At 41.9% G+C, this 546261-nt stretch overlaps 1 protein-coding gene, 1 long non-coding RNA gene, 2 other non-coding genes and 1 pseudogene across 23 annotated transcripts; 3 read left to right on the forward strand and 2 right to left on the reverse strand.

The window, feature by feature from the left end:
* Nucleotides 1-19636: 19636 nt before the first annotated feature.
* On the reverse strand, nt 19637-477675 carry NFIB (nuclear factor I B). Of its 15 annotated transcripts, none has more exons than XM_043567244.1 (12): nt 477560-477675; nt 255787-256318; nt 127364-127417; nt 93744-93812; nt 87982-88102; nt 85057-85175; nt 62787-62921; nt 58740-58924; nt 54206-54371; nt 50691-50773; nt 40670-40758; nt 19637-26341 (listed from the first exon to the last, which is right to left on the reverse strand). In XM_043567244.1, exons 1-12 carry the CDS (start codon nt 477653-477655, stop codon nt 26212-26214), a joined length of 1779 nt encoding a protein of 592 aa, XP_043423179.1. In that variant the 5' UTR covers nt 477656-477675; the 3' UTR covers nt 19637-26211. The 15 variants fall into 15 exon arrangements, with proteins under 15 accessions (XP_043423179.1, XP_043423181.1, XP_043423182.1 ...); XM_043567246.1 differs by having other exon boundaries at nt 54233-54371; nt 477560-477674; XM_043567247.1 differs by lacking the exon at nt 477560-477675 and adding an exon at nt 262453-263615.
* Nucleotides 104067-104199, forward strand: LOC122475517. The gene has a single exon (XR_006295213.1). It is a non-coding gene; the product is annotated as a small nucleolar RNA SNORA51 (small nucleolar RNA).
* Nucleotides 264874-311362, forward strand: LOC122475350. 6 transcript variants are annotated; one of them, XR_006295153.1, is made up of 4 exons: nt 265365-266335; nt 305484-305623; nt 305768-305849; nt 310985-311362. It is a non-coding gene; the product is annotated as an uncharacterized LOC122475350 (long non-coding RNA). The 6 variants fall into 6 exon arrangements; XR_006295149.1 differs by having other exon boundaries at nt 265367-266335; nt 310974-311362; XR_006295152.1 differs by lacking the exon at nt 305768-305849 and having other exon boundaries at nt 265513-266335.
* On the reverse strand, nt 378440-378511 carry TRNAH-GUG. The gene has a single exon. It is a non-coding gene; the product is annotated as a tRNA-His (tRNA).
* A 40463-nt stretch (nt 477676-518138) lies between the features above and the next one.
* Nucleotides 518139-524500, forward strand: LOC122474383 (annotated as a pseudogene).
* The last annotated feature ends 21761 nt before the right edge of the window (nt 524501-546261 follow it).

The following is a 546261-nucleotide window of genomic DNA, read 5'->3' on the forward strand; positions in this document are numbered from 1 at the left end:
TCCCATAAGCCTTCCCCGGGTTCCCCGGAGGAACCAGTCTCTCCCTCTCTCGTGCTCACCGCAGCCCTTCATCTTCTACTCTGTGTGCCTCCCTCTCATCATCCACAACATGAGAAGAAGAATATCACCGGTGCATCATGGTAAATCTCATACATTACAGTCTCCCGTGCTAGATTTGCACTTCCTTGTTCCTTCACACGCAGAATGGTGTCAGGAACGTGGCAGGTGGCTAACAAAGGATTGTTTCCGTGGACGTCCCCAGCAGAGCACCGCGCTGGGAATTAGGAAAGCGTGGTTGGAGCCCTGCCTCAGCCTCTAACTCGCTGCTTGACGTCGGAAAGCTCCCTCCACCTCCCTGGACCTCGTGGGCTCATTCTGGAGACGGAGCAGCTGCGTTGGGCGATCCCCACCTCCGCTTGTACCCTGACGTGGCGCAGCCTTCGGAGACTGAACCGAACAGTCAGTCCTGCACCATCGGAAAACGGCCGGTAGCCCAGAGCGAACACTTGGTGCACAGATCCCACACTGACGTTCGCGTAAAATACAATACAAGAAAATCTCTCACCCCCAGATGAAAATAATTTGGTCTGCCCCCGAACCTATTTTCCCGTCACCGATGTGTTTGCAATCACCGTTTCAATTTTCCCCTCCTAGACGTCGGGGAGGCATCTTTCGAGAAAAACACAACGTGCGCCCAGACCCAGCAGCAGCCTGCTTGGAAGCACTTCGATGTGCTCATTAGAGCACGGGGGCTGCGTGTGTCTGAGCTCCCTCCGTGCACAGAGAGCGGCAGCTGGATGGACGGCCTGCCGAGGGTGAGCAGAGGGCCCTCTGCCAAACGCTGTTCCTTTAATTCACCTAAACGCTGACCTTGAAAAATTGCCCTTTATGGGATGTGATGAGGTGTGAATTCAATCTCCATCCTCACTTGGGTCTTGTCATTTTCTGCGCTGTGATTGCCCGTTGTGCCACACGACAGCAACTGGCCCGGCAGAGGGTCGGTGAGATTGACAAGGTCCTCTGGGGAAGGCTGACATCAAAAGACCCTGCAAACTCATTTCAGTCATGGGCCTCTCTCTCGCCATTATGATTTTTTTTTTTTTTTTCTGGCTGCGATCACACCAGGTTGGTACTGGTTCAGCGACATCACCGGTGCGGCTTAACTATACCCTCTCTGATGGTTGAGCAAAAGCTCGTCTGAGATGAGGCTTTGGAAGGTTCTCTCCTCCTTCCCTTTCCCCCTTAAATCCTCCAGCTCGTGACCCAAACCAACTCACTGCAAACTTATCCTGAATGTTCCAAGAGGGTGAGAGAGGAGAGCATGCGTTCTGCAATTTTTCTTGTGCTCAAAGAATCAAATGCAGTCAATTTAACTTCATCAGACCGCTGACAACAGGCGCTGATACAGAGGATGGAAGAGATCAGCCAAAATCCTACAGTTTCTATCAGTATTAAAGCCAGATGTTACACTGGCTGTTCGAATTTGATAAAACCCACCGCTGATAAAGGCTTCTCCCTGGATCGGTGGGTCCCAGGGCCCATTCATCAGCACAATGGCTCATGTGGCAGTACCCCAGGCTAGTGGGTAACATTTACTGCAGCACCAGGGTTTCTGTGAAGGCGAGACTGGTCCTCCTTTGTCTGTGGGCTTCTATAGGTTGTTGTGGCTTGAGCAGATCTGTTTACACTACACTTGCTATGGCAACGTTTATCTGATATGGACAAAAGGCATTCTGATTCTTGAATTAATAACACTTGAGTCAAGCCTATGATTCAACAAGAGGTATTCAAACAGTTTGAGTGAAGGCAAGGTTTTCTTTGAGGCCAATTAATACAGCCACAAACCTTTGGCTCAAGGGATCCAAATGTGCAGCCAGCAAGGGTTACCGGGCCCTGAAAACCACCAAGCTATCCTTATGGTGAGGGAATGGACGGGGGGAAACAAAGAAATGCACATCTTGTTGGCAGGGACCTCGAATCAGAGCCTGGGCAAAGTCACATGGTAAGGAGGACCTGTAGAGGTGGCTTTGGCTCAGTCGGACAGCATGTTTGACCACACTGTAAGGCACGAGAGGGCCCTGAACACAGATGTGACTGTGAATTCACCTTCGAACCTCCCTTTTTGCCCCCGTGATGACTGGAGGCTGGATTTGACCCAGACCCCCTTCTACCTGCCCCCGGAATGTAGCCCCCACAAGGGTCAGGTGACTTGATTTCATGGCAAATCTTTTCTGGGAAGCAGATGGAACCCCAGGGGCTCAGGTAAATGGCTTTCCCTCCTTCCTCCCCACAGTTCCCAAACAGAGGTTTCCTTTTCTTTCCTCCACTGAAAAATTGCCAAAACCGCTCCCTACTGTACAGCTAACCCAGAAGCAGGCAACCCAGGAGAATGATGTTAATTTAAACTTCTGCCTTATTAAGTAACAAAACCCAGAAATAATGTGATCAAAGCCAAAAGACACAAACTTCTGCCATCTTTCTTGAGATAAAAGGAGCAAAACACCCATGAACTGAAGGAGGCTTGGACACTTAATAAAAATAGCTAATTAAGTGTTGGAGTAACTTAGCGTTTTGCCCCCTGAGCCCTGCAATACTCAAGACTAGCCTGTATCCCCTCCACTCTCACTCTTTCCTGCTGTGACTCAGGCCATCACATAATTCTTTTTTCATTCCCTTCATTGTGTGCCAGGGACCGTTGTATGCACTGGGCACGCAGGAGCCGACAGCAGACCCCAGCCTCACTCCCGGGTAACTTATGCTAGGGGTGGGGGTGCTAGGGAGGTAAGCAGAACAGGTCATGAGACATTCGTGGGGATTTCTCCCTTGGCACAGACCCTTCGCCTCTCGTTCGTGCTGTTACAAACTCTGTTTTGGCTCATATTCTATGCTTCACCCCGACACGAGGTCTCTTCGCTTTTTAAATATTAATCCATTAAATACTTTCGAACACCCATCATATACCAAACAAAACCCCAAAACAAGAAAGGGCCAGTGCCCGCTCAACCAGACCCCCTCTTGTCCAGTTAGGAAGGCAGACGTGCACATCAATAACTCAGACAGGTGTAAAGCTGTGTTCCTTAACGTTACCGGGGCCACAGAGTCATCTGGGAGGAGATATACAGATGCCTGGAATCCAGCCCAGATCTGCCAAATGGAGATCTCTGAAGCGGGGAGGGGGCCACAGCGTTTGCATTTTAACCAACTGCCTCCTTCCCTGAGATTAATTCTAATGTATACCAAAGATTAAGAATTACTGGTATCGAGGAAAGAATATGGGATTTAAGAGCATTAGTCACCACAGCTATTTAGGGCAGGTCCAAAAGCCTGATTTGGTTTGAAATCCAAAGTTTTTCGTATGCTACCTGGGCCCAAGTGCGACTCTATCAATGGAAACATTAATGAGAGAAGACAAGTTCAAATCAAGGACACACTTGATGTAGGTTTCTGTACGAGACAGGAGGCGCTACCTCTTCTGATGAGTGTGGTGTAATTTACATGAAATAAAATAAAGAACAGCAACCACCATGGAGCTTTGCAGATAATCGATGCTCTGCAATGGTCAGTTTTTACTAGTCTTGGCTTCCTTCTCGAACTTCTCTGGGTTCTCTCACGAACCCATCGTGAGACGTGCTGCTCTATAGTTAAATATCCTCGGTATAACTTCACGTGAAGCAACAATTCTATTATTCAAGATCACCGAAAAGCACTGCATGCACCGTTCTGTACTTTTCCTCACAGGTTGTAGTATCTGTTTCTTTTCCACCACTGAACTTACTCGCAATCGTTATTGGCAAACAATAAAAAAAATTTAGACATTGTGCTTGGAGCCCAGTGTTTGCATACTCTCTTCCCATCCAAATGTTTTTCTTCCTTATAATGAGATAAAAAATATCATCAGACTTCCACTGAAAGACTGTAAGAGAACAAATGAATACAATGCGACCCCATGTGCTCAGGATTACAAGTGCTCAGGGGATAGTGGAAACCAAAGGCCAATACGCATCTTCTCAAATGTATTGTTGTAGATTGAAGTATGGTTAATTAGCTCTTTATTATTACAAAATATTTTAAATCTGCTTACAATTAGAAGCTTAATTAACTTTTCCGTTTGCCCCTTATGACTTTTAACCAAAGAATCATTAAAAATCCTAGCTAAGATGGTCGACGTGTCAGAGACGGCTACTTGCCTACCAAATAGCCATTCTCTCCTTACGGACAAACATTAATTTTATTGAAGAAGGAAATGGACCCATTCAAATATGTATCCAACCTCCCTTGCAACTGAAGGATATCATGTGAGAGTATTAGGACTGAGGGGAAGCGAGTAGAAACGAAAGGGAAGGACTTCAGAAAATCTCTTAAAAACAAGGCTTTCAGCACATATACTGGCCCTTTAGACATCTCGTTTTCTGAGTCTGAACATGGACACCATGGCTGGCATTCCAGCAGTCATCTTGAGAGCACGAGGTTAACAGTTACACCCTATACATCGTGTAACACAAAAACAGAGGAGCCCTAAGTCTTTAATGGCATCAAGGAGCATCCATACCAGAAGTATTTTACAGGAGAGGAAAACAAACTCCTAAAAACTTCCCAATATCTTCAAATCACTATTGTGTTTTACTTTTTCATTTCTGTCACTAGCAACCAAACGGAAGGCACAACTAAGACAGTAGGAAAGCCAAAGTGCTATAAATGAAGCTAAACTTCAGAGTATTTGCTATGCAATAGGAAGGATTATTGGCCGGAAGTCTGCCCACGAAAGCTTGTTCAGGTGAGATTTCCTGACTTTTTTATGTGTTTCCAGTTCTGAAAGTTTGGGAAAGTGTACGTGAACAGTAAAGTGCACGGGCTGTTAGCCAAAGAGAATCACATCATAGGTGCCCAACACTGTACAATGAACAGTGTTAGATACGAGTTGTCAACGATTCTAGAAAGTTAAATCTTAAGCCATTTTCAAGAGGGGCTTATTGTATATGAAAAGGCCATTCAGGGTCATTAACTTTGAGATCATTTTCAGACTTGCCATGTGATTGTAACATTAAATGTCACCCATACCTACCACCTCTTTGCTTGGCCTTTGTATCAGTTCTCTTAAGCAATAAGGACTAAAAAGCATGAAACCACTTGGTCTCCATTAGGCCTCCCCAAAACCATGCCAAAGCATAGGAAGTGTGCATCGAACACATTTATATACGTGTCACATATAGAAAACAGCAAAGTGAAACAGAACATGTCTTTTGAAGTCCTGAAGTTGACTAATGAGCTGGGTGGGGAAAGGCACTGAGAATATTTCCCTCTGGCTTTTGCAAGACAGAGGCAAGCAGCCAGGCTCAGGAAAGCCACTCATCAAGGCACTGGGCAAAAAGGAGATCAGTTGGGATCTTAGAGGCACTCAGACAAAGCCGTCAGCAGACACGGGGGCAAGCTGGAGTGCCAAGAGCGTGGCTGGTAAGTGCTAGAAACAGCGGACCTCAGAGACCTTCGGTAGAGACCCCAAAGAGCAAAAATCTTGTCCTGTGCTTTCTTCACCAGTAGCGACCGGTGATGCTGATGGACACATAAGAGGTCGTGATATACTAGGCAGCATTCTTAATTTCTGTAGGTAGGACACACTCTATACATACATAAGAGGTATAGACATACAAGGTGTCCTATCAGTTCATCAAAGAAAGTAAGGCTTCGGGAGGCTAAATCAGCTGGCCAACATCACATAGCTCATAGGTGACAGAGCCAGCGCTTAAATTTGAACCCATATGTATAACTCCTGGGCTGTGTATGGTCTCGAAAGGAAGACCTTCCCAAAGGTCTTGGTGGCCAAAGGTCCTCACTGAAGAGTCATAACTAAAAGAAGCGTCCTGCTGTTTTGATGAGTACGTTGGTTTCAATCTTATAGGCAATGCTTCATTTTCGTGAGCTTGTTGAAAGATGGAAAATAGTGCCTGGATTCTTACAAAGAATGTAAAGATTCTAATTTGGAAAATAAGGGACCCGGGGGGTGCGGGGAGAGATGGGGTGGGAAGAGTCACTATCACAGACACGGTCAAGCTTTGATGGCTTGCCGGGACCAAGTGATATCTTTATTTTTCTATTTATGGCTTCCTCTGCTCTCTAAAATCTGTGCTTCCCCATTTCCTGAGGTATAAACTCTAAATTTAAGTAGATAGTCAAAACTGCCCTAAGAAAGCAATAAAATACCTGTATATATGGAGTCTAAAACTTGCAGGATATCTCCCCACGCACTGTCCCCACGTACCTCATGTAGCAACTGGAGAACCCACTGGATAACTCAGTCTACCCGGCACACTGCTACATTCCACAGCTTTGGATCCCTTTCGACCATCCCCTAAAATGGCCTTCTCCTGTTCCCTCCGTGGCAAAACATTATCTCGTCTTAAAGCTCAACTCACTCCAACTCCTTCTGGAAGCTTCCCTCAGGCCAGATGTCTCTACTTTACCCATTTATCTCCCAAATTGAATTGGCCCGGGAGAATTTATTGCCCTCTGCACTTTGTTGAGGCCTCTGTTTTAAAAACATTGTAGTGCTGTTTATTCATTTTGCTTAAGCATGTCCATGAGCCAAGTACTGTAACTTATATATGAAGTTCCAGAACCTTGCAAGTACCTGAAATATGGTGGACAGCCAAGACTGAATGCATGGATACATTGCAATGATGATCTCAATCGAAATCAAGTAAATAAAATCAGATTTCAGCTTATTGAAAAATCTAATGATAGAATTCTCTTGTAAATCAAAAGGGAACTGATGCTCCGTACAAAAATAAAACTCGCATTCACTTTCTTGCTTGCCCTTTTTCCAGTAGTTTCCTCCAAAAGCCTACAATTCCTGTGACGTTGACGGTCTTGCTTTATGACCAACCTTCACTAGCCACCACATTAGGCTTTTGAATGGCTAAATCCCCGATTCGTTACGTCTAATATGGGAACATACCTGAGCAAGAATTTTGGACAGATTTTCAGATTCCCGTCACCTTCTAACATCTCAGATCACCAAAATTTAATGAGTGCTCATAGGTGTGGATGCTTTTCTAAGCACGTTCCATGTATTAACATACCTAAACATACAGAGGCCGACACAAGGTCCAAGTCTACTAGAGGGTATTGAACACACCGAAGAGAAAGGAGTGACGTTGTACAGGGTGACAGCCACATATCCAGGAATTTCAGCTCGGGGCCGCTAAAGATTCACCCACAATCGTAAGATTATCCAAATCACTTACTTAATGTGTTTACCATTTATAAACAAATATCATTTATTGTATACATTTGAAAATTCCATTAAAAAAGTATTTTTTTTTAATTTAAAGAACCCACTTAGGGGTGCCTGGGTGGCCCAGTTGGTTAAGCGTCAGACTTCGGCTCAGGTCACGGTCTCAAGGTTCGTGTGTTCGAGCCCCACAGAGGGCTCTGTGCTGACAGCCTGAGCCTGGAGCCTGCTTCGGATTCTGGGTCTCCCTCTATCTCTGCCCCTCCCCCTGCTCACACTCGGTCTCTCTCCGTCTCAAAAGTAAATAAAAACATTTAAAAAATAAAATAAAAAACCCGCTTAAACCATCGTTATAACAACAATGCGATTAATAATAGTAACTCTGGCCACTCTCTGGAAGTTTGGTGCCCTACCCTCACGGTCCGCCTCTGCACCTTCTGTTTCTCTTACAGAAATCTTCACAATGTGTAGTTGTTTTGTTTACTTGTTTTTAGGCCATTCCTTCTCCCACCTCCAAATGAGCTTTACTTTCTGAAAGAGAAACAGCTCTAATACCCTATTGAATCCTCAGCACAATGTTTGTGCAGAGCGAGAGCCAAATATTTGTCAAGGATGGATGGAAAGAAGGGAGGGAGGGAGGGAGGAGGAGAGAAGGAAAGGGATGAAAACCATGCCGGCACCATTGGAGACACTTGCCTTGTATTATCTCATTTAATGCTACCCACCCCAAGAGAAAGGGGCCGTCAGACAAGATAAATCCGGGGGCACCTGCGTGGCTTAGTCAGTTAAGGGTCCCACTTCGGCTTATGGTTCATGAGTTCAAGTCCCGGGTCAGACTCTGTGCTGACAGCTCAGAGCCTGGAGCCTGCTTCGGATTCCGTGTCTCCCCTCCCTCTGCCCCTCTCCTGCTCATGCTCTGTTTCGCTCCCAAAAATCAAATATTAAAAAAAAAAAATGAATTAAAAAAATAAAAAAGAAATCCATGCCTCACTCTAGGTAAGTAGCTGAGACGTAGGTGAGCCAGGATTTGGAAATGACCTGGATCTCCTTGGCGTGGCTGAGAACACAGTGCACGCACACCGGCACACCTGGGTGGCCTAAGGACTACTTTGGCTCCCAAAGGCTGGGAGGCCAATCACAGCCCAACAAAATGCTAATGCGAAAGCAGGCTTGGCACATTCAAATAAGACTTACGTTTGCCCATCTATGACTGATATTATTGAATGAGCTCGCTTGGAAAATACGTCTAATGGCTGGCCCTCCCTGATAGGCTAGGTCGGCTAGCACATCCGAACAAATCCTCCTGACACGCACACCAAATATTGAGTAAACCACTGCCTGAAATGGACACCGAATATAGAATTTACTTCACTTTGAAGAGTTTTCGAAGGTTTAGTAGCTGAAACGTCTTACAGTGAAAGCTCTTTCTAAAAGTTCTCGTGAACGTTGGAGATACTTTCGGATGCGGCATGAATGTATTCTCTTCCCTGCCTTTGTCCTTGTTGGTTTCAGTTGCTCTGTCTTGGGTGTAACCAGCGAGGTAGCTCCACCCCCCCCACCTCCGCCTTGGAACACTCACCATTCTGACCTCCCGGTGTGTGAGCTTACTGGTCAAGAGATGTTCTCGTGTGCTGCTCATTCCTTCCATCTTCCACTGACAAAGGGTCCCCTCACACTTGCTAGAAATGCATCTCCTTGTAACTTCTAACCCTTCATCCGCGTTGTGCTCATTTGAACCTAAGAAAAAAAATCCTAGTCATGTCACCCTTTCTTGTGCCAGAATTTCAATACTTTGACAGTGGGGGGTGGCTCCGTCCTTCTCGATAATCCTCCTAGGTCCAGATATTAAATGTCAAGAACCTCAGTTTTCCTCGATCCTTAGTGTGCCTAGGCTAAGTGTTACAGTAGCTCTTTAGAGCAAAATACAATTTTCTAAAGCTGTAAGGATGTCGCAGATACCTCTTTGCAGTGAGAGTGGAAACTTGGTCAACCATCAGTGTGCAGGTTTGACAGGCATGTGGAATTTCAAAAAGAGCAACTTAGACGACACGGGTGTCATGAAAGACAAAATGTCTCACTTTGTGTGAGGCTTTCCATTTGGGCTAATTGATCAGTTGAAAGAGATGGGAAAACCACCCTGGAAGGTTTCTTAGACTTGTCCTGAAAAGACTGTTTTTTAATATCTTAATTATTCTCTGATGATGTTGCTCCAGAAAGGAACTTAAGTGAAGATCCCCTCTTCCTTCCTCTTTCTCCTCTTTCCCCTTCTCCTCCTCCTCCTCCTCCTCCTCCTCTTCCTCCTCCTTCTTTCATTGGAAGGCTAGAAATCTACTGTTTGCGCAAGACGACCATACTACGTTAGACCATGCTTGTTGGAATTAGGAATATACAAAATTTAAAGTACACAAAATGCACGATTTAATGCATCACAGATTAAACATCATGTTTAATTATCATCCAGCTTCCATGACCGTTTGGGATCCATCTGGGGAGAATGGGAATAGGCTGGGTCTCCAACAGGGATTCTCAACTGATTACACAGTGGATTCCCCTGAGGAGCTTTTAACAGTGGCCAGGCCCATGCCCCCACGAGATTTTAAGGTGCAGAGAATCACTGCATGGAAAGAAAAGGGTGACCTGTGGAAGTTGGGGGCATTAGGGGACTTGGGAGCCCCTCGGAGATGGAGTCACCAGCCTCGGCAGTGAGCTAATACTGCCCCATTACCCATTACCAAAGAGGCTTGGTCCACTGAGCCTCTCGTCTCCTCACCTGAATGAAACCTTTGTGGCCACAGGTGATCACAGGTGATACATGTCATTTCGCATGGACTCCAAGCAGGACAACGTTATTGCCTCTCCTTGTCTCTTCCTCGTCCTTTGGCACCCAGATTCCTTCAGGGGCATCTTAGGACACAACACCAGGAGGCAGATAACGGCAGCTGTGGCTCCCCCCGTTGGAGGCCTCCTTAACATTCGTCCCTCCCTGGGACTGGTCTGAAATCCACAGAGAGCAGCCAATAATAATGCTCTCACTGATGATATAGAAAGTGTCTTCCAGGTAGCACCAAGCTAGAAGCTTGACGTCATTTCTAAAAAAGAGGTTATCTTCACTCTGTAGATGGGGATATTGAGGCTCCAAGTGATGAGGCAAAATTGGCCCAACACGTGTAGCTGGGACCCAAATCTATCTGGCTCTGGAAGCTGTGTCTTTCTCGACCCATACTGCCTGCCTCTAAATCTTGCCCCCTGGAGAGTTTCTTTCCCCCATGATGAAATTAAACGAAGTCCAACCCGTGAGAAAACACCTCTGGGAAAAGGGGAGGAAGGGCAGAGAGAACAGTGACCCATCAGCCATTCCTACTTGAGTGCGTACGAGTTTGGTAACCCCCTATCACTGACAGTGACAAGAGAAAGGAAAAGGGGTAGGACAGAGGGGGGGGATGGGCTGGGACCCTTGTGAGAATCACAAGCTCTTTGGCCCCAGGAGGGCAGGGGAGCGGGAAGAGGAGAGGTCACATCAGGCCGAGGTACGTTAACACGTATAAACTTTACTTTGTTTTCTCCCCCTTAGGACCTGCTCCTTCTTTTGTTCCTGCCAAGCAAAACTCATTTAACTCTTATCAGATTTAACCAAATCATGGGAAGGCCAGTAAGTAAGAGGCAGCAAACTGATTTCTGGTTTCACAGTAAGGACGTCAGAAACCTAGTCAGGGTGCTGGTGACGAACAATGGGCAGGGGGAAGTGGAGAAGTGTCTTTTGGGGCCAAAGGTGTTTTAAGTAAGGGGGGATAAAAAATGAACAGAAGTTAAATTTTACTCTGGGCTGGCCTGGGTTCCACTCTTTGTGACCCCGGCTGGAGAAAAGGCCTCTGTCCCATGGCAGCGAGGGGTACGGCCAACCTCTGTGGTTCGAGTTAAGCCCAAAAGTGAAAAGCATGACTTTTGGTTTGAGCACGCGGTGTTTCTTCCTGAGATTGGGTTAGGTCCTTCCCTGCCCTCCTCCTCTTCTCCAAGCAAGGGAAGGCTTGTGCTTGGACCAACAGAGGCCCCCCCCCCCCCCGGAGACCGGATCCATACACGGATTCTCAGGCTCCTCCTTCGGCATAATCAAAAGCCAACTGCAGGAAGCCAGTGGTCAGACGGACTTTCCCACAATACCCAGTTAGCACAACGTCGGGTCAGAAGGGTTCTCTGGAAGCCAATACAAACAGAGCCAGGCACATTTTCCCCGGGGGGCCTGACATCCGGACTGGTTTCTCAGCCTGGCTGCTGCCCACATGCTCGAGAGCCAAACCCTGGGGTTGGTTTTCAAATCGTTTTCAAGGTAATGACAAGCGTGTTCCCTCAGCAGGGACTCAGAGTGAGGGTGATCTGGGGAATCAGGGAAGGGGAAATCCTTCCATGACACCTGCCAGTTCCCTACTCCTGTTAGGCGCAAAGAGAGAAAAAAAAATAATCTGTGAGGTGGAAAATGCCGGAGGAAGGCTCCCTGGAGGAAAAAAGGCTAGAACACGGTGCTAACCGGGCAAGAGTCTGAGATTTTTAAGAAACCGAAGTTCACTTCTCACGCACTTTGAAATTCCACCTGACAAGCTCTTCAGGGGCCCTGAGTGTGGCCTCGGCGCATAGGGCGGCTCATAAATTCGGCTACAGACAGACAGGGGCAAGGTAATCCAAACTGGCCACAATGGCTAGCCCCCTTTCTGGTGCATGCCGCGTCTATCATGCACCGTGATGGGTGGTGTTCAAGCATGATCTCATTTAATCCTGCACAACAACCATTTAAGGTAGGTCTCATTGGTCCCGTTTTACAGAGGAGGACAGCGAGGCCTCGAGAGTGTGAGTAATTCACCCACAAACTTTGACTCTCCGCCGGGTGCTGGTCATACCTTGCCTCGTTTAGTTCAATTAAGTAGAGTTGCTGTCAGGTGCTCGTCAGCTAGGAAATGCTGGAAAAGCCGGAGGAGCCCCGTGCCAAGGATGGAGAAAGACTGCGGAAGGAAGGGGCCAGCCGGTTTTGCTCCCTCTTCTGTCCCCCGTGCAAATCAGGATGCTGGCACACGGCTGTTGCCAATAAAGGGGTTTGTTTGGCTTTGTTTTGTTTTGTTTTGGAGAAAAACGAAAATGGGCACCTTGGCCGTAGCTTCAAGGTGACTTTTCTTCCAGACCTGGAAACCGAGAAGCCTGAAAAACTCAGGTCCAAGGATGGAAAGCTTATGTAATGTCGTTAATTAAACATAATGAACTCCAGGAGATTAACAAATGTTTCTTAAGTAAATGGATGAATAAACGAATGACTTCTCTCTCAAAAGTGCTTCAGAGCAAGGCCGAGCTGCATTCTTATGCTCCCTCCTGCCAGATTTCTCTACGTATTTCCAGATCTCCGCGCCCCTGCTGACAACCTTTAGGCTCAGAAGAATCAGGACTGAAGACATGTGAAATTAGGCACTCAGTACTTCCTTGTTTAAATCATGGTAATGACTTTTTTAAACATTCCACGATATATTGCATCCCTTTACCTGTATTTCTTCTAGTAAACCGACAAAATTTAATCCAAGAAAGTCTCTGTGACTCTTTCTCTTTTGCAGGAAAGACAGTCCTACAGACATAGCTTCTTTAAAAATAAAGGGCGTGTAATTTTGCACATTCAGGACTCCTCTCCTCGTGGAAGATGGAGAACGTGGAAGATGGAAGATGTGGAAAGTGGATGCATGTTCCATAATGGCAAAGCCTCAGAACTGCAAGGTCCGTCCAGACTTCCAGACGTGCCTTTTGCCATGTTGCAGGTAGGCTGCTGTCTAGCACGGCCATGATTCATTTAGTCAGAAGAAGGAAGCCGTTTCGAGCCTGAACCCCCACCTGGTTATGCCTCACCGTCGACTTCCGTACCAGCCCTCAGCAATATGTGTTGGCTTATTGCATTGGCTTGTGCAGGGCCATGCGCCGCCATCAATGGAAGCCTTTGTTTCATAGCTGGGCACCTGCACGGCAGGTTCAAACAATGAGGCCATCCCAAGAACCCCTCCTTTCTCCTCAGGGCACCCACGGTGAAAGAAAACTTGTCGAGGCCTGGAAGCCCACTTGCATCATCATTAGACTGCTTGGCCAACAGTGAAGCACCAACCTCTCCAGGCGAACACACGGAGATACTTTCAAATCTCAGGTATCTGCAAAGCCACGGGCCAGGGCCGCGTTAGCGTCAGATGCGCGCTCCCCTAGCCTCCGAGTGAATATTAAAGTGTAAAGGATGAAAAACCCTCCCAGGTGCCACAATTCTGGGAGCTTTGGTTTTCACAAGGGCACAAACACCCTTAAGGCCATCGTCGGATTTCTGAGATCATGATGAGTGAGCCCTGGTAACCCCCCTGGACCAGATTAAAATCTGGTCCACAAAATACCGAATTGCACACTTGTAGAAAGCCTTCTTCCAGGAGGCGTTAGTACCTTTATGACAATAAATATGTTTTCATTTAAAAGTGTTTTACTCTTCTTTAATACCTTGTATTTATCTGTTGGTTTATTTGGATGTAAAGACACAACAAAAAGGTAATGATCATTTTTTTCTTAATGTGTATTTATTTTTGAGAGAGAGAGAGAGAGAGCAAGCAGGGGAGGGGCAGAGAGAGAGGGAGGCAGAGGATCCGAGGCAGACTTCATGCTGACAGCAGACAGCCCGATGCGGGGCTCAAACTCACCAACCGAACCATGAGATCATGACCTGAGCCTAAGTCGGACGCTTAACTGGCTGAGCCCCCCAGGCGCCCCCCAGCGATCATGGTTTCTGTAGTCAGGCACGCCTGGGTTTCAATCTTGGGTCCACCACATCAACGATGTGTGAATTTAGAGTAAATTGCTCAATCTCTGAATCTCTCTTTTTTCATCTGCAAAATGGGGATAATTATAGCCAAAATATCATTGAGGATGAAATAACGTATGTAAAATATTTAGCACAGACCCCGACCCTCACTCAGTGACAAAGCCTTGATAGATGGTATAGCTACTATCTTGTTTTATTATAAGCCCAATGATAAATTAAAAAAGAATGTAATGGTAGAATAACTGATGGAGTATTGAGTTTTGGATGTCCACCTTTCCCAAAACTTAACGAGGTTTGTGCTTTTGAAATTGAAATTGATGACCAAACTATTCGGCCACACACAAAGCCCAGAAAACGGAGAAGGTCAATGGTTGCTTTAATCTCTAATTCTGTCGAGGGTTCAGGGAATTCTAAAGTCTTCAAGTTGTGGACTACTCAAAAAAAAAAAAAAAAAAAAAAAAGATAACCAAATGATTTCATTGGGCCAAATTGTTAAGCAATTAGGGTCTGCTGGTTGGATGCCATTTAAACCTACTATTTCCCACCATTTGTTGGAATAAGTCACCTCATCTCTCGGTGCCAGCGTTTTCTCATCAATAAAACAAGAACGTTACTAGTACTTCCCTTTAGTGAGCCTTCGGAGAATTAAATAAATATAATAGAAGTCTAATACTTAGCCCAGCGCCTGAGTCAGGAATCATTCAATAAATGCGCTCTGTCCACTCTTATAGTACTGCCCACAAAGCGTTCTCCCTCTTATTTGAAATTTTTCCTGCCCATGATATCCTCTGTTAGGTCGCTTTGCCACTATCATGGGAAAAATCTTGATTCTGTGGCTCGGTGGGGAGTTTTAACACGTGCTATTCATTCGACTTATTTCTCCACACAAACCTCCTTCACACCGGATGGACAACGTGCCCTGAGACTTCTCACCAGAGGGGCAGCGTGCGGGGACAGCGCTGCGGAAACAGAAGACAAGAAGCAGAAAGCACAGAGCTTGGAGCGACCCATGTGGGTCTCATTAGCGCCAGGTAACATACTCACACCTTTAATAAGTGAGGACATAAGCTAGGGCACAGCCCAGTTTTGACTTCAGGCTACCCAGGTAAAAGGTCAATGAGAAAAATGCATCTGACCTCTGCCAGACCCAATGGGTTTCAGCTCTTGGGGAGGCGAGATCATTCCGCATCTACATTTGCTGGTGCACCTTTCATCACAAGCCTTAGAAAATCACCTGGGTCTCTTCTGCTTAAGGACTGTACTTATATGCAAAGGTGTATGAGGATATAAAAGTTGAATGTCGTCATGCAGTTTATGTAGTTTAACTGATTAATCAAAAAGCACGAGCAGATGAAACGAGAACTGCTCTGAAAACCTGAAGAGCCATTTATGGTTTATCTGCGAAGAACCCATAAATGCATCAGAAAAAGTCACGGACGTTTAGGAAGGATTTCTTTCGTCTCTACTGTATTCCTCCTGCTCTAATTAGAAAGACTAGCTATAACTCTGTGACTATCATGGAGTTGGGTTTGCGATGTAAATTGATAACCTTATACTAACATTTTTGTGTGGCATTGATCTTTTCTTATGACCCCATGTTTGCATTTTTTTCATTCTTTTGCCTAATTTAATATGATTCTTGCTTTTCCCAGGCCATGCCTCGTGCATTAAAATGTTTCAGAGCGTTACAAGTGGTTGATTACATTCTAGTTTGTACATGTACTTTCGTACTTTCTCCCAAATGAAGGAAGCAAAGGAGACTATTATTTCCTTTCCTTCCCATCCCACCCCCCCCCCCGCCACCGCCTACGTTAGCAATAAGATATAAAGTAACATTAATTAGACTGAACCCTTGACTTTTCAAAAAAATTTTTTTACCGTTTATTTATTATTGAAAGACAGGGAGAGAGCATGAGCAGGGGAGGGACAGAGAGAGAGGGAGACACAGAATCCGAAGCAGGCTCCAGGCTCTGAGGTGTCAGCACAGAGCCCGATGCGGGGCTCGAGCTCACAAACCGCGAGATCATGACCTGAGCCGAAGTTGGTCGCTTAACCAACTGAGTCACCCAGGTGCCCCGAGCCCTTGACTTTTTAATATGTGTGTTTTTCTGAAAACTTGTCTGCAGTGGAAAAGAGTGTTTATGTTTACAAGCAGGGCAGGATACTTTTATCTGTGTTACTATTATCTAATCTGAACCCTAATTTGGAACCGATTGCTAGATTATGAAACCACCTCAGCAGTATTTCACAAATAAAAGTCCACGGTTAATGGGAAAGCCAAAAGTAAGTCTTCGCACTTTTTCACAACGTAAATTGATAACCTCATGCTAACATTTTTGTCTTAAAATTCCAGTTCACATTTAGTTTTGTATGGAATATCCTTGAACCGGAATCAACACATTTTGGAACAGAAAAATCAATTCTTCTTGATTCAGCCAGTGCCATCGACGTAAGCAATAACTATACAATCGTTAAGCGATGGGGATATTGAAGTATTCTGGGTAATTCGGTTTAGTGTTGCAAACACTAGATTGTTTACGTGTCAGCGTTTTTACAAATGAGAACTGCAGTATAAACGGATATTGGGCTGAGATTTTATTTAAAGGTATTTGAATGTGGATTTCTAACCATGATACAGCTCCACGCTGTCACTCCTCTTGTAGGTTTCTCTGGATGGTGTAACTTTTTCTTTTCTTTTCTTTTTTTTTTTGGTACCGACAAAGAGAATGTTGATTCTAGAACCGTCAGTAAAAATGTGAGAAAGAGTAACGGGGAGAAACATGCAATCAGGACCGCGTGGATTTGCCTCAGCGTTCTAAGTCTTCTCTGAGAAAAGTATCTTCTACCCTGCAGGGCACTGGGCCGCCAGGAGACCTGGTGGGGTCTGGCTCCAACGCCGCCCTTGGCCATAGACAGCGCAGGCTCCTCTGCGGTTTCCTCAGTGGTCACACTATGGGGGTGCAGGAGGTGGTGAGGGTGCTTCGGTAGGACTCGCACAGTCCCCTGCTGTTGTTGTTGAATGCAAATGTCCCTCCCCAGGTCCTCAGTCCCCACCCACCCTATTGGTTAACTCAGCTGGCTTAACCCAGTTAGACTGCCTTCCCTGCCCGCACCCGCCCCCCCCCACCCCACCCGCCACCCCCCCGCCCCTGGCTGTAGCCATTTGTGTTTTTGACCCCTGCAGTGAAAACCTGCACATCGCAAAGGCTTCTTCATATAATCTACCCCTGGAGGAATCATCTGTCTTAAAAATAATAGTGTAATAACTTCTTGGCAAATACAAGTTCCCCACCTCCTCTCTGCCCTCAATCTATCATTCAGGCCCTCATGTGAACCACTCGGGTCACATCAAAAGCCAGCAGTCCCGACTGCCACGGAGGAGGTATTTGGTTGACGCGGAGGACAGGACCTTTTGGGGGCAAGAGACAGTGCGAGCAGCATTGGAGGTGCCAACCTTGAGCGGGAAGAACAATCCGGGGCAAGCTGGAGGACAAGGAATGAAGGGAGGGTGCAGACTATAAAAACTTTGTGGGGCTCCTTTGTACGAAGTTTAGAAAGCTACATATCTCAGGCTTATCCAGTCTCTCCCTGTCCATTCCAGATTTCACATCCTTATCCAGTCCCCACCTTAAGAGCAAAGAATAAAGTGTCCCGTGAGAGGCCCCGACGGCAACGGTCAGCTTGTCAGAGGAGGGCCCAGGGCTCAGACACCCCCCTCTCGCCTGGGGCTTCCTCTTCCCTCAACATCTTCAGCTCTCGTGACTTTACTTGAGAAAACCTCTATTCCTTGCAAATTTGCGCGTCTCCTATAAAATAAAGCTCCTGAGAGAATTAATACAATTAAGAAATCGATGCTTTCCTTTCCTCCCAGAGAAAGGGAAATATTGACATCACCTGGAGGGAACTTTAGACGCCAAGAACCGATCATGTGCAGGCTTGCAGTTTCCACTCAAGGAGTGGTCTTTCAGAAGGAAGCTGCTGGAATATCTACCAGTAGAGGCCGGCTGCCATGGGATTAAAACTAAATGGGAAAGGAAGCCATGATCTCCAACCGGCAGCATTTCCATTATTTTAAAATCACAACAAAACAAACAAGAAACAATTGCCAATAATAACAGTGCGTGTCCTCGTGTGCTCACTCTAAAAGAAACAACCTAATTAATCCATTCATTCCTGACATATGTGTCAACTGCCTAATAATAATAATTAATAATAATAATAGTAATAAGAAGTCATAATGCCAGGCACTGCACGAGCTTTAACATAAATAATCTTATCCTCTTGACAGCCTAATGAGACAGGTACTCTCATCGGTATCTACTTTTACAGATGAGGGAACTGAGGCCAAGGAAGTTTCTGTACTTTGCTGTGGTGCAAGCCGGGCCGTTTCCAGCATTTGTAATCCTGCGTTTTGACCCCAGAGCCTGGACTTTAAAGTGCTGCTGTGGAGTCTTAGTAACTGCCATCTCTCTTTTATCTCCAAATCGTGATCGATGCCAATGAAGTCAAACACGTCAATAGAGACAGAAGAACGTCTCTCTATAGGTAAAAACGTTACGTCGATCACAGTGTCCTCGAACTCTTTCCCCAGGAATGTCTTAATCTTCTAAGACACCCAATGATCATCTCCCGTGGGAGCCTTCCAGAATATTTCTTCTCAGTAGATTGCAGTCAACTGATCCCCATGTATCTCTACGTGCAGCAGTGTAGACAGACCTGCTGTAGGAGGGCAGTTTGGGGAGGTGAGAGGCGCCTGGGCCACAAATCGGACAGTTGGATCTGTCCCAGCAGGTCTTTGATTGGAATGGTCAAATTCCCGGCATTTTTATCTATTTTCAATGAAGCTTGCATGGTTTTTGCTTCCTTTGTGCAACATCACTCGGATCACAAAACCATACAGGCTCATTCCTTTTCAGTTAGCTGTCACTGAACTCCAGCTGACTCCATTCCGAAACCTTGCATTCAACCAGTCTGGATTCGAGACCCCACGCGGCCAGATGGGTCTCATACTTCCCTGCGAATAAGGGACACCACCCTGCCTACCCCCAGAAGTAGCCCTGCGTCTTAGAAACCTAAGGTGCTCTTCCTTTTCGGGTGTCAGAGAAAGAGACTCTTCTCCGGGCTCCCGTAACCACTAAACCCACAGCCGCAGGGTGGCCCCAGGGCTTACCTTTCCTGGTGAGCGTGTGTGTTTGAGGCCCTGTGGTTTTCGTTTGGAGGGACCACAGTCCAGTCATCCGGGCACACGTTACCCTTGCCTGGTTGCTGAAAAGCCTTTCTCAGTGAGAGGGGCCCGACATTCTAGAACTTACACTTGCATTTATACTGCCATTGTCCGGAGACTCTGGAAGGCTCCGTCGGGCCGAAAGCGCGCAGAGGGTTTACACATATATACACGCGCCCGGTGTACAATCGGAAGTAGTGAACTGAAATATGAGCTATCCCAGATGCTACAAAAATTCAACCGGTGCTACGACATCTCCCAATCGGAGGACCGAGATCCGCTCCCGAGACACCACTGACCCCCAACACTTAACGTCGGGAGAGCGGCGGGAAGAGGCTGAGGAGGAAAAGAAAACATGAGGCCAGAGTCTGTAGCATAGCTCATTTTATTGTTTAAACAGTTTTTGCATAGGAAATATATCCGCTTCCAGTAATTGACTGCAGTATGAGCAGGTGCTAGCAGTATAGGCTGGGTATAACAGTAACAATCACATTAAGTCAAGCTTGATTTACACCAGTTTAAAACTTGTGGCGACTGAGTTCATTTGCAACCCACAAAAAGTACCCAAAGAACATTATCCTCCAACCGGGCACAATAAAACCTTCGCTAACATTCTGGCCCAGTCCGGGGCTGATCCCAGAGGTCTGAACGCCAGAAATTAAGTAACTGTCATATAATACATCCTACCGCTAACGGTTCGTAACACGGAGATTGTGCATGTGCCTCCTTTTTTGAGAAAACTTAATGAAAACACAAGGTTCCGTACGCATGGCCCACGAGGACGTCATGCCAAAAGTTTTAAAATGGATCAACCCTGGTGTGTCGCTAGCAAGCAATAACTGACTACTTGTCACCTACAGTTGTACTAAATGTATCTAAAGAAACACACAGTCCTACAAAAGTTGTTCTCAGAGAAATATCATTGAGGTGGGGGCACCTTTTCCCAGGATGCTAAGAGTTCTATATGATATAAGCACAAATTAACAGCTTGATGAAGACATAATCTAATGCAGCTTCGAGAAAGCCTATGCCTGGGACGGAGCTACCCCTCACATTCTACAATGCTGTAGAGATTCTTTTTTTTTTTTCCCAAGAAAATGTCATTTGAAACATATTTACAACTGAACTCAACAGAGACTGTGAAATTGAACAGGCACTGCTCATTTGTTTGAGTTTTTTTGGTAAACATTTTGCTGGTTTTTTTTTTTTTTTGTTTCTTTCTCGTTTTGCATCAACTTTTATCAGTCCATGCAACTTCAATGCCCTCCATGAAGAATGCATAATAAGCCATACTTCTTAAAAAAAAAAAAAAAAAGACTTCCTTCTGCATAAAGAGATATATTTGCCACATCAGTCCCTGTAGCGCAGTTTTCGAAACCAGTCTGTCAAAAATACAGTAATACAAGACGGGCTTTAGTGCCGCTAGCTTACGCTGCTTTTCGTGAATGTAGGCCACCTTTTGTTACCGGTGCTGTGTCCTGGGACAGAAGTCCTCAGAGGCTGAGTCCAACGTGCAGGTAGGCTCGTGGCACTAAAGCACTTCACAATCTCAACGTACATTTGAATTGCAACACACAGATATTCCTAAAGAGTATTAACTAGTGAACCCTTTTATTATTAAAAAAAAAAAAAAAACACAACTACTTACAACCGTTGAAGAAAAAAATTGCAACGACAAAAAAAAAAAAATGTAAAAATTGACCGTCTCCAACTTGTCCCCTTTACTATGAACAACGTAACCAACAGATCTGTGGCACGGACACAGTACAAAGAGTTGTCATGGCAATGAGTTTGGCTGATGCAAAGGTCATTGTGCAGGGTCAAAGGGCAAAATCAGTGGTCCATGCTACCCCCCAACTGCAGGGCTCCACCCCACCCACACAATTTTTGAAGGAATCGGAAAAAAACAGGGGAACTACCAGAAAGTGCAAAATATGAAGAAGGCAGCTTTCCAGCTCCTTCAGCATGGAGTAAAACATTCAATTTTGAGCTCTTACTATTGAACTTGAATAGCCTGCACGTGAAAAAACAAAAACAATTGCTTTCTATAGAAACCCAATTTTTTAAAGTCCAGGAAGCATGCAGCTGGTTCATGTTAACAAAAGACCTTGACAGGAACATGTAAACCCTATTGAATGTCATGCTTGGGGCCTATCTGCCAGCAATATTGCAGAGTTGTTTCGTTAAAAATGAATACCGTGCACTGAATATGAGATCACTTTCTGCAGCCTTCATCATTTCAACACAGTACGTAGATTTTGCATCTAGGTAACGAACACGTCCCGATTTCATACCGCTGAAGATGTCTCTGTGCAATCGCTTTTTGTTGAGTCCTTATGAAGCTACCAGTCACAAATCCAAGATTCTGCTCCCTGAGGACACGTTTATGTGAGACACAGCACTGTTTTCGTTTTCTGCCTATCCCGAATGCTCTGTGAAACTTAACCTTAAATACCATCGCGTAACAATCACAAAAACTTCTTGCTAAAGGCCGTATAGACTAAGAAAAAGACAGTGGTGCTTCCGACATTCTGAAATGCTCCGAAAACCAACTTTTCCAATACTAAATACAACAAAATAACCTTCATAAAATATAACTTTTCTCCATTTACACTTTTTTTTTTTAAAGGATTAGTATCCTGTACTTTTCAAGCCCAGGAATCTGCGAAATAACTCCTAACATGGACAGATTTTTTTTTTTTTTTAATACATAACTTAAGAGACTGGAGAGTTTTAACTCAAGTCCAGTCTCTACACAAGGAATATTCTTGTTTACTTTAAAAATGGAAACAACATACAGTTCCATTATAATTGTTAAAAAGTTAGCTTTACAAACATGGGAATTTTAATTTAAAAAAAAAATTCTTAACAAAACTATACAGTGTACAAATTACTGTCTACAAGGTAGGCGGTTCGTTAAGAAGATCTTTCGTTCTTCTTGCTACTTTGCAGCTTCACAGACTCATTCACATATTTTTTTTTTTAATGGAGCTGCCCACCCGAACATCACCCCATAACTATATTGCTATAATTAAGATTTTTGCCATGTCTTTATGTACAGTCTCCTTCACTGCCTTTTATTTACTGTTTTTCCCTTAGACAAGCCTCCAACGTTCATGTCACTCCAGAGGAAACACTTCAGAGGCGCTGTGGTGGGGCAGCAAAGCCACACAACAAAAAAGCCCAACAGCGCCCCGCGGAACAAACCCCGGGGGAGGGGGGGGGGCAGCAGACGCCAGCCCCTACTGATGCCCTTGGGTGACCTTCACCGTCCTGAAGCTCTGCAGTTCTGGGTAAGGGGGGGGGTGTGCAAGACCTGCAAACGCGGGGCCCTTCGTCAGAATATACTTCCTGGTAAATGAGGAGGAGGCCGAAAAATGGATTTGAGATTTTATACAGATAGTAGTATTTTTAATAGTGTTTTCACAAAAGGAAAGGAGAAAAAAAAAATGGATTAAAAAAAAAAAAAAGCAACACTTGAACTAGGCCTTTGTACTCAAGAGGCAGGCAGGAATACCCACAGTGTGTAACTTCTTTAGCTAGAACTGCTCATTCTCTGGCCAAAAAGAGAGCGAGTCTGCCCTTCGGAAATACTGCGTGTCCTGTGAGGTCGATTTGTTCACCTACTAGGTCAAAGATACTTGAAGAGCTTGGCTGAGATAAGCCGTTTTGTACCAGGGCAAGTATCTGCAGAAATGATCGGACTTACTTTCCAACTTGCGTGGCTAGGATCCTGCTGTGCTATTCAGCATTTGGGCTATCAGACTGAATGGGCTAATCAAATACAATTCTAGGCCCATAAGCATTGTTCTAAAGTATTCATTATTAAATCATATGCTGTGAGAACAATGGACAGTTTATTTTATTAGGCCATGGCCTGGGGGAAGGGGGTCAGGGGGCTCCTCAAGACGGCCCACCATGTGTCACTAATTCTGAAAGATTTTCCTTTTAGTAATGGATTCCCTCAATGGGACTGGGGGTTGGGGGGAGGGGTGTAAGAGCAAAAGTAAAACCAGCCTCCATTCACCCACTCGCCCTCAGGGGAAATGAAATCAAATATATATTTGAGGCACCATCCCTTCAAAAATCCCATCAGCCTCTAATGGGCTTAATTCATCCACAGGAACATTAATTTCTGAAAATTCTGCATCTCCCTTCTGCTCCGGTTCCCTGTTTAAAAGGGCAGGTAAAAATGACAACTTAACAAGATTTATTATGGGGGTTTTTTTGTTGTTCCTTAAAAATTGAACTTTGATTTTAATCAAGAAGTCCAAATACATTTAATACAGCTACCCTCCATTCAATCCTCTGGATGTATTAAAAAAACAAAAAAAAAGATCCAAGTGCACTGCCGTCCTTTCGAAGTAGTGAGTCACAGGTAAATCATGAGTGAGACGAAGAAATGGGGAAGAGGAGCAGTGGAGAAAGACTACGGGAACACTCCCTCCGGCCGGGACGATGTGTTGTGTAGGAGAAAATACACTCGTGTGTTCAACTCCCAAAAGTGCGAAACCTCCACTACGTGGATGTTTCGGCAGATAGTTTTGCCAAACAGGAGGCAGGCTCACTCTCCGCTGTGGATCCAGAACTTCCACGCAAGACCACCACCACCACCACCACCCAAAAAAAAAAAAAAAAAAAGAAAAAAGAAAAAAGGAAGAAGAAGAAGAAGAAGAAGAAGAAGGTAAGACAGTTTGTTTTAAGCCAAGTCTGCCTCCAGGAGGAATTTGTTGTGTTCGCTTGTTCTCACTATTTCTGTTGTTAGGAAAACCAGAAATGAGTTCAGCTTGCACCCCAGGTGGGAAGTCAGAGAAGGGGGAATCTGTGTAAGTTGAAGTTTGTCACAGTAGACAGAACAGTTGCTTTGCAGCCCAGGCCCGTCTCGGGGTGTACTGCTTCACAGCTACACTGTAAAGTGTTAAAAATCCTCCCACCCACCCCAGAATATATATATATGTATATTAAAAAAAAATCCCCTGTCCATCTCTCAGTACACAAAGGACCTCATCACACTGCAAAAATAGCAGTACCCACTTTGGTCAATTAAAACAAACAAACAAACAAAAAAAAAAAGCATACATTATTTTTTTTTTCAATCTGCGTACTTACCTAGAATAACCAATACAGCTAAAAGCACTACGTACATAGGCAAAACTTGGTATTGCATAATTCGTATAAATTTGAAACCCCTCCCCCCCCCAATATTAATTGGAAGATGAAAAACATGAAAGGTTAATAGAAAAAACACCAAAATACTGAAAATATTGCTGGTCGATTACAATTTTTAAGCGGCAACTATACACAGCCATGATATGCTTTATAAATGTGAGATAAAGGTATAACTGTCTAAAAAATCCATGATGTCACACATTTTTCTTCGTCTGGAGTACAAAATATTTTGTCATAAAAATGGTAAAGATTTAAAATGATAATAAATGCAGCAAAACAAGTGTAGTGATGTCACTTTTTTGTTTTTTTTTTGTGTTTTTTGTTTTTTTTTGTTTTTAGATTTCAAGGCAAGGCACGTAATGTGGACATTATATCTTCGTGCAAATTAGGATTACTGGAAAGAGTATTTTTAATTAAAATTTTCAGAGACATAGAGGCAAAATGTGTCTGCCCATGCACACTACAGATCTGTCAATACAAGAAATTTGTTGAACAAGGCTAATGTCTGAAAGCACCATGCAAGTTTTCAGCACCCTGATTCTATTTGTTTTCTCAAGAGTGCGTTTTTATATCCTACACCCTGGCGTTCCCAGTTTGTAAACTGTAAGCTTTACCCTTGTGGCATGGATTTGCCTGCCTCTTTGTCTCTATAATGAAGATTTTATAGAACCTTTTGTACGTACACCCTATGGGTTCTTGATGCAACCAGTAATTTTAAATAAATAAATTCTACCTCCAAGGAGGCTGCAGCTAAACCAACATAAGTGCTGTGTTTTCATTAATTTTTTTTTCTCAAGCACATGATTTGTCTTGATTTAATGCCTTTTTAATGCCCTCAACAACTGAGGGGAAAATAAATTCGTTCAAAATTATTTTAAATTCTTTTTAATCCCCTCAATTTAGAGTCCAAGGGCTGAAGGACTTATAATCATGATTCCCCTTTAGATATAAATTTATAAATTGCACTTGCCTCTGTTAAGTGTTTTGTGGGGAAAATATTATATTAATTTTTACTGTTGCATGCAGAGATAACACTTCACCTACATCGAGGCATTTCTTCCATAGAGCCTTTGTGTTCAAACTGTTTTTTTTTTCCTTTTTTCTTTTTTTCTTTTTTTTTCTTTTCTTTCTTTTTTCTTTTTTTTTTCTTTTTTTTTTTCAGGTTTCAAACTGGGTTACACACTGGAAAAGGCTGGGTTAAGGGCCAAAATTTAATAAATCTGTACTGATAACTAAAGGCTACAGAGATTTTATATATATATTTTTTTTAACTTTTAGAAATCAGAGTGCTTATAAAATGGCTGGCTCATGGCTCCGTCACCCAGCACCTCTGATGTCGCCTCCTAGCCTTTGTCGGTGAGACAACCAGGAACAGTGATTCCATGCGTAAACAACAAGAATACTAAACCAATAAAACTAGCTTATCATGCACATATTAAGGCATCTAGAAAGTCAGTTAAAATATATTGTCATAGAGACAGAACATCTATTTCCCAGCGGACTTCATGTAACAAAGGCTACGTTGCAGGGGCTGTGATCTACCATCAGTGAAATATCATCGACCCTTTTTTTTTTTTTTTTTTATGTCATTACAGTTTCAACCTTAAGGGAATTAGTGATTGTAAGTGCCGTAATTGCTGGTCTATTATCTTCTTTCTTCAGTTTCTTTCCTTTCTCCCTTTTTGTTTGTTGTGTTTAAGTTTTGTCCAGTCTTCCTCTTTTCCTTTTTTTTTTTTTTTAATTTTTTAAACTACTGGTGTATTTCATTTTCCCTCAGTTGCTCGTTTCTGCTTGAAGGAAAGGTTCTCCGATTATGTTCAAACCGTAATTTTGGACATTTGCCGGTAGGATGGGTGTCCTATTTGATACTTGGAAAGGAACCAAGCTAGCCCAGGTACCAGGACTGTTGACAGGAGAGGAGCAGGAGGGAGGGAAGAGAAAAAGAGAAAACACAACGTTAAAATCTACAGCAATATTAGAAATACAAATTCCACAGGCATCAAATTACTACTATAACTTTTTTCCATATTACAGTTTAATATGAGATAAGTGTGCCAAGTTGTAAATATTATAGGTATATTCCCTGCATGGTCTATTTCTTTCATGGAAGGTTACACTAATTTCTTTTAAGATTTTATTTTATTTTTTTTACATAATCTCTACACCCAACATGGGGCTCGAACCCACAACCCCGAGATCAAGACTCGCACGCACCAACGACTGAGCCGGCCAGGTGCAACCCCACGGTAAGACTAATGGTGAGGCAGAATAAGCTCAAGTCGGGCTTAACACACGATTCTTGAACTCGGAGCATATTCCTAAAATAGCTGATCTACTTCGATGAAAAAAAAAGAAAGAAAGAAAAAGAGAAAGAGAAAGAAAGCTGCAAATCCACAATGGTGACCCAAGGGTTTGCCAACTTTGCTCTGATCCTGCTTTATTTTCAGTTCACAAGCAATTCAATTTTCAGTTTTTTACCTGCTTACCGACTGAATATCATTGAAAGTTGCAATGAAAGGTATTTCTTTTTCCTTACAATAAGAAAAAATCTATTTCTTAAGGAGGCCAGGACGTAATATGTCATTTGAAATGCTGGCACCAGAGGCCTGGGCGCTCAATGTCCCCGCCATCAGTAAGGAAGATTACCACATCCAAGTGGCTCTGAGTCTGAAGAGCTGGAAGGGGTGGGCAGGAGGGGCGCTGGGGGTAGCCAGCAGATGAGGTCCTTGTCCCCCTCCAACCAACTCTCATTTCATCTATGTTGGATTTCGGGCTAGTTAAAGAAGCTTGAAGAAGAGCTCTCGAATTACTACCGACATAATCTTTCATCAAACGAGTATCATATGGAGGAAGATAAAACCTGAGATCTACTTATCACAAAACAACACCACGCACTGTACATTTGGGGGGTAGACCTAATCAGACAACCGTTTGTTTCAACACTCATCTCAGAATGAATGGCAGCTAATTCCCGGCTGCATAAATAACCAAGAAAACATCAAACTGACGGTTGCATACCCTGTTTTGTCAGGGTCTGACCTGGAGACTTTGTTTTGAGGTTTTCAATTAAGTTGAGTATTTTTTTTTTAATGTTTCTTTATTTTTGAGAGAGAAAGAGACAGAATGCGAGCAAGGGAGGGGCAGGGAGAGAGGGAGACACAGAATCCGAAGCAGGCTCCAGGCTCCGAGCTGTCAGCACAGAGCCCAACGCGGGACTCGAGCTCACAAACTGCCAGATCATGACCTGAGCCGAAGTCAGACGCACAACTAACTGAGCCACCCAGGCTCCCCTAAACTTAATTCAATAGCCTTTACTTTTGAAACCATGAGGTGAGATGGATACGACTATTGTAGCTCTCAACCCTCATTTTTTCACATTCGAATACCAAAGGAACAAAAACCTCTATGGGATATTAACTTGAAGGAACAATTTTGTCACGCACGCGCACACACACACACAAATGCTTGGATTAAAAAAAAAGAACCTGATACGTATAACTTCTTTCACTCTGGTGATACCTCTAGACACAATGCGTCTTACTGGTACATGCGGAGGTGCATATTTTGGATGTGATATTGCAACAGAAAACATTTCACAATGACCTTTTATGCCCAAGAGATTTTATAATTAGATGATGGGCTTTATCATAGCCAAGTCCTTCTCCTCTTTCTGCTCTCCATTTGATATCATACGAGCACATGGTAGATGATCAATAAAGTTTTGGGATACACAAATCACCCAAGTGTTCCAAATCACACCCAACTATGTATTTTTTAAAAGCGTGGCTTGTAAGCATCACATACTTGCACGAATACATTGTGATTTGGCCCCCTACAAAAAGAGAATAGGCATCTCTAAACTTAAAATGAGAGACGTTTAGTATTAACAAAAATGAACTCTTGGGGAATCATCAAATAAGAATTCAAAGGAGGAATAATTCAAACTAAAAAGATACGTCCTCATGATCTGATGGAAAGTCATAATTTGAAAGAATGAGAATACTTGTTATCGAAACCTTTTCCAAGAGACTTAATTATTTTCACATATTTCTCTCTTCCCACACACATCTTCCATTTCTGTGTTTTGCAAGATTGATTGGGAGAGAATGTTATATGATACATCATGAAAGCTATTTTCCCCTCAACTGTACTTTCACTGCACTTTGTTACACAGTAAAATTATAGCATTTATTACTTCATATCATAATTACCTGTATCTGTGATAATCTTACTGACTGAAAGGTAAGCTCCATAAAGAAAATAACTTTGTCTTATTAATCCTTGTAGAGTCTGGCTATCGCTGATGCTAATTATTTCTTAGCAAATAAAATAAATTACCAAAACATATATCCATTAGTTTGAGCCCTACATGGGAAGCGTGTATGAAAAACAAAAAGACTTAACTGAAATCGATAAAATCCTTGACAGTAAAAGACAATGTCAACAAGCAGATCACTTCGCAAAATTGAGTCCCAAGTTAAATGGGCTCTAGAAAGTCATTTAGAGATTGAGAGATTGCATTCTTTAGAAATACAAAGTATATTTTAATGACTGAAAATAGATGTGACTCCTTACATAGAGAACTGGGTCTCACTAATGGCAGGAAGGACAAGAATTCAGGGTTTATTTTGCAAGAGCTTTCTTATGAGGTTCTAAAAACAGACACGGATTATTCTTTGGAAAACGCTCAATAAAAACAAACTGATGTTAGTGACTAACAGGACTCTAGCTGCAGAATATCTAACAAATTCAATTTAGATGTTTACTTCAATCTTTCAAACCTCCCATCCTACATTATGACCATGTCAAAATTGCAGCGTGCAATATATTTGTCAATACTGTTTATGAACCTTTGGGGGAAAATAAATCTCAAACATTAACACTATGCAGACCTCATATATGAGTTTTACAAGTCTCCTATTGCCAATTTATAGGTGAGGTTCAAAACTACAAGGCACAGACATTACTTAGAGCTTTTTGGTAGTCCTATTGGGAAAAAAGTCTGTTAAGACAAATTCAAAGATTATGATAACAATGTAAAAAAACGTTTAATCAAACAAGATAATCTGGATCATTTCAGCTCAAAAAGAGAATGTCTCAAATTGCATAGTTTTTCAGGTAAAATGTCAATAGTGCTGTTTACATATCTAACTCCCTCTTGTATAAATCCATGCTAATGGTCACCAGTATGGATAAAATAAACACACATATTCATAGGTATCTCCATATATAAGCTCATTATATGTAAAGTGCTTAATAGTTTTAATCCATAGTGGAGTGAGAATTATCTTATGTCTAATCCAATAATCTGTGCCTCTATGTATTAAGAGATGTGCGAACATAATTGAAAGACCTCAAAATATTCAAGGTCAAATTAAGCTACTTCAGCCAATAGATCTTCAAACACGCATAGACTTTGTTTTCATTCCATTTTCCATTGCCGAATCACCTTTTCTTCAGGCAAACAGAAGATAAGCGTAACTAAAAGCTGAAAACACATCTTTAGAAAATATATAAAGGCCATACCATTAAAAACGGAAAAGAATATAAAGTACTTTAAAAAACCAGGCACACCAAATGTCCATCGACGGATGAATGGATAAAGAAGATGTGGTGTGTGTGTGTGTGTGTGTGTGTGTGTGTGTGTGTATACACACACACACACAACAGAGTACTACTTGGCAATCAAAAAGAAGGAAATCTTGCCATTTGCAACTACGTAGATGGAACTAAAGTGTATTATGCTAAGCGAAATTAGTCAGAGAAAGGCAAATATCATATGACTTCACTCATATGAGGACTTTAAGATACAAAACAGATGAACCTAAGGGAAGGGAAGCAAAAATAATATAAAAACAGGGAGGGGGACAAAACAGAAGAGACTCTTAAATACAGAGAATAAACAGAGGGTTACTGGAGGGCTGTGGGAGGGGGGATGGGTTAATGGGTAAGGGGCATTAAGGAATCTACTCCTGAAATCATCGTTGCGCTATGCTAACTAACCTGGATGTAAATTAAAAAATAAAATTAAATTAAAAAAATAAAAGAACAAAAGTAAAAAAGCAGGCACAAAAAAAGCAAAAAAGATACTTTGTACCTTAACACAAAGGAAAATTCACCCTAATGACTTCTACTCTATGTATATAATGAGGTATTTCATTGTACACAAAACAGGTATATATATAAGTTAGATCAAAATTCTAAAAGATGTCTGATGTCATGGATAGTATGTTCACATTATTCTCGCCAAATGCATGATGTGGCTGCCTCAAAAAGGGAAGAAGCAAAGAAACAAGTTATTTAGACCTTGAGATGCATTAATGGAAGGTGATAGCCCATTTTATCCTGATCAGACTACTTCTGAAGCGCTGTGTTGCTTCTAGGCATCACTCTTCAAGAGAAACAAACTCTGTGACATTTCTTTGATGGAGAAACTCACCAAATCATGTCATCTGAGGAACAGCCGAAGGGAGACAGGGAAGAACCAACAGTTGAGTTGGAAAGAAATGTAGATTTGTTCTGTATAGTTCAGGTGGAAAGAATTAGCATAAAGGGAGAAACTTTCAGAAGACAACCGTGATGAGGGCCTACTCTGAGTAAGATGCCATTCTGGGTATTCCACATCCACTCTCTCACTTCATTTTTTCAGTGAACTCTTGCAATTGCCACTGTCCCACTTCACAGATGAGAAAATTGAGGTTTAACCTGCCCTGAGTTACTCACCTAGACCTCGGATGTGAATCAGTTCTGATTCCCATGGCCATTTCACCATATTATACTGTTGCCCTGGGAGGTCAGACATCGACCCTACATTAGACGGAACTTTTGAACAGAGTTTCCTCAAGACAATATTTGCTTCAGGAGACAGTGAATTTCCCGTGCCCCACACAGCTGGATCACAACCTAAGAAATGGTGCAGCGGACTTGTGCACAGAATATGTGCTTGGTCTGGGTGATCAAGCAACTCTGAAACTCAATATATATCCTCTGAAAACAAATCCAGTTGAAGTTGTATTACAGTGACCTTATGGTGAGGATTATGGGGGTAAGAAGATACCCATTTCTTCCTTTTAAAAATGATACACTATTTATATATTTCATATCCTTGGATAAATTGGATAAAGGAGCTGGCCTTTGTATGTACAAGTAGTAAATAGACTCTATGCCATTCAGTGAAAGAAAGAGAGAAAACTGCTCTGGGCAAATCAACATTGGATGGTTGTGCTGTCTAAAATTATGCAAGACTGTGTCTTCTCGGCCAAAAAGAATTGGGCCCTTGGCTTTTACCTCAGCAACCACCCAAGAACCATGGAGTGCCAAGTAAACATATATGGAGTAATAAGTTGAGTAAGGAACCAAACAAAGGCAAAGGCTTCACTTCAACTATGGCTTGAAATAAGAGCTATCAGAATGGCAAACTTCACTTATTACTAGTCTGTGTTTATCTGATAGTGAGTTGGGTAACCCATTTGGCAAGCATTTTATAAAATGTGAAAATATCCAGCACCCTAATACTTTTTAGGGGAATAATAACATTGCCCATTCAGAGTTCACACGCTGATTTAATCCTAAGACTGCTATATTTCCTTCAAAGATAGTGAGTATGCTTCTTTTTCAAGAAGCATAAAAAATATAAGAATGAAGCACAAAGGATTTTATATATTCAGGAATACCTCAACTCTCCTAGGAGCTACATTACTTATAGATAGAAATGAAAATGAGCAATGGTGCAAAAAACACAGAAAGTAAATAAAATAACTACCTCAATTTAAAAGAAGGATTTGCCTTTAATTCCTTTGCACCTGTTTTAGGTATCTCCAAAAAGAAAAGATTTTTACTTCCGTAGCTAAACATTCCTAATATCATCGCTGCAATAATTAACACGTCTGTACTGGGATCTCTCTCCCAAAATGCACAACAATTTCCCCTGGCAACGGCTAAAATCTACCTGGAAAGACCAATCACGGGCCAGTTAATTAAGTATTCATCAAGTTAGAAAAGCCGTGCTATCCCGAATTGTGCAGGAATGCGTTTGGATTGGCTGCTCACTTCAACACGATGCAAATGTTATGGATGGTGTCTTAGGAAAACATGCTAGGTCACACCAGTTGAAGGAATATATGGGTAGTATTTAAGAACCTATACATATAAGAATTATTATATGTCATTACATAGTAAGAATGTATTTATAAACTCATTAAGGTATTAGGACCAAAAAACGGTACTTAGTAAATACACTAGTTGCCAGTACTTCCATGGTGTGCATTTTTTGCCAGGCACTGTTCTATGAATTTTCAATCCTCACAATAAATCGATGAGGAAAGTACCAGTTTAATTCTGATTTGACTGATGAGGGCACCGGAGCTCGGAAGTTATGCGCCTTGCCCAAGTCATGCTGCTGTTAAGTTACAGAAGCCAGGATTTGAACTCCAGCAGTGTGGTCCTAAGGTCTACATTCTCACCCATTACACTTCACCTCATTTCCCTCTTTTGGAAACAAACTTTACTTTTATCAACTGGGCAAGAACTTATATTATCCCTAAATTATATAAGAGATTCTATGAATTAAGGTCCATATCATTTAGAACACTGAGACTCCCAGGGAAGGATGGCTCTTGAGTCCAAATTGTAACACAAATCACTGTATTTGATTTATCCAATTCCAGATGCTTTTCAGCTGAATACAATATTTGCCGTTGTTCCTGTATGTGCAGATGTGGCTCGATGTCTAATTTGCTTGTTGAGTTCCACCTCAGATGAGGCTAAACTAGAAGTAAAATATACAAAGTGCTTTACACAGGTCTTGGGTTCCCTCGATTTATGTCCCCCGTTTTTAAGGATCATTATTGCTATCCGAATGATCCTATTTGCATGCAAGATGATTTCTAATGATTATTACTATTTGTAATAATCTGTATCAGAAAGCTCCCTGGCCGGCTCTTACCTGAACTGCAAAGTACTCTTGTGGGCTCTCTGGGAAACACCAAATATCATAAACTGCAGGTGGCTCATGGAATTATCCTAACTGCAAGCAATAGCACTTCATAGTAATGAAAAAGAAACGTATTTGTTTCTTAACTAAGTAGGTAAATAGCCTTCTTTATGGCTACTCTTTGGGGACCAACGATTTTGGAAATAACATATCAAAACGGTAGGCCATCAAAGCTCATTAATTTATATTCAATTGTTTCAGATGTGTTTTGTTATTGGAGCACGCTGGATTGAATGCTAACTTTGCCATGCGTGGGTATCAGCATTCTCTAAGTAAAATAATGGCTTATGCCAGTGAAATAGTCTATCTAATGAAGAGCACAGGGCGACTAAATAAACAGGGCACATTTACTGCAGCTAAATATGAAATGTGGTCGTTATAATTACTAGACTCTTTTCGCAAAAAGCTTTTACAAAATCCTAGAAGAGCCTTCAACAAGGCAACCTAATATCCTTAAAAATAATAAAAACTTATTCCCTTAAAATGTGTACTGCAGACATAAGGAAAATACAGGTCCCCTAAATAGGCCGAATTAAGTTGATTTTAAAAAAAAAAAATTACGTTTGAGATTTTTCATGTCTTAGAACTGAAAATGAAAGATAGAGAAGTCCCACAAAGGTGGCTAACTGTAAATAAATCGCAGTACACGCATGCACACATCCGTAACGTTTTATGTGGCTGTGGGAGGTTTCAGCCAATTAAAAAATCTAGCATGATCAGGCTCCCAGTGGTTATTTGAGCTCCTCCCACAGACCTTACCACAGCAGAGAACCCGACATGTGGATTTCCATCCTTTCTCTGGTCTGTATTCCTCTCTATCCCTGGGTTCCTTTCAATGCTATTGTTACCAGTGCGCCTGCTCCCCTGATTAGCATATGTGAGTCTCCAACAGCAGACAAAATTCTCTGCAAAAATAATGCTCCCAAATAGTGCCTTTCACTGGAGAAAATCACCCAAGGCATACTAAATTAAAAAGAAATGTTAAGTTTTACACAAGAGCAAAAGCCTGTTCTTTCCCAAGGGACTTTCATGTAAAAGCAAAAATCAGTGTAACTTGTGTAATTTCACCTCTAAATAACAGAATTTCTTTGGATCAGAATTCTGAACCATAAAACCACAACCGATTAAGGAACTGAACACATTTTTTATATTATGCCTGCTAATATATGTGCAGAGAGAATCACACGTGCAAAAACAAAACAACAACAACAACAACAACAACGATCTTCCTTCATGTAAAACAGAAATTAAGAAAGGAGGGAGTCACGGTCACTTTCTGCAAATTTCCAAATCTTCAAATTTTGTGGTCTTCGATTTCTGGGACTTACACAGGCTTTTGCCTTTTCTTTTCTCGTATGTTTAGTAGTATATTTACTCATTCATATGCTTTGTTATCTAAGTAAATATGACTAAAAAAATTCACGATATACCTACTAACAGCACACGCAAACACGAAAACCAAAAGGTCAGCTCCTAAAAGGGGTGTTGGCTGCCGGAGGAGCTGACTCCTGACGGAAGTAATGCATATGTAAATCTGGCACTTTCCCTAAAACATCTTCAAATAAAGGAGGTGTTCAAATGTCCTTCTTTCGTTGCAAAGGGTTAAGCGGCAAGGTTTACGTTTGGGAATTTTCTGAATCACGCTCCGCCCTCTCCCGTAGTGCAGCCAAAAATCATCTGACAGGAAACATAAGATTAAGTTTGTCCTACCTAAGCGAACAAAGAGTGCTCTGAACAGGCCACCGGTTTACTGCAGAGCGGGAACTTTTCTAATCCTGCTGGAATCCGCAGTGCTGCTCAGAAAATATCACGGAAAAAGTTGTTTTCTTTCCTCTAACATCTTGTCTCTGGATCATCTCATTTTGGTCACACTGCAGATCCCGCTGCTTCTCCCATAAAGGTTAACTTAAAGCTCCAAACATAATCATGTGGAAAATGGACATTATTGATTCCTATGGTCCATTGTTCCCCTCTCCTAAGTCCCTGAAGTTCAAGTTCAATCTGGAATTACATCATGTCTGGTTTCTCCTGGTTACCAGACGGCTTGAGACGTGACCACAGCTACAGAAAAAACAAACAGCCTTCTTCACGCTTCGGCTCCCCTATCGATTCAAACGTAAACTTTTTTCTTTCTCTCAAGTATGCTTCAAGTATGGAGCATGGTTAATTTAGAGATTAAGTTCCAAATTAGATTATCTAATGGCATCTTAATGGATTGCTGACCCATTTCCTGTGGGATGGCAGCATGCAAGTCTGGCTGGAATACAATTAATTTCTTAGGAAGTGTTCTGAAGAGTTTCCTAGATAAAAAGGAAATGTTGTGTTGTGCAAATCTTTCTTTATAAACGGAGAAAGTTAGGCAAAACTACTGAGAACCCCAATGCATTTTCCAACAGCCAGATCACTGATACTGTGTGTGTGTGTGTGTGTGTGTGTGTGTGAACACTGGATCCAGGGAGTGTTTAAGGACGGTAACATTTTTTATTTCATAACAGGTGCAAATAATTTTTGATGAGAACGGAGCGATTCTTTTAAAACGAGTATTCAAATACGAAGAACAACACTAGCTAGCAGCTCCAGTACCAAACGGTGAGCATGTGCATTTTTGGCTTTTGCAATCCTCCTCCTTGAACCAAAGATCCTTCCATGCATCTACCTGATCAGCACTTCTATCATAGTCCCAGAGTGGTGCTAGGGGCCCAGAATGGTGTGTAAAAAGTTGAACATTTTGAACACACTTTAGAGCTGACAGCTGAAAAGGAAATTCAGCACTCTGAGAATAAAGCTCCCCCCAGGAACTCCAGGAACAACCCAGCTGTTGTGCCGTAGTTATGTGTCAAGATAACAAACTGAAAGCAGGAAATGCTAACCTAGTGAATTTGTAGGGATGGTCTAAGTGTAATGTTGAAATAAGAGTTAACTCTTAATACTACCTGCGGACAGGAAACTCCAGGAAACACGTTGTGTTTCCTCATCATACATGTGCCGCATGTGTAGGTGTGTGTGCACACACACGCACATGAATGTGTGTATGCACACATGTGTGATCCACACGTGTACGTGCATACACACACACACACATACATTACACGCAAACATATGGTTTGCAACCCAATACTGAAGATTATTTCTGTTCCTGTATCACTGAGGACATATATTTTGCAAAGACCATCTTATGGGCAAAGCAAGGGAAGTGGTAAATGGTTGAGGACAGTGTTATGCAAATAGGATTCTATGTATGAAGTGAATGCTCCTATCCCTTCCTTTTGCCCCCCTCCCCTCTCCTGACCAACCAGATCCAAATACTCTTTACTGGCTGCCAAATTTCTCCTGGGAAATCAAGCAACTCCCTAGAATTGCAGTAATAAACGACAATTTCTTACCAAAACATGTGTAAAGTAACTACAGAATGAAGTATTCAACTCACAGAAAGGAGCTGCTAACACATGTAACATGGAAAAGAGCTGATAAAAGTCTCTTTGGTGCCATTCAATTATGGCATCAGCAGAGACACAAAAATCCTTCCAATTATTTCAGTGAAATCTTCATTTATTCATTATTTCAGAGGCTGAGCAAATGGTTTGTGTAAACATATCCTTCAGTAACACGCGCATGTTTATTTTAGCCATCTGAAGGCTTCTTCTATGTTTATATAAGCCATCAGACACATACAGCCACTCACTTGTGGCTTTGCTTCTCTTGAAAGGGGTGAAGGGAAAGAAGAGGGAATGAAACAATAAATCCAGTTTCTCTTTTGCATAAAGCACTCCCTCCAATGTTTTAAAATAACTTCTGTTTATATTATTCTTGGATTGTCCTTCAGCTTTCTTTTTCATTCAATTACATTGCTCTTTCATACTTGATAGTACAAGGCATGCTCTGGCTATAGTCTCAAGAAAGCAAGCCAGTTAGGGAGTTAACTGCTGTATTTGTTTATACCCACATAACTCACATACGCAACAGTGTCATTTGTCCACATCGGAGGACAAAGCATAGACACGACAGTACTCTTAGGAACAGCTTAAGCAACTCCTCACCTATTACCCTCCCAAGAGCTGAGCCCCTCCTGACTCAAGAAATGAGTCCTTCGCCAACAAACTTCACTCTGGGTTAACTGCAGGACCTGACCTTTGGGTTAGACAGAAAAATTCACATTTTCAAGGGGCAAGCAACACACACACACACACACACACACACACACACACACACACTTCACAAAATGCTAAGGTCAAAACAACAAAACACCTTCGGGGTAGCAACCTAATAAGTCTGTGAAAACTTTCCGATTGAGTCGCTTTGGTTCCTAAGGGAATGTTTATACATGGGGTTGGGGGCAGGACAAGGAGGGAGGAGGATAGGGGAAATCTTCCAGCTTGGATTACACGTGCAGGGCTCTCGGGCTCTCGCCTCACTGCCATTTTCAGTCGTGCAAAAGGAGCTGCCTTTGACATGGAAACACCTCCAGGGGAGGATTCATGTAAAGCAGAAAAGGAGGCCACTGTGGAGGAGTGGTGGGGCCAAGAAAGTAATGGCGACAAACAACAATCACAACAAAATAAAACAAAGCAAAGGCCAAACACAAAGCAAAACCCAAACCCTTCTTTGCTTTGTCCTTTTCTAGTATAGAGTCTCCAGGGATCGCCTTGTGTTAAAACCAAAAATCAACAGCCACAGCAAAAATAACCTGATATTTTCTTTATGCCATTATGACAAAGGCAAATTATTTAATTCTCTGGTTGAACTGCTCTACATTCCTCAAATATTTTCTATTTAATCAGATCATTTTAAAGTTGTAGCAGTGCCTCGATGAGTTTAGATGTCTGTCATCCCCTTAAAAGTAGTAGTAATATTGCAGAAGTTTCTGATTTCCTTTTTCGATATCCTTTCTAAAAAATTGTTTTCATAAATGACCACAGAGTACAAACTATAAACCATGAATGAATTAAGAACGTGTTGTGCCACAGACATGGCTTATCTGTATTATCAAATATGGACTCTACTTAAGCCTATTTAAACAAGAAGAAACTACAACAGAGCAAAGCAAATTGCTGTCTTATTTGGGTATATTTATTGTAAACTGTATAATACTTAGATTCTAAGAACTGCGAGCACCTGAATCAGTCACACAGCCTTTGGGACAGCGTACCACAGAGATTCAATAAACACCTGTTGAATGTACGAACGTGATGCCTGCCATTATCAATTATGGGCCTTCTGAATCACGATAAAAAGGGAACAAGCCGAAAGCTACCTTTTTAAGGCTCTTTGAAGGATTAAAGCCAGTCTATATATCATTATCAATTAACCAAAAAAATAATACTATCTTTGAGGGGGGAAGAAAAAAATCTTAACAAAATGAATTCTAAATTTCTTTCTGACTTCTTATAACTTGAAGCTGATTACCACACCAATTTTGCAACAAGAAGGGGTTCTGTAACATGAACAATGGTCTCCTAAGCTGGGTTTAGTCATCGTATTAATCCACTCTGATACATAGGGTGATTCATTGTCCACTCACCTTTTCCTTTTCTGGGATGTCAATTTTTGATTCAAAACATTACTAGGAACCCGGTGCAGTTATATGTCAAATAACCAATAACTGATACCTTTATTTGGCTTTCATGTACTTTATAAAGGTACTATCTTATTTTAGATAAGTAAATGTCAATCAGTAATCATAGATTTAGAGGTTCCCGCAGGTATAGCCACATTTAAAAACATGAGTACACTCCATCTGACTTGCAATTCTTATAAATACGGTAACATTTGCACACAGACCTGGTTTTTATGTTCACTGACATGGAGAACATGGACTATGAGAAAGTTATTTAATAAAATTAAATCCAAACACGGTGTTATCAAATCCGATTAAATTAATTTAAAACCAATTAAGACTATTTAAATAAGACATTTTCACGGGATTTAATTCATATTCTTTTTAAGACTATTGAAACAATATGTTCTCCTTGTGCTTAATTTCTTTTTTATAAGTATATATTGTATTTTTTTTTCCAAATGGAGGGATTATATAAGCTTCTTGGGGGAAAAAAATGAAAATATGTAAAAATGAATACCTTCTAAAGTGGATGTATACCAATCTTTAAGAAGAGGAAAAGTCCTATCGTATTCGTTTTAGGAAATGCATTAATAAAAACTCATGAAGTTTTAAAAGCTGAATCCAACTAGCTGTCTCGGTTTTCACCAGAGGAAAGGTGGACATTCTGTTAATTCCATTCTTTCAGATTCTCCTTTTCAGCAGCTTCTGTCACGTGAAATGGAGTCCGGCAGTCCACTTACAGCTGATTTTTGAGTATGTACTTTTACGATACAGCATCAGACTCATAGCAGTGTTGGAAAATTATGTTGGCTCTGCATTTGGTGAACTCCTTATGGGATTCCCTCACGCTCTTCTAGGAATTTTCATCTCTTATTGCACATGATTATACCATGAATTTTAATTATTTAATTTGCCAATTTGACACAATTCGTTCTTTATTAACATAATACATAAGAAGCTGACTCGGCACTACCTTCCAAAACCAATACACGAGATAGTATCAAAACTAGTTTTGAAGATGAAACTAGTTTTAGGATCATTTCCTCAGCCAACCAAACAAATTCAGTTCTCAACGATTCACATCAATGAACAGAGGTTAAAAACTTCATTTAAACCAAATTCCTTCTTTAGCTGTTGATTTCAACAATCGTCTGACTCCAACATTAACGAACGCCGCTGATAACAGTGAAGTCGACTAATTTGGAAATTTTCTTCTAGCTTTTCCCCTCCAACAGGGGAATAACTGAATAGTAAAATGGTTTAAAGTTAGCAGTCGAGGAAAGAGCTGAAATGAGAAGAACCCATAATGTGAAAAACCCAATGCTTTATTAGACCTCAAATAGCTGAGAAATCTTCCCTAAAACTATGATTTCATTTTTTTTAGGTCCTGAAATGTGAAGTGTCAAATCTTCTCCCCGCCCCCTCCCCAAATTATAAATTGTTGAAAACATTTGACAGCAGTTGGAAATTCCAATGATCAGCGAGCAGATGCTATAGTCCCAAATTAATTTGAAGTTGCATTGACAAAAGAAATACAGGAGGACAGCAGGGAAAGAGCGGTGGGATAGCCCAGACAACTACATGTTTAACATATATTTTCTGTAAAGCTGGTTAAAAACAAACACTATAGCTCATGTAACTTTTAGGTGTAAGTGTAGGGTTGGAAATAATTAAAATGTTACCTTTGCCAAGTAATTCCCAATGTATCCTCACTGGTACTGGGGTATAAATGCCTGCCGTTTTGATTCATGGTCCAGTCACAAATCCTCAGCTGTCAATTGAAACCTAGCAGTCAGATATGGATCGAGCAGTTCTACAGTTTTTAGTATTTAAATGAATACATGCAAACCAGTACTGTACATGGCATTAACCTTACTTTCCCAAGAGGCAGCTTAAAGGAAAACAAAAACAAAAACAAAAACAAAAGCAAAAGAAAACCTTACTCTGCAAAGCAAAATTCCTAGACACTCTTTTTAGAAAACTCTACTGCAATAGGCCACTCTATTAATTAAAGCATACAAGAGAAACGATGCTTAGAACATAACAATTAGCCATTATTAGAGTACAAATTGAGCTGAAATAAAAGCAAACGTTAATATTCAATAGAGAGATATATTTTAGGAAGAAAACAAAAAAAAAGCTTTTTTTATGCAACATACCAAATAATCCGCACTGAGTAAAATAATCAATAACTTTAAGCATGCAGTTTGCAAAACACAGAAGACATGCAGTTTAGAGGAGTAAAGGTCCCACCTTATACATTCTCCCTAGCTTATGTTTAGAAGCATCAAGGTATTCCCTTCTAGATGTTTCCTAATTTTGCTGCAGTCAAAGTGGCACTGTTTAGAAGGAGTTGATGAGGATTTCTACTTTGATTTTAAACTCAGAGTAATGGCATTTAAAATACTTTACCACATCTGAATAGAGCCAGGAATGCACTGAGTACAAGCTGAAACAAATTCTTCCCAGATCTTGGAATCATCAGCTCTGCCCTTCGGAAGAGGGTTCGAGTAACCCTATCCAGCTCTGTTTGGTTCACAGCTGCCCTACGGTGCTAGCAGATTTATTGAAAAGATATATTGCTTATTTGTATGCCTATGAAAGTAAACTTATCTGGCTTTGGCCGGGGGGGAAACCCCACTAGAAAATCACGGTTTTTATCGTTAGATAGCCTTGCTGTGAATTAACTGCATCTTGCATTGAAAAGATGTCTTATTCAGAGCAACCCACTGCACCTTGTTTGCTGTGTTTCAGTGAGGATTTCTACAAGGTGATGATTGCAGCCAAAGTGCCTTTAAACTCCTGATAAATTATTGTAATCCTTTCTGATAATGCTATGGCTTAAAAAAAATGGCTATGAAGAGCCTTTACTGTTCCTGTTGGACCAATGAGTGTCTACACATTGTGAGCAATAGTGATTCTGGAGTTTTAGAATAATCGTTTTGCACCCTTTTCTACAGATCTATGAGTCTCCAAATATACCATCTAAAATTTCCAAAACACATGTTTTCATTATATTGATATTTTAGGTGAAAGCAATTTTATAAAGAACTGAAAAAACTCCCTTAAGATAAGTAGGTAGGTAGGTAGGTTGGTCGGTAGGTAGGTTGGTCGGTAGATAGATGGCCAGGTAAACAGATTGATAGGATGTGCGGATTCTTCTCACAATGTACTCATAAAGGAGCCATAAACCAGTAAAGAAATTAAATTAGAATGAAAAATATTCTTAAAATGGACCATAATACTTGCATAATAGAGAAAATGTATGCTTGATTAGTCTTAAAACCAAACAGATAACAAACTTTATGGCAAGATTTTTTTTTAAGTGCTCAACATGAATCATCTAATCAGAAATGCAGTGTGATGGGGCAATCTGTTTTTTTTTACAGTAACAGTAAGCCTATTGTCTCTTTCAAAATGCATTTTCTTAAAGCAGTACTATGAAAAAGATCTAAAAACAGCTAAAAAAAAAAAAAACCCTTGACTTTGTGTCAAGATTACCTTAGGGACCACTTATTGATTCTACTCTAGTCAGTGAAATTCCTAGTTTTTAGTCAATTAAACATTCTCAAGAATGGAGGAGTATATTCAGGCAGAGCTCATGATAATTCTGCTAACTTCAGGTGAGTTTCTGTGGGGCTGGCAGCTTAGATTGCAGAACTCTTCAGAAAAAGATGCTTTTATGACGCTAGGAGAACCTAAATATTACTCACTGATTAACTGACTTGTCTCACAAACAATGACAGGAACACTGTGTCTCTTTGGAAGGATGTGTTTGTAAACTGCTTACTTTTTTGTTGTTCGTGTTGCTAATGTTTTGTTTATTTGTTTGTTTACCATCCTAACAAATGTCAAGTGGGCTATCTTTGGCCACATTTGTATCACTTAAAATCAATGTATTTGGGGGCTTTTCTTTCCTAAGAGTAGTCCCAAAGGGGTTAAACCTGACCATAGCTATTTACTTTCATCCATACGTAAGATAAATTCAATAGGGTTAATTTCTTTTCAAAACAGAAAATATGATGAAATACATACAAAACAATCACTAGACATAGGAATTAGCAATAATTTAGATGCCAAAAAAATTGGCAGGGTATTAATTAGTATTAAATTAATTTCCTCTCGGTTACTGAGAACGAAAAATATAAATTAGATTTATTTAGTTCTTTAGATTGTGGGGTAGCATTATCAACATTTCCAAAAATTTCTGAGGAGACCTGTTTATACACGCTTATGTGTTATAAATTACTTAAAGCAGGTCACTTAAGCAAGACCCTCACTCTTTATGTTTTTTTAATTTATTAATTAACCTTCTTTTGCATAAAGCGTCTTTGAATTAATGAACTTCCTGACGAAGTGAAATTTTAATTTTAAAGGTGATGGTGTGGCAGGGGAAACAACTGAATAATTAAACTAGGAATCACTCTTCTCTCTTATTCCTAAGAAGATCAATTACTAAGACTCTTTGTTTGAGGAAGATAGTTCTGACTCAGCAAATTTTGAATAGAATCTCGGGGGTAAAAAGTTAACACTAGGTGTATTACGCTTCTTTTGGGGGCATGTTAAATGTTCTTAGTATAAGTCACTATTCCCAACAGCAAAAACTCGTTACATTATGTTCTAAGTAAATTTAAAATAACAGGTGATAGTGTTATTTGAGGTTGGGGTGATGATTCCTCAATTTCTGTCATGTGAAAGAGTCACTGTTATATAATGTAGCTATCACTTCTCTTTAAATTAAATTTGAAGACTTTAATTTCAAGTAGGACATAGGCTTCAATAACACTGTAATGGTTTTTCCAAGTATTTTCGTCAAAAAAAAAAAAAAAAAAAGGAAATTACTTGTTTCCTCCAATAGTAATCAAATAGAAAACACTAGGTACAGATTAGTTCAAATATTTAGTCTGTAAGAGTTGTGTGTTTGAATGGAGGTGGAGAGCAGTTCCTATTTTTGTAACATTATAGTCTTTAACAGACCTGAGCATATGCATATCCTTATAGAAATGCACACTCCCATAAATAATTTTAATCCTTTAATTTTATGCATCTATCAATATGAAATTAGACTGTCTAGAAAACTGAGGTAAAATTTACATTAAAACAATTATGCCCAGAATTCCAAGAGCAAGCAGAAGGTGACGTAAGGAAGTAAGACTGTCCTCCAGGAAAGCTATGAGTAAAGGGTTACCTACGTAACAAGTAAGGAAGAAGTGAAGGTCAAGTTTTCCTGCCTATGTTCTTAGAATGGCATTCTATCAAGACTCTGGAATGAGAACCTTGTTCCTTGCCTACAAGGATGGGTTCAAGCAGTTTCCCTCAAAAATCTACATAAGAAAAAAAAGAACACCTAAGAGGTGGGTCATTATCCTTTCCTACGCTGTACCCACATTAGTCATAGGTAGCTGACAGCTATAAAGAATCAATATTGCTTGTGATTTCAGAGTTAAGATTTTGTTTATTCAAATGAGGGCCCTCCATTGTTATTAACAGGGGCTTTTGTTAAATGCTTAGCAATTAGCTTTGGGAACAAAAGAAAGAAGGTAAGCAAAACGTTCTATTTTGCTAGACTCAGCAAACAGGCCGATGTACTAACAGTCCCTCATGATGACAACAGCTCTCAGTTGAACCAATAAACCATTAAACTGTAAACAGAATAATCAACACAGGCAAATTTACCTTCTCACTTTTTTTTTTTTTTTAAGTTCACAGTGACCCTCAAGGGAATATCTTGAAAGGTGTGTTTTACGTTCTTAGGGGTTTTTTGTTTTGTTTTGTTTTTGTTTTCATTTCTACAGATAGCCTCAAGGAAACAGATTTTGGGGGGTAAAGGTGCTTTTGAGGGGATGCTTAAAAGATAAACAATCCAATGTTCAAACTGTCCTCTAACTCTCAGATTAGTAGAGTTTTATTTTATTGCTTTTATTAATTACTCACCATGGAGCAAATAAAATGGCCTCTAAATGAACAAGCAGAACGTTCAGAATAAAATTGTTATATGTAAAACATATAACACATTTAAAAAAAGAGAGAGAGATTCAAGATCATCCTGGTACCTTAAAGTTACTTCTAATGTCAATTTCTGGAACCCATGCTTCTTGATATTTAATTTAGCTAGCGCAGTAGAATTACATTAAATGGGTATGCATAGCCCATGAACTACATAAACACAACTGACCATGAATCCTAAGTATTAGCAAATGAAGAGGTTTTTTTTTTCTTCACACGGAGACTAGTTTAACTTGTAAAATGTAAGGTTTCAAGGGAACTCCGAGATTGTGAAGTTCAACCCCTTCATTTTCCTTTCCAAGATAAAGATACAGGACAGTCAAGTTTATGGACTCGTCCAAGATCAGACATGCCCTGTTTGTGTCAACACTAAAACCAAACCTCCGGACTCCTAACCCCTGGTTCTCACCAAAGATACTGATTGGCTTACCACTGTTCTTTTCCTACCCTATGCTTCATGTGCCCCCCCACCCCACCAAGAATATTTAAGGCTAAAATGGCTATAATTATAACCTTCAGAATCTCCTCTACTTCCTTGATTCAACTTGGATCTTTTAAAGTAAATATTTTCAGAGGACAAGATAATTTTTCCCTTGTGATTTTGTTGATCGACATGTAAGGCTACGGTAAACATAATTTTATTTTTACATTAATTAGTTTATCTAGAATGTGATAAATACTGAAAGTGAGTGAATAAATAAATGAAGGCATGATAAAGCAGACCACGGGAGGTTTTTTTTTTAAAGCATAAGAACTAGCCAAAAGGCTAAACATTTGCATAGCCGTTATTTTGACTGAAACTTCCTTTAAATGTGTTTCCTTTCCAGCTAGCATATGTGAAGAGTGACCTCTTATCCATTTACATACCTACCCAGAAGTCATGTGATAGGGTTTTACGTCAAGCTGTCAATTATGATAACAGACACAATAAGAACAGCCACAAGTGTTGATAGCCTACTTCCTGACTTTATTGAAAAGTTTGTTGATAGTCTGCTAGTGTCCTTTCAATTGCTTGCCTTTAATAAAAGACTACCTTTCCAGTGGTCTCAAGGTACCTAGCTTTGGCTTTGCCATTTGCCAGGACAAACGTTGCAAAGAAATTTCAATTAATATCTTAATTAAAAAAAAAAAAATTCCTACAGAGGCAATTTCTTAGGAAGGCCATTTGGTGCCACGGAAATTTTCAGCGTAAGGAAAAGCACTTCCAAGTTCCAGTTTCAAAATTATACCAGGGAAAGTGTCGAAAATATTTTGATAGAAGGTAGCCCAGTGATTGCAATGGAAATGATAGCATTAAGTGGTCATGCAAGAGATGTAACATGCTGAAGCTCAGGCACCGAGAAAACCCATGCAGTTGTGCACATAACACAGGGACCTGAGCTGATCAGGCCATTCATTCATGAGCTCTAATGATAAGGAGTGTACATATAATCAGGAGATTGTAATTTTGAGACTATGAAAATAAGTCTTACATCTTATAAACTAGAGCTTGTGTGACGTTGTCGTCTCCCTTTCGGAAGGCAAAAGTGACCTCCCACTTATGGCATCAAAAACCTCAAATCTGCACCAAAGGTTCATATGCTTTTCAATACCTGGTTCGATTAGTAACCTTTTATTTCTGAACAAGAAGCTTCTTAGCTACAAACTTTTATTTCCCACTTGCAGTGAGATTTTTTTTATATGTTGTACTAACGTGTAACAGTGAAGGTTCATATTTTTATTATAACCTTGCACTCAAATACAATGGTGAAAATCAAGTTGACTAGACCCTCTTTTATCACGCAACTTCCAATAAGAGCAAAGAAAGAAGGCCTACAATTTTAACAAATTCATCATGACGTTGACCAGATAAGGTATTGGTGCTAATTCGAGCAAGCCGTCTCCTGTTCGCCACTCATACTAAAATTGTTAGCGTGGATTATAAAATAATTTCTGGGAAGTCCAACGCTCTGCCATGTAGTTCCCATTCTCTCAGCTACAAAACTTGGGACATGTGGGTCCCCTCGCTGCCTATCACAGGGAACGTGCACAGTGTGTTCGCAGTAGGAGGAAGAAACACTGCATTTTACTAAGCTTCTGTGAAGTTAAGTCAGCGTGGAGATCCTTGACACTTCTGAAAAAGGTCCAAATCGTAAAAAGACATTTCTCAGGAAAGACCAAAGAGTTCAGTTTGCCAAAGCAGGACCCGGGGGTTCCTCAAGCCACCACACCATCTTCCCATAGAAAAGTGAAAGAAAAATGAAGCTCCAGTTGATGTCTGCTTTTAAGACCTCCCCAAGCCAACAGTGAACGCAGGAACGAAGCCAATCATCCCAAAGACAGTCTAGTTCCAGACCCTGAACAACGCGACACACAGGATTATGTTAGGAGATAAAGGAAAAATTCAAGTCCTGATCAGCTGGCATGAGCTGATGATTATAATTAGAGGATTGTTTGTCAGGGCAAATGATCAACTCGTTTACGTGAATCTTTTTGAAATAGTCTTCATGATTACGGATTATTTTTTGGATTCAAATGAGATATCATATTTACAATGATAGGTGAAATTCTCGTGTCAGGAAAAAAAACACGAGTATTTCAAGGCAGTTAGCAACCGACATTAATCAGTAATAACCATTTTAAGGAGCACTGAGATATAGTATTACTAACAACAGCTGTATGTGTACCAAGTTAATGGGTACAAAAGTATATGCTGTTATGCTTCTAGTATTCAGATTTGCCAATATGGGTGTATTACTCTTACCAGTGGAATATTGGGTTAATTTTAATATTTGCCATCTCAATTTAAGAATGCCAGTATCCCTGTGTGTTTGAAATGACCATATTGAAAGGTCTCCTTTATTGTCATTTTGTGGAAAGATTATTTACAAGATAGTCAAAATTCTTCAACAATCTTAAATTTATTGTTAACCCTAATTTATGTGGGCTATATTAAAGTTCTTTTCTGAGAAAAAAATAGCATTGCACAATGCACATCAATACTTTTCATAACCTAAAAGGATAAATCTTTATAAAGAGGCCGCCAATAAACTGAAGAATGTACCTGGTGACAATATTTATTCTTAAGGGGTCATGTATATTAAAGGCTATGGGGAATGTTTAAAAGAACTCTCCCAGACTAAATCCATTGCCTTTCTAATTTTGAATTTCTCCTAGCTAATATAAAATGATTGATTACCTTTATTTCATGTACCCCTTGATTTTCCTTTTCATTCATCATGGAGTGCTTTAAACCAAATGCATTTAGAACCTGCTGCTACAAGAGTGGTCTCTTTTAAATCTTTGTAAAGTAATGAAAGGACACAGTAAATCAATCTCATTTCTGCTGTAGGAAAGCATAACCTTTACTCTACTGAAGTCATTTAAAGTATTTCTGTCCCTCTGTTCCTGGATAGTAAGCCTAAAACTTCGTCTCGGTGATTCTTTCAAAATTTAAAAAGCAGAAAAGTAGTAATCTCTTAACTGGAACCTTACTTTAGTAATATTCGTGGACAGTATGAGATGCACATACATTCATTTTCCGCATGCCTCAAAACTGTAGCTCATTGTAAATTTGCCATATTGGGCTTCTTCGTGTCAAAAAGTAGCACTCTTTCATCATCTACAGGACAAATTATCCGTCTGCATGGTAAATGCAGACTCTAACTAGAATTGAACATTTCATTTTTAGCTCTGACCCTTCTATAGTTTTTTTTTTTCTTCCGAGGATCTATCCACATCGTACGTTCCATAAATACCAACCGCATTTGACCAAACAAATCATATTTCTATTGTAAGAGGTCTTCACTTGACATTGCCCACTTAAATAAGAAATGGTGGTCTTTAATAACAAAAGTTGGTAGTTCTGGAACTCGCATATATGTATTTTCAATTAAAATGTGCCCAGATCTCCATCTCCATTAAGACTCATACCTTCCCGATGCCTGCCAAGTGTTCTCGATTCATCCTCGGATATGCGAAAGACAAAGTAAATTTTACATGATGGACTTTTGTGATCATAATTACCTGAGCCTCTAAAGTTAGTCATCTGTGGTAAATAAAAGAAATTAAAGCTGCCACAGGTTAGCACAGCGGGATGGGAAGATTGCTTCTAAATACGTGGAATTGGATATAGTCTAAATGTGTTTGGGGCTAAAGGAGGCATGTTTCTATGAATTAAAAATTAACTGGAAAGTAGAGATGTGTCATAAAGAATAATGCAAATCCCGTGATGAAGATATTTCTGAAAATATGTGGAATGATTTTGAAAAGAACAAGTTTCTAAACCTATAAATCCTACATGTTTTTTTTAATAAACACAGTGAACATACACATTTGTCAAATAGAACCATATTATAGTAATTATAACACATTTCATATTATAGCAATTTTAGAGGTGAAAAAAAGCAACATTCCAGAGAATTATGTTGAAAAGCCAATGGCTGGCAAAACCACTAATTATTATTTGGTATTTTCATAACTGTGTACAGATGTTTTCAGTTAGTTCTCACTCTTTTGTTTGGTTTTGCTTTTTAAAAATCTGGCGCGATGTCAAGTATCTTGAGTAAGCTATCATCTTTATGATTTTCTCTGAACTCCGCAGGTGGTGACCTTTGATATATGTGGTCTGCTACCTTGGTCCACAACTGGGCAGGACTTGGGAATTTCGCGTGAAGCACAGCTAAGAGAGAGCACAAGCTAGGTGGGCACGTCCGGAACATAAGGAAGCAGGCAAGAGGCCCTGGTGAGGCTTACTACCTACTTAACGACACAGACAAATGCACCTACAACCTATGAACGAAGAGCAGGTAAGCTTACGCCAGCTCCTTCTTATTCACGATAGCCTATTTTTCCCTACTTAATATTTTGCACACTGTTAATTTCAAACTGCTCTGCTATCAGAACTTGAGAGCAGCGAACATATGCATCATAAAATATATCTAAATTCCAAAGTGTTTAGAGTTATTTCTGTCGTCCTGTAACTAGAATCATGGGATTTCTGTATTGGTATGTTCCGTGCCTTTGACTGTGGCTAATTTGTTTAGAAGCCACCATTAATCCTGGCTGTATATTTTCACAGTTTGGGTAAACACTTCATTTGCATTAAATTTACAGCATTAATGAGATGTGAAATTTAAAATGCTACTTGAAACATAAATGATGTAAGAAAGCAGAACAACAAAAAAGTGTTTTATCACATCTGAAATCAGTAAGCCAATTTAAGCCTATTAAAATAGGAATGATGTGTCACCCGAGGTTTTAGCTTCATAACTCATCCTCTTGGACTAAAAGTCCAAAATGAGGAGTAAAACATCTGGAAACTATGAAAGAGCTCAAAAACACAAATTGTGTCCTGCTCCTACTCTAATGGGCTTTTAAATCAGTTTTCAATTTTTGTCTTTGGAAGCTATAGGCTAGTAAGTTCTCAACAGCCAATAAGACTGGGAAAAATCCCCTGGCCGAGACCCTGGTTACTCATGGATGTTATCGATCTAGGCCACAGAGGTGGAAAAAGTCTTGAGCCAATTTGAGAAACCCTGTTTAGAGAGGCAAGAAACAAAGGATAAATGAGAAAATATTCTGGAAAATGAAATGATCAGTTTCTTTCCCAGAAGCCCCCGGGAGCCCCGTTCTGAGTCCAGATCTGAGAGGCAGCATGGAGAGAGCACCAATGCGGAAGCGTGGCTACACCATCACACCTGGGTGAAACTTGCCCACCTGTTGCTGATGTAGGAAGGATGGGTCTCTTGGGCTTAGTCCCACATATCGATTGGCTTGAGATGTGCCTGAGGCTGTGTAGGCTGATTAAGGAAGAACAAAAACAAAGATAAAAATTGTGAACTATCAGAATGAACACCCTGTCCATGTAAAAGAAACCCAGAGAGGCGGGATTTGCAACCAAAAAAATAAAATAAAATAAAATAAAATAAAATAAAATAAAAGTCTCGCTATTTTTCTATTCTTTTGTCTGAGTGAACACCAAGTGATACATAAAAGAAAGGGCAGTTGACCTCAAATCAGTTCGTTTTTCCCCCTCCCCAGAAATCTATCCAGTAAACCACATCTGACCTTTGGCGGTGGGTGTCTCACACTAACGTGCTCCGGTTATAGTCCCACGGGAGTACCAAGGGCTGGCTCTGTAGCAGGGCCCTTTTCGTACTTGTACTGTTTCACCAGATATTAGCTGTCTAACAATGAAATAATCGATGAGGGTCTGCGATTCTAAACGTAACAGCAGACTGAAAGTCTGTCGGGAAAGAGTGAAAGCTTGTAATAATGGGATGTAAGCAGATGGGCTTGATGATACCGACTGAACAACGTCTTGCTAAAGAGAAAATCTAATATTACTAACATGAAGGAGAAGCCTATATTTATGATAGCACAGAGAGTGAATCAGGTCAGAACTTCAGTTAATGTGAAAATGACCTTAAGTGTGAGAGAAATGTTTTTGAAAAAAAATTCTTTCTTTTTCATAAGCGCAAAGAGTCAATTTCTTGTGATTGGCCCAGGGAGGGAGTGGTGACATCTTTTAGATACTTGGCCACCAGGCGTTAAGTACATGTGGGGAATATTCCTTAAATTATTTTGATCTCACCTTGCAAATACTTTTGGTACAGGTGCTTTTTGGTACAGAGTGAATTTTCCAAAGAAAACCCCTCCCTATTCCTAAAGATTTTTGTTTCTTTTCACAAGGAAAGGACTTTCCAGCACTAAGCAACCCCACTGCCTCATGCTGGAATAAACAGAAGAACTATATTTTCGCCATTTATGTTACATTTATAGGTCTGAAGAAAGCTAAAATGTTTGGCCGAACACCATCAGATTAATGAAAAATCCAGACATGAATTTTAAAAAGGCTTTTTTCTTTTAAGCCAAATATATTAATTCCGCCATGTCCATTTGAAGGGTTGCAGATTTTGATCCACTGAAGCTTTTTTAGGTCAACTTTTTAAAACAGTGAAGATGCTCACAATTCAGCTTTAATCACTCCTGAATAAAGGGCCCATACAAGGGCAGCCATAAGCAGCCAGTGGCCCTACTTGATGACCAGGCCTCTGGCATTCAACGCAAAGCATGGACAGCTGGAGAAGAGCCTCATAGAGGCTCAGAAAGCGATATTCCTTCTTTTCAACCATGAGAAGGAGGTTTCCTTCATCTATGTGTTTTCTTTAATTTCACTGACTTATCAGTTCAATGACCAAGTTCTCACGATCAGTGTTGTCTCGGGAGCTGGAGCTACAAGTCTGTTTATAGGGCAGAAAAACAACTCGCTAGATTTCTTTTATGTGGGAGTGGGAAATAAGCTGATACAGCCCTCTTTATACAACCAACCTTCTGAATATTTTGTAATTTTATGAGTCAAATCAGATCCCTTTTGATCAACCTACCGGTGAGTATAAGAACAATTCATTAGCAAGCAGGCTAATAGCACTCCCATGGTGAGCTGTGATCCTTGGGGTCTGATCTTCCCTTGAAGGTCCTCTATTAATATCCCTATAAGATTAGGTAAATGAAGTTTCTGGAACTCGGTTTGGATCATTTATCCTGTGATAGTCTTTCCAATGCTTTTCAAAAAAATCTTCTGGTTTTCATTTGCTTTTATTTAAATTGCTGACTTTTGTTTGCTCGAAGATGCCAATGCATCCACTTTTAAAATCTGGATTGTGAGGGGCAAGTGGGTTGATGAGCACCGAGGAGGGTGCCTGTTGGGATGAGCACTGGGTGTTGTATGGAAACCAATTTGACAATAAATTTCATAAGAAAAAGAAAATGAGTACAAAATAAAATAAAATCTGGATGTCGTATTTCAGTGGCCGTAATGTGCACAGCTAACCTTTGGAGCAAAAGCATTCTTAGTCCTCCTTGACTGGATTTCACCCATCTGTGCATTCAGGGAAGTGTTCCCTAGTGTAGGACCCTCTACCAACAAACCAATTACAAACAATAAAGATTATGGATGGGAATTGCAAGCCTACATGGACTGATTAGGCTATGGGGCCTCATGAATTTTGAGAAAGAAATGCTGAATTCATTGTACACTCAAAGTATTGTCCATTTCTCTTGTAGGGTCCCTTTCTAGGTTTTCAGAAGCCGCAAAAAAAAAAAAAAAAAAAGAAAAGAAAAGAAAAAAAAAGAAAGAAAGAAAGAAAGAAAAAAAAAAAAAAAACAAGAAGAAAGCATCTTTCCAAAGCCTGAGAAAAGGAAGAGCCAGGGGTGCCTCTGTAATTCTGTAATTTTACTTAGACATTTCCAGAGGTTTTCAATTTTTTTTTTTTTGCCCTCGGAAAGAAAATGGGACCTCTGAATTTCAGGTATATAATGCATAATTGATGAGGAGTCTGCTAATTCCTCCTGACTGGAGCTTTATCTCTTCCACTTGACCAATCTGTACGTGCCAATTCCAGTCCCAGGGAGCCTGTAGTTTGAATGAAGCCAATTCAAAAACTGCGCGATAATTTCTTGTGTATTTATGAGTATTCGATACGAAGAAGCAAAGGAATCATTTGGTTTATTGGTAGGTTCGATGTAAGTTCACTGGATAAATCTCTGACATTTAAAATGTTATGGTCACGTTCAAAACCATAGTACCTGATGTACCATGATAGGCAAAAACGAAAACAAAAAACAAAAACAAAAATGAAAAAAAAACAAACAAACCAACCAAAAAATGGCCGTAGATAATGAAAGTGCAATTGGCTTATGTGTGCCTAATACTCAACTTGAAAATGTTATCTGCATCCAACATGGTGTAACTGTTTTTTGTTTTGTTTTGTTTTGTTTTGTTCTTGCAATGACATAGCCTATAGCGACGTAAACGGGCAATTATTTTACAGAGGCCCTGATTCGGACTGCCGTGTGAAGGGCATTGATTTCTATAGGAATGCTCCAATAAGTAACAATTATCTAATCTCTCTGGGTGACATAAAAACCTTGTACACTGAGTTATGTTATTCAGTGTATTTTCGATGTATACCTCGAACGAGCAGGCATGACTGATTATTTTTCTGACAACTGTTTATTCAACAAATGAGCTTCTCCCTTTTCAAATAGGATGGACTGCCTGAAATTTGATAAGAGAGAGCTTGTGAGAGCCAGGCCACATACATGCCTGCTAGTTCCACATAAATGAGAAATCTCCATCTGGTCTGAAAAGTTGCCGTGTTTTCCACCTTGGATCAGACATCCAACGGTGCCTTTGATGGACATTTCTCATTTCCTACAGAAATACTTACTGGTTGCTGTAGGTGAAGCTGCCTCACCTTCAGTGGATGTAGTGATGGGTTTAGTATCTGTCATGGTCAGGGTCACAGGTCGCACTGCACTGGGATGGGGAGAGGGTGCCAAGACAGGTGTGAAATGGCCAGGCACTTTCCCTACTACTTGACCACTGCTGTTAGGCTACAAAACAAAAACAGAATGGCGGGTGAAACAATCCAAAAGGCAGTCATCTTGTCCAACAACTTCCACTCAGCACCCTTGGCCACACGGACCCGGTACACTTGCTGTTAACCACCACGTGCCTTCCCAAGTCGGAGTCAGAGAGACCAACCAATGGTTAGTAGTAAAAAGAAGCAGCAGCACTTAAAAGGAAGTTTCACCTTCAAAACACTTCGTACGGGTTAACTCATCTTTACAACACGCCTGAGAGCCAGGCGGAACTGATCCTTTCATTCAGTAGCACGGGCAAGACTCAGGTGGAGACTCACACGCTTAGCCCAAGACTGGAGTGTAAATAATTCCTGAGCTAGTGAGAATTTGAACCGTGCCTTCTTCTTCTCTGCCGTTCGTTTTCCGCGGTCAGTCAGTTTTGGCTTTCAGCACGCGATTTTCACCTAAGGATGCTATCATGCTATCACTGACCCAAGCAAGACAAGGATATCTAGGAGATCAAACACATCCAACTCAATAGTTTCCATTATTTATAGTCAAAGCCCATCTTCGGCATTCAAAAACCCTAGCTCTCCGTCACACACAAGTACGCTTGGACACACACACCAAGCAATTTAGGCTCTAGGATCTCCACTTAACTTTTGACGATTGACCCACACAGGCAGATAGAATGATATTTCAAGCATTTAAAACTTCAGATCCACACGATGTAAAATGATGGACTAGGTCTGACCTCACAACTACAAATAAAAGATTTCCAAAGTCAATTAAAATGTGCTGAAGGAAAGCAGAGATCAATCAAATATACTTTGTTACCTAAGTTACTCCTCCCTTGCTGGGCACGGAGAGTTACGCAAAACATTATTGTGGACTTTTGTGGGAATCAGCTAAGAAAATCCCCCGGGGCAATGATAGAAAAGACATGAATATCTGAGTGTTAGCCTCGGGTAAGAAAACAGTATCCATGGTAAGGAGACCAAATCCTAAGGGTACACTGTTTGAAAAAAAAAATACTGGAATGTATTTTTCTAGACAGAGCATGCTATCCTTGATTACACCCATGTTGGAATTCTCCACTGCAGGATGTACCTAACAATTTGCCATGAGAGTATTCTCCACAAATATTTCGGCTCTCTGTGTTAAAGGTAAACAGTGCAATGAACGGAATAGTTATTTAATTCCCTGCACAGAAATCACCAGAAGACGTTTCTTTAGATAAAAAGATGGACAGCTAATAACACTTAAACACAGTCAATGAGAGACATGCGCTAAGTCTTTGGTTAGGTTCCTCGGAGGCCACATTATTTATTCCGTAAAGAATAATGGACTTCTTGAATATCCTGACTATTCATCATGAGTAATTTTAAGTATTTAACTTTCTGTCAGGAAAATTGACCAGCGTCTCCCCCACGGAAACCTACGAGAGAGTTTATGAGGGAGTTATATCTTTAAACTAATTTTATTTAAAATAACCCATTGAGTAGCATGACTGTCTCGCTCAAATCGGTGCACCAGCGACGTACTTAATCTCCAAATTGCTGTGGGGAGGACAAGGCCTCTCAGTTGCCAGACTGAACAATCAAAATCAGCGCAGGGCCACAGGATATTTCAAAAGGAAGAGTGAACTACAGGTGAATGAGTCCTCATTTCCCCACCACCCCCCATTTTTAGGGCTAAACAGGTAAGTATCAAGAATCCTCTTTTGAAATGCAACTTAACTGGTTTTTGAGTTGGAGTTAAAAATCAAAGCAGGTATGAGGTGCCCACGGAAACGATTCGGTAATTTACTAGAAAGACACATTTTTCCTTTCAAGGGGAAAAAGTCATTTTCTTTTGAAGCAGACCAGCAACTTCTGGTTCTCTGAACACATTGCAAAAGACTGTTTTGAGTATCTGCCTCAAGAAAGAAGAAAGGTCTCTCTCTATCACTCGTGGTACATGCGGTAGTAAAGAGCGTGTCCATATTCTGTGTACCCCAAACAGTTTGCTGGGACCTACCTGAGAACACGGGATGGAAGAATGACAATAATGTCAAGAAAATGCTGCACGTGATGTGTTATTACCTCGCCGATCCTGCAAGCTTTGTCTGCTGGAATGGAATCGACATGAACCAACAGACGTTTCACTCATTTAAAAACGACAAAAGTGACAAGTCCCAAGCCAACACAGACAACTCTTCTGGAATTCAGAGTCAGAATAGGAGGGGTTATTCCTTTTGGGTCTTCCACTGGTTCAAACAGATGAAGCTATACTACTATAAAGCGTCTCTTTTAAGGCTGTTAGATGAACTTTCGTACCACAGATAGGAAAAGAGAGACATCTCATTTGAAGATGAAGTTGAGCGGCATTAGGAAAGGATTACCCTACATAGTAAGATGTTGCTCCTATTACATAAAATCCGGAGAGGGAAATTTTTCTTTTTTTAAATTGAGATGAAAGTAAGATGCTTCTCTTAGAAGCTAGATCGTTACCTTAAAAATAGGAAGAAAAACAGAACAATATAGGCAGATTATCACCTAATATGCCCTCTTAACTTATAAAGAAATGGAAATATACCTAAAACAAGCACTGAATAATTAAAGAAATGCGTAACACTAAGGGCCTGATTTTAATTTGCATAATTTTTCCCCTAACAGTGCCTAATTAAGACATCAGTTAAAAAAAAATCCAATGGAACTCTAAGATTTTCCACACTGAATTAACGTTAAGGACTTTTAATGGATGTCTTAATTAGACTTTGTTATTCATGGAAATTCTACACAAATTAAAATCAGACCTTGTGTGCACTGTTCCCAGCTGAGTCTAGCAAAATGCTCTATGGAACTGAGACTCTTGAATCCACGATCTGACAGCAAATTTTATTTCTAAACTGACATATTAAGATCTACTGTTTTACTTAGTAATTATTATTATAGTCATTAAAAGTGCTATACCATTTGGACATTTTCTTCTAAAATACAAATGGCTTAATTACAAATTCAAAACTCAAGAACGGTGTGTTTACTTTAGTATTATGAGTCAACAGAACTACAAGCACAGGTAACTTTTTAAGTAACCAAAATGGTGCTGGCTATGTCGTTATTCAAAATAAAACATTCAGAAAAGACCATTTTCCTTCATTTTAACAATCACGACCAACATGATTTTTCCAGATCTTTTCTTTGTTAATTCTAAATTAATATGCACATACTATTGACTGGCATTTTAGTAACTGAACAGCATTAATGACAGAATGTTTGTGACAATCTCTCAGCGCGTTAAAAGGCATTAACAAGGAGTGGGCAGGAGTCTTGGAGGGAAAGCAGCAATGCCAAATACCAGACCATAAGATCAAAACTACAGTACAGATTCTGGATATTATGATTTGTGGCGACTCTGGCACAAAGACTGTCTATTTGATAATGAAAAATCCTCTTATATCAAATCCCTATGAAGTGACCTCTCCATAGAAGAAGCCACATGTTTAGGGAGTGAGAAAGGCACGTGAGTCACTACACTTACACAATAAAAGTCCCTAGAACCACCGCACGATGAAAGAAAGAAAGAAAGAAAGAAACAGAGAAAGAAAGAAAGAAACAGAGAAAGAAAGAAAGAAAGAAAGAAAGAAAGAAAGAAAGAAAAAGAAAGAAAGAAAGAAAGAAGAAAGACAGAAAAAGAAAGAAAGAAAGAAAGAAGAAAGAAAAAGAGAGAAAGAAAGAAAGAAAGAAAGAGAAAGAAAGAAAGAAAGAAAGAAAGAAAGAAAGAAAGAAAGAAGAAAGAAACAAAGAACGAAAGGAAGGAAGGAAGAAAGAAAGAAAGGAAGGAAGAAAGAAAGAAAGAAGGAAAGAAAAAAGACACTTCTGGCAATGTCCCTGATTATTAAATGTAGTCATGTCTGTGCAAAGAATATTCAAGTAGTCGTCAAACACTAAAAAGGTTTACGTTACCAAAGCTTATTTTAATACCTAATAGTTGGTCTATAAATACAACTGTAAGTTCTTTTGTGTGTGTTTATTTTAGCGCATACCTCGCCCCTGCCTGAAATAAGCACTTTGTCTCTGTGTTAAAGCAGGTATTCCAGAGGTGTGAACTCCAGCTCAGAGCTTTTTTGTCAATGCACTCACTTTCTGCATCAACTTTCTTTGCAGTCAATGAAAATTCAAAAACATCAAACCAAAAACACCTTCATGAATGTGCCCCTTTGGGGCAATACACTTCCTACCTGTCATTCAGCCACCTTTAAATAAAAACTTATTGAGTCACCAAGACACTTCCTGAAGATGGATTTCAAAAGCTTGATGTCCTGCCAGACATAGGGTCTGAGTAAGCTTCACGTCTTAGAGTCAGACCTGTTCCATCTCCCTTAGGCTCTACGCTTATTTTCTCTCTCATTTTTACCTGGCTGGTTTGCGGACTGGATGGGTCATAAGAAGGTACATAGTTCTTCAGAGTATCCTGAGGATTCAGGTGGGGAGGATATCTGATTGTTGGATGAGAAAAGTAGCTCGATGGGGCTGGAGGAAGAATAGCTTGTGTTGGAAATGGCAACGGTGAGGGTGGAGGTGGAGTTCGAGTTGAGATGACTGTAGAAGATAGAAAAGGGGAGACGGACGTCAGCTGTGATGCCCACCACTCCACCCGACCCTGAGAACCCTGTGAGACTGCGCCACTCCAGCTCTTCCCTTTTCCCCACCATCTACCCAAACTCTCCTGCGGAGACAGCGAGTCTTTCGCTCTACGCTCCACACCCGCACCGAGAACACGCAGACCCTACCCCCCTCTAGGGGACCAGCAATCTTGCTTTCTAGATCTAAGAACGAGGAGACGAGGAAGTTTCCGTTTTATAGGTAAAGCCAGTGCTTCATGAAACATGTCTTAAAGCAAAGTTATTTCCCATCCAGAATACGATCTTTGATCAGAAAGTCTTTGGGTCTTAAGTTCAGATCAACTCACAGCATTAATTAAAGGGCAGGGGCACCCACAGACTATCAGAATTCAAAACAGAAGTGTACTCCAATTCTAAATAAATATCTTCCCTATACATCCTGGCAGGTGGTTGGTTAAAAGAGAAGCCAATAATTAGTAAGCAATAATGTCTTGAATAAGTACCTGATCATTGTATAAATGCTTATGAACATCTGAACACAGGGTCTGGTAATGCTTTTTCCTAATGAAAATGTTCCTTTCAAAACCAAAAGGGCTCTATTCTATAAGTATTCTTCTTCCTACTCTAACTTTTATTACATATAGCTTAAAAGACATTATTAAGATAAGACCAAGAGTATAACCCACAGAAATGTGAATTTAAACTTTCATATAGGCACATTAACTTACCAATAAATCGCATATTTTATAAAGGGAAATAATATATAAAACATATGCAATGTAGGCGATGTTTAATTGTACTGTAACTTTTCAACATCAGTATGACCACAATTTATTGTTTAGATTTTAAAATATAATTCTTAAGTTTGAAAAATGGGGAAAGAATATAATTGCATGATCATTATCTCTGTAACGTTGAGGAAAATAACCACATGAGTACAATTTAAGAGTACCGAGTATATGTAGAAGTGAAGATTAAATGTCTGTTTCTATTTAATATTTTGATCCAAATCATAGGAAATTACATATGATAAATGTTTAGTGTTTTATGAGACAACTTAGCAAACAATATGAAAAATAAATTCTTTCCATGACCTATTAATGAAAATCATCTGGAAAGACTTATCTCCAACTTTGTAATTATGTACATATATATACATATATATATATATATATATATATACTGTACTTTTAAAGGGATATTACTTATCTTCTCCAAAGAAAGTTTTTTTTTTCCAGAAAATACAAGAAATTAAGAATGTGTGGAGAAGAGTCATAAGTTCAATTTTATGGTCACAATTTTGTTCCCTGAATGTCCAGGGAGAGCTGAGAATCCCCTGTATTATTCTTACAATGCAGATTCCTGGGCTTAACCACAGACCTACTGGATGAAGCCCTCCAGGGGTAAGACACTAGAAAATACGATTTAAACAAGGGCCTCATGTAATCTTTCCACACACTGAAGTCTGTGCATCCTCCATCGAAGGGATGCATTTCAGAGAACAATGGCATATTTCTTTAAACGAAACTCCTTCTTGAAATATCACTCTAAGGAGTATGCACATATGAAAGTATAATTTAAGGAAATGCGAACACATAAGTTGAATTGGGCATCTTTTTTATCTGGTGTTGAAGTGCTCTTAATCTCGGCTCAGTCTAACCATGGTCTTCACCTGTGTCTATACACAAGCCCTTGAAGGATACATATGTAGCTCCATCTTGGGTCCTCTGAGCTTCGAGATCAATACGGCACCAGTAGTTTGGGAAGAGCTCTTTGTTCAGTGAGACTGGCACCTCTCAAATCAGGCCTCAAAGCTCTGAGCTCCCTGGTATTGTGCTCGCCTAACTGGTAACTGGCTTGATACAAGCTAGGTAGAAAATAACATTTCAAACTGAAAGTAAAAATGGCTACTTCATGTCAGTAAAAGTCATTCTCGTCCTTTAGGAAAGGCAAAGCAAAACACAAGGCAGAAAGAATTCCTACATGCATACATGTATGTAGATGTATTTCTAGTCTACATTATTGCAAAGCCTTCGCAATTGTCCTCTTTCCCCCAGTCTTGCTCCTTCCAATACATCCTTAATGGTCTCATATGAATGAATTTTTTTTTTAATACCATTTTAAGCACGTAACTCCCCTGCTAAAAAGCTTTCACTGGCTCCCTACTGCTTCCAGAATAATTGCCCAACGACTTCACAGGTTTATATGGTCTTCGGGTGCTGCAGGAACCTGTCCTGGCTCACTTCTTGGGACTCATCTCTGGCCACTCTCTCCTGGTAGGCCACGTTAAGATACTGTTGGATTCTGGGATATACGGCAGTTTCTTGCTGCAATGACTTCTGTGACACTGCTGTTCACTCTGTCTGAAACAACCTTCCTCTTGGCTGGGTCTTCCTTCTCATAGCGAAGTCCCTCTTTAAACTTGAGTTAAGAACACATCGCTTCCAGGTATCTAATCCTTTTGCAAATGTCTAGTCCTGTTCAGATTTGATGCCTACCTGATGTGGTCCCCTCGTCTCCCTACTGTCCCATGAGCTCTTTAAAGACAGAAACTCTCATGACCAAGGTGCCTACCATAGGCCTTAGCACATTACATCTTGAATAAATATCTGGAGAAGGACCAAGCTGGAAAGCTTATCTAGGTTTCTCATGGTTCAGTATATAAAAATGTACTATTTAATGTTTTCCAAATGATAGAAATATGATTATTTTAGTCAGGTGTCATAATAAATGGATAATTTGACGAAACTAATTTTGCTCCTAATATTGGAGCATTACAGATCCATGAATAGTTACTGATTCTTTTTCACCTATCGTAGCAGCACAAACAATATAAATATAATTTTTTTCATCACATTTGATTTGCATATTCCTTTCTTAATTTTATAATTTTCTTAGTGATAACAAGGAAGGCCATGCACCTGTAAAGCACTGTATAGCAACAATACGTATCAACACACACAGAACAAAGCTAAGGACGTTTTTATGCCTGAAGCTGTAACCTTTGAATAAAGGTTCAAAAACCAGACTCAATTTGTTTGAAGGATAAGAAATCACCTATCTCTAAATTAAAAGTAATAAGAGTATTGCTATAAACACATTTACATACAAAACCTTCCCCATCAAAAATTCAGTATACTCCTTTCTAGGGCTCCATAATAATAGATAGGTAGAAAGTATACAGTATTGCTTATTAATTATATCTGATTTTTAATTTCTGAAAGGGGATTTAGTTTTTTTTAAAGTACAAAGGTGAAATGTTGTATTCTTTTTCCTATGTAAATTAAGATAATAGACATAATATCAAGTGTACCAGTCTATAGGAAATATTGGTGCACATAAAAAAAATGTCCCAGGAAAATAACTCTTTTATTTTTCTGATTAATTTTACTCCTAAATAAGTAGCTAAATATTGATTTTTATATAGAAAATAACATTTATGGAAATAGTGTCTGTAGATCTTAATGCCTCTGGAAATACTCTGAACTCAGCAACATACTTGAAATCCCATCTTTCTTCGGTCGAATAGATAGAATGGGGGCCAATCCGAAAGCTATTGTTAAGATAACTATGTGTCCCACATCTTCCCATTTTTTGTGATTATAATCTTGCCAATAAAGGCAATTAAAAATACATACATAAATGTTATGTAATGGAATTATTTGAAAATCTTTTCTCATATACTGATAAGAAGAAAATATTTGATAGGATCATGGCCCTCCCTCTTTTGGTTGAGAAAATGTGGTCACCCCAGTTAGAACTGTAACTCTTGTCCCATCCCTGAGAGTGAGCTCTGCAAACAAGAGGGAGGCTTCTCCTCTATGCTTGAAACTCCTCACCACTGTGTGCAACTCCAGGTATTCCGGGATGATGGTGCTGGGGGAAAGTGCTCAATCTTGGGGAAGAATCTTGCGGAGATGTAGAGCTGAACAGTGGCTTTTCAGGCTTCTTCATAGTAGTCGGAGAAGACATATCTGCAAAGGAAGAGGGAAACCTCAAGCTTCTTTCTTCAGCTATAACACTCACATTAACATAATAAAAGACCTCTTTTCCCACATTTTATTATTTTTGTACTTTGGCTCTTGTACAAAATATGTACTGAGGGTCAAAGACCCAGTTTTATTGGAGACTTGAAATATCTGTCAGATGCAATCTCCACTGAAGTTAACCCAAGTCTTCATTAAAATTATCATCAGAATTATTCTTCCTACTAAATGAATCTTGAACTTTTGAAAAACTAAGTATCATGTTTCCCTCGGCACCTTGGTTCACATCAAGGTCTTTTTTACCTCAGCATTTCATTCTTAGATGTACACGATTCAAGGGTTTGTCTTTTGACCTGCTGACTACACTGTGGAAAAAAACAGAGGAAAACCCGGTGCAAATGTGAAAAACAACCTTTGGGAATGCTGGTAAGTCTATCATTGATTTAATATCTTTTATGGAAAACTCATTACTTGTTTAACAAAAAGTACATTCCTTCATTTGCTCATTCTGCAAATATTTATTGGCTTCCTCTGTTTGCCAGGTAAAGTCGAGGATGTCATGAAAAATAAAAAGTAACTGCTGTAGAGATACTCCCTGTCAGTGAAGAGGAAAATGATAAGAAGAAAATGGCTGCCAGAGTTGAGAGGCAGGAAGTGTGTTGAAAGCAGAGGCGTTGTGGTTGTGTTTGCTGCTACTTCTCCAGCCTCACTGCACAAGGACAGCGATCACCTCGGCCTCCCCAGGTAAAGGATGGTGCCTCAGTGGCGCCATGTTTAAAATGTGGATGGGGAGGACACTCCCAGAGAGAGAAAATGTTCTGAAGAAGGGGGGCATAAAATACACAAGTCGTACAAGTAGTCTGTGGAGTGGTTTGAAGTACAGAGATGGAGGCAGAAGCAAGGAGCTCCCTCACACAATGAAGGGCCACGGACCTTGTGTATAAATTTCTGAATGCTTACCCTGATGGGAGAATGCTATCTATGAACAAATATGATCACGTTTTACAGTTCAAAGCCATCCCTCCGGAAATTACATGGAGGATGAATTAGCCACAATGGAGACAGCAATCATGGAAGCCACTTAAGAAGATAGATTAATTAACACATTCCTTCCATAAATATTTATTGTAGGCCTAATAGATGCCAGACACTGTTGCAGTTGCTGGAGACACAATGGTGAACTAGATTTGGTTTCAGCTTCTGCAAACCTAAAAACTAGGGAGGAGATACACACGAGTTAAAAAGGAATTATAGGGACGCCCGGGGGGCTCAGTCAGTTAAGCGTACAACTTCAGCTCAGGTCATGATCTCGCGGTACAAGAGTTTGAGCCCCACGCTGAGCCCGGAGCCTGCTTTGGATTCTGTGTCTCCCTCTCTCTCTGCCTCTCTCTTCCTCTCTCTCTCAAAAATAAATAAACATTAAATTTTTTAATACAAAATAAGAAAATAAAAGGGAATTATAAAACAGCATAAACAGTATAAAGTAGGTCGCACTACCACAATTATCAGTTCATAGCCAATCTCATTTCACCTTTACCCCACCCACACTGCCCCTGCTTTACTTTAAAGCAAATCCCAGACATCAAATAATTTCACTTATAAACATTTCAGTTTCTGTAAAAAAGAAATTTTTATTTTTAAAAAAACCTAAAACTTTATCGCATTAAATATATATATTTATATATTTTATATTTAGGTTATAAATATATACTTATATATTATATATATATAATTTCCATTTTTATTTTTTTAACGAGAGAAAGGCTTCATGCTGTTTTTTAAAAAAATGTTTATGTATTTATTTTGAGAGAGAGAGAGAGAGAGAGAGAGAGCATGGGCAGTTTAGGGGCAGAGACACAGTAGGGAGAGAATCCTAAGCAGGCTCCACACTGTCAGCACAGAGCCTGCCTCAGGGCTCAAACTCACGAACCGTGGGATCATGACCTGAGCTGAGATCAAGAGTTGGGTTGCTTAACCGACTGAGCCAGCCAGGCACCCCTCATGGTGCTATTTAATATATATATGTATATATGTATATATATATATATATACACACACACACACATTATATATATATAAATATATATTTATATTTATAAATATACATAAATTTATATATACATAAAATATATATAAATATATATTTTATATAAATAAAATATATATGTATATATGTATGTATGTATATATATACATATATATACGCATATATATATATACGTATATATACGCATATATATACGTATATACATACATATATATGTATATATATACGTATATATACGCATATATATGTATGTATATGTATGTATATATATGTATGTATATGGTGCTATTAATATAAGAAACTAGTTATCATTAGGATTTGCCATTTGAAAAATTACATGAACTCTGGTAAAGGCATGAAATAAAATTAAATACGTGTTTCAGCACACTGGCACTTAAAGAATGGATATGCTACTGCTAAAATAGTAGACATCACAGTCAAAAAAAAATGACAGGTATATTGGTAGCCATAAGCTATAATTTGTGACTAACTGGCTGTCACTAACCTATCAGAACTTTGATGAGTTGGTGAACCATTTCCTTATATCTTTCTCAAAAAGAAAAAATGAAAGAAGTATATCCCTAATGAAACTACAGCAATTAACGCTGCTACAAAGAAGAGAAAAAAAAAATTTAAGACCATTTAAAACACAGACAAAAAAAAAGTTCATTTCAGCTAAGATACCTTCAAAATGCCAAAAATAATACTCAATTTCATTTAAGAGCTATATGATTTTTTTTGTTGTTTATTTCGTGAGAGACAGAGGCAGCATGAGCGGGGGAGGGGCAGAGAGAGAGGGAGAGAGAGAATCCCAGGCAGGTTTGAACTCACAAAACCTTGAGATCATGACCTGAGCAGAAACCAAGAGTCGGATGCTTAACTGACTTAGCTACCCAGGCGTCCGTGGAGCTATATGATTTTAAAAGGTAATAGCACAAATGTAGATTTGGGTTTGCTAGAAGCTAATCATAGACATAGAGGCTTTTAGGGGTGGAAAGAAGCTATATTCCATCCCTCACCTTGCAGATAGTGTAATAAGTTTCTATTCCAAACATTTAATTTTTTTTTTTTTTAGAGAGAGAGAGAAAGAGAAAGGGAGTTTGAGAGAGGGAGAGGGGCAGAGGGAGAGACACAGAATCTCCTCTTAGGCAGGTTCAACGCTAAGTGAGGAGCCTGACTAGGGGCTCAATCTCACGACCCTGGGATCATGACCTGAGTTGAAATTAGGAGTCGGACACTCAACCAATTAAGCCACCCACATACCCCTCCAAATTTTTAATTTAAAATTAACTCTTAGGGGCAGCTGAGTGGCTCAGTCAGTTAAGCGTCTGACTTGGTTTTGACTCAGGTCGTGGTCTCAGGTTCTGTGAGATGAAACCCTACCTTGGACTTACAGTGAGGAGTCTGTTTGGGATTCTGTCTCTCCCTCTCTCTCTGCCCCTACCCTGCTGGTGTGCTCCCTTGCGTGTGTGTGTGCGCGCTCTCTCTCTCTCTCTCTCTCTTTTTCTCTGTCAAAATAAAAATAAACACTTAAAAAAATTAACTCTTAGAAAAAGATATCTATTGACAGCCTTATGCTTTACCTGTACTTAAATGTAGATCTTAAATAAAATTAAGCAGCGTAACCAGTTTCTAAAGACTCCATGTATAAATAATAAGGCATTTACTGTACATCACAGAAAAACAGTAAAATGTGACTAGAGCTTGGGAAGCAGAATGAATGTCATTTTTGGAGAAGCTCAACCAAGGCTATTTTGCAACTATTATCACGGTTTCCAAATTTTCATTAAACACAGCCACATTCACCTGAGTCACTTTTTTTCGTAAAGAGCACATAGTCAAGGGTGTTGGTACAGAAGTTCAAGAACATGCGTGAACTAGGTAATTTTTCAGAAATGAAGCCTTTGCAGTTTCCTAGTCAAAATCATACCCTTGGCTTTACTGGGTAATTCTTATAAGCCCATTTATTTTTCCGGTTCTCTGCAGGCACGCATCGAGTAACAATGGTATCTTCGTGTTCGGAACGCTCAAAGGAATTAGAGAGGCCCAGACAGCAGAAACGAAATAAAATTCACTCTTCACGTTGTAAAAGGGACCCCAAATTGTCTTCTCAAACAATGAAGCTAACTTATAACAGTAAAAAGAAGAACAAGAAGGTCCACTGTCCACACTGAAACGACTTCTTTAGAAACAGATGAAGAATGATAGTATTGGAAAGTGGGTTTCACCGCCATTGTCTTCCCACTAGATGAAAATAATTTTTGAGCCCATTAATCAATAAAAAGATAGTGCTACCAAGCGTGTGCAAGGCACTAGGCTAAGTGTACAGGGGCCACAAAGTGAAACCCCTCCCCCAGTCAAAGGAAAAAAACGCACTGGACTGGAGAAAGAATAAAAATAAAATGTCAATTATCTGGGAGAAGTAAGGGTAGAGTTTCTAGCCATTACATTTTAATAATGAATCAAACTAGTATTGTTTTGATTTTAATTTTATTTTGGATGTCTGCAGTCTAGCAGACCTCATGCCAAACTGAAAAATGATACTGTTTCTATTTTTAATGCACTTACAGGCTATAGAAATAAAAAAAAAATGTTTGAGGAATGAATATATAGGAGAGATGGTCTTAAGTGACCTTTCTGTGGAGAAAAACAAATGTCATGCTTTTCATAATCTATTGTCCCTCAAGCCGGAAGAATAATAGATAAAAAAGATTAGGTTGAAAATAAGTTGAATAATAATAAAGCTGAACAATATATAAATATATAATAAGTTGAATAAAAATACATACATAATAATGCATACGTTGAATAATACATGAAATGAAGAAGCTGGAGAGAAGAAACACGATCAGAAAAGGATTAGCTGGTGTTTCTGTTGGTGGGAAGGAGGCAGGAGTTGTTGGTGGTCCAGGAGAAAGAAACAAAGGCCAGTGCCAGCTTGCAGTGAGACAAAGACATTTAAATTTGATTCAGAAAGTAACAATTTTTTTTTTCAATGTTTATTTATTTTGGGGACAGAGAGAGACAGAGCATGAACGGGGGAAGGGCAGAGAGAGAGGGAGACACAGAATCGGAAACAGGCTCCAGGCTCTGAGCCATCAGCCCAGAGCCCGACGCGGGGCTCGAACTCACGGACCGCGAGATCGTGACCTGGCTGAAGTCGGACGCTTAACCGACTGCGCCACCCAGGCGCCCCAAGAAAGTAACAATTTTTAAGTGAATTGACCTTAGGTGGGAAAACCTTTCCAAAAGCTCTATTATCTTTTTCTCTTTCTGTTCTTGTAGCTTCCACTGGACCCCTTTCACTCGTACCTGGTTATATCAGAAATCTCTCCTCTAGTCCCCTTCCGGGCCTTCTTCCTCCCAGCTCATTATAAAAAACAGTAGCTGAAATCCTCTCCTTCAAAATACATCTTCCTCACTTTAAGATCTACCATGGTATCCCATTTTTACATAAGCTTTTCCTTATCATCCCATTTTACTTAAACTGTAGCTAAATTCATTTACTTATGGTCTCCTGGAGGAGGAGGGAGCCAGGAAGGATGTGATTCTACTGTCTTTCCTTGCAGAGGACATTCCCTCAGGGGAGAAAATGATGTCTTCCTACCTTCTTTTTCCAGCTATAGAGAGGTATTTTATCCATTGAACCAAGTTAATTTATTTTCACTTTAAGCAATCCCTCCTGGGACTGCAGAGGTCTAGATTTCCTTAATTATCTTGTGTTTGTGTCTGATGTTATCCGATGGATTTTGTTTTCATTTTTAAATGTTTTAAATATTTCTTTACTTATTTATTTTTGAGAGAGAGAAGGAGCGTGCACATGGGTGTGGAGGAGGAGCACAGAGAGAGGGAGTGAGAGAATCCCAAGCAATCTCCACACTGTCAGCACAGAGCCCAATGTGGGGCTCAATTTCACAAAGTGTGAGATCACGACCTGAGCTGAAATCAAGAGTTGGTCACTTAACCAAATGAGCTACCTCGGCGCCCCTTTACTTTATTTTTATTTTTTGATGGGTGTATTATCATTATTACTTTGTACTTGTTCTATCTATAGTGTGTGTGTGTGTGTGTGTGTGTGTGTGTGTGTGTGTGTGTTTGAGTTGACTAACGATTTATCTCCTATACAAGATGATTTTATTAAAGATACAAAGACTATGGAGGCTGGAAGAACATGCTACTTGGGAAGTGAATTTTCAAAAATCTAGCCCTGAAAGGCAGTAGAAGAGGTTAGAGCAGACCATTTATTTTAGAGTCTCTTGCACAAAAAAGAAGCTGGATGGCAGATTGACACCTAGGAGCACAAGATGAATGAAATAACCATCCTCGGTATATATCATAAACGGCATAGTTGCAGGAGCAGATACCACCAGATGAGAAGTAAAGGAAAGCAAAACAAAACAACAACAAAATCCATATTCAGTCACTGGGTTTTTAGGAAGTGTGAGAAACTAGGGCAGAGCATCAAGTTCAAGATGTTAAATAAGACCAACTGCTCCCTGACCTGGTGATGCTTACAGTTCAGCAGTGAGGACAGATACTTACAAATACAAACGCAAAAACTCATTAAGTAATTGCAACTTGGATAATATTAGATTGTAGAGAAAATTCTTCTTGATGAAAGAAATCACTGAGGCTAATTAAAAAAAAAAAAAAAAAGGAAGATTCACATTGATGGTGTTATTCTCCCGTGTCTATACCCAAGTTTGGATTTGTAATTGGACAATTAGCTATGGCTTTAGCAACCAATTGTAAAGTCAAACACATAATAAAAGATCACTAATAAGAAAAAGTTCAAATAGGCTACTGATACATAAGCTGGTTCATTTATATTGAAGCATAGCTTTAAATAAGTAGTCTGCAAAATCAAATCATCCCACAATTTTTACTAGCCATAATATAATTTTTTTTGGCACTGGGGCACACATACATCCTAAGCCCTGATGTGTCATTCATTTTACAGCATCACTTCAAAGAGATAAAGGTTTAAGCAAATAAAGAGTTAGATCAACTCATCTCCCAACAAGGTAATTTCATCTACAAAGGAAGAGCGTTGCTGTGAAACACAGCGTATGCACTCGACTCATCAGCAGCTTGCACAAATGGCGCTCCAGATGTATATCTGTTCAAGTCAGCCCAAGGCAACAATTTTGATCAATTCTAATGTGATAAAATGCTGCAGGGAAAGTGTGCAGAAACGTGTTTACGTCAGCCCTTAATTAAACTGTTGTTCACTTCCAAAGAACCTTAGGAAACACTAATGAGACATGAGTTTTGGCAATTTCTTCATCAAAGCAAAGACCCCTTCCTCAGTCTGTAGCAGCCTGTCATCCAAGTCGCTCCCGGGATAAATGTCACATGGCACTCCCATCAGTTAGCCACCTGTTAGTAGAACTTCACTGAAGTCAACTAGTGATCTAGGGCAAGCTCAAACAGCCACCTTAACACCTGCCTGTCTGGGACACCTGCTCCTTTTTCACATATAGTAGAGCAATATGTTAGCTTTTCCAATATGCTTGAGTAGATTAAGGTTACAAACCGAATTTCTATCACCTATATAGAAAACACGTCATTTTCTTAATAAAAAAAAAATAAAAGTCTATTCTTCTTCTCTAAAATAATACATACGGTTTAAGCTATTTCAAATCAATTATGTAAGAGCACACAAGAATTCTTGAATTTCTGGAAGCTATTAATTTCAGCATGGTAGAACACTAAAATAAAATATATTAACTCTGCCATTCCTATAATTTAGAAAAACATTTCTATCTAGTTAACAAAGAAGCAAATTGTCTCAAAATATTTTAACAGTCCAATCCTTGCCCGTATTCCTAAATTGCCTTCCTCATTTATATACTATGCTTGTAAACAAGTCTAACCCAGCCCTCTACCTGTAAGTCATCATTTGCTGGCTTCTGTTGTTTTCCAGTATTTAAGGTTAAGGTATGTTTTATTATGAAGTGCTTAAAAAACCATCATCGTTGTTAAAAATGCCTTCATTTTTTACATTATCAAGATGCTGAACAGATGTTACAGGATTTTTTTTTTTCTTTTGCAGAAGAAAACTCAGGAGCAATGAAAAACAATAAGAGGGAAACTTCTGTTAACCTTGACCCTTTAGGATGAGCATGACACAGACCAAAGAAGGAACGTGCCTATGTGGTAACACTTAGCTCATATAGTCTCTAAGATTTGCTAAGCTTATCTTATATTGGCAAGTCTTACAAGGCAATACCTCTTAGAGTTTTCTAGGTTTCTTTATCTTCTACAGGTTTTAGACGTTCATCGATTTTTTTTCTTCGAGCGTTTTATAAATTTACAAAGAATAAAATTTTTGTATGTAGAAAATCTCCTCAGAGACAGAGACCAAATTCGCTGTTGAATGAAGCAAAGGTGGTGAACACATCCATTACTCTGCTGAGATTCGGTCAAGCGACACAAGCCACTGAGGGTGGAAAACGAACTTCAGCCAAACAGGGGAATTTCTGCTGTCCATTAAAATGCTAGGGTGGCAGCTGGAAGCCACCATGACAAAGGAACGAGCTACCTGCATAAAATAAAAATGCTGTTTGTAATAGATGAGAGGCTACCAAATCCAGTGTGTGGGGACCACACTGTAGGTCAGGAGCTAGAAATCTGATACTTTTATATCAGGCCATAAATCCAGAGTCAGTCCAGAGAGAAGCAAACAGCTTGGGCCCCGTGCCCAGAGGACGAGAAGAAGGCAGGGAACTGGACTCTGCCAACTGAACGCTCATAGAGACCAAGGATTCTCTTCCTCTGTTTTTGCCTTGGGGTACATCAGGAAGAGGGGAGGAAAGTTTAGAGGTTATTTATAACTGTATACACATTATGTAAAATACTGCAATTATCAAGCCTAGGAGATTCCAGCCCAAAGCTCTGATGTATTAATTTCTATTGTTTCCCTGTGGAGAACCCCTGGGAATTTTGCCTTAAGTTTTACCTACAGATAAAGGAGTGATGGCTGGGAGGTGCCCTGAGGGAGTGTGTCCTGAAGGCTGAAGAAGGGAGGCAGAGCACAGTGGGCTATACCTTTACTTGAAAGCTTTATATAATCCCTGAGGTACAGTCTCCATTTCCCCATTTTTTTTTTTCCACAGTAAAATGGAGCTATGCGACATCACATTTTACTGTGGAAAAAGTAAACCCAATGGTTTAAATGAAATGTAAATGACCAAAAAAAAAAGGTGCACAGGCAGCGTCCCAAGGCCATGGAGACACCGTTCTTTAAATAGATTTCATGGGGCGCCTGGGTGGCTCAGTCGGTTGGGCGTCCGACTTCGGCTCAGGTCACGATCTCACCGTCCGTGAGTTCGAGCCCCGCGTCGGGCTCTGAGCTGATGGCTCAGAGCCTGGAGCATGCTTCCCATTCTGTGTCTCCCTCTCTCTCTGCCCCTCCCCCGTTCATGCTCTGTCTCTCTCTGTCTCAAAAATACATAAACGTTAAAAAAAAATTAAAAAATATATATACATTTCAGATGACAGATTTCAAAATGGCGGATGGAGCCATGTGCTACATTTCAATATTATGGATGTGACAGTGGAGTTAAACCAACCACTCAGGAACCGCTAGTAGGAAGGTAAATTCATAAGACCTTCCTGGATTCTGTACCAATATTTACCAAAAGTCTTAAAAGTGGACAATGTTTAACTCAGTAATTCTATAGTAGGAAGGTATTCATTCCTTTGACAAAATTTCATGGACGATCTACTTGGTGACATGATGCCAGACAGACAGTATGTTAGATTCGGGGACAGCAAATATGACTAGATTGGAACAAAATAATCAGATTGAAGCACAAATATCTCCATACGGTGATGTTCGCTGTATCTTCATTACGTAAAAGCTTGCAAACTACTTACACCTCCATAAGCAAAGTAGACATTTACAAATTTATAGTGCAAGCGAGGGGGAACTGGTATATTATGCAGCCTTTGTAGAGCGGAAATTGAATGACATGGTAAAATGCCATTATATTATAAAAATCTATGTGATAGGATTATAGGTGATTTTTATTTTCTTATTTATATTTGACAGTTTGTTTTCCCAAAACTCCCACAAGTAATTTTTACTGTTACTATAAAAAAAAAAAAAGGAAAATATATATTGGGGGGGGGGGGGGAATACTGCCTGTGGCTCCACAGAGTATTATAATGTAAGGACATGCCTCACGGGTCTTCAGTACTGGAGGTTACAAAAATATATAAAATATGAGATGCCTAAATGTAACACTAGCAATTTAGCTGGCTAAAGGCAAAACAATGTATTTTTGAGAATACAAGTGAAGAGAATATCTGAATATCTGTTTCCAAAGACTCTTCTAGATGTAAAATTTTATGATTGTGTGGCAAATGTGAATAAGTCCTTCCCACACACTCCAAGTTAACAAAAAGCTCGGAATGTTATGACAAGACATATGGACTTAATCCCACTACAGTAGTTTCATGATGATGCCAGATGATTCAAAAAATAATTAGCTGCCATGTTAAGAAAGTATCTCCATATATATATTTACATTTATCACACTCTAAAATAACTCTGGAAAACGGCAAGCTACATTAAGAGGAGATAAGATATCATCTTCAATTAAAATTTTCAATCTTTTTTTAAAAATGAAATCAGTTCTTTTTTTAAAAAAGAAAATATGGTAGCCTTCATGTGAAATAAATGAAAATTCTTACTTTAATCATTGAGCTGTTTAATCTTAACTACACTTGTGCATATTACTGTATTCTTCAGCAATTTAAAACATTCGTGATCGTTTAAGTCTCTCCATTGTATACTTCAATCCCAGTACGTTAAGCAGCATGTTACTACAAGTCTCTATCACATCTCTATTATAAAAAAAAAAAAAAAAAAAAAAAAAAAAAAAAAAGTCTCCAGGCTACACCTACACCCAATACAAAGTTAAAGCTCAAACCACTTTGCAGCTCACAAACATCTTCCTGAGACATTAAAAAAAAACAAAAAAAAAAACAAAAAAAAAAACCCAAAAAAACGACAACAACCCTTTGAATAATGAAGAAGAGTGCTAAATGAATACTGAATAAATGAAAACTACTTTTAAAAAATACTTCAAAATGCTTTTGTCCATTAAGCAATTTCATTTTAACAGACAGACAATGGTAAAGTGTCTTGAGTAATGTCAGAAAACCTTGCTTGCAAGGAGGAAAAACACCACACAATTATGCAGGATTTGGAGTATATTTTAGTCCCTTATTAAATATTGGCATAGGTAAATAGCTGCTATTCACCATGCCTCTGGGGAAAACCTCTTGGCTATAGAGGCTTATTAGTGTTAAGCATCTGAGAGCCATGGACTATAAAATAAAATCAATACCGTAACCTTAGCTGTAAAAGTCAGAAAGATACTGGAAGAGTTCTAATTTAACAAGATTACAGATGAGATTTTAGAGGAGAACATTTGGGGAAAAGCCATGCATTTAGAAACATTTATGCTACAAGACATCTCAAGGTTTCTGTTGTTACTAATGCTGTTATTATCCATGCTGGTAATGGTTAGGGTTGATTTAACTGATGTGTTACTTTAGTGGATTTACAGGAAAGTCCTAGAAATGATCTGGAACTTATTTCAAATAAAATCATTAAAATGAGGTAGTAAACTAATTGCTTAGGAACAATTATGATTTGATGTGGTTTAGTGTGGTAGAGGAAAAAAAATCACGAAAATGTTAAGGTCGTTAGTTCAGCCGCTCAATGCAAATATGATTACTCTGCACAATATTCTATTTCTCTTAATGGAAAAGTAGCCAAAACTGGTATAAATTGTAGTGTTTAAGTTCAACCTAAATCTATATTTTTCCTCTAACAAATGTAAATGAAGAAAAAAAGAACCTTCTGTCAATGAAATTACTAGGATGGCATATTTATTATCCTAATGGTTTTAGAAATCACGTGAAATTGATCAGTAACAAAACCTCTATTTAGTAATGGACCAATTACATTTGTGAGATAATGTCAATGAAACAGAATATTGTCACAGGATAATGGTCTCCTATTGCTACATCCCTAGTCATTTAGAGAAAATAAATGTTGCCGTCTGGCTGAGTCATTTATTTTCAAAGTAGGAGACACTGATCCCATAACAAGGTTCTGTTATAATAACTCAATCTCTATCAATCATTTGTTGTACCAGGATGGTGCAGGACAGGACATGTATTTGTAAGAACTGCACATTCCTCAGCTATAAGGCAAAACATATGGTGCCTGCGAGCACATAAACAGCCCAATTATTGTGTTATTCAAAGACAGTATTTAAAATAAACATCTAAAAAATAATTTAGGAGACGGAAAACTTTCTGAATTTTCAAACAGATCCATGTTAATGAAAGCTTAAAAACTCAAGTAGTGCAGATCTAAAAATTCTTTGAGTTCAACTAATTTAAAATCTAGCATTTTGGACAAGAAGGGACCTTAGTATTCAACCCTGTTATTTTATAGACGAAAACTCTAAATCTTTCTGAAATTAAGGGATTTGTCTAAGGCCACACCAGTACGTGGTTTCCAGATCACCATTATAGTGCTCTAAGCATAAGGCAAAAAATTGAAACAGAACTAAAATATGCACATATGGATACATGACATTCTAGACTTTAGGATTATTTTTTATTAATTATGGGTTTTTAAAATTTTTTTTCACATTTATTCATTTTTGAGAGACAGAGTGCGAGTGGGGGGAGGGGCAGAGAGAGCCGGAGACACAGAATGTGAAGCAGGCTCCAGGCTCCGAGCTGTCAGCACAGAGCCCGACGCGGGGCTCGAACTCATGAACTGTGAGATCATGACCGGAGCCGAAGTTGGATGCTCAACCGACTGACCCACCCAGGTGCCCCTTTTAATTACATTTTTTTTTTTTTTAACTAAGCTCTAGGCCCAACGTGGGGCTTGAACTCACGACTCCAAGATTGAGTCACGTGTTTTACCAATTGAGCCAGCCAGGCGCCCCCAAGACTTTAGGATTATTTATTAACAACGTCTTAGTATTAAATATAAATGAGATCTTAACATGACCAGTCCAAGGACTGTATTCATGAAACCCTAGAGTCTACACACCCTTCTTACATTACGTGCATTTATCTGTATTTAAGTTCCATGTATTAGGGGGAAAAAAAAAACCAAAAACGTCATAGAGGTTTTATAACTAGTTTGCAAAGCACATCACAATGACCTGTTTGGACAGTAGTGTATGTAGTATGGGTTCTACAGCAAAATGAACAAGGGTTCCCATTTTACTTCTGCTACTTATCATCTGTGTGATTGATGTCAACTTTCCTAATCAATGTAGTGATTAGTTTAAATGATCTGTAAAATGGTTTTTCTTTGACTAGCGCTGAAAAGCAAAATACATGTAAAGTCTTGGCCCAGTCCTCGAAGGTAGTAAGTGCTCAGTAAACAGTAGCCACAAAGGGCAGGAAGATCTGGTTTTCCTCATTTACATGTATTTATTGAACACAAAATTACGTTTCTGTGGTTCCTTCAGCAAATAGATGACATAGAAAAAGGAGTTCGAGGGGCGCCTGGGTGGCGCAGTCGGTTGGGCGTCCGACTTCAGCCAGGTCACGATCTCGCGGTCCGGGAGTTCGAGCCCCGCGTCAGGCTCTGGGCTGATGGCTCAGAGCCTGGAGCCTGTTTCCGATTCTGTGTCTCCCTCTCTCTCTGCCCCTCCCCCATTCATGCTCTGTCTCTCTCTGTCCCAAAAATAAATAAAAAACGTTGAAAAAAAAAGAAGAAAGAAAAAGGAGTTCGAATAAAAATAGTTAATACAGAAAAAACAGTCAATATAACTATTATAGGTTAAAAAGAGGCTGAAAATACAAGCACATTAAATGGACCGTTTTGGGTCCTCATTTAAACAAAACAGCCTACGAAATATTCCGGGGAATTTAAACATGGAATACATATTAGGTGGTGTTAAGTAATTATTATTACGTTTGTTAAATTGATACTAGTATTGGGGTTGTGTTAAAAATAAAAATAAAAACACTTAGACGTATTTATAAGTAAAATGACAATGTCTGGGCTTTAATTTTAAGAAAACTTCAAAAAACACAGAGTTAGTAAATGCAACAAGATTGGCAATGTCGGTTAACAGTTTAAAGCTGGGTACATGGACGTTCACCTTATGAAGCTGTCTACTTTCATGTTTTCCCAAACAAAAAAGCTTTTAAAACATCATGTTTCAACATTCAATCCAAGGCTCTTCTCCACATTTATCTATCACAAGCATGCATATCTTGTTTGTTTTTTTAGTTCAAAAACTTTTAATCATGACACTAACATTAAGAGATAGGTTTTAAAAAAAAAAAAATCAGCTATACATTTTACTATCTCAATACTTTGTTTTGACAATTCTTCCAGAACCCTGAAAACTCATAAATTCACCTCCACTCCCCCATTTTTGTTCTACAAGATTTAACAGACTCTTCCGTGAAAAACTGTCCTTCTGCCAAGACAGTGTTGAATACTTTCAAACTCTCCTATTTCTCCATTTCTCCCTAAATAGGTTAAGTTTACACATTTATTCTCTAGATGGGTTGTGGGATGACAGAGGGGAAAAAAAAAAACAGCCTTTAAAAAAGAAGACCTAGGGGCGCCTGGGTGGCGCAGTCGGTTAAGCGTCCGACTTTGGCTCAGGTCACGATCTCGCAGTCCATGAGTTCAAGCCCCGTGTCGGGCTCTGGGCTGATGGCTCGGAGCCTGGAGCCTGTTTCCGATTCTGTGTCTCCCTCTCTCTCTGCCCCTCCCCCGTTCATGCTCTGTCTCTCTCTGTCCCAAAAATAAATAAAAAACGTTGAAAAAAAATTAAAAAAAAAAAAAAAAAAAGAAGAAGACCTAGGCTCTGCTCTTCATTATCCAGACACTTGGGATAAGACAGCCCCTCACTGATCCTCAGATTGCTTAGCTGAAAAAGAAGGCCCTTGAACTACATTTGCTTAGGGTTCTAATAATCCGTGTTCTATCCCTGAAAAATCAATCTCTTACTGTATATGATATTCATAGTATAATAACTCCAAAGAAACTGGCTTTCTAAACTACTTTAAAATAAACTTAAACATGACATCAGTGTGTAAAAGGATTTGAATTAAAACCTTTTATCACTCCAAGAAACTTTGCAAGGCACACCATCGCACTGAGCGCACCATCTCTCATGGGTTTTCCACTTTCCTATTTTAGGCTGTGCTCCATCAATCCAGAGACCCAGCATTAAATCGCAAGCTGTTATTTTTCCAAAATAATTATCCAATGTCGTTTGTCTGAAAAAAAATGCTATCTTTTCAAGTCATGAAGTCTCCAGAGCACTGAATATAACTTTCCCCTATTAAGTAGTATTGGTCTTTCTAACAAGTCCCCAGGTTTGCCCCGTCCAAAATACTCCTCTGGTTAGAAGCTGCTGATGAAAGCTTTCACCTACGATTTATTGTTTTTCTTTCTGTTTGAAAGATGCCCACGTTGTGATTTTTCAACTATAGCAGTGTAGCTGAAGGAGAAAGAAATATAGCAGGACAAAGGAATCCCCAGAGTGTGGAGTTTGCTCTCCAACGGCATTATGATACATGGAGAGGTTCACAGAAAGTTTGGCAAGAGCTGCAAATCATTCACTTTCGATATTTTCAATTATCAGCTAAACAAACAAACAAAAAACCTTAACAATTGTGCTTGCACATTACATTCAAACCATTTCTTGACATGCACTTATCAAAAGCACTTATATCTCAGATTTTGTCCAACTCAAAATTTGATATTTGAGCACTTGATATTTAATCCTTGTGATATAAACCTTAAGAATGTAAGGAATTGTTGGTGTTCTATCTGGTTCCCAAAGGGAGCTTAAAAATTCTTCCAGGAAGATTACTAAGCATTTGCCTTGCCTTCTTCTAGGACTTCTTTAATGTTAATGACCCCCAGACAGTAGTTATTCAACTATTTGTAAAAGCTGCTCATTTATGCAGCTCCCATATTTCTATAGAAATCTTTCCTTTTATTTCTTCTACAGAAATCTTGAGATCATATCATTTGTTGGACTGTAGTTAAGGTTAAAGCACTGTTTTCCAAAATTTGAACCTAGGATTAAACCTCTCTGTAGATTCTTGAGTGGGAAAAAAAAAAGATGTTCTGACCTCACAAACTTAAACACGGTCAATATCCACTCAAGGATAGCCACATTGATAGCACATGGCAGTATATTAAACATTCTACAAACTGATTCATGAATGAAAAAAAAGGTTACATTTCTGTTACAATGGAGTTTTCCAAATTCAGTTGAATGCTCTTGTATCTAGTGTGCCTATTAACATTCCTTCAACTCACACCAAGAAATACTGGTCTCTTATTCTGGTTCTATCATTATATTTTCTATGACTGACTGAACTCATGATGTTAGGTTGGCATTATTATTCTGTAGCCCCAGTGTTCCCTGGAGACTTTTCGTTCAATTCATTGGATATTTAATACTACATTCTCGTACAACTCTACAAAGTGGAACCTGACATTTAGCACAAGATTTAAAACTATACTACCAATGAAACAGTTGAAAAATTATTACAAAATATCTCTAGGGCTAGGAAATATATGAAAACTTCAAAACACTAACTGAAGAGACTTATTTATGTGATTGAACTGTAAATTTTTTTTTATTTAAAAAAAAATTTTTAAGTTTTTAATTTATTTTTGAGACAGAGAGACAGAGCATGAACGGGGGAGGGTCAGAGAGAGAGGGAGACACAGAATCAGAAGCAGGCTCCAGGCTCTGAGCCATCAGCCCAGAGCCCAACGCGGGGCTCGAACTCACGGACCGCGAGATCATGACCTGAGCTGAAGTCGGACGCTCAAACGACTGAGCCACCCAGGCGCCCCTTGAACTGTAAATTTTTAAAGTTAGTGTTATTTTCTAGTACTTAGAGCAACCAGAACATGGTGCCTGAATACTACCTATTTGAGAGTCCAGTATACATTTTTAAACTACCCTTAAAATTCTAATAACCTACCAATATACTGCTAAGTAGTGCTAGTTTCAGGTAACATACCGATTCATTGATTTCTGTGTAAAGATTTACGTCCCATACTGCTTAAAAGTAAACTACTTCTGAGGCACAGACAGTCCCCTCATAGTCTGGTTCACATGATTTATTCTCTGTGAAGAACCTTTTTTCATAAATAGCAAAATATTATTTTTCTGCTCAGCAGGTCAAGGGCTGGAAATTTAATTTATTCATATTTATGTGCCCAATGCCTAGAAAACTTCCTGGCAAATAATAGGCATTTGATAAATGTTAATTGAGTCCAATTACCTAAAATCCTAAATGTGTTGGAATTAGTAACATTTTACTGCATGAAAAGGTTTTTTGAATTTACAATTTATAAAACTAAGTTGTTTAAATACTCATCAGACTGAGAAGCTGTTTAGTTTTCCATTTAGAAAGCCCAGCTGTATATAACAAATATATTTACTGTGTCATAAATGTCTATTAAATAGTGTTTTAGGAGCCTTATATGCAGACTTAGATGAATCTGCAAGTATTAGAATGACAGTGACAGAATGTTATTGATAAAGCACTGTTTCAAATATCCAAGCATACCATTTGTCAGTCTGTTCAATTCCTAGGTATTGGGGAGCCTGGGTGGCTCAGTCCATTAAGCGCCCGACTTCAACTCGGGTCATGATCTCGTGGTTCACGAGTTCAATCCCTGCATAGGGATCTGTGCTGACAGCTCAGAGCCTGGAGCCTGCTTTGGATCCTGTGTCTCCCTCTCTCTCTGCCCCTCCCCCCCCCATGCTCTGTCTCTCTCATAAGAATGAATAAACATCAAAAAAAGTTATTAAAAAATTCCTAGGCATTATCATATGACAAGACTTAGCCCCATGAAAGTAATTTATTAGAAGAAAACACAAGACCTATTTCTTTTTTTTTCCCCCTCTTTTATAAGAAGTTATAAAAAGTACTCTAATGATTTCAAGAGAAGTACATCAAGTAGGAATTGAGTCTCTGAAGTGGCTCAGGTGGAAAAAAATTAAGGCACACAAGATCTCAGATGGTATTTTTTGTGTGCTACTGGAATAAAAGAAGTTGTCAGCATCCACATTGATAAGCTAATCTGGTTCTATTAATTTAACCATCAAAACTGAAAATGATGGAACATCATATACAAAAAGCCCAAGTTTTCAAGTGCGTTGGAACAGTCAGGAAGTTTAAGGCTGGGAAATTCATAGAAGAGATTAGCAAGAAAGGATGCTTTAGAATCTAGGAAAGAAATGTCACAGCGGCTTTCTGGCTCTTTGTTAGTGGCCAGTTTTCTTTTTTCCTTCCCTTCCCAACATGTAAAAGAACACAAAGTAAAAATATAAGTATTACATAATGTAGATACTGATAAATTTAGTTTAGTTTCCCTCACTATATATCAGGAGAAATTTAAACAAATTATATAGATTCCTACCAACTGTCTGACACTATTACATAGTGCTTAGTTTTTAAATGTTCATGTCTCTATTCTGCAAAATTAAAAATTACAATTCTTTTATGACTAGGACACTGTAACTTTCCTGTATTGTGGAAAAAAAAAGACATACAAATATGAGTAATTATGCTTATAATACCCTAAAATAAAAATACTTTTTTCATTACATTATTAGGAAGTACATAAATATTAATTATTACATAAGCCTAGATTTTTTTCACTGCAAATTTGCCCGATTTCTTTTTAAAATACAGTGAGTATACAGTATTCCTTTAGTTATATTATATCCTATATTTTTGCCTACATGGAATAAATCTCAATGGTTGTTTAGGTTGGTGTTCAGATTATAAGGGAAAGTAGAATGCCACGTATTGTCCATAATTTTGTTACCTTTAATTCTTATGTTTCAAAAATTAGTGTTGCTAAGGGCTCTGGCAGGCTTTTAATATGCAAAGTGAACACTAAAAGAATAAGGCGTGCTTGGGAAATAATTAATGGGAAATTTTAAACATTCCTGCCAAGTATAAACACAAGCATATTTCAATCAACCAATAAGTAGTTATTGATTACCAATTAGCGCAGGGCTTTTTTTTTTTATTTTTTTTTCAACGTTTTATTTTATTTTTGGGACAGAGAGAGACAGAGCATGAACGGGGGAGGGGCAGAGAGAGAGGGAGACACAGAATCGGAAACAGGCTCCAGGCTCCGAGCCATCAGCCCAGAGCCTGACGCGGGGCTCGAACTCACGGACCGTGAGATCGTGACCTGGCTGAAGTCGGAGGCTTAACCGACTGCGCCACCCAGGCGCCCCGAGCGCAGGGCTTTGTGGGAGAAACAAGTATAAGACATGGACTAAAGCCATTACAAATATCGAGTGGTGCTCAGTACGCCCTTTAGAATACTCCCTTCATGATGGGCAAGTGTGTCTGAAGAATATTTGAAGACGGACAAGAACAACCATGGGGCATTTTATTTTGCAAATTTTAAAAAAGCAATTTTCTAAGAACAAAAGGACTGCATCTGGCTTAGCAAATTTAAAAAGATAGTACTGTACTGCCCTCATTTTTTTTTTTTATTGTAGTTCAAGTCTTCTTCCCACAATGGCTTATTGTGCACATTACAAAGTCTTCAGGGTCTTCAGAATTAAAGTGACAAGAGTATTTTTTTTTTTTTGTAAGTACACTTGAGAATGGATCATTCTTCCTTACTCTTAATATAATATGCCCTTCCAGACTTCTCCAGTAATTCTAGTCATCTTGACAAAAGAAAATCACCAAGACAATACAACGATTTTACAAAGAGAAAGAATGACAGTTTCCCTTCTACTTTTCAAAAATGTTTTATAATATGATTTGAGATTGGCTTTATTCAATAGGCTGAAAGAGGAATCAATTTTTAAAAAGTGACACTCTCTATAATAAAGAACACCTACACTTCTGAACAACACATCCATTCCCACACATTCACAGTGTTATTATTATTACCATTAGAATCTTTCCCAGAATAATTTTCGGAAGGGGAAAATATGGCTTTGTTTAGAAGAAACTGACAATGCCCAGTTAAACAAGCAATAATATATAAAGGGTTGAGGGTTTTGTTTTTTTTTATTCTTACTTCTGCAAATCTGGTGAAAGTCCCAGAAATACTATTTCTTGCCTTCACTAATGAGACTTATGCTCTATCAGTGTTTCATTTATCCAACAAATATCTTTTGTGCCCCTACTATGCACCAAGGTGCTGGTTACATAATAGCCAAAATAGATAAGGTCCCTGCCCTCACAGCGCAGACAGATTTAGACAATGAATCCCATAAATGAGCACGTAACTATCTATTACGAGAACAATGAAAGGACACTATGGGGTGTCAGGAGAGAAAAATAGCAAGATCTAATTTAGATTGAACTTCCTCAATTTAGGCTGGGACTTGAAAGATGCCAAAAACTGTGCCAGATGGAGAGTCAGAAGAGGAGAATTCCAGAGGGCATGGCTTAGATGAAGCTCTTAGGTTTTGCCTTCCCCAGTATTACAAAGCAGCAAGTAAAGTGCAAGAAGAAACAGCAGCCAGCACCCGCTGAGGCCAGGGTGGCGGTCTGAGGCCAGACAGGGAACAGGGCTTGTCCATCGTAAAAGAGAATTTGGATTTTCTCCTAAGAGGACTGGAAAGTTGCTGAAGGATTTAAGCGGGGCAGTAATATGATGGTATTAAGTTTTATAAAGACCCTGTCTGCTGTCTGAAGAATAGATTTGGAAGAGGGGGAGGTCATCTCAGAGCTGAAACTCTCCAGCTGATTTTCAGATCCTTCTTTAAAACAGCCCATCATCTCTTCTTATTTCCTTACCCATGCAGTGTCCCGCCACACGGTACAACGTGGCCATCCGGAAACTCACTCTTGCGCAGTGCTTGGCTCTACTTTTCCCTCTGCCTGCCCTGCCCCTTCTTTACCAGTTGACAATCTCAACATGCTAAAGGAGACCCACCTGACTCAAAGTCCAATTCCTCCATGAAGTTGTTTCATTATTCTTTAAACCCTATGGCGCGTGGTATGAAAATGGGGAGCAGCAAATAAGCAACGTCTATATAGCAACGTCTATTTATAGCAAACGTCTATGAATAATATTCAGCAGCTCCTGAATAAGGAGCTGACTTTGACTTTAACTGCTATGCTTCGGAGTCATTTGTCTCCTGAGGTAACCTAGTACACAGTCCCCCAACCTGAGATATAGACACTCAAGTCATGGGCTAAAAGCCATTGGTAAAGAGATTTTTTTTCTTTTACACTTTTAATAAAATGTAATATCTGATGTAAAAGATAAATTTTCAACTATTTTTTATGCTGCTGATGTAAATCATATTTATACACACACATACCAACAAGACACTGGAGTTAGCTAATTTTTTAATTTCTATGTTTAATTCTCTTCCTCTCATTGTAGCCAAAAGGCATGAGGATGTCTAATGAAATATATTTAATCCAATAGACTTTAAGAATGAAACAGCGCTAAGTCTCCATTTAGAGAGCCAAATAACGTCTATAAAATTCTACTTTTCTTCAAAGCTGCCCTACAACTGGGTCATAGTTTCATCTAGAAAGAACAATTAGATTGACTCAGACACAAAGTTCCTTACATGACACTTGTATTTATTGTTTACGCTGCACCCACTTCCCAAATGGAATTATGGCTTCCTTGAAATGGGAATTTTCAGTAACTGGCACCTGTAAACTGCTCAAAGTGTGGCTACTCCCTGAAATACCCCACACAGAGTAGTAATCTGATCTCATTGAATCAGAGCTTGTAGTCTTGCTGCAATCCAACCCACGAATGCAGACAGACATCCATAATGGGAGGTTCTAAAAGATCATTCTGTCTGGGAGAAGAAGTCCAATAGACATGGAAAATAAGGGACTTTTGTAACTTTGATGACATGTGACTAGTACATTATCTAAAAATAATTTCACTGCAATCATTTTATGAAGAAAATATAATCCATATCGATTCAATTATGAAATTTTGACTAAATGGAACTTTTGAAGCCAGCTGGCATCGTACTGGAAAGTCTCTAGAGGAACCTGCTTATCGCTCACCTTGATCTCTTTCATGCCATGTTCGACTTCCAGCAGCTGGTGAATTCGGAGAGGGATAGAAGTCTCCTGTAGGACTTGGTTCCATATTTTCATCTATAGATATAGTTTTGGGTCTTTTGCTGTTAAAATATGATAATAGTTACATTAGCGGGCTAAGACAGCGTGTAGCATGCGACAGTATATGATTTGAGAAGATTTTTACTGTGAAAGTTTACATAAACCAAAGTAATAGTCTCTCAGAATCATTTCTGAAAAAATAGAGTGTATTCAAGACTTCTATAGGCATAGCAAATATTTCTAGTTGTATATATCATTTATTACGCCATATCATAACTGTACCTGCCTAACAGGTAGGATGTTTATTATATTTACCTTTTGAAGTAGATTTCCAAAGAAATTTCAGTACTAAAAAGTGAATTCTTGATGTGATGTGTGTACTAATTCTCAAACTGTTAAGACTTACCTGACTCTTATCATTATTATCAATATTAGTAATATTCATTAGCATAGCACTTGCCATTAACAATGTAATCTTTTCATATTAATTCAAAGATAAGGCAATTGACTATAGTGGAACATGAACTTTGGAATGGAACCAGCCTCGTACCAAATCTTGACTAGACCACTCACTACTTCTTAGTAGTAAGCTCCTTAACCTTTCTAAACTCATTTAATCATTTATAAAATGGAAACAATAAAACCTAGTTCAAAGGGGAGTGGTTGAGAGGGTTAAATGAGTTATTAAATGGAAAGCTCTTAGTTAAGTGGCTGACATTTAGAAGATACTTATTGAATAGTAATTATTATCAGCAATCCTATAATTAATAATATTTAAAAATTCTGTTATACTTTATTGATTATAAATTATTTTATATATTCTTTATATTTTTCTAAAAAGTAGGTTAGTGATCCTTTATTTTTTGTTAAGTTTATATATTTTGAGAAAGAGCATGTGACCAGTGGAGGGGCAGAGAGAGAATCCCAAGCAGGTTCCACACTGTCAGCAAAGAACATGATGCAGGGCTAGAACTCATGAACTGTGAGATCGTGACCTGAGCCAAAATCAAGAGTCAGTCGCCTAACCTACTAAGCCACCCAGGTGCCCCATGTGATCTTTTATTCTTACGATCAACCATGAAAAACAGGCCATTGCCAAATTCAAACCAAATGATATACTTCTAAAATGATATATTTTGATAAAGAAAACACGGTTCATCCCAATTATTAAGAAAAGTAAATATACGGGCACCGGGGTGGCTCAGTCAGTTGGGCATCCGACTTCAGCTCAGGCTGTGATCTCAGGGTTTGTGAGTTCGAGTCCCACATCGGGCTTTGTGCTGACAGCTCAGAATCTGGAAGCCTGCTTCGGATTCTGTGTCTCCCTCTCTCCCTGCCCCTCTCCCACTCACACTCTATCTCTGTCTCTCTCAAAAGTAAGTAAACATTAAAAAACAAACTAAGAACACTTTAAAAGTTTTTTTAAAAATAGTAAAGTAAATATTTAGGGTAGAGCTTAAAAAGCTATTTCATGGCACAGACCATTTGGCATGATATACTGTTTTCATATATTCCCACCAATGCCCTATTAAACAGTCATAAGGACTATGAAAATGGATGTGTTTCCTTAAATTAAGAAAAAAAAAGAACCCTTATTCACATCTCTGTAGGTAAAAACTAAAAAAAGATATCTTCTGAATTAACTATGTAGTGCTAATAAACATAATGTCACAGGCTCTCAAAGTCCGACTGCAGAACTCCCATTCATAAATCGGTCCTGCTTTTTCTTGCAAGTGGGGAGACAAATTTGGAGAAATTCCGCGAATTTCCCAGGGCATGTTAGTGGAAGCAGCCTGATACAAAGTAAGGACTTCTGACTTCCAAGACTGTCCCGTTTTCGCTGCACTGTTGCCAAATCCTAGAAGCACACGTACCTCTGTGTGTATTCACCGATGTACTTGTGATTAATATTGGACTCATGGTTCCCAGAGTATTAACATCATGTAAAGATGGCAATTTCTATCCATGCAAAACCACGGTGAGAGTTAATAATTGTTCTTTAGTTTATTCCTAAGGTATCCAAAGTTAGGATGCACATTTTTTCAAACTCTCCATAAAGCTAATTCTCTCAGCTGTGAATCAGCAGTGAATACACAGGAGAGACTGAGAGTGAGACAGAAAAGATTTTCATAAGGAAATAACAAAGAAATGTTTCGAAACCATTTTTATTGTGAATGGCATAATATCTAAAACCAAATGGCTGACCCATCAGACCAAATAAGACCGGATCAGACCAAATAAGAAAGTACTATTCACACTCAATTGTAGAAAAACTAAAGCATTTTTAAGACCCAACTATGTCACAATTTTAGTGATAATAAACCAAATTACCTTGCTATGCAAACTATATGAAAATACAGTTTGACCATAAATGATATAAAATTGAACTCAGTTAATAAACACATAAATGTGCATAGCCCCATAATTAATTCAAATGCAACTAACTTTCATTAGAACAGCTTAGGAAAATAATCACCCGTATTCCCTTATTCTTAAAAAGTGGATATCGTACAATGAAATGTTTTGCTCTGAATTCATGTATGTGCTTACATTTGATCACGGGTGTATGTAATGCTCTGGAAAAATCATATTCATATAGCTTCAGAGTTGCTTTGCCCCACCCAAAAGATTTTTTTAAATGCCTTGAACAACAATTACCTTTAATTGTCAAATATCAAAATAAATTTAATCATCTAAGATGAAAAATATATGTAAGATCAGCAAAAAGTCTTGAACTCTTTCTCGGCTTTCTTTCCCCTCTATCTTCACCTACCTACCCATCTGCATTTCTACCTACCTTCCTATCTGCACACCCGTCTACCAATCTGCACACAGACTGAGAATAAGCACAGTTCTTCCTTCAGTTACCTGCTTGGTGGAGAAGACAGTGACCTCTGAAGATTGACCCCCGAGTTCATGTCATGATAGTATGGTTGGCTTGGGATCTCTCCAATTGGGAAGTTGACTCCAGTTCCCTGGGTTATGGGCGCTGAGGAACAAAACAAAAAGAAACATCAAGAATGACATTTACACTTGCCATCTCCATTTGAATGTAATAATCTAATACTTGCCATGCCCCTGGGCAAACTTTCTTTACCCTGAGACTCGAACCTCAGCCTTGCACCACCAGCCTTGTACCACCAGGGTACAACTTGAAGACTTCCTCATGATGCCAGTGTTCAAGTTTGGACACTGTTCAAGTTTGAGGCAGTCAGACTATAATCATTGGTTACCACTTCCCCTCTTCCCAGTCCCCAGCCTTCTTCCCTCACCCCTTTGTAACAGTTGTCACTACATCTGTCACCACACTAGTCTGTAGATGCGTCAGAGGAAACGACATGTTTCCTATTGCTCAACACCAAGCAAGGTGTTTTGTATATAGTTGGCTCTCAAAAACCAAATCATTTGTTCAATAAATCAAATGAGAATATTAACATTAATGTTAGAATGCATTAGAAATCATATTAGTCATTATTTGATATAACTAATTCTTGTATTAGGGCAGGTATATGAGTAACATTGACACATATGAACATAAAAGCCAAGTTTTTTCCTCCCAAAATACACATTGAGGTTTCATGTATGAATAGTTAAGTGTGGCTTTTACTCAATATTTATGTTTTGTTTTTTAAGTTTTTATGCCCAAATTTATAAAAATCACTTAAAATGTACTCGTGGAGTTTTACACTTTAAGGTATTATTTTGTAAATCAAGGAATCTTAATTGTTTAAACATCCAACTTTTGATTTTGGGTCAGGTCATGAGATCGAGCCCCACATTGGGCTCTATGCTGACAGTGCAGAGCCTGCTTGGGATTCTCTCTCCCTCTCCGTCTGCCCCTCCCCCATGCATATGCTCACACTCTCTTTCTCTGAAAAAAAAAAAAAGGAAATCTTGTTGAGTTCGCCGATACATTTGGAACTGAGATGTTTATATATAAGGATTGGTTTTGGGACAATGGATGACATCTGTTCCAATTTCAAAAATTGGTTTCTAGACATCTTGAATAAATCCAAGAGGCAGCATGTTGTATTAGAAGGAGAAGAATCTCGAGAGGTAGCCGTTGACTCTGAACTCCCTCTGCCACTTCTGAGCTCTATGCTCCAATTTCCCAAACAATAAAATGAGAAGAATAGTAACCTAGCACCTATGATTATTTTGAAGATGAAATGAGGTAAAGAGTGATAAAAGCCCAGCATCCTGTCTAGTGCATAACAGGCATTCAACAATGGGAGTTCCCTTCTTTCCCTGATTTCTTCCCCACATCTCCTCCATGGCAGTCTGGAGTAGTTAGCAAAGAGTGAACAGTTCAAAATACACCAAAAGCAGATGAAGAGGTATAAATGAACCTATTCGCTGCAAATCTGTTCATTCAACAACTTGTTACTTGTGTCCATTACAGGCAGGTGCTGTGAGGGATTCAGGACAGTCTGAGATAGTTCCCGTCCTTAATAAAACAGATTGGACAACAATCTGGGTGAACAAAACACTTATGAAAAAAACAGAAATACCAGCGTAATGCAGATGATAATGAAAACGCCCAATGAAAAACATGACCAAGAAATTCTATAGGACTTCATGGGAAGAAGAATCCAATCCACGCTTGAATGATCCAAGAACTCTGTGGAGAAACCATAGCTTGTACTGGACTTTGGAGAATGAGTAAGGTATTAAGGGGAGGTCATTCTCAACAGGGGGTTATCACAACAGCAAAGTCAGGGGCAGAGATAATATGCACAGTGAGACCAGGCAGGTTGGTGTCAAAGGACAGTGCTTAAGAACAGTTTCTTTCTTTCCCTATTTCTATCAGGCCTTCAAAAGCTCTAATGAGAGAAAAGGTGTCCTGGGACCGTGGGAACAAAACTCTAGAGCCCTTGTGATTCACTCGAAGAACACACAGTCTACTTAATCTTCCTCTCTCCTAACTGATTCAAGTTGAATATATGACCCCAAAAGGAATGCAGATTTTCGAGGAATTTTTCTTACCCAGAATTTTAATGTGTTCGCTAAATATGTTCTCTGTTAGCTGAATTGTATTTTTTTAAGTGTCTATTTATTTTGAGCAAGAGAGATGGGGGAGGGGCAGAGAGAGAGAGAGAGAGAGAGAGAGAGAAGGAGAGAGAAAATCCCAAGCAGGCTCCACACTCCCAGCACGGAGCCCGAAGCGGGCCTCGATCCCATGAACCGTGAGATCATGACCTGCGCCGAAACCGAGAGTTGGACACTCAACCGACTGATCCACTCAGGCGCCCCATGAGTTCTATTTCAATATCAGGTAGGCCAAGATTAACCTTAAAATATTTTTAAGAAAGTATGAGTAGGAGGCACATGTGTTATTGCAGAGAATGAATCAAAGAACATACAATGAGCATCTCTCTTCCCATAACAAAAATAAAATCGATATATACAGGATACTCTCAGCTCCAAACTTCTGGAGTTTATACCTTCTGCTAAACCACTCTTTATATAATGCACTTTAACCTCATTTTACACTGAAAATGTTTGTATTCAATGTGTAACTGTGCCTAATGGCTTGAATTCTTTGGGCAGCTGAAATGCAACTGCTTGTTGTGGCCTGAGGTACACCGGAGGTTAAAGAAATGCAAGGTAAAAAATCCCACAGTAACCACATGCTTTAAAGTTTATTATTAGAATCATGTTCTATGTAACAGTGGAAAGCAGGGTATGTGCTAGGAGGAGGCATTTGAGGGACTCAGTGACAGTCAGTAATCTGTCCAGCCTTCTACAAGTACTGGATACAATTCAAAGAACTGAATTACTAACAGGAAACTTACAGGTTGTATCTTTTGTAAAGTATTCGAAATGTATTAAGCTATGCAATATTTGAGCGAAGATCTGTAGCTTCTATTTCACACATCTGACTTAACAGTCAACACAGATTGCTTGGCCATAAACATACTAGATGAAATTCATAGCAAAATAGTAATAAAAAAAAATCTTTTGGAAATTTTATTTTTCTAAATTTTGTTGCAGAAGGATTGTTAGAGAGGACCAAGACATCAATAAAAACGATTTCTACATGAGCATTGTAAAAATTTAGTGTGCACCCTGACATTAAACGGGAGAGTGCAAGAAGACGAGTAGATTAATAACAAACATGGCCAAAATCTGAAGCAGCTCTCACCAAATGTACGTAATAACAAAGAGAGTATATGAGCATGGCAAGTCCCAAGTTGATACTCCTGTTTAAAAGCCTCGGAAAGAACTTCCATCAGACGCAAAGACCAGTGTTAGCGCCTCTCCCGGAAAACTGCAAGAAATCTGAAAGCTGCAAATCATGTTTAAGAGGCCTGCCAATATCCTCTTAGAAAAGGAGCTCCGAAGAGCCTCAGATTCTAAGGGTTGGAGGCCAACCCCTCATCTCTCTCGTTGTTCTTCTCACTCCAAAAGCCGATCCTAAATCAACTTTTAAGATGGAGATAATATCATGCAACAGAAAGATCGCTATCCTACAACTGAGCAGCTCCATTAGGAAAGTCAACACGCACATTAGTGGGTCACATGATAGTAAAACCCTGGAGGACAGAAGCCGTTAACATACCGTAAACCCTCGGGAAGTCAGAACTGGTGATCTACAGCAGAAGGGTTGTGCTGAAGTTTCTGCTTACTTAGCAAACCCTTATTTCATAAACAATGAAGTTCCATTGTGTAAATAAGGTTATGATGTGGATATATTAAAACACTTAGGAGAATAACTTCTCAAGCATTTCACAGACACCTATTTACATACCGAGTAGAAAATAAATGTTTGCTGAATAAATTAACTAATGAATGAAAATACAGATAATTAATACACGAATTACAAATCAGTAATGTGTGTCCTAACAGATACCTTAAAAACCTCTAAGAGATGACAGTATAAGTGTAAAAAGAATGAAGTATATTAAGTTTACCTCACTGTTCAACTGTTACAGAGAGGTATGTTTCTCACCTTGTCTTATGTTTCAAATTCAGATTTTTTTCAAAATATCACTCTGGGAATTTAAAGGTTCTATGTGGTTGCCCTTCTGTAGCATCTAGCATAATGTTACCTAGAATGAGGAATTAATAATATGTTCTAACAGATGGTTGGTCTGTCCTCACAAGAAGGAGGAAAATATATCATGAAACTTGGAAAAGGACAAATTTAAACAAATAATGGTATAATGTCTCCTAATGTAGCAGTATAGCCTCTCTGCTAAAGAACAGGATAGGGAAAACACCCCCCACACACACACACTTTCAAATTCCCCCTTCCTTCCATGATGCCCGAGAGTGGAAGTAAGTCAGGCACGTTCCTTTCCAAATTAAAAATAAATACAGAAAACTTTCAAATGTCAGAGGCCTTCCATACCCCATTATCGATCAGGGAAAAACACGCAAGGCTCATTGCCTTGGTCAATGAAGCAGACCATCAGAATCCTCTTGTCTAGCGAATGAACCCTGGAGTTGCTGGGATATAGGATATTAGATTTCGGTCTACACTGCCCTAAGTAAACAGACCCATGAAAGAAGTCTTTGGGCGCATATGTTCATCTACTGGAGAATATGTCAGAAAGGATAAGTTATTTAAGGTCTTAAATGTTCACGTATATGACGCCCTGGGATACATGCTATTTGCACTGGCCACTCTAGAAACTGGAACCCTTGAAGAAACTATGGTCCAAAAGACCTCCTAGCTTGGGGATCACTTTACTGGGCCATAACTCTAAAAGACCACCTAAACTTCCCCTCCGTTCTTTTTGGATCACCATAATTCTTGTTCCCATGACCTCGGAATTTGACCCAAATAGCAAACACAAATGAAACGAGAGCAGAATGCCACCACATCACCTGAGCGATATCATTCCCAACTGTGACGCTCTCTAACAAAATGTCAGGTGAACAGCCTTCAAAGTTACACAAATAAGCTACATCGGAGAAGAGAGCAAGAAGAAATGAGTCCCCTCCTTTAACAATCAGCCGTGCCTTAAGAGCTACCTCTGTACCCATCAGCAATAAGTAAAAAAGTTGAGTCAGTAAACTACTCTTTGGCCTAGGTAACTAGCTGGCCAGGTGGACTTCCCGGAGAAAAATCGCATCCGGCCTGTCAAGAATGCTGTCTCAGGTGAGGTGACCAGTTAAAACAATTGGACATTGTTTCGGATAACAATGCTTTCTATCTATATCCAAACGACAATCTGCAAAATGAATTTCTGCATCCCTCTCCACGCTGCATGTTACTGTGTATATCCTGTACATCTCCAGGTCTCCACCAAAATGTTAGTAAAATGAAAAAGCACTTATCGACAGGAAACTTATGTGGGTTATCATAACAAAATGGAGCACATTGAATTAATCACGCTTCCTTTGATATAAATGACCATCTATGGTCACAGAGCGAGCAGTGAATTAAATGGATACCAATAACACAGCAATCAGAGCAACCCCCAAATAACTTTTGTACTCCAAAATTTGAGGATTTAAATGCAAATATTTTGGAAAATCAGACAAAATAGACTCACCGATGATTTTATCAGCAAGACGGAGATTTAACACTCAAATTTTCTTAATACTGTATTTAAGTTTCAAGATATAAAATATGTTAAATCACACCGTATAATTAAATAATAAGAAAACAATTTACTTACTTCTGGATACCCTCACAAGTTCTGATACATTGAAGACTCCAGATTTTACAAAACTATCCTCCAGGTAACCTGAAAACAAGTATCAAGAGGAAAAAAGATCAGCGTAAGCAGGAAGCAAATAAATGATTAAACACTAGAATTTGTTCAAGTGTTTTGAAACCAAAGGTTAGAACGAAACCCAGGTATGCTTGTAACAAAGACCAGTAAAAGCAGAACTCTTTGAATAAAATCTGGGTCTGTTTAAACAAAAGTGAAACGTTTAGATGCCAAATAATTCCCCAGGAAAATTTTTCCTCAGCTTTCTAAATACACAGGGCAATGGCTACGGTTTTATTTGCCACGGCCCATGCACAGACAATGAAGGCTCAGGGGTTCCTACTGAGGCACTCAGCTCGGTGGCACCTGGGAGACTAAAGTCTACCCATTTAAGAAAAGAAAGAAAGAAAAAGGAAAACCACAACCACAATTAGAACCTTGCTGGAATTACTTCAAAGGTCTCTCGACACCACTGTGCTTTCACAAATCCTTCCCTGATTAAAGAAGAGTGAGCTGCCGTTAGTTACCAGCACTCCCCCACCCTTGTTCCAGGGTCATGAATCACACAAAAGTAGAACCTGTACATACTGCAAATACTTTGCATAGACCTATTTCCATGCACCTTTGACAAACCTCACATGATTTCACTGCTCTCTCACTCTTGCTACTACTTCCTGGAACTCCCTTCATTTCAAGATCCGGGTACTTTTTATTTATTAATTTATTATTATTATTATTATTATTATTATTACTATTATATTATTATTGTTGTTGTTATTATTATTATTTAAGGAAATGGTCCTAAATCCAGGCCTCCAGGAATGCCACATGACCCTTCTGGGACATCCAAGTACAGGGTCCACAGTGACTGTGGCCCACCGTCCACGAGCCTGAGTAAGTTCGTTCCTGGGTGGTATGTGGTCAAGCTATGGCCCACAAATACCAATCATGTCCCTGGCTTCTCATTTATGTGAAGGAGATGTACTGAGGATGAAGAGGGAGAGAATACCGGAAGGAGGGTTATGGTTACTCTCTGCTCCCCAGGAAGAGAATAAGAAAAGTCTGAAAACCCCCAGAATTCAAATGCTTCCAGGAAAGCAAACTCTAGATTCCAAGAACAGGCAACTGGATCAGATTTTACATAGAGTTTTAGGGCTGACCAAGAGCCTGGAATCAGGGCAGGAATGTGAGTCATAGGTGGTTTAGCAACAGGGAGCACTCAGGTCAAGGGGCTGGGATTTGACTCCCAACCACATGTTACCAGTGTGGAATCGTGGTCACGATATTAGACTCTTGCTGTCTCCTATTCCTCATTTATAAATCAGAGATCATAAAACTGCTATGAATGGTAAGTGGCCGAAGGCACTGATTAAATGCTCCCTCCCAGTAAGTTAGGATTGGCCAGTTGGGTCAACAATCCGCTGTACGTTGAGTTACACACACTGGGTTCCAGACAGTCTCAACTTATTTGTAAATCTTGATTTAGAAATTTTACCAGAACAAAAGCTACCACACCACTTTTGAACTGTACATGGCATGAAGAGACCAAAGATCATTCAATGGGCATGCATGTTTCACTGTTGTGAACCAAGGAGCCATGCATGTCTGAACACGGTATGATACCCACCGCCCACCTTCCTTAGAAACAGAACAAAAGAAAGAGTGAGAAGGAATTATGAGATCTCAGCCGGGGACAAAACTCATATTAGGTCGTTACTCTGAAAAAATACATACATTTTGAAGAGGGTAATAACCAAATGTCCCCATTTTATGCATCTGTATTTTAATTCACTCTTACTGCTTGAGCAACTTAATTGTTCACCTGGTTGAACTCATTTCAGCGATTATTGAGAAATGTTGAGGTAGCCTACACCGTACAGGTGCATAAGCCATGAAAACAAAAAAAAAAAAGACATCGACCTCCTTCGTGTGGTTTCCGGAAAACACATTTTCAATTTTCTGAACCATGCTAGGTTATCATCGTATAAAACAACAAACAGTCTTTGTAAAGTATAACAAATTATACTGTATTCTATATAAGGTACATGTAAAAATTTTTTAAGTTAATTTATTTATTTTGAGAGAGAGAGAGAGAGAGAGTATGAGCAGGGGAGGGGCAGAGGGAGAGGGAGAGGGAGAGAGAATCCTAGGCAGGCTCCACGCTGCCAGTGCAGAGCCAGACGTGGGGCTCGATCTCACTACCATGAGACCACGGCCTGAGACAAAATCAAGAGTCTGACGCGTAACAGCTGAGTCACCCGGGCGCCCCCGTGTAAAATTTTATATTTGGCAGATAGATTAAATATGGAGACCTTATGTATCATGATGGCGGTTCATGTACTTAACCAATCGGACAAGCGTGTCTGTCCTCACCCAAAGGTGCTCTGTAAATGCCCTCCTATCTTTCTCACGCGGTTCCCTCCCTCCGATCAGAAGGCTGTCTGTCTGTAGGCTCTGCTCTCATCCTTCAGTGTCCACCTCAACTGCCATCTGCTCCCCAACCTGTTCCTCCACCCTCCTCTCCCCATCCTTGAGCCAGCCAGAAATAATCTTTTTCTGCTGAATTCACATAGCACCTAGTTTGTGCTTACTTTACATCACTTCTCACATTCGAGTTTCCCAGACGTGTGTTTTCAAGTCTTGTGGTCCTTATTGGATTATCAGCTCCCTTATCTGGGAGAGCGACTGGGTTTTGTTCATCTCTGAATCCCCCTTAACAACTAACTCAGTGCCTACATATATACAGTAACGGCTAGGTAAATGCTTATGGAACAAAAGGTTAAAGTTTAACCTTTTGGAACAGGGTCACAAATGAACATCTTAGTAATTATATAACAAGGTAGGCACAGATGGCTAAAGATAGAAGGATAAGTGTGCTGATTCTTGCTACTCTCTGGAACTTGTGTTGAGGAGTTTATTCAGGCTTTGGGGTAGAATGGGAAAGAACAATGATTACCATCAGATTAGATCTTTGACTTTGTTATATACCAATGTCTAATGGTAGGCATTTACCACAAAGGAACTATCAAGAAACCAGAAGTGTTTAAAGAGTCAGAGTTCAAAAATATTTGTAAAATAAACTGATGAACAAGTGAAAAGTGAACATCTCAATATATTTATATAAATTATACCACATGTCATGTAGTAACATCTCCACATGTAAATCTCATGTGCAGTTCCCTTCCTTATGACCCCAGTGAGTAGCCAAGGCTTCACTTGCTTTTTGGTCATGCCCATGAAGATGAAATGGTGTGTGGACATCAAGAACCAAATCAAAAGGGAGGGAGGAGGCCCCTCAAGCTAATCCTACCAGCAAGAAGACAGTAAGGCAGTCTCACACACACACACACACACACACACACACACACACACACAAATACAATGACCGTCTCATAGGAAAGGGCAGGCAATTCAGAATGTAGCATGGTGTTTCTCCATCCCTCACCTCCAATTCATCTTCCAAGGAATTTGAATCTACAAGGAAATCTGAAAGAGTTATTCTGCTGAAACTATGAAAGGCAATGGAAATATGTCAGAACATATTGCACCACACACAGGTCCCACTGGGCTCCACTCCTGCATGGGGCATAGTGAGACTTCATTGAAAGGAGGGCTCCCTAGGATGAGCGGTACTGCTTACCAACATGACCTTAGGGGAGTGGGGGCTGGGATGGATCAGGCAATGGGGTAGCCTCGGAGAAGCACCTGAAGGAGGCGGCTGTCTCCTTCACTCCTCTTGGCACACAGCACACACAGCCTTTACAATGGACAGACTTACCCAAGAAGAGAAGGGTAAAGAAAAGGAGCAGTGGATGACATAGTTCCTGGATAGCTAATAGCATACAAGGAAGCATATAAGAAACAATACTTCTGGCAAAATAGCCGGGGGAGTCACGCAGAGTGTCAGGAGCCCTGTGATACTACAGAGGATGAGACTCAGCAAAATGCAGGTTATTACTATTAACACAGCCCCATCTGTAACCTCCCGGCTGCTGGGGCCTTCCAGAAACATGGTTTTCATGTGCTACGTGGACCACTGTGAATGTAAATAGCTGACACAAAGGCCAACGATTTTAAAGCAATTTGGAGACATTCATATAGTAAATTCCCTTCATCTACTAAAGGAAATATGAGCATCTCTGAGGCACAGCAGCTGCTTAATGGTTACAGAGCAATATTACACAACAGCTTAAGCCAAGAAGCAAAGAACAACTCGGCATTTATGTGATGCTGTATTTACACTACATGTAATGCTTTTTAAAAAATAAAATTGAGTAGGAAATAAAGACCTCTGCAAACTGAAAATTCTCAAAGGCAATATCAAATTATATTATTTTACTTCTTTTTTTATTTTTCTCTAACAAAAGCAACAATAAATCACTACTCAGAAGTTAATATAGTGTTTAACCTCCTTTACAAACAATCACAAAGGGACACAATGGCATATCTAACTGTTAATATCTCAAATTATAATCAGCTCCATTTGAATGTTAAACAACATTTACATAGAAAATCCAAAGGAAAACTGATAACGCTCATTTTTATAGTCTACTGTGTTCTATTCTTGAAATTAAAAAAGAAAAAACCACAGAAAGCAGTTATTAAATTCATGAAAGCTGTCTTCAAGTATTAGAAGGACTGTTAATGTAGATGTTGGATAAGACTTATTCTGCGTATTTCCAGGAACTGTGTTTTGGCTCAATAAACAGATTTGTCATCCAATAAGAAAAGTCCTAGAAAGGAATGTGAAACTTTGCAAAGGTAGTAACAACCAACACATGCCGAGCTACTGCTCTAAGATCTTAAAAAGCATCAATTCACATAATGTTCATAATTACGAACCTACCGGTTGTCATGTAAATGTTACCATTTTACAGATGGGGAAACTTGTGTCTATAGAGGTGGGGGGGGGGCTCCCAAAGCCTGTAAAAACCCCCCATTAGATTTGAGAATTCCCACTTAGAGTAGGAAATTGAATAAGAGCACCTCTGAAGCCCACTGCAATGCTCAGGTTTCACTTTTTTTTTTCTTTTTTCAAATGTTTATTTTTAAGAGAGAGAGGCAGAGAGAAGAGGAAAACCATCTGAAGCGGGCTCCATACTGAGAGCAGAGAGCTCGATGCGGGGCTCGAACTCACCAACCAGGAGATCGTGACCTGCGCCTAAATCAGATGATTACCCGACTGAGCCACCCAGGCGCCCCTTAGGTTCCACTTTTTACATAGCTCTTCTCCAGTTAGTTTTCTTGCATTGTTTGGAGAAAGAACAGGACCCCGAGGTATCTCCCAGGCATTTTCCAGGCTTCTAATTCCCATTGTTCACTCCCTTCAACAGAGTGTAAAAGACGACTCAGTGCTTTTGTTTATGGATGTGGAAGGGGAGAAGATAAGATTATTTTACACTAGCTCTTCGCCAATCTTCATATGACTTCCGATACCACAACTAACCTACTGGGACCTTCTGGTAGTGGTGTTGTAAGGCATGGCTTTATCTGCAGTTTCTCGACTGGTCTGAACTGTCCATGGTTAAGAATGGAAACTGTGATTTGGAAATAGACATACTAATCATTGCAAAGATAATGATTCTCTGCACAGAGATTGAACCTCGGTCTATGGCCGAGGTTCGCATTCCAGTACTAATTTAGAATTAATTTTATCCTTCAATATGAAATGTCCCTGTTGGTGATTTAAGTGATTCAACAGAGAGACAGCAATTTCTGACTCTAACACACTCTGATAATACTATGTTAATGTAGTATTTATGTTATTTGTTTTTTAGTATTTCCTTCCAGTCCACTAAACTTATTCCTGCATATATATAACATAGACAAATGTGTTTTCAAAAACTGAGATCAAAAGTTAATAAATTTGTATCCTGCTTTTTCTCTAATTAACATTGTATCTTTCCCTTTAGATTAAACAGGTTTTCAAGAGTGTGATTTTAATGCCTGTACATTATTAGACTGTCTGGCTGTACTTTATTTGACCATTCTCCTTTTTTTTTTTTTTTTGGCATTTTAGGTTATTTCCCATTTTTTTAAATATTATAAACAGAACTGCCATTAACGTAGTCGCACACAAATCTTTGTCAGCGGTTCTCATGATTTCCTTAGGCCGGAGTTCCCAGAAGTGGAATTATTGGGTCAAAGGACATAAACTCTTTTCAAGCTCTTGGTTAAAAACTGTCAAGCTGCCTTCCATGAAGACTTTTGCCAACGTATACTCCCTTGGGCAGAACGAGCCTGTCCATGTCACCACCCTACTGCCCAGAATTACATATTACTCATATTAATGGGGACTTGTTTTAATTGTTGCCAGTTGATAGAGAAAAGATATCATTACGATAATGTAATAAGCTTCATTTATTTAATTATAATAAAGTTGGAATTGTGCAGACATTATGCATTCTCTCTTGGAACAAACATTAAAAATATGTAAAATAGGAATTGTGCTAGCGGGAATATTTTATTCCTAATATTAATGAGATTAATGCTGGAATTTCACAGTTAACGGTAACGCTGGCTATTAATAAGTGATTTTGTTTCTCATCATTTTATATATTCACTTATTCCTAGTTTTCACAGAGTTTTTAAAAGCGTACTGATCAGAATGGTTATTGAATATTATTAGATGTCGTTTTGGCATTAGTAGAGATTATCCCCTTTTTTTTTTCCTTAAAGCATTTATTGTGTTATATATTACTGAGTTCTTAGATTAAACTGTCTTTGCTTATCCACGGAAGGTAACTCTTTTAATTTATTGCTAAATTGTTTTGCTAACAGTTTCTTCCAAATTCTCATATACCAGTATGTAGCTGGTATACTCTTGTGGGGGGGGTTTTGTTTTATTTGTGAACTTTTCACACCAAGGTTATATGCATGCTTCATAAAATGGTCTGGATGACAGTCATTTTTCACACAAAAAAGAAAACATATGAAAAGTTCATGAAAGTTTGGAAAAACTCACTGGTAAAATATCTTCTCATAATCTGGTTCAAAGAAGACAAAACTTTGAGTCTTTCATGAATTTGCTTTACTCTTGTTTTCTGGTCTTGAGGCAATATTATTATATACCTTCCAAGAAAACCATCAATTCTTTCATATTTTAAAGTTTATCAGCACACATATTTCATGATTTCCTAAGCAGACTCTGTGTATTTTTACACAGAGTAAATTACATTAAATTAAAATTCTTTTACGATAATATTATCATAAAATAGACTGTAATTAATGTTACATTATGTTGAATTATACTAAAAGATCAGCGCCACCACTTACTCTGTAAAGCTAAGGCAAGTTAAGCAACTTTTCTACACCCGATGTTTGTCTTCTCTAAAATCCAGATGGTAATCAGAGTATCTAGGAGTCAATATGAAAACTGTTGTTGTTTTCCAGTTATAATAAAGAGAGGTATTTCACTTTAAGAGCAGGGAAAAGGAAGGTGGGACTCCCCAAATTAACAAAGGGAAAACCAAAACACGGGAAGACAACAAAACTAAGGACATAAGATGAAAAACCTAAATAATATAAAGAAAAACAGAAGGAGTAAAATCAAGCATATCGACCCTTACCACAAAGGTAAGTAGACAGAATTATCCCATAAAGAGCATTAGAGCAACGGAAGCAAATAAAATGCATCTATTTTTAAGGAACACATTTAAGACAAAATGATAACAAGAACAGAAAGTCGAAAGTCAAATGGGATGCGAGGGGAGTCAGGCAAATTCAAACCGAAAATAAGCAGTGCCAATTAGCAGTGGTTAAGGTCGAATTTAAGATGAATTACAATAAATGAGATAAAGGACATTATGAACGGATACCAGGCATACATAATACAGAAAATTAAACATACACCGTACATGCTCCGAACAATATTGTGGGGGAAATGCATAATACAAAAACTATTAAAACACAAGAAACTTGACAAAAAACACAATTATAGTGAGAATTTTGAGTACATCTCTTTTAGAGATGTAAGTGGTGATTCTTTTAGAATTGAACACGACTATTAGACCATGACTAACTTCAAATCATTCATATACAAACCGTGCTTTGTTACTATGCCCACAGACATTTTATAAGAGTTGATCATGTCATTGGCCAAGGAGAAAACTGTTATACTGTTTTGTCTTTAGTAAATAGATTAAAGGGAAAAAATAAAAAGTGACCAAGTTTTCTGAAGTACCTAAAAATTAAGATTATAAGCTATGGATCAAACAGAATGCCAAAAGAAAAAATGATAAACTATAGAAAGCAATGAAAAGGACAAAAGGAAAAATCACTTTACCATAAGATCAAAAGAATAACAAAAGAATCCAGGAAAAGTTAAAAAGGGAATTAAAGATAAAAGCTGAAATTAATAAATTCCAAAAAGAGAAATATTTAAAATAAAAGAATAAAAAGGGAAGATGATTTTGAGAAGACCAGCAAAACAGAAAAATCATTTGCAAGCCTCATTAAGGGAAAAAAGTAAAAGCAAAAATATATAAGAATAGAAGGGATGGGGCGCCTGGGTGGCTCAGTCGGTTGAGCGACCGACCTCAGCTCAGGTCATGATCTCACGGTTTGTGAGTTCGAGCCCCGCGTCGGGCTCTGTGCCGACAGCTCAGAGCCTGGAGCCTGTTTCGGATTCTCTGTCTCCCTCTCTCTGACCCTCCCCTGTTCATGCTCTGTCTCTGTCTCAAAAAAAAATAAAGGTTAAAAAAATTAAAAAAAAAAAGAATAGAAGGGAAACATAACCATGGAAACCAAATATATTAACAAAAAAATTATAAGAGAATAACACATGAAACTTACTGACCACAGCTTTGAAAACTTAAATGGGCAATTACTTACTAAAATAAAAGTAACCAAAATTGAGCAAAGTGGAAACCTGAATAGACCAATTACCCCTCCTGCAGTGGTTCCCAAAATTTGCCGATCATTGGAACCACCTGGGGTTCTTGAAAAACAACTTAGGCTTGGCTCCCAGCAATTCTGATTTAATTGGTATGGATGTGTCCTAGACATAAGGATGTTCTAAAAGTTCCCCTGGTGATTCAAATGGGCAGCAAAGTCTGCGAACTACTGGGTTAGCATCTTGCTATTCAAAATGTGGTCCCCCAACCAACAGCTCTGGCATAACTGGGGAGCTTGGTAGGCACACAGAAGTTCGGGGTCAACCCCAGACCCTCAGAATCAGTGTCTGCAGCTTAACAAAACCACAGGTGATTCATACGCACTTTAAAATTGGAAAAGCCTAGAAGAGAATCAAAAGGTGATTTTAAAACCACCTTTAAAATGGCACCAGGTATGGAACAGTGTCGAGCTGGATTTTATCTTTTCTGTAGCCTTGAAATTCCAAGGATATTTATTCTCTCCCAGCCTTTAGCAAATGGTGACAAGGTTCCTTATGAAGAAAGCTCTCTCATGAGCCTTTATCAGACCAGCAAAACTTAAATAACTAAATGTGCAACCTCCCTTGTCAAGCCAAAGCAAACAAACAAATCAACCAAAAACCACGCATATAAATGCAACTTCAAAGGTCCTAAAGAAAATGGAATATATTCAAATTCATATATTCAAATTGAATATAGCAATGTTTTCCAAAAAAAACAGGACACCATTCTCATTAGGGTTTTATTCCATGTATGAGTGAGATTCACTCTTACGAAATCTATCAATATGATAACGAAAAAAAGGAAAAACACACGACCTTATCAATTGATGCTGAAAAGGCACTTGGCGGCAACAAGAAAAGAAAAGCAGGCTTTCCTAATGACAGATCTAAGTAAAAATAGAGATAAGAGCAATTAATTGACTGTTTAGCAAAACATAACAAGCTGTCCTAAAAGAAAACGAATCTGCCATTCAGACTCAGCACCCTCAAGCCCTTAAATATGTGATCTGTGAATCAATCAGTAAAACAAAACAAAACAACACAAAACACAGAACTCTCTGATTTCCCTTAGATGAGGCAGGTATCTAGAGAGGTTAAACTCATAGAAACAAAGTAGAACGGTAGATTTCAAAGGACGAGGGAATGAGGGAAGGGGGGGTGGAGAATACAAAGTTTCAGTTTTGCAAGGTGAGAAAGTTCTGGAGATGGGCTGTGTGACAATACAGATGAATTTAACACTACGAAACTGCACATTTATAAATGATGAACATGGTAAATCTAATTTTATTTGTATTTTGCCACTCAAATACCACTATTTTACCATTAAAAAAAAATCGCAATCTGGAATTTGGAACTCAGATAATTGTCACTAAATTCTCGTTTACGTACATATTTTCCAGAATTACTTTTTGAGCCTCCTGGTGCTTACCACAGGCTGCATTCTTACACTGCCTTTACAGAAAGAGGAGACAGAGTAAATCCACCCATATACACCCCAGCCCAGGTGCTTTGTGCCTGGTCTGTATTGTGAATGGGGAGACATGGAAAATAAAATTTAAAAAATTAGGGGCGCCTGGGTGGCTCAGTTGGTTGAGCGTCCAACTTCGGCCCAGGTCATGATCTCACCATCCGTGAGTTTGAGCCCCGCATCCGGCTCTGTGCCGACAGCTCAGAGCCTGGAGCCTATTTCAGATTCTGTGTCTCCCTCTCTCTCTGACCCTCCTCCATTCATGCTCTGTCTCTCTCTGTCTCAAAAATAAATAAACGTTAAAAAAAATTTTTTTTTAATTAAAAAAAAATTACTTTCTTTCTTACTTTGGTATTTATGTCTGTAATCTTATTCAGAATAATAATTACTTAGGTATAATTCTGTTCAATTGATTACTATTCTCATTATTAGTCTACATCTATAGCTATATTCATATCTATAGGGATATATCTGAGAATTTCCTGTTCCTAAAATGTTTTATTTTGGTGTATCACTTCATTAGTTGGTATAGGTTTGCAAGGAAAATTTTTGCAAAGAAAATAAAAGACTCTATGAAACGAAAGGTGACAAATAATAAGGGATATATTTCTATTGTCTTTGACTACATATAAAACTCCTTAAACATAAAAACAGTTTCATCATGAGGCGCCTGGATGGCTTAGTCAGTTGAGTATCCGAGTCTTGATTTCAGGTTAGGTCATGACCCCATGGTTGTGGGATTGAGCCCCGCAATGGGTTCCATGCTGAGTGTGGAGCTTGCTTGGGATTCTCTCTCTCTCTCTCTCTCTCTCTCTCTCTCTCTCTCTCTCTCTCAATCTCTCTCTCTGCCCCTCCCCTGCTCATCCACATGCACTCTCTCTCCCTCTGAAAAAAAAATTTCATCATACTTCTAAGTTTTCCCCCAGTCTTCTGTTATTTAATGTTGACCAACAGAAAAAAAAAAGTGCAGGTAACTTATTTTTCCTCCAGGATGATTACAAGATTCTCTTTTTCATCCACAAAATACAAAAATTTCAACAAGATGCATGTAGATACTATTATCGTTTGCTACATATAGTTAGTCCTTTTGATCAAATGCTTAGATCATTTTTAGCTCATTAAAATTTTCTTAACTTGTCTTTTTTTCCTAATGTTTATTTATTTTTGAGAGAGAGAGAGAGAGAGAGAGAGAGAGACAGAGCGTGAGCAGGGGAGGGGCAGAGAGAGAGAGGGAGAATCCCAAGCAGGCTCTGAGCTGTCAGCACAGAGCCCAACGCAGGGCTCGAACTCACGAACCTTGAGATCATGACCTGAGCCGAAGTTGGACGCTTAACTGAGCCACCCTGCGTCCCAACTTGTCTTTGATTCTATTTCTCTCCTAAATGCTCTGATTTCTCACCAAGAACACCTAAACTAATATTAAATTTTCTATTCTCTCACCATAAACTTTTTTTCTTTTTTAGTCATTATTTTAACTTCTCTGTTCTTTTCTTCTGGTTTTGGAGCAAATATTTCGAGTTTGCCCTCTGTATCAGTGATTATTTCCACAATATCAATTCTGTTTCTTATTTTTTATAATGCAGACTTTATTTTTATGAAAACGACTTCAGTTTTCTTGCTATTGCTGCTTATCTAACATGGCACTTTGTTCCCTGAAGCCGTTCTTTTATCTGTTCATTTTCCCATGCGAGTCCTTTCTTCGAAGTAAGCAAACTGTTTTCCCTAAGATTTTCTTCAAGGCTTCATTTTCTTTTTTTTTTTTTAATTTTTTTTTCAACGTTTATTTATTTTTGGGACAGAGAGAGACAGAGCATGAACGGGGGAGGGGCAGAGAGAGAGGGAGACACAGAATCGGAAACAGGCTCCAGGCTCTGAGCCATCAGCCCAGAGCCTGACGCGGGGCTCGAACTCACGGACCGCGAGATCGTGACCTGGCTGAAGTCGGACGCTTAACCGACTGTGCCACCCAGGCGCCCCAAGGCGTCATTTTCAAAGATGCGTTCTTCTTGATGATGTACCTTTCCCCATGTTCTCACCAAGGGCATACTCTTGTGACTGTTTTCTTTTACCTAGAGCGTAGTCTATAGCGAATTAGGGTTTGCCTCAGAAAAGTGGCTTCCCCTTGGATACGGTAAGTCAAGATTTCCATATGGGGTGAGACTGAGGGCTCCAGAACTGACGTGATTGGATCTGAATTCCTGTCTCATCACTTATTAGCTATAAAATTTGAGTAATATAAATTTAATTTTAATATAAATAAATAATATAATATAAATATAAATAATATATTAAAAATTAATATAAATAAATATAATATAAATATATAATATATAAATATAAATTTAATATAATTATATATAAGTAGAAATATATTTTAATATAAATATAAACAATATTCTATTATAAATAATATATTCGTTTAATATAATATACACTTAATATACATAAATAATATAAATAAATATAAAATATATATATAATATTTATTTATAATATATAAATAAATATATATAAATGTAATACATATAAATAATATATTTTAATATAAATATAAATAATAGTTTATAATTAATATAATAGTATGTATTTAATATAAATAATATAAATAACTATTATAAATATAAATATATAATCTTTATTTATAATATATAAATATCAGAAATATAAATGTATAATATGTATTTATAATATATAAATAAACATAATATAATATATAAATATAATGTAAATAATTTCTAATTATAATATAAATATAAATAAATAATATAAATATAACATAAACAAATACAAATAAATAATAACAGTGATGATGTTGATAATATAATAGCTGCTATCATTTGTTGGGTGTTTATTATAAGCAAGGCTGTGTGCTAAGCCCTGTGAACTCTATCTCAGCTCATTTTCCAGATGTGCTTCTTTTTTATTAATGACTTTGAATAAATACTTAAAGTCTCTACCCCTCCATTCCCATTTGTACAACAGGAATTATAAAAATAATCCTGAACTCAACGATTTGAAGATTAAATAAGAAGGCGCATATAAAGTGCTTAGGGTTCCATAAATGTTTATTGCGAATGGCAGTATCGAAGCAACGGCAGTGGTGGTGAAAGTTGGTGAGCACAGCTCCTTGCCAATTCCCAACGATTGCTGGTTTTCATCTCATGAGCTTCGTCTGACTCCGTCACCGGGCTGTGTAAGATCCTACCAGGTAGGACATGAAACCTCTCACCTTCTATAATGTGCAGCTCTAGAAGGGCAGACGAGACTGAGTTTCAAAGGGTCTTCTCTATGGTACGACGGCGTTAGACTCTGGCCCAGAGTAGACAGTGTTTTTAAGGATTTGCATCAGGAAGTGGAAGCAGATTGCTAGATGTGTTCCCACACACCTCCTCCTCACTCCCTCTTCGTGCCACATTTCCTCACCTTGTTGTTCTCTGGGTTTCTAGCCTTTTAAGCTAATATAGGAAAATCTCTGAACCTAGGGGATGACAGTAGGGGAGAATCAAACTTAAATGTCCACAATTTCTCAAGGAACCAACACTGCTGTCTTTTGTGAGATGTAAGAGAGGAAAACCACCAATTTTTAAATTCAGTCTAACTCTACAGTTCATGTAATTATGAGATAAGCCTCTAAGCTTCTAGCTAAACAAAAGTTACCCTTTTGTCTCAGTTTTAGTGCGCTTAAAAAAAAAGTTCAGTGTTTACATATCCTAATGGAAATTTTAGTGGAGAACTAGGAGAAACTGGATCCGAAGTTAAGCAGGTCATGTGGACTTTATATTAGATAGCCAATGACAGTCATGTTGCTGTGTGTCAGAAAGGCCTAGCTTTAAATCTCACCATTCTCAATCAAAATTCTAGTAGGGTTTTTTGTTTTGTTTTGTTTTTTGAATTTTTTTTTTTTTTGAGAATTTGACAAGCTGATCCTATTTATATGAAAATACCCAGGATCTAAAAGAAAATAACTTTAAAAAAACTTATTATAAAGACATCACAAACATAGAGAAAATAAGAAAATACTTTGATGTTGGGAAAAGAGAAGACATACAGACCAGATCAGGACCGCATGAGGTCCGATGAGATGAACCATAAATGGACACGTAAGTATGTGATTGTCGCTATTTGAGAAGTAGCTATGTAACTCAATGGGGGAATAAAAAATGTCTTTAAACAAATGGTGTGGATTAACTAGATATCCATATATATTTTTTAAAAAGGATATCAACGCTCACCTCACACCATAAGTGGAATATCCATATGATGGCATACTACTCAGCAATAAAAACCAATAAACTATTGATAAATGTAATCACACGGATAAAGCATGGTCTTCATGCTAGATTAAAGAAGCTAGACACAAAAGGATACATGCTGTAGGATATCACTTATATAAAATTCTAGAAATGTAAACTAGACAGAAAGCAGGTCAGAGGTCATCCGAGGATGGGGGTAGAGAAAGGAATGAATTTTAAAGTGGTCAGAGGGAACTTGTGAGATTGACGGAAATGCTCATCATCTTGGTTATGGTGATACATATTGGTGATACATATATATTTTTCCCCTTTTTTCCCCTTTATATATTTGTGTGTGTGTGTGTGTGTGTGTGTTTAGGTATACACACTATAGCCTATACACTATATACAGAATATATTGTATATCAGTTACACCTCAATAAAGAGAAAAATGACCTTCTTGAGCAAGTGATCTATAGACAGTGGTCTCCGGATTTTTACAAAGTAGTAAGATTTGCACATCATAAAAAGAATCACAGATGAATCCGAAACATTCCATTTAATCAGTCATGTATTTGTTTTATGCAACTTCTAGGAAGACATCTTACCTGTTCCTTCATTCATGATCATGTAAACTCTAACAACATTAATGTACATTCGCTAAACACAAACATAAGAACGGAAAAAAGGTCTTCTTCACACTTCATCAGATTGAAAGAAGAGAACTTTGATCTGTCTGAGACTGGTATTCTGAATCAGTCACTGTATTCTAACATTACATTTCTCAGTCTGATACGTCCCTACAAAATTCATCAGGCTATGCTACGCAAAGTTATGAGTTCATAACGTTCCCCCAATCGTCATGTCCAAGGTGTAGTGTACCCACAAGGCAGAAAAGGCCCGCTGTACTCATTTCCATGAAACATCATGCTTTCCCTGGCTTAGGTCAAGTACCAAGGAAGGGTACGGTCCCATTACTGCACAAACAGGTTACAGTTTGTTTAGCCTATTACTGGTCTAAGCCTCCATTTCACAAATTTCGAACATTGCCAAATATGGTCTCTGGCGACATATTTGTCTTAGATGTTAAATTTACAAATGGAACATTACAATCCTCACCTGAAGGTGTGCAGAATCCACTAAGGGAAACAGAGAAGTAAATAGTGGCAAAAATGCAGTAAGTGCTATTACTGCAAACCGTCCTAGAGAGAGGGCCTGGAGAAGTGTCACTGATGAGGTGTCAAGAACGACCATTCTAGGCAGAAAAACGACATGGGCAGAGACACAGTGGAGAGGCACATGGTTAAGGCGAAGGCTAAATGCAAGGTCCTCGTGTGCAGTGAGAGGAAAAGTAGGAACCATATCATGAAGGGCTGTATTAGATGCTAAAGATTAGGCTTAGCCTAGAGTGGAAATTTTTGAAACTTACAAGGAAGAGAATAAAATAATTAGATTTGCACATTATGGAAATCGCCGTGGGCCTGCAGTGGATTTTCACAGGGATGAAGACCCAAGGCAAAAAATACGAGCTACAGAGAGAATTACAATAACATAGTAACTATTACTACAATAATCTAGTAACTCTAGTTCCTAATAACTAGTGCTCTAGTTAAAAGGACAGAGTGTAAATATATTTAAGAGAATCATAATGCATTAAGATTCAGGAGCAACTACCTTCTTTTTAAAATACTTGCCTTCCTCATCTGCTAAGAGTAACCCCACCAACGGCCTTTCCTAATCTCTTTGCTCATCTTTCTACATGTTCTCTCAAAAAATTCATAGATAGTCCTTTCTTCACCTGTCAACACTATGCAAAGTAGTGTAATTTATGTGGGTTATTTCTGGATATCAATGAGGACATATTAAGTATAAAACAGCCGAATGCTTTATTATGCCCTGAGGAAGACAATCACCTTTTCTATTCCTTGCTTACTTACTTAGAAAGCATTGTTCTGCTTAGAAAGTAGTTCAATTCAGGAAATGACTACAATCCAAAATACCAAATTTTGAAACTAAAAATCCCCACATTAAAAACAAAGTGCCACAGAATAAACAATGGAGCCAGTATCTTACAAGACATCATGTCACTTGTCCTCCACACCTGCCAGTGGCCTCTGAACTTTATCAGAATTAGGGACCTCACCAAGATATAATGCAGCCCAGAGCAATGCACCCTATACCTGTGTCAGGGCTCCCTGGAGCCTCTTCCCTGATCCTCCGAGGTCTCTGACTCTGGGTTAAGAGCCCCCAAATATCTATCCTCGCCGTGAGTTCCAAACCCTTTTCTCCCAATGGCTCATAAACACTTTAAAGAAACAAACAAACAAACAAACAGACAAACAAAAAACTACATCTTATCGAGATATAATTCACATACGATGTTAAAAGCGTAAAAATCCAGTGGTTTTTGGTATATTCAGAGAGGTGCGCAACCATCACCGCCATCTAATTCCAGAACATTTTCATCACCTTAAAAAGCAACTCCACACTCATTAGTGACGTGTACCTGTTTCCCACAACTCCAGGCCCCTTGCGACCACTAATCTAATTTCTGTCTTTATGGATTTGCCTATTCTAGACATTTCACATAAATAAAACCATACGATATATGGGGGGGGGGGGGACCAGGCATGCCCCTGTCATTAACAAGTGCATGTAATGATTTTAATGGTGATAAGATCAAATCTGCAAGTCCAGTGGTCTTAGTTCTTCCTCCTGAATGCCCCGGGGACATGAATATGCTCAAGGGATAGAATGGGGATGGTGGGGGGAGGGAAATATCTTTATTGGGTTCAAGAATTAGGAATATTTCAGTGCGGACAGGAGTATGTTCCGAGTTCCATTATGTAAAATAAAACGAAAGAGTGCATGGTCCCTGAAGAGCAGCATACAAGTCAAAAGACCCAAAAAGATCTATAACAGCGTTGAAAACCAAAACCCGATTTTTTTCCTTAAATTCTTCTATCGTCAATGACATGGTGCAAAAGCCAACAGGACTCTAATTGCCACGCAATTAGAGTGCTTGGCTTAAATTATGCAACACCTTGATACTCTCTTACAGTTACAGAAAAAGAAAGAAATGAAACTTGAGTAGGATTTGGGCCTAATAACTTTAAATCGCATTCTTCTTCTGTAAGGTAGGAACAGATGAAAACTTAGGTGGATATATGTCTGTCTCTCTCCTTGGCATTTTATTCTGCTTGCAACGTATCACCATAGAATCGATCCCTCTTTCCAAGCATGATGCTCTAATATGCAAGTGGATATCCCCTGGGTGCCTTTGTGCAGGACAGAACATTCAGCAAGCTTAGCTTCTGGGAGTTGAATGATTTTAACTGGCCTGGAGTAAGTCCACTCTATCTGTGATACAGAACAACCCCAGCTTTCCAGCTGTGAGGAGGGGAATGCTTTGCATTATTAAATTGTAGCCATATGCTGCAAAAACAGACCTTGTAAATATGGAGAGGGACAAGAATTTAAATGGAGAGGAAACTCCAGATGCGGGCAGTCCTTTTTAAAAGAACCTTAGATACTTGAGTAATGAGTAAAAACAACCGCCTAGGGCTACGGGTAGGGTCACAGCCCAACCCGGGCTAGTTAAGAGCGACACCTCTTTCACAAGGGGACCCTCACCCTCACTGTAGGGCATCCAGGTATTTAACAAAGAAAGAAAATTTGCTCTGTAAGACAAAGTGGTCTTTTACAATTTAACAAATCGCAACCTGTTTCGGTGCAAGGCCTCTTAAAACTTTTCTGGAACTAGGCGCCCACATCAATACACTGAAATTTCACTTCGACTCTATGTTACTGGGTATCGTTTCAGATACCACAGGATCCTGCAGTACAGTTATAAAGCTAGGAGAAACAAAAGTTTGGCTGTCATTTCTCCCACAGCTAGTCCTTTCTCTCAGAGCTTTGTGAAAGGACAGCATCCGCTGTGTTTAAATCACGCCTGTGACTGTGCACCAAGTGGGCTCCTGACCTATACACGTGCACAGCAGGCGACCCTGGAGGAAAGATGGAACAGAAGAACAAGACGGGGGCTCCGGAGCTCTAACAGGTGCAATAACCTGTCACAGAGGACAGACACCCCCTGCTTGGTCAGTGCCCTGACCCCACAGCCTCAGAGGCTCTCAGCTGACATCGTGCCCCAAACTCACCCCCACTCAGGCAAGGGTCACTCACGATTCACCTCTATCTTCTGCTCACCCCCACCCACCGCCCCCACATCCCAGCAGCTACGGCTGTAACAACCGCCCCCGGGGAACTCAAGTGTGGCACCCACTGTGAGTGCCAGGAGGCCCAGACTCGGTCCTGTCAAAGGGTCTCAGCACAAAGATTTCTCCTTTCTTTCTCTGTGTGGAAGTGCACGCTCCTGAACACTTAGCCAAGCGTAGACGAGGCCAACGTTCATTTTCTCACCAGGCATCGCACCACAGTAAATGGTCTTATTCATCAGGTGCAGGCGAGGAGAGCAAGGAAAAAAATACTAATGATGCAGTGGGATTATACTGACTTAAGCTTTTGGACCCACGAAAAAAAGTGAGTTTTAACCTCCGTCCGCCAGTAACTAATCGGGACCGCGGGCAAATCACTTACCGTCTTTGCCCCATTTCTGTAAGTGAAGAGAAGAAACTGAATTAGCAGTGTATAAGCACTGACATCTTATGCTTTCTTGAGTGTGTCAAGCAAAAAAAAAAAAAAAAAAAAAAAGATGTTGGATTATAGTAGTAAATTATTCATTTGAAAATTTTAACTGTTTCCTTGGTGGGGGGATGTGTAAGCAAATATAAACATAACAGAAAACAGAGGCGTCCCACTCTGCCTGGGAGAATCTGATAAGACACATAGAAGAGTTTGGACCTACAGGAGAAACAAGACTTTGTAGGATGGACACAGAAGGCCTGGCAGAGGAAGAGCAATGTATTGCATGAAAGAAAGGGACAGAAAAGGACCTGGTGTCTGATACTGAATAGCATTTAAACTCATGACATAGAATGCGGGTAATAAGCAGTGAGATGTCAGGAGTTTTTAAATTTTTTTTAACGTTTATTTATTTTTGAGAGAGAGAGAGAGAGACAGCACGAGTGGGGGAGGAGCAGAGAGAGTGGGAGACACATAATCGGAAGCAGGCTCCAGGCTCTGAGCTGTCAGCCCAGAGCCCCGACGCAGGGCTTGAACTCGTCAACTTCGAGATCATGACCCGAGCCGAAGTTGGACGCTCAACCAACTGAGCCACTCAGGCGCCCCTGAAAATGCTTTCAGACAAGCAAAAACCGAGAGAAATTTGTGGCTACTATAGAGATATTTAATGGAATTCTTCAAGGAAAAGGAAAATGATCCCAGACGGAAGGTTAACTGTACAAGAAGCAATGAAGAGCACAAGAAAGAATAAATAGATGGGTGAATCTAAATGAATATTAACTATAAAAAAAATAAAGAGCATGATTTCAAAGTATAACCTCCAGTTTGAAAACTCTTGCCCCATCAGCCTTTTGAGTCATTATTCTAGTTGTATGGCCATCATGGAAATAAGCACGAAGATACGGCGACAAGGCGGAGCAAAGGCATCCTGACAGCTTGGGGACACGGAAAAGATCTCCTGAGACAGAAACAAGTATAAATCATCTCTGATTCCTCCACTTACATTCTTCACTCCTGAAAAATTCAATAGCCCACGGTTTCTCATACAATTCCTACTCTTCCTTTGCTTAGGGTGTTTGCTCACCGCTATTCTCTGACTGAAGCGCAAACATCCCCTCTCCCTCACTTCCCAATCTCTGTATGTTCAAGTCTTTCAGAGTTGAATAAAAACTTCCCTGCCACACATCACCAACCATCCCCGACACTCACTCCAACTCAACTGTAGTAAGCTTTGCCTTTTATAAGGTCATGATCTCACGGTTCCTGGGATCAAGCCCCGCATCAGGCTCTGTGCTGTCAGAACAGGGTTCCCCAGACAAGACTCATGGGCTATCTAACCAAGAGATAGCTCCAAGCTATCTCACACAGAGGAAAACTCAAATCTGGTAGAGAAGACAGTGAATTGAATTTTGGGAATGTTAAATTTTGAGCTGCCCAGGGGACGTGTAGGGAACCGTGTCCAAAAAGTAGTTGGGCACATGAAACATCAGGAGAGAGATCTGTTCCAAAGGTGCATATCTGAGAATAACAAAAGGTAAGTGACCTTGAAGTCACGGGGGAGGGAGGGGGGGCGGGTCTGCAAACACATGGAGAACTAAAGATAAAAGTCTGGTTAAGGGAAGAAGCAACTGGAAGGAAACATAATGGTTCCCGGGTTACTAGGAAAAGGCCCTGTTTTCAAAAGCACAGGCAACAAAAGCAGAAAGCAGGTGAAACTGTATCAAACTAGAGCTTCTGCCCAGCAAAGGAAAACACTTAACAGGGTGTTACTGTGACCAATGGGATGTGAGAACACAGTTGCAAGCCACGCATCTGAGAAGGAGCTAGAAAAGAAATTCCTACAACTTAGTAGCAAAGCAGAACAAAAACAACTACTAACGTGTCTTAAAAATGGGCTAAGGATTTGAGTGGGGTCTCTGCAGAGAAGATACACACATGGATGGCCAGCTGGCATATGAGAAAAGGCTCAGGAAATGCAAATAAAAATCACAACGCGGTATCACGTCACACCTATCAGGATGGCTATTGTCAAGTAAACAAACGGCAACAAGTGTTTCGGAAAAGGTGGGCAAGTCCAAATCCTTGCACTCCGTTGGTGAGAATGCAAAATGGTGCGGCCACTATGGGAGAAAAGTATGGCAGTTCCTCAAAAAACTAAAAGTAATACTACCGTATGATCCAGCAATCTCACTCTTAGGTATTTATCCAAAAGAACTAAAACCAAGATATTAAAGAGATATCTGCCTTCCCGTGTTCACTAATGGCACTATTCTCAATAGCCAACATGTGGAAAGAGCCTAAATGTCCATTGACAGATGAATGTACAAAGAAAGCATGGTGTATGTATACAAGGGGATACTATTCAGCCTTTAAAAAGAAAAGAAATTTTGGAATATGCAACAACATGAATGAACTTTGAAAATAACATGCTGAGTGAAATAAACCAGTCACAGACAAACAAATGCTTCAGGATTCCACCTATGTGAGGTATCTAAAAATGGGGCGCCTGGGTGGCGCAGTCGGTTAAGCGTCCGACTTCAGCCAGGTCACGATCTCGCGGTCCGGGAGTTGGAGCCGCGCGTCAGGCTCTGGGCTGATGGCTCGGAGCCTGGAGCCTGTTTCCGATTCTGTGTCTCCCTCTCTCTCTGACCCTCCCCCGTTCATGCTCTGTCTCTCTCTGTCCCAAAAATAAATAAACGTTGAAAAAATAAATAAATAAATAAAAATAAAATAAAATAGCCAACATCACAGAATCCGAGTCAATTGGTGGTTGTTAGGGGCTGGGGTAAAGGGGAAATGGGGAGTTGCTAATCAACAGGCTTAAAGTTTCAGTCAAGCAAGATGAATAATAGCTCTAGAGACCTGTTGTGCAATACTGTAACTATATTCACTTAAAAAGTTCTTAAGAGGGCAAATCTCATATTAAGTATTCTTATCATAATAAAATAAAACTTTAAAAAAAGCAAGGGAGTTTTAAGTAGAACATGGTCAACTGGATCGAATAAATGCTCAAGAACTTGGAGCTGGACTAGAACGGAAAAGAACCACTGGCCTACGATCATAAAAAGTTATGAGCTTAAACGAGCATCATTTTATGTGGAGACAGAAGCACAGGTGTGGGAGAAGTTAAGGAGGAATTTTAGAGTCCTTTTCACGAGGAAGAAGGGACATGTGGGACTCTAATTTGAAGGAAGTGTCTGAACGAGGGGCAAAAGACTCATTTTTTTAAACAAGAAGTAAGTTGCCAGGAATGAATAAAGGTGATATATGCAGAAAGCTGGAAAAAGCAAGGGACGCAGAAAATTTTCAATGGAGACAGAAAAGTTGGCGGCTTCCAAAAGTAGGACCACTATAAAAAGGCAAGTGGGAAAAATATTTGCAGGACGTGAATACAAAGGACTAAGATATAAAGTGTTGCCAAGGGAAAAGCAATCGCTAATGATACATTTGTATCCTTTCTCATATCACTACTAGAAACTGTGTCACAAAATTTCACACCGCATCTCTTTTGATGTCAAAAGCCTTAGAACAAAAGTGACTACCTAACAACTACAATTCTACCCCACATAAAACTTGAAAATATCTTTCTTTGCCTCTTTTATATAATCTCTAACATTCTCTTCTTATGTATCTTATCTTGAGCTATAACTTTGTCTAGGTCATCTTAAGCTTTTGGAAGAATGCTACGTAAAACAAATCAACACATTTCTATTTGGATCCGCATCACACGACACTTCCTGTAGGAAGTCTTTTTGATGAGCCTAGCTAGAAGAGAAAGGAGGATGGGAAAGCCCTCGCTTGTACCAAACACCTGCTACTTGCCAAGTATGCTCTCCCATCTGATGCTTACAACTGGCGGGGGTAGAATTGCGCCGAATTCCAGAGAAGTTGGCTGATTTGCTCATGCTCCTCATGGGCCTCATGATCATGGTAAAACATGGAGCCTCGATTCAGGGGGACAAATTTAATTCCAAAGTTCATGTTCTTCCCACTCCACCTTGCTCCCTACAATGGTTGGAAACAGTATTTCACAACTTTGGACTCCCATGACACTGGAGTTGTCACACTGACTCTTCCTCAAGTAGTCTGCATTAAAATTATAAAATTTTATGTATCTATGAAAACAAAAGTGTGGGGAGGGCAAGGTCCATTCGTAATGCAAAACCACTGTAAAACCATTCGCTATTTTACCTTCCACAGCATCTAGCCTAGAGCCATGCATACAATAGATGCTCATTAAACATCCGTTACAGAAAAATCCACCTATAGACGGTGTATATTTCCAACTTCCCCAAGGCCAATGGCAGACTTTACCCATGCAAAGCCGACTCGACCCACACCCTGTACCCTGGAATGTAATATTTGATTCTGAATCCAGCAACCCATGGGCACTCAATTAATTTTATTTGTTGCCCAACAGGGTAGGTAACTGGGGAGACATGGAAATATCTCCTTCTTTCATGACCTTATAAGACATTCTTAAATTATCTTTTCCCCCCAAAAGTAGTACTAGGTGATCAGACTAAAACCACTGTAGAGGCTGGGCCTGGTGCTACTTCTATACAGATCCACTTTTGCAAAGTAGGGGTTGTACCCAAGCACCCATATGCAGCCTATAAAAATAAGGAGCTGAGGGCGATGTGCCCTTCTGGCTTTTTAAGAGTAATTTGCCAAGGGACTCCTGGGTGGCTCAGTCGGTTAAGTGTCTGACTTCAGCTCAGGTCATAATCTCACATTCATTGAGTTCGAGCAGTGCTGACATCTCAGAGCCTGGAGCCTGCTTCGGGTTCTGTGTGTGTGTCTCTCTGTGCGACCCCCCCCCCCCCCCCCGCCATCGCACTCTGTCTCTCTCTTTCTCAAAAATAAATAAACATTTTTAAAAAAATTTTTTAACGTGTATTTATTTTTGGGACAGAGAGAGACAGAGCATGAACGGGGGAGGGTTAGAGAGAGAGGGAGACACAGAATCAGAAACAGGCTCTGAGCCATCAGCCCAGAGCCCGACGCGGGGCTCGAACTCACGGACCGCGAGATCGTGACCTGGCTGAAGTCGGATGCTTAACCGACTGCGCCACCCAGGCGCCCCTTTTTTTTTTTTTTTTTTCAACGTTTAAAAATTTTTTAAAGAGGACTTTGCCAAGAAAACTCATTCCTAATCTTCTACTCCTTTACTCTGAATCCTATTCTAAATTTGAACATTTAAGAACTTTACTGAATGTGATATCTTGAAAAAAAATTAGAGGATAAAAAGGAAAAACGTCTCTGAAACAAAATCTGTTACAAAAAAAAATCCTTTTATTTTTGCACTGACTTGTACAAGACCTCATTCTAAAATTACATTAAAGGTTTACCTACGATGTCAAGCCTTACCACAGTTAACCATCCTTCCACTGTATTTCTATTTATACTTCCATGAATAGAAGGCCTGTTTATATTCTGTTGTATATTGTCTAATACCAAAGTTTAAAATTACTTCTACATTTCATGAAATCGTGCCTTTTTCTCTATTAAAAAAAATGCTTGATTCTTATGGATACAATAAAATGAGAACATGAGAATGGGTGGGTCTGAACTTACTGAGGAGTAAATGGGCTATGATTTTTTTAAAAAATCAAGTAAATTTTCTTTTCTTTGACTTTGAACATCATATTCTAAGACAAAGCATGCTTTATGAGCTCCTTCAGGGCCTATGAAAAATGTATGTGCCTTCACATGCAAAAAGAAAAATGTTATATTACTTCTGTAACTATTAGAGAGTAAAGTTTGTCCCAAATTCTAAGTTCTGGAGACATCAGTGAGAAGTCAAGCAAATATGGGCCCTACTGATTCCAACAGATGATAACTACAGCTACAGAGCTGAGCTAGCTTTATCGATAATTATTTGGTTGGTTTTCATTAATTTCATGACAACCCTCTGTTGACTTTAATCTCAGTACCTATAAAATGGAGTTGGGGAGAGATCAACTGCAAAATTTTTATTATTTAGAGAATTTCTTAAATGCAAGATCAGCATATCCTTATATACACTTAATATACACTATAATGGATCAAAGAGGACATGAAAAGAGAAATCAAAAAATACGCTGAGGCAAATGAAAATGGAAATGAAACACACCAAAATTTATGGGGTGCAGCAAAAGCAGTTCTGTAAGGGAAGTTCATAGTGATAAATGCCCACCTCAAGAAACAAGAAATGTCTCAAATGAACAAGCTAACTTTATACCTTAAGAACTAGAAAAAAAGAAGAACAAAGTCCAAAGTTAGCAGAAGGAAGGAAATAACAAAGATGAGAGCAGAAATAAATGAAACAACTGATGGTGCAAATAAAAAGGATCTTAAGAGACTACTACGAAAAATTACACGCTAACACACTGAATAACCTAGAAACAATGGATAAATTCCTAAAAACATACAACCTACCAAGACTGAACCACGATGAAACGGAAAATCTGAACATATCAATTACTAGTAAGGAGATAGAATAAGTAATCAAAAACCTCCCAACAAATAAACATCTATATAGACAGCTTCCCAGCAGAATTCTGCCAGTCCCCCCGCCAAAAAAAAAAAAAAAAAAACCTAACACAATCCCTCTCAAACAAATAAAAGACAAGGGAACTCCTCCAAACTCATTTTATGAGGCCAGCTTTACCCTGAGACCAAAACCAGAAAAGGATGCCAGAAGAAAAGAAATATTTCTATGAACATAGATGCAAAATCCTCAACAAAATATTAGCAAACCAAATTCAACCCTACATTAAAAAGATCATTACCATGATCAAGTGGGATTTATCCCAGCGATGCAGGGATGGTTCAACATCTGCAAATCAATGTGATACACCACTTTAACAAAATGAAGGTTAAAAATTATATAATCACTTCAATAGATGCAGAAAAAGCATTTGACAAAATTCAATGTCTGTTTATGGTAAAAACTTTCAACAAAATAGGTGCAGAGGGAACATACCTCAAAATAATAAAGGCCATATATGACAAGTGCACAGATAATATCATACTTGATGGTGAAAAGTTGAAAGCTCTTCCTCTAAGATCAGGAGCTAGACAAGGATGCCCACTCTACTACTTTTATTTAACATAGTACTCATAGTACTGGAAGTCCTCGCCAGAGCAATTAGGCAAGTAAAAGAAATAAAAGGTATCCAAATTGGAAAAAAAAAATAATAAAATAAAACTGTCACTATTTGCAGATAACTTGATATTATATATTGAAAATCCTAAAGACCATCAGAAAACTGTTAGGACAGGGACACGTGGGTGGCTCAGTCAGTTAAGTGTCCAATTCATGATCTCGGCTCAGGTCATGATCTCACGGTTCATGAGTTCAAGCCCCACTTGGGATTCTGTCTCTCCCTCTCTCTGCCTCTCTCTCTAAAGATAAATAAACAGGGGCGCCTGGGTGGCACAGTCGGTTAAGCGTCCGACTTCAGCCAGGTCACGATCTCGCGGTCCGTGAGTTCGAGCCCCGCGTCAGGCTCTGGGCTGATGGCTCAGAGCCTGGAGCCTGTTTCCGATTCTGTGTCTCCCTCTCTCTCTGCCCCTCCCCCGTTCATGCTCTGTCTCTCTCTGTCCCAAAAATAAATAAACGTTGAAAAAAAAATTAAAAAAAAATAAAAATAAATAAACAAACCTAAAAAAAAAAAAAAACCTGTTAGAACAAACAAATTTGGTAAAGTTGCAGGATAAAACACCAATACTCAAAGTCTGTTGCATTTCCACATATTAATAGTGAACTATCAGAAAGAGAAATTAAGAAAACATCCCATTTACAATTGCATCCAAAATAATTAAAATACCTAGGAATATATTTAACCAAGGAGGTGAAAGACCTGTATATTGGAAACTAAAAGACATCAATGAAAGACATAGATGAAGTAAAAATGAATGGCAAAATATTCCATGCTCACAGATTGGAAGAATTCATATTGTTAACATGTTCATACTACCCAAAGGAATCTACAGATTCAATGCAATCACTATCAAAATTCCAGAGGCAATTTTCACAGAAATAGAACAAGCAGTCCGAAGAGTTGTATGGAACCATAAAAGATTCCAAAAAGCGAAAACAATCTTGAGAAAGAACGAAGCTAGAGGCATCACACTCCTTGACTTCAAACTGTATTATAAAGCTATAGTAATAAAAAGTGTGTCGGGGCGCCTGTGTGGCTCAGTCGGTTAAGGGTCCGACTTCAGCTCAGATCACGATCTCGCGGTCCATGAGTTCCAGCCCCGCGTCGGGCTCTGGGCTGATGGCTCGGAGCCTGGAGCCTGCTTCCGATTCTGTGTCTCCCTCTCTCTCTGCCCCTCCCCCGTTCATGCTCTGTCTCTCTCTGTCTCAAAAATAAATAAACTTAAAAAAAAAAAAGTGTGGTATTGGTACAAAATCACACGCACTGATCAATGGAACAGAACAGAGAGCCTAGAAATAAACTCCTACATATACACTCAGTTCATTTATGACAAAGGAGCCAAGAATATACAATGGGGAAAGGACAGTCTTTCCAATAAACAGTGTTGGGACAATTGCACCATCACATGCAAAAGAATGAAACTGGACCACTATTTCTTCTGTACACACAAAACTAACTCAAAATAAAGACTTGAATGTAATGCTTGAAACTGTAAAACTTTTAGAAGAAAACATAGGCAGTAAGCTCTCTGACATCAGTCTTGGCAATGATTTTTTGAATCTGACACCAAAAGCAAAAGCAATAAAAGCAAAAATAGACAAGAGGGATTACATCAGTCAAAAAAGTTTCTGTATAGGAAAAAAGACCATTAACAGAAAAAAAAATGCAACATATTAATCAGGAGAAATATTTGCAAATCATATATGTGATAAGCAGCTAATATCCAAAATATATGAAGAATTCATACAACTCAAGAGCAAAAAAAAAAAAAAATTCTGATTTAAAAAATGAGCAGAGGACCTAAATAGACATTTTCCAAAAAAGACCCACAGATGGCCAACAGGTACATGAATAAATACTCTACACTCTACATTATTAATAATCAGGACAATACAAATCAAAACCTCAATAAATGAGATATTTATTACCTCACACCTGTTAGAATGGATATTACCCAAAAGACTAGAAATAACAAGTGTAGGCAAGACTATGGAGAAAAGGGAGCCCACTGCACTGTTAGTGGGAATGTAAATCGGTGCAATCACTATGGAAAAAAGTATGGACACTCCTCAAAAAACTAAAAATATAACTCTACATGATCAGCAATTCCACTTCTGGGTTTTTATTTTCAAAAACGAAAACAATAATTCAAAAAGATATATCCCCATGTTCACTGCAGCATTACTTACAATAACCAAAATGTGAAAATAACTTAAGTTTCCATCTATGGATTAATGGATAAAGAATATGTGGTGTGTGTGTGTGTGTGTGTATATATATATATATATATATATACACATATATATGTATATATATATGGAATATATATATGAAATATTATTCAACCATAAAAAAGTAGGTAATCTTGCCAATTGCAAAAACATGGATCTCAAGGGCATTATCCTAAGTGAAAGAAATCAGACAGTAAAAGATACCATATGCTCTCTCTGATATGTGGAATATATTTATTATATAGATTTATTTCTACATTTCAAATTAATTGAATTTATATTATATTATATTATATATTTATTTATATTTATATACATAATAAAGAATTTCTTAAATGTCAGATGAGAATATTGCTATAGTTAATAGATACTCCTTGTTTAATGTATTCAATTGTTTATCTAGTTCCATCCTTGTTCCAGAGAGGATATAAAGTAGTTTATTTGACATTCACCCAATATATGATCCTAATGATTTCCAGAGGTTTGGCCAGAGTACATGCAGACAATCAACAGACAAAATAGCACAAGCACCCTATAAGATGTTCAAAAAAGAAAAGTAACATAAGGCCATGTCATTCCAGTTGAGAAGGCTCTGGTTAATGATACTTAGAGCGCTTCGTAAGTTTTCATCGTAGTATTTGCAAAAATGGCCCTAAGATCCAGTATTTCTTTGTTGTATTTCCAGCCAAGAGAGAGCTAGCTCCCCACATAACTACAGACTTCCTAAATTCCAAAATGAGGTGTCAGCGACTAGCTGACTTAGAGGCAAAATCCAATTTCCAGATTGCCTTGTTTTTCTTGGCTATTAACTATTCGGGCATTAGGCAAGTGACTGAGATTGGGGTATCTAAAAGATCGCAGCTCAGGGAATATTAAGACACAGAACAACAGGGTTAAGTCAAAGCTAATTTCAAAAGATAGCCATTCAATCACATATTTCGTGAAAGTGACAATGGAGATTTTAATTATCACAAAGAAAATTAGGACAGCGTCTAAGTCCCTAAATTAGTGGTTTACCCTCCTTTGGGCCAAACAGTTATTTGCTATAGTTGAAAGAAGATGCAGAGTTCCGTGGCTTAGAAGGGATTAATTTAATGTTCAAAAAGAAGTAACTAAATATAAACATATTACTTCCGACCCCATCATAAACAAAGAAAATGTGTATCACAAAAAAATAAATAAATAAATAAGTGGTCTAGTGCTTCTTGACTAAAATAACAATGTCACATCCTTGGACACCACCAGAATTTTAGAGCACCTTAGCCCTGAAAAGATTACGGTGCCCATCCCACCATGTAACGAAGAATAAAAACAAAATACTAAACCACAGATAGTATACGGAAATGCAATAAACTGCTTAACGGCTTTTTAAAGTAAAAAAAATAGTGGCTCGGTAGGTTAAGTGTCCTTCCTTGGCTCAAGACACGATCTCACGGTGCATGGGTTCAAGCCCTGCGTTGGGCTCTGTGCTGACAGCTGGGAGCCTGGAACCTGCTGCAGATTCTGTGTCTCCCTGTCTCTCTGCCCCTCCCCCACTCACACTCTGTCTGTCTCTCTCTCTGTCTCAAAAATAAACATTAAAAAAAAATTTAGGGGCGCCTGGGTGGCTCAGTCGGTTAAGCGGCCGACTTCGGCTCAGGTCACGATCTCCCGGTCTGTGAGTTCGAGCCCCGCGTCGGGCTCTGGGCTGATGGCTCAGAGCCTGGAGCCTGCTTCCCATTCTGTGTCTCCCTCTCTCTCTGCCCCTCCCCCATTCATGCTCTGTCTCTCTCTGTCTCAAAAATAAATAAACGTTAAAAATTTTTTTTTTAATTTAATGTTTAAGTAATAAAAATAAGCCCCTGCAAATATGCTTTTAAAAATAACAAATATCAAATATCCCTCCTTCCAAAAATGTGCTGCTTTTGTTTGCTTATGCTCAGTTTGCTCACTAAGTTCTAAACCCAAACAAGAAGCACAAGTTAAAAAATTAAAGGCCTATATGAAGACATCCAGACTAGTTTGAAGAGCTTCAAGGTCACCCTTCAGAAGTTCTTCTGAATCAGCAGGGAAGTGGTCTCCGTGTCAGACAGTCATGTCTGATGCTGGAGAAAAGCCAAGCTAGAGGGGGGGGTTCGATTTGTGCACAGACACATGCATGACTGATTGGGATTCCACCTTCACGTCTCCCGTGGGGAACAGATTTCACAGAGCTTCCACCTCCAAAAGGACTTGAATTTTCACCATCTCTTCCCAAGCTGTTGAGAAGGAGATGGTGGCCGCCGCATGGCTTACACCCCCCCCCCCAAGTAAAACGACTGGTTGTAGGAGAAGTGTTAGCCCTCAAAGAGACCTTTTTCCAAAGTTTAGCTAGCTTCTCTTTGTTATAACAACACAAGCAGCAAAGTGATTGTTTCATTGTTTATGGTCATAGGCTGAATTTTCCCATGAATGCATTGTGCCTTTTTGAGATCCTGCGTCTGAAACTTTGCAGATTTCACATTTCAGCCAAAGAAAAAGCCTCCTAAAGATAAATTAGGCTCTAAAATACCAAACATGCTTATACTTAATGAAAAGAGCTTTCAATAATATGTATAGTTTATCCTAATTGACTGAAAACAAAACCTTAATAAGTTCAGGTTTTTCACATTTCAGATTAGAAACCATTCTATATTCCTAGTGGCTTCATTTATTTCAAGGCATTCCAGAACAAACTCTTACTTTCCTCAAACCAGATTCCGTAATAATCTCCGTGATCAGGTGCCTAATACAATGATACACAATGTATGTTAAAATGATGGAATGTTTCCGAATCATTAAAGAAAAATCAAATTTTATGTTATTTTATTTGGGTATCATATATGTTTTATTATATTCTACCTGAGAAACCGGTAATTGACGTGCCATTTAAGTATATACAACATCCAACTAATCATAGTATGATCTACAACATCCCAATTTTAAGACATCGTTCTCAAAAAGGTTTGATTTCCAAAGAAAATTTAACAGGGAAAAAAAATTAGAGGTGTCCTACCTTGATTACTTCTGTTTGTCATATTATATGCAAACAGATGATTTAAGAGATGTGCTATGCTGAAGGTAGCAAAAAAAAAATTTAACCGAGCTTCTTGACAAATATTGAAAAATCAAATTCTGACATTATATAACAATTCAACAACTATTCAGCTTAAGTACAGAACGTAGCTTAAGTACAGAACATTTTTAAGTGAGGGTAATTCTTTGTGTACATGTTCAGAAATGGATTTCAAACAATAACAGCTTTATCAATTTCAAATGCAAAGAACATATCCTTTGTTTAGTCTGACTGACTTACATTACTTAGCCACTTTTCTTCTATTAACCCTCCCCCACCCCATTCTTTATAAAATGAGTGAGGAAGCTTTTACAAAATGTTTGGACACAATTCACTTTGGGTTATCATGCGATGCAGAGAAAATATTACTCAGCTGAAAAGAAGACATTTTAGGCGAGTTAAAGACATTATAAGCTAATGAAATTTTCTCAACTTCAGAAAATTTCTGACAAAATTTATTAGATTCAAAATAGTCTGCCTTTTTGGTTCTAATCTCCCACCAACCCCAAAAAATAAAATAATACATTTAACTGGAAATTACATTTAAAACTGTTGTGATTTTTGCCTGTTTTGTTATTGATCTGTAGGAATTTTGAAGGATTCTGACTTTAAAAGTGGAGAAAATTCAACTTAGGGTACATTTTTCAACTTATATTTAATTAGGGCTTTTTTACCTTTGAATTATATGTCATTTCTGTCCAACAGTAAGGTTTTGTATAATACCACACAGGTTAAGATGTAGTTGGAAAAATATATTTTTTCTAAGATAAAAATAAAGAACAAAGTACAGGCAAGACTCAGAAATAAAAAATATATTGTTTGGACCTCACACTTTTCCTTGCGTATTTACCTACTGTATCTTTCCAACATCATTTTAAAACAAGACTGGCCTGACATATTTTCTTACACGTTGGGGATTCTTCAGGTTTTTCCACCTCATATTAGCAAAGCATTAGGACAAGGGAGATCGAATAATTAAGGACCTGACACTAATTCTCCCTGAGGAAACTTTTATTATTACCTTTCATAAACGTTTTGGTTTATTTTCAATGGAAAAAAAAAACAGATGAGATTATTTTGGGAAGTAGAGGGCACGTGTGGTGAGTGTGGATTGTTTTGTTTGTTTTGTTTTGTTTTTGTTATTCCTAGAGCACTCTTTTACCAAAGTTACAGATATAATCAAAATCCTTACGATAACGAAATATTAGAAACCCTGCTTTGACAAGTTTTACGTCCTGAGGAAAAAAAAAAAACAAACCTCTCCCAAATCAATGTCAAATTCTGTACGTTCAGATTTAGGAACAACAAAACTATGAAGAGAGCCAAGTTATAAAAGCCCATTTTCAGATCTGGAACAACTTCTGAAAATAAGAGGGTATTTGGCATGTATTATACTAAAGGAAAAGTCCGACTTTCATTATTCCCTGATTCTTGGAATCCAATAAAAACCTTATGGAAGAAAAACTCGTTCGCAAAAAAACCCTTCCCTGAAAACATACCCAACCACGACCGCACCCCTCCTTTTAAAGTAATGACGGTTGATAAACTATAATAAGAGTATGGAAATTTTTACTTTTTCTGGTGCATTTTAAAAGGATGACTAAGAGGGTTTTTTGGCTTTTTAAGCAGCAATGACGTTTAGCACCTGAACAATGCACAACTAAAATACGTGCATGTTCATTTTTCCAGAAACACCAACAAAAATTAAAACGGTGATTCGGTTAAGACTGATGACGCCCGTATAGAAGTATCCGCCACTGTGAAGGGCCCAAACAGAATCACCTCGCATCCTGATCATACCTGCCTACCAGAACAAAACAGGCAGCTGACCAATGATGGGGTGTTTATCAATACAGTGGTACCTTTGTTCTCCAACAATGTTAGATTGCAAACGTCCTGGAACACATATTTACCTGGAGGATTCTTGGCAGGATCATTGTGGCTTGGACTTCCTGATTGTCCAGAATCTGTAAAGAAATCACAGAAAATGTTTTCTTTTTAATTTGTTTTGAAAGAATTTCACAATCCTCAAACGGACTTTAAAGAAAAAATTTAAGGCCCAACAATGAAGCTGAGTGTTGAAATAAAGTATACTTTCCCAAGCCTTTCAGCGGTAACATTTTATTTATCAAGCTAGATGAATGTCCATACATATTTCTATGTCAAACGGCGGAGGGGGGGGGGGGTGAGTAGAGACCTATCATCTTCTCAGGACGGAGCAAGGCTTTCTGGAAACAAAAGGTCTGACCACAAAGCCCCTGAAGGTGGTTTGAAGGTTGGGCCTGTCAGTAGCAATATGAACTAAAGCAGATACATTCCCTAAAAATGCAACCTGAGTGTAATTAAACATGCTTTTAAGAACCTGAAAATGTTTTTATTCCATGAGTATAATAGATAGAAACGAGAGTCTGTTTTTCCAGGATTTCATGTGCATACACACATATCCACTCCCATAATCTCCCAACCTACTGGATCCAGGCCCAGATTTGCCTGCATCCCATAATAGCAATCGATTTGCAAACACCCAAGAAAAGCATAAATTACTAGGTAGAAACTAACAGAGCTTTGTGGAGAGCAAATTGTTGGATCAATTTAATTTCCATCTGTGATAGACAGACTCTGCAGATAAGGAGAAAAAGATCAATGTAGTATATCTGAATTTCCTATCCCACGTTATTCTCCATTGATGCTTTCTGTAGGGAAAGCAACGTGGAGGCAATACTACAGTTAGGCAACACGCCCTTCCTAGCTAATCTAACACTGTTGTGTTTTGCTCACTCCTCTTTCCTCCGTGTCCCCTCTGCATTTATCTGTGTCATTTGGCCCCATGTTATTATACACTTACTTGCAGGTTGCTTTGTAATCTTCCTTTATTGGTTCTAGTATTTAAGTTTTGTCTCCCCAACTAAATTGCATGCTCCAAGGCAGAAGCAGAGATTCTGTCTACTCCTTTTGTGTCTCCCTCAGTGTGCGGGGGTGCTGCTCGTGGCTGTGAATGCACTGGGCTTTCGGTAAATGCCAGAGGAATGACAGGCTCAGATTCAGCCGCCTTGCTTGCCTGCCTAGAGAAGGCAGTTTTGAACTGGATAGTGCATGCCCACAAAATTTGATAGGTGGCCCTAGATAAGTCTCTTCCCTGAAATCCTGCCATGGTACCTAAGCCAAGATAGGAATCCAGTCTCGTTTAAGCAGAAAAATCTTACACTGTTTTGTTTGGTTTTTTTCAGCAGGGTTATTCTGCTCTTCCGTGTAAGCGATTAACATATAGCAATTGCTGCTTCTATTACTAAATGCAAGGGCATCCTGTTAGCTTCTTACCGTATAAAACTTGGTGATTTATTTTTGTGCTTTGCCTCATGCCTGTTCACCAGATTTAATGCTGAGATCAGAAGTCTACCTCTTCATCCATTTTCCTTCATCTCTTTTTTTTTTTTTCCCTAGGATAGGTTTCGTGAAATCTTAGCAAATATATTTACGGATTCCCACATTATCTGCCAATTCATTTCTGATTTCCCAAAATGGAAGTAAAGAAACTGGTAAGGGTTACTCCTGCAGTCTGAGTTTCAGCTAGTGTCTCCTGCTGACAGGCACAGAGTTGGGTATTCTCTACAATGCTTGTCTCTAATCTCTCATGAATACTATGGCTTTTTCTGGAAGGGAGGCAAGACTCAGTGACTTATAACTTCGAAGATCAATCTTTCTCTTTCTACATTCCTATAAAAGATGGTATGATATTGGCCAGTTTCCAGGCATGGAGTATGATAGTTACATAAAAATGATAAATGACATTATTTTGCTACGGCTTCAGCTATTTCTGCCTTGAGTTCTTCTGACAAATGTCCTTCAATATCGATAGTACATTCCAGTTTAATTTCTCAAGTGACTCTAACATTTTGAGAAGTTCCTACTTATTATTATTAACATACCCACTGACCAGAGATTCTTCGTATTTTCTTTTTCCTTCTAAAATGACTTCACGTTTATGGAGGTCTAAACATGCATCCCTCAAGGTGGCTAATGCCACCTTCCTGATGACACAACATGAGGTCAGTTGAGGTTGTCCTCAGGGAACAGGAGTTGTCGACTCTCTGTGAGCCTTCGCATGTTTCCTTAAATCAATTTCAAAATGGCACCACAAAACTCTTTCCCAACATCTGGCTACTAAAACTTAGGTCAATTAAAGAATGAAGGTCTCTTCTACTCCCAAGAAAGTATTCAGCTAGAACAATGGCAACCCCTTTTACCACAACATCCCACTTGGGAAACCCTATTCTTTTCTGCTGCAAATTACCCTTTCCCCCACTTCCAACAAATGCACACCAACTTCTTCATTTGAAAATAATATTATTACTAAAAAAAACCACAAGTATTTGAGGGAAAACTGAAGAAGACACTAAATTTGAGTCACACACTTGCTTTTCATAAGAATTCCACTTTCTAAAATGATCTGGCATTTACTGGCACACAATGGAAGATTTTCCCTCATATTCCAAAGTCTGTGCCTTCTCATGAAGGAAAATAGCATATACTGGATCCCAAAACATAGAAGAGGGCCCCTCAGGGAGTGAGCCAGTGAACATTTACTTTTCAGACTGTAAATTCTAAGGCTATAATCTACTCTTAACTCTCACGGCACCTTATACTGGTCACTTAATTCCAACTGCTGGAAAAGGAAATAACCAGAAAGTCACAGTTGGCAGAGAAACCAAAAAGAACTGTTATTGTGGTTAGCTTCAGAGAAGGAATTATTCAGACCACATCTAAAACCCTTCCAATTCACCACCCAGGTCACATTACTCTACACCCAAAGGTTTTACTCAACCACCTCCATCATCAAGTCCTCTGTGTGTGTGTGTGTGTGTGTGTGTGTGTGTGTGTGTGTTCTTAATATGTTATTATGAATTCTAGTTCTGTTCCTCACTAGTAGTGGGATTTTTGTGCAAAATTACTTCACTCTTAGAGCCCTGTGGGCCTGATATTTAAAACTGTTGTACTATCTACCTCATAGAGCTGTTGCAAAGCTTTTATTATATAAACCATCAAGCCCTGGCCAGGCACATTCTATACAATCAGTAAATGAAAGATAGTAAACACAGAGGTCACATTAAAAAAAATGATTAATATTCCTTTTTTTTTTAATTTTGAGAGAGAGAAAGAGAGGATGAGCTGGGGTGGGGAGACAGACAGAAAGCGAGAGAGAGAATCTCAAGCAAGCTCCACACCATCAGCACAGAGACTGATGTGGGGCTCAATCCCACAAGAGTGTGTGCCCACTGAAAATTCCCATGTCAATGCTATAGCCCCCCTCTCTTCTCAAGAGAGGCAGGCACTACCATCACAAGACTCTCAGGAGCTGTCACACTCAAAAGGCAGTAAATACCAGCCACCTGATGAAGACTGCCTTCCAGAAGACTGAAGTCTTTGGAGAGCAAGACTGGTAAGAATAGGGGTTGTAAGTTGCCCAGCACATTGGGTCTTGAATCCAGGATCAATTTGGATGCAGTGGAAAACAAGAGAAGGGAACGGACCTTGCAGGCAGGAGACCTAAACCAGTCCTCCATCATACCCTCCACATTTTATTTTCTCTTCCTTGATCTTAATCTAGATCTTCTACGTTTCTTTGTCTCTTTCTGACTTCACCGGACATAATGTACAACTGAAATAGTTTGTATTACATACTTACAAAAATCTCTTTTAGCCCATTCTCTATGTTTTAAAAGTATAAATAAACATATATCTTCTTCTTGGAAGAAAATAGTTAATGAATCCATTTCTAGATCACTACTTTCTTTTTAAGTCCATTTAATTATTTGTGAGGGGGGAGAGGCAGAGAGGGAGAGAGAGAGAATCCCAAACAGGCTCCACACTGTCAGTGCAGAGCCCAATGCGGGGCTTGATCCCATGGACCATGAGATCATGACCCGGCCTGAAATCAACAGTCGGATGGACTCCCAAGTGACTGAGCTACACAGGCATCCCCTAAATTACTTTATAAACTCAATCCATTCCTCCTCCCCCAGAAATAAGAAAAGGTTCACATCTCCAAATGACCCTTTCCAACTTTTCTTCCATTCTTTTGTTCCATTCCCTTTTAAAAAGCAGTCAGCCTTTTATGGTTCTTCTACTATCTAAACTTTACCTAAACAGGGGCCAGTTTCCCTAATGGCCCAATTTTAAGGAAGATCCTGGGATATGTAAGTGACCTAAATGATTTGTCCAAAGTTACATGGCAACTCTTGAAACATATGTTCTCTCCATGGGCCACCCATTCAGACACACTACCCCTTGAGTGGGTATTATACAATCTTAAAATCATGCACAGCCAAGGGATCTTTCAGCAGATTAAATGTTTCTGGGAACTTTACCTTACCCCTAACTTCCCTCCTCCTTCCCACCATTTACCAATACATTCAAAATCTTTTTCATAAATTTAAAAAAACCCTTAGCTATTCTAAGTTAGACATAATTAAAATCTATACACTAATTGATGCTTTCAAAAGATTGGACAACTCTAAATCTCAAGTTTTACTAATAATCTACTGGAAGGCCAATAAAAGGTTTGTTAAATATATAAGATAATAAACAAATAATAACCTGTTCCATGTTTGTTATTGAGTACTAACTTTCTGAGGTTGATGAGCTCAATTACCTGATCGGGGCAGATCATCAAAACTGAAAATTTTTTGAAGGTCACTACTGTAAGCATCAATCAGATGTGATTCAGATTCATGGGACACCTTTGGTAGTCCAGCTGCTGATGTCTGGGACATAGTAAGTTCTCAATACACGCTTATTAAATTTCCATTTAATGTATAATAATGCCCTTTAAAATACTGCTCCAACAAGAAGCACACATATTGTACGCTTTCGAGAGCTCAGACTCTTCCCAAAGAGGAAACAATGTACAAATAAAATATAATACACCATGATAGGTATTATTAACGAATATATATCAAGATCAGCAAACAGTTGGTTCTTCCTAGGAAGGATGAGCGAGGGTGTGTCATAGAAGATATCAGAGGGGAGGGACCTCATGGGCAGGGTCTTCAAAGATGAACAGATCGGATCTCATATCTTTCTAGTACCTTATTCTACTACCAAGGTGATCTCTTTAAAACCCCAAACTGATTAAGCTACTTCACAGCTAAAACCTTTACAGGTACTCCAAATACTCACGGGAAACTCTCCAAATGTTTCAGTAGGCCATTCCAGGTACCTTCTGGTCCTCACCAACCCCTCGGTCCTCTTTTGGCCTTCTGCTCCCCCCATGTGTCACTTACACTGGGTGCCTCCAAGCCTTCACCTTCCACCCCCCCCTTTTTTTCCTCCCCCAAGTCCTCCATATTGAGGACATCCGTTTTAGATTCTAAAATACATGAAGGCCTGGACGTTGACCTACTTAGCCCTACAGCCCTAATCTTTGATACAATGATGTAGGGCCCGACATTTGGCTGAGTAAACCAAATGAGCAAAAAACAACAGGCATGTAAACTATGAAGTGTGCAAAGAAGAAAGACTAGGCACGTCCCTCAGGGCAGAAACATACAGTAGAAGTCAAATAGATATAACCTTTGTGGCAAAAAAAAAAAAAAGGCGGAGGAGGGTTAGGTATACAATTCCCCGGGACCAGGTCTCCTGGCCCCATGTTAAGGCTCAGTTCTGAAGGAGTATTTGGAAATGGGAGGGGTAGGCAAGAGACACTATTTTGAGTGAGAAAGTAATTTTTGGTGCTCTCCTACAAAGGGAAGAAATGTTTGGTGAGGGTCCAGGAAGCAAGCCCAGAAGCCTTTAATGACCTTTATATATTAGCTCTCTTTCTACCCCCGGATGAAACGCATTTCAGGAATTCATTTTCGTCTCTGACACCACGACTGCACTATCAACAGGAAAACCAAATTTGGGAGGCGGGAGTTGAATTTACAGTCGTTTTGGTGCAAAGAATGGATGGAACAAGGTAACTTGTCAGGTCCTTTCTAGCTCTAAAATTCTATGATTCTATAACAATATGGCTTTTATATCAAGGGATATCAGAAGAGTAAATGAAACCCACATCGTAACCTGTTAACCTACAGATAGCCTCTTGCTAGAACTAAAATTAGTCATCATGCGATAAAGGCCCCTTTGTCATATTCTTTTTGCTTTAAGCAGGTAAAGAAATAGCCCATTGTCAACTAAAGAATACCACGAGATTTTTTTTAAAGACTTAGAATGGTCCCCTTCTTTCTCTCCTAAACATTAATTACCAACACACGAAAATAGTATATTTTTACAAATCAAATACACAGCATGCCAGAAAAAAATCACTTACGAAAGAGAAAAGTCAAGATGTAAGGAACAAGCAAAACCCTGAGGGAAGGGATACAGATGCATGCATTTTATAACAGGGACACAAGAAAATAAGACAAAACTAGGCACCTTTTTAAAGGGGAGGAGGAGAAAACTATTCTCGTAGGGCAAACCTCCTTCACCCTCTTCTAGCTTCTTCTGCCTCAAGGCTTATGCCTCACTGCCTCACTCTTGCAACTCTGCTTTCTGCAATGACTGCTTCCCCAGATTTTACAGTGACTTTGCTTTATATAATTGCAATTCTGATGCCATAATTCGCCATCTTTTTCTCCAGCACGGTTAAAACACGATACAGCTTCAGTTTAAATGGAGGACTGTTTTATCAATTGGGGTGACACAAAACTATAATTTGATAAAATTTTCTTTTTCCTCTATTAAATGTCTGTTAGAATCACACACACACACACACACACAACTATAGTTTAATAAAATTTTCTTTTTCCTCTATTAAATGTCTATTAGAATAACACACACACACATACATACACACACACACACACACACACACAGAGAACATAGGAAAACTAAGTGCTTTCCTTGTAGCTCATAAGCATGTAAATGTGTAGGGAAATGCCTGCCCATTTTCTGTCTCTCCTGCTCTCCCTTGTCTTTCTGCTTCTGCCTCTCTTCTCTTCTCAATAGGACATCCCATTATATGGCATCCACTTCACTGCAAAACTTGGTTAACCCACGGAAAGCATGAATTCTGGCATTTTGTTAATGGAGTCCTTGAAATGCTCTTGCCGAATCTGTACCCCCTGGTCTAAACCCAGTCCTGAGTGGGAAGAGAAATCAAACCTCTCTGAATACGTCCGGCAGAATCAAAATAATATTCAGGAAACGTGGCTTTCTTTATATTCTTAAATCATGCTTTGTAATCTATATTATGTCCCATCGAAAGGCCCATACTTTCAGACCTTCCTTTCTATTGGTTAACACAGATTTTTAACTATGTGTTCAATATAACAAAGCTCATCGTTTTAAAAGAGGTTGCTATGCTGAACGTCCTTACAGAGAAATTAACTTAACCAAAGAAAATACAAAACAAGAGAGGAGATATGTAATATATCCTCTATTCCTTATTCCTACACATTCCACTAGCTCCATTTTTAAACTTTCTTTGTAAGAGCCACATTTTTGCTTAGCAGGGTGATTAGGTTTAAAGAACCATATCTCAAGGATTAAACTAAGGATTTATTTGGGCTCAGGACCAAAATTTGTCCACAAGGAATTAGCCGAAAGACAGAGGCCACTGAAATTTTAGAAAAAAAAAAAAAAAATCACATGACCAGATGCAAGCAAATTAAACCTGTTCACAGGAGGAGACTATTGACCAGTTTGGATACAAATACCCCTGCACAAAAAGTGCTAAACCTGCCAATATCTCTGACCAGAGGTTTGCACTGCTTCATTAACTAGCACCAAAACCTCACAAATGAAAGCAGGGATAATCGTATCTGACCTTTCTGGCCTAAGATTAAGTTCAATGACTCTTTACTGATCCAGGGATTGAGTGAACCAAAGGTCACAACCAGGATCGTCTACACTTCTTGCCCTCGAAGCCTTCAGCCTTTAGAACGCAAAGATACCATACTGATCATTGTCAGGATTGCTAAGTTTCTACAGTGTGTTTTCAATTAAGTAAATAAAATGTGGTAATTAAATCAAGATTGCGTAATATGTTTTTGATTTGTAATCTCATTTAAATTAATTAACTGACTCAATCCTTGTTTAGTTTTTAAACTGGCCTAGTTAGGGAAAGAGTCCCTGGGAGCAAATCCAGTTTTCTATCTTTAAAAACAAGGCAAAGCAATCTGGCATACTTAAAAAAAATTTTTTTAATGCACCAGGAAAATATAAATACAGAGCAAGGGTGTTAGTGTAGTGGAGGGAGGCGTTTTATGGCATCATTTTGACTAAAAAAAAAAAAAAATTGTTCTTGCACTAGAGAGGAATAAACCAAGATATTATTTATGCAAAACATTTCTTTTCCAATTTTGTGAAGATTGCATGTTTGTTGGAAGCAAAACATCTCCAGCTGTATTTTAAGTTTCTGAAGAGAGTTGTAAGATTTATAATCTTTCATAAATGCTGCCCATATCTCATAATATTAGATGAACTCGCCACTGCGTACTTTAAGGAACAACTGGCCAATACGCTTTGCCACATGAAAACGATGAAGTACTTTCCAACGCCCAGCCAGATCCAGTAGGAAAAGATGAGATGTATGTTCTGTCTTTCCCATCTGGGAGACATTGTAGATTTCAGCTATTCTATGTAATACACTTTTTTTTTTTCTTGGAAACCAAGAAACCTGCATTTTATAGTAAGGTATGTAGTGCAAAGAGAATGTTGGTGAAATATGAACCTGAAAATGAAAACCAGAATGTCATCAGACTCAAGAACATAATTATGGAGGCAAATTGAAAAATCAATGCAGAATTTCAATATAAACCAAATGCAATGTTTATGATCATATTAGTCTTAGATTTTTCTCTTAAAAGGAAAGCAGAGAAAAATAAATGCTCTCATACCTCCAAAGCCCTGAATAGTACTTGTTATACTGCTTGACACAGTGACTTACTTATCTTGTTTTATTTTGTCCTGGGGTCTTCATGGATTAGTCTAAATCCTACATACGCCACAGTGCTGTGGACACATGGCCCTTTTGTGCTATGTCGTTTCATGTATTTCTCCAAAACTTAATATAATATAGTACATCTAGATTAAAACCAGATACAAGCCTTTCTAATATTTCATTGGCGATTTTTCTTTTTGGGGATCAGGATGTGTTTTCTCAAAACTGTCTGGAGAGTCAGAAATCCTGGGTCCCATTCAGTAACTGCCAACCACTTGTGCTCTGACCCTGAGCAAACCACTCACGCCTGAATCAGTTTTCATGTTGCCCAATCATTTAAAACTGGACACAAAAAAGGAGAGAGTTTTTTAGCCTTAGTCATTTACAGCAGAAATAAGAGGGGGGAAAAATAACTTCATGCAACAGTGAAAATATGCACAAGTGTTTGTGGAGCAAGGCTAACGTATTTTTTTAAATATACTTTAAGGTTTAATTTCTTACTTTCACTCCTACCCAAAACATCCCACCTAATTGGTCCTCCTCTGTTTTCACTCTATACTTCCCTTTAAAAACACTAACATCACAGGAAATTTTAAAGGAATAGAATAGTGTCCAACCCTTCTGTTATGTTATCAAATTCATGGGGTCAAGATACATGCACATCTTATTCACTGCTTAGTATAATTCCTGGCATGTTAGTAGATGCTCAACCAACATCTGTTGAATAAACAACCATTATTTTACAGTGGACAAGACCTTGACGGCTGCTATAACTCAAGATGTTTTTCATCTTCCTCAAATTATAATTAATTGCCAGTAATGCCAATCATAACTATTACTTGCCTGATGATTGTCTACACATATTCTTTTATTTTTTATTTTTTTAATGTTTATTTTTGAGAGAGATAGGGAGCGTACGTAGGGACAGGGCAGGGAGAGAGAGGGAGAGAGAATCCCAAGCAGGCTCCATGCTGTCAACGCAGAACCCGACGTGGGGCTCGAACCCATGAACCGCAAGATCATGACCCGAGCCGAAGTCGGACGCTTAACCGGCACCCGGGCATCCCAACATATTCTACTTTTAAAGAACCTCTCCACAAATACAAACTTAGCAATTGGTTCAATCAATGACTCAAAAGTCATTATTCTTGTTTGAAAGGTGCTCATTTGATCCTAAGCGGGAGCTCCTAAAAAGGAAATTTTTCCTTGCACACATTTCTCCATTATGCCAGGTGAAAAGATACTTTACCAAATCGTTAAAATGTTTATGTTTAAATCATTATATAAGCTTAGAGAAAAGACACTGAGTGAGCTTTTTACATACCGTGTTGGTTATTTATGATGAATGAGTAGCCTTTGCTTTATTATTAAATCATGGCTCTTTAAGTCCATGATGCCATATTCATATACAAATAAATGTATGTGTTGAATCCAATGGTGCACGATCATTAGCAGGACAATAGAGTAAGACAAAAACAATATACTTACTTCCTACCATAATAAGGCAGATTTGTTTGTCAGACATTCAGTACTGCTTTTGTTTATAAAATAGCTTTATCATAAAATTGGAAGGAAAAAAAGTCAGAGAAGTCACTTGATGAAACAGGAAGCTTGCTGATGTGGCTGAGATTGGCATTAAATGTCCTAACAGTTCCTTGATAAGTGGTTCAAAGAAGTTCTGTCCCCATGTTTTCAGGACAAAAGCTAATTTACCAGGAATAAGACTACTTGAACAATACATCATGCGAATGAACATTTTCGAAAAAGCATACAATGAGGAAACGAATGAGGAGAGAGCAACTTCCCCCTGCAAATTAAAACTGTGCCTGAGAGGAGTGAAACTCAATTTCACTGATACAAATACAAACAAACCGAAAACTCCCAGCTAACGTGATTCTATCTTTTTTCTAAGGGAAGGTCAAGGTTATTCGAATAAGTGGAATAGTTTCAAAGAACTCTGAGAAGTTTAGAACCCAAGACAGATATGAAGATTTGTTATAATCCTACGTGGCATTGTTCTTTCAAATGCCATTGTAAAAGGAAAGTGAAAAATACAGGTAATGTTAACCAAGAATAATAAAGACCCTGCTATAATAGAAGCCTACCATGGAATCCACTGTTCATTACTATGGTTATTCGGGAAATAGGAAAAAAATGATGAGACATATGTCGCTTGCTGTATCCATTTTACGGAAGGGAACAGAGACTACGGGGGTGCAAAGCCATGTACCGTGTGCTCAAAATTCCTTCCATTTTGTCATTTTGCTCCGTTTATCTTTAATAGAGATTCAAATGGACTCCTTATGATTAAAAAATCTCTAAGCTAAGTCTAAAGAGTATGAAAAAGAATGAGTTTCTGCATAATGTTCCATCCATATGTCTTAACCCTGAATGGTATCAAACCTATGTAATTTTATACATCAAATGCCTTCCAGATGTGACAAAACTTTAACGCAGACCAACTTCAAGTTTTTTACTGCAAGCTCATCTCCTATGCTCGCGAAGATTATTTTTACTGCACACACATTACCCATGGCTAATGTTCAATTTTCCAAATTGATTATTATGATGCGATTTCAAAACTGGCATTGCATTCCAATCAAAAAACAAACTATGCTGCATAGCGAGCCTCCAAAGAAATCACAAAAGAACCAAGAAACCACAAGCATTGTTTCCAAGCTGGAGACCATGCTTGATTACAAGGACAGTCGAACTCTCTCAGTACCTCCAAAACATGGAAAAGGGGAGGCAAGGTCATCTCTAATTCCTTGACAGAGCTAACTGCCAATAGAATGATGGAGCCTGTCACCTGTTGTTTTTGGTTTTAAAGATTTGTTCTAATCAGAGAAGAAAAATTCTTCCTGACATTTAAAGTATGTTAACATTTGATGGGGCGCCTGGGTGGCGCAGTCGGTTAAGCGTCCGACTTCAGCCAGGTCACGATCTCGCGGTCCGGGAGTTCGAGCCCCGCGTCGGGCTCTGGGCTGATGGCTCAGAGCCTGGAGCCTGTTTCTGATTCTGTGTCTCCCTCTCTCTCTGCCCCTCCCCCGTTCATGCTCTGTCTCTCTCTGTCCCAAAAATAAATAAACGTTGGAAAAAAAAAATTTTTAAAGTATGTTAACATTTGAAAATTAACCAAAAAAAAAAATTATTCATGGGAAATTTTCAAAGGTATCTAACAATATGCCATCATGAAAAATCACAAACTAAATTTCCTAGTAGGATAAAAAAATAAATTGGTAACTCAATGCCAGTAAGAAAAACTAGGAGAATGAGCCTTTGGAGAACGTCATGCAAACACAATCTCTCCCATAAAATGAATGCTTTGAACCTTACCTCAATGCCACCTCTCCACGCCACCTCAAAAACCAGAATTGCCGGGTACTGGTAACTTGTGCTCAGAGCCATCCCTCCCTCTGTTCCTGCAAACTACATTTCCCAGCTCTGCTAACAACCGGATTTGGGCTAGGTTCAACCAATGGGAAACACTGGTGGGAGTCTGGGAAATTGGAGGGCAAGAAGAAAGGAGAGGGAAAGTATTTCTTCCCTCTGCCTTGACAGGTGTCTCCAGGTGGTGGCTAGGAATCCTTTGTTCTGGTTTCCACTGGATGGGTCTCTCTGTCTGTGGTCCCCACTCCCCCCCTAGGACAGCTGTGGCTCAAGGACTCTGGTAACACCACCTTCTGCTTTTACCCCTCACCCTGGTTGAGGTAGTGAGCTCCTGCTTATGCTAACGTCTGGGTTGCCTCACTGCCCATTTGGCACCTCACTGCCCATTTGGCGTCTCACCTGTTCTAGCAATATTGTAACTGCCCCCTGGCTCTGCCCTCATAAAAATCTTTCTATTGGACTCTCTGGTAGGAATTCTATTTCTCTGGACCTTGACAGATATATGTGCTTGTTGAAATTTCACATAGTCATCACTCTAAAATAAATGTCAGGTAATACAATTAACAGTATTAGACAGACTAAATATAATACCATCTAGAGTATTAACAGATTTCAAGTAGTTGTTATGATTCTCATAAAAAAGGTGAAAAGGCACTGCCACCATTTAGTACCAAGCATGAACTCTTATATCTCACCAAAGTCTTTTGTAATGTAGGATACTGAAATATAAAGATAATCAAGTTAAAAAAAAAAACAGACAAATTACTTAGATTTTCGACACCAAGCTCTAAACACTTGTCACCACCCACCCAGGTTTACTGTCTTTTCTTTTTACCATCTCATAGTTAGTCTCTCCATCCAACAATATATATGATACCTGGGTTTTTTCTTGTGTAAATGATTTTTCTACAAACATGAATGTCTGCTCCTTGACTGGACCAATTGAGTCTGATTATTTTCATAGGACATTATACATTTATTTACAACTCATGACACAAACAACTTTGAATTGCCCATCAGTTGTCTGAATAGCTAACAATACCATGTAGGGATAATCAAAAACTGGTCTTAAATATACACCAATATATATCAACATAAGACTAATACATACTTGAAAAGAAAAATAATTTCAACATTACTGTTTTCTCTAAGAAATCATTCACAAGACCTCACTTGACATCCAGCATTTTCACATAGGCAAATGCATTAAATAAGAACAGTCAAAAGTATTTTCTTCTATCAGAACTGTATAATTTATGATGCTTTACTAGAATACTCCACAAATAGGAGACAGCATAAAAATATTGATGTTCATATGCATAAGGAAGCATATGAACTCCCAGTACCAAACTTTATAATCACAAATGCAAATAATACGGAATATACTTGATGTTTTACCGTGTCCTAGATAACAGCCCCATTAGACAGAAGTGTCATCAAGGAAAACATATGGCATCTATTCAATGTCATTTTTTTTTTCTGATGAACTTTAACAGATGACTCTGGTGGTAAGTGGGCACACTCAGCTATCAGCATTGCACTGCATTTTCTTCAATCATTTTGAACTCTCCCACCCAGGCCTCTAAGTTTTATTTTCATGTCTTGTCTTAAAAATGTTTATTTCTTCATTTTGAGAGAGAGAAGGAGAAAGCGCAGGGGTGTGCATGTTGTGTGGAAGACAGGCAGAGAGAGGGAGAGAAAGAATCCCAAACAGGCTCTCCTCTGTCAGCACAGAGCCCAACATGAGGCTCCATCCCATGAATTGTGAGATCATGGCCTGAGCCAAAACCAAGAGTTGGATGCTTAACCGACTGAGCCACCCAGGTGCTCTTACTTTCATGTCTTTTAAACATGATTGTCTTAGTTTGTAATACCAACTAAAAACCACTGTTCGGGGGCGCCTGGGTGGCGCAGTCGGTTAAGCGTCCGACTTCAGCCAGGTCACGATCTCGCGGTCCGTGAGTTCGAGCCCCGCGTCAGGCTCTGGGCTGATGGCTCAGCGCCTGGAGCCTGTTTCCGATTCTGTGTCTCCCTCTCTCTCTGCCCCTCCCCCGTTCATGCTCTGTCTCTCTCTGTCTCAAAAATAAATAAAACGTTGAAAAAAAAATAAATTAAAAAAAATAAAACCACTGTTCGTTAAAATATTTATACCTGAGTCTGAAATCTATGTCTATGTAAATTTAATTTAATAAATATTAATTGAAAAAAGAAAATGGGGCATAGTCTACATAGGCATAAAGTGATCATGAATCAAGTCTAGCCAGAATTTCCACTTTTGGCATTTTTCCCTCCCTTCCCTCTTATCTCCAAGGAGAAAATGATAGTGCAATGGATTAAACCGAAAGATAACCTCCAGAATATGATGGAAGACATGCTGCTCAGGCATTAAAAACCATAGGAATAATGCTGACACCACAAGATAGAAACGGCCCTTGAGTGTCTCTGGTAATGGGGGTGATGGGCAGGAAGCATAATGCCAGATACAAAGTGATTCTAAATTTTCACCTGTTTTTTGCTGTGCACATATTATTCAATTTTTTTCAAGTAGGCTTCACATCCAATGTGGAGCCCAATGCAGGGGCTCAAACTAGCAACCTCGAGATCAAGACCCGAGCTGAGATCAAGAGTTGGACACAACTGACTGACCCACCCAGGCGCCCCTGTGCACACGTTATTCTAAACTTAAACTGTAATTATAAGTTACAGCCCAAAAAAGGACATAAGAAAATATCACCAGTTCTTTCAATGTACTCTATGTGTAGTTTCTGTGATTTACAAACCATCACATAGGAATACATAACTAAGTTAAAGTCAAGATAAAACAAATACAACTGAATTGTTTGCATTATACTAAATAGATAACTGAAATTATGACAGACATAACCGGCCCAAGAATTGGTTTAAAGAGGCACCTTCCTAAAAACAAGCTGATAGAGCAAAGGATTACTAATCTCCACCTTCAAACAATGTATTTGGAAGATCTGGTTGGAAGCCAACAAACACAAAACCTCCATCCACTTACAAACGGCACAGCAGAGTAAATGCTGCAAAATATCATGGAAATAGTCTATAAGCAAATGCTTTTAATATTGGAGGTGGGCTGTACTACCTCAACCCAGCTTTCTTCACCCATCCCTGCCCCAAAAGGTTAAATCTTAAAGTGTGACATCCCTGGACCTCCTCATCGTGTGCTATGCCTGGCCCAGAAGGAAACTGTATTCTCCTTGGCCCACTTAAGCCTTGGCATGTTGGCCTGAGAGTGCCAAGGCAGGTACAGAAAGTACAAATTACGGTGTCTTTCTGCCCAAGAACTGACTGCAACCATTAATTGACTTCATAGGACCATTCAACTGCTGGAAGAGGTGAAGGACTTTGGGTGTGACTGACACAGGCAGAAGCGAAGCCAGCTAATGAAGACGTCAAGGCTGGATGTTACTGTGTCCCTTGCCAACTTACATAGCTCTGTCACCTGCCAGAGGGTCACGGCCCTTCTGCCTGTGACACGGTTTAAGAAATGAAATTAAGAGCAAAAGCTCTTTGGGGCGCTGGGGTGGCTCAGTCGGTTCAGCGTCCGACTCTTGATTTTGGCTCAGGTCATGATCTCACACTTCGTGAGTTTGAGCCCTGCATCAGGCTCTCCGCTTGGGAATCTCTCTCTCCCTCTCTCTCTCTGCCCCCCAACCCTGCGCTCTCTCTCTCTCTCTCTCTCAAAAAATAAACTAAAAAAAAAAAAAAAACAGGAGAAGAAGAACAAAAGTTCTTTACGAGAAAATTATGCTTGTCATTCTACATCTTGTTGACAAAATATTAGATATTTTTAGCAAAAAAAATCTGCATTCTAAGGAACTCAAGGATATATAAGCTACATCTAGGGTATGAATACTTCAAGGAAGGGAAGATGGGATTAAAATCTAGTTAATTTTGAAAGGATATGATACAGAGAAATAAGGTCCCCACCAAAATGATAATTTCCATTTTTTGCTTGAAAATATAAACTACCAGTGGGAAGACTTTCACCAGGCTGCTGCATCATTCTCTTCGTTTAGGTTTGTTTACCCGATGTCAATATCTGTGAGTACAATGAAGTCAGGGTTCCACACACAACTTGAGTACAAAAGTTAGGGTACCCCATCTAGATTCCAGCCAAAGCTTCCTCCTCATATTAGGATCTCATTCAACATGACCCGTGTGTTTTTAAAATGACGACACCGCTCCGCTTTCTTTTCACTGGGCTGGAATCTTTTGTGGCATTATGGATGTGTATGTCACGCTGTGAACACCAAAATACAATAGACAGCACAAAGGGGGAGAAAAGAGAGCCCTTGGAATCCAGGGAGGCCATTTGAAAGAAAAAGGAAGGGGGGCTTGAGAAAATTGTTTTTAAATCTTCCTTTAAAAACTACATTAACCATAATAAAGCAACAACTGAATGCTCTCTATTAATATCATCCAGCAATGATCAAAACTGGAATTAGCTGATGTAATGCAATCGATTGGTAGGGAACAACACGTATCTCTTCAGTCCATTCACCATGTTAAAAGTGCTCCTAAAAGATGGACGTTTCCTTTCTGTATTAATTTACACATGGGTTCGTGTTGGTTGAACTTTTACTTTCTGTCCACCTGTTTACCTGGATTCGTTCTCAGCTTAACATTCATTAAGCATTAAGACACCACAAGAGGTGCACCGATGGTGAGATGAATTCTCAAGGCCATTACTCTTCCCAGGGGAGGGACAGGGAGGATGGATGAGAAGTGGGAGATCGCTTCATTTATTTGAGTTACAGGCAAGGAATACGAACTCACTCTAGAACTTTGAAAATCAGAGAGAGAGCTTTAAAACCCCACGTACTTGTGTTCTGTCTAAATTCTCATTTTTCCTGTAAGAAGGCAAAGTCTGATAAAATTGGGGACATTTCTGAGTTTTCAGCTGCTAGTTAGTTGAAGGGGGTTCTTCTTCAAGGGTGAGAACGCTGCCATTCCTGCGCCCCCCCCAACACTAGCACACCCGACACTTGGGGAGCCAACAGCCCTCCACCAAAATGCGCCACCTTTAACCACCAAGCAAACAATAGTAATTAAGAGCATCAAGTTAATTGTGTCTCCTCCCCAGAGAATGTGTCCTCCCAGGCTTCCTGAAATCAGATTGGAAGATTAGTAGCAATTTTACTCCCAGTTCTCTTACTCCCATTAAAAAAAAATAGAGCCTTCATTCATCACACCCACCCCGAGAACTATAGAGTCAAAAGCAAAAACCTTGAAAGAAAGAAAGAAAGAAAGAAAGAGAAAAAGAATGAAAGAAAAAGAAAGAAAGAAAGAAAGAAAGAAAGAAAGAAAGAAAGAAAGAAAAAGAAAAAGAATGAAAGAAAGAGAAAGAAAGAAAGAAAGAAAGAAAGAAAGAAAGAAAGAAAGAAAGAAAGAAAGAAAGAAAGAAAGAAAAAGAAAGAAAAAGAAAAAAATAAAGAAACAAAAAGAAAATCAGCCTACTTGGTGAAGTTTCATGTTTGGCAGTTTATGGAACCAGAGCAACGATGATCTTTGGCTTCTCAATCTGTTCAAAGTTTGTTTTCAACCTCATAGAATTCTTTACACTTAAGAATTGCTAACAGCCCTAAGATGCTTAAACGTGTCATTTTGTTTAGAGTTCTAAATGTGATTTTTCATGAGTCCCTCATTAATGATCCAGGAGACTGATCGTTCAGGCCCAATCAACCTGAATTTGCAAATCCATGTCATATGTATTAGAATAACTAAACATTGACAATAAGGCTCTTTCTTACCTTCCGTTTGTGCCAAGTGATAAAGATAGCAGCAATACCTTTACAATTTTCAAAGCACTTTCACCTACATTATTGTGCTTTATTCTCATCCTTTACAATGGCCAGGAAAGAATGTGGCTTGATAACTTGCAGAGTAACAGGAAACCTTGATTTTTTCGTTGCAGTTCCCCTACTGAGTTTCTCTGTGACCTCTGGGATGTCACTTAACCTCTCCCTGCCTCAATCGCCTATCTCAAACGAGCTATAATAAAACTTTTTTATTCCAGTCCACCAGGGTATTAGAACAAAGGATCTGATAGGATGTTTCTAACGTGCTTTGATCTCTATAGGGAAAGTTGCCATAAAAATAAAGACATTGTTGTTATTATTCTAATTGAGTTATTTGCAAATGAAGCTTCTTGACGGAGCCCAGTCCTCAGACTACAGAAAAGAAAATTCTGCCAGTTCTCAAGGGTACAATTGCCTCATGGCAATTATACCCATAACCACATTTCCTTATTACTGTTATAAAAGACGATGGTTCAAGGGGAGGCAAAGGGGGAGTTTAAGGAAAAAAAAAAAATATATATATATATATATATACATACATATATATGTGTGTATATACATATATGTGTGTGTGTGTGTGTATATATATACATACACTGTTTCTTTTCAATGAAAGATGCTGAAGTTGCAAATTTGGAACCCAAGGCTATAGGTAAAGACAGAACATGTGTTCCAAATTAGTGTAGTGTTTGTTAGTTGTGTCAGAAAGGTAGAGGTGTCCTGAGGCTGCACTTTCCAGCAAATTTTGGAAATAATTTAGGAACAAATGGCAAAATTACGAAGGCAACCTGGGCCCATCCTTATGCATGCTATGAAACCAAAGACAAAAAAAGGTTCAAGCCTACACCATTCTTATCAGCAAAAATAACGTATCACAAGATACAAAAGGCACATAGGAAAAGGAAACAGAGCTTAGGAAGTAAATACTGTGGACCATTTTACATGAAAAGCCAAAAGGGAATATTGGGGCCGTGGGGGCCAAGGGCAGGCCACCCCAGATGGGCCCCGTTGGCATGAACATTATTTTGAGTTAAAAACAATCAAAGCTCAACAGATTCAGGAAAAGCTCTTCACCCCTCCCTCAACTGTCTGCTTGTATCAGGAAGAAAGCTATTAACAGATTCTTCTTCACCTAAGAAACATATCTGCATAATAGGACCACCCCGTTTTCCAAACATCTCTTTTCACCTTTCTGGGAATTTTCCTTCTCCCTTTTGTATCTTCAGACCCCCCTACCCCTCTCCTTAGCTCTTACAAACACCAGGTTGCCCAACTGCCTTTGGAATTTCCATCTCTGTATCCATTCATTCCCATAGGTGTGCTATTAAATTTGATTTTCTCCTGATAATCTGTGTCGTGTCAATTTGATTCTTAGTCTTGCTAGAAGGACCTTGAAGGAAGAGGTCATTCTCCCTCCCCAAAAGGGCTATGAGTCTATAGGCAGAACGTAACAGTCTCCTCTCTGTTCAAAGCCAGCAGCCTTGAGCATTAGCAGGGGCTCAGTGTTGGGCACTTTAAGAGCTCCATATTCCTCACGTGGCCTCTTGTCCAGGTAGAGAAGAAAGCTGCTTTGCATTATGAAGTATTGGAGACACGGAACTTCCCTTCAGTGAGAGGTATCACAGGGTCCTGTCACACTGCACACCTCCAAGAAGTAACATTCACAGTTGGGGGCTACAGGGAAGGAGCCCTCCAGACTTGCTTAGTACACAACTTCTGGGGCTCTATATGCCATGGAAAAGCCTGATGAAAAGTGAAAAATCTTATGAAAAACCTTACAATTTGAGACTTTACAGGGCTTCAAATAGAATTCTACTAGAAACATCCTCCTCTGACCGGCCAAGGGATTCTTTGGGTTCTACTGCTTTATCCAAGCGATCCAAAGCGACCCCGGGGTTCCACTCTGCACGTTCGCTTGTACGCTTGTCTCCAAGTTGAACGCAGAAGGATTAAAAAGAAAACACAAATGTTGGCACAGGTGACGTGAGGTTACTTGACCTTTCCGAAGGAAGATTTTTCAGAGAAGGGATAATTATTTAGGTGAAGTTTCTTATACTATGAGTATCTTTTAATTGCAACCTTCTGAAAAGGGCTTGTTGTGGCTGTTCACGTGCATACAGTTGACGATTCCAATTAAGCTCTAGGTCCTCAAAAAGATTTCGAATAGAGGAGACATGTGGGACCATCCGCTGTACGGTCACAATAAATGCCGCTCGTCTTATTTTCATTGCACGCCCAGTGACACATTCAGTCCGCAAATCCTAGTGAGCATCAGAATCCTTCAAGAGGCCTGGTAAAAATTTAGATTCTTCCACCCACACTTAATGGCTGTGCCCTACAGCAGTACTGGGCCCAGAGAGTGGCACCGTAAACAGACACCCCAGGGGGTGTCTCTGCATTTCCTTAGACAGCTTACAAGGATGTGTCGTTGCAGACACCCAACTGGAAAGCACAAAGTCATATGTGACTATAGAGTCTTAAAATAACAAACAAACAAAAATGCAGTCCTTAAGCCAAGACCAGACTCTACTTTTCTTTCTCTCTCCCCGCCATGTGATGCCCCAGGAGCTGGCTTCAGCCAAAAATCACATGTGTATAGTGAATCCTAAAAAGCAAACTAAATCCAAATCCACACTGAACCGTGTTGAACTCTATCACACTTCACGGGGCTTTAAATAGAACTCTACTAGAAACATCCTCCCCTGACCGGCCAAGGGATTCTTTGGGTTCTACGGCTTTCTCCAAGCGATCCAAAGCGACCCGGGGATCCACTCTGCACGTTCGCTTGTACGCTTGTCTCCAAGTTGAACGCAGAGGATTAAAAAGAAAACACAAATGTTGGCACAGGTGACGTGAGGTTACTTGACCTTTCCGAAGGAAGATTTTTGGCAACGGTGTCTTGGCAGTTCCCTGGAAGGCTAGGCCAGGACACAAAGAGGAAGACAGGAAGCCGGGAGCTGGCCATGTGTCCTTGGCAGGCAGCAGTGTGGCAGGGTGAACAACCTCGTCCCTGCCAAACCAGAAAGAGTGGGGAAAGCCCAGCTAATTGGCACGTCACAGTCGGCCACAGCGTACGTCCTCCGACTTTAAATGCCTGATAAAGTTAACTCGTTTGCCAGACCCTAATCTACTTAAACAAGATCCAACGTTACTTTCAGAAAGCGTAATTTGCTCCTGTTCGTGCCTCCTTGAGAAAGGGGTGAAGCAGCCTCTCAGGATGGCAAGGGCTGAGCAGAGAAAACGAAGATTCACTCAAGTCCATTATGCCCGCAGACACGCTTTCTGAGAGGGCCACGTGCGTCTGTGTTTTGGATTTTAACTAAAAAGTATCCCACTTGCTCATTTACTTTCGTTCAGAGGAAACTTCGAAGTGAACATTGCATATTGAGTATGAGTTTCAGCACATTTGCAGGCTCCAGGCATTAAAAAGTGTTTTAAAACCCTTTAACAGAGCCCGGGAGGATACAGAGCTGCACCCCGTTTACGGTCGGCTATTGTTTTTACTTACAAGCTGGTTGGCTCAATCATATTTTCTAATAGAATCTGTGTGCACTGGCATAATATCACCACTTTCTGAGTCTTTTACTGCTAAACTGGGGAGTCACACAGGGAGAAAGACAGCAGAGGGGATTGTGCAAATAAATCGCTCCTTACTGCTGCTGCTAACAGGGTGAATCCAGGGAGGGGGACCATAATTCTCCCCCCAGGGGCATGTCTGAAGGCTTGGTAAGAGCCATTAAAGGGGTGTGTGCGCTGGTTGGCCACATTTCCTTTTATTTTCTGTGGAATTGTTCATGCCTTCTCCAAACTCACACTAAAACTTCTAAGTGGTTCTCCTTTGATTATAGTAGCCAGTGGTGAAATTAGATGGAGAAAAAGATGCAAATTTCCTCCTCAGAATTAGGAGGCTGAAGAGATTACAACTAAATACAATCCATTGTTTTCTGCCAGAAGTTTCTTACGGTCTGTATAGAATATTCATCCTTTGAGGAGCCCAGGACCTCAGTACGACTGAATCTATTCTGGTAAAGTTACGCCGGGGAATCAAACACAAGTCCAAAACTCAAAGCTCTCTGATCACCATTTAAAACGGATACATGATAATCCTTCTGTCCAAAACCATCCCTCCAAGTAAAGAAGTCTAGACGTGTTCTAAGTCCAAAATTATTATTTCTATCTAACACAGCACGTCTTGATCTTCCCAGACTCCCACCGAATTGACTCTTGACACTAATTATCCCTGACTTTTAAAAAATTTTCCTTCTCTTATCCTTTAGGCCACCACCTCTTCCTGGTTCTAGGCCTCTCTTTCTGGTCTTTCTTTCCAATCTCCACGACAAGCTTCTTTTCATCTGTCAGCACCTTACCTACTGAGGAGCCCGAAGACTGTCCACCCGAGTGACCTTCCTTCGTACCTTCTTACCTGCCCAAATGAACCCAACCAGCTCCATGTTTACGATTACCCATTTGCAGGGGGACGTCTGGGTGGCTCGGTCAGTTGAGCGTCCGCCTCTTGATTTTGGCTCAGATGATGCGTCAGGCTCTGCACTGATGGTGCGGAGCCTGCTTGGGATTCTCTCCCTTTCTGTCTCTGCCCCTCCCTGCCTCATATATGTGCCCTCTTTCTCTCTCTCTCTCTCAAAGTAAATAAATAAACTTAAAAAAAAAAAAAAAAGAACAATCACCCATTTGCATCAGACTCCAAATCTCTATTTATAGCCCTAACCTGTCTTTTTAACTGCAAACTCCCTCTTGAGATTGCTAGTGCCCAACCCCTACAGAAGCTCAGCCTCTTCCTGTACACATTCCAATCAATGGCACCCAAATCCACTCAGTTTCCTAAGCATCTGGGAACCTCGTCTCCCTAAAGTCTCACAGTCAGTTGCTGGCAAAGACTCTACCATTCAACTCTATTCCCTCATCTCCACCTGCACAGCTGCACACTCCCTAATGGAGCTTTCATGTCTCATCTGACAATGGCCTCAGCCTCCTCAGGTCATTAGGAGTCATTCTTCACAGCGAAGCCAGACTCTGTCCTCTGCACCCCCTCCACGAATCACATCACTTCACTTCTGGAAACACTGATGGCTCCCTATTGCTCAGAAGAGTCTACAACTTCCTTAGGACAAAATTCAAGGCTCTCGGTCATCTGGCCCCAGTCTAGCCTCGCCTCTCACTATATCCATCAAACGATTTTGTTTCACCCCTTCTTACATCTACACCCAACTGCCCAACACCTAAGCTCTAGCACACTGCTTAAAATTCCTAGAATATGCTATGTAATTACAGGTCTCTCTGCTTTTGCCCATATGGTTTCTTCTCCTAGAATATCCCTTCTTTGATGCTAGACAAACTCCTAATTCACCTTCAAGGCACTTGAATTTCTTTCTCCCACCCAAGGAGGCCACCTCTCGGGTCCACAGCACCCACTTATACCTCCAAATACAGAACTTTAACATTGCGCGCTAGTTGGTTTCTTTTACGCTGCTTCCCGACATAAGACTGTGACCTCCTTATATCACACTGTACCCTGAATAATTTTGGGAATTCATTTAAGCTGCAGACAGGACCGTCACCTTGGATATTCCATCCATGAAGAAAATGAGGAGAGCATGAATTTCCCAAAGAAAGACAAAACAATCTTAAAAGAAAGCTTCATGATGAGTTACCAGTTCACACAGTTAACACTCAATAGCCCGATTCTACCTCGTACGTACATGATTTAGCCATTTGTTTGTTTATTTAAAAAAGAAAACAGGATTGAGTACCTACAAGAGTCCACTGGAACTCAGTCCCTGGAACTCAGTCTACAATGGTGAACAAAACATGACTTATTCCGGTCTTCACGTAGCTCACAGTATAACTTGCCCTACCCTGACTTCCATTCACTTGCTAACCAGTAAAAAGGGGGCTCTGGTTAAAATGTGCCGGTAAGCAGCACCCACAATTATTACATCCTGAAAGTAAAATTGACATGTTACACACACCTAGACACATACACACCACAGATTTAGTAGCGAGACAGTCAAATGTTTTGTGCTTGGTTTTTGTTTTTAATGAGTAAAACATCTGACAGAATGAGAGCCACAGCAAATGCATTGTTTAGCGGTGATAAGGAGAACGCTTAAAGGCCATATGACAGCAAAAAAAGCTATCGCAGCACAAAATAACAGGCGCATGAAGTACTGAGACCATAGGTCTAAAGTCCCCTTGACCTCTGCCATCCCTCAGGATAGCCAAAAGGGACCTATTGACTGGCTTTGGGAGCTGAACGGTTGAATACAACTTCAGATTAAAAATTACTTTGTGGTCACACCCCATAGATCGAATGCTGACGGAGCCAGAGTAAATGAGGGACTCAAAAGGAGTCCTGAAGGAAAACATAAGAATGGCTTTCTAGAAGTGGTTAATTCTTTACAAAACAGAACCAAGGCAAAATTTCTAAACGGAAACATGGGAAAACATGCATCGAAAATCTTTTTCTGGTCTCTAAAAAACCCCAAACTATCCATACGTACGGCATTTATATGGTTTCTCTCATTTATCTGAAAGCCGTGCGGGCAATGCGCGTGGAAACAGCTATCATGAAATGTGATGTCATACACCTTATGGAAAAAATTCTTTTTCACAATGTCAATTAAACCCAAATTTAGCTTTCAAAGTCTATGACCTCCACCATTTTTTAGGTTAGCTAAAAAGGATCCACTGACTAGCTTTGTGAGCTGAACAGTTGAATGCTACTCTAGCTAGAAAATACTTTCTTTCACTCTATAAGAATAATTATCCCGGCGATCACACAATTATTATAATTATAACTGTAAGAACTGTTATCGGGAATTTATCTCTGAAACAGTCTCCTGCGTTGCAGGGGACATTTATCTTTTTTAATGATCACCAACACAAGTGTCGTTTTGTAGCTGTATAAGTGATTTTACCTCTTTCTATTAATATCCTCGTGCATGCTTTAGAAGCCAAAGGAGACAGCCCCCACATCCCCCCCCCCAAAGCAATTGTCTCGGTTAAGCCAGGCCTGTGGCATTTTTGAGACCCAGAGCTATAGCAACCCCCCCCCCCCCTTCACGGCAACATCGCATTCACATTGTGCTTTCCTAGATGGGTGGAAACCCCCCCAAAAAAGCCCCTCAAATCTGGGTTTCATAAACTGTACTCTAAGAGAGGTAGCAATAAAGTTTATTACAGACCTAAAGTATCTGCATAAACCCGGTTAATTGAAAAGTGGGTGGAGAAGGCTGCCAAATTAAATGTTTACATTAGCACAGCTGTATTGTAAAAACATTCTGCCCCCTGTGCTTTGTAATTATAAGATATTTCTGGACTGTGTATCTCTACAAAGTTTATCTCCACTGCCAAGAGTGTCTTGGCACGGAGCGGCTGCAGTTTTTGGCAGCCAGGAGCTCTCCGCGCGGGCAGGATCTAAAATGGCTGCCAAGCGGCCTCCTGAAATGTCGCCGGCCGGCCGCCTCGCCGGGGCCCAGGGCAGCCCTGCGGCCCGGGAGGGGTCTCCAGGCTGTCTCAAGGGAGGCCAGAGAGCGGCCTTCCCGCATAAATACGAGCTGGTGCTACCACTTTTTGTCTCTCTCTCTCTCTCTTTTTCTCAGCTGCTTGAAAAACTAACCACAAAGCAATTTTGGAATCGTCCAAGTGAGAAAGTGGTGACGAGGGGTCTCTTCCGCAGTTTCACTCACCTCAACTTTTCAGTTACACATATGCCCGCCATGCTTTCTGCTAATGAAAGGAAACTCAGTCCCTTTTGCGGGAGAAAAGGAAAAGGAAAAACTTCCCCACCATACGGAAGCCTCCTTCAAAAAAGCACGAGCAAAGCCAACATTTTCCCATTTGCGATGGCATAATTTTGACATGGATTTATACTCTTGATCAAAGCCTATGTGTATACAAAATGAAAACAAAACGCTTTAAATTTGGTTCCTTCTCTTTCTTGAAGAGGCTACGCATCTCCGACACAAATGACGTATTTAAAAACAAAAACAAAAACTTTTTCTACCCTCCTATGGCAAAACACCCTTAGCACAAAACCCACGTAACTGTGGAAATTTAGACCAAATTCACGGCCTCTGCAAGTTCCGAGGGCTGACCAAAAGGAGAGGGGACAAGGCAGGAGACACTGTGTGAGACTACAGATTAACCTGTTTGCTCAGGGTGTGTGGAATATACAAGAGACTTGAAAGATAAAAGTAAATGCTTCAGAAGTACATCCAGATCCCACAAGATGTGCATTGCCTTTGTCTTTTTTTTTTTTTTTTCCTCTTTTAAAGTCCCAGCCACCTGGGTGCCTCAGTCCCTTGAGCATCTGACTCTTGATTTCCATTCAGGTCATGATCACACAGTTAGGTTCAGGGGTTGGAGCCCTGTGTCATCAGCTCAGAGCCTGCTTGGGTTTCTCTCTGTCCCTCTCTCCCTCTCTGCCCCTCCCCCCACTCGCTCTTCTCTCTCTCTCTCTCAATAAATAAATAAACCTAAAAAAATAATAATAATAAAGTCCCAACTAAAAAGCTGTGTCGACAGCTGCCAAATATTGCATAATGAGGTCACAGGATTTTTCTCTTTTAGGTATTCCACAAGTTCAAGCTCAGGTTGAAAGACACATTAGTCCTGCTATACTATCCTGTAATCATTATTGGCAGTGAGAACCGTTCCGTAATTCTAAGCTTCAACTGAATCCAACATTGCCTCTGCCGAGAGATAATTCAGAGGTGAAGAATAAATTCCACAATGCTGACACAGCCCAGGGGCACTCATTACAACTCATAGACTTGTTCGCTAAATGCCCGGCTTCTTTCTAGCTTTAAGTATATAACCATAGGACGTGTGTATATATACAGATACTTCTTGGACCTTTTTAGTAAAGGCCGAAAAAATTTCTCATCGTTATTATAATTCTGCACAACAGACATTTAGGGACTTTTAGTGTTTGTTTAATTAGTTATCAGGAGGGTCAAAGTCACATCGTTGTAAAACAGCAAGCCACTCTTGACTCACTAGTGAACCAAAGTTTGTGATCAGAAAATATCGCCAGTTCTCTGTTAACTTACTAATCCTTTCAAGACTTGGACTATTTTTTTTTTTTGCTTTCATAAGATTTTATGATTTCATACTGCTAACTTGTCAACTTTTCTTCCTCGAGGGTTCCCAAATTCTAAAATGACAATCTGTCCCACAAACAGAGGAGTTCAATAAATGTTGACTGATCATCTACTATAGGCAAAGAGACTGTGCTATTAGAAAGAGAACTATATGGGGCACCTGGGTGGCTCAGTCGGTTAAGCGGCCGACTTCGGCTCAGGTCATGATCTCGCGGTCCGTGAGTTCGAGCCCCGCGTCGGGCTCTGTGCTCACAGCTCAGAGCCTGGAACCTGTTTCAGATTCTGTGTCTCCCTCTCTCTGACCCTCCCCTGTTCATGCTCTGTCTCTCCTTGTCTCAAAAATAAATAAAACGTTAAAAAAATTAAAAAAAAAAAAGAAAGAGAACTATAGGATGAAGACATTGCTTTATAAGAAAAACTGAAAAACACTTTCAGATTTTGTGGTTTCTTGTTGATGTTGGTCATTTTGGGTACATATTGCCAAAGTGAGTATATTCTGTATCCCCCCCTCAAATACAAATTTCTAGAGGTCACACGCTTGCCGAGAGCACGAAACTGCAAAACCTATACAATTGATTCTGACACTTGACAAAATCCTAGTAAGAATAAATGCAATCGGTTACATAAAGCAGTGGTGCCTGATACGTTGTATATGCTTAAGTATTACCATATCCTTCTCTTCATGAGCAAATATCTTGTGGGTGAAATAGCACTAAGAATGATAGTAAGGCGAACAGTCACTGGACATTTGTTTACGTGTCCAAAGGTATTCTCAATATGATACATAGATTTCTTCCTCAAAACCACACTAAGGGTTAGATATTATTATTATCCCCATTTTCAGAGGAGAAAACTTGCCCAAGGCTATTCTGCTCATAAATGAAAACACCTGGAAATCAAACTCAAGCAAATCTGACTCCAGAGTCCTACCTGTATTTGCTGTTCTCTCAAATTAGAGGCATCCCCAGTAGAAACAGTAATACAGACCAGATAGAGGTTATTCCTCTACAATTATAAGGTTCTTAGGGCAACTTTCCTAATTTTTGACACATAGCTTCCCAATTTTCCTCAGCGGAAGCCTCCCTTGAGTGGAGGCTGCTAATTGTGGGGAGTTTAAGTTGTGGTTCGGTAATGTGCACAAACTGGGAGAAGGATGAAACCAGAAAACCCTTTTTGCCCATGGCAGGCCACAAATTGAGGACTAAGTGCGCTCAGTTGAAAGGCAAAGGGCCAGTGCAGCCCGAGCAGCTCAGCGCCGTGATAACATGTGAACAACAGACACCCTTTCCAAAGCCACTACCCTCTTCATTCCCCACAAACCTCCTAATCTCCCACCAAAGTCCTGAGACTTCACCACAGGATCAAGTAATTCCCTTCTAAGCCACATCTCACAAATGACAGTCTGATTTCTTCCCGTGTGCCATTTTTTCCCATGAACGTTACTACAGTCTTAGCCGTACTTAACGAGGGTTTAGGGTCTGAATGTTTTTTTCTACCGACACAACATGGAGGCACAGAAAAGCCAGCTTCCATCACCGCCTGAAAGACAGATCCACCAACACTGCTTTCACCACTTCCTCCTACTCAGCTGAGTGAGACTCCAGGAAAGACACAAGATCGAAATATGCCTTTGCTTCAGACGGGGTGGTTAGTTACAACAAAGAGCATAGAACTATCAAATTCACGAAGCCACATGCCTCATCAGCATGAGGACCCAACTTGAAAAAATGGCCGGCTGCCTACGATGTTCAAAATCCAAAATCCAAAATAGCTTCATTCCCCACCCCCACCCCAAGTCATTTTGAATCATCTTCCAAATTGTATTCTCATGTGTGTAACCTTATTTTAATGACTTCAAGGTACACCATGTTTAAAATTCAAGTCGAGTTCCGGTTCACTGGTCAGAGAATAAGTTGCTAGGTGTGAAATTCGGTGGCCATTTGGGTTTCCATTTCAACAACAGGTTAAATTGTCGAAGAAAGAAAAAAAATTACATTTATTTCTGAATCTGTTAATTCAAGACAACTGAATTACCTGCATTTCTACGAAAGGCAAAACCATGACCCATGATGACTTTAGAAACATTAAGCATGAATCAAGATACTCTTATTCAAATTCATAAAAATGTACTGCTTTAAAAGAATAAGGTACTCCTTCTCTTTGTATTTTTACTTACCGAAGGTATTGTTTTAATAACTGTTCACAAGTACGTCTGATAAAGTGGTATAACATTTCACCACTCCAGTGACCATAATGTGAAAATCATTTTGCCAAAAAATGCCCTGGAAGTTTTCTTCACCTTTAGGTGTTTGGAGTTCTTTTCACAAATTGAAAAGGACCTTTCAATAATCTTTCAGAGGTGTATAATATTCTATTGGGGGAAGCAAATACATATCTCAAAAGATGCAAAAATATTCATCTTTTCTCAAGTACTACAGCATTAAATTTATCTAGACCCAGCCATTCTTCGGTCTATGTTTTTAACTCAGTTTCAAGAGAATACAATCTCTACCCTCATTCCCTCCTTGCAACATTCTACCCCGGAGGAGGTGGGGGAAAAAGTCAGAGGCAAAACGGCAATAAAACTGTATGAAAATAAAAAGGAAATGCCATCTAGTAACTGTAATGCTAGAACAGAGCACATGGGGGAAAAAATTTAATGCTTCTTATCTAATATCAATCCCTTACATGATTTACAACAAAATTACTTTGTCTCTGTCTAATGAAGAATCAATACATCATAGATCAGGTTTATATATATATATATATATATATATATATATATATATATATACACACACACACACACACACACACACACATATGTATATAATGAGAAAATGATGCAGATTATGAATAGGTTTTTCACACGGAGACTTTTTTTTTAACCCATAGTCACTTTTACCACTTGCTTAAGAATTTTCTTTTCATCATTAAATAATTACTCATTTCAAGCGTCCAACTTCGGCTCAGGTCACGATCTCGCGGTCCACGAGTTCGAGCCCCGCGTCGGGCTCTGGGCTGATGGCTCAGAGTCTGGAGCCTGCTTCCGATTCTGTGTTTCCCTCTCTCTCTGCCCCTCCCCCGTTCATTCTGTGTCTCTCTCTGTCTCAAAAATAAATAAACGTTAAAAAAAGATTTAAAAAATAAAAAAAATACTCATTTCAAATGCCAAGCTGGTATTTCTTTAAACAAAGCCCGTGTTCTTGCACTGCTGATAACGTTAGGTTTTGGACAGAAAAGGGTCAAAATTGATCAACAAATGCAATTATGAGCTCTGACAAAGACTCAACATTTATTGGAAGGCAATTGCTAGAGAACGTGGCTTTAATTGTGCATACATATTTTTATTCATTAAGATGAATAACCAATAAAATCCCACACTATGGTGTCCCAGCCTCATAACACATTAATAAAGTTTCTTAAAGGTTTTGGCAGGGGGCCAGCACAGTCCATTAACTCTTTGCAAGTTGTAAAAAGAAGTAAAGTCATTTCAGTCTGTTTTGTGGTTATGAATGAAACAGCAGGCAGCCTGTATGGAAACGTCACTTTGGATATGGTATTGGTAATGGATGCTTTGCTGCTCAATCAGAACAGTGTGAGCAGAAGTTAATGCACCCTACCACAACCCCAGCCCTGATGCGCTGCAAAGCTAATCTAGTTAAAAGTGGAGGGAAAAGAGCAGAGGACTCCAAGTTCAGAAGACCTGTTTATTTTGCTAATAGGCTGTCACACTGCATCTGGGTAAACTTGCCCACTGTGAAACCCACACAACTACAGAATGCATCGTAAAGTGACCAGGACGGCTTTTGTCGGAGTCGTCTTTTTCCTACTAAAACCTGGCTACTTGGGCACTGGCTTCGCGAAGTCTGGGCTGTAAACGAGGGAAGTGTCTTTCAGTTAACGTTAAGGCAAAACGCTACCTTGCAGCTTCTTGTTTTACGCGCTTGGATGAAGACGTAGAAATAACGGCAACAATTGGTAGCTTCATAGCCCGTCTCTGACTCTGCCTCACAATTTGAATTGGAGTACAGCATTTCTCCCCAGCGCTTCGCAGGGCCATCTGTTCTCATTTTTCATGACACTACAAACATTTTCCTTTGGAAAAAAGATTCAGTATTTTGCTTCCTTTTCAGAATGAAAAAAAAAAACGGAAAACTTGAATGAAACTAAATATATAGAGAGGCATCCAAGTTGTACAAGAAAAGTAGTAAATGTAGAAGGCACTTAAAACACGTTTCTTATGGTTAAGATCTCTACCCGTCCATCTGCTCTACTTTAAAGACAAAAGTTCCTGGTTGGTGGCGGTGGTGTTGTTTTAAACGTTTTGTTCAAAAAATAACTTGAAATTTTTAGACGATTGAGCAAAGAATTTAAAAAAGAGATTAAAACCCTTGGGCTTGAAAATTCAGAACTTCAGAATAGCTTTGCAAATTGTTTTTGACATTTCGGTTATGAAGAAAACACACTAAAATATAAACACACGTGCACGGGTGCGCACGCACACACATTCACACACTGACTCTCCTTTAATCCCCAACCAAATATGAATAGCATCATTAGTCAGTTACTTCTGATTGTTAAAACCACAAATTGGCTGTAATGATCTGTCACTTCATATGAGGCCAAAAAATAAAATTTCAAGCAGAGGAGGTAATTACAATAAGTATAGTAGAAAAGATCACTCATTATTTTAATTTTGTTTTGTTTCAATTTTTACTAGGAAAAAAACCAGAAAGAATATTTTTAACTCTCAAATGTAAATGTTCTCGAATGAATCCTAAAAAAAAAACAAAAACAAAAACAAAAAAACTTCCCATTTCGAATTTTATTTATTAGGATCAGTTTTAATCTGTATCAAAATAGCTGTATCTCTTACATACGGCAAATTGTCTGGGAATTTATTATGTAACTCACCCCTGACTAAGTGAAACTAAAAGAAAGCCTAGTTAACAAGTTGAAATTGTATTGCAATTGTGGACCTGTGTGTAAATGATTATATTGTCTGTTTAGACTAGAAGCCAGATATTCAACAATTAGTCTCTAGAGATTTAGACTGTTAATTATATACATATATTTCTACATGTTAGGTATCATTGCAACCTGGAAAAGACCTGGGATAAAAGTGGAATCTTTCTTTTATCTTTACATGTGTCTCTTAGCCATCTGGAGGTCTTATTTGGAAAAATGTCTAGGCATGTCTTCTGCCCATTTCTTAACTGGATTATCTGGTTTTGAAGTGGTGAGTTTGATAAGTTCTTTATCGATTCTGGACGCTAACCTTTTATCAGCCATGTCATTTGCAAATATCTTCGCCCACTCTGTAGGCTGCCATTTAGTTTTGTTGACTATTTCCTTCATCGTGGAGTAGGGTTTTATCTTGATGAAGTCCCAATAGTTCATTTTGCAGTCTTTCATTTCAAAACAAATTGCTGTTACCTTGATGTTCCATGACACTGAATTTAAAACTACATACTGTGTGTGTTTAATGGTAACATAACCTGCCCTCTTTTTTTTTGACCTGGAATTGGAATTAAATTACCAGAACCGTATTCAAATACAACATGAATTCAGATATGAATGGATCAGGGATGTTTCTTAAAAGAAATACATTACCTTTCCTAGAGCAATATTATGAAACAGCATGGAAATGTACAGAAACAGAGAGGATATATAGGGGATATATATAAAGTGGGTCTACAGTAGTTAAGAAAGAAAGAAAAGAAAAGAAAATAGTCTTAGTGACCTTAAAATGACACTACTATAAAAAGTGATACACATAGAAGATTTGACCATCTTATAGTCTACCTTTTTTTTTTTTTTTAATGTTTATTTATTTTTGAGACAATGTGAGAGACAGAATGCAAGCAGCAGAGGGGCAGACAGAGGGAGACACAGAATCTGAAGCCAGCTCCAGGCTCTGAGCTGTCAGCCCAGAGCCGGACGCGGGGCTCAAACTCACAAACCGTGACATCATGACCCGAGCCGAAGTCGGATGCCTAACCGACTGAGCCACTCAGGCGCCCCTAGTCTACCTTTTAAAAATACTAGACGGGGCGCCTGGGTGGCTCAGTCAGTTAAGCATCTGACTTCGGCTCAGGCCATGATCTCCGTGAGTTCGAGCCCCATGTCAGGCTCTGTGCTGACAGCTCAGAGCCTGGAGCCTGCTTTGGATTCCATGTCTCCCTCTCTCTCTGCCCCTCCCCTGCTCATGCTCTGTCTCTGTCTCAAAAAATAAAATAAACATTAAAAAAAATAAAAAATAAATACTAGAACATTGGCACCTGGGTGACTCAGTCGGTTAAGCATCCAACTCTTGATTTCTGCTCAGGTCACGATCTCACGGTTCCTGGGTTCAAGCTCCCCATAGGGCTCTGGGCTGACAGCGCGGAGCCTGCTTGGATTCTCTGTCTCCCTCTCTCTTTCTGCTCCTCCCCAGATCACCTGCGCACACGGTGCACATGATCTCTCTCTCTCTCTCAAAAATAAATAAACCTTAAAAAAAAAAAAAAACTTTATAAAAAAATACTAGAACAGCTATTCAAAGCAATGACCCAACTGTACCCAACCAGACTGTAATTTGAGTACAAAAGACAGAGTCCAGAGGCAGGAGCAAAGCAAGGTAAAACGGCTCGATAACGAGGATGAGGGCCAGAGATCTGTTCATTTATCGCAGAGATACTGAACCACCCCAAATAGTCGTCCCGATGTTCTTTCTCCCTTCCATGCCTCCGCAGGTGGGGAGCACCCTCAGGTCAGCCCTCTCCTGGAACAACAAAATCCAAGTGGAAGCATATGGCACCATAAGATTATGTTCTGACAATGATATTATACTTAAAGGAAAGGAAGTGTACACTTTAGAAAGATCTTTAGCATCGAGAATTGACATTTAGAAGATTAAAACATTTAAATCATTATCTCTCCACCAGAATATCCACATCAAACAAATGCACCACTGGGCTTTATCAGTAACTTCAATTTAGCTGGTATTAGATGGAATACTGCCTTAGTGTTAATGCAGATAAACTTCCATTTATTAAAAAAGTGTTAACTCTAGGGGCGCCTGGGTGGCTCAGTCGGTTAAGCGGCCGACTTCGGCTCAGGTCATGATCTCATGGTCCGTGAGTTCGAGCCCCGCGTTGGGCTCTGTGCGGACCGCTCAGAGCCTGGAGCCTGTTTCAGATTCTGTGTCTCCCTCTCTCTCTGACCCTCCCCCGTTCATGCTCTGTCTCTCTCTGTCTCAAAAATAAATAAACGTTAAAAAAAAAAAAAAAAGTGTTAACCTTAGAAGCGTTTTTAAAAGTCAGTTAAAATGAACCATTCTCACACCGTGGAGACACAAGTTAACAAAATCCCTGAGAGAACCCAGCCTATGTCTATGAGGAACTTCCTCACCTGCTTAAATGAGCAAACCAAAAGACTCCTACTAATAACCAGATAATTATTTTTAACTGAGGAAAGCAAAACTATTCCAATTCATTTTAAGGTTTGAGGAGTCAAATAAACTACTTGTTGACTTAATTTTACTTAGAAATCACTCAGATACTTTTGTTGCTAGTCTGGAAGGCTCTACCAGTACTTATATACCTATTTAATTACTAAATTGAATCATCTCTTAAAGGAAAAAATTAAAAATATTAAAGTAGAATGTACCTCACAGTGTCTCGGTTAATTATCTCTACTGAAATAAGGATTAAGAGAGAATCGGAAGGGAACTAGCTACCTAAGGTAAGATTCAACCCAAAATACAGGATGGGGTATTTCAAATACAAATTTTGCATATTAAGTCTGAACGGGTTTCCTCCTGAGTAGTAATGTGAACAATTGAAGAAACCATCTCAAAAGTTTTAGAATTCCTCTGAACAAAAACACATTTCTAAAAAGCCTATGCTTACAGTAGCGTCCATAATCTGTGTTTAATAAATAAATGTTTGCTCGGTGAATGGACTTACGTCCAAAATGTGATAAAAATTACATCACTCACATTTATAATGTTTTACAACTTGCGAAACGCTTTCACATGAACTACCTTATCCTAACAGCCATGTGAGGTAGGTGTTATTAACCCCATTTCATAGAGAAGGAAGTTGAGGTTCAGCGAGATTAAATGTTTGCCCAAGGTCAGAGCTAGTAAATTCACCGCTTAGAGAATAATTAGCTTAAGCTGAGATAAATCACTTCCTTCTTCCCCATTCCAGGCTCAGAGGCTCACGAACGTAATATGCATCATGCGTGAAATATGATACAACCAAAAATCATACTTCAGTCATTTCATACATTATATTACTTGTCTGTTTCCACTTGAACTTTTGTAGGTGCTGTTTTCAAAAGGTAGTATAACATTCCATCACATCTTCCTTTTAAAAATTCTGTGACAATCCCCTCGCTGCCTAAGAAGCTTGCATGGCAGAAAGACTAGGCCCAGTCAGGATTTGTGACTTAATTATCATCCACCGCAAAGTTAATCTTTGATAAGTTCCTTACTCACTCGGGGCCCTTCAGTTCGTCAGTAGTCAAATAAGGGATTCCTGATAAAGACTTCCTAAGCCCCCTCTATCATCTGTTCTCCACAGCAGTGGGTCTCAAGCTTTCACATGGGAAAGAATTACCCACAGAGCTTGTTCTGACCCAGGGTCTGGCCCATCCTCAGAGATCCGATTGAATAGGTCAACATAGAGCCCATGAATCTGCATTGCTAAGAAGCTAATGGATGGGGCCGATGCTGCTAGTCCGGGACCACACTCTGAGAACCACTGCTCTACACAAACAAGGAAAACGCTTCCAAAAATGTGAATCTGGCCATGCTACTCTCCTGAAGCCTTCAGTTGTTCCCCCACTGCCCTGAGCATAAAGTCCTGCGTGCCTCGTGAAGGGCAGTACCTGGTCATCTGACTCTCCACCTGGACTCATCCCTCAGGATCCCTGTCAGGGCCACCTCATGCAGGAAGCCTCTCCTGACATCGCATGCTGAGTTTCATGGCCCTTTGTGATGTCTGGTAAGGACCTGTGTTCCCTCTGCCCTCACACCTTAAGGAACTGCAATCATGATCCTACTGGTCTCTATTCTCCACACCCTGGAAGTGGTCTGTAAATGCACCCCCACTCCCATCCGGCAACACCCTAGGGAGAAGCAGTCCCCTCGCCTCACACCCTTTCCTTTAATTCCCAGATGCTGCCTTCTATCTAGGCATCCGCTCTCGGGGGAGAGCAGAACCCTCCTCTATGCCTTCCACGTTATTCCCCATTCGTCCTGCCCCAAGTCAGCCACACACTAGCCCACCATCAACCCCTCCCCCCTTAAGAAGTCTCAAGCATTAGGGGCACATGGGTGGCTCAGTCGGTTAGGCATCCGACTTCAGCTCGGTCACGATTTCATGGTTCGAGTATGAGCTCCACATGGGGCTCTGTTGTGACAGCACAGAGCCTGCTTCCGATTCTCTGGCTCCCTCCCTCTCGGCCCCTCCCCCTGCTTGCGGTCTCTCTCTCACCAATAAAAAATAAATTAAACAAGAAAACAAGAAAAAAAAGAAGTAGCAAGGATCAGGAAAACCCAAAGAGGGCGCGTGCATTTGGCTGAATACACCCCATGTGGCTTAATGCTCTGTCCTGAAATTCTTACTTTTTGAGAAAGAAGCTGCATGGCTTACGGAGCTGGATACACTTCACCTTTGGCAGGCACACCAGTAGACATTTCTGTCTACCACTGTGACCTGCCTTACTTCACTAAGCATCACCCCAGCACCTTAAATAGCAGTCCCCGTTAAAATTTGAGCAAGCCAGGGGTGCCTTGGTGGCTCAGTTGGTTAAGTATCTGACTTTGTCAGGTCATGTTCTCATAGTTCATGAGTTCGAGCCCCGTGTCGGGCTCTGTGCTAACAGCTCAGAGCCTGGAGCCTGCTTTGGATTCTGTGTCTCCCTCTCTCTCTCTCTGCCTCTCCCCCACACTCTCTGTATCTCTCTGTCAACAATAAATAAATGTTTAAAAAATGTTAATAGTCTATAAAAAAAAATTAGCAATCCACACTAAGAGCTTTCCACTAAGAACCTGTTCATACTTCCTTCTTCCAGATGAAAAAAAACCAATATATTACTGATTTTATTTTCTTTTTTTATATTAACTGCAAAATATTTTTGTTTATATGATGCTTGTTAATCTAGCAGGCAACATCGCTGAATTTTATAATCCAAAGTTGTATCCTCTTCCATATTTTGATCCCCTACTTCTATGACCTTGGTCTTGATTCTTCTTTCCCGTTTAAAACTTATTCTTATTTTACTGAATATGAATGTTCTGCTGACAGCTGCTTGTTCCCCAAAGCAGGGAGCACAGGAGGGAGATATGCACTGTGAAGACAGTCATCTTATTTAATCTAAACTTAAAAACACCCACTACTTAAAATATATACATACACATATACATACCTATGCTCATATTCCATTAAGAAAATCTGGAAACAGAAGAAATTTAGGATTGGGAATAGGGCCAGGAGACAAACAGGAGAAAAGAAGACATCTACTTCCCATTTTTACTTGTACGTAGCATTTAATATTTTCTATGAATGTATCACTTTTCACTTTTCAAAGTAAAGAGCTGGGTAAAAAATAATTTATGTTAAGCTCATTAATTGGGTGCTTAATAGAGCAAGAAATAGAAAAACAATGGCTAACGCAGTCTTTACTTGATCTCCAAAGACACCAATTTTCACATAGATTTCTCATGGACCTCATAGAACAGGGGGAAAAAAGCACATACTTAAAAACAAGGAGTTTGAAAATATAATCTCTAGTTATACATTTAATAGTGTTAAATGAAACACAGAAGTGACAACATTAAATACTCACACATCCTGTATGAAGACTATTTTAACAATAAATAATTGATAAAAGTTACTAAAGAAGAAGGATTTGAGTATTTGGGGGTAAAAAAAATGTCAAAAAGCAAACTGTAAAGCTACATTGCCCTGAGAATTCTCACTTACTCTAAATCCAAAACGTCTCCTGATTCAATTGTAAAGAAAGTTACAGGTACATCATCAAAAAGTCATAAGAAAAAGTATTAGAAACTATTACTCTAAACATTACCAGATACACTAAAAGGCTTATTCTCAAGCAGTCAGATAAAGATGCACCATTGTTAACAGTGATTTTCTCTGAATGACGTATTGAGAATAGTCTAACTTGCTCTGTTAGTATTTCTGAAGTCCTCCAATAATTATTATAAAAAGCAAACATTGTTCTTCTCAAAACCGAATTTAATAAAGAATTCTCAACCTACTTGTCCACTCATTTGCCATAACTTGGATAAATAGCCCATGATCTCAGACTTCCTCTTATCATCTTTTAAAAAGCAAATAGTAATCTTTGAAGCAGGTCTGTAGTGAGAATTAATTGAGAGACTTTGTGTAAATTCCCAGCACAGTGCCTTGTTCATAGCAAGTATGTAATAAATAGTAGGTACTGTCATCACTCTTAGTAATCACAATAAAAATGGTACATTTTGATCCTATTGGACACAGCAGAATTCAAATTTAGTCAAAAATAATGTTTAACATTAAGAAATAACACAGACTGTCTTCTTTACAAAACACAGGGTGGCAACAGCTAGCTGAGAAACTAATTGCCACTGGTCAAGATTTTTTTTGTGGTTTTTCTAAAATGAATTTAAATGAAAAATAAAATACCTACAAGCATTTTACAGTAAAAATGATTCACAAAAAAATTTAAAATAAGAATTGACAAGCAGACCAGGCTTATCCCACAAGGAAAATCCACACTAACACGGTGGCAGATAATAGTGTATCAAGTCACTCTGCTGACCACAACAGTCCCTGTGACAGTGGGGCGGAAACTGAAAAACTCAGGTATGAGAAATGCCCAAAGCAGGATTCAAGTGAATCCTACCATGGTTCATCGGTATCCACTGGTAAGAATGAAGTGTGTGTGTGTGTGCGTGTGTATGTGTGTAGAAAGCTGAGAAGGGGGTGAGCCCCAGAAAAAAAGATGCTATATTTTCAAAAGGGCTCACGTCACCCTGGTCACAATGCCCAGGTCAGGACTATTTGACAGTGGCCGCAATTCCATCATCTTCATGTGACAATAAGGACTGTGCTGTATTTGCCAAAATTGCTTTCAGAGTCATGCTCAAGAAAGGAAAATAAGCATACTCTTCCAGTAAAATCTCCATCAAACAGACCAACAACTGAAACTCATTTATTTCATGAGGAATACCCGGGACAATCTACAGGACACGGCGTTTTACGTTGAAAACTAGAACAGCCATCCTCATCCATCGTCTGAAATATTGCCATAACAGCAGAAGTAAATTAGGAGTAATGTTTGAAAGTGCTATTGGGCAGAACTTAATAAAGTGGAAGATATGATTTAATATTCAAATTCATAAGTATGTTATGCCCCAAAGTCATATTCTTTGTATTAGGTTGACCATTGTGATCAATTGCCTTATGATGCTCAAAGGAAGAATAGTATTAATTTCCAAACCTTCCGGGCAATAACTTTTTCCCAGGTTGCATCTTTCACATACATTATATTCAACCCACACTAATTCCTATTTAAAGCAGATAGAATCTAAATTAGATTGTCTTACAAATTATTTCTGGAGTGAGCATGGACAACCAAAAGATAAGATATAAATTAATTATTTAATAATTCTAGGAGATAGAAAAAAGATACAAACCAAGCAAACAGTCTATTATTTTGGAAGACGCATCAAACCCTGCTCTAAACGCTGATAGCGCTGATTACGTCATTGAAGATAGGACTTCACCATATCCATATTTATCTATTTGTTTACACTCCATTTCATTTCCCAAAACATTGGGGAACACTTACAAAAATACACAGACCATGGAGATAAAACAAACAGGAGGGTCCATCTGAGTGAAGAGAAAGTTAAGGTAAGAAAATAAAAGAAATATGGGGATTAACAGCGTACAAAAACGTAATCGCCGGGTCCTGATAGTTTGCCAATAGGCTCTCCGTCTTCTGGGTTTGCTGAGAGTCCCGCCTTACTGTGTAGAGCTAAGGGCACTTTCAAGGAGAAGGCAAGGTTGCTGAGCCTAACAGGAGAATAAGAATAATGGGGTGTGAGCTACAAGGCAGCATTTGAAAGGCTTAGATTTTCCCAAAGGAAAAATACTGAAGGAAAAGGCCAGTTGTCCAGGAAATAGGGGCAAACACTATCACCATAACCATATTGAGGCCAAATATAAAATCAAATGATAATTTTTTTTTAAAACTTTAAAGCTGTTTTGTTTCCATGATCCTTTCAGTCGGACTCCTAACAATAACCCCCAAAGGCTGTTTCTGTTTCCAGTGCTTTCTTGAACTCCCATAAGTGTCTCTCCTCAAGTGGCACCTGATAAAACTCAGATTCCACCCAGTGGCATTCTGTCCAAGCCAGTGTAGCTTTAATAAGGCGCTGGAAAAAGACTTCTCATTTGTTAATGGGAGACTTCGAAGGTTCTGGGCAGGCAGGAATGGGCTGTTACAGAACTCCAGCCTGGGCTCCTCGCCTCCTGAAAGACCACTGACTACACATGTCACTCAGCCAGTTCAAAGAGCTCCCTTCATTTTTTATATTTGATTTTGGTATTTAGTTTATTGGGGATTTTACCAAAGGCCTAAAGAGGCTATTACGACTGCCCAGATTTGGTCAGGGGTTTGGCATCTGAAATGCGCTGTCCCTTTTTTCGCATGAGCTCAAGGTGGAAATGCATTTATTTAAGTGCCTTGGCCTTGATCATAGCTGATGCCTGGGTATCTATTGGTCTTTCGTTTTGTACATCCAGGTAATTTCAGTTATTGATCTGTCCTCCATCCGGCCATGACCACCATCAAAAGACATTTATTAAGTACCTGTTTGTTTCTGTTGCTCTTGGAGGCACCACATAGAAGGAGTTTGAAAGAAACACTTCCTGGCCTCTAAGGAACCAGGAAACACTCCTCTCTCAGCCTCCTGCTAGCTTTAACTGGACACCATTAAATGACTGCCTCATTCTCCAGCTACAAGAACGTTTCTTAAGTGCCAGTTCTTCATTAAAAGGTGGCTAATGAGGGGCACCTGGGGGGCTGAGTCAGCTGAACGTCCGACTTCAGCTCAGGTCATGATCTCGAAGTCTGTGAGTTCGAGCCCCGCGTCAGGCTCTGTGCTGACGGCTCAGAGCCTGGAGCCTGCTTCGGATTCTGTGTCTCCCTCTCTCTCTGCCCCTCCCCTGCTCATGCTCTGTCTCTCTCTCTCTCTCTGTCAAAAATAAAGAAACATTAAAAAAAAAATTTTTTTTAAATTAAAAAAAAAAGGTGGCTAATGAAGGTCGTGTAGGTGACCCAATTTGGTAGAGATTTTGATTGCTTTAGCCCTTTTTCTCCCCTAAAATGTTGCATCCTATGGAGTTTGGTACATCCTCTGACTATGCCCTCTCTCTGCCATATTTGAAGTTTTTTGTTGTTATTCTTTTAAAATTCGGTGTCTTTAGGACTGCCCGATTTTCGACAAGAAGAGCAAATCTAAGATCAAACAAATAATATTATGTATTATCTTGACAACAAACACTGCTACTTATTATCTATCTATTAATTTAGGTTAGTGGATAGATAGACAGATAGACCTCCATTATTTTCAGAAAAGTTTAATATAGAGTCATTATGTGGTGCTAGGTTAAAAAAGAAAAAAGTCCCCATCGAAGGGATTTTTTCCAAATAAGATGTAATTTAGGGTTACGATGTCAAAACTGTAAACCTAAAATTAAACCTACTGACTATTTTGGTTTGCAGACTCATTTACTCAAAATTACAAACAACTCTACATTTGTTGCAAGAGAACTGACTCAAGCCAGGATTTTGTTCATTCACATGTTACTCCTGTTTTGTATGTGTTTTATGGAGGAGGTATTTTCGCCGGGGTTTGTTTTGTTTTGTTTCTTTTACTAAATGGTGAGTAATGTTACAGAGATAAATGTAACTGCCTACAAGCACTCCAGGGCAGAATTCAGATAAAAGCTTGAGTAAATAACACTACACTTGATGAGATTTAGGAAATTCGGAGTTCTTCAGATGACGAGAAAATGGCATATTCTTGTTTATACAGCGGAATTAAAGCGGTGGTAAATAGAGCAATACATCAAGCATTCTCCTGAAAGCCAATATCTTGATTCATTACATGAGAAGCCGCCCTGTGACTCTGAAGGCAAACGTCCCATGCCCGGGAACTGAAATAACCTCGCTGTGAGGGAAGGGAGCTACGCCAAAGCCTCTTCTCCATCTCGAGTCTTGGGAGGGCATCAAAGCAGCCAGCCTTGGTCCCGGGGAAACAGTAATCTCAGCATACCGTGCCTTCGTCACCTGGAGTCAAGAAATTTCCTCTCAACAGACTGTGGTCTAATGGGCTCATTCGCTTCCTTTCTGGGTGGAGAGAAGGCAAAGTCGGGGAACAAGATCACCTGAATTCTCTCCACCGAGGACTGCCGGACACCTGTTCTAAATTTTCATCTCATCAATTACTATTGGTATTAATGGTGATGTAGAGCCCCTGCAAAGTAAACGCACCTCTCTGAAGCTGCCTTAAAGCCCGTGTTGTGGTTCACAAGCCCAGAGAGAGATGCTTTCATTCTGTTTCCATGTCCCGCACTAGGGGGAAGACGTGGCATTCTTCAAGATCTCAAGGTGAGCATTAAGAGGCAGGATGGCTCTGCACAGGGGCCCTCCTTTCCTCCCTGGAGGTGTCTCTCTAGATGCTGGACCCCCCGCGTCCTTGCCTGTGGGTCAAAGTCAACAGCTCTCCCACCTCTGTGTCCTCGTCACGTCCTCCACAGGAACAAACACCCTTCCCCACACTGCCCCTCCCCCAGCTCTCTGCTCTTCCCTAAGGAATCTTCATTTCCCTTCTGGGGAGAAAAAAAAAACAAAAAAACCTTCATCAAAGTGTAACGTTACCCACTTCTTGCTCTTTACATCACGAAATATCAGTCCTACCTGGATGAGTTTCCACCACCCAGAGCTTCTGCTCCTCATCCAGCGAGATCTAGCCTCTTTGCTCCCCCACCCACACCCCCCAAACGTGTATCCTATCGCTGATTCCTTTCCTGTCCCCCTCTCTCCCTCCCAGGAAGAGTTTTCCGCTCCAAACTAGGTTTCATCCTGTCTACCAGCTCATCTACTCCCACCCAAGTCTGTGAGCTCCTCTAGGACCACAATCAGCAGCCAATTACACCTGGTGTCCCCAGGTCAAGCCAAATGGAGACACGTCAGGAGTCTCTGTGCCCGCCTGACCCTAGCTTCCAGTTGATAGTCTGACATTTCCCTTGAAATCCCAACTCCTCTCGCCTGTAACCTGTCTACTGTCCTGTATCTCAAAGCGAAAGACTTCTCTTGCCCTAAGGAGTTGAATAAGATCACATACTGAGCAATATTTAGAATAGTTATTATACATTCAGCACCGATTACGTGCTAGGTACTCTGCTAATGATGCATGGCCTCATCCGGGGCCCACAACAGCACTGTAAGGTATGAGAAGATTCAGTTGAAACAGGAGATCTCAGATACTCAATGGGTTTTGACCGAGGAAACTGTTATCATGTATTTTTATGAGCATAATTATTAGTCCTGTTTTACAGTAGGAAAAAATGACGCTCGTAAGACAAAGTAACTTCCCCAGTGGCACATAGCTCACCTACCTAAGATCCCCGAACTTCAGAGCCGCTATACCACACTGCTTCTTGAGCTTCTCTTAACCCCCACTTTGCACCGTGCAGACCTTCACTCAGGCAGTTCTCGTTTGCTTTCCATTACTTCCTTTAACAGCCACGCGAAGACCCGCTTTCGGCCATAACCCAAGCCAAACTAATCCCAGTCTCCCTGGAGTCCGTGACAGAATTCGGTGAGCTGTCCTTTCTGATGCCCTGCACGCTGTCCGCCCCTTCTTTACCAGTGAGCTGTTGATGCTCAAACTAAACCTCACACCTGGCAAAACGAAGAAACTCTAGCAGCTATGTCATTGCCCCTCCCCGGGGCCACCCTTTTCTCCTTTCTAAAATGGCCGCGTTCGAAAGGCCCAGCAGTCTTCAAACGTACTTTTAGATTAAACAACAAAAATGAAAGAATATGTTCAATTTAAAACTGACATGCCAGTACATCAAACAGATCAAAGCTATCTTGATGAAGAAGAGAAGACACCAAGAGATCGACCATGTGGCCCCACTCATTACCCTTCCCTCAATAAAACACAGATTGATAAAATCTTGGCTTGGACTAGGAGTTAGCAAGCAGTCAAGTCCTCCTTTGGGTCTTTGGACCTCTAGTTCCAATGTCCCAAAGCCCTTCTTAAACTAAACTTTACTAAGTCAATACTATATGGTATGCAATCAGTACCAAAGCCCTTTGATATTGCATAGACTTCTTCCGTTGTCAACTGCTTCCAGGCTTTTATTTTTTCAAAACACTTTAGGTATTCTACTAATGGTAATTTTCTAAAATGCTGCTTTAGATAAAAAGAGATCATGGAACTCTCTTGCTCAGACACCTGCAGTAGCTCCCCATTACCTACTGTGGAAGGCAGAGTTGTAAGACGGACTCTAAAATTTCCTGCCCCTTGGACTATGGGCTCTGTGAAGTCCCCAGGACAGTGAATATGATGGGTTTTAATCCCATGGTTAGATTAGATTAGATTAGGTTCGATTAGATGGCAAAATTGACCTTAAGCCAGAAAATAATCAGGTAAGACTGATCTAATCACATGAGCTCTTTAAAAGCAGAGAATTTTCCCTGCCTGGTTTCAGAAGATAAGTCAGAGGGGTTCAAAGCACAAGAAGGAATTGATGTTCCATTACTGGCTTGACGATAGAAGCTACATGGTAAGGAATGGGGGCAGCTACTGACAGCCAGCAAAGAAATGGAGACCTCAGTCTTATACCCACGAGGAGCTACAGTCTGCCAACAACAAGAATGAGCTTGAAAAGATGGGGCCCCTGGGTGGTGCAGTCGGTTAAGTGTCCGACCTTGGCTCAGGTCATGATCTCATGGTTTGTGAGTTCAAGCCCCGCGTCGGGCTCTGTGCTGACAGCTCGGAGCCTGGAGCCTGCTTCGGATTCTATGTCTCCCTCTCTCTCTTCCCCTCCCCTGCTCACTCACTCGTGTCCTCTCTCTCTCTCTCTCTCTCAAAAATAAATAAACATTAAAAATAAAAATTAAAAAAAAAAAGAATGAGCTTGAAAAGAAATTTTCACCCAGAGCTACCAAATGAGAACTCACCCCAGGCGACACCTTGACTTCAGTCTTATAATAGCCCAGAGAATGAAGCCAGAGAATGTGCTGGACTTCTGACCAACACAACTGCATGCTAATACACAGGTGTTGCTTTAAACTGTTAATCTGTTACAAGGCATAAGAAACATACACGTAGTGAATAAAGTCACTCCATATGGCATCCAGGATCATCAGGGGTTATTTCCCAAATTCCAGGCTCAGCTCCCCTGACACTAATTGATACACCTCCCCTAGGGAGCTGTGCCACTGTGCCTTTGCCCTTCAAGTCTGTCCTCTGTACCAAGTGAGTTTAGACACCCTCATTCCATGCAGACCACACTAAATGCCACTTCTTTCCTAGAACCTTTCCTACTCTTTGGACTCAGAATTAATCCACTGTGCCTTTCTGCTGCGCCCTCACTCTTGTGAGTTACACAGCTGAACAGAAGCATCGAGAGGTGAGGTACTCTGCCCAGACCATACAGCGGGCACTTGATGACAAAAATCTTATCATGACAGAAGCCAGGCTGCACTCCGGGGCCCGGTGAGAGGCAGAGCAGATTACTGAGCTGATCTGCCCTGACCAAGTCCCCCACTTATTGATAAGTGACTGTATAAAATTCTAGTTCCAACCCATGATAATAACTTTCCATGTTGCATTGTTGTTCCGGATTGCAACCTATTTGCAACAATTTTAGGACGTCTAATTCCCCCCAACATTTCCCATTAGAAAATAGATGGGAACACTATTAAAATTTTGCGTTCCAGAATTTCTTATAGGCCATTTATCTATGAAAATGTGGTAGCCATGAACTACTCAATTATTACATTGGCTTCTTTCATACTTTAACTTCATTCCCTATTGTACAATTCAACAGAAGGGATAAATGCAGAGGGAAAGCTTTGAAAAATCATGTTTTCCTTCAATTTTTTTTTTTAAGTTAATCTATTTCTTTTGAGGGAGAAAGAGAGCACAAGCAGGGGAGGGGCAGAGAGAGAGGACAGAGAGAATCCCAAGCAGGCTCCACACTGTCAGCGCAGAGCCCAATGGTGGGCTCAAACTCATGAACTACCATGAAATCATGACCTAAGCCAAAATCAAGAGTCAGACACTTAAATGACTGAGCCACCCAGGCACCCTTCACACAGCGTTTAAAAAAGAAGAAGGGGCGCCTGGGTGGCTCAGTCGGTTAAGTGTCTGACTTCGGCTCAGGTCATGATCTCACGGTTTGAGTTCAAGCCCCGCGTCAGGCTCTGTGCTGACAGCTCGGAGCTCGGAGCCTGGAGCCTGCTTCGGATTCTGTGTCTCCTTCTCTCTCTGCCCCTCCCCCACTTGTGCTCTGTCTCTCTCTGTCTATCAAAAATAAATAAATGTAAAAAAAAAAAAAAGAAGAAGAAGAAGAAGGGAAAGATGGGTTGAAGAAAGGAGAGGCCAATCTAATTGCAGAGAAATGCAAACTAGAAAAATCTTCCTATCAGCTGTCATTCAATTCTTCTACACGTACGTCTGTCTAGTAAGGACACAGAAGTGCCCGTGCCTGGCAGAGAAGTGTGAAAAGTATAGTAGCAGGAACCCACCTCGGCTTCTGGCCGTGGCTTCCTTCCCACCCACCCTGCATCCTGTCAACCCCTCGACTACACTCCAGTGGACCAATAAGCCACAACAGGTATTCCATGTACCTTCTAGGATTTTTGGCTCTCGGGCAAACAAGCTTCTACCTGCCCGTCCCCCAAATAATCTACATTGATATTCCAAGAAATAAGCTCAAAATAAAATACAACAAAAGAAACAAAAAGTCCCTCCTCAAATTACTTCTTCCAAGCTCACCCCTTATTGTATTTCCCCGAACAATGAACAGCTTCTAAGATATTTCTGGCCTACCCAGAAAGCCACGTTCAAACAAACACAACGTGGAAAACACTTTTGTTTTGCGCTGCAAAAAAAAACTACAGCAGCATGTGCTGAGACTTTGGTTCACTGATACCACAATGCAATACCAGTTATATTCTAGCTACTCCATCATAGCTCTGTGTGGAGACCCTACTTCCCTAATCACGGAACACAGTGATCAAAATACCACTAAAAATAAACAGTTAAGAATCAAAGAAAATAATTAGAATTAAAAGTGTTCTGAACAAAAACCAAGGTATATACGATCCCAGTTTATTGACCTGTCCTGTCTTGTTCTCTTCCAGAATTATGTTTCCTTTACTATGTTTATAGTTATAAAACATCATATCATTTTATATTTATATTATATTTTCTTTATTATATTTATTTACCACTAATGTAGATATACATTCTTTTTTCCTTTGAAGATGTTATCTCTGCAATTTTATGAATTTTATTTTGAAAGTATTTTTTAAAGCACGGACTGTACCTTTTTGGGAATGCATTTGATTTGGATATGCGAGGATCCAAATCCTAAGATACACTATATAAAATTAAGAAAATATAAACGCTGTTCGTAAGGGGCCAGTGAGTATTTGGTGTTGGGCTCATCTTTACACTATATTCTTCCTCAAGAACAGGGCATCTTATATGATGCATTTGAAAGCAATGATTGAGGGGTGCCTGGGTGGCTCAGTTGGTTAAGCATCTGACTTCAGCTCAGGTCATGATCTTGTGGTTCAGTTCATGAGTTCGAGCCCTGCATTGGTGTGGAGCCTGCGTGGGATTCTCTTGCCCTTACTCCCTCTGTCTCCGTGCCTCCCCAACTTGAGCTTTCTCTCTCTCTCTCTCTCTCTCTCTCTCTCTCTCTCAAAATAAATAAAAACTTAAAAAAAAAAAAAAGCAAGCAGTGATTGAACTTGAGATGGAATGAGTGATGGATTGTGTCTGGAGTTTTGGAGTTTTGTGTCTGGAGATTCAATGGTTTTAAGTATATTTTTTTTTTAATTTTTTTTCCAACGTTTATTTATTTTTGGGACAGAGAGAGACAGAGCATGAACGGGGGAGGGGCAGAGAGAGAGGGAGACACAGAATCGGAAACAGGCTCCAGGCTCCGAGCCATCAGCCCAGAGCCTGATGCGGGGCTCGAACTCACGGACCGCGAGATCGTGACCTGGCTGAAGTCGGACGCTTAACTGACTGCGCCACCCAGGCGCCCCTAAGTATATTTTTTTTTAATTTGTCTTATGAAAACAACAGAAAAAGACCATCGCTGGATATGACATTAAAGCATGATATAAAAAAAATAATAAGTTTTCCTGCCTGTGCTTTGGAGCAGAGCTAGCTTCACCAAAGTATCAAAATGTACTCTCAAATTTGTGGGATTCTCCATGATAAAGGTCAAAATGTATTCAGAAACACAAAACAAAATATTTAAGGGTCCAGGCCAAGGTATTTGTTTCTAATGAATTTTTTCTTTCCTGTTGATTATATAACATTTGGTCATTGTAATAAAAATGTGCCATTTTCTTTTGAATGGGTCTGATTTCAGTAAAGTTGATAAAAATATGACTTGGAACACTGATCAGGCAAATTTTTAACCCTAGTTCAGAAGATTGAATTATTATAATCCTACATTGCCCCTCATTGTTCAATATAGCACTAACAAGATAATTAATTAAGCAGGTATGGGCCATACATTTTAAAGAGCCTATGATTTTTTTTCTAAAATCATTTAATGATGGCAATTTGGCTTTGTAACAAAAGCTGAAGATATGAATTCATTGAGAGATGAATCATCCCTTTTAATAAAGCTAATAAGCAATATTTGAAGAATATTTTTGATCAAAACCTATTCAGTAAAACCACCATCAAGAAAAGCCATCGATATATATGCCTATGATTCTTTTTTTAAAAACTTAATGAGACCTTCATTCATATAAGTATATTTACAAAATTATTCTAGGTAATTGCCAATTGCACTTGAAAATAAACATTAGACTAATACTGCCCAAAAAACCCTGGAAGTGAACAATTAGAGTTATTCAGATAATTCTGTCTTTGCCATGAACTAAAAATGACTTTCTGGTTCAGATTTCAAGTGTTTTCCAGTTTATCATAAATTCAAGATGTGTGTGTGTGTGTGTGTGTGTGTGTGTGTGTGTGTGTGAGAGAGAGAGAGAGAGAGAGAGAAATCCTTCCTAAATGTGCCCAGAAAACAACTACAGTTTTAAAAGCTTATTTATCAGTTCAAAAGTTTCTGCCACTTACCGGTGTCTAAATGGATCACCAGTTCACGGGTGAAACTTTATTTTTAGACTGTGATATCCTTGCCTGTGCTTTTTATTCCTAGAGGTTAGTACATGGTATGAAATAGTAGTAGGTGCTGAGGAATTGTTTGTTGAGTGAACAAGTAATTGGCAATACTTGTTTAACTGAATGAAGAATTAGAGAACGTTGTTCTCGAATGTGTCTCTTCAGACTTGACGTGTGTTGTAGCATGTCTTAAAAAATAAAAGGTCTGCCTTGGATTTTCATGAATTGGATATTTTCCCCGGGGCCTAAGTAATACGAATGCCATCATGAAAGCTAATGACCGTACATTGTGACTTCTTTGCAATCATTTAAAAAATACCTGTTTTCCCCCATGCCGTATAATGGTTGATACTAACCCCTATGTGTAGATGTCAAGGAGAGGCCCGCATTTTACAAGAAGCATCACGAAAGTTGGCTTTAATTCCCAAGACAGCCTGTCCAGGTGAATACTCTTACTATCAGCCCATCTTCGAGATGAGGAAACAGAGGCCTCAAGAGGTTAAATAAACTCGCCCCGGGGAAAGCTGCCGGCGAGCTGCACAGAGGGGCCTCTATCTCTGGAGCTGTGCTCCATCCCTGACGTGCAGCACCTCTCAGTATTTTCAAGTAATCCGCGTCTATTAATTTCATTTTACATTTCTTTCCACAAATATACTTTACCATAATACTTTTTAAAGGTTTGAATTTTCATTTTTGACTCATTTTGAATAGTTCCTTTACTCTTCCTTTGACCAGCTTTCTCGTCCAACTTCGTATTTTGTATACATCTTATTTTACATGTATGGTAACGGCAGAAGTAACCATAAAGATCCCGCGTTGAGGATGACTAAAAATAATTACATAGGTGGGGCGCCTGGGTGGCTCAGTCGGTTCAGCGTCCGACTTCAGCTCCGGTCATGATCTCCTGGTTCGTGGGTTCGAGCCCCACGTCGGGCTCTGTGCTGACAGCTCCGAGCCTAGAGCCTGCTTCGGATTCTGTGTCCCCCTCTCTCTCAGCCCCTCCCCCTCATGTGCTCGCCCTCTCTCTCCCTCTGTCAAAACTAAATAAACATTAAAAAAAATAAATCTCTAGGAAGAGAAACACACTCACCAAAGACATTGAACTTTTGAATGAACCTTATGTTTCTTAATAGTAATCCCCATGTCTCAGCCAGATAACGTTCTGCTTCCACTTGAACCCACGTACAAGCACTCACTGCCACCACTCACGTAATGTCAATGGTCTAAATGGCAAACACATTTCATTGTGCATTTAATATATTTGAGATATATTAACTGCATACAAATTCAAATTCCTTGTAAATTAGCGTAAAGTTAGTTTTGCAAATATCCTTGTAAGAAAAACTTCCTCTCTGGCCACGCTTTACCATTATATAAGAAAGGGTCTTGGGGCGCCTGGGTGGCTCAGCCTGTTAAGCGTCCGACTTCCGCTCAGGTCACGATCTCAAGGTTCGTGGGTTCAAGCTCCGAGTCGGGCTCTGTGCTGACAGCTCAGAGCCTGGTGCCTGCTTCGGATTCTGCGTCTCCCTCTCTCTCTCTGCTCCTCCCCTGCTCATGCTCTGTCTCTCTCTCTCTCTCAAAAATAAATAAACATTAAAAAAAAAATTGAGAAAAAAAAAAAGAAAGGGTCTTCTGGTTCGGTTCTCTCAACCCATCTGGGATCTCTTTTTGTGGCTCCTTGTTACTCTTATTAGCGTTCATCACTAATGTGGCTTCTCTTTCAATTCAATCCAACTCCAATTAGCCCACTACCACATTCTTGGTGATGCAATATGACATGGGGACATATCAAAAGATTTTATGTTTTTAGAATCTTAGAAATTCTCTCACTTCTTTAAATCTTTTTACTATTAACTTTTATCACTATTGTTATTATATGTACCATCTACTTGTAAAAAGGCTCTGGGGAGTTTTACGCTAACAAACAAACAAAAAGAAACAGAAAGAGCCACTTCAACTCAGAATCACAAAAGAAGTGCCCTAAATATCACAAGAAAATAGAACACACACGATAAATTTCATATAATCTCTGCATTCACATACAGGTAATCCCAATTTACGGAGGAACAGAGCTCTAAAGATGACACATGAGTCAACAGTCTGGAACCCACATTGAATTCTCCTATTGAAACATCATGCAAGATGGTTAGGTTTTCACACCCGTCCGCCAAGTACGATTCAACCCCAAATACAACTCAACTATCCAGCAATAGTACCAATATAATTCCTAGTCTAGGGAAGCTGGCTTGAAGAGTTAGGACAAAATGGAGATCGAGCGTTTATACAGTAAATTCATTCATTCAACAGACATTAATTGAGTACCAAGATGCTACAGAGTGTCAGCTTTACATGCTCTAATTCTGGAATTAAAGGCACCTGATTCCTAAATATAAACTGGAGACAAAATAAGGTCTGAAAAAAAAAAATACATGCAAAGTCCCTGGCTCATAAAAGATTCTTAACTAATCTCAGTGCCCGTCCTTTGTTCCCAAAAGACAAAAAAGAAAAGGGGTTCTTGCCTTTCTCTCTATAATTCCCGAAGTAAACGATGCCTAATCTCAAAACCCTCTCCCACCAGTGTTGCCATCCCTCTCCTATCTCTTTGGGACCCATCTCCTCATCTCCATCATCTTGTGCAAGCATAGAGCCCGACGCAGGGCTCAAACTCAACAACCACGAGATCATGACCTGAGCCTAAGCTGGGCGCTTAACCGACTGAGCCACCCAGGCGCTCCAAGGAATGTATGACTCTGAAGTTTAGAGTCGTGAATTCAAACCCCATGTTGGGTGTAGAGATTACTTAAATAAATATTTTTTTAAAAAAATTCAGGCAGAGTACAATTGAAAGATGTTGGGAGACAGGAAGAAAGCCATTTCTTCATTCATTCAGCATCGACGGAGTGAGTGCCTCTGGGATGGACATAGGACAGAGAGATGAATTCTGACCATAGAGAATGGTCAGACCTAAGCTCATAGAGCTTAGACTCATAGGTTATGACCTACGCTCATAGAGCTTAGATTTCATCAGGGAAGACAGAACTTGCCCAAGTTTGATTAATGTTTCGTAAGAAGCATTAAATACATTTGTTGACCAGGGTGGAGAAATGCTAGGAAGAACCATAGAGTGCTGTGGAAATGCAGCATAAAGGGATCAAACATGAAACGGAATGTCAAGAAAGACTTGTTTGTGGAAAATCTCTCCTAGAATGTAATCTGCATGAAAGCAGGGATGCCGTCAGTGTGAATCAACCCTGAATCTCAAGATTTCATCTAGAATCTCAAGAAATCATCTAGAATGATTTCTGGCACATCGTAGACACTGACTTAAAAAAGATTTCGTCTAGAATCTCAAGAAATCATCTAGAATGATTTCTGGCACATCGTAGACACTGACTTAAAACAATATATGTGGAGGAAAGAAGGAAGACTGGCTTAAACTTAGACCTAAAAGAGAGCAAAATTTAGCTGGGTGAAACAGAATCCGTACAAGTGAAGGCCCTTTGGTTAAAAAAAAAAAAAAAAAAAGTAGGGTTCGTTGGCACATGTGAAGAGAAAGGAGATTCTGAAGATGATGAGCCAGAAATTCAAGGGAGAAAAGTGAGAAATGAGTCTGGAGAGGCGGGGAAAGACTGGATCATGCTGGGCTTTTCAGGCTGGGTAAGGATTTGAGACATTTTTCTGACACTGCCTAACTCTGCAGCGAGAAGTCCGTCTTGGGTTGAACTGCCCACAACCATCCACAACAGCTGCCAGCCACTGGCAGGTGGATTCTGGTGGTGTCAGGACAAGAGGGAGAGTGGACGTGGCCTCTGCACGTTAGCAAGGTGGGTGACAGGGGCTAATGCCTTTAGGGCTGCCGCACCTATACTGAAATGAGCCGCTAATGACGAACTATACCACGGACATTTGAGTCCTTCGCCTACGGTCTTCCCTGCGAGAAAAGCCATTCTTGGAGACACTGTTTCCAAGTTCAGATTGCTAGCTAGCTCAGCATGCTGGGATAGTTCACTGAAAGAAAGGCTGAAACGTGAAAACAATTTGCTTTTGAATATACGTATAGGAGTGTGTGCATGTGTGTGTGTGCGCGCAGGTGCACGTGTGTGTGTATGCGTGCGAGAGAGAAAGAGGCAGAGAGAGAGACAGAGAGACACAGAGAGAGGAAGAGAGAGGGAATTTTGTCAGGGGGCTGACTTTAGAAGAGCGGAGGATTACACACTTCACTGTTCAAGGGTGACAGAGAGAAAACGAGGCTGGCACCGAGCAGGAAGCCCAGTCCTGTGTGAATAAAACACTGCACATTTTATGCAATCGCTGGGACCAGATCTTTTATCACAAACTATTTTGATTGCACAGAGAGAAAGGCGCTAAGTAAAAATTATTTACTCTGGGTCTATTATGAAAAGAACAGATTAACTCCCTAACACTTGGTTCTTTTTGAAGGTGTATTTTCTACCTTCCCGGTGTGATTTATATTAATGAGAGGTTTAAAACAGGTTTTAACTTAAGAATGATTGCTGATGGTGAAGTGCAGTAATTATACACCTTATGACAGGACACGTGAATGGCTCACACAAGAGAACTGCATAACATGCCAAGCTAATCCTCCTTGCATAAAAAGGGAGAATACTTTGCAAGCTGGCCGATTTTAAGCTCCAGTTAACAAAAACCCTTTTTGTTGGAGTCTGAAACAAGAATGGGTTAACAAAAGCAAGGAGGAAAAAAAATCTCATTTTTTTCCCCCTTCTTCACAAAATATAGTATTACAGGACTTAAAGGTTCTGAAAGGCCACGATGTGGCTGAGAGACTTGAGAAAGAAACAAGGCCTTGGCCAACAACAACAAACTTGAGAGGTCTCAAGGTAAATCAGAACCTCTTATCAGGAGGGAACATTACAATTTGATTCTCGTTCCTTGTTGTTGTTGTTGTTGTTGTTGTTTTATTTTTTTTTTATTTCTAATGAGGTAAAGGTGGAGAGAAGGGAGTACCACACTCTATGGCTAGGTGAAGACGGAATGGGCTCACGGGTGTCGAAAAACAAAAAACACCCACCAGCCATGGTGAGTGAGTCAACAGTATTTGTGCCATTTCTGCATGGCTGCGTTTTCTCATACAAGAGCCACTTCTGGACAATAACAAGACCCCGTACGGCATCTGCTTAGGGATTACCACTCCGTCTCACTGGGAATGTTCGCTTAACACAGAGCAGCCCTGGGCTTAACTCTGTGCGTGCCTGGTCCCCTCACTGCAAAACACACCAAATGCACAGTGGTCCTACACGCTTTCTGAATCATTTGCCACCAGGGAAGAAGACACGCCGCCCCGCTGCTGGCACACCCCTCGTTTGCTCAAGGCAAGAAGTGAATAAATAAAACCCACCGGCTTTACTCCACATCGTGGAAATCATGAAGACAAGAAAGATTGCTTCCCTAACTTCGCTATTGTAAAAAATGCTATAATAAACATAGGTGCGCGTATCTCTTTTTGAATTAGTGTTTTCTTTTTGCAGCGGGGGTAAATACCCGGTAGCAGTAACTGAGCTTATCATGGTGAGCACAGCGTAATGTATAGGGGTTGTCCAAATCCCTATGTTGTGCACCTGAAACTAATGGAACATTGTATGTCGACTCTACCTCAATTAAAAAAGAAAAGACTGGAAGACAAGGCTGGCAGGTGTGAACAGTGAAGTCTAGAGGTCCATCTAAAGTCTTAGAGCACTAGTGGCCAAGCCTCAGTGTTAAATTTTCTATGATGGACATTACCTTAGAGAATTTTAAATTAGAAATGTAGGGAGCTGAATCCTTAGTCTTCTATGTCTCTCACAGAATCCTAAGTTTTGACAAGTTCCTAGTTTGAGTTGAACTATTCTTCATCTTGTTTTATTTAAATCTTTCTATCATTTTTTTTTCTTTTTTGCCTCTGTACCATCTTTTGCGACCATAGGGGTCTATCATCACGGGAATCAGGAGTGCCCACTGCCTACTTGCAGGGTTCCCTGATGCACAGACCAATCGTGCCAGGTCTCATGCAGCAAACGGACACACGCAGCAGGGACGGGTCAGGAGGGAGGTCCCGCCTCTGGTTCCTTCCTTCCACTCGCGCATGCTGCACTTGCTCTCAACACGACAGAGCAGAAGGTCTCCACTTTTTGAGAAAGTCAAGGCAAATGACAGGAAGCTTAACCTGCGGCATTTCCTGAACTAACTGTATTACTACTGTTCTTCAAAAGACCCTTTACAGACACGTGGATGAGCCCTAAAGACAGTAAATCATGTTGCAAATGCGAAATGCACACAAATATAGCTTAAAATACTCCCCTTCCCAGTGCAAATGACAATTAAACCGTTTATAGTCCTCCATGGGTAACTGGAAGCTGAAATTTCCAGATGTGAAGGAACTTCTCAGAAGGCGATCTCAAAAATTTTCACAAAAAGCACTTAACAATCTACCATAAAGAGGTTTAGTACAGTTTGAGGTTCGGCATTCAGCTGTCTGGCTGTTATTCTTTAATATTTTAAAGAATATTTAAATATTAAGTATTAAAATTTGGCTTTTTGTAAACTGCATACATCGCAAAGTGAGCATGTGTACAAGGCAGAATAAATTAACCAGGACTATGAGATGCGGTATTTCAGTTAAACATCCAGCACCAATTCCACTACTCAAAAGGAAAACTCTGTCATTTATATACCATCGTACATATATAAAACATGTATGGATTATAATTACCAAAGCAAGAGTCAAGGGCAATGCTTTATTATTATGTTACATGTTCAAAGGAGGGATGCATGGAAAACTTCTGTGACTCCTGGAAAACCCAGGACTGGGGCCTGGAGTCCCTTGACGCCTTGACTCGGTTACTTTCCTCATCTTTTTAGTAATGTTATTTATTAATCCATTGGAATTTTTATTTCATTATTTTTCATTTCATTCAAATAAATTTAAACACAAGGTTATTTCTTAAATTGGGTGATGCATGTGTCTGTTAAGAGAGTTATCGTTTTTACATCTTAAATGCTTCAAAATACATTTGAAAACAACTGATCAAGGGCATTAGAATAGAGATAATGAGGTAATATCACCAGATCAAAGAATTGTAAGGAACCAAAAAAGGAGAGAGAGAGAGACAGAGAGATCACTTCAAGGATGCACACTTGGTCACTTTGAACAGATCCAGAACAACCTAATCTTTTAGGCTTTGAATCTTTTACTATGATCATGGCTCAGATGTGGCATTCCTAGCATTCACGGCTTCACAACGGGTAGGTACTTAATAAATATGCATCTGTTGATGGCAATGATAACTGTACTCAAGGCGGACATTACAGAGTATGTTAGGTGATTGAAAAACAATGTAAACAACAAACACTACGGCCAGAAAAAACCTTTATGTACGGTTTAAGAGCTTCCAATGGGAACTCGGAAAAAAGACCATCAGACTGATGCTTCTGAGGAAGAACAACCTGTTTGCAGATTTGCTCATTGAAGTTTCCCCTCTACCAACCTCCTTTCCATTCCTGGGCTCTCTCTGAGCCTTCATACACGCTGTTCCCACTTCCCAGATGAACTTTCATTCTTTCCCCTGATTCATTCTGGAAGCCTTCACTGATGTGGCGTATGGATCTCTCTCTCTCCCTTTTGTTCCCACAGAGTCTATACGTCGACATTGTAACTTTTCCCTTACTTTGATCAAACTTGGTTGATGGTCTCCCTGTCCATATCCTACAACGACTTGAGGGATATTTATTTGCAGAAAGCCAAGGAGTGTGGCGGTCCCTCTCATTCTGCATCCCCACTATTCATATCCACTATCTGTTAAGGGACTGGTTGAATGAGCTCCACGACTATTCCAATCTTTCTACTCTCTTCCTTAATTTAAAGGATACACAGAAACTCCCACTATCCTCATTCTCTAACACCGGGAAGTGTATAGGTATGTAAATGTCTATGTGTATCCTTATATAAGGTTGTCAGACGAACAAGTTACAGAGAACAAACAACTTCTTAGACCTACTGCTTGACTAATATATGAAGGTGTGAGCTGAATGTTGAAAGCAGCTGCTAAAGCTGGTTTTTCAGAAAATCATCGTTAATTTTCTAACTTTTTCCTTTAGATTCAGGCTTGGAAAACTTTTTAAAGAACAATCCTGTGTTCAAGGAACCTCATTTAAAATGTCAGCGGCCCCTTGACAGAGTCGGATGTGGTCTCTATTCAGGAATTCAATACTTCTAGACCATCCTTGCTCCTCACCAGCTCTGGGAGGCTACGGGAGACCTTTCTTGCTGAAGGCCTCAGGTTCCTTATCTGTAAATGACGAGATTAGATAACAAGGCCAACAGCCCATGTTTATACAGCTTTTGGTTGACGACTCTGACATACGCTATCTCGTCCTAAAAGATCCCTATGGGTTTTCATGTGCTACGATGTTGGTTTTATTGAAAACTATTATTTGGTTATATGCCATTTACCTAACTAAATCCAAGAAGTAAATTTGTTCAGATAATTAATTTCCTATTAAAAAAAAAAAGAAGAAGAAGAAGAAGAGGAAGCACTGTTGTACCGCTGTAGAAAGAACTACTCTAATCTTAATGTAACGCTGAATTACAATTAGGTGCTAAGTCGCCTTCAAAGAAACAACGACTTTTTGTTTTGCTGCTCATCCAGAAGCATCCCTGGGACCTGCCTAATAGGAAAGGTCAAGGAGCTGGCTTTATTTGTACCAGGAGAAAGAAGGGATCACCTCAGCAGTAAGACTTCCACCAGAAAGAATTCCTGTTCCTATTGGACTGCACTCTGTCTCCCCAAGGCTTGACCTCCAACTAACTACCCAACTCTACGGTACTCAAAGGGTTTTCTGTGTGATTACCACTGAAAACTCAATGCATTTATTTAAACTCACATGAAAGAGTAAATGACTAACAGTACGTTATTTCCTAAGAGCAGGTTTTGATAGAAGGACAAGAGCTGGCTCTGAAGGAGTCGGCTCCTGTCTAAAGAGTACACTGCGGATCTCTTAAAGGCAAATTGACACCATGACAACAATAACGTGATAATCGCTGTACCTCCGTCTTGCATTCCTACGACAAAGCCTCCTGACAAAGACAGGTACCTGCATTACAGATCCCAACTTTACATGAAAACACTCACTAGCTGAAGCATGCTGGCATCCTTATGAATTTAGGGCTCTCCATAATGTTGATTAGAGCTCCTGCTTTTGAATTTGTTTCCCCAGATTGACTGACCACAGGGTACAAGCTTCTCTTTACAACTTCTGTTTGCTCCGGTGTGCAATCTCCAGAGGAAGTACTCCCTAATTTCATCTTGAGAACTTCCTTGTCAGTGATCCTTAGTGACGGAGACAGAAATTGAAATTGATTATTTGGATTCTACAAGCTGCTTATGCTTGTAATTATCACAAAACGATGTTATACCCCAAATGCCCTAGTCCACAGGGAATGTGGGTGAGGGGCTGATATGGAGGAATCCATTTCTATCTCCATAGGTTTCAGCCAATGCACATAGAGTTGTATGGCCACTTAAAAACCCATTCTTCCATGCCAGACCCACTGAGGCAGCAAGGTATCATCCCTTCTCAGTTGACCAAACAGTCCCCATTTCATCGCTAGACTTAAATTCCAGAGAATTTTTTGGATTCTATTTAATGAATGAGGATATATTTTTCATGTGGTGTCATTGTTTTACTACTTCCCATGTTTATTTGGACAGATTCATAGCACTGGGTAGGATATGTATTGGTTGGCAACTTCAGTTTTGGAAGAGAAAGTAAACACATGCTGATTAGCAAACAGTAAACTCTACTGTGTTTAATTTTGGCTTCTCTTGAAAAAAAAAAAAAACAACACAAAAAAACCACTATTTGGTGTTGTGTTCCAAGTAGGAGCATTTGTCCCTAAGTTCTTTCCTAACCCCTTACTGGAGGGCTTCCAGAATTACTCTCTTTTTTTTTTTTTCCTTCTTCCCCTAACACCAGTGGCAAACGCCAACATTATTTAAGAAAATACTTGTGCATATGGTATCCTCCTAGCACAGATTTGCCATCCAGTTGAACAGTAGGGCCACTAACCCACACAAACTAAACTGCAAAATTATGAACTACATAAACATAAACAATTGTTTTCGGCCCTGATACATTCAAGGTAAAATCACACTTCTGAAAATCCCGGAGGCTACTTGACTGACATCGACCATGTCCAAGAACTGTAGGTGATTAAATGACAAAAACCTGGGATTTCAAACGCTCTCTACAGAGCCAGTTCCTTTCATCTATCTTATTCTCTTGCTTTACTATGACCCCAAAATTATCCTTCAAGCTTTAGCCAGTCCTGGCTCTCCATTCATCCATCTTCAGAGGCCCATGACAAGCATCCTCACCGACAAAGTTCTGAAAGACAACACACACACACAGAGAACCCTGAACATCTACGGTACTCCACTACCCATCAAGCACCTGCCCTTTTCATTATTTCTGGGTTCCTTTCCATAAAAGCAAACTAGTGATCTTTTATTCCTCATGATTAAAGTTCGCTCTCCATTATTAGGCTTGCCATGATGTCTGTGAGGTGTACAAAAGGTTGCCACCACTCATCAAACGGGAAAGCCAAGGCATCCAGAAATTAAATAATGCCAAATGGCCCAACAGAAGAGGTCAGCACCATCTCTGGGAGGTCTACATTGTTTGTTTACTTAACAGACATTTATTGTCAATCTAATAGGTTCTGCAGAGTGATAGACAGATGATGATGATAGATAGGGGATAGATAGATAGATAGATAGATAGATAGATAGATGATAGATAGATTCTATTATGGTCTAAGCCCCGGGAAAAGAGTGCAATATGATCGAAGTCCCAACCCACATGAGGCTTACAATCTAGGGGCGGTGAGAAAAAGTAAGCGAAGAAACAAGTAAATATAAAATACATCCGGAGTCAGGGAGCTACGGGGCAAATGCATAGTGCAGTAAAGAAGAAAGAGAGTTGGGGCAGCAAGAGACGGAGTGGTAGGAGACCTCTTGAGCGCATGTCTTTTGGGCAGACCTCTGTAAGAAGTGAGGGAGCAAGCCCTGTGACAACCTGGGAGAAAAGGGCTCCCAGTAGCAAGAACAAGTACAGCCCAGTGCCGGAGACCCAGCTGTGCTGGAGGAATGGCAAGAAGGTCGATGCCCAGCACTGAGACAGCAGGTGGAGTGTAAGCCGGTGGGAGAGGGAAACAAGGAGAGACACGACAGTCACCATTACACATGCAGGCTGCAAGCATACAGGAGCCCAATCTAGAGACAGGGAAGCGGTGTGATCAATTCAGTCCATCAGTTCCTATTTAAAATGCCTGCATCCAAAGGAGTGCATGCCTTATGCGATCAGCTAAGGACTCCGTGGGCACAAACACAAACACAAACAGGCTCAGGAGCTATATTTTACATACTCTAAGAACCATTTTCACATTGGTTGATTCAGCCAAATACAAAGAAGTTGCTAAACAGCACCCAGTACCTAAGAGAGACCAAAAGCATTTCCTTCTGTAAAGCACTGCAGCTGAGGGCTTACTTCCGCCTGGTCCAATCAGTTCATGGCTAAACAAAGGTAGGAAATGGCTGCATCCTAGTATTTCATTGTGGACTCATGAGTCAGTGCTTTGGAACTTGGTATCTTTGGGAGTGAGTGTCTATTCTTCACGTCTCTTGCCACAGGGGGAAAAAGGTACAGATAAACAGTAACACAGTTTCACCCTACTGAGATACAGATCTGTGGGCTTTTCCACCCTTCTCCTCGAAAAATAAATGAATGAATGAATGAATGAATGAATGAATGAAATTCAGCGCTTGCTTGTTTTTTTTTTCTTTCCCTCAGTCTTTGTTTCTTACTTCTCAGCTTTCCCTTGCCTCTCCGAAACAACATAAAGTCAATTAATGGTGAAAGTGCAACATATGATAATTATTCAAAAGCTATTGTGCTACGCAGTGTGGTTCACACCAAGAAATCTGTATTCTACAAAAAAGCAGACAATATTGTATCCCTAGGGATTGAAGAAGCTAAAATTAACAACGTTGTTGTAAGGAACGAACTGATTCTCCACAATCTAACCAAAAAGATCTGTAGCGTTTGATTTTCAAAATGTTAGAAGAGTAAGTGAACTTTGAAGCCTGGTTTTCCAAAGAATGGCCACAAAGAAAAGAGTACATAAACGTGGGTGTCTTTTTGCAAGAAGCTCTCACCATTTCTGCACACGCAGTGATCACTGAGCCACAGGAGAAAAGGGCACGTGTATATGTTCTAGGAGTATTACTCTAAATGTAAATGCGTCAGAGGTATATACTTCAACCTACAACTGGCCTCCTTCAGGAAAAAGGACAGCACCACCTAGACTGACACAGCACTTGCATTTCTGATGAAAGTTACAGAAGGAAGTACCTACTGGATCTGATCTAATATTAGAAGTCATTTATTATCTGTGATGGAAAAGGGGGGAAAAAGATAAGGAAGTAAGCTTTAGATGAGAATGGGGCCCCTGTTCTAACTTAAATCTGTATAAACATATCAACCCAAGCATCGGCCAAATTAACGTATAATGACACCCATGTGATCGGTGTGGCATAACCACAGGAAATCTACACGATTATAATGAGAAAAGTTCAGAAACAGGATATTTCTATCAAAGCAAAGTATAACTTATTTTCAGAATATTGGAGAAATCTGGTGTTTTCTACTCAGGCAGAATGGATGATGAAAACAGTAAAAATATCCTCCAGAGAGACAGAGTGAAAGAGTTATGTGTTAAGGAGAATATTACACTTCACTCTTCCAACATAGAAAGAAACTGAGAAAAATTGAGAGGCAAAGGCAAGAGTGGAGAGGAATGAAATCATTAAAAAAAGAATGAAAATGTAATAATAAAATAGGAATATAATTTTAACTTATATTAGTTTTTGTTCTTCCATTAAAAATTATACCTTAAAGTTCATTCCTCTTGACTATATTGCCAATTGCTCAAATAATACACTGGTACAGTTCCAAAATCTCATTAGAGATATAAATTGCATACATAAAGGTTCCCGTATAGCCTGTGGAAACGTTTTAAACTTCTTCTGCAATATTATTTTCTTCGGCAAAATTGGGCCTAAAGTTTGGAAAAATTCCTAGAGAGTGAACCCACCCCTCCCCCCCCAACCAGCTCTCTCTCTTCCTCTCCTTCTCCCTCTCTCCCTCTCTCCATAAGGATAATAGAGCTCCACTATGTACCCGGTCATATATCTTTATGCTCCAATTTCCTACCTATTCCCCCATCCATACATGCATAATGCTTCCATTTTGAAGCATATGGCTGGGGAGCCAAAAGAATTTAAATTGCCTTCAAAATGTGCATCGCATTATAAATGGTGTGAAAAAAGATCTCACTATTCAGCTCTCAACTTGGAGCACACGGCAAAGAGGAAGCAACACAAGACTGCTCCAAACTTTATCCAAAGACTCAACAGCGTCACTTGTTTATAGAGGTACAAAAAGTATGCGACACAGTTTATAAAACAAAGACGACGCACTGTATGCAAAAGTCAAGTTAAAAGCGAAGTATAGCAACAGCCCTCTCTCGTCACAAACACTTGGCAGTGTCTAAAGTGCCATGGTCAAAAACACGATACTGTCTGAGCTGTACTTCTGCCAGAAAGCGCTCCCGAAGTCCAAGTCTCCTTAGCCATCATCACCACCTCATTTGGCAATCCCTCCCACGCCTCAATGCATCTTCTCAAAATTACTCCGCAGAAACGCAGAGAGCAGACAAACCCTGCAGCTCGCGGGCTGCAAGTATCACAATGAGGTAGCAATGGCAAGGGACGTTTGTAACGCGGAGTTCCGGGGTTCGGAAGCCAGGACCCCACTACACTGCACGCTCAAAGCTCATTTGTGTACCAAGTTGAGCACAGCTCTCTTCGTTTCCGTAATCCAAACATTCTCCTCTACTCCCCGGGAATTTCCAAAGGTTTTCCTGAAGCAGTAGCAGCTGAGAAAGAGGGTCCACGGTAAGAACGCCCCCAGGCACCAAATACATCCCAGGCAAATGAGGGGCAATAACCTGCCATTTAGCCATATTCTGGGCTGGGCTGTTGAAGAATTCCGGAACACAAAAGACTGCTTCCCTAGGTTCGAATACAGGAGCGTACCAGGCATTACCAAAACGGGAAAAGTCAAGACTCAGGTAATAAGTGGATAAACAGAATACGTCAATACGGGCATCTCGGACACTTTGCATTTATACCTAAAAAACCAGCCACATGTAAGATAAAAGTATACATGTGGCAATGAAAAGATGAGTGATAGGAGAGGGCCAGCTGCAAGAACTATTACTTTTCTTTGGGCATGTAAGAACTGGCTTCCAAATTTTTCTTTAATTCACTTTTCTCTTACGTAGCGTATTACCTAATTCAAAAACACAGATATTCTGGTCTTAAGTTTACAGCTTGCCATATTTCCCAGAAAATAAACAATAATTAACAACAAATCTCATAGTTGTGCCCCCCCCCCTTCAAGAAATCTGATACTTTGAAATGTAGATACATAAGCTACTTTTGGATCGGGGCCCACAGGCATATGTTTCCAAAGGAATAATATATACAGGTTAGTCTGGTGTGTACCAGATGTAAGAAAAAGCAAATTCAAAAACAGAAATATCAGTATTCAACGGAGAACTATATTTTAAATTAAATCGTATTCTCCGTTTCCTTATAGATGCAGAATCCAAGAAAACCTATCACAGGTAGCATTTTAAAACCTTTTACCTGAAAAGTAATCTTCCCATTTGACTTACGAATCTATGTTCCTTACACACATCGGGTTACAAAGATTAGAAGATGGCCACTTACAAACTGGCCTTTCTGAGTGGGTCTCCTACCGCTGGTTGGTATTCAACAAAGAAGAATTTATAAGAGAAAGCCAGAGAATTCCAAATGTAGAACTTACAAGGTACACTAGTTGGAAAACGCCCAGGTCTCCGTCAGATCTTTGATACATTAAGCCTCGATTACCAAAAACTTTTGAGACTGCCAACAGTCATAACTAAGTGAATCTTCATTTACCAGATCACTCTGAATGCAGAATGAGCCCATGACCTGCACACTCTCTTCCCAGATATGGGAACATGCATGAGAATATTAAAGTCAAACTACAAACACCCACTCCTGGAGTCTGAAGCATCTGCAGTTTGGGGTGTATTTATCTTTTCCTACGCGAGCCTACAAGGATTGGGTCAGACCTAACAACAATCATTAAGAGGAGTCCTGTAGGAAGAAACAGACCGGGGATTCAGATCAGCGATGCTCAACCTTTTCAGGGCATCGTGATCTCTCCCCTTGTTCTATACATCAGAGATGTCACTGGAGTGAAAGCCAAGTTTTAATTTAGAATTTAATAAAAATTGATTAGGCATCACGGAGCACAAACAAAGCTGCTCCATTAATCTTTCAGCCCTTTTTGTGCTAGGAAGCAAGCAAGCACTGTCTGTTGAAGCGGATGACAGATGCTGGCTTAAAGATAAGTATTATTTATACTTCTGTACCAGATTTCTTCTTATGCATATCTTATCGTGCATGGGTATACGATCAACAAAGCAATTTTATATCAGTCAAAAATGTTCAAATGTACCCCGGCTCCATGGGAATGCTTTAAAGAGTTCAGCCTGGAGTTCAATTAAACCACGAAGGAGAGAGAAGAAAGTTTTGAAAGAAAAACAAATATTGAAATGGTTGTTATTTGAAATGTACTTTCACACACGGGCTAATGAATATATATGCACTGAAAATAACTTTGTTCTGAACATATGCCTATGCATTTTAAATAAATGATGCATGTTTGGAAGATAAGAGGGTTTACCAAATCTAACCACATCAAGATATATCTATATTAAACTGTACTTATTTGCACAGTATGTTGGTAAGGAGACAGCACCTTGAAAGAAATCCAACAGTTGCGTAAAGAGTTCTCTGGCTTAACCGAGTTTGCGAATAATTTAGTCCCGAAGGCTACAGTTGAAAACTTGAATCTCAAAAAAAAGTAAAAATAAAAATAAAAACTAAAGACTTATATGTCATCCTTTGATGATATTGATTATATCATCTTCATTGATACAAAAACTGTGGAAACCAATCACTTGATGGAAATCCCGAGACGCTTTTTAGCTTCTCACGTACAGAGCGGAGAAAGAGATAAGCGATAGTTTGCGAGAGAAGTAAAGGCAATTTACGCTACCTTTTCTGAAAAGATCATATTCTGCATTATAAGGTGTTTGAAAGTGGAGACTCTGGCCTGTGATTCCAAAGCAAATGTAACTCAGTAAGAGAAACCACCAGGGGGGAGAGAGCAGCGATCACAGCTGTCCTGCCCTCCTTCTCTCCCCCAATTCCAAAGCCCTCCTGGAATCTAAAAAAAGGGCAGGTTTTTGTGTTTGTGTTTGTGTTTGTGTCTTTGAGGGAAGATAAACTGGAGGCGGCGAGCCTTCCAGTCCAGCCAGAAGATTACTCTATGGTTCAATGCGCCTAACGAGGATCCAAAACAAAACAAACCTGTGTTCACCTATTTCTCTACGTGGCACCCCGTTGTCTTCCGTTTTCCTGAGCATTTTCTTTGCAACAGTTCTTTCTGAGAAATCTCCGCCTCGCCTGAGGTGGCCTAACAGGTGGAGATATCCACCCCCTTCAAGGCCAGGAAACCCCAAGTGACGAGGCGGTGAGACTGGGGTGGGAATAAAATGTCTGGGTGAAGCCCAGGCCAGAGTCCTTGCTGCTCCAAGGTTTCCTGCACAAGGGGCCAGATAAAGAAGCAGCCATGGCTGCAAATACGCACCAATGCTTTAAGATGACACGAGCAGCAGAATTAAACTGTCTGGTTGCTTAGAAATTACTGTACAGTTATCTCTTGAGAATTAGCAAAGCGCTAAAATAGGACGCACAAATCAGTACTTTTATGTGGTAATACTAATCTATCATATGCAATAATTTTTCTTTCCTGAATTATATATGAAAACACATCCATAAGGGTGCAGCGATTATGAGCAAATATTTTCAGGAACTGCTATTGTGTGTATCTCGTAAGCCTACAATTCTACACGGAGGCACTACCCAAAATGATTGCTAAGAGTATTCAGATTTCTCCTTCCAATTTAAATAATTCCCTTTGTTATACCAAAAGTCGGGATGTAGAGGAGATGGTGGATATGAATGGTTTTCAAATGACCTTACGACAGAAAATAAAGTTAAGGGGCGCCTGGGTGGCGCAGTCGGTTAAGCGTCTGACTTTGGCCAGGTCACGATCTCGCGGTCCCTGAGTTCGAGCCCTGCATCGGGCTCTGGGCTGATGGCTCAGAGCCTGGAGCCTGTTTCCGATTCTGTGTCTCTCTCTCTCTCTGCCCCTCCCCCGTTCATGCTCTGTCTCTCTCTGTCCCAAAAATAAATAAACGTTGAAAAAAAATTAAAAAAAAAAAAAAGAAAAGAAAGTTAAAACACACCCCCCCCCCACCCTAGTGCGGTCAGATACATTGCAGTCGCTAATATATTTTGAATTAGCTGATTTGAACGAGAGGAGGTGGACGGGAATATAGCTCTCCCCCATATTCTCTCCCCCATGTTAAGAGAGAGAGAATTCTATTTCACTTGGGTTTACAGGGATGACGACAGTACGCTTTGGAGTTAACTTTAATTTCCGTAATCTCCACAGACCTCCCCCCACTAAAATATAAAATAAAATAATTGCTGAGTATTCTTCGCCGCGTTTGAAAGTTCACAAAGCATGGCCAGTCTCAACGCGTAAGAGCTGTTTGGCCTCGGACAATGACCTGACCCCTGAGTTTGAATTTGCAAAGGGCCGTTCAAGGATGACAGGCGTAGGCGTCTAAATTAAATGAGATATGAGGGAAAAGAGGGAAAAGCGTTGAGCAAAATGCCTGGGCCATGGTAAATACTCTTATTTTTTTTTTCTTGATGCCACTGGTCTTGTTATTATTGAAGTATTTTTATGATAAAACACTGGCCGGACCCTGGCCTAGGCACATGCCTCGTTTCTCATCTCTTCATCGAGCTGTCCTGATTCTCTTCCCACTTCTCTGATTTCTCGCTTCCATTCTCCTTTCCTAATTCCAATTCTTCCGCCACTTCCTTGAAAGTCAGCAATTCCCCACGGATACACCCTTGGTCCTCTCCCTGTCCCTGCAATCACAATCACTTTGGCTTCAAAGGTTTGAGAGAACAGCAAAGCTAAATTCAGTCCTATAATTGCCCCTTGCCTGCTAGACATCACCCCCCTCTGAATGTCCCCAAGCAATCAAAACGGAAATCCAAAAGCATCCTCTCTCCTCCAAACTCAAGGTTCTTTCACAATCCTGGTCTCTGTGAATTAACCTTTACGCAGACCAAGTTAGGGACCTCGGAATCATCCAATCCATCCAAAAGCATCCTCTCTCCTCCAAACTCAAGGTTCTTTCACAATCCTGGTCTCTGTGAATTAACCTTTACGCAGATGACCAAGTTAGGGACCTCAGAATCATCCCCAGCTCCTTCTCCCTGCATCCATAACATGCCCTCCCCTTTCTATCCCACCAGGGCAACCTCATTCTCGTTCTCACTTCTCTCCGGCCTTTCATGGTGGGCTTAGTTCAAGTTGGTTGTGTTGAACAAGTAAGAACGGAGCGCCTACAAAGGCACCAAACACTGTATGCCGTGAATGCAAAATAAGACAGAACAAAACAAACTAGAAAAAAACAAACATACAACCCCTTCTTTCGAGGTTTTCACGTCAAGTAGTGGGAGAGTTATATAAACACAATTATACTATAAAGTTGTACAAACCATAACAGGCACGCTTAAATTATCAACGTAGGACAGAGGAGACAGTGACTATTCTGTCTGGACAGGTCAGGAACCACTTGGCTGTGGGCACTGCTCTAGAACAGTGCTTGGAGCATGAAAGTGGTTTGGGAAGTGCACAAAGGGAAGGAAAGGCACTCTAGATAGCAGGAACAGCATGTGCTAGGCCTCCAACTCTGGGCTCCCTACCCTCCAAGTCAACCTGTATATTTTTAAAATTTTGCCCACCCAAAACCCAGACCAAACTCTGATATTCTCCCTTTTCCATAAGACATTCAAGGACTTTCCACTGCCTCTCAAATAAAGTCCAAATACACTGGATGGGCAAGGCACTTTGAGGGACTTCAAATTCTGATGCCATTAGCTGGCAGGTAGCTTCCCTGGCTCTCCAAAGTCCTTTTGCCTCAGGTACACCTTCACATAGGACTGTCTCTCGGCCACCAGGCTGCCTCCCTGCCCTCCTCCATGTGAAACCCCATTTATTCTGTGATATCCACTTTTTTTTTTATTTTTTTTAAATGTTTATTTATTTTTGAGACAGACAGAGACAGAGCATGAACGGCGGAGGGTCAGAGAGAGAGAGGGAGACACAGAATCTGAAACAGCCTCCAGGTTCTGAGCTGTCAGCACAGAGCCCGACTCGGGGCCCGAACTCACGAACCGTGAGATCATGACCTGAGCCGAAGTCAGATGCTTAACCGACTGAGCCACCCAGGCGCCCCTGTGATATCCACTTTAATTTCCTTTTTCTGAAGTCCTCTCCAACTGACTTTTGATTAGTGCTTCCTCTGAACTTTCAGACCCTTTGATGATACCTCTATTTCCACACATCTCACATCTGGATTTGTAGAGCCAATGCCTACATGTTTCTCATATCATCTTCTAAAACGTGTGCCGGGCTGTAACTGGGAGCTTCAGTGAGTCATTAACATTGCCTTACGCAAAACAAAAATGCCTTCTAGCAAGCCCCCTTATCTGGTGCCATTGCCAGACCTGATGGGCTAGAGTGGAATAGCAATGCAGGTGCGTGGTTCTCCCAAATCCACGAACACCTTACTGCCGTGGACTGAACTGTGTTCCGCTCCCCCCCTCCCCACGTCCTGTTATAGCCCTACCCCCACAGCCTGGCTGTGTTCAGAGACAGGGCCCTTGTGGAGGTACCGGAGGCTTGAGGAGGTCGTAAGGGTGGGGCCATGAAAGGCCGTGAAAGGAGAGGATTAGTGCTCTTGTAAGGAGAGACTCCAAAGGGCTAGCTCTCACACTGACACAGGAGAACACAGGGAGAAGGCAGCTGTCTGCAAGGCAAGGCAGAGAACTCTCATCAGAACACGACCACACTGGCACTCTGATCTCCGACACCCAGCCTCCAAAACTGTGAGAAAACAGATGTCTGTTGCGCAAGCCGCTCAGTCTCTGGGTATTCTGCTATGGTGGCAGGCGCTAGGACACGGGTCCCAGTGCAATGGAGCTTGAGCCGTCCACAAGGAATCCGGGGCACTGGTTTTCTAAAACCTGTGGCGCGACGGAGGCTCAGGGCATATCACTTTTGAGACAGGCCAGTTCATGTCCCAACAGGATGACAGCATCATCACCCGTTTACAGACAGACAAAACCAAGATGGCGACGCTTTCCACGCGTCACCCAAAGACCCGGGGAGAGTCGGTGTGACCATACCTGCAGCGGGGCTCCAAAGTCCTGGCTTTCCAACCCCTGTCCTGGAAAAGAAGCCTCCTCCGTGCTTCCCACAGGAAAACGCGCCAGTCGTGCCGCCTAAGTGGCACTTTGCTATTCTGTTAAAGGAGAATTTTAGAACTTACCTTAAAGGGCTGTGGCGCGTTATCAGAAACAACGTACCGAAGCACACAGACCACCGCCTGGCGTCCGGTCAAGCCTCCACCGTCAGCAGGAGGGTACCTCACCAATTTCGCTCCCGCCTAAACTAAAGGCAGGAACGGGAGGAGTTTTCATTTCTTCTCTATAGTGCACGTCTGCCTATCCGAATGCTGCCTGCACCACGCTTAGCACTTCCTCGTCGTAATAACGTGTTCATGATTCTTTTCTGGGGAGCCACTCTTCCCCACTTTCTGAGATCGTGTAGTTTGGGGGTCTTGCCCTCGTCCCCTTGCTCCAGGAAGCAGGCAGGTGACTCGGGCATGCAGACAGACGGGAAGCCAGCACCAATTCAGTGACTGGCCCCGGGAGGTCAGGGGAGAGCCAGCCCCGGACCTTCTGCTTCCTCCACACCAGGGTTGCTTGGCGGGGGGGGGGGGGGGGGGGGTGGACTGTAAACCTGCTGCTCGCCTTGGCCAAGGCCAAGGGAGAGCCTGCTGGAGAAGAAGGAAGGTAACAAAGGCAAGGGCACAGGAGGGGAGTCAGAGAGCCATTCCTGAGTACATCATCAGAGCCTTTGAGCCAAGTGATGCCTGAGGATGAACCGGACTTTTTAATTATATCAGCCAATAACCGCCCCCTCCCCCACTTCTGTCTGCATGGCTTCAGTTTCTGACACCTGCAGTTAATATACAACCCGAATGGCAGCAAGAATTTGACACCTTTCGGTGACCAAAAGGACCCCTGAAAGTAAACAGAAAGAAAAGTTAGGAAAGTCGGACAAAGCTCCAGGCAGCATTTTTCAGGAAAGGTCAATGGGTTACCACACCCCTCAAAATTGGAGTTTAATTAGTGGATTAAAAACTACTGGGTGTCCATGGTAGTGTTGATGTTGCTTGAGACACGGTATCATTTATGACATTTTGGTAGGCTGGTTTGCAGAAACGATCGGGACGCATGAAACTAGGTTGTCAGTGGCATCTTAATACGACAGGAAAAAGAAAAAGAAAAAAAAAAACCCAATAGGATATCTCTAATTTAGCTCACTGAGTTATAGCATTAATAATAGTAAGAGATAACTTTGTTAAATTTGTACTGCGTCAACTAAATGTTTCAAATTTAGTATTTCCAATCACATATAAACCCTGGGGAGTAGATATTATTATCCTCATTTAACTGATAAGGAAATTAAGGCTCAAAGAGCCTAAGTCCATCACTCAAGTTTAAATACTAAGTTGGGGAGCCGAGATCCAACCTCAGGTCTAACTTCCTGCTGTTCTGACGACCAAGCAATGTCATTACCTAGGTACATCATAAGATCCTCTTGCTTTGTGTCCTGATAGCATCACCTGCCTTCTCATCAAACTGTTTAACATGATCGCTCATTTCGCATTCATATTTGTGATCATTGGGTTTGAGACACCTTGGTACCCCACTACATTATAAACTCCCCGAGTGCACGTCGTTGTGCACTGCCTGGCGAGAGGAGATGTTCAGGAAGCCATTTTTTAAAAAAATTTTTTTTTAAATTGTTGAAAGGACAAGGAAAAGAGAGGGCAGGGGGGAAGAGCGTGAAGGGAGCTGTGAGGAGGGAGGAGGTTGGAGGCACAAGGGAAAAGGGAGAAGGGAGGAAGGTGGCTCCACAATCCCTGCCCTGCTCTTTCACCCCCCACCCCCAGCCCTTACTTAGGAAAAATGGGGCCTGAGGACCTTGGTGACACTGTCCTCACCAAGAGGGGACAGGGGGACAAATTCCTGAACCGTGCAGGAATCTCACTGGGAATGCAAAAACCTTGTGATTTTTTCACTGGCCCTTCCCCTAAACCATACCCAGTAGGAATAAACAAGTTAAAAAGTTTCACTTACTTATAAACCCTTATTCAAACCCCCGGAGTTGCTTTCATCTTCTCTTTTTTAAAAGACTATTTATTTATTTTGAGAGAGAGAGAGTGCACGCACGAGTGGGGGAGGAGCAGAGAGAGAGGTTGAGAGAGAATCCCAAGCAGGCTCCACAGGGCCAACACAGAGCCCAACATGGGGCTCGATCTCACAGACTGGCAGATCATGACCTGAGCCGAAATCAAGAGTCGGATGCTCAACTGACTGAGCCACCCACGCGCCCCTCATCTTCTCTTGGTAAGTCTTAGGGGGGACAGGTCAAGTTAAAAACTCATTAAAATTTCCCTTTACGCACCCAAAAGGCTATCACTTTGGACACTTAGCTGTGCCATGAGCAGGGTTCTTTGGAGGCTATAGACTATCAAGCAGTATAGTGCTGGGGGGGAGGAAGACAGGGGTGTGGGGAACAGGAACAGTTTATCAAAAATTACCTGTGCATGTGCTGTCTTTCAGTTCCCTTTATATCGACTCTCTGCAGGACAACCATGTGCCCAGATTGCTAACGTCACAGGCCTCTTGAACATGAGAGAGAAACTGTACCATTCCTCAAACATGGCTTTTCGGAAGAAAAGAGCAAAGGAGAGTCAGAAGTCGAGCCGTGACTCAGTAAGAAGAAGGGGGTCCGGAACTTCAGCTTTTCCCATTAAGACGCCCAACTGTGGACAAAGAGTCCCAAGACATCACTGGGACTGCCACAGTGGCATCGTCACTGCCTCAGTGTGGCTGCATACAGGAGTATGGAAGCCCCGTCACAGAAGGTGGCTGTCCAATCGAGATGGCCATAGCTACCTCTAGGAAGCACAGGGTGCCTTCAGAAGAACTGCAGTATAAAGCAAAACTAAACTTGACAAATTTACCGCCAGGAGTACAGCATACAGAATTTTTTGACCAACCTGTTTAACTCTACCAATTGTATTTTATTTTAACTATGTGAGAGGAGCAATAAAAGTTACCAAGGCATTACCTTTTCTAGTAAAAGATAAGCAGGGAAGCACATTGAGAAGTCAGGTTTATGCAAAAGAATTGGTTTCTCTGGGCTATGACTATACCTCCTTTCTTCTAGAATACTCTGGATTACCAAGTTTTCTGGAAAGAATAAGCATGGATACATCTATCATAACAAATCATTATTAAATGCTCGTAGTTTTTTCAAAGGTTTCTCTAAGGTGGTATCTATTCCCAAGGAAGGGTTGGGATGCAATGTCTGACATTTGCCTCATTAAAAGTTATAGCGTTTTGTTTAAAAAAAAAAAAAAAAAAAAACCTAGACGTTTCAAGGAAAACTCACCTACTGGCATTCCTTTGAAACACACATACAAAGGGCTTTACGGGGCTCTTCCCTGTTTATGGGTGTCTGTTGTGCCAGGGAGGAATTCTGTGTGCAATAATTGAATGAGGAATTGGAACTTTCACTCCAAAGTTTTATCTAATTGCCTACCAAGACATGATGAGGGACATGAGAATATGTACAGTAGCTAAAGAGTTAACCTTTAGCAACTCTGCTCAAAAATCCTAATGGCAGACTGCCCATCATTCTTTTAGACCGAGCTTGTCAGGAAAACTAGGGCAGCTTGTCCAGCTCAGCAGTCAACTGATTCCTAGTGAACTCAATGGGGCTCCCCGCCAACCCCTGAGATTGCTGCCAGCCCCTTGGGTATTCAAAGGCCAAGTTCCAATGTGGTTTACTTTGCCAGAATCACATGATGTCAGTGCTATTTTCTCCTGACCAGAATAACCAGTCATTCAGGTTACTGCGAATGGTATCCGAGAGCTACCCAGCACTTCTGTTAGAGGTCACATACACAACTGAGGCGCTGCTCCTCCTCACCCAGGCCCAGGGGCCTCCGGGGCCTCCTCTAGGAGGGCAGCTAATCCCAGCTGGGCAGTTCCAATGACCCAAATCCTGTACGGAGCCCCGCATTCTCTGGTCCACTCCATGACCAGGAATTACTCAGGCACAGTGGATGAGACACGCTCAGAGCACAAAACAAACAGGCCCAACTTTCATAAAGAACCAGCTGGATAGGCAAACAACAGAACATGGGCCTTGGCTTTCACTTCTACTGCATTACTGGAGGGTTAATAGGCAAGCTGCACAAATTCTGTGGGATTTAGTCAGCTTTATCCACATGTGCCCACATTCTTTGCACTGTAGCAAGACATTAATTAATTTCTACGTCTACCTGGAGACTTTTCAGTTGCTACAGGATTTACAAGGGCAGGTGCGTTCAAGGGGTAGCCAGTTTTCAACCTTTGGTTACCCTTATCTCTCAGTGGGAGAAACCATTTTGCTCCCCGAAACACAAAGCAGAGAATTAAAAATGACATCCACCTTTAGTCTTCTTCCTCTAGGAAGAAATATGTGTCAGGAACAGCAAAAGGGTTGGGGTAGCCAGTGAACTCCACGCTCAGCCTGTAACACATTTCCCAATGTTTTAAGGGCCTTGAAATACTTCTAATTTTCCTCTTTATTATTACTTTTGGGGGGCACTACGAAACCCACCTACGATAAATTCATCATAAAAACTCATTTTTAAAGAGATTAAATCTGAAAATATTTTTAAATTTAAAAGCATTATACAGAGATCTTCTATTATATCGTGATATTTATAGTTGGTTTTATCTCTTCTTTGTTCCATCAGTAAATCATGTACTAAAGTCTTAACTCCTGAGACAGAATACACAGCAGTACAAGTACTACCATGATTTTTAGGCATTCACCTCTTTTAAAAGAAAACGGGGGGCGCCTGGGTGGCGCAGTCGGTTAAGCGTCCGACTTCAGCCAGGTCACGATCTCGCGGTCCGTGAGTTCGAGCCCCGCGTCGGGCTCTGGGCTGATGGCTCAGAGCCTGGAGCCTGTTTCCGATTCTGTGTCTCCCTCTCTCTCTGCCCCTCCCCCGTTCATGCTCTGTCTCTCTCTCTGTCCCAAAAATAAATAAATTTTTAAAAAAGTTGAAAAAAATTAAAAAAAAAACGGAAATTGCCTCAGTCATAACATGCAAAAGAAACATAAAGAAATGTAATAATTCAATTAACTGTGCTATTAGCATAAAAGATAGTACATACTTGATGAATGAAGGAGTGAATGAATTCTCTACTCTTCACTACTGGTACAGTCTTACTAAATAGGACCTTGGGGAAACATCGGAGCAAAGTCACTGAGAACAAGATTATGACAACAAGGTGTCTTAAGGTTTACTAATGTAGCTTCGGACATCCCTCTCTGCTACAGTTTTGCTGAAGGGGGACAATGGCCTTTCCATCTTCTTGCAGCAAAAGTTTGCACTTATGACAATCGTCTGTATTAAATTCAGATAACCTTTTACAAGCAGAAGTCAATCTGTCGAGGAAACTGTGCAATACGAAAAGACCAGAGAAAGAGGGAGAAAAAGATTCAGAAGGGGTGGGGTGGGGTGGGGGGGGGTGTGGGGAATGGACGGATGGACAGGAGGGAGATAGGAAGGGAAAGGAAAGAAGATTCTTAAGAAGGAAAGAAGGCAGGCAAAAAAAAATTATTTTTACATCAATGCTTCATAATTTTCATTCATTCTGTCCATGAAGAAAGTTTAAGCAGATTGGCAACAACTTCAAAGCCAATGCTATCACCAGTTATTCAATCAAAATCAGGTGCTATAGTTAGCTTTCCCTGATGCTTGTAGCTCATCTTTGACTATTCAACTTGTCTTTTGTCCTGGTCTTTTATTTCCTTCTCAGATGCATCATCATATCTTACCTCTAACATAACATCTTTAATGAACTAACAAATGTTTGAAAGAAAGAAGCTTGCTAGATACAAGTTCTTTGGTGCTAAGGGACTAGGCAGTCACCACCAATTAGATTATAGCTGGATAATTTGACAGTTCTCAAGATGATTGTTTCAAGGAAGGCTGGAAATGTACAGAAAGCACACAGCCTGTAGGTGCGTGGTTTTCTCTGACTTACACAATACAGCCCCCCAAAATCCCAGAAACAAAGAAGCCAGGGAGATTTAGATGCTTTTGACCAAAAAGAAAAAGGAAAAGAAAAAACCTAATACTGTACAAATAAAATGTGTTAAGTCGAGTCGTCTGAAATTCACCTGAGAATAAGATCCCAGGGGCTGCCTCCAGATATCTTCTAGGAATTAGTACAAGAAGTACAAATCTCTCAGTCCAACATTCAAGGCTGTCCAAGAGGGAGCCTCAATCTGTTTTCCCCATTTGGCCCCCTGCTGCCCCGTGCCCTCCTCCCACCCATGAGTTATGTATTTCAGCCACACTGCATCACTTATCCTGCAATTTCCTACCTTTTCACTTTTGCCCATGTTGGTCCTCTGGTCTCCATGCCTCCCACACACTTCTCAAAAGCCATTGCTTGAGGTCAACCAAAAATACCACTTCTCCAAAGATGCTCTTTCCTCCCCCACGACCAGATGTGAACCCCTCCACTGCTTCTCAATGGCTCCACATTTATACTTGTCTCAGAGACTGACCTGATGCGGCCTTGCATGACTTACTGATCTTATCTTCTCCACCAGACATAAGCATATAAGCATGGAGACGTGCGTCTTCGGGGACTTGCACTCAATAATTGTTTGCTGATTTGAAGTGAACTGATGAGGCTAATTTATTTTACAGTCCTCCAGTGCATTGGTTCTCTAATAGCTGCTCAAAGGCCTTCCACGGATGCAAAAGCTCGTCTACTGTAATGCCAGTGTTGTTTATAATAACACACAGGTATCAGAAATACATAAGTAAATTATCACATGCTTATTAATCTCGCCAAGAACAGAACCATTCATCCCTTCACTGGAAGAAGATTTATTCTGCTTTGTGTTGCTTGCTTGGGATTCCGTGGGGGTGGGTATAGAAGCAGGTCCATGTGTACACGTGTGTATATGTGTGTTAACAGTCAGGGGCCAGAGGGCTAAGTGATAACCATGATCTTTTACCCCTCTTCAGTGAACTTCAGACAAAAACATTCAAGCTATAAGCCTCAACACATTAGCATATGAAAGTACGAACCCTGCTTCCAAATTCCGAAATGAAATGAACTTGGCTGAACCATCAGGAGTCAACTCTTGGGTACTTTTTGTTCTGCAACTTCAAGGGAATCTTTCTGAATGTGTTGAACATTCTGCTTCTAACACATTAATGGCATATCTTTAGTAGAAAACCACATGGGGACTCAATCCCAACTGTAAACTTATCAACGACTTTGAGAAACTGGCTTTGCTTTATTAGTCACAAAAAAATGGGTATACAGTTAGTGACTCGGGGGGATGATAACCTTCCTATTAACCAAGCAAGACGCAAAAGTGCAGGGTGTACTGATGGCCTGGTAAGTGTGGTGAGAATCAGATCTAACATAACTACTGTGGACATGCACCTCAATTGATACAAAGTATTTTATAGGTAGTAACAGATTAACCCTCCTAACATCCTTTAAAAAGATTTTTTAGGGGCACCTGGGTGGCTCAGTTGGTCAGGTGGCCGACTTCGGCTCAGGTCACGATCTCAGGGTTGGTGGGTTTGAGCCCCACATCCGGCTCTGTGCTGACGGCTCGGAGCCTGGAGCCTGCTTCGGAATCTGGGACTCCCCCTCTCTCTCTGTCCCCTCCCCAGCTCATGCTCTGTCTCTCAAAAAATAAATAAACGTGAAAAAAAATTTTTTTAAGATTTTTTTAAAAAATTATGATTCATTGTTATTGATGAAACAGCTGGAGTGTGGAGAAAGTTGTCCAAGGTCATTAAAAACGACCTTTAAACAATTTAGTTTATTGGCAGGTCTTGGTGTGTTTTGTAGAGCATTTAACAGACAATAAGGATGCCATCCATATATGCGAAATGATCAAGTGATAGCCTGAATGCATTTCCAAAATTTCTAGTTCAACTGTATCCTATTCAGGTTTAGCTCCAGATTCCAGGGGCGTGTTATTCCCCTGGCCCCCAGTTATGCTAATCTAACAGTGAAGTCCAGATTCCAGAATCAAAGCGCCTCATCTAAATCCACCTCCGACTGGCTGTGTGGTGGCGAAAAGGCCCCTCACTTCTCCCTCCATCGTTAAATGAGGCTAATAATGGTTCCTCCTACCATGCGGCTGTTGTGTGGATAAAATGAAACATTCTATGCAGCTTCTCTCTTACCAAAAACATACATGTTGGCCTACTTTTTCCAGAGACCTCAGACCAACAAAAGTAACCATCGAACTCGAGAGGGTGAATTTCAAGGTGATAAAGGTCTTACTGATTTTTTTTTTTTTTGCCTTAATAACTCAGCTTTCATTTTTCAGCTCATATCCAAATGCAGTTACAGAGGGGGAAATGTGGCCAGGAAAACAATTTATTAACTGCATACCCATCTGCATTTTAGAAATAAATTCACTTCCCATGGGGCACCTGGGTGGCTCAGTCCATTAAGCGTCCGACTGCGGCTCAGGCCATGATTTCGCAGTTCATGAGCTTGAGCCCTGTGTCGGGCTCTGTGCTGACAGCTCAGAGCAGGGAGCCTGCTTCTGTTTCTGCGTCTCTCTCTCTCTCTCTCTCTCTCTCTGACCCTGCCCCATTCGTGTTCTGTCACTCTCTGCCTTTCACAAATGAATAAATGCTAAAAAAAAAAAAAAAAAAAAATTTTAAAGAAAGAAATTAATTTCCCTAAAAATTTTAACTAAGTTTCCCTCTTTTAAAAAAAAAAAAATTCTTCCTCGTAGTCCACACCACCAATGTAGAAAGAACGAGATAGAAGAAAAACCGGGAAAAAGGGAAAGACTAATAGAAAGAAGCAGAGGAAGAGAAAGAAAGGAAGGGCTGTGAAATATAATATTCTTATCCCTGCCTCCAGGCCTCTAACTTCCAAAAAGAAAGCGAATATTCATACCATTAAAATATTTTAGAAACCCTAGCCTGTTTGGCAGCCGGTTGCACAACCATGAGAATCATGGTTACTTAATCACCATGAGCTCGTGAAATTGGACCCAAGGTGACAAGACCAATTGGGTGAGAAGGGTGAGCGGGACCTGAGTGGGGGTGACCCGCGCCAACACTGCGCCACAGGCCCACTTCAAACCCCTCCCCCCCCCAGGAGGCAGCTCAGGCGGTTAGCCTCCCGACCCACCGCCTTCCCAACAGCACCAGGAAGTGCGCCCCCCACCGCACGGTCTTTGCCTGGCTTTGTCACTACCTCGGGTCTCACATCAGAACTGAGCACCGCGGAGAGGGTCAAGCTGCCTTCACGCGACCCAGCAGCACGAGCACCTGGAAGAAGGGCCCAACTCCCAACAGGGACTCGGACACTTTTCAAGAGGAGGCAGTAGGGCCTCCTGGTTTAGCACTGAGGGCCCTGGTTCTAAACCTGACTCGGAGCCCTCTTAGTCGTCCGGCCTTGGCCGAGTCAGTTCCACGCACAGCCTCAGGCCCCTCGCCCGTAAAATGGGGATAAGGGCAAGGTTCCTGGGACCAGGAGATGAGATAAGATGCATCCCAGGAGGTGGTGAACACGAGTTGCCCCAGCCACTGCGCGGCTACGGAAAAAGTCTGCGGGAGGCAGGTAGCTGTGCGGCAAGCCGGATGCGGACCGTGAATTCCCAGGGGCTGGCAAAGACCAGCAACCCCAGTGCCTCGTCTGGTGCCGAAGGGACAAATAAAAACCTCAAAACGCTTTGTGGAATAAAGAGACAATTCCACTTTCTATGGTGTGCTTTTGTCTTTGAATTTATTAATACACATAGGCAGAATTATTTGTTGCCGTGCTAGGGGAAGATAAGATTTTTAAAAGGGACAAGTTTTTTTGTTTTTGTTTTTTTTCTTAAGAGCATGTTATCAGTTATCTCCCATAATTAGGTTTTGTTTAAATAATGCAATTTACTAAACTGTCTGAACAGCACGGGCTTTCTTCCCCACCCCCCCCCCGTTTATGTTTTTAGTGTCGGTAGCTGGTTGTTATTGTCAAGCATCTTGAGTGTTCTTTTATGGATGTGGTAAGCTGTAAAAGAACCTCTTTGATGACTCATTTTAGAATATAAATTCAATGGAAGCAAAGGTACTGCTTATCATTACTGAGAACTTCCATTCAGATCGACGACTTTTATAACTGCTCTGATCTAGCAGGGCAATTGATTCCAACATGCAATTTAGCCAACAGGCTGTTTAACCTTGGATGCTTATTAGTAAGGGAACAATGCTTTCAGGATTATGCTGAATAACTCAGCCCTTCCAGCCAAAGAGTTTTGCTGGTGGGTGAGAACAGGATGTTGACCGTTTCTGCACATCTGGGGCACGTGGCCCTGTGCTGCCTTTCCAGCCAGATCTGTTCTCCTAGCCAGGTCTCTCTTCTGCCGCAGAACACGGAGGTGGCATAAAACTAGCCCGTACTTCTTGGATAAAGACTGCTGAGGTGTCATGGCATATGATGCCCTGTGAATTCTCTTTCTGCTCCTGCTCCCAGCAGTATGTTTCATTTTGCCGCTGGGTATCTTATGACAGAAACCATTGCAAAGGAGACTTGACTGAATGTTCAGGATGAACCAGGAAACTACTTTGAGAAAGAATGCCAACAGATATTTTGCTTCCCTATTACACCTTCGTTTCCAAAATACCTTTTAAAAAAAAGTGTATACCATGGCTTCGTAAGTCGGGTTAGTATGGCTACCAGTCCATTTTAAAGCAGGTCACGTGAGGGGCGCCTGGGTGGCGCAGTCGGTTAAGCGTCCGACTTCAGCCAGGTCACGATCTCGCGGTCCGGGAGTTCGAGCCCCGCGTCGGCCTCTGGGCTGATGGCTCAGAGCCTGGAGCCTGTTTCCGATTCTGTGTCTCCCTCTCTCTCTGCCCCACCCCTGTTCATGCTCTGTCTCTCTCTGTCCCAAAAATAAATAAACGTTGAAAAAAAATGAAATATTTAAAAAATAAAAAATAAAAAAAAATAAAGCAGGTCGCGTGAAAACATTATAAAAAATAATAGATGTAAATGCACACGTACACATACGCATTCACACAAACACACACACTTGCTCAACTTGACATTGAGCCCCAGGACTAACAAAGAGTCGTGGGTGGCTCTTCTCACTGCACCTTCTTCCTGGGATCTGCCTTCATTTGGGAGCTCATACGGGACACCAGCATTTCCCTAGACCATGTTCTCAGGTCCACGAAATATTAATAATATCCGCTAGAGGTGGAGGGGGAGTTCTATAATCAGATTGCAGTTTTGCTGCAAACAAATTCGAGTCACAAGCACCCAAGGCTGGAGAGAATCACTCTGATATTTCTTGAACCTGGCTAACGATTCCATAGCCACGTCTCAGAGCGATTTTATTGTTCTCTCTTTATTCATTGTTACAAAGCTTATCAAGCGATAACATTGTTTCTTTGTTTAAAAAAAAATAAAAGGTCACTGGAAGAAAAGCCAATTGCCTGTGCCGGTGACAGAAGTAAAGAGAATGTGAGGAAGCCTATGGAAATGGTGGTTCTTGGCCAAATACAGGTACCTGGGGAAGAAATTATATTCCTAAGGGCTACCTGTGAGTTTAGAAGCTCATGATCATCCTTGGATAAATCTCTCATAAATATCACAGGTATTTTATATATATAATATATATATATATATATATATATATATATATATATTATGTGCATATATATATACACCACAATGCCTAAGTGCCTAGGCAACTTGGAAATACACAAGAAGTGACTGTGGGTGGTCTTGAGCAAGATTCGGATTATGTACGATGGACAAGAAATTTCTCACACGAGCAGGGACCCATCAGCTTAAGCTCTGGGGCCCGGGGACACCAAGGGACACTATTGGAAAGGTCTTCTGTCTGAATGGTACTGAGGAAAACCAGATATTTTCGTCAGCTGGGGTTGAATGTAAGAAGTGGGCCTCCAGTATAGCAACCAGACAGGGTCACAATGGTCTGAGATTAGCTTCCGGAGAACGGCCTCGGATGGCAATGTAAAGTGGGAAGTTCTGGAGGGAGCGCTCTCCTTAACAGGTGCATGGTAGAACCACCAGTCCTGAGAGAACCTATGAGACACTGCAGTAAAGAGAACAGGTAGGGAGGAGCCCAAGTGCATTGAGATAAGTGAGGCCTCATGGACTTCGGAGATAGGGATCTAGTTACCTTCCAGACAGTGAAAACGTAATGCAATGGGGCCTCCGAGAAAGCCCTCTGGTCTCCTAATGCACAGCTCCTTGGGGTGGCTCAGCACCGTATGATGCACCACAGACCCGCCTGAGCACTGGCCTCAGATCACCGTGGACATCAAGAAATGTGTCCAAAGTCTTCCACACAAAAAAATGCTTCCTTTTAAAACCACGTAAGTGTCCTTTTAATCTGTGTTCTCATTTAGTTTATGGAGCTAAAACCCCTTTCGTCGCTTTCTACAGATTCATTTTTACGGGGCTCCTGGAAGGATCATCTAACTTTTCCCCAAATCTCCTAAAATCTCATGTTGCTTCACATACTAGGAGCTTTCCCCTTCTCTCCAGAGTTTTGAAGACAGCCATGGAAGACAGCCAGTTAGAAAACTCGCTTGCATGCAGACGCATGCTCCGAAACCTCTCCGGCTGCTCAACTAAGGCAACACGTAGGTGTGTTAGTCAAGCACGTCCAGTACTGAGACTACGACTGATTTCTACCCAGAGTGACTGGCAAAATGGAGAGGTTTGCGGCATGGATCAGATCCCACCATCTGAAAGACCAATCACAGATCCGCCTTCCGCGTCAGGTTCAGACAGAGGCAACATGCTTACTGGTGGGGACACAGCGTGGCCCCAGCGCACCTGCCCTCTCTCAGCTTGTGGGCAACCGGTTCAGAGAGCTACACAGGTGGGGACAAAAGGTAGCCTGCATCATCGACTCCTGCCTCTCCATCACAGGACATCTTGGCCTTTTCATGGCGAGGAACACTTGGGTAAAATAGACCGGTGGAATCAAGGAAAAGGCGGAAGACAAAAAAAGGTCAAGACCGCAGAATTTGAGACTTAAAAAGGAAAACTTGATGGGGGTGGAGAAAAAAGGGCCTCAAAAGCAGCCACACGTCCAACTTTTGTTTGAAAGTCACTAAAGACCATTCACATCACATGTCAGCCTTTAATGAGGACGTTTGGTCGAGCCTATCACATTTATCATCTTTCTCGTACCTCCACAGTCGGCTGAGACGAACGGCACCGTTTTTCTTTCACGGGACTCCTCCCTCCTGGTGCCTTCCCCACCCCGGCCTCCTAAGCACGGGCCACCAATCTGATGGGATATTTCAATCCTGGCTTTGATGAAGAGGGTCAGCTTGGCACACGGGTGATTTCCTTGTAGATTTAGAACATTTACTTTCTTCCTGCTGGATCCCTCCCAGAGATACCAACAAACCTCTACCTACGCAATTAGTTTTCACAGGTGGCTGTTTTGCCTCCAGTAAAACTACTTTCTTTCTCCTTCTGCAAGTCAAAGCAGAGCGAGTGCACATGAAAACATTTCAGATATGAAATAAACACCTTCATAAAGGGAGCTGTGAAGCAATGCTTCGTTTGCGACTGACCCAAGCTATAGAATGAACTCCACACACCAGGATCAAAGTTGGGAGGAATCCTTCCTGGGAGAAGGAGCAGCATGGGATCTGCAGGCTGGAGACGAGACAAGGAAGGGAAGCCATGACTGATGCTGGTTCCTAATCTCCGGGGGTTTTCTGGGGGGCTGTCTCCTCTTTGGAGCACTTAGGAGTCAGAGTCCGCACTCGCCACACACAGCACCAAGAGGGAAACAAGATGTTCCTCCACGGGAACAGCAGTGGCTGAGGAGGCAGGGGCTGTTTCTTTGCTTTGTTCTGCACAAAACTAGAAAGTTGTGTGCGATGATGTGGTTGTTTCTCTGGGCCTTTTTTCTAGTAAAGAGTTGCGATGTTAGAGGCAGCCATTTCCAAAAGCAAAGAAAGTTCCATGTCGACCTAAATCCCTTGAACTAAACATCTGTTTAAACGGTTTCTGGGTCAGGGGTCTCAAACGGTGACACACTAGGGGTGCAGACATGATTTCTTTCCCAAGGTCTTCCAAGTACCGTGGCGTACACAGGGCCCGCGATATTGTTTCAACATCTGGCCCGCTTCCCCCAAAAGAAAAGGGCTGATAGGGCGGGATGGGGCGGCTTTTTGTTTTAACCTATAACATGATTTCGTTACTTGCACCGCCTCTAAATAAACTGTTAAACAAGGTGGTGTTTTTTTTCTCTTTAATGTATTATTCAAAGGTGCGCGTTCCAACGGTGGCTTGAATGGCACGAGGGGGCTTCGTTTCGCAAAAGCCACAAAGCTCAGGGATGTTCCTGAAGAAATGGTTGCCACCAGTGCTTCCCTGGGAAGAAAAACTCTGCCAGAATGTCCACTTTCAGCATTCTCCATTGCTCCCAAGGAATAAAGCACGTGCCCTCATTCTAAGTCATTTTCTGTACCTGCGTTTGTCTGTGCAAGCAAGACCGTCTTCAAAATATGAAAACATAAACTCATCCCCAAAAAGATAAGGCGAAGGGGCTGCAGCCTCCCTAACAGCCTGGTTCAGCATCTACTACATGTGGAACTCAACACTGGCGACCGCAAACAGATGTAAGTGACCGGGCAGCACAGGTTTGCTGCCCAGATTTCTCATGTCCGCAGCCCTAAGAACTTGTGTTACGTACTCGTTGTGAAGAACAATTATGGACCTACACTATCACGTTCGTGACTGAAGAGCTTGGAACAGCAAGAGGTAAGGGGAGCCCCAGGTAAACGGAGTAGCCTGTTGAATAAAAGTGAAAAAGGTGCAATCTACGAACTCAAATACCAGTGTCTGTGCTCAGGCTTTGATAATCATTCCCCACCCCCCCGCACCCCCTGACACTATTACTGCTCCTGTGTCAGGTCTATGCCCCCCAAAATATGCTGGAGGCTAATAGGCAATCCTAAAAATCTCTTAGTTCAAATGAGAAGGAGTGATTTTGCTCACTTGGGTGGAACAATGCTTTCTGGCTGTCGAATATAGTAAAGGGAGTAGAGTTTGGTTTTGATTTATGTTCATGTACAGAGTTAGAAAGGAGACCAACTCCAACAGCCTTGCCTCTAGCCCCAGACTGCCAGCTCAAGGGAACAAATGTCCCGGCGAACATTATAGAGATATAGAGGTGCCCACTTAAAACTGCCCGGAAAAGAAACACAAGTAGCTAACACCAGATATGGGCTATATTTCAAAAAGTCAAATGATTTTTTCCTCCCTCTCTGCTACTCGGAGAGGAGTCCCATTACACACCCCTGCCTTTTCTGCCAGTCCCATCAACAACTACTCTTACAACCAGGGAAGTTTCTATACTTAGGTCATTTTTTTTTTTCACAATTCAAAGTGTATGCCCAATAAATAAAATAACATTATTATGTTATAACATAATAACATTATTATTTATTATGTTGGAATAAACAAAGTGACTGAAAGAGGTTAAATAATATTATCAAAATAAAGAGACCAGAGGAACCCCTACTGTCTATGCATCTAAGAAGATTTAGGAAAAGAAAAGAAAAGAAAAGAAAAGAAAAGAAAAGAAAAGAAAGGAAAAGAAAAGAAAAGAAAGGAAAAGAGAAGAAAAGAAAGAAAAGAAAAGAAAAGAAAAGAAAAGAAAAGAAAAGAAAAGGAAAAAAGAAAAGAAAAGAAAGAAAAGAAAAAATATGGCTATGCTTTCTTCAGGAAAGTAAAAACAATCAGCGATGACTTTTTATGTATATGAGGATTATCCCGTTTGTTATAAGAGAAATATTTTCATTGATCATCCAACATCTCCTCCTACAACATTATATAGATACTCTTTCCCAGATCTGTCTTATTTCCAACAGACTGTATTTGTGGCAGATAGAGAAGGGAATAATTTCAAACAATCCAGAAAATATGAATTTGAAAATTCCAGTCAGAGAATGTTAGAGCCAAGAAGAAACTTGAAAGGAAATCTGGGCTATCCCTCCGCCTAAGGCAAAGCCACACCTATAGCAACCTAAGAAGATAATCATCTAATCTAATTTTAAAATAAATCAGGTTCCATAAATTCCCTCCCTACTGCATTCCTGTGCCTGACACCTTCCCCTCACGAAACTCCTTTTCAAGCTGCAGCCTAAGCACGTTCAGCCGTTATCAATCGTGTTAAGTGAGTACAAAGGCAGATTTAGTGGACAACACAAGCAGGTCCAGAAGATCAGTCTTAAGGATTACTGGATCAAACTGATTGGTTTTGGCTAGGTATATCTGCGTCCCAGCAATGCCCTTTGGATCAGGATCCAGAGCAAAGGTAGACACTTCTGGTGGTGTATTGGACATGATATATCATACCTGCAACCAGGAATATCTATCACCTGTCTGTCCGTCTGTCTGTCTACAAACAATAAATGGCATCCAGCTACAAGAAAGATGTTATGGACTTAATGTCTGTGAAACAGCCTGCCCCCCCCCCACACACACACAATACAGGCTGATATTCACATGGTGAAGCCCATATTTGGAGATAGGGTCTTTATGGAGCTAATTAGGATTAAATGAGGTGATGAGGGTGGGGCCCTAATCTGATAGGATTAGTGCTCTTCTAAGAAGAAACACTAGAGATATTTCTTGCTCTTTCTCTGCCACAGTGAGGACAGGTGAGAAGGCAGCCTATAAGCCAAGAGAAGAGGCCTCAGGATGAAACTTCTTCGCTGATACCTTGATCTTGGACCTCTCAGCCTCCAGAACTGTGAGAAATTAATTTCTGTTGTTTGAGCCACTCAGTCTGCAGTGTTTGGTTTTGGCAGCCCAAGCAGACGAAGACAGGAGACACATCATGAACGCCATTGTGTTGACTACGTGTCCCTCTCTTGAGACACTCGTGTGTCTTCTCCTGACATCTCTGAGACACCATTCCCGTCACTTTGGGGATGACTCACTCGTTCCAGTTTGTTTATTCACTTAACACATGTGTACTGAGCAGCAGCTACGTGGCAAGCCCCGAGCTGGAGACATATTTGTTAATGAGTTTACAATGTCATGAGAAGAACTAAATAAGCAACCCCGGTATGTGGTGAGCCCTATGGCAAGGAGGGTACAAAGTGCTCTAAGAGTCCATACGAGAGGCAACCATCTCAGACAAGGCAGGTGGGGGGGATCAACTTACTGCACTGGAAAATGTTTCAGATGGGCCCAGAAGGAAGAACCGAACTAGTCAGCTGGAGGATGAAGGATGGGGGTCTTGGCTGGATGACACTGTACAAGGGTCCTGAGGGCTGGAAGATGTGGGTTCCTCTCCCCCCGGTCCCTCACTGGAAACATCCCTCAAGGATAATCTGCAGCCCTTCTTCAGAAACAATCCCTCCCCTGACAGCCCCACTGACTTCCAAGTCCTCAGTTACACCGGATTCTGTATTCCTCATCGTCACCTTCCTCTGTGCTCTCAGCACTCTTTTGGTTGGCCGTTCGTCATTTCAGCAGGGCCTGTGACCAGCAGCTCGTCTAAAAGCCAAGTCTTCATCCTTCCTCAGATCGGCTCTTCCTCGTGTACTGCCCGTCTTTGTGCACAGCCTCAGGATTCACCCACTTCTTTTCCCCCACCCTCTTTCTACTCTTCATATCCATCCATCCGCAGGGTCCCCTCTCTTAGTACTTCCGGGATCTGTCAATTACCATTGTTTCTACTCTCAGTCAGGCCCTAACCATCAAATCTGAAGACTTATTTTTTTTTATTTCCTATTACAAATAATGACTTCACACCTCACTTAGTTGAAAGCTGCAACAACCCGCTACTGATAATAACCCGCTAATAATAACAATCCGCGAATAATGAAGTCCAAATGATGAAGGCAGACACAAAGTAGACGACACCGTCATAGAATCCAATGAGAGAGAAACAGACAAATGAACACAAATGTTGAGCTTTGAGCTTCCTAGCACACAGGGAAAAGGAGAAAACGAGGCTGATTATACAAGTCTCGTCATCAGATAAAAAGAAGCCTGCCAACAAATCTGTGGCCTGGGAGGGATTTCTCAAAAAAAATAGATTACTGGGAGTTGAATAAGGGACATGGAAAAACATAATAGGAAAAAGTAGTTTTTTCTGTAAAAGGAGCAAAGGTCTTCTGTATATGAATCTTTTACACACAAAATGTTTCCTAAATATTTCATTTACAGTGAAGCTCACCTAAGATTAAGTCATGATTCTACAGGGGCACGTGGGTGGCTCAGTCCATTCAGTGGTTAAGCATCTGACTCTTGATTTTGGCTCAGGCCATGATCTCATGGTTCTGGAGATCAAGCCCCATATTGGGCTCTGCACTGACACTGCAGAGGCTGCTTGGGATTCTCTCTCTCCCTCCCTCTCTCCCTCTCTCTCTCTTTCTCTCCCCCCCTCCTCCCATGCTTGCTTGTGCAATCTCTCAAAATAAGTAAGTAAACACTTAAAAAATTTAAATCATGACTCTGCAAATGCAGGCTATACAGAAATATAATGAAATGCTTCTTATAGATAGCTTGTTGACAATTCTGAAAGGTTAACTCTCCCTGAGGATATCTCTGTAAGTACAAATGCCTCAAAGGGACTTTTAACCAAGGCTGTATTCATAAATGAGGTCACAAACTAGTACCAAAAATATGAGGATATTAGGCTACTTTTTTTTTTTCATATTTCATTCCATCAGAAAGGCTTTCCCAGAGAAATTTAACTAACAAAGATCCCATACCCAACCTCCAATTTAACCTACGCATTTGTATCGTGTCATTCTATTTGCTTCCTCACAGCAGGTACCCCAATCTGAAATCGCTTACTTATTAATTTGTTGATTTGATTGATCATTCCCCCTGATAGAAGGTAAGCTCCCAGAGGGCAGCGGTCATGCCTGTCTTGTTGACTATTGTATTCACAGCCCTTAGAAATGTCACTGGCATATAGTAGGTGTTCAGTTTAAATTTTTTTTTTTTAAATCACCGACATGAATAAGCATGTCTTCCATGGTTTTTGCTCTAAATCTTTATGTGCTGTACCCCATACATATGGAGGAGACAAAGTTTTCATATGAAAACTTCAAAGCTCGGCTTAAAGTTCCTTCCTCCTCTGAGTCCATTTTCTCTCCTCTCTCACCAGCCTCCATTTTGCTGTCAGAGTTGTCTTCTCAAAGACTATCTGATCATAACTGCTCAAACACTTGAAGAACTACCCACTGGAAACTCTTCATCGAGGCAACTGAAACCCTCTGCAACCTGAACGTCAGCCTAGCCTCTTACAACTCTCCTCACTACCCTGACAGTAGCTGGAGTCCACTCCCCCTCCCCCTGATTGCTCATGACCCCCAACCACCCACATGCCCTACCCATTCCCAATGACACCTTTTCTTGTGCTATCCCCAGCCTCCAGGACCCCCATTCCTCACATTCCTGTCTGAGGAAACCGTACTCTTTTTTCAAGCACTCTTCTTGAGTCACAAGAGCCCTCACTGACTTCTCGTGAATTACTAAACCCCCTCCCGTGCATGCCAATCGCAGTTTTTAGCGATCTGGGTGGCACCAGCTAGAACCTATGTTATATGATATAGGTGGTTAGCTTTCTGTTTCCATTGCCAAATTAGATTATCAACTTCCTGAGAACAGGGATCATCGGGGTTGTTGGTCTTTGTATTTCTACAACCTTTAGCACACTGCTGGGTATACGGGAGGTGCTAAACATATGTGCACTGAATTAAACATTCGCATAATTTGAAGAACTAAAGAGGCACTGATGGTGGTCGGTCTGGACTTCAGTTTTATATAGTTGAAACCCCAGGTACAGCACAACCATTTACGGGAAGAGAGGCTGCATTGGTGCCCACTTTACCAGCTAACAGTGTTATATTAGTAATTGTCACATCCAGTTCTCCCAGCATAGGAAAATTATTTAAGTCCCAGCATACAAACGCTCATTTTTTCCTAACAACGACTCATGTTACGAGGTGCTCTGCTACCTTAAAAACGTTTGTACAGACTATGTCCATAGGCTGACCTGTTATTTTTTAACCTGACATCACATATGACATCGTATCTGATTCTGTGCCTATCTAAAATGATTCAGGGGCGGGGCGCCTGGGTGGCTCAGTCGGTTAAGCGTCCGACTTCGGCTCAGGTCATGATCTCGCGGTCTGTGAGTTCGAGCTCCGTGTCGGGCTCTGTGCTAACAGCTCAGAGCCTGGAGCCTGTTTCAGAGTCTGTGTCTCCCTCTCTCTGACCCTCCCCCGTTCATGCTCTGTCTCTCTCTGTCTCAAAAACAAATAAACATTAAGAAAAAAATTTTTTAAATGATTCAGGGGCTTTCTCATCCACTTCCGCTGATAAAAAGAAAGGCATTTTTCAAATTCTGCATCAGATGTGACACTAGGGGGATCCCCCCCCTCTTTTTTAACATTACGGAATGCCAAAAACCTTATATTTGAAGAAGCCTTATAACTCCAAGTACGGGGTTCAGAACTATAATCGTGTCATTTCTTCATTACTTTCCATACTGCTCCCCCACCAAGATTCAGTTTGCCAAATTACAACATCATTTCCAAAAGCACTACCAATCAGCAGAGTCGGCAATGAATGAATTCGCCCATATGCATCTGTCAGGCTATTGAGCGATAAAGCATACAGGCTAGGAGAACAGTATTGAGACATATGTGTTCTTACCATCTGCACACGGTACAGCAATGCATTTCACACATATGATACGTCTGAAGCCTAATTTTACACATGAAGAAGAAAAGCATTCATGCCAACCCTCGGCACAATTCACGTCACATCGGATTCACAGTTGGTGGCTTTATGGTACTTTATGTTACATATGCCTGTATGTCCAAAGTTTTTTCTTGTGAGAGATCATTTCGACATAAAATCAGACATCTTCTTTAGTCAGAGGATATTGGCTTTAATTACGCTAACAAAGCCTCAGTCACACTAAAACAGAGTATTAGGAAACAAATTTGTTTGCCTTCTCAGAACCCATCATTTTTACTTTAATCACGCCTCCCAACTACAGACAAGAAAGGAAGTTGAACTGAATAAGAAAACAAAGTGGCAAGCTATGTATATTAATTTTGCATTACATATTTTGGAAGGGCAGATTCATTATTTATACAGGTGCTACCTGACCTCTGTCCAGCGAGTTATTCATTTTAACCTATTAATAAGCTACACTATAAACAACAATGAAAGTTACGTGACCTTGCACAGCTGTCTCAAGCCACTGTACTTCCATCGTTAAGGAAACTGTTAGATGACCCTGTTGTCAGAACACATTAAATCTGTCTGAATAAGGGAAAACAAGACTTTTTCTCCAAAGGATAAAACAAAAAATCCTGGGCACACTTGCTGCTCCCACTACACAGTTAGTTACCCTTGTTATGTATCATTTATTATTTACCTATGTTTTTCGTATAAGCGTTACAGGAAGCTTTCACGCTGCTTGTGGCCCATAATCAGTTGCTTATTGCCAAGGGAAAGACTTTTTCCCCAGAAAGACAATCTGTGCACACACTAATTTGAAAGACAGGGTAAGAGCTGCAAGTGTTTTAATAGCCCATTATCAAAAATTATCCCTTGGCTATAAAATCCCCAGACCATTGGCTTGAGATCAGCTCAAAGAAAAATGAGATTACAGAATTTAATCTACTGAAGGGGAGTGAGAGACGAGTTCTAAAAAGCCTTAGATCACAAAAAAAAAAAAAAAAAAAAAGCAAAGCAAAGAAAAAAAAGGCAGAGGACAGAAACAAGATCAGTTTAGATAAACCTTCCACACGTTTACCTCATACAAACCTGACATGTTCCAAGATCGACTGCAATCTTTAAACGTATGCTGTGACTTTGCAACATTTTAATAAAGGGTGGAAAATGCTCAGAAAAAAAAAATTATATAGTAAGGTGACAGGAAACAAAACAGCATTTTGTCTTAAATTTGCACAACCTAATTTATAGCAATAAAGCAGAACCTATGAGTTCTGGTAAATGTCAGGCCGTCATGTCCATTACATATGTGGGTAGGTATGAGGCAGAGTCTCCGAAGGCCCTTCAGAAATTGCACACAGCCGCCCTAATGCAAACCAGAAGTCTCAGACTGCTGGATGAACACTCAGATTCGTTCCCTTGTGGATATTTAGAGAGGGTCCCCTCCACCCCACCCCATCCTCGTTTATGTACATTTCAAGGGACCAACCAGAGGCCGTGACCGTGGAGGTGGCTCATGAGAAGACAACTCCCACCCCCCAAAATCTGGCCCAGCCCCTGCAAAGAAAGCATCACAGCCGTGTGGAACCTCCCCCTCGCCCCACAACCTCTGCTCTCTTACATCTCCTCCCCCCTCCCCTCCCCACGAGCATCTGCCTTTGCCCAATCTCGCCTGGGCCAGCTCCAATAACAACATCTGCTTGGCAGCTTTTCAAGCCCACGGATAGTTATCTAACTGAGGCTTTTGTGCTGTACTGTTTATTCTATGTGAAGAAATGCCTCCTTAGTTGAAAGAGTACTTTAGAAAAACTGTGCAGCTATTAGCAAGTGAAGCACAAGGCTAATAACCCCCACCTGCTCATCAAATTAATTATGACATCTGAGTCATTATAACTCAGAAAGAAAACACGACTGCAGATTTGTCACATGTAGGAATAAACATGTATTAGGACCAGAAAAAAAAAAAAATCAGACCAAGAGACTCAGCTGGACAAAACGCACGTTTCCACCTTTCAGAGACTGGAAATATGGATCCTAGGTTTCCAAGTGAACTGACGAAGAAGGATGAGTGGTTGGCCAGCCACACCATTGCTAAGTGGAGCAAAATGAGATAAAGTCAGGGAACATGGAACCTCACGGAAAACACTTAAAGAGTCAGTAATAATTTCTTTAAGCAAGCCAAAACGCCATACAAAGCCATCCTGCTGAGGAAAAAATGCTGTTCCTAACGAACGTGACCCCCTGTCCTTTGGCCCATCTTAAATACACTCACAAAGACCCGGGATAGAGGGCTGTCGCCCCGACATACAGAAGGATACTTTAGCAATGCCAGTAACAGTCTAGGAAGAAAATACATTAAAGATGAAAAATAAAAACTTGTCATAAAGTTATTTAGCATTTAAAACTAGCATTATTAAAAGGTAAATTCTGTTCAGTAGCCCAAAAAAACACTACATTTAAACATCAGACATTTGATATTATATTGCACAGTGACTACTGTGTTGCTAATATTTCAGAGTATTGAAAGTAGCACGTTTTCATTATGCATTTTCAATAAACTTAAAATAGCTGCCAATCTCTTACTCTTTCCATACATTTTTGGCATTTGCAACTATAATGCATATTTTACAACAGCTTATCCTCAAACGTGGAGGGACAAAATATTCTCGTTGTTGTGTTTAGGAATAAATGCAGGTAAATTTTAATAAAACTAATTCTTAAAAAAAAAAAAAAAAGAACACGAATGGCTAGATGATGACCTAATCAATATAGCCGTGACAGTTTTCCCTGCTGTTATTTTAAGAAAAATAAATCTCTGAAAAGATATTCACATGAATTACAATAAATCACTGTTATTTCAAGAACACTCCTACTTAAATATCAGCACCTATAAATGTAAACCTTCTGCACGTTGCTGCAATATCTTTATTGTTGAAAACTCTTTTTTTTATTTTTCTGGAGTCCTTGTGCCACCAATCAGAAAACACAAATCTGCCTTTTAAAACATATTGCCATTTTGCCAAATGACATTAGCCTACTATATTTTATATTCTACCTCCAGAAGAGTCTTCCCATTGTGGCAACAGCTAATCACCAGTTCTGGCAAATACAGTTTTCTTCATTCCGTTTTACGGAGGCAAGACCCACAGAAGAGTTCATGTTTAACACAGGACATGTCACAAATCCTTCATATAAAATGAAAGCAAATCTCAGAAGCAATACAATGACTTTTTCTCTCAGTAGAACAACTTTGTTTCAGAAGTCTAGGGCTGAGTTGATTTATGTAAATGTGTTACTTAACCTCAACTTAAGATATAAATCCAGAGCAAACATAACCATGGCAATCCTGACACTCTACTTTGCCAAATCAGACAATTTAGTCAACCTAGACCAAAAATGAATTAAGATTATATTGAGAGTGTCAGTCCTAAGTCAAGAAAACACGCACAGCCAGAGCAGACCAGGGAGATCACTCATTAACTAGCCAACAATGCTGCAGAGCTTTTGCACGTCTGGGAAAACATGTTCCCAGTTTTAAACGCCACAGCAAATCAAGGCAATCTTTTAAAATGGGTGAATTTTCTGTCTTTTTCCACATCGTCAGTCCTGAGAAGAAAGTCGGGTTCTCTGCTTATTATCCGCATAAGTCTCCATATGTCTAACTGGAATAGGTCCTTGCATCTAATTTTAAGGTAGAGGGAACCGGTGCCCAAGGTGGAGTGACAGCCCAGCTCTGAGGGGTTAATGCCTCCCTTCTGAAAACGACTTTGAGGTTGTTTTTTAACAGCCGGTTCCCACAATTATTAAATTCCTCTACCACGGTAGGTAACAGTTATACATCCCCAAGTACAACCGTGGGTTATCTGGCAGCATGTTCCTGCCTGAGTCTCCTGAGACACACACACACACACACACACACACACACGCGCACGCGCGCACACACAAGTTCAAACCATGCTAGTCAGGCATGCTGTACAGAAGTCTGTCTGTCCAAGCCTGAAAAGTCAACACATTATTCTGTGAACAATATCTTGAGCAAGTAGCAGTATTATTGTCGGCCTGACTTTCAAAACTCTAAAGGCACACCAGAAAGAGAGCTACATAAAATGCAGCAGTTCCCAGATCATACACAGTACAGAGATTCTCGTTTCCACTTAATCTCAGCACGAATCTCCACCCCTACTTCCTTCCCAATGGTATGTGGTCTTGAAAACACAAATGTTCACGTTTCCTGAAGCTGAGCTGCAAAGGAAAAGTCCCCTCCCAAGAGGCAGAGCCGCGTGCTTTTGGTGCCCCTGAAATTGTTCACCATAGTACAACATAATGTGACACTCACCACAATTAGCCCCAGGGAAACAAGTCTTTTTTCACCTCTGATGTCATATAATAGATAAGGCCACGATCTGAGATTCTATCAGTGAGCCATATTATCTACGAACAAAGTATTTTAGGAAGAGTTTGTGAAGAGGGCCATGGTATTGCAAGGCTACCTTAAAGTATCTACGTGGCTAGTGTTCCTCCGAATCTCATCTTGACAAATACTCTGTGGGTCGGAGACTAGAAAAGAACAGACAAATGACTGTCCAGAAATTAGACAATTCGACGTTTTCACCGGGAGTGCTTCATCCTAAGTAATCCCTTCCCCCTCACTGTCTCCCCCTTCTCCCTCCGGTGGTTTTCTTCCACACACACACACACACACACACACACACACAGAGGAAGACATCCATTAATATTAAGGACAGTCTTCTGTAATGTTTTTCAGAATTTCTCAGGGGCTTAGGAGGACTGCAGCCATGCCAAAATTACAAGCTTTCCTCTAGTCTGAAGGGATGTCTTTTCAAAGCCCAGCCCTCATTTTTCAGTCTGATGTAAGTAAATTTACCTCTGTGTGCTGAGCTGAGCAGCTTTTCTTGGTCGTTTTTGTTTTTCTAATAGCTGCTGCTCTGGCAGAGCTATTCATTTCAAAGGGAAGTTAGAAGCATTCTTTACCCTTCCCCTTTTAGATTATTTGCAGTTACTGACTCTTCTGAAATCTTAGATTTGAACAGAAACCTAAAGCATAGCACCATTTTAAAACAGCAAATCACCAGCATTCCTGGGATCACATTTCCCTAGAACAAGTATTCAATATGAGGCCCAAGAATTAAGTCTAAATAGGCTAAAATTCACAAAATAAAGACGGAGTATTATCTTTTTAAAAAAAAATGGGGCCTCCTCCATTCTGATAGCATGCTGAAGGACAGTAATCTTCTGGAAACATTGTTCAAGCACCAGACAAGAGGGGGTGGAGTTATATTCGCTTTTTAACTAAATTAACTGATTTCTTGAGAAAGTCAAACCAACTGTAAGGCAGTTAACTCTCAGAAACATCATTTCGGCAACAAATAAATAGGGGAGTTTGGTGTTTAGTCGATTGATTCCATGAGAGAGCCAAATTAGCTGTCCCAGACCATTAATCTGATACAAATCCATGACAAAATCCAGAGGAGTTCTGAACCATCACTAGAAGTTCTTAATTCGTCCATGCCTCAATCTATCCAATGGGTCTCTGTTTGCAAGGTGGACCTTGCTGTTGATCATTCTGATGGGAGTTCTGCATGGGCTGGGCCAACACTGCCTCTCTGCATATATCAGACTCTGCAAATTCTTCATCTGTGTCACATATTTAACTGCGTGATCCAGAGTTCATGACTTCTCTGGTTTCCTCATGTCAACTTCTTCTGCACCAGCCAACATTTGCCTCCTCCAATCACTGAGCACGCTTGAGTTATTCATAACGGTTTTGGGGTTTTGGCAACTGTCAATCTCAAAGTCATAGTAAGAGAAATAATAGAGGGATATTAGCGCAGTTGGAGGAAACAGTGAGGGAAAAGTACAAGGAGCCATGGTGAGGAAACACTGCCAGGCCAGGGAGACTCTCATGACTACCTCCTGAGTCACTCCATTCACCAGCATTGACACCTTGAAGAATAACACGTGCCTATACAAGTGAAAACCCTATTACACACAGTGGGGGCGGCGGCGGGGGGGGGGGGAGGGTAAGTCCTTACCATCTTATTTCTTCTTTGTGCATACTTACCTGAAGGGGCATAAATGTGACACTATCCTACATTACCTATCAAGGAACTGATGCAAAACTGAGCCTGTGGCAGGAGGGAAAAGTCACTACATTGCTGGGACAGTTTTCAAATAGCAGCACAAACGGATAAATAAAGCAGCGAGAACTAACTTCTTCTTGCCTCCTTTCCCCACCCTCTTTCTTGTTTTTTACATGCCTGTGAATTCCGTCATCCTAATCTATGCAATCCTATTATGCCTAATGAAACCAAAGGAGCACAAGTTGCTGATGTTCAAATCCCTGCTGGTACACCACAAACTTCCTTGAAACTAGGAAGAAACCAAGAAAAGAACTTCTCACTCAAAACGAAAAATGAAGCATCTCTCAAACGTAGGTCCAACAGCTCAACCAATTATGAACTTGCACTGTATTGTGAGAAGATGCTCACAGAGACATACATGGTTACGTAGTGCAGGTCCTTTTTTTTTTTTTAATTAATCCAGAAAGTTCTAGGTTTCTCATATTCAATTTTTAAGTATGAGGTGGAAGCCAAGCATAGCTTTTCTTTGGATCTGGGGCATTTAAAATGCAATGGAAAAAACAGTTGGGGAAGAATCCTATACTGAAGACCCCCAACCCCCAGCTCTTGGGTGAATTACTTAATGGTTCTCAGCTGTAAAATGGGAACAATATCCATCTTGCCCAAATAGGATAAATACTAAATACGATACTGGAAACAAAAGATGTAAGTGGTAAGTGCTAAGTAATTTACAAATATAACATATAATTTAAACCCTTTAATAAGGGAATATATTTTTTTTAATTTTTTTTTCTTTTTTCAACGTTTTTATTTATTTTTGGGACAGAGAGAGACAGAGCATGAACGGGGGAGGGGCAGAGAGAGAGGGAGACACAGAATTGGAAACAGGCTCCAGGCTCCGAGCCATCAGCCCAGAGCCTGACGCGGGGCTCGAACTCACGGACCGCGAGATCGTGACCTGGCTGAAGTCGGACGCTTAACCGACTGCGCCACCCAGGCGCCCCAATAAGGGAATATATTAACATAACCTACATGCAATTACCTTCAGAGCAGTATGGCTCGCATTTCAAGGGATGGAAGGGAGACGAATGACTGAAAGGCGTGGATTAGTAATATTTACCACCCTTGGAGAAAGCTGGAAGGTACTGTGACCAGGGCATTATCTGTGGAGTCAGACAGGCTTTGGATGAATCCTGCCTTTGCCACTTCCTAGCTGTATGACCTTGAGCAGCTTACTTAAACTCTCTTGGAGCTCTGATTTCCTCATCTTTAAATGAGGGATAATAGTACCTATCTGATACGGAAGCTGGGATGTTTAAACAAAATACTACACGTAAAAGCAACTGACTTTTAAAAATAATATTCATGCAAGGGAAAGGGGACCACACCAATGATTTCTTATGGACTGTTAGTCCACATCTGTCTCGTTATTATAATGTCACGTAGTTACCTTCTAAATGTCTTCAAGTATTCTGTATTGAATTCAAATTATATCTTTTTTTTTAAATGCATATATTCGATATCAAGCAGAAACTTGGCAAAGGAAAAATACTTTTGTAAAAACCTTAGAAAAGAATAATTCATCAACTTAGGAAATTTCTTTACGATGCTATGAAGAATTCTTCCTTGTAATGAGTTTCTCTTTGTGACTCACCAATGAGGAAAAAAAAATCAAAACCTCAAAATACATTTTAAAAACAAACAGGATAGTTTAACTTTCCTAAAGCAAAGACTGTTGTGAAGATATGTTGCATTGGGAGGAGTATTTTTTAAGTAACGAGTCTGCACTTGAAAATAAAAGAGAAAGTAACTGCCCAATAAACAGCTGTATTTTTTGCTTTCCACAATTCAGAATCTTAAAAGAAAGTCCTTAAACCCTCCTAGAGCAAATGTAATATGCAAGGTTAGCCGGCAGAGTTTATTTTAAGCGTTTCCAGGCAATATGAGCGTGCACACATGTGTGCACGCGAGCACGCGCGCGCACACACACACACATACGCACACACATTCTCTCTCTCTAAAATTTTTGAATCAATAAGTCATTTGGAAGAATCTCCAGAAGTGTGCCGAGGCATGTTTTTGGTGTTTTGCCAAATTATGTGCTTCTGTTTGTGGCTTTCAAATATGGATTAAACAGACGCACAAGCACGTACTGTTTGGCAAGTAGCGACAATGGTCTAGTCTGAATTTAGTAATTGAAGCTTTTCATTAGCCCTCTTAGGTGAAAGGAGAATTAACAACAACTTGTTTGAGCTCTATCTTTATATCCCTTTGTCTTTCATTCTTGTTCATTGGCCATAGATTGGAAGCCCGAGGAATTTCAGATGTCCTCTGAAGACAGACCTAAAGCGAGGGCTTCAAACGAGGGGTTCAAATGTCAAGTATATTTAAACTGGACCCTGAACTTTTGTTCATTGTTTTTCTAAGGCTATAACTCTGCTTTTTCCAAGTTCCCCACTGTACTGGAACATCCAGTGTGCCCTCTTTCTTCCTGACAAAAAAATAAAGATAGAAATTATCTAAAGAGGTAAAAGGTAAAGAGATTTCTGTGTTTCTCATGTCTTGAAATTATCACACACAAAAGTTGACTTGTACATGACAAAGTGCTCAGACAGATGAGTCTGTCTGCTGGGACTGTTTCTGGGAGAAGCTATGTCTTTGTTGCCCTGCCCATACCACAGTCACTGCAAACTTTTCAGAGGTCAGCTTCTTAGGACCATGAACTCTGGTGCTAAATTCAGAAACAATTCCAAAGCCAAGTTAATCCCAAATTCTGTCACGGCCATCCTCATGACCAGTATATCTTTCTAAATAGGACCAAAAAAGTAATCGTGATCATTGCCGGCCCTTCTCCAGATCACGTTAGACGGCACCAAGCGGAGTTCAACGGACACGTAGCATTGGGCATGTTCTTCTGTTTGTGGGTAAGGATAATCCTGATGTCCAGTAGAAGAGTTCACAGGAACCAAAAGGTAAAAAGGATTAAATGCTGACAGAGCGGTCCATTGTTAATGGAGTCCCCTGTGTGAAACTACAGAAAGACTAGTTTATACAGCTGCTGTGATTTGTCATAACACTGCTAACAAGATACATATGTTCAATCGAAGCCTTCTTTTGGGTCTCTGAAACTGGACAGTCCAATGGTCTGAAACATATGTGAAAAATGAACACATGTGGTCTGAAACACTCTAGGGAAGGAGGACCGGTGTGTCCCCTCTGGCTGTCTCAGTGGCCAAGGAGAGAAACGATGGGAACTTCTGACTGAGTACAACCTGAAACGTGAGCAAAACAGGAACAACAAAGGAGAGCTAGGGACTGGGGCAGGACCCTCACAGGAGCATTACCGAAGTGTCATGTTTGTTCTGTGTAGTAGGGAATTTAGACCTTTAACCCCAGCGTGCTTCATAAGTGGTGACTTTCTCTAAAGAAAGTAACAAACGAGCACTGAGAGAAACTATTTCTGGTCAGGGCATGAGGCGAACCATGTCATCTCTCCCTTGTATTTTCCAGCAGTGGAAGTCTGGTCTGCTTAAAACTGTGGATACAATGAGGGGAAAAAAAACAAACAAACATGGATTAACCAACTTGAGGAGATTTTCAGTAAAACATCTACGATGAGCTAAAAATCCAAAGTAGGCTCAATACAAAAATATGATCATTATTATGTATTAAGCAAAGTGTTAAGAATACGTCACATTTCATGTTCTCAGGAATTTTTCACTTGAGTGCAAAAGTGGGATAGAGAAAAACCATGATCAACATTTCTATATATTTACACATACACACACAGGTATATGTGAGAGAGACAGAGAGAGTTCACAGTTACAAAGTTCTTTCACACACATTATTGGAATTAATCCTCTAGAGTAAGTGTTAACACTGGCAGCATTTGGGGGCACCTGGGTGGTTCCGTCGGGTAGGCATCCGACTCTCGACTTCAGCTCAGGTCACGATCTCACAGTTGGTGAGTTGGAGCCCCACAGCACCGCACAAAGCCTGCTTGGGATTCTCTCCCTCTCCTCTCTCTCCGCCCCTCCCTTGCTCACTCTCTTTCTTTCTCTCAAAATAAGTAAATAAAGATTTTTTTTTTTTAATACTAGCACCATTTTACAGATGGTGAAACTGAAACTAAGTCTCCGTGACTTACAATGGAACCAAAAATGGAAGCCAGGTCTGCCCCTCATGGCCCTTACTTCTAGGATAACAGAAGAATATGCTATCTGCTGATTCCCATGATGAAAAAAAGCATACCACGCCTGAAAACTGTGAATCCTATTTTCAATATTAATAAATATATTCTCAAAATTGTATCACCTTCACTGTTGCCTTTCACACAACCATTTTACCTAAGACTCGATTGCCAAGATTTGGAAGCGTATTATTGAAAACCCAAATAAAGGGACGTTAAGGCTAACAGTGATCGGACCACCTCCATAGAGAAGGCAGGTCAAAGGGCTTCAAGGACACTTCATGGAAAGAGTGTGTGAGGCAGTAGGGATTGAAATAACTTACTTGGTGAACAAAATGTAAATGCGGTTTGATGTAAGTTGCTCATCTACAACTCAATGTACCTAAGACATTTTCTTAGATGAATATTTATGGGCCATGGACTGCAATGTGAATTTGCTCCTTCTACACACTCCTTTCATACTCTTCCTCTCCAGTTCATTATCCCATTATGAGCTGGCTGAAGAGCCATCTTGAACCTCAATGGAAGGTACAATTACCATAAAGCTCCCAACTGTAAACAATGGTCTTATAAAAATAATGCAAACTCAAGAGGTGAGAATGGCGTGCAGATTCCTTTTGCATATTCCTCATCGGAAACAATCCTCCGTCCCCCACATCTTTTGTGCCTTTGATTAAAGCACCAAAATACACTGTCGACATAAGTAGGACTGCTTTGCTAGCAGCTGAAGTACCCATTCCGACCCTATTAACGTGATCTAAGATGGTACTTCAAAACAACACGCTTCGGAAATGACAGGTAGAATCCAATATTCTATTGCCCAGGAAGACAAATTAATCTGAGTCCTGTATCCGTAAGTTTAGTACAAAGTCTGCTAAAGAGGTTATTCCCATCCTGGATCGGCTTCACTAAGCCCGTTTAAGAGCTGACCTGAAACCAGAGCTGAACAAAACTGCCTATGTCCAAATTCTGATTCCACCACTCGCCAGTTATGTGGCCTTGGGCAGGTTACTTAACCTTTCTGTTCCTTGGTTCTCTCACACGTGAAAAGGAGACGATGACAGAACTTGCCTCACGGAGCTGACGTCTAGACGGGCTGACTATGCAGCTAGGCGCACACGCATGCGCGTGCACTGGTGCTTAACAGGTGCCGCTGGTCACCCGCCTCCTTCACGTCATTTCTCAGAGGCCACCTCCTCGGTCAGACCTACCGATTTCAACTGATTTCAATACTTCAATCTTCCCTACGCTTGCACCCCCACTGTATTTATTTTAAAACTAGATGTGAGGCAGCGTTTCCCACGACATCAGCGCTCCCGTGCCCGGATCTCACTTCACGACAGGCCTTCAAGGCATGAGGCACCTCACTGCCCAGTCACCTCCCATGGCCAACCGGTTCGCGGAGAATGCCATTTCTCCACCAGACGGTGATAGGAAAGGGGAGGATGCAGAAGCCAGCTTGGGGCAGGCGCATCAGAGGTAGGGGTTTCCTCAGAGGAGGAGCAGAAACTGGCCAGGAGGAATTTTAGCTTTATTTTAGCTTTTGCAAGAAGAAACCAAGTGTCACTTGTGTAACCAAAAACTAATATTTAAATATTACTTAAGTAGTTAAAAGTCTGGATCTCAAAGACATAGTATTATCAAAGTCCTACTCTTGAATTTATGATGTAGAAAGAGGTCTGATATTTCTCATCAACCATCCCTATAAAATTGAGTGGCAGCATCTATAAGGAAAACACGAAGACCACTCAAATATAGTATCACGTCCCTGTCTCTATCACATTCATATAAGCTCTTGAAGATTTGTTTGCAAATATTCATTTATTCATTCTAACTTTTCCACTATGCACCTGACCTGTTTTCCCTATCCAATAGCAAAATGCAAGCACACGAAAACCCAAAATTGTACTCCTCAGGTCAAATATGATAAATATATACCAATTACCAAAGGAAAAGCATGTTATTGTTCCACAAGCATACCGACATGCACTTAAAGCAAAACAGACATGAAATCGTGAGGGTGCCGAGAGTTATTTACGTTTAAATAGAATTGTCTGCAATCTTACTTCCGGTGTTCATTTCATGTCCTGTAAGACCCGTATGAACTAAACATAAGCAGAAAAAGAACAATTTTCTATGTATTTCATTCCTAGTTCCCTGGTTCAATACCAAATATTCTTCAGGTATATGGTAGTTCCCTTTCCGTTACCTCTTCCAAATGTGGGCTCAAATCAAAAGTATTTCAAAAGATTCTATTTTATATCACAGAGATCATTGAAAATATACTTTCCTTATACTATTTCCTTTAAAATATAAGAAGGCTTTCTGATATTTTCCTTGAGATTTATTCAACTGCAACATCTCATATGCAAAACAAATTATGGTGATCCGCAAATCGCTCTGTATCTCTTTGCCACAATAGGTAAAGTGAACCCAAACGAGAGATCGTATGTACCGTTCTAGAGAAATCATTTTCACCCTCTCCAATAATCACGAGAACAGGAACAAAAACAAAACAACAACAAGTCTGTACTGCGGTTGCTAACTCGAACCACGCCAATGAACATTCAAAAGATTAATCAAAGGCTTGACAGTTGTTAACAGTTCAACATGGTTCCCGTAATTATCCAATTAAACATATAATGCAAATAGTATCAGTCTTATGGGTTCCATAGAGCATGAATATCAGGCCGCTTCAGAAAACTATTAACTGTAATGTACTGTCTGCTGAGTCAGAAGAAAAGTGAAAGAAGCAGTACATTTATAGAGGAAGGCGAGCAGAAGAAAAATAGAGTGGAGAGACACGTAACTCAACCACTCTTTATGTGGTCATATAAACACAACAGACAGTGGTAAAATCCAGAAAACAAAATTAAAGTAACAATTATTGTAAAACCAAAAGAATGCAAAGCAATGACTTTACCCTGTAATTCCTACTGGCTGCACTCTACCCACAGCATACTTCAACCACACTTTTCTAGCTCACTGCTAAGTTAGAAACATGGATGTAATTATAGTTGTTGGCTTTCGACTCTGTCTATAAACCATGCAGAGATAAAGTGCTATTAGGGAACATACCAACTCCATATAATTGTGTTTTGACATTATAGGTAGAAACAGTGAGAAGGAAAACTAACCACAGCAATTATAAACAGCATGCTCAAGGGCACGTCAGGTCACTTATGACCTTGACTAAACTGTTGTAATCCCTAAGCTGCGTTTCACACGTTCAGATGTACATGCATGCATGCAAACAGTCCACACCTGTCTTTTTAGGGAAATGAATTTAGCGAACATAAAAACAATCATGATTATATATTCCTAAATACTCAAAGGGATACAAGCCATGTATCGTATGGGTCAGGTAACTGTACTATTAAAAAAATCTTAGTATTATATTTTAAAAAGCCAAATGTAAATTTTAGAAGAAATGTTTTGTAGTAAGTGCTCATTCTAAAAATATTCTATTTTGCAGCTGTATCTACTCTGGGGAAAAGAAGAATTGAGGAGATTGGATTCAGTATTAAAACTTCTGCTACTGTACAACTGGGTTTAGGTTACAGTATTTGGAGGGTTATTCTTAAATGCTTAAACTATCTACTTACGCTGACAACATTTCTGCAATAATTATCCAACTATTGGCCTCACTTTATTGGCTGCAGACAGAACTATCATATCCATTTCTTTTCTTTTTATAATTGTCAGTCGTCTCCTTCCCCACAAAGTGGTACCGAAGGGCATCGAGAAGGCAATAAATAGTCAATAAATATTATTTAAGCACGCTACTCTGGAATGAAATGCAATATTCTTTTCAATAGCTTTTCTCTCACGTACAAAATTATCTGTGCCATCAGCGACAATATAAATGTGAAAATCACAACACTGTCATACGACATGTGGTGGCCCACTTTGCAGAGGTCCAACTGGTAAGTGATGTGGGTTTTGAGGAGATTATCCATAGAAACATGATCTTTAGAATGTGTTGACGTCATTAAAATAATCTCAATTATTTACATATTTCTTAAAAGTATTTCTGAACAGTTTTTCTCACGTGCTTTTCTTATTCTGGTCTTCTTAATAATCTGATTCAGTAGGTAAGAGAATTTGCTCTTTTAATACATCAGGAAACAGGTTCCTGAAGGGGGGGTTGACTTACCCCAAACCAAGGGACTAATGGAGCCAGGCAGCCAGGTGTGGGGCTCCAGAGCCTGAATACTCAGGGGCAAGCCGCTGTCTCTGCTCTCACCCGCTGCGACACGTGTAGACCTGGGACATGACCGAAGCGCTCTCTGCCTGAGGACTTTGACTTCTAACAAGAAGATGGCGACGATGATGGCTTCCACGTCAGGTACTCGAGAGACTGAATGTGACATGCTATCCAAGACACCTAATGCAGTGCCTGGCATATAGTAAGTGCTTAATGAGCACTACGTGCTGTTATTGTCACTGCCGTCTTCGAGTTGTCTAAGGCAATTTTGACACGGGTAAAAGAGTAAAGAAAGAGCCGCATAAATATCAAATCCCGAGATTAAAGTCTGGCACACATTCTCAAAGAAACCTAACTGACGTACCCTAAACGTCACAGTAATTCGTAACCAGGGGGTCTTGGAAAATGAGCCCCGCTGGCTCTTCTTAAAGATTTTCTCACACAACGCTCATTTATTTATGTCATACCCACCACTCCTTGGGCACAGGTTGAAGACGTTTAGATTAAGCTGAGAAAATAGTCTACAAATTAAAACTGTGGTAGAATGGTAACAGCACACTGGTGTCTGTACCCACTTTATCTTGGGGCTCAAAATTCCCCTGTTTAAACTGCCGCATTCCGGCCTGGACAGAATAGTTTCTGTGTAACCAACTGGCAAGTCGAGCATCTTGACTGTAAGTTCACAGTTAAGGGCTTTAACATAATGTCTTCGAGGACAATGAACTCCTCATTCGGGGCAAGAGTGTTCAGGCCTGCACAAACTCAAGTCAGTTCAGCCTGGGCCTTCACTGTTCTTTTCATAAGGCACCCCTGAAAGGAAACGGAAGGAAGAAGAAGAGAAAAGTATCTATATTCGTGTTCGGGGGCAAATATACCAAGTCAATATGTCTCATTGTTTTGTTCCGGCACCCAGGAACACCAGAGAAAGTTCTCTCACTTGCTGCTGGCTGAGGGTCAGAAGAGCAGTGCCCGTGGAACAAACCAACGCACAGCCAGGCCGGTAGAAAGAGGAAATATTTACAGCGGACGGAAAGAAAAAAACCATATGGCTATTTCCTCTTCCGGGTAGGACCCCACTGAGATTCGGTGACAGCTCTTTCAACCTCCCGCAGCACACATTTATTATAAAAGGCAACTTGTATCCCTTGAAAATAAAGAACACACCCCTAAAAGGACATTATTTTACTTGAAGAGGACTGGAGAACAAGCGTTTAAATAGAGACCGTAGGGAAGTTGGAAACATGAGATGGGAAGGGGGCGGGAATGGATTTAAACCTTTAGCTCTGCCACTAGCCGTCCGACTGGAGATTCATTTAACACATTTCACATTAAATGTTGATAATAATACCTACCTCTTTGGGCATCTACAATGATTACATTAAATAATTCGGGTGGCACAGAGGACCTTCTCAACATACTGTAGTTATTTTTATTAGTGCCACCATGACTGTCAGTTATCATTGCCATAATAATAAAGCAGTAATAATAAGAGGGATTTCTGTCTTTCTGAAGGGAAAGGGGAGTCACTGCTGGTTCTTTCCATCAGCGTCTTTCTCACTAATATTCACTGTCTTATCTAAGAAGGAAATCAATCCACTAAACCAAAAAAGTGAATGAAACACTACAGGAGAAGGAGAGTTTCTATCCTGCACACCTTAGAAATGATTTACAAAATCTCAGAACCTCTGATCTAAATAATCCACAGGGCAAGCGCCCAAAACTCAGAGCCTTGGCTCTGAAAAAAATTCAACAAAGAAATTATTAGGGAAGTCAAAATGCATGTCCTTTGCTCATGTCATCACAGAAGGACCCCGGAGTACATTTACTCAGGTGCAAGCAGATGTGAATAAATCAGAGAAAAAGATCCCAACTTTTCTAAAAAATAAGAAAAAACAGAAGAAATTCCCAAGGCTTCTAAGAAAAACCATTCATTGGGGATGGTATGAGTGGCATAGGGAGGGTTTTATCATAGAGCAATCATAAGGACCAAGATGTCTATTCTTGAAGATCTGGATTACTATGTATGGCTCTTGACTTTCTAATCCTCCCTTTAAGACTGTTTTATTTTCCCTATGTATCCTTTGTGTGCTACACAATAAACACATCCAATTTCAGGGTCTCATACAAAAGCACACTAGAATAGGGGAAATGACAAATGAGAAAGACTGCTTCGTTTCAGGGAAAAGATTAGCTTGGAAATCACTATCACTTTACTCTGTGTATCAGAATTAATAAACCAAAATTAAAAGAAACAACTTACAAGTCCCAGATAACACATGATCGTTCAATCGTTTTTAAAATATGTAAGTTAGGGGCACCTGGGTGGCTCAGTCAGTTGAGCGTCCGACTTCGGCTCAGGTCACGATCTCACGGTTGGTGAGTTCGAGCCCCGCGTCGGGCTCTGGGCTGATGGCTCAGAGCCTGGAGCCTGCTTCCGATTCTGTGTCTCCCTCTCTCTCTGCCCCTCCCCCGTTCATGCTCTGTCTCTCTCTGTCCCAAAAATAAATAAACATTAAAAAAAAAATTTTTTTTTTTAAATAAAAAATAAAAAATAAAATATGTGGGGCGCCTGGGTGGCGCAGTCGGTTAAGCGTCCGACTTCAGCCAGGTCACGATCTCGCAGTCTGTGAGTTCGAGCCCCGCGTCGGGCTCTGGGCTGATGGCTCAGAGCCTGGAGCCTGTTTCAGATTCTGTGTCTCCCTCTCTCTCTGCCCCTCCCCCGTTCATGCTCTGTCTCTCTCTGTCCCAAAAATAAATAAACGTTGAAAAAAAAAAATTTTTTTAAAAATAAAATAAAATAAAATAAAATAAAATATGTAAGTTAAAGTGAGCTTATCTTTTTAGGATGCAGAGATTATACCTCACTATATAGTATTTTCTGTTACTTCATCTACTCTCAAGTGAAGAGAGTCACTTCACTAACTAGAATTAGGGTTGAGAAAGAACTCCAGAGGCAAACTCCAGGAGTTCAGATTTGGGCTCTGTCACTTACCTAGCTTGAATGCAGAGTTTTCATTTGTCAACGAACAGTAAAGTATCTACCTCATATGGTTATTGACGATTGAGCAGGTCACGTAGATAAAACTCCCAAAGCAATGTCTCATACACAGTAAGTGTTCACTGAATGTTAGCTGGACAACTATATAATAAAAAGCATTGTGAAAAATCACCCCAGCCTAGAAAATCCTACCCACCTTTATTCAAATTATTGACTGAGCACCTGACAAGGCATTATCGATTGTCACTATACGAGGCCTTTTCCGAGTCCTGAGCTCATTTTAATAGCCCTACAAAAACCTCTTAAGATTGGTATTATCTCCATTTTCAACAGAAGACATAGAGCCATGGAGACTTTAAAACACTTTCTGAGGGGTGCCTGGGTGGCTTAGCTGGTTAAGCATCCAAGTCTTGATTTCAGCTCAGGTCATGATCCAAGGGTCATGGACTCGAGCCCTCAGGCGGGCTCCACACTGAGCACGGAATCTGCTTAAAATTCTCTCTCTCTCTCTCTCTCTCTCTCTCTCTCCCTCTTCCTCTCCCTCTCTCCCTCTATCTCCCTCTGCCCCTATCCCCTGCTTGCCCTCTCTCTCGAAAATAAAAACAGAAATAAATAAAACACTTGCTGAAAGTCATACAGCTAAACATTATGAAAACTGGGTTTCAGACACAGAACTCCTGATTCAGACTTGATACTGTTTTCATGGCTCCCTCCAGCAAGTTCCAACTCCCTGCGTTCCTGGTTAACTTCCTCCAGGGATAGTCCCTGCTCAGACGGACATGTTCATTGCAAAACCGGCAATAGATGTGCTGACATCTGAAGAGTTGGGGAGATTATTGGGTGTGTACCCCCAATGCCACGTTCTGTTCTTCTGTCTGTTCCATTAACTGCAATCGTCATCACAAAGCCCAACGTGCACTCACTACTCCTTCAGGCTTCCCTCTAGTTCTCCATTTTCTCACTTCCGAATGGCATGGTGTTAATGCCGCTCAGAGCCCAGTGCGATGGCTCCAGTCAGGAGCTAGGCCAGAGTTCAGAAAGGCATCCTGACACATTTCCAGTTTCCTGCAAGAACAGCTACGCGCTACAAGATGTCATAGAGCATGCCTGTTATTACCATATATACCCTACCAAAATAGTCTTGCCGCACAGATGAAGAAAAATATTCGTTCATCAGAATAATGCGTTCTCACGGTCTCGCTATTTCCTCAGAAACTGTCACAAGTTTTCGTACATCATTTCCTTCAGATGGTGTTTATATAGTCGCTGCCGTGACTCTTTGCACGAAGTATTTATTAAGCATCCCACAGCAGTGCTTTTCAGTGAAGAAAAAAGAACAAAAAACATCTCAGATAATTCTTAAATCGTTACTGGAAAGGTGGTAAGATGCCTGTCTTCTCTATATCGGAATTCCAGTACCTGGTGCACGATGCCTGATACCTCGTAAGCACTCAGTGAATGTTCGTTGAATGACCAAGCAACTTATGTGTGGATAGGATGGCTCTGAAATGCCATCATAAAATGGCACGGTGAGACACGTCACTTCTCACATACCGTTGGTCATCATCTTGTTACAACCGTGCATCACAATCAGCCTTCAACTAAACAATCAACATTGTGGGTCCCCTTATGGAGAATCAGGAGAAGAGAAGTATGAAAAGAGAGAAAACCTGACGGCCGCCCTCTAAGAACTTACATTCACTTTGTATTTGTCCGAGGGGGTGGGGGAAAGCACAGAGAAACTGAATCCCACACACTGGATTCAATGCTATCTTTAGGAGGTAAGCCTGATAACCTTTCAAGTTTGCAAGCTACTTTAAAAGAGCTAAATATAGCATAGTCAAAGAATTACCATAGTTTCTCTCTTACTTTTTTCTCTAACTATCTATGAGGAAACACTCTCCTCTGGAATAGGTATCATCTATAGAGAGTAAAATATATTAGGAAAATTCAATATATAAAGCTGGGGGTTATGTTATTGCTGGATGTGTCACTATATCAGCCCATTGCTTTTGTAACAAAAGTATAAATTTGCATCCGAACAGATGCCTTAGCTCAACCTAAAACATGTATTATCCCAATGAAACAATTATTCTTTTCTACCGAGCTGGGGACCCACACTTGATTTTTAAAATAATAATAATTATTATTATTACTTCAGAGTAATTATTCTGAATACTTCAGAATATTATTACTTCAGAATAATTTTTAAACAAAATATTTTTTGCAGAATATTCTTCTTTCCAGATTTGTAACTGCCTATAGAATTATCTTCTCAATTCTAAAATATCAAAAATGAATTATGAGATAGATGGCATATATAACCATTTTCCTTTCAAGATTATAATTGCAAACAATAAAAACACTAAAATTAACTTTAAAATATATTATATAAAACATTTTAAACAGTGTATATAGGATTACATTGAAATCTAAGAGCTAAGCTATACATAAAAATCATTTCAACAGTAGAATTCAGTTTACTACCCAAGCTAAAATAAAGAAACAGAGAGGTTAACCAATCAAAGCCATTCAGTAATAAGACTCTCCGCATCGTGGCTAAAGCTCTTATTAGATTTTTCTTTTATTAATATTTTTTTTAAACAAAACACCAAAGTTGCAGTCCCCCAAGCCCCAAAATATATCAATCTCAGTACAGCAGATCATCTCAATCATTGCCAAATAGAGTTCATTTATGTAAGAGGAAGATTCTCGGTTATCTGTTTCATTTTGTTTTATTTTTGTTACATAACCCCTAAGAAAACCCTGCTTAAGAATCACCTCCTCTCTGTAACCTTTCCTTTATAGTCCCACAGGCTCTTCTCCCAGAGAGCTCAGCAAATCTAACTATATAGAGTAGCTGGTTAGACTGTCAGTTAGGTATATGCTTATTGCAAGATGTGGCATTTTCCTTTCCCAGAAACACTGTAAGTGACCATTATCCTTTCCGTTCTACTTGTAAATTACTTGGGAGAGGCCATCTATATTTTCACTATTTTTTCCCTAACTCCTTAAAATACTGGACGTGCTCGGCCCGGAGCTTCTACTCAATAGGCATTTCTCAACCATTTTCCACCTTCTGTTCTACCAAGTGTTTTGTATTTCCTTTGAAAGATAAATCTTGATAAATTCACATAGGTCTACTTCCCTGACTATATGATGCACGTGGAATCATATTAATGACCTCCCAAAATAAAAATAAATAATATGCCATAGACATGTGTATATACACACACTTTGGAAAAACTTAATGACAGATCAAATGAACAATAACAAGATAAAGACCATTATCCAGTGGCTACCGAAAAAAAAATTGCCAACACCAAAAATTTTTAGGCACTGAAAATGCATTGTCAATGAAATGACTTTTTCAATTATGTAACGTTTTTAACGAACGTGACAAAACAATCCAAGGTATTCTTCACAGGAAAATCTCACAGAAAATACAGAGATGCTCCTTCCAAACTTTTTGTGGGACAGTAACTCAGTGCTATTGGAAACATAAAAAAAGGAAAAAACTACATATCACCATTCAAGCCCAACAAAAGGTTTAGGATTTTAAAGTGTTGGTTTACTACATAAACACGATCTTGCCTTCAGTATTCCCTGCTAGGCAACAGTTATGGGTATGTTGCCGTTTGTTTCTGATTATGTTTATGTCTGGGATTTCCTTATAACCCAAATGAAAGGCCTTCTGAAAAACGCGTAGTGGGAGAGTATCCTGGATTCTAAGAAGACATTTACATTGGAACCTACTGTGTCTTTACGCTCCTAAGTAATGGTATTTCCTTAAGTCACTGGCAAATACTGAGCTGAACATAATGCTCTGCTGTGGTTCTATACTGTTCACTTCTTTAGGGGTCAGTTTTGAGACATCACAGAGCAAGTACGGTACTTCAATTTTTGCCACATGAATATTTTTTCTTCCCGCCTGTGGCACAGCATGGTGCCTAACTTAAGGCTCTGCTCCACAGAAGGGAGATCAAGTCTTCCAGAAGCCTCAGCAGAGGCGGTGAGCATTCAGTCACTGAATAAAGAAGTACTCAGGACCTACTACGTGTAGGCACCGTACTGGCTGCTGATTAAACCGCAGCAATCATTGCGAGCCTCTTACAGAGTAGCCGCGATATGACAGGCATGGTGTTAAGCTCGTCACAAGCACCTTCCTGGTTCACCCTCGCAATTGCCAACCCACCCCAGAGCTCAGGAAGTTGAATCTCAGAAAACATAACTAATTTGCCCAGTCATGTAGTGAACGGTAGTGAAACAAACACTGAAACCCGCAACTTGGTTCTAGAATATGCTCTATTGCTAATAGGGACGCTATATGTCCTCTGTTGTTATCTTACCCGTCTTGACATTTAAAGGACAGAGGAGGTGGGGAAGACAGTACTTACACAGGGGCCAATCACCAGTGGAGACACGAAAGAAACCAAGTCTCGATAAAAAGATTTCCCCAGATTGAGGAACTTCCTTTGAATTACTTTAGTAACACTCATCTTATCTGCCCATGATGTTCTACCTTCAATTTAAATAATCTATATTCATTCACTGAACAAATACATATTATGTATTTCAAAGTGTGCTCCTGTAAAATTTCCGTTGATTTTGGTGTCACGCTCTTACACAATACCCGTCTTTTATTCACCTATTTTTCCAACTATGACTGTGCCTTTAAAACATGCTTTCAAGCTTTCCCCATAAAGCATCAAACTCTAAACTGGCTACCGAAAGTAGATGATATTAATTTTTTTCTAATACTACTAATGTCTCTGCTTTAATTTATTAATCTCCGCTGTATTCAGGGGTAACCTGATATACATAAGCCCATTACAGGACACTCCTAAAGCAATTTCATTTATAGATAAATCTTTTATGCTATAAAAGAATTCTTACCTTAGCAAAAAGAATCATTGAAAGTTGCCTTTTGAAATTGAATTCCCCTTATGAAATTATTTTTTTAATGTTTATTTATTTTTAAGAGAGAGAGAGCAGGGGAGGGGAAGAAAGGAGAGAGAGAATCCCAAGCAGGCTCCATGCTATCAGCACAGAGCCCAAAGTGGGGCTCAACCCCACAAACTGTGAGATCATGACCTGAGCAGAAACCAAGAGTCAGGCGCTTAACCAAATGAGTCACCTTGGCGCCCCACCTTGCAAATTTAACATGTTTTGGTTTCTAAAAACTAAACTAAGAAAAAATCCTCAGAAACATGTCTTCAATAAAAGGAGGTATATGGATGTTTGTTTTAAACTTGGGGAAAAAAAAAGCACTTTTTTAAAACTACGATGAGAGACATATACCACACAAAGGAAAATGGAGGTATAGCAATTATTAAGCTAATCCGAAAATTGTAGACATCCAGGAAGCAGAGCTTAAAACAACTCCTCATAACCCGCTCCCACTTCTCCTTCCAATATTTAACTTCCAAAAACTAGTTTTTCTTAACAACCAGTCTCAAACATGACCTACGATATTACTAGAAATCTGGCAATACGTTTTTAACGGATCCTCTCTGTTTTCCAACCAGTACCAAATCCCTATTAGTGGACCATAACTTAAGCAGGATTTTCCATGCACTGAAAAAAAGAAAGGCAGCCATTCTCATGAAGACCATGGCTGCAAAATGACTTCATTAGAATATATCCTACAAAAAGCTACGAAAGAAAACACCGGCCTCCTGAATCAGTTGATTTCAATGTCACAAATACTAAGACTTGTACAAATGTTACAAATAAAAATACTAAGACTTGTAATCACAATTTCCCTCTCTGTTCCTTAAAAAAAAAAAAAAAAAATTGCTGCTATGTTCACAAAATACTTTTCATTATTTATGCTTATTTATGTCCTTGTAGCAGTAAAACTAACACAAACACCCAAAGTGGCTTGGGGCCTGTCTTAGACTCAGTACCTACAGCCGCGAAGTGAGAAGGTCTCTAGAGATTCTCGCAGCTCTCTTTTTTGAAAAAAGCAAGCTTTTTAATGTAGCTTGAACCAATTTGACTATTGGACTTTGAATTGAGCAACGTGAAAGTGTTACTCAACAGGCAAGTTACACATTTTCTACTTCTTCTTAATAAATAAAATGCATTAAAACCTCAAATTTAACAACACTATGCTAAACTTTATTAAATATTGCTTAACATGGAGAGGATAGTCCGTCTGCCAAGGTAACCAGGAGCTAAATTCCTAAGATGCCAGAGCTAAGGGGGATAGTAGAAGTCTTCTGGCCAATATCCTCACTTGACAGAGACCCTGAAAGGCTCAAGGTCTCCTGGGTACTTGGACTACCAATTTTCTTCTCCTCGTCTCCAGCATGCTTCTTCAATCACTATGTGGCAGAGAAGAAACTCTACATCAGTAAACAAAGGACTGGAAGGAAGTAACTCCATTGCCAGGTCACTAAATAATTTAGAGCCTAATTTTTCCTTTTTTTTTTTTTTTTTTTTTAATGCAAAGACCTTATGTTCAGAAACTTACAGTTCAAAGTACATGAAGTAAAACCATGTCTATGTGAAGATATGTCTTCTCCCATACGCATCTTAAGAAAATAGCAAATAACAACAACAAAAAAATAACTTATCATCAGCCCCTAGAAAACAAAAACTGAAATTAAAAGAAAGAATGGAGTAAATCTAAATTGTATATTTTCATTCCTTCTAAAAGGATTAAATAACAGAATTCTAAATGGTTTGTTTGTACTTTCCATGCAATATGTAGATTAACCATGAAATTCTGTTTGGGACACTTTGACATCTGTTTTCAGTGCATTACAATGAAATCTGGGGACTTGATACATACATTTGCTGTAATAAAACTGTCACTAATCAGTGTTTTCCAAAATATTGCCCATAACTATTACTATTCAGTAGTCTCATTTGCATGATCTAATATTGTTGCTACATCATGTTTTTCCCTGACAATGTGTTAGCTGGTCCCAGGCACACGGTCTAAAATGGCTGCAAACCACTGGATAATCTCAGCGCATCCAACCCACTCTGCACAGACGCACGCAATCTGTCCTAGATGGGAACTAATACTTCATCCTGCACGAAGTATTTTCCCTGGAACTGGAACACCCCAGGTGGAATTCACATCCTGGGTGTGAAAAACTCCACAATAAAAATAGCCCACACTGAAGAGGAAATTATGCCTTGTGGGGCTTCTACAGCAGAAGATATAAATGTCACCCTATTTCAGAAGTCCCTTCAACAAATCTGCAATAATGCTGTGTGAGTTCAGAGTCCGTCATTAACTCAAACCATTTCTATGAAACATAGAATGAGACTGGACGAGACTTTGAAACTGAGTCCTGTTCATTTTCTCTGGGATCAATACATAGCCGCACCAAGAAACACTAGCTCACAAGGTGTTAACACAGCCTCCCAGATACTGGATTGAAATGTTCCCATTTCACATCGCATATATCCGGTGGGGCATTTACAAAACCTGGATCTCGGGGGGAAAGTAATTCCGAGAGCCCAAACATGGTGCTCACCAGAAACCAAACCTTACCAAAAACAATGTGTCTACCTAGGCTGATTCGAAATGAATTCCATATTTTATCAGGACTAGGAATCATACTGCAATATAATTTCATTTTGTCCTCCTATGAACTCATCCTAAACCCAAAATATGTTTCTCTATACACATGTTTTATATTATAAAATGTTGGATACAAAAAGCAGATTAATTTTAGGCCCTAATGCTATGTTTGTTAGTACTAAGAAGTCATTCCAAATGTTCCAAAAGGGATTAATGTAGTATAACAAGTCTATTTAATTATTGTAAGACCAGTGATCCTCATATTACTATAAGCAGCTTTTCCCTTATTTGGAGACTGTAAATAGAACAGATATTGTTACATGATAACTCTAAGTCTTATCCAAAAATATTAATACTTTACCATCAGGAAATTTAAAGAAACATGTTAGCATCTCCAGGAGGCTATGAAAGGCAACCAGTATTTAAGAACCATGAACCATATATGCACTCCTGTTTTAGGTCAACCTCATCTTTAAATCATAAGTGTAAACAAAGCTTTTCCAATGTATTGGAAAGATAAAATACCAAAGCCTTCTGCCATCAACAGCAATCCGTTTTACGTATGTTAAACAATTTTGGATAAAATTTGCTTCATGGACTAAAATACGCGCTTTTTAATTTTCACGTATCCCACGGACAGAAGAATAGCAACTGAACACCAGGTATGTCCTCAAAGAGAAAACGCGTGACACAGATTATTCACAGTTATGTGCCAGAATCGAAACAAACTAATCAATGTTCTGATTCGGCCTGCTGCACATCCCAGTTATCCTTTAACAGATGAACAAACAGTGACATAGCTTTTCCTGTCACTCCTGGCCAGAACCCCCAGGTATTATTATAAAATGCTTCATATGAGAATATGACTTTTTTTGGAACGGCACCAACGTGACATTCTCCGGTAGAGATCGTGGGTGTGGGTGAATCTGTCCACTTTCCAAACCTGTTGGGCAGAGAGAGAGAGGGGAGCCACCCCCCACCCACCCCCCCGGCCACGGACGTCAAGTGTTATGGCCAGCTCCCCGCAGATCTGCCCACAAAAGCTGACCACAGGATCCAGCCAACCAGAACCATAAAGTCAAACACTCATCCCAAATCTAGCTTGAGAAGAAGTAAATGTTCTAACCCTTTCCCATGTGGCTTCCAGTTGTTCTCAATAAAACTGAAATCACTTTAAGTAAGAAATAGCAAGTTTTTTTTTTTCCCCCTGGAGATCACTTAATTAATTTTCTTAAAACCATAAAAAGGATAAATGGGGAAGACTGACTTAAAGGAGAAAAGCTAAGTGGTAATGAAGTCAAAACAATTCATGCACCTAATTAAACATTTTGAGTGTTGACCCAACCAGGGGTGACTTTTAAATAAGACACTTACAGACTTAGCGTCTAAAAACCAGCGGCGTGCTCTTCTTCAAGAACAATCCAGCCGAGCTGGCCACATCATCACTTCTGTCCGACCAAATCTAAAACACAAGTGTAGTTCTCCCAAATGCTGGCAATTTAAATTTTTGGTAAATAAAAGTCTTATGCTTTGACTGGAATGCAATGAATTGCAAGTCTTGCTAGGACACCCTTCATCTGATACCAAAGTTGAGTTATGTATTCAGAGAGCTGCTAATGGAATTATTTTACTCCTTCCTTTGACACACCACTAGATTGATCACAAAACTACTTCTCTGGCAAATGTGATGTAAAGGACCGCTAAAACTGCACAGTTATCCTAGTTTAAGTAGATTTTAAAACTATATACAACTAGCTAACTTCGTATTCCTACATTTAGAGGTCTTACTAACAAGTATCTATTCACATCACTGACCAGGCCTTTCATTTTCTCTTGGGAATGTCTTATCACCTGATGTGTACAAACTAATTGATGACCTTTTGCTTCAACACCCAATCACTCCTTCTCTTCAACGTTATGGTAGCTTCTCTGGACGTCCACGTTATGTGATGTTCCTTTACATAGAGCGAGAATGGCTATCACTAACATTATCGCTTTTCTTTCCTGAATTATTTCATTTAATCCCAAAACAGTCCTGGGAAGCAGACATTTTAATCCCCATCTTACAAAACGGAAAACCAAAGCACCTGGAGCTTACGTGGCTTGACCAAGGTCCCTAAAGCTGCTACAGGGTAGAATCAAGACCAGACCCCTAATTGTCAGAGTCACGCACGTTACTTTTGGTGCTGGAAAAAACCTAAAACGGCAGGAAGAAGGGAGATGTACTCAACTCCAAAAGCAACCCAAAATTCCATATTTTACATTGCATTGTGAGTTGCTCTTCAAGCTATGAATGAGCTATCCCTCTTAAGTAGTTCCTACAAGATCTAAGCCCTACTTCTCTCTTTTTTTCCACCTTCACTTTTCCTCTTTAACTTCTGTAACACGCACTTGGGTACACACATACACACCCACACCCACACCCACACACACACACACATCCCAGCATCCACCAACTACCCACGGTCCAGGAACTTAACCTCTGTAACTCAACAGTTGAGATGCATTGTAAGTTCTTTCGCTGGAGGAACTGAGACTGGCTTCAGGAAGAAGGTCATAAACACTCATAACCCTCAAGAGCTGGTCAATGGTTTCCAGCCACTGTCCCACTGCATCCGACCCATTAACCCACTAGCCATATCCAAACCCAACTCTATGGCGGCTCTGCCACTGAGGAAGCCAACGAGTGAAAAGAAAGCCAAGAGACACGTCTTTGAGTCTAGACTGGGTTTCATAGAACAGAGAAAACCTAACGCTACTGAGTAAAATCAGATTCAGTGTATTTCGTTCACCCTTCTTCCTCGAACCCCTGGGATGCTGGATTATCAACACAATTAATGCCGAGAAGCATTTAAATTCCTTGATCTTGTGAACATTCCTGGGGGAAAAATAGTTGCAAACAACAGTCACCTAACAAAAAAGAAAAAAGAAAAGAGAAAGTAAAATCCTCTCACCTGCCATTTCAGTTATTTTTTTTTAAATGGGAATAGAAAAATCTAGTGCTTTTTCCCAAGGTTCTAGTGTCTGTACCACATTGTCTCTCATCTGTCAGCGTATCCACACACATGTATAAACAGCATGCGGCGTGCAAGTAAGGAAATGCACATTCTAACTTAAACTTCCTTTTTTCCTCTAATAATTTAAAAATAAAATGTAACAGCTTGGATTTTAAATATTTAATCTGGCAAATATAGGACAAATCATGAACTACAGTGTCATATTTGGCAAAGAAAAATTTGGTAGGATAAAAATATCTGTGTTTTAGCATTTTAGAAGGCATTTCCAATATTTTAAAAATAAAATTATTTCACTGCTTCAGAAGAGAACAAGAGGTAAAACTCCATTTTTGCATACGGATCTTCATGAAGAAGACAAAGACAATTTTTATGTTCATTAAAATAAATATTCAATTTCACATGCTGGCAAAAGTCCCCACAGAAATAAAAACTTCCAATCTACTAATGGTTCGCTACCATGTATTGGAATTTAGCTATTTAAGTCACAAAGAATAGGCTTCCCCTAAAACTATACACTCTGAGTTATAAGATGGAAGACGTAAAGTTACAACATCACTCTGATTTCCGGAAAATCGTGGCTTGCCCTGCATGGTTAGTAGGAGGCTTTTTCCAATGCTGGACAAAGATTTACATGGCGAAGTTTAGAAGTCAGTTGTTTTAGGACTTATATATTGGTACCCAAAAGCATAAATAAATCTATCACTTTCACCCTATGCAATGACAATAAAATATTTTTATTGTAACAGCTGAAAATGTTGAAAAGCGATTATTAAGGAAATCATAAATATAAAAAGCTGAAAAGTCGACCCCAGAAGAGTGGGGGAAAGGAAACTGTGATGTGCATCATCATAAAACACGGAAACTGAAAATCTAAGCAGAAGGAATTCAAATCCCTCCAAATGCCAGAATACTATCCCCCAACTCTTGCAGCAAGGAGGGCTGCAAATTTGTCCCCATCACTGTCAGCAAACAAAAGAAAGTCACTTCTACAGCCAGACCATGTCAAACAGAAGACATGGCTACTGCAGAGGGACGCCTCGAATCCACTGGGGTGTAAAGTCAGGGCTGGGGCTTTTTGTCAGCTATTACCATAAAAGAATAAGAGGAAACAGTGACATTACTGCACAATAGAAAGGTCAAACAGCTTGCAGCCATTTCGTGACCCAGACAAGTCAAGGTCAAAGGATTCAGGTAGCAACTTAGCCAGGGCATAAGTTACAGCACAAATGAATTGTTTTAACACATCAGCTTTGGTCAATTAAACCTAACAAGGCAAGTTGCATCACGTAGCAGGGTTCCTGACACCAAGGCCAGAAGCTGAGACCGACCTCATAAAACAAGGCTTTTAACATAGCATAGCAAATTTAAGGTAATCCATCCAGAAACTGCAGATGTCAGAATAATAAAATACAAGTTGTCCTAAGCAGGAACATTTTTCACACTTTAGATTTCACTAATAGAGGGGTATAGACTGGGTATTGACATACTCGTGTTATTAACATAGGCATAAATGTAATCCCCTCCTCACGTGAATTACAGAATGCACCCTATTTCAAATAACTTTCTTAACATCTGTGCTCATGATTAGATTTTTGTCCTGAGCTCTGCCATTCCCTGTTAACAGCGACACATTTTTTCCACGCATTTTTTTTTCAAAGTGTGCTTTGGAAAACCCAAGTTTTTAAAGAAATCTTCAGCCTCATTCAGCATCAGAATATAAATTAGTGTCACTTCGTATTAACTGATTCCTATTAAAGGCTTTTGTGTAGTTTCGTGGGAGATATGTGTATCTTAAAATTCAACGGAATCCTATGTATTAGATTTTCTATTTTGAGAAACGGAGTTAAATCCAACCCCAAATTTTAAACTGCACAGACTTAGAATAAAGACTTTTTTTTTTCCAAAGGCAATTCTTACTTTCTTTTTTGCACTTGTTTAAACAAATCCCATTTTCAAATGATTTGTGCCTCATCCAGAACTTACTACATGCTCTGAACTGCCTTAAAATGGGATTCTGAAAATATACAACCTCCAGGCAACTCTCAGCTAGTAAAATTACTTCATCCATCACCCCATATTTTCAATTATATAGTCCTTATTCAGAGTTCTTTAATTTGTCTGTGATTCATCAACGCTGTCCTGTTTAAACTATCATCATAAAAGAGAGAATATGTGTTCCTAAGTGTTTTATTATAAACAATATATTTATGCACAGGAATAGTTTGCATTCCTATCTTAGAACACTGCTTGATGTAAATTTTGAGGATTTTTTTTTTTTTTTCGATGTGTGGCCTTCAATTCAGCCTCAAGGTCTTTCCACCTCATTGGTTAATTGCTAGCCATTTCTTCCAATTTTCTGAATAATATAACAACCAAAAGCCCAACCATTCAAGTCCCATTAGCCTCACATCCTGTACCGTTCAGTCTAACACAAGCTAATCCCACAGACTCACTCCTCACTACACGGACTTCACAAGGTCCTCGCCGTCTGATGATTTATGCTCGATGCCAAATCCTCACAACTGAATTCAGTTAAATTAACCACATCACATAATTAGAGTTCAAGGGCCCAAGAACGCTCTCTACAACGGGACGACGTACCGTGTGGCCACAGGAAAGCATGCATGATTCAGAGGAAGTTCCCCTCTTGCTGTGCTTGGCGCTGAGGCACGCTGCTGTTAAGAACCCCAGTTTCCCATCACATAACCACCAGTCCTTGAGACTTCTAAAATTATTCCTCCCCCACAAGGATGGAGGGGGAAAAAGCTGGAAACTTTGCTTAGAACATTACGTGTGGCTGGTCACTTGCTCCGCCACGGCACATAGAAAATGCTATCCTTCCCCAAGCAGAAACCCCTACCGAGAAGCTGGGCATCACCCTTGCCTCTGCCCACGATTTCTGATATTGAACAAGCTCCCATTTCAATAAGGTTTTCCTCCGCTATCTCCACTCTCTGCAGCCCTAAGCTTCCAACAAAGCGGTAATTATTCCCTTCACTGTAAAGTCAGTTATCATACAAGCCCCTGGGATGACAGAAAGGAAAACTTACTTATCTCCACTTTTACGAATTCCAGAGAATTCTGACTCAGCCGTGCGCTGGGCCCCTCCCTCTTCAGGTGCTGAAATCCTAACAGGTCGGCAGAGATGGCAAGGGTAAAAGAGAGTCGTGACAGAGGTTTTTTAACCCCACTGATCCAGTGTTTCAGTCCAGTCAGGCACAGTGAACGTTTATGAGGAGAAAGGCTTTACTAAGTCAAATATCTTGGAGCGTTTCAGACTGAAATGCCACATGTGAAAGGAAAAAGTTAATGGAAGGATTAAAACTTTAATTTCCTTTTGGCAATTCCCTCCCAAGTTCCAACTTTAAGGAAAAACAACTTAGTAAATAAGAAATCCTACCCAATCTATGTTACCTCGACGTGTGGAAACACTCTCCCACACCACGCTAGAAAACAGCAACTTTAAAGAACTTAAAGCAGTGGCCATAGGTGTCCTCCCTAAATGGCTCCTGCCCAAGCTCCAAGGCACACACTGAATCTGTCGAGGAGTCACCCTTGGGAAGGAGTCACATCTCCCCCCAAATTACCGTTATTCCTGAATAATGAACAGCATTTTGGTTCTTTTACATACAGAGTCATTTTACCACTCAAGAGGCATAGTGCACTGAATTTGCAGATCCAAACCCATAATCTAGATGAATATTTTTTATTATAAAATGTGTACTGCTGTGCATATGGGGGGGGGCGGGGAGGGCAGAAGGTGTGTGGGATGTCTAATGCTGTCGGTAGGATATTTTCCCTACCTTCGCTGCCTCCAGAAAGTGGGTCACTGTTATTTTTTTTTAATATTTGAAAATCATAATGGATGTAACAAACGAGCCTCTCCTCTCTCTCTCTCTCTCTCTCTCTCTCTCTCTCTCTCTCTCACTGTCTCTCTCTCCCCCTCCCCTTTCCCTTTGAAAAGTGAAATCATATTAACAGCAATGCAAGAGCTCAGTTTGCCATATCAGAACACAGATGCCAAGCTTTCCCAGCTGGCAACTGGGGCCTCCGAGTTTAACTCTTGAATTGTCTAGCAGAGCTCTCTTACGGCGGGGACATCATGGCATGGAGGGTGAACTTCTGGCCCCTTAGACTGTGTTTTCTTCTTATCAGTGAGAAAATTGCTAAGTATCTTATCTTACAATATATGTTCCCACAAAGGTCTCATTAAGCCTAGGAGCTAGGCATGCCAGTAAGAGCCATTCTTTATCTGGTGAATTGTGTGTGAGCCAGAATGCAAACAAATGTGCACTGCAGTTCATGAGTTCAGTCAAGGACAGGATGCTAGATGGGAAAACTTAGCAGTGTTCCCCTAAGTCAAACATGCACACCAACTTTACGCTCTCTGAGCACTTCGCAATGCAAGCACGCCAAATCATCCTAGAGAGCAGCCTACTTGTAACACGGTATAAAAGCTTAGTTTTCCCCATAATGGGAAATACCTGCAAATGAAGTGAAATTTATTAAAATGTTAAAACACGCTGTCAACTTGCAAACCATTATCTACTTAAGCTTTTCATAAAGAAATAATTGTTACCCAAAAGGATTCTAAAAGTCAGTAACTGAGGGAGGAAAATAATTCTTCGCATTTGCTTCCTCGCTAATGATATGTGACAACCGGGAAGGATTCTATTTCAAAAACAATAATAATGATGTAAACAAGTCACATTTTTCACAACTTCCAAATGTACCTTAATGATCATAACACTTAACAATAACACCACAAAAGTTGCCATCCAGCAACGGACCATGATTTTAAGGGCTCCACAAGGCTAAAGGAAACCCCGCTTTAATGAGAGCCATGAAGTTCCTGGCCTCTCTTCAGTATCCGAAACAGGTTTAATAGGAGTGCAAAGGAGAGTCCAAAAATCAGTTAAGCTGACTTAGTTTAAACTCTAACCTGTTAAATTCAGGACAACAGTTACTATCTCTTGAGATCTCTAAACTTCTTAGTATGTTCTGACCTCTTCCTGCCTCAGAGAAAGCCCAGTTCCCCCACCCAACCCAGCCTGTTCCCCCTTCATCCGGGACACAGCCTGGACCCAAGGCCTCCCATAGGCCAGACTTCCTTCCCTGCAGCCCTTTGGGTAGAACTGCTAATCCTTCTTATTAATTAACGAGATAACGGTGGTTAACGGGAAAGCGACAGTAATGCTAACCATCTAGGAAACTTCAACCAAAATTATTTCAGCCTTTTGGTTGCTTTCCCTGGTGTGCAGAATTGTGCACTGAGAATCTGCCAACCTTCTGAGGCAGAATTGGGAAATTCAGCAATGAACGATTTGTATCAGACCTTAGCACATAGGTTTCCTCATTAAGATTTGCTTATTTTTTTTTTTTAACATTTACACTGTTACACAGTGCTAACTAGAAAGAAAAGTTAGATCCTCTCAACATGTTACTACAAAATTTGGAAGGGCAGAAACTGAAGGAACTAAAACTTGCATAAGAAATAAGCAGTGATGTGACTGAAAGCAATAGTCAGTCATAATGAATGCATTATATATCACTCCATTCAGCTGGCCCTCCACACCCTCACTGCACACCCCGCATCGTACAGCCCACTTCTGTCCCAGTAAGGTGTCCTGTGCAAGGCTTGCCTGGTTTTTGTTTTGTTTTGTTTTGCTTTCACGGATGCAATCACAAAGACAAGATGGGGAATAGTTACCACCTGCCCCAGAATCACTGGACATCTTTAACATCTCTGGGAAAATGGAGGCCACTTTAGAGCTATTTTTCCCTTTAATCTCTCCCAGCCTTTAAAAAAAAAAAAAAACACCTAAAAAATAAAAAGGAAGGGTTTTATATTAGCTAAGGTTTGCTGCAGCAAACAAGCAAGCAGCTTTCATTCAGGGATTGTCAAAAACTTTCCAGTGTGCCCACTGCAATGCGGATGCCAACCAACGAATCAAAGGCATTCAGCAACTAGACAAAGAGGGTCTGATGCCAACCTCGGTGCCACTGGCAACCATTATTGGCATCAAGCACAGTGTCTGCCTTTTTTTTCCCCCTCGCCTGGCACTTCACAAACAAAATGGCGGTTCTTGTAGCAACGAAACAGCCGAAGCGCAGCTCTCTGAATCAATAGCGTCAAATGATTTTATGGATTTAAACGCAGTTACTCCCCCATGATGTGTACATTTTAGGTAAAGTGAGGGGCTTATACAACTTTACAAACGACTGGATCGAACATGACCCTTTACTAATGTAGAGAAATAGAACAAATGGACTAAATTGCGGTCAACCGGGCTATATGCGTAGAAGAGGCTGAATAACAAAGAGATTTAGCCTTAAAGAAAATACTGCCTTGTGGCCATGTGATGCAAAGGTCTAATGCACTACACATCAAAAATGATTTCAAAATGCATCAAGTTTTCCCAAAACCATATCAGATGCAGATGTAGTACTATGGCTTGTGTCAAAGCTCTAGGAACTTCCCACATTTCAAAAAACATGAGGCTGCTGGGCATGAGGGGGGGAAAAACAAGAAGTGTGGGTTGAACCAAAAGAGAAAGAGGGAAAAAGAAAAGCAGAGGAAGTTGGCCAACAATGGAACTTTATTATATGTTGGTCTTTATTTCATCCTCCCAAAGAGATGCAGCTTGTGATCTTGTATAAATAACCAAGAGGACTATTGACATTTCTAGATCTGGAAATTGTCAATATATTGTAACATCACTCCACACTGCAATGCGGATGCCAACTAACAAATCACAGGCATCCTGAGCTAAACAAAGAGGGTCTGATGCCAATCCTGGTGCCAGTGGCGACCATCTTTGGCATTCTCTCTGTTCTTTCTCATGTTTTCCTCCCAGTCGCTTAGAAGTGGGGAGACAGAGAAAAAAGGGGGGGGGGAGAAAGGTAATTTCATTGCTCATTCTACTGTAAACATTACAGTTTTCTTTTCCTATTTTTCTTTCATGTTTTTCTTCATACTTCTTTGCCTGATTTATAAAACAGACTTAAGTGGGTTTTCATGTACTTAAAGGAGGAATAAAGAGTCATGATGGGAGATAACGCAGCACTTTGATTGACTACAGACTTATCTTTGTAAACGCCTTCTTCAATCAATTGTACTGCAAACCAACACAATTAACCTACATTTGACGAAAAAGAAAACAAGAAAATAAAAAGATACAAATTTGGGAAAAAAAGGAAAACGCAAAAGCATCCTGAGGTGACTTTTTCAAAGAAAGAGCCAACAGATGTTAAGAAGACATGATGCGCTGGCAGATAGGAGAGGATACAGAATAGATGTACGGGGTAAAATAACAAAAGCTTTCTATGACAGATACTTAGAACAACAACAAAATCAGTGTCTTATCTGAAAACATGGTCTCCGAGAGTTGTTTTTAAAACTTCGTGATTATCAGGACCAATGGTGCAAAGCAGAAGGCATTTATGCGGTTTTCTTTCTTCAATCTATCTTCACAAATCCAAAGGATGTGTTCTTTATTGTCAGTTCATCAACCAAGAGAGTTGGCTGCCTGCCCCGGGAGGGAATGTACATACGTGCACACCTCCAGGACTAGCCTTCCAGCAAGTCAGAGTATGAGCAGCAGTGAATCTTCCCTCCCTGCACTACAAAGTTGCATGACCCACTTTTTAAAACTTTACTTCCAGCCTTGACTTTCACAATTCACGTACAATACACTCTACAGTCCAACGCACATACGTAGCCCACCTTCCGAGGTCACCTCCTAGACAGCTGTCAGTCAAATTAAGTGTCGTGTGTTAATGGCCTTGGATTTTACGACACACAGGGTGAAAACAGAGTTTTCCCTAAACCATCAGTGCTTGGACTTTAATCCTTAAATGCACGGAAATGGTAAATGCGGTGTTTCCAAGAGAAAAATAGTAAACGTTCCAAATATGTGTTGTCCAGCATATTATTTAAAATCAAACTAGACATTCTTCAATGACGTTTAAGCATTATCTCTAAAACTGTATCAAGGAATTATAAAGACAAAAAGCACATGATAAGTATCTAGATTTCTGAGCCAAACGACTATAACCCTGATATTTTATTTTCTTGGACAGTAATAAAGTTCAGACCGATTTCTTGAATCCCACATTTGTATGACGAACGTCAGATACCCGTCAGCCACCCCTATCTGCTTCCCTCCCACCAGGCCGAGGTAGAAAATGACCCAACCTGTGACAGATCCGACCTCAGTCCACTTTTGGTATGCTGCTTTTTAAAATGATGTTTTACTACGGACTGTTGCTAATACGTGGAAATCTGTATCTTGACCCATGTATTTGAAGAAGAGCAACTCTCACTATTTAAGGAAAGGCATACTAAGAAAAATAAAAAATAATAAAGAAACATTTCATGAACTCAAAAACACGTTCAGCAAAAATCTCACCTATTTTTGACTCATCCGGGCAACATTTACACCACCCTCTTTACCAAGTATTTTTTTAATAGGTATGGTATGTGGTTTCCACATTCTTTTTGAGATTTATTTTAAACCAGTGTAACCAGTCCACTTTCTGTTTTTGTTCTGTCAGGAGGGCCTCACCTTCTCTCCTCGGTAAGTTTGATAAATTCCCATTCAAGTAAACTAATGATACTAAGTCTTCCCAAGTCACGCTGGGGAAATATTATAGCGTAAATTATTTAAACAAGAACTACAATCCATTCCATCGACAGCGACTATTATTACACAATCAGAAGTAGGTGTTGATAGAAATATTTAAAATAAATAAATCTAGCTCTATGTGAGATACACTTTCTGATAGATAAATGCTACCTTGGGCATTTTGTAATAGGAAATGTTACTTCTATTTTCGGTGCAATAGGACTAGATTCGTAAGTAAAGTTCGTCTACCACGCTAGTTAGGAGGCTATACTGAGATTTTTAAAAAGCGGGTTTGACTCTTCATAAATAAATTTACATTTTCCGACTGAGAAAAGATGACTGCATGCAAGGAATGTTGCCAAGGACAAAAAGTGAATCGTAATTAACTATCTTTTGCAGACTAGTCTGCGTCTTTGAAAAGGTATATGCTTTCAAAGACATTTGAAAATGCATCTCTTTGTGGTCTTTTGTAAGACATCCACGCCTATCCAGGTACGAAAGCTCCATGTCTATTTCCACGGCTTGCACGTGGCCGTGGGCATGGGAGTAGCCAGAGTGGGTGAAGGAGGTCTAGGGGCCTCGAGGACCATCTAACCCAAGCCAGATACTCCGCATACGGGGTTTGTGAGCAGTGTTTGCCGAGCTAGAAGAAAGAACGATCTGCTCCTACCTTGCTCCTGCACGTAGTATGCCAAAAACAAATCAAGCTCCTTAACTGATACTGTGATATGATGTGGCTGGACACAAAGTGCTGGGTTTGTGCAATGTGGGGATTTCATGAGCCGCTCTCCATCGGTACTTTCCAAGGGGATGCCTTTGAACAGGATCACCATGACTAGATCCAGACGCCAGACTTTGTCTGCCTGTCGCAGGCAGTCGATTCTCCTGATCTTACCCTTCTGGTCGGGATTGGATAAGACACAGCACGGGTGCTTCTTGCCAGTCACGGTGAGCACAAAGTCCTCTCGGTACTCCTGGCGGATGTCTTTGCGCAGTTTGGCCAGGAGCCTGGATGCCCACTTCTGTTTGATTTCAGGCTTTTCGCTGAGAAGCTCATCTTTGACTGCTCTTTCTTCATCCTTTGACATTCGCTTCTCATGCTTTTTAAAGTACTTGCGTTTCCGAGCCTGCAGGTTGAACCAAGTGTAGGCGATTGCACGGACGTGTGGAAGTAGTGCCTCGATGAATGGGTGAAATTCATCCTGTGGAAGATGGGGGTAGGGGGGGTCAGGGGAGAATACACACACAGTCAGTTTCATTGCAAAGGCTCAAAAAAAAAAAAAAAAAACTACAATCCATTCCCAAGCACTACAAAAAGTTAGGCATAAAAATAACATTCTTTTCTTATTTAAAATTATCAAAATAGCAAGACAAGAAGAAAATAAAGTATGACAAGCAACCCCTTTTCCACCAAAACTTACAGGTTGATTCTGCCTCCTAAAAAGAAAATAAGATTTATATTTGTATTTCCACTCTGGCCCATCCCCCTCATTCCCACCATGCATCCTACATTCTTTAAAACGTAAGTAAACCAAGGTGCTTGGCACCTAATTTAATATCTAAATATTTGATTGACCAACTAACGCTAAGCAGTACCATTTTACAAAGAACACAGTGAGATTTTTTTTTTTTTTTTAATCGGAGCAGAGCTGTTCAGAAGGCAGGAGCGATGCCACAGTTCATTTCTCTTCTCTGTGGCACAGAAACACAAAGCATATAGATGCTCAGTGTAATGCCACACAGTTCCCGCTTTTGGAGCATGCTCTCAGCAAGAGGCTGCTGGTGGCTCAAAGAGCATGCGCCATTAAACTTGATCCATTTTCTTATCAAACGTCCAACATTCCAACACTGAAACAGCACCATTCCAAGAGTGGTAACTAGAGAAACCGGTATACAGTGAGGGAAAGTGGGCAAAGGACACAGCTTGTCGTATCAGTGTCCTGAACAGAAGGTTTCCATACTTTGAGCAGTGCGTTCTCTCCCCTCCACCACCACCACTAACCTCCAACACACACACACACACACACACACACACACACACACACACACACACACATTCTCACTCTATTCTCTCATAGACACAGAGACACGCTCTTTCGCTTTTCAGCAAAAGTTTCTAAAGTTGAAAACAAAAATTATACGAAGCTTCTTCCGGCAGCTTTCCTACAGAATCCGAAGCCCCACAGAGTCGGTTAATTTGTTAACCGATCACAGGAGTATGGCAATTATTCTAAACCCCTTAAAAATCCATCTGAGGTGAACAATGAAAAATGGCAACTTGGCACCAACTTTACATGCTTTGTGTCTCTGCATGCGGTGGCAGGGTGACACCGGGAGTGCACCGCTGGTCACTTACTGCTTTTGTGGAATCAATACAATGCATTTGCTACGCATGTGAATTCTCCGGCAGGACTGTGGGTGCGTGTATGCGTGGCTTGGGAAGCTGCACGTGTATCGACCGTACAGTATCCTGCCTTTTGAATTAAGTGGTCTACCTTAGGGTTCTGCATTTTTCCTGCCTGTTCCATCTAAGTCTTTTTTAAGGGAGGGAGGCAGTGAGGAATGGCAGATAATCTTCACCTACAGATATTTCAAGTGACTTCCCAAAGCAGTTAGCGTTTCATTACTTCCTGCCATAGGTAAAACCTGTCTCATAAGCTTAGGCCTATTTACTGCTCAGAGAAAGAGCTAACCCCCTGTGCACGCATTCTGCATGAATGCAATAAACCAAGATCTGAAGCAAATAAGAACTTCCGCTGCGGCCACTTTTCTGGTCACACTGACTGTATTGTCACCCCAACCAGAAAATAACTTTCTCTAGCCTATCATATCCCAACGTAGAATGTACATACTGGTGCTAGTCACCCTGAACTATGTGAAATAAATTCTCTATCTAACCAGCAGACGGATGAACTGCAGGACGGTTAAAGATGAAGAAAGTGCCACTGATGCCACTCTAACAAAGAAGGTGTCCCCCCAAAAATCCCATATAGTTTTGAATCCATTTTTAAGATGAAATTCAGGTTTCCAATGCTAAAGACCGTGGTATGTTCACAGCCTGCACTTCCCATACGGAAAAGGTGTATGTATGTCCCATCCGATCAATAATGCAGTTATCAAGGGCTGTAACATATTGCTGTAAAGCGTTCCTACGGCAGAATGAGTATAAATCAAAATTCTATAACAATACAGAATGCACATGATTACATCACAGCGTGAGGCATAACCAAATGCCATGGAGGAAATCATTAAACTGATCAGTAGTTTCCAGCAGAGATTTGAACAATTCGGTTACTATGCGAGCACATTAAACTAGGCCATGGAAAGAGTTAAACCACAATCTGTTCTTTGTGTGGGAACAGTCCTGCTAACAGCAACCACAGCCCATGATAAGACCTCCCTATCTCCATATACTTTCTGAGGCCATGCTTTCAGTCTTCACTGTAACTACAAAAACTTTGCTTATCCCCCTTAGACATAATGCAAAGGAAGCCCTGTTCAAGGAAATGTGGACTTAAACATGCTTTGGGAACTCACTTCCTATAATCTGACTTCTACTATGATTTATGGATATGACTAAAAAACATACATACGTACTCATCAGCCAAAGAGTTGAGAATGCAAAGGGTACATGGGGCTGGGAGGGAGCTCTGTCCCGGTGTTTTCCCCTTGCCCCACTTTTTAAAAAGCTGTATTATTTTAACAGATATTATTAAGCGGTGGGGTAACTCTTAAGTGCTTACATCCTTAAGTACTATGTTCAGTGACATTTCATTTTCTTATAGAGACATCAAACATAGTTTTTACTAAATCTGTTTGAGTTTCAAATCATCTGTCATGTCACAAACCTCAAAATGTTAATAAATTATTTTACACAATCCAAATGCACATCTGAGGACTGAATTTGGACTTTCTTAGCAAATGCACGCAAAACAATGCTGGTTTTTTTTAAGTTTGTCTTGAGTTTGTTGCCAATGTTGCCAAGTAATGTTTTTAAAACACACTTTTTTTCTTATTGATAACTAGAAATAGTAAACTTCCTCCCTCCACAAACTTGCCTCATAAACATCTTTCAGGGCTTTAGCATTCTGTGGACTCCTTTCAAGTGAAAACACTTAACATGGAGACATAACCTCCAAAAAAAACAAAAAAAAAAAATGGTAAGTAGAGGTTTGTTACAAGTCACATATATTTCTGTATTAACATACCTAAAATGTCATCTCTCAAGTGTGACTGTTTTCTAACAATGAGTTGCAATATATTTTTAGTCATTTTGAGTGACATGAATATGGAACATAGTAACTGTCTTCATCCAAAAAAGAAAAAAAAAAAAAGAAGTGATTAAGGTATTCAAATGTCCTAATGAATAGTTTATCACAATAACACTTTACTGAACAATTATGAAAGTTTTTTCTTAAGCTGAGCATCTGAGTGGTTTAAGATCGAATGGCTCTATACTAAGGTAATATGCCACCCTGCCCTTTCAGAATTTTTATCAAAATTCACTGACATTTCTCTTTTCAAACTTCTTTTAATTGATCTAAATTGATAAAATAACCAAGTTACAAATTTCAAATATAAAAGTAAACAATCTTAATTCCACCAGAAATATTTATTTTTCTTCACAGAAACAATGGTTTCCATGAAACGGATGGAAAATTAGATCAATATAGAGGTGGAAGAATAAATACTAGATCTTCTTGGAGCATTGCTATATAATAATAAACCATTAAAACTATGTACCTGAAGAACTTGACTGACAATGAAATTTTAAAAGTCAATGCAATCATGGCAGGTGAAAGTTTTATTAAGGGTTTACATTATTTTTAGAAAAAGCAAAATATTAAATCATATATGATGGTTCTTAATTTTCCTTTTATGTCTGATTTATACTGAGGTAGAAATACTGATTTATATCAATATACTGACACTTTTACATCACACTTTGCTAAATAGCAACTTTAACTGTAGCTCCTTTTGAATTAAAATTCTTTCTAAAACCTAGACACTTTATTGCAACAACTGAGACACTTTGTAAAGTTTTCAACCAGTTAAGAATGTTTCTCTATTCTGTATTTACACATCCTAAGAAACATTTTGCTCTAGCCATTAGACTCCTATCATACAAAACTAACCTACTGGTCTGATATAAAAGTTGCACTGTTAATGTGCTCTTACTTTTGTAACACCCCACATTACCTATAAAGCCACAGAGATATTAATTAAGTGAGAATGTGAAAGCTACAATCCCTTCTGTAGTATAGGCCTTCAATCCCAAAAACAGTTTTAATACGTCAACCTAGATTTACATTACTAAAACAGTAGAGAATATTAGTCATCATGAATTAGCGTTGGTAAGTATGTGTTCTTGAATACTAATGTGAGACCTGAGTGATTATGCTATATATGCTCCTAATATTCCATATGTCACGAAGCTGCAATGTTATTTCCAATTTACAGAAATTAAGTTAAAGCTAGTGACTTTACAATGATATTTAGAGGAAATCAAAAATGCAATGTAATCGCTAGCAATGTTTCTGAGCAACTGATGCTAGAAATCTAAATTTATATAGAAAAGCAATCTTTTACAGGTGAGAATAAGGGATGTGGTACTTTGTAAGCGAAAAGGCTTACCTCAATTTGTTTTAATGGAGCTATGCTTCAATAATGTAAAAATAATATCAAATGAACATGGTTTACTAGGAGAAAAAAAAATCCTGCTGATGGCTAATATGAAAGGTAACTTTTACAACTCAAGGCAATTCGCTATACCTGAAACAGTTTCATCATCATATGTATTAGCCTTTATTCATAGCTTTAAAATACAAATAGCTCAGCAACTCATTTTTCCAGTTTTGTGAAATTAAAGTGCACGTTACTTGCTGAAAATAGCCATATCTAAGTTAATCATACTCAGATGCCAAACAAAATATAAACAATAAAAAATGTGTCAGCCAAAAAGCTACAGGACTGTATCCAATCACTGAATAAGCCTTATCATTGTTTTCATCTTCATTCACAATTTATGAATGCCTTAGTCCTTTCCAATCACAATGGCTTCTAATTGTCATACAATTGAAATCTTAATCATTTGTCCATTATAAAAATTCATCACCGTGATATTGAATTTTTTTTAATTATTGTAACACACCTAAGACCTGGCGACACTTCTTTAACTGTTTAGTTGTTTGTTTGTTTGTTTGTTTGTTTGCCAATGTCAAAGAAAATGGTTATCAATTACCAATGGTGACACTGCCTCCAAAAAGCTGAAGTCAACTGTCCGACACCTTCGGAGGTTTAAAATACTGCTTCAAATAACAACTCTGGGCTAAGGTATTTAGTGAGTTCGCCAGTGGTTAGTTGGCTGGGCAGCGATGAAAACTGCCCCCAGGTAAGTCTGTTCGGTCTCTCTGCTTTTCCATTTGACCGTCTGGTTTAAAACTATATAAATCGTGTTCTCAAAAATGTGTAAAGCCAGTATTTTATGTCATAACGTTGTTCCTAAGGTCTTAGGAGGGCAATTTTCAAAGTGAAAAAAATGTAAATGACCTTACTTTTCCAGCATTACTTTCTGCCTTCTGAGCTACGCCCAAATATCGTCAAAGGAACAGGTCTCCACAAAATGAACATGTTCTAAAGTCCTTAACTTTCACCACGACCAACTAACTCGTGTCAACGTAAAGACTGCCTTTGTGGTGTGGTCATGGGAAACCTCAAAGTGAGGATCACGATGGACCAGAGTTTCAGATCCCCAAATTAAGCAAAGGAATGGGTCCCCGGACCACAACCTCCGACTCGCTCGGTCGCCCGCCCACTGCCTGCAGCGGAGTCCAGAGGCGCCCACAAGGACTCGTGCTGGAGTCCCCTCGCCCAAGTTCACTGCTTGTTTATAAGGGCTCAGTCCCCCCTAAAGCTCCTCTAAAGCCCGAATCAGTCTCAGCGCTCCAGCGACCGACCGGGGCGACGGGCACCCTGGGCAGGGGCGCCGCGTAGCAGCAGGCACTCGGGGGGCCGCGCAGGGGCTAGCGCTCCCGGGCCCGGGCCCTGCCCACCCCCGGCGGCCTCGCCCGGCCCAGCTGCCCTGGCAGCGCGCGGGCTCCGGCTCCCGAGCCCGGGGCACGGGGCTGGGCGCGCGGGATGGCCTCGGGCGAGCGGCCGCGCGCCGGCTCCCACGCCGCCCCGCAAATCCCGCCGCAACTCCGGGCCACTTCTGCGAGGGGCAGGGGCGTACGGAGGTTAACTAAAGCCGTTAATTGTCGGCAGACGAGAGCAACAAAACAAAACAAAGGCATTTCGGACTAGAGAGAAAGCTCGAGAGAGCGACCGAGACATGTACCTGAGTGAGACAGATGGGAGAATACATCATGACTTCGCCTTAAAACGCACTTTCCCGGAGATGCCCAAGAAAATCTTCGAGAAGCAAGAATTTCATCTATTCATTTTACAGTCATCTGAGCCCCGCGATGCGATCAATCAGGACGGGGCTCTGCGCTGGATCACCGCAACTTCACAACAAACCCAGTCCTCCTTAAATAGCCAAAGATTCAAGTTCACTCGGCGTGCTAGATTTCCCGGGGTGAAATCCAATCTACACTTTTAACCCTCTTGCAGTCCGAGCGCGCTGGCCCTGCTCGCCGAGGCCGCCGCCGCCGCCGCCGGTGTTGGCTGCTTTTCGCCTGGGTTTGGGGATTTATTTTCTGTTTTGCAGTTGTTGTTGTTGTTGGGGGCTAGGGGGTGCGCGAAGGTTCGGTGTGGGTTGGATTGGGGTGGTGGTTGGTGGTGAAATGCTTTTTTAAAAAAGGCGGGGAGGGGGGCGCAGGAGAGAGCGCGGGAGGGAGAGCGAGGAGAATGTGTCACCGCGCTGGGAAAGTTCAAGGTTACAGCCCCGAGCACTGCGGCAGGATTCCGGAGTGGCGATCGCAGGCGAAACTTTGCCGCGAGCCGACCATGTGTGTGCGCGAGGGGGAGCGTGAGCGAGTGCGCGCGGGTGGCGGGGCGCGCGCGGGAGAGGGCTGGGTGGGGGCGGGGTGGGTGGGGGAGAAGGGAGAGGCTGGGGTGAGGGAGGGGGCTCGGGCGCAGGTCTCCCGGGCGGAAGAGGCTCGCGGCGCGGTCCCCGGCTGCAGCCGCCGCCGCCCGCGCCGGCTCCTCCACGCCCGGCCGCCCGACCGCCCGCCTCGCCCCGCGTCTGACCCGGCCGAGCGAGGAGGCTGCTGCTGCTGCCGCCGCTGCCCAGAGCCCAGGGGGATCGGAACGAGCTCCTGAAAAATCCCAAACGATAAATCCCGCTCTCCCGCTCGGCTCCAAACTCCTCTCTTTTCTGCTCTGGGCTCTTTTTTTTTTCCCCTCCCTCTCTCGCTTTCTTTCGTTGCAAAACTTGGAAGTTGAAAATTTCACCGGTTCCACCCTCTGGACCCCGCTCGAGCTCTCTCCAAATCAGACTTAAGGATTGTTTTATTATTTAATTACACAATCATCGCTTTACTCCTCCTCCTGCAAACGCGCATTCCTTTTGCACCAGCCTCTCCACACCCCCCGCCCCCCACCTTCCTCCTCCTCCTCTTGCTTCTCTCTGTCTCTTCTCCTCTCTCTCTCTCCCTCTCTCTCTCCCTCATTTGTTAAAGGTCTCATATCCGTGCAACTGAACCATGACTTTTTTTTTTTTTTCCTCCAAACTAGATCTTCTTTCCGCCCTTTGGGCAAGTCCCGCACTCTCCCCACACCACCACATACACATACACACCCCCGAAAACCCGCCCTGGGAGAGGTATTTCTGTGCCCGCTGCGGACTCTTTAAGCCGCGGGAACATCCGAGTGGGAGAAGCACTGAGCCGGTCTGGGCCCGAGAAAGGAACGAATGGAAAATTCCCTCACACCCAGGCCGCCCCGGGGCCCAGGCTGGGGCGCCGACTCTCGCACCCGGGGCGGGCGCGGTCCGCCAAAGCCTCCGGCTGAAGGGAGGAGGGGCAGGCCGAGGAGGCGGGGGCCCGAGCGAACTTCGGCTCAAGTAGTTGGGGAGCGCCGGCGCGGACGGGGGGCGGGGGGCGGGGTCCTGCGGGGTCTCCCCAGCGCGGGCCCGCGCCCCGGGGCCGCTCCGCAGGAACAGCGCGCTGCGCTTCGCCGCGGTTTGCCGCCCTCCCGGGGGTGCCCCGTGCACGTGGCCTCGCTCGGAGCGGGAGGATCGGGCCGAGCTGCCGCCGCCGCCTCCTGCTCCCTCCTCCTTCTCCTCCGTCTCCTCCTCCTCCTCCTCCCGCGGCCCGCTCCGCTCTCCTCCTCCTGCAGCCCCGCTGGCTCTCTCCCAATCCCCACCCCCCGGGGCCCGGGGCGCCGGCGGAAAGCGTCTCCCTCCCCGCCGGGGTGCAGGCAGGGCGGGGCGGTGGCGCGCCCGAAGCTGCGGGGCGGGCGGGCGCGCGCGCGAGCTGGGTGCGTGTGCCGCTACGGCCCTGCAGAGGCGGTCGCGCCGGCCTCGCTCCCGCGGGGAGGGCCCCGCCCCCACCCCGGCCGCGAGCCGTGGGTCGCGAGTGAATGAACTTGATTTCGGGTATTTGGAGGAAGGCGATTTGCCTTGCACCCTCTCTGCACGCGCGCGCGCGCACGCACGCACACACACACACACACACACACACACACTCCCCGCCCCCCAAATTCCGGCTTTCGGCAAGGGTTGGGTGGAGAAGAGGTGGAAGCAAAGGCTATCCAGACAATGGAGAGAGGAAAAGTGAGTGCCAGGGACTCCGCGTCTGCCTAGCCGGGGGCTGCCAGGGGCGGTTGGGGCCAAGAAGGGGACTCGACCGCCCCAGGGCGGGGCCGCCCCTACTCCCAACTGTGCTGTGGGGGTCTTGGGGGGCTCTCCTCTGATTCTCCTTTCCTCTCCCCCTCTTCGTCGCCTCTCGGTTTTCTTCCTCAACTTTCTCCTTTCTCTCGCTCTCTCTCGCTTCTGCCCACCGCCCCCCCCCTTCTGTCCCCCCAGCGGACCTGAAGGAACCAGTGACTTTTTCCTTCACCAAGTGGGAGTTATCCACATCAAGCATTTCACAACGACACATCAAGAAAAGTAGGCAGGTTCAAGTCAACCATGAAATGGTCACTTTTTAACCCCGTCCTGTCCTCATTAGGGAAATGCTCAAACACAGTCCGTTTTCAAAGAGCTCTCTTAATGAGGCGAGCTTGCCAAGCCTACCTCTACCAGCTGCAGCCCCCGCAAACCGAGAGCCCAAAGAAGAAAAGCGCTGGGGGGGGTGGGTTGAGGAGGCCGGGGAGAGGGGGAGCAGTGGATCTGGGAAGACAGGTAAAGTCGGGGAAATTTCGAGAACTCCCCCGAGTTAACCCTTGAGGGCACACACCACGGGGAGCAGCCTCCCAGCTCCCCCACCCCCACCCCCCACCCCGAGGCAAATCCTCTACTCAGCGTTCTGACAACGTTAATTTCCTTTGTGTGGGTCATTTCTTCCTTTTGAAAAGCCAAGATAAAGTTGACAGTCTTTAAAGATGAAAGGAATGAGGTGACAGTCGGGGTTAATCCACATAAATACTCATTTCTCTCTCAGAAATTTTTAGGCAATCTCATCTTAGATTAAAATAAAACCCCCCAAAGCATCACTTTGTATTGCACATTACGCTGCATCCCTTTTCTCGCCCTCATAGCACCAGTCTGCGGGGAGGGGGCGGGGAGGCGCTACTGATAATACCAGCTTTAACTACTGGAGTTTCCCTTTGAACAAATATTCAATTTAACCGGAGTTAATTTACCATAAAAGACATTCCCCCTGGCACGAATGCACTCATGTCCTTGAACACACCTCTTTGAAAGCCTGGACTCTTACAGAAGCCATTATTTCGGGGTCTCTTTAAAAATCCAGAGCCCATCTCTCTCTCTTTCTCTCCCTCCCTCCCTTCTTCCCTCCCTCCACCCCACACCACCCCCAGTGAAATCCTGGCACCCAGAGAGCACTCCTTTCAGCCAGAGAGCCCAGAACCAGCCGCTGTCCCCTGGCAAAAGAGGCCCAGTGCTGAGCCCTGGGCAAGTGTCTGCAGACATCTCCTCCTCCCTTATTAGTTTCCCTTACCAACAGAAATCATTTCCCCTTGCCACCAAAACTAGGTTGCATCCAAAAGTTTCTCACAAGCTTTAAAGAGAAAAACGAAAAATTGACAACTGTTACACAGAAGAGCTCACAAACCCGCAGCAGCACCAGGGGGTGAAGAAGCAGCGACAGAGCCAGGTAAGACCCCAGAGAAGTGAAGATGTCTGGGGCCTCCCAGGCCTATCACTTAGGGGTTCAAATCTCTTTCAGGTGCTCCATGTTTGCAGGGCGCTTGTGGCTGGGTACAGTCTGATGAGTGTGGAGGATGCTTGGTAGTTTTGGGTTCTGATTTGTTTCCAAGAAAAAGGAAATTGAGAAAGGAGTAATGGTGGGGTGGGGTAAACCAAAAGAAAAGAAAGAATGAGCAACAGAGACATCCTGGAAGGGCTTACTGGGTGCTCAGTGTATGTGGCTTTGACTGTGCTCCCAGGCCTTTGAGCCCTGGGCAGGATGGCTGACACTCCCTGAAACACTGCTTCTTGTCCAGCCTGTGTCGAAGTCACCGCACACCTTCCCTGGGTGAACTTTAAGGGAGCCTTTTAGAAAAAGAGACTGGTAGATCTGGGTGTATGGGACATCTGGCTTCTCTCGGCACACTCATCCACTATCTTTGGTTTTAGAAGTACCAATCTTTTAACTCTCAGGTAGAAGAGTAGAGGGAGGAAGTGAGAAAGATACATGCATTTTATTCACTTTCCCTTTTCCCAGCCAGTCTGTGCCATGGTATTGAGAGGGGCTTTAATGTATCCTGAGAAGTTTCTGATACTATCAAAATGGGCCAAACACTTCTTAGACTTTGGTACTTACCTCTCCCTAAACTCTCTTTCTTCTCTCTCTCCCACACTGAAAGGTAAATGACAGGCCAATTGCATTCACCTCAAAATCTGGTTTGAGGAACTAGAAAGAAGTGAAAGCCTCCTGCATCAACAGGACTATTTGATATTTCAGAATTACTAAAGATCTCCTCCCCAGATCATTTATTCCCTGCCATCTTGGGGGGGGGGGGAGTTTCTTTTCTGACAGATAGTTTGTTGATTTCAAGAAGGTATGTCCGGTACTTCAGGAGACTGAAATTTTCAAAACCTAGTTGTATATTTGAAAAATGAAACAAATTACCCAGTTGGAGCCTTTCACTGACCTCCACAGAGGACTTGACATCTCAAGTATCTATCAATATTGATTTTCTTTTAACCTTCTCCCTTCTAAAGAAACTCAGTGACAGGTTGCAAATCCTGGGCAGTTTAGGGAAAGGTTTCTTGGAGCTTAACAAAGCTGTCATTTTCAATACACCCGATGACTTTTTTTTTTTTTTAGCTCTTGCATGTGATTTGAGGGGAGGCTCAGCAACCACACACCCTGGCTGCATCGCCAATATCAATATTTTAAAACTAAATACAAAAGAGACAGATGACCTCCTGACCCCAGGAAACAGGCCTGCAAGACTGCAAGTATCCACCACACCATGCCCAGGGACCCTTCCTTCTTCCAAATGAACCACAAAAATCATACATGTGTAGCCCGGAAAACACAATTTTATGTCCACAAGCAGGAACACCAAAAATCCACTCAAAAACACATATATAAACAACCAACAAGTACTGAGATTGCCTGCACTTGGTGGGGATTGCAAAATCATGCCCAGCTCTCTCAGCCCTGAAACTGCTACTGTCAAATTAGGGTAGCAATTTTTCCCTCCTAGAAAATTCACAACTGGTTAGCTCCCCCACCCCCTTTGCCGCTTTGCCTTTCACTGAAACGAATAAATAACCATGGACTTTTCTTCCCTCCTCTGGGAGCTGTTTGGTGTCCCCTGAGGACAAAACTAAATGAGAAAAATGACGCTGTTAATAATGTCGCTGCTGAAATGCCTGTACTCGACTGTTAAAAAAAAAAAAAATACCATCCCACTAAGTGTGCTTACATTTCGGGCACATTTACAAGCTACGACTGAATCTGAACAGCGACTGGGCCAGATTCCTCTATTAAGGTTAGCCGGTTTCCAGTTCTCTACAGAGATGGGGCCAGTTCATCAACAGAGGTTCCCAACTTCTGAAGACATTTGCTCCCGGATTACAAAGTCAGCAGGTGCCTGTAACTTTTGCGTGGTTTATTTTAAACCTTGAAAATCACGTCAACGATTGCTTTGCTTCACTCACAACACTTCAAAAGTTACGTACGCCCTCAACACAGAGCGTCTCCTCTGTGATACTGAGAGGGTTATAGTTATTGTCCTTTTTCAAAATAGCTGACTTTTAAAGTAAAACTATACTATCATTTTAGTTCTATGTATAGAGTTTTTTTTGTTACCCATCTACATACACTTTTTTGACATAGAAACAGATCAGTTTTAAGGAGAGGTTTAAAAAGCTTTATCCAAAATAGCCAAGTAGTCTTTATAGTCTGTATTAAGAAGTATAGAAGGTGTATTCAAACCAACTCAAACTTTCTGCACCCCTTTCTCTAACTCGTCCTTTGAAACCTCCATCCTGTTTCAAAATCAAAATAATGCATAACAACAGAACTGTGTGCATTTTAACTTTCAAATTAAAATTTGACAAACAGTTGTGCAATTACAAAGAGAAAAGACAAAACAATTTGGCCTACACAAAATATATGTCCAGTAAACCTTATCTCTGAAATATTTTAACAACACAGCATGTTAACAAATTTCAAAGCAATAATATTGTCGAATTGTGTGATGTCACAAACTCTAAAAACAAAGTTACAGATGCTCATGACATCATATTCACTCATAATTATGCTGCTGCTCAGTCTGATCATATTAAAATTAAATAGATGTCTATGTCTGCTCAAGAATAAAAGGAATTTATTTTGGACATCAAACAATGAAACTGTCACCATTTATTGTATGAAACACTCAGCTAATCAATTTCCTATTAAAACAGCTTTCAACAATACTCAGCTTTAAAATTCATCGGGGCCAGTAAAAACCTTTTCCCAGTGCACAAGAATGCAGTCCCAACCACGACGATAATTACCCTTCTAATACTTTTATTGCCCAAGCACTTTTTCCTGTGCTCCCCATCAGTTAGGCAAGAATCTGCAGTATATTGTATCAGTGAGTTGGAGTGCTTGACCTTTGCGCACATATGATTTAATAGGGACTTTTCAGCGCTGGAGCTTTCTCCATCTCTCATACCATTAAATGAAAACATCAAACCTCAAATGTAAAACTGGAAACCACAACGTTTTGTGTTTCACAACTCTTTGCAGTTTTTACTTAGGCTGCTTAAAGGTCAGCTTCTTAGCCTCCCAGTTCTCTCCCCCATAGAGTAAAGGTACTCAAAAGTCACACTAATTCTGATTTTGATTAAATCTTGGACTCCCCAGTCAGATACACACATGCACTCTGCTTATTTACACGTGCATTCTTTTTCTAACCACACAAGCGTGCGTGTATGGTTTGCTGGATTTATTCCATTTTAGAGCTGATTTAAATGTCTGTTCAAGTCTGGGTTCAAATGTTAACTTTTTCCCGCCTGTTGGAAAATTAAAATTACAAAAGATGGTGCTATAAGATTCATTCAAAGAAAGTTAGAGTTAATCTTGTGTATTTTGGCGCCTTTTCCCTGCCAGCTACTGTACTGGGGGGGGGGGGGGGAGGGAGGGGCGGGACTTGGAGATCTTGTCTGTCCCGTCTCAAGTTCAATGGCAGTTCTTCTAACCGGAGGAGAAGATGGCCATGTTCACAGCCCTAATAATAATTCCAATCACACCACTTCGGCATCTTGTGTCAAAGTCGAAACTGGCTTCCCCGCCCCCTTCAACCTGAAAGCTGCCAAGTCCTCACACACTCCGCATTCAACCACAACTTAATGGATGGGATATTGTGCATTAAAATGTGTCCCAGACGTACTGGCGAAGAGAGCACAAGGGAAAAGGGAGGCGCACGCGCGCGCACACACTCCCACACACACACAAACACACACACACACACACATACACACACACACACACACACTTAGGCAGAGGGGCAAAAAATCCTAGAGCAAAAACAGCGGGGCTTAAAAAAAAAGTACTAGGAGCGGGAAGAAATCCATCATAATCTTTTTTAAACGGGGAGGGAGGTGAAGAAGGAGGGCTAACAATTCGATCCTGCCACTTCAGGGACCAGGTGGGGGATACTAAGCTTGGGAACAAATATTGATTTTAAAAACAACACACCAATCAGAGCTAAATAAATACTACTACCCTCACTTATTTTTTAAAAGTGCACTTTTAAATGAGAATGTGTTACAAAGCTCTGCATATTCACCTTAAAGCGAAGGAAAAGGACTACAAAAAGAATGGGCTACGGGGTACAACTAAAGTATCACTTACAGTAATTTTTCCAGCATTAGGAGGAGGAGGGGAAAGAGGAGGAAATAAGAAATGAAGCAGGGAAAAGGCTACATTTTACACTATTTGGGCTGACAGTGTTATCCAGTGATTCCCACCATCAAAGTGTGACACATATACTAAAGTTACTAAAGCTATAATATTATATACATGTATGTGTAATGATACATATAGTATATATATGATATATAAATTATATATGTATAATATATACATATTATATATGTATAATATATAGTATTATATATATATATACTATATATATATATATACACTCTATGTATCATTACACACACATACACACACACACACACACAATTGCTTTGGTCTGGGCTCAACCTGTAAAGCAGAAATGACATTTAGATAAAACAGTCACTTCACAACGCACATACAGGAAAAACAAATTGTGTCTGGAGTGGAAGGGGGTGCAAGGGACGAACAAGACGAGCAAATAAAACCCATCATTTCAAAGCCACATACCATTGCACTGTTTTGCATTAAATAAAATGGATCTTGAGTCTGCAACAGAACCCTGGGCCGCTGACTTCACGTGTCTCAGGTACAGATTTGTGGATTTTCTCAAGGGTTGTTTGGGTGTCGCTTTTTGTATTTGGTTTAAAAAAAAAAAAAAGGCAATCCTGGAGTAGTCTTTTATTTTTTAAATTATTGTTTCTGCAATGCCCCAATTCTTGGCCTGAGAAGAAAAGGCGGTAAAAGTCAAGTCTAAAAGCAAGCAGCCCCCTCAGTCTGGATATCCAGTTTTCCTTCCTCTCACTTGCAGAAGACTGTTTCTCGTGGTTGACTTGAACGCCGTCCAGAGAGAGAGAGAGAGAGAGAGAGAGAGAGAGAGGTGTGTGTGTGTGTGTGTCTGTGTGTGTGTGTGTGTGTGTGTGTGTGTGTGTGTGTGTGTGTGTTTGGTGGGTTTTATTGTTGTTTTAGCAGGGCTGCTCTAGAGGTGGGGGCAGCCTCCCCTCCCCGGCTTCGGGCGCGCTCCGCAGGGGCAGCGGGCGCGGCCGCGGGGTCGCGCGCTCGCCCCTTCCCCGCCCTTGGATTGGCCTGGCCAGCGGCGGAGCTGCCCCGGAACCGCCACCCACCCGCGCACCCTTTCCGCGCCCGGGCCGCGCTCGTCCCGCCGCCGCCGCCGCCGCCGCCTCCCAGCCTTTTTCTTTCTCCGGCTCGCTGGCCGCACGGCCCCGCCCCGCCCCGGCCGCCCCGGCGCGCGGGAAGCGCGGCTCTTCGCTTCCGCCTGGCGGCGGGAAGGAAGCCGAAAGGAGGAGCCGGGGGCGGGCGCGCGGCGATGCATATTCATCAGGGCGCCCGCGGCGGCGGAGGCGGGAGCGGGCCCGAGTGGGTGTGGCGGCCTGCGCGGCGCGGGCGCCCCTCGCGAGTGGCGGCTCTGCTCTTTGTGCGGCCCGGGAGGGGCAGGAGCGCGGGGAGGGCGGGCGAGGAGGGCGGCGCCGCCTGTCTGCGGGGCCGCGCCGCTCCGCGCGCCTTTGTGCTCCCGGGGTCACGGGGCCTCCCCGCCGGCTTGCGGGAGGGGAGAGCGGGGCCGAGCTGCCGCGCGAGAGTCTCCACCAAATAACAGTGATGATTACGGAATCGGTGTTACTCCCCTATTTCCCGCCACGTTGCTCGGTCAACTTCGCAAGGCCGCGTTTGTTTCCGTGTGAGAGGAGTTCTGAAATGTTCCTCCCGGTCAAGCGTTATCATTACAGCAAAACCACCAGAAGGAGAGCACTCTTGACTTCTATTTATATGCATCCATGTGAATGTCAATAATCTAGGGGTGGGTGGGAGAAATAATCAGCACCAAAGAAATACACAACCCTTGGGTCCCTGGGAGTAAACGCTCTTGGTGAGGTTCGGTAGACAGTTCATGTTCATAAACAACGTGGTTTTGATCAGTATTTTTCAGGTTAAAGGTACGTAGTGTTTCTGTGTAGTTTTTAAGTAATCCGGTTATTTTCATTTTAGGCATCTGTGGTGTGGTAAAAGAATGCTTAACGGTGAGATTAAATTATTATGTAATCCTGATTTAAAATCGAAGTATTAGAAGTAAAAATATAGCATTAGCCCTAAATTTACATGGTACTAACCCACGTGTGTTTAGAAAAGATTTTATTACAGAGATTTTGACTAATTATGTAATTGCACAACAGACAATAGCATCAAATATCCTCTAAAATCCCTGTTCAATTATGTGATTACCAGTGGGACCGGAATAGCTCCCGATGAATTGTTCTTATCTTTCCACTAAATGTGAGCATGGCAGTATTTTAATCCCAGTTGTGTTTACCCTCAAAGTCCAAGAGAACTTAAACAACATTGTGCAGGTTCTTAGTTTCTACAATACACATTATGAAACAAGAAAGATATTTTGACCTCGTTAAAAAAAAAACAGATTTTTTTTTTAATATCTGCATGTATATATACAGACACACTATATAAATGTTTGGCTATTTTCAATGATAGTAAGTGGAAAACTAGAAATTATTTTGACCCATTTGGACTTCAGGAAATGCCAAATATAAAAATAGGTTATTGGTTTAATGGTTCCCAATTTCTCCTCTGAAAAAAACTAACACAGTATGTATCTAAACAGCTTTGGGAAGGGAGTTGAGGTTGGGGATACCCGTATGTACACATACACATGTGCATGTATATATCGCTACACTCAGCTATAACTTCCCAAGGAAAATTAATTTTTAACATCTTTTTCCAAGATAGGTAATTTTAACCCCTCGGCTAGTGTAGCTATAACTCAGTCTACTCAGGCAGTCAATTCAAGTGTGTAACAAACAGATCTGTTTCCATTCTAGCATTTCCTAAAAGTAGTTTCATGGTTAAGTAAGTCACGTTTAGCACTAAGTAGCCAAATATGAAATATGAAAATTCAATGCAGCTAAACTTTAAAAAATCATTGAGAGTGCAAAGGGAGTGTTTAAATGGGCAGTGTTACCAAATTCTAAAACTTCCGTAAGTGTGCCTTAGAAAGTCTTTTGCAATTATTTGAAGTCCATAGCGGAGTTAACCAATCCTTCCCATCATCTATTTCATGCAAGGAAGAAATGACATTGCAGGAAGAATCCAATTTTGTTTAGGAAATATCCGAAGATATGAAATGGAGAAAGGACTAGAAAAGGGGAAAGGGAAGGATTCCACATGCTTCTAGTGATGATTTGAATGAATCTGAAGTTAGTGTCACCTGTCAGAGGCTTTTTGCCTAAGCGTATTATTTATATTTAGTAATAGAATGTACCATTGTATGTCATGTTCAGTGTTTCATAGATTATCTTTTTTTATTTGCGTGTCATTTGTTTCTTCTGACCTGTGAAGTTTACAGTACTTACTCCTCTACTCATTACCCCTGTTTGTCAAATATGTACACATATCATAATTAAATGATATCCAGTGCTTATGAAATAAGGATACTGATTTTCAATCATGTCTTAAGAGAAATCGGACTCACTAATTTGTAATCACCTCAACAGTTTGTTGCTCCTAAGTCTCTTATTTGGCTAATGATAATGGTCTTCTAACCTACAATATTGGTTGAATTTCCAGTTTTCGTATTTTGCATTACAAACAGATCTAGAGAAGTTAGGGGTGCTTTTTTAAAATTAAAATCATCTTGGTTAAAAACCTTGCCTAGAATGTAATTGAGGTTGACTATCTTTTTATATTCATTTTTTTTGGAAATTATAACTACTCACGTTTTAAAAATAAGGACTGTCCAATGTTACATAGGCGTTTTGGCCTTTTGACGCTCCTAACTGAAGTGATTCCAGTAGAAAAGCTAATTTTTTTGTGCCTTCAGTTGCAGGCACAATCCATTCCTTAGAACTTACTAGAAGATTCGCAAGCACACTGACACTTTAGATTTTCTGGTTCTTCTTAAAGCCAATTAACTGGTAATTCAGTTTCTGTATGTGTTCTTCAAATTAAGAATTTTTTTTAATGTACTACAACATCTGCATGTGTTTATCTTTGAGAATAATCACTATATAATTATTTCTAAAAGCATGCATTATTACAATGCTTTATGTCATAATTGAAGTAATTCTTCTACCCTATCTAAACCAGTAATTTCCAGTCATTACCCCAAAGGTGTTTATTTTATCTTACTTCTCTATTTCTCAAATATGTAAGAAGTGTGCTTTTATTTCTATTTTCTTATTTTCAAAGACACACACTAATTTATTAGATTATTGTAGTTAGTCTATTATTATGCTAGCCTTTGCGCAAATTTATTTTATATGATAAAGACAGTGGAATATTTAAGACAGGATACCAAATAAAACACACTACCTTTTAAAACAATTGGATAATATTTTTAGAATTTAAAAACTGCATAAGGTATAAACCTGTGTAAACATTCATATTGCATATTGCGTCTAGGACGTAGTTTAAAATATTTCTTAATTATTTAAAAATATTTAGAGTCTTAAAATAGGACACTTATAAAGTGCCAAGTTTTGGCATTTTGTTGCGGTTCTATAGATGGGAGCTGTCTTTGTACAACTTTTACTGAGGGAAGGAGAATGCACATCTAGTACATTGCTGTGTGAGAGGAAAACCCAAGTATAAACCACAACCTTTGGTAACTATTTCTATTTTCCGTTGGTATTAGCGGTCTTCAGCTATCATCCAGTGTGCCTCTTTGTTAGATATTGATCATAAGAAATAAACACGACATCTTTCCCACAAGACATACTTGCTCATCATAAGGAATTATATCTGTGGAAAAGACTTCAAGAGATTCCCAGATAAGCCCTTGCAATAGAGTCAAAACGCCACACCGGCCAGGAGAGACACACAGGTCATTTTCTAACCATTGAGAGTATGGGTACAAAAATAAATATATACACACAGTGTTCCTTCTTTCACTAACTGCATGCTGCACCTGTGCACACATATATCTGATGACATCTGCTAACATAATAAATCTCAAGTGGTTTGTGGTGTCATCAAAACCTGAGATGGTGGTATGGCTCACAGCCTCCCCAACCCCAGGCTATGGTCTTGTTAAATTTCACAGGCTAAACAGAGACAGACTTAGACTCATTCTGTACATGAACCAGGGGTTTTCAAGAGCGGGTTAAGGTGGTTTACCAAGGCAAAAAAAAAAAAAAAAAAAAAAAAGCCTCTAGATATGACTCAGTGTGAAAAATTTGCTCTCTGATTCAATGGTGGTAAATCAAGGATGACGCCCAGCTTTGAAAAAAAAAAAAACAACATTTTTATCTCAATTGTTCTGAATTCTCAATTCAAAGTGTCAACCTTTCCTAGCCCACTTATGTTTTGAAGACTTACTTTAGGAAAGAAAAGCCATGACAATTACATTCTTCATATCTTGCTTACCCACACTTTTATACAACTTTAGTTTCAACCATCAAAATGCCCATAAAAAGAAAACAATAAACTTGAATGAATTTAGGCTGTAATGATGATTAAATTGAGCAAAGGAAACACAAGTGTTTTCGCAAAAAATGTTCAGGATATTTTGTGCCATATGTAAGGTTTCTGAAACAACAGAATCGCTAAGGTATTTTTTTTTAACCATTTTCAAAAAACAGAAGCATCTGGCAATCCAGAAATCAGTGAGGCAACAGGATGCAAGAAAGCGCTAGACAGTCTACTGATCCTTCAATATAGTCCTGGCAAAGGACCATCCTGTCTTTTGCTCAGTGGGCCATTTTCAACAAGAAAACGAATTTCAAGTCCCCTGCATCCACACCCCGTGGCCACTTGTCCTCAGTGTGAAAGATTCTTCTTGGCATATCTAGAACATCCTGATAGCATTTCAAGTTGCCCCCTACTAAAGAAGATCAATGATCACATTTTGTGCCTTTCTTCCATGACTGAGAAAGCCTAGATGCAGCCTAGGGGCTAGAGGAAGAATTCTTCTATAAACGTGCACCACGTGCTTAGTATGGGTCTCGACCCGGGGCTGGGTGCTACCATCCAAAGAGGAGTACATTTTTAAGGATGTCTGCATTTATGATACAAAGGCCTTCCATCCATTTGTCATAATATTCTCTTCTAAATTTGTTGAGAAAAGAGTAAACTTCCCGTGGGATATCTTGAAAGGCTTCAGACAAACACACTAAACAACGACCTTTGGTTTTTTGCTCACATAACAGGTAGTTGATGTGGGTTTGTAGAATGAAAACAGTGTTGATGGAAACCAAAGAAAAATGTAATTAGGGACGATAAGTCAGGTGCCCTTCCCACCCCACCCACCCACTAAAAACAAAACAACCCCCCCTCCCCCTGTATAATGTATTCAGAAGCCAGACTAACAAAGTCAGGAAACTTTTGATATCACTATTCTTCATGATGTGGGAAGTATTTTTATAACCAACAGGGGAAAGAAAGGAGGAACTATGTTAGGTGGGAGAATTCAGGCACATAGGGTTTACCTGTGTGCAATTAACACCACCCTCTTAGCCACTTACTGTTTAGCGATGGTTAACAATCAAATATACAGGCAGGGTAGAAATACAAGTTTCAAGAACATAATATCACTGCCTCTCCCTTTTTCTCTTCAGGTCTGGCCCCATTCTGAGCTGCCCTCAATATTTCTTTGACCATTATCTTTTTAATTTTTTTGTGTGGCTATGCGAACAGAGTAGAGACACTTTATTTTTTTTTAATTTTTTAAAGAGTACACTTTAAGTGAACAAGGAACAAAATACAAATGACATCCACCCACAGTCCCATCGCCTAAAAAACCTGTTTCATTTGCACATATTCCAACCCAGCATTTGCCTTTGTGCTTCTATACTACTTGCACAGTCATAAGGTTTTAAGGTAGATAGAATTTTATAATTCTTCCACTTAACCTTCCATTGATATCACTGATATTAGTGAAAGGGTGCAAACTTGTAAAATGCTAAAACTAGGAGAGACTTTGGGGATTTTTAGACAAGAGACAAAGAAACAAAACTGACAGCATCCTGTGGTTTGCCCTCTGATCTTTTCAACGCTGGGATTCATTTAAAAGGTTGGGGCAGAGTCACTGCCCCCTTTAAGATGGGGCTCAGTCTCCTGGGTTCCTTGTTTCATTCCACCGGCCCTCTTTCTTCCTCTTGTAGCTTCACCGGCTTGCCTCTTATACCCCTGGCTTCACAAGCCTTGATCTAAACCGAATGCTCTTCTTACAGATGAGAAAATCCAAATGAGGTTCGGAGAGATAAAGGGGCTTGGTTAAGGCTACTAAGCTAATCAGCAGCCACGCTGGCATTGTAGAAGAGGCCCCTGAACTCTAAACAAGGCTCTTTTATTAATGTTTATTTCAGAGCATGTGGGCCAGCAGGGTTCTGAGCATCAGCAGGATAACCTCACCAGAACTACTGTGACCACAGCACCTTTATAGACTTTAGAGAAAAGTCCCAGGTTAGCCACTCGCCACCTTTTATGCTCCAGGTCACAATTACCATCTGATGTCCACAAGCCTGAACCCCCATAAATCTTGGCCGTACTCACAGGGTTCTTTTTCTCATTGGAAAGAAAATATCAGAATGCAAGTGAGGGAAGCTGATCACTTTATAGAGATAACGTTAAATCTGCTCTCATTGATAATGTAAGATTAAAAAGTAAAATACCTCATAATATGCCTATAAGACATATCTCACAAAGGTGTGATGTTGTACCAATACCCTAGTAGACAACCACTCTTCTAGAAAATATAAAACCCCCGTATCTGTACAGAGACTGTATTTTCTGAATGTTAAATCAGGACACGAGGTATAACAAGAACTTTTTTTTTTTTTTTAATGAATTTAAGGTTTGGGCAAGTTTTAGAAAAGTTTTTAAAAATGAATCATTGTTAGCTATGGTTTAATGAGTGGGCTTTGTGGGAAATAATAAAAAGGTATACCATGTAAGAATTCATGATGTCTATGCCCATGAGGGCAGTTCTTAGAAATTCACTCAGAAATAGGATTGGATTACAGTGACTGCCATGTTGTCATTGCTGTTTGTGTCCTGTGCACTTGGCACTTGCTTGTAGTGCTTTGTTCTTCAGACAAGACATCCACTCTCTAGGTTCTTCTCTCAAATGGACATCAATGCATGTCTCCCACGTACAACGTCACAGAGTCAAACTGGTAAATAATTGAGAAGTTCATACATTATGTACGTGTTGAGTCTATAGTTACTCTCTTGGCAGGCACAGGAGAGGCCCATATCCAATCAGGCTCAAGACTCATTCACAGAAGTGATCTTATTTGACCCTTCTTCTGGCCAAAGCACCCTCTTAACCGAGCAGGGTGGGCACACTACTGTCCATTTAGGGGGCCAGACTCTGTATGCTAGGTTTCCTTGTGGTCCAGGTATACAGTCTTCTTCTACAGTATTTTAAATGGCTCCCGACATGTTGGATCTTCTCCTTTGCTGTGACCAAGAGCAGCACCTTAATTCAGCAAGGTCTCCCCTAGGACAATGGTTTTCCCCAACCTTAGGTTAAAATGAGTGTCGTAACAAATGACAATAATTATTACATACTTAGGTCTACCTATGGCTCTGCTCTGTGCTCAGTATGTCATATATTATCTCAGCCCTTTTAAACATGAGGAGCCTGAGGCTCAGAGAGGTTAAGTAGCCGTGAAAGGTCACGGTGCTCCTAATCCGGGTCTTTCTAATTCCAAAGCCCATGGCCAAAGCTGACCAGTACGTGCGGCAAAGACATAGTTCAAGGTTGTAATCACCCAGGTGAGTGTGGCCCCTTTATAGGAGTTGCCTTGGAAGGCTTTGAGAGTATTCCTTAAAGCGTTTTTATTACTCTTCTTTTGAAATTCCCTTTAGAACTTCAGGCAACATTCTTTGAAATATTATCGATGGGATAGATCTTCTTCCTTTGAATGTGGATTTGAGTTTTGGATATAGCTATGATTCATTCAGCACCCTGTGGTGATTAAAGACCTTATCAAGCTGGGTAAACCAGTTTGGGTCACAAACAAGGCATGACAGAATGTAACAAGATTATTTGCAATCTCCAGCATTTCTGAAGGAATGGAATAGAGGAGTGGAAGGGAAGAGACTTGGATTTAGAGGCACCACGGTTCGGGGTACAAATCCTGACTTAATCACCCGGGAGCTATGTGATTCTGGGAAAGGCATGTAATGATTCTTAGCCACGGTAGCCTTACCTCCAAAAAGAGCATACCAATCTACAATACTTGCTTCAGTGTTGTTTGGGGATCAAAAAATACCGCACGTCAAAATATGTCGGAATGTGTCTGAAATGCAGCCTTTCTCAAGAACTATTTCCTGAATCGGATTATCAGGTTACTTGTCTCTGTCCTTGTCCTTCAAATGTGATGAGAGGTGGTAAGCAAGACTTAATGCGGTCTGCGATGATGACCAGACCTCAGGACCCCTGTCAGTGCCACTGGTCCTGGCATAGAGCAGGTATATTTACCATTACAGATGAAAAACCAGAAGGGAAGTCCCTCGTTTCCCGATGCTAAGGGACATGGATTTGAAGGAGGATGGGGTGTAGTTTGCAGTTTGCGGGAGGCAGTTTCTATCTCAAGCTTACTCCTAGACTCTCTCTAGAACAGTAGGAAACCTGAGAGCAGCTTCAGCAAGGGCCCCTTATGAACTGCCTGCCCTATGGCAGGTTCTGGCTCAAGGTGGGACATGGGATACCGCTCCTGTCCTCAAGAACAGTATCCAAAGGGCTGCTTTAGTGACAGGCATGGGATGATGCTACTCAAATTATAAGAATTGGGAACACCTCAGAACCCATTGACACAAACAGTGTTATTCATCTATTGACTGAGATGTTGTAACTCTTCAGGCAACAAATAAGCCTGCTATGTCCAGGAGGTGCCCAGTGAACAAAACAAACAATAGTCTAGCATAGAGGAAAGAGAGACAGGGAGAAGAAAAGACTGGAATAGCTGACAGAAATAGAAGCCTTGTGTAGTGTTGTTCTGAATTCATAGGCCTGCCAGGCTTCTTTGTGAGGTCAGAAGGATGATTTGAGAATTCTAGAAAATTCGCAGAGAGGTGTTTATCAAAAGATGGAAAAGAGGAGTGCCCAAGCTTTTTGCAACATACGGTAAATCAGGGATAGCTATCTATTGAAAATAGAGGATGGGGGGGCGGCCTCAGTGGCTCAGTTGGCTAAGCGTCCAACTCTTGGTTTCAGCTCAGGTCATGATCTTGTGGTTTGTGGGTTCAAGCTCTGCATCAGGCTTCCTGATAACCACAGGGCTTGCTTGGAATTTTCTCTCTCCCTCTCTCTCTTCGGTCCTCCCCTGCTTGTATGTGTGAGTGCATGTTCTCTCTCTCTCTCTCTCCCTCAAAAATAAATGAATAAACTTAAAAAAAAAAACGAAAATAGGGGAAGGGAGCAGCCTCTGAGGAACTCTGTAGAGCTTTGGTCAACTGATCTAGAGCTCTTCTACTCTATCTTCTGCAGCGCCCTAAAGTACAGGTACAATATTGTTTGCATTTTACAGATGAGAAAACTAGAGTACAGGGAACTAAATAACTTACCCAAGGTCAATAGCTCCCAAGTGTCAGCAGCAGGATTTGAACCTAGGTAGTGTGGCTCCAGACTCTTGGCTCTTAACCACCTTCATGCAAACTTTCTCTTCTCCTCTGCATGCCCATCCCCAATAAAGTAGCTTGGCCCAACCGTGAAATCTCTCCTCCTTCCTGTAGGGCTCGTTCTAGGCCCCACATCTCCCTATCAGGGAGCCATAAGTGTGGGCAACCTTAGCACAAGACTTAGTCACTAAGGAGAAAGGAAGTACTTCCGAAGCCTTGGCCTGATTCTTTAGATCCACCAAAGGTGAGATCCAGTGACTACCCCTACCTCTCTTCCTGTGCTTTAAAAAAAAAAAATCAAAAAATTATTGTCCAATCGTACAATGGAACATTATATAGCAACAAAAAGAACACACTTCTCCAGAGCATGCGTGTAGAAAAGTGCACATCTTAAGTGTATAGCTAAACAATTTTCCCATGTCACCACCATCCGCATTTAGAAATGGAAAATGACTGGCACTCCAGAAATTCAGAAGCTACCCCATCGTCCTTCCCAAAGGTAACCACTGTCCCGATTTCTAACAATACAAAGTTATGTTGTTTGTTTTGAACTTTATATAAAGGGAAACATATGATATTTGCCTTTTTATGTCTGAAGTACTTTGTTCAACATTTCATGCAATATTCCTTCTTGCAGTTGCAGATGACAAAGTTCTTTTTTCCCACATTGCAACATGGATTCTATTGTATGAACACAACACAACTTATCTACTCTATACTTGACAGTCACTGGGTTGTTTCCACTTTGAAGCCAATACAAATAACGGAAAAATGAGCGGTCTCCTACGTGCGGTCCAGCATCCATATGTATGCATTCTCTTGGGCATAAACCTAGGAGTAGAATTTTTAGGTTTTTAAGTAGCCTATGAGAAATTTTAGTAGATAATGACAAATAGATTTCTAAAGTGATTGTATGAGTGTGTATGGGAGCATATGAGAGTTCTAGTTGTTTTACACTTTCATCAACACTGTTTGGTCTTTTTCTATTCTGGAGTATAATGATATCTCAATTTGGTTTTAATTTGCAATTCCATTTGACCGATGAGGTTAGCTGCTTTTCATCTGTTTATTGGCCATTTGGATAGCCTCTTGTGAAATGCTTGTTCAAATATTTTGCCCATTTTTAGTTGGGCTTTCCTGGTTTTGGTTTTGTTGTGTTTTGTTTTTCTTCATTGATTTGTAGGTGCTCTTTATATATTTGGGACATGAGACCTTTGTCAGTTCTATCTGGTGCTGATTTCTCTCCCACTTTGCAGCTTGCAATTTCACTCATTTGATGTCGCAATGTCTTTGTGAGCTTCAAAAGCACATTTTTAAAAGAATGATTGCCGCACAATACACTGTACATATTTAAGGTGTATGATTTGATAAGTTTTAAAATACATGTACATTAACGAAACTATCACCACAGTCAAGATAAGAAATAATTCAGTCGCCTCCGGGAGGTTTTCTGTGCCTCTTGGCAATCCCTCCCAACAGATCTGCTTTCTCTCATTAAAACTTGGTTTGCATAGTTTAGAATTTTATGTAAATGGAATCACACAACAGGTACTCTCTTTTGTCTGGCTTCTTTCATTCAGCATATTTTGACATTTATTCATGTCCTTACTTGTATCAATAGTTCATTTATTTTTACTACCGAGTAGTATTTCATCGTGCGGTATATTGTAATTTATTCATCACCTGCTGATGAGCAATTGGACTGTTTACAATTTGGGGCTATTACAAATAAAGCTGATGTGAACATTTCATATACAGGACTCAACATAGACATAAGCTTTCAATTCTCTCAGGTAAATACCTAAGAATGACATTTCTGGGCATATGGTAGGTATCTCTTTAAGGTTTAACTTCTTAAGGAGCTGTCAAACGGTTACCCAGAGTGACTATCATCTCACAATTCCATCAGCAGTGTATGAGAATTCAAGTTCCTCCAAATCCTCACCAACTTAATATGATCAAGTCATTTAATTTTAGCCATTCTAATAGCTATGTAGTATGTGCCATTATCATTTTAATATGTTTCCCTAATACTTGTTTCCTTCATGGCTTATGGTGTTAAGCATCTTTTTACATGTGTGTTTAACATTCTTGTATCTGCTTAGGTAAAGCATCTAGATGTTCAGATCTTTTGTTCATTTTAAAAACTGAGGTGTTTGCATTCTTACTGTTCCGTTGTTATAGTTGGGTTTTTTTTGTTTGTTTGTTTTGTTTTGTTTTGCTTTGCTTTGGTATAGTGTGGAAACAAGTCCTTTCTCAGATATTCGACTCACAATATTTTCTCCCAGACTGTGACTTTTCTTTTCAGTCTCTTGACCACATCTTTTGAAGAGTAGAATTTTTAAATTTAATTAAGTCAAAATTAAGGATCGTGCTTTTGGTTTTATATCTAAGACATTTTGCCTGATCTGACAGCACAAAGATTTGTCCCCCTATTTCTTTTGGAATTTTTCTAATTTTATGCTTTCCATTGAGGTCTATAATCCATTTTGAGATAAATTTCATATATCAAGTGCAAGGTATAGATTGAAATTCATTGTTTTCATATGGATATCCAATTGTTCTGATACCATTTATTGAAAAGACTTTTTTTTCTCCACTGAATTGCCTTTATACCTTTGTGGAAAGTCATTTGTCCATATATGCGTGGGTCCATTCTATTTCTTTGATTGGTTTGCCTATCTAGAGGCCAATAACACACTATCTTAGTTACTATAACATAATGTTTGAATCAAGTAGTATTAGCTCTCTGAATTTGTTCTTTTAAATATTGTCTTTTAATGAACTCTTCTGTTGTATTGTTCTCTGGGCAAACTCTTCCGGTGCTTGGTTTGTTCTTTAACAAGTTTTCTCTAAGAAATCTTGGATCTACTCAGACACTTTTCCAGCTGGGATATCTGTACATTTTAAGTCCATTGTTCCTTTGGGCTTAAAGTTTATTTTTATTCAAAGATCTTTTATTAAAATGCATGTACCCCAAAGAAAGTGGGGTTGTGGTGGTATTACTCCAAAAGTCATCAGCCATTATGGTAACCGACAGCCAGCTGACAATCTGACTGTTTTGGAAAAAGACTCTACAGCCCGGCAGACCTCTTGGGGCTGGGGAAGACCAGGTGGAAGGTGGGAGAGAAAGGAGCTTCAGGTTTATAGTAATTCCTGTAAGTTACCAGGTATCGTCCTGGCTGTTTTGCATTTAGCGTCTTATTTTACCCAAGATCATTGTAATTTCCCTTCTCGGAATACGCTGTAGATCAGGGTCCTTTTCTATAAAGGACTAAATGTTTTAGGTGGGGCCAGCTTGACATGGGGGTGAATCTGTGCATTCACACAGCATGTAAAATCATTCAGATTTTTGGCTTTGCGGGCCATACAGGTAGTCTCTGATGCCTCTACCCAACTCTTTCCGTGTTACACAAAAACAGCTATCGATGATATTTAAACACTGAGCCTGGCTGTGCTTCAATAAACCCTTATTTATGGACACTGAAATTTGAATTTAATATTATTTTTACATATCATAAGATATCTGTCCTCTTGGTTGTTTTTTTTTTTTTTTTTTTTTTTCTCATTTAGAAACATTGAAACCGTCCTCAGGTCCCAAGTCATACACAAACAAGCAGTGAGTTCTATCTGGCCCGTGGGTGTTAGGTCCCTTAGCCCTTCCCTAGAGAAACTCCACACATGTGCATCAAGTGACATGCACAGGAAGTTCACATCAAAATTGCCCTTGAATGCTCCAAACTAGAAACAACCGAAAGTCCCTGCAAAGGTAGAATGGCTAAATATATCGTAGTTTATTTATATATAACATATGGTTGAAAGAAAGAAGCAGGTCTTAAAAGAATACATACAGTATGATTTTATTTATATAAAGTTCAAAAACAGGCCTGCATAAATGCTAAAACTAAAATATAAAAAAATAATAATAATAAAGCAAGGAAATGATCACAGGAAAAATCAGGATGATGGTTACCTCTCTGGAGGGGAAGGTGATGGGGAGGGGACTTCTGAGGCCTTAGCAATGTTGCGTTTCTTGACCTGGGTCATGTTTGCATTGGTGTTTGCTTTATATTTATTCTTTGAACTACACCTTTTATGTGTCTACTCTGAAATGTATATCTCATCATTTTTAAATTTTCAGTTCCTAATTCTAACCGGGATTTGGCATTTGGAGCCCCATTTCATAGTGAGGTTGGGGGAGGGGGGAATCGCATGCCCAGGCCACATGTTTCCAACTTCCTAAAGCTCCTTTGATATAATTTTGAAGACCTTTGGCATCCATCTGGCCCTGGGCTTCACATTTGCCAAGAAGAGTCTTGGCTTTTATAGCATTCAAATGTTTTTCTTCTCAGTTTACTTTTGTCTCAGATAATAATGCTCTCTGCCAAATTCCCTCAAGGTCAAATCCACATTATTATGGGTTCCATTGTCTTGAAGCCTTTCTTGTTTGCAAATTCCATTTTTCCTAATTTCAAAATATAATTATAAATAATTCAATCACATTGAATTGGGCAGTGGATGTGTATACTGGCTACTTTCCCTTTATCCCTCTGCTCCTCAGTGTTTATTCTCTTCTTAATATTTCTACCTTCTGGCTCTCTATGTGTGGCTGTATGTTGTCATTAACCAGGCAGGGCTGAAATGAAAGAAAAGAAAATATGTATCCATGGTTGGAAAGGACATGAGTTTAGGAGTAAACCTACGGCAGTTTGAACCTCTACTCAATCTATTGGCTGTGTGCTCACAGCCAGTGATCTAACCTCTCTGGGTCTTTTCTTTCACTAATGGAACTATGAGAGAGAGTCATTGCAAGAATTAGATATGTAAAGGTCAAGCAAGAAAACTTGTGAAATGGACACAGTTCAACACCTTGCACTACAGGCACTTTATGACTTGTGATAAGGTGCAATAAATTTCAGTTTCCTTCCTTCCTTCCTTCCTTCCTTCCTTCCTTCCTTCCTTCCCTTCTTCCTTTTTCCATTTTGCAAGATTTTTCTGTCTGCCCTTGCCAACCATGTTAATCCAGCAATTGCCTAATGAGAGAAAAGTTGGTAGTGAGTGGGTTGGGGACAGGAAAAAAAAAACAAAGGTGGTAAGAAAGATTCTACTCTAGAGCATAGGAAAAGAGCTCGCATTATATCTCTATTTTACTTGCCCATCGCTCTTCATACCCCTCATTTGTCTGTGAAGTCACGGGTCTCTAGACCCCTAGAAATCCAAGAGCCTGGTAAAGCTGTTGTCAGAATCTTTATAGAGCCTAAGAGAACTCTACCACGATTTCAGGAGTAAAAATTGCCTTCAAATAAATCACTTAGAACCTGTCTGGCATATTGTCTGGGCTGAGTAAGTGTTGGGTATTATTACTGCGATTGTTGGTGTTACGATTATTATTGCTCTTCAGGACAGCATCTCAGTATGCGCGATAGGAGTTGTGAGGCCATCAGCTGCCTCGTTTGCCACACGCACACCCAAGTTACGACTGTTGTTTCTTTCAGCATTTCTCAGTCTCCCCTGTCATTTCCCTCCCCGAAACATTTCATTCTGCCTTTTCCAGAACAAACATCATTATAATCACTTCTTGTTCACATCTCTGCTATCCCCATGGCTCTTGCTGCTCTCGCTGGTAGTAGCAACACCTCTGAATTTACTACCATCTGCAAATATCATTAGCTATTGTTTATTCCCTCTCCCACACTATTAATGAAGATGTTAATTAAGACCAGAACTAACACTGACCCCAGCAGCAATCCACTAGACATTTATCCAACTGGATAAACTTCTGTTAGTCATTACCCACCGCTCATAGACATTACCACTCCTCCATTCCCTTCATCTGCTAATTTGTAAGAGACCAGGGGAGAGAATTAAGGGAGCCCAGTATTATTTAAAAATTAACACTCTGATACTTAGGGTTTTTGGAAAGGGATTTGGTGGAACATCAGAAGGATGGTTGTCAGTAGTATATGCATGAGTGAAGTGAGCCAGCATCCCAAAGAATTTGGTAATTGCCTGGCTCAGCTTATGGGTTTCTGAGATTTCGTTTCAGCCACCTCCATGTAAAGATGATCAGACTAAGGCCCAAAGACTTCTCCAAGATCACTTCCCTCGTTAGAAATAGAACCCACATTGGAACTTGGGGCTCTCACTTCCAGTCCCACACTCCGGGTAGAAGCGAAGTTGATCTCACTTCACAGACGGTCTGCTCAGACACCTGCGCATCAGCATTTGGCCACTAAACCCTAAACTTGTGGAGTGGAACACAGTGGCCGTCAACTTCATCCACTTGGCTTCAGCAAACCACGTCGGGAAGGAGTTCTTTACGTATTTTGTTCAAGGCAAGAGCATTATTCACCATGATGCTCTATTCTCTCAACCTATAAATTAGTGGTTCTCGACCCTGGCTAAACATTAGAATCACCCAGGGGAGCTTTTAAAAAATACCAATGCCCACACCACATCCCTAGAAATTCAGATTTAATTGGATTGAGGAGAGACCCAGGCACTGGTAAAATTTTTTTTTAAGCTCCCCAGGTGATAGTTGAGAGCCACCCCAGAGGATAAAGTGTTTCTCCAAAGAGTCCTAAGTTGGGAGGCTTCTTGTTCTATAGAATAGGGTCAGTATGGACTTGCTGTACCTTAGCGAATGGGAACAAACCTTTCTCTTTTAAATTTTTTTTTCAACGTTTATTTATTTTTGGGACAGAGAGAGACAGAGCATGAACGGGGGAGGGGCAGAGAGAGAGGGAGACACAGAATCGGAAACAGGCTCCAGGCTCTGAGCCATCAGTCCAGACCCTGACGCGGGGCTCGAACTCCCGGACCGCGAGATCGTGACCTGGCTGAAGTCGGATGCTTAACCGACTGCGCCACCCAGGCGCCCCCAAACCTTTCTCTTAAACAGGAAACTGACTGCTCTTCGAACGTTTTCCTTGCGAAGAACGCAAATTGCATTCCCAACTCAGAATGACGTAATTTGGAATCTCGTAACCCGGTCGTGGTTATTTACACCTGGCAATTTTTCCAGACTTTAACTTTGTAGGCCGTACTGCCTACCCAAAAGCTCTCAGGCAGTCCCAGAGTGAGCTACTGGTGTAGTGTGAAAGCTGGCCCACTGGAAGCAAAGTCGAGCAAAGGACAGAGGACTCACCAGCGTTTGAAGGGTTTGCTCTTTAGACATTAATACCCGTGGTACCCGCTGCAGCAACAAATGCCTTCCTGCCACTGGTATGGCAATGGAGCCTTGGTGGATGAAGAATGTAGGTCAAAGACAAAATAAGGAAACATCATCTCAGGCTTCTGCCTGGACAAGAGCCCAAGAAGAATAAAAGACAAGACTTTGGAAGACCTCAGAGGCTGCTAGTCTTCTGGAGTCTCACTTTGTGGCCTCTTCCGTTATAGGGGAACATCTCTACGTGACGAATTGCCAGCAACACTCACGCCTATCAGAATTGGGGGATTCACGGTGCTCATGTTCACTTGTGCAGGTTGTTCACTGCCCAAAGGTGCCTGGGACACGGGGGCTGAAATGTGCAGTGGGAAGCAGTGCTTCCAGGAAGGACAAGACGACTCTGTTTGTAGTTCACAGAAAGATGCTGCCCGGAAAGTGGGATCCCCAAAGAGGGATAAAGACACAACAGTTTTCCACGTCCTTGTCATAAGAAGCGGAGGCCTCGTGATGAAAACAGGGAAGAAGAGAGAAGAGCAAAGAGATGACCGAAAGTGTCAGGGTTCCCAGGGATCGTCCACCCTCCCTGGTGCTCCAATGCTCCAATATCAGTGCCTCTCGATGGTCGTTAAGGCTGGGCTAAAACAGGAAAATGTACAGGAAGCTGGTGAAATGTGGAAATGGAATATCTGTAGAACAGACAATAAGACCCAAGGAAAAAGGAAGTCTAAGGTGGGAACATTTTTTTATGTGCTCATTCTCTCCTCAACTGAAGTTGGGGCCCCAGCCATGGCTCACGGGCTTGCCCACTGCTGTGACAACCTGGTTCAGCTTCTGGGAAAGAGAAAGAAAGAGCAGGGATCCCAGCAACAGTCACTGGTGGAGGGCCAGGACGGGCGCCTCCACCAGTGAATGCTTCCAGATGCACTGAAGTGTTGTCCCAAAACACGGCTCAAGAAACAGCTTAGGTAGAGAGTGACTCCTCTGGAGGAAAAAAAAAAAAAAAAAATCAGTCATTTTGACAAGGTCAAAATACCAAGAAAACAGCATTCCCAATTGAGAAGTTACGGGTCAGGACCACACTCCATTAGAAAATGCTCTTTTCTGCTCTTCCCTCAGACATTTTGGCTCTGACATGATTTTTAATAAGTCCTCCCGAACAGCAACTCTCTGGGCACATGGTCTCAACTAAAAACATGTTAGTGGTTGGGTTTGGGGTAAGGGTTCTCTCCCCTTACCCATGACAAAAAGAAAGAGGAGGGGGTCAAATAATGAAGCTAAATAATCCCATCTGAGAACAAATGGTCCCAGGTGCTACTTGGGCACAGAATTAGTGGGTTGTAGTGTTGTCTGCACTGCTCAGAGGGACTCAGAGGGAAGGGAAGTTTCCCTCAGGATCTGAAAATTGGGGCAATTTGGATGATTTCCTCTTCGCTTGTACCTTGGAAAGGTAACCAGGGAGGAAGCCAGTGGAGTGAGAAGGAAGGAAGGAGGGAAGGAAGAAAGGAAGGAAGGAAGGAAGGAAAAAGAAAGAAAGAAAGAAAAGAAAGTAAGAAAGAAAAAGGAAGAAAGGAAGGAAGGAAAAGAAAGAAAGAAAGAAAGAAAGAAAGAAAGAAAGAAAGAAAGAGGAAGAAAGGAAGAAAGGAAGGAAGGAAGGAAGGAAGGAAGAGGAAGGAAGGAAGAGAAAGGAAGAAAGAAAGAAAGAAAGAAAGAAAGAAAGAAAGAAAGAAAGAAAAAGAAAGGAAGAAAGAAAAGGAAGGAAGGAAGAGGAAGGAAGGAAGGAAGAGAAAGAAAGGAAGAAAGAAAGAAAGAAAGAAAGAAAAGAAGAAGGAAAGAAAGGAAGAAAGAAAGAAAGAAAAAGAAAGAAAGGAAGAAAGAAAGAAAGAAAGAAAAAGAAAGAAAGAAAGAAAGGAAGGAAGGAAGGAAGAAAGAAAGAAAAAGAAAGAAAGAAAGAAAGAAAGAAAGAAAGAAAGAAAGAAAGAAAGAAAGAAGAAAGAAATGAGGGAGGGAGGGAGGGAGGAAATGAGGGAGAGAAGAAGGTCTCATTTACTGAGCACAGACAGCTTGCCCAGACATCGCTTGGCTTTTCCATATATGTGATTCCACGTAATCTCTAGAACACCACTGTGGGGTAGGTATAGTTGCTTAGTTAATAAGTGGCCAGGTTGTATCCCATCCAGGTGTACCTGACTTCAAAATCCTTCCCTTTTCCTTTTAACGACTAGTCTCCGCCAACTAGACACACATACATGTACACCTGTGTTTATGCATGTGCACACGTGTGTTTTATTCCTTAAGTGCTTCTTAATCTTGCCCTATCACCAAGCAACCAAACAATGAGAGTAAATTTCCTATGTCTGTTTTTTCTGCTCTTCTCAGACTCTAAATGGTTTTCCTCTCTTCAGAGTTACCACTAATGTCGTTTTCATCTGTCGTTGCCTTGTATCTTATTGAAAAAAGGAGAAGAGGAGGGTGGGGCCGAGGGAGATCATTTGTCCTGGCTCTTTGGCTTATTACTGGGCATAGACTACTTTTGGGGGGTGGGGGTGGGGTAGGGGGGATGCCCCCATTTTGCCAACCCCATACCATGCAGCTGTGGGAATTCTCTCGTCTGCTTTAGATAACAGTTCAGCCCTGTTTTGCCCACAACTTCTTGAGAGTTGAAGTCTCCTCCTTCACGGAGAAGACAACCATCCTTGGAGAAGCTTCTTTTCAAGCAGCCATTGTACAGTCCTCTGAAGGAGGGATTGCAGACCTCGCCCCCATGGCCAGGGGCCTCTACCTTTTTGGTTTTTCCCCCTGGGGAGATGGGGAGGGGCTGGAGGTGGGAATGTGTCTGATGAGGCTGCAGCCTGCCTCCCGTGGGTCACCTGCTGCCCAGGGGAGGAGAGCCATGGCCAGGTTTTCCCTGTGTCTCCCTGGAGCAGACACAGATGCTTCAGGAGGAGAGACGCTATCACAAAAGGGTTTATTAGGAAGAAAAAAACAAAAACAAAAACAAAACCAAAAACATGTGAAAGGGGATGGGGTGTTGGCAAGCAGGCTTGCTCCAAGCTCAGCCTCTGCTGTCTGTAGTCTCCATTTATTGATTCTTTTCTTTCTCCACTCCCCACTTTCCAAGGGTTCATATTCACTCCACAGAGAAAAGCAATCTCCAGGCAAAAATGGTTACAGTATTTTATTAAAGTTTGGTAGAGAGGAGGGAAGAGGAAGGACAAGGCTGGACTAGGGGGCACGGGGTGGGGGTGAGGGGGGTGATAATGTCTGCCTGAGAGCGAGGAAGAGAGAGGGAGAGAAAGGGAAGGCAGGCATGCATGAGAGTCTCAAGCAGCAGCCAAGAAGCAGAGAAAGGGCTGCTGGGGACAAGGAGGGGGGTGGTGTGCCAAAAGCCTTATAGAAAAAGAGCAAAGATCCGAACAGGAGGAATGGTTAAAAACCGAAGTGCAAATGGACCTTGGGATCCTCCCTGGGAAGAGGGCTACAAGCAAAATACAAGGCAGGATGCCGGGACACCTCAGAGTAACACAAGTCCTGAGGAGGCAGTTTGGAGAGGCCACAGAAATGGCCTAGCAAATAAAGAAACAAATGCCAGAGAATGCTAATATGCTGAGGGCCTTTAAAGAGAGGGAGAGAAAGAGAGAGAGAGAGAATGGAGGTCTGAGACACAGAGCGACATCAAGTGAAAGCCGAAGCAGAGCAGAGACAGGGACAAAACACACACACATAGCCAGACCCCAAGAGAGGGACACGGAGAGAGTCACACACAGAGAAAGACAGACAGGGCTGGGGGTGGGGGGGGGCGATGGGAGTGGGGCGAGAGGGAAAGTCTCCAGCCAAATGCGGGAGATTTGGCAGGTGGACAGCAGCAGCCGGCCAGGCAGTCACTGCACTTGCTGCGTCTAGTCTATTGTTGTCTGGAGGGGGGGAGAGGGAGTTGTTTGTTTGTTTTGTTGTTTGGCCTCTTTGTCTCTTTTGTTCCAAGCAGTTAGTTTGCTCCTTTCCCAGACACTGGGCTGATGGAAGAGCTTTATGGATTTTTCTTAAAGGGACAGGATTAGCTAGTTTACCAGTGTAGCATTAGTGATGCCTCAGTCCTAACCAGTTTCTACCTAACAGGCTATATATATATCTGTACTATTTTAAAAGATCAGAGTAAGGATGGAGTTAGTATTTTTGCTGTTTTTGTGACTGGTTAACAAGAATAAACGGGTCAAGTTCACCCTCCCCCCCCTCCCCAAGCATCCTCCTCCAGGGTTGCCAACACTGCCAGGGGAAGAAAGAAGGAAGGACAAAAAGAAGAAACCCCTACAAACCAAAGTAAATGGAAACCATACATAAATAGCTCCAAACATTGGTACATGTTCTACCCCTCTTTTTTAACCTAGGCATCAAGATGAGAAATATAAACTCAAGGCTTTAAATAACCACCAGAAGAAGGGCTTTGAAGGGATAGGGGTGACTGGGCCACAAGTCCCCTGACGCTCACCAGGCAGGCACGGAAGGCTCCCCCTGGCCTCACACCCAGACCTGTTTCCTGTAGGCCCTTCCCAGGCTCCATCCCAGAGGACAGACACTGGGCTGGGGGCTTGGGGAGCCTGTTTTGGGTCACCCCTTGGGGCTTGGCCTTCCTGAAGGAAGGGACTGTTAACACACTCAGGGTGCCCTATGCCGGTGGTGTCGGAGGGTAGAGAGTCACTCAGCTGACCTGAGAGCCACTTCTTATTTGTTTGAGGAGGGGTAGAGGAAAGGGGCATCCCGCAAGCCTCTGACTTTTTTGTTTCCGCAGAGACTCCTAGCTTCGCGTCCCTCCTAGTAATTTAAATCAGTTTTGGTCTAAAGCAGACAGCTTCTGAAGGAAATGAAATTTCAACACACTCCCAAATTCATCCACGTTTGATTGTGAATTCCATCTCTAGGCCTCCCTCCAAAATAATGCCCAGTCCTTTTTCTTCATCCTAACTACGCTTTTCCCTTGCTTGCTTTAAAGTCTAGGGTGCCGGAGATTAAAAATCATTACATACAATCCAAGGGCCTGAGGCCCTAGGAAGGGTTCAGAGGGGGTGGAGGTGGGAGAGGGAAGTGGGTGCTCCTTTGCCAACAGGATCTTTTATGTTAGAAGCAAACAGATCCGGAGTGGACTCTTCTGCCCTGGAAAGTGCGGCTGCCACAGTTGCAGGGTGCAGGCTGGCTCTGGGGGCAAAGCGGGCTGTCACCTCCGCCCCACCCTCTGGGAGTTTGGTACTTAAGAGGTACACAATTCTGTCAGCCGCTGGGGTTTAGGGGTGGCAGGGTGAGGAGTTAAAAAGCAAGCTGCTTGCACCTACAACTTATCCACCGCCCCCCCCCCCCACCATAACTTTTCTCCTCTCGGCCACCGTCCCCTTCCTTTTTTAAAGCTGCCATAGGTGTCCCGGCCCTTCGTCATTGAGAAGTTTTTGCTTCTGCTCAGGTGCCATGTGAAGGGGCCAGGGAAGTCCCGCCTTTCCAGGGTAAAGGAGGAGGGGATGCTGGGGGGGGGGGGGGGGGAGGAGATGGGACCTTGGTTCCCGGCGGGCCCAGTCCGAGAGAGGCCTGTGGGAGGTGCGGCCGGAGGGAGCGAGGCAGCACGTGGGACACGTGTTTGCCCAGGGTTTGGAAAGAGAGGATGTTGTGGGGCGCGGGTCTCCCGAGACTCCTGGGGGAGGGGGCATTGGTAGGCAGCTTCGATTTGGGTGGACGTCTGACGTCCCAGGTCGCACGAGGTAACCGAAATCCTGCTAACCTTGAGCGTAGAACTTGATTCGGATCTGGGCACGCAGGCGCAGCCCCGCTCAACCCGTTAGCTCCCACGGACATCGCTTAGGGGCAGGCATCCTCGGTGGCCAACGACCTGAGGAGCACACCCGGCACGTGGAAGGATCAAAGCAAAGTGCTGGCCACGACCCTGGCGGGGTCAAGTCCGATTCCAGAACCAGTCCAGCGGGGTTCAGGACGGGCCCTGCAACCCCAGGCCCGTGAGTCCGCCCCGCGCCATCCGAGGGGGATTTCGTTTCTATTCCCCGCACGTGTCCCAGCGGCGCACCAGGAGATCCAGTTTCGCCGGAACGTTCCCGTTCGTTGACTTGTTGGTTTGAAAGTTGAGGCCCCCGGGGTGGTAAGGCTGGCCACAAAAATTTCAAACCCCGCTAATCCTAGACAAAATAAAAACACAATAGGCCACAAACCAACCAACTTGGGGCACATTCTGTGGTGGTCTCCTGGCTGGGCACATGGAACTGTGCAACCTGGAGGGAGTGAACCTTTCTACTTCTAATGCCCAGTGTTGTGTGGGAAGACCTCAGGATGGAGTTACAGCCGGGTCCCCCGTCCACCGCATGCGCCCGTCTTCTAAAGAAGAATGAAAACAGCCCCCCAAACCGGCCGCATCCAAAGCTCCGCGGGGTGGGGGGCAAGGGGCGCCGGAAGCTTGCTTAGAGCCCGAGCTTTGGCACGAATTTGCCTCCCACCGAGACGCAGGGTCTCCCAGGGAGACGGAACCCAGCCGGAGAAATCGCGGCCTGGGAGCCCCTGGCCCCCACTCGGGAGCCAACCCGCCCAGCGCGAAGAGTGCGTCCCCCGATCCCCACGCCGGGGAACTGCAAGGCAGGAGGACGCTCAAGGCTCCAGCAGGGTGGAATCCTAGAGACAAAAAAAATCTGAAAAGAAAAAAATAAATAAATTTGAACAAAACTAAACTACAAGCCCGCTGGTCCCCGCCGAAAGCGAGGTGGGGGAGGAGGGGGCGGGAACGGCCGAGGCGCAGAGTGGGGGATGCGAAACGAACTCCGTCCCCTGCAGAGTCGGTGCCTTCGGGGGCTCCAGCACCGCGCGCTCCCGCCGGCAAGGTTTGGACTCACGGGGGAGGGGGAGGATGGGAGGGAGAGGAGAGAAGAAGGATAGGTGGAGGGGGAGAAGGGAGGTGGTGGTTCTTTTTCTCCTCCAGCCAGCGCCAGCCGAGGCGAACTTGCGGTGGCGGAGCTCGAGAAAACTTTGGAAAGTTTCGGGAGCGCGGTTAGTGGTGGAGGCGCAGGGCAAAGAAGCAATGCTGGGGTGGGCGCTGGGGAGCGGACGGGGTGCTCCTGGGAGGCCAGGTCCTGGGGTGGTTAAAGATCCAAGCATCCTGGGTCAGGTCCGCCCCCGGCCGCAGAGGCTTCGAGGCGCTGACTGCGGGACGTTTCCTTAAGAGATGGACAAGACAAGACCGCGGGTTCGGCGGTCTCTGCCAGTGCGGAAAGCACTGCAGGGCGACGGCTCGGAACAACAGCGGGAAAGGCTCGTCTGCCAAGGCGGGATTAGATCCTCCCGCCCAGGGGCCCCGTCCCCCATCTTCCCCCGCCCAGCGAGGGCCGCGCGCGCCAGGGATCTTTGGGGCGACGCGCGCTGTTTCGAGTCGCGCTTCGGCTCTCCGCGCACCACGTGCGCCCACGGCCTCAGGCGGGGATGTTTGGGCCAGTGCCCCTGAAAGAGAGGGGGCCACGCAGCCAAGACCAGGCTTCGGCCACGTTCGGCCCGCGCACCCTTGCTGGGGGCAGGATAAAACGGCCCAACCCAACTTTTCCCTGCGCCCTGGGAAGGAAGCGTGGTGCGCCCGCTGGAGCGCGAGGCCGCCGCCGCCCGTTCCACACGCGGCCTGGCTTTCTGCTTTTCCTCACGGCGCACCAGGGAAAGGCAGAATTCAGTGATATCATCCAAGTGTCACGCAGTCTTTTCCTCTTTTCCTCTGGAGCCTAGTGTATTTCGAAGGGGTATCTCCCAATTCTCAAATAAATGTCTTTCTCTCTAAAGCCTGGCTGGGTTCTGTAGTAACCATTGAGGCGAAAATGACCACACACACACAAAGAAAGAAAGAAAGAAAGAAAGAAAGAAAGAAAGAAAGAAAGAAAGAAAGAAAGAAAAGGGAAGAAAAGAAAAGGAAAGAAAAGAAAAGAAAGGAAAGAAAATTAAAGAAAAAGAAAGAAAGGAAAGGAGAGGAAAGGGGGGAAAAACCCAATCAGTTGTGAGTTTACAGCCTGAAGCGGCTTATTTGGGCCCATTGAACTCCATTCCAGACCGCGCAGCTCACCCTATTCGGGGAGAAGCTGGAGAATGGAGACAAAACAAGGTTATTTAAAGTGACTCCCGGAACGCGACTTCATTTCCAAAACTCCTTAGGTGTCTGCTTCAGGGCTCCAGCTCAGCGCGGCCCGGGCAACCCAGCCTCGGATGTTTACACCGGGCCAACCCTCGGGTGAAACTACCTGTTGGGAGAATGCGCAGTCTAGACTTTCGGCCCTCTTTTCTCCCGCGCAATCCCCGCAGCGACGGGATGGTTCTGGGTTTGGCAGGACTGGGGAGAGGACAGAAGAGCCGGGAGCAGCGGACAAAGTCAGCAGCTCCTGGCTCTACCCAGCGTGCTGCGGGGGCTCTTTGGAAAGTGGAAGCAGTCCCTAGAACGCTGTGCGGGGCCCTTGGCTGCAGGGATGCCCCCAAACTCTCATGATTCTCGTAATTCCGAAACCACGAAGCGGTGCGGTTCGTGCCGGCTTGGTGCAAGTCTAACTTAAAGAAAACACACACACACACACACACACACACACACACACACAAAGCCTCCTGGCGGCTTCCTCGGCGCGCACCCCCACCCCGCACTCCAACAGCCCACACTTTTCCCCGCACCGAAATTCACTTTACTACTTAAAATTCGGAAAACTCCGCCGCCGCTTGGACGCGCGGCAACCCAGAGGCTGCTTAAAGCTCTTGCACGAGTTGCTTGAGGGAGATCACTCTGCTCTTGCGAGCACACAGAATCTCTGTATCTTAAAACAGACTAACCCGACGAGGAAGCAGAGTTAGCGGTGACAATCTGAGTAGTCTTTGCAGCCCGTTGGGGGAATTTTCGGAGCCTGGGGGACAGGGAGCTTGTCTCGCTGGAACCGGTGGGAAGGACGGTTCCGGCCGGGCCCTGGGGCTGGAAGTCTCATTTGGGGAGCGCACAGCCCGGGTTTGGCGCGCGCGTTTAATTACGTCCTTTAGGGCAAACTCTCCCGCACAGCCTGCGCCGACATTACTTCTGGGGGGATGTGGAGGCACAGGCTGGACTAAGCCGGGAAATCCCCCCTTCCCCAGACTCGGAAACCACTCCGCATTTTGTCTCCGATGCGGGTTTCTGCTCTTTGATAGCGAACTGCACTCAATTTGGGGAGCAGTGGGACTTGGGAGAGGCCCTACCGACCGGCCCGTTTGGGGTCCAAGGGTAGGGAAACTCTTTCTCCGTGATTGGGGGTACGGCGGCGCTTTATTTCTCGGGGCATGCGCTCACATTTTCCACGGTCGCAACGCACTCGGCTTAAAACGAAATGGGGACAAATATGAGGCCACTGCAGGGAAGGAGGGGGGTAAGCCTCATCTTGCTTAGGATACTCGTTCTGACAGCGAAAACTGCCGGGCTGCGCCGAAGAGCGAGAATTTATTAATGAGAATTTATTGCACAGGAACGAGAGTTGAGACTTCGAGCTAAAAGACGGCTCAGGACGCTTCCCGCGCGGCAGTCTTTTATGATCCTGCCGCATTAGTCTGTTTTGCCCCTAAGTCACACCCCTATTCCCGGTCTTAAGTGGCATTTCCCTTCCCAGTGTGCCTCTTTCCTGTGCCCACTCGTCCGGGGCTTCGTGTTGCCCAGGACATCTCGGCGTCTGGAAAAACTCTCGCAAACTTGTCCTTCGCCCAGTGCGTATGCGCGGGTGGGCTCTCCCCGCGCCGCCGCGCCGCAGCCCCGGACCCTCCGGGGCCTGGGAAACCCGGTGCATTTTCCAGCGCTCAGCCTCTGCGCTCCTGTTTTATTTCAGTTCAATCCCAGGGGCACGGACCCAAGGATAATAAACAATGCTGCTTATTAGAGATACAAACGGGCGCAGAAAAGAACCACGCGGAAAAGCAAGCACAGAGACATTTTAACAAGTGGCCATGCATTCAGAACTGTCTTTGAAAGTGACTTGTAATGTACAATGGGAGGGAGCCTCTCCAAAATTACAGAAATTCTCAGAATGTAGGTTTGTCAAAGGATGATGGCCGGAGCTATTTTTATTTATTTGGTTTTGCCTCTGGAAATCAGGCGGAGTTGTTGCTACCTGCCCAAGCCTCTCTACAAGCTGCCTCCCCCTCCCTTATCCCCCTCTTAGATCGCTAGGCCTCACACACAAAAAAAGGGAGGGGTCTTCCAGGTGTGGGCATCCTTTGCTACCGTTATTTCAGATCCCTCAAGGGTTGAAAACACTGCCTCCCCTTTAGGCAGTGACAACACGGGCTTTGGGGGAAGATGTCATCCTAACGGGTGTGGTCAACTAATTCAGAGATACGGGGGATTTTTTTTTTTTTTTGTATATATATATAAACGCAGATACCTTGTGAGTGTTGACCCTGAGAGTGGAGGCTGGTGATTTCTCCTGAGGTGCGGGTGAAACCGATTTCTGCCCTGCCTGATGGCCTTGGGAAAGGGCCTCCCATCTGCTCTGATCGCCTCCACCCCTTCCAATGTCAGAAAACCTTCCTGCCTGCAAATATTGGCACTTTGCTACTACTGACAGGCGGTGCTGCTTTAAATAGGAAGAAGACCGCGGGGCGAAAAGAAAGTCACAACCTTCCTACCCACCAGACTACCTGCCTCCGGTCCCCAAAGGCCAAGCGCTGGCAAAAGAGACTTACAAGGAAAACCTCCGATTTCGGAGCAGGATGGGAAATGAACCAGCTGTGTGTTCCAGGAACAAAATCTCTCTTTGATTCTCAGTAACTGGGGTGCCCCAGAACAGGTCTCCCCTGTTTTAGTGCCTGAGCGCCTGCACTTCCTATGACCCTGTCTCTCCACTTTTCCATTGTTGTTGTTCAGATAAAGGTAAACGCTGGGGGAGCTTCAGCGGTGCTTCAGTTCAGTCCGCCTGGGCAGCAAGTTCCTTTTGACTTTATCCAGAGTGCGGCTGTGCTTCTGGCGGTGCCAGGGGTGGGTCTGGTCTCACCACAGCTAGCCCCGCACCCCACACAGAACTCTCAGCCTCTGGACCTGCCTAGGGCTGGCTCTGGCTGGGTCTGGGGCCTCTCTTTTGAAATGCACCCCTCTGCCAAGCAAGGGCATCTCCTTGGAAATGATCATGGGGCCAACTGCACCCGAGGAATAGCCCAAACCTTCCCTCCCCAGCTCCTACCTAAGTTGATGGCTTTAGGTAGCGTTCATGAATTTTTGTTTCCTAACTTCAATTCTGAATGATCTTCAGAACTATTGAGCTGTCTACCCTAGAGGCCAGCTTCTCCTAGGAAGGGAAGGGTTTGTGCCGGAATAGTTAAAGCTTGAGAGGCTGGCCTCTGCACAACTGTGGCTGCATTTTAGAGGGGGCCTCAGGCATTTTGGGTGCTGGACTTCTTCCCACTGTTTTCCAATTCAATTGGACGGTGCCTAGTAACTTTATAGAGAAGGAAACTGAGGCACAGAGGAGGGACTGGGCTTACCAAGGGCATACGGTGAGCTGAGAGCAGAGTCTGCACCAGACCCCAGGTTTCCTGATTTGAAGTCCGTTTGCCCCAGTTTTGAGGCTGGTGTAGCTAACAAGACACTACTGTTCAGGAAACATCCACTGTGTGCCAGACGCTTTACATAGGTTGTCATTACAGTAACCCTAAAGAGCATTATTAGCCCCAATAAAAATTTGTAAAAATTATAAGAGTAACATATGCATAAATCAAAATATTTCAAATAATCCAAAAGGGCATAAACTGAAAGTAAGTCTCTTCCTCTGCCCCCTCTTCCAGAATAATGCTGATACTTTTCATTCCTTTAGTGGCTCTGTCCTTATCTAATAGACGTCACCATTACCTTCCGAGTGAGGAGGGGGAGTGTCCCAATCAGGATAACCAGCTGTGGCTGCCTGTCTCAGACCCAGCACCACCATGACTGTCTACCTTAGGGAAGGTGAGGAGTGGGGAGAGACAAGAGGCGAGGCCACAGATAAGAAGGCTCAAGTCAGAGTTCATGTCACCCCTTCCTCTCCTCTCCACCTGCACCTGTTAATGCTACAGTTTTCCGGGAGCTGAGACCATAAGCTCTCTCGGTGCAGGTAACCTGATGGCCATTTGTGAGGGCTGCATTCCTTCCAGGCCTCGGTGCAAATGCACAAACAGCTTTCCTTGTGTCCCTGTCACCTAGCTGCTGTCACCCCAGTGCCGCCTGCAGCCTGTGCTAGCTCTGTCTGGGACTGGGGCAAGCTTCTTCAGCTTCAGATTTCCCTGCCTGTTGCTCGGGGTTGTTGGGAGGCTCAAATGAGAGACGGGGTGACAGGGGGTGGGAGGGGGTGAGGACGGGGGGGGGGGTGGACTGTAAACTTGAAATCTCTTTATGTAAATAGAGTCGCTGCTTTTCAAAGGTCTGGTTAGGACCCTGTGGCCCTTCAGTTCAAGATGGTGAATGTTCAGGGTTGTGTGCAAAAGGGTGTGCTTGGGGGATATGGGGATTTGCCTTCGGGTGTTGTGCATATAGGAGCAGGTATAGAAGTACATCTTAAAGTGGAAGGGGATGTTCATTTTTCCGTGAAACATGGGAACACCGAGTCTTTGGGATCAGGGGCTGCGGTGAATATGAAGATTCCCTTCTGCGGGAGAACACAGAGAGCCAAGTTGGTGAGGGCAGAAGGAGGCACTTCCCGGCTTGGGGTGCACAGTGGGTGGGTAAGAAGCATGGCTGAAGGGATGATTCAGCCTGACCCTTTGGGTAGATGTCCCCCACCAAAGGCTGATGTTAGACGTTCAGGAGCAGAGAGGGTGAACGCTGGGATAAGCTTCCCAGAACCGATCATTTCATTGTTTGCAACTATTTTTGTGAGTGGAAAGGAGAGGGATTTTAGAGGATGCGTGTGATAATTCTTTCAGGAAAAGCTAGTCCTGTCCTCGAGAGTTCCTCATTCTGGAAGAATTGCTAGAAAATCCTGAATTGGTGGCAGAGGGCAGCGGGGAGGGGGCTCCAAGTGAGAGCAAGTGACAGGCCCTGGCCGTGGGCTCCTCCAGAAGAGGAGCAGCTGGGGAGGGGCTGGTGTCTCTGAAAAGCGCTTCTAGAAACATGCACAAGACCCTGCAGCATGCACCGATCTGAGATGGTACAGAGGGAGAGTGTGAGCGTCCAGGAGGAAGAAAAAAACGGTTTTAAGATGAATGAGGGGGGTTGGGGAGTGGGCTGGTTCCAGAGAGAAACCGTGAAAGGAGGGAAAGTCAGATTTCTTTTTTTTTTTTTTTTCTTGAGGCCCAGCCAGACTTCAGACTTCAGAGAGCCTGCCTTCAATGCCTGTGTCAGGACAAAGGAGGCTGCGCCCCCTGGTGTCAGACTGGCAGTCAGCACCGCTCGCTGCGGCAGAAACCTGAGGGTGGGGAAACCAGGGTCCAGCCAGAAAAGTCCACGGGTCAGTCAGATGCCTTTTCTTCTGTTTGCTAAGGGAGTGGAAGTTGAAATAGCCTTTGCTTTCTCAGATCTGGGGTCTAAATCTAGACTGTTTCAGAGAAGGAGGATTTTTGTTGTTTTACGTGCAAGTTAAGTCAACAGGACAGTACCTATTTCAAAGTAGCCTGGTGGGGTAGCAAGTCCACCGACCGGAGAGAAAAGACGTGCATTTGAGGAAGAGTGTTGGTCTGGGGCGAGTCATTAAATATTTCAGAGCCTCCCTTTCCTTGGCTTAGAACCAAAGGGGTTAGACTAAGATGGCTTTTAAAGTTTTTCTCAAGCTCTATCCAATATTGGGATTTATTCATCGCCACACTATTATTCTCCGAGAACCTCGAAATTTGGACCTCATTATTTTTATTTGTCTTATGGGCATGCGGGTACAAATGTTTCAGCATGAGCTCCCTGATTCTGAGCAAAGGTGTTTGTGTCCCCTTTTCTTTTAAAACGGCAAAATATGCCTCTTTTCAGCACGGAAGCCATCCCTTCACCCTTTATGGAGCCTCCTGCAAAAAGCAACAGAGTGAGGTCTCCAGTCTCTGCTCTGCTTCTTTTAAAACTAAAGTAGGAAAGTGTCGTGCTGGAAATTATGCCACTGAGTGTTACATGTGGTAGGTGTGAATATATGCTTCAACAGTTCCAGGCATGAGACCAAAAACGTCCCCAGAATTAGCAGAGTTTTCAGCTATAATCTGGCTAACATTTCTACGAATAGGTACAAAGACCAATTTGAGAGTATGTTCTCTCTAAGGGGCTGTCTGGTTGGGATTCCACTGGAATTTAAGGCCATCCCTTGGACGGCCAGGTGATTTTAGCGGGATCAGGCCCCGGAAAAATGCGGTAGGGGCTCAGAGTCCGCTCTCCTAAAACCCGCAAGTCGAATCACTGCGACGAGCGGTCATTTGTACCTCACGGCGATTGACTTCGCCCTTCTACACCGCACTTGAACTCTTATCTCTACCCAGTGGCTACCTTTGCTTTTTGTTTTTTTTTTTTTCAATTTTTTTTTTTTTAACGTTTATTTATTTTTGAGACAGAGAGAGACAGAGCATGAACGGGGGAGGGGCAGAGAGAGAGGGAGACACAGAATCGGAAGCAGGCTCCAGGCTCTGAGTCATCAGCCCAGAGCCCGACGCGGGGCTCGAACTCACGGACCGTGAGATCGTGACCTGAGCTGAAGTCGGCCGCTTAACCGACTGAGCCACCCAGGCGCCCCTGCTTTTTGGTTTTAAGCCACGGATCGCAGGCCTGCGGGAGGATCACTTGGGTAGTCTTGCGGATGTGGAGGGTGCGCTAGGCCATTGTCCTGTACCCCGCAGGGTCACTACTCCATACACTACACGAGAGGACCGGTTCCTCCGTACGGGAGAGGGGATCAGGAGGAAGAGAAGCAGTACAACCAGATGAGCCATGGCAAGGGTTGGGGGCCAGAGACTCGGAGCACGGTGCTTCTCTGAAGTGAACAGCTGCATTGTGGGCCGCGTGGACCTCCAAAGTTCATAGGTTGAAGGCCTAGCCGCCGGGACTGCGGGCTACGACTGCATGTGGACATAGGGCCTTTAAAGATGCTCTTAAGTGAAAAGGAGGCCGTTAGGGCAGCTCTAACCGTTGTGACCGGGGAAGTCCTCTTAAGAAGAGGAGATTAGGACAACAGCCAGGTGCTGTGGGAAGACCACACGAAGACACACCAAGAAGGCGGCTGCCAGGGACGGCCAAGGGCTTGGTGGGCAAGCCAAGGGACGGCGCCTTAGAAAAAAGGGACTCTACCGACACCTTGTTCTCAGACTTCTGGCCCCCAGACTTGCGAGGAAATAAACTCCTGTCTTCTACGCCACTCAGTCTATGGTACTTTGTCACGGTGGCCCTAGCAAATGACTCTAGGTCGTAACTTGGCGCCCGCCAATCCTGTGGATCCATTCAGGGATGCAGCCCGGAGTCACCGATGTTTTTAGTTTTTAAGAGAGGTTAAGAATCTTTTGCTTTTGACACGTTGGGAGCAGGGTGCATTTCCCGAACACGCAACCGGCGCGGTCACGCGGCACCCCACGCTTGGCCCAGGAAGGGCCAGGTGCTCTGGCTGAATGTTCTGCTATGGCCATGTGGAAATTCGTGGATTTGAAGAAGGGCCTGCATTTTTGTGTCGCACGGGGCGCAACAAACCACGTAGTTCGTCCTTGTTGACAGCTAACACAAACTTAAAATACAGTGCTGGTTAAGAGTATGAGAGCCGAAACAAAATAGGTCCGAGGCTGGGTGTAGCGTGGGACACTGGTAAGAACTTTGCGTCACCAGTTGGATACAGAGAATCCTTCCAGTCTCTGGGACACCTGGGCGGCTCACTCGGTGACCCTTGATGCTGGCTCAAGTCATGATTCATGGGATCGAGCCCCATGTCGGGCTCTGTGCCGACAATGTGGAGCCTTCGTGGGATTCTCTCTCTCGCTCTCTCTCTGCCCTTCCCCCCCTGCTCATGTGCTCTCTTTCTCTCTAAAATAAATAAACATGAGGGGCGCCTGGGCGGCTCAGTCGGTTAAGCATCTGACTTTGGCTCAGGTCATGATCTCACAGTTTGTGAGTTCGAGCCCCACGTCGGGCTCTGTGCTGACAGCTCTGCTCTCTGCCCCTCCCCCCGACTGTGCTCTGTCTCTCTCTCTCTCTCTCTCTCTCTGTCTCTCAAAAATAAATAAATATTTAAAAAATTTTAATAAATGACCCCCCCAAAAATTCCTCCCATTTCTCTGAGAACCCCTGGGGAAGAATTTATGGGACCCAGAGATTTTCTGGGGGTGGGTGGAAAGGCACAGATATTCTGCAGGTTTCATTCCCTGGGATTCTGCATGAGCTAGTGTGGCCCTAAGATTCTGGCCCCCCCCCTCCCCCCCGCCCCAGGGATGGGCAGTGAGAACTTCACAATAGGAATACTTTGATGAAAGGCCCAACATAAGGAGCTAAATGTTTGGTTTGGGGGAGGGGGCAGGGTTGGGCCCTGCGTACGGCTGATGCTGGAAGCTTTTCCAGAGTCATCCATCCAGGCACTGGAGTTGGGCTTTGGAAACCGCGTATGCTTGTTCCCCAGTATGAACAGTAGGACTCTGAGGGGCAGTGCAGCCCAATGTCAAGGCAGCATGGAGACACGGCGGTGAGAGAGGAACAGTGGTGGGAGAGGACTGGCTAGACTCCAGCTTCCTGCCTGTGGTGTGTGACCAGGATTCTCGCTTTGGAGCCAGTCAGCCCCAGGATTCTTGAGGGGTTCTCTGTTGGGCCGAGCTGCAAGAGAGAACCCTGGCCTGTTTTAAGGCCGACCCGAGCACTTAATTGGAAGTAAATAATAGACTTCCATTTCATGGTGCGTGCCATAGTAGTTGATTCTAATTTGGAAGGGGCAAGCTGTGCCCCTGATGAAAGGAATGTAGTCATCAGGGCTAGAGTCATGGGGATATTATGGGGATATTACGGGGAGATCCTGTGTTTAAGGATATGCACTGATTTATAGAAGCTCACTGAAAATATTATAGTGGAATGTTTGGTCAGGAGGTCTGCTTTTTTGGTTCTATTTCTGCCCAGTATTGGCGAACGGGTGAGTGTAAATTTTAAAAGAAGTAATTTCTTATGCACATTTGTGCAAACTCCCTAAGGGGAATCAGTGAAAGACTGTTTGAGACACTGGATTTCTTGGAAGAAAGTTGCTACATAAATTAGTGTAGAGCTTTTTTTTTTTTTTTCCATGGCAGGTTTGCAGGACCCTCTGAAGAACCCTCCCATCATGGAAGGGAGAAAATGAAACTCTCTACCAGCGTCTATTAGGGAAGCTAAATTTCTCTCTTTCCGGCAAGTTTCCCAAACCTCATGACTCTCATTTCCAGACCAAAGAGTAAGGTTTTATTTTTATTATTCTTTATACTTGGCATATGGAGGAGAGTCCCACAATGGGGCAGGCCAGACTTAGGTACCCCAGGGGGAATTCAGACACACCTACACAGTGCACCCCAAGCCAGCTCCTCCTTTCTCCTGACAGACAGTGCCCTCCTTCTCCCTGAAGTGTATGAACAGGACTCCCCCTCAGAGCTGAGCCAGACCCTGGATTCTCAAGGGGTTGGGTGAGTGGCCCAATATTTAAGATGATTGAAATTCTATGTGTGGTGTTTCTGATTTAATTCCTGAATGACAGTTCCCTTAAACATGTGGGAAATAAGAAACCTCACTAAAAATTTTAATCTAAAAGACCATTCGATTCGGAGAAATGAAACTACGTCCACATAAAAGCTTGTGTTTTAAAACAAGTTTTAAATGAATGTTGACAACAGGATTATTCACAATGGCCAAAAAGGGGAGACAATCCGAATGTCCATCAACTAATGAATGGGTGAACAAAAATGCGGTACATTCACACAATGGAATACTATTTGGCAATAAAAAGGTATGGAGTATTGTTACATGCTACACTGATGAACCTTAAAACATGCTAAGTGAAAGACGCCAGTCACAAAGGCACCCATATCGTGTGATTTCATTTGTGTGAAATTCCTAGAGTAGACAAATCTACGGACACGGAAAATAGATTAGTGATTGCGGAGGGCTGGGGGTCAGAATGCAGGCATTGAAAGATGACAGCACAATAGGACAGGGTTTCTTTTTGACGCTAGGAAAATGTTCCACAATTAATTCACTGTGGTGGAGAATGAACAACTCCGAAAATGTATCAAAAAACACTGAATTCTGGGGCGCCTGGGTGGCTCACTCAGTTAAGCGTCTGACTTCGACTCAGGTCACGATCTCACAGTTCATGGGTTGAGCGTCGTGTCGGGCTCTGAGCTGACAGCTCAGAGCCTGGAGCCTGCTTCGGATTCTCAGTCTCCCTCTTTCTGCCCCTCCCTTGCTTGTGCTCTCTCTCTCTCTCTCTCTCTCTCAAAAATAAACATTAAAAAGAAAAACACTGAGGGGCGCCTGGGTGGCGCAGTCGGTTAAGCGTCCGACTTCAGCCAGGTCACAATCTCGCGGTCCGTGAGTTCGAGCCCCGCGTCGGGCTCTGGGCTGACGGCTCAGAGCCTAGAGCCTGTTTCCGATTCTGTGTCTCCCTCTCTCTCTGCCCCTCCCCCGTTCATGCTCTGTCTCTCTCTGTCCCAAAAATAAATAAACGTTGAAAAAAAAAATTAAAAAAAAAAAAGAAAAACACTGAATTTTGCATTTTGAATGGATGAATTCCATCATGTGCAAATTATATCTCAATAAAATTGTTAAAATTGTTTAAAAGAAATGATACTTTTAAAAAGACCATTGGTTTATGTCTCTTTTTCTGAAGCTGATTCCCTTGGGACGCAGGTATCCAGGCTGAAAACCGGATTTTATGAGCTGAGGAAGATGACAATGTGAAAAATGGCGATTTTCCCTTAGGCAGAGACCTGATTTGCAGATCCCTTCATACCCACAATGCTTGTGCCTACAGCTGCTTTGAACTTTGCTGAAAAGATTTTTCTTAGCTTGAAATCATTAAAATAGGTTTAAACGGCACTGCAGTGGCTTTATTGTTGTTATCTATTCCTTTCCCTCCCTTTAAGTAATAGCACCCCAATATCCTCTTAAGGAACCACCCACCTCGTTTTCAGTTCATGTGGTTTGAATATTGCTGACCCTACGCCTTAGGCTCTATGAGTCAGGCCTGACCAATCAGCACATTTCATCCAGTGGTGTGTCAGAGCTGGCTCATCCCAGCTTATTCGAACCAACTGGTAAATTTTTAGGAACTTTGTGAGCCAGTTGCTAAATATGATCACTATTAAAATTTTAAGTACATAAATTTATAATTAAATACATTATACTTAAAATGGAGTTATTAGGCACTCAAAACTCATCGCCTCCTAATTATTTGAATACATTCTACTATTGCCTGTTCTCCTGAGGTTACTTACATCTATCAGATCTGCATGATTTAAGTGCACCCCTGTGTGTCTCTTTTCAACCCCATGTTCAGTGACTTCCTGTCAGCAGCTTGGCCTTGGCCATGGGCAGTGTTTATACATCACAACTATGTAAATGCTGTATATCAGGGCTTCTTCTTTCCTGTCAAGGAGAGTGTCAATCATCTGCCAGCTGTAGTGGCTTAAATAGTGCCCCCCCCAAAAAAAAAAGATGTTTGTGTCCAAATCGGGGTAGTTGTGAATATAACTTTGTTTGGGAAAGGGATCTTTGCAACTGTGTTTAAGATAAGCGTCTTGGGGCGCCTGGGTGGCGCAGTCGGTTAAGCGTCCGACTTCAGCCAGGTCACGATCTTGCGGTCCGTGAGTTCGAGCCCCGCGTCGGGCTCTGGCTGATGGCTCAGAGCCTGGAGCCTGTTTCCGATTCTGTGTCTCCCTCTCTCTCTGCCCCTCCCCCGTTCATGCTCTGTCTCTCTCTGTCCCAAAAATAAATAAATGTTGAAAAAAAAATTTAAAAAAAAGATAAGCGTCTTGAGCTGAGAGCATCCTGGATTATCCCAGGATCTCTAAAGACAATCACACGTGCTCTTATAAGAAGAGGCAGGGGAGTTCGACACACACACAGATAATACAAGGAGGCAATGAGACCAGAGAGATTGACTGAAGGAGTGCAGCCATAAGCCAAGGGATGCCTGCAGCTGCTAGAATCTGGAAGAGGCACGAAACAGAATCTCCCCTGGAACCTCTAGAGGGAGCACAGCCTTGCTGACACCTTGACTTTGGAGGGTTAGCCTCCAGAAATATGCAAGAATAAATTTCTGTTTTGAAGCCACCCAGTTTGTGATCATTTGTGATGGCAGCCACAGAAAACTAGCCTACTGGCACCCACTGGGGTACTATCGTACGACCAGGGATGGGCATGTTACCCCAGTTAGGACAATGGGAGGGCAGCTCCGTGAAAGAAACCATCTCCTTCTACTAGGGGTTGCCAAATGGTGCCATTTTTGCCACCATACTTGCCTAAGAATGAAAACAGCACAGAAAGTTGTCAAGTAGACATCTGGAGAGAGAGAGAGAGAGAGAGAGATCCCAGAACAATGTTGTTTGAGAAGCTGGACCTAGTCTACTACTGGAATTCTCTATTGCACGAACGCATTAATTTCTTTTCTTTTTAAACCAAGTTCCTGACCGATATACACATGTGAATTTTAGGGAACATTTGAAAGTGTTCTTTTGCACGGACAGGGTTGTAAATACACACGGTTGCTATCATTTGATCAGTTATTGCTGAAATCAGGCATAACTAACAAAGACAATCAGGGAAACATATAACAAACAGTGAACGATCTGAGATCTACCTGAATTCGATCGTGTTCATTTGTTCCACAAACACTTACTGAGCCCAACCATGTTTAAAGTGTTCTACTCAGGGCACATATCCATACATTTAACAGCTTACAACTTATTTGCCAGTAAGGAGTTTAGGACAGCTCACATTACTGAGGTCACCAGCAGTATTAACTTTTCATGACATAGCCCATATTTTTCTGGACAGTACTAAATTCATATAATTTCCTTATTTTTCCTAAAGAGAATTTGTTTAATGTACAATGAAAATATTCTAACTTCTTTACGAGATTCCATTTAAGTACATTCACAAATCATAAAAAAAAAAAAAAAAAACTTTTGGCAAATTGAATATTTTAAGTTGGGAATTATTCTTCTGGTGATTTTCAATGACACTGTGCCTTTGCTAATTTTGTACTTCTCCAGAATTTTTATTCTCCATTATCTTAGTAATTTGTTAGCATGGATAGGCACATTTCTGAACGGAGGGTGTCACAGGAAATCCCAGAGATAGACATACTGTATTGAATATTTTTAAAATAAAAGGAAAATCTTTTTACATCCAGAATGTCTACCTTTATTTTTTTTTTAGTTCAGGAGATTTAAAATTAATTCTGCCCCCATAATTCTATTTTTTTCTCATACCTTTCAAATAGCTTTTTTTTTTTATGAGCACATTCTTCATGTTGGATGAATTCCCAGCCAACTTTTTAAATCTAATTAAACTCACCTAAGTTTAACTCAGATAGCATTTGTGGTTAATTTCTTAATGGTTGATAAACTGGAAACCCATCTTTGGGACTTATTAAAAAAAAAAAAGAGGTTCCTGAAGGTTGCTTATTGCTAAAAAAGCCCGTTGCTAATAATGATGTCACAAACATCAATAAACTAATGCCCATTTGTCTGGACTTAAAATAGAATAAACTTTCAAATGCAAATATCCAGGGGCACCTGGGTGGCTCAGACTTCAGACTTCAGCTCAGTTCATGATCTCACAGTTTGTGGGTTGGAGCCCCATGTTGGGCTCAGTGCTGACAGCTCGGAGCCTGGAGACTACTTTGTATTCTATGTCTCCCTCTTTCTTTGCCCCTCCCCAGCTCACGCTGTCTCTCTCTCTCTCTCTCTCAAAAATAAGCAAACATTAAAAAAATGCAAATATCCAAATATTATATTATTCTTTTACACTTTATATTTGCTTATAGCTTTGCTTATCAAAGAAAGAATTGTTCTGAGTATTTTCAAGGCAAAAGTACCAACAACAACAACAAACAAACAAATCCATAAACAAACACATAAGGAACAAGCAAGCAAACACACACACAAGCACACACATGTGAGGCATAGGGAATAAGAGATTTCACTAGGACATACAGTAGACATTAATGAAGCAACAATAATTCAAGTCTACTCTCTTTCCAGTCTGGAACAATCCTGTTTGCTATGAAAAAGTAGCCACCAAAATCTTTTGGGAGATTAGCATCATTATCAATACGGATTTCAAGGAAAACGTGAACAACATAAAAACTTAGCTTTCAGATTCCCCATTTTTATAGCCCCATAAAACCTAAAATAAAAATCGGGAGCACATCCAGTTTATCAAAGAAAGGTCAACAACAGACTCAAAATAAAAGTTTAGGAAGTCACTTTCTATTAACAAAAGCAGCTTTTAAATATTACTTTTTCTTGATAATTCTGGCTGAGAAGAACCCAAGCAAGTTAGCTTTTATCCCTAAGGCCAAAAAGAAACTCACCACCAAAGTGGAAATACAAGGCACCGGAAAAAATCAGTGATTTGTTCCCTGATGGCAACTTTATGCCAGAGACACAAGAATTTCTTTACACGAACTTGTTTTCTTCATGTGGAAAACACTGATAGAAATCTAGGTGAATGGATATAATTAAGTAGTTGTGTGGCTCCAGCTCTAAAATGCTTTTTTTTTTTTTTTCCATCAAACACCTCAGCGTTTGCCCAGTAACGAGACGAGAGGAACAGCCTTCTAAGAGTGAAGCCCTCAAGACGTTTCCAAGCTGCCTGGACAAAGGCTTGGAATGACTACAATAGTGAACCATCCTGCCTTGGACTTGAATCTAGATCGATGACCTAATACATCTTTTCCAACTCTGACTGCCATGGTTTTATGAGCATCAAGGACTGGGCGTCTGCCATTGTCAACAAGTAAGGCCTCTCCAGAGCTTGAACATCCACAGAAACTCAAGTACCCCGCTCCCCCCCGAAAAGCACAGATCGCCCAGTCTCCCAGGGCTCTGCGTGCTGCCTCTAGCTTTCACGTGTGACACAGAAACTCCTCTTTGGCAGGATTCATTCTTAAATAAAGGAAGTGTGTCCGTTACTCTCCCCTGTTATCTTGGTTTAAGAACTCTGAGTCAGAGCAGATCTCTGAGAAACTAATTAAGCTTAGCTTAAGGGCCTCTCTTTTTCAGGGGCCCTTCCAAAGGGCTGTACCTAATTTTGTATTTGTAATTTTGCATTCTTTTTAAAGTTATTTCTTTATTTATTTTTGAGGGAGAGCGCAAGTTGGGGAGGGGCAGAGAGAGAGAGAGAGAGAGAATCCCAAGCAGGTTCCGCGATGCCAGTGCAGGCCTGGACTTGGGGCTGGAACCCACCAACCTCAAGATCAGGACCTGAGCGGAAGTCAAAGGCTTAACCAACTGCACCACTCAGGCGCCCTGGTCACTTTGCATTCTTTTTAATAAAAAGTCCCCTTCATTGTATAAACTATAGCCCTCCCGCCCCATCCCAGGCGATAGGGATCTACCCTTGAGCTAGGTAAATTGCGCCAAATGTTAGTTTGATAAAAGTGTAAAAATTAAACACAAACTCCCCTTCACGTTTTATGATGTCCCCCCCCCCACCCCCCTTCTGGCAAGTCATGGTTAAAGAGGAGACCTCTTAGAGTCTCCGGTCCTCAGCTGTCCTCTCAACTACAACGTTGGCTCAAAAACTGGCTGTGTTTTAAATTTATTCTCCTTAGCTCCTCCTTAGCTCCACACGCCATTGTGGGCTAATTATTACAATAGCTTGTAGACTCTAAAGGCCAGAAGAATTTCCACGAGTGGCCTCCCTTTGGTTACGTGGCATCCCTGTTCCAATTTCAGCTAAGTTGTGTTTTCCAGTAAAGTTAATGGATTTGGCCTAGGCTTCTATACTTGGGTAACAGGGCTCTCAAGGGACCAAGCTACAGAAACATTTATTTTTTCTGATCACAAAAGTAATGGCATATCTATATGAATATATATACACACATACAGAAGTAACTTGAAACATTATAATAATGCATAGCTTTGAAAGTGAAAATCTTCCATAATCCCACACAGCTGAGAAAACCCGTTAACATTTTTTTTGAAGGCATATATTAAAATTTCATTTATTATTTTACCAAAAAATGGGATTATACTTCAACTTCGAAGCAAGCTATTTTCCACCTAGCACTATGTCTTAGACATCCTTCCATGCCACTCTGTAAAAAAGTGATCTTTTTAATCTTCTTTTTTGATGGCTCCATGGTTTTGTACTCTATGGCCAGACCATGCAATCCTTAACCAATTGCCTGTTAACGACATTTCGGTTCTTTCCAGTTTTCCCTGTAACAAATATTCTTGCAAACATCATTTTACACTTACATCTTCGAGCGGTTGTAGGGGTGTTTCTCTATGATGAATTCCCAGAAGGTGAATTATTACGGGGTCAAAGGTTATGAGCATTTCATTTTTAATAGCTATTGCCAAATTGCCCTCCAATAATTTTATACCGATTTACGCCTTCAACCACGCTGTAAGAAGGAGCCTGTTCCCCTCCCCACCCCCACCCCCCGCCCTTAGCAACACAAAAACCATGCAATTTAGGGATGTCTGATGTGAGTTAGGAGTTAAGAGGTTCAGTCTGGGGAGTGTTTTGCCTTGTGAAAAGCTAACAAAGACATCAAAAGTCTCCCCCTTTCCTTGATGAACCCCCGGCTCTGAGTGAGCCAGTACCCAGACATCTAGTTAACATGAGAGGTTCAAATTCTAACACCTAATGCTTGCATCTAGCTGATTTTGGGGGGGGATGATTTGTCGCTGAATGTATAAGCAAATGTGCTAGCTATAAAATACTTAGTAACCTAATTATTAGAGAAATATAAATCGGTCTTGACTTTCTCACTGCTGTCTTAATGTGAACGACACATTTAATGTTAGAGCATCAGTATGTTTCCATCTGCAAAATGCCTTGATTTCACCTTTTCGTTGATTGGTGCGCAGTAATTTGGAAAAACCTATTCTTTAAAGACACGCAAAAAGTGGCTTTGAGTCAGCCTATTAAAGAGGAGCAAGGTTTGCCAACATCCAGTCTTCAAGAATTCATTTTTTTTTTAATTTTTTTTTTCAACGTTTATTTATTTTGGGGACAGAGAGAGACAGAGCATGAACGGGGGAGGGGCAGAGAGAGAGGGAGACACAGAATCGGAAACAGGCTCCAGGCTCTGAGCCATCAGCCCAGAGCCCGACGCGGGGCTCGAACTCACGAACCGCGAGATCCTGACCTGGCTGAAGTCGGACGCTTAACCGACTGCGCCACCCAGGCGCCCCTTGAAGAATTCATTTTGAGGCTTACTACAGTTTACATCTCCAGAATTAGGATCGTTGGGCGTTAGATGGGAAAAAACTTTAGGGGTTATCTAGTCGAAAGACTGAAACTCTATTCCACAAAGCCTTGGGGCTGCTTCAGGGAGACAGAAGACGTTGGTGGAAGAGGAAGTCAGCCCGCCATTAAAGGTTCATGGTATTGCAATTCTAATTCCACCACAAGAGCGCTGCTCTGATCTGCTTCCTATGGTGGGTAATATATTGTGTTATATGGAGCAAGCTGATCTCTTATTTTTCTCTCCTGTTAAGACAGACACGATGACAGGGCTTACTGAAGAGTAGTGGAGTTTTGGGGCTCAGCTGGTTAAGCGTCCGCCTTTGGCTCAAGTCACAATCTCCTGGTTTGTGAGTTCCAGCCCCGTGTGGGGCTCTGTGCTGAGCTCAGGGCGTGGAGCCTGCTTCAGAGTCTGTATCTCCCTCTCTCTCTGCCCCTCCCCTGCTCTCATGCTCTGCCTCCCTCTTTCTCTCTCTCAAAAAAAAAAAAAAAAAATAATAATAATAATAAATTAATTAATTAATTAAAAAAAGAAGAGTCGAGAAGGTTTGTTTGTTTTTTCTTTCTTTTTAAGTAGGCCTCAGGCCCCACGTGGAGCCCGACATGGGGCTGAAACTGAAGGCCCTGAGACAAGACCTGGGCTGAGATCCAGAGCTGGACGTTTAACCGACTGAGCCACCCAGGTGCCCCAAGAGTAGTGACGGTTAAATTAAGTAATACTATACACTTACAGTGCTTAGCTTTGTGCCCTAAACATGCCAAGGAACCAAAAAGTGTTTGCTAATTTACTATTTAAGGTTGTCCTTTGAAAAGGGATTTTGTTGCTTCAAGATACATTTCAAAACCGCCCATTTACTTTTACATCTATAAAACAAGGTGATTATTCCGGATGGAGTGGCTTTAGATTTTATTTATTTCCCGCTTTCCAATCCAGTGATCTTACTCGCAGATTCCAGCGCACTTTGATGGAGAATGCTGGGGGGCTCTGATCGTAACTGGCCTCCCACACACCAGGTGGCGCCACCTGCCATCCAGCTGGGCAAGACCACGGCTTGTCTATCTGCCTTGCTCTTGATTTAGGAAAGAAACATGACCTTGGGAAGAAAAGTGTCCCTTGCCCTGTGGGAGAAGTTGCCCACGGGTTCACCCTGAGAACTAAACATGAAAGTTGGAAAATGCTAGAAACATTACCTAGGTGCTATCTCTTCTGTGATTATGAGGACAACTGAAAGGAGTTCAGAAGTGGACACTTCAGCCTTCTACAACGAGCTGAATTTTCTATTCTTGGCCAGACACTTTCAAAAGGAAGAATTCACACACCAAACATACACCCTTATCAATCCTTTTCTTAGGAAAGCTTGGCTTGGTGGAGGGGAAGTTTTCAAGTTTGCCTAATGAATCACAGACGTGAGGCAGGAAGGGGAGAGCTTCAAGCATTTTCCTCTTCGAGAGGTCTAATGGGAGACCAAACATCAGGGAGTGAGGAGCAGAACCTTCTAAGCCATGTATCTTTTCTACCCCAGAACACCTTCCAGTGCCAGTCGCTGCTGCTGCTTGAGAGCCAGACGTGGGCTCGGGGAGGGGCTTCTCTGTGTCAGGGCCATTCAGGGTCTGTGGCAGGCTTAGGAACAAGTAGACGTAAAAGCTGTAGAATTAAGAGTTGAAAACAGCATTTAATGAAACCCCTCCCTCCAGACGCTCGTGATCAAAGTCTATCCTTGCACTAAGACAATTGATCTACGGTTGCATCCATAAAATTTTGGCAACACTCTGTCCTCATTGCTTTCAACAGAGGCTTTAGACCTCTGAGGCTGGGCATTGTCCCAGAATTGAGAGCCAGTTGCATTACGCATACCAGAAGATACACCACCACAGCCGAGGCCCGTGCAACCACTTTCTTTTAACCTCGCGTCTGTGAAAAATTACTTTCCAAAAAAATAAGTGAAACCCGATGTCTTCTCCGGGTGGTTATTCTTGCGCCTATGAAGTCAATAAAACTCTCCAGATTTATTAGACAGCCCTGCTGCGGAAGACAAGACCACTTCCTATTCCCTCCCAGAAATGTGTGCCTTTCCTTTCTGCAACCTTCTGACCAGATTTTAATTTTGTTCATTTCTTGGATTATTGATTTATTTTTATTTTTCAGAAAACTGGTTCGAACCCTCTAGGACAAGTGGCTTGGCCTGTGCTAAAATCCCGATTTCTGGCCTCCAAGAGTGATAGCATGACCACATTTTGCTCCTCTAGCTTTTCCTCTTTACCTTCCATTTTATTTTATTTTATTTTTAATTTTTTTTTTTCCAACGTTTATTTATTTTGGGGACAGAGAGAGACAGAGCATGAATGGGGGAGGGGCAGAGAGAGAGGGAGACACAGAATAGGAAACAGGCTCCAGGCTCTGAGCCATCAGCCCAGAGCCTGACGCGGGGCTCGAACTCACGGACCGCGAAATCGTGACCTGGCTGAAGTCGGACGCTTAACCGACTGCGCCACCCAGGCGCCCCTACCTTCCATTTTAGATAGGCCCTCTTCTTCACATCAGAAGGAGCAGAGTTGGGGGGCACCTGGGTGGCTCAGTCGGTTAAGCGCCTGACTCTTGACTGTGGCTCAGGTCATGATCTCATGGTTCGTGAGTTTGAGCCCCACCTCGAGCTCTCTCCCTCTCTCTCTCTCTCTCTCTGCCTCTCCTCTGCTTGCTTGAGCTCTCTCTCTCTCTCTCCAAATAAATAAACTTAAAAAAAAAAAAGTAGCAGAGTTTGGCTCTCTTTTTCCACCATGCTAAGCATGAAATGTAGTACCTACCAACAAGTTATACTCCTGTGAGAGCCTACTAACCATGGGTTGATGATGATGATAAATGACAGTTGTATTCAATTCTGTTTAATACAGCAGTATTTATTGAGCTCCTCCTATACATGCTAGGGCTTTCCTGGGTATAAAGATGCAAAGATACAGAGGAAGATGTGCATTCTTTCAGGGGGGAAATTAACATGTTAACGAATAAAAGTCATCTAGTGTGACAGATTCCACAATAAACAGAATGCTGTGGGATACAAAAACTGGAACCTGGAAAGGAAATGAAAGGTTTCTCAAAGGGAATGACTCTGTGTTGATTCAAAATTTTTTTTTACATGTTTATTTATTTTTGAGAGAGAGAGAGAGAGCGCCAGCTAGAGAGGGGCGGCGGGGGCGGGGGGAGAGAGAATCCTTAGCAGGCTCTGCATGGACAGTGCAGAGTGAGATGTGGGGCTCGAACCCATGAGCCATAAGATCATGTCCTGAGCCAAGGTCAGATGCTTAACCGACTGAGCCACCCAGGCACCCAGACTCTGCATTTACCGGTGAGCAGGAATTCAGCAGATGAACTTGGGGAAGGGCATCTCAAGCAGAAGAACTGGCAAATTCAGAGAATCAGAGGTGTGAAACAGCAGGGCCTATTTGGGACCTAAGAAGTTCTGTGCATTGAGAATGAAGGCTGAGAGGTTGTATGTAGGCAACCTGTGTTCTTACATGAATGTGGGTATATTTGTTTGGTGATGGGGAGCTACTGGATGGGTTAAAGACTTGGGGCAACTGTGGTAGCGTGACCAAGGAGGTAGGGGCCAAGTAGCCAAGTGCTATACCGAGAAGAAATGAAGACAGCCTAAACTGGACCAGTGTGGCTGAAACGGAGAGGAAGATTCAGAGTGAGAGCAGAGAGAAAGACATGAACAGGGAGTAGAGTGGTAAAAACTGTCACTCCAGAATGACTTCTAAGCAGTTGTATTCCACTATTTAAGAGTGTAAATTACCTCCGAAAGAGGGAGACACAGAATCCAAAGCAGGCTCCAGACTCTGAGCTGTCAGCACAGAGCCGGACGCGGGGCTTGAACTCACAGACCGTGAGATCATGTCCTGAGCTGAAGTCGAACGCCCAACCGACTGAGCCACCCAGGTGCCGCCTCCCCAAACGCTTTTCACTGTAAGTTATTGAGTCACTAATTCTTTTTCCCTGCCCATTTCCGGAAAAGATTTAAGGTAGGAAAGCTATTCTGTAGCTAGAGCCAGGGCCATCCTATATGACTGTGTGACATGTTGAAGAGCATTTGTAGGACACCATCCCTGGTTCAGTCAATTCTGAATACCATTAAGAGAAATTTACACCCGCGCTATCTTGGCTAGTTTCAGTTCTGATTATCCTCATGTGAATACGCCGTATATCGCAACTTAACTGGCACTTCCTTGGACAATAACTTCTAGCTTATTTACTCATCTTTTGGGGCATTGAGAGAGAAGGTGTGCTTACCTACATCACCCATCTGACAAAGGAAAGAAGAAGTGTAACGTTTTGGGAGTCCGATAACTCTTGGTTTGTTCCCCCGTGAACTGGGGCAAGGTGGCTAAGCTTAGTCTGTACACATTGCATAATGAAACATCATTAATATCTACCTCATAGTTTGGGGATAAGAATTAAGAGAAAGCGCTTGGCACCTAGGAAGTGACAGGTTCATAGTCCTCTCTACGTGTCAGGCACCGTGCTGACTGCCTGACGGTAATGTCTCCTTGCAATCCTCGAGTTTTACAAAGAAGATAATTTAAGCTCTTTTTTTTTTCTTTGAGGGCAGGGTTTATTTACCATTATATTCCCAGTCCCCAGAATAGGATCTGCCCCAAAGCACAGAAGTGTCTTGCTAAGAAGGATTCAATAACAACTTATTCAAAGTCAAACATCTAGTAAATAAGATGATCAGGATGCAGATCTGTGTCTGCATGATTCTAAGCCCAGTGCACCTTTAATGACCTCCCAAGTTTTTTTTTTTGTTTGTTTCCCCTCAAAGAAAATGACACGGAAGCTGGTCAAAGTGTTGCTTTGTGCTTTCTCTTACTACTAGTTTTCAAGTCATTTAATTATCATAAGTGGGGGGTTCTCAGTATAAGCCATTTCCATCTGTATCACTTAAAGATCATTTTCAGAGTATTTTTTTAAAGTAGGGCATAGGGCTTGAACTCACAACCCTGAGATCAAGACCTGAGCTCATAATCAAGAGTCAGACACTCCACCAAATGAGCCACCCAGACGCCCCCTGAGTATTTCTACATGGGTCAAGCTCTTGTCTGATAATCTTCCTTCATGAGTCCCAGTTCCAGTTTTTAATGCTTTCTTGGTGAGGTTCACCTACCAGACTCGTCTATTTTTTTTTTAACCTCATAAAACTTTATTGAGTGTTTAAAACGTCATGTGAGATCAGAGTCTTCTGAAGGCACTTCAGCTGTAACATCTCCAAGTGCAAACTCAGCAACTAGCCTCCATCTCCTCTTCTCCCCACTCCCCTCTCCAAAACACCTGCTTCCCCTTAGATCCTGAGAGGTGGCATTTTCATCCACCCACACGTTAAAGACTTTGGAGTCCGTCGTTACTCCTCCCGTTTTCCTTCTCCAACTGGTCGCCAAGCTTTATTGTTTCTACCCCAGTAAAGGTTTTCACATGTGGCTTTTCCTTTTCATCTCAGCTGCTACTTTCTCAATTGGTCCTTCACCATGGTTTGAATGGAGACTTTGGACAGCTTCCCACTTGACCTTCTTACCTTCAGTCCCTCATGAGCCTTTTGAAGGCAAGATTCTCTTCCTATAGCACAGAGCAGATCAGGCACTCTTCTGGTCTAACACCATTGGTGGGGCTCACCTCACCTTCCATGCAAGAGGCTATGCTCCCTACGATGTACTAATATGTTTAAACCGAGCCCCGTCAGATTTTCCTGCCACTGTCCTCATGTATCCTTGGCTTCAGCTATACTGTACCACTCGCTATTCCCCAAACACCCATCACACTATAGGACCTGGTGCCTCTCTTCCAGCTGTGTCTTCTGCCCATAATGACCTTCTCCCCCTTTTTGCCCTTAAAAATTCCTGCTCATTCCATAAAGCTCAATCGAATGTCACATCTGGGATGAGGCCCTCTCCACCTCCCCCCCCCCGCCCCCCGTCCAACTCAAGAAAAATCAACGGCCCCTCCTTTGCATTCATCATAGCACTTCCAACACTTTTATTTTAAAAGTTTATTTAGTCGTTATGTATAGGTCCACGGAGTCTCAAGGTCAAGGGCTACTTAATTCATTGCTAAAACCCCAACACGAGGATAGTTCAGTCTTTTTTTTTTTTCTATTTAAGGAAAAAGAGCACAAAAATTTTCACTTTTTGAAAATTAAGTGAATAATGGGGCACCTGGGTGGCTCGGTTGTTTGAGCCTCCAAATCTCGGTTTTGGCCCAGGTCATGATCTCACAGTTCATGAGTTCGAGCCCTGCAGGGATTCTCTCCCTCTCTCCCTTTCTCTGCCCCTCCCCCTCTCACACTCTCTTTCAAAGTAAATAAACCTTAAAAAATTAAAAAAAAAAAAGAAAATTGAGTGAATAGCATTGTAAGTGGTAAAAGAAAGGTAAATCATGTAGTAGGTGGGGTAATATCAGATGTTTGGGAATTTTGGTCTAGCCCATAGTAGGTTCTGAATAAATGTGAGTTGCTCCACACACAAATCTATTTTTTTGAGGTTCTCTATTGTTCTTTTTTTCTTTTCTCTTTTTACTGTTTACAATTTTAATTCCAGTCTTGATAACATACAGTGTTCTATTAGTTTCAGACGCAGGATTTAGTGATGCAGCACTCTTATGCATTGCTCAGTGCTCCTCATGATAAGTGTATGAGCAAATCTATTTCACAAGTACTCGACTTCACCATAGGCACAAATCTGTTTAGTAACAAAGGTAAAGAATGGCTCTGAAAAGAGAAGATTGGTCTCGGGATGATATGAAACTAGAAATCCATGGAAAATGGATGACCCCTAAGAATGGAGCTTCTTCAGACTCGGATGCTTTCTTCCCCTGCTATGGGTAACCCTCACCACAAGGTGCGTTCAGACCCTGCTTGGACTTCTGTCAGTGTCCTTGTTTAAAAAGTGATTTCCGGGGCGCCTGGGTGGCTCAGTCGGTTAAGCGGCCGACTTCGGCTCAGGTCATGATCTCGCGGTCCGCGAGTTCGAGCCCCGCGTCGGGCTCTGTGCTGACAGCTCAGAGCCTGGAGCCTGTTTCGGATTCTGTGTCTCCCTCTCTCTCTGCCCCTCCCCTGTTCATGCTCTGTCTCTCCCTGTCTCAAAAATAAATAAAATGTTAAAAAAAATAAAAATAAGAAAATAAAAAGTGATTTCCAAGCAGCCAGAGGACCAACCTTTTCTCACCGTGCTACGGGACTGTTCTCTCAGGAACTCGTGTCATCTGTTCCATCATCATATGTCAGCTTTGGAGAGGAGTTTTCACGTTTTTGTTGTGGGAGAAAACACTAACGTGAAGAACTTTCGCACTAACTACATCTCAGCTCCTACTTAATAGGTTCTGTAGTTTACAAATCTCTCTTGAAGGGCATTTGATGGTGTTTTAAGGAAGTCAGATCTCACTGGATGGAAAGTCAGGGGCCGTAGGTGCTAGTTCTGACCCTGCCACGAGATCCCTTGAGTTACCTGTGGGTAAGTCACTTCAGCATTAGTCCTCTTTTCTGTCTCAGGGATGGAAAAGGTTGCAAATTTGGAGCACCTAGTACAGCTCTGGACCACAGAAGCACAACTGTTCACCCCTTACAGTGTTTGAATGAGGTGACCGTTTAATTGGGAGATTTTGTATCAGGACACAGGGTTTTATTTTCCCTTGAGAAATCAGCAGATCTGGTCACACGGGTCAGGTCCCACATTTCTACCCAGTTATAGTAGCTGCCCTCTTTAAAAAATTTTTTTTAATGTTTTTTATTTATTTTTGAGACAGAGAGAAACAGAGCATGAACGGGGGAGGGGCAGAGAGAGAGGGAGACACAGAATCGGAAGCAGGTTCCAGGCTCTGAGCCATCAGCCCAGAGCCCGACGCGGGGCTCGAACTCACGGACCGCGAGATCGTGACCTGAGCCGAAGTCCGCCGCTTAACCGACTGAGCCACCCAGGCGCCCCAGTAGCTGCCCTCTTTAACAGAGCATGGGCTTACCAGGGCCCCAACGACCTTCTCGTTTTCGGCTGCCCTTTCGTCTGCCTTATGCAGTTGCTACTTGTCATTGTACTGGTACTCAAGGGTGATGTTAAAAATACTTCGCTAGGAAGGCCTGGGGACTGACCTATCAGAATGGATACCTCTGTGCTAGAACAACATCCTGCGCGTGCCTTGCTCTCCCCAGCTGCTGGGTCATAGGGAGAGCTGCGTGTTCCTAGAGAAAAAGCAGGTGCCCAGAGGTGGGCTTCACTCTGTGGGCTGAGAGCAGCTTCTACATGTCAACTGGTAAGGACAAGGCTAACCTCAGGGGTATACCACCTGAGCATAAGCCTTGCTTCAACTATAGTTTTCTCAGGGTAGACAGATCTATTTCTGCACCCCTGTCCCTCATGGAAAACGGGAAAATGAAGGAAAGCTGTAGAGAAAAGGCCGAATGATTGCTCTTGTCCTTGATTGCTTTGTTCTTTTACCCACTGGACGCTATGGCATCTGAGTTTGATTTCCTGGTCCTAACCAATCTATAAACTCTTTTCCAGCCTAAGCATAAGGAGCCTCTAATTTTATCCATTTCATAAATGGAGTGAAAATTTTGCAAACCGTCTTGAAGAATTTTGCAAATCATTGTACAGAATTTATAGAAGGTCTAAAACACCGTTAGAAATAATAGATCGCCCATAAATTATCTCCATTTTATTATTGGGCTTTTCAATTTTAAAAGCACTCTGAGGTTCTTTTTTTTTTTCTTTTTTAATTTAGCCATGGCTATTTTTCAAATGGAATTAATGACCAAAAGCTAGCCTCATTCTCTAATTACAGTAAGAGACACTAGACAGGAGTTGTTCCAGACACTGACCCATCTTGGCTCAGGGAGAGGCTCTGGGCAGTTTTACTATGTGCTGCCTTAGTACCTGGGGCCAGGAAACATCTGTTATAACATGCAGTCCAGCGGGTGCTCCGCTTAATTATAAAATGGCATTGCAGTGTCCCTTTGAGTTGGCTGGCCTTAGCTTCTAACGCTCTCCTATCAAGCAAAATGAAATTCTTGATATTCTGTTAACGGAGTATCCAACCCGAGTGTTGAAATGCTCTGAGGAGAGTGAAAAAAGTTAAACCTTTGCCCTCTGGAAAGGTGTGGGGAAAGACAAAACAAAGAAACGCTTCCTACAAGTAATCGAGAAGCTTAGCTACGACTGGGTGTCGCTTATATAGGGACTGGGGGAGCGGATTCGGGAATGACTCACACTTCTAGAATGAACTGTTTATATAGCACTTCCTCCTCTTCGCTCCAGGGATCCTGTTTGGAAGGTCGGGGACAAGGACAATTGAGAAGCGAAGAGAAAACTGGAGAAGAGTGGAGGAATACTTGGAACACCAAAAGGCTCGTTCACCTTGAATCAGAGGACACGTTTCTGTAATGAGTTCATGCAATCAGTTATGGCCCAGGACTTAGGATTTATTCTTGGAACACACACATTTGGGAATTCTTCATAATGCTGTGAATCTCTTATTAACTATTATGAGAACTTACCTTCTCCAATCCTCATATGCTAATGGGAAAAGAGAGCTTATTGTCCGTACTGTCTGCCTAGGAATATCCTTTGTCTCGTACCTTGTTGTAATCACTTCCAGACCGGTGGTATATTTATGATTTACATAATGTTACAGAGGAAGAAGTCTTAAGGATTTTTTTTTCTCTAAATCTTTGTGAATTATTATTTTAGACTCATTGCCAGATTTTTTTTTTTAAGGGGGAAGTTGATGAACTTTTAAACATGTCATTACATTCCGAAATAGCAACTCTTTGTTCTTTCAAAGTTTTTTTGGTGGGGATTTAAAGGGCTGTGTGTGTGTGTGTGTGTGTGTGCGTGTGTGTTTAGAAACAGGTTGAGAAGGAAATGGGTAAAAGAGAACTCTTGAGGTTCGCTGATGAAGTTAAATACAGATTTTGTGTTTCCAGTAGAACAAAAGTTAGCAGATTTGGGGGATCTTACCTAACACGTGGGATAGGTTTTGGAAGGGTGGCTCTCCATTCATTTCCAATCATGTTTCAGTAATTAGGGGTAGCAACCGAAGGGTTAAGCCCTAAAGCAAGGAAATATCTCTAAGTCAGAAAACAAAGGGAAACTTGCATATTTCTGGAGATGACATCGGATAGGCCTGTGAATTTCAAGCAATTATGTGATATTATGATTCCCACTGAGTATGCATTAGTTGGAATACTGTTCTTTTTCTTTCTCCGTGTCCCGGGGTTGTACACTGAAGAGCCCTGTTCAACTTTGCATGTCAGAATTTTGAAGGAAAAATTATAGTAAAATATGTTTAAAACAGTGGGGCCTTATGTGAGCGAACACAACATTTTCCAAGGCTTTCAAAACTCCTTTTGTTAAAAATATGGTTTTTATTTTGTGTCTTTTTTTTTTCTTTCTTTCTTTAATTTTTTTTCTCTTACTCAAGCTTTTACTTCCCCTCCTTCCTGGAGGAAAGAAGAAAGAAGTTTCAAAGGATATACATAACACAGCCTGCATCTTAGGGACTGGGGACTTGCAGTGGGTTTGTTCTAAATGAGACACCCCACATGGAAAATAAACACGTGAGAAAAGTTCATCTGTGTACGTAACTTCAGTTCCAACAACTATGATGACAGTCACAGTGTCTGAGTAAATGTCCCCTAGAGTCATCTGATGAGCAATATGATTATTAATTGAGGTTTCTGGGAGTTGAAAGATGGTTCTTCTCAAAGAGTAGGAATTTTTAGCTGGAGTGCGAGGAACTAAAGATTCAGCCCCTGGGTTGTTCTAAAAGATAAAATGCCTTTTGAAAATTGAATTAATTTAAAACAAGACAAAACCAAAAGCAGGCATAATGAAATGCAAAGATTAGGAATGATGATGAATGAATACCAAGTTCATTTTATTCCATGATATTCTTTCTTGCAAAGAAGAGAAGTAATTTGTTTGATCAGCTCAGAATTTTATTTCGCTGTCAATGACAGGCAATTAACATCCATGGCTTAAACTTATAAAGGTTATTTTTTTTAAATATTTACTTATATTTAAGGTGGGGGAGGGGCAGAGAGCGGGAGACAGAGGATCCTAAGCCAGCTCTCAAGGAGCCCGATGAGGGGCTCGAACTCACTAACTGTGAAAGCGTGACCTGGGCCGGAGTCGGATGCCTAACCAACGGAGCCACCCAGGTGCCCCTAAGGGTTATTTTTAGCATAAAAGAAATCCTACCCCTGGCTATCTGGGGCTCAGGTTGTGTCTTCTCAGTCATCAGGGACTCAGGCCCTTTCTAGATCTCTGTTCTTCCATTCTTATGGCATGATGTCACTCTCCAAGCATGAAAGAGGAAAAGGGAAGGCAAAAGGGACACCCCTCCTAGCTTAGTTAACTCCCTGGAAGGAGCTTCCCTTGAAGTGCCTCAAAGAATTTTCACTTATAATTCATCAGCCCGACCTTTGTCACATGGCCACACCTAGCTGCCGAGGAGCCTGAAAAATGTGGTCCTTTAGGAGGCAAAAATCACTGTCCCAAATGAAATCAGGGTTCTCTTACCAGTAATAAGGAAAGCTCAGGTTTTGGGTAGGAAATTAGAAGTCTCTGTCCTACTCATATAAAACCTCCATAATGCCAGTATATATTGTCCGAGGCGGATGGGTTGCTTCCGGTGGAATTATGCAATATTTAAGGCACTAGTTTAGGAACACAGTTTTGCATTGCATTGCCTCAAAGTGGATGGCCAAAATAAATACTTCTGCACATCGTTGATCCTTTCCTCCACTATCTGTATAATTTAATCTTGGAAGTGTTTGTGCTCAGGAGGGACCACCTTGTCGTCACTTGAATTTCTTCACTTACCTCTTCTGTGCTGCTTAAAATTCCACCCATTAAAGAGTCACTTCAGTTGAATCTTTAGAAGGGGATGTCATTTTTTTTTAAGAGCTAATGTTATTAGTCATGCAAAACTCAGTGCCAGTTACTTTAATCAGATTGCTTTCCTACCGGCTGTGACACAATTTCACCGCGTGGCAGTCCTCTATCTAGTTTCTCCTCTCCCTTCATATGAAACATAAACATACTCATGGCAAAAAATTCAATCTAAATAAAAAGTCTCCACTCCACCCCAGATTTCAAGAGTCTTTCCCTTTCTGATGCAGCAGTGAGTAAACATTTCTTGCAGGTATTATCCAGAGATATATGTAGGGACTAACACACACATACACACAGGGTCAATCCATAACAATCCTTTTGTTTTATCCAAATAGCCATATATTGTGTGCATTATGTGGTGCCTTTTAAAATAACTTTGAAGGATCACTGAAAAAAATTTTAAATCAACACATATATCTGCTACATTAATAAAAAGGAAGGGGGATGGATGACTGAGCCTGGATGGCGCAGCCCAGTAAGCATCTGGCTCTTGGTTTTGGCTCAGGGCACGATCTCACGGTCCGTGAGTTCGAGCCCCGCGTCCGGCTCTGTGCTGACAGCTCGGAGCCTGGAGCCTGCTTCGGATTCTGGGTCTCCCTCTCTCTCTCTGCCCCTCCCCCGCTCACACTCTGTCTCTCTGAAAAGCAAATAAACATTAAAAAGTAAATAAACAAATAAAAATAAAAATAGATCGTGGTAGAGCCACTTAAGAAGAAAAATTAAGTGAGTATAGGATAGTGCTTGTCAGTTAGAAGTCCCACCATCCCCACTCACCCCCAGCCCTTTCAGAAGAGAGGATCAGAGTGTAGTTTGAAAATAGCGCAGCGCTTTGCGCTTCTGACTTGATTCAATTTTGACTTTGATATTAACATTTAAAAAATCTCCGTAACAGAGAAGGATGCCAGTGTCTCGTGCCTAGCAAAGGCGTATATGATGGCGAGACACTCTTGTAGCCATTTCTACTGCACAGGCAGAGTGTATTAATCTGCTGATACTGCAGCTGCTTCAAAGACAGGGTTCAGGAAAACTTAAAGCCAATCACATCTCAGTACATCATTACTCTGTGTGTAACTTTCCATACATTTATTATTTCCCCAAAGAGCGTCCCTTTATGGATCTCCTGGCAGAAACCACATCTCCAACGATGAATGGCAATTGTTTGTTCTCACACCTGGAAACTCCTGAGGCCTTTTAGGGAAGGATAAAGGGACTTGGACTCCGAGTAGGAGTGGATTGGGGAGGACAGAGCTATTGAAAGAGCAGACGTTGGGGCGCCTGGGTGGCGCAGTCGGTTAAGCGTCCGACTTCAGCCAGGTCACGATCTCGCGGTCCGTGGGTTCGAGCCCAGCGTCGGGCTCTGGGCTGATGGCTCAGAGCCTGGAGCCTGTTTCCGATTCTGTGTCTCCCTCTCTCTCTGCCCCTCCCCCGTTCATGCTCTGTCTCTCTCTGTCCCAAAAATAAACAAACGTTGAAAAAAAAAAATTAAAAAAAAAAAAAAAAAGAAAGAGCAGACGCAGGTATTTTCCCTTCATATTCATATTCATTTTCTTTTCTTTTTTTTTTTATTTTTTTTTCAACGTTTATTTATTTTTGGGACAGAGAGAGACAGAGCATGAACGGGGGAGGGGCAGAGAGAGAGGGAGACACAGAATCGGAAACAGGCTCCAGGCTCCGACCCATCAGCCCAGAGCCCGACGCGGGGCTCGAACTCCCGGACCGCGAGATCGTGACCTGGCTGAAGTCGGACGCTTAACCGACTGCGCCACCCAGGCGCCCCCATATTCATTTTCTTAAAATTGAATTAGGTTCTTGTGAAAAGCTGTTTTGTAGAATAACGACCTCTTTATGGTTTCACCAGCTGAAACATAAAAGGCTGTTTGTGCTGTGGTGTAAGTTCTGAATGCAGGAGAAAATTCCCTACTTTGCTGGTAATTTTCATGATAATAAGAATAACGTTTGTAAATAACCTGACCCATTTAACCAGGAATCTTAAAGTCCACGTGTCACTGTGGTATATCATCACCTCCACTCTGGGTGAGAGGGTTGCCCGAGACCTGGACTTATTTTCACATTACAAAATTCTTTTCTTTCTCAGGAAGAGAAGGAACCATTTTAGTTAAAAATTAACTAAAATTTAGTTTAAAAATTTTTAAAGCATCATTTGACCCTTGGAGAACAGGACCTAGGAATACTTCTGGCTTCTGCCATTGCTTCTTATCCAAATAATGTACAATTTTCTAAATATATTTTGAAAGAATGAACTCAGTCCAATAACCAGACTCACCTCTGAGCTATTGGCCGATGGAAAATTTTAAATGGCACACAGCACCACAGGAAACTTCCTTTCACCTAGATCTAGAATGCTTCTGGGTCTTTAACCATGGGAACCCCAGAAGAAGCAAGGGAAAAATCAGTTTAATCGCACTCATTAGGATGGCCCCGGGGGTTATAGAAGGTAGATTGAGAGCTTGAGGACTAAAGGCCAGGTACAAAAAAACAAATGAAGGACCAGTTGTTGCCTGACCAGATTTTGACCCAATAACTTGGCGATGTAAATAGAGAAATGCAGCAAGGCCGTCAGAACAAGGGGGCAATGTCTCCATTCACTTTGAGCCAATTCGGAAGTTAGCTACATGGTAAACAAGAAAGCAGAGTCATCCTGCTAGGGTCAAGAGCACCGTGCCATACGTGGGAGACGTTAGACTGGGTTCTTCCTAAGAAATGCATTTCCGCTGGACCACCCCTGCCTTGAACCTTGTGCCAGAGCATTGAGTCGTAACAATACAAGAGGTACCATCTCCGGAGGTGCGCTCTATGTCGGGCTTGGTGCTTTTCCTAGGTTACCTCTAATCCACACAATCGCACCGAAGAGAAGGCCTATCCACGCCCCTGCTTCTCAGAGGAGGAATCTGGGTAATTTGCACAAAGCCACACAGCCTGGAGCGGTGGCGCAGGGATTTGAACCGAGGGTGGGGAAATAGGGAGCTGTCACGGGTCCGCCTTGTCCGTTCCCACATCACCCAGATCTCTGCCACACTGGGGTTCCTGTGCCCTAGCCCCCAATTTTCTCACAGTGACCACCTGACTTCCTGCGCTGCAGATGAGCAGAGTACCTGTTGAATGAAACTCTGGGTCTCAGTGACTTTGGCCGTAAACCACAGTGGTGGTTTAATGCCCCCTAACAGCAAGTGTTACTGCCTTCGGGGCCACTTCTCATTAGCCCACAAAATTTATGTTTCTGTTCCTTTTTATCAAGGTCGTATCTTTTCTCTTTCCCCTCTTCCCTCTCTATTATACTCCTTGCCTGAAGCCTCTCCTTCCTGTTTTTTCTCTTAAAAACAAAAAACAAAAAACAACCCATAGACATCAGCCCATATCCCTCAATTCCAATATGTATTCATGCCTCAAACCCACTTGTGAGCAGGTGATTGTCACCTGTGCTGCAGGTGATGCAAGGGGTATGGACATCGCTGAAACCAGCACTGTCTGCCAGAACATTCTACGGTGATGACAACATTATGCAGTGTGCACTGTCTCATACAGTAGTTACTGGAAACGTGGCGTATGTGACAGAGAGACTGAATTTTAAATTTGGTTGAGTTTTAATTTTAGTTTAAACAGCCACATGTAATCAGCGGTTACTGTAGTGGACAGGCATCCCAGGAAGGCTGAAAGATCTCTGTATTTCTGAAGGTCTTGGGATCTTCAGAAACCTACTACGTACACGGGGCCGGGCCTGGGACTCACGCCTTACTTTCGTAAGGGCTACCTTACTTGTAGGAGTTCCCAAGAATCCAGAGTCACGCTTTAAGAATAAAGATCCGGCTAGGCCTGGGACTGGCCATGGGAACGAGAGCAGGAGCAGGTCTGGTCGTAGCCAGAATAGTCTGCGGGTTAGAAGACGGGGACAAATTACAGAGGGAAGCATGCGGGACAAAACCTCAGTCTTTATACTTACTAGCTGTACGACCTTGGACACACAGGAGTTCCTCACTAAGGAATTGTTTCGGATAATCACGTTGGGGAACACTTTAGTATTACCCACTAAGACAGGCATACCCCATGGCACGGCGATTCTACTTCTAGGTATAAATATTCACGATGCTCTTGCATAAGTGTATCCGGTTACATGTGCGAGAAAGTTCCTAGCAGAGCTGCTTGGTAGAACCCCCAGATGGAACGAACCTGAGTGTCCCCCCAGTGGGATAATAGAAAATAGGGATGTATTCCTCCAATCGAATATAGCCCGGCAACAAAAATGATTGCAAGAAATGCACTGCAGCTCCAATACTGGGGGATGGCATCAAAGAAGAATGAAAGTCCAGAAAAAGAAAAGCAAGCAAGGAAAGGAAGAGATAATTAGAAGGTTTGGCGGACAGTACAGGGACGGGAACACGACCGTGTCTCGAACGCTGCGTTTCCCGGGCTGGGTACCTGGAAACTTCCCAACAGCGTATGCCGCAGCTTGGAAATAGGTAACTTATTAGCTTAGCCTTAGGCTCAAGAAAACAATGTGGGGCGCTTAAGAAGAGGGTTATTTGGCAAGAGGAAGACGACAACAATCGAAAACAAAAGTTCACAGGCTCACTCCATCCTTGACCCTCTTTGACTACCGGTTTAGTAAAGTGAGCTTTGTAGCAAAGTCACTTAGAACTATTTGTGATTCGTCATACATGTGAAGTTCACCTGCTTAGGAAATCCATTTACAGCTCTATTCGTAGGGTGATGCGGACTTATTCTCAAGTAAAGCTCCTTTCATTGAGGGCTCAATACTGAAATACAAGGGGATCCTTATATACCACTGATTACTCTTTCGGTGCCCAGAAAGGGTGGATCTGTTTGCCTTCTAGGCTGAGAGGAAGGAGGTGTTCCAGAATTAATAATTCAAATAGGGCTGTTACACCAGGAGAGGAGAGAAGAGTGTCGGAGGCAGTGTTAAGAATCTGGGAAGGCTGCCAGCGTGGTTTGCATGATAAGGGTGGCTAAAAACATCCAGAGAAATATGATCCAGTGGTTGATCTGTTTCCTTTTCATTTTTAAGGGTGGTTTACTTTTAAACGAAATTGTGCGATTTTCAAGTTATTATAAGGACCTAGCTGATTACAGATTTCTTTTAAGACCAGCGTTTCTGCAAGCAGCCTGCTGACAATAAGAGAATTTGATCTTTATGCTTTTTTTTTTTAATTTTTAAAGCACCTTTCATGATGCCAGAGGGTGTACCCTGAAGATTTACACCACCCCATCTCATCTCTGGCCACCTTGCCGAGTGCCGCCTATGTGGCCCTATCTAAAGCCCATTACAATTTACAAATTAAAAGCCAGTGGGAAAGAACATAATCTTGGCAAGGGCCTCTTGGGAAATCTCGCAACTGCAAGAGCGCCATGGAAGAGCGCTTTAAATACCAAAATGCATCGTGGTTCATCCAATCTCATCACAATTGTACAGAAGGGCATGTGGCCAAAGCCTTGCAGGGAAGGGGCCGGAGTGCTCCCGCCCAGGATTGGCCAGGGTGGGGCGCGATGCTAAGCGAGCCACTTAGCCCACTTGTGCTCCATGAGGAGCACGCCACATGCTTCTTTGCACATTCTTTTCAATCCTCGTGTGGCTGGCATTTGGGAAAATATCGGCTGCAACCAGACCTCGCAATCTCGATGACAGCTCTTGAAATCCCAACTTTCTCGCGGCAACGTCTACTGTCGGCTCCCCACCCCTGTCACCAGAGAGCCTTCCCCACCCAAGTTGTGCTGCAAATAGAAAGAAGTTCAGATGTACATGTTTGGCTGCCTCCTCTAAAGGCCTCGACAACTATTCAGGTGGTAAATAGCCCAAGAGAAACGCGGCTGATAAAATTAGTTCAAATATTTCGCGGAAAACAAACCTGACACCGCCATGACACTTGATAGCACAGCCTCAGCACCTCGAACCTTTCCAAACCCTCTTGCCTTCAAAGCCCAAATGTCTGCTTTTCAATTGAATTATTTTTTTTCTTCCCAAAGCCAATCTTTACCACCTCCTCCTCTCGAAAGAAAAAGAGAGAGAGAGAGAGAGAGAGAGAGAGAGAGAACCATATGGTTACAGGATAGATGGTCCAACCAGGAATGTTACATTATAAATGACTCTGTGGAAGGTTAATATCCAAGGTCAGGTGTTATTAATATCTATTTGAATTTTGTTCGTCTGGTCTATGATATCATCTGAGTCACTTCATTGATTTATAACATGGTAATCCCAGACCATCATTCATTTTCCTGAAATTCTATTCAGGGCTGGGTATCAGACCCTCTCTCGAATACCCTTTTTGGTTTTCTCTGATCAGTGGCTTTACAGTCCTTGCTCTTATCACCTTCCCACAGGTAACACTATACCTGGTGTCCAAGATCATTTGATTGATTTTTTTTCACTGTGTCACCTTCTCCTTTTCCTATATCTTATTGTGGAAAAAAAAAAAATTAACCCTTCTCCTGAGAAGTGTTTCATGGTATTTCTCTCCTGGAAGCCCGTTTTCCATCCTGGTTTGCACATCCTCTGGAGGCATATAGGCCTGCTAGTTTGTCTGTCTCACATAGGAGACGTCCTTTCCAATGTAGCTGAAAGTCTTGGGCTCAACCCCCTCGTAAAATTAACAGTCCTCAGGACTCACACTGCGTGTTAGCTACCCTGAGGGCTAAGGGCTTTGTTGGATGCTCATCTAATGAACGCTCACAGCAAACCTTTGGGGGAGGTGACATTATTTTGCCCACTCAGCAAATGAGGAAACTGAGGTGCCGAGAGGCTCAAGGAACATACCCAAGGTCAGCCAGTAATAAGTGGCCAACGTGGGACCTGAGCCCTCAGTCTCTCTGTTTCCAAAGCTTGTGGATATTATCACTTTCTAACTGCCACGGCCAGTCTTTATACATGACACAGTTATTTTTCCAAAATGGGCTGGGAGGTCTTTGCAAAACATACATTAACACGAAAACATATCAGCATCTGGTATACTTACATACATTTTTTTCTTGTGCGTCTAAAAATAAAATCAACTTTTTAAACCATTGGAAAAGTAGCATATGCTAATATAGAAAGTTCTTAATTAGAAAGAAGGGGGAAAAACCCAGCAATTCAAAGGCTACCACAGCTAAAATTTTGATACTTCTTATTTTTCCATGCATGATTTATATATTTGTAATCTTCTGTATATATAAATTTGTATCCCTAACATGGGGTCAGAAACCCAGTGTGACCTTGATAAACATGCTGAATCGTAACATGAAATCTAGTCAAACATTGTCGAGTACGTTATTGAATAGGTAATACATATACTTGTTTAAAATTTCAAATACAGAGAAAGATATATAGTGAAAATCTGTCTCTTACACATAAAGTAATTACTCTTAGTTTCACCTTATGAAGACGCTTTGCTGTCCAGAGTTTAAAAGCCTAAGCTCCAAACTTAAGCTCCTTCTTCTTTTTTTTTTTAAGTTCATTTATTTATTTGGGGAGGGGGAGTAAGAGGGGCAAGAGAGAGAGGGAAAGAGAGAATCCCAAGCAGGGATTCTGCCAGAGCAGAGCCCAACACGGGGCTCAGTCCTTCAAACCACGAGATCATGACCTCAGCTGAAATCAAGAGTCGGATGCTTACCTGACTGAGCCTCCCGGGTGCCCCTGTCCTTCTTGGGAGCGTATGCATGGATAAGCATATGCCAATTACCTAAATTCTGGCCCAAAAGAATAGAGTCCAGAGAGAAAATTTTCGCCTAGCAAATATCCCACTTCGGAGTTTCTATCTTCTGTCACGGAAATCTAGGTTTTCAGCTCAGTGAGAGACCCTTCCAAAGAGCCATACCTTATTCTACAGAACTCAATAGGCAATCACAATCCCATACACCCCAACAAGTCTCACATGATTAGAGATACACACATAAAAGAAGGGGGTAGTTTTATTATGCATCTTCGTGGAGTAACATACAAGATTCCAGTAGGGAACAAAATTACCCTTATTATTTCTCTTTACAGCATACGAGTTCAAGAAAATGGAGGTTGGTGTTTCCATTTGCATACATTTGCTAGACTGTTTACATAAACTCCCAACACAAGGGAAGGCGGTCGTAATGGCCTGAGATAAAGGTTTTCAAGTTAAGAGATTCTCAAAATCCGTTCCATAGGCTATTAGTTCCTGGAGATGTTATTAGGTATTGCACAGAAAAGGGGGATCCCACAGGCTAATAAGTTCAGCAATTCTTAAGAGAAGAAAAAATGAGATGGGGCGCCTGGGTGGCGCAGTCGGTTAAGCGTCCGACTTCAGCCAGGTCACGATCTCGCGGTCCGGGAGTTCGAGCCCCGCGTCGGGCTCTGGGCTGATGGCTCGGAGCCTGGAGCCTGTTTCCGATGCTGTGTCTCCCTCTCTCTCTGCCCCTCCCCCGTTCATGCTCTGTCTCTCTCTGTCCCAAAAATAAATAAACGTTGAAAAAAAAAATTTTTTTTAAATAAAAAAAAAAGAGAAGAAAAAATGAGAAATGAGACTGACCACAGAATATTTTGTAAGGAGTCGGGTTCCCTACGGCACACTTTGGGAAATGGTGTATGACTTTCGCTGCTTTGGCTGTTATGTTTGGCACATGGCAAGTATATGGTTTAGGATTAGGTGACTAATTATTCATCCCTGTGTATCTTGGTTTCATCATGTAGTCATTTACTCGTTACGAAAAAGTTGTTTTTTAGCCTGGATTTGCCAGTAACTAGTAGAAGCAGATTGGGAAGAGCTCTGTAACCTTGGGTTCAGACCCGTGTTCTTTTCGACCTCGTTGCACTGTTTGAACAGCAGGCGTGGCGACACCATTCAGGACTGTGCAATCGTGAGCATCGAGTGTCTTCTTCATTTGAAGCATACATTAGAAAACACACATTTTTATGAAAAATGACCCTAAAAATAAAAGGCAAGCCATAGATCGGAGCGAAATATTTGCAGCTGCGTGTAGCCAACAAAATATGAATATCCAGAATATAGGTAATCATGGCAAATCAGTAAGAAGAAGAAACAAGCAATTCAATGGGAAAATGAGCAAAGGAGAGAAACAAGCAATTCACAAACCATAAACATATGCCAACAAACATATTAAGACTCCCTGATTTGGGGCATCCGGGTGGCTCCACCAGTTAAGTGGCCAACTCTTGATTTCAGCTGAGGTCATGATCTCACAGTTTCACGAATTCGAACCCCGTGTCGGGCTCCGTGCTGATAGTGCGGAGCCTGCTTGGGATCCTCTGTCTCCCTCTCTCTCTGCCCCTCCCCGACTTGTGTTGTCTCTGTCTCTCTCAAAATAAATACCCATTAAAAAATTAAAAAAAAAAAAAGACTCCTTGGTTTCTCAGGGAGATGCAAATTAAAACAAGGTATCATTTCACCTCTCTCAGACTGGCAGAGGATGTTCAAGTCTGGCAAAGTGGGCGTGTAGATTGGTATAATTATATTGGAGAATAGTTTAGCAATAATTGTGGAGCGAAACACAGGCCTATTTTACAACACAGGGCATCCTTATAATTAGATTTGTTGGGGCAAAGTTATCCGCTAACTAGGATTTTCACTATACTTTTTGTGCATTTGAAATACTTTGCAATTTAAAAAAAAAAAAAAACCTAGATCAATGGTTTCAAGCTAGGATGCACATTAAAATTACTGAGGAATTTAAAATTTTTTCCATGCCAGGGTTGCACCACAGACCAATTCCATCAGAAACTTAAGAGGCGGGGCCCGGATACCAGTATTGTTTAAACACTTTTCCAGTGATTCTAACGTGCAGAATTAGAGACCCACTGAGTCAGATGATCTCAAAAGTTCCTCTCAAATGATATTCTCTATTTCTAAATGTCTTAATTGCTCTGTTTCCTCATGTGGTTTCATGTGAACAGAACGGTGTGCAAAGCCAGGCTCTGTTCATATTCACTAAGAACTTTCCTCTTATCAAAACTAGTTATCTTCTCCTGGTGCTCATGCGTCTTTTGTTTTCTAGAACTACATGTTACTCCTCCCCCATTCAAGTTCATCTCTCCCCCTTTCTCCTCCCACCTTTCTGGGTCCATCCGCACAGGCAATTCATCCAAACACCACAAACAGGCTCTGAGTCATTCATATGCATTGCTTTTGAACATATTAAATAGATCCATATGCTTATCTCCAGTAAGATATAGGTTTTTCCTTCAGAAAATAGAATACAAAAAAAAAAAATCATTCCAATGTGTACACTTTAAAAATTTTAAGCAGGCATCTAAAACGAAGCAGAAATTAAAAGTAACTTGGACCAGAATTTTGAACATTAAAACATTACAGCAAATTGGTAAAACATAAACCAAATATATAGATGTCTACTTTATATCCAAAAAAGTTACTCTTTCCCTGCCACGTATATATAGGCAGCCCTCCACTTCAATCAGAGTTGGATCACAACTAGAACAGTAACGAATGTGGCCTTTTCCAACATTTCTACCCCTAAAGACTCTTTATTGTCTCCTCCAACTTCAGAAATTCCTATGAAGTCATTACCAACCAATCGGAGTTTCAAACGGTTTGAAATAACTGATGTAGCCAGCCACAATGAGTTGATATAGAATCAAAGAAATGTGACATTCTCCTTAGCTTGGGCAGTTGTGTCATGGGTAAACGTATGATTTCTATTAGATTTCCCAAAATATGGAAAAATCACTTTCAGACCCTCAGCACTACCTCTGGGGATACTTATTTTAGATTAGAACCACTAACCAAAGTGCCATTGTCTTGAATAAACCTTACCAAAATCTGATCTCAGAGACAGTAAGAAAGGAAATGCTGAAATACAATATATGTCAAGAGCCCAGGAGAACGTCCAACACTACCTAAGGCTCATTGGAAGGCAGACTGATATCCCAAGAGAGAAAAGAAAAGCAGGAAATCATGCCGTAGTTATAAGATTAGACAGACCTGAGTTTTCATCTCGGTTGTACGGTTTTTTTAGGGCATAGCCTTGGGCAGGTGGCTTCATATTTCTAAACTTCCATTTCCTCATGTATAGGATACAGAAAATAAAAATAGTGGCTTCCATACCCAACACCCAGATCTTGTTTTTTCTTTTTTTAAAAAAAATTTTAGTGTTTATTTATTTATTTTGTGAGAGAGAGGAGGGGGGCGGGGAGAGGCAGAGAGAGAGAATTCCCCAAGCAGGTTCTCCATTGTTAGTGTAGAGCCCGATGTGAGGCTCGATCCCACAAACCATGAGATCATGACCTAAGCCGAGAGACAGACGCTTAACCAACGCACCCAGGCACCCCCAGATCTTGGTTTTTAATACCCTTCTCTAATATGGGAACCAGGACTCTGTAACTTTGGGGCAAGGAATCTATAAGATAAGCCTGGAGCATCTTGCAGTGCAAGGAAGTTAGAAGATCCTCAAAAAAACAGAACAAGGGGAGTATGTCAAAGGGACATGAGAACCAACTAAAAGTGCTCCCAGTGGCCAAATCTGAGACAATTTAATCAACAAAATCAATGTGGTATTGGATTATAACCAAAAGTATAAAATAAACATCCTTGAGTCCAAACCCATACAGATAAGTGAATCAATGAATGCGGAAGAATGGACAAACCACTAATATAGAAAAATTCCAAATAATTTATGTAGATTATGGCCCTCAAAGAGGTGGAATGGAACTCCCCTTCCTTAACCATGGGCCGTGCATTTCTCCCGGAGTGCAGCATGGAAAGGAGGTTGGTGGGGAGTAACTTTTCAGTGGAGAAACCTGACAAACACCACTTCAGCCATGGGTTCAAGCAGCTTCACGTTATCGGTGATAAATTCCATAGGTAGCAGATGCTCTTGACATCATGGGATGAGAATGGAACTTGACCTCCATGGTCTTCCTCCTAAGGACTCATTTTCCAGTGTCATCATGGGAAAAACCCAAAGGGAGGGACAGTCTACAAAATACCTGACCAGTACTCCTCAGAACAGCCAAGGTCCAAAACAAGGTCCCAAACAAGAAAAATCTGAGAAGCTGCCATAACCAAGAGAAGCCTAAGGAGACATGTGGCATCCTGGGACAGAAAAAAAGAAAGGACATCAGGTAAACACGAAGGAAATCTGAACACAGTATGGACTGTAGCTGATAATGTATCAATATGGTTCATTAGTTGTGAAAATGTACCATACTAATGTAAGAGGTTAATCATAGGGGAAACTGGGTGGAGGCGTATACTGGAAACCTCTATACTATTCTGAAATAAAATTGTTATTAAGAGAAATAATTACCTCATAGGGTGGTGGTGAGGGTTATGAAATAACACACTTAAAGCATTTAGCACAGTGCCTGGCACATACACAGACTAATACTGGGTAATTATTGGCTAGCCACATTGCAGTTAATTCATGAACTGCTTACCAATCTACTCCAGAAGCAGGATATGCGTATTATTGGGGAGCATTAACAGCGATCTAGTAACTCCCACCATCTTAAGTATACGTGTTCTTAAAGATCAATAACCTTGAGAAGCCTATTGTTGCCCTCGCTAGGTGAGCCTATTCCATTTTTCTGCATTATTCTGCGTGTCAGGGTAGACCTCTGAGTAATGAATTGGACGACGCTTCTGGATGATTCAACTTTCTCTGCACCGAGCTGGGCAATGCTCCTTTAATAACTTTCCTCCAACCCCGTCTCCTTATCCAACAAATTTAACTCTAGCCATTTTATGAGAAACGTGCCGCCTACACCTCCAGCACGTTGGAGCATCTCTGTGGCGCTACAGCACTGGGTACAGCCTAAATCATGTCACCAACTGTTCCTTGCTTCCCCCCATATCGCTGGCTCCTACTGATAACATCCATTCCTCCCACTTTGTCCATTAAGCCTCTTTGACCTTGCTCCCACCTCATACTGGAAGTCACAGCCACCTCCTCTGTGTGCCGGATTTGGATTCGTTTTTGAACACTGGGGCACAGCCCTGCGCTGAAGGTGTCTGCAGGCATTCTGCATAATCTCTCCTAGTTTGTCAGCTCCCTCCGGGCTGAGGCCAACCCCAAGTCCACCTGGTCACCTTCTCCACATTTAGCACCAAGTCGGGCACATCCAGTGCTCCAGTAAACATTTATTGAAGTGATGCTAATTTGGATGGCATCCAAAAAGTCACTGATGCCCTCAAATGCAAGGATTCATCTCCCTCAGCAGAGAGAGCTCCAGAGAGGGCTCTACCGAGTTGTCTGAAGGGACAATTCCCAGGGATCTATAATAAAGTCAAAGTAAAGCCTCATTTTTCCTATCAGGTTTTTTTTGGTTTTTGTTTTGTTTTGTTGCTTAATATAATTCTCCCTCCTCGTCAGAATTGGTTGTCTTTTCTTCTTGTGTCTTGTTAATGTTAGTTACACCATTTGGGGCAAATTAGCAAGTATCGGAGTCGTTAAACCCAACATGTCCCACGTCTTTAAGGCCATGGGAAGGAGTTTTGGGGTCGAACTGCTCATTGTTCAGTGATACACATAGCTAAAATAAACTTTTATCATCCATCCATCCATCCATCCATCCGTCCATCTTTCACCCATCCTCTTTTAACAGTATTTACTGATTGATATAAGCAGGTATTATGCTGGGTACTGGAGGTGCATGAGAGAGTCCCTGCCCTCAAAGATGTCCCAATGTAGTGAGGGAAAGAGATACGCAAGTACAAGTGCACCATGACAAGTGTCGTCATAAGAGTAATGAGGACACTCTAGTCGGAGGGATATATTCATAGAGGAGGCGATGCTTGAGCCCAAAAATGAAATCAGTAAAAGCACGGATTGTTTCACGGATTTCTTCAAACAGCTTCCATGTCTAGAAGGCTCGGAATGACACCTGACGTCTGACATTTCCCAACTTTGACCACTGGCAAGTCACTGACCCTCAGTTTCCTCCTCTGTACAATAGCATCCCTGTAAGGATTGCCTAAAGGGCTGTGAGAGTTTAAGTAAATTATTATTATCATATTTATTACAAGGCAAAGGAGAATATTTTCCCCTTATAACCTCTTCCACCCCACTCAACTTCTGCAAGAATGGAAAATTTTATCTGGATCTGTTCTTCCTCTTGAATGATCTATTTAATCAAGCTTTACTTTGCTAGACTGCGCTGGGTGGCTTTCTCAACCCCTGGGTGCCCCCGATATCGACGCATGGTGCGAGAGCACGCCCGACAGCCGGATTTGGGGTGTCCTTATATGCGCTACCCCCATGGCTCCTTCGAACAGGATTCCTGGACCGCAGTTGTGGCTGGTCTCATCTTAGAACCCAATATTCCAGTCTAGTTGGACACGGATTCCTATTTTGCGGCAGCGAAGGCACAAGCACTAATACAAAAAGCAAGAGATGTCGCGTCTTAAGGAAGAAACCTTGGATCCCCTTTGAAAAAAGGTAGCAGCGATTGAGAAGGGGGGTCCAGGCAATTGCAAGCGTCCGAAAACCATCTCTGACAGGCTGGCCCGGGCTTTGCGTCCTGGAAAAATCCAAAGCAAACAGGCCTACGGGACATGGAGCCACATGCTTTTCTTGTGAGCCCCACAAATGTAAAGCTCCCTTAATCCACACGAAAATAAACCTGAAACGTAAGCCGGCCCAGATCTGGACCCAGTATGACCTCTTCCACCACCACACAGCCCATTCTGCGACCTACTGGGTTGCCAGGCCACGCTAATTTCACCTCAAATTCTCCCTCGTCCCTCCCCCCACCTCCTCTCCTACTCCTTTGACATTTTTGCCACCCAAACAGCATCCCAAAATGCCTCATTTGGTGACATCACAGATAGCCATGGGTTGCTTCTGGTATCCCATCTGTTCCTGCAGGGCCTTGCCTCAGTGAGGGCGATCTGAAGGGAGTGTTCAGTTGAGGCTGGGGTGGGGGTGGGGTGGGGATCGGGCCTTTGAAGCTGTTTTCTATCGGGGCACTGCAGCTGTCGGTGTTGGCTGCGGAAGCCAGTGATTGTCCTTGGAGCTCCCGTTGCCGGCAGGGCACTGTGCTTTTGGATATTAATTGGGCTTTCATTATGTGAATGTACCCAGAGGCTTTGCAGTCGATTCCTATATCTATATTGATTCATAAAAAATGCCAATAAATAAGAGCTCTCTCAAAGCAGCTTCTAATCTTTTCGATAATGAGTTGGTTTATGTTTTTCCCCAATTTTCTTTCTTTCTTTCTCTCTCTCTCTCTCTCTCTTTTTTTTCTTTTTTCTTTTGACACATTACCGCATAATAGATCACAGAATCTTTGGGACAATGGACAGGCACATTGGCTAAATCACCTTATTACAGTTCCATATAGTTGAAAAGAGGCTTAATGCTAAATTATCAGATCCCAGCTATTGTGGAAACCAAGAAAGAATAATGCTCCCAAATAACACTGTGGTGCCTCTGTGCACTCATTGTCCCAGAAGCTATTGGCACGTCTCCTGCGGGAGTGTTCCATTGAGTCAGCAATCCCCCGAAATGAACGGTGGGGCCCAAATTCGGGCTGGGAGTGAGTCTCTCTACTTTTTGGTGTATTATAGGTTATGAGATCTTTTAGGGCCTGGGCTTTCAGGAAAAAAAAAAAAAAAATCTTGTTTTACATTTGCGTGTAACTGTGGGCAAAATTATTTCATTAGCTACGAAACGCCCCAGATTGGGCATGTCACAGACTACCTCGGCATGCAGAATTACTGTATATTATCCCACACAAAGTGGAGACGAAAGCAGAAATTGCACATCCGTTTCATGTCACTGAAACTTTTCAAAGGAAGGAAGGATGTTCATTAAAAGTTAACAGTGACACAGCTGTGCAGAACTCTCAGAGAAAATGTCATTGTCAAGGGAGCCTGACTGTGACCAAGTATCATTCTCCGTAGCAGAATGTGAGGTTCCTGTGGTCTGTTGAGCTGTTAATGGCATTGAAAGAGAAGGGCAGTGCCCCCAAGAGAGTGAGCGTGCAGACGGGTTTGGGGAGGTCATTGTGCTAGCCTGCGTGCCACAACTTTAACAAGGAGTAAACATGATTTTGTTCCCCCGAACCAGAAAGAGTCGGAGAGCCTAACGAAAGTCTTCCTCTTGTTTCTGGGAAGATGAGGAGACACCATTTCTTTACAGTAAACTCTGTATGTCCAACTGTCTCTGTCTCTCTCTCTCTCTCTGTCTCTTACTTCCTCTTTAAATAAAGGGGCCACGCATGTTAAGTGGACACCAGTGGAAAGGCAAAAACAAAGAAAACAAACAAAAACCCTAACTCCTACTAAAACTGAACTTTAATAGTTGCTGTTACCGTGTCCAACTCTTTGCTTTCTCTGCAGGATTATATTCAGTTATTTCTCATGCAATCTCTGAGGGGGGAAGAAAACGCGTGCAACCGACGGCTTCGGTAAATATGCGAAGATAACTGCATATTCCTGCTATTAGATAAATTCCTTTTAAACTGCTTGCAAATGTTCAGTGGGGGCTACGGAAATTTAGGTAGGAGTAAAGATAATAAGTAAGTGCTAATTTTGGAGAAGATCCATAGTTCTCAATTCCAAGAAATTTAAAAATACCCAATGCGATACATCTCTTTATGAATTGAAAAATGGGTAGAGAATAAAAACAATGTTTTCCCCAAGATTTAAGAAATCCTTCTCAAGTCTTCATCTGACCCAAGACTGAGAAGGGACTCAGAACCAACTTAAGAAAACCACTAAATTCCCATTCAAGACCATAAGGACTCATGATGATACCTTGGTACAAATATTTTCTTTAAACTTAATAGGGGAATAACAAGTCAGGCAGCACTATGATGCAAAACCTTTATCTTACTGAGGTGTTCTGTCTCTAGTAGCTATACAAATGCACCTCTATTAATTAAGGTATGTTAATAAGGAAGAAAATAAGATTCCATTCAGAAGGGTACAAAGAAGATATAATGGGCATGCACTGCCTTTCAGAGCACACAGATAAAGCAGAAAAAATGACAGATATTAAAGAGATGGCGCCATTCAGTCATTCTTCTGGTTTTCTCATGTTGCCTGGATGGTTCATCACCAGTATATTTATAGTAATGACCTCCATTTATTTAGTGCCCACTGTGTTCCAGGTTCTACGCAATATGCTTACCTAATAGAAATATTTCCCATACCATTACCCGTTATGTTATTGGAGCTGGCAAAGACCAACGACTTTTTATTTATTTTTGATAAGGACTTTGGAGTGGGGTATAATAGTAGAAGATGAAAAGGACAATGAAAGGTATTCCTCTGCGTCTTGTAGATTTTTCTCCATTTTTCAGCTTAATTGCTTCTCGACTAAACTCACAACCTGCGGGAAGGGGATAAACCTCAGAATATCTGTGCTATTTCTTCTCCCTGAAATATCTACAATTTATCCTCAGGCCTCTTCTATTCTTTCCCTCACCATTTCCAAATAATCCTATGTCAGCTCCGAAAGCCTGGAAAGCCAGCATTGAAACCAGAGGGAACTTGGCCAGAGTGGCCATATTTTCTGAACCTCGAATCGAGACACATGGCCAAAGAAGGGCATTTGAAAACAACAACAACAACAACAACAACAAAACTGGCTACACCATGTGAAATTTAGACTCTCCCAGAATATCCAAGGCACAGAGTTCTTTTAGGAATCACAGGGTTACATTTCAGGATTGCACACCAGACAACCCAAAAGTCGGCAGATACTGGGATTCTTTCCATATCCTGAACGGATCGCTGACAAGATTCCTGTAGGCTCTGCCCCTCTCAGGTGGGCCATTTTAGAATGTTTGTTTCAGGTCACTTTCTCCAGCGTGACTATCTCAGCAACTCAACGTCATAGGCATGAGCAAGCAGGGGGTCCCACAGGTTGAGGGTGACTGATGTATCTTTATGGAGCAAAGCAAGCTGTTCGAAGCAAAACAGAACAAGAACAAAGAGTTCCTCCTGTACATACCAGGACTCTGTTCCACTAACAATCTAGCTCTGACATATAAATCTTTTAGACTGGTGTCAGAGCAACAGTACTATTCTATAAAGTCATTCAGCCAATGTTGTTCCAGTATAGGGGTTTGATCATCGAGACTTATATTGTCCAAAACAATAGCCACTGGCCACATGTGGCTACCGAGCACTTGAAACGTGGCTGGTGCGGACTGAGATGTGCTGTAAGTGAAAATACATGCAGGATTTCAAAGATTTAGAGCGCAGACACAAAAAGTAAAATATCTCACGTACAGTAAATACATACAATTTCAATATAAATACTGATTATATGTTAGAAAATAATTTGAAATTAATATCACCTGTTTCTTTTTCCTTTTTAAAACGTGGCTATTAGAAAATTTAAGACTGCATGTGTGGCTTGTGTTTGTGGCTCACATTACGTATTTCTGTTTAATGTCGCTGGTCTAGATAGCTGAATAGAGAAATAGGATGTGATTGTATAGGCTAAGCCAACATATTTTTAGAAATTACCCCTGCTTTGCTCTTAAATTTGTGGTTAACAATAATACAAAGATCTTACATACAGGCTGAGAAAATATTTTACATGTATACTTTTGTATATATGTATTTTTTAAATTAATGTTGAGTCTCCTTTTTAATTAAGAAGAGGCAAAGAGCTTTTAAACAATTAAAATATCATCTTGAAATATGAAGTTGCAGATACTTAGTCTTTGGTGTTTAACTTTTCATATTCTAAGAATTAGAAATAATAATGTTTTTGATCCCCGAGGCCCGGAAGATTATTAAAACAAGTTTACTTGGATTTGATTTTTAAATTCTTTAAATGCAGAAGTTATGTTCAGGGGGGGAAACGGCAATGATATGACTCTGCTTGTTACAGTCATTACTTTGCAAGGAAATAAAATACTATACTATTATTCAATGGGAATTATTCAAAAGTTGCATATATATTTTAGGTTTTATTGTTATTTTTAGTAAATGAAGAAAGTTCTCATTTTTTTGAATTAAGCAATGTGGTAAATATATATTTAACATTTAATTTAAGCTATAACATAGTAGTGCCCGAATGCACCCTGTGCCTGGCCAACTCACAATGGCTCATATTCTTTCCTAGAACGTTGAAATCATCTTATATGACAATTTCACCTTGATGCAAGTAACAGCTAATCAGCGGTAACAAAGTACTAGATCAAAGGCAGAGACACACATTTTGCTTCACTAGCAAGTTCTGCAGTTTAAATCTTCAATAAGCAAATTTAAAGCATGCTTTCAGAATAAGTATTATGATACAAATTGCAGAATGCATTATAAACTGTAGCTTTATATTCTGTTTACTTACAAGGATTCCATTTTGCACTGATGATAAATACTTAGTCTTTAGACATAAAATATTTTCACTCGGGGACATGATTCTTGCTTGATAAATGTGTGGGGTTACCGTGATTTCTCAATCAGAAAGCTTAAAAATATGTGCATTCAGAAACGTTTGCCGTATTATTTGCAGCTTAAGTTTTTTCATCCTAAGAGAAATCAGTCTAAAAGCTGACACCAAGGGGATGATTTTGCAGAATAAAAGCTACATGACTTTTCCCCTTGGATTTTCTGTTGTTTTATTTATTTATTTATTTATTTGCCCAACTTTGGATTACTGAGGCATCAGGTAAGAAGCCGTAAAATATACATGCTACCTATCCTGAGTAATATGCAGACCACAGCTGTAACTCAAGTTAAGCCACCAGCTAAGAATAAAAGCACCAGAAAACAAACCAACCGAAACCTAGAGCAAACAACATGCTTATCACATAATAACTATTGAATAATGCAAATATTAACAAAGCAAACCAAGCAGGGGGTCTCCATCTCAGGAAGAAGAAAAGCCAGCAAAGAGAAGGCAGTGATTGGGAAATCAGATCTGCTCTTCCTCCCTGGTTCATTACTGAGAAAAAGTGGATCAGGACTGACATCTGCTGGCCTTGTTAATGGGATGTACCCATTGAAACCAGGGTCTTGGAGAACAAAACATTCTGGTGGGGTGATATTGCATCACTGGGGTAGGGAGGAGGCGATGGCTTGGCAGAAGCCTTGCTGGTGAGCCACCTGCAAAGTGGCCAATCAGCGGCCACTCCACCGGCCAAGGGTAGCCTCAGTTTTTCCCCCTGATAACCAGCAATGTTTTTCTAATCACTCCAAGAGGGGACAGAGTATTATATAAGCAGATTTCTTGTTAGAATTATGCAAGTTTCAAGGAGTGCTGGTCAACTAGATACTCAGTAGATATGACCAGACAATTTCACATCTTTACCCAACAGCTCATTGGAGAATAAATTACTTTCACACGTGAAGTATGTATCACACCCCGACAACCTCAGTAGATTTCAGTACGCGCCTGAGGTAGCAGCCTCTTGAATGTTCACCAAGTCAATGACCCAAATCTGACTTTTCTCATTCTCTCTTTTGTGCCCCCGCACCCCCCCTCCCTTTCTCAAATGGAGTCTATCTCACCGAACAGACAGCAGGTTTGTGAGATTCTGTCCTCATGAGGTCTTGCTTCTAATCTCCCGGGTCTTAGTTTTCTAAGCAGAGTGTTATCCATCATTGGGGAAGGCAAGTTCTTATTGGCTTGAGGCAACCAGATGCCTGAGACAGGGTCTTAGTCATGTTCTCGGCTCCTAGCACAGTTCCTCCTACATAATAGTCACCCAGCAAATATTTGTTGGCTTACTTGGAAAGTTGAATGCTCTATACTTTCCCCATGTCGCTTTTAGGAATGCAATTTCTTTTCTTTTTTTTTTTTTTTAAGTTTATTAATTTTGAGAGAGACAGAGAGAGAGAGAGAGAACATGAGCAGGGGAGGAGCAGAGAGAAGGAGAGACAAAATCCCAAGCAGGTTTCGCGCCATCGGCGCCCAGCCCATTTGGGGGCTGGAACTCACAAACCCTTGAGGTCATGACCTGAGCCCAGATTGAGAGTCGGAGGCTTAAACGACTGAGACACCCAGACGCCCCCGAATGCAATTTCTTTATGGTGGATCCGAACAGAGCTCAGTCGCCTAGTGTTTCATTGGAAACCCCAGTTTTAATTGGAAATGAGCAATGACGCTGAGTACTTTTGTATCTTCTACCAGTGCCCGCTTCCCTATCAGTTAAATTTCTCTCTTACGGGAGGCGCAGTCCTAGTGTGTGTAATCGCCAAATTAGGTCACGGGTTACAGAAATTCTTGCTCAGAACAATCCTCAACGTGCTTCGTTTCAGCGATAAAAGTGAGACTGGTGGGCCAGAAATCTCCACCCCTCCCCACTCTTTGCTTATGTGAATTCCAAAGTATGTCAAAAGTGTATATGACTGCTGTCACATACGTGTGTGTGCCTTCTGGTGTATGTGTGCATGTGGCTCTGGACATAAACAACTTACTAAAAAAATTTTTTTTTTGTAAAGCATATGGAAGAAACGAAGCCTGGAAAACTTTCCCGAGAGACAGAAGGAGAAGGGAGCCTGAAACTTTGTTGAGCTTTTACGAGGCATGCTGATCATACACTGTCTTCAAAAACACTAGCAAAATCTATCCAGCTTAGAACCAAGCTCAATCAGATTGCCCCCTCAAACTGCATTTTCGGAGACGGAGGCAAAATAGTGCACCGAAATCATCAGCTGTAAGGTGAAAATCATTGGTTTATGTCAAAAGGTGTACAAAGCCCATTTGCTCTTTTCGTCTCCTTCCAGTTTCTGTACTTTGTTCCCAGCTTACACAAAAGAAGAGCAAAATAGTTTCACTTTTCCTAAATATAGTTGAAGCAAAGGCCCTTTTTTAGAAAAAAATTCCGAGGAGGTGATTGAGTATTGATTCCACAGCACTGCTATGGATTTCATAATATATGTAATATATATATAATATATATTATACACAGTATACATATATTTAATATACAAAAGGATATACATATATAGTATGTATATTATATGTATTTTTAAATCCTTTAAACCTCAGGATCATTCTCAGATTTAAACAATTGAGATCTTAAGAGAAAATAAAGGACTTAAGTTATTGGGTAGTATCATCTCAATATTTAAAACTCTAATTTCAACAGTTTTGTTGCAAACACGTTAATTTACATTTTGAAAAAACTTGAAGGGGGAAATAAAAATCATCCTGCTCAAAAACTTTGCAGAGCGTTTTGCTTTTTATATACCATGGTAACCTAATAAAGACACCGTCACTTGGCAGATGGCGTGGCATATTAGCCTTGAAATAAAACACGAGATGCCAAAACTATTAACTCCAACGTGCTCGGAAATTAAAATCAATTTTTTTCATTCTGCGTCCCTCACATTTTTTTCTTCTTTCGTCTTATCCTGCAACAAAAAGTAGTGAACTTGTCAAAAACTTTCCGTACCTACTCGAAGGCCATTTGCAAATACCAGGAAGTGTTTGAAATACAGATCCTGGAAAAGAACACCTTGGCTACTATTCTCGGTCCTGTTTAAGACCCTTTTGGCCGGCACCTACAGACTCTCCACTTCTGCCTGGTGCGAGCAAAACATTTCTTTTGTCTTGCTCTTGCTTCTTCCTTCCTAGCTCCTATTCAAACATATAATTGATGGAATAAATACTTTGCTCCACACTCCTGAAATCTAAGGATCCATAGCCATGAAGCATTGCGGAAGGGATAGGGCTCTCCAGGCCACGTTGAACTCTGTTCAAAATACAGTCTTATCTCTTTAAGAGACGGTAGCTGTTCGCATGCAGCCTCAAGCAGGCCATGCAAGACACTCCTGTCGGGTGTCAAGGTCCAGATCTGTGTTACAGGGTGTTATCGAGGAGGTGGGGCACCCCCTTTCCCCGAAATTTCCCCTGTTTTTATGGAGGCTGACATACTTGTAATTTTTAAGATCTTAATTCTAAACGTAAGTTGTGTTGGATCTTTCCTTTCCTACTTCTTTCCCCCCTTCGTTCTTTCCTCCTAAAGATCTCACTCAGCACCTAACTTTTTAACCTTGTCTACATCAGGGCCAAAGGGGAACAAAAAAGCGCATCAGAGCAATGCGTGTCATAGTTTTTCATGCTAAAATAATATGGAATGAAAGGAGACTGTCTTGCTAGAGAGGAAAATTAAATGTCTTGGCCCCATATTAGCCGGCTGTCTTTGAAAATGTTGTCATGTAATTTCAGTGCCGCTTAAAATGTCTATAAATGCAAATCTTTTCCTGCCAAAGAGATGTCATAATTCACATTCCCAGAAAGGGATTCTGTGCTCACAAGAGACAAACACAGATTCCCATGATACATAGTCAAGTCCACTAGCCTACTAAAATAAAATGAAATAAATAAAAAGAAACCCCTCAAGGGGAAAATTCCAAATACGCAGGCCAAGCGCATACATCTCTTTGCATTATTATTATTTTTTAATTTCCAGATTTAAATATCAGTGTGTCCTTTATGCAAAGTGAACTTTAGCAAAAAATCTTACAAATAATCTTGCGATGTTTACTGCTCTTTCCTCCCTCCTCTGGTTTTTGCTTTCCTTTCTGTCATGTGACCCCATCACGTAACTAGGCAGGTGCTTGCACAGCCAGATATCAGGCAGGGACATGTCTGTGCTTGGTCTAGCTATCTAATATTGACGCTTTCGTGCTCTTCTTGCTTTAGGTTTTTACCGGTCCCTACTAGTCATCAGAAGAATGAGGAACAGAAATAGCAATGAGCACCCTTACTGGGCCAAGGATTCTTTCATTCAATAAATATTTTTTTATTAAAAACAATTTTAGGGGCTCCTGGGTGGCGCAGTCGGTTAAGCGTCCGACTTCAGCCAGGTCACGATCTCGCGGTCCGGGAGTTCGAGCCCCGCGTCGGGCTCTGGGCTGATGGCTCAGAGCCTGGAGCCTGTTTCTGATTCTGTGTCTCCCTCTCTCTCTGCCCCTCCCCCGTTCATGCTCTGTCTCTCTCTGTCCCCCCAAAAAAAAAAAAACAAAAAAACAATTTTAATGTTTGTATTTATTCTTGAGAGAGAGAGAGAGACAGAGCGCGAGTGGGGGAGGGGCAGAGAAGGAGGGAGACGCAGAATCTGAAGCAGGCTCCGGGCTCTGAGCTGTCTCCACGCGGGGCTTGAACTCAGGAACCGGGAGATCATGACCTGAGCCGAAGTTGGATGCTTAACCGACTGAGCCACCCAGGTGCCCCAATACACATTTATTGAGTGACTACTAAGTACCGGGCACAATTCTAAGCCCTAGAGATACTGTGGTGAACGAGACAGGTCGAGACGAGGGCAAAAACCTCAACATTCTGGGTAGATAGGAACCAAGACCACACGCACACACATATACAGAATAAAGTAGGTCACTTCCTGCTTGCTCAAAATACTCTGCTACCAGCTTGCCATGTTTGCCAAAGTTTCCATCATGAAATCAATTCCTTTGATTTAGTTTGATTCCCCATCTTTATTTGGAGAGTTTCTCATCTTGGGAGTTATAATGGGGACAGAGTCTGTTGCTCACTCTATGAGCTAAAAATGTGGAATTGGTGTCTCAGTCTTATTTGCAGTAAGAGAGTAGTGGCTGTATGATCTGAGCTCTACTCGTCTGATACTTCTTGCTCCGGGCTTTGCTGTGGTGCTAATGATTTAGAGAAGTGACTTAAAACCACCAAGAACCCATCTGGGCCGTGGACAGGGTGACAGCAGCAGCAACATTGTCCTTTCGGGGGGAACAGTGTTATGACCGCATCCTGTTGTGACGCCAGAGGCATCAGTGGTCCAAGCGTCCATGTCTAGCCCTTGTGCAGGAAGAGCATCAATGCCCTCACTCATATATTGTTTAGCGTGATTTTGGCTGTGGTTTTAGTTTACAGAAGAGACTCTATAGGTTTTTGCCCATTTTCCCTTACTTTCCCTTACTTCTGGACATACTGCTGGACTGCATCTTCCATGTCTATATAGTCTCCTTTTTAGATCAGGGGTGACCTTAGCTCTGCACTGGCAGTGCGGACCCTGCTTGGGATTCTCTTTCTCCGCGCCTCCCTTGCTCACATTCTCTCTTTCTCTCAAAATGAATGAATAAGCTTGAAAATAAAATCAAGTAAATCAGGGGTGACCTTAGTACTAAATTCTGGCTAATAAGTTGCTGTCGAAAGTGCATCTGACGCTTCCAAGTTAAACCCATAAAGACTTCCTACCACATCCTCCACAATCTCTCTGCTTCCATCTATCCACTGGCTACTGGCGTTCACAATAGCCCGGAGTCGCATGTTGATTATGGCGCAGCCTTCATCAGCCTGGGCCCCTGAATGGCTGTAAGGGGCAGGGCCTCCTTGCCAGTTAGATTTTAGGGGATGAGAAATAAACTTTTATTGTATTATGCTGCTGAGATTTCAAGGTTTATCTTTATAGTAGCTAAATTTCCCTAACTAATGGACACATTTGTACCAGAAGTGGAACGTTGCCATAACAAAAACCTAAAATACGTGATTTGGGGTGAGCCGTGAGCACGTGAGCGGCAAGGAAACTGGCTTGGAGGCAGGACAGATGAAGATCTGTGTTATGCGCTGGCAGTATCTTTGATAAAACTGCCCCTTGATAGAACTCAGAAGGCAGGTCAAGCGTATGCTGATTCTTTAGCTCTAGAGAAAAGGGCTGGAAAACAAAACGTTAGTAGCAATTTGCAAAAAGGTGGATGAAGTCAAGAAAGAATTGGCTTGTTTCAGACAAAACTACGACTGGAATGTCAGAAACTAGGGGTGTTGAAAAGTTGGAAAAATTGACCGCTTCCCAAACTGAAACAGCGAGAGATCAGATTGTATAAGGCTTAGCCCTGCAGCTCAGATCAAATCAAGGGTGAGGTCTTTCCATCCGGGTTCTATGGCCTCAGGCCGTAGATAGAGAAAGCATCATGGGGACTAGGAAGCCATAAATCAGGCTTGAGGATTCTGACAAGGAAAAGACTTTGGGTATAGTTACCAACACTGGAGGCTAATTGGAAGCAGATAGGTGAGAAGTCTACTAGGCTTTTGAGGAAATTATACTGCCAAAGAAACCATAAGTCTGGACTAAAACAAGCCTTTGAGCATCATAATAAGTCTTGGGCTCCCAAATTTATCAACAATATATGGGTTTTGAGAACTACGCAGCCTCTAAGGAGGACATACTTTCCTCTATCCACATCAAAGTGCTCAAGGAGGAAAAGGACAAAGAAGAAACTTCCAGATGGTGGAGTCAGGAGCCATGAAGAACAATGAAGAAGACAGTTTCTCCCAGAAAGCAGATCTAGGGTCTCTTCTGTAAATTTTTCTCACTCTCAGGGCGAGGCTTTCACCGAGCCCGCCCATGAGGATTTAATATCTTTAAATTTTTTTTTCATGTTTTTATTTATTTTTGAAGGAGAGAGACACAGAGCATGAGCGGGGGAAGAGCAGAGAGAGAGGGAGACATAGAATTTGAAGCAGGCTCCAGGCTCTGAGCTGTCAGCACAGAGCGCGATGCGGGGCTCCAACTCACGAACTGTGAGATCATGACCTGAGCCAAAGTCGGACGCTTAACCGACTGAGCCACCCAGGCGCCCCGCGGATTTAATATCTGTATGTACCAGTGACTTCTGTAACTCTCCTCTTGGCCTTGTTCTACCCCTGGATAGCAGATGTGCTGGGAGAGGAGGCAGTAGGGAACTGGTCTTTCTAGTTGTAGGGCCCTAGACCATGATGAGCTGTAGATCCAGACCTGCTGGAGATTCTGAGCATCCCCAGGAATCTGGGCTGCGTGCCAAACTCAGTGACTGGACAGCACTTTGGTTTATCTTTCGTGAATGTGTGCGTGTGTGTGTGTGTGTGTGTGTGTGTGTGTTGGGGGGTGATTGTGTTCTAAGTGTGGGAGGAAACACGGCGTGGATATGTAGTGACAAGAAGATGGTCTGGGAAAGACACTGGCTAGTTAGTTATTCCTCTTTCTGACGGAGCCTCAGCCGGACTAGATTTTCTCACCTCTCCTGCAGTTATGTGTGGTCATGTGACTGCGTTCTGACCAATAGAATGAGTACAGAAGTGATGTCTGTTGCTTCTGGGTTTGGTCTATAAAAATTCACATGGGCTCTATTCCCTCTTTTCTCCCATCTGCTAACAGAATGTTGAGGCTCAAGGTGTTCTCGGAAGTCACGTGCTGAAAATATTAAAGCTCTCACCGGCCTGACTTCCTTAGTGACTGGAACGAAGCCTGTCTTCCTTTTCTTCAACCACGAATTGAACTTTGAGCGAGAAACATATATTGTTTTAAGCCATTGAGATGTCAGGGTTTATCTGTTAACACAAATAGTATATCATATACAACTAATGTACTGGTACTGACTTATCTTTATTCCTGCCATTTTCCAAGCCTGATTCTGTGGCCCTCTTGGCAATCCCGTGAGCTTCTGAAATATCCTTTCAATTTATTTCTTTTCTGTTTGTCACCCAGAATTGGTTTCTCCTGTTGGCAACTAGAAACCTTGATTGATATATCAGCTGTAAAAACTTGAATTAAATAGTGTCCTCTGCACAACGTCTGACACCTACCTATTCTACAAATATTAAACTTCCCTTTGTTTTAACTGAAAAGGCGAGTTAAAAACCTCTGTATGGGTCAATGATAGGATCCATCGTAGAGTCAGATAACAGCCAATGCAAGTCAAATTATTGTGTCTGATCAACTGATCAGCTATTTGGTGATGCTGTAAGGAAAATATCGTATGTAACTGGTTACTTGTGATGAGCCCGGGAGGGGAAGGCTGTGATATTACGGAGCTGGAGTAGCTCTGAGGAGCAGGTAATCTCGTGCTTGCTCCTGCTCAACTCAGGAGCTGAGCTCAGGTGGGCATGAGCAATTAAAAGGAGTCAAAAAGGGAAGCAAACTCTGCCTACTTGGGAAAAACCAAGGGCAACATTGACTATGAATAATACATAACACTCTAGATAGCGTGGTATAAAAGTTCAGGATCTTCGCAAGATGGGAAAGTGACAGGTGACACTTGAGGATGCAGCTTGAGGTCCCGGCATCACACGAGGATACAGAACGTTTCCCAAGGAGAAGTCCTGAGTCCCTGTGGTGAAAGTTGGTCAGTGCAGGAAAACGTTAATGAGCAAAATATACCTGCAAGTAGGTAGAATTATACTTTCATGGCTGTGTTGCCAACCATAATGTTTAGTTAGTTTCACTCTTGGTCGTAGGGAATAGAATGTCAATTACATTAGTTAGGGTAATGAAGTTTTATTATAAAGATGCACAAGGCAATAAGGGAGATGGAATTTTCCAGAAATCCAAGAACATAAAACATGTTAGCTGGGCTTCACGGATCTGGAACTAGAAGATCATTCAGTCTAAGTTGAGCTCTAAAGACCTCTGAAGCCTGGATCCATTCTTATTTTAAACCATGAACATATTTCAGCTACTTTTTTATATTTTTTCGTGCCATCAGCTCTGACTGACTTATTTCATATTTCTTTGTTCAAATTTCTTTTTTTTTTTTTTTTAAATTTTTTTTTTCAACGTTTATTTATTTTTGGGACAGAGAGAGACAGAGCATGAATGGGGGAGGGGCAGAGAGAGAGGGAGACACAGAATCGGAAACAGGCTCCAGGCTCTGAGCCATCAGCCCAGAGCCCGACGCGGGGCTCGAACTCACGGACCGCGAGATCGTGACCTGGCTGAAGTCGGATGCTTAACCGACTACGCCACCCAGGCGCCCCATCTTTGTTCAAATTTCTAACATCCACAGGTTGTGGCTTTCTCTCTCATGCTCCAGTATGGTGGCTTGAGGTCCAGGCATCACCTCCAAGTTCCAGCCACCAGAATGGAAGAAGAAATAAAAAAGAAAAGGGGTAAAAAGAACTTGCCAACTGTCACTGGAGATAAATTCCTGGAAGTTACCACATAATACTCCTGTTCTTAGTGTCTTGATCAGAATTTATGCCTGAGAGGCTGAGAAATCTAATCTTTCTTTTGCATGACCATGTGCACAACAAAAATTAGATGTTTTATTCGCGTGGAAGAAGAACGGAATAGATTTTGAGAAAAGAGAAACAACTGAGATAAAGTCAAAGAAGGGAATAGTGACCCTTCGAATAGTGTTTATTTTATTTAACAAATGTATAGCGCTCAGTAAGTTTCAGGCACTGTCCCAAAATGCTTTACAAATATCAGCCTTTTAGTCCTCATAAAACCCTCTGAAGTCGAGGCCATATTGTCTCCATTTTACAGATGATGAAACTAAGGCCCAAAGAAATTCACATGCCTCACACAAGTTAATCACACAGCTCGTTAAATGGCAAAACTTGGGTTTAAACCCAACCAGCCTGGCTCAACTACTAACACAAAACTTGGGAGTAATAAGAAGATGTTCCTAGAATGCTGGGAAATGGTTAACAATTGGTTCTCTCGGCAGGGAAAAACCCTGATTTGCCGTGTGTGCAAATATTCTGACTGTGGACAAATAGCCTGAAGAACATCGATGACAAATAACATTTGGCCAAGTCATTAGGAAGTGACTGTTTTTGAGTATTATGTTTTCTCCCTAATGTAGTTTATTTTAATTGGAAGCATATATAATTTAATTTTTAATCATGACTATGCTTAATAAGTGGCTTACAAATTTCCTGAAAATTTAACAATCGGCTCTTGTGAGCAGGTGCCAGCCACGTTGAGCACCGTCTCGCACAGGATATTGCAGTGACACAAAGTCCAGAGTCAGAGAGAACAAACAGGTTGAAGGTTATGAGCCCAGGGGGTGGGTATTCCTGAGTCCTCAGGTAGATGATGCTCTTACTGTCCTAGGAGCATCCACACTCCTTACACAGCCATTTTGACACACAAGAGCTTTCACTCTCTTAAATGTGACATCATTCCTGTGTTCTGGGGACTAGAGCACTAGGCTCACACTGATTCAGACTCAGATCACAAATGCACACAAAAAATGATGAATTTAAAATTCAGACTCGTTAGTTTCTTTTCTCATTTCTGCTGATATCAGGAATATCAATTTTATTTTTTTTTAATTTTTTTTAACGTTTATTTATTTTTGAGACAGAGAGAGGCAGAGCATGAACGGGGGAGGGGCAGAGAGAGAGGGAGACACAGAATCGGAAACAGGCTCCAGGCTCCGAGTTGTCAGCACAGAGCCCGACGCGGGGCTCGAACTCACGGACCGTGAGATCATGACCTGAGCCGAAGCCGGACGCTTAACCGACCGAGCCACCCAGGCGCCCCAAGGGAATATCAATTTTAAAGATAACCAGTCTCTGGGATTAGTCTTTTGTTAATGATTGTTATCTTTGATACCTTGCAGATGTCAGCAAATTTTACCAGACCTATAAGTGATGCTTTAAAAATGTTGATAGTGGCAAGTAAGAAGTAATGAACTGTGATTGTTGTAGACGTCTGTTTCCATTTTGACATTGTTGTAACAATGAGCATAAATATTAAGATGCCATTCCTTTGGAACTCTACTAAACATCCCTGACCTTCGGTTACTTCTCATAAAGTCAGTATTAAATGAAGACCAAAATAAGTCTTAGGGAACACACATTACTGGATGTTAGCAATTTTGGTTGGTAGTTCTCGGTACTGACCCTTAGAATGACATCTTCTTGGTCTCAACATTGCATCAGGAATAATGATACACGTCCATATTTACGACCCATACAATTTATCAATCGATCTATTGCAAAGGTCGTAGTAGAGTTCAGATAAAGCTCCTGATGCTGGGGGATGGAGCTCAGAGTGGCCAGAGTTTAACATCTTGTATATCACACTTTCGTCTTGACTCAGAAAGTGATGGGGCCTTAGATTGGCTGAGCCCAGTATGGGGGCATGTGGCCACCTTAAGCATTCAGAGAAGGAAAAGATGGTGGCAGGAAGTTGGAAAGATCTATAGTAATAAATCTTCACGAACTGTGGAAGGATACTGGGGTTCAAATTCTATTCTTCCCGTGGTCTTCATTTCTTTTGGGGGCCTTCCCTGATGCTCCTAGACTGGGTATGGTAGTCGGCCCCCTGATGGCCCCAAGAAACCTCCCTGCTGCGATTTATGCTCTCCCTTAGTTCTCTCCTCCGTTGTGTGTCAGCATTGGTCTGTGACCAATAGAACACAGCAGAAGATTGTGAGTCACTTCCGAGGCTGGGTTATAAAAACACTGCAGTTTTCCAAAAAATAAAAATAAAATAAATAAAAATAAATAAAAAATAAAAATAAAAACACTGTGGTTTCTGTTTCTTTCTCAGATCTCTGGCTCTGGGGGAAGATGGCTGCAGCAATCTCATTATCGACTTTGAGCCAGAACTACCCGGTGAAGCTACTCCCTTGACTCTTGACTCTCAGGATCTGTGTAAGATAACAAATGTATGTTGTTTTAAGCTGCCAAATCTGGGGTTATTTTTTATGCAGCAATAAATAACTAATAGATGCACTTAGGTTGTCTGCCTACATGGTCCCACATAATTTATTACTCTAGATTGCAATCACTTATTCATGTGTCCGACTCTCCGTTGAACCATTTCTGCTTTGAGGAAAGGAATTCAGTGGGCAGTTCAATCCCCATACCTAGAATCATGTGTGGCACACAGGAGGGATTTGGGAAGTGCCAGTGAACACGGGAATAAAGTGAGACAAGAGAGCGGACATGGTTTCACACAGCACTACTAAGGAATGAGTCAGCACAGGTGAAATTAGGTTATTGTCTCCAAGTCTGAGAAATGCATAAGGAATATTCACGTCCTCTCTCGTTATTACTGGCCTCCCTAATATCCTCTCAAATACCTCGCAAGTCAGTTTCTACTCTCTTCTCACCATCCTTGGGAGCTCCTGGAGAGGTAATCTGGGGTCTCCCCGTTCTCTCTAGGAAGGCAATTTCTTCACATCCCCGGACACAGGAGACTCAATTTGTGGGGACCCTCTTGCAAGGGGACTGCTCGGGGCGTGGCATATATAATGAAACTAGACCCAGGGACAAAGCAGAAGTAAGGGTGGGGATACAGGCTTTTACGTTTCTGTATTCAGGAGCTTTTAAAAATGTTTGTTAAAGGAGGCTAAGCAACCCCCACATCCACCCCAAATCATGCCTCTCTAACTGGCAGCAGCCACCTCTAACTAAAAGACTTTATGTGAGAGTTTTCCAAAGAACCCCTGGATGGCTCCGAACTCCCACCTCCCATCGGGCTCTACTTCTCCTAATCTGTTGATAAAGTCTTAACGAAACTTATAAAGGCCACAAAGCCTTTGGATCCAAAGGACTAAGTCTCCAGCGGAGTGCATGATTATGGAGATCACATTTCCAGGCAGGTGGAACCTTCCCAGTGTATTGAAAACAAAACGAAAAAAAAACAAAACAAAACCAAAAAACACCACTTTGGGGCACCTGGGTGGCTCAGTCAGTTAAGCACCTGACTCTTGATCTCAGCTCAGGTCTTGATCTCCATCCAGGTGGTGAGTTCGAGCCCCGTGTTGGGCTCCGTGCTGAGTGTGGAGCCCGTATACAATGGGATGCTCCTCGGTGATCAAGAAGAATGAAATCTTGCCACTTGCAACAATGTGGATGGAACTAGAGTGTACTATGCTAAGTGGAATAAGTCAGAAAAAGACGGTTATCATATGATTTCACTCTATGTGGAATTTAAGAAGCACAGCAGGTGAACATAGGGGAAGGGAAGGAAAAATAAGACAAAAACAGAGAGAGGGGCAAAAATAAGATAAAAACAGAGAGAGGCAAAAATAAGAGATTCTTAAATACAGAGAACAAACTTTGGGTTGCTGGAGGGGTACGGGTGGGGGGATGGGCTAAATAGGTGACGGGCATTAAGGAAGGCACTTGCCGGGATGAGCATTGTGTGTTATATGTAAGTGATGAATCACTAATTCTACTCCTAAAACCAACACTGCACTGTACGTTAACTAACTTGAATTTAAATAAATAAATTAAAACAAAAATACCCCCCACACACCATTTTTGGTCACATGATCAGGCCAATTTAAATACCTTTATTTTTCTGCATGCTCAAGAATGAGGGGGGTGGGGAAGTGTGGTCTATCACATTACCATTTCCCATTAACAACTTTTAGGCAGGGCTGGGGTGCACCTAGGTGGTTCAGTCGGTTAAGCGTCCGACTCTTGGTTTCAGTTCAGGTCATGATCTCACAGTTTGTAAGTTTGAGCCCCGAGTCAGCTTCTGTGCTAACAGCTTGGAGCCTGCTTGGGATTCTCTCTCTCTTTCTCTCTCTCTCTCTCTGTCTCTCTCTCTCTCCGCCCTGCTCCCTCCCCCTGCTGCTTGCTCTCTCTCTCTCTCTCTCTCTCTCTCAAAATAAGTAAATAAACCAAAAAAAAAAAAAAACCCACGAAAAATAAAATTATTTTAAAAAAAGAATTTTTTTGGTGTTGGGAACAGAGTCCTGAGCACGGAGCAAGGTGGTCATCTGTTATTTCTAACTGTTTAACCACACACAGCTCAGCTTTTCTGAGTCTCAGGTTTTTTTTTAACCTGTAAAGGGAAGACACTAGTAATTACCCCCTAGCACTCACTAAAAACATGTCAGCTGAGTCTGAATAGGGTTCTTACAGCCAACAAAAAGTCAAAAAAAAAAAAAAAGCTGCAAGTAGACTTTGGGAATGCTCGATTAAATTTAAGGCCTGCAGAAAAAAAGTAAATCATAGGAGGCCTACCAGCTTGGGATGTGGTGCTGCTTTTTCCAAAGGTAATTTAATATCATTCTGGGACACATAAAAACAGCACGACCCATGAATGCCACAGAACCGCACTTCCACTGACCACGTCAAGTTCAGTCTTTGGTGTCTCAATTTTGACAGAGTATCAGTAAAACTGAGACTATGCTGGATAAAGCCACTGAAATGGAGACAACATTGCAAATGGCTTGCCAAAGTTAGTGGGCCTGCAAAACGCCTCCTGAATGGTCCAAGAGTTTGGGCTGGCTACCATTTCCACCTTTACAGATGCACTCAAGGGGCACCTGGGGGGCTCAGCGGGTTGAGCCTCCGACTCGGGCTCAGGTCATGATCTCCCGCTTCGTGAGTTCGAGCCCCACATCGGGCTCGCTGCTGTCAGCACAGAGCCTGCTTTGGATCCTCTGTCTCCCTCTCTCTCTGCCCCTCTCCCACTTGCGCTCTCTCAAAAATAAATAAACATTAAAGAGATAAAGAACATTTGTAGATTTCACCCAACTGTTCCCTGGTGTCCACTTGGCATTTTGCTATCAGGTGACATACAGCTGCAATGAATTCACACAGATCTTAGAAGTCTTAGAGGCTCATGCTACGTCCAACTTTCATAATAGCTAGACATAATAGCTTTAGACATCTTCTAAAGATGAAGATACGTGGAACCATAATCAGACACCAAAGGGCAAAAGCCTGTCTTGCCTTTTGATGCTCATCTTTTTGGGGTTTTTTTGTTTGTTTTTCAAGTTCATTTAATAATTGAGCTGACGGTCTTACTTCCTGGGGCCTCAGCTGCCTCGTCTGTAAAGTGGGATTAATAATACTGCCTTTCTGCTAGGACAGTTAAGAGAATTAAGTGAATTAGAATATACGGAACACTTCAAGATGGAACAAGGGTAGAGTACATAGTAAATAAATGCTAGTTGTTATAACAATTACTGCTATTTAAAAAAAAATTTTTTTTTTCAACGTTTATTTATTTTTGGAACAGAGAGAGACAGAGCATGAACGGGGGAGGGGCAGAGAGAGAGGGAGACACAGAATCGGAAACAGGCTCCAGGCTCTGAGCCATCAGCCCAGAGCCTGACGCGGGGCTCGAACTCACGGACCGCGAGATCGTGACCTGGCTGAAGTCGGACGCTTAACCGACTGCGCCACCCAGGCGCCCCTGCTATTTTTTTTTTTTAAGGGAAATTAGCTTTTATGTAAATGTCACACAAGATTTCAAGCATGGTTCTGATCCGCCAAAACTTGAAATATGTACAAGTATATAAATACGAGGTCCCTGTTGAGCCCGGCACCCAGGCTAAATGTTTCTTTGGCGGCCATTCCAAATAAGTGTTTATACACACCCCCTCCTCGCGCACGGCCGGGTAAGTCAAATCAGATGGTTGGTGTCTTCATTTGCTATTGCTGAGTAATAATTTACCACAAACCTAGTAGCTTCAAACAGTGCATAATTATCTCACAGTTTATGTGGGTCAGGGGTCTGAACACAGCTTAGAGTGCTTTCTACTTAGGGTCCCACCAGGCTGCATTTACACAGGGAGGCTTGACCAGGACGAATCTGCTTCCAAGCTCCTTTCGGTTGGTGACAGAATTCATTTTCTTGCACTCGTAGGATTAAGGCCCTGGTTTCTTGCAGGCTGTTGGTCGGGGACTGCCCTCAGCTCCCAGAGGCCATCCACGGTCTCTTGCCACATGAGCTTTCCAAACATGGCTCTGCTTACTTCAACAAGCCATCAGGGAGAGTCTCTGGGGGCATGTTTTCTTGCCAGGCAGTGTTTTATATCATATTACATAGCTACACAAATGACACCTCATCACCTTCATTATAGTCTATTGATTAGAAGCAATCGATAGACTACACTCTGCCCTGCCCCCACTTAGAGGGAGGCGATGACACAAAGCATAAACCCCCGGAGGCCACCTCAGAGCTGTCCACCACTGCCACCGAGAGGAAAAGACATTGCCCAATTTCCGTGTCAGTTTCCCAATTCATTTTCTGCTCTAGCCGCACAGGTCAGGCAAGGTTTTCCAGTCTGTTAATTAGAGGGATGAAACTTCAGGAAGGCGAGGGAAAGGAGGAAAAACTGGGTTTAAGAGAGGCTCAAAGAAGAGAGTCACCCTCTCCATGTGGGCTTGGAAGTGGTGATGTCAGTGTCCAGAACCAGTTGCTTAAAGCCCCAGCATCCTCCAAAACGAAGGCAGTCTGAGAAGCCACCTGAAGGTGTTTGCAGTCCAGACCTAATTCAGCCATCCTTGAACCCGCTGGTTGGAGACTTAAGGAGGGAAACTGGCTCCTGACCACAAGCATATCTGCCTCCTTGTGGATTGATGGGGAGACAACGCTAACCTCCTCTGAATACATAAAAGATTACCATGAAGGGACTATCCAATTATTCTCCATCTTTTCTGAGGAGGGAACAGGGGAATGGGCTTGAATTTCAGCAAGCAGGAATTTCTATAGACCTAAGGAAAAAAAAAAAGTCTTAACAGTAATGATGATTAAGCACTGAGCAGGCTATAAAAAAGAAGCTGTGAAATATCTGTCCCCTGAGTTTTTTTTTTTTTTTAATTTTTTTTTCAACGTTTATTTATTTTTGGGACAGAGAGAGACAGAGCATGAACGGGGGAGGGGCAGAGAGAGAGGGAGACACAGAATCGGAAACAGGCTCTAGGCTCTGAGCCATCAGCTCAGAGCCCGACGCGGGGCTCGAACTCACGGACCGCGAGATCGTGACCTGGCTGAAATCGGACGCTTAACCGACTGCGCCACCCAGGCGCCCCTGTCCCCTGAGTTTTTAAAAAGTAAGCCAGACACCTATCTAGATGGCAGTCCAAATGTGGCGGAGAAGATGGTCCAGACCTATCACTAGAAGCATAGTAACACCTCAAAAATAAACACTTAGTAATGTCTTAGTCAGCTTGAGATGTTATAAACTAGAGGGGCTGGTTTAGAAAGAACAAATCTATTTCTCATAGCTTTGGAGGCTGGGAAGTCCAAGATCAAGGCACTGGGTGATTCAATGTCTGGTTAGATCCTGATTTTTAGTTCATATACGGCCACCTTCTCACTGTGTCCTCACAGGGCAGAAGGGGTAGAGGGCTCTTCGGGGCTCTCTGAGGGTTCCACCCTCACGACCCAATTATTTCCCAAAGGCCCCACCTCCGAATACCATCAGATGGAGGGGGTTAGACTTCCACACATGATTTTGGGGTTGTGGAACATAAACATTCAGTCTATAGCAATAAAATATCTTGAAGTTTGCTGGTAGTTGTTGAAGACCAACCTGATGGCGGAATTTTGCAAACCGAGATCCTTGGACCAACTGTGTTAATTTCACCTGAGATGGTATTTAAAATGCGGACTCCTAGGTCTATCTATGGCTGCAGTGAATTAAAATCCCTTGGGGCGTCTGGGTGGCTCAGTCGGTTAAATATCCGACTTTGGCTCAGGTCCCGATCTCATGGTTCATGGGTTCGAGCCCCGTGTCAGTCTCGGTGCTGACAGCTCAGAGCCTGGAGCCTGCTTCGGATTCTGTGTCCGCCTGTCTCTCTGCACCTCCACTCCTTGTCCTCTGTCCATCGCTCTCTCAAAAATAAATAAACATTAAAATTTTTTTTTTTAATCTCTTGAGGCGGGGCCTACATGTTTGCTTTTTTAACAAGTACCCGGGAAGTGTTTATGTACCCTCTAAAGCCCGCACTCCTCTGTAGACGAAATAGAATCGGCATCAGAACCTGGTTTCTTCCATTCAGAACTCCTCATCCCCACGCCCAGCACCCCGACCCTGAATTTCAGATGTACAAATATTGCCTCCTCCTCTGAGCAGCCACAAAGTATCCCACAGGCCTCATGCTTCTAATCGCTAAAGATGGCCAAGCAACCAAGTGCTACGGACACACGCAATGGCCGCTGCTGGTTCCCCTGGGAAATTAGATAATAGGCCTCTGGCTCGTATCATGGTTACTAGAATTACAAATGCACGCCCACCCCCGTCTCTCCAGGAGTCCGGTGTTCTGAGTAAAACCACAACAATACGTCTGGTGCTTAGACCCTGGGGTGAAGAGTGTACGGGCGTGCTCGGAAAAATGTGTGTGGTTTGCTGCCCCGAAACTCGGGGTGCCCCATCAGCAGCAGTACCCTCTGCAGAGCTGTAGCCCGAACTCTGTGTCTCTGCATACTGTACTTGAATTTTTGCAGGACCCTATTAGGGTCCCCAGGAGACCTCTCCTATGAAGTCCAAGAAATCTGAGGAAAATGTGGAGCTTACATGATGGACTAATTTCATTTCAATAAAATTCCCATATTACATTCAATGTGCCTGGCTTTATTAAGTTTTGTCATAAACGCTGGGAACACTTCCAAATTTAGGCTTGCACAATTATTTTTATTGGTGCGTTAACTAAAAATGGTATATGCATAAGTCAGAGTGTACATTTGACTTCATCTGGGGAGCCGAAATGAGCTTTCGGTTGATTTATAGTCATTTTACCCCTGTAAATGAGATACAGGAAATAGGAGTTAGTGTTTCTGATCACAGCATTCCTAAACCCTCTGTCAGTTCCATCCACAGATCTGCCATGTATCTAATGAATTTAAATTCCAAATGTCTATCGGCAACCCACAAAGTCACCAAACAAAGAAGCTGGCTTATTTTCAGACCCAGAGCCATCCACACTGGGCAAAAAAATAGAGGTTTGTTGCACTAACGTGAGACTGGGAAGCCCTCGGTGCTTTGAAAGGTTTTAATTGCTATGGAAAAAATCCTTTCAAAGATTTTTTTCCTTCACATGGGCCCCTTGGAAACTTTTCATAGGGGAACTGTAAAATATTTATACAGCTAGCAGCACTGTTAAAAAAAAAAAAAAAGCAAGCAAGAAAGAAACATAGCACTGAATGAAAAGCAGACTTGACTTGAAGCGAGTCCTGCAGATTCGGGGGACCCAGGGAGGGGAGGTGAGTGTGATTTCAAACCCTGGAAAACAGGATTAATCCCACCCAGCCAGGCCTACAGCCAGGGCCAACATGTAGAAGGCCCTGCATTTAGTTTAAAGCCTTGCTGTAGCCATTTTGAAATTCTTGATTTTTTTTTTTTATTTTAGTTTTTTACCAGAGGCGGGGGAGGGGCAGAGAGAGAGAGAGAGAGGGAGACACAGAACCCGAAGCAGGCTCCAGGCTCTGAGCTGTCAGCACAGAACCCCACGCGGGGCTCAAACCCACGAACCGTGAGATCATGACCTGAGCTGAAGTCGGAGGCTTAACCGACTGAGCCACCCAGGTGCCCCTGAAATTCTTAATTTAAAAAAAAATTTTTTTTTCAATGTTTATTTATTTTTTGGGACAGAGAGAGACAGAGCATGAACGGGCGAGGGGCAGAGAGAGAGGGAGACACAGAATCGGAAACAGGCTCCGGGCTCTGAGCCGTCAGCCCAGAGCCTGACGCGGGGCTCGAACCCACGGACCGCGAGATCGTGACCTGGCTGAAGTCGGACGCTTAACCGACTGCGCCACCCAGGCGCCCCTGAAATTCTTAATTTTTGAACGAGGGGTCCCACGTTGTCATTTTGCACGAAGTCCTGCACATCCGGTGGCTGACCCGACTCACAGAACCCCCCAGGACTACTTTTTCTAGACATCGCAGTATGGTTTCCCATCCCTTCTTCTCCATTGCCTCCTCTTTGGCTTTCTATCTTTCTTTCTTTTTCTTTTTTTTCTTTTCCTCTGGGGGAGTCTTCAATTCTGACCCTCCATTTTGCCAATCCTCAGTAGCATAAGCTACATACACTTCCTGTCAGTTTCACTGGCTGGCATACGTTCTGTCCATACAGCTCTATCGCCCTGGGGCATAGGTCGCTAACAATCCATATTCAAATGCTTAGAAAGCGCGGTGCTGACTTTGTGAATAGACCAAAACCCTGTAGAATTTTGGAGTTAAAAGGAACCATGGTGATCTCATTTTATAGAGTAAATGTCGTCCTGGAGAGAGGAAGGAAATTTCCCAAGGCCACTTTGTTTATTAATATCAGGTTAGGGCCATGGCTAGTTCATTCTATAGCATCTATAAAAACGGGTTAATGTAGACAACTACAGTCCTCAAATAAAGTCCTCAAATAACTCCCAAACTCATGCGGACTCTTTCTTCGGTATTTTCTCAACTCTATACTCAACAATGACATTATTAAAAAGGGGGCTGAAAAGATCATCACTTTCTCCACACTCCCCCCCGGCAAATATTTTCATTTCCTCCCACACACAACATTACCGGTGAAGATAATTTGGTAGTAAAAAAAAACAGATGTAAGTCGCATGGCCTCTCCAAGGCTCCAGCCTACCTATCCATGCTGACTACCCGGTAACCCACGGAAAGCGGAAGAAGATTCCAGGGGCTCAGAAAACCCACAAAGTAGATAATTAACACCAGCGAAATTAAGATTTGGCCACATCATGGTAGCTAAAGTACTAAGGGGCAGGATGAGACACAGTCCTGAAACTTTCCAACACGGGAGAATGGTTACAGAATTACCACAATTTCTTCAATCAGAAGGGACCCTCTTGTCTCAATGCTGACTTAATTGCCATAATTCAATTAACATGCTGCCACTAATTATATAAGCTTCTAGATGACAGTTCAACAGCAGCACCCTGAGAGTAAGCCAATTTTTTTTTCATTTTTAAGTTAATCTTAAATTAATTATAAGTAAGTTGCATTGATTTCTTTTTCATGGCTTGCCCTCAACTGTTTTGTTACCGAACGCTGTCACATAATTTTAAAAACTCTAGGTCTTATGCAAAAAAGGCATTTAGTGCCATGTGAAATAATTGTAGCACTCATAAATGTAAGTTCCCTCCTTCTTTCCTTCCTTCCTTCCTTCCTTCCTTCCTTCCTTCCTCCCTCTCTTCCTTCCTTCCTCCCTTCTTCTTTCTCGATGATAGTTCTTTTCAAATGTTAAATGAGATAAATAGCAATCACATCAATTGGAAGAACAGTAATTTCCCAAATTCTCAGACCTAGAACCGTGTTCGGTACGTGTCAGGAGCTCAAGAAATTTTGTTAAATAATTACCAATATTAGTCACTGGAGGAGATGCTTTAGGCACGACACAAAAAGTCTGAGGAGCCATCAAAGCCCTGGTCCCTGATTTCAAAGAGAGGTAGACATTCTTTTAGGAGGTAAGTTGTAAATGCATGAACGTTACAAGTCATTCAAAAGCTACCTGAAATGGAGGATACTAAAGAGGAATGCATACCCTATAGTACAAAAATGGTAAACCAGATTAGCTCTTCCACTGAGGAAGATAAGAAAATGGGCTTTCAGTATGAATTATCATATCTGCATCCAAATCAGAGTTGACAAATGTAAATTACCTGCTATGAACCAATGGACAACGGATCCATCGCACTTGGAAACATTTCAACAAAGCAAAGGATGCCGCGCTAGGATTGGCCAGGTGCTAATTTGCACAGCAGCCCAGATTGGTTTTTCATACCTTCGGAGTTCACTTTCAACAAAAATACATGGTCTTTGCACCCAAACATACGCAGTCTTCCTATATTTTCATCTTTGCTTCAGTAAACATGGAGATATGTCAGAATTTTTATAGTTGTTTAAGCCTCCAAAATAATTCACCACAGTACTAGAATCACTATTTGTTTCTCGAAGTTTATTTGTCCCACTTTTCTACCTAATCAGAGTTGCTCTGATGCAGTTGCTACTCAATAATGTGAGAGAAAGTAAAAACAAAACAAGTACAGAAAAATCCATATCCCCACAAATATTATCAGATAAACAGGCTGGAATAGCTCAGTTCGTCAGAAAAAACAAAAAAGACATTTTAAAATTCAGGTAGTCACCATCACTTAAAATTTAGGTAGCTACCATGGGTTAGAAATGACACAAGAGACCTTGGCCCATGAAGGTGAGGCTAACTCTCAACCCTCTTCAAGTCAGCCATCTTTGTGGAAACTTGGCTGCCTCTTCCCCGGACATGAGGCCTCCACCGTTTTTTAGGGAACACTGAAAATTTATTAACTATTAGCAATCATTGAACGCCTGCTCTTTCCCATAGGCCCTAACCTCCCTGAATGTCAACAGGGCCTATATGGATCACCACCGTATTTCAGGTCTGACATGTAGTATGCCTTCTATGAACATGGTTAGGGAGTAAGAAAAAGAAAGTAACACTCCCTTCTCATTCTGCCCACGTCCCTGCGTTAGTTGGAGGTCTCTTTCAAGTGCACGTGATAAACATCCAGCTTGAACTGCTTAAAAAAGGCAATAAGGCTTATGGGCCAACAGGTTCATAAAACCCAACCTCAGAAACCAGGCCTAGAGGCAATATTCAGTCACCAAGGGAAGATTTGGATTGACCCCCCCATAATCGTGTGTCTGCCCCTTGGGCTAATCACTTTGGTTACAAGGATATGATCCCAACACGGCCTAACCTGAGTCCGGTGACCACCTCTGTGGCTGAGGGGGTATAAAGTACTGTTTCCTGGCCACAGCATATTAGGAAGCAGGAAGAAGGGTGGGGAGAACACAGAATAGGGAAAACAACGATGCTCACGGATTCTCCTAGTTTCTTTCAGCCATTGTGGACTCTCACCACAGTAGTGTTGGTATGAGCAGCTTTTATTGTATTTTGTTTATGTAAGAGTTAACATGGATTCCTGACAGCTCAAATTACCATTCTTATCACTATTGACTCTTTCCTGAGGAACAGGTATGCCCACAGGCCAATGACAGTATCACGATTTATTTCAAAGAGTGCTACCAATATAACCAGTTTTTACCGACTTGGAAAATAAGGCAAAAGCAAGCAAGCCAGCAAGCAAGCAAGCAAGAAGGAAGGAAGACAGAGGGAGAAAGAAAGAAAGAAAGAAAGAAGAAAGAAAGAAGAAAGAGAAAGAAAGAAAGAAAGAAAGAAAGAGAAAGAAAGAAGAAGGAAAGAGAAAGAAAGAAAGAAAGAAAGAGAAAGAAAGAAAGAAAGAAAGAAAGAAGAAAGAAAGAAGAAAGAAGAAAGAAAGAAAGAAAGAAAGAAAGAGAAAGAAAGAAGAAAGAAAGAAGAAAGAAAGAAAGAAAAAGAAAGAAAGAAAGAAAGAAGAAAGAAAGAAAGAAAGAGAAAGAAAGAAAGAAAGAAAGAAGAAAGAAAGAAAAAGAAAGAAAGGGTGCTTCATTGCTCTTATACACGGAAGCACAGAGTGACCAGTAATCTATGATTCTTCTGGAACTCTGCGGCTCCCTGCTGCTTTGCTGTGTGTTTCTCCTGCTAAAGCTGCTCATGTAAATCGACCCTCCTTGTACAGAAATGTGTACAATAGGACAGATTTTTTTTTTCTTTAAGAGTTATACTTTCGGCCCACATGTGGCTGCGCACGAAATATCAATTTTTTTCCCCCTTTTCACTTTGCATGTCGAGTTGGGCCTCTTCTCTGTTTACACAAAGACAGAAGACAAGTTTGAGGAAGGTAAAAGGGTCACTGGGCCCATTATCCTGGCCGGCTACGGTTTTCTCCTGCCATTTCCTCTCATCCGTCATTGTCCTCCCTAGAAACTCATCCGTATCCCTTGAGATTCAATGATTTTTTTTTTTTTTTCCGTAGGTAATGCCCCTTTTAGGGAACCTATTTTAAGATCATTATGTTCTCTGCAAAGCAGTTTGGCCAGAACTTTCCTGTTGATCCCAGTTTTCTGTCTGCTCAGATTCTGTTTTCATTGTTCAGGCCACGCAGGGAGTATTTGCATTCTTTCTGATTGTGGGGAACGGTGCGGTAATCTTACACCATATGTATTTTTATATTGAAAGTCACAAGATCCGTATTTTGCATTCCTTAACCATGAGCCATCATCCACTTCCCATCCTTCACAGGGGCAACTGGGGCCTGTATGCATCTCCACTAGAGATTTCCCAGAGAAGCCCCAGAATTTGGTTCTCCTATCTCTCATTTTGGCATAGAGGGGTTTGTCCTTGTTGTTGTTGTTGTTGTTGTTTTTAACTATGGCATAAACCCTTTTAATTTCTATTGTCTCCAACTGTCTGATTCCCAAGTACTTCATGCTCATGACACTGATGTCACAGTTGTTTTAGTGGAAGATAAGCAACAAGCTTTAGGCAATGAAGAAAAGTCCCCGTTAGGAAACAAATCAGAAATAGAAACACTTTTGCCCTAACATTTGCTCTGCTCACTTAATGAAGACGGGATGGGATTCATTGATTCTGGGGACAAAGGGTTTTCAGTGCCTTCCATTCCTGTAATGCAGTATTTCCAGAAGATGGGACAGAAGTGTTCCATGGTCAAATAAGGTTGGGAAACAGCACATCAGAATTCATAGAACACATTAGCGTAATAAAGGCTCTGTTCCGTTGGTTTCACATGAAATAAACCTATTTAACCTTGTTTAATTTAGCATTCCCTAAATGTATTTGAGCTTGAAACACTTGCCACAGTTTACCCAGAGGCAACCTGCAGAACAACATTCCTTTAGCTATCCAATTAGAAGACAAAGAAATACAATCCTATTATCTTAAAACTGATATGCTTTTTGTAGATATTAACGACATGCATTTAATTTCCTTCCTATATTGGGGCGCCTGGGTGGCGCAGTCGGTTAAGCGTCCGACTTCAGCCAGGTCACGATCTCGCGGTCCGTGAGTTCAAGCCCCGCTCAGGCTCTGGGCTGATGGCTCGGAGCCTGGAGCCTGTTTCCGATTCTGCGTCTCCCTCTCTCTCTGCCCCTCCCCCGTTCATGCTCTGTCTCTCTCTGTCCCAAAAATAAATAAAAACGTTGAAAAAAAATAATTAAAAAAAAATGTCCTTCCTATATCATTACTTCCCTGCATCTCTCAAAGATCTGAGCCATGAAGTTTATTGGCTCTGAGGCAGAGCTTCAAGAATGGGTTCTTGACATCGTGAATGAGACGGTAAGTTTGGAAGAGGGAAAGGATTTTATTCCTGTAGCTCCAAGTTGACATAAGCTTGGTAGACTGAATCCAGTTTACACAAGGGATGTCTAGGTAGGAAGAGGAAGTGGCGAAGAGAAGCCCATTCTTTCTAGAGCCAGCAGGATTCGGGGGACAGTGGAGGGTGAGCTGATCAGATCTGTTAGAGAAGAGAGAGTAGAGCTGGGTAAACATAGCGTACTAAGGCTCCCGATTCCTTCCTAAAATACCTGGGGTTCAGCCTATGGTGTGCACACGCAGAGAATTACTTTTACTGTTCCGCCTGTGGTTTCTCTATGGCATGAGTGACATCCCCAATGTGTTCCCACATCTTTCTGAACCATGACTCAGAACGAGTCTTAAATTTATATGACAGTTTTGGGCTTGAATAAAAAATAGAGCCTTCTATTCGTAGTTGGAGAGTCTTGCTAATCTCTAAATGACTTTAATGTCCTGGTCTTCATCTCGTACCCTGTCATCTTCACCGTTGTCATTTCCAGAGGCCAGATATAGATTGTTGTGTCTTTACAGTTTCCATACCCTCTGTGTTCTCACGAGGGCTTATAATGACACAGTTTGTCGGATTATAAGAGAATTCATGCTTGTTTTCTCCTGGAGAATGCAAACCCATTGAGAGCTTTGTGTTTGTTACTGTATCTCCACACTCTATGGTGTGGGCATTTAAAATACGTGTGTTAACTGATTAAACTGGATATCTTATGATTCCTTAAAAGCAGGAGCAAGAGAAATTTACTTTCCAGGTTTAGAGGTCTTTACATTTTCCCATCCCAGCTGGTTTGTCAAGCCTACTAGAAGTCATAGAACTTCTCCCTTCCCTTCACCATCCTTCTGGCTGAAGGGATGCCTGGGTATTTCAGGGAGGGCCTGGGAGAAAAATCAGAAATAAGTTTTCCTTTTGCTCTGACCATGTCGATATATGCCCCGTCTTGGGAGCCTCTAAGGCTCCTGAAGATACAAAACCCTCAGGTTGCAAAATGGTGCTGGATTTTCTCTGGGTCTCACGGCACTGGAGCCATGCTGAATCCCAGCAGAAACGGGAACAAGGCTCCCACCTTCCTGCGTGTGCTTTTCCCACAAAAGCCATGAGAGACGAGTGTATTGGTAGCTATCCTTATAAAGATTCCTCCTGGATCCCGTTTGGGTGTATGCACTAAAGGGAAGTGTTCTCTCGACTCCCAGCTTGCAGGCTCTGTGTCTGTGTGCTGTTATTATACCTGTGGCTTTCCTGCTCCTAATCTCATCATGCTGAATTGTAAGTGCTGGTTGACTTCTCTGTTTCTTCCACGGGCCTGAAAGCTCCATGGAGACAAAGATACTATCTATTTTGCATACTCTTGTATTGTCTTTAGCGACCATTATACCTGGCATATGATAATAGTGGTAATTATAGCCATTGTGATAATAATAATAGACAGACTGAACACTCATGTAGTGCTTTCTCTGAACCAGACATTCTTCTTCTTCTTCTTTTTTTTTTTTAAGAGTTTATTTTAAAGTAATCTTTACACCCAAGATGGGGCTCAAACCCACAACCCTGAGATCAAGGCTTGCACGTTCCACTGATTGACCCAGCCAGGCACCCCTGACCCAGACACTCTTCTAAGTGCTTTACTATACTAGCTCATTCAGTGCTCACAAAACCCTTTGAAGTAGGTACTACTATCACTTGCATCTTATAGATGGATAAACCGAGGCACAAAGAGGTTCAGTAACTTGTCCAAGGTCACCTAGGAAGCTGGATTTTAAATACAGGAATCTGGCTCCAAAGCTCATGTGCTTAACTATTAGACAACACTCCATGACTCTGCAGTAGACAACGTGATATCATACTCTACATGGTTCCTCTGGGCAATGGCCTCATTCTTAGAAGCAGATAGGGTCAGACGGGGCTAAGAAAGAACTTCTGGGGGGTGCTGAGGGGACTGTCCGCACGACAGGGAGCAGGGAGCCCAAGTTTATGGATGGGACAGGGAATGTGAGCAGGATGTAGAGAAGGGTAATCAAAGAGTGGATGTTTGGAGAACCAGGAGAAGAGGGGGGCCACACGTAGAAGCTGGGGTAAGTGGGAAATTTGACAGAGATACATCAACGGGAACTTTCAGATATATTTCTATGGGAGGCAGTCTCTAGAGTCCTACACCAGCTGTTCTAGAAAACCTCTGGTAAAAATCTACATGATTTTTAAACATGGCTTCCTGTAAGTGAGACACCGTACGAAGACTGGGCTACATGGCATTCCAGAAGTGATTTAGGGTTTGTGAGTAGTTTGTGAGAGCATCGTTGCAGCCTCAACCTCAACCGTGGCTTTGGATCTTTTGGGGGAAGAATGAGGAGAAATGGCTGTCGCAGTAGCTTGAGACCAGCTGTATCTAGGATTTCTGATCAAGTTCCCTCCCGTTCGGGAGTTTGGGACAAATTAAAAAGACTAGGAAAAAGAAAGAAGGAAAGAAAGGATGAGATGGTGAGTGAGTAAGAATAAGAGAAAGTGAGAGAGGATGTAGAAAAGGCCGCTTCTTTGATTTGTATGGTGTGATTTCTGAAATTGTTCCAGCCTCTACATAAATCTACGGGATTTATGTGCCTTCATTCGTCACACCTTCTTTTGAAATGGAATGTTCTGCCTTGGAACCTTTGAACGTTGACATCCAAATACAATATATTCTTTTAAAATCACCTCTGGATAAAGACAACTCTGTTGAGGTAATTCCCCCAGATTGTAGGTGGAGTCTGTTTGGTCCTCAGATCTTGATGGGAATACGCTGAAAATAGGACCTCTCTTCAGAGAACAGAAGAGTTCTAGTATGATTAGAATCCCAGTTGCAGACACCCTGGGCCAGGAACCAGTGCAGGAGAAAGAAAGAAAGAAAGAAAGAAATAAAGAAAGAAAGAAAGAAAGAGGAAGGAAGGAAGAAAGAAAGAGAAAGAAGAAAGAGTCCCTTGTCTTTGATGAACAACAAGGAGCAGTGCCATCTAGTGGCAGCTCATGTTTATCTTGGAGTGGGCTTGACCATGACCCTGCAAAAGCTCTTTCCTGGCTCCTTATCAAACTGGGAAACACCTTTCTCGTGGCCACAGGACCTGAAATCAAACAGCAGCCCTTGAGTGAAGACACAAGTGTGTCAAAGCTGCTGCCGATCGGAGGCTGAATCCAAGGCACGTTTTGTTTTGTTTTTGTTTTTTGGGTGTTTCCTTTTGTGCTTGTTGTTGACTTTTGAATGCCGGGAAGTGTACACAAACAACGGAGAACAAAGGTTGTATTCCCAGGAAGGGACAGAAGGGAAGGGCAGTACTGTGATCCTCGTCGGGATTCACACTACAGGATTCACACTCATATTCTCCCTGTTCTGCTAATGAACCAAGGTGCAAAGAGGTCAAGTCCAAAGTCAAACTGGCAGAAGCGGCAGAGGGGTGGAATTTGAACCCAGGTGCTGTTTAGCGAAGCTTTCTCTCTGATTCAGCGTCTGTGGGAATTCTCCTCTGCCAGTTGCTGCCTGGAAGGTCCGCATTTCCAGGCCCTGCCACAGACCCTCCGCCTTTTAGGGTGATGTGACTGGGATAAGAACATGTCAGAGGAGATCGGGCCACTGGAAGGACCTAGCAGCTGAGCTGTAGGAGGACAAAAAGCCCACACATCATCTCTCAAAACTCAGATCCTTGGGCGAAGTTGCTGGTGGGTAAGTGTTCTCTTTCTGCAAAGTCACCACCGGCTGCCACGTTTGGGGACACTACTGATCCAATGAGTTGAGCCTCAAGACCTCCCACCTACCCCCACAACGATGCAGAAGGCAATAGCTCCAACCATCCTTCCTGCCCAGCCCTGCTCCCTGGAAGGGATTCCATCCGTGGCTGTAATAAATCATTTCCCATGCAGGAGTGTGGTTTTATTGCACAAAAAAGAAACCGAAACTGCATTTTTTTTTTTTTTTTATAAATAGGGAATAGACAGATGTTGATTTTTAAATACTATTCATTTTACTACAAATTCACCTCAGGCTCTTCAATTTGATTGGAAAACTAAATGTGAATTTCTTCTATTTATGAAAGATCGCTGAAATATAGACATAGAAAATATTGGAACATAAATTCTCTTCAATTCCACAGATTAATGGTGGAGATGAAAACGATACTCTGCCTTACTATACTGGACAGAGAAAGCAAGAGACAATTACCTAAAGCCCTAGCTTCTGGTAATGAAGCAAGCGTATCTAGGCCCGAATTTTTTTGTTGTCTATTTATCTTTGAGAGAGAAAGAGAAACACACACATGCACAAGCAGGGGAGGGGCAGAGAGAGGGAGGTGAGGATGGGAAGCTGGCCCTGAGCTGACAGCAAAGAGCCTGATGCAGGGCTCGAACTCACGAACTATGAGATGATGCCCTGAGCCGAAGTCGGACACTTAACCGACTGAGCCACCCAAGAGCCCCTATCTGAATTTCAATTTAGTTACTCAATTACAGTTACCTAGGTACAATTTTTTTGTTTGAGCAAACTCTAATAGACCACTATAGCCACACCAACGTGAGTGACAAAGTAATAAGTCATACAGAGAATTAAGACTTCCTCTGGCTATTTTTGTTGACTCCCAAGATGAGAAGAAAAAGAAGGTTTCTTGAATTTTCAATTGGTAACTGACCTTATAATATGTAGAAACAAATTTAGGGGGTTACGATGTCATTGATTGGTGAAACCATTGCTGACAAAGCCCTGCGCTCAACAACAATTCTGTTAGTATTCTAATATCTCATCATTAATGTTAAAAAAAATTGTTAAGGAATCCAGTTGCGAGTGGCTTATCTTTGTCCCGAAATGCTTTATAGCTGACATGGTGGAGAGACAACTTTTGAAAGATTATATCAGAGTCACCTAATGCTCACCAGCAAGTATTGCCTTTGGTATAAAATGTAGACAATGTGAGCATGGAAACAATAATGGAGTCTGTGGACATCTTTGTAAAATGCTTTTTAAAAGATGAAAAGCAGGGGCACCTGAATGGCTCAGTCAGTTAAGCATCCGACTTCACCTCAAATTATGATCTCACGGTTCATGGGTTCAAGTCCCATATCGGGCTCTGTGCTGACAGCTCAGAGCCTGGAGCCTGCTTTGGATTCTGTGTCTCCCTCTCTCTCCACCCCTCCCCAACTTGCCCTCTGTCTCTCTCTCTCCCTCTCTCAAAACTAAATAAAACATTAAAAAAAAGTTAAAAGAAGTTATTGTCTCAGAGTTAATGTAACTAAACATTAGAATCAATTGCCTCTGACAATTCAGGCTTTAGCACTTCTGCAAACCAACTTGATACAGAGTTAGTTTTATTTATTTATTTTTTAATTTTTTTTTAATTTTTTTTTTCAACGTTTATTTATTTTTGGGACAGAGAGAGACAGAGCATGAATGGGGGAGGGGCAGAGAGAGAGGGAGACACAGAATCGGAAACAGGCTCCAGGCTCTGAGCCATCAGCCCAGAGCCCAACGCGGGGCTCGAACTCCCGGACCGCGAGATCGTGACCTGGCTGAAGTCGGACGCTTAACCGACTGAGCCACCCAGGCGCCCCCAGAGTTAGTTTTAGAACAAAAGCCCCAAATAGTTAAGCATCAGTAAGAAAAACAGACAGGAAACCCAATGTCAATAAACTCTTTGTTGATGAAAACGACCCTTGATTTTTAGGACCCACGGTCACGGTAACCATGTGAAAAGGGAGTGAACCAGGATGGCAAACTTAGATGGGATATGGTCACTCCATAGATGTGACTTGTGCCACCTCTGGTTTAGAGTCCACTCTGTCATTTTTTGAAACTTCTGAAACCTATGGTGAGGAGCCCTTTTTCTGACGGAAATCTCCTTCTAGAACTTCTACCAATGGACACTGGATGGGGGATGAAGGCACCATGCAGCCTTGGAATAGGAAGAATAAACCCTATCTGTTGTATCCTTCTTGGGTGCCAATGTTGCCGTTCTGTTATGAACCTCTATACTGTTTTGTTGTGGGGTTCTTTGTACATTATTCTTCTCGTTCTTGCATTAACCTCCCCCCTCCCTGCTTTTTTAATTCTGAGAGCTTAGGTAACTTGCCCACGTTCAGGTGGATTTCTGTTGGCAAAGTCATCCAGAGCAGAAGCCCCCTTTCTGGCAGAGACAGAAGAGAGAGGACATGAAGTGCTCTTTGTTCAAGCAGGTGCTCTGACTGTGTCCCTAAGCTCCAAGTTGGGTCCGGACTAATTGTCATATTCCGACCACTGTCCCCAACCCCGACTGTTTTTGTTTTTTTTTTTTTTAATCTTTCACAAAGCAGTAAAGATGTTAATAGCTTGGGAACTGAACACATGAGTTTGTGGAAGTAGACAGCCACCAAATGGTATACTCCAGTAATGCAATGGAAAAAACCTTTTCAGGGAGGTAACCCAGGTGGCTTCTGGGCCGCCAATTCTCTCGCTTTGGGACTGACCTCAAGACAAGGGAAGGGCTCTCCGGGCTCCACCCCCACGGACATAGCTGATTGGTCCAGTGTTGGACATCTGACCCAAGCAAAGCCAATCAAATCCTTCTCTAAGATTTTTGGAACAGTGGCGAAAGGGCTGTCTTGCAGGCAAAGACGCTGTAAGATAGAAAGAGCAGGAATTGCTGCTGGCTGCCATGTTTCCAGCCATGTAATAGTTTGAGAAGATAAAGGCAAAGTTCGGGAAGAAATGTGGGATGAGACGGAGTGTGTCCCGATCATTTTTCAATAACGTGATTTCGATTATTCTGAAGCTCCCTCGTATCCATGCCTGGGTACATCTCTTTCTTTCAATCTGTACTTGTTGAGTCTCTGTCACTTGCAACCACTGAGCTCTGACCGACACAATCTCCTTCCAATGATTGCTTTCTTGGTCTCCTGATAAAACGCCTGTAACCTTGTACTGGCTTATTCCGTAGGCTGTTTTCGACTAAAGACCAATTGCAATTCGTCTGTCTTCTTAGAAGCATCATTCGTGCCAGCCAGCTGAGAAGGCCTTGCAGACTTGAGGCAGAGCCCAGGCTAGGCCCTCTGGGGAGGGGAGGCAGGACTTGGGAGGAATAGGGGAGGGGGGTGGGAGACTAGGGAATAAGTCGCAGGAAGAAGACACCTCAGAGTAGAAAACAGTCTTGCAAGCGAGGCTGGGAGGAAACAAAAAACACATTTGTCTCGCTGCATGATATTCTGAGGGCCACCTTTTTGAACACGTAATCAAACAGAAATTGCTCTTGTTCGGAAGCGGGGGTGATTTTTATTGCAATTTTTTAGAATATCATTTGTAAGGAATCGCTGACTCTGAAAGGACTCAAGAGATTCTGTGCCTCCCCTCAGCACCTATTTTCATTCGAATTTTTCTTAGTACTATATAAATAACAAACATGAGTTTTGCTAAGCCAGTGGCGAAACAGGGGCGAGAGCCATTAGAAAGCGCCTTCGAGTGATCCCTTATTTAAAACATGGCGGGTTATAATTTTAGAGCAGTAAACCTCATTATAACATACTTATATTTGACATTTTTAGGCTGTATTGTTCATGTTTTTAAGTCCTGGAGAAAGGCCCATTAAAGCCGTGTTACTCACATTAATTCAACGTTTAGCCGTTTATAATACAAACCCCAGTCTTTTGGAAAATGTCATTTAAAAAGTTTCACCATATATGGACATTATTTATTGCTTGAGCCCCATTGTCTCCTTATAATATGCCCTTTATCAGACCCAAATGCCCACTTCAGAGAATTTCGTTTTGAACAACTGGCTTCTTACATTATCCAATGATGCAGGAAAGTTAAATTACAGCCAGTTCATATCATAGAAACAAAATGTTTCCTGCAATTACAGATAAGGGACAGTTCATTTTCTCTCTGTCATCCTGAAAAAAAACCTCCTGACAACAATTCATGCCTGGTTAAACAGGATTTCCACATCTACTGCTGACATCTTTCCAAATAATTCAGGCTTGTTATTACCATACAGTCCTGGCAAGGCTCAAAAGCAAGCAGACTTGACGAGTCTGCTCAAAGCAGAGCTTAAGTAGTTGTAATTAATAATAATTACATGCCCACTACACTCCAGTTTTATCATATTATCCGTCAGTGCAAATAAAAAAAACCACACACAACACGCTTGAAACAGGATTAGTGCATTAATAAAGCCACCCCGCGTACGCCCTCTCTCTAAAGTTTAAAATGTTTGCAGTGGTTTCTGTTTTATGGATTTCCATCATTCTGTGTCTGGTTGCAAAATGTTAGCTGGATGCGGGACAACCCCGGGGCCAGGGCTGTTCTCCTTCAAAAGCCTTCACCCCTCCTGCCGTGACTCGGATTCGAACCGAGGTTGCTGCGGCCACAACGCAGAGTACTAACCACTATACGATCACGGCGAGCTACAGGAGAGCTGAGTACTCAGCCTCCTTCAAGAGCTACTGCACTATTAAAATTTGTGGAAACACTGCCATCTATTGCCTAAATATGCACATTTTCTTAACGCTGGGAAAGGGAGCTGTGTCTCTGTAATCTGTCATGAGGTAGAGGAGTGGTAACAGAGTGCCAGAACATGCAACCAGCATTGGGAAAATTGTAGAAGGTAAGATTCACTGTCCTGCTGAAAATAACAGGACTGAGAGAAGCCGGTCTGTTGGATCACGCTTTCTGTTGGATCACGGTCTGTTGGATCTACTTTTAACCAATAACGGATATGGATTTTTCACCCCCAACTGCCACCCCACCAATCGTGTCGCCCCAAGTGGCATATGAATCGGAGCCTCTTTTGTGGTTTCTCCACCACCAGTCTGAAAGCCATGTGCTTGGGCAGCACAGTCGTAAAAAATACGGCACCAACAAAATGGTCCGGGGACTGGGGACAATCAGAAATACTTGTTTTTCCTGTTAGAGGAAGCCAGGATGACTATACTTCGACTGATCAATGTCAAACTCATTGATCCCTAAAAGCTAATTTTCCCCCTGAATATATAGGTTTTAAACCTCCAGTAATCTGAAGGAAAAAAATGCTTAGCAATTTACCACACAAAGAAACTGGAGTGTTCCATGCTAAGTAAGTTTCAAGGGGAAATTTTTTATAAATTTCCTTATTATAATAATTCAAGGAGTCTGCACAAGATATTTCAAGGGCTGAAAACCTGAAAAGAAAGCACACAGAGAAACCTATTTCTAATCGCTGGATTATTAGCAGGGTGTCCCCTTGAAGCCCTCTAAACAGAGAGGACCCCGGGTGCAGTGGGGGCTAGCTGGCATGGGGTACGGGTGACAAGAACCTCACTCATCTGCTGAGTGGGTGCGAAAGTTCCCGTGATTCTGGAGGGAGGGTATTTCTGAAGAGGAAAGCTTGAGAGGCACGTGGTCACCAGCCCCTCCCCTCTGATCATCTCTAGCCCCTTCCGTCTTCTTTCGAATTCGCCCAAACCTGTTTTCCTTCCATGCTCCCGTGGAAGAGTACTACCCCAAGTTCCTGAGCCCCACACATCTGTGGAGGACCCAAGGCCAAGTGCTCTCTGGCCATGCCAGGAGCAGGTGGGTGAACCTGGTAAGAGGTCACTCATGGCAAGGAGGGCGGGGGGCAAAGCAAATCTCCTGGTTGGCAAAGAGCCGTTTCCCAAAGTATCGTCAGGTGTTTACCACACTTAACAATTTTTGCTATGTACCAAGTAAGCAATAAGGGAGATATTTTGAAGATATCAACTCACAGGGTACAAACTGTAGAAGCTGATTGTCCAGATTCTAATTGTGGCTCTGTCCCTTACTAACTGAGGACCCGAGGCTGCTTATCTGACCTCTGTGTCTCAATTTTCTCCTCTGGAAAATGGAGTTAATAATAGTACCTATTTCACAGGATTGTCATGAGGATTAAATAGGTTATTACGTGCCAAAGAAACTTAACATAAGGCTGTCAGCACTCTAGAAATCTTAGTTATATTATTATTTACATAAAAATTTGGGGGGAGGACAATTTTTAACATTCAATGTATTCAAAATACACAGTATCACATTCCATAAATAGAGGTCATTGTGAAATAAAATGTAAAGATGAAACAGTAGAATTAAAATTCTAGCCAGGTAACTCTGAGCGCTGAGCCCCAGCTCTGTTCCCTGTTAAAAAGGAAGGCGAGTCACAGAGCAGAGTTGTTGAAAACACGGCGACCTCTGGTTGACGCTTCTCCTCATCTGAACGACTGGAAGTGATTTGAAAAGGGAATAACGTTCCCGTCATAGTATGGTATTCAAGGCTATGAAGTGCCACATCGTCACACCCCCTTAAACTACTCCCCCTCTCCCCACACTGTATCCGTCAGACTAGGTTATGCTATGTGACAACAACCACATCTCAGTGGCTTAAATTAGGAAGGTTTTCCCCTTGCTTGTACTCTGTTCACTGCAGGGCCCTGTTCTGTGTCTCCTCACTCTGGGACCCAGGCTAAGGGAACAACTCCTACCCTGATCACAGCTTAACTGCTTTGCAAACGGCAGGAGAGCTCTAGACCGTCTGGAACCAGCGGCTGGAAGCTCTTCTCGCAGCTCATTGGCTGGAACTGGTCACACGGTCCCTTCCCCTCCGCTACAAAAGGGCTGCTCCTGTAGTTGATGATGTCAGTTACCTTGTGGATAGACTCTGCGATATTTCTGCCTACTTTTTAAAAAAAGTTTCTTTACTTATTTTGAGACAGAGAGCCAGTGCTGGGGAGAGGGAGCCCAGGAGGGGCATAGAGAGGGGGAGAGAGAGAATCCCAAGCAGGCCCCGTGCTGTCAGCGCAGAGCCCAACGCGGGGCTCAAACTGTGAGATCGTGACCTGAACCTGCCGCTTAGCCAACGGAGCCACTGGGGTGCCCCCAAATATTCGTGCCCATTGAAGTGGGTGGGCTTTGGAACAACTACCAGGATTTTCTCCTGCCCATTCGCTGTCTTCTAGGGGATATATTTCGTCCACCAATACCTACAACCCAGTTTAAAGGGGGAAGACTGATTGAATCAAAATATGGTTTCTGATGTCCGTTACAACTTCTTTGCAATGGACCATCTGATTTTTTTTTTCTGACCTTACTATGTCAACACCAATGTTATCACTCTGCCACGAATATATCATTCACAAATACGTGTTGGCGATTTACTATAGTCCAGTCGTTGTTCTGGATCTTTAGTATTCCGCACAGAACAAGAGAGGCACGTATCATGACTTCATGGAATTGATAGTCTAGAGAGAGACAGAGAGACACAGAGAGAGAGACGGATGAATAACACATGAATAAACGGAATATATGAGTTGGTGTCATGGAAAATACGTATATACATGTATTGTTTAAAGATTCTGATGAAGTACAGAAAGGCAGGGAAGGCATGGTACTTCTTGGGGAGAGAAAGAAAGAGAGAGATGGTGAGGGAGAGAGAGAGATAGGGACAGGGAGAGAGAGAGAGAGAGAGAGAGAGAGAGAGAGAAGCAGCAGCAGCTTGCTTGGTCTGAATTCAATTCCTTTCTCCAACCCTTTTATCTGCCAGACCCTAGACGTCTCTGGGTCTCTAGTTCCTCATCAGTAAGGTAGGAGAAACTGGACTAGATTCCTCACATTTCTGATGTGCCAGACATTTAATTTACAGACACATTGTGAATAAATTCACGAACGAGAGGCACAGGTAAACATTTTGAAGGAAGAAAAAGCCAATCACAAGGGAGTCCTATGGCTCGTATGGCTGTCTTTTTTGTTTTCCCTAAGTTCATAGAAGCCGTCCTTTGTGTCACCTTCTAAATATTGTCAGCTTTGTTTCCCTGCCTATGGCAACATATTTTGGACACACAGGGATTGGTCTCTTGATTGAAGTTGGGTATAAAGAGGAATGTCTTGCCTGTGAGGGGCATTTAGCTACAGGATTCATTTTCGAAAGAGATTGTGGACTTCTCTTTTCAGGAAGCCTTTATGTCTATAAGATTGCTGCCCACCAACATCTCATGGTTAGAAATGAGGGAGCATCAGCCTCCCGGCCTCTCCTTCTGCGGCCCGGCTACGAGATTCTCCTCCTGATGGAGTCATTACTTTCCCAGATTTTTCATGGTGGATTCTATCAGGGGAGCAGGGGCTGACGAGCGGACCCCGGGAGCGGTCGAGGCCCCCACTGCCCCAGCTGAGTCCTGCCTCCAGTGTCGCCCGTCCTACCTCTTCTCCCAGACCAAGCTCTGTGTTCTCCGCCTCATCCCTCTTCTCAGCTTGCCTCCTGCCTCACTTGGGGGTAGGGAAATGACAGTCAGATCCGTCACTGGGCTGGAGGCCAAGAGCAGCAATCCGCTGGGTTGGGGCTGGCCCAGTGCCCAGTTTTCAGACAAAGACAGGTTGGGAACCCCCCCTGCAAAGAAGGCTCCTCTGTCCCCTCCTCCCAGAGTCCTGTTTCCAGTTGGGGCCCAGCCAGCTCTGACCTTATAGGGACCTTAAAACCATTTATTTCTTGGGATCTTGCTAGAACCCCATCCCCATCCTAGTAAGCTGTGTGTGTGTGTGTGTGTGTGTGTGTGTGAGAGAGAGAGAGAGAGAGAGAGAGAATCAGAGAGAAAGAGAGAGAGAGACAGAAAGAAAGAGAGGGAGAGGAAATAGGGAAGGAGGAAAAGCTGGACCAATCTAGTACATTCAGGGGAATTTGGTACATGCCAGGGAATGAAGGATTGTTCATGCCTGCCCTTGGAAATATTTTGGGGGGAAAAAATAAGATAGCTGAAAACAGGGGAAGTCCAAGTAAATGGTAGCTGCCGATTGCAGATCTCAAACTCTTCAGCCACATGACCTTTACCATAAAGAACGCTAAGAGCTAAACGTTCTTTGACTTCACCCCTCGCGTGTTTCCTGCATGTATCGGAAAAATCTTTGATTCTAAGAAATCTGAAAACACTAGAGAAAACGCATTATTTTCAGAATGCTTGTAACCGCAACATGTTTTAACAGTTTACATTTTCAAGAGTAAACTGCCTGGGGTGCTTTTTCCCCCTTGCTTATTAATGAATTCTATTTAACCAAGTCAGAAATCTTGCTGTGGGGGAAAGCTGGAATGGTGGGGGCGGGGGTGGGGGAAGGGGTGTTGGTTGTTGGTTTAATTTTAATTTTTTTTGCCTGAAGGCACCATTAGAAAACTCCAGATGCAAAGCTTTCTAATAGAATTCCTCATCTGACACAGCCCTCCGGAATACGTAGGCCTAACCTTTACGATCTGGCGGGCCAGACCTCTATTTGGAAACCTTACGAGGGGGGCTGATCCATTAATGATAATGTGCAATAACTCGGAGTCCCAGAACAGCTGAAGGCCTGGGGCGGCGGCGAATTACCGCTCTGCATCTAGGAAAGGTGGTGGCAACCGGGACCCCCTGAGGAAGGGGGGTGGAGAGCAGGATCATCGAATAGTGGAGAGCCAGGGAATGCCCCATGACCACACTCTCTCTTCCCATTACATCAGGAAGCTGAGGTTTTAAGAAAGAGAAGTGTTGGCAGGTCTGAGACCAGTTAGCGTTTTGGATTTACGGCCGCGAGGGTTCTAACCAATCACTGCGGAGCTACTTTTCTTAAAGAAGTTTCTGCATAGGCTCCTGGAAGTTCGGGGACTGATAGCCTTGGACGAATGACTTAATCTCTCTGCCTAAATTTCCCTCGCAAAAGGGGATGATGATAAGAAGAATGTCTACTTTATAGAATTGTTCTGAGGGTTAAAAGAACAAGCACTTTAAAAGAGTGCCCGGGGGGCGCCTGGGTGGCGCAGTCGGTTAAGCGTCCGACTTCAGCCAGGTCACGATCTCGCGGTCCGTGAGTTCGAGCCCCGCGTCAGGCTCTGGGCTGATGGCTCAGAGCCTGGAGCCTGTTTCCGATTCTGTGTCTCCCTCTCTCTCTGCCCCTCCCCCATTCATGCTCTGTCTCTCTCTCTTCCCCCCCCCCACAAAAAAAATTTTTTTTAAAGAGTGCCCAGGAGGTAGTAAGTGCTTAATAAAATACTAGCACTAGTGTGGTCAAACGAGACATGGGGGAACACTTCTCTGAGCTTCTGGCCAGGATAAAGAGGTGCCAGAAGAGGAAGCATGTGCCAGGACCCAAAGGGGGTCTGAGGTTCACGACGGGACTCTGTTTATGACAACAAGTGGCACCGGGGCCAGGGTGCCACAGCTGGATGCCAAAGGGAAGAACACCTCAGAGTCTGGACAGGTGGCTTCAAGCCCAGAGCGAGGGACAGGCCTAGGACACAGGGTAAGTGTAAGTGGAGAGGCACAAAACACAGCATAAGAATCAAGAAGGCCCACAGCGGGGACTATTTGCCCGGGTTGCAAGTTGTCATGTTGTCCCTTCTGCCCTAAAGGGGCCAATATTGGAACCCATTTAGTCAGGAGGTAAGTGTGGGCATGGGAGCAGAAGGGCTTTGGGATGGGAGCTGGAGGGAGCAGATGTGGTTGAGACAGAGAGGAACCAGGAGTCATCCCTCCAAGCCCTTCTGTATGGAATGATCCAGGTACTTGGCTCGCCAGTTGGCCCTACTCTCTATCTAGATCTGTGTCGTGAAGCGGTGACGACAAATTTGCTCTTCAAGTGACTGAACTCTTACACGTATGAGGTACCTGGCCCAAGTTGGGGTGGGGTTGGGGGAAATCCATGACCGCAGATGTCTGCAAAGGAGTGGACTCTCTCTTACTTACCTGTCTACCTCCCGCACCCTTAACCTTGTGCCTGGCACAGAGCACAGGCCGACTAGATTAAAAAATTAATTTGGCCCACGTGTGGATCGCAACTCCAGAGTTTAGTCTCATTGTAGAGCTTCAGAATGAGCTGCTAAATATTTTCAGAGCTCTTTATCTTATCTTTAGGCGTTTTGTTTTATTGGTGAGTTTAATTTTGCTTTTCCTGAGACACATCTCACGGGTACACTTCTGTCGAATTGCCTCGGGTCTATGTCTAGTTCTGACCTTCGTGAATGGCAGTAACCGTTGGGACCACCATCTCTCCTGACTGAAGCGGGGCCATGAAATATGCAAGCACATCACAGATCAGGAAGGGACCGCTGGTCGCCAGATCAGACCTCAACAGCATGGAAATTAACAATACGTGGGAATGCTATTAGCATCCCCTGATAGCAATTCTTCGGTCACTTGAGAGAGAGAAAGAGAACCCAGGGAACTGAACAGCCTGATGGAATGAACGCTACCTTACCTGTTCGCGTTTGGTTCTGCTTTATTCATGATGAAGTTTGTAATTTGAGGACATTTGATTTTTTTTTCTGAATGTTTTTCAATTTGCCTCAATGACTTTAAAAAGAATAATAAGTCTACTGCTTATCTACTACATTAAGGTCTTAAGGCAAAGTGTGAAATATTCAGAATGGTTTGAAAGGTGATGCATAGAACATACAACCACAATTATTCTTACTGTATTATCATCATTCTTTTTTTTTTTTAATGTTTATTTATGTTTGAGAGAGAGAGAGAGAGAGAGAGAGAGAGAGAGCATGAGCAGGGCAGGGGAAGATAGACAGGGAGACACAGAATCCAAAGCAGGCTCCAGGGTCTGAGCTGTCAGCAAAGAGCCCGATGTGGGGCTCGAACTCACCAGCCATGAGATCACGGCCTGAGTCGAAGTGGGGCATTTAACCGACTCAGCCACCTAGGTGCCCCCATTATCATTCTGATAGCCACCACTAATGTAGAAGGTAGATATTAAGTTTACAAGATGGAGCCAGATTCTACCCTAGGTAACCCTAGAACCATAAAGATCTGTTGGATGAAAAACCTGCCCCCCTGACAGCCTTCCCTTAATTATCATCAATTCTTTGAGTAGGCTGAAAAAGAGAGGGGGAGAAGGAGGGGAAAAGACAGAGAGAGAGAGAGAGAGAGAGGGAGAGAGAAGGAAAAACCCACCTAACTGAATGTAGGATAAACTATTCATTAGCAAGCTAAATAGTTATGACATTTAATAACCTATCGTGCCTCATGGAAAACCAAGGCATTGCCAAAAGTAATTGAAGTTTGTGATTCTCCAAACTGTTATTTAAAGCAGGGTTTGGCAAGGCTCAGTGGGTCTGCACCAATTTTAATTGCATTTTTAAAATGCAGGATGGTGATTGCATTCCTTTACTTGTGACTCGTGTCGTGAAATCCCTTTATGGTGAACTTGCTTCTAGTGAAACCTTATGCAGTGATTTTAAAGTTCAAAGCATGTGGGCGCCATCTATATCAAAAGCCATGCTTTACTTTCTGCCCTTTTAACGGATTCATTCCCAGGTACGTATAACCCCCAACTCTTTCTCTTTCTGTTTGCCTGACATCTGAGGACGTGGCTCGAATCCTCATCACTACCACAAAGAGCTTCTTAGGGGATTAAGGTGGACTTGACCTAGGGAGAGGACCTTCACCAGTGACGACTGGATGGGCCCTGGAAGCAATGTTTGCCCGCGGAATAAGCAGCAGCTGCCTTGTGTCCTTCGCCCCTAGACGGCTAGAGACCATTAAATATACACAATGCATTCAGCATAGATCTTTTGCACAGGCAACTATGATGGTATCATTACTCATCATTACTGCGGGGCTTCTGCACTCCCTTGTTACTTTGCATGGGTCATTTTGTAAAAGGGCTATTTGTTGAGCACATAGTAACGCAGCAGGCACCGTGCTAAGCGTTTCACAGGAATTCGTCCATTTAATCCTCGGGGAGAACCTTAGGTGCCACTAATTTTCCCCATTGAACCAAGGTGCAGCGTTGGTTAAGGGATTTGCTCAGGACCGCACAGCCTGAGCCACCAGATCTGGGATTTGCACCTATGCGACTGACTCTGGATCCCCCCTTTTCTACCAGTGCCCTCCGCTACTCTACCGCTCAGGCAGGGCTGTGTCCCATGGGATGACGTTTCCTGACTTTCTCCTCGCTGAAATTCCTGTGCCTCATCACAGAGACACCTGGATATCTGATCGTGTTGGCTTCCTACTCTGAAAAAGGGGTCACTGATCATGCCTTCCACAGGAGGGTGTGAGGATTCAGTAAGAATGAGCAAAACATGCCCTTGGGACGGTATCAAGCGATACACAACCGTGCGGCAGCTTCCTGGGGCCTCTGTAATCAGGGTCCTGCAAACTAGGCAGCTTAAACAGCAGGCACTGATCCCACAGCTCTGGAGGCTCCAAGGTGACAGCGAGGCTGGGTCCTTCTGAGGCATGGGAGGGAGCATCTATCTGTCCCATGCCTCTCCTCCAGCTCCCCCTCTGCTTTGCTGGCAATCTGTGTTGTTTCCTCGGCTGGTAGACGCCTCACCCAGGCTTCTACCTTCGTCTTGACTGGCATTCTCCCGCTGGGCCTGTCTGTCTCTGTGTCCATGTAAACCTGATTATTTCTCTAAAGACTCTATTTCAAATAAGGTCACATTTCTGAGGTTACTGGGGCGGGGCGGGGGGTTATGACCCAATAGGTCTTTTTGTGGGGGAGGGGTGGGAGGAAACACAATTCAACCCGTAACAAACCACGAGCCACTCTTTTTCTCAGTAATGACATTCTTTATAATGTTCATCACTACAAACGTGTTTTGTTTGTTTTTCTTTAAATCAAGTTTAGTGATTGCAATCTGCCAGGGACCACTGCGCACAATGCTTTAGCCCAGGGCCGTGCTGGTCCCTCAGCCAGTGTCATGGCAGGCGAGCTTTCCCCGCTGTTTTAAACCCTACCGTCTCACAATTCCCTGCTGACACGTGGTGGTGGCTCTGTCCATCCCAGAATAAGTCACGGGACAGTCGGAGGCAGAAATTTGGCAAAGGGAGGTCAAGGCTGCACTGCCAGTTATGGTAATACTAGGACTAACTGGTTTGCCGATGCCTTTTTTTTTCCCCTTGCATGTAGTATGAATGATCACTTTCTTGCTCCTCATCAGCAATCCCGTGTCACCTGCCCGCACCCACCGTGCTCAACTCTTACTTCCTATAGACAGAGTCCTAACCCGTGGCTCCATTTTCAGCTTCTGTCACCAAACACGATCCCGCGTCTCCAATCAGCTCCTGCAAGTCCCCTAGGCATTCCGGGCTCGCTGCCCAAGCTGAAATCAGGTGACTTTCACACCCCCCTTTCCCTTCCTTCTCTATCACCACCTCAGGTAAAGGCGTCGTCATCCCTCCAATGGCCCCCCAAATTTGGGGGCCATCCTCAGTCCCCTCCTCTAGCTGCGCTTCTCCATCCTATGTGTTGTAACCCGACACACCCGTTCCAGTACATTCTACCTCCTAACGCTCTCAGCAATCCCTCTTTGCCTGACCCTGGCTTGAACACAAATGCATCCCCGATGCCAAACACAATGCCCAGCACATAGTAGGTCAGCACTTAATACTTGTTCTGTGAGTAACTGAATGGAAAATAAAAATCCCCATACGAATCCCCATTGTCCACAAGGTCCAAACTCTTAAGCAAAACACCAAAGGTTCTTCAGTGTCTGTTCCCAAACTAGTTTTCTAGTTACATTCTCTACATCACTGTCCAGTCCTCCACCCCTAAGACCAGCGAAACAAAGCTATCTGTCATTTGCCAAGCGTGCATTTGATTTTCATGCTGCTCCTCAGACAAAATTGCGTATTCGGTGTGGGTTTGAGATATCAATGCAATAGCCAAATTGAGATATCAGCTAGGCAATTGGATATATGAACCTGGAACTCACCATAGAAGCTTAGTTTGGAATAAGATGTTTGGGAGATTCAGCATATAGATGGCATTAAAACCAAGGCAATGGCTGAACTCAACTAGCGAGAGTGTGTATATTAAGAAGCGTATTCACAAACTCAACATAGGTTGTCAAAGCAGACTCGTAGTTTCAGGTGACAGTAGGTCATTCGAGTGGCAATGTCTAGAAGGCAGTGTCTAGAAGAAATTGACACATGGATGATAGGAAGCAATAGAAACAGAGTTTTGGACACCTGGGGGGGCTCAGTTGGTTAAGCGTCCGACTTCGGCTCAGGTCATGATCTCACGGTTTGTGAGATCGAGCCGTGCCTCGGGCTCTGTGTTGACAGCTCAGAGCCTGGAGCCTGCTTCAGATTCTGTGCCTCCGACTCTCTCTCTGCCCCTCCCCTGCTTTTCCTCTCTCTCTCTTTCTTTCAAAGATAAATTAATAGTAAAAAAAAAAAAATAAAGTTTTGTAAGTCATAAGCAGATTGGTTATTTTTGAAGCTCTGACGAAATAAGGTTGAATTATCCCTGAAGGTATTATCAGCCTCATACCTCATCATGATCAGATGTGGGAAAATTCAGAAAAAAAATTTAGATGCTACAGCTACCATTTATGCAGACATTTGATATTTGCTCAGTTTTGTTCTTCTTGCCATCTGCTCTTTGACTTTCTAAAAATTGTGAAATATGTCAGAAGAGTATAAAAACCCATGTACAGCATTAGTAATTAAAAGCTGAATATAAGTTCAACAAAGTTGGGGCACCTGGGTATCTCAGTCGATTAAGTGTCCAACTTCGGCTCAGGTCACGATCTCACAGTCTGTGAGTTCAAGCCCCATGTTGGTTCTGTGCTGGCAGCTCAGAGCCTGGCCTGCTTCAGATTCTATGTCTCCCTCTCTCTCTGACCCTCCTCTACTCACGCTCTCTCTCTCTCTCTCTCTCTCAAAAATAAATAAACATTTAAAAAAAAAGGCAAAAGCGTACATTGCTAGAATTGTGTAAGCCCTTCTTGTCCACTCTCTGCCTTCTCCCAAAGATACCAACACCTTCATTTTTGCAGTAACCATTCCCTTGTTCTATTTTATTGCTTTACTACCTATGTGTGCATTTGCAACCATAGATTGATTGTGTGTGTCTTTGAACTTTACCTAAATGGAGCAATACAGTATGCGTTCCTTTGTGACTTGAATGAAGTCACTTGAATGAAGTTCCCCTGTGGCGAATGAAACTCACATACCCCTCATGGCGTTTGTGAGTTTCATTCGTGCCGACGCATGTAGCTATAGATGGCTCATTTGTACTTTTTGTTCCTTTCGTCTGAATTATCTGATGCTGATATTTGAGACTGTAACTGATTTTTCCATTACTTTTTATCTGGCAGGCATGCCAAACCCTGTCATCAATTCTAATAATTAACCTATATATGTTTTTTCAGATTTTCTATACTCACACTATCATGTGCAAATATTGACAGTTTTGCTACTTTTTCTTTTTTTCTATATCTTTTCTGAGTTTTATCGTGCTGTTCAGGATCTATAGTGCAAGTTTGAATAAAACAGGTGGTAATAGATAGTCTTGTCTTTTTCCTAATCTAAAGTAAATGCTTTTAACATCTTAATCTATTATTAAATATAGTACTTACTTTAAGTTTTTATAGATACCTTTTATCAGGTTAATCGAGTAATCTTCTATTGTCCATTTGTGTAAAAATATTTTATCTGTGGTAGAATTTAGATCATAAAATGAATATTAAATTTTAACAAATATTTTTTTTTGGTATCTATTGAAGTGATCATACAATGTTTCTTTTAACCTGTCAGTGTATACCCTAATTTTCAAATATTAAACCAACCTTGCATTCCCAAAATAAACCAGAATCTATTTTCTTTTTGGGGCATAGCTGGTATGGTTTTCTAAGATTTTCCTTAGGAATTATGCTATGTTCTTGAGTGAGACTGGCCTGACATTACTTACTTTCTTACATAGCCCATTCTTATTTCTATTTGCTTACATATTTACCACCTTCTGTGTTCTTCTTTCCTTCTTGCGACTGAGATTTGGGAACATTTTCCTGATGGCCAAAGAGTGTTCTTTTGCATTGCCGTTAGAGAGCTTGCTAGTCTGAAATGTCTTGATTTAATCTTCATTTCTGAAGTACATTTTCACTGGGCATAGAATCCCAGGTCGTTCTTTTTCTCAGCAGATTGGACAGTTTCATTCCCTTCTGGCTTTCATTGCTGGGAAGGGAGGTCTCAAACCTGCTTCTCTAAAGAACATGCCTTTGCTACCTGTCTCCTTCTAAGGTCTTTCCTCATTTTGGTCTTGGCTTTCTTGGTTTGTTATGTTTTCTTTCTGTTTTGGTTTCACTCTAATGTGTCCAGGTACAAATTTGTCTGTAGTTATATTGCTGGGGATTTGTTGGGCTTCTGAATCTGTAGGTTGGTATATTTCATGAGTTCTGGAAAATCCTTATTCTCATTACATGCCCCGTGTCTCTCTGTTTCCATTTGCACTTTCTAGTGTTTTGTTATCCTGTGCGTCCTCCTGGAGAATTTCTATATGTTTGAGTTTCTACAGTTCACTAACTTTCCTTCTGGATTTTGTTACTCTACTGTCCAACTTACCCATTTCACTTTTTTTCACTAATATAGCACCTGATTTGTAGTCTGTAGCCACCTGTGAATATTTCCACATATATTATACCTATAGTAATACAACTTGAAATTACTTAGGATAACCCACACATTTAAAAAATCATATTTGGGAAAACTAATTTAAAAGACACAATAGGGGCGCCTGGGTGGCTCAGTCGGTTGAGCGTCCGACTTCGGCTCAGGTCACAATCTTGTGGTTCGTGAGTTCGAGCCCTACATCAGGCTCTGTGCTGACAGCTTGGAGCCTGGAGCCTGCTTCGGATTCTGTCTCTCCCTCTTCTTCCACCCCTCCCCCTCTCATGCTCTGTCTCTCTGTCTCTCTCTCAAAAATAAACATTGAAAAATTTTTTAAAAAATAAAACAAATGAATAAGCACTAAAAAAAAAATTTTTTTTTAAAGACACAATAAAAACATCGGGGCCCACAATAGTGAAGTAAATAGACTCCCTGTCCCTTAAATAAACTTATAATTATAAAGTTTTTCAGACCTGTGCAAGAGTAGAGACAGTGGAATAAAGAAAAACTCCCCATCCCCATTTCTCAGCTTCAAAGATTATTAACTTTTAACAATCTTATTTAATATTTCTCCACATATAATCATTGAACAAGTTTTTCTTAGAGCATTCAAAACTTTTTTTTAATGTTTATTTTTGAGACAGAGACAGAGCACGAACGGGGGGGGGGGGGCAGAGAGAGAGGCAGACACAGAACCCGAAGCAGGCTCCAGGCTCTGAGCTGTCAGCACAGAGCCCGATGCAGGGCTCGAACCCACAAGCAGGAAGATCATGACCTGAGCTGAAGTCGGACGCTTAACTGACTGAGCCACCCAGGCACCCTGATTTCTTAGAGCATTTTAAAGCACTTCCCAGGAAGCATGTAATTTCTCTGAGGTGACATTTGATCTGACAGTATCTTGGCGCTAATCTCTAATTGACAAGAATATTTATTTTTTGGTGGAGAACTACCACACTATCACCACACCTAAGAAAACCAACAGTAATTCCCTGTTTCATTGAGTTTTTTAAGAGTTTTATACTTCGTTTCCAGAAGTTCAATTTGGTTCTTTCAAAACCTGGTTGTCGTATTTTACAGTTTGTTTCTTGCCCGTATTTCCAAGTTCGTCACTTACTGTTAAACAGTTTTTTATTGTGCGTGTCTGAAACTCCCATGATCTGAAGTCTTTATGAGTCTGTATCTGTTTTGTGTACGTGGGGTTTTTGTTTGTTTCTTTTCATTCGCGCTCATGGTGCTTTATTTCCTTGTGCATTTATTAATTTTTATGGTGCTCTGCTCATTATTCTTGGAATTGTGTTTGAGAATTCTTTGGGGCTTGGAAAGTTGTGTTCTTTAGAAGGGATCTACATTTGTTTCTACCATGCACTTTGTGACATGACTAGTCTGGGGTCCCTCTCAAATAAATTCTTGGCTTGAGGTTTTGCAGACCACGCAGGGAGTGTGAATTCAGGCTGTAAACTTGATATGAGCTCTAGGTCCAAGTTCTCAATAGTGACTTCTTTTTCTTTTTTCACCTTCGCTCAGCATCACAAGTTATAAGCAGTATATTTTCTTGACTGAGGGAGAGGGTAAAGAGAAGCAGCGTGTTGTTTCTAGTTCATTTTTACCCTGAGGGTATAGCTGTTTGGGATATGAGTTTTGGACTCTCCACCTTGGTAATCCTTGGGATATGTCTCCCATTCCCTGGACCTTGTAAGTTGTGAGAACAGGAGTTCAAGTCCATCTGGTTCAACAAAGGGCCTCATTTCCTGGGCTGAAAGTTTCTTCCTTTCTTGAGAGTTCATTGATGGATTTCAGTTGATGTTTTTCATATATTTTAAGCAAGAATTTTAGTTGTCTATAGAGGGGGGGTTGATGCAGATACCTACCCTAGAAATGAAAGTTCTCTATTCGTTCTTTAAGTCATACCAATCTGGCCTTCTGACCAGTGAAGTCAGAAAATGTGACCACAAATCAAAAAAGCAATATGTTACTACAGTGGGATTGTGAAAGAGCCTGGTCCTTTGAAATCATCTAATATTGGAAAATATGGATCTCAGAAAAATAAACGGCAGTGAACTGAAATAGATTTGTGGAAGCTGAGTTCATTGTGTATACAATTAGTCTCTTGTATTATACCTTATATATCTTAAGAGTCTGTCTTGGGCGTCTGGGTGGCTCAGTCGGTTAAGCGTCCAACTTTGGCTCAGGTCATGATCTCGCGGTCCGTGAGTTCGAGCCCCGCGTCGGGCTCTGTGCGGACAGCTCAGAGCCTGGAGCCTGTTTCGGATTCTGTGTCTCCCTCTCTCTGACCCTCCCCCATTCATGCTCTGTCTCTCTCTGTCTCAAAAATAAACATAAAAAAAAAAAAAAAAAAGAGTCTGTCTTGAGGCGCCCGGCTGGTTCAGTCAGTTAGGCATCCGACTCGATTTCGGCTCAGGTCATGATCTCAAAGTTCATGGGTTTGGAGCCCAGCGTCGGGCTCCATGCTGACAGAGCAGAGCCTGCTTGGGATTCTCTCTCTCTCCCTCTCTCTGCCCCTCCCCACACTCAAAATAAATGAACTTAAAAAAAAAAAAAGAGTCTATCTTATGCCTCAACTAAACTGATTATTCCTGGAAGATTTGTTACCCGTGTAGTTTGCATATTTTTTAGCACCTACTATAACTTGCATAATTGCTGAGTTAAGAAACTAAATTGTTATCACAAAAAAATTGTTTTATTTAAAATCTCAACTAACTTAACTGGTTATACCAGCTAAGAGACTGGGAAAGAATTGTCATTATTCTCCTAAGAGTGACACTAGCATTTTTCTGGTGCTTTCTTTTCCTTAAAAGATCTAGTGGGGATAGAGAAGGCACTGCTAGAATAGATGCTTCATTGTTTATCAGAGAACATTAATGAGTTTTGGATATGCAAACAATTCCAAAGCTCACTATGGGGATGAGGCTAGAAGCAACTAGAATGGTTCTACATAAGACAATGGTAGGAATTTTTATTTTCTCTTGAGAGGGGGGCAAAGAAGCGTGAGTGAGAGAAGAAAGGTGGGTGGGGTTGGTACCTGTACAGCATGCAAAGTGGCCAAAAGACTTTTGAGGCCATAGGTACCTGATATCTAATATCCTACATTAAGGTTTTCATGTTTCTGCGACATAAAACCTCTTTTGTCTTTCCAACCTCCAGCAAAGTCAGCTACACCTGCTTCTATGACCATTTGTGTGTGTTTGGGGCATGGGGGGGGGGGGGAGGGGGATGTGCTGGGATGACGGAGCACATGTGCAAATCAAAGAAAGGGAGTTAAGGCCAGGGTAGAATAAAGGAACAGCATACACTACAAGAAGGCAGCAAAGCAAAGGAAGTTAGTGGAATGGGTCATCGAAGATGAAGGTTGCCATGAAGCTTTAAGTCCCTGAGAAAGGCGATACAATTTGAATCTAGACCTGAAAGGGCAGGATGTTTGCACGTAACACCTGTGTCATCATGAATGTTTCTAGTGAAGTTGAAGGGCACTAGAAAGCTGCTCCAATTGTTAATAATCAGTAGTTGGTGTCAAGGTCTAACCCGGGTCTTATACTTCCCCGGTCAAGTTTTTACTTCTCCAGACAGGCACCGAGCTGTTGTTCTCAACCTTACATGCACATTGGGAGAGTTTAAACTTGCCGATGTCCAGGCCCCACTCCAGATATTCTGATTTGATTGGCCTGAGGTGGGACCTGGGCTTTGGGACTTTTAAAACCTCCCCATGTCATTCTACTGTCCAGGCAAGGTCCAGGACCACCGGTGTAAAGCTAAAATAATATTCTTTTTTTGTAACTTTTTATTTTATTTATTTATTTTTATTTTGAGGGAGAGAGAGTGAGCACACATGGGGGAAGGGCAGAGGAAGACGGAGAGAGACCATCTCAAGCAGAGTCCACACTCAACGTGGATCCCAATGCGGGGCTTGATCTCACGACCATGAGATCATGACCTGAGCCAAAATCAAGAGTGGAACGCTCAACCTCCTGAGCCACCCAGGTGGCCCTACAATAATATTCTAAGGACAGTCTGAAACATTCAAATGAGATCACAAAAAGCAATAGAGAATATGTGAGTTGCCATAAAGGAAGTGACCATAAAGGAAGCTAATTTTGCTGAAATGTGTTCTTATATCATATAATCCCCGTGCATGTTGAGGCCTAAAAATAAAAACACAGACAACGAAAGTATTTCTTAGAGCCCTTATATAAACAAGAATAAAAATAATCTATACCCATTCAGCTTACTGTTTGCATTAATCTAACTTTACTATTCAACTGCATTCATCTAACTTTACTAGTCCAGAAAACTCTTGCTCAGAAAGCTGGCATTGCAGATAATTTACTCTTTGTTTCCAGAAATTCCCCCAAACCCATTCATTCCTTCTCCATTCATCACCCCTTTCTTGGGACAAGAGATCGCTTCAAGAGATGATTCATTCTTCAAGACTCCTTTTGAAATCCTCCCAACTCTGTCGACCAATGTACCAATCTTTTATAATATAATAAATTTTTCCCAGTTTCAATGAAGTGTCCCCTTACACTGCCACTGAAAGACCTACCTTAAATCAGACTCCCTCAAGCTCATAAATATCCCAACTTTGTCATTATTCTCCTACGAGTATGTTCATTCTTCTCCTAAGAATAAGAGTATTGTCCTCCTGAGAGTATCGTCATTATTCTCCTAAGTGTCCTCCCACTCCTGGATGCTGCGAAAACTCTTTCAAGATGATGATCCCTTTCCTTTGGGTAAGCAGCAAAGTGAGCTTTGTTGTTATCAACTAGCCATACGGTGTTTATCAACTGCTGGTTCAGAGGGGCTCGTATATTTCAGTTAGGAAATGTCCAAATGTCTTCTTTTAACACAAGTAAAATAGCTACTATTTGCCCCGTGCCAACTGGGTGATTTACAGACATTGCCTGTGATCCTTCGAGGGTGGGATCACTAAACATATTTTTTAGATATGAAGCAACGGGACTCAGAGAAGGTCGGAACTTTACTGGAAGTCACACAACCATAGGCAGAGCAGAGATGTCCATCCAGGTGTTTGTGTGATTCTCAAGGCTGAGTTAGCTCAACAGTTAGATCCACAGCAGACGCCGCATTGCCTCACAGAAGACTGACTCGAGATCTACTCTCGCTAGCTGGCGTGGCCTCAAACACATATGAGGTGTCACCAGTTTTAATGAGTCGACATTAGCCACTACCTCCCCGCAGGGACACCGCAAATGCAGCCAGACAATCGAAGGAAGAATAAAAGAGGTGCTTTATAATTTGTTCAACCACAGTTTTCTGCTTTAATTCTTCAGGTGGAGAGTGGATGGGTAAGTGTCCACCAGATTATTCTTTGTTATGTCTTTGTGCATCTGATGTATTTTATAATAAATGTTTCTTCTTTTAAAATTTTTATTATGAAGCATTTCTAAGGGTTTATTTAAAAATCTTTTAACGTTTTTTTTTTTAATTTTTTTTTCAACGTTTTTTATTTATTTTTGGGACAGAGAGAGACAGAGCATGAACAGGGGAGGGTCAGTGAGAGGGAGACACAGAATCGGAAACAGGCTCCAGGCTCTGAGCCATCAGCCCAGAGCCCGACGCGGGGCTCGAACTCACGGACCGCGAGATCGTGACCTGGCTGAAGTCGGATGCTTAACCGACTGCGCCACCCAGGCGCCCAAAATCTTTTAACGTTTTAATGTATCTTTGAGAGAGACAGACAGAGTGCAAGTGGAGGAGGAACAGAGAGAGGGAGACACAGAATCTGAAGCAGGCTCCAGGCTCTGAGCTGTCAGCACAGGCCCTGATATGGGGCTTGAACCCAGATCGTGAGACCATGATCTGAGCCGAAGTCAGACACTTAACCGACTGAGCCACCCAGGCGCCCCTTGTTTATTTAGAGAAAGAGAGAACACGAATGAGGGAGGGGCAGAGACAGAGGGGAGAGAGAATCCCAAGCATGATCCCTGCTCAGTACAAAGCCCGATGAGGGACTCAATCTCATGACTGACAGTGAGAGCATAACCTGAGCTGAAATCTGGAGTTGGATGCTTAACGACTGAGCCACCCAGGCACCCCTGAAGCATTTTTAACATACACAAGATAGTCAAAATAATAGACTGAGCCTTTAATGCGCTCATCATCCAGCTTCAGCATTGATGGACTCTCGGCCAATCTTGTTTTATCTATATCCCCATGTACTCCTCCTTCCAGTATTATTGTGAAGCAGATCAAAGATAGAATAGAATTCTTTTCATAAATATTTTGGTAGGCACCTCTAAAATATTAGGACTTCTTCAGTAGGTATCTCTAAAAGAGAAGTACTGTTAGCAACAACAAAAAACCCCACAATATCATTGTGTAAGGTGACAATAGTTTGCTAATATCATCAAACGTGGAGCCAGTGTGCAAACATCCAATTGCCCCATAAGTATTTCAGAGCTTGTACAAGGTGATTAACGTCCAGTGACTCAACATTTCTTCCGGTTAAGTTAGAATACGAAAACTCATCTTAGTGGGGAAGTTTCTCTTTCAAGAACTCTTGTCTCGTTTTTCAAGTAGGCTTCATGCTCAGCGCATAGCCCAACACAGGGCTTGAACTCACGACCCTGAGATCAAGACCTGAGCCGAGATCAAGAGTCAGATGCTTAACCAACTGAGCCACCCAGGCGCCCCTTGTAAAGAAGCTTCTATTATCCACCCCTCTCTGGCCCTGGTCTCAGTTCTCAATTTTTTTATTTGGATTTTCACAAAAATTTTTATTTTCATGAAGCCTAAGTGTTTTAAGCATGGTCTTATTTCGTTCAAGTTCTGAACCTATGGTCCCATTTAATTTGCACGGCTGGACCAGATGATATCTTTATGATACTCAAAGCTCCTTGGGGGTGGAAGAGGAGGCGGTTAGGAGGTATTTGCAATACAAGTTAATCTGGGACGTCTGCTCTTATATTTCATGTTTAAATCAATAAGTGCTTTGACAAATAAATCTGACATTTTTCTTGCAGCAATTCATATTCCTGTTCGTATAAAGCATTTCTTTCCCATTCCTTTATGGCTATCTGTGTTTCTGATGAGCAATAAAGAAGATGTCGACAGTGGATGTGAACCAAGAAGGAAAACGCCTAGGGAGTATATATTTAAAGGTGTGAGCTACTAAAGTTTTCCATGCAGTTTTCAAAGTGCACCTTTACTGGTTCATTGTATCCATGGCATTTTTTTACATAAAAAAAAAGTAAGAAGAAAGAAAGAGATAAGGAGGGAGGGAAAGAGGTAGGAAGGGCAGGAGGGAGGGAACGAGGGAGAAACTAGCCCACGCCTTTGAAGTTAGTGATAAATTAATCTTGTCTTTCTTTCTTCAGGAGTGGCCTAGTCGGGAGCCCTACTGGTCACCTGTCAGAACAGAATTAGACAATCTCAGTCTTGGGACTTTATATTCTGCCCTGTTCCCTAGTCGAAATGTCTATTCCTGAGGAGGAGTCCCAACTTGGTAGTGGCTCTGTAAGCTAAATTTCTGCCAAAACATTAGGCAGATGGTTATCAAATGATTTCCCCATTCCCTGTATGAAGATCACTGTGCCCTGCTGCTGATAGGATTACACAGGGACTAAAGCAAATTAATGGCAAGCGGGGAGAATCCTATTAGTTGGGACCACACATGTGGTTAAATAAAAGCAGGAATAATCATAGCATTGGGTTTTATCTAGATCCATACGTGCTTCCTCAGAGGGATTGAAAATATTTGCAATGTGATTTGTCCTTTTCTACTCAGGCCGCTTGCTTTGTAGCGCGGTGTCTGTTTAAGAAACCTCACGGGTGCATAATCTCACTACTGTGTGGCATTCTCTGTAGAAGTCCTACTGAGGTGAGTTCCTTGCTTGCAGCTCAAAATCTTGTTCAGGGTGTTTTTTTGCATGGAAAAGATACTGAGTCCTTAGGAGTTTCAGAGATCCCGTCTCTGAAACTACTACTGACAAAGAATAAAAACAGACACCATCCAATCTGTGTATTATATAGCAAACACTTGGCAGAGTTCTCATTCTGTGCTTAACTCTGACATGAAGCTAGGCAGTCATGTTTGCAGATCAGATGAGATTTTTGCCAGCCCACCACTAGATAGGGAGGATTTATCTACCACCTTACTATGATGTTCCCTTAATACCTTTCAAAAACACAAGTGCTTACATACTAATAGGTTTTTAGCTTAAGATCTAATCATCCACTCTTGAATTAAGATGCTTGAATGAAGCCAACTCATTTGGAACTAAGCATTTTAATGTCAACAGAGACATATGGTATGGAGACAGAATTACAAAGGCTCTCTTCTGAAGCATCCATTAGGAAAGCAAGACTAAGACCCCAGCATCATTATTCGTTTACTCATTTATTTCTTTGTAAATAATTGAGCATAATATCATCTTATGAAAGTGGAAATGGTCTAATAATTACATGTTAGGGATAGGGTGCATTCCCTTTTGAAAGATTAAACCATTCTCTTGCTCTGTAATTACTACCAACTTTTTTTGTGAATGGCATTGCATTTTTAGACCAAGGAAGGTACAACATATATTACACATAGTGCGCAAATGTATAGGTAGTGTTAATATCAAGACTTTTATGTTGCCGTTTGTAGAAAAGTACCTCTCAGCCTAATTACAAGTTGTCATCTGGGGTCCCTCAAAGCCAATGAAAATGTCAACACCATAATGCAATTATAAAGTCATCTCTGCCTTATTATATGGGAAAAACATATTAATAAGGAATTGTGGAGTACTGAGTCTTTGAAAAGAGTATTTTTATTGAACTTAGATGTGGAAAATCTGCAAATGAGAAGGATGTTAATTTAGTGCATCTTGGTCAAATTAGTATGTTCAACAGTTTTGACTGACTTCATTATTTGAAGCATCTGACCAAGAGGCAACTCTCTCTCCTGCCTAGTTTATTTCTGTTAACTTAAAAATACCTCAGGGCACCTGGGTGGCTGGGTCAGTTAAGCGTCCGACTTCAGCTCAGGTCATGATCTCACGGTTTGTGAGTTTGAGCCCCACGTCGGGCTCTGTGCTGACAGCTCGGAGCCTGGAGCCTGCTTCGGATTCTGTGTCTCTCTCTCATGCTCTCTCTGCCCCTCCCCCCGCTCGCACTTTGTGTCTCTTTCTCAAAAGTAAATAAACATTAAAAAAAGAAAAAAGGGGCGCCTGGGTGGCGCAGTCGGTTAAGCGTCCGACTTCAGCCAGGTCACGATCTTGCGGTCTGTGAGTTCGAGCCCCGCGTCGGGCTCTGGGCTGATGGCTCAGAGCCTGGAGCCTGTTCCCGATTCTGTGTCTCCCTCTCTCTCTGCCCCTCCCCCATTCATGCTCTGTCTCTCTCTGTCCCAAAAATAAATAAACGTTGAAAAGAAAAATTAAAAAAAAAATCGATCAAAAAAGAATATTCGATACCTTCCACTAAAGGACCCTTTCTTACCAAAACATTATGTTTCCAGTCCCACTGATCTCAAGCTTAGTCATGTGTCTTGCTGTGGCCAATGTAATATGAGTGAAATTGTCATGTGTCACTTCCAAGCGGAAGCATTAAGAGTTTCCACGTGGTTTTACCATGGTTCTCTCCCCCTTTGTCAGGAGAGCAGCATAGCCCAGATGGGGCAGCTCCTTCGATCTGAGTCCTGAAATGAAGCTTTGGAGTAGAGTCAAAACTGAGCGGGGGTGGACACAGAACGAGGGGAAAAGAAGTCTTTATGTCTGTAAGCCACAGCAATGAGGTATTTGTCATTTCTGCTTAGCTTACTTTGATTCCTACAAATATCCAATGTCCATCAAAGTGCGGGCATGCGGTAGGCACACAATAAACACCTGTTGACAGGTGGAAGGGAACGGATGAGACATGTGATCTATACACGCAAGAGATTAAGGCATACACAGACTCAAAGTAATAAAAATCTGGGTATGCATCATCATTTCCACCATAGAGATTTGGGCTTAATATAAATGCAATTAAGTGTTTGATTATCGCTTTTGAAACCTAAGCCACTCGAGGTAAATATAAGCGTGTAAAAAATGGCGCGCATGATTTAGTGCCAACCGGTGCTACGGAGCGGTGACTTCACAGAAGGGAGGGAACAGTGGAGTATCACACTAGCCGAGCAAGATTTCACTCAAAGATGTGATCTGGATGGATGAGTGGATTTATCAAGGCTTTTAGTTAGTGGAGGGGTGAGAGGAGGACACAGCCTGAAGGGAAAAGGTGTGAAAACAAGGAAAGGTGTGGATTAGGGCACACCAGGGACGTGACTTAGTGAAGCTGGTGCTTGAGGCAGATTAGGTGGCGGCGGACCAGAGAACGAAGAGATGAGACACAGTTAAGTAGCTACTGCCGAAAATGTAATGTCATAAATATGGTGATTCACCCTCGGCTCAACCTATAAACTCTAACTGATCTTGATAAAAACACACACAAGATTATTGGTTTTTTTTAAAAACCAGCCTAGAACATTCTACATTCACGTGGCAAAATACGGAAGGAAAGAGAGGACGATTCTGACAAACGAGTAAGGAAGGATTAAAACATATAAAATCTGCATAATTAAAACAGCAATTTGAACGGGCAGGCACATCAGTGGGCAAGTTTTGAAAATTAGAAACAAACGCAACCTCATTTGCCAAACTGGTGTGGGAGAGTTGGCATTAAAAATGAATGACAATGCCCACTGTTGGTGGGAATGCAAATTGGTGCAGCCATCCTGGAAAAGAGTTTGAGGTTCCTCAAAGAGTTAGAAATAGAACTACCCTATGATCCGGCAATCAGACTACTAGGTATTTGCCCAAAGAATACAAAAATACTAATTCAAATGGATACCTGCACCTAATGTTTATAGCAGCATTACCTATAACAGCCAAGCTATAGAAACAGCCCAAGTATCCATTGACTAATGAATGGTTAAAGAAGATTATATATAATCTTATAAATATAAATATATATACATATGTATAATATATAATAGATTAGATAACATTAAAACATTATGATCTATAATTATAATGGTGAAATATTACTCAGCCATCAAAAAGAATGAAATCTTGCCATTGCAACCACATGGATGGAGCTAGAGAGTATTATGCTAAGTGAAATAAGTCAGTCAGACAAATACAAATACTGCATGATTTCACTCATGTGGAATTTAACAAACAAACTAAATGGGTATAGGGGGAAAAGAGAGAGAGAGAGACAAAGGCAAACTAAGAAACAGATTTTTAACCATACAAAACACACTGATGGTTACCAGAGGGAAGGTGACAGGTGGATGGGTTATATAGGTGATGGGGATTAAGGAATACACTTGTGATGAACACCTGAAACTGATATCACACCGTATGTTAACTAACTGGAATTTTTTTTTAATTTTTTTTTAATGTTTATTTATTTTTGAGACAGAGAGAGACAGAGCATGAACGGGGAAGGGTCAGAGAGAGAGGGTGACACAGAATCCGAAACAGGCTCCAGGCTCTGAGCCGTCAGCACAGACCCTGACGCGGGGCTCGAACTCACGGACGGCGAGATCATGACCTGAGCCGAAGTCGGCCGCTTAACCGACTGAGCCACCCAGGTGCCCCTAAATGAAAACTTTAAAAAATGAGTGGGGAAAAAATGGCTTTAGTTAAGGTCGCATCTGCAAAAACATTAAGTTGGACTTGACCTCATATCTTGCACCAGAATAAATTCGAAGTAGATCAAAGAGTTAAATGCACTGGATTGAACCACATGACGATTTCTGTAGGTCCAAATTGTTAAATGTCGGTAATTTCACATGGTTCACTTAATAAAAACTGAAGTCATGGAAGTACGCAAAGAAACCACTGTTTGTGTTGTAATCTTGAGATGGGAAATACTTTTTAAACTTACATAGAATTCAAAGGCCTATAAAAAAAAAATAGATGGCTAAATTCAACTCCTTAACAATGGACTTTTTCTGCATGGCAAAAATCACCATAAAAACAAGCAAAAGACACATGACAAACATGGAAAAATATGTCCAACTCATGCCATAGATATGGGACTAAAGTCCCTTTATCTTTAGGTAAAGAGCTTCTATAAATTAATATGCAAAAAACCAACAGCCCACAAGAAAAATGAGACTAGGATATGAACAGAGAGTTCAGGGGACAAGACAACAACTGGCTCTTAGTCACATAAAAGGAGGCGCATTGTCATTCATTATATGCAAATGCAAATTCAAATTAAAGGAAGGTAGCACATTTCCACCGATCAGCTTCCAGAGATCTAGGAATTTGATAACATTCTCTATTGGCAAACCCACGCATTTCTGGTGGGAGTTGAAATTGGTACAACTTCTGTGGAAGGAAATTTGGTCCTACCAGTCAAAATTACTGAAGTACATACTTTGGTCCAGCCATCCCATTTGGGGGAATTCATACCACAGAGGAGCCTTCACATATGTGAAATGAGAATGCCAGTGTTATTTTTCAACGTTTATTTATTTTTGGGACAGAGAGAGACAGAGCATGAACGGGGGAGGGGCAGAGAGAGAGGGAGACACAGAATCGGAAACAGGCTCCAGGCTCTGAGCCATCAGCCCAGAGCCTGACGCGGGGCTCGAACTCCCGGACCGCGAGATCGTGACCTGGCTGAAGTCGGATGCTTAACCGACTGCGCCACCCAGGCGCCCCAAGAATGCCAGTGTTATTAACCGCAGCAGTGCTTGCAAAATCAGAAGACTGGAAACATTCTGAATGTCCGCTATGGAGGACGCTGAACCAAGCTCTAGGGCAGGTTCACAACCACCTACTATTCAGCTGTAACAATGAATGGGAAACTGAATACTAACATACGAAGTCCAAATCAGATTGCATGAGAAAGGAAGACAAAGGACACTACCATTGGTCTTAAAATGGTATGTAGAGACTATATAAATATATCTTAAAAGAATATATGAGCATATATAGTTTTTATACACATAAAGTTTCTATGGAAGAACATAAAAGAAACTAAGAGCATTGGTTGCTCTAGGAAGAGGAATTAATGGTTAGGGAACAGGATGAAGTTATACTTTTCACATCCTGTGCACTTTTTGAATCTTGAACCTTTTCATATATTACCTCTTCACAAAATTAAACTAAAAATGCTATTTCAGTTAAAATGAATTGACATCGACATCCTTTGCAGATAAATTTGTATCTGACTTATGAAAGGCAAAACAAAACAAAGGCAAAACCCAAGCCCAACATCAGAAATGATCATAATATTCTATGTGTGAACCTACATGCAATTAGAATAATCAAATTTTAAGTAAATGATTATGTAGAAAATCTATTTCCAAGGGGTGCCTGGGTGGCTCAGTCGGTTAAGCATCCGGCTTCGGCTCAGGTCATGATCTCACACTCCGTGAGTTCGAGCCCCGCATCAGGCTCTGTGCTGACAGCGCAGAGCCTGGATCCTGCTTCGGATTCTGTGTCTCCCTCTCTCTGCCCCTCCCCAACTTGCCCTCTGTCTCTCTCTCTCTCTCTCTCTCTCTCAAAAATAAACATTTAAAAATAACTTTAAAACAAAGAAAATCTATTTCCCACACTGCAGTTGGAGTGAACTTATTAAAGATAAACTCGATAATGTCACTCCCTTGCTTAAAGTCCTCTTCTGGTTCCCCATTGATTTAAGGATGATAAAATCCAAACTCCTTAATATGACATACAAGTCTTCTATTGATCTGGCCCAGCTTCATTATTCCACCTGCATTTCCCACCCCTGGCCCTACTTTCCTCCATTAATCCCGAATTTGCTATTGTCTTTAGGAACCGAGCTCCACAATAGACCTTTACCTATATCTGCTCACCTGCCACCTTTCCTTATTTCCTTATTTATTTATTGCCTTAAGGGATTCCCACCTCCTTTTCCCTACTTCCCCACCCCTTTGTTTTTCAGTAATTAGACATCAAGCCTCCCTGATCCCCAAAACTGGATAGGCCCCCATCTTTTCCATGGTGTCATAACATCCTGCTCTGTTCTCTGTGGTCGTCCTTACCCCTCTATTTGGTAATCAGCTCATTTGTCTCCTTCAGTAGATTGTGAGTTCCCCGAGGGAGCCCTGTGCTTGGCCAACGGGCATAGAGTTGTGCACGTTTATTGAACGAGAATACGATTGAACCACCTGTTGAAGAAATCCAACTATGAGGTGGCGATGAGGATGGAGTGACATAGGTGACAGGGAGAAATAATCCGAAAGAAAAGGAAACAGAACCTGGTGACAGACATGCCATAGCCAACTGATCGAGTTTCTGAAATTTGCCAGAGGTGATATTCTCTGCCAGGCCTAATCTTACAGAGCTGCAGCGTGCACGAATCCTTCGGGCGCAAGTCTTTCTTCCTCCATAGTAGTACCTGCAACAGTGGGTTTCCTCCCCTCCGTATTTCACCAGCCCATTCACCCCAGTCGGTATAAGTTACTAACGTGTCACACAGGAGGCCAAGCGTCACGCGCCACAATCCAGTGTCTGCGCTTCACTCCCTGTCAGCCACGGAAACTTGGCTGCGGTAGTTACTCTTTCAAGGGGCAGGGAGAGAGGATCCCAAGCAGGTTCTGTGCTGTCTGCGCAGAGCCCAACGTGGGGCTTGAACTCACGAACGACGAGATGGTGACCTGAGCTGAAACCAAGAGTCTGACACTTAGACGACTGAGCCACCCAGGCGCCCCATTCTTTCAGGTCTTACATGGGTGCTCTGGAGTCACTGGACCACATGGTACAAAAGTGTCCGAAAAGCATCCAAGAATCTTCCAGAAGAGTACAATGAGCAACCGGCACATAGCGAAAGCGAGGCAAGAACGAGGTTCAAGTGTCATGTGTATGCATCCTTCCTGACACTTAACTCCTAGAGCATCTCAGTCCTTCTCCAAAGAATGCCAAAGGCAGAGAAGACTGGGACCCTCTGAGAAACGTGGGCAGTGTGCCTGGTGCTATACCGGCATACCTCATTTTATCATGCTTCATTTTATTGGTGCTTTGCAAATACTGCATTTTCTACAAATTGAAGGTCTGTGGCAACCCTGTGGCTACTAAGTTCATTGGTACCGTGTTTTTCCAACACCATTTGCTCCCTTCGTGTCCTTATCACATTTTGGTATTTCTTGCGTTATTTCAAACTTTTTGTGGTAACATTTATTTATTTTGAGAGAGGTTAGGGACAGAGAAAGAGGGAGAGAGAGAGAGAGAGAGAGAGAGAGGGACTCCCAAGCAGTCTCCATGCTGAGTATGGAGCCTGACTCAGGGCTAGATCTCACGACTGTGAGATCACAGCCTGAGCCAATACCAAGAGTAAGAGGCTTAACTGGCCAAGTCACCCAGGTCCCCCTCAAACTTTCAAAATTATTATATTTGTTATGGCAGTCTATGATTTTTAAAAAAAAAAATTTTATGTTTATTTATTTTTGAGAGAGACAGAGTGTGAGGGGGAGGAGCAGAGAGAGAGGGAGACACAGAATCCGAAGCAGGCTCCAGGCTCCGAGCTGTCAGCATAGAGCCCGATGTCGGGCTCGAACGCATGGACCGCGAGATCGTGACCTGAGCTGAAGTCGGACGCTTAACCGACTGAGCCACCCAGGCGCCCCCAGTCTATGATCTTTGATGTCACTATTACAATTGTCTTGGGGTACCACAAGCCATGTCTATATAGGACAGACCTTGATAAATATTGTGTGCCTTCTAACTACTTTACCGACCAGCTGTCCCCCTCTCTCCCTCTCTTCAGACCTCCCTATTACCTGAGACACAACAATATTAAAACTAGGCTAATTAATAACTCTACCATGGCCTCTAAATGTTCAAGTGAAAAGAAGAATCACATGCCTTTCACTTTATTTCTTTTATTTGCTTATTTTTTTTTTTTAAGCAAGCTTCATGCCCAGTGCAGAGCACAACACAGGGCTTGAACTCGTGATCCCGAGATCAAGATCTGAGCTGAGGTCAAGAGTCAGCTTAACCGACTGAGCCACCCAAGTGCCCCACGCGCCTCTCACCTTAAGTCAAAAGCAGAAGTGATTAAGCTTGGCAAAGAAGGCCTGTCAAAAGGTAGACCAAAAGCTAGGCTTCTCGCGTCAAACACGCAACCAAATTACGCACACACTCACGAACGGTATGAAAAGGCAACATCCTTATTGCTGAGGTGGAGAAAGTCCTAACATTCCCTCACGCCCGAGTCTAAGCCACAGAAAGGCCCTCGCTCTTCAGTTCTGGGAAGTCCAAGAGAGGTGAGAAAGCTGCAGAAGAAACGTATGAAGCGACAGAGGTTGGTTCATGAGGTTAAGGGAAAAAAAACCCCATCTCCGTGACACCAAAGTGCAGGGCGAAGCAGCAGGTGTTGCTGTCGAAGCAGCAGCCAGTTACCTAGAAGATCCAGCTGAGATCATTAATAAAGGTGGCTACACCCAACAGTAGATTTTCGATGTAGACGAAACAGCCTTCTAGTGGAAGAAGGTGCCATCTGGGACTTTCATAGCTAGAGAGGAGAAGTCGATGCCCGGCTTCAAAGTTCCAAAGGACAGGCTGCCTCTCTTGTTAGGGGCTAATGCAGCTGGTGACTTTGAGATGAAGCCAGTGCTCATTTACCACTCTGAAAACCCTAGGCCCTTAAGAATTATGCTAAACCTGCTCAGTCTGTGCTCTATAAATGGAACACCAAAACACATCTGCTTACAATGTGACTTACTGCACCTTTGAAGCTCCTTCTCGAGACCTCCTGCTCAGAAAAAAAAAGCCCTCTCAAACTGTTACCGCTCACTGACAGTCCATCCGGCCACCCGAGAGCTCTGATGGAGATGTACCATGAGATGAATGTTCTTTTCATGCCTGCTAACACGACATCCGCTCTGCAGCCCGGGAATCAAGAAGCCATTTTGACTCTCAAGTGTTATTCCTTAAGAAATACATTTTGGGAGGCTTTAGCTGCCATAGATGAAGATTCCTCAGATAGATCTAGGCAAAGTCAGTTGAAAGCTTCTGGAAAGGACTCGTCACCATTCTTGAGGCAGTCATGATTCATGCAAAGAGGTCAAAATACCAACATTCCCAGGCGTTGGGAAGACTTGGATCCCAACCTTCACGATGACTTTGAGGGGCTCAAGTCTTCAGTGGAGGAAGTAATTGTGGGCATGGTGGGACCAGCAAAAGAACTAGAATTAGAAGTGGGGCCTGAAGACGTGACTGGATTGCTCTAACCTCATGATAAACCTCCACGGGCTGAGGAGTTGCTTCCTACGGAGGAGCCAAGAAAGCCGTTCTGTGCGTTGGAAACTACTCCTGGTGGAGACGCTGTGAAGACGGTTGAAATGACAACAAAGGATTTAGAATGTCGTGTAAACCAGTTAATAAAGCAGCAGCGGGGTTTGGGAGGATTGACTCCACTTTGAAAGGACATTTGTGTGCCAACTGCTGTCAAACAGCGTTTCATGCTACAAAGAAATCACTCATGAAAGGAAGATTCAATCGATGTGACAAACTCCACCATGCTCTTATTTGAAGAAATTGCCACAGTCACCCCAGCCTTCGGCAACCACCACCCTGATCAGTGAGCAGCCATCGACCTCAAGGCAAGCCCCTCCACCAGCAAAAAGATTACGACTCGCTGAAAGCTCCTGTGACGGTTAGCATGTTTAGCAATTAAGGAATTTTAATTCAGGTATGTGCATTGTTTTCTCGACATATTGCTATTGCACGCCTGAGACCCCAGTACGGTGTAAGCATAACTTTTATACACCCTGGGAAACCCAAAGCTTCGTTTGACTTGCTTTCTTGCCACATTCACTTTATTGCGGTGGTCTGGAACCAAAGCCACAGTATGGTCGCAGTGTGCAGATTTGGCCTTATGGCTCATAATTTATCTCTGGCCATCTTACTATAAATAGATTTGAAATTATTTGTGAGTTAAATTGTCCAAAAACTGTAGTGCAATCGGTGCTTTAGGTTGATACACAAAACATACCCTTCGGTTTCTGCTTATCAGCCCAGTGTACTGTGGGGCACGTCACTGAATTTTTCCAGTGGGGGTAACCCGTAAAAGTACAGGCCGGGTGCCTGGGTGGCTCGGTCAGTTGAGCGTCTGCCTCGGGTGAGAGAGGGAGACACAGGACTCGAAGCAGGCTCCAGGCTCCTCTGCGCTGTCAGCACAGAGCCCGATGTGGGGCTCAAACTCACAAACTGTGAGATCATGACCTGAGCCGAAGTCGGACGCTCAACCGACCGAGGCATGCAGGCACCCCTTTAAAAAAGTTTTCTAATGGTTACTTATTTTTGAGAGAGAAGAGTAGATTTCTTCAAGTGACTCTCAATTGGGAGAATTGTCCCTTCCTGAAAATGACACTTTCCTGATTAGCAGGACTGTGGGGCCATATAATAGAAGAGTCATTCCCAGGTATTTAGAATGCTCTGGCTATCTGGGCACAGAGTCACGGCCTGTCAGTTTATTGTATTAATTTTTCATTTAGTCATAATCATTCAAAGTCCGCCCAAAGGCAGAGAGCACGTTGCATTCATGGCGTGCACCACTGAATCAAGGCTGACCACAGCGGTTCCTGTTCTGTGTATACGTATACAACAAAGGTTAGAGTGGAAATATTCACATAGTGGTACACTTTTTACCAGACACAAGAATATGAAACCTCTGGTGGTGCCTTAAATAAAATACAGCCTATGAACAACTTCTATTATCCAGGAATAAATCTACCAAAAATATATAAAAGTCTTCACGAGCCTAAGCACCAAAGGATATAAAAAGAAGACTTGAATAGTTACCCCATGTTCTTGGACGGAGAGAGTCAATGTGTAAAGATGTCAATTCTTTTGGATTAATCAATGCAATTTCAATGGAAATCCCCACAGGAATTTTTCCTTATGCATCTACTACATGCCCTGGAAAAAGCAGTCCCTTCCCTTACCCGTCGATGTCGGGACGGTGATGCTCTTAGTGACAAAGAAACTCTATAATGACCCTCTCCATGGCAGAGTAGTACAGTCAAGTGGCTTTTCCTCACATTTATTAAAATCTGGGTTTTCTGGGACATAGGAGGCCGCTCAGATAATTTACATGACTGATGTCATTCTGTTTTCTCCCTTCTTTTCTAAAAATACAGCCTGCAACGGGGTCTGGGCTGCTGGCCCACATGTTGCATTTCCATAGCTGAAAATCCTGGAAAGCAGGAAAAAAGCCCAATTTCTCTCCAACCCATCACTAGTGACCTACTTCATGAATGACTGAATATAATTGGGAGGAATAGGTAGAGAAGAAAAGAGAAACAGAAAGGCAATAAAAATTGAAAGAGGGAGACCGGGCTGATACCCTAACAATGCGGTACACTTACAAAGAGTTTTCGTCCTCATGGTCTCTTTTATTTATCGCAGCAATTCTGGGAAGTGGGTTGGGCATGTTAATTCAGTCTGTTCCGTTTAGTTTGCAGAGAAGGAAGGAGGCACAGAAGCCTTGCATTGGAAACCCAGGGAAGGGCAGAGATGGGTTATTTTTCTCTCTTTAGGCAATACAGCCTATGGAAAGAGCCAGAGCTTCAGATTCAGGCGGGCTTGCATCCAAACCTAGACAGAGAGCGTTCTCAAAATGGAAAAGATAAGGGAGCGCTTTGTGGTGGTGGCGGTGGTGACAGGGCTTTGAAGCAAAACCGGTTTCAAAGTGTTGGGAGGGTGAGGAAGCGCATTTCTGATGAGGACAAGGATCAGACGGACCCGGAGTTGAGAAAGCACTTAGCTGAGGGCCCGGTGGAAAATGGTCTCAGATGTGGAGGGTTATAAAGAGAGCATCGCAAGAAATGAAGGCTGGGTAGAAGAGGTTGAATGCCTAGTGGAGACCCTGAGGGTGACTGTTCCGACTGTCCAGAGCCCTGAAAATTTCAGAGGGGTGGGTGGGTCAGCGTGCTTTGGGATCTGACAGACCTTCATTTTTGCCCTGATTACTCACTGGCTCAGCGATCTTGGGAAGTTACTTATCCTTTTATGTCTCCAGTTCTTCATCTGCAAAATGCAGAAATAGAGGCTTATATGGTTGTTTTAAGGATTGGATGAGTTAGTGAATGGGGCACGGTACATGCCATGTGGAATTTACTCAATAAATATGATGATGATCATGATAAAAAGAACATGGAAATGACATGATGACAGGCTACTGGTTAAACGGAAAAGGTCAGTTAGACCTCAAATTATCCATTCATTACAAAGTATTGCTTGGCTGGGAAAGCAGCCCGTTATAGGCAAGGCATGTTTTTCAGATTCTTCCCTGTAAATACATTTGAGCGCACGGTGCAAGGTTTGCGCTCTTTCAGGTTCATGTGGTCAGAATCGGAATCTTAAAATTACCTTCCACCCGCCTTCCTCGCCCCCTCCAAAATGCATTATCCATGAGCTGTCCGTTCCGACCGCTTCTAACGTGCTCTTTCCAAAGGCGCGACTAGGAAACATGATGAAAACTTTTGGAGATTCCATTTAGGAAGGAAACACAAAGAGAGCACCCCAGTTCACACTCAAGCGCTCCTCTACATGCGAACATATTTCAAAAAATAAACCCTCTTTCTAACTAATCAGAAGGAAATCTGCTCTCCACTCAAAGGCCGCTGCATAGATATTAACAACATGGAGAGAAGAAAATGGCTCATTAATGATTCATGAGAATCACTGTCACCATCAACCAAAGCGTGTTTCGTGATGGGTAAAATGTCTTGTTTAGCGCGCGCGCGCGCGCGCGCGCGCGCACACACACACACACACTCCTGCTTGCCAAACCTCCTGCCGCTTTGGGCCTTTCTTGGCTGTCATAGTGTAAGTCACCACTAGAGGGAGCCCAAGTTTCTTTGGTCCTGGGCTCGTCACTCTTCCGGTACCGCAGGGTGCACTTTGGGGGCGAGGTAAATAAAGCTTTGTTGAGGGGGCTGTCTGGCACATTGCAGGGTGTGCAGCAGGATCCCCGGCCTCTGCTCCCTAGATTCCAGTAGCAACAAGCACCCTTCTCCCAGTTGGGACCATCCACATATCTCCAGGCAGCACCACGTATCCCTTGGGGTGGCGGTTGAGGGGCGTTTGTCCTCCAGTTGAACCACGGCTCTGATGGAGCCCGCGGAGCTGGTGGGTCCCCCCCAAACTTTGGTCTCTGACAGAAAAGCGGGGCAGAACGGAGAGAGTGGCGAGGCCAGTCCTGTGAGTAGCCCAGGGAGAAGCAGGAGGCACGACGAAGGGGCGATCTGCTCCCCTCCCAGCCACGAAGGTGTTATCAGAGCCCGGGCATCCTGGCCAGGCTTTACGAGGAGAGAAAACACTGTCAAGGGCCGTCTGGGGTGGGGGGGAGCCGAGGCACTGCTGTTCTCCTCAGGCTTTTGGTAGCCGCTCAAATGATTTGTTAATTATTCATTACTATTTGTCATAAAATCCTGAAGCTCTGCCAAGTGGTAGCAGGCGGGCAATACTCAAGAAGGGGGACACGTCTTTTCCTATTTTCCAGCGACTATCGGACATGGAGGGACTTTGAAAACACACACAGGACCCCGGGCGCCGGCCCTGGAACGTGCAGATGGAAGGTCTAGGAACGACGTCTCGGTGGCATCATCGTCTGGGGCCCTGCGTGTTGCATTCTCCATCCAGACTCCCTGCTCCATTTGTTGCCGAGATCACAAGGCCGGAGGAAAAAGCCTTGGGGGTGGGGGCTTCCAGAATGAAAACAAAATCCCAGGCACAGTCCGTGCTGAGACTCTCCTATTTCAGAGCCTCCCCTCCAACTCCCCGCAGGGGTGGACACAGTCCAACCAGCGAGGGGCCCCCCTTTCTTTTCTCTTCTCTCCCACCCCTCCTCTGCCCCCCAAGGCCCCTTTTGTGATGCCTCCTCCCTCTTTATTTCCCCGATATGCCCTCCTTTGATGTGCATTTTAACCAGATGAAACTATGTGGGTTATGGCTGGGGAGCTGGGGCTGAAGTGACAGGAGCCCCGGACCATGCAAACCCCCCAGGATGGCCTTGCTTGGAGCCCCACAGAAAGGAGACCCGCAAGGCTTAACTCCTGAAATGGAGCCAAGGCTCTACAGTGCAGTGAATTTCCGTGAAGTCAGAAACTCAAATTCCAGAGACACAAAGATTCCTCACCCCAGGGGGGCTAGAACTGAGGCCTGGTTCCTCTGATGTGTGGGAAGGCAATGTGGGACCCCAGTGTGCCAGGCCCATGGAGCTGGCGAAACCACAGAGGTCCATCCTGGTTTTTTTAGGGATCCCCCTCAAGGAGTTCCGGGGACGTAGTAGCTCTTTTCTTGACGAGTGTTGTTTAGAATCTAGAGTTCATCCCTTGGCAACTCCACCTGAGCACCGAGCACAGGCGCGCAGCACGGGTCAGCGAGGACACTACAGGCTGCCCCGAATGGAGCAAAGGGCTGTTTCTCTACCAGAGGGAGAAGTCCCCCACTTTCCCCTGTGACCTGCATCCCAGCTGGGGCACTGAGACCTTGTCCTCGTTCCTGGTACGGTCAGCATACAGTAGCTGACCAGTTCACAGACGGATCCAAGCACGTCAGCAAGGTATTAAGAAGCCTGTAAAATCTGGTGGTGATGGGAGAGTGGGAGAAACATCGCACAGAGTAGCCAGAGAGAGGCTGGGAATAGCCTCAGGGCTGTCAAACGAGCCCCTGACAACTGGTTCTTATTAACGCTTATAGAGAGTCCGGGGGGGGGGGGGGGGGTGGGCCGTGTCTTTGTTCTAGAATTTTATAAAATGTTTATTCATTCAATATTTATTATTCATTTATTCATTCAGTAATCATTCATTAAATACATACCTATTCAATAATATTTATTGATGGATTCAATAGTATTTGCTTGTTCATTCAATATTGATTCAATATTCATTCAGTAAACATTTATTGAGCACCTACTATGGGTCGGTCGCTGTTTTGGGCTCTGGGGAATCTGTCAGGGAAGAAAATAGAGACTTGTGTCTGTGGAGCTTTTGTGGGGCACCACTCACCTTACCTTACACTTGACTCAATCTTCACAATAAACATGCATGGGATGCATTCTTGTCCCCATTTCACGAATGGGGAAACTGAAGTTTTCTGAAGTTCAAATAACAATGTCGATATTAAAAGGTAGAAATGGGAATCAAGGTCAGGTTCGTGTGACCCCAGATCTGTATTCTTGCTGCTCATCTGTGGAGATGTCCTTTTGCCTGAGGATTTATCTCTGGAATTTATTCTCAGAGAGGAACTAACCAACTTACACACAAGGTGCCACAGGCAGAAAACCAACCAACTCAGCCAACCCACTCAAACTGAATGTCCAAGGATGGATGTATGTTCACTGGGAAGCATGATCTTATCAGATCCTAGCTGCATAATACGGTATTTAGCAAGCCTTTATGAATGCGGAAGGAACTTTTAAGAACTTGCCAAATTTAAAATAAAGGTAACTAGTGCAGAAAAAATGCTCGTACTTGTACTTCCTTCTGGGAGGCAGAAGAAAAGGCTAATTAAAAGAAACCTCTTGACTAGTAAGATAAGGTGGGAAGATATGGGTCTAAGGCTTTCCAGGGGCTGGGAGGGCAGCCATTTTCAACATCTCGCATGATAAAGACACAAGAAATACATACTTACATGGGAAAGAGATCCTTTGTTCACAAGAACCCAGATGGAGCAGAGGGGTGGCAATGGGTATTCCATTTGGTTTGAGAAGCTTTAAATTTGTTGCACTATTTCTAAGTATATGAAAATCACCGCCCATAGCGACTCTTTCCTTGTTCCTTTTCTTTGTACTTCTGTCAGGGAGAACTTGGGACATGAGATACAATCTGCCTTAGCAGCACATGGCAGAGACTACTCGGGAGATGGGGTGGAGATGTGGAGGGTGTATATGAAGAAGGAGCTAACATGTGTGAGAGCTTTTTGCAGGCTAGGTGTTTTACTTACATATTTCATGAAATTTCAACACAACTTCAAGAGGTAGATATAATCACACTCACTCACAGATGAGAGAATTAAGACTCTAAACCAGCAAACTGCCCAAGATCGCACAGCTGGAAAGAGACAGAACCAAATCCTCCTCCTTTATTGTTTCCCCAGAGAAATCATAGACCCTTCTCATTTGAAGGAATTTATTGCTGATCACGGCGATGAAGCAGTCAAGGAGTAACACCTACAATAAGTGTGAGGAGTTGCAAAGTCTACCCTCATATAAAATCTGTCTCTGAAACCAGAGGCAAAGGAGGAGCTACTGTTTGGAACGAAAATAAGTCCAGAGATATTGGCAGCTTCTCACGCCCCAGCCTCTGCCCCTCATGCCCTCCTTCGTCTCTCCCTATATCCCTGACCGTACCTCATGCCTACATGTTCCACACTCACCCACCAGGTAACGTAAGTGGAGCAGGGACAGGGGAACAGATTCAACCTTATGTTGAATGGCTGTTGGCCTCTGTCTACTTTCCGGGGGCCGTCTCTTTCCCCTTCCGGGGAACGATCTTTTTGGTGTCCATTTTTTTTTTCCAAGTTGGCAAGTATACCAACATTAGGATGTGGAGGGATAAAATGAACTTGGCAAGGCCCTGAATTCCTTTAGCAATGGGTTGACACAGAGCCCTCCTGTCAGAGGGCCCCAACTTGATTCTTGCTACTCAGCAGGCCACTCACAAGTTTGGCAAAGCACAGTCTCAGCCACGGAGGATGGGGGCTCAGTTAAAACAAAGGCCTGGAGACTCACCTGGACTCGATCACCTGCCAAGCTGTGTAGCCTGAGGTGAATTTCTAGGACTCAGTTTCACTATCTGGCAAAGGGATGGGACACACTGTCAACCTGAAAGAGTTGGTGTAAGGATGAGATGAGATAATGATCAACACTCTGGTGCTTCACAAACTTCCCTGATGATGAGAATCACCCAGATGCTTGTTCATGGACGGCTTCCCAGGAGTCTTCTCTGGAACTGCAGATTTGGTGGGATTAGGTTGGGGCCTATGGTTTGGTTTTATCAATGTATCGATTGACTGATTGGTTCATTGACTCATTCATAGATTCATTCATTCATTCATTCATTCATTATATTAAGCTCCACAATGTATTCGAATATTTAGCATAATGAAGGTTTGGGAAACATTGTTTTTAGTGATCGATAAATATTAGTTCATTGATGTTATTCTTTCTCCTGGTGACCTCTTAGCCAGTGGCTCAAATCCCAGCCCTTTAAAACTCTGTAACCCTCTCAGTTGGCTATATTTTATGACTTTTTAAAGGACTGGTTCCTCAGAATCACAGCTTTGGTTTGGGCCATGTTGAGATTCCTGTATTCCTCTCACTGATATAACTTAGGCACAGTCAGTGAGTTTGCCTTTGCCCCACAGTCGTGTTCTAAAATGACTCCTAAATTCCAAGTTTGGATGGGACTTAGTCTTATGCATTTCACTGGTTTCACTGGTTTCATTCAGTAGATGCCTGAGACTCATTGGCTAGAAGCTGAGCATGTGGGCTCTTTTGTGGTTAATTAGCTGTGTTTCCACTTCCCCTCCTGTTTCTACCCCTATCTTATATTCCCTTTCAGACATTGGGTTTGCAAGAACCTCATTTTCAGCCTACACTCCTGAGGAAGGCCTCCCCCATATCTTGGCTGCCATCTTGGTTCTGCCTGGGGAGCTTTCAAACTCTAACTCGAATAAATGAATGAGACATAAAGACTGTTAGGACTGAAATGTATAAATGACTATGCTTTTTCTAGGTGGTTTTTTATGGTATACTTAAATATTTCAAATCAAAAATTTCCCAAATATTCCATCTCTGTTGTGCTAAATAACTACATTTTTTTTTAAAAAAGAGTTATATTGAGGATTACGACATGAGAGACAGACAGACTAGCAGGTGCTATAGCACTAAAGTGAGCGGTATGACCTTCAGCAGGTTCATTACCTCTCTGTGCCTCGATTTGTTTACCTGAAAATAAACACAATATTAATATCCAGCTCATGGCTTGCTGCGAGGGTTAAAACGAGTTCATACAGGCCACGTGTGGAGAAGAGTGCCTGGTACAGTTTGTTTTCAAACTATCCCTATTCAGACTCCATGAACCCACTTCCAAAAGGTAACTTTCTCTCTTCCTTGGTTTACTCTCCTGGAAGAAAGAATCTCATTGCCCTAGCTTACCTTCCTACCCCTTCTATGGATGAACTTCACAGGGCCAGATGATCGTCTCCAGACTGGTTAACAAGAGCAGGATTAGAGGAATTGCATGGTACAAAAATCTGGCTGCTTAGGCGGCAGGGGATTGGGGTAGGGCGATTTCCTTGAGAGACAGCATGGACGAGCAGGCAGGCAACGAATAGCATCTTGTAGTATAAATTCAAGACCATATGTCCACAGCAGTTTTATTCAGAGTTTCTTTCATGAATTCTGATTGCTGTGAGAACCAGACAAGGGGCCAGGGGAATGGAACCTAGATTCTGCCCAAAGTTTGCTGTTGAGACCTTTGATGAGTCACTTTATCCCTCCCACCCCCACTGCCCCATGGGCGTCAGAGTCCTCATCTGTGAAGAGGATGGAATGGGGTGGGTGAACTCTAAGTTTCTCTTCACCTCCAAGACAAAAAAAAAAAAAAAGAAGAATAGAAATGGAGAGGCATGGTGCCTAAAATCTGACCTTGGACCACGAAAAAGAAATGGAAATGGAGAGGCATGGTGCCTAAAATCTGACCTTGGACCAGAAATGGTTAGGTAATTGAGCTGGATGCATAGTTTAAAGCATTAATGATCTGAAAAATTCCATATGTACTGATATTCTTGGAGACAATTATCTATACAGTAAGCATATGTTGAATTAGCATAAGGTTGCTATTAAAAAATACTGTGGAAATGAAATCTAAACTTCTTTAATCGTAGGAAGCAACAAACTCAAAATCACTGAGGCAGTGTTTCACTTAAACAAGTTTGATGACTAAAGCTCCAACTTCCTTCCTCACAGCACTGACATCGCACATTTTGGATGAGAAGTCTAGATGAAACTTGAATGCTTCTAAGTCGATTTGCCTGCTCCCTGAGGTCAGGTGTCGGCTCGTCTTTAATCACTGTTGTCCTGTGGCTGGGCTTATTTATAAACAAGTCGGCTAGTAAAATGCAAACCACATGTGGAATGCAACCCAGAAGTGTTGCCAAGGCTTGAGCCAAACACTGATTTTATAGGAATGGAAATGTGCAGTAAGTGACATGGGGAAAATGGGACTTTCCCCCCCAAACAGTCATGAAGACTGCAAAGCTACCAAATTATAGCCATTAGTTAGGAAGAACACTAAATTCGCCCATCTTTGGACATTGGATACCTTGGCCAGACTTTATCTACATAGTTCTTTTGCCCAGTTGGGAGTGGAATTTAAGGTTTGTCTGGTTTCACTTTTGCTGCTTTAAAAGCAGCAAATACCTACTTTGTTCCTTGTTTTGTCTGCCAACGGGCCCTGGAACTTTTCCAGGGAATTTAGTCTGCCGCGTTACCAAACCAATTAGTGATGTTCAACCTCAGAATGGCCAGACATCATGGTCATGTCCAGTCTGAGCTACCTTCCAGCTGGGAAAATAGGCTTATCACCTAAGGCCCCTGAAGTGATTGGTTCACCCACGTTGCTCAGACTTAGAGTCCTCAGGTCCTACTGCCCTGAGCTACTTGGCAAACCTCATTCTCTGCTTTATCCCGGAAAACCCGTAGGGGACATTTTCCCTTCAATGAGTTCCCCTGCTCTTTAGACGACTGGTAATAGGCATCCTCACATAGTCAAAACAGTACTGATGGGGGGTCACGAACAACAATTTGCCTTGAACCTATAGATCATTGGGTTGACCGAAATCCTGAGGTGGATTTTGTGTCCCTTGCAGTAGAATACTTTCCAACACAGTATTTTCTGACGATATGCGCACTTAAGTGAGCACTATAAATGTACATGTTGCTGTGTTTTCTGAAATGGCTCCAGGTTAGGTCCAAGTTATGGATGAAGACCTATCATCCCCAATATTCTCCAGCCTGGTGCTATGCACCGTGGTGGCCCATGGACCAGTGTCCCTCTGCAAAACCTTCTATTCCAGGTCTCCAGTGGGGTAAGTACAAAAGTGGAAAGTAAGGGCTTAGAAATGTTAGGGCGATTTTACAGAGTAACTTTTAACGTCCGCTGAACCCAGTAATTAAAGCTTGGAGCTTGCATTTGTATGACTTTTGAAGCCTCACTTGTCTAGTTGTTCATTCGGATCGCAATTTGCAGAAGTGTTCATCTGCAACAGATTGAAAACGAAGAACCAAACCCAAACTAGTCCTTCCCCACAGATAGCTTGAGAAGCGCGGCTTCAAAATTTCTTCCGCTTTTCTCTCTAGCTTTCATGAACCACATCCAGTGAAGTCCCTTAACATCGAGGTTTTAAAAAGAGAACTCAGTGTTCAGCACCTCGTGGTGTGGATTTTCCCTGCACCCCACCCACCACCCAAGAACAGGGGATTTATGTAGTTCTGGAGGTAATGGCATGAATACCTCTGAGGTCTCAGAGTCGGGGGGTATTTCAGAACCCCGCCCCTCAATACTCCTGGGGAAACACTAAAGGACAGGTTATGTCTCATTAGGGATCCCTTGGAAAATCCAGTTGTATAATAAACATTATACAAACAGTCTGTCACCAAAGGATTTAATTTTTGACCCGGTGGCAATAGAGAACCAATGGTCATCTGCCACATGGCCAAGATTCTAAGACTAGAATTAAGGGTCATCCTTTGGATTCTGTCACTTCATAATTTTCAGGGAAGAAAGCCTTGAAGAGGTTCCTAGTTTAGTAGAGAAGTCAATCCAGTCTTATTAAAAGTAAGCTGCTTGCAAGTCTTGGTAGCAAACTCATCAAGCCCAAAGGAGTGAGTTTTTCACGAACGGCCCTTCCAGCCACGTTTCCACGCGGGGTTTTCCCAGCCTTCTCTCCCAGCATCACAGTCCTGCAACACTGGCCCCGTATCTGCCCCTCATTTCACCCATGCCACACAGCCCACCCTCTAATCCTTGAGTCAGTCACCCTGTGCCATATACTGCCTGGCGCTTGTCACACCTGCTCTCAAAGAATATTCCAGAAAAAAGAAATAACACGCTCTTCATTCTTTTTTTTTTTTTTTTCATTTTATCTAGGCCCATAGGATTTTCTCGGTGTCACCACCTTTACTGGGAAATTAATAGGTTTGTTTTCCAGTTGTGGAAAGGAGAGATTTCCAACATGCGATGCGTCGTTTTTCTTGAGTAACTGTTCTTGTTTCTTTTGCTGTCACCCCCTAAGTGCTGGCCCTAGAACTGGCTCCACTCCGCGTCGGGGTCACTGAGCAGGCTTCGGGGGGCTGCTGGACATAGTGTGAAGAGGGAATGAGGCTATGCAACCCTCATAGAAACCGCACAGGACAGGAGTATAAGATGTATACTAAGTACATGTGTTCTGCTTTCAGGCAATGTTTTCCTCTAACACTTACCGGGCACTTCATATGTGCTCCGTAACTAATTTCACCTTCATAACAGCTCATGAAGGAGGTACCATTATTACTACCCCAATTTTGTATTATTACCCCAACTACCCCAAACGAAGCGTAGTTTCCTCACTTGAGGGATTTACCCAAGGTCACTCAGCAGGAAATTGTAGAGCTGTGACTTGAGCCCAGACAGTCTGGCTCCAGGGCCTAGCCTCCCAGGTTTCCCGCAAATTCAAAACAGAGATAACAGCTTTTGGACCATTAAGGTGACAAAACAGAGCCTGTGGAGCCTGTACTCATAACCTCAAAAAGTGAGGAGAAAAACCTTCAAGCCTGAGTGGTTCATTCCGGAAACTGAAAACCTGTAGCAGGCCAGGGCCAAAGGCAGATGAGAATTTGTCCCACATTACTCAAATTAACTCCCTGAGTTCCAAAGGATCCGGGTCATCAATCAGCAATGCTATTGGAATTATCAATAATGAAAAAGGACTTAATGCATCCAACCTCAGAAAACACAGTTCTTGGCCTCTCACTACAATTAGGAGTCAGAGCTAAAGTCAATAGAAAGCAAGTTTGAAACAAAATGAAATCAATTCTGACCCTAATCCCTAAACCAAATATAGGGTTCAAAAAGAAGGTGATAGAATTTTTTTCTGATTAATTTTCAAGTGACAAGAATAAGGTCAATTTCCTGGAGTTTTCTAAGTGCTTTTCCTTTTTCATCAAGGAAGATGAACTCAATTGGGAAAAAAACCCTTAATGCTAATTGATAAGGAAAAATAATAAATAAATTGAACCAAGAAGAGAAAAGACTTGTGTATTGAAAACTACAAGACATTAATGAAAGAAACTGAAAACACAAATAAATGGAAAGATATTCCATGTTCACGGATTGTAAGAATTAAAGCTGTTAAAACATCCATACTACCCAAAGCATTATACAGATTCAATACAATTCCTATCAAAATTCCAATGGAATTTCTCACAGAAATAGAATAAATCCTCCTAAAAATTGTATGGAACTACAAAAAAACATGAATAGCAAAAGCAATCTTGAGAAAGAAGAACACAGCTGGAAGTATCACACTCCCTGATTTCACACTGTATTACAAAGCTACCGTAATTAAAACAGTATGGTATTGGAAAAAAAAAGAGATCCTTTGATCAATGGAACAGAAAAAACCCATGCATACTTGGTCAAATAATTTACAACACAGAAAAGTCAAGCATACACAATGGGGAAAGGACAGTCTATTCAATAAATGGTGTTGGGAGAATCAGACAGCCAGATGCAGAAGAATGAAACTTGGTCACTCTTACACCACACACAAAAATTAACTCAAACTGCTAATTAAAGACTTGAATGTAAGACCTGAAACCCCAAAACTCCTAGAAGAAATCATAGGCAGTAAACTCCTTCACATGGGTCTTGGCAATGATTTTTTTTTTTTTAATCTGACACTCAACACAAAGGCAACAAAAGCAAAACTCAACAAGTGGGACTACATCAAATGGAAAAGGTCTGCACACCAAAGAAAATCATCAACAAAATAAAAAAGTAACCTACTGAGTGAGAGAATATATTTGCAAATCATATATCTGATAAGCGGCCAATATTCAAAATATATAAAGAACTCCTACAACTCAACAGTGAAAAAAAAACCCAAATAATTTGATTAAAAATGCGCAGAAGATCTGAATAGACATTTTTCCAAAGAAGACATACAGATGCTCAACAGGTTCATGAAAAGATGCTCAACATCATTAATCATCAGGAAAATGCAAATCAAAACCACAAGGCGACCTCCCCTCACACCTGTTAGAATGCCTATTAATCAAAAGGATTAGAAATAACAAGTGTTGGAGAGGATAGTGAGAAGAAAGAACCATGTGCACGGTTGGTGGGAATGTAAATTGGTACACTTACAGTGGAAAATAGTATAGAAGTTTCTACTTCCACTTCTGGGTTTTCATCTAAAGGAAATGAAAACACTAACTTGAAAAGATAAATGCACCACCCGGTACATTTCAGCATTATTTGCAACAGCCAAGAGATATGGACACAACTTAAGTAACCTAAGTGTCTACTGATGGACGAATGGATAAAGAAATTGTGGTGCGTGTGTGTGTGTGTGTGTGTGTGTGTACGTATATATCTTGTCAGTTGCAACAACGTGGGTGGACCTTGAGGGCATTATGCTGAGTGAAATAGTTCAAACAGAGAAAGACAAACACCATATTATCTCACTCATATATGGAATCTAAAAAAAAAAAAAAAGCTCATAGATACAGACAACAGATTGGTGGATGGCGGAGGCGGGGCATGGGGAATGAGAGAAATAGGTGAACCGGTTGTTTGCTTGTTTTTAGTTTTTTTTGTTTAAATAAATTATTACAAAAAGAAAAAGAAAAAATAGAATGGGTGAAAGTGGTCAAAGGGTACAAACTTTCGGTTATTAAATAAGTTCTGGGGATCTAAAGTACAGCAGGGTGACTGTGGTTAACAGTATTGTATTGTGTACTTGAAAGTTGCTAAGAGTAGATCTTAAAAGTTCTCACCCCAAACAAAAAAGCGTTAAGTATGAGAAGTGATGGGTGTGTTAATTAACCTTATTGTGGTCACCGTTTCACCATATACATGTATATAAAATCATCACGTTGTACACCTTAAACTTACACAATGTTATATGTCAATTATATCTCAGTAAAGCTTGGGGAAAGAAAGAAAAAGGAAAACAAAAAAAAAATAATAGAAAGTGGAAAAAAATACTAACAGGTTAATATTTTATTTGTATCCATGAACTAACAGGGAATATTGATGGCACCCACCCTAGGCACCTTGACTCATTCCCTCAAACATGCATAGGGATGTAAGCCAGACTGATTTTCAAGGTCAGATATTGGCTGTTGGCCTCTCATGATTTTCACCAGTAAGTTGACTTAATGGGTTATGTAATAGGATTCAAAATTCCCATATGCTATTATGTATAGTCTTCTGGATAATTTCTGGAGGCTTTTCATTGCTTTAGGATTCTTTGTCCTTTTAAGTGCATCATGTAAAATTCTTGATTAATTTCTTGATGTTAACATCACAAATGGATTTAGGTACCAATACAAACACTGGAAACTTAAGCTTTTTTAAAAAAATTTTTTAATGTTCATTTATTTTTGACAGAGAGAGAGAGAGAGAGAGAGAGACAGAGCATGAGCGGGGGAGGGGCAGAGAGAGAGGGAGACACAGAATCCAAAGCAGGCTCCAGGCTCTGAACTGTCAGCACAGAGCCCGACACGGGGCTCAAACTCACAGACCGTGAGATCATGACCTGAGCCGAAGTTGGACACTCAACCGACTGAGCCACCCAGGCGCCCCATAAGCTTTTGAACAAAAACCCAACAACCAACCAAAAGACAACAGAAAACCCCAACAATCCCCAGGAACGGAACATGGGGGGGTGACATATATGGCCATGATCTTTTCTTTTTTTTTTTTTTTTTGGCCATGATCTTTTCAATTGTTAAAGACCACAACCATTTCTCAGATTAAAACTCTGTGAATAAATGAACACATTCCATGTGCAAAATGATAGAAAAAATTACGATAGAAACAATCCGTTTTGTAGCTTCTGGCTCATAATGTTCAAGCGAATAAAGATCACATTAGGAATTGCAATTTCTCAGTGCGCTAAATAAATACTAGAATACATACATTTCTCTTTCTTTGCTTTTAGGGGTATTTGCCATGGTTATGAGGAGTGCTTATCCTAAGAGTGCATGGAACAGTTAGATAATGTTAAAAATATCTTAAAACAAGCAGCATCTAGCTGCAGCTGATTATATCAATGGCACTCCATTCTTCCTGAGGTAGTGTGGATGGGACAGTATTCCATAAGCATGTGACATCAGGGGGAATGAGTGCCTACCAAGTATGGGATACGTTAATTAAGCCAGAGAGCAAAAAAACACATTTTTTTCTTTAATTATTTTAATTATAATATATGCTTATATAGTAGTATGTCAGGTAAAATTAAAAATTCCCCTTTGAAGCAGTGGTAGGTATCATTTCAAATATGTTTCTAAGCATGCATGTGAATATATGTCTAAAGAATAAAGCATTACCAATTCAGATTTCTTTATCTTGTTTACTTTTTTTAGAGACAGCATGTGCATGAGTGGGGTGGGGGGGGTGCAGAGAGAGAGGGAGAGAGGGAATCTTGAGCATTGGAGCCTGTCACAGGGCTTGATCCCACCACCCTGGGGTCATGACCTGAGCCGGAAGCAAGAGTCAGGCACTCAACTGAGGGAGCTGTCCAGGCGCCCTTAACCTCTTCAGACATCGGCACCATCCACATAACGGAATTGCTCTAAACGAAGTTTTAAAATTATTAGCATTGAAACTATCATGTCACGTACTAGGAGAGGGTAATTTTTTTTTCCTGTGTGGTCCATGGTATCTACTGGGAGTGCGTTGGTTGGTTGCCACGGAGATTTGTTGGGTCAAATATTGTGCAGAGAGGTTGGTGGTCATTTGGTGATTCATGAGTTGGGTTGCGTTAGGGTTATCTATCTGTTGTAGCAATAATAACACTTAAGACATTGACTTGGAATTGTGCAAATATATTCCACATCCCATTCTTAATCCGTAATCCATAGACTAGAAAGTGAAACTAAGAAGATGCACTGGGTTCTTTTGTACTTAGATTAGTAGATCTAGGGTAGTTAATCTGATCGTATTACAGATATTTTGGCAAAGAATACATCCGTTATATTTATAACCCTGATGTTGACCCATGCCCTCCTGCCCCATGATATCTAGATCAAGGGTTTGCAACCCCTGGTGTTAGGCCGTGCGGAAGTCTAATGCCTTCCCCCAAATTTCTGCAGGTTTTCACAACAGAGTGTGTGGGCGGGGGGTGGGGGGGGTGGGATGTGACCAAAGCTGGGCAGGGCCCCTGCCTCGGTACCTACTGTCTCAGTCTTGGTTCCCCACCTCTGACTCAGACGGGCAACTCGGCCCCTTCTTGGATTTATACCTCCATCCGCACACCTCCTCATACATGGAACGCACACCATCATGTTCCTGCTCAGGCACACACATGTCCACACCAAGAAATAGTGACCCTATTCGCAGTTGGAGTGTTATGAGGCAGAATTCCCACCATAATGGACATGGCAAACAACCTACAGTCATTCATTGACTATTTGTGTTCTTGCCCATCTTGCCCCAGGTAGCTGCTTGCTCCCTTTTGTATTAGATGCTGCCGACCTCCGACCACTTCTCTCCTTCTTTCTCTCTCCTCTCCTCATCTTTTCTGCTGTCCTCGCCCTCCTTCAAATATGCAGAACAAGTTAGACTTTCTCACCTCTGTACAATCTCCATCTTCAAACCCATGAGTAGAATCATCTAACAGGGTCCACCCCCAAAAGACATTATGACTGTAAAAAGGAAAAAAGCCACAAATATTTATAGGTCATTTTGGTAGTGTTGTGTTTTACAAGATGGGATCAAAGGATACATAGTGTTCTGCAATTTGCTTTCTTATCTTTCATCACAAAAAGCACTATGGATAATATCCATGTCATTTCAAGCAATTTCATGGATAGTATCCCATAATACATTAAATTTAGGAATCCTCTCTATCAATGGATAACCAATATATTTTTAATTTTTTCCTTCAACTTTTCACTATCATAATGATGTTTTTGCATCTGTGTGAGTGAATTGCTATAGGAAAAACCCTAGAAGTAGAATTACAGGATAAGTGGTAAGCACATTTAAAATTTTGGGGGCATTTGGGTGGCTCAGTCGGTTAAGTGTCCGACTTCGGCTGAGGTCATGATCTCAAGGCTTGTGAGTTCGAGCCCTGCATTGGGCTCTGTGCTGACAGCTCAGAGCCTGGAGCCTGCTTTGGATTCTGTGTCTCCCTCTCTCTGCTCCTCCCCTGATCGCATTCTGTCTCTCTGTCTCAAATAAATAAATAGGGGCGCCTGGGTGGCGCAGTCGGTTAAGCGTCCGACTTCAGCCAGGTCACGATCTCGCGGTCCGTGAGTTCGAGCCCCGCGTCAGGCTCTGGGCTGATGGCTCGGAGCCTGGAGCCTGTTTCCGATTCTGTGTCTCCCTCTCTCTCTGCCCCTCCCCCATTCATGCTCTGTCTCTCTGTCCCAAAAATAAATAAACGTTGAAAAAAAAATTTTTTTTAAATAAATAAATAAATAAATAAACATTAATTTAAAAAATTGTTCTGATAGACTCTTTCAAACTGTTCATAAAATAGCATGTGTATTCATTCCCATTAACAAGGTACACATTCACAAGGGATATTTTTAAAGCCTCTTATAACAATTTTAAACAGCCACTGGCATATTACATCATCCTTGCAGATGCTAGATGGTTAGGATTAGACCAAGAAGTGATTTCTAAACATTGCCACCTGAAACCCACTACAATCCTGCCTAACAGGAATAAATGATAAGAAATAAAACTGAATAGGGATCCAAAATCCTTGGCTGAACGAAAGAAAAGAGAATCTAGGTCTGGTTAGGGTTTGAGTAGGTTGCCAAGTTTAGAGACATTGACCTCGAATGTTGGAGGAAAGGTGAAAACGAGCCCCTTGTGCCAAGACTACCGGAGACCCAAGACTGTGGGTCATGTTCCAGCAAGCTCTGGTGGAATTGCTGTCTTCTCCTTCTCTTTATGGGTAAGGCCCTCACGGGACTGAAACCTATGCTACCAGATTTCAGAACCAAAGCCCCTACGGAGAAAGAGCGGTGGGAGTCACAGAGGGCTGTGCCTAAATCTCCAGGCAAGAGTATGCTCGGCCTTTGGCCACATTCCTTCTGACAACCTGTCCATGCTGCTGAGACTTAACCCTGTGATTTACAACCTGCTTCATCCACAGGGCAGTGCTTTGCACTTGTTGGCAAAGTTTCTGGGGTAAAATGTTACCACTGAGTACTATTTTGGGAAAGGAAACAGGAGATCTGGTATCTGGCTCAGACACTGCCACTCACTGACGTTTTGTCCTTAGGTCACCTCTCAGTGTCTCACTTTATCCGGAAAACATCTCTGCAATGCCTCCAGCGTCTTCCAGGGAAAGATCCTCTGTGATACTATGAATGCGGTCTGTAGCACAAATTGCATTTCAAATGTAAGCTTTGTTAGTAAAGGGCGTTCTCCTATAGCTCTTTGTAAACACCATAAAACCAACCAACAAACAAAGCCCATTGTTAACAAGTCAAAAGAAAAAGAAATCTGGAATTAGATAGTAGTGGTGGTTGCATAATGTTGTGAACATATTGTAAGCCACTGACTGTTTAAAAAAAACCCAAGAAATGAAGAGGAAAGGGAAGGGAAGGGAAGGGAAGGGAAAGGGAAAGGGAAAGGGAAAGGGAAAGGGAAAGGAAAGGAAAGGAAAGGGGACATGTCTTTCTAAGCTGGAAAGACAACGAAGAGGAAGGGAAATCACTTCTCTGAGTACATTTTATGTCAGGCCCTCTTCAGTTCCTTAGAGATGGTGTCTTAATTTCATCTTCCTCCTAACCTGAGATATAGAAATTATTACCCAGATTTATTTTTTTTAGGAAAATGACAGTCTCAACACCTTGCCCACAGTCACAAGGCAGTTAATTATCTTGCCCAGAATTTGAATGTAATTCTCTTTGACTCCTAAACCTGAGTCCTTGCAACTATACCATGCTTCTTCTAGAACTACTCCAACGTTCAGAGCAAGTATAAGAACCGTCAATGGCACCAAACCCATGTATTCAGTTTCCCCTCAAGAGACAAGACTCTACATGGAGGAACTTGAGGGCTTTCCCAGATGTCAACCCTCAAAAGTTCATTGAGGTGTCTCTGCCTGAGAAGGACAGTCCATTATGAGTCTAGTGTTTGCACATTCATCTTAACCTTCCTGGGTCTATTTGCATTTTCAGTCCAAAACTCTCTTTTGGGTTAACGAGCCCCACGAGTTCCCCAGCCAAACGTTTATTGGCTTCCAGCTCAACATAAGCTTGTATCTAATCAGTGTAGACGTTGAAACAAGTTCCATGCTGGCAAATTCCCAAAGCAAAAGGAGGTAAATGAGAACAACATGAATGAGACAAACAAGGGAACCACCATGGGGGAACAGTTTAATCAACACTTACAGAAACATGGCTGTCTCCTGCTGAGATGGAAATACATCTGTTGGGTAGATGTCCTGGTGTCTTTAACCATGCTCTCTTCTTCAAGTACAAAGCCTTTCTGCCTTTCACACCACTCTGGCTGAAGATCGTTTTGTAACAAGAAGAGTTGAGAAATCTCAGATCCAGCTTTTAAATTAAATTTTTTAAAAATAAAGGATAGTAGTAGACACTGTTGGTGCCTTACCCATGACCCCTTGGATGCTCACTTTGAGTCCAGTGTCAGCAAAATCCCTGAGGATTTTGTCAGACCAGGGAATATGATAAGCCTGGGTGCAAGGAAGTTGAGAGTGCTAGGGAGCTAATCCAATGACTGGTCTCATCTACAAACTGCTCTCAGCCAGTGGGGGAGTTGAGAGATTACTAATTTAGAAGACAAATAGCCAAAGACCGGGTTGATATGTATCGATAAGTAGCTCAGCCTCCTAATCCCATGGCTGAGATAACTCAGAGGCAAGCTCTACACTGTCCCTGAGTTCTCAAGCTCTAGGCAACTGGCATGATAAAGTATTCTTTATTGTCATCCCGTTCTTCCCTTTCTCACTTCCCCATTCCCCTCTTGCTTGTTCCTGGGATTTTATCTCCCCAAAGTCTACTTGTGTTAGCATCTTGGTCTCAGAGTATGCTTCAGGAAGAACCCAAACCAGACAAGGGTGACTCACATGCTCTGGATGAAAAAGGGAATGGTCAGTAGGCAAATAAGCTTTCGACCCTTGTCTTTATTCCCCCTATTGACTTTGGATTTCTCTCATCTCTTCAGAAACTTTCTTCCCTCAACTAATCTCCCGAAGCCTCAAGGTTTTCCCAGCCATCTGTAAAGTAAGTGGTCTCTTCGTCTATGACCACTCTTACAGTTAGATGGCAGCATCCACTAGGTCTCTCTTTCCTTGGAAAGCTCAATGTTTTCATCTTTGGTTCTCTTCCAGGTGCCAGGGCCACTAGATGACTCCCAAACCCGTTCACAGTCTTCTATTTCTCATGACCAACCCCCCTCTTCTGCACAAAGAGCTGGAATAGTGAGACGACTCCAAAAGGAAATGACCACCAGATTCTTCCTGAAACGCCATGTTCTACATCACTCCTTTCTCCCACGAACAAGACCTTTTTCATCACTGAGCCGGATAAATTCATGTGTCTCACTTCTTTTCCTGTATCAGAAATAGCTCCTCAGTTTCTCTCCTTTCAAACAAATCCCTGCCAAGTACAGTGCCATGGTCAAGGGCACAGAGAGCCATGAAATCACCATATTTCTGCCCCCACCCCATTCTGATGGCACTGGAACAGGAGGGGATATATCCTCCTCCTACCCTGTGTCCACCCTATGAGGGTTCTGCCAGCTTCCTTTACTAATTCACATTTGCAGGAACCCCCTTACAGTGAATTCAGCATCCTTAGGAAGATGGATTGGGAGTGGACAATTTGGACATGATTTCGGTTCTCCTTCGATTATACAGAAGAACACAACGCAAAGAACGTTGTGAAGAGTGATACAATGCATTACTCAAGCCTGTCAATCTGTGCAAGGCCTTTAAGGGACTGTGTTGTTAACCTAAACTGCTACGCCACCCCCCCTCCCCAGTTATTATAGGAAATGCTGTTTATATCAATATTTAAATATGCTATTTCCCCCAAATGAACCACAACAGCTTCATTTAAAGTTATTTTATTATGCTGAACAGATATTTGGACAATTTAAAATTCCACTTGCTATACAAACAACTCCAATAATGCCTCAGTTTAGCATGTAAATACATATTTAAACAATTTAAAACCACATTGACTGCGTAATTTGTATTTGTTACTGCTCAAAAGAAAGGACTTTTTATTTAGTGTGCCAAATAATGTGAATTTGGATGCCTTCTGAAAGGATGCATTATTCATGTGGAAGAGAAACAAAATCAATAAATGAAAATTCAAATAAAAAGAAAACCCATTATGATACTGCACTCAGACAATGATCATCTTGTGTGTTATTTGCTCAAGGAAAAGACACAGGAAAATGGCCCTTTTGGAACTGAGCTATGGACTGAATCACAAACTCCTGCTTAGGCTGTTGGAAAATAAACGGAACGATACATTTCTAAAATTCTCCCCAATTTTCCATTTGTTTGTGACCGTAAAAAATGTAAAAATTCAACAACAAAATACGTTTGGAAGATTAAGATGTTATTATTGTTGTTGTTTTATTTAATTTTATTTTATGTTGTTACCACGTCACTTGTTTCATTGCTACAGGGTATCTGGAATACAGGAGGGTCTCGGAAAGTTCCCTTCATTTTCACATGGCACCAACAGTGGTCAAAAGGTCTGATGTCCTGGCTCAAACCTTGCCTCTAACAACGTTACTACCTTCTCTAGTTTCTATCATTAGCTTTGCGAAACATTGGTTTGTCACCTGAATATGGAACACTGCCTGAAAATAGTCGACATTTTATCCTTGGGTCAATAGAGATAATCAAAAAGCTGTAACGGATAGAACGTATAAGAGCGGATATTATCGAATTCATTTTGGTGAATGACATTTCATGCCATCAGTTTATACTGAAGTGTGAGAAGTAAACAGCTCTGGGAAATTAAACATGTAATTATCATAGGGATGTCTTGAGGATGTTACGTACTTTTTTACGTGATTTCTTCTTTTTTGAAGGTACCTTAGTCCCGAAGACTAGGAAAATACTTATTAATTCATCAAAAAGTTGTCTCTTGCTCACTCAGTTTTTGCTGGGCGCTATTCTGGCTACTAAAAATACAAGAGTGAAGGAAAGAGACAAAAATCCCTGCTCCGACTAACAGAGTTTACATTCTAACTGCTTGGCAACTGGTTTATTTTTATCTTATGGATACTGCAAATCTTATAACCGACTTGGTTCAATTCTTTGCTTTGGTTTCTAGCAAGTTCAGAGCCAAATGATGCAGGTCCTTATAGCGTACAACGTCCTGTGCTTTCTTCCAATTTCTCATCTATTTATTATTCTCCTGCAAAAATTCATCTTTCCGTAAGCAACCTCAACCCCTTTTAGGAGACACAAAGTTAAGAATTTGTAAAATCATCAAAAAATGAATAAACAAACAAACATAACAGCACAAACCTTGGTCGACGGAGATTCAAATGACTATAAATTAAATGTACCTACATCTTCAGTGTAGACCATCTAATTTTACTTCCCATTACCTCTCAGCTCCAACCTCAGGGCAATAATTCAGTGCACTTCATTCATTAACAGCTAATCATTGGCCATCTGCAATATGCCCTATTCTATTCGAAGCGGAGGGATTAATAGTTAAGACAAATGATGTCAAGGCTCTCTGAGAACCCGGATCTATATGGAGGCCTCCCAAACACTTGCCCAATATTCAAAGACCTCCAGGAAAGGGCTATGGTGAGGTCCTCATGATGGAATCAATGCCCTTATTCAAAAAGAGATACGAGATTGATTTATTGCCTCTCTTTCTCTCTGCCGATTAACCAATGTAGGCCATGTGAGGACATACTCAGAAGAGGGCCCTCACGAAGAACGGACTTCCAGCCTCCAGGAACTGTGAGAAATGAATTTCTGTTGTCTGAGCCACGTCGGCTACGGTATTTCGTTACAGCAGCGCCCATGGACCAGAAGACATGTGATGAAGGAATTCGGCTGATAGGTATTGCACCAGTCTGCCCCATACGCCACAGAGAATGGTGTTAATAGTTGTGTTGGCATCTCTTCATTCAACAAATATTGTGAGGCCACCAAATTCCAGACACTGCCAGGGGCTGGGGGATGTGAAGACTATAAACGTGATCTCTAGTCTTAGTTTAATAGGACATACAGACACGTAAACAGGTACCGACAAGGGGTGGCGTACGTGCTGGAGGTGGAACAGGACAGAGTATGGGCACACACGGGAAGCACGCTGTCTTGGGGTGTCAGCCAAGACTTTCCAGACACAGTAATGTCTAAACTGAAATCTTCTTTTTAACTTTTTTAAAATATTTATTTATTTTGGGGGGGGGGACAGAGAGAGAGGGGGGCAGAGGATGGGCAGCCGGCTCTGTGCTGACAGCAGATAACCCCCTGCAGGACTCGAACTCCCCAACTGTGAGATCGTGACCTGAAGCGAAGTCAGATGGTTAACTGACTGAGCCACCCAGGCGCCCTCTAAACGGACATCTTAAAAATAAGCAAGGGTCATCCGGGTACAGTGTGTATATGAGCATGGGGCAAGAGGGTGATGTCTTTCAGAAGCGAGGGAGAGCTAATGGCAAGGAAACTTGGAGGTTGGAGAGGGCGTAGCTTCGTAGGAAAACGAGCAGTAGCACGATAGTATGGAGAGTGGGGAGGGGGTAGATGCAAGGTCGGAGCACTCAGGAGCAGCAACGTTTAACAGATAGGGGAGAATCCTCAGTGACATTAGCAGTGAGTGGCCCACAGGTTCACTGGCACGGAGGTCAAAGCAAGAGACTGTTCCAAAAGGGGAGAGTGGGGGCCTGGGTGAAAAAGCTGAAAGTAAGGAGGGAAGAGTGCCCAGGGATCAAGGAAAGGAAGTGAAAGTTGGCCGACATGAGAACAGTTCCAAAGAAGCAGTGGGAGGAGATGGTCTTCCCACCTGCTCACGTCTACCTTGCCGGCTGCTATGAGGGGAAGTGATTAGATATCTGGCCTTCCCTGGGTGCGACCTGTGATCAAAACTGTAACAGGCATGTAGCATGGATGCATAGAAGTACACACACACACACACACACACACACTTGACTGTATGTAGTGTAGACCAAAAAATATTAAAAATGATTTTCTGTGTGGAGGGGGTATCTATGGGTGTCGGGTAATAAGCAGTTTTTGTTTACGTCTTATTTTTTTCTGTATTTTATATGCTTTCTACATTGGACATCCATTATTTTTGCAATCGTAGAAACAACAAACTTAATTTCAAAATTGATTTACACAGGGGATTTATGGCGGGTGTCAAAGTGGCAAGGCTGGGTTGCATTATCTGTGAACTAAAACATAAATGCAGCTTTATTTTCATATTGATTGATCCAAGTGCATTTTTTCTGGCTTTCTTTGATTCCCTAACCAGTGATATTTCACACACATGCTTAGAGACCAGGGAAGATTTTGTCTGAATAAGACAAATCAGTGTTGTGGGACCGAAAGGCATCTCCTATTTGGGGTAATTATTATATTGAAAATTTGCCCCAGATTCAGACGAGCTTTGAGCACATACAAAAACTGCCTTTCTTCCCTTTATGCACAGCAGGAATTTTTAAAAAGAAATTGTTAAGGTAACATTCGCCTAGCTCAGCTTCAGCCAAAATTGGAAGAAGGACAGAAAACTCAAAATGGTCCATTTACATTATAGTTACCCCCTTTTCAATTAGAATATTTAGAGGAAGTAAATATCTGGCAGAGAAAAGCACTTTTCCGATCTAATGGCAAGAAAGATCCTGTTAAAATTTAAGCTCTTTTGGGAAATAAACTGGTAATTCACTCACATTGCAGAGGACACGCAGTTAGGTCCCTGATGAATAACGTAGCCTCAAAGCCTACTGCCCAGCACCTACCCTTTCTCTCCTGGTCCCCCAGCTCCTTAGCAAACTCTCAGAGGGATGACAACTGGGTGATTCCAACTGGAAAACAGGAAATCAAAGAACTTGAGTCCCTTGCTGGAACCCATGACATGCGATTAAAAAGGAAACCTGGAATTCTTCCTTCCTTCCTGCTACACCCCACACGCCTCCCACGGCTAACTCGGCAGCCGGTACCATGGCTTTCCAAGCTAGTCATTAGAGTCTGCAAACCTCTACCAAGCAAGCGCTCTTAGACTGGATCAAGAAATACCTGCGACGTTTTCATGTGCTCATTTCCTGTCTCCTACAACCACAGGATAAATGTTTATGAAGGTTTTTAAAACGACACAAAGAAAAGCAGAACACCTATTTGTGTGTGTCCTGTGATCACAGCATTTACATAAACCGGCGGATGACCCACAGTAGTGTCTGACTGGGGTCGTATCAGTGGAACAATAGTCAGAAGTCGAATATAAGTAAAAGCAATGGCGGTTTTACAGGTGTTTCATAAAGAATGTTGAAGGGTATGTGCATTGATGTTGTGTTTGCCACCTAGACTGCCCCCTCCTGGCTGGAGACAGTCCTCCAGCTCGCAAAAACATTGCCCTTGGCTAGAGGGAGCTGCCCAGCCCAAGGCCAATGCCCCTTCCAAAAAAAGATTCTCTTCCAACGGCTGGTCTGTACTGACATACACACAGCCAAGCTCCTTGCCTCAATTTGGAACAACCGCGAAGGGCCATTTCGGTCTCTGAGCTCCCCGGTCGCCTGAGGCCTTTGGTGAGACTGCGTCATAGTTCATCCTTTCTCTCCACCTGATCCCATTTCCCATACTCGCTCACGGATGCTGTTCCAACAGCACCCCCAATAAAATTTCTGCAAGCAAATCTCCATCAGAGAAAATGTTTCCTAAGGGACTCAAATGACTGTACAGCCTGGTGGATTATTACTATTTGCAAACACGTGGCGTTTCCTCTCAGTGGGAGTATTACATCTCTACACCTGCTGACGTCAGGCTGGGCCACATCACTCAATTGACCACAGAAATGTGAGCGGAAGTGATAAATGCCACTTATGAGTAGAAGCATGAAGAGCCATCAGTGGCTCTACTATCTTTGTTTTCATTCTATGCGCTGTGATAAGGAGGATATAGGACCAGTCCCTCAGCCTGCGCTCAGCAATAAAGAGTACCTAGAACTGAGCCCGAGACACCCCACAACTGACACGTATGAATGAAAATTAATGTTGCTATAAACCGTCGAGATTTGGGGATTATATGACACTATGGTATAGCAGTCTAGGCAGGATGATACGAAAAAAAAAAAAAAGTATAACCTCAAGTGATATTCAAAGAAAAATTCCCCAGCATGGCTAAAATTAACAACACAGGAGACAACAGGTGTTGGGGAGGATGCGGAGAAAGGGGCACCCTCTTACACCGTTGGTGGGAATGCAAACTGGTGCAGCCACTCTGGAAAATAGTATGGAGTTTCCCCAAAAAGTTAAAAATAGAATTACCCCACCATCCAGCAATTGCACTACTAGGTATTTACCCGATGAATATAAAAATACTGATTGGAAGGGATATATGCATTATTATCATGCTAGCAGCATTATCAACAATAGCCAAATTATGGAAAGAGCCCAAATGTCCATCAGCTGATGAGTGGATAAAGAAGAGGTGAGATATATATATATATGAATATATATATGAATATATATATTTATATATATTCATATATATATATATGAATATTACTCAGCCCCCAAAAAGAATGAAATCTTGCCATTTGCAATGACATGGATGGAGCTACGGTGTATTATGCTAAGTGAAATAAGCCAGTCAGAGAAACAGACTCTTAACTATAGAGAACAAACTAAGGGTTACTGGAGGGGAGGTGGGTGGGGGATGGGGTAAAGGGGGGAGGGGCATTAAGGAGGGCACTTGTTATGACGGCACTGGGTGTTCTATGTAAGTGATGAGTCACGAAATCTTACACTTGAAACTAGAAAATATAAAAGCAAAAAATAAATTTCCAAACTAAAAAAAAAAATTGTGTAAGATAAAAAGAAACAGAGAGAGGTTATAAAATTGGTGTGACGAGTATTTAATATCTAATTCAGCTAAAACTGATTAATAGGCATTGTCTGAGTATTTATATTCAACTGACAAAGTTGGACAGTTTCCTAGAATCGCCATCACGTGCCTAGAACTGAAGAAGAAAACATAGGTCACTTAAAAAAAGTGCCCGTTCCCCATTCTTTTCACTCTCAGTATATCTAACACTTAGCACCTGCCTGTGAAACAGCTCTTTCCACAGCTGGATTTCAACTGTCTACCAGAATGTAACTCCATCTTTCCTGAACCCTCCCCTGAGCAACACAGGGTTAAGAAATGGCAGAAAGAATTCTGAATCTCCTTAGAGGTCAGGGCAGAGGAGGGGGTGGAGGGACAAGGAAAGAAAGAAGGCCAGCACCAAAAGATGAAATTCCCTTAGCAGATTGTGGCAGAAGGGAGGAGGGAGAGGAAGAGGCCAAACCCTTCAAATTTAATACCTCTCCATTCATCCTTGTTACACGCGTAAGAGCGCGGGGGATAACTACACCAAGAAATATGGCCAGCAGGACCAAAACCCAAAGGTTGACAGTGTTGAGCCGAGGAATTATGGGAAGATTCTTTTGTCTATTGTTTTCTAGGATTGCGAAAGTATTTCTAATGAACACATAACCTTCTGCGATTAGAAGAAACCAAATACTTTAAGAAGAGAAAAATATCCGTGAGCCCGGCAACTGCTAACTGCCATAACCCATCTCCCCTGACTATCTGATGGAGGTCGGAAAGCAAACTCCGGTGGTAAGGAACAGAGCTGGAGGGAGAGGTGCTTAACCCGGAAATAAAGCTGTGTCTCAACCGGGAAGAGGGACCAAAATGTAAAGCATCAGGCGGCATGGAAGAACGTAATGTGCCAGGTCAACGATAACCATTCTGAGGCAGAGAATGGTAAAAGACACGGCTGAGAGAAAGTTCGGGGGCCTGGCATGAAGCAACAGTGATTGAGCATCACGGCATCCTCAAGACACTCACAGCTTTCTGAATCTGAATGGGACAAAATCCTGATGGAATAATCTAGAAACTTTTCCTTATCTGGTGGAAAATTGCTCCTTATCTCGAGTTTTTTGTTTTGTTTTGTTTTGTTTTTTTCTTGTCTTCCTGACATTGGCCAGAAGTCGACTTATTAATTGGAAGGTCCATTTTTTGTTAATACAAAGATAATAATGACATGTGACTTCTATTTGGCCTATAAAATCTGCATCCATTTTTTTCATGAAGGAGACCCAAAACTTCAACATTGTGATGGTGGAGAGATAAATAAATGATGATCTTGTTTCTGAATCCATCTTCTATGAATTGTTCATGCCACCAAGTAGTGCCTCACAGACTCATGCACATGAGCTCATTGGAGCCATGGTACGACAGCAGGGATCAAGATGGAAGCCACTTGGTTCTTCTTACACTAAGGCAGTGCCCTCTCTCTCTCTCTCTCTCTCTCCTTTGTTACACAGAGATGCATCCAGAAGGATGGAGTGGAGGGCCATGCGGGACTTCACCTGTTACTGTCTCTAAGAGATTTGGCCTGCCTCCTATCATTAGGGCTTGCGTTTTCCTGCCACACTTCAGGAGACATCATCATTATTTCACATAAATTATCACACCATGTGACGTGAGTAGAATCATAGATTTTGTTTTAGTTTTTGGATTACCAGGAGTAAGTACTGATGACTGAGGAAGAAGCACTTCTTGCTTGCTAAATATGATTTCAGATTTTGAGAAAGGAAAAGGCATGTTTTTATACAGCTCTCTCATTAGATCTTTTAAAAGAGGAAAATCCCTGAATGTATTCCATTGTTAAGTTCTCCCATACTAGTGTAGTCTTGATGCTTAAATCATTTATTTTAAGGCTGTATTAGATATTAACTAAACACCCTGGGGGCAAGGATGCCATAACTCCTTCCTCTGTCCAACACTGAGCACAGAAGTCTTGGTGTTCCTACTCAGCTCCAAGTAGGGATCTGTAAATATTTCTTGGATGAATATTGAATCGTGAATGAAAATACGGCTGAATGAACCGCTCACAGGACTAGGATGTGCTTTAGCGTGTCTGGCACAAATTAAAAAATATGAAAGACTTTCTTTAATCTCTATGTGAGGCTGTTTTCCTTCTTCATCCCTCCTTACTCTTTCCCTATAGGTAAAGGTTGTTTCACAATATGGGGAAGGTCTTTTGAGGCAAAAGGATTATTATTTATTTCTCATTAATTAAAGTGGCAGAATCAGAGAGGACTAGCTTTTCCTTTGAAGTAGATCAGTTCTTTTAAGTTAGATCAGATTTCATGTCAATTAAAGGCACCATCACTGAGCGTACCTGCGGAAATACACCTCCTCTCTCAAACCCTTTAAAGGCTTGGCTAATACATGAGAGATTTCCTTAGGGAAGGGGGGTTTTTGTCTTTTATTCTGTCTTTTATGTTAAGAGTTCCTGGTGGGACGTTGGAGTGGAATTCACATTTTCCCTCTTTTGCTCATTTCCCATGTTTAGATTCAGCAAAAAAAACAAAAACAATAAGAACAACAACAACCCCATCCCTCATGGAAGGAGTTTACATTCAGGATAATAAATAGCATTCTCGCATTTGACTCAACACGTTCGACGTTCATATCAGGAAACGTTGAACGTCGTGAGGTAGTTGTCGAATTTCTTGGTGTCATTTTTGGTTCTCTAATCCTATGACATGTCAAAGATCACATTTCTTTTAATTTTCCACCAGCATTACGGACCAAAAAGGGTCTTTTATTTTTTATTTATTTATTTATTTTTTTTTTAAATTTTTTTTTGGGACAGAGAGAGACAGAGCATGAACGGGGGAGGGGCAGAGAGAGAGGGAGACACAGAATCGGAAACAGGCTCCAGGCTCCGAGCCATCAGTCCAGAGCCTGACGCGGGGCTCGAACTCACAGACCGCGAGATCGTGACCTGGCTGAAGTCGGACGCTTAACCGACTGCGCCACCCAGGCGCCCCTAAAAAGGGTCTTTTAATTGCTGCTGTGTGCAGATGTCCTTCTAAGCCTGGGCTGGCTTCCCCGGAGCTCTTTTCTTCTTGACAGGGCAAGGGATCGGGCTCTTTTCACATTACGAATGTTACGGAAATGGAATGCTACAGGGCTGGCAAAAGGGTCGTTCGTAGAGCATAGCTCCGTGGCTCTGACTCCTGTTACAGCTATCGAGATTTCTGTTTCCACTTTCATTTCTGAACGCAGCACTCAATGCATCTATTCTTTCTTACCCAGTGACTGTACCTTAGCAAAAGCTAAGTGGGCCCAGAGTCTAGCGGGGTCCTCTTCTTTACGCATAAACCTTAATTGTAGAAGGACAGGCTATTGCCTTGCTTCTCCTCAGTGTTTGTGACCGACGCCCTTCAGACTGGCCATTCCCAGCGACCCAGTCTCCACCTTCCCTGAGAAGTGACCCCTGGGGGCCCTTCCCACCCACTACGCGCATTAGTTCTGAAACCCTCCTGAAAGTCATCACCACAGCAGTAATGCTGTGCTTTATTTTCTCTCTTCAACCCATGCTTACGGCTCTTACCTTTTTGAAAAGCCATTTACTCTACTGATTGCAAACACCTTCTTCTTAAATCTTCAATGGGGAGGGGCGCCTGGGCGGCTCAGTCGGTTACGCATCTGACTTCAGCTCGGGTCATGATCTCGCGGTTCGTGGGCTCGAGCCCCGCATCCGGCTCTGTGCTGACAGCTCAGAGCCTGGAGCCTGCTTCGGATTCTGTGTCTCCCCCTCTCTCTGCCCCTCCCCTGCTCATGTTCTGTCTCGCCCCAAAATAAATAAACATTTCAACAAATCTTCGAGGGGGAAAAATGCTCAAAGTCTTCAGATTGCGTGGGTAGTAGTACCTTTTAGTGGGGTCTGTGAGGCAGACAAAATTACCTGTTACCTGGGCTTTTCTCTATTCACAATAGTCACGTTGGCAACCATCTCCCATCTGTCTGTGAAATAAAATACTGGGGGGAGAGTGGTGGTCCAAGGACGGTTACTCTTACAGATGGGCTGGACCCCCGGCTTGTGGGAAATGAATCACAAGGCAAAAGGCTGCCATGCTCGTGGGTTCTGAGAGATTCCAGGAGAGGCATGCTGAGGTTGAGGGGAAGGAAAATCAAAAGAATCCTGTGCATCCCGAACACAGCTACAGGGATTTCAGGATCAGCAGGGCTGCAGGATGTTTTTGCCCACATCCCAGCAGCAGTAGATTAAGAAGAAGAAAAGTGGACTTTGTGTGTCTGAGAGAGAGCCAGAGGCCAGTTGTAATTGCCGGACCATTTAGACCAGTCCAACGCCTAATTCCCTAAATTCTTCAAGAAAGACCACTTGCACTTTAGAGGTCAAAGCAAACCACGCCAAGCATCGACCAAGAGCAAAGATGAATCTGTACGTTCTTTCAGGTTTCCAGGTGCAGTCCAATGACAACTGGGAAGGTCTGGTTATGGCAAGGTGACCCTAATTATCTTTATTAAAAACACAGATGGGGAGACAATACAAGCTAGTGTACAAGGAAAGCCTGTTCTTAGAACTATGTTTAAAGATGGACTAAGAGCTTAGAAAATTCCATTATGGGTCTATTAATACCCCTGCATTTAATTTTTTTCCCAGATTGAGTATCTTTTTTTTTTTAATTTTTTTTTCAACGTTTATTTATTTTTGGGACAGAGAGAGACAGAGCATGAACGGAGGAGGGGCAGAGAGAGAGGGAGACACAGAATCGGAAACAGGCTCCAGGCTCTGAGCCATCAGCCCAGAGCCCGACGCGGGGCTCGAACTCACGGACCGCGAGATCGTGACCTGGCTGAAGTCGGAGGCTTAACCGACTGCGCCACCCAGGCGCCCCTCCCAGATTGAGTATCTTAAATCTCGCCTGCTCTAATCCAGAAATTATTATGGGGCAGTGGTTAAGCCTCGAGTACCACCTAGAGTTTATGTTCCACACCTTCCGCTTACTGATCATGGAATGTTGGGCAAGTTGTCTAAACTCTCTCAACCTCAATTTCTTCACCTGTGAAAGGGGAATAATAAAAAAACTATCTGGCAGAACTGTTGTGAGATTTTTATTTGTTTTATTTTATTTTTATTTATTGTGTGTGTGTGTGTGTGTGTGTGAGAGAGAGAGAGAGAGAGAGAAAGTGTGAGCAGGGGAGGGGCAGAGAGAGAAGGAGAGAGAAAACCCCAAGCAGGTTCCACCCTGACAGTATGGAGGCTTGAACCCACCAACCATGAGGTCATGACCTGGGCCCAAGTCAGACCCTTAACCAACCGTTATTTAATGTGTGTGATTTTGGGGGCGCCTGGGTGGCGCAGCCGGTTGAGCGTCCGACTTCAGCCAGGTCACGATCTCGTGGTCCGGGAGTTCGAGCCCCGCGTCGGGCTCTGGGCTGATGGCTCAGAGCCTGGAGCCTGTTTCCGATTCTGTGTCTCCGTCTCTCTCTGCCCCTCCCCCGTTCGTGCTCTGTCTCTCTCTGTCCCAAAAATAAATAAACGTTGAAATGTGTGTGATTTTTGTTGACTTCAGCAGAATATGAACCTCTTCACCTTCAGAATCTGTGAGCTCTTCTCTCTCTCCTTTCTACCACCTCAGTTTCTTCTTGTAGTCACATTGGGAAACCTTGGCACCTTGCTTTTCATGGCCCATCCAAGCCATTTCCATATTTCCTAATAAGTGAGGCACCAACACAACGCCTGTGGCATTTACTGCTCCCCAGAAAAGAAAACGTCTAATCAGAAACACTGAAGACTTCCCTTCCCAGAGCCAGATTCCTCCCCAAGGGTTTTCCTCTTATCTCCGCCTGTAATCACCGGCAGAGAGTTTATTGGGAAAGAAAATATCGACCACGGCATTTCACTTTGTGTTCTGTGAACATAAAATGGTCCACACTTCCCACTTAGCGTATAACCCACCTCTAATGAGCCCTGTGTATTTCCTTCTCCGTGAATCGAGACAGCCTTCAAGTCAACAAAGCTTAGTTTGTTGTAGTCCATCAAGACTGAGCCACATAATACGCACACACTCCGAGGTACAAGAAACAAGTCTGTAAGTCACAAGGTGCCCACAAAGTCCTGAGAACCTGCACACAGGTTGACTTTGCCCAATCTGTACCACTTGACGGGAAAGCCAAATTTTATAGAAAAATACTTTGGGAAATGGAGCCTTAAGTCATATTCCAGATACCCAGGTTTCTGTTCTTTACCTTGTTAGTAGGAAGCAACCTTGCCAAATGTTACTTTGTTTGGGATTATTTTATATTATATTCTGTCAGTGCCACCCAGTTGAATTTTGGGGGACCCCCCCCCAGCAGCTGAATGTGGGACAAGCACCAAGGGGCACACATGCATAAATGAAGGTCCTTAGGAGAAGCGTCATAAGGTTCGAGTCACTTAGGCCAAGGTAGTCCTCATGGCCCTGTCTCTTGGCAGTTCATCCGTTTCTGGGAGATTGCATCCCAGAGACTTACAGCATACGTTCCAGGCTCTATAACTGAGGTGCTCTGATCTTAAAAGGAGATGGGGAAAAGGAGGAAAGAGAACTAAAGCCCATTAAACTCCACTCTGTGTCTGGCTTTCAAAATTTTGGAGACTTTTGGAGTGCCTGGAGGGCTCGCTCTGTTAAGTGTCCAACTCTTGAGTTTGGCTCAGGTCAGGATCTCACAGTTTGTAAGATCGAGCCCCGTGTCGGGCTCTGTGCTAAGTGTGGAGCCTGCTTGGGATTCTCTCTCTGTCCCTCTCTTTCTCTCACTCTCTCTCTCCTGCCCCTCCCCAACTTGAGCACGTGCGCATGCTCACTCTCTCTCAAAATAAATAAATAAACATTTTTAGAATTTTTCGGAGGCTTTAAAAATCCCATCTCATGATACGTGAGGCCCCTTACATATGCATCATAAGAAGCCCAATGAAGGAGTTCAGTAATGAACTAATATTCATTTTCCAGCATCCTTTCCATGGAGTGACCATCCCTCACACGTGCCTTTAGCCCTTGAAAGCTATCAGTCACCAAGCCTTAAGCCTTTGGACACAGGTGGTTAGGTGGCCCCGAAACTGAACAGACTGCCATGGGTTTCCCACTCCCTCCCCCCCCAAATCCAGTTTGTTTATGTCATTTGTAACTGAAAGAGTCCTAGACAAATAAAAGAGCTATTATATTCATCTTACGAGTGAACAAACCAAGCCCTCAGAGAAGAAAATTTTCTTGCCCCCAAAGTGGCAGGGCTGAGATTAAATCCAGACCTTTCTGTCTCTGAAGTGTGTGCTCTGTTCTCTCCTGATGCCTCCCTAGAAGGTCAGGAGAAGCTGTGGAACTCTTTCCAGATGTCTGAATCCTCTAAGAGTCGACTTGTGACCGCAACCCACACAAAAGGTCCACTGTGGATTTCACGTTCGGGTTGAGCCAATATTAGCCCGATCAGAAGAGCTTGCTAGCAAAAGGCTCTGGAATGGAGTCGACCTGTCTGCACTGAGTGACTCCAACTTCTCAGTGGTCAGCTTGGGTGAGCAGGGAGGATGAGGACTAGCAGAACATTAAATCTCAGCTGAAAGACAAGTAGATCAGCTCTCTTTAGAAGGAGATGGACAAAAATGCCTTCAGGGACACCCGAGGACAACTTCAGATAAGAAATAGCTCAGACCATCCCAGGATGCGGACCAAGGATGTATAGTGATTTGATCCAAATCACACCACCATCAAAGGAGGTGTGATGGGGCTCTCGGTGGGAGGAGAGATACCATACTGGTGGCGGTGGAGTGAGGGGAAACACTAGCCACGGTAGCTAGTCTAAGAGTTTTGTCTGCAGCCACGGACAGCACTGGAAACCCTCATTGTCCTAATGGTCATTTCAATCGCTCAGTCTTTCATTCATTCATTCATTCATTCATTCACTTTCACAGCAAACATTTATTACGCACCTATCATATATCAAGCTTTGTGCGGAGCACTGGGAATTCTGCAGCTGAGATGGAGCTCCTGCCTTCAGGGTTTTACCATGGCAGCCATTGGCAATTGTGTGAGCGTGCGTCCGTGTGTCCGTGTAAGAGAGAGAGACAGAGAGGCCAAGAGAGTCACAGAGAGATCTAGAATGTTGATACTGAGGATTTCAGAACCACCATTTATGCCAGTAGAGATTCATTTCCTTCAGGAGAGGCTCCTACATGACAAATATTCCTAGAAAGAGTAAAGCCTTATTTAACCACACTTGGGTGAGTTAGAAAGTCTGAGGGCCGGCAGAAATCCCTGGGGATGAGGACCAGGATTCTGGCGGTGGAAGAATTCTGGCGGACCCACCCCGAGGAGAAAAAGAGCTTCTAAAATGAGAGCAGGGAAGATGGCTAGAGACAGTTGTGCTCTTTCCCTTCGTGATTCCCTGACTCAAATGAGGCATTTGGCTCGGGTTCAGTACAGTGACTGGGTCCATGAGGCCGGGAAGAAGTCAGCTCTTAATGGGTACCCAACTGGTCAGTAACATCATATGCTGCTTTGTGGATTCTAAGAATGTTTTCCATGTGCATGAGCTCACCTGGTCTTTATAGCAACCTAGAGAGGCAGCTCTGATTAATGTATTTTTCAGATGTGGAAAATGAGGTTCATGGAAGGCAACTGACTTGCCTAATATCACACAGCCTGGAACAGGGCAGGTGTGGGAACTGCGCCCCAGTCTTCTGGGCGCAAAGCTCATCTCTTCCAATGAACCGAACCCGTTACTTCTGCAGCAACCCGGGAGGCCCTGCCATTGCAACTGGCTGAGAAAAGAGGCCAATTAACGAGCAGAGAGTTATTCAGGTGGCACAATTCCTTTTTGAAGAAGAAATCTAGCCTGCAGGCACAATTGCTTTTTACTCAATAATTTGGTTAATGAGCATTCTGTGAAGAGAAGTGACTCACCGGAGGAGAAGGTGTGAGGCTCCAGCTTAGAGCCAGCCACATAACAGGCACTCGGTCGTGGCTAGATTCTGCAGCCCGCCTGCCTCTCCCGCCATAGTCCTCCAGCACCTGTAGGTACTACCATGAACCCAGTATAACAGGAGAAAACAGAGGCACTGAGAGGTTAAGGAACTTGCCTAAGGTCACACAGCAAGCCAGTGGTGCATTCATAGCCTCTGGTCTACTCCACTGGCTTCTCCGAGGAACTATGTGGGCAAATAAGGGAAAAGAACATTCTAGAGAGAGCCAAGAAAATATGTTTACCTCACAGTGTTGTTGTGAGGCTTGCATGAGTGTGTGTGTACATATATACATATTTATACACATATAGACACATACATATACACACACACACATACACACACATATATATGCACACACAGCAATGACAACTTGGCTGGCTCAAATAACGGTAGCTATCATTATTATTCATCAGAGGTCACATCAAGAACTAGTTTCGCAGGGAAACTTACAGTTCCCGCCCTCTGGATTAATTCCCCTTATTACACCTTCTTATAAAAAGTCGTACTACCCTTTAGAGCACTTATCTCCATTTGTTATTATATACCCATTCGTGATTTATTCATTTACTGTTCCATTTTCTTCAATATCTCAGTGCCCGACCCTGGGGAAAAAACAAACAAATGAACAAAACAAACAAAAATCCCAACTTAAGAAGCATTTCTTGAATGAATGGATGAGTGAATGAAACATTCCTTGCCGCCCCGGAGTCCTGCATTTTTCTCCCGTTGGTGGGAGGAGAATATTCTTCATGCCAGCCTGGAACTCTCACGCGTTTCCCACAGCTAATCTACATGGTGTTTACAGGTGCCTTCTGAAAACCGCCCACCCCTTGGTTTCTAAACTCAGCTAAGCTCTGTCTCTGAAATGTCAGCCTCTCCCGTTAAGCCTCCTTCTCAAAAGCGGCGAGAAATTCAGACAAGGAAAGTTTTCAGTTCCTCTCTTCATGGTGCCAATTGTATAATGAATCTGTGGGATTGAGTTTATTTCCAAATTTAAACCCACTCTGAGCACAATGGAAGCTTCTAAACTCATCCCAGTGGATCTCAAACCCACTTTTGACTTTTAAAGATTACAGATTTTTCTGGGTTTTGATGAGCGGCGAGTGGGAACAGAAAGTTCCAGACAACATAGTGGTGTAGTTTCTGTTCATCGTGTCTTTTTTTCTCCTCTTGTTTAGACGTGGTTCTTTAGAAACCGCGCTCTCTTTCTGCTCCATGATTGTACTTTTTAGAGACAAACATTTACCTTGACTTTCAAAGAAGCTGTATTGTTTCTGGTTGCTCATAAAATGAAGAGGCGTGAATTCCTCCAAGCTCACCTTTTTTGATATAGAGATTTTCGTAACAACCTCATTTCCTTGTGTTCTTTGCTCTCTTAATCTTACCATTTTAATTTTCCTTCTTTTGAAATCACCTTACTCACCAGACTAAAAACTGGCTTACCTACTTCAAAGGCTAATTATGAACATTAAAAATAAGATAATGCAGAATGGCCATCATCATAAAAGAGAGAGAGAGAGAGAGAGAGAGCTAGCAAATGTTGGAGAGGGAACCCTCATGTACTGTCAGTGGGAATGTAAATTGGTGCGGCCACTGTGGAAAACAGTATGGAGGTTCCTCAAAAATTAAAAACAGAACTACCACATATCCAACAATCCCACTTCTGGGTATTTATCTGAAGAAAATGAAAGCACAAACTTGAAAAGATATCCGCACCCCTATGTTCACTGCAGCATTATTTACATTAGCCAAGATATGGAAACAACCTCAGGGTCCATCAACAGACAAATGGATTAAGATGGTGTGCTATATACATACAATGGAACATTATTCCGCCACCAGAAAAAGGGAATTCTTGTCATTTGTGAGAACATAGATGGACCCTGAAGGCCTTACGCTAAGTGAAATAAGTCAGACGGAGAAAGACAAACACAGTATGATCTCACTTCTATGTGGAATCTAATAAAAAGCAAGAACAAAACAAACAAGCGAGATCATAGAAGAACAGAGAAGAGATTGGTCGTTTCCAGAGGTGGGAGGTGGAGATAGCAAAAAATGGGTGAAGGGGGTGCAAAGGTACCAAGAAAAAGGAGATAATAAATGTGTGACAGTTTTAAATGGGGCACTTTGGTTTTGTTTCTGTTGAAGCTCCAAAGCCAAGAACAGTAGGTGGCAAGGACTCCCTCATTCTAAGTAGAGAAGGTGGACCCTCCGGGCAAGATTTTCCCCAACCGTCTGTGCCCTTAAGCCTACTTCTCCCTGCAGGGGTGCAGTAAGAGGCACCCAAGGGGAGGACTCTTCTAGAAGAACCACAGGAGACAAAAGCCACAGAAGGCACCTGTCCCAGATTCCAACAGCACCAGGGACGTGACGGGCGTCTTCCTCCTCTCTCCCCACCCGGGAGGAGGCAGAGGCTGCTGGGAGAGTGGAGGGGAGCATGAGAGAAAAATCAAGATGGAAGAGTAATTCTGAGCCGTGCGGGACTGCCTGACCTCTTGCCCATTGCTGCATTACAGGATCCATGAATCAGGCTTTTGCTGCCCAGGGAGGAAAGCTCCGAACTGGATGAGAAGTTGACGCTTTGCTATTGGAGTAGGCTGACGATTCAAGTACAGGCCTCTGTACTAATCTCTTATACAAAAGTCTGGCGGCCAGACAGGTGTCAGAACTGTTTGGATTTTGGACAGAACGTATGCTATTTATCCTGTTACTAGGGGGGCATAAGGCAGCACCCCATAATCAAACACAGTAATATTTCTGCAACAAAATACATTGTCAGCCGTTCGTAATGACAACAGATACCCTCACATCAGCTTGTGTCGGGATTTTTCCAGAAGCTTGGGTTTTTAGAGCATTGGAGACTTCAGGATTGCAGATAAGGGACTAAGGGAAAGTTCCTGACAGTGAGAAGAGTTAGTGATTCCTGGAAGTAATACGAGAAGCTGAAGAAAGTACGCTCTCCTCCAGGGGCAGGAAACCAAACAGAGCGAGTTGGAGAGTGGCACAAAGCTTTTCGGCTCAAACCCCATCAAATTCTGGCCGTTCAGGAAATCAGTTCCTTATACAAATGTGCATGTACCTTGGCTGTGCATTTTTCACACAGCAGGTGATTCATAAATGTTAACTCTTCCTGCTTCCTCCACTTCTTCCTAAAGGAGGTAGGTAGGACTTCCTAAAGGGGGTCCTTTCCCAGATGGGAAGCTCACGGAAGCCTAAGCTGCCGCATCTCACTTTACTGGGGCCTTTTCCAAGACTACAAGGAGGAAGCCGTGGCCGGAGATGAATCCTTGTAGACATATCACTACTGACAACAAGTTGTGAGGCTCAGACTCGTCTACAAAGCATTAATCGTGTTTTCAGCAACTCAGCTAGAAGCCCGAATTATCTTTCCATTATCTCTATAGAAAAATTGCATTACGGGTCTGCTATCATACGGAGAGGGAGTACAAAATATGCCGCCAGATATGAAGAAAGAGGTATTACTGAAACGTGCTGGGCAAAACCAAAACATCATGTTCTTTCCCTGGATTGTGTGAGAGTTATTGTATATGCCAGCAAAAAGTTTGCCATTTGCTGTGCTTCCTTTTCTGATTCAAAATAGCTCTTCATGAACTCTTCATGTCCTACTTAATTTTGTACTTGTAACATTTCCTTCCGTAACACTGTTATTTTCTTTTTACAAGGGATCTCCAAACCGTGTTAAGTTTCCGATCCTATGAACTAAGGCACTGGACTTCCCACTTTATATTACTGTTAACCTAAGTCTTGCATTTTTATTTTGATCACTTTCTTTCTCTGTTTAAAAGTTTTCTTTATTTTGAGAGAGAGAGAGAGAGAGAGAGAGAGCAAGCCGGGGAGGAGCAGAGAAAGAGGCACAGGTCACCACTTTACTACATAAACATTATCCATACGTGCCAAACTGTTTGGATTCCTTGTCTGACCGGAGTCACAAAGGGGAGAAACTTTTATCACCTGTCTCTTAGGCAAGCAGCCTGGCTGACAGCCCCCAGAAACTCCTGGGAGTTTCCGTCTGTTGAAATGAACTGCCCCAGCCAGCTCTGGTGGTTCCCTTTTCTCTCTCTTTCTGCCATCCAGAGGGTGAACACCAACTTCTTTTTTCTTCTCTTTCTCCTCAGAAAACCTAACAAAACTCTGAGCGTTTTCATCAGCGACTACCTTTCCAGAAAACATTTCTCTCTCCGGAATACCCACCTCTCCGAAAAATGTTTCTCTTCCCTTTCGGCCAGGCACCCTCGCCTGCTCTCTCAAGTTACAGCAACATTCAACGGCAAATTTGTTTTCCTCTGAAACCGTTATCATTTCAGGGGTGGGGTGAAGGGTGGAAATGAGGAAAAGGTAAGGATGGGGCCATTTAGAATAAACCTAATCCACATCTTCAAAATGTGCTGCAGCATCTGTTCTGATTTATTCATCTTCACAGAGTTTCCAAACATACTGCCCTCTAGAAGAGCACCAACTGCCGTTCAGAAGGGTTAAATAACCATCTCATACACCCGAACCTAGTATTACCCTGAATGTGAACTAACTGGATTTCGGGAACAACTTTTTAAAAATCAATAACAAAGTGGAAATAAAAACAGCTGAATGAATCAGTAGGTAATAAAAAAAAAACCCAAAATAATCCCCTCCGATTACTTGTTTCATATTATATTATCCTTACGAAGGCTTCACTTTTACCATCTCTGGAATTCTTATCCATTTCCTCTCAACAAAGAGTTAGGAGATACGACCAGTAAATCTCATGCAGCAACCCCTCCCCCCCCCCCCCCCCCCCGCCCCGCGCCCCCACCGACTCTTTCTTCAGGAGACACGTTGCTTCTCTTTGAAGGTCTGAATGTTGGCTCATCTTTCCAGCATCTTGAGCATCTCTCATGGCTGGTCCTGGCTGGTCTTACCTGGGGGCAGCTGGTTCGTGCATTGCAGAGGATGAATCTGTCACTACGAGCACCTCTGCTTTGGGCACTCTCTCCTCCCTCAACCGGCATAGAAAATGACCAAAATAAGGGTGCCTGGGTGGCTCAGTCGGTTAAGCATCCGGCTCTTGGTTTGGGCTTATGTGACGATCTCATGGTTCGGGAGATCAGCCCTGTGTCTGGTTCTGCACTGACAGTGTGGAGTCTGCTTGGGATTCTCTCTCTCTCCCTCTTTCTCTACTCCTCCCTGACTTACTCCCTCTCCCTCCCCCACCCCTATCTCTCAAAATAAAGAAAACTTTTAAACAGAGAAAGAAAATGATCAATATAAAAATGCAAGATTATGTTAACAGTAATATGAAGTGAGAAGTCGAGTGCATTTAGTTCATAGGATCTGAAACTTACACGGTTTGGAGATCATTTGTAAAAAAAAAAAATAATAACAATGCTATAGAATAAAATGTTACAAGTACAGAATTAAGTTCGATGTGATACCATGAAGAGCTATTTTGAATCAGACAAGAAAGCACAGCAAATTACAAACTTTTTGCTAACATATATAATAACACTCACACAATCCAGGGAAAGAACGTAATGTTTTGGTTTTGCCCAGCACGTTTCAGTAATACCTCGTTCTTCATATCTGGTGGCATATTTTGTATTGCCTCTCTGTATGATAGCAGATCCATAATGCAATTTTTCTATGGAGATAATGGATGTGGATGGGAATGTCTGCCCAGAGCCCCCTCTCTCATCCCCCCCCCCCCCCCCCCCCCCCCCCCCCTAGGATGAAACTGTCCATTGCTCATCCATAAATCTCCTTTGGGAAATTCCATTATCTTATGTAACCTCATTGTTTGGAAATTGTGGATTGTTCTCAGGGTGAGGATCTAATCCAAGCCAATCTAATCAGAAACCTCCCCAGCACCTTAAATGAAGTCTAGAACCCTCATCTCAGGGAGAAAGTCTCTCTGTAGCCAGTAGGAGGGAAGCAAAGAGGCAGTGCCTGGGATGTGAGTCCCAGTCCCAAGAAGAGCCACATGCTGTTGACCTCTGGTTCCAGTGTGGCCCAGACCTAAGTTTCTCCTTTCTACACCATAATTCTTTCACATCTCCTTGGATTCCATGAACCCGTAAGTCCCCCCTTGTGCCTGTGCTAGTTCAAGCTGCTGCGGGTCACCTTGAACCAGAAAGGTCCGGTCTAACGTGCAGCTTACTTAAAATGTTTGATCAGTTGAGAACGGAAACTTCTTTATTGTAGCCCTGCTCACAAACTAAAACTTATTTGGTTTCTCCCCCCCCCCCCCCCTTAGAAAATGCACAGAATGACTCTTTGAGAGGATTTACTATTTCCTTGGGGTCAGTATTTGGCACATCCGTTATTTGGAGCAGTGAGAATGAGGGTATAGGAAACAGACATGCACTGATGCCAGGAAATAGAGTAGCTATTGCTCAAAACAAATGTTGGAAAGGGGCTGTTTTCTTGAAGTGAATGGATTCATTCAGCAAGCGTTCTGAAGGGCTGACTCTGGGCTGTGCACTGTTCCTAGCGCTGGGGATGTTATCAATCAGCGAAAGAACCCCCAATCTATACCCTTGTAGACCTTATATCCTATCTCTTTCTTCCACAGAAGTAAATCAGCAACTTTCTGGATGCTTTGGAACGACAGCTAGTTGTGTGCTAATTAATTTGGAAGCGTAGGCACCTTCATCAGTGGCCAACCACACATGTTCTGCAGAAGGTGCCAGATGAAGAGCCTCTTCCACCCACTTTCCCACCCAAGATCATACGGCAAAAATTAGTTCCTTACGTTCTAACAATGAAGAACATACCATGGCACCATTTCTTGCTTCTACTACGTTGGGCTCCATTTCATCAAAAATGTAATGGTGAGAAACGAGCATCTCCCACCTCCTTTTTCTCTCGGGGACCCCCTGTAGTATGTTGTAATCAACGTCACTGACACCAATGTCATGGGCCACTGAAAGTCTGCCTTGGCAAATTCCAAAGAGAACCTGCATTCCGGAGGAAGTAAATGCAAGGAACAGCACCCCCCCCACCACCACCACCCCCCTCCTTCCACCCTTGTATTTATTTCCTTGGGTCCAATCTGGAAATCATTCTGTTTGTCAAAAGGCCAGGGAATGATGAAACCGCCCTCCTGCCTCCGAAGCACCGGGGCAAACTGGAGAGGGATGGGAGAGTGAGAAGACAGAAAGCAGCAGGACCCAGCCCACACCGAAAATGACTCTTTCAGGTTAAAAACTAGCAGGCGCGGACGGTTTTCAGCGCATTTTTGCGGAAGCAGCTTTTCTTCCCATGGAGTTTATCAGGACTTGTTTTACATCTGAGACACGACTGGTTGGAGCTTAAGACCCTGAATTATCTGCAATTAGCAATAAAAGCCCCCATAGAAGTGATACCGCAATGGGGACAGACAAAAACCACAGAGGGAATGAGGAAAAGGGCAGGAAGAAAGCGTGCAGTGAGAGACCAGATGCCCTCCCCTCGAGAACAGACGCAGGGGGTTTTTTTTGACCCTGTTGACTCAAGCGTGTGCTTGGGTTCGTAACAAAAGTTGTGTTTATTTTCAACCAGAGTCTGAGGGGAGAAATTGGATGTTAATATCGGAACCCCACGTGTAGTACGGGTAGCTTTTTTGCATATAACATGTATCATATATGCAGAGGACATTGTGTATGGGTTTCATTCCATAGAGGACATTCAATTAATCTTTTATCTTCATACAAATGTCCAAGTAAGGCTTTTACCAGTTAAAACCCAAATACATTTTCATTGTTCTCCCACCGCGTAAAACTGCAGAAATCCACAAAGCACTAAAAAACAAAGATCACGTTTCAAGAAACCCGTGATCCTTATTGCATTGTCAAGATATAACTGCTGTTCGATGTTTCGTGTGCATCTTCCCAGTCTTTGTGTCCATGTGTTTTCACTTCTTCTGAGTGACCGTATGGCGACACTGAATTGTAACCTGTTCTCTTCCCTTATTGGTAGGATGTGGTGAGAGTTCCCTCACCGCATTAATATTTCAGATGATTAAGTCTAGCTTTAACAACGCTGCTTCAGTTCCTCGTAACTAAATTTGGGTCCCACATCTGGGATAATTTCCTCAATGAATTGCTAAGTCAAAAGATGTGCCAGTTTTGAAGATTTTTTAAAATAAATATTGCCTATCTGTCCTCCAAAGAATTGTGTTATGTCTACATGTTTGTACTCCCAGCAGCCACGTTTGAAAAGTGATGCTTTCTCCTCCCAGTACTGGGAACTATCCAGTTTCTACCAATTATATAGGAGACAAACAGTTCCTCATTGGTTCCATTTGAATTTATTTAAATAGTATTAAAGATTTTCCTATATATTTTAGTCCTTTAGCATTTTTTTTTTTGTGCATGGCATTGTCTCTTTATATTTTTTCATAATTTTTAAGTATTTTAAAACTAATGATTTTTTTTAAGTTTATTTATTTTTGAGAGAGAGAGAGAGAGAGAGAGAAAGCAAGAGTTGGGGAGGGACAGAGAGAGGGAGAGAGAGAATCCCAACCAGGCTCCATGCTATGCACAGAGCCCAATGCGGGGCTTGATCCCAAGACCGTGAGATTGCAACGTGAGCTGAAATTAAGTGTCAGACATTTAACCAACTGAGCCACCTAGTTGCCCCTAAAATTAATGATCTTGTATCGCAGTCTTTATAGTCCTTTTTATTACACAAATTTTCCATTCATTTTGTAATTTATATTTAAACTTATATATTATATTATTAATATATATTCTATTATTCATATATATTTATATATAATATAAATGCATTGTTTATAACAGTTTATATATCTATTTATAATATATTGTCATATATGTATTTATAATTTAAGTAAATATATATTTACTTAATATATATATATTAAATATATAACATTCTTATATAATCCAGTTATTTATTGGCTTTTTCCATTAAGGATTCTGCCTTTATGGTACACTGAGATAGATATTCACTTTTTCCCTGGTTGCTTTACAGTTTGTTTTCTTCTTTAATTCTTGGGTTATTTTTTCAGTTTATTTATTTATTTTAAGACAGTAAGAGAGAGAGAGACAGGAGTGAGAGAGGAGAGAGAGAGAGAGAGAGAGAGAGAGAGAGAGAATCCCAAGCAGGCTCTGCAGTGTTAGTGGAAGCCAGACGTGGGGCTAGATCTCAGGAACCATCCGATCATGATCTGAGCCAAAATCAAGAGCTGGACATTTAACTGCCTGAGCCACCCAGGCACTCCTAATTCTTGTTTTTTAATCTTTAACCATTAACGTTTGATTTTAGTTTATGGTATAAATATTTGGATGCATCTAATGATCTTTTTCCAAATATTTTACCGGTTGCCCCATCTTCTTCCAGAAGGTCATTTACTTTCTCCCCATTGATCTAAAAAGACCCTTTTGCCACATAATAATAACAATAATAGCAATAACCTATTGAATGTTCATTATGCACCAATTTCTGTTTTTTTAAAAATAAATGTGGTTTCATCGGTTCACATTAGCTTATGAAGTAAGTACTAGCATTATTTCGACTTTGTATCAGTAGAAGCAGGTTACTCCTACTTTTATGCATAGGGAAACAGGTGCCCAGAAAAGTCAAATGACTTGTCCGAGATCCCACAGCCCATAAGAGGCAGGTTGACATTAGAATTCGCTACATGTGACTGCTGGAATCTGCTCCCTTAGCCACTGTAGGCTGCTTCGAATGTGTTTTGAGTATTACATGTAATTGGTTCTAATTCTGAGATTTTTATTGTATGAAATGCTCTGTCTGATTTCTTACCCCAGACACGTATTGTTTTAATCACTACATATTTATAATATATTTTGTTGAGTGAGAATATTTTCCCAATTTTTTTCAATCTTCTTGACTATTTCTTTTACCACATAAACTTTAGGGTCATTTTTTCAGGTTAGAAAAAAGCCCTCTTGGGTTGAATATATTTAACTTATTAACTGATTTCGGAGAACTGATATTTTTGCAAAATTAAACTGTTCTGTCTAGGAATAAAGAATGTGATTCTCCATAACCAACTTCTTTAATCACGTCTATAAAGACTTCCTCAGTAAAATGCGCCCTCATCTTCAGGCTTGTTTCGTTTATTCCTAATTATTCCATATGGATGTTACCACTGTGAATGAAATTTCTTTCCATTGTATTTTCTGACTCAGTATTTCCCAAGATGCTCTCTGAGGATCAATAGTCCTGACAAGCTATGTGGAAAATTTTGACAGTCTAACTGGGTGACCAAACACTTCTCAAACCCTATACACATATGTGGCTAGTCAAACTTCTGGACGAGGTCATTGAATGAAATATTCCTTAAGTTTATTTAGTATAGAAACTTACTTTTAAGGGCGCCTGGCTGGCTCAGTAAGTTAAGCATCCGACTTCTGCTCAGGTCATGATCTCGTGGTTCGTGAGTTCGAGCCCTGCGTTGGGCTCTGTGTTGACAGCTCGGAGTCTGGAGCTCGTTGCAAATTCTGATTCTCCCTCTCTCTCTCTCTCTGCCCCTCCCCCGCTGATGCTCTGTCCCTCCCTCTCTCTCTCTCTCTCTCTCTCTCTCAAAAGTAAAATAAAGATTAAAAGAAATTTTCAACAAAGAAACTTAAAGAGCATTGTTCAGTTTTGAAGGGACTACCCTTTTAGAGGACACATTCTAGGAGAGTCTACAGCGCCATTAATTATGATGGTTGTCTGCTACTTTGAGACAACTATTGACTATCATATTAATAAAGTACCTTCATGTTTCTAGGTATATCTTTGTTGGTGTACATCTGAATGATTATTTGGGTTTTTTTCCCCTTAGAAACTATTGATGTAATAGATTAAACAATAGAAGTTATAACATTAAACCAACCCAAATTCCCTACAGGAAAAAAAAAAAAACCTACTTGACTCACCAATTTACTACGTTTTTATTATAGTGCTGGATCAATGTATTAATATTTTACTTAGTTTCTTGTATCCCTCCTTATAAATTAGAGTAAGTGCTTTCCTATCTTCCCTCCTGTTTTTCCTCCCTTCCACCTTCCTTTTCCTTTTTCCACCTCTTCCTTCCTTCCTTCCTTCCTTCTTTCCTTCCTTCCTTCTTTCTTTCCTTCCTTTGTCATGTTTTCGAATCAGAGTTAGGCTAGCTTTATACAATAAGTTGAATAGCCTTCCACATATTTTATTCCCCCAACATGGAAATTCTCTGAAACTTTGAAAGAATTTTCCCATAAAGACAAGTACAAAGCTTTTTTAAAAAAGAAATAAACAAAATTCTGTTAACTTTTTTTTTTAATTTTCTTTTCAACATTTATTTATTTTTGGGACAGAGAGAGACAGAGCATGAACGGGGGAGGGGCAGAGAGAGAGGGAGACACAGAATCGGAAACAGGCTCCAGACTCTGAGCCATCAGCCCAGAGCCCGACGCGGGGCTCGAACTCACGGACCGCGAGATCGTGACCTGGCTGAAGTCCGATGCTTAACCGACTGCGCCACCCAGGCGCCCCAATTCTGTTAACTTTTAAAAGGTGTTCCATAATAATATGACTTCTCAGGTTTTATATTTCGAGACCCAATTTTTGGTAGCTTATATATTCTTTAAAAAGCACGTATTCCATCTAGACCTTCAAATATGTCCGCACAGAAGTGTATAAAATATTCTTTTTATTATTAAAAAATATCTCTTACTGAACCCTACTTTCATGCATTTAGGTTTGTTTTCTTTCTTTTTTTCCCCCAAAGGATCAACTTTTTGCCTCCCAATTCTATTGTTTTATTCTTCATAAATCATTGATTTCTCTTTAAAAAAAACAAAAAACAAAAAAACAAAAAAAACGCCTCTATTCCCACTCTCTTTTGTTATTTTACCCCATCTTCTTATTTAAAGGCTTAAATCGTTTATTTTCGTCTTAAAACAAAATAGACATGAAAAAGAACTAAAAGCTGTTGTTATCTTTTATTATGATTTTGACCAAATCTCGTAAGTTTCTACATTAAATATATCATAATGGCAAAAATGCAAACTCTGCAGGTAGCTTGTATTTCTGCAAATCAAGCTCCATCAGTGATTCTCTGTGTGGCCTCAAAAAATCTGCTTGGCCTCTCTGTGCCTCAGTTCCTTTAAGTGTAACACAAAGATAATAATAATGCCCAGGTCAAGATTTTTTGAGACGATGAAATGAGATAACATATGCAAAGTAATGATGACAGCAACTAACATATGGTAAGTGCTGAATAAATGTATATTAGGTTACCTTTGTATTTTCCAAACAATCTGTATTTTTAGTTTGAATCTTGATTACCTCAGCTATTAGAGCTTTAATGATTTTTATCAATTGTTAGTTTAATTACACTCCAGCTAGAGAAGTTGACCTATACAATTTATGGCCGTGTGGCTTTTTTTTTTTTTTTAATTTTTTTTTTTCAACGTTTATTTATTTTTGGGACAGAGAGAGACAGAGCATGAACGGGGGAGGGGCAGAGAGAGAGGGAGACACAGAATCGGAAACAGGCTCCAGGCTCCGAGCCATCAGCCCAGAGCCCGACGCGGGGCTCGAACTCCCGGACCGCGAGATCGTGACCTGGCTGAAGTCGGACGCTCAACCGACTGCGCCACCCAGGCGCCCCGGCCGTGTGGCTTTTATAGAAGATGGATGAACAAAGAAGGGAATTACATGTACTGAACACCGCTAGATGTGTATTGATGTGTTTGTTTGCTCTCAGAACTCTAACGTGGGAACGCAGGAATCTGACTCATGGTCTGTTAGCTAATCCTGCAATTCCCCCACCGTGACGTTATACTTAAATTTCTTATTGTGTATTTTATCCTTGGAGTGTGCACACGTGCACGCACACACATCCGCTACGTTCCTGGCTTTGCACACCTGCTTGGCTCTCTTCCAACGGGAGTTTACTGAAAACAGGGGGAAGACATTTTGAAATTATTTAGGTACTCAACAGATATTCCTAATATTCCTCGATTCATTTATAAAAGAGGAAATGGCTTTCCCACAGGGTTTTTAAAGTGACTTAACAAAGGGGGCCTGGACTCTAAAGTTAATTCCAGGACACATTTCTCACTAGAAAACGAAAAATGGTGTGGGGGGTAATCGAACGAGATGTGGGTCCACAGTTAGCACGCACTTCATCTGAAAGGTGCCCGAAGTGGTCTAATCTGGTACAAGCCAGAGATCTTTCTGAGCAAAAACAACCTTTTTATTGGCCTCCTTGATTCCTCTTGTTAAGGCACAAGTTCTCACACTTGGCTGCTCCTTTTTAAGCACCTGGGGAACTTTAAAAAATATACAGATGCTGGGTCTCACCCCAGCCAAATGAATCATGAGTCAGGATCTCGGTGGAGGAGGGGGCTTGGACTGTTTTTGAAACGATCTTCAGATGATTGTAGTGTGTAGCCAGGTTTGAGAGTCACAGGATTCAGACAGTATCTCCTAAGTCCGCAACAGGAACGGAGTATTTGAGACCTGGCAATTAGCCTTGAGTCATCTTCCAATTTAGCGGAGAACAGAGAGGCTGAAAGTATAGGCCTTGGGCAGGTACATTTCGGGAGGGTTTAGAAAACGTCCGGAGTTTGGAGACCCAGCTAGAAGGAACAGGTGAAGGTGTGGGAGCCTCAGGGGGCGGCTGCCCCTAGGGTGGGACATGGGGAAGGACCTGGGGCAGGGAAGCGCAAGGGGGTCAGCTGAAGGAAGTGGGTTGCAAAGCACAGAAGAGGAGAAAGGGAGCTAATGTCCCTGCAGGGCCTGCCACACACAGGACGCTGTGATAAAAACGGTTGCGGCCCCTAACTCACTCAGTTCTCACAACCCTCTAAGACAGGATCCGGTTTCCCATGTGAAAAAATGAGGACATCGGACTTAAAGTCACTTACCAACTTTCCCACTAACCCAATAGGCCAAGGTGGATTTGAATCCATGCTCCTTCTTCCGGCGTTCCTTTAGTGCGGCGCCAGGGACCCTACCTTCCACAGACCTCCTGAAACTGAATCTGGGGCCCAGGAATGTGAACTGTAACAAGTTCTGGGTGTGGGAGTTCTGCCACTAAACGTTCCGGGCCGAGTATCTCACCCGCCAGCTCTTTGCAAACTTGAATGATGTCTCTGACTCTCCTGAGGCTCCCTGCAAATGCAGATTTGGACTCAGTGGGTCGAGGGTGGGGGCCGAGATTCCTCATTTCCAACAAGCCTCCAGATATCACCAAAGCTGCTCATCCCCAGCCCACACTAGGGGCAACAAGTTCCTGCACCGCACTGCCCCGAACCTTGTCCATGCGGAGGCCAAAGACTGAATCCCAAACAGTCAGGATCCGGCAAGCAGCGAGGCCAGCCTGGCCGTCCGAAGGCTTGTCTGCTAATGGCTGCTCAGCTGGCTTCTCCCCAGGGGAGCAGGTTCAACTAGCTCATCTGTTGGAGGGAGAAGCCAAAGCCATTGGCGAGCACCTGCTCAGAACCCTCAGGAAGCCAGCACTGAATTTAGCCCCACGGCAGCAGAGCCCCACGGCAGCCGAGCTGTGGAAAGGCAGGATTACAGACAACTGCCTGCAACCACAGTCCAGCACAGACCCAGCACAAGCCTGTATGTTCCGTTTATGCCAAATGGCTGGACCTGGGAAATTGCAAGGAAAAGGGCTAACCGCCAGGAGGTGGCGGGGTGGGGGTGGGGGTGGGGGGGCTTTTTATTGTGATTTTTAAAATCAGCACATTTGGGATCTATTAGTGTGACCTTTACGTTTTCCCAGGGTGTGGGCTTTATGGGATTTCGCCTTCATTTGGGGGTATTTCAGATTTGGGAGCTTAATTCCGGTATCTTCGTTCCATGATGATAAAAACAGAGGCACTGCCCGATAAGTTGTCACTCCACAAGAGAAAGAAATCGTGTTTTCCTGTTATCTGAAAAAAAGCCATGGTTCTTTCTGAAAAATTAATCACCCTATATTTTACACATTTAAGCTCCTTGGCATCGCACGGGAAATTATCTGTTCCCCACTTGAATCAAGCAGAAGCAAGTCCACACGCCTGGTCCTTAATCTCTCTTAGTTTTCTTCCAATTAGATGCAATCTTTTTCCAATACTCTAATTAATACTTCCACATTAAATATTAGGCCTTGTAAGAAAAAAAATCATCTGTAATATAGTCGCATCAAGCCAAACAGGATTTTGAAGCTCTTGCCCTTAATCTTTCTTTCAATTTTCTGCCATTTAGAAACAATTTTTTCCCCCAACACTCTAATGAATGCAAATGATATTCGTGATTAGTTAGTATTATGCTAATCTGAGCCTGGAATTTACCTAAATCTGCATGGTGTTGTCTGAGCACCAGATTGCTTTGGGTTTCTGAGGAAAATTACATTAGCCTGCCAGATGTACAAAACATGATAGAGTAGAAATCTGAGCAAATAATCAAGATTACATTAGTTTTGTTTCTTAATGAACAACTGTTGGCATTAGGGATTACAGACAAATTATGGTTTTCCTCTCTGAGCTCAAGCGGCTAAGCAGCTGTTGTGAAGGTCCCCTTTTCCTGACTACCCCTAAATAGATTGGGAGCCGCCAGGGCAGGGGGAAAGCATCTAAAATTTCACATAATTTAATTTGTTCCATTACAAAGTAATCATCACCCCGAGGCCCACAGCTAACCTCCAACTTTCCCCCCACCAACCTGTCCCTGGAATGCGGGAGCAGTTCGAGTGAGGATCAGGGGCAGAAACTCAGATGTGTTTTTCTTCTCTCCCAGCTCGGAGGGATGCGGGTTACATGCCTCCAAGGCGTACCTGCTTTCTGTGCCCTTTGGGCCGCTTTCCAAAAGGGTGCCCGCCTAATTCCTGCTACTTGGGTGACAGAGATGGAATGCTGCTGATAATGCTGATAAGGATTATGTAGGTAACACAGTACATCTGGCTGCAGTCTAAGAGGCCGGGTGAACCAGAAACTTGCAGAAACAGCAGCCATCTGAGCTTAGACCCTTGTCCTGTGTTATTTGATCTATGCCTGTGAAGTTTCGCTATAATGGAATCCTTGTCTTTCAGTGGATATGTGGTGTGTAGGTAGGGTCGTCTTAATAGCCCGCGGCCCGTTTGGGGACATTTCCCCTTTCTATCAATCAGCAAAATACCACGGCTGCTGGTGTGGACTTTTCTGCTCAATTTAAGTGTCCTCACTGAAAGCACGACACCTTCTATGTGCTACTTTCAGGTCAAAAGCCGTGCGCTTTTTGGCCACTTGGCCTTGGCGTCTGCTGATCCCCCTGCAGAAATTAGTCTTCTCCCCTCTGTTGTCTGCATCTGGACAAAGTATGTCACCTCCAAGATGAGTGAGCCGCCTCTCTCATATAGTCCCGTGGCAGCCAGTACCGGACTAACGGGGGACTTCCCACGCTGCATCCTCCACTCCATGTAAGCTCTGTGAGGAAGGGAATGAAGTCTACCCTGTTCATACAGCATTTCTTGTAAATGCTCTATGAAAATTCGTTGACAGAATCGGGAGTTTTATGCAGTCGAGGATAGCGTATTCAGAGGGAAGAAAAAGTTTGGGTCTCTCTACCACGGTAAAGATGGATGTTCTAAATGAGAAGATGTTATGAACAAGGCCATCACAAAGACCTTTATGTTTTATAGAGAGGATAAAGAGCCATCAACCCGTGGCCCTCTGTTTGCGGTAAGAGAAGTAACTGAAGGACAGGCGTTTATGTTTGTGGACACAGGCAACTCTTGATTTGTTCTAGCTGCCTTGAGAAGGGAACTTCTTTTTCTACTTCCTGTACCTACCTCCATAATCATTCCCCACCAACTGAGAAGCCCATTGCTGGTAAGACTCTCACTGATCCCCATTAGTCAGCTGGATAACCTAGATTCCCCGAGTCTCATCGTGATCCACTATCCGGTGGTGCGATCGGGGATGGACTGTTGGGACAGAGGGGTAGAGGACCAGTGAGAAAGGGGAATAAGAAGACGATGTCTGTTAGGTCCACCTTCAATCTTAAGCCTCAACTCCCACTATTTCTGTCCTACAGTTTTGGGGTTGAAAAGTAGGACTGATTTTATTTATAAATTTACATATTTATTCTTAATCCATATATTACTATTATAAATGTATATAATTTATAAATTGTGTGCCCAAAGCACTAATAGTGGGCTAAGAAACTGCAACTTAAGGCAAGCTCAGTCCCACTCAACAAGTCTTCTAGAATGATCCCCTGCCTGTACAAGGGTACTGGAGGCTGAGAGAAGTGGGGGGAAGAAATAGAAGATGGATTTTTGCCCCAGAAACACACCATTGAGTTTAGGGAAAAAATAAAATAAGTGACATTAGTAGTACATAGAATAAAATAAACAAGAGCTCAGAATCCAGGAGATATCACTTTGTCAAACAAAGTGAAGTCTTTCTGGAACTCTACTGAACTAACTGCTCAGTTGACCCTAAAATCATTCATTTGACTGCTAAGAGTCATTTCCCCAACATGCAGTGTCTGTTTTTGGTTTTGTTTGAGGGTCTTTTTTTTTAGTATTATTTTCTGTTTTTCCTTAGTTACAGACCTTACTTATTGTTAAATGTTTTATTGTAAACCACTGTGGTTACTTTTTATTTGCAGATAACAGTCAACGTTAATACGAGGACTTGCTATTTACTGGGCAAAGCGCTTTGTGTATATTACCTCATTTAATCCTTACAACAACACTACAAAACAGATACTGCCACCATCCCCCTATATAACAATCGAAGAAACTGAGGCACAGAGAGATTAAAGCATTTGTCCAAGCTAATCCAGCTGGTCAATAGAGTATTTGGGATTTGATCCAGGGGAGTCTGGTCTTAGAAGCCTGACTCTTTTTTTCCTTATTTAAATTTTGGTTAGCTAACACACAGGGCAATATTGGTTGCAGGAGGAGAATTCAACGATCCATCACCTACAAATAACACCCAGTGCTCATCATAACGAGTGCCCTCCTTAATGTCTATGACCCATCTGGTCCATCCCTTGCCCACCTCCCTCCATCAAACCTCAGTTTGTTCTCTATCATTAAGATTCTCTGGTAGTTTGTTTCTCTCTCTTCTCTTTCCCCTCCTCTTCCCGTATGTTCATCTGTTTTGTTTCTTACTTTCCACATATGAGTGAAGTCATATGGTATTTTTCTTTCTCTGACTGACTTATTTCACTTAGCATAATACATTCTAGCTTCATCCACATCGTTGCAAATGACAAGACTTCATTATTTTTGATGGCTGAGTAATATTCCAGTGTGTGTGTGTGTGTGTGTGTGTGTGTGTGTACATATACCGCATCTTCTTTATCCATTCATCAATCAGTGAACATTTGGGCTCTTTTCAGACTTTGGCCATTGTTGATAACGCTGCTATAAACATCAGGGTGCATGTACCCCTTTGAATCTGTATTTTGGTATCCTTTGGATAAATATCTAATAGTGCAATTGCTGGGTCATTGGGTAGTTCTATTTTTAGTTTTTTGAGGAACCTCTATACTGTTCTCCAGACTGGCTGCACCAGTTTGCATTCCCACCAGCAGTGTAAGAGGGTTCCCCTTCAGAAGTGCAACCCTTAACCACAATGTTATTCTGACTCTCAGCATAATCTGAAATACCCTTCAAAACGATTTTTATATCTTGCATTCCCTTCCATTTTAATTTAACCTACCCTCAGTCCTCTACCTTGTAAACATTATAAAATGCACACTGGTAAGAAGGAATATGAAGTTGCCATAACCTGCAGAAACTGTTTATAATCTTTAACTTTTTTCCATTCATGTGATGCGTGTATACAGTGCAATAGATGATACCTTCCATAGTCCTAAGATTTCTTTCTACTAAAAATTTGGGGGCTGGGGGGACTCTTTAGGAAAACGCTTATTCTACCCACACTTTAATGTTTACCAAGAAGCTGGTCTTTGTTTCCACCAGTAACTGAGCACTCAACACTATACACATCATTTTCCCCCTCAAAGTCTTCAACTGCATTTCATTACCGTACTTACAAAATAAAGAACTCTCCTATAATTGCTATTTCTCTGATGAGGCTCAGAATTCAACCCGTGTGATAAACATGGACCAGCCCAGGAGCCATTACCTACTTCGCCACCTGTTCTTCTGCCAAGGGCTGCCCAGACTCATTCTTTCACCCTTAGAGTAGCTCCAAGGAGAAACATCCCAGTGGAAGGTTCTACAATGGGGTCACAGACCAGGACCGCAGTCTCCCAAATAATCACACTCTTCCAAGAGTATCAAAGTCCTTGAAAAGGTAGGGCTCACAAATAAAAGACCTTTAAACACAAGAATCTGAAGCACTTCTGTGTAGATAGTGAATTTAAGCTCACCAGGAAACTTTTGCACTCAGTTATTTTCCAAACCGTGTATCATGACCCGCTAGGGGGTTAAGATATCAACTGAGCTAGACAATACTTTTGTTGAAAAAGACAAAATGGAATACAATAAAAACTATTAATAGTGCATTTCAAATATGCAGGGTAAAGGTTGTTTTATGAACACTTTATTTTCCTTCTATGTATTTATATACATATGTGCTAGGTTATGATGTTAAGCCCCCATATGTTGGAAACCACTGTATGTCATTTGCTTCTCAAAGTGGCTCAAAGAAGTAGGCAGGGCTCAGAGGTCAAATGGCTCGCTTATGCTTACAGACCAGCCTGGGGACGTCTGTCTAGCTTTCTTCAATTCTCAGTGTAACTAACCATCTTTCTACTGTCCCTATTGATTCAGGACAAGAAAATGAAGTAAAACAAAAGAAAGCAATAACACCTGGTTAACACCCAGGGACAAAAGCGATAGTGAACAGGACAAAGAAGCGTTTAGAGGCCATCCCCTCATTTTTGAAACTCTTGAAAGTAGACTCAAGAAAGGTATCCAAGAACTTCCAGTTATAAGGTAAATAAGTTCTAGGGATCTAATGTACATCATGGTGACTATAGTTAGCAGTGCCACATGGGATACTTGAAATTTGCTAAGAGAGTGGATCTGACGTACCCTCACCACACACACACACACACACACACACACACACAGGCAACCATGTTAGGTGATGAGGGTGTTTACTAACCTTACTGTAACCATTTCACAGCATATACATCAAATCATCACGATGTACATAATGTTGTCAAACATACCCCAACAAAGCTGGAAAATAATAAATAGCACCCAAAAACTACTTTTTAATATTTCACAAAGCCTCTCAGAAATGGCAGGTTTATCCAGAATAAGGTTTCTAGCAGAAATGTCAAGCTTTTTGCTTTTTGATAGAATTACATCAACTCCACATACTGTTCAGAAGTACGTTGATGTCTTTGGTTAATTGTGGTGTAGTGGAAAGTGACGATGACCAGACTTTTCATTGTGGCACTGCCTGTTATTGAAAGAACGGGCCTACGCCGGCAGACTCCATCTTGTTCTGTGTCCTCCACCTTGAGTGACTATGTCCCGACATGGCCCCTTTCGGAAAATTGCAGAAACCTCAGACCACGCCTCCTTCCCTTGAGTAACCTCCCGCTCACCCGTTCAAACTTCCCAATCAAAACACCCGGCGACCTGCGCAACGGGACTCTGACCCTTCCCCAGCCAATCGGCCGAGGCCACAACCCTTCCCCAGCCCATCAGCCGAGGCCACGACCCTTCCCCAGCCAATCGGCTGAAGCCACAGCCATTAGCTCACCAACTGCCCGTAGACCCCAATAAAACCTTTGTGCTTTTGAACCTCCCGCTCTCTCTCCGGCATCTCACCACTCTGTCGGGTGCAGGTAGGGGATTGAGCTCGAGCTAGCTCAAATAAAGGCTCTTTGCTTTTGCATCGGACTCAGCTCCCTGGTGGTCTTTGGGGATCGCGAATTCTGGGCATAACGTTATTAGCTGCATAAATATGGGCAAATTATTTAAACCCTCGAGCCTCCGTTTTTTCTGCTGTGAAATGGGAGTTACATCTACTTTTCAGTGGTGTTGCAAGAATCAAATAAGGTAATATTTATAATTTTATAAATTATAATATTTTATAAACTCATAATATTAATACTTATAGTTTTATAATGTTTTATAAAATTATAGTATTATAATTTATAATATACAAAGTACTTTGAAGAGAACCTGGAACATCGGGGTGCTAAACAGATGGTGTGTCTACAAAAGCAGTAACTCATAATTTGGTTAATGGAATTTTTCAAAATACAGGATAGGGATGGAAACACAATCAAAGAAGTACTTTTTTGGCCAATGTTGGGAACTATTACCTTAGCAATGCCTTAGCCTATAAATGCGGCCTGTTTGCTGAAAGATTGCAATGCTATCTTCTTATCCTTTGCCTGGGGAGATGGTTTTGGCCAAACACCTTTGAATGCTTGGTAATTATTTGCTCTACCCATCAATAGCCCTGTGGCCAAGAGTTTTGAGAATGTTAATCAGTACGTCAGCGACATTTCCTTACACCAAACTATTGTTTTGAATTCTCTTTTAAAGCTTAAGAAAGAGCTAAACTGGTGCAAGCAAATGTTTTCAAAGCATCTGATGAGAACAGCACGCGTAATAAAGGAGATAAAGCGAAGGGAAACATCCGAAACTGACAAATGTGGTTGGGCTCCTGGTTCTGAACTGATTGATTGATTTGTTAATTAATTTACAATGGCGCAACAGTAATTACAAGCTACTGTTTGTCAGCCAAATCACTGGTGATGAAGTCAAAGGTTCACATCTGTGTGCGTGTCCCAAGGATCAATGCATCAAATTAGCTCTGTTGGCTTTTTTCCCACTAAAAGCTAACATGTGTCATCAATATTCCAGCATTTGTGTGCGTAAACTAATTGATTGAACATTCGTGCTACATAAACATGCGGTTTGTATTATGTGGGGTACCATTTATAAACATCTTTGGGGCCAAAAATATGAATAGCCTCACATAAAATAATTAATATCTTATTGGAAAAATAAAGCGGCAGTTTAGTGTTATTCCTTCGATTTATGGCTAAAAAGGCATTGTCGTGTCTTCTGAAGTCTTGGGCATTATTATATTGCACAGTATTTCACAATTCTGCCTATAGCAAGTCTGAGGAAATTTACAGAAAAGGTGAAAGATTTTTGTGCGAGGTTGTTCAGGTCTAGCAATAATAGCAAACTATCCGTGATTCGAGAACATCGCCGTACCACTGTCCTCTGCCACGCCCGCTGTGACACATATATTATTTGTAATCTCATATTTTCCCACTAACCTCTGCCAAAATTCGAATTTGAGGAATGTAAATTTATCCCTGCACGGCCGCATAATTGGCTGTCAGCATCAGCATTAACCTTGAAACTCAGTAAGAACGGCTCAAGATGCCCGGAAGGTAAAGGGAAGACGGCTTATCTTGTGGCCACAGATCTTTCACTACCCTTCCACCAGAGGCCCTGCTCCTGAAGCAAGGTCAGTGATGCTGCTTGCAGCAGTGAATGGGGTTCAGGAGCAAAAGTAATGAATGGCCTACGATCAGTTTCTCCCCCCACGTCTCTCTATCATCATTTCCCATCAGAATATCTGAAAAGAAGCATGGGAGGGCTGAAGCAATCTAGGTAAACCAAAGCATTAGTGTCCATCAGCTGTGGAAACATAGCTTATGCTATGGGCAGCGTCTAGCTGAGAGGGCTCCAACATCCGTCAAGGGCCTCAAGACTCCTCCTCCAAATTCACTTTTATGACAACACCCCGGGAAAAGGGTCAGGAGAGCCAGGGCGGGTGACCCCCCAGACTCGACCGGTTGGGCTGTAGATCCCTCCGAGTGCTGGTATCCGGGAGCCATATTCTCTGTTTTCATTCAGACACAGACTTACAGTGGTTGAAACGGGACCTGGTCCAAATAAATGATATTTTTCACTTGCTCTCTCTCTCTCCCTCTCTCTCTCTCTCTCAAAGGAGATAATTTGGAAGCGGTTGCTTTTTTTTTTTTTTTTTTCAACGTTTTTATTTATTTTTGGGACAGAGAGAGACAGAGCATGAACGGGGGAGGGGCAGAGAGAGAGGGAGACACAGAATCGGAAACAGGCTCCAGGCTCCGACCCATCAACCCAGAGCCTGACGCGGGGCTCGAACTCACGGACCGCGAGATCGTGGAAGCGGTTGCTTCTTAACATGGCTGGGCACCTTCTTGCTCACTTTCCCAAAGACCTGTGTCTCTGAATATTGTACCCAATCCATTTTAGGTTTCTCTTATTCTTGGCGTGTTCCTCAGCCCTCACCCAAACACTGTATGTTCAGATGTCAGTACACAACTAAGGTCTTCCCCAACATTGCAATCTAGGTAACACGCATGGAAAAATAATTGAAATCTTGGAGTGGAAAAATAATCAATCCTCTGAGATGAAACTTATTTCCTCAAAAATAAGAAAAGAGACAAAAAGTTTTATCCCCTAAGTACATTAGCCTTTTCCAAATTCTCTAACTCATCGGATGCCCAAAAGGTCTTAGTCACTGTAATAAAGGTAGAGTTGAGAAAGCAGGATGATCCTTGCTGACGAGATGGTTTATTCGTCTGATGCTTAGCACTTGGTAATGACCATGAGCCTGTCTGCTTAAAGGGAAATACGAATTTGCTGCTTTTGCTTTGGGCCGTCCTCCCTCTCTAACCCTCAGCTTTAAAACTTTGCTGCTAATTTCATCATAATTCCTACACGCTTCCAGCACATTGAAGTTTTATCTTGGAAAGGGCAGGTGGTGATTCATAACGTGGGCCACAGTCTGGGAGCCCATCACCAGTGACCAATGCGCAGCCTGGGGACCCACTGAGATAACTGTCTCCATTAATAAAATGGGAGACCCATAGCCTTGATGCAATCTGAAAATTATTTATTAAGGGGCCTTTTATGTGCAAAATACTGTCAAGAGCTGGTAAATAAGACCTGGCCCCCAGTCCTTGGGGGGCTTATAATTTTGGTTGAGCAACTAAATAACATAAGACAAATCTTATATTCATAATCACAAATGTCATCTAGTAAAGTAGGGTCATTTGTATCAGAACATTCATACAACCTACATACCGCATAAAAATTGTATCAAATACGCTAGAGTGTTCGATTTCATTTACTGATGCTATTGTTACCTCTTACAATCCTGAAACTAAGAGAACAAATAATCCATCCCATTTATAGCATACTATGCTGCCCATTATATTACGTGATAAACTAAATCTTTCCTATTATAACACATACTGATGTGACTTAAAATAACCTCACTAAAGAATTGCTACAACATTAGTCTTTTGTGGTTGTGTGAAATAAAAAAGCTACGGGTTGAACTGCAAAATGGTACAGATGGCATTTTGGAAATGTTGTTTATTTCATGCTTTCCCATTAAATGTACAAAACGTGGTCACTGCTCTCACTGCTACTGCCTGGGATGTTCGTGAACTAGTCGTGCATTATCATGTGAAGGATTAATCCTTCCGAGTTTAGCAGTAGAATTTGCAAAGAGCATCCTGTAATGTGTCAGACAGCCAGCATTTTCTGTACCGCCTGGTGGCAATTCACCATTATCTCATGCTCCAGAACACTGGCAAAATTCTGGAAAGCTTGTCTTCGCCTTCCCATGTTTAACACCACCAGATAATAATATGTGTACCTGCGATTGGTTTTGCATCTTACAGTTTTCAAGTCGTTTATTATGCTTTATCTCATTGGAGCCTCACAACAGCCCCATGAGGTAAATAGATAATATCAAAACCTGAAAATGGAAATGCTTTGCTTGCCAATTTCTTTCCAAAAAATTTCCCCCAGATGGCTTATGCCTATAGCGAATCTAATTGTCTCGAGGAAAGATGAATGGAATCACATTTCCAAAGAATTCAGCCACCTCCAATCCTAGAGCTGTACAATCCGCAGACGCAGCTTGGGAGGGAGTGAACCAGCTCAGTGAACACACAGAGAGAGCTGAGCCTCAGCAAGAGGTCAGGCTTGAAGCTGGAGGGGCAGGCAGGTGCACAGCAGACAGTGGCAAGGCACTTGACCGTGGCCACAAATAATGAGTCCTAGCCCAGGTCTTTGGATGAAACAGCTGATGGTTGGGTTCTGGGGGAGAAGCAGGCACAACTCCGACTTGGTGGATTTTAGTGTCCCTTCCCGCCTGTTAATGGAGAGCACTTCAGCACACTGCTTAACCTCAGAGACCAGTGGCCTCCTGTGCGTAGTGAGGCGGGTCATGTCTATTGCATCATACTGTGCTGAACGCTGATTGATAGAAGTTGTCTCCCAAAGAACCTGGCAAACACTTGTTAAATAGGAGGCCCTCAATCATCATTGATTTTTTTTAGCCTTAAGATCATAGTATACAATGTTTACAATTAAGCTAACAAGGGGCGCCTGGGTGGCTCGGTGGGTTAAGTGTCCGACTTGAGCTCAGGTCATGATCTTGCGGTTCTTGAATTCGAGCCCCGAGTCGGGCTCTGTGCTGACAGCTCAGAGCCTGGAGCCTGCTTCGGGTCTGTGTCTCCCTCTCTCTCTGCCCCTTCCCCGCTCACACTCTGTCTCTCTGTCTCTCTCTCTCGCAGAAATAAATAAGCATAAAAAAATCATAAAATAAAATTAAGCTAACGTATAAATTAGCTGTGGAATCTCGCTAAGTGTAAGGAGGCTCTGCTTTTAAGAAATCTGCTACAATTTGATACAGAAAATGCTGAATTTTTAGGATTCCTTTAATGTATGCAGGTCCCACTGAACAGGGGTGTATAAACTCAAAAAGTCAACATAATTATGAAAGCCCCATAGAAAATGCTACAATTATGTTTCCTTTCTCCACCCTGTGTGTTTTTTTGAGCACCTACTAAGTGCTCGCACCCGAGACTGTGTAAATAGTCCCCGCTTGCACATACCCCCTGGTATGTATCATGAACTTGGTATTTATACCACATTCACCAGGTGCCTCACTGACTCTATCTCATTCATCCTCACGGCAGGTTGGAATGACAAGTAATGAGTATGATTATCTGCACTTTACAGCTGGCTCTACCAGCCATGAGAGGAGCAAATTCATTTGCCAGAGGTCACCAAATCTACATTTCCCAGGATTCAGCCCCGTGCTCATAAACATATCCATTATGCTATAACCTTGGAAGATGAACGTAACAGTGGGAAGTTACAAAATGATTGCTTTCTGAATAAAGTCATTTCGCAGAGAAGTACTAGGTTAAACTTGATGCTAGAACAGTGAGAAATGAAAATTGTCCTTAAAGCTGGCCATTACGTGACATATTAAATCCGCCCCATTACAAAGCGTGTGAAGTGTAAGTTGAAATGATTTATCGATAACCTTCTATTCTCCTGGCTCTTTGTTTAAGCACTTAAAATGTAGTAAGATTTAAGATGCTTAAAGTTAGTGAAATACATAGTATGGGTACCTGTATCCCTTAACAGACCTGCTCGTAAAAACAACTTCTCCACTGAAGGGGCATACCCTGACGATTCTGCACCTCCCGATGCAACAGAGCAATGTGACCCTTTGTCACTGGCCTGGTATATTTTCACTAGTATACTTTCCTATATCCAAGTTCACTTTCTCAGCCCCTCAGAATATATATTACAAATCGTAAGTATGGAAAATGTCACAACATAACAATCTCAGGGAATTTAAAAATGCCCAAAGGTAGTGATTGACATCATTCAGCTATGTTCCAGAAATATGCTGTAGTTTCAATGACATTGTGAGCATCAGATATCTCTCTTTGTTGACTAGTCTCTACACTGGAAAATCAACACCAGCTTTCCCATAGATAGAAGAGATAACACTCCTTGAGAACATGACCCTTTGCTTCCAAAAAAGAACTGGAAAAGCGGATGGACAGGCACTTGTGTTTCCTTACTCTCTGATTAAATTAATAACCATTTAATCACTATTTATTAGGATGGGATCCAAAGGATATTTTTCTTCTCCAAAGTTGATACGTTGCATTTGTTATGCAAGCACATAAGTGAAAATAAATCATGGAAAGGAAAATAAAAATCACTCCCAGATAAGAAAGCATCTTGGAAGGACATTAATATATTTAACCACATCTGCCACACAGTTCATTTTTATTTAAATATGCTAGAATGGTATTACAAGTGAAAAAGCATCACTAAAGAATATAGATATGGAAGACGCATAATGAAAAAAGCACAACCTATGACAAAATGTGAAATATGCAAAAAGTGGTAACATTATTTACAGATGTTGAAATCATTTTTTTTCTTCACTCAGACATCATCATCATCATCATCATTTTTTTTTATTAGAGAACTGGTATATAATAAATTGTTAGCTTTCACCCATGTCATTAATTCCACAGGAAATGGCTTAGGTAATGGCAATGTTAACGTTCACCTACAAGACCCAGAAAGAGTGCTAACTACCTTTGACAATGAGCAACGAATGAAAAGATGTATTAACTACATTTGACAATGAGTGCCAAATCGGCAAATGTAATAGCTACGTATTTACCAACATTATAGAGAAAGCAGAAATCATTCAGAAGGCCTCATTAATATGATGAGGATTCCATGCCTATGACACCGGGACATGGGTTTGATTCCAGAACAGAGAAAGAACACTGGTCGTACCTGCACCAAGAACACTGCCTGGCTGTGGTAAGTTCTTAACAAATATTTATTGAGCGAAACATAAATGGTATAGCTTCTAATTCTGGAAATATGTTTAATGGATAGGTATAATACCTTCCGGCAACTAGTTGATGCGGTTATTATCTATATGGTGTCTCTCAGTTTTGATTACATTTCTACATTCAGTTATGCTTCTCAAGGAAATAAAACACAATTTGAAATTAAATAAGTATTGAATTTTGATTTTCAGATGTATCTTTGCATGGCTAGTAGATTACCACACGAGCATAAACGTGGTCATGAGGCTAAACAGTTTTCTCAAATGTATTTTTAGTGTACTAATTAGGCTGTTTAGGGACTCTTTTTTTTTTTTCGTTATAAAGTAAAATAAAATTCAGACCATAGGATATACTAGCCCCAGCATTTGTAAGAAGATAGATTAATTTTAGAATTTTCAGTTAAAAATAGCTCGTTGTGAACCTAAGTTCACCTCAACTTCTCAAGGACTTTTAGAGAAACATTTGCCGTGAAAACAATCTCTTCAATGTTGTTGTACCTGTATTGACATGTGTTGTCAAATTATTTAAGTCAACTTTCTATTGAGGACAGAATTTTATTTTTAAAACAAACAAGTGATGCATCTATGACCTTATTAATGTTGTCTGAAAACAAATGATAACATTATGTAAACGTCGTATTTTAACACACCAACTTCTCAAAAAATAAATTTCCTTTCAAGAAAACTAAAAAGTACATTACAATCGAGTAGATTAATCAGTGTTCAGCCAAGAGTCATCTTTGTGCCTTTGACAATAGGAGTTCTAGTTTCCTTTTTATGTTTACCTGCCTGTTTGTTTTGATTAATATTTATAAGACCGAGGATTTCAAGTCTCATAGACCAGCAATTAGTTTTTCAAATAAATTTTGTGGATTAATATTTAAATAACGGCCCTTCATTTACAAATGTTCATTTACAGTTCTGATGGGATCAAAGGATTAGTCTTATGAAATTTAGGGAAAAAATAATGTCTGGTGGATACCCGTTACTCTGAAGTTCCAAACAGCTAACAAAGAAGTTCTAATAAGTCTTACTGAGAGCCTTAAATAAGCAATGCAAAATCGAATGGAAAGTCCAAAAATCGTTTTTGTTGGTTTTTATTTTTCAGTGGTGCAAAAGGAAACGTACAGCCTCATCAATAACCGTTAACAAAATAGTGCTATTTACAAGATGCAGCTTTAATACATCCCAAGTGGTATTTTTAAATATTGTGAAAGGTCATCAACAGAACTCTAAATATAGCCAACCAACTGTGACTTATACTGCTCGCATGATTTTTCTCCTTCAAAGAGTTACATGCAAAATAATCTAAAGAAGTAAAACATCTAAGATGCACCACTTAAAAAAAACTGCACGTACGTAGATGATATTTAACATACACACACATACACACAATGAGTTTACTCTTTTTGTACTTGTTTATTTTTAGCTGTCTCAATAAAATGTTTTTCCTCCCTGTGTTTTACTAAAACATGCCTATCTAGGAAGGAAAACAGATGTAGAATTGGACAACTACGTCTTGTTTGGGTTTTTTCCCTGTCAGGAAGAATTTATGATCATTGTCACACAATAAGAGAATCTAAGTGAAACAGACAATAAGTCAGGAAGCAATTGCTGGGAGACACTGCGGCTTTGGCATTCAGGATTTGGTTACTAAAACTTCATTTCATTAAGCCAAATAAGGATACAATATCCTTTCTTACACAAAAGTCCCCAGAATAATTGCAAAAATAAAAGGAGCAGTGTCATAGTGCAAGCAGAACCACAACAAACTAGTTTGTAAGAACCTTAAAACACCTTTCAAAAATATTCCTTAAATCCCAAACAGGGGAATCATGGTAAAGTCACCACAACACATTTCCTTTTTCTTCCAGTATTTTACCGATATGCAATAGTTATTCTGATTAAACTTTCCACGGAGCATCTATCATTCCAAGAAGTCAGTGTTACCCTAAATATTAATCTCAGACATTCTCCCTAAATTAACGACGTTTATTGAAATTGAATTTTCCTTAATAAGAGACATACATGTTATTCATGTAACCTAACGAAGATTAAATAGGAAAATAATTCATGCAGAGTTTCTTTTTTTACTTCATATTTTGCCTCTGAATCTATCCTTACGTACATTCTTGCATCTTCTCGGGCAATAAAAGAAGATACTTTTAAAAAATGAATACTCAGCCTACACGAACCTTTACAACGTTGCTTCTCTTGGGAAGCTGTGGTCTTTCTGTGCAGAACCAGATTGACAAAATTTAGTGGTGAAATAGTTCCAGGGATTACCTCCTTATACGCACATTAATCCCAATTTTTTACGTAAAAAGATTTAGGGCCAAATGTTTTACTTTTTCACAACAGAAAAATGTTTCATTTTAAGTACCGACTTTAAAACTCACTTCTGGGAACATCGTAAAATGATAGTTAGGGGTCATAGTAGCTACTAAAACACCACTTCCAAGTCTTGGTACAGTCACATCAAGCAAAATTTTTCATATAAACAGTCTGCAGTCTCTTTCCCCAAGTATGTGCCAGGATTTTAAGAGTTCATCGCGCCCAGGTACCCGCCCGGTGCTAAAGCCTAGTAAGAGATGCAACCATAAACAAAAACCTGCCACTGTGCAGCTTATATCACTTATAAAACGTATTCCAATTGGAAGAAAGTGGCCCAGACACAGACAGAAAGGCAGGGGGATGGAGTTCCTGGAGGAACTGGCCTTTCTTTTTGAAACAGAGCACTCAAGACAGCAACAAGTAGCCGCGGCAGTAAAGTTTTCCCGCGGGCTCTCACGCCTCACGTTAATGAGAACGCGCCCAAGAACTGCAGGCTACAGTCTCTGCACGTTGTGTGCTCAGGAAGAGCCTAGAAGCAACAGCATAACTTGTACCTTTCAGGAAGTTCACGCATTAATAAGAAACTCTCCTGGCCAGTGGCGCCAGAAGCCAGGACTAATGGGAAGGCTCTCCCTTCTCTCTGGGCACTGGGGACGGGCTGACCACCAGGGCTGGCCATACCCCTCCTCTCCTAGAATAAAGTGCCCATTGTCTCACACTGTACTAATTGTGAGAAAACAGCCCCTGTAGTAAGCATAATAATTACCAAAGCGAGCCAGCAAAAGCAGTCAAGACTTAAATGAAAGGGGCAGAAGAAAGGAAGGAACAGAAGAGAAAAGAAAAGAAGAGAAAAGAAAAGGAAGGAAGAAAAATAAATAAATGTTCCGACGAATTAGCGCAAGGATGAATTTAATATTCATACTGGAATGCTCGCCTGCGGAAGGTTTGCCCATTCATGTCACGACTATTGCATACAAGAGACCATTGTCCGCACAACAGAAATCAGTAGATTGAAAATTTTCACATAGCACTTTTTTGATGTGAAAGGTTCTCTTTCCCAAAACTCTGGCCCCTAATCCCAGCATTCTGATCAAAGAAAGTTCCGACTTCTCTCCTCTCAACATTATTTTAAAAGTTGAATCACAGAACTCCTCAAGGTCCTGAATTTATATGCCTTTTTATTCCTCTTCCCCAAGTTTGCAGCTGGACAAATATGGGGATAAAAAAAAAAAACCCACAACCCAGCAACAACAAACCCACACACATTTGCCAGAGCAAAGAAAAATAATGAACTGAATATGCATATCCTCATTAACTAAATTTAATTACGCTGAGTGGCATAGTAATCAGTGGCTGCTCCAGTTACAGTATTCATTGAAAGGGAGGTGGATTCCAAATTAAGGCGAAGCGTGGGGGACAGTCGCATACTGATGAGGGAGCTGCACACAACATGATACAATACACTATCTAAATCACTATTCAGAGAAGCCGAAGAAAGAAGTACATTACTCTGTTTTAAGACCAATGCAAGAACAATTAGCCAAGAAGGCTCCAGTCCCCCACTGACTCTGCCCCACCTCCATACATTTCGCACCAGCCAGCCTGGGGCCCGACCATACCATCCACATTTTTCTTTTTCTTTTTCTTGTTTTTAAAAGTGAACAAAAACTCACACTGCCTTAAAAAAAAAAAAAAAAAAAAAAAAAAGGCCTATGTCCCTGGCCACAATAGCAGGGAAATCCTATCCAGCCCACTGGCGTGCGAAGGCACCCCAGGCTCCCACAACTTGAGCTTGAACTTTCCGCAGGCAGCGAACTTTATAACACGTGTGCGTGGAACAATAAAGGAGGAGCTCAAAAGAAAGGAGGGGGGAGGCTTAGGGGGTGGGAGGAAAAAAAAAATGTTAACACGCCAAACTTACCATCCACCAGGTCCTGGCTGACATGTCATAACATAGCTGCCATTTTATGGAGCTGTCCGATGTTTTCCCAGCCATTATGCTGTTAGCAATCTTCATCAGATGCAGCTCAATGGAAGATAAGACACCTAATCAAGGAAACGTCGGCGGTGGCTTTCTGGACTACATGTAGGCCAATCCTTATCACACTGCATCATGGGAAAACCTTCTTTATTAGCAGGAGGAACTGGAACCTCACAGATAGAAAGACAAGGATCAGTTCTTTTGCTTTTTTTTTTTTTTTTTTTTTTTTTTTTTGGTCTAAAGGGATTGGTGAAAGTAGCTAGCGTTCTTTGTGTATCATGTGTACAAGAGTTAAGTATCTTGCAAGTGGGCGGCTAACTGCCTTGCTGGGCTATGCGGACTAAAGTTTATTTGCATTCTTCTCTGTTGTATATTGTTTGACATGGTCCATGGTCCTTGCGGAGCAGATGAAGGGAGGGGAGAGGGGTGGGAGGGAGTGAGGAAAGAGGGAGCCGTAATTGCTCAGAATTAATATCTGCCCCAACAAAGACATAACAGTTTGGTTGACACGGTCGGAACGTGGTTCAGATGTCACTGCACGCAGACGTGCACGCGCGCGCGCGCGTGCACACACACACACACACACACAGTGGAACACACAGGTAGCAGCAGCTGGATTCAGCCGAGGTTGCCAAAGGCTACAAACTCCACTCCCATGCTGGACATATGGAAGCAGTTTAACTCTTTGAAATCACTGTTCAAGAAGAGCGGTGCCGTCTGCAAGGATAAATCAGCCTTGAGAACAGCTTCTCCGTCAGGCCTGGCACTCACTCCCCCCCACCCCCACCGCGAAGATGGCCTAGAAACGTTATTTGCTTCATCCCGGGAAGACTTGGTGAAAACGACGAGGGAAGGGCAGTGTTTGCCCATAATCCTGACTCTAGACTGAATTCCTCACCGTCCCTCTCTGTCCTGCACTTGGAGGGGCATTCGTTTTCTCCTCAACACTGATCATTTTTTGCTTCATCCTGAAATCTCAACTCCTTCTTCCAATCAGCACACGCAGAAAGCAGGAAGGGACATGTACTAATAAGACAAGGGCTCTGCATAGCCTTTCTTCTTTTTCTAGAGAGTAAAACTCTGGCTCCTGCGGGGAGAAGCTTAGAGTCATGTCCCCACAATCAGCAATCCAGGCTAGGACAAGCAGATGGATTCCTGCCCTTTCTTTTGCTGAAATATGAAAAGGCAAGGGTGATGTTGATTTTCGGGACCCCTACGGCACAGCCTCAACACAAGCGACCTCGTTCAGGGCGTGTTGTTATTTTTCGTCGGTGTGCACCACTAGGATTCTCCAAATGACTTGTATGTAGGCTTAGAAGTTACATTTGCTGCAGACCATTTAAAAAAGGACAAAGTCCTATTTGATTCAACCAAAGTGAAGGGGAAAAAAACTGCTGTATTACTGGCTATTTCTTTTCTCTGCGTGCAGTTTGTGTGAGGCCGCAAAGGTGACTCGTTTCGGCCTGTGAACTCCAAAGATGAAAAGCAAGGGCCGTGGAGAGCTCTGTCCTTCGGGTGTTTTTATATTCACGAAGGGTGGGGCGGGGGAGGCTGTTGTCAGACGGGACAGGAGCTCACGGTGGCCCGACTCTGGGCCGGCAGCAAAATAACCTGCTCTCCACGGAAGGGGCTGATCCTCTCATGGGGGGGGGGGGGGGGACTCTGGTTTCTCCTTGTTTTTGTTCTGTTTATTCTCAGGCGAGTGGGGGGTGGAGGGGACTGGATGCCCTACCCCGGCCTCTGCCTTTGAAGCCTTCCCCCTCCGCCCCCCATGATCTTCATGCTTCCTTTCTTCTCTCTCTCTCCACCCCATTCTTCAATCCTATTTCTTTCTTTCGAGCAAGGATCGGAGAGCAAGCGCGCCACTGGAAATCGTGGTTTCCAGTTTGGATTTGCTCAGGTAACTACAGCCCTGCTGAGGGCCTACTGTGTGCCAGGCCAGCCCACTGTACACACTGGAGCTGCAGATTCATGAGATACGATCTCATTCACGTCCCAACTGCCTTCCCCCAAAGCTGCCACAGGCAGGAGGAAGTCTGGCTTCTGTGGCAGGGGTGGGGGGAAGGGGTGGGCCCAGGTAGGCACTTCCACAGGCTGCTCAGGGCCAGCAGCCCTCTGGAGCCCAGCACCTCATATGCCTTTCCAGAACATTCTTTGGGGGTATTGTGTGGGCCTGGAGGTGAGGCCAGTGAAGCTTCCACGTTTCCTCCCTTTCCTCTGCAATCAGACCTTGCCATGACCCCCCTCTCTCGTGGCTCTAGGTGGAAGGAAGACCACCATCTACCTTTCTCGACTGCACGGCTTCCCCGGGGCTCTTTGGGGGCAGAGTCCCACTTCAGGCTGCGTTGAGAACACTGCTTAGCCCACAAACACTCTCCTGCCTGCCTCGGAATCCTTTTCAAACTTAGCACATGGCACGACTCCTACACAGGTGTATCTGCCGAGAGGGTCCGTTGTCACCGTCACCGCGGGGACACTTCTGCTGATTAGTGGGAAATGGTGAAAGATAACAAAGGAAGTGGGAAGGAGAAGCCGGTGGAGAGGCCGCGGCACTTATGTACAAATGGGTGAACCGTGGGGAACAAAGAGACTGGGATAGAAATAACAAATCTGTGCACTTCATTTGCCCGGCTGGGGAACGCCAGAGGCCTGGTGATGGGGGATTCTTGGCAGAGCTAGAAAGGAAGCGGATTCCGGACTGGGGTGGTATACAAGACACATGCCCAGGGGCTGACGACCACTCACCATCTGGGGGCCTGGGGAATGTCTTTCATTGAGAGCGAAACTTCAGGGCAAGCACGGCTAGTTCATAAATGGGAGACACCAGGCAAACTGGGCTCACAAGTGGAAGCCAGTGTGACTGGATTCATTAGCTAAACAAATCTCACCTGAGAGAGGTTGAAGCCTAACTAGATGTGAAAACATATGGGGCATCTGGGTGGCTCAGTCGGTGAAGCATCTGACTCTTGATTTCAGCTCAGGTCATGATCCCATGGTTCTTGAGAGAGAGCCCTGCATCAGGGCTTGGAATCCTCTCTCTCCCTCTCTCTCTGCCCCTCCTCTGCTTGGACGTGCTCTCTCTCTCTCAAAACAAATAATAAAAATATACGAATTAGACTCCTAAATCACAATGAATAACGAGGAAGCTTTATGGGGAATTTAGTAGGTGTTACAACCCACTTGACTTACCTCCCTAACATACCCCTAATCTCCGGGACTTTCTGCCCCAAATTCCTCTCTCCAAAGCATGTGCCCTTGCCCTGTGTTTTCTCCCTCCCAGTCTCCCCTCCTGTGTTTTCAGCCACCTAGCCATCTCCCCCAAGTTCCACACCTCACCCAGCAAAACAAAAGCTTGTAAAAAAGCCAAATCTTTAGCCCAAAGTAAATGGGCTAAACCAATCGTTGCTCAGTTATGCTCTGAGTGCTTTGATTTCTCCCTCATTGGCAAATAAACTGGGGATCAGCCTAGACCTGAGCAAGAGGACGTTAATCCTTGCAGACAGGTTACCATACATCCCACACTGCCTTCAAGGATTCACTGTCCTTTTTTCTTTGAGGGGCAGCATGGTTGTGGTCAATGGCTTTGACTCGGAAGCCTGTGGCCAGGATTCAAACCACAGTGTTGTTACCTACTAAGAGTGTGGCCAGAGGCAGGTGGCTTAACTTCTGTGCCTCAGTGTTCTCACCTGGAAAATGGAATTAGTAATCATAAAGTACCTTATAATTGACATGAGGATTACAGCAGTTGCTATAAGTACCTAACACAGTACCCTGATGGATAAGAGCTATGTATGTGGTCATTGCCGTTATGCCTTATTTACAGATAAGGACATCGAGGCCCATAATTTGACCCAAATCATATAGCCAGTAATTAAGGGGGAGTGAGAGCAGGGAAGGAAGAAATAACTAAAAAGAGAGATAAACATAAAAAAGAGAGTGATAAAGATAACCAGAGAAAGTAGAGCTAGAAATAGAGATAAGGAGAGGGAAAACGAGAAGAAAGGACAGAATGAGAAAGAAAACATGAACCCTTCTGGTCTCCACAGTGCTTTGTAGGGCCCCCAACCCACTGGGCTGGCACTCACCCAACCTTAGGGCTCTTGCTGGCTTCTCGTCCATCCCCCCAGGCTGTGAGGTTGGCCTAAATCCCATCGGGATCCATGGATGGGAGTGATCACTACTCAGGGCTCTTGACTCATGGAAGCCCACAAGTTTAGATGCGATTTGGAGAATTACTTCCTTAAACTATTTTATTGTGATTTATTTCAATGTTTAGCTTTTTGACCCCAATGTTCAATTCTACGCTGAGGGCGTGAGCCCTTTGCTCAGGAGCGCAGCAACAGATTGTAGTGCCGTGTGCAGAGAGAAGCGCCCCTGGGTGGGGATTTCGTCCCCAGTCCTTGTCGCCACTTGCTAGCTATACAGTTTGGAACTAGTCTGTGAACTTCGGTTCTGGGTACCCAAAAGGGGGGTTGAAAATAGCCTCCTTCAATGCAAGGATTAAGACGGCACAAACCTCCATTCCAAGCTGTAGTTATTATCAAAATCGGTCTAAATTATAGTTCTGGTGTTGCCTGTTCCCCTCCATCTTCAAGGCCAGGGACCTGAGACCTCCCTGCCAGGCACACAGATGATCAATGGAAGGGCTAGAATTCAACCTTCGCTCTCTCCCCTCTTCAGCTAGCACTTCTTCCCCCCTTACTACCACACGAATGACTGAATTTAGACAGCGGTGACACTGTGGTGGCAGTTAATAGGGAAAAAAGAAGAGCAGGCGTTGGGTGTGCGGGCTGATGGAAGGAGGGCCCTGAGGTGATGCGTGGTGGATCCAAAATGGAAAACGAAGGGAGGCCGGCAAGTCCAGATAACATTAGGGAGAGAACTCGGGCCACCGAGACCATCCAAACAGCCCACTGCCCTCTTCAGTGGCCCACCTTCACCGTCACCCTTCGGTGACGATGTCTGAAGGCAGTCAGTGGCCATTCGGCATCTCCTTTGGAAGGAAGCCCAGACTGAGCTGATCCCATGCCACGGGGGATGCGTGGGTACTTGGAAAGACCCAGCTCCCCACCACCTGCAGCAACGGCTTCTCGTTGCCTTCCACCACCACCCCTGTGCCCTGGCCTTCACTGATCTCACCCATCCCTCGTGGCTCCCAAAGGAATGCCCCAGCCCTGTCCGGCACGCTCAACAAAAGACTGTTTTGGGGACAAGTAGGCAGACCTCCCAAACAAGGAGACTGAGCACTTTAAAGAATGGAAACAGGGGCGCCTGGGTGGCGCAGTCGGTTAAGCGTCCGACTTCAGCCAGGTCACGATCTCGCGGTCCGGGAGTTCGAGCCCCGCGTCGGGCTCTGGGCTGATGGCTCGGAGCCTGGAGCCTGTTTCCGATTCTGTGTCTCCCTCTCTCTCTGCCCCTCCCCCATTCATGCTCTGTCTCTCTCTGTCCCAAAAATAAATAAAACGTTGAAAAAAAAATTAAAAAAAAAAAAAGAATGAAAACAACCAGTTATTAAAGCTGGAGTCATACCAGGACTGATCCACCTACAGCTTTTCCCAAAGACAGGTGTTTGTTTCCAGAGAAGAGTCATTGGATTAAAACCAGGAACAGAGGCTGAGCTTCTCTTAGAACATGCCTTTTTTTTTTTTTTTTTTTTTTTACTTTCCTCAAGCAAGTTTCTAAAAAATGCTACATTTTCTGAACAGAAGTGTTTGAAATATTTTCTCTTTTTAGGTAGCTGTTTACAGGAATGTGTGGCAGGTCTGGCCACCGACATGGGATGATTTTTTTTTTTTTTTTTACTTTATTCTCAATAAAGAAAAGGGGATTGCTGGATAGCGCGATCCCATCTCTGATAAACAATTCAACTGTGTCTGTTTATTTATTTATGCATAGAAAACATGTTAGAAGAATATTGACTTGATTATCAGTGGAGGGGAACTTTCACTTTACCTACTTTCATACCCCTAGAAATTTCATAATGGTTGTACATTGCATTTATAAATAAAAGCAAAAAGTAAGGTGAAGGGTGCAGGGGACCTCCCTGAACCTTTTTTTTTTCAACTTCCTGTGAGCGTACAATTATTTCAAAATGAGAAATTGAAAAAAGAAAAGCAAGTAAAAAATACATTCCCATCTAAACGTTTGAACTGCTGAACACTGATGCCGGGAATGGATCCTCTATAGAGGATTGCCTGGTTCTAGAAACATCCCTAGTCCATGGAATTCTTTTTTAATTTTTTTTTCAACGTTTATTTATTTTGGGGACACAGAGAGACAGAGCATGAACGGGGAAGGGGCAGAGAGAGAGAGGGGGAGACACAGAATCGGAAACAGGCTCCAGGCTCCGAGCCATCAGCCCAGAGCCATCAGCCCAGAGCCCGACACGGGGCTCGAACCCACGGACCGCGAGACCGTGACCTCGCTGAAGTCGGACGCTTAACCGACTGCGCCACCCAGGCGCCCCCCTAGTCCATGGAATTCTAATAGCACTCTCTCTTCGTGCTTTCAGAAACCGCAGAGAATAAGCTACAAAAAAAAAAAAAAAAAAAAAGGTGCAGTGAGGGCAGTGTAACAATATCTTGCCATGTTGTCCCTTTCCAACAAGGCAAGCCTTTGCCAAAAGATACCCAAGTTTCACAACTAAGGCGCCTAAGAACGCTCAGCCCGGTGCAGGTTGAACATATGAATAACACAGATAAACATGAAACCCCCCAAACCTTGATGGAAAGCGGTGATAGGCGGCCTGGAGTGCCCTCCAGTGTAAAAAGTTCTTAGGAAGAAACAAAGACACCTGCAGGTTTCTTAAGTGCTGAGTCAAAGTCCCCTACCGCGGGTCTCCTTCCGGGCAGGGTTATCTCTCTGAGGCCGCCATTAAGAGACAAATCTCCCTGCACCCTGACACCTTCCTCCTCCACTCCCCTGCTCTATTTTTTTGCCACACACACATCGTGTGGCCCTAATGAACTCGGGGAGGTGACAAAGGGAAAAAGAAGGCCCCCCAAAGCAATCGAGGGGTGAGTGGTGTGGATTTGGATTGGGGGAAGGAGGGCAGGGTGGGTGGGTGGCAAGACTTTCATGGTTTCACTTGCTTTGGCCGGGCGTCCTTTCTCCAGCAGGTATTTATTGCTTACCTGTCAAGTGCCAGGCACCGTACTAGGTGCTGGCGGGCAAAAATACACACTTGCCTTATGCTGGAGTTGCTTATAGTTGGAGGTGCGGAGATGATATCAATCACACGTTCACACAGGTAAATACGGAATGACATCTATGAAGGGTGCTTCAAGGGAGCATTACTATGAACATGTATAACTGGGAAGGGCAGTTGGTTTGCACGAACCGGGGAAATTGGGAAAGGCTTCCCTGAAGTGACCAAAGAGCTGGGCAGTACTCTTCACGATACCGTCCAAGGCAAGGATAATTCTCTTCATTTGACAATATTGCCAGTCAAGGACCAGAACACATTTGTCCCAGAGTTACGGTGCTGGGGCTTGGAGTCAAAACCAGGTCTGTCACACTCTAAAACCAAGAGCTGGTCCCGTAGGTCACCCTGCTTTTATCTCAGAAGCTCTGATTATGTCTCAGGTTCTGGTCTCCCTTAGAACCAGCCGACGGGGCGATCCCCTTCTGAGACTGGAAGAAGGAGGGATAAAAGGAAACTCACCATGTTCTTCATTTTCTTAAAACAGTTCGATCTTAGGAAAATGAACAAGACAGTTCTGCTGAGGGCCCCCTAAAACTCTTCCTCTTACAGCACTCTCCAGAGGACTATAACCTGTAACGATAGGGCTCCTGTTGCCCTTTATTATCCTGATAAAAGTGTCATTGAGAAGTGCCTGGGTGGCTCAGTCGGTTAAGCGTCCGGCTTTGGCTCAGAGCATGATCTCTCAGTTCGTGAGTTCGAGCCCCGCGTCAGGCTCTGTGCTGACAGCTTGGAGCCGGCTTCGGATTCTGTGTCTTCTTCTCTCTCTATCCCTGTCCCTCTCATGTTCCTGTCTCTGTCCCAAAAATAATAAGTAAACCTTAAAAAATTTTTTCATTTAGATAATTTACACATGGTGTCCTGTACAAATCTTAAGCAATGTATTTTTACAATTGTATCCACCTGTATAATCCCCATTCCTATTAAGATGTAGAATATTTTCAATGACCTGAAAACCTCTCCATTGCTCTCTCCAAGGTACATCTATTCCCCTGCCCCCCCAGGGGACACACAACCCCTGTTATGATTTCTATCACCATTTATATGTGCCCCTTCTGGAAATTCATATGTATGGGGGCGCTTGTGTTGCTCAGTCGGGTAAGCGTCCAGCTTCGGCTCAGATCATGATCTCATAGCTCGTGAGTTCAAGCCCTGCGTCAGGCTCTATACTAACAGCTCAGAGCCTGGAGCCTGCTTCAGATTCTGTCTCAGTCTCTCTCTGACTGTCTCTCTCGCAAAGGTAAATACGTATTTAAAAAAAAAAAAAAAAACTTAAGGGGCGCCTGGGTGCTCGGTCGGTTGAGCGTCCGACTTCAGCTCAGGTCATGATCTCACGGTCGTGGGTTCGAGCCCCGTGTAGGGCTCTGTGCTGACAGCTCAGAGCCTGGAGCCTGTTTCGGATTCTGTGTCTCCCTCTCTCTCTGCCCCTCCCCTGTTCATGCTCTGTCTCTCTCTGTCTCAAAAATAAATAAACGTTAAAAAAAAAAAACAAAAAAAATAAATTCCTATGTATGGAATCGTGTAGTATCTATTCTTTTGTGGGTGGCTTCTTTCACTCAACATGATGTTTTTGAGATTTATCCATGTTATTGTCACTTTTTGTTGCTGAATCACATTCTATTTTGTGAATATACCACAATTTGTTTATCCATTCTCCTGTTAATGGACATTTGGGTTGCTTCCAGGTTTTTGACTATTATGAGAAAAGCTATGAGCATTCATGGACAAATCGTTTTGTGGGCATGTTTGTATTTCTTTTGGGTAAATAAGCAATGGAATTCTTTGGTCATAGATATATGCATAATTAGCTGAATTAAAAAGACCTTCCAGGGGCACCTGGATGGCTCAGGCGGTTCAGCATCTGACTCTGGATATCCACACAGGTCATGATCTCACAGCTCGTGAGTTCAAGTCCCAAGTCGGGCTCTGTGCCAGCAATGCAGATTCTCCCTTTCTCCTTTTCTCTCTGCCTCTCCCCTGCTCACCCACCCTCTCTCTCTGTCTCTCAAAATAAATAACGACACTTTAAGAAACAAACAAAAACTTCCATTCAGTTTTCCAGAATGGTTTTATCCTTTTACACACCTGTAAATAACATACAAAAGTTCCAGTTCCATATTCTTGCCAACTCTTGGTGTTGCCAGACTTTTTAACTTTAGCCCTTTGGGTGGATGTGTAAAGGTATCTCAATTGGTATAATGTGCATGACTGATGACTAGTAATTTTGAGCCCCTTTTCATGTGGCCATTTGTAGTTCCTCGTTCATAAAATGTCTAAGTCTAATGTCTATTTTTAAATCAACTTCTCTTTTTACTATTGAGATGTAGAAGTCGTTTGTACATTCTGGAGACAAGTTCTTTGTTAGATACCTGCATTGTGAATATTTCTTACAGTCCACAGCTTCTTTTTTCTTTTAATTTTTTTAATGTTTATTTATTTTTGAGAGAGAGAGAAAGAGCACGAGCAGGAGAGGGGCAGAGAGTAAGGGAGACACAGAATCGGAAGCAGGATCCAGGCTCTGAGCTGTCAGCCCAGAGCCCAACATGCAGCTCGAACTCACAAACTGTGAGATCATGGCCTGACCCAAAGCCAGACGCTTAAATGACTGAGCCACGCTGGCACCCACATAGCTTCTTTATTCATTTTCATAATAATGTTTTTAATTTTGGTAAAGTCCAAAATATCAGCTTTTCTTCTCACAGTTATTGCCTTCTATTTCCTATCTAAGAAAACTTGGTTTACCCAAAGGCCACAAAGATATTCTTCTGATGAATTCTTATATTTCGGCCTATGAGTCATCTGAAATTAATTTTTGTGTATGGTGTGAGATAAGGAGCAGTGTTTTTGTTTTTCATATTGATATCCTATTGTTCCAGAACCATTCGTTGAAAAGACTTTCCATTCTCCATTGCATTGCTTCTGTGCTTTCGGCAAAACTCGTTTGGCCTTATTCATGTGGACCAATGTCTGGACTCTCTATTTGCCTATTTGTCCGTTCCATTGCTAGATTTGTCCTTTTGCAACTACCACACTGTCCTGATTATTATCACTTTTAAGAAGTACAAGTCTATCAATTTTGTTTTTCTTTTCAAGAATATTTTAGCCACTGTAGCTCCTTTGTATTTCCGTATGAACTTTATAAGTGGCTTGTGGATTTCTGCTTAGATATTCATTGGGATTACAATGGTTCTACAGGTTACTTAGGGCAGAATTGACATTTTAACAATTTTTAGTGTTCTTATCCATGAATATGTCACATATTTTCATTTATTTAGATTTTCTTTAATTTTTCTCAACGTTTTGTAGTTTTCTATGTATAGGTTTTGTTTATCTTTGTTTAAAATTTTTCTTGGGGCGCCTGGGTGGCGCAGTCGGTTAAGCGTCCGACTTCAGCCAGGTCACGATCTCGCGGTCCGTGAGTTCGAGCCCCGCATCGGGCTCTGGGCTGATGGCTCAGAGCCTGGAGCCTGTTTCCGATTCTGTGTCTCCCTCTCTCTCTGCCCCTCCCCCGTTCATGCTCTGTCTCTCTCTGTCCCAAAAATAAATAAACGTTGAAAAAAAAAATTAAATTTTTCTTGAGGTATCTTATATATATCTTATATATTTGAGGTATCTTATGTATATATTATTGCAGATAAACTTTTGCATTTTATTTTCTAATTGTTCATTGCCAGACTGTAGAAATACAATTGATTTTTATTATTGACTTTCAACTTCCAGCAACCTTGCTAAATTTGCTCATAAGTTCTTACAGTTGGTGAGTTTGTTTTTTGTTGTTTTTGGTCTGTGACTTTTTGTGGGGGAGGGGCGTTTGTCTACTCCTTCGCATTTATTTTCTTTGCACACAATCATGACATCTGTGAAGAAGTTCTACTTCTTTCTTTCCAAGCTGTATACTTTCCCTTTTGCTACTTCAGTGGATTCTATGGACAATGTTGAATGATAGTGGTGAGAAAATACGTTCTTGCCTTTTTCCCATTCTTAGATAGAAAGGCTTCAATATTTCATTATTTAATTTTTTTTAAATGTTTATTTATTTTGAGAGAGACAGAGACAGAGCACAAGCAGGGAAGGTGCAGAGAGAGAGGGAAAGAGAAAATCCCAAGTAGGCTTCGCGATGTCAGCGCAAAGACTGATGCGGGGCTGGATCCCACGAACTGTGAGATCATGACTCAAGCTGAAATCAAGAGCCAGACGCTTAACGGACTGAGCTCTGCAGGCATCACTCAATATTTCATTATTAAACAGGATGTTAGTTCTAAGATTTTTATAGTGACCTCGATTGAAGAAACTCCCTTCTATTCCTAGTTTACTGAAAAAAAAATTTTAAATCATGAATGTGAGTTGTATTCTGTCAAACTTTTTCTGTGTCTATTGAAGCAATCACAGAATTCTCCTTTAATCTCCTCACGTTGCAAATTAATAATCGACTTTAGAATGTTAAACCAGAATTACATTCTTGTGATCAACTTCAAGTGGTCATATATACTTTTCATGCATTGCTAAATTTGGTTTACTAACATTTTGTTAATGATCTGTGTGGCTGTGTTCTTAAGGGATATTTTCTGCAATTTTCTTTCCTTGTAATCACCTTGTCTATTTTGGATAGCAATGCAGTGTTAGACTCATTAAATGAGCTGAGATGGGTTGTCTTCCTCCCTGTCTTTTGAAAGACATTGTATGTTGATGGTATTATTTCCTCCTTAAATGTTTGATAGAATTCATGATGAAGCCATCTGACCTTGGAGTTTTCTTTCTGGAAAAGTTTTAAATTATGAAATCAGTGTCTTTAGTAGCTACAGGCTATTCAGATTTTCTACCTTATTGTGTCAGTTTTGATTACATATGTTCTAAAGTAAAGTATCCATTTTATTTACATTGTCAAATTGGCCTAAATTGTTTATACTAATAATCCTCTTATTATTGATTTAATGTCAGTGGGATCTGTCATGAGAACTCTTGTTTCATTCCTGAAAATGGTAATTCATTTTCTCTCGTTTTTCCCTTGATCAGTGTAGCCAAAGTTTTTTCTGTCAATTTTATTAATCTTTTAAAAGAAGCAACTTTGACTTCATTGGTTTCCTTTATTACCCACATGTTTTCTATTTCATTTACTTCCACTCTCATTTTAGAATTTCCTTTTTAAAAGTTAACTTTCAGCTGAATTTTCTCTTTTAATCCCTGAAGACCATATGACCCAAATGACCATAGATCATTTGTTCTATACACTTATTATTTTCTCATGTAGTTACTCAAAACTACAAATTTCCCTCAAAGCACTGCTGTAGCTGCACCCAACAAAATTTGATATATTTTTATATTATCACTTATTTCAAAATATTTTCTAAATGTCTCATAATTTTTTTAGTTCACATATTATGTATTAGTGCATTTTTAAAATATGTTTTAATGTTTATTTATTTATTTAGAGAGGGAGAGGGAGAGTGGCAGAGGGGCAGAGAGAGGGGAGAGAGAGAGAATCCCGAGCAGGCTCCATGCTATAAGCAAGAGCCTGACATGGGGCTCGAACTCACAAACCACGAGATCACGACCTGAGCCGAAATCGAGAGTCAAATGCTTAACCACCTGAGCCACCCATGTGCCCCTGTACTGGTGCATTTTTAACTTTACAAATACTCAGACATTTTCTAGATAGCTTACTTTTATTAATATTTAATTTAGCACAGTGTGGTCAGAGAACCCCCTGTATATAATTTCATTCCTTTAAGTGTATTAAGACTTGTTTTATGGGCTAGACTAGGATACTGTTCTTCCTTGCTTTTAGGAAGGAACCTTTAAAAAGTGGTGCTCTGGAGGCAACTGGGTGGCTCAGGGGTTAAGTGTCTGACTCTTGGGTTTGGCTCAGATCAAGCCGTGCGTTGAGCTCTGACCTGACAGCAGGGAGCATGCTTGGGATTCTCTCTCTCCCTCGCCTCTCTCTCTGCCCCTACCCCACTAGTGCGTGTTCTCTCTCTCTCTCTCTCTCTCTCTCAAAATAAATAAATAAATAAACTTAAAAAAAATGGTACTCTGAACCTCTTGCCCATCCCTTCGTGTTCCACCCTTTCTCTGTTCTGGTCTCTAAGCTTCTCATCTTGCTAAGACACTGGTCATGGCCGGCCTCAAACCCTTGTCTTCCTTACAAACTTCTTTTTCTTTTATGCAAACCAGACTTTAGAGCTCCTTAAAGACTTGCAGGCAGGCTGCCCCCTCTAAGAGATAGCTTCTAGGGATATTTTCGAAACCTCTAAGGAAAGGGAAATCTGGAGGCAAGTTCGTGTTGCTAGAATGTCATGGAAGCGTATGTGTACCAAGAATAATAATTGTTAGACTCGTTAACATTTTTCTCAGTGGTTTACATTTTGAATGGTCTCGGAAAGAGGTCAGCACAAGGGGAAGAGAGCCTCACAAAAATGTCTTGAGGGTCTAGGGTGTGTTCACCTTCCCAAATACCCCTTTAAAATATAGTTTCGTGGTTGTAAGGGGGAAATCCCACCATTCTGTTTCTCAAATGGAAACTCAAACATCTTCCTGCTCTCAGCACTGCTGATGATGGATAGCAGTGAAAGGTCTGAAAGAGTAAAATCAGAATGAGAGGGTAGTAGAAACTACTAGCTCTAACTGATATCCGGGTATCCTCTCATTTCTGGGCAGAAGGAAGAGGACGCTGCCCAGCCTTCCTGCAGTTAGTCAAGGCCATGGGATACTTGTGGCCAATGAAATACAAGCAGAAGTCCCAAGCCTCTTGGCAACAGATGACATTCCAACTTTCGCAACGTCTCCGTGGATGCCTTCACCCAAACCCACCGACATTAAATATGTAGCAAGAAATAAACTTTATGTTGTTAATCCACTGCGGTCTCAAGGTAAAATCATGACCGCAACACAACCTAGCTCCTTGCTACTCCAAGCGTCCATCCCTGGCCCAGCAGCAGCAGCAGCAGCTGAAAGCTTGTTAGAAAAATAGATTTGGTGGGGCGCCTGGGTGGCGCAGTCGGTTAAGCGTCCGACTTCAGCCAGGTCACGATCTCGCGGTCCGGGAGTTCGAGCCCCGCGTCAGGCTCTGGGCTGATGGCTCAGAGACTGGAGCCTGTTTCCGATTCTGTGTCTCCCTCTCTCTCTGCCCCTCCCCCGTTCATGCTCTGTCTCTCTCTGTCCCAAAAATAAATAAAAACGTTGAAAAAAAAATTAAAAAAAAAAAAAAGAAATATAGATTTGGGCTCCACCCCAGACCTACTGAATCAGAATGTGCACTTTAAGAAGATCCCCCCAAGTAATTCATGTGTTGGTTTGCTAGGGCTACTATAAATCAATACCACAGAGCAGGTGGCTTAAGCCACAGAAGTCTATTTTCTCACAGCCCGAAGGCTGGAAGTCCAAGATCAAGACATCGGTATGACTGATTTCTCCTGAGGCTTCTCTTCTTGGCTTGCACAAGGCCGCCTTCTCATCGTGTCCTCACAGGCCTTCTCTCTGTGTGCCAGCATCCCTGGTGTGTCTCATTTATCCTAATCTCTTCTTCTTATAAGGACACTGGTCAGATTGGATTAGGGCCTGCCCTCACGGCCTCATTTAACTTAATTGCCTCTTTAAAGGTCCTATCACCAAATACAGTCACATTCTGAGGTCCTGGGGATCAGGACTTCAACATATGCATAGGGGAGGGACACAGTTTAGTCCATAGCAGTTCATGTGCATGTTAAAGTTTGAGGAGCCCTGACCTGACCCATCCAAAATGTACACCAGTCATCCTGACGCTGTAAAATGACTGCTGTGGTCTGATATGTACTTAACATTAAAAGAACTACCAGGATCCTCCTGACTTTGGGTCTTTTATCACCTTCCCATCATTGTTTCCGGAAGAAGTAATCCTCAGTTTGCACCGTAGTCTTCTTCCAAGAGTTGATAATGAGCCAATGACGCATTTTCTGAAATGCAGATTTCATTTTTGTATTGTGGTCTTGACATCACAACATCAATTCAAAGGCTAAAGAATCCTCGGTGGATGTTTCCAAAATAAACCAAGAGGTCATGTTATCTTCTTCTCTAGAAATCCAAGCTCTACCCAAGGATAGGCATCACAGCAGGCAGCTTATGGCTTGAATGCTGGCGATCTAGGCTAGACAGATATCTTCACTTCAGTGCTAAAACTTATATGCTAAAGTCTGAATTTAGATTCAGAAAGTGATCGTGCAAAGTTTAAACACACACTTTGTCATTTCCAACTCACCGACTCTTGGGGATGTAAGAATGTAGGCCGATTTTGTCCCAGTGCACGAGCTGGCTTTACAATGTGCCCACCAAGTGACTGTCTAGACTGCGTGAACAGCTCCACTGACTTCCAAGCCAGCCTCCTCTCTCTTCCCATAGAGGTGACGGCACTTTATCTATTGCTTCCCTGAGTCACCTCCACTATTCTGTTATTCCCCTTCGGTCATATAGAAATTTAGTCTTTCCTCATACAATCGCTATTCAGCTATTTGTACTTTGCTATGGTAAGATCTGCCAGTTTTCTCTTATTCATGTAGCCACATCTATATGGCCCTGAGGGGGGCAGGAAACAGGGGGACAGTAGAATGCCAACACCTTTCAAATCCCTTTAAATCCTAACAACATACTTCATAAAAATGTGACCAATACAAGGCCCCTTATAAAACAACCCTCCTGCAACTCTAAGTATCCATTCTGCATTGCCAATAGGCAGGTCATTTGGCATTATTTGAAAATTTCACAAATTGCACGTCTGCCATTGAACTCAGAGAGCTGATACGAGGGAGCAGAACACAAGGATTCGGGGCTGTGCTAATATGGAAGCCACGAGCCACACCTCTGACTGGGATCAGGCAGACCTTGGCTTTAACTCCAGTCCCCCCACTTGGAAACGTTACGGAACCTCTCGGGGCGTTGGTTTTGTCTTCCATAAAATGGGAATAATAATAGAACTCAATAATAGAACTCATCCTACATTACCTATTCTTGTGTTGAACTCCTGTGATCGTGTGTATAAAGTGTTTCGTACAGAGAATATATATTCCTTATCAGAAGTTGAGAGACCAAGTAACAGGGCTAATGACAAACACAAGGCTGGGGCAGACCATTCAAAATCCTACGCGCTTTTATAACCAGAGCACGTACCAAAGCACTGATCATCGGCAGTTGGGGAGGTAACTCGGACTGCCCAGTGTGTAGCTCAGCATCTCTGGAGGCTGTCACCTTACATACGAAGAGTTCACAGAAGTAACAGAGTGGAAATGCTAGAGATCAGGGCAAAGCTGACAAACGGCAAAGCAGGGCAATCGGAAGTGGGGCTGTGAGCCAATGGGGCCGCCATGGAAGTGGGCTGGAAGGAGGGCAGCTGTGTGAGCCGGGGGCCGTGCAGGCCAGAGGGGGAGCCCGGAGGCCAGCTTCTATTTTGAATATATAAAAATACATCTACTAGGGGCTTCTGTGGCCAGCGTAGCAGCAGGCGAAGTGTGCTTCTCTCTCTCCCTGAAGATTCTAATTTCTGCTCTCGTTGGTCCAAGACTCTTTGATGAGGATAAAGCGTATGTGAACCAACACAGTTTCTTCCTTCTACCAACACCATTTCCCTTTGACCAACCGAGCATGAAGGGATCCACATTTACAGAAACATGCACTACAGCAGGGCAGACCATAGGGGAAAGGAACTGGGCATGAAATCAGAAGAACCTAAAGTCCAGCTCTGGCTTCAGCTTTGTCAGCTGCATGTAACATTCACCCTTGCGGAACTGCAAGGCTCTCACCTGTAGAAGGATACTATTCCACGTCTGCTAGTTGCAGGGGGTATACGAAGGTCCAGAAAAGCAAGCTGCAGAGTATCCCAGAACTATACATTTCCTGGGAAGGTGAAGTTTGAGTGAGGTCGGTGTGGCTTGTCTCTGCCGGGCACGCAGGCGTGTTACCAGCTGCAGTTGAGCACATCGGAGTTCCAACACGATTTAGGAAGAGTCCTCCTTTGCTCCCTTCTCCTTAGGTCACCAAGAAACTCAACCCAACCACACATTCCTTGCTGCTTCCTCCCAGGGGACTCTGGAGCTCTGGACAGGTGCAAGGCTCTCTAAATCAAAGAACTCCACAGACATCTGGGCCAACAGAAGTCCATTTTGTCTTTGATTCATGCATTTTACTCGAATTTCTGTAAATGAAGCAGCACTTGGTGGGGGGGGGGGGGGAGGTACAATCCCCTTCCCTCCCTTTCTTCCCTTTCTTTACTGTCCCCCCACCACAGGCAAAAACCATTCATAAGGCCCATCTGGGACCCTGGACTCCAAACAGAACCCCTCCTCCATGAACTGTTAAGGTCCGTGGGAGTGCCTGGGTGGCTCAGTTAGTGGAGCGTCCAACTTCGGCTCAGGTCATGATCTCGCAGTCCGGGAGTTCGAACCCCATGTCAGGCTCTGGGCTGACAGCTCGGAGCCTGGAGCCTGCTTCCGATTCTGTGTCTCCCTCTCTCTCTCTGCCCCTCCCCTGCTCATGCTCTGTCTCTCTCTGTCTCAAAAATAAATAAAAACATTAAAAAAAAATGTTAAGGTCTGTGTTTTGGAGGGGACCCATTTCCTCTGCCCAGTCTCATCCCCAAACCAAGACGTGGTGGAGGAGAGAGATGGCTCAGGGCTGCTTTGTGTTAGAGTAAAGCAAGAGGCAAGTCTTCAGAGGCAAGTCAGTTTTGCACTGGGTTTTAACGTCCGTGGCTTGAGATAAAGAGCTTTCTCTCTGGCACTGCTGCCTTTCTAAGTCTCATCCTTCTTTCTCCTCCGCTTGACCCATCTCAGGCAAATTCACGGAGAAAGAACAGCAGCCTCCTGCCCTACCAGGGAAGTGTCATTTCTACGCATACAAAGCGAATGTGGCCACTGGTTTGTTGTTGCACAGAGGGGCACAGCCTGGACCAAGCCCTAAAGACGCCAGAAGAAGGATGACTTCTCAGTGGCGTCCGCCTCCCAGATGTCATCGTTCAACGGAAGGAACGAGGACCGAGAGTCTGAGGACCCAACTTCTCTTAACAGCTGTGGGAACTGGGATAATTGACTCCTCCGTAGGCCTTAGTTGAACCCTCATCTATACCGCAAGGGTGGTGAGTCGTAAGGATGATGCTGATTAACTATCATTTAATGAGAGCGTCCTATGTATCAGGGATTGTGCTAAGCTTTTTACATGTATTTCCTCACTAGTATTACGTGCATTTATCACATTTCTGGTCAGAAACTAAAGCTGGGTGCCGATAAGTGCACGTGCCCAAGGTCATGGAGTGACTTTCTCTGCAGAAGTGCAATTTATATCCAGGACTGCCTGCTCCAATGCCTGGTTTGGAAATCTCTGGGTCTACAATCGTTATTTCTCCCCTGAAGACTTCTTTCTCTTTCTTCAACTGAAGTTGACCAAATAATTGTCACACTGCAATGCAGATATGTTTGCTGACCCGTGTCTCTGATTACAATTGCACCTTTCTGAGGACAGAGTCTCAGGAAGATGTAGCCAGAGAACCTAGCACAGTTCTTGGTGCATAACAGGTAATAAAGATCTGAGGAATAAGCAAGTAGTTTCTGCATATCGTATATGAAAGCATTAATCTGATTTTTGTAAACGGGCACACGATTCTCTCTTTAAGTACTACCACCCCCCGTCCCATCCTGGTGGTTACTCAGCCTCCAACCTTCTCTCCTGTGAAGGGGGGTAGGTGCGTGAGCAGCCAGTGGAATTCACCAGAGCTTTGAGATAGTTTCTGTGTGATTAAAAAGAGAAGGTTTTAGTTCAACCCTATTATCTTAGTATCACTGCTATCTGATCCTTCAATATATGGGGACTTAAAAGTGCTAAATTATAGGGGAACTTGGGTGGCTCAGTCTGTTAACCATCTGATTCTTGATTTTGGCTCAGGTCATGACCTCACGGTTCCATACTAACGTTGCAGAGTCTTCTTGGGATTCTCTCTTTCCCTCTCTCTCTCTCTCTCTCTGCTTCTCTCTCTCAAAATAAATAAGTAAACCTTTTAAAAAGTGGTAAATCAGGGGTGCCTGGGTGGCTCAGTCGGTTGAGCGGCCGACTTCGGCTCAGGTCACGATCTCGCAGTCCGTGAGTTCGAGCCCCGCGTCGGGCTCTGTGCTGACAGCTCGGAGCCTGGAGCCTGTTTCGGATTCTGTGTCTCCCTCTCTCTGACCCTCCCCCGTTCATGCTCTGTCTCTCTCTGTCTCAAAAATAAATAAACGTTAAAAAAAATTTTTTTAAATAAAAAAAAGTGGTAAATCATAAAACAAAACCAGCCAAGAAAATTCACAGTGTAATAAGATAGGAATTTCTGATACGTGACAGAGTTATGCACAGTTTTTTAGAGAGCGCATTTAAGAGAAATGTACTTTAGTCAGATTTTACATAGCTTGAGGAATTTATTTCCATACTCGCTTACCGCATGGTATTAAAGAACCCAAAGTAGAGAAATCTTTGGTTACTCCAAGAAAGTGGTTCAACTGTAATTATGGATTAGCACACACCCACAGCTAACAGTTGCTGTGGTTTAGATTCAATGCAACCATTCACACTGATAATATATGAAACACTCTCTCCCTCCACCCCCCAGGCACCGTGAATGACTACCAGGGCAGGATTACCTTCCACTAAGCAGATTTCATAGCTCCCAGCCTCAAATCATTTGTAATCATTAGGGAAAACATGAGACTGAACCAATTAAAAAAATAAAAACTATCCCGAAGCTCACAAAACCACATAATTGCACTGCATCACTTAGCATTTTGATTGAGTTTTTGGAAAACCTGATACAAAGGCTCAGAAACTGCCCCCAAATGCCTGATAAACACCGTTACTTCACCTATGTAAACTCACTTTAAAAAAAAAATTGTTTCCATGACATATATACATATAAATGGAGGGAAATGGATGAAGGAAGAGGCAGAGAGGTAGACATGTAGATAAACACCATTGTTATTTTGCCCGGTCTAAGTCCATTAATTGTTACTTTTGTATTCATCGGTGTTGTAAATTTTTTTTTAACAATGATGCTTTACTCTTTTTGCTTCTTTTTTAAGTTTATTTGGGAGGGGAGGGGCAGAGAGAGAGAGGGAGAGAGAGAATCCCAAGCAGACTCTTCATGGTCAGTGTAGAGCTTGATGTGAGGCTCAAACCCATGAACCATGAGACCGGGAAGCCATGAACCCCGAGATCGTGACCTGGGCTGAAATCAAGAGTCGGATGCTCGCTGACTGAGCCACCCAGGTGCCCCATGTTGTAATTTTTTAATGGCAAATTACCATTTTATTTGTAGAAATGCCAGCAGAGTTTCCATACCGTTCCTGTCAGAGCGTCTATTTGTGGAAGCTTAAAACACGTGGACCACTGGGGGCAATCAGATGACGGAGTTTACGGTAGGTTTTCCTCCGCCCTGAGAGAGATCACTTAGTCATTTGGGTGCTCCACATTTACATCAGTGAAAAGAGGCTGTCACCTACCTCAGGATTAGTCAGAATTTTTAATAGCACTCCGGAAAGAATATTCAGCTCCATAGTAAAAGCCAAAATATAAACACTAAGCGGGTATATGGAAGAGTGGCCAGTGCACTGTGTTCTCGTTGACGCGAAGCCTGGGAGCGTGTCCCCCATCGCTAATGCTCTCCGCCATCCTCGTGCACTTGGTGGCGTTCATTCCGTGGGTTCTCCTGTTACTTTGCTTACCGGGAAGACAAAAGTGTGTCTGTAGCCAAGTGCTCTTGGGTTTCATCCACAACCACAGATCCTGCATGGGAACCCGAGTAGCGATAGGAAGGCGCTGTAACAGAAGCAAAGAATAAAATTATAATGAACGTTTCATGGAGGCCAACCAGAAAAGCAGAAAAGGAGAAAGACAGGCAGGGGAACCCAGGAGCAGGGACCCACCGGTGGGTTCACGAAGCTGCGGTGAGGAGAGAACAGAGAGAGCACAGCACTGGGACCAGGGCATAGATACAGACAGTGGCTTTTTAAAAAGCTAGTTGATTCGAATATTACCTAGAGAAACCAGACTCCGTTCAGTATCTCTTCTATAACTGGCCCCCCAACCCTCATTACTATTTCATTTCACCTAAGTAGAAGACGAGGCAGTACAGATATGCAAAGAATTAATTTAAAAAATTAGAATAACCACTGTTAACACTAGAGTATAATCTACCAGACCCATTCATAGTTTGTTTGGGCTTAGTTTTTTACACACAAAAAGAATCATCTTCCACATCCTGCTTTGTAATTTTCTTTTCTCACTTAACACGCCAAGAATAGCTTCCCACGTCAGTTAATATACAGCTACATCATCATTCTGAATGGTAATCTCATTTCATTGTATAAATGAATGAGCTTTCCCTTCCCCAGTCTCCTGTTGGGCATGCACGTCGATCGTTTTTTAGCGATTACAAATAACGCCTGAATCCATTGGTTCCCACTGTGTAACAAACCACCCCCAAAACTTCATAGCTTAAAATAACAACCCGTTTTCTTAAGCTCACGATTCTTTGAGGACACTGGAAGAACCAGTGCAGCTGAAACAGCAGGGCCTCTCTCTACATGGTCTCCCATCCTCCAGTGGGCTAGCCTAGGCTTCTCCACCCAAGGCCTCGGGGTCTCAGGAGGCAAGCCCGCGAGCCCAAGCGCTTTTCCAGCCTCTGCTTCCGAAACACTCACTAAACTCTTGCTGGCCGTTCCTAGTCACAAATCCAACCCAGATTCAAGAGATGTTGAAACAGCCCCCCTGGCTTGGTGGGGAAATCTGCAATGTCACGTTACAGGAGATGTACTTGTAAGGATGGAGATTTTTTTTTTTTCCATTTCCATCCTCCACAAGTCCTATACTAAATATTCTTTTAACTACTTCTTTGCACACATACCTGATTATTGATGCGGGATAAATTTCTAGAAGGTAACTTGTGCCGTAAAGGAACATTTTAAGCTGTAGATTCATATTGCCACGATTGGAGTGTCTCTAATCAACTAAACTTGTAGCAATAAGAGCTCAGCGCCCAGTGTAATGCATGTTGCACAATAAATATAAATGAAATAACTGAATGAATGGACAAACAACACTAAATAAATAAATCAACAACAAGATGAGTAAATCAACAGCCTGATAATACTGAAGTTACCATTCTTCAAATTTTTGACAGTTGAGGGGCTCCTGGGTGACACAGCTGGTTAAGCATCTGACTCTTGATTTCAACTCAGGTCATGTTATCGCGGTTTATGAGTTCGAGTCCCGAGTCAGGCTATGCGCTGACAGCATGGAGCCTCCTTGGGATTCTCTCTTTCCCTCTCTCTCTGCCCCTCCCCCGCTCATGCTCTTTCTCTCTCTCTCTCAAAATAAATAAATAAACATCAAAATATAAACAAAAGCTTAAGAAAACAGGTCGTTATTTTAAGCTATGAAGTTTTAGGGGTGGTTTGCTACACAGTGGGAACCAATGGATTAGGCATTATTTGTAATCGCTAAAAAACGATCGACGTGCATGCCCAACAGGAGACTGGGGAAGGGAAATCTCATTCATTTATACAATGAAATGAGATTACCATTCAGAATGATGATGTAGCTGTATATTAACTGACGCGGGAAGCTATTCTTGGCGTGTTAAGTGAGAAAAGAAAATTACAAAACAGGATGTGGAAGATGATTCTTTTTGTGTGTAAAAAACTAAGCCCAAACAAACTATGAATGCGTCTCCCCCGCTCATGCTCTTTCTCTCTCTCTCTCAAAATAAATAAATAAATATCAAAATGGAATCAGAAATACTTGCCAATTGACAGACAAAAATAGAACCCTATTATTTAATTCGTAACTGAAAATTATTAAGAACTATATGCTTCAAAGCTACTCGATATTCCTCTTTACTGAGTATCAGTTGAGCAGATATGGATAGGTCTATTTCTGGGCTCTCTATTTTGTTCCATTGTCAATCTGTCTATTCCGAAGCTACGGCACTTAACACTATCGTATCTAACTCACTCCTTTCCTGACTGTATACTACTTCGTTGCATAAAAGTACCATGATTTCCTTAATTGCTGTTCTATTTACAGATAGATGTATTCCTAGTCTTCCGATACTAAAGACAGAGTTTAAATGAATATCCTTTACACTTACTTTTTTGCGGTCAAGTGAGGATATATCTTCGGAATGAGAATTACTGGGTAAAATAGCATGTTCACTTAAAATACTGATACTTGGGACGCCTGGGTAGCTCAGTTGGTTAAGCAGCTGACTTCAGCTCAGGTCACGATTTTCATGGTTCCTAGGTTTGGGCTCTGTGCTGACAGCTCAGAGTATGGAGCCTGCTTCAGATTCTGTGTCTCCCTCTCTCTTTGCCTCTCCTCTGCGTGCGCGCTCTCTCTCTCTCTCAAAAATAAATAAATATTTAAAATTCAAAAATAAAATAAAATAGAATATTGATATTTGTTGCATAAATGCTTTCCAAAGAAGTCATTGCAATTCCCCTTTTTTTCCATCAGTGGGTAAATTTGCCTGTTTCCCTAAACTCTTATGTACACAACATATTAGTCTTCACCAATCTATGTGAAACATGACATATATCACTTTTAAAAAATTATATTTCTAGGGCCGCGTGGGTGGCTCAGTTGGTTAAGTGTCCAACTTTGGCTCAGGTCATGATCTCACAGTTTGTGAGTTCGAGCCCCACGTCGGGTTCTGTGCTGACAGCTCAGAGCCTGGAGTCTGCTTCAGATTCTGTGCCTCAGTCTCTCTCTGTCCCTCCCCCCACTTGTGCTCTGTCTCTCAAAAATAAATAAATGTAAACAAAAAAAATTTAATTATATTTCTATTTGAATTATGATGAACATATTTTTTTTAAGTTTATAAACTATTCACATTTTTGTGTGTGAGTGAACTGATTCAAATATCTTGGCCATTGTTGGGTTGTTGGTCTTTTCCTTATTAATTCTAAGAGTTCCTTGTATCTTAAGAGAAATAGCCTTGGGGCGCCTGGGTGGCGCAGTCGGTTAAGCGTCCGACTTCAGCCAGGTCACGATCTCACGGTCCGTGAGTTCGAGCCCCGTGTCAGGCTCAGGGCTGATGGCTCTGATGGAGCCTGTTTCTGATTCTGTGTCTCCCTTTCTCTCTGCCCCTCCCCCGTTCATGCTGTGTCTCTCTCTGTCCCAAAAAAATAAATAAACGTTGAAAAAAAAATACATTAACAAAAAAATTTTTTTAAAAATTAAAAAAAAAGAGTCAGGTGCTCAGCCAACTGAGCCAGCCAGGTGCCCCTATATGGTCCTATTTATTGAATATGTATTTATTGTGTCTGGATCTTCAGTATTCTAAAGTCCTTCCCCTACACTCGTACAAAAAATTATTTCCCAATTTTTCTTTTAGTACATTTGTCTTACTAACATGTTTAAATTGTTGAGCTCTCGGGACCTTATTTTGCATGAGAAGCAAAGTTGTATTTTGTTCCCAAAGGACTAGCCAGTACCCGTTCTCATATAACGATGATAATATTATAAATATATCCATTCCCTCCAACAGTTTGGACTGTATTTTTATTGATAGCAAATGTATGCATGAATTAAATTTTATTTTTTTCCATTCATCTGCCTGTCTATTAAAATAATGCCAACCTTTTAAAATTACTTTAGTTTTTAGAATACGTTTTAATATCTAGAGGTATTTTTTTTTCCTTTCCTCTTTTTAAAGAACTTTTGGGATATTCTTACATAGATATCTTTGATTCACACTTTGGAATCAATTTGTCTACTTTCTACAAAAGGGGTACATTGAATTTATAGATCTTTTTATTTTTTTTTTATGTTTATTTCTGAGACAGAGAGAGACAGAGCATGAGTGGGGGAGGGGCAGAGAGAGAGAGGGAGACACAGAATCTGAAGCAGGCTCCAGGCTCCGAGCTGTCAGCCCAGAGCCCGATGTGGGGCTCAAACTCACAAACCGTGAGATCGTGACCTGAGCCGAAGTCAGTCACTCAACCGACTGAGCCACCCAGGCGCCCCAATATAGATCTTTTTATATAGTCAGCAGTCTTAACCTTACATCTTCGTACTTAGAACTACGCACATCTCTCCAATTACTCACACCAATTTTGTACCTTGCATAAAATTTTAAGCTTTCCTTCATTTAGATTCTATAAGTTCTCATTCATTTTATTTCTAAGCATTTTATTTTTAAAAATGACATGAATGTTAGAGGACTAACACAGACCTCTGCATTTGAATAATAAGTACGTTGTCTCTTTCATTTGTGGTAAAATACACATAACGTAAAATTTACCGTCTTAATCATTTTTAAGTATACAGTTCAGTGACATTAAGTACATTCCCATTGTCATGCAACCATCACCACTACCCATCCACAGCAGTGTTTCATGTTGCAAAACTAAACCTCTGTGCCCATTAAACAGTAATTCCCCATCATCCTCCCCGCCCCTTCTTTCTCTCCGTGAGGTGAGCACTCCAGGTCTCTCGTGTAAGTGGAATCACACGGTCTTTGTTCTTTTGTGACTGGCTAATACATAGCCTCTTAGCGAAACACAGGAACGCTGGAAATAAATTCTGCAGATAAAATTAACACTATTCCTTAATTTTTTAAAATATATTTTCAAGTGTTCATTGTTGCAGAAGTCAAACAATTTTGCTTTTACAACCAAAACAAAATAACCACTCTATTATACCACTCTTGGCTAAATTTATATGTATATATCATTCCAACTTCAATTGTTTTATACTTTATTTACACCGGATAGATCTTTTCACATTTGTGTATAATACACACAGTTGTTCCTACTGTAATATTTTAGATCTGGAAGGTGCATTAGTGATAATCTTGTCTAACCCACTTTTCTTTTCTCAATGGAAATACTGATTTCCAAAGAAGATAGGAAAAACATAAACATTCTTCTGCCGGCAAAGCCCAAGGGATTATCCCAGCCCTAATGAATATTTCAAGGGCACTGAAAGAAGTAGAAAATATGAAATCAGAATCATCAACAGCCTTTTTTTTTTTGTCTTTTTGAGAAATCATGGAGAATAGTAGAGGTTCTAGAATGCTGGACAAAGCATATGCCCTCCCACCACCATTTTTTTTTGAAAGGAGGAGAAAGATCACTTTAAGTATCACTCTGTTGTAAGTTTCTGGCTGACCATTGTTCATCTTCTTGTGAGGACTTAGAACAAGTTGTGAAAACTTGGAGCTGTCATACATTCACCAAAAACATGCTATGTCAACTAAACCCACTTACTTTGATTTGTTAATTTTATTTTCAAGCTCAATGGTAAAAATGTAATAAACACTGAACGCAATATAGTTTATTAATAATAATATATAAGGGGCACCTGGGTGGCTCAGTGGGTTGAACCTCTTGGTTTTGGCTCAGGTCATGATCTCACAGTTCGTGGGTTCCAGCCCCATATTGGGGTCCACACTGACAGCAGAGCAGCTTGGGATTCTCTCTCTCTGCTACTCTTCCCCACTTTAAAATAATAATAATAATAATATAATAACAATAATTTTCTTTTCAAATCTTTTTATAATATATGCATATATTTCCCTTAGCTGTAATCAGCATTTGTATACAATTTTATTTCCTCCTCTTTCAACTCGGGATCATTGTTACAATATATATTCCCTTATCCACATAAATCCACATAAATTTATCCGCATAAATCTCATGCTCAGGTCAGGGCTACTCAGAAGGCAGATCTTTTGAAATGGCAGAAGAGGTGGGTAGCAGAAATAATGCTAATTACATAGGCAATTCAAGCAAAGCCACCAATCCCTTGGGCCCAGGGTAGATAGAAGCTGCGCGGGGAAAAAGAGCTCGGTGAGCAAAGCAATGCTTGACATCCCACTTGGCCTCAGGAGTGAGGTCAAAAGAACACAGTGGGAGCTTAGCGTAGAGGAATTCAAGTCTGAAGACAGGCAGAAGCTGCATATGACTAGTTTCTGGTCTCCTAGCTGTGATAATTGATGTATAATGACAAAAACTGCATGCAGTTGAGTAAACAGCGTAAGCAGTTAAGCCATACGTGGTGGAGGTCTGCACAGGAGTTTGTGACGGCTGTGGCCGAGAGCCAAGCCACCAGCTCACCAGGGCCAGGATCAGGACATGTGTCTTGATTTTGAAAAACAGAAGATGAAGTCTGTGATTATATCCTGTGGATAAGGTCACTGCCCAGCGTGGGTGCGAGTTGCCACGTGCATTTCTGCTCGATGGACCAAATATACACAAACTGTAGGATGCAAGGTGTGTCATAGGACTCTGTCTTTGGTTTCGTCCGGCTTAACGGTTTCGGTAACAATTTGAACTTGCAGTTCTTCAACGCAATCAATCCCTTTTTGAAAAAGCAATTTGACGGACCCTCGGTGTTGGGCGTAAATTATTTTTTATTATAAAATTACTTAAATATAGGCACAAATAAAAAAATAAATAAAACAAAAAAACATAGGCACAAATGAGGTTAAATATTGTTTATGGCTTTAATGTAACCACGAAGCTAGAATTTAAAATGAAAACGCAAACCCTGCGAAAATCAGATTAACAACGTTAATGAGACATGAAATCACTGGTTTACCCCCACGTGGGCCTGAAAGTGCTGGGCAGGTGCTTTGGGCGTGGCATGGCAATACTGGGAAGGATCTCGATGTCTGATGTCTGGGCAGTCATTATTCCACAGCCTGATACAGTGTCATTGACCTTAGCTCAGCACATGCACATCATTTACATATTCAGTTGCCTAGTTTTCTTTTCTTGTTAGCCTTGCCCATTTGTTGGAAGCCCCATCTTATGTTTAAAATTTCTTTTAATGTTTATTTTTGAGAGAGAGAGGGAGAGAGAGAGAGAGAGAGAGAGAAAGACCAAAGGAGGGTTTGGGGTGGGACACACTCTGTCCTGACAGCAGAGAGCCGGATATGGGGCTTGAATTCATGAACCATGAGATCATGACCTGAGTTGTAGTCAGATGCTCAACCAACTGAGACACGCAGCTGCCCAGCGAGCCCTATCTAAAACACGAATGCATATACATGCACCAAGGCATGGTGTCGGTCTTAACTAGAATTTTTTACTTATGATACGGTCATTGAAAGGAAAACAGGGGCGTCTCGGTGGCTCGGTTGAGCGTCTGACTCTTGGCTTTGGCTCGGGTCATGATCCCACAGTCGTGGGTTTGAGCCTCGCGTTGGGCACCGCACTAAGCATGGAGCCTGCCTAGGATTCCCTCTCTCTCTCTTTCTGCTCCTCTCACCCTTGCTCGCGTGAGCTCTCTCACCCTCTCTCTCTCTAAAATCAAAAGGCAGAAAGGGAAACAGAAAATTGAAGATTCCTTTACAGAACTCATTCATTCAACCAATAATTACTGAGCACTCAGTAGGCACCAGGCAGGTGCTTGAGGTTGTAGACACAGTGATGAACTAGACAGGACATGCTTCTGCCTGCAGGAAAAACTGCAGAATTCCTACTCGGATTTACAGATGGCACCGGACTGGGAGGGAGAAGCAACATGTGAAAACAGGACCCGGATTATAAAACAAGTGTATACGTTTTTCCCGTAAAACTACTTCGAAATTCCTAAATCACTGCATGCTTATTGCTTCAAAAAATTGCATGTGATACAGAAGACTATATAAGCTAGTAACTGAGAGCTATCCCTCTCTTGATACTCTGCAGTTCCACTCCCCACTGGTCACAGCTGTGTTAATTTGCACCTTCCAGATATTTCCATGAGTTTGAAAAACTAAGTCTGGAAAACTTTATCCTGTGAGCACAATTCTTTATTTAGCCCCCTGGCCTTTTTCTCTACTCGATGGCATTTTCTAAAGGGTGTCCTTTTTACATTGGAAAGTCCTCCCAGATTAAAGTTAGGAGGGATCACAGAGCCGGGCCCGGGCAAAACTTCAATTTTGCAGAATCACAAGCTTGTTCTAAGTGTCACGGAAAGGATTAAAGATACCGTATACACCTGGCACAGAGTAGGCACTTACAAAATCGCAATTGCGATTATTACATGAAAATACTGGTTGTGCTTGAACTGTTACTGGCCTTTCCAGGTGTGGTATACTATGTCTTGATTATGAAGCGATGGCAGTTCTTTTTTCAACAATTTTGAGAAAAAAAAAAAAACCCACGTTTTTTAGTGTAGTTGCTCTGGGGCGATTATAGCTTTTCATATCTTTAGAACACCACTGCTCAGTCACCCTTCCATTTCATATAATATCCCCCTTGTCTTCATAGAGGAGATGTCAGAGGGGAGGTGGACGTTTGGTCATCTGAATTGAGACAGGGTATTAGTGTTGGGACCATATTTCTTTCCAAGTCTAAAATCTAATTTCCTCAGAACTGTGTTTAACAGTTCTGCATTTACGGCTTAAGTTCCCGGCGTCCCATCGGCTCGTCTATACAACATCGCTTAGGTAATGCTTGGAAAGTACTTTGAAGGAAATGGGCCCAGAAGTGCTAAGTAGAATTACATGATATGAGTCGACAGTGGGGAGCCACATGAATAGATAAAAATCTCCTGTCTGCGCTACATTTTATTTTCTCCAGTAAATTTTATAGAACCCTCATGTGTTATGCTGGAAATAAAGCAGGAAGTCACATTTTTATGGGTAATATGTATGTTGAACATTGAAAAAAATAACAAAGTAGTGGAATGGAATATTTGCGCTCAGTTGGGTCTAATAAAAACAGTCAGTTAGAAATTAAGGGCAGGCCACTTTCCATTATACAATATTTTTAATAAATAACCCCCCAAAAATGAAGATAGGATAAAGTAAACCGTAGAGGGAACAGTTCTGGAAAAATTTCTTATCCAGGAAAAGTGGTCCTGGAGAATTGGAGAGACAGTTTTCATAAGACTATTTGCCTGTTCAACATTTATTTATTAATTAAATAAACTTTTACTAAATGCCATCAGAGAGCCAAGCACTGTGTTTAAATACTGGTATAGAGAGCACAGGGACATACTGTACTGGAGGCAAGATAAATCACATCCCCGTGGAACGCGGACAAGGAATCCTCTGCAAAAGTCATGGAAAGTGTCCCTCAAGGAGGTGATATCTGAACTATCCTAAGGGTGAATAAGTGTTGCTAGGTGGAGTTGGGGAGAAGGGGATCACACGGCAGTGAAACAGTGTTAACAAAAGCACACAGGACATGGGAGGTGAGGAAATGACAAGGTTTAATAACCTGGGACACATAATGTTAAGTCTAAGGGTGAGACCAAGTAAAAATCCAGCTCTGATTTTGCAGCACCTTGTAGGTATTGCTAAAAACATGTGCCCTCTCTTCCTTTTCCTAGAGAGAACATATGTTGACACATTTGTGGAAATGATGTGTTCTACTAAATGAGATTCAGCAAATACACCCAAGGGCAATCCTGAGGACATCAAGATGAACATAAAAAGATCCCAGTGGTCCAATGCCCACAGTGCAGTCGCCACACCATTCTTCCGCACACCTTCGGTATTCACTTCAATCATTTGTTATTCTATTGGTTGATACCACACCCCATATATCACTTCTAAGATCAAGAGTAGTAAGGCACAGAGGGAAGAGTGGGGCTCTAAGGTCAGACTTCGTGGGCTCAATTCCTGAGTCCCACAGATACTAGTTGCTTGACTTTGGGCAAACTAACATGGTCTCCTTCTCTACCAAATGGAAGTCCTCAACATCCAAAGTCATAGAGCTACTGTGTGAATTAAGTGAGAAAATGCAGGCACAGCACGAGGCACCTGGCAGGCTATAAACACTGGAGAAATGTAAGCTGGTCTTACAGACCTGTTTTATGTGCATTAGTGTTTTAGTGAAGAGCTGTCTCCTCAGAGCATCATGTGCATCTCCACCGTGATGAAACGATCACTGCTGATTACTCCTGTTCTGTGACCGCTCTCCTTCCTCTGCAAGATGAGACAGATAACATTTGGAGATATGTGTTTACCATCTTCTGTAGAATCACTGTCATCATCACTAGCATTGTCATCCCATCATATATCAATGGAGAAGCCTGCATGTAAGTGAACATGAACCAGTCAGAGAGCAAACCCCAACCCAAATAGCCCAAGGGGTCATGCAGTACTGTGGCCTAGGAAATAAATTGATGACTTAAAAAAAAAATAAAGTAAATGGGTATTACATCTGAGGAAAAGTGTTTTCTCTTCCCTCCAAATGCCAGAGTGATGTATATATTTTATTTCTGAGTGCTTTTCCCTAACCTCATTTCTATTCCACCCAAATGAAAAAATCAGATTAGGAGACAGAGGGGTTCGGAAAGATTAAGTCCAAGAATATAAACAAAACAGATGGATTAGTGCCATGTGTGAATATATTGAGGACCTATTTTAACTTCTGGCAATGAGCTTAGGACTGAATCACTGACTGGTATATAGAAAAGTAAACAAATTAAAAAATATGGCAATTACTAACTCCAGGGAAAACAGAAAGTTGTTCAAGAAAGTAAATGTAGTCATAATATATAACACAGCTCAGCTGTGAGAAATATTCTCCTAGTTATGTTAATGTAAAGTCTGAATATGTATCAAGTGTATGATATAACTATAGAGAGAGGATATGGAAAGGAAAGTGTGCATGTATGAGTCGGGGAGGCAAGGGAAGGCAGAAATAAAGGTCAGAATATTAAATCTGAAAAATCAAACCAGACACATGACAGACATCATGTTATTCAGAATATGGAGGTAACACAAAGAAACAGCTAAAAGAGCTGAAATGGCTGCTCTGGGAAGAACACAGGCAGAGGTTACCGCTTTTCACAATTAATCTTGAAAAACAGGATTTTTTCACAATAAAAACTATACACATGCATGAATTTAATATAAATAAACATTAAATATATTAAAAGGCATGATGAAAATGGGGTCCAGTTTGAAATGTTTGAATCAAGGGCTGAAAAGGGGGTGAATTTTGGTCAAGCCCATTGTGCAGGGCTCCAGAAAGCAAGGAAAAGGTGTAAGTTGTTAAGCAAAGGAGTAGCATGATCAAGTTGTATTCTGGAAAAACTTGTCATAACTATATATGTGTTATAAAATTATATATATTCTAATTAAATAGATGCTATATTACATATACATTATATATATTATAATTAAATATATATTTTATATATACATGTACACACACACACACACACACATATATACCTATTTACACACACATACACTAAAAGACAACCCCACAGGGAGTGGGAAGAGTTTAAAAATAGAGAGGCCAATTTGCAAACTTTTGCAATAGTCCTAGCAAGCAATGATGACTTTCGGAACCAAACCAGGGAATGTGGGCACTGAGAGAAGAACATGGATCCAAGTGATATGAATGAGGTGGACTTCTGTTGCCCACATGGAAAACGAAGAGGGCAAAGTGGAGAACCCAGGTTCCTGGCTTAAAAGACTGGTACCATTACCTAAAATGGATCTTCAGAAGAAGAGGCAAGTCTCTAGAGAGAAGACGAAAGGGGAAAAAAGAAAATGTTGCATCTGTTTCTGTACACATCTGAAATGCCTAAGGGACACCTAGGCATGAAAATCCATTTTTGCTCCCAGTGCTTTCCTTTTCTTCTCGTTAAGCGAACTTGGCTTCGTTTGGAGATCTGCTCTATCCACGTGGTTCAGAGAATATTGTAATCCGGTTCCCACTTCAGGGTGACACACGGCTCCAGAAAGGCAGCTTGGAGCCCCTCTCTGGGGATTAGTAAGCTGGAACTGAGAAAAGTTGGTCATTTCTCTCTGGTGGCAATACTGAAAAGACACGATCCTGGGAGATGTCCAGAGCCATAGTTCCAGCCTGCTAGAGAAATACAGTCTGAGTGATTGAAGTCACACAGACAAAAGCAGAGATAAGCAATAGAGAGAGGGGGAGTCCTTTGGGACAACCTTGGGAGTCCCTAAACATCGAGGCACCTGAGCTGCCTTAGTCTTTCCTTCCGGAAGCCTGGTTACTCAGCTCTTTTGGCTTTCCTTTCAGTTCTCTGAGCCATCCCAGGATCCTTCTAATTAACCCTTCTGTTTGCTCAACCTCAGGTCACCTCTTCTGTCATTTGCTACCAAAAAACAGAGAGTGGTAACTTGAAGGAAAGACAGGTTGGAGAGATGATTGATAGATAATAGATAGATAGATAGATAGATAGATTTATTCAGGGGGTAAGCATTGTTTGGAAGCATAGGGAAATAAGCTAGAAAGTAGGCTAAACATATAAGGAGAGAGGATGCTTGATGGACCTTTCAGAGAAAGTAGGCTGAGATGGGACTGTGAGCCCAGGTGAAGGTCGCCGTCCCTCTGAGACAAAAACCAAGGACAGAAGCAATTACATTTGGTAGGGAATGGGCTTGAAGAAACTCATCCCTGTGGGGGCACCTGGGTGGCTCAGTTGGTTAAGTGTCCTACTCTTGATCTTGGCTCAGGTCACCATCTCATGATTCGCAGGATCCAGCCCCGGTCGGGCTCTGCACTGACAGCATGGAGCCTGCCTGGGATTCTCTCTTTCCCTCTCTCTCTGCCTCTCTCCCCCTACCGCTCACAAAATAAATAACCTTAAAGAAAATGCCACCTTAAGAGCTAGCGAGTGCTGTCAAGGCACAGCCTTTCCTGGGCCACAGTCTTGTGGGTGACAAAGCATAGATGCACCACGCTCGTCACTGAATGCGGTTCCTCTGAGGCGAAGTCCTGGAAAGGGTTGAGTCTGGAGTCAACCACATGGGAGGGAGAGAATGAAAGGAGTAAAAAACATGATTTCTCCACGGGAAAACCGGGCACAATGACAGTAAGACTCTCTCCCAAAAGTAAAGGTTCCAGTCGCCTATGTGAAAAGTACCCCCTGTCCAGAGACCCAGGGATAAGCCTCCGAATCATCAGCGTGTCCCTGTCCTGCACAAGGCTGCTTTGTTTTCAGCGTTGTTTTTTTTTTTTCTTTTTTTAAGGTGTACCTAAGACAATGCCAGAGGATCTTTTGATGTGGTTTCCAACCGTCCTGCTGTGCAGCAAATGTAAGGTTTCTAGGTTAAAAATGAGAAAACAAGGTTGCCGATGACCCGACAGCCCACCTTCTGCATACCCTCTCGGGAGCCGGTTATCCGAGGTGGGGTGGGAGAGTTGCGGGAGGATGGCCCCAACTTTGTAGCGTGCAGACACTGGCAGCTATCGTCCTCAGGGCGGAGCGTTCCCATCTCTCCATTTACGCCGGGGCTTCCTAATTTTCTGTGAATTACCCAACTGCACAGTTTTCGCAAAACCTGTTTCTTTAAAGGGCACCACCCCCTGAGGTTAGGAAAGGATTTTAGTAAGAGAATAATGCAGGGTCACCAAATTACCAAAAGGCATCATACAGGGATTTCTGGAGCCTTCGGAACCAATGCCTAGCTCCTCATTTCCTCCCAGAAAGCCAAACCCCGGGCAGGGAGCTGGGGAGCTCTCAAATCCACTTCCAAAGTCGAAACCTGCTCATATTTTACAAGGTTAAATGTTGAAAGTGAAGGTTTGCTCGTTGGTTCTGTAAAAATGGGAAAGGAAGAAAAGGGACAAAAATGTGGCTTTTCAGGGTAGGGCTTTTTATCAAAAGCAGGTACATTGTGGAACGCCAACCTGGGGAACAAAGGGAGCCTTGTGTAGCTCCCCCCGCAGGGCGTTGGGGGTAAAAGGAGTCGGGGAAATGGTTTCTGTGTGTGGTGGAAAAGAAAGAGCAATTCATGAGGGCTGCAACCGGGGGCTTCTCTGAAGTGCGCCTGCAGGCCAGCTCTGGCGGTGGTCATGTTTCACGGTAAGGAAAGGAGGCCTGCTGGGGGCTGGAACCTGAAGGAGGCCGAGGGCTCCCTGTGGCTGATCAACCATCAACGGGAAGGGTGGTGCAGCTTCCCCCCCCCCAAATACAATCAGAGCAGGAGTCGGAGAGGTCCCTCAGGACTCCTTGGAGTGGGGCGCCCAACCGAGGGTGGTGAGAGCCTCACTCCGCTGCTTTACCAGTCTGTTCTCTGAGGCAAACCCAGTGGTGCACACTGTCCAACATGGCGGCCACCAGCCAAAGGCGGCTACTGAGGACTGGTGAAGTGACTGGTCCCAAATGAGGCTCGCTCTGAAAAGTTAAAAGATACCCCCCATTGCACAGAAAAGAATGTAAAATGTCTCAGTAATTTTTGTATTGATTGCATGCTGAAAGGACCACATTTTGGACATATTGGGTTAAATGAAACATATCATTGATTTTACCTGCTTCTTTTTTTCTTTTTAAAAAAATGTGACTGCTGGAAAGTTTTTAAATTACACCTATTGGCTCGCCTTTTATTTCCTTTGGACCGTGCTACCTTGGAGAACACACTTAGAGCTGCAGTGCTGTTCTCACCTAATTTTCTTTTGATATTGGATAAAGGAGAAGCCAAGATGGAGGAGAAAACCAGTGAAGAATGCACTTATGGTCCTAAAGCCCGAACAGCTAACTTGAGGCAGCTGATTCACATGGCACGGATTCCTCCGACTCTCACCCTTGCCCCCAAGCCCCTCGTGCCTGCATCACATTATGTTCCCAGCACCCAGCCTGGCACAGAGAGGCACCTGTGTTTGTCTGAGGAAGGTGTGTGGCTGGCTGGATAAAGGGCTCTTCATTTTTCAGGGCTTTTCCTTCAGTTCTTCTCCACTCTCCCTCCTCAGCTCCCTGCTCCAATTCGTGGAGAGAGAAATTGGAAACTGAATACGCGGTTATAATTCCTTATAATTACTACAGACCACATCTTGGCGGAGTATCTGTGCGGGAAAGGTTGAAAACACAGGGAGAACGGAGGTGTCAGCTCTCTGAGGGGCGGCTTCATTTTTGAAGGGATAGTAAAGCGTGTAAAGGGCTCTGGTGAAATGCGCGAAGCCTGAATTCGGTGGCACGGGCCACATCACTAGCCACGTGACTCTGGACCAGTGACTTAGAGTGGCAAGACCTTATTTTCTTTTCCCGTCAAACAAAAATGCTAACCATTGTCCTGATTCCCTCATAGGGTGAGGATCAGATGAGAAAAATGAACTCCAAAGCTCATGCTGGCATTTAGAGTATAAACGGTTCATGTTATTTAGTGCCGAGCTTCTTTTGAATCAAAAACAGAAGGTCTCGATATTCCCCTCTGAATTAAGAGATGGTACCCAGGGCTGATAGGAGGGTAAGGAAACCCGATACCGACCCCCGACCCCATCAGTCAGTGAGGAACCCTGGATGATTTCTCCGAGTCTACTGAAGGACTAAAATGGTCCTCACAAATGCGTTCTCAGAGCCAGCACTGAAAGAGCTATCGGGACCAATTTTGCTGTGCCTTTCTATAGAATAAGGAACCAGAGAGGCAGGGAGGTTGGGAGGATGGTCTTGGTCACTCAGCCCAGTCAATGCCCAGCACCGTGTGGAACTCAATTCTCCCAACACGAGGCAGCGCTCATCCTGTGGGACCACATGTCGACCCTGGGAGCCCACGTGCCCTACCACCACGAAGCTGGTGGTGGTGTCCGGGGGACAGAGTCTGGAGGCCATACTAAGATGAATGTAAGAGACCATGAAAAGGACCATCCGGTCTGAAACAAGGCTGGCTTATCTTCACATTGCTAGCAAAGATCTACCCAAAGATCCATGAGTAAGACAGAAACTTCACTCACGGCCAAACAACGAAGAAACCGAGTTGTTTACTTTAAGGTGTGAACAAGAGCCAAGTTTATTGCTATAAAATTTCCTTTCAAGGAAATTAAGTTGTTAAGAGATTATTTATTTTATCACCGCCGGCTGAGGACACAGTAAGTGGCTCTAGGCTTCTGAGTGCATTATGCCACACGTGCGTTATCTAATAAATTGCCCCGGCTTCGTAATAAAAAGAATTAAATTAACATTATTGAGGGGCGCCTGGGTGGCTCAGTCGGTTGAGCATCCGACTTCGGCTCAGGTCACGATCTTGCGGTCCGTGAGTTCGAGCCCCGTGTCAGGCTCTGGGCTGATGGCCCAGAGCCTGGAGCCTGCTTCCAATTCTGTGTCTCCCTCTCTCTCTGCCCCTCCCCCGTTCATGTTCTGTCTCTGTCTCAAAAATAAATAAATGTTAAAAAAAATAATAAAAAAAAATAAATTAACATTATTGACCCACACGGATTTTTAAAACCTACTTTTTATATCCTTAACAGAACCTGGGGTGCCAGGGTGGCTCCACCCATTAAGCATCTGACTCTTGATTTTGGCTCAGGCCATGATCTCGCAGTCGTGGGATCAAGCCCTGAATCAGGCTCCAAGTTGGGCGTGGAATCTGCTTGGGATTCTCTCCCTGCCTCTCCCTCTGCCCCTCTCCCACTTGTGTTCTCTCTCTCCCTCTCAAGAAAAAAAAAAATTAAATTAAAAAGAATCCTAAACAGGATGTAGAACCTATCTGCAAATTGTTCAGCTTTGCTAATTAGCATCCCCTCGAGGAACTGACTCCCAGTGCAGAGGGCAATCTAGAGAGAAGAGAGCATTTAGTGTCAGATGAGTTCAGACTATAGGGTCACCCAGGATGACAGAAGGTGTCTCTTCTACCTGAGCCCCCAGGAGGCCTGCCTCCTGCAAACCCCAACCACTGTCATAAGGCTGGTGGGAATGACTTTGGTTTTGCCATGTGCCTTACTGCTTTTGTCTGATGTCCTGAGGTCATTTATTTAGTAATTTTTTTCTGATATAGGACAGGGAGTATACAATATGGATGCAGTTTATGGAAAGTCTTCCTCCTCCTTCCCCCTCCCCCAGCCACACACAGGAAATGTGATGTGAGAATAAATGACAGGAAGGCTTAGACCAAGGCTTGCTAGTCAATTTGAGAGATAGAACCATTGGTATCCATGGCAAAACTGTTACCCAGGAGACACCCTAGTTTGGGAGACGTGGGCCTGCGGGAAGAGCACTCCAGATGGGAAACGAGTGATGTCAAGAGGCAGGAGACAGGTCTTTTTAAAACACTGGTTCATTGGGGCGCCTGGGTGGCTCAGTCGGTTAAGCGTCCGACTTCGGCTCAGGTCATGATCTCACAGTTTGTGAGTTCGAGCCCCGCGTCACATTCTGTGTCTCCCTCTCTCTCTGCCCCTTCCCTGCTCACGCTGTGTCTCTCTCTGTCTCAAAAATAAATAAACATTAAAAAAATAAAAAAATAAAAATAAATAAATAAATAAAACACTGGTTCACAGAGACTAAGAAAACCCTCGGTTGGACAAGGTGTGGCGCTTCATGGGCTGCCAGCCACCAAACACTGGAAACCTGCACTTGTCTATCAGAGAATCCAAAGGACCATGGAAGCAGTGATTGGAAGGACATGAGAAAGCTGAATGGGTTCCCGTTTAAGAGTAAGGGTTAAGGCCATGGAAGACTGTGGAATGACCATTTTCTTGAAGAATTAAGAGTTTTTGGAGAGGGGTGCCTGGGTGGCTCAGTCGGTCAAGCATCCGATTTTGGCTCAAGTCATGATCTCACAGTTCATGGGTTCGAGCCCTGCGTCGTCGGGCTCTGTGCTGACAGCTCAGATTCTGTGACTCCCTCTCTCTCTGCCCCTCCCTGGCTCACACTCTCTTTCTCTCTCAAAAATAAATAAACATTAAAAAAAAATTTTTTTTTTAAAGAGTTTTGGGAGAGCTAAGAAATGGATGGCTGCTGAGGTGGTGAGCCTGTGAGTCATAAATAGCCACCTGAGCTTGGGGGAGTGGAGTGGGCTAGAGGGCAGGAAGGTGAAGAGATGCCGCCCCATGGGAGGAAGAAACCCAGGCACCTTGGTGGACAAGCATCTAAAGCCACAGCAAAACCTACTGAAGGGAGGGAAGCTCACTGGATTTTCAACCTGGAAGATACCCTCACGTTCTCGAACACTGGTGTCTGAGATGCCTGCTGGCCTGGCTGCATCCGAGTCACCAGGAAATAAACTACAGTTTTTTTTCAATCTTGTAAGATTGGGGACAGAAGGGCTAGTTTTAACAAGCTCCCAGGTGGCTTACTTGGCCAAGAAGCTTGAAAACCACTTATGTGGTCCACCATCCAGCATCTTTAATTAGATGGCAGGACTCAGGTTAAGTGACTGGCTCAAGGACACATGACCTGTTGGTAGCAACGGAAGAACTAGAACCTGATCCTGTAATTCTAAGCAGTAGTTTTTCCTTGGCCTCACAATGCCTCTGCCAATTTCTGTTGGGCATATTGGTTAGCTCTAGTTGAGTCACAAACCACCCCAAAACATCACCACTTAAAAACAACCACACTTATGGGGAGCCTGGGTGGCTCAGTCAGTTAAGCGCCAACTTCCACTCAGGTCATGATCTCGCAGTTCGTGAGTTCGAGCCCTGCAATGGGTCCCGTGCTGACAGCTCAGAGCCTTGGATTCTGTGTCTCCCTCTCTCTCTGCCTCTCCCCTGCTCGCTCTCTCTCTCTCTCTCTGAAAAATAAATAAATATTTTTTAAAAATTAAAAAAATAAAAACAACATTTACCTCAGAATTCTACAATTAAGTTGTTGGACACTTAGACAATGTCTCCGTTGGGTGCTTTTTCTGGTCACCATCTTAGAACCTGCCCAGATGCTTTTTCTGGCCTCAGCTGGGCTCCCTTGTCCACGTAGCCAGCTACCAGCCAGTTGGGTGGCTGCTTTGGGGACTGGATGGCTGTTAGCTGGGGTGACGTGAGGTGGGTCACGTGTCTCTCATCCTCCAGCAGGCTGAGCTTGTTCTCACGGCACCTGGCCGGGTTCCAAGATGGTCAGTGGAAGACACAAGGCCGCTGGTGGCCTAGTGTGAACCGTACCTCATCACTGCTGCCACATTCTATTGACTGAAGCCGCCACAAGGCCAACCTGGATTCCAGGAGACAGGGCAGATTCTCCCCCTTTGTTGGAGGAAGCTACAAAGTCACATTGCAAGGACTGTGTGCGTCCAAGGAGAAAAATAAGTTGGGCCATCTTTGCCAGTCTACCACGGGGGACTTGTCTACCTGCCTCTGGCCCCCCATCCAGTACACCCCACACCCCAGCCAACTGTGATCCTCATTTCCCAAACACGATGCCACAGCCTTTCAGAAATGTTTGCGGACTTGCTTTCCTTGACCTAAAATGCCCTTCTCGTCCCCCCATGTCTTCACCCTTAAATTCCTCTTTAAAGTATGACTTACGGCTCCGAGTCAGAAGGGGCCAATTGAAGATGCATTTTCCCTGCTCCCTCCGGAAAACTTAGTAAAAGAGTATAAAAAGGATTTTTTTAAAATAAAGATGCATAACCCCCCAAGGGCAAAGCAGAGAGAAGCTGACAGGTGATGAAGTATTTCAACAAAACTTTGGAATGTGGAAAGCAGATGTACGATGCCCAACTTAGCAGGCCAGAAGTGGCTGAGTGCCTGCAGCAAGGATGGGGAGCCAAGTGACAAAGTGGGTCTCACTGCAGAACCGAGGGGACTCAGGAACCAGGGGGGCTGGATGCCATGGAAGACGGAGCAGGAGCCCCTGAAGAATGTACAAGAAGTTGCTGCTCCCTGGAATTACTTACCCTCCCTACACAGCCAGGTAAATACCCTCTCCACCCAGAAGCCCTGAGGTTTCATCCTGGAGAGGCTACTCTCCAGGAGTAGAACAGCCTCTGAAGAGCGCTGGAAATGATTGCCTCTTAGTTGTGGGACTCCAGGGGGGAGAGAGCAGGGCGTGTCTGAGGTCATGAAAACCTTGGTGAAACTACTAGGCACTTTGCACTGTAGACATGCACTACGTTGTTAAAATAAAAATTCATTCTTTTTTTTAAGTAAACAAAACCCCCTTAAACGTCCTCTCTTTAAGGGCGTCTCCATCTGGCAAGCACGTTCATGGCCCTGCTTTACCGGTTTTTACACGATTGTCGTTCACGGGAGTAATTTACTGAAACGTTCCTGAATGAATACAGTGAAGAGGACACATTTTATCTGCTTGACTGTCCATCCTCCTTTATTGCTAGGCTTTATGTTTTCTGAGGTCAGCAGGAAATCTTTACTTAGTGTTGGGGCGCTTGGGTGGCTCAGTCGGTTGGGCGGCCGACTTCGGCTCAGGTCATGATCTCGCGGTCCGTGAGTTCGAGCCCCGCGTCGGGCTCTGTGCGGACAGCTCAGAGCCTGGAGCCTGTTTCGGATTCTGTGTCTCCCTCTCTCTGACTCTCCCCCATTCATGCTCTGTCTCTCTCTGTCTCAAAAATAAATAAACTTAAAAAAAAATTAAAAAAAGAAATCTTTACTTAGTGTGCTACACACAAAGGACATTCCCACGTGTGGGGAGCGGAGGTCAAGTTATAGCCCATTCGTAAGACAAGCCTTTCTTCTTTTATTCACTATTTCATTAATTTTTTCATTTATCAATTTATAATTAGCTTTGTTCCTAAAAACAATTTAACGTGACTAGCTATCAAAGAAATAAGTGTAGAAATCGGGACAAATGGAAGCCTGCTTTTGAAAAGTCACACCAACATATTATTTAAAACATGAAAGAAAGCAGATGGGGGTTCGGGAGGCAAGAAAGGAAGGAAAGAGGAGATTTAAAAAGTGTTGCACTACAACGAAACAGCTACTTCTTTCAGCCTTCTATTTTCTCTTCCAGTTATTAGTCTTAGGCGTATCCATTTGATAGCGTCCAATCATAGAAAAATAAAAATTTATATTGATTTATTCTGTGATATTTTAAGCCACAGACTATTTTTCTGTGATGAGAGTACGAAGTTGGTGAATTACTGTCTTCATAGTTATTTTTAGGGGGTTATACTTCTATTTCATCCAGTCAACATGCCATAATTGAATACCTCATTCTCTTGTTATTGAACATTTTGGCTTTCTAATCAATGCTACAGTGGTATCTTGTGTGCATAGTACGTATTCTTCCTTTTGGAAAACATCTCCAAACATAAACTGTCTATTGGCCATAAATAGTCACGCAGGCATGTGTTACAGGGTTTAGAACTGGCAAATGGCTTTCAACTCCCTCCAGTGTTTCCACGGCTAAGATCGTCGTTAGAGATTAGAATCTCTTTCTAATTTAATTTTATTCACACTTAAACACATCTTGACTTCACTACTTCCATTTTTATCTTGGGTCTGTTCTAGGTTCTCACACCCTAGAACAGACACATTTATCTACTATATGCTCTGCTCGGTGGTTTTCTCATTCATGTAGATAAACTATTTGTATAACATAGATATTAGTCCTTTGTCAATGTAGTTATACATCTTTTTCCCAGTGGTTTTCTGTTTCATTTTGGCTTTGATGTCTTTAATATAATAGAAAAGTTTTCATTTTAAAGACAAGAGTTGAATCTGTAGATTTTCCCTCGTGGTTTCTTCTGCCCAACCATGTGTTGCTTTGAGTACCCGGGGTAGTTCGACACCAGCATCATTTGCTCTGTTTATAACTAGGTTTAACGCCAATCATATTTAATTTATCATTCAAATAAACAGCCTTCTGAAACCAGGGAAGCCAGTTCACCCAAACAATACCCAGAAGCTTAACTGAAGCCAATTCTCAAGTTCTGAGTTAGAAATTATTCTAATTGAGGCTATGACAAAATTTCATAATGAGCATGAGTGATGCTGGGATGACCAAAAAATTACATGTTACAAAGCTGCCCCCCCCCTTTTTTTTAAGTTCATGTAACTTAAAAAGAATTATACTCCCTTTCCCCTTTCCAGGTTTTAGGTTCAGAAAATGAAAATGTGAGACTGACCCCTTCCTCCATTAACTCATAAAATTGAATTTAACAAATTCAAGTTCTTCAGTTCCTTTCTCTGTTGACTCCTAACATACTTTGCAAGCTTGGGAATGTTAGAGTAAGAATTTGAAGTGTTCTCAGGGTGCCCGGGTGGCTCAGTTGGTTAAGTCTCAGGTCAGTCCGCGTTTGTCTCAGGTCATGATCTCACGGTTCATGAGTTTGAGCCCCGCTTCAGGCTCTGTGCTGGCAGCTCAGAGCCTGAAGCCTGCTTTGGATTCTGCATCTCCCTCTCTTTCTCTCTCTGTTCCTCCCCTGCTCACTCTCTGTCTTTCTCTCTCTCTCTCTCAAAAAGAAATAAACATTTAAAGAAATTTTTAATGCTAAATAAAAGAATTTGAAATGTTCTCAGACCAAAGGGAGAGGAAGACAAATGGGGCAGTTCCCCTAATCACAACTTCCCCTCTTCCCTTTTGTCTCTTGGTCCCAGAAAAGTCATCATTACAGGTTTGGAAGGAGATGAGGAGAATGCAGGGCCTGAAGGAGAAAAATGTATCCAAGAGAAGGAAAGAGACAGAAGGCACAGGGCTGGGAGAAGTTGGCAAGCAGAGCCCGCACAGAACAGGAGTAAGGAAGAGTCACTGGAGAGGCCCAAAGAATTTTCCCAGTGCTTCCACCCCCAGCCCCCATTCCCTGCACTTGGCCAGGTCCCTGCTGAGGCTGCTCTCCCCACCACCCCATCCATCCCTTCCCTGCTCATGGCTGATGCCTCCTCATCCTTCAACACAAGGCCACTCGCAAAGTGTGCTCTAAGCATCGGTGCCGGCTCTCAACCGTCCTGTTGAGTTTTTTAGGGTGAAATGAGGTGAGTCTGGAAGTGAAAAGCAAGCATTTAGAAACTTTTATAGTAATAAGCCAGAGCCATTACATATTGGCGTACTCAAAGAACAAAATTGGGTTTGTACTTTTGATTGTGACTGGTCTCGTCGTCCATTTTCATTGTATTTACATAGCAAATAGGAAATGAAAAAGAGAAAAAGATTAGCCCTTTAATATGGATAGTTCAAGAAGCTGCCTTCAGACTCATTTCAAAGATCACCTCCTCCAGGAAACCTCACCATTGCCTCCCAGATGAGGTGAGTGTTTTTCCTCTATACTTCCAAGAAAATCTCTCCCCTCATGCATTTGTTTTAATTATCTGCTTATGGGTCTATTTCTTATTATTATTATTTGAGAGAGAGAGAGAGAGAGAGAGAGAGAGAGAGAGCTCAAGCAGGGAGAGGGGCAGAGGGAGTGAGAGAGAATCTTAAGCAGGCTCCATCCTCAGTGCAGAACCTGACATGGGCTTTTAATCCCATGACCCCGGGGTCATGACCTGAGCTGAAATCGAGTTGTATGCTCAACCGACTGAGCCATCCAGGTGCCTCTGTTTTGTGTCTATTAAACTCCAATAAACTTTGAGCTTCTTGATGGCAAATACTATATCTTACTTATCTTTGCATGTCCAGCATCCAGTACAATGCATGGCCCACAGGAGACATTCAATAAACGTTTCCTGAAGATTACTAACTCAATGGTCCTGCTTGGGAATGCACAGCCTATATATATTTGACTCGGTGACACCCGCTCATCTACGCTTCCATTATTTTTTTTTTTAATTTTTTTTTTCAACATTTATTTATTTTTGGGACAGAAAGAGACAGAGCATGATCGGGGGAGGGGCAGAGAGAGAGGGAGACACAGAATCGGAAACAGGCTCCAGGCTCTGAGCCATCAGCCCAGAGCCTGACGCGGGGCTCGAACTCACGGACCGCGAGATTGTGACCTGGCTGAAGTCGGACGCTTAACCGACTGCGCCACCCAGGCGCCCCTACGCTTCCATTATTAATCAAATCTTTAAAATACGCTTAATCATTAGATACGGTTATTGCCAAACGACCCTATTGCTATCCTTGGGAGCCAACCTGACAAATATCTTTAGCATAAAGTTTTAAGTTCCTTCTCTGCATTCCATTTTGTGTTGGTTTCACAGCCTAACCCTCTGAGGCTATTTTGTTTCCCTAACTTCTGATTTTAGGTGAATACCTCACTTTTTCCCTCCCGTACTGCCCACCCAGGGAGATGCTATCTGTTTCCTGGGGTTGCTTTGAGGAATATATCACATGGTGAATGCAGAATATATGGCATATAGTAGGCTTTAAGAAAATCTCTCTTGAAGGGAAGGCAAAAAAAAAATGGTATCTTGGCATTTGTGACAACATGGATGGAACTGAAGGGTATTATGCTAAGCGAAACAAGTCAGTCAGAGAACGACAAGTATCACATGATTTCACTCATATGTGGAATTTGAGAAACTTAACAGATCATCACAGGGGAAGGGAAGGAAAAATAAGATAGAAACAGAGAGGGAGGCAAACCATAAGAAGACTTACATCCAGAGAACAAACTGAGGGCTGTTGGGGGTGGTGGTGGGGAAAATGGGTGATTGGCATTGAGGAGGGCACTTGTTAGGACGAGAGCTGGGTGTTGTATATAAGTGATGAATCGTGGGAATCTACTGTATGTTAACTAGGTTGAGAGGAAGGGGAGGGGAGGGGAGGGGAGGAGAGGGGAGGAGAGGGAGGAAGGAAGGGAGGGAGAAAGAAACCATGATTCTAGGCTAATGTTGAAGTCAGTGATAATCCCAATTTCAAAGCAGTTTTTAGCAAGTGCAGGATAATGAGTCCGGTAAGCAGGCAATCGATGGTTTCAAAAAAGTGAGAGCATACTTTTCTTCAGATTTCCCCAAGGTGAAAGAACTATCACATTGTTTTGTTTTGTTTTTTTAATTTTTTTTTAATGTTTATTTATTTTTGAGAGAGAGAGAGACAGGCTACAAACAGGGGAGGGTCAAAGAGAGAGGAAGACACAGAATCCGAGGCGGGCCCCAGGCTCTAAGCTGTCAACACAGAGCCAGACTCAGGGATCATGGTCAGATGCTTAACTGACTGAGCCACCCAGACACCCCTAGAACCATCACATTGTTGACGGAGAGGCAGGTAGGCCTTCTGGATAGTGATGTAGTCTCTTTGTTTTTAAGGAGCTAAACACACTGTGAACAGCATACAGTTGGATTAAGATCTAAGCAACTAATGTGTCTCCCTCAAGAGACAAGAATTAGTAAACAGCAGTCTCCTTGTAGCTTTACTTGACAAGGTAGGGAATCACTGCGTTAGTGCCTGGGATGAGGCATGGATGCTGAATGGGTGCTTCAGACATGAAATTACATGAAGAAAATGCAAAACTGTATTGTAATACAATTCCGTCATAAATACACAAAGCAAAAAAGACTGATGGACATGTATCAAAATAAAGATTGTGGTCTCAGAATACGGTTACAGGCAATGTTTTTGGTTTTTTGGATCTTCTGCAGTGCAATTTTATGAAAATAAAATAACATTAAAATTAATGCAGTGGCCGTTTCAATTCTGTAAGCTCCTAAAGAGAAGGAACACTTATGAGTAGGGGGCAGCCCCTTTCCTCAGCTGCTGGAAGGTGCTGGTCCCTCCGAGGAAGCTAAGGCCACTCTGGGGTGAGCCCCTCACTTCATCTGTGCCCGGCAGCACCGTTCAACACTCCCCCGCATCGTGGCCTCGGTCTGGGAGCTCATCAGCCTCTGCTCTGGCCCCATCCTGCACAGTGACGATGTGATGGTCACCGAGAATAAGATCAATGCCCTCATTAAAACAGCAGATGTAAGTCTTGAACTTTTCTGGCCAGGCTTGTCTGCAAAGGCCCTGGCCAGCGTCGACATCAGGAGACTCATCTGCAGTGTAGGGGCTGGTGGGCCATCTGGCCGCTGGCACTGCAGCAGCAGGAGGTCCTCCATTTCCATCATGGCTGCCGAGCTGAAGAGAAGAAAGTGGGAGCCAAGAAAGAAGAATCAAAGGAGTCTGATGATGACATGGGCTTTGGCCTTTTCGACTAAACCTGTTTTCTGTAATCTGTTCAATAAAGAGCTGAACACTTAGGAAGGAAGGAAGGAAGGAAGGAAGGAAGGAAGGAAGGAAGGAAGGAAGGAAGAAAGAAAAAGAAAGAAAGAAAGAAAGAAAGAAAGAAAGAAAGAAAGAAAGAAAGAAAGAAAAGAAAAGAAAAAAAAGAAAGGAAGGAAGAGAAAGAAAGAAAGAAAAGAAAAAAGAAGAGAAGAAAAGAGAAGAAAAGAATACGGCAAATGGGGTCTCTCAAGTTATAAGGGCTTGAGGTAGAGAGTAAGTAAGCAGTGAGTATTTTCCTGATTTCCTGCCTCTTAGTTATATACAGGAAGACAAAGGCAGGCATGTGCCAAAACTATTTTACACATGAGACTTCTATTTCCCCCAAGAAGAGTAGGTCTTGGTATCTCGACTGGAAAACTGGGGGTGATTCACTAACTGTACTATTTTAGCTTTCATGTGTGTGTGTGTGTGTGTGTGTGTGTGTGTGTGTGTGTGTCTTTTGCGGTCAGAGGTAAGTATGGGCCATCTGGAATCGTCACCCTTCTTTGCATAACGTGGTTTTATTCCAGAGCATATGATAGAGTTATTACATCCATACAGCATATGAGCTGGAAGTTTGTGTAGCTTCTTCAAATACTCACCGACTGAATGTTTTTAAAAGGGCTCATTTTAATCTGACCATCACCGTAACATGGTGCGGAGACAGCAGCTTGCAAAAAATAATAAGGGAAAACAAAAGAATGTTGTCCTTTTGTTGTAATCTGTTGGAAGATATGAGGCGAATGCTTTGAAATGAAGCTCTCAGTAAGAGAACACTGAATACTGTGTCTCTTTGAGGAAGCTGTCTTGTTTATCTACAAGATAAGGGCCATGTGTAGCCAGGTGCATTAATAGCAGGTTCCAGAAACTTGGTGTCTCGGTTGGAAATGACTTCAATATTTTTTTTCTCCCAGAGGCTATAGTTTTTCTCTCCTCTAATTATTAGTGGAATGTTGTATAAAAGCCAAAATCGTGATCTCTTAAGTTGCAAGTTCATTTCCAGCCTGTGGTATTCTATGTTTTATCCATCCTCTTTAGAATAACTGCTTTAGAACTTTCTTTCATGTTGCTTCCCAAGACTTTCTAAAAAATTTTTCTCCAGATCCCCTGAAAATGCAGATTCATATATAAAAAGAATTACTAGCCACCACCCGTCCTTGACTTGCATGTGTTATGCCATGTGACGTTCCAAAACAGGAGGGAATTGATCTGGTCTCTTGACTTTCATTGACAGATTTCTTGGGAGGGTCAGCAGCCCATTCATTCTGCCTGACCCTGCGTACTCACTTTGTAGCCCCTGTCGTCTAGGCTCTCCTACCACCAACCCCTCCCTACTCATCACTCCTCTGGAATCAAACTTGCTCTCAGGATCTTTCTCTGATTCCAGCTTCCTTGACTGTCCTATTCCCTACTGTTAGGCATATCTTTTTTCTTAAATACTCTCTTCTTTGGTTTCCATGGTCTTGTATTTCCTTACCTACTTTAAGAGCTCATCACCTATTTGTCTTCCAAATGTAGGAATTTCCAAAGGTTATGCCTTGTCTCTCTTTTTGTGCCTGCTCCTTCCATGGCCTAACCCATGATCACCTTCACCTGAACTAAAATTTGGCTGCATCACTTTCCACTCAGGTTGAGGTACTTCAACGTTAACAATTTGCCTGCACTTCAAAGCTGCCCTATTTCAAACTGAGATGCCTATGCCCCCCCATTAGTTCTTCTTTCTCAATTCCCTATTTTTTTTAAGTTTGTTTATTTACTTTTGAGAGACAGAGAGAGAGAGAGAGAGAGAGAGAGAGAGAGAGAGAGAGAGAGAATCCTAACTAGGCTCCACAGTGTCAGTGCAGAGCCCAATGCAGGGCTCGAACTCATGAACTGTGAGGTCATGAACTGAGCCAAAGTCAAGGCACCTAACCGACTCAGCCACCCAGGTACCCCCTCTTAATTCCTTATTTTTATTTATAATGATACAATCCTGTTAAGGACCTAGGCTCCAACACAGAACTATATTTGCTACCTCCTTCTCTGTGACCCCAACACCTAGACAGTTAGGAGGTTCTGCAAACTCTCCATGGCAATGGTTTTTTGAATTCTCCCTTCCCACACTCTGATACTGGTTCAGATCCTCCTTTTATCCTAAGAACTACTGCAATGGCCTCTCCCTGGTCTCGGTGTTCTCTACCACAATTATCTTAAACTGTGGCTTTGATCACAGCACATTCCATGCTCATTCATGCACGTTCGATGGCTCCCGTTCTCCAACACAGTACGAGCAGACCCTCCTTGCATTCAAGCACACATAGATTTTTAACCCAGTCTCCCAACCCCTTACGAGCACCCCACACCACAGTGAATTTATAGCAGTGTGTCTGTTGTTTTCTGAATGTTCCGTGTTTTATACTTTTACTCCTTCTCTTGCCTTCACCTCAAATATTCTTCCTGGTTATTTCTGTTTCTAGAAATCTTATTCATCCCATTAGACCTAGTTCACTTCCTTCCTATCCCACCGGACCACACACCTGCCATTTTCCTATTTCCTTTCCTTATCTGCCTTGCAGTATATTTGTTTGTATACTTGCTTGTCCTCTTTACTACATTGATCAGAAACATATCATCGGAAGAGAAGGGGCTTGACTCGGTCACACCAAGGGTAAGTCCATAGCCCCTTTGAGCCTCGCTGCCCTCATTCATAAAATGTAGATAATGACATAGTGTAACAGTGATTAAGTAAGACCTTGGGCTTCGGAGGCAGGCTGACCTGGATAATAAGTGCTTACTAAATATTGCCCATGAGTCATTACGACGGTCGTTAATTCCTTCATGGGGTTGTTGCAATAATCCTGGGGGATAAGACAACGGCACTCCCTTAGGTCAAGGCCCCCCAAACGCAGGTTATTATCAGCTCTAGAGAAGTCATGTGGAATACAGGACAGCCAGCAGCTCTGGACCTACGTCCCCACATATAGTGTAGGTGTGCACGTGACTATAAATAATGACATGCTAAATAAATACGGTATGACCCTCTCCATCTTCACCTTTGAACCTCCTGAGATGGTATGACAAAGTAGAAAGGGTAGAACCTTGGATTTTCTAAAGTACGAGGACAGTGAATCCTATAAGTCTCAGTTTCCTCATCTGTAAGATATAGTGGTCAGTCACAGATACTAAATAAGGTGACTATAAAGTTCTTAGTATATTTGGTAGAAAGCAGCTGCTCAATAAATGTCAGATTCCTTCATTGCCTCCCTCTCCCAGAAGTGCCTCACGCCTAGGATAAACTTAGCGAATATTTGTTGAAGTGAACTGAACTTAAAAAATACTGAGTAGTGCTATTGCTGGGTTGTAGGGTATTTCTAGGATCCAGGAGTGCCGATTCATAGGGGCACATGTGCCCCAATATTTACAGCAGCACTGTCAACAATAGCCAAAATATGGAAAGAGCCCAAATGCCCATCAACTGATGAATGGATAAAGAAGATGTGGTTTATATATACGATGGAATACTACTTGGCAATGAGAATGAAATCCTGCCATTTGCAGCAATGTGGATAGAACTGGAGGGTATTAAACTAAGTGAAATAAGTCAGCTAAAGACAGACAGGTGTTAAATGTTTTCACTCATATGCGGAATTTGAGAAACTTAACAGAAGACCATGGGGGAAGGGAAGGGAAAAAATAGTGTCAAATAGAGAGGGAGGCAAACCATAAGAAGACTCAAATACAGAGAACAAACTGAGGGTTGATGGGGCAGGGCAGGGCAGGGGAGAGGGGAAAGTGGGTGATGGGCATTGAGGACGGCACTCGTTGGGATGAGCACTGGGTGTTACATTAAGCGATGAATCACGGGAATCTACTCCTGACGCCAAGAGCACACTGTATTCACTGCATGTTAGTTAACTTGACGATAAGTTACATTTTAAAAAATACTGAGTATGTACCCAGAATATGTGTATTTGTCACAGGGGATGAGTACCTTATCTGGCTAATGGGCTGACTCCTGGAGAAGGCAGAAGTAATCCCGTTAAGAGATTTAAAAATATATAATTAACTCTTCATTAAAACTGCATTCTATAAAAAAGTTTTTAAGAGAGACAGAAATTACAGCAAGAATTAAAAGGAAAATCTGGCCCCACAAAATAGCTCCACAGCTCCATAGCTCTCTCTATGCACAGATACCATAATGGCTAGACAGATGCAGAACGAAGCAATTTCCTGTTTTCTTACCAGATTCAAATAAAAAAAGCCTGAAAGCAAATAGATGGCCATTTTTTTTTCTTTCTTCTAAATAACTTTACACTTACAACAACTTACTGAGAGACTACTGGATTCTAAGTGTTTTACATATATGCTGATTTATCTGATTCTCAAACCACCGTATGTGGTAGGTACAATTATCATCCCCATAACAGAGATTATGAAAATAAGGCACAGAGAGGTTAACCGTTCGAGGTCACACAGCAAATAGGTGCCAGAGCTAGGACGAGATTCTTGGCTGTACAGATCTTCTTGTAACTGTTACACACAAATGATACATTTAAGGTCCCATTTTGGAAAGCACTAAGGTAGTGATTCTCAATGGTAGCTGCACATCTGAATCGCCTACAGATTGATACATGGATGCAGATTCCCAAGTCCAGATCAAGACAGATGGAATCAAACTCTCCAAGTGAGGTCTGGCTGTGTGTAGTTTTGGGGGCATCACTGGGAATTCTTTAAGGGTGGAACAGAATGGTGCTAAGGCTTGGCACGCTCATCTAGGGCAGGAAAGAGCCTGTGCCTACAAGACGTCATGGAAGAAGGCTCTGGAGAGCCCCAGTTCCTATTGTGGGCCTCATCTAAGACCAGCAATACGTCTGAAACCTACACCAACTTACCACACGCCCACGTCCTCTAAGGTGCAACTGTCAAAGCGTCCACAGCCCGCGTAAGAGACTGAAGTCACTGCACACAGAACAAAAGGCCATGCCGGGCACTCTTGCGGGGCCAACATACATGTCCCATTACAGCTTGTGCCAGCCATAAGACAATGCCAGGTCCCTGGGGAATTCCCAGAACCCAGACGCCTCCTAACTGCAGATGCGGCAAGATGTGCTGCGAGGGAGGGCTGGCTGCTGCCACGTGACCCTTCTTCTCCTGGACTGTCTTTTTTCAGCTTGTGAGTTGTGAGGGCCTTTCTGGTGGTTGGGTTTATTTCAGGGGGTGGGGAGTGGGATGGGAAAGGGTACTCATTTCTATATTGCGGCTGCTGGCAATAAGACGCAAAGTTGAGGGGTAACTGCCAACAGCTTCCCCTTTCTCTTCTTTTTGTTCACTCAATCTGTCTGGACCAATGCACAAGGAAAAAAGACAGACAGAATGGCCCTCCAAAGTTGCACTCGGTTTTAAAGCTGATAAAGGATGTGTTTCCCACAGCTTAGGAGAAAAATATATTATCAAGTGCCCGAGCAATTAAACAAATGGTATTTGCAAACATCTGCTGTCCAGAACCGTTGCCTGTGTTCAAACAAAGCCTCACACTGTCTTTGGCAAACCAGGGCGAGAAAAGCTGGGTGCCATTTGCTAAATGAACTCTTCCAGATTACAATTCTGTGGCCTGAGGGAATTAATTCACATCCACACGGGGAAATGAATTCCCAAAGAGGTAGTTAGTCCCTAAGAGAATCAAAGAAACTAGGACCTAGAGTAAAGTTGGCAGTAAGTCAATGAGTGTTTTATTACCCTCTACGACCCCAGATTTATTATTTATGCCCAAACCACAGACTCCTAAAGTCCAGAAGATTCCAAAGGGAGAATGAGACCTTTGGTTGAAAACGGCTGCTAATAGCACCGGCACTTTTCTGCAGTCTCTCCAACTGATACCTACGAAGATACACCCAAAGATGGAGCCTTTCAATAGCGTCACCAAGACCGATAGCCAAATGCACAATGTGGGCGCAAAAAATAGCGTTAGAGGTTAGAAAATGCAGACTCCAGATCCGAATTTTGGCCCTGCCATCTCCTAGCTGAGTGACTTCATATTCTCACCTGTAAGAATGAGATCATGAAGACAATTTCATAGGCCTGTTCTGAGGGGTAGAGAAGACAATGCCAGGAAAGCTCTCAGCGCCATCGGGGGCACAAAGTAAGCATCCCACAATTGTTAGCTATTCATAGCACAGCTTCATGGTTACTACTGTTGTCACCGTAAGACAGAATTTTCTCTGTTGTTCTGGACTCATAACAAATGAAGACAGGAATGGCACACAATGTCCTAGGTTTCCTGAGAGGTGCTTGCTTCAGTCTTCCCCACCTCAAGCCCCAGTACCCCCAATTAACACAAAGGAAGAACGGGCAGGTAAGTGTGGCCTCTGAGGGAATATTCTGAGCAAGAGGCTATATTGATCCTCCCTTCCCCATGGGGGAGGATACCCCACTTTTTCTCTCCTTGAAACTAAGAGAGGGAGATCCTAAAAGAAATTCTAGCTAAATTTGAGGGTTTCTGACACCCCATTTTTAATAAACCAAAAGATTAATAATTTTTTCTCTGAAAGTTGGAGAGGCACCAAGCCAACTGAGTATCTAATGTGTTTCTTGGGCTCTGAGACGTGAATGGGAAAGGACGGTGAAGTTGGGCCTTGAAAGGATCAAACGGGTAAGCAAGTAATTTAACTGCCTATGAGAACAAAATCTAACACTCTTAAAGAAAGATAACAGTATCTACCCCTCAAAAATGTCAAATTCAGAAAGTCCAACATCTAACCAAACATTACTAGACATAGGGTAAAGCAAGAACATGTAATTCATCATGAGAAAAGTTAGTCAATAAAAAAAGATGCAAAAATGTCAGAAATGATGGAATTAATAGACACATCTAAACACAATTTAAAACATTACTGTTACAACTGTGTTTAAATATTTAAAGGAAAACATGTACCTGGTAAAAAGAGAAATTAATGATATAAAGGACTAAATATAATTCTAGAAACAAAAAAATAAGTCTAAAATGAAAAAATCCACTTCATGGGATTAACTGTAGATTAACTATGGAAGAAAAGACCAAACACTTGAAACATCAAAATGGAAACTTTCAAACTGAAGGACAGATGGAGAGAATACTGAAACAAACAAACGAACAAACAACACAGAGCTTCAGTAACCTCTGGAACAATATCAAGTGTTACAACGTGTTTACAAGTGATGGGGTGGACAAAATATTTGAACATATAATGGCCAAAGTTTTAAAATTTTTATGAAAAGAATAAACTCATAGATTTAAGGTGTTCAATAATCCCACACAGGAAAACCACAAAGAGAACCATACCAAGACATGTCATAATTAAAGTGCTAAAAAACACAGAAAAGGGGGCTATTAAATGAGAGAGAGAGAGGGAAAAAAATGTTACATTGAGTAGAAGGGGAAAAAAAACACAACAAACTTCTCACCAGAAAATATGCATGTCAGAAAACAATGGAATGGAAGAGGCTTAAAGTGGGGTAAGAAATCCCACCAGCCCTAGAATTCTATATTCAACAAAAATGTCCTTCAAAGATGAAGGTGAATTAAACTTTTCCAGACAAACAAAAGTTGAATGAATTCATTACCAGCAGGCCTGAATCACAAGAAATGTAAAAGAAATTCTCAGACAGAAGGAAAAAGATATACATAAAACCAAGATCTAAAAAAAGGATTGAAAGCACCAGAAATGGTAAGCAGATGGGCAAATTTTAAAAATATTTTTGCTACTTTTAAATTTCTTTAAAAGATAATTTACTGGTAAGAGAAAAGTAATAATAATGTTATTGTGAGCTTTATAACACATGTACCAGTAAATATATGACATCAACATTCAAAAGGAAAGAAGAGGGAAATGGAAACAAAATGTTGTATGATTTTTGCATTATACATGAAGTGGAAAAATAATAATATCTGAAAATAGGCTGGTAAGTTAGAGGCATATTGTAGTTCTGAAAGAAATGATTAACACATTAAAAGGGGTACAGTTAATAAACCAATAGCGGGGATGAAATGGAGTATTAAAGCAATACTAAATCCAAAACGGGCAGGAAAACAGAAAAAGGATAGGACAAGTCATTTAAAACTAGCAAGATGTTAGACTTAACACAACCATAATGATAACTATGTTAAGTGAAAATGACCTAATTCAGCAGTTCTAAAACCATGCTTTATGGCCTTTCAGCAGAAATCAGACGGAACATCCCACTGTATCAGTAATCATTGTAGTGTGCATCCTCATTAAATCTGAAAGAAAACAAGGTCAGTCTCAAGACACCTTCATGAAGCAGTAAAAATTATTGATATTATTAAACCATGATCCTTCAGTATACCTCTTTTATGAAACATTCTTCTTTGTCTCTAGTAATGTTTCTTGGTATAAAATCTCTTTTGCCCAATATCATTATAGCTATTCTAGCTCTCTTATGATTATTGTTTGCATGGTCTATCTTTTACAATCCTTTTATGTCTCTTATAGGCAGTGTATAGTTGAATCTTGCTGTTTTATCCGGTCTGGCCATCTGTTTTTGATTGGAGCTTTTATTCTATATTTAAGTGATTACTGATATGATTGGATTTATAAAAACTATTTTACTGTTTGTGTTCTATATCTTACATCTTAAATAATTTTCCCCTTCTATTCCTCTCCTACTGCCTTTTGTCTTAAACATGTATTTTTAGTGTACCATTTTAATTCCTCTACTGATTTTAAATTGTATTTTATTAGATTATTTTTTTAGTGATTATTCCAGTGTAGTGTATCTCACTACAATCTACTATGAATTAACACTAACTTAATGCCAGCAAAATATAGAAACTTTATCCCAACATAGGTTCATTTCCTCTCTTCCTTTGTGCTGTTGTGTGTGCATGTATATATACATGTACATATATATATTCTATGTATTTCGTACATATAAAATCTTTGTAATAAACCAAGCAGTATGGTATACAACCAGAAAGCTCTAGCAATTATAAATCTACATTCATCCAACAGAGCCCTAAATACATGAAGAAAAACTTAAAGAATTAAAAGAATATTCAATTCAATAATATCTAGAGATTTCAATACCCTAATTTCAATAGCTAAGAGAACTAGACAGAAAACCACTATAGATATAGAAGATTTGACAAAACATATTAACCAACTTGCCATAACTGATAGTTAAAGAACACTGTACCCCAAACCAGCAGGATACACATTCTCTTCACATACACTTGTAAGATTCTTTAAGAGACATCATACGCTAGGACATAAAATAAATCTCAGTAAATTAAAATAATCGAGACACTGTATTTTCTAACAATAATGGAATGAAATTAGAAATCAAAAGTAGAAATAAATTTGAGAAATTTCTAAATTCTTGCAAATTAAACAACATGCTTGTAAATAATCCATGGTCAAAAATCTTAAGAGAAATGAAACTATAGCAAAACCTTGGATTGTGAGTAACTTGTTGTGTGTTCCACAAGACAAGCAAACATTTCTGATAAATTTTAACTTGATAAACAAGCAATGTCCTCCAATACAAGTAGTATGTGATGCCGAACATCACATGATCACAACTGAGCCAATGGTTCTTGAAATTCATTTTGATATACAAGCATTTTGAATTACAAGCATATTTCCAGAATGAATTATGCTTGCAAACTAAGGTTTTACTGGTATTTTGAGTTGAATGAAAGCAAAAACACAACAGATCAAAATTATGGGATTCAGCTAAGGCAGTGGTAAGAAGGCAATTTATAGCTTTGAAAAATCAGTAGAAGTTAGAAAACAATAAAAGTTTAAAGTCAATAATTTAAGTTTTCTTTCACCCTAAGAAACTATAAAAAGAAAAGCAACTATAAAACTCAAAGTAGGCAGAAGAAATAAGGAGGAAATAAGAAATTTTAGTATAAATCAATAAAATAAAAAACAAAATTGGAGAAAATTGATGAAATCAAAAGTATGCCACTTAAAAAGATCACTGGCTCAGTTGGTTAAGCATCCTACTCTTTATTTCAGCTCTGGTCATGATCTCACAGTTCGTGAGATCGGGCTATGTGCTGACAGCATGGAGCCTGCTTGGGATTTTCTCCCTCCCTCTTTCTCTGTCCCTCCCTGGCTTGCATACACACTCTCTCTCTCTCTCTTTCTCTCAAAAATAAATAATAAAAAATTTAAAAATAACTTTAAAAATGTTTAAAAAGATCACAATATTGCCAAACCTTTAAGCAGACTAACAAAAGAAGGAAGACGTATTAGCAGAATTAGGAATGAAAAAGGGGACATCACTACTGACACTACAGACATTAAAAGGTTTCTAAGGGAATACTATGAACAACCTTGTGCCAACAAATTAGACAATCTGGATGAAACAAATTCCTAGAAAGACATAAATTTCCCAGACTTAAGAAGAAATGGAAAAACCTGAATAGACCTATAATAAGAAAAGAAAAACTCAGGCCCATTTATCTACACTGCTGAAATTTATCAAATATTTAAAGAAATAACACCAATCATTCATAACTTTCAGGAAGTAGAATAGATAACAAATTAAGGAGTATTCATACAAAAGAATAACAACAACAACATTGATACAACATGCATGAATCTCAAAAACATGCTGAGCAGAAGTCTATCAAAAAAAAAGAAGACACACTGTAAATGTATAATTCTATTTATGTGAAATTCTGGAAAACAAAAACATGAAAGGCTTCTGTTTCAAATGGGTGGGGGTATTTAAAAATACCATTTCTTACATGAAGTTAACAATTATAAAAACATAGGTGAATGCTTCTGAAATGTTTAGCAATAATAATTAGAAGACTTAAATGTATGCAACACACCTCCAAGAACACAAGTGATATGAAAAAATAAGCTATGTGAACCAAAATTGTGTTGGTGATACTTTGTACACCTAAAAAACTTAAACTTAGTCTCCCACTACACACTTATTACAAAAATAAAAGCTTATAAGTATATGAAAAACTTTGAAGTTTACAAAAATTAAAATTAATTGGAGTTTATGTCCATAAACTCTAAATGAACTTAGTATCATAATACAAAGGAGCAACATAATCAAAGTTTTTTGAAAAATACATAACCTTCATTTAGGAAAGACTTTTTAAAACACAAGATAAAACCCAGAAATCTTAAGGAATATTATTAAAGGTAATTTACTTCTTCCATAAGACAATGATTGTGGCAAATTTTGTTTTCCATAGATGTCCTCAAGAGGAGGACATCTCAGCTAACATACTTTTCCTGTGAAATGTGACTTTGACACTTTGCCCAATAACTACAGTCTACATTCTCTTTCACTGAATCTCAGCAGGCTTTATTACTTTTGAGGTTAGGTCACAAAAAGTGATATAGCTTCTGTCTGATTCTGTTGGGCCACTCTCTTCTGGAACCTTGCCACCATGCTGTGAGGAAGCCCAAAGAAACATATAGAAAGAGGTGTTCTTTTTTTTCTTTTTTTTTTCATGTTTATTTACCTCTGAGAGAGTCAGAGAGAGAGTGTGCGTGAGCGGGGTAGGGGCAGAGGTGGGGGGGGGGTGCGGACAGAGGATCCGAGGCGGGCTCCATGCTGACAGCAGTGAGACACCAACGTGGGACTCGAACCCATGAACCGTGAGATCATGACTGGAGCTGAAGTCGGACACTCAACTGACTGAGCCACTCAGGGGCCCCTGGAAAGAGCTGTTCTTGATGACAGCCCCAGCTAGGTCCCAGTTGACAGCCAGTATCAACCATCAGACATGGGAGTAAATGAAACGTTAGCTAATTGCAGTCTCCAGTGATGGACTCCTTCATAGTCTCAAGTTTTTCTAGCTGAGGCCTCAGACACTATAAAGCAGAAAAAACTGCTGTGCCCTTTCTGAATTCTTGATACACATGGAAAATGGATGGCAAAAACTAGAGCACTTTGGATGGATTTGTATTTTCCGTATTGTGGATGCTTTTCCACATTAAGAATATTTGAAATGCTTTCAAACATTCAAGAACTCTCTAAATCAAAAATCAAGTTTTTTTTTTTTCAACGTTTATTTATTTTTGGGACAGAGAGAGACAGAGCATGAACGGGGGAGGGGCAGAGAGAGAGGGAGACACAGAATCGGAAACAGGCTCCAGGCTCTGAGCCATCAGCCCAGAGCCTGACGCGGGGCTCGAACCCACGGACCGTGAGATCGTGACCTGGCTGAAGTCGGACGCTTAACTGACTGCGCCACCCAGGCGCCCCAAAAATCAAGTTTTAAGAAGTATAGATCACCCAAAAAACTTTGCTATCAGTTACTTCTAGTTGCCATGAAAATATGAACCTGCTCAAGGGAATCAGGCTATATCTGGCCTACAGTTACATAGCTTATACAATTTATAGAACAAATTTCATTAACTTGATGGTCATTATTTACTCATTATGGATTAGTCATCCATAGTGTCAGTGTGGAACTACAAAAGCTCCACATCATGTTAGATCCTTAATCAGTTTTTGCCAGGAATCATAAGAAGTAGGGAACACTTTTAGTTATAAAAATAGTAAGTTTCAGTACTAAGAAGGATAAATACAATCCAGACCATGCCACAATTAAACTACTAATGACACACTTCAGTGCATATGTATGGTAGCATCTGAATGTTTGGATTTGTAGATTTCAAGTTCTCTATTTCCTGAATTATTCTGGTATTTTTTACATGCAAAACACATTGCTATTGGGGCGTTTGATCTAAGCAGAGGCATTTTGTTTGTTTGTTTGTTTGTTTGTTTGTTTGGAGAAGAGGGCTAATTTGAAAAATACTAAGCAGGGGCGCCTGGGTGGCGCAGTCGGTTAAGCGTCCGACTTCAGCCAGGTCACGATCTCGCGGTCCGTGAGTTCGAGCCCCGTGTCAGGCTCTGGGCTGATGGCTCGGAGCCTGGAGCCTGTTTCCGATTCTGTGTCTCCCTCTCTCTCTGCCCCTCGCCTGTTCATGCTCTGTCTCTCTCTGTCCCAAAAATAAATAAACGTTGAAAAAAAAAAATTAAAAAAAAAAAAAAAAAAAAAGAAAAAGAAAAATACTAAGCAACCAGAGGACATTTAAAGAATATGCTGCAACTGATACACATTATTTTTTTAAGTCAGCTTAGATGTATTTTTTTCTTTCGAACTAACACACATCCTCTATCCTTCCCTCCTCAGTCCTGTTTGCTCAGCTGGATGTCCACAGGGTCCAATTTTCCCTCCAATTGCCCTTGCACGCTAATATAATTGCTGTTCATATGGGTAATTGGTCAGCCTAGAGCAGCATTTGTATGGATTTGTTCATCTACAGTATCTGGCAGCTTCTCAAATGGTTTTGCAGTATTATAACACTATCACGCGTTTTTAGTTTTTGTGTCTTTGTAACAAGACTAAATAGATGTAAATCTTTAAGGATGCTATATTTTAAGTGCTTCAAAAGCAGGAATATACAAATGCAAACTGTTTAAGCAGCTAACATTCCTTTTCACGTATCAGATACAGAATAAATGAACTTGAGTCTCAAGCACATAATGTTCTGCCCTATCTTCCTCCATTGCTTTTTTTCCCTAAAAAGAGCCAAATTGAGTAGATCCAAATAAACTTTAGCTCAAGAAAGAGAATAAGCCAGCTTCACCTAATAGTGCCCTTGATGTATCAGTAAAAATAATTAATTTTATTAAATCTTGATCTTGGAGTGCATTTCTAATGTTCTGCTTGCCAATATGGGAAGTACACATAAAGGATTTCACCTGCAATCCCAACTATGATTATTCTTGAGGAAAAGCACAGGTTGCACCTGTTTGAGTTGCAAGCTGATCTAGCCATGTTTTTCATGAAACACTATTTTTTATTAAAAGAGTAACTGACCAACTATGGCTTTTCAGATGTAGGTATCTGACCTTTTTTTTTTTTTTTCAAAAGTAAGTGAAGTGTTCCTCTCACCTCAGGGAAAACTACTGACAGTATGTGGTTACCGATGATAAAATTCAAGTTTTCAAGTAAAAACCAGAATTTTGAAAAATGTAATGTATTATGAGTTTAACAGCTTTCTAGTACTGAACATTACTACTGACCTTGTCAGAGAAGTTAAGTTTTTAAATTTCAAATTTAATTTTATAGAGTTAAACGTATCAACACTTAGAAGATCTGTGTTATTCCAACATTTTCCAAATGACCAATGGATGCTGTCACAAAATCATGCAGTAGTTAAGAGAACTTTCCAAAGGGAAGAAAGAGACCAGTGGATTTCAATGTAACAAAACATGAGAAGTTCTTTGGGGAGAGTCTGGAAGATCGAGGTGTAGTAGGAGGATGCTAGGCTTGCCTCCTCCAATGAATACAACTAGGTTAACTGTCAAATCATCCTAAATACCCCAGATCATCAACCTGAAGACCGGCAGAACAAACTCCACAACTAAAGGTAAAGAACAGGCCACACTGAAGAAGGCAGAAAATGCAGAGACTCAGTGTGGGAGAGAAACAGACTGTGGGCTGCTGTGGTAGGGAGGTAGCGGCGGTCATGGAGAAGGACAAGAGACAGACTGACACACGGGAGTGCACAGAGAAAATGAGTTCCCATAGAAATTAGCTTAGAAAACGAGAGAGGCTGAATTTTGTTGAGTTCTTATAACCAATGGGGCTTAAAGCCTGGAGTTTTAAAGTCAGTGGGCTTGGCTTGGGTAGAGCCCAAAGAGCATTGGGGCTGCTCTTGGACAGAAGGCAGGGCAACAGCCTGCAGACATACAGCGTGGAAACAGCCATCTGAAAGTTCCTTGGGCACCCAATGGGGAGGTTATTTGTTCATCTCGGAGCCTGTCCCAGAGAGGCAGCATTCACAGAGAACAAAGAAACTGGCAGGTGCTACTTCCCTGCCCCGCTCCTCAGCATAAGCTGAGAACCACTTCAGTAACCAGGGCAGCGTAGGCACTCACTACCTAACTGGCTTTACCAAGCCCTACTCCCCCCCCCGCCACAAACTCCCAAAGAACTTCCCTTCCCAGTTATGTTTGCCTCAGTCCCGATACGGCAGACCCCTCAGAAGACCAGCCCAAACCTCTGCTCACACCACATCCCTTGACCTAGAAGCTCTGCAGAGCTTTAGTTCCAGTGGCAGGTGCAACAGTTCCCATTTCATATGCAGATCAGGGTACACCTAATTAAAACACACCACATTTAGGCCAGGAACCAAACACTGCTCGTAACAGGCAAAAAGAGCCCCTGCAGACAACTGGCCTGAAGGATGATGTGGCCAGGACACAACAGCAGAGCACATGCTGTGCACACTGGAGACACTCCCATAAGTGCTAGGTCCTGGGGAACAGGAGACACTACACTCAGGACACTTCAGGACACTTCATAAGGCCATTACCCTCAAGAATGAGAGATGCTGACTTTCTTAACAAATGGAAACAGGCACAGAGCCTAAGACAAAATGAAAAGACAGATGAATCTGTCCTAAACGAAAGAACAGGGCATGGCCAGAGATCTAAGAGAAGCAGATGTAAATAACATGTCCGATAAAGAATTTAAAGTAATGATCATAAAGATACTCACTGGATTTGAGAAGAGTGGAAACATGAGTGAGACCCTTAAAAGAGAGATAAGGAATAACACAGCAGAAATAAAGGGCTCAATACACTAAATGAAAAACATGCTTGATGCAATGAACAGCAGGCTGGAAGAGGCAAAGGAACATATTAATGACCCAGAAGACAGAGTAATAGAAAATAAGTTGAACAAAAGAGAGAAAAAATAATTATGCAAAACAAGAATAGACTTAGGGAACAAATGACTCCATTAAATGTAGTAACATTTGCATTACAGGAGTACCAGAAGAAGAGGAAAGAAAAGGGGACAGAGAATTTATTTGAAGTGATAATAGCTGAAAACTTCCCTAATATGGGGAAAGAAACAGATATCCAGATCCAGGAGGCACAGAGAACCCCGAACAAAATCAACAAAAAACAGATCCAATTAAAATGGAAAATTAAAGACAAAATCTGAAAAGTAGTAAGACCAAAAAAAAAAAAAAAAAAAAAAAAAAAACAGTTACAATAAAGGGAAACTCCATAAGGCTATCAGTGAATTTTTCAGCAGAAACTTACAAGCCAGAAGGAGGTGGCATGATATATTCAAAGTGCTAAATGGGGAAAATCTGCAGCCAAGAATACTCTATCCAGCAAGGCTGTCTACACAACAGAAGGAGAGATAAAGAGCTTCCCAGACAAACAAAAGCTAGAGGAGTTCAGGGCCACTAAATAAGCCCTGCAAGAAATATTAAAAATGACTCTTTGAAAATATCAGTCAAAAACTCACAAAATAAAAGGATGTAAAATATGGCACCAAATACCTAAAACCAAAAACCTAAACGGAAAGAAGAATCGGTTCAAACTTAAATGACCATCAACTTAATATAGACTGCTATTTGCAGAAGAGGTTATATACAAACCTAGTGATAACCACAGAACAAAAACCACTAATAAATATACAAATAAAGAGAAAGAAATCCAAATGTATCGCTAAAGCAAACCAACAAAACATGAAAGAGAGAAAGACAAAGGAATCAGAGAAAATCTTCAGGAACAACCACAATGTGTAACAGGTAATAAAATGGCAGTAAATACCTATCTATCAATAATTACCTTGAATTTAAATGGACTAAATGCTCCAGTCAAAAGATACAGGGCATCAGAATGGATTTAAAAAGCAACAACCATCCATAGGCTACTTACAAGAGACTCATTTTAGATATGAAGACACCTGCACATTAAAAATGAAGGGTTGGAGAAACATTTTTATGTAAGTGGATGTCAAAAGAAAGCTGGATGGGCACCTGGGTGGCTCAGTTGGATAAGTGACTGACTCCTGACTTGGGCTCGGGTCATGATCTCACTGTTTGTGAGTTCAAGCCCCACATGGGGCTCTGTGCTGATGGTGCAGAGCCTGCTTGGGTTTCTCTCTCTCTCTCTCTGCCTCTCCTCCACTCATGTTCATTCTTGCTCTCTCTCAAAACAAACAAACTTAAAAAAAAAAAGAAAGAAAGTTGGAGTAGCAATACTTATATTGGACAAACTAGACTTCATTTTTTTAAAGTTTACTCATTTGAGAGAGAGAGAGCATGCGCACAAGTGAGGAAGGAACAAAGGAAAGACAGAGGGAGAGGGAGAGAATCCCAAACAGACTCCACACCACCAGTGCAGAACCTGGTGTGGGGGCTCGAACTCATGAACCATGAGATCATGACCTGAGCTGAATGAAGTCGGACGCTTAACTGACTGAGCACACAGTTAGTGTGCCCCAGACAAACTAGACTTTAAAACAAAAGCTGTAACAAGAGACAAGGAAGGACAATATATAACAAGAGGAACAATCCAACAATCCAACAAGAGGATATAACAATTGTAAATATTTATGCACCCAACATGAAAACACCCAAATACATAAAACAGTTAATAATATTCATAAAGGAACTAATCAATAATAATACAATAAGAGTAGGGGGCTTTAACACCCCACTTACATTAGTAGAGAGATCACACAAACAGAAAACCAACAAGGAAACAATGACTTTAATGACATACTGGATCAGATGGACTTAACAGTTATAATCAGAACATTCCAACCTAAAGCAGAATGCACATTCTTTTCAAGTACATATGGAACATTCTCCAGAATAGACCACATATTAGCCTACAAAAAAAGCCTCAACAAACTCAAAAAGTTCAAAATCATAGCGTGCATCTCTTCTCACCATAACACTTTGAAACCAGAAGTCAACCACAAGAAAAAAACCTCAAAGACCACAAATACATGGAGGTTAAATACCATGCTACTAAACAATCAATGGGTCAATCAGGAAATAAAAGAAATAAAAAATTACATGGAAAAAAATGAAAATGAAAATACAATGGTTGAAAACCTTTGGGATGCAACAAAAATGGTTCTAAGAGGGAAATTTATAGCAATACAGGCTTACGTCAAGAATCAAGAAAAATCTCAGTAAACAACCTGACCTTACACATAAAGGAGCTAGAAAAAGAACACACAAAACCTAAAAAGACAAAAAAGAAGAAGGAAGGAAATAACAAGATTAGAGCAGAAATAAATGATATAGGAAGTTAAAAAAAAAAAATCAATGAAACCAGGGGCTAGTTCTTTGAAAAAAATCCATAAATTTGATAATCCTTTAGCCAGATTTATCAGGGAAAAAAAGAGAAAGGACTCAAATAAAATCACAAATGAGAGGAGGAAAAACAATCAACACCACAGAAATACAATTATAAGACATTAGGGAAAACTGTATACCAAAAATTAGACAACCTAGAATAAATGGATAAATTCCTAGCAACATATAAACTACCAAAATGGAAACAGGAAGGAAAAGAAAATTTGAACACACTGAGAACCAGCAAACAAATTGATTCAGTAATCAAAAAACTCCCAACAAACAAAAGTCCAGGATCAGATGGCTTCACAGGCAAGTTTTACCAAACATTTAAAGAAGAGTTAATACATATTCTTCTCAAACTATTCCAAAAAACAGAAGAGAAGGACAACTTCCAAGTTAATTCTATGAGGCCAGCATTACCCTGACACCAAAACCAGATAAAAAAAAAACACCACAAAAGCAAAAGAGAGAGAGAGAGAGAAGAGAGAGAGAACCAGAACTACAGGACAATATCTTTTATGAACATGGATGCAAAAATCCTCAACAAAATACTAGCAAACTGAATACAACAATACATTTTAAAAAACAATTCATCACAATCAAGTGGGATTTATTCCTGGGTTGCAAGGGTGGTTCAATATACAAAAATCAATCAATGTGATACCTCACATCAATAAGCAAAGGATAAGAACCATATGATCATTTCAATAGATGCCGAAAAAGCATTTGACAAAGTACAACATCCACTCTTGATAAAAACCCTCAACAAAGTAGGTTTAGAGGAAACATACCTCAACATAATAAAGGCCATATAGGAAAAATCCACAGCTAATATCATCCTTAATGTGGAAAAACTGAGAGATTTTCACCTAAGGTCAGGAATAAGGTAAGAATGTCCACTCTCACTTTTATTCAACATAGTACTGGGAGTCCTAGCTACAGAAAGAAGACAACAAAAAGAAATTGAAGGCATCCAATCCAGTAAGGACGAAGTAAAACATTCACTATTTGCAGATGACATGATACTATGTAGAGAAAACCCAAGAGACTCCACCAAAAAACTGCTAGAATAAATTAATTCAGTAAAGTCGCAGGATACAAAATCAATGTCTCTTGCATTTCTATGCACCAATAATGAAGCAATAGAAAGAGACATTTAAAAAAAAAATCCCAATTACAGCTGCACCAAAAATAGTAAGATGCTGAGAACAAACCTAACCAAAGAGGTGAAAGACCTATACTCTGAAAATTATGAAACACTAATGAAAGAAACTAAAGATGAAACAAAGGAATGGAAAGACATTCCATGCTCATGGATTGGCAGAACAAATATTGTTGAATATCTATACTACTCAAAACAATCGGCACATTTAATGCAATCCCTATCAAATACCAACCGCATTTTTCACAGAACTAGAACAATTTGTACAAAACCACAGAAGACCCCTAATAGCCAAAGCAACCTTGAAAAAGAAAGGCCAAGCTGGAGGCATCACACACAATTCCAGACTTCATGTTATATTACCAAGCGGTAGTAATCGAAACAGTATAGTACTAGCACAGAAAAAGACACATAGATCAATAGAACAGAACAGAAAACTCAGAAATAAACCCACAATTATATGGTCAATTAATCTTCAACAAAGCAGGAAAGAATATCCTATGGGAAAAAGACTGTCTCTACAACAAATGGTGTCGGAAAAAGTAGAGACAACTTGCAAAAGAATGAAACTGGACCACTTTCTTACACCATACACAAAAATAAATTCAAAATGGATTAAAGACCTAAATGTGAGGCCTGAAGCCATAAAAATCCTAGAAGAGAGTATAGGCAGTAACTTCTCTGACATCAGCCATAGCAACATTTTTCTAGCTATGTCTCCAGAGCCTGGGAAACACAAACAAAAACGAACTATTAAATAAAAAACTTCTGCACAGCAAAGAAAATAATCAACAAAGCTAAAAGGCAACCGACAGAATGGGAGAAGATATTTGCAAATGACATACCAGATAAAGGATTAGTATCCAAAGTACATAAAGGAGTTATAAAACACTCAAAAAATAATCCAATTCAAAATGGACAGAAGACACGAACAGACATTTCTCCAAAGAAGACAGATAGCGAATACACACATGAAAAGATGCTCAACATCACTTATCATCAGGGAAATGCAAATCAAAACTACGAGATATCACACCTGTCAGAATGGTGAAAATCAACAGTACAAAAAAACAATAGGTGTTGGCAAGGATATGGAGAAAAAGGAGCCTTCTTGCACTGTTGGTGGGAATGCAAACTGCCACAGCCACTGTGGAAAACCTATGGAAGGCCTCAAAGAGTTAAAAATAGAACTACCCTATGATCCAATAATCGCACTACTGGGTATTTACCCAAAAAATACAAGTACACTAATTCAAAGGGATCCATGCACCCCTATGTTTATAACAGCATTATTTACAATAGCTAAGCAGCTCAAGTGTCCACCAACTGGTGAACACAGATAAAGATGTGGTATAGGGGCACCTAGATGGCTCAGTCAGGTAAGCGTCCAACTCTTGATTTCGGCTCAGATCATGATCTTGTGGTTTGTGAATTCAAGCCTCACTTTGGGCTCCTCGCTGACAGCACAGAGCCTGCTTGGGATTCTGTTTCTCTCTCTGCCCCTCCCCTGCTTGCTGTCAGAAAAACTTAAAGATGTGTGTGTGTGTGTATACACATATACATACACACACACAGACCATGCAATATTATTCAGCTATAAAAAGAATGAAATCTTGCCATTTGTGACGACACGGATGGAGCTAGAGAGTACAATGCTAAGTGAAACAAGTCAGAGAAAGACAAATACCATATGATGTTAAGAAACAACTGAACAAAGGAAAAGAGAGAGGCAAATCAAGAAACAGACTCCTTTAACTATAGAGAACACACTGCTGGTTACCAGAGAGGAGGTAAGTGGGGGAATGGATTAAATAGGTGATAGGCATTAAGGAGGGCACTTGTGATGAACACGGCGTATTGTATGGAAGTGTTCAATCACCTTGCATCGTACACCTGCAAGTAATATTACACTGTATGTTAACTAACTGGAATTAAAATTAAAAACTTTAAAAGCGTTTCTTGGTATTGTTTCTGGTTCCACGTTGCAAGTTCAGGAAACCAATACTTGCTGAGTTTTTGTGTAGTATTAAAGAATATGAACAGCCACTTGAAAACATTATTCTTTTTCACAACTACACTATTTGCATAAGACCAGATTTCTCTAGATACTTCAACCAAAATAACAATGCAACAGATTAAATGCAGAAACAGTATGAGATTTCAAATTTCTTTTATGAAGGTAGATACTAGAACTTTGCAAAAAAAAAAAACCAAAACTCATGAGTCTCTAAATAAAAATACATTACTTATGTTAACATGCAATCAGCTTATTATTGCTATTCCAATGAATAAATAAGCATTTAAAAAATACTTCTCAGTTTTAATTTTTTAATACAGCCAATAGCAATTAAGACGACCTACATAATAAGCAAAAACTCTTTGGGGCCTGCAGTAATTTTTATGAATGTAAAGGAGTCCTATGACCAAAGAGATATAGAATCATTGTAATTGA

Source organism: Prionailurus bengalensis, chromosome D4 (assembly GCF_016509475.1).
Source record: "Prionailurus bengalensis isolate Pbe53 chromosome D4, Fcat_Pben_1.1_paternal_pri, whole genome shotgun sequence".
Lineage (NCBI taxonomy): Eukaryota > Metazoa > Chordata > Mammalia > Carnivora > Felidae > Prionailurus > Prionailurus bengalensis.

Bases quoted from the DNA above. Each gene is read 5' to 3' on its own strand.
- NFIB (XM_043567244.1), bottom strand. From the start codon at position 477,655: ATGAAGATTGCTAACAGCATAATGGCTGGGAAAACATCGGACAGCTCC. The intron at 256,319-477,559 runs GTAAGTTTGGCG...CATCTTCCACAG, and splicing joins CAGCCAGGACCTGGTGGATG to GATGAATTTCACCCATTCAT. The intron at 26,342-40,669 runs GTAACATTTTAA...TCCTGTCAACAG, and splicing joins TTGGGAATTACTTGGCAAAG to TCCTGGTACCTGGGCTAGCT.